General features: G+C 43.6%; 11 protein-coding genes and 1 long non-coding RNA gene across 32 annotated transcripts in view; 4 read left to right on the top strand and 8 right to left on the bottom strand.

The window, feature by feature from the left end:
- dnah10 (dynein axonemal heavy chain 10) overlaps window positions 1–6,025 on the top strand; it is a 123,036-nt gene extending 117,011 nt beyond the window's left edge. Inside the window, exons 78-80 of the mRNA XM_055655466.1 lie at window positions 1,226–1,406; window positions 1,693–1,838; window positions 4,216–6,025. Of these exons, the coding sequence (XP_055511441.1) occupies window positions 1,226–1,406; window positions 1,693–1,838; window positions 4,216–4,362 (474 nt within the window). The 3' untranslated portion in view covers window positions 4,363–6,025. The remainder of the gene's footprint in view (window positions 1–1,225; window positions 1,407–1,692; window positions 1,839–4,215) is intronic.
- ccdc92 (coiled-coil domain containing 92) lies at window positions 5,988–23,007 on the bottom strand. 4 transcript variants are annotated; one of them, XM_055655462.1, is made up of 5 exons: window positions 22,906–22,991; window positions 22,791–22,838; window positions 9,728–9,873; window positions 8,751–8,798; window positions 5,988–7,325 (listed from the first exon to the last, which is right to left on the bottom strand). In XM_055655462.1, exons 3-5 carry the CDS (start codon window positions 9,855–9,857, stop codon window positions 6,556–6,558), a joined length of 948 nt encoding a protein of 315 aa, XP_055511437.1. In that variant the 5' UTR covers window positions 9,858–9,873; window positions 22,791–22,838; window positions 22,906–22,991; the 3' UTR covers window positions 5,988–6,555. The 4 variants fall into 4 exon arrangements, with proteins under 4 accessions (XP_055511437.1, XP_055511438.1, XP_055511440.1 ...); XM_055655463.1 differs by lacking the exon at window positions 22,906–22,991 and adding an exon at window positions 21,482–21,524; XM_055655465.1 differs by lacking the exon at window positions 22,791–22,838 and having other exon boundaries at window positions 22,865–23,007.
- Window positions 23,008–28,997: 5,990 nt separating this feature from the next.
- LOC129709234 (scavenger receptor class B member 1-like) lies at window positions 28,998–64,997 on the bottom strand. Its single transcript, XM_055655460.1, has 14 exons — window positions 63,845–64,997; window positions 63,500–63,667; window positions 50,776–50,936; window positions 42,247–42,388; window positions 40,485–40,688; window positions 38,450–38,545; window positions 38,074–38,189; window positions 34,950–35,116; window positions 34,222–34,340; window positions 33,019–33,092; window positions 31,520–31,571; window positions 30,610–30,762; window positions 29,698–29,800; window positions 28,998–29,269 (listed from the first exon to the last, which is right to left on the bottom strand). The coding sequence occupies exons 2-14, from the start codon at window positions 63,614–63,616 to the stop codon at window positions 29,253–29,255; spliced, it is 1,521 nt and encodes a 506-aa protein (XP_055511435.1). The 5' UTR covers window positions 63,617–63,667; window positions 63,845–64,997; the 3' UTR covers window positions 28,998–29,252.
- A 149-nt stretch (window positions 64,998–65,146) lies between these two features.
- On the bottom strand, window positions 65,147–103,064 carry LOC129709233 (scavenger receptor class B member 1-like). Of its 3 annotated transcripts, none has more exons than XM_055655459.1 (13): window positions 102,888–103,020; window positions 100,151–100,326; window positions 98,495–98,655; window positions 95,899–96,040; window positions 90,332–90,535; window positions 85,778–85,873; window positions 83,873–83,988; window positions 83,267–83,433; window positions 81,774–81,892; window positions 80,464–80,537; window positions 78,476–78,527; window positions 74,736–74,891; window positions 65,147–67,605 (listed from the first exon to the last, which is right to left on the bottom strand). In XM_055655459.1, exons 2-13 carry the CDS (start codon window positions 100,160–100,162, stop codon window positions 67,480–67,482), a joined length of 1,425 nt encoding a protein of 474 aa, XP_055511434.1. In that variant the 5' UTR covers window positions 100,163–100,326; window positions 102,888–103,020; the 3' UTR covers window positions 65,147–67,479. The 3 variants fall into 3 exon arrangements, with proteins under 3 accessions (XP_055511434.1, XP_055511432.1, XP_055511433.1); XM_055655458.1 differs by lacking the exon at window positions 100,151–100,326 and adding an exon at window positions 73,470–73,586 and having other exon boundaries at window positions 67,471–67,605; window positions 102,888–103,064; XM_055655457.1 differs by lacking the exon at window positions 100,151–100,326 and having other exon boundaries at window positions 102,888–103,064.
- Window positions 103,065–110,821: 7,757 nt separating this feature from the next.
- Window positions 110,822–112,903, bottom strand: LOC129709232 (polyubiquitin-B). Its single transcript, XM_055655456.1, has 2 exons — window positions 112,668–112,903; window positions 110,822–111,850 (listed from the first exon to the last, which is right to left on the bottom strand). The coding sequence occupies exons 1-2, from the start codon at window positions 112,875–112,877 to the stop codon at window positions 110,927–110,929; spliced, it is 1,134 nt and encodes a 377-aa protein (XP_055511431.1). The 5' UTR covers window positions 112,878–112,903; the 3' UTR covers window positions 110,822–110,926.
- Window positions 112,904–121,001: 8,098 nt separating this feature from the next.
- Window positions 121,002–136,150, bottom strand: ranbp1 (RAN binding protein 1). 2 transcript variants are annotated; one of them, XM_055655455.1, is made up of 6 exons: window positions 136,018–136,150; window positions 132,351–132,487; window positions 130,518–130,675; window positions 129,380–129,508; window positions 123,675–123,731; window positions 121,002–122,384 (listed from the first exon to the last, which is right to left on the bottom strand). In XM_055655455.1, the coding sequence occupies exons 1-6, from the start codon at window positions 136,024–136,026 to the stop codon at window positions 122,242–122,244; spliced, it is 633 nt and encodes a 210-aa protein (XP_055511430.1). In that variant the 5' UTR covers window positions 136,027–136,150; the 3' UTR covers window positions 121,002–122,241. The 2 variants fall into 2 exon arrangements, with proteins under 2 accessions (XP_055511430.1, XP_055511429.1); XM_055655454.1 differs by lacking the exon at window positions 136,018–136,150 and adding an exon at window positions 135,735–135,866.
- On the top strand, window positions 135,992–152,564 carry trmt2a (tRNA methyltransferase 2 homolog A). The gene is made up of 12 exons (XM_055655446.1): window positions 135,992–136,132; window positions 139,971–140,599; window positions 142,132–142,240; window positions 143,745–143,926; window positions 144,979–145,093; window positions 147,351–147,466; window positions 148,222–148,333; window positions 149,347–149,469; window positions 150,327–150,402; window positions 151,005–151,121; window positions 151,226–151,322; window positions 152,169–152,564. Exons 1-12 carry the CDS (start codon window positions 136,121–136,123, stop codon window positions 152,293–152,295), a joined length of 1,815 nt encoding a protein of 604 aa, XP_055511421.1. The 5' UTR covers window positions 135,992–136,120; the 3' UTR covers window positions 152,296–152,564.
- Window positions 152,565–161,255: 8,691 nt separating this feature from the next.
- On the bottom strand, window positions 161,256–184,677 carry dgcr8 (DGCR8 microprocessor complex subunit). 3 transcript variants are annotated; one of them, XM_055655443.1, is made up of 12 exons: window positions 184,615–184,677; window positions 182,037–183,033; window positions 180,336–180,498; window positions 179,148–179,290; window positions 177,385–177,730; window positions 176,374–176,571; window positions 174,011–174,112; window positions 171,222–171,320; window positions 169,472–169,554; window positions 163,893–163,993; window positions 162,871–162,977; window positions 161,256–161,479 (listed from the first exon to the last, which is right to left on the bottom strand). In XM_055655443.1, the coding sequence occupies exons 2-12, from the start codon at window positions 182,748–182,750 to the stop codon at window positions 161,271–161,273; spliced, it is 2,265 nt and encodes a 754-aa protein (XP_055511418.1). In that variant the 5' UTR covers window positions 182,751–183,033; window positions 184,615–184,677; the 3' UTR covers window positions 161,256–161,270. The 3 variants fall into 3 exon arrangements, with proteins under 3 accessions (XP_055511418.1, XP_055511419.1, XP_055511420.1); XM_055655444.1 differs by having other exon boundaries at window positions 184,576–184,676; XM_055655445.1 differs by lacking the exons at window positions 182,037–183,033; window positions 184,615–184,677 and adding an exon at window positions 181,200–181,944.
- A 4,668-nt stretch (window positions 184,678–189,345) lies between these two features.
- Window positions 189,346–189,877, top strand: LOC129709231 (uncharacterized). Its single transcript, XR_008725482.1, has 2 exons — window positions 189,346–189,458; window positions 189,645–189,877. It is a non-coding gene; the product is annotated as an uncharacterized LOC129709231 (long non-coding RNA).
- A 1,315-nt stretch (window positions 189,878–191,192) lies between these two features.
- On the bottom strand, window positions 191,193–276,068 carry tango2 (transport and golgi organization 2 homolog (Drosophila)). 4 transcript variants are annotated; one of them, XM_055655448.1, is made up of 9 exons: window positions 275,940–276,068; window positions 238,704–238,826; window positions 229,373–229,461; window positions 217,793–217,912; window positions 213,226–213,340; window positions 201,526–201,596; window positions 196,990–197,143; window positions 194,551–194,655; window positions 191,193–191,459 (listed from the first exon to the last, which is right to left on the bottom strand). In XM_055655448.1, the coding sequence occupies exons 2-9, from the start codon at window positions 238,751–238,753 to the stop codon at window positions 191,339–191,341; spliced, it is 825 nt and encodes a 274-aa protein (XP_055511423.1). In that variant the 5' UTR covers window positions 238,754–238,826; window positions 275,940–276,068; the 3' UTR covers window positions 191,193–191,338. The 4 variants fall into 4 exon arrangements, with proteins under 4 accessions (XP_055511423.1, XP_055511426.1, XP_055511425.1 ...); XM_055655451.1 differs by lacking the exon at window positions 275,940–276,068 and adding an exon at window positions 266,913–266,946; XM_055655450.1 differs by lacking the exon at window positions 275,940–276,068 and adding an exon at window positions 241,391–241,409.
- Window positions 276,069–276,475: 407 nt separating this feature from the next.
- On the top strand, window positions 276,476–490,444 carry arvcfb (ARVCF delta catenin family member b). 10 transcript variants are annotated; one of them, XM_055655437.1, is made up of 19 exons: window positions 276,477–276,642; window positions 312,006–312,055; window positions 351,323–351,419; window positions 410,200–410,358; window positions 416,582–417,171; window positions 422,893–423,392; window positions 431,045–431,228; window positions 444,896–445,013; window positions 451,325–451,496; window positions 454,264–454,335; window positions 474,032–474,159; window positions 474,577–474,727; window positions 476,741–476,933; window positions 477,845–477,956; window positions 478,947–479,046; window positions 483,015–483,062; window positions 484,909–485,000; window positions 486,601–486,713; window positions 489,786–490,442. In XM_055655437.1, the coding sequence occupies exons 3-18, from the start codon at window positions 351,417–351,419 to the stop codon at window positions 486,700–486,702; spliced, it is 2,724 nt and encodes a 907-aa protein (XP_055511412.1). In that variant the 5' UTR covers window positions 276,477–276,642; window positions 312,006–312,055; window positions 351,323–351,416; the 3' UTR covers window positions 486,703–486,713; window positions 489,786–490,442. The 10 variants fall into 10 exon arrangements, with proteins under 10 accessions (XP_055511417.1, XP_055511416.1, XP_055511412.1 ...); XM_055655438.1 differs by having other exon boundaries at window positions 276,477–277,042; XM_055655442.1 differs by lacking the exon at window positions 351,323–351,419 and having other exon boundaries at window positions 276,476–276,642; window positions 489,786–490,443.
- A 6,018-nt stretch (window positions 490,445–496,462) lies between these two features.
- On the bottom strand, window positions 496,463–513,108 carry LOC129709229 (catechol O-methyltransferase-like). The gene is made up of 4 exons (XM_055655452.1): window positions 512,587–513,108; window positions 505,574–505,767; window positions 503,646–503,777; window positions 496,463–497,835 (listed from the first exon to the last, which is right to left on the bottom strand). Exons 1-4 carry the CDS (start codon window positions 512,867–512,869, stop codon window positions 497,629–497,631), a joined length of 816 nt encoding a protein of 271 aa, XP_055511427.1. The 5' UTR covers window positions 512,870–513,108; the 3' UTR covers window positions 496,463–497,628.
- Window positions 513,109–516,365: the final 3,257 nt, after the last annotated feature.

Raw genomic sequence — 516,365 nt, 5'->3', positions numbered from 1 at the left:
CAACCTCTCCCTATAACTCAGGGCCATAAGTCCCAGTAAAATCCTGGTGAATCTCTTCTACACCCTTTCCAACTTAATAACATCCTTCCTATATCGAACACTAAGTACCGGAGTAACTCAACAGTCAGGCAGCGTCTGTGGAGTACATGGATCAGCTGGCTGACCACAATTGTAAACTGCGCTCCAAGTGTGGTCTCACCAATGACCAATACAGCTGCATCATGATGCCCTACCTCTTGTACTCAATACACTCCCCAATGAAGGCATGCTTGCCACTTGCAGGGAACGTTGCCCCTGTGCTCCCACATCTTCAGTTCTGCAACACTCTCGACACGCTGCCATCTACAACGCAGGTCCTGCTCAGGTTTGACTTTCCAAAGTGCAATACCTCAGAGTTAAATTCCATGTGCCATTCATTGGCCCACCTTTGGTTAGATGGTGGAGTAATGATCTATGTCCTGTTGTAAACATAGATATCTTTCCTCACTGTCCATGATACCACTAATTTTGATGTCACCTGCAAATTTACTAACAGTATTTGTTAGGTTTTCATGATCTTGTACACCTCAATAATGCAAATTGTGAATGTAAATAACAGTGGACCGAGCGTGGACCCCCGTGCCATGCCAGCCGTTCACTCTATGTAGTTGTATGGCCAAAGGTTCCTGAGTCACAGCTTGCTTCACCCCGGGCACTCTGAACAGGTGGACCACAGCACCTACAATGATGTAAAGGAAGGTTGGAAAATCACCTGTGCTAACAGTGATCATTCCCAAGTCACTAAAACCAAACAAGATGCAAGAACAAATGACGAGTGTGGAGGAGCGTGGGATACAGAAGGAAGAAATATTTTGGGAGGGAATTCTAGGACTTGGAGCCGAAGCAGCTAAAGACACGGAGCACTGAAGTGGAGGAAGGTGGTGTGTGATTTGGAGGGAGCCTGCCCCGGGTATCTCTGGTAGAGGCTGTGCATTGTGTTGATGGCAGATTGAGGTGTGGTACAGTCGAACATGGAAACAGGCCCGGCAGCCCAACTGATCCGACCTATTTTCTTGCACTTGGCCCATGTCTCCCTTCAACAGTCCTGCCCATGAAGCTGCTTGGTGTTAGATGGTGGAGTAGCGAGCTGGGCCTATCCAGGCAGGAGGGCAATATGCCAGGGATCCTGAGCTGATTAGTCTAAGTCTGTTGCTCTCACTCATTTCCTCTTGCCTTTTGTTTGCAGATTGAGGAAGGTGAACCCAATGTCATGTGGTTGTCTGGGTTACATATCCCTGAATCATACCTGACGGCTCTAGTTCAGGCAACGTGTCGCAAGAACAGTTGGCCACTGGATCGCTCCACACTCTACACACAGGTCACCAAGTATCCCGATGCAGATGATGTCATGGAGCGCCCAGGGAACGGTGAGTTACTACACGGGCCCCACTTGGTCATGGCCTTTGCTCGTCCACGCATTGGGTCTGGTGTGGATTTCATGTAAACTGCAAATTCTCCCAATGAGCCCAGTGACATGGCCAAGGACAATCCTCGGGTTCCAGCCCCTACAAGCTTTTTCCTTGATAGACCTTGGTCCTTCTGTGAATGTACTTGAGCATTAATGTTTGTTGACCTTTAGAAGGGTTCCAACCTATCCATTTGTCCAGGGATGCTATCGGACGTGCTGAGTTACTCCAGCACTTTGTTTTGTAGGCTGTTTCATTTGTGGATTATACCTGGAAGGGGCTGCCTGGGATATTGAAGAAGGCTGTCTGATCCGGAGTCAGCCAAAGGAGCTGGTGATTGAACTGCCCGTTCTCAAGGTCATCCCCATTGAAGGCCATCGCCTGAAGCTCCAGGTCAGTCCAAGCAGAGTGGGTAGAAGGGAATATAGACCACACACAGCCCACTCATTTCTAATTAGATCCCCGATTACTGGGAGTTTCCAAAATGTAGTGAATGATTTCTGAGGTGTGTATTTTGGAGAACTCCACTTTTCCTGCAGAACTTCATCCAACAGGTTGGCCCACCTACCGAACCTTCCTACTCACATCTGCACCACCTCCTTTCCCCTCCTGCTTGTGGTCTTGGGCAGAGCAGTTGCCATACCAACCTGACAGGATGCTTTCTTCAGTGCATCTGTAGATGTTGGTCAGTTCACTGGAGAAGTGCTAAATATTCTGCATGCTGGTTTTCTCTCTGCCGCCCATCAGACCTTGAGCATTAGGTCTACCCCACCTCTGAGTCTCAAACAGCACAGATACAGGCCCTTCGGCCCAACTCTTCCATGCTGCCCCATATCCCCTCCAACTTTCCTTATGTTCCCTACCCCATTCACGTTAAGTATCCCGGAATGTTTTATTTCCTACCCGATTTGTTTGTCAGTATTAATAGACAATAGGTGCAGGAGTAGGCCATTCGGCCCCTCGAGCTAGCACTGCCATTCAATATGATCATGGCTGATCACAATCAGTACCCCATTCCTGCCTTCTCCCCACAACCCTCTTTTCAACAAATTTCCACTTTAAACTCTTGAATGTAAAGCTGCAAGCTCTGCACCTTAAGCATTGTTCATAGAAACATAGGTGCAGGAGTAGGCAATTAGGCCCTTCCAGCTAGCATCGACATTCAATATGATCATCTAAAATCAGTACCCCATTCCTACCTTTTCCCCATATATATTGATTCCGTTAGCCCTAAGAGCTAAATCTAACTCTCTTTAAAATGTCCTGTGAATTGGCCTCCACAGCCCTCTGTGCGAATGCAGTGTAGGTTCACCAGGTTAATTTCCAGAATGGTGGGACTGATATGGTGAAAGAATAGGTCGACTGGGCTTGTATTCACTGGAATTTAGAAAGACGAGAGGGGATCTTATAGAAACATATACAATTCTTAAAGGATTGGATAAGCTAGATTGCAGGAAAAAAATTCACGATGTTGGGGGAGTCCAGAACCAGGGGTCACAGTTAAAGAATAAGGGGTCGGCCATTTAGGACTGAGATGAGGGAAAACCTTTTCATGTGTGGAATTTTCTGTCACAGAGGGCAGTGGAGGCCAATTCACAGGACATTTTCAAGAGAGTTAGATTTAGCTCTTAGGGCTAACGGAATCAATGTAAACTCACTCAATAGCAATAATGTCCCTCAAATTAGGAGATCAAAATTGCACACTATACTCCAGGTCTCACCAGGGCCCTGTACAACTGCAGTGGGACCTCTTTGGTCCTAGACTCAAATCTTCTCACAACGAAGGCCAACATGCCATTAGCTTTCTTCACTGCCAGCTGTATATGCATGTTTACTTTCAGTGACTGATGTACAAGGACACCCAGGTCACGTTGCACCTCCCCTTTTTCTAATCAGACACTATTCAGATAATAATTTTGCCTTCCTGTTCTTGCCACCAAAGTGGATAAACCTCACATTTATCCAGATTATACTGCATCTGACATGCTTCTGCCCACTCACCCAACCTTTCCAAGTCACTCTGCAGCCTCCTAGCAGATCACACTTGCCACCCAGCTTTGTGTCATCTGCAAACTTAGAGATGTCACATTTAATTCCCTCGTCTAAATCGTTAATATATATTATAAATAGCTGCGGTCCCAGTCACTGCCTGCCATTCTGAAAAGGACCCGTTTATTCCTACTCTTTGCTTCCTGTCTGCCAACCAATTCTCTATCCATGTCAATACCCTACCCCCAATACCAGGTGCTGTAATTTTGCACACTAATCTCTGGTGTTGGGCCATGTCAAAGACTTTTTGAAAGTCCAAATACACCACTAAACTGGCATTGAGGACCACACCATTAATTGGGGTCTTTCTCAGGGCTGCCTTCCACTCTCTCATTTTCTTTTCCAAAACAAATTACTCCAGCAAATCTCCCTCTCACATCATCAGTGACAGAACTGCTGAATCCTTCCATGCGACTCCCACAGGTTCGGCCTACTGCAGTTGTGGGCCCAATGCTGCAAGAATCAAAATTGCTCCAGTCTGCCTCTGTCCACCCAAGCATCCTCCTGCTGCATAGAGATAACTACCTTTGCTGCTGAATCTCCTCACGGGCCATGCAGGACCTTGCATGGGGACCTGACCTCCAGTTTTTCACCCAATTCCACAGCATCTTCTGATTAACGTTATAACCTCATTGTTGCTTGACATTGTTTTCCAACTTTGTGTTACTGAAATGAAAAGCTCCGTTGCGGGGTGGTTTTGAACACTTTGCATTCCTTGCAGAATACACTACGAACCCCAGTGTACACCACGTCTCTGCGACGGAATGCCATGGGTGTTGGACTGGTGTTCGAAGCCGATCTGTTCACCACTAGACACATCTCACACTGGGTGCTGCAGGGTGTCTGCCTCGCCCTGAACGCAGACTGATTCATCCGCATCTCCAGGATCCACACAGCAAAGGATCCCGTGTATTTCTCACAGTGGGAGAGGCATTTGGTGTTCAAATTAAATTATTTAGTAAAGCAATTCACTAAGCAATAAGTAGTAATAACTTGATCAACAAATGGTAAGCATTGAGGAATCTGCTGGTGTAAAACAAAACCCAAGCCTCTCTAGTCCTTGCCCTATCCCTGAGAAAGCCTACGCTGTTTTTTAATGCAAGAAATTCTTTATTTCCCGTAATTGAGCAAGAACGTTGTTCTGAGAATTTGGATTTACAAATGTTAACCTACTCTCAGGGCTAAAACCAGAGCAACGATAGAACTCTGATTTATTTTTTCCAAAAATAAAGTTTGTATTCTGCTACCTTAACCAAATGTGTGCCTAATATCCTTCTTTAGAATAATTTTATAAATTATTTTCACAAAAACAATAGCTTCACCCTTCCTGGTTTGCTGCCAAGAATTATCCACTAAGCTGGCTGTTGAGCAACCTTCATCATATCTCAGCTGTCGGATGGTATAATGTGGATAAATGTGAGGTTATCCATTTTGGTGGCAAAAACAGGAAAGCAGACTATTATCTAAATGGTGGCCGATTAGGAAAAGGGGAGATGCAGCGAGACCTGGGTGTCATGGTACACCAGTCATTGAAAGTAGGCATGCAGGTGCAGCAGGCAGTGAAGACAGCGAATGGTATGTTTGCTTTCATAGCAAAAGGATTTGAGTATAGGAGCAGGGAGGTTCTACTGCAGTTGTACAGGGTCTTGGTGAGACCACACCTGGAGTATTGCGTACAGTTTTGGTCTCCAAATCTGAGGAAGGACATTATTGCCATAGAGGGAGTGCAGAGAAGGTTCACCAGACTGATTCCTGGGATGTCAGGCCTGTCTTATGAAGAAAGACTGGATAGACTTGGTTTATACTCTCTAGAATTTAGGGGATTGAGAGGGGATCTTATAGAAACTTAAAAAATTCTTAAGGGGTTGGACAGGCTAGATGCAGGAAGATTGTTCCCGATGTTGGGGAAGTCCAGGACAAGGGATCACAGCTTAAGGATAAGGGGGAAATCCTTTAAAACCGAGATGAGAAAAACTTTTTTCACACAGAGAGTGGTGAATCTCTGGAACTCTCTGCCACAGAGGGTAGTTGAGGAGGCCAGTTCATTGGCTATATTTAAGAGGGAGTTAGATGTGGCCCTTTTGGCTAAGGGGATCAGAGGGTACGGAGAGAAAGCAGGTACGGGATACTGAGTTGGATGATCAGCCATGATCATATTGAATGGCGGTGCAGGCTCGAAGGGCCGAATGGCCTACTCCTGCATCTAATTTCTATGTTTCAATGGAGGATCAGAGGTGATGGGTTGAATGAAATCTGATAAACAGCAGGACAGGCAGCATCTGTGGAAACACTTCAGGTTAAGGAGCTTTCAAAGTAAGCGCTATCTACATGGTTTGTACTCAGTCCTTTCACAATTAAGTTAGGTCAACATCGTAAACATTGATGTAAAGAGTAGGTGCCAGACCCGTATGGTCCAGACCAGCACATTTACCCCACCCTGTCCCTCCCTGCCCAATGTCTGATCTCAAGGAATGACTTTCAGAAACCAAATAATCAGATCATCAATAATCATTTAATTGGATTACAAAATCAAACTTTGTATAAATGCAATGACCTGAATTCTGCAGCTGTTCCAGTGTACATAGACAGGCGATGGATGTTTCACATGCTGCTAGCTGGGCTTTGTCAACAGATGCACAACACGCAATGTCACAGACCTTCATCTAACCAGGGCCTTCCACCATTAATATTATTGGAAAGAATAACAGTTTTGTTTATAGCTGCAAATGGTGTGCGATAGTAGTGTTTATACCAAAGGTACCTTCTCTTTCAGTGATTACAGCTGCTTAGTGCAACAGCAAGTGTGGTTGTGTTTTTCTCAAACCACTAGTGCAATTAGATTACTGGTAGAAGCAAGCAGCAGGTTATACATTGGGCCAACAATTAACTACGACACAAAAAGAAATTCAGGAGACGTGATGGGTTTGCTTTCCCATAAACTGTTAGTTTGGCATTTGTATTTCCTCTCATTAAAAACAAAATTTAAAAAAAATGCTGCGTGAAGTTTTTGTCTATATTTTGTGCACAGCTATAAAAGCAACAAGCCAAGTAAAGCAGTCCTTTACACAGTTCTGTCTGTGCCCGAGTGCTTCCTAACCACCTTGCCATCATTGACCTGGTCCACTGCCAGCATTTCCACTGCAGCCTCAGCCTGTGCCTTGGCCATTCGGTGGGATATGTGGTGAGACTTGTGCGGCTTGTCTCTGCCAGGGCTCGACTGTTCCACACAGCCTCGCTCTGAAGGAATGGGTGGAATAGGTAAAGGCTTCTCCTTCATCAAGTGTACGTCGCACTCTCCCCTCCCCTGGAGGAAGGGTGTTGGGTCTGGCATGGCATCCATTGGCTCAGATCGCAGAACTAGCTTTCGTCCATCAGTCCCAAGTCTGTAGACCTCTGCAAACTCGCTGTTCAAAGGAGAAGAAAGACTCTTCTTCATTCTACGGCGTGGGGTTTCTGGCATCTTGTCTCTGGGCGGTGATGGCTTATAATTGCTGGAGGCAGAGCTCGCAGTGGACGAGGTGTCTGTAGCCCCACTGCCCGATGCCATCAGCTTCTTCTTGGTGGCATGTAGCTGGGAGGTGAGGTAGGCAATGGTGCTGGCCCTCTGTTCCAGGTCACTGGACAACATGCTCAGCTTGTGACTTTTCATCTTCAGCTCCTCCAGGTACTTCTTCTCTCGCTCCTTCATCGTGTTCTCCAGCACCATGATTACTGCATTCTTCTTCTCCAAATCCTTCATCAATTCATTATTTTCATCTTCTTTAGCTTTTAGCTGGGATTCCAGCTCTTCATATTTTTCCCTCAATTCCTCACTTCTTGAGTCACCGTTCCCTTCAAAGAAACCACAAACATTATTCTTACTGGTGAAGTGATATAATGTAGAAAGATGGACCCATGATAATGAGAATGCAGAAGAAAGTGAGGGAAATTAATTTACATGCAAATTAAAATGAAGTGCTGAAGATATTCATGGGCCAGTAATTACTCTTACAGCAGGTAGGAAGGCGAATGTCATTAACAGGGGATGATGTGGCAGCGCAGACCTTGACTTGGCAAGTCTACATTTGCTGAATGGGAAGCATTTAAAGGAGAAAGAGAGAGTTCGGGCCAACCCTGTAAGTAAAAGCCTCGTCCAGAACCCTGGATGTGGAGGGATAGCAAGGGTTGGATAAAGAGGGAAAGGGAGCATGTGGCAGGTGTAGGGACCGATGAACTATGGGGAAGATTCATCCAGAGATGAGAAGATGGAGGGAGGCACTTTAAAAGGAAAAGAGGTGTCACAAGAAATCACTGGCAGACAGGATTGAGGCAAATCTGCAAGTGTTCTACAAGCATATTAAGGGCAATGGAATCAGCAGGAAACATGGGACAAGAACAATCTGCATATATACATATTCACAAAGGAAACAGTCTGAAGCTGGAGAATTCAGTGAAGGAAAGGTGAAAGTCTAATGCAGGCCTCCATAGATTAGGGGAAGGTACAGGATTAAAGGAGTGGGTGAGGCAAGGAAAGAGATTGCTGGGACTGTGTGTGAGATTTTTAGGTTTTCACTGGACACGTGACATTGAAGATGACTGGAGCACAGAAAACAGGGTCTTGAGAAATGCACTATCATAAACAAGTCGTATAGTTGCTAGTTTGGTCTATTATAGACACAGATACTGAAATACAGTCAAAAACTTTATTTTGCATGCTATCTAAATCATATACTTGATTAGATGTCGTGCAAAAGCAAATGGAGTTCACAACAAAGTGCTACATATAAAGAATAGGTGCAGATTATAAATGAAACGCAATGGTCGCAATGAGGTAGACTGGAAGATCAGAATCATTATGCTATTGTGGACAGATGACCAAAACTGAGTAACACTATTCTAAGGTGCCTGTCATTTAGAAAGGTCAGGAAAATAAAGGAAGTGGATGTGGTTGGTCTATAAAGGAATAACATGAATGAATGAATACATTTATTGGTCAAGTATATACACATACAAGGAATTTGCCTTGGTGCTTCACTCGCAAGTAACAACACGACATACAGTAACAATTAAGAATGACACATATCGTAAATAACCAGAGCCAACTCTCTGCGAAGGACACAAAGTGCTGGAATAACTCAGCTGTATACATAACCAGCACCTTCAGTTCTTTGTTTCAACATTTTGTCTCCTCATAGCTTCCTTTGTTTAGGTGTAAAACCCTAAGTTTACTTTCAAAGTTAATGCCAGCTGGAGAGGCAGGATCCATGTTGTTCTTACCTGTCTGCTCTGATTGTGGTGACATCATGGTCAGTTCAAAGGCCAGGTCTGGAAACAAAAATAAAAGGACATTTCAGAAACTGATTCAATTTTTTTAATGGTTCAGACAGTAAAACACACCACTGCCCACTCTCCTAATCTAATCAGACCCAAACTATCAGATCAAAAACCACTCCAAAATAATATCCCTATGGACAATTCACTCATAATCTTATTAACGATTTAAATATAAATTTAATTTCTAGTCGACTGTCTCAGAAAGGGATTGATGTTTGTGCACATTTACACATATTAGCTTCAAACTTCATCTGTGAATGGAATGGGCCTTGGTTTGGCTTACACAGCATTGTGGCAGAGAGCTGGCCACATACTTAATGGGTGAGGCAAAGGGAACTAACTCCTGCATTGCAAAGGCTACAGGCATACAAGCTACAGGCAGAATCAGGTTGGATAAGAGAAGATTAATTTGGTGGGATGAAGTCCAGACACAGCATATTTGAAATGAAAGTGAACCACAAATAATGAACCATAAACCTCAATGCTTCAATGCAATGGTCTAGTAACGAGTGGGTCAACTTTCCATTGCAGAGGTTTGCTTTGAACGAGTGTTGTGGGCTGTGGGAGTGAGGGTGTGGGACTGGGACTGAGGGTGTGGGACTGGAAGTGGGGATTGATGGTGTGGGACGGGGAGTGAGGGTGTGGGCATGAGGGTGTGGGTGGGAGTGAGGGTGCGGGGGTGGGATGAGGGGGTGGGAGTGGGGGTGTGGGGTGAGGGTGTGGGAGTGAGGGTGCGGAAGCGGGGGTGAGGGTGGGGGTGAGGGAGGGGGGGGGAGGGGGGGTGGGAGTGAGGGTGTGGAGTGAGGGTGCGGGAGTGAGAGTGCGGGTGCGGGAGTGTGGGGGTGCGGGGGTGAGGGTGTGGGAGTGAGGGTGCGGGGTGAGGGAGTAGGAGTGGGAGTGGGAGAGGGTGTGGGAGTTACCGGAGCAATGCTGCTGCAGTTTGCGTATCTCGGAGTGCAGGCCCCTCAGCGTGTTGGCGTGTTCCTGTTGCAGGAAGAGCAGGTTCTTCTGTGCACTGTGCAGCTGCATCTCCAGGTTGGACATGGCCATCGTGTAATTCAGGCACCTACAGTGAAAGCAAATCACAACAATGTGCGTCCCCAGCATGCACTGAGCTTAGCGATTCTACACAACAATGCCGCTGACTCTAGAACTCCCAAGATCAGTGGAAAAACAACACTTTTCAAACATTGATAGATCTCTCGGCACAAGTTAGGGATAAGTACAAGGTCATCAGGTGTTCAGATCACAATTAGTCTTGTGCAAAAGATTCATGTGTTCTCTGCTCAACAGCAAGAATGACCACAGCACTGCAGATTACAGAGGTCTTGTGATCACTACACAGTGAGTAATTGTGTCAAATCCCAGCTGTTCAGTTGGAAACTGTGTATTGTTGGTAAAGCTAGACCTAAATGCCAATGAAGTGATGGAGAGTTGGATTGTGTAAGAGAAACATGGTGACAGATGTTAGTTTAACCTCCCAAGTGACTGGGATTGCCTTATTGCAAGTAGCCTGGATATGGAATGGGGGTAATGTGTATGGTGTATCCAGGTGACGTTTTTGAGCCAATACGTAAACAATTCTGCACAAGAAGGGCTGATGAGCTGCATTTAACGTTGATGACTAAAGCCAGGCTGGTGTGGAAAAGTCAGTGGGGGACCATTTTGGGGATAGGCATCATAAATTTGCAGTTATAGAGAGAGACTAGGATCATCTGCAAGTTAAAGTCCCAAATTGGGGAAGCTGATTTCCATAACCCACGACAGGATCTGGCAAGTGGATTGGGAGCAGTGGTGTGGTAAACAGCATATCCGTGTGTGGACAGGGCACGTGTTCAGCCAGGCTGTTTTGGTACGATTATAGAATCCTGGGATATTGAGGACTGAAAGAAAAACAAGGATGCACAGAACAGGTACAGGCAATTGGTCAGGAGGAATAGTGTGTGTAGGGGAAGTCCTTGAAGAATATAGGAAATATGGGAGATATAGGAGAGAAAAGGTAGGAGGGCAAAAAATGGGTCCTGAAATGAGTCCTGGCAATCTCAGTCAGGAGGTATTCCAATGTATATGATCTGTAATACATGCTGAAGGATATTCAGTGAGGGAGAGAAAGCAGCATCCTTAGGGAGTCAGAGGTCAAACTGTGTGGAGCCAGGAGTTCCAAATGAATACTTCTCATCTCTGTTCACTGGATTAGGCATGTAGGAAGATTAATATTCAGGTGTTTACACCAATACACTGTTCTAACAAAACTCTACCCCTCATGTGAAACCTTGTATATCAGATATAAATTAGATAACTTCAAGACCCAAAGTCAAAAACTTTTTTCATGACGGACAAATTTTCATCGTTTTACCACCAATTTGGACACCAAAAATGTGACATTAAAAACTCTGTCACATTTAGTCATGAATATTTAATTCATAAATAAACTTCATGTGGCCACTCATACATATATGTTTTGATAATGATCTAGGGAAATATCTTCATCAATACCAGGAGAAAAATACAGTAACATAAAGATAATACAGTACAGTAAAGATCCCTCAAGATAATTGGCGTCCATTGTCACAACGACCGTTATTGGGGTCGGGACGTTTGTAAGTTAAATTGCAGAGTCTCCAAACACAACGAGGTATCCTATGTTTAAGAAGGAACTGCAGATGCTGGAAAATCGTAGGTCGACAAAAATGCTGGAGAAACTCAGCGGGTGAGGCAGCATTTATGGAGCGAAGGAATAGGTCTTGACCCGAAACGTCGCCTATTTCCTTTGCTCCATAGATGCTGTCTCACCTGCTGAGTTTCTCCAGCATTTTTGTCTACGAGGTATTCTATGGTAGTAGCGATTTTTGGGTGAGTTAATTCGTTTTTCTTACTTTCCAATTTAATATATCAAAAACATCATGGTGTCAAAATCACAACAACCGTTCACGATATATTTTCTGACTTTTTAAAATCAATTAAAAAAAAATGTTGGACATCAATTGATCATCAAAACTAAAACTGAGCCAATATTCAATTTGTTTACCTCTTGTTTACCTTTCGTACGGACCAAGTCGCTAACTTCATTCCTTCGTGTCAACTTCGGGAAGCCCCGCAACGACCGTTACTTACTAAAAAATTGGCCCAAATCAAACGATGTGACGAATCATCGGCCATCGATAGCTCAAATCCATAAGGTAATGTACCATTTAGATCACGTTGGTGAAAATGTTTGGTTTTCACAAATAATGTAACGTTTGAGTGTCCACCGCAACGCAACGTATGTTTGTGTGTACGATGTGTAACGCGCGTTGCGGTGTCCACTCAGATGGATGCAGTATTCCACTACATGATCAGGTGAATGAAGTGGAAACAGTGTTTACAATGTTATTGTTCCATGTGGTATTCATAAACATAGAAAGGAATAAGAAATGCGTGCACTTCCTGTGCCAACCAGGTCATTGGTGGACACCGTGCAACAACCATTGCACAAAATGTATATGTGTATTCTGATGCCATTTTCGGAAACTTGCCATCAATATGTCATCTTTTCTTATATTTTATGTTGATACTATGTTAGTCATGAACCCAATAAAGTGCTTGTCAACTTTTTTGAAGGAATTTGAAATTTGCCCCCCTTTGTGTGCAGTATTGTAAAAAGGCACATTTGCATTGAGTTGGAGGAAGTGTTAGATGTGGTGATAGTTCCCCTGAGCCTAACCCTGACGGAGATCTTGAATCGTGAGGTGCCAGATGATTACAGGATAGAGACAAGACAAGTAACTACAGGCCAGTGAGTCTCACATCAGAGGTAAGGAAATCATTCAAATAAATTCTGAGGGATGGGATTTATTTAGATATGGAAAGGAAGTCATTAAAAGTCTCGGCCCGAAACGTCACCCATTCCTTCTCCCCAGAGATGCTGCCTGTCCTGCTGGAGTTACTCTAGCTTTTGTGTGTCTATCTTTGAATTAAGTCCAAATGGCCTTATTTGTGAGAGACCTGTCTTGGAACTTTCTGAAGGGATGACGAGCACATTGGGCAGCATTGTAACGTTGTCTACATGGACTTGAAACTACCTTTCAAAAGACATTGCCAGTTTCTCTCTTGGTTTTGTTATTTTCTTTAAGGACCCCGTCTGATTTCAGCTTACTAAACCCATGCTACCATTTCACTTTTAACTAAATTTACAACATCTCTCATCATACAAAGCTCCCAAACTGTGCTGGTCTTTCTTCCTCACTGGAACCTGTGTTTTTTCTGTGTAGCTGGTCTTTAAACAACTGCCAAATTTGGACTTAGCCAATAACAGCTATGCCTAATCAACTCTCCACGCCTCCTGCCTAGTAACATTGTCATTTGCCTTCCCTTAATTTACTACTTTCCCCCAAAGTTCTCGTGTCCGAGGTGCTCAGTTCCCGACACAAATCCCATATGCACCTTCCCATCTTGGATTATTTGCAAACTATTTCCAGAAATCGGACTTTGCCAGCTTGACCTTGCACCAAACGTTATTCCCTTATCATGTATTTGTACAGTGTAAATGGCTCGATTGAGAAATACTGTAGCATCAGCTATTTAAAGCTAAAGTTGTCCAGGCGGAATGGCAAGGCCAATTTGGATGTTGTTTTAATGACAGACAAAGCCCTTGAGTTTTCATTTAATTGTTCAAGAATAAATTTAAATGTATAGCTTGTCGTCAGGCACAGATTACAATGCTTTCTATTTTAAAGAGCTTATGGACTAGAGTCTTGAGGCAGTGACACGGATACCCGTAGATTGTGGCAGAGCTTGCATAATGGGCTGTAAACGGAGGCGTGCAATATCGCTGGCAACAATGAGCTCAATACTTTCTACACCCACTTAGAACAGAAGGTCAGTGGTGGAATGCCCCCCCCCCCCCCCCCCCCCCCCCGTCTTGGGTACACCAGTACCTACAGTTACTGAGGCAGACATATGATTGGCTTTTGTGAGAGCGAATCCGTGGAAAGCAACTGGAGTCCCTGGCATCATCCTCAGCAGGCAGTTATTCAGACATCTTTAACCTCTCATTACACCATGCTGAGGCCCCCACCTGCTTCAAAAATACCCGTCATCCCAGTAGAATGCCTTAATGATTACTGTCTAGTGACATCCACCATCATGAAGTGCTTCGAGAACATTAACTCCAACCTCTCAACCAGCCTCTGCCTTAAACATCATAATCCCATCCAAACTCATGAACCTTGGAATCAGCTCCCTCCTCTGCCACTGGTCCTTGACTTTGTAACTCACAGACCTCAATCAATGAGGATAGGTGACAACGTCTCCTCCACGATATTTCAACACCAATTTCCTGCAAGGATGCAGTCTCAGTTCCCTACTCCCTGTACACTAACAACCGTACGGCCAAATTTGGCTTCATCTCCATCTACAGGTTTGCAGACTATACCGCTATGGTGAACAATGACAAGATGTAGTACAGGAAGGAGGTAGAGAACTGAGTGATGTACTGTCAGGACAATAACCTCTCCCTCAATGTCAGCAAGACATAGGAGCTAGTTATTGACTTCAGGAAGCTTGGTGGAGTAAATGCTGCAATCAGCATCAATGGTGCGGCAGTGGATCTGGTTGAGAGCTTCAAGTTCCTTGGGGTTAATAATATCAATGATCTGTCATGGACTAACCACATTGGTGCCACAACCAAGTAGGCACCAGTGCCTCTACTTCCTGCAGCATTGTCCACTGACCAACAACTACATATGCACCAAGAAAGCCTACTGTCGGGTTGCATCACAGCTTTGTTTGGGGACAGCTCTGCACAAGACCGCAAGATATCGCAGAGAGTTGTGGATGTAGCCCTGCCCATCACACAGACCAGACTCCTCACCATTGATTCCATCTACACTTCACGGTGCCTCAGAAAAGCAACCAACGTAATCAAAGACTTGTCTTATCCGGGTCATTCCTTCTGCTCCCTATTCCCGTCTGGCAGAAGGTTCAAAAGCTTGAAAGCGCGCACCACCCGACTCAGAAATAACTTCTCCCCCTCAGTTATCCGGCTTCTGAATGGTCCTTCCAAGGCTAGGGTACTGTCCGAGTCACCTCTGCCCCATTGAGGACATTGGACTTTGTCTATGGAACTGGTGCGCTGCAACGCTGAGAACTATATTCTGCACTCTGTATCTTCCCCTTTGCTCTACCTATTCTACGAGTTTGATTTGATTGTATTTATGTATAGAACATCTGATCTGATTGAATAGCATGCAAACATGCTTTTCACTGTTCCTCAGTACATGTGACAATAATAAACCTAAACATAAACATAACAGCCTGTCTACAATATGATTGCCCCTGAAAGTTATGTCCACAACATCTGAACATCTCTAACCCATATGTTGGACACTGATTCAGGAGTGTGGGAACACTGGCTCTCGGTGTGGCCATAGACAGAGTTCCAATGGGTCCAGGCTTCACCCAACAAGACACACACTTGCACAGCTGGGCGGAGTGGAATGAGAGAGAATTACCTTCAGGTTCCTGCCTTGTGGTTCTTGGTGTTGGATCAAGGTAGGGTCACACGTGAAATGCTTAACCCAAGGTCACCTCACTACAACTTCCATTAATATACATGTTTCCAGAAAATCTCACTGGCCAACAGTAACCACAAAGCTTCCGCGTTTGGTACTTTTCACAAACGCTGTTCATTTATAGATGAAAATATTACATGTCAGACATTTGTGGAATGGGGCTGAAATGAGACAGATCCGGTGACATCACGCAAGGTAATGGTGATGTCACAGCACCCTGACCTCACGGCGGTAACCTCACCATGACCTCACCATGACCCCACAGGGAGTGCCATAACCCCTGGCTTTAGCCGTGACTGCTGACATGATGGCAGTGGGCACAGAGCTAGGCGGCACATCCACAACCGCTGGATACAGGGGGAGAATGAAGCCCACAGCTCAGGGGAACAGTCTCGTCCAACGGGAGGGGAGGACAAAGTCTGAGGAATCCAACTGCTTCTCCACGTGTTTCAATGGTGAACACTCATGGAGGCAGAGTCCATGGTCTTTCCATCAGTCTTTGCAATGGGAGGGAATCTTTCTAAAATTATCAGTAGATGGGAAGATTGTGGAGATAAAAGATGGGGGTCAGGGTCAAGGGGATTCAGGGTTTGAGTGAGGCTCAGGGTGGGGGAGGGTCAGAGAGGGTGGTAGGGATCAGTGGAAGTCAGAGTCAGATGGGTCAGGGTGAGATGGTATGGGGCAGTCAGAGTCAGGGGTGTGAGGGTGGGGAGTCAGAGTCAGAGGGGTCAGTGGGTCAGGGTTCAGGTGGGGGTCAGGATGGGACAGTCAGAGTCAGTGGGGGCCAGGGTCAGTGGAGTTCAGGGTTTGGGTAACGTGGGCTAGTGGGATTTCTATTCCGGGGTTCACAGATCTGCAGATGCTGGAAGTCTGAAATAGAGGTGGGAGTTGCTGCAAATACTCGGCAGCTCAGGCAGATCAGTAGAAACAAAAACATAATATTATAACCAGGAAAGTGAAAGTACACTAAGCTGCCATGAGGCAGGAGATAGAAAAAGCAAAATTTGGTGTGGCCAGCTGGAGCTGGAGCCAGCGGACCATGGAATAATCGTCTGGAAGGTGACGAGAGAGGGGAGAGCCACGACTGGTGCTGGAGTCCTGTTGACCATTGACCATGGCAGCTGGTGGACTAGTGAACATCCACACCAGAGCAGGTGACTCGGTGATCACCAACTCACTAGTCAGTCTGTAGATGGACGTCCCAGGATCACGCAATTCACATGTGGTGAAATGGCAATCAAACACTCGACACCTTTTGTTATTCACTATCAACAGCCTCCAACTACTCTCTTCTCCAGCAACATTCCTATGGCTTCCCAGTGCTGTCTCCTTCCTTTGCTCTTCCACACCTGTCTGCCCTCTTCCCCTAACCAAAAGCAAGTCATCAATAACCTAGGGTTAGGGCGCGGCAGTAGAGTTGCTGCCTTACTGAACCAGAGACCCAGGTTTCATCCCGACTACGGGTGATGTCTGTACGGAGTTTGTGTAAGGTCATAGTGATAGGAGTAGACCTGGGCCATTCTGCCCATCAAGTCTACTCCGCCATTCAATCAATCTACCTTTCCCTCCAAACCCCATTTTCCTGCCTTATCCCCAAAACCTCTGACACCTATACGAAACACGAATCTATCCATCTCTGCCTTAAATATACCTACTGACTTGACCTCCACAGCCTTCTGTGGCAAAGAATTCCACAGATTCACCACCCTCCGACTAAAGAAATTTCTCCTCATCTCCTTCCTAAAAAAACATCCTTTAATTCTGAGGCTGTGACCTCTAGTCCTAGACTCTCCCACTAGTGGAAACATCCTCTCCACATCCAAGCCTTTCCCTATTCTGTACGTTTCAATGAGGACCCCCCTCATTCTTCTAAAGTCCAGCGCGTACAGGCCCAGTGCTGACAAATGCTCATCATAGGTTAACCTACTCATTCCTGGGATAATTCTTGTAAACCTTCTCTGGACCCTCTCCAGAGCCGGCACATCCTTCCTCAGATATGGTGCCCAAAATTGCTCACAATATTGCAAATGTAGCCTGACCAGCACCTTATAGAGCCTCAGCATTACATGTTCAAGAAGGAACTGCAGATGCTGGAAAATCGAAGGTACACAAAAAAGCTGGAGAAACTCAGTGGGTGCAGCAGCATCTATGGAGCAAAGGAAATAGGCAACATTTCGGGCCAAAACCCTTCTCAGCATTACATCCCTGTTTTTGTATACAAGCCCTCTTGAAATAAGTGCTAGGATTTAGTTTGCTTTTTTTACTACCGATTTGAATTGCAGATTAACTTTTTGGAAATCCTGCACCAGCACTCACAAATACAATTTCTGGATTCTCACCCCATTTAGAAAAAGGTCTATGCCTTTATTCCTACTACCAAAATGCATGACCTCACTTTATTATATTTTACTACACTAAATTCCATCTACCACTTCTCTACCCACTCTCCCAAAATGTCCAAGTCCTTCTGCAGAGTCCCCTGCTTTCTCTACACTACCTGCTCTACCACCTATTTTCGTATCCGTAAACTTGGCCACAAAGCCTTCAATCCCCTCGTCCAAATCATTAATATACAATGTGAAGAGTAGCGGCCCCAGCACCGACCCCTGCGGAACTCCACTAGTCACTGGCATCCAACCAGTAAAAGCCCCCTTTATTGCCAATCTTTGCTGTCTGCCATCCAGCCAACCTGGGCGGTGGGTGCATGGAACGAGCTGCCAGAGGAGGTAGCTGAGACAGGGACGATCGCAACAATGGAAAATTGGACAGGTACATGCATAGGTTTAGAGGGATATTGGCCAAACACAGGCAGATTAGACTAGTGTAGATGAGACATGGTCAGTGGGAAAGCTGGGTGGAATGGGCTGTTTCCATGCTATATAACTATATGACTATGACTTCCAGCAAAAGGTGAATTTTTGGTGGTGGGCGATGTGGGCAGTGGAAGGTGTGGGCAGTGGGAGGTGTGGGCAGTGGGAGGTATGGGCAGTGGGCGGTGTGGGCAGTGGGCGGTGCGGGCAGTGGAAACAGTGGGGACAGTGTGTTGGCAGTGGGCAGGCAGTGGGTGGTGTGGGGAGTGGGTGATGTGGGCAGTGTACCGATGGGCAGTGGGCGGTGGGCAGTGCAGCTGCAGAACCAACTGCACCAGGAGAGCGGGCAATGTCCTATCGACAAGACCAGATCACCTCCTATCGACAAGACCAGATCACCCACACGATTCTCCGCTTGTTGAGACTGACACACACAGCGTGTAGCATCAGCCTGACCTCGAGACAGATGACGGCAATGATTTCATCAGCAGTCGGTTTTGCAGCAACACAACCCGGCAGCGTCTATTAGCATGATAAATAATGAATAGGACTGCAGCCATTAGGAGAGAAGGGTCACACCAACACACAAATCTGCTTCCTGCAAGATCTGGAAACACTCTCTCTCTCGTACTAACCTCAATCCCACTGCCATTCCACAACACATGTCCACGCTCACACACACACACACAAGATCACACACACACACTCTCACACACACCATCACACATGCTCATATATGCTCACACCCTCACACACACCATCACTCACACACAGGCCCTTACACATGCGCACACACACACACACGCTCTTACTCACCATCATACGCTCACACCATCACACACGCTCACACCCTCACGCACATCTACAAAATATGCCGAGGATCACGTGTTTGACACTATTGAAACTACTCTCCTCCTGTACAACTATTACAACAAACTCTGTACAACTATTATTTTGTTGGACTTGCTATAGCATTTCACTTTCATTACCAAGTAAACAGCCTGACTTATTCAACTACCCACACAGGGTGGTGCCCCAGCCAAACTCCACACTGACAGCTGGAGCACTGCTGCGTCACACTGGCTCCGAGCTCTTTAACTGACAAGGAACAGAAACATACTTTAATTAGATCCCCGAAACCAAACTACCGCAGATGCTGATGAAAGATCACTGATCCAAACATGAACTCCCTTCTCTCTGCAGACCTGACTGCTTGGTCTTATTTTAATTGGATATCCCAAATATGGCTGATCAAAAAATCCAAAATTGTCATTGCAAATGATGCACGATAAATGCACCCACATCTGTGGGAATGATTATCAAACCATCAAAGGAATGATACAGGTTAAATGCCCCCACAACAGTAAGGGGAGGAGGAGGCAGACACAAAATGCTGGAGTACTCAGCGGGTCAGGCGGTATCTCTGGAGAGAAGGAATGGGTGACATTTCAGGTCAAGACCCTTCTTCATACTGAGACAAGGGTCTCGACCCAAAATGTCACCTATTCTTTTTCTCCATAGATTCTGTCTGAGCCACTGAGTTACTCCAGCATTTTGTGCCTTTCTTCGGTAAACCAGCATCTACACAGGGGAAAATGAAGCTTGGCTGAAGGATGGAGGGAGGAAGGAACATAACCTAGCAGCCACAAGGTGATAACATTAATGGGCGGTCAGCTCGAGATGGTCACTGTGTGATTACTGCAGCATTTTACAATGTCTGTACAAAGTTTCAGCCTATGTTTAAGAGAAGGCTGCAGCTGTGAAACAAGACAGCCACAATTCACACTCCTATAAAAAGTTATTACATCAGCAATGAGATTCAAACTACACACAGCAAGTGCGGCATCTGCATGGCAGAGGTGAGAAAGTGCTGCTGATTTAGGTGATGCTGCACAAAACAGGCCCTTCAGCCCACTGCGCCTGTGCTAACCATCATACCTATCCAAGCTAATTCCACTTGCCTGCATGAATTCTTTATCACTCTGTGTGCTGCTCATTTAAATATCTGTCCAGATGCCTCTTAAATGTAGACACAAGTATTTAGACACTGAAGAGAAATGTCTAGATGACATTTTGGTTCAGGACCCTCTTCAGACCAGTCTGTAAAAGTGTCCCCACCCAAAACAGCATCCGCCCATTCCCTCCACAGATGCTGTCTGGTCTGTTGAGTTCCTCTAGCACTTTTTTTCCCTCCTAAATATTGTTTGTGCTCCTGCCACCACCACCTCTGCCAATACAGCTCAGTCCAGATATCAATGACTCTGTGTGTGTGAGCTTTATCCTCAGATATCGTCTGATTCAGTTCTTCATGCCCCAGGGACTGAATGGATCAAGTAATCCATAAGAACGTAATAAACTACCCATCCCACCACCCAGGTGCAAATGTTTCATCCACTTGCCCCACACAGGAACTGTGTGATTAGCTCACTACTGGCCGGGTAATCTGGGCTCACACATCACCCTGACTTTCAGCTACATTTATATTTGGTATTGGTTTGTTATTATCACAGGAAACGAGAAACAGTGAAAGGTTTATATTTGAACATGCTGCTGACAACTGATGGCTAGGACTGTGAAGAGTTAACAGATTCTTAAGTCATCAACATTACAGGGCGATTTCCTCCATATCACATGAAACAGATCACATTAATATTTACATAATCTGACAAAGATTTAACCACAAACCAGAATAACCATGCCAAGTAACTAAAATCAAAATGGTGCTTTTGAAAGAACATAGAACATTAAAGTGCAGGAACAGGCCCGTTGGCCAACAGTCTGTCCTGAATATTATACCAAGACCAACTCTTCTCAGGCCATACATAATCCATACTCCTCCATCCCCAACATCCTCAATGGGCCGAGAAAGTCAAGTTTATTCAAGTTGAGTTTATTATCATATAACAAGTGCACCGTATACAAGTATGTGAAGTACAGGCACAGTGAAAACATTGCTTGCAGCAGCATCACTGGCACAAGACATACAGAGGCAAGTATTTGGAGGATTCCAATGATCACTACCCAATCAATTGACGTCATGGTCGTTGATAGTCATGGAACTACAGAGCACAGAAGCATGCACTTTGACCTAACCAATCCAAGTTGGCATACTGAGCTAGTCCCATTTGCCTGCACTTGGCCCAAAGGCCTCTACACTTTTCTGATCCATATTTCTTTTACAGGCTTTTTTTTGTTGTTAAACAATTAACATCAGGAATGTCCAAGAGCCCAGAATCAGAAATTATAAGTTACCACAGAGAATATAACAGTGTTTGGTTTTAATGAAGAGCAAGAGTCAATTTGAAATATTTACCTTTTTTTCAAAGATGCATAGTGACGCAGAGGCAGTTTGCACACTAGTGATGGATAAAGAAGACTTGTGCAAGTTAGGGCTCACCCAGCAGTGCTAAATAAACTCAAGTAGAGCATCCTTATTTACAAGCCCACACGTTTTAGGGAGTATAGAGATAACTAGAATGCAACTTCTCTCAATATAGAACACAGAACAATACAACACAGGAACAAACCAGGGTCACGATGGACATGATGCCAAGTTAAACTAATCTCCTCTGCCTGCACATAATCCATATCCCTCCATTCCCTACATCCATGTACCTGTCTAAAAGTCTGTGACATTTCACTACCAACAGCTACCAAAGGGCAAGAACAAGGGAAGAATGTAGGAAGGTGTCCATCCAGCAGGTTCTTCACAGTGAGATAATACTTGATCTGCAATTCCATTCACAGAATCAGAGAGTGCCGGAGGTGCAGAACAGCGTCCAGTGACAGACAATGTCCAGTTAATGGCTTGTCATCGTACTTCCAGCATCTGCCCCCCCCCCCCCCCCATCTGGGGGGGGGGGGGGGACATCAGCTGACATTTGTGGAGGAGCTTTCCAAATTTTTAATACAACACAAACGGCCGGCTCTCAGACCATCTCCCAGTCCCAAACTCTCCAACCACCAGTAATGACATCAATTAATTCACCCCTTGACCTTCCAAATTCTAAGATCGCTGGTTTGTGCAACACTTCCTTATGATTTAACCCTTGGAGTCTCAGTGGTGCTCTAATAAACAGCAACACCGTCGCTCTGGGGGACTGAAGCCAGTCAAATAGAGCTCTATGATCTTTGGCTGAAACCAAGGATGGGACTGAGCTGCTGCACGCATAACATGGTGCACAAAAACACACCCAGATAGGAAAATTACTGGAGCTGAATCTCGACTGAGGAAAACAATCAACATCCCACCATCCTTTATGTGGAGTTCGCCAGCAATATCAGACCCAAGCTGAAATTCAGAATAATATCAGAAAATAAAATGAACGTTTCTCGGACGCAATCAAAGATGTTCTTTTGGGCAATTTTCGAAGCAGCAAAACCCTGAGTCAGAGCAGCGGCAGCGGCGGCAGCGGTTCGGTGAGGCCGGGGCCCGGGCACTGACCACCAAACACCGGGATGGTGACAGACAATGGTGCGGGATGAGGATGAGGATGAGGATGAGGGGCCCCGGCACCGCCTCCACCGCAATGCGGCGCCGACCCCCGGACACGACACTGCACCGCCGCCACAGCCCAGCCCAGCCCGGCCCCGCGCTCCCGGCTCCCGCTCCGGTCACCCACCTGCTGCCGCTGCCGCCGCCCGGCCCCGCGCTCCCGGCTCCCGGCTCCGCTGCGTTGCGGCTCCGGCCACCCACCTGCTGCCGCTGCCGCCGCCCGGCCCCGCGCTCCCGGCTCCCGGCTCCGCTGCGTTGCGCACTCCCGCTCCCGCTGCCCGCTCGCTCCCGCCGCTGTTTACCCGCCGAGCGCGCGCACCATGGCAACCGCGCGCCGCCGGGACCCCTGGCGGCCGTTGTTGCACAAGCCCCGCCCCCTGACCCCGGGAGAGCAGGTGGGTGAAGGCGGGGCTGAGCGCGGGGTTCACTGCGCAGCCGCCAACTGCTGGCCTAGTCTCTGCACCTGGACCTGGACGTGGACTGGACGTATAGTGGACGCTGACAACCTCTAGCTACAGTATCACTCACTCATCACTCATCACTCATCACATCCAGGTTACGCTCGCATGGGCACTGGTTGCAAAAGGGTTGTTTAGATTTTTGATAGATATGCCATTTATTGTCACTATACATGTACAGTGAAACTGAAAGCTGCTCGTACTCAGTGCATACATACAATTTAGCACAAAACACAAGAAACAGAAAAAACAAAAAACAGAAGGGAGATGGGGGGGGGGAATAGGTGCACAAATTCTGCGGCGCTACATACATATATACAGATGGAAGTCCGTGTTGGGCGGTGTAGTCAGTGCATGTGTGGATTTGAATTTATAGTAGATATAATTCTCGGAAAGCAACTATTCCTGAGTCTGTTTGTCCTGGATTTGATGCACCTATAGCGCCTTCCAGAGGGCAGCAGGTCGAACAGTCCAAACGCAGGATGGGAGCTGTCTTTGATGATCTTCTTTGCCCTGCTAAGGCAGCGGGAGGTGTAGAGCAAGTTTGTGGGCAAGTTTGGTGAGATGATCCATGTCCAAGTTGTCAGCTGTGACTTAAAACGTGACAAGGTTGGTGCACACCTGGTGGTGTCAGGAAGGATGTACCACTCTGGGACAGTTGATGGCCGAGTCTGTGCTTGGTCTCGCCCATGTACAGGAGTCCACAACTGCAACAGCGGATACAGTAGGTGAGGTTGGAGGAGATGCAAGTGAACCTCTGCCTCACCTGGAAAGACTGTTGGGGTCCTTGGATAGAGTCCGGAGGGGGGAGGGGGGGGACAGGTGTTGCATTGCGGTTGCAGGGGAAAGTACCCGGGGACGGGTGGTGTGGGTGGGAAGGGACGAGTTGACCAGGGAGTTGCAGAGGGAACGGTCTCTGCAGAAACAGGAAGGGGTGGAGATGGGAAGATGTGGCCAGTAGTGCGATCCTGTTGGATGTGATGAAAATGTCAGAGGATTGTAGGCCAAAGTCAGCAGTTTTGTGAAGGGAAGATCTTGACTGACAAATCTGCTGGAGTTCTTGTTTTCCAGGAAACAATGTCACAGCAAGGATAATTAAACTTAGCTAAATGATGTAAAATTAAAGAAATTAAAACTTAACTCGGAATACTTAAAGCTTAGTCCTAAAGTATCCCCAATTCTACATATTCTCATTCCTCCCTTTTATCATTCCATGATAACTCCACATGTTCCTAACTATTTCTATCCTTCCCAGTTATTCAAACTCTTCCTGTACCCTATCAACGTACTTAGTCTTTCTTCATCACACACTTCATCCTGTCTTACCAATAACATTCTCGGAGTACCTATGCCTTCCAGTGCTGTCTGCATCCCAATACACATTTTACAATTGCTAATCCTACGAAAATACAATAATTGCAATTGCTCTGTACATAGCCATGTTCATTAGCCAGTCTGACCAGCTTCCGAAGCCCCAATTACCCCAGTCGCTTCCTTCATGTTATCCAACTGTTCTCTTATTTGCACCGTCATTCAATGTTATCATGGTTAATCATCCACAAACAGTACCCCGTACCTGCTTCTAGCGTGTCCAAGCCATTAACAATCATATACGTTTTAATAAGATTCCCTCTCATCCTTCCAAACTCCATAGTATACGTCCAGCTCTCCAAAACTGCACACAATATTCCAGGTGTGGTCTCACTAGGGCCCAGTAAAACTGCAGAAGGACCTCATTGCTCCTAAACTCAAAGCCTCCCACAAGTAAGGCCAACATGCTACTAGCTTTCTTTACTGCCTGCTGTACCTGCATGCTTACTTTCAGTGACTGATGTACAATCACACCCTGGTCTCATTGCACCTCCCCTTTTCCTAATCTGACACCATTCAGATAATAATCTGCCTTCCTGTTCTTGCCACCCAAGTGAATAACCTCACATTTATCTACATTATACTGTATCTGCCATGCATCTGCCCATTCACCGAACCAAGATCGGAACTCGCCATCAAAACATAGAGGGGACCGGGGGGGGGGGGGGGGGGGGGGGAAACACATTTTTTTGGCGGCCACGCGTGCATGCACACACTCACACACACGAGGCTTCGGAGGCTCAATCCAGCGCTAAATGCAGCTCAACTCTGCCTGTCTCACCGGGCTGGCCATATTTCCCGCAAGTCCAGGAAGGCTGTAGGCTCACCTGGCGGGACAGGCAGAGTTGAGCTGGGTTTCGCGCTGTTTCTCTACGCTGGCCCGTCTGATTCCCGACCTCTCTGGCCACCCGTGGGGGGGGGGTCACTCGGGAGGGGACGGGACAGCGCCGGAGACCCGGCCGGGATCGATCCTGGTTGCTGATGAAGCGCAGGTCTGTGCCACGTCTCCCTCCTCCAATCATTCGCGCTGAATCATGTCCCGCCCCCATTGCCTGCTGACCGACGTCTCTCTCATCCAATCGGCGCCCTTGATCAGCAGTTCCACCTCCACTGTCGCAGAAAGCGGCGATTTCACCGGGGTTTAAAATCCGGATTACAAAAACTTGGGGGGGGATTTCCCCCTCCTCTCAAAACATGGAGGGGACGTGTCCCCTCTAGCCCCCCCCTGGGTTTACCGCTGTAAAGGAGTCTAGTCTGACACACTATAACCTTTACTAGAGTCTTTAATATAGCACATGGCACACATGTCCCAGTACTGGCTGCACCCAGCCTTCAGGCGTACCAGGACCAAAATGGGAGGAGGGGAAGGGAGGAGATCATAGTTATACTGATGTGAGGGGGCGTGTTAATGGTGATGAGATAACTACATTATAGGTTGCATGCATAAACCATCTACATCCTTTCCCATACAATTTAAACAAAGTTATAAGCAGGTTGATTATACAGCAGGTTGATTATACAGGACCTGCAAAACTAGGCAAAGTCTCCGTAGCGATCCGGATGTCTGACGATCCGACCCGAGCGAGTGCGCACAGCACCCTCACCCTCCCCACCCGAAAGCAGAGAGGGCAGACCGGAAACAGGAGCAGGGGAGAAAGAGAAGGGTGGCGGGGACCCCACATGCAAGGGGATCCGGCAGGAACGGGAGAACCAGGAGAGAGGGAAGGGGGGGAATGGGCAGCAGGCGGAGAGAGAGAGAGACGGGCAGGAGGAGAGCGGACCGGAGAACGGAGAACTGGAGGTGATACAGGCACGTTACGGGCGGGGGGCACGTTACGGGCGGGGGGCACCGCAGGCGGAGGATAATAAGGAGCAGCAGGAGGAGTCGGAAACCTATCCAAGCTCCCCTGCATTCTCATAGCATCCTCCTCACAATGCACTTTGCCACCTAGCTTTGTATCATCTGCAAATCTGCTAATGTTACTTGTAATCCCTAAATAGGCACAGGGACTTTTACTCCCTCCTTTTGACATGCATAATCAAATTTACAAGGGAGCTTGGTAACATGCCAATACTCCATAATTATGATTCTCCTTCCTTGCTCTCGCCATTACATTGCAGTGTTTCTCCTTCACATAGGTGATAGATTACATCGGCATACTCTGTTTTTCGCAGACCCGATGGCTATCAATGTCCCAAGGTAGGCGAACAACAGCAGTATGTCCATCATTATTTATCCTAGAAAGGGATTTCTTAAAAGAAAAGGTTAGCGTTTATGTCTTAAATACCATACTGCCGGGAGGCGTGGTCCTCATATAGGATGAAATCTTCAGTGAAGCTGATCACTGCTAGCCGAGCCATTGTGACGTCATCAGTTGAAGCTGGTCGTTTTAAATTCAAAGTCTTTTGATTTTTTTAAACTTTTAATCAGTAATGAGTCGAGAAATAAGGCATAAAATGTCAGTGAAGGTGGTTCCTGCCTCGTGGGGGGGGGGGGGGGGAATGTCAATCAGAAAATGTAAAAATGTAATTGTTACTATAGGGTGATTTCACCAAAGGTCAAATGAGCGTAGATCCCCCCTCACGTGACCGAAAATTTTAACTGGAGGACATCTCTCAGTTTGGTACATGTAAGTGAATGGGGAAACACGCACTTTCCCACCCGTTAAAAACATGGAAACCGGCCGATTTTTGAGCTGAAATTTTCTGTGCTAGTCGGGGTGACCATGAAGCACAGCGACTTAAATTTTCAGGCAAAAAAAACGATAGAAAGTAAGGTAATTACAAGAGGGCACTGAGGTGGATAACAGCGGAAGTGAACCGCAAACATTTGCCGTGGAGATTTAAAGATCAAAAATAGCGGGAATTATCGCGTTTGCTCGCTGCATTTCATGCAAAACTGCAGGCATTAATAACTTTTACTTTTGGGAAATTCAGCGTGCAAACGTGTTAATTCCGATATTTTGGATCTTAAAATCTCCCGGCAAATGTCGGCTGTTCACTTCCGCTGCTTTCTACCTTCAGTTCCCTCTTGTAATTACCTTACTTTCTATCTTTTTTTTTGCCTGAAAATTTAGGTCGCTGTGCTTCACGGTCACCCCGACTAGCACAGAAAATTTCAGCTCAAAAATCGGCCGTTTTCCATGTTTTTAACGGGTGGGAAAGTGCGTGTTTCCCCATTCACTTACATGTACCGATCTGACATATGTCCTCCAGTTAAAATTTTCGGTCACGTGAGGGGGGATCTACGCTCATTTGACCTTTGGTGAAATCACCCTATTCAGGGAGGGGAAAGTGGTACCTAACAGGCAAGTTAAATGTTGGGTTGAATAACTGAGGCACACAAAGGGGTTTGGCTGCAATTAAAAACAAAAGTAATTGTAAACGTTGAGCTGCTGGCTTGTTGTCCTTCCGACTGAGAGCCCAGACTTCCAGGAACCAGAGGCATTTACCCAATTCAGTCTGAGTGGATCTGCCAGGGAGAAACAAATCCAGTCGATGTTCTTCCACTGGTCAGTGTCAGTCACTGCACATCACCAGTGCATTGCATGGTGTAGCAATGTTGACTTTAACACACTTGGCACAGCCACACACACCCTGACATAGTCCTGACCACACAAAGTTGTCCTACAATGTGCAGTTTTGCAAATACTGGTCATCCACCCGTGACACATAGTTCCTCTTCCCCAAATCCACACAAACGTGTGCAGCTAAGGGTGGGTGGGATGTTTTTAAACCGAACACGGTCCCTCAGTAACTGAGACCTGCAACTACCCAGCCACAGTCTCAAGAGCCACAGTACTCGAGTACTCAAGTCACAGTACTCAAGTACTCTGGTGATCATTGGCAGTCGGGCATTACTGCCATAGTCACCACGTCTGTTGTGAATGGGTGCGCCTGCAGCCACTGTGTTACACACCCTCACCTCAGCTGAGGAAAAGGCTTGCCTACTGCAAATCATGATTCCCCAACTCTGAATCGTGGAAAGCACAAGGGGGGGAGGGGGGAGGGGGGGCAGCAAGAGAGCATCAGAAAGAAGAGGAAAAGTTCTTTAAAGAAAATATAAAGAGTGAAGTGAAATGGAGAGAGGAGAGATTGCAGGGCCACCAATCAATTCCCTCCACAGACGCTGACTTCCCCCAGTACCTCTCCTTTTCTTGCTCCAGATTACATCTGTAGTCGGGGACCATGTACTTTGACCCCGCGCTCTCTGAGCCTCCAGCTTTGAGGGTGACGTGAAGGGAGATTTCTGCCTCTCTCCCCCATGTCATCGAGTCCAGCACACAGCAGGCAGTCCAAATGTAAACATGTTTGTAGGAAAGTTAATGAAATAAGAACTATATGAATCTCATATAACTGGGCAAATGAAATTGGCAAAAAACAGTTGATGGGGAGGGGGGGGGATGGGTGGTGGGGGGAAGGGATGGGGGGGTGGGGGGTGAGGGGACTGTAGAGGGTGGAGGCGAGGAGGAAGGGACTGGCGGGTGTGGGGGTGAAGGGGGGAGGGGGAGGGGGTGGGGGAAGGGACCGGGGGGGTGGGGTAGGTGTTGGGGACCATTGTGGAGAGCAAGAGCTGCCTGCAACGTATTGCAGATCTCGACTTGGAAGGCAGCAGAAAAGATTGACACCGACAGCAGACAATATGCTTTACACAAGGTGTGAGAATCACAGAAACAGGTCACAAGCACTCGTTCAGCTTCCACAACCAGCTCATCTTCAATCACGAACGCACATCGGGGAGCTGACTTCCAGAACTGTCCTCATTCCTTACTGGCAGCTTTAAAGATAAAATAAAAGAAAATTACTGGTAACACTGATGGTGATTGAAAATCAAAAGGTGACAGACAGTGTCTCAGGGTTGTAATTGTGCACCGTGTGTGTTGAATATTAGTGTAATGGTGTACAGTGTGTGAACACTGGTGCACAGTGCGTGTGAACACTGGTGTAATGGTGTACAGTGCGTGTGAACACTGGTGTACAGTGCGTGTGAACACTGGTGTAATGGTGTACAGTGCGTGTGAACACTGGTGTACAGTGTGTGAACACTGGTGTAATGGTGTACAGTGCGTGTGAACACTGGTGTAATGGTGCACTCGGGACCCACCCTACAGCCGCCCCATCCCCTTCCTCCCTGCCAGCTATGCCAGCCCCTGCCACTGGTCACTCCAGGGCTTTGTGTGAGTCACTCCTTCACATTGCACCCACCTAGAACCAGGTCTGGGCCCACTGGCAGCTCCCTCAGCCTCTCTCCTTTCCAGAATCCATAGCCTTCACACGTGGGCTCTTGGGGTGCACGCTTGGATCTCTTCTGCAAAGAAGGAGGCAGTGTCGTGTTACATCACTGAACACGGGCATTTTGCTGCTTCGATGGTGCTCAGATCTTGGCTAAACCCAGGCCTCCTTCACCATTGCTCACCGACCCCTGAACCCTGCCCTCACTGAACCTTGCCCTCACCCACCCCTGAACCCTGCCCTCACCGACCCCTGAACCTTGCCCTCGCCCACCTCTGAACCCTGCTCTCAGTTGTCAGTTAATGCATGAACTTGCCATTCCCTCCTGATGCAAGCTGTAAATATAACTCCCTGTGCTCACTGCCGAGGTCAATGAATTCCCTACCCCGTACCCTGGACAAAGGACTGCCAGGGGTGGTGGTGGAGGCAGATACGATAGTGGTGTTTAAGAGGCTTTTAGATGTGCAGGGAATGGAGGGATATGGATCACGTGCAGGCAGAGGAGATTTAGCTCAGCTGGACATCGTCCAACACGGACATTGTGGGACGAAGGGCCTGTTCCTGGGCTGCGGTATGTCCTAGATCACTGGGCTGACCCCTCATGCTTGTCTGGCCTGTGTCCACACGGATGATAGTGAAACATCCTTGTCCACAGTTTACATCCGGTCAGCTTCTCTTCAACAAGGCCTCGTGGTTTCTAAGCACCAACCTTTTTGCCTCAGTTAAATATTGCTAACATTTCCCACACAGGTTTTGTCAGGTTTGCCATCTTGGCCTTCCCCATTTGTTTTTCAATATTTAGTTTCTACATTAAACATTAAATGCAAGATTTCTTGAGATTAGTTATCTTCATGCCAGAAGTTCAACATCACACATTATTCCTACCTGTTGCATGGAGATGAATGCAAGGATGGCAGCCACAGTCAGCAGTAAAGCACCGATCGCCAGGAGCAGGTACTGCAGGATCTCCAGCAAGAGCGGGATCAGCGCCATGAACATGTAGAAGTTGTCCAGGATCGGACCGGAGATATTCCCACTCTGATCAAGTGCAGAAAGTTCCATCAGCAACAAAGGAATAATCGAGTTGGCAATATCGGCTGGCACATTGCATGGTGATGTAGATGAAACATTACTCATTGTATGAGTAGTTACGTTACATTTACTTGGCTGGGACACCGACTTCCTTTAGAGAAGTCACGGTCTAACCGGCACTCGGCAAATCACGGTGCCGCGCGGCACTCCTGGCCAGAGGCTCAGCTGTCAAGCTGAGTGCATTATAGGGTGGGGAGTGGGACAGGGAGCACTGGGACCAGGAACGGCTCTACTGGTGAGGTGGGCAGGCTGCAACATAGAACTGTGCTCTGGAGGCAATTGAAGGCCTGGTGATGCAACTGTGGGCCTGAATTACCGATTGACCTCAGTATAGCGAGGCAATGGCCATTAGATGGAGCAGAATGAGGCCATTCGGCCCATCGAGCCTACTCAAAAGTGGCCAAGAGCAGCAGGAGGTAGTGAGGATGAGTGGGGTGTAGGGTAGTGAGGCTGAGTGGCGTGGAGTGACACAGAGTGGAGCAGGTGCTGTGGATAAAGGGGCAATGTGGAGGCCCCATGCAGGACACGTGAAGGCAGCTGATCAGGTCATCATGGTCACTGCGGACACTGGCCCGGTCATCACAGGGGAGGGGAGACAGGAGTGGGAGGGGGAGCGGGGGGGGGCTGGTTCTTTTGGCTGCTGCTTTACCCCAGTGTGTCATTAGCCATGTAGACCTTGATTGTAAATACGGGTGGGACTTACTTCATCGAACCACATGAGAGGCAACAGCATGGTCCTCATCTTCCCCAGCAAGCTGCTCAAGGAAAGGCCAGAGTTTAGTTCATGGCTGCAACGGGCAGCGAACCCTATCTTGAGATTCTCCGCTCAAGTCCCTTGGAGACGTCCCACAGACACTGGGTGAAGATGATCACATTCGGCCCCTAAGCCCTTTATTTACTACCTGGTCTGGCAGCTCCAACCACTCCCTGTGTGGGGTCAAACACTTCCTCATTCTCCCCTCCAACTTTAAACCTCTGCCCTTTAGTTGTAAGCACATCGACCATGGGGAAAAATCTAACAATCTATCCTATTTATGCCCCTCATAAATTTACAAACATCAGACACTTGGAGTATTGAGTGCAGTTTTGGTCCCCTAATTTGAGGAAGGACATTCTTACTATTGAGGGAGTGCAGTGTAGGTTCACCAGGTTAATTCTTGGGATGGCGGGACTGACATATGATGAAAGAATGGATCGACTAAGCTTGCATTCACTGGAATTTAGTAGAATTTGGTTGTTTTGTTGTTTGTCTTTTGCACAAAAGTCCGCGAGCATTGCCACTTTCATTTCACTGCACATCTCGTATGTGTATGTGACAAATAAACTTGACTTGACTTGACTTGAATGAGAGGGGATCTTATGGAAACATATACATTTCTTAAAGGATTGGACGGGCTAGATGCAGGAAAAATATTCCCCTTGTAGGGGGAGTCCAGAACCAGGGGTCACAGTTTAAGAATAAGGGGTAGGCTATTTAGGACTGAGATGAGGAAAGACCTTTTCACAGAGTTGTGAATCGATGAAATTCTCTGCCACAGAAGGCAGTGGAGGCCAATTCACTGGATATTTTCAAGAAAGAGTCAGATTTAGCTCTTAGGGCTAACGGAATCAATGGATATGGGGAGAAAGCAAGAACGGGGTACTGATTCTGGATGATCAGCCATGATTATATTGAATGGTGGTGCTGGCCCGAAGGGCCGTATGGCCTACTCGTACATCTTTTTTCTATGTTTCTATCTCTACGGGAAGATACAGAGTTGAACCGTCATGCTGCAGCTGTACAGGTGATTGATGAGGCCACACTTTGAGCACCGTGTACAGTTCTGGTCACCCAGACACGATGTCACTGGGACCTGATGGCTTGAGCTACAGGGAGAGGTTGGATAGACTGGGAGTTTTGTCTTTGGAGTTGGGGAAACTGTGGGGTGACCTTATTGAGGTGTACAAGATCATGAGGGAATTGGATGAAGTGAACGCTCAGTCTTTTCCCAGGGTAGACGATTCCAAAACTAATGGGCAAAGGATGAAGATGAGAGATCTAACCCAATGTCACTTGTACAGGTACACCTCAGGGTGACCTTTGGACAGTGGTTCAGGGTTACTCAAGGTCATGAGGCTTTGGGGTTAACGTTGGTTCAGTCTGGGATCATGATGATGTCTCACATTGACAGGTGGGAATAAAGTGACAAAATAAACACTTACTTTATTCCTTTGGCAGATTTTAGAAACAGATTTAGTTGTAACTTGATGGAGACATTCAGAGGGACTCCCGTCAACTGAAAGATAAAAAATCCATTAGACTAAAACGTTCGGAAACCGAGTGCTAACTGGTCACACGGACAGATACAACCTGAAATCTGACCATCAATTCAGCCAGAATGCCTGATCTTCTTGGTATGGGTTTAGTGTCACGTGTACCGAGGTACTGTGGAAAGCTTTTGTTTGCCTGCTACACAATTAAATCAGGTCATACCATACTCGAGTACAATCAGCCCGCATCACCACCTCCTCTGGCAGCCCATTCCACACAATTACCACCCTACGATGAAAAAGTGTCCATTAGCTCTTTCCCCTCTCACCTTAAATCTATGTCCTCTAGTTTTAGAATCCTCTACCCCGAGAAAAAAACTGACCAAGCAGTCCACCATGCCCCTTGTGATCTTGTACACCTCAGTAATGTCACCCCTCAGCTTCCTACACTCCGAAGAGGAATCCTGCAGGCTCAGGTAACATCCTGGTGAATCTCTTCTAACTTTCCAACTTAATGGCACCTTTTTGTATATCGGTGACTAGAACTGCACACAGTGCTCTGTCTGGGAGAAAGTGTGGCCTTGGGGATGTGGTTTAGTCCAGGTCTGGTCTCACCCACGTTTGTGAAGTTGTGACATAACATCCTCCCTCCTGCACTTCAATTTCCCAGGAACCACTTGAGGCCCAGGTGGTTGAGGCCCAGGTATCCACCAGGTGTTGTATACTGACCAGCACCTTTCATATCATGGATAGAGGTAGTCAAAAGCTGTTAACCGCTCCAGTGTGAGACCAAGTGCCTGCTCCAGTGTGAGACCAAGTGCCCTCTCCAGTGTGAGACCAAGTGCTCTCTCCAGTGTGAGACCAAGTGCCCTCTCCAGTGTGAGACCAAGTGCCCGCTCCAGTGTGAGACCAAGTGCCCGCTCCAGTGTGAGACCAAGTGCCCGCTCCAGTGTGAGACCAAGTGCCCGCTCCAGTGAGACCAGGATCAGACACCATTCTTGGTGCATCAAAAGTCGTGAAGCTGAGGTTTAGATTTTGCTCTTTATCTCAGCCAACCTGAATGAAAATCTTACTTACAGGGAGGATGTCAATGAAGAGTTTGTGGTCGTTACTTACAGGGAGGATGTCAATGAAGAGTGCATGGTCGTTACTTACGGGGTGGATGTCAATGAAGAGTGAGTGGTCTTTCTCACTGGGGTGTAATCCGTCCACAGCCTCCCACAGCGTAGGGTCACCGTTGTAGAAGTGAGGATGCGAGATGAAGACTTGTGAATCTAAATAAAAGACCACAAACGTAAAGCAACGCCACAGTTACAGAACAAACATGTTTGTGGCCGTGTAGGAAGAGATTTAGTGAGACTCGATCTTTGTGAGAGCATGCTGGAACACATTATGGCACAATAGCTGTGTAGTGCTCCTCTAAACCAGCATCCTTCCAGGGTGGTGGGTTTTATCTCTGGCCTCAACATCCACATTGCCTCCTCTCTCCCGTTCCCTCAGGACCAGCACGTTCCTCATGGAAAGAAGATCAAGGCTGCCGTGGTAAGGCCCCTGGATGATGAAAGATATTGAGGCTCTGGTCAACTACAAGGAGGCATGGACAGCTGGTATATAGGTGTAGGAGTACACTTAAAGGTGAGATCAGGAAAGGATACATGAGATGGCTTCCACAGAGGAGCTAAAGGTGAATATAACGTCATACTACAAGAGGATTATGGGCAAAGAGTAACGAGGCTGAGAATAAAGCCCTTTAAAGAACAACAAGGCTATCTGTGTGTAGATGAAAGGTGCTGGGATTGTTTGTTTGGTGAATGAATAGCCAACAGAACAGGTTAAAATGCCGCGGGTATTTGGTGCTGATGGAGGAGAGGATTTGTACTCACTATGTCTGCAGGTGCTGACGTTTAGAACCCCCGACTGTCGGCACGGACAGAAGCCCTGGTTGGGAGGGTACACCGTCCCGTTTGCAAACATCGTCTTCGGAGCAACGTAGCGGAAGGACGGTAATCCGTAGGTCCGGCCTGACTGCTGGTAAACTAACTTCACCGACCTGTTCCAATGGCAAAGTCAACTTGTGTAAGATCAATGGTGAAGGGGAAGGGGGAACTGCCCGGTGGGTTCAATGGGCGACACACAACTAGGACGATGGAAATGATCAGCGTTGAGGAAGTCCAACAATGGGACCAATGTCCATCCAGTGACTGGTTGAAACATGAGGCCAAAAAACCAAGAGTTCAAGAGACATTTATTATCATATGCACCAATTGGTACAGTGGGATTTAAATTACCATACAGTCATACGAATAAAAATAATTTAGCATGAACACCCCCACACAGCTGAATCAACGTTTCCCACTGTGAGGGAAGGCAATAAAGTTCCGCCATCTTCCTCTTTGTTCACCCGTGGTCGGGGCCTTCAGGCCCTCTCGCCGGGTGATCGGAGTTCTGGCGTCGGAACGGAGAACACTCTCAGCGGCTTGGAGTTTCCGAATCGGCCACTCCCTACCGGAGACCGCAACTCCCGAAGTCCACAGGCCGAGCTGGGCGGAGATTCAATGCTGGTGACCCCCGACAAGGGGTCCCAGGACTCCGCGATGTTAAAGTCAGCGCCCGCCGCCCGCGGCTGGAAGCTCTGCAGACCACAGCTCCACGGCGTTAAACAGCTGGCACAACACTCCGGAACTCCACACGGCGATCCCCGGTAAGGCATCGCTCGCTCCGCAATGGTAACTCAGTGCTGCACCGCTGCTGAAGCTCTGGACGGTCTCCGGCAGGAAAGGCCGCGAGGAGGGGGCGAAGATGCGGCTCGGAGAAAAGACGCATCCTCGGCCAGGTAGTGACTGAGAAGACGGTCCCCCCCCCCCCCCCCATATAAAAAAGACTAAAAGACCTCCAAAAACAAACTTTTAGACAGACTAAAAATAACAAAAAGAATGAAAAAACAAACAGCTGCTGGCGAGGCTTCAAGAACCAAAAACCTTCTTGAAAACTTCAAAGGAGCCTCTTCTGATAAAAGCACCACTGCCTCTTCCCTCCTCACCCCTCCCTCAATATTGGGCAAATTAAAGTCATCCAGTATGACCACACTGTTGCTTTGACATCATTCCCTAATCAGTCTACATTTCTGTTCCTCTCCTGCTGGCTATGGGGCCCATAGTATAATCCCATCGGTGATTGTACCATTTTTATTTTTGAGCTGTATCTCAGTGTTGCTGTGACATTCTGATTAATAAAGCAACTCTTCTACCCCCCCCCCCCCCCCCCCCCTCCCTACAACAGCTGAAATATCACAGCGCTGGAACATTGAGTAGTCAGTCATGTCCCTCTTGCATTCCACAGAAACATAGAAAATAGGTGCAGGAGTAGGCCATTTGGCCCTTCAAGTGTGATCATGTGGTCATGGCTGATGGTCCAGAATCAGTACCTTGTTCCTGCTTTCTTCCCATGGCCACAATGGTCACAACATCCCCGTCCCAAGCTCCAAGCTCATCCGCTTTCACCATAACACTCCTTGCATTGAAATAAACTCACTTCCGCCCCTCCTTCTCACTGGGCACATGACTTGTGGTTAGAAACTCTATCTTTCCGTCAGCCCGTCCTCCAATTGACCTACGGCTCTGGTTCAGTAAAGTTTAGGTTAAGTTAGGTTAAGTTAGTTACCATCCTAAACTCCCACCCCTCTAATTTAAATCCTCACAACACACTAGCAAATCTCTTTGGGGGTTTTAGTTCACAAGTGCCCGTGTAACCATGAATCACGTATCTGAAGCCCTCCTTCCTGCTCCAGGGCCACATGTTCAACTGCAATATATCTTTTTATTTCGTGTTGCCCTAGCATGTGGCATGGGAACTAATCCTGAGATCACAATCATGAAGATGCTACTGCCAAACTCCCTGGCCTCTCATTACTACTCTCTCTTCTTGTGTCATTGGTACCGACCTGGCCACGACCTCTGGCTGCTCACTTCCCCTCTCAGAGAGTCTCGTAACCACTCTGGAATCTCGCTTTGCATCCTCATTTGCCAAACAATAAGCGAGTTCGGTATTCCAACTGGGCATGCCCCAGTTATAGGTCATTGGCGATAAACAGCTGAGCTGCTGCCTCTGTTTTATCCGTAGTCAGGATCGAACCTGGGTCTCCGACGCTACAAGTGTTGTTGAACTGCCACTGGAGTTAGATAATTTGGAACAAGTGTGAACGGGTGATCTCACCCCCGTCCCCTCCCGAGTGTCCCATTCCAGTCCAGGGGCGGCGAGAGATGTCCGGGGTGACGGGACACCGGCCCGGAGCGGTGATGGCCCCAGGCTTACAGCCAGCGTGGAGGGGAAGCGCTAACTCCAGCTCAACTCTGCTCCAACTCATGAGGAACCCGTTCCCTGACAGGCCAGGGACCGTCAGCAGCACCTCTCACCTTATCCAGTGGCTGGCATTTAACCCCCTCAGCGCGAAAGCCGAGCACCAGTCATCAACGGGGATACACACAAAATGCTGCAGTAACTCAGCGGGACAGGCAACATACTAGCATCTCTGTAGAAGGGTCTCAACCCGAAACATCCCGCCTCTGCAACCTGCAACCAACGAGCAAATCCCCGGCACTCTCTGCAGAATGTGAAACTAAACACAAACCCCCTTCTCTCTCCCACACCTATTACCATCTCTCTGCCGGACCAGTCTCTCCCCGTCTCCCACTCGTATCTGCTTCCTCTCTCTCGCTGTTACACCCCACTCTCCCGCTACCTGGCATCCCTGTTCGCTATTTTAAACGCAAATGACCTTTGACTGGCTTATTCTCAGGCTGCGACATCTGCCTGCACTAATTAGTCAGCCATGAGATCTTCTCCCATGAATTGGTGTTGGATCTGCTCAGTGCCAGTGTTGGCATGTGGTGACGTTACCAAAGCCTTGCACTAACCGGCACCTCGTGGTTGTTTAAACTCCATAACACATCTCTACAAAATGATTGCTGTGAAACACATTGTATTTGGTGAATTAATTCTCGTTCATACCTACAGGCATCTGGGCTGTAAAATTCCAGCGCGTCTGACGGAGTCAAAAATGGAGGCCACATTTCCCCCGAGGTGCCGTTTATCATGTTGCATTGGGCAGAGTGCCAGTAGTTGACCTGCAATATAACCACTGCAATTACGGCAACTCACCTTTCAACAATGTAAAACATGCATCTTTCAAATACGTTCTTGTTCAATGCTTGCCTCTGTTGGCTCTGGGCTCCTGACCCTCCCCCCCCCTCCCTCCCTTACCCTAACCCCCTCCCCCATCCCCTGCCCCCAGCCCCATCCTCTGCCCCCCTCCCTCTACCCTGCCCTCTCCCCTGCCCCAAATTCTTGCATCTGCTGATCTCCACTCCAATTCCCCAAACCGCACCTTTTTACCACCATTCCACGTGTCGATTCCTTGGACTTTCCTGATATCATCAACTCCTGTGTAAATCGTGAATAATCCAGTGTCGGTGTTGTTCAGCTGCAACATAATCCCAACATAGAATGTTAGATCGTTCACGACAGAAGCCTGTCTAATTGGCCAGTCAGCCAATTCGACCCAAAACATCACCTATCCAGTTTCTCCACAGATGCTGCCTGACCCGCTGAGTTACTCCAGCACTCTGTAAAACGTCACCTATCCATGTATCCGGGTTTTGTGGTTGCACGCGAGACTCGAGGATGGTGTGTTGCCTCCCAGGTGCCAGGGTCCAAGACGTCGCAGACCGACTTCAGAACATCCTCAAGAGGGAAGGTGAGCAGCCTGAAGTAGTTGCGCATGTAGGCACAAATGACGTAGAGAAGTAGAAGGAGGTTCTGCAACGTCAGCATAGACAACTAGGTAGGAGGCTGAAAAGCAGAACTTCTAGGGTGGTTATCACTGTGTTGCTTCCAGTACCTCGTGCTAGTGAGTGTAGGAACAGGGAGACAATAGACAATAGGTGCAGGAGTAGGCTATTCGGCCCTTCAAGCCAGCAGCGCCATTTACACTGCCACCCAGCTTTGTGTCATCTGCAAATTTGCTAATGTGCTTTGAATCCCTTCATCTAAATCCATTAATCCCTAATAATGGGGGGTTTGAATGTGTGGCTAAGGAGTTGATGCGAGGGCAGGGATTTTTATATCTACTAGACCATTTGAATCTCTTCTGGGGCAGGGGTGACCTGTGCGAAAGAGACGGGCTGTACCTTTAATGGAAGGGGACCGACAGGCAGGTTTGCTAGTGCTACACGGGTGAGTTTAAACTAAACAGGGTGGGGTGCAGTCAACGTGGATGCGTATCCATGCAGCTCCCGGGAAAGAAAGTGGAGGAAAGGTCACATTTAAACTAACAGAGCAGGGGATGGGACAATGCAGGCAGACTGAGGGCTATAAAAGGAGGACAGAAGCAAAAGGTAGAAAGGGGATTAGAAAAACTAACCTGAAAGCTTTGTGGCTTAATGCGAGGAGTATTCAAAATAGGTGGATGAATTGAATGCACAGTTAGTAGTTAAGGGATATGATATAGTTGGGATTACGGAGACATGGCTCCAGGGTGACCCAGGCTGGGAGCTAAACATACAGGGGTATTCAAATTCCTGGGCGTGCATATTTCCGAAGATCTTTCCTGGTCCCAGCACACTGATGCAATTATAAAGAAAGCACATCAGCGCCTCTACTTCCTGAGAAGATTACGGAGAGTCGGTATGTCAAAGTGGACTCTCTCGAACTTCTACAGGTGCACAGTAGAGAGCATGGTGACTGGTTGCATCGTGGCTTGGTTCGGCGTCCAGGAGCGGAAAAGACTTCAGATCACTGCCCAGTCCATCATCGGCTCTGACCTCCCCACCATCGAAGGGATCTATCGCAGTCTCTCCACTGCCTTCAGGTATAAGGTACATGAGCCTGAAATCTGGTACATCCAGGTTCAGGAACAGCTTCTTCCTCACAGCCATCAACCAAACTCTGAACTATAACAGCCTATTGCACTTTATCTGCTTATTTATCTGTGTGTGTATATATATGGTCTATGCTATAGACACACTGAACTGTTCTGTATTTATGCTTACAATATTCTGTTGTGCTGCAGCAAGCAAGAATTTTATTGTCCTATCTGGGACACATGACAATAAACTCTCGTGACTTGACTTAAGTTACTCCAGCACTCACTGAAACGTCACCTATCCATGTTCTCCTTTTTTTGTAAACCAGCAACTGCAGTTCCTTGTGTCTCCAGTGAGATCAGGGTATGGGAGTAACACGCACCCCATTTCTCTGCCCTATTAGATTAGAATAGATAGGGGTTCGATGGATAGCCGAGACGTAGCAGGCCGAAGGACCTGTTTCTGTGCGGTAAGACTTTCTATAAGGAGGTGCAATCTGCTCCTTATTTAACCCATTGTGTTTGTTCAATTACTAAACTTTCAAAGCTACAAACTTACATCTGCAAACAAACCAAACTTGTCCGTAAACGGCAGGAGGTTTGGGAAGAGTTTTTTAAGGGTGATAATCAGCTCGTCTTCATATCCCCACATCATCTCCTTTATGGTTCTTTTGAAGAAAGCAGTTTGATTAAACTTCTTCATGATCAAGTTGAACATTAGTTTCATGGGTGGAGTTAGTTTCTCGGCTATAATGGACACGCCCTAAAATTGAAACAAACAAGAAATCAAAACATAGAAACATAGAAACATAGAAAATAGATGCAGGAGTAGAGGCCATTCGGCCCTTCGAGCCTGCACCGCCATTCAATATGATCATGGCTGATCATCCAACTCAGTATCCCGTACCTGCCTTCTCTCCAAACCCCCTGATCCCTTTAGCCACAAGGGCCACATCTAACTCCCTCTTAAATATAGCCAATGAACTGGCCTCAACTACCTTCTGTGACAGAGAATTCCAGAGATTCACCACTCTCTGTGTGAAAAATGTTTTTCTCATCTCGGTCCTGAAAGATTTCCCCCTTATCCTTAAACTGTGACCCCTTGTTCTGGACTTCCCCAACATCGGGAACAATCTTCGTGCATCTAGCCTGCCCAACCCCTTAAGAATTTTGTAAGTTTCTATAAGATCCCCCCTCATCCCCCCTCAAAAATATCAGTAGATGATCTGGAAGCAGCGAGCAGAATTAAGGCAACATATATAATACTCTGGATTCTACAAAACACGCTAAGGCAAAAAAGACTTTCGATTGGGAAGGAGAATCGACCTTAACGACAGGAAGTGGGCGTATCATTGAACACAACGCAAGGGATGCAAGGGTGACAAGGCACGATGGGACAGGACCTGCCAATGAGAGGACAAATCAATGTGGTCACTTACATGTGACACAGAAAGCAAGATGGGAAGTTGAAGGAATCTAAAATGGCTGAGAGAAAACCTGAAAGAGGTTGGCTCTCTTACTACCAGCTTTGATTAGCTGTCCTTGTACCTTGTGGTCATCACTTCTGAAGAGTCCACCAGGGACTATACTGGAAGTTGGACAATTTTATGCTGGACAATTTTTACATTTTATCAAGCCAATTGATATCAAGACAATTAACCTACAAACCTGTACGTCTTTGGAGTGTGGGGAAAACCTACACAGGTCACAAGGAGAATGTACAAACTCCATACATACAGCGCCCGTTGTCGGGATCGAACCCGGGTCTCCGGCGCTGCATTTTGCTGTAAGGCAGCAACTCTACCGCTGCGCCACCGTGTCAATTGCTCCACTACACTTTCCCAACAGCCATGATTGTTTTTTTGGGTTAGATTTTCTCCACTCCCACCGAATCTCGTTCCTCCACCCTTCACGTTGCAGAGCACATTGGGGAAAGCACCAGACTCTGCCTCCTTTGTCTTCACTCAGTCCCAGCCTTTCAACACTGTGTGGGAAAAGGTCATAAGTGATAGGAGCAGAAATAGGCCATTCGGCCCATCAAGTCTACTCTACCATTCAATCATGGCTGATCTATTGTCCCCTCTCAACCCCATTCTCCTGCCTTCTCCCCATAATCCCTGATACCTGTACTAATCAAGAAAATACATCTTGTCGAACTCAGTTAAGCCCCTTCACAATATTAAACATCTCTATTAACTCTCTCTTCATCCTTCACTGCTCCAAGTTAAATCCAGTCTCTCCACAGCTTTGATGCTGCAGTACGTGGCCCTGGTGAATACGGTGCCTGCTGGTGTAAGTGTGTTGGGAAGCCTGGTACCTACTAGTGCAAGCATGTTGGGGAGAACGAGCTGGTCACTCTCAGGGCCTGTTGAACGCTCTGGCACAAAGTGAAATTGTCGAAACACTCGGTAGGAAACTGTGTGATTGTCATGAAAGCTAATGTTGCCCTTTGGTCTGTATTCTCTGTAAAATAACAAACATCTCAATAAGTTAACTAACTCACTTTTTCCAGAATTCATTAATTACATAATTTTATATTTTACAACCATTTAAGATAGTACTAACAAAGGAAAATACGTTAAAGTTGTAAGGAAAAGCAGTTAACGATGATACGGAATTCTGTAAAATCTGTCAAAAACATTGGAAAAGGACAGGAATGTGGGAAGAATTGTGATACTATAGACAATAGACAATTGGTGCACGAGTAGGCCATTCGGAAAGTTGGGGGGATAATTAATGGCAACGTCCAACATAATGCATATTGGCGAGTCAAACATAGGTGGGGCATGCAGGTTAAACAGAAGGGCACGAGGAAGTGGTGATGACAGAAGGTCCTTGGGATTAAAGTCCATAGTTCCCTGAAAGTCGGGCAGCCTGCCTACATATAATTAGTAGTTAAGGGATATGATATAGTTGGGATTACGGAGACATAGCTCCAGGGTGACCAAGCTGGGAGCTAAACATGCAGGGGTATTCAATATTCAGGAAGGATAGACAGAAAGGAAGAGGAGATGGGGTGGCATTGCTGGTTAAAGAGGAGATTGATGCAAATGCGAGGAGAGACATTAGCTTGGATGCTGTAGAATCTGTCTGGGTAGAACTGTGAAATAGCCAAGGGCAGAAACTGCTTGTTGGAGTTGTATACAGACCACCAAACAGCAATAGGGAGGTTGGGGATCGCATCAAGCAGGAAATTAGGGATGCGTGTGTGTAGCAAAGGTGACTTAATGGGTGCTTTAATCTACAAATAGATTGGGCCAACCAAATTGATAACAGCGCTGAGGAGGATTTCCTGGAATGTATACGGGATGGGTTTTTAAACCAATATGTAGAGGAAGCAACTAAAGGGCAGGCCATTCTCGACTGGGTATTGTGTAATGAGGAAGGATTAGTTAGCGATCTTGTTGTGCAGAACCCCTTGGGCAACAGTGACCATAATATGGTGGAATTCTGCATTAAGATGGAGAGTGACATGGTTAATTCAGAGAAGAGGGTCCTGAACATAAAGACTGGAGACTTTGATGGTATGAGACGGGAATTGGCTAGGATAGGCTGTCAAGTGATACTTAAAGGGTTGATGGTGAAGATGCAATGGCAAAGATTTAAAGATCGCATGGATGAATTACAATAATTGGTCATCCCTGTGTGGCGTAAAAATCAAGCAGGGAAGGCGGCTCAACCGTGGCTAATGAGGGAAATTAGGTATAGTGGTAAATCCAAGGAAAAGGCATATACATTGGCCAGAAGAAGCAGCAAACCACAGGACTGGAAGACATTTAGAATTCAACAGAGGGGGTCAAAGGGGTTAATTAAGAAGGGAAAATCTTGGAGGGAGGGAGACCGCTTTTCAGGGCTCTTTACGGCGACTTCCGAGTTGCGGGGTCGAGGGGGAGCGGTCAATCACTGCCCCGCGCGGCTTGGGTTAACTTAAGCACGCCGGGGGCTCTAACATCAAAACCCGGTGTGCGAGCATACCCGGCGTGGCTTTAATGGCCGCGGAAAGGGGGCTTTGACTTTGACTCTGACATCGGGGGGGGGGGGGGGGGGGGGGGGGGAGAGTGGGAGATAAGTTTATTTGGCCAAAAACTGATGTGATGGATGTTTAAAGCTTATTTAGTGTCAAGTGAAGTAGGAAAACGGATTTCGTTTGGACCTCAAGGGGAAGATTAAAATGTAGATCCCTTGAAAACAGTGAAAGAAAGAATGCTTGCAGGGAATTTAAAAACTGACTGTAAAAGCTTATTTAGACATGTGAAGAGGAAAAGATTAGAGAAGATAAATGTAGATCCCTTACAGTCAGAATGTGGTGAATTTATAATGGGATAAAGGGCTGAACAGTTAAACAAGTAACTTTGGTTCTGTCTTCACTGAGCAAAACACAAACAATCTCCCAGAAAAACAAGGGGGACAGAGGATCTAGTGGGAGGGATGAACTGAAGGGATTCCACATTAGTCAGAAAATGGTGTTAGGTAAACTGTTGGAACTTAAGGCAGATAAATCCCCATGGCCTGATGGTCTGCACCCCAGAGTACTTAAGAAGGTGGCCCTAGAAATGGTGGATGCATTGATAATAATTTTCCAATGTTCTCTCGACTCTGGATCAGTTCCTGTGGTCTGGAGGGTAGCCAATGTAATTCCACTCTTTAAGAAAGGAGGGAGAGTGAAAACAGGGAATTATAGACCAGTTAGCCTTACATCGGTGGTGGGGAAGATGATCGAATCGATTATTAAAGATATAATAGCAGCGCATTTGGAAAGCATTGACAGGATCAGTCAAAGTCAGCATGGATTTATGAAGGGGAAATCATGCTTGACTAATCTTCTGGAATTTTTTCAGGATGAACAAGTAGAATGGATAAGGGAGAGCCAGTGGATGTAGTGTATCTGGACTTTCAAAAAACCCTTGACAAGGTCTCACACAAGAGATTAGTTTGCAAAAATAGAGCATATAGTATTGGGGTTAGGGGATTGACATGGATAGAGAACTGGTTGGCAGACAGGAAGCTAAGAGTAGGAATTAACGGGTCCTTTTCAGAATGGCAGGCAGTGACTAGTGGGGTGCAGCAAGGTTCGGTGCTGGGACTCCAGTTTACGATATATATTAACGATTTAGACAAGGGAATTAAATGCAACATCTACGTTTGCGATGACACAAAGCTGGGTGGCAGTGTGAGCTGCAATGGGGATGCTATGAGGCTGCAGGGTGACTTGGATAGGTTGGGTGAGTGGGCAGAAGCAGTATAATAATTATTATTTTATTATTATTATTATTATTATTATTATGATTAAACTTTATTTCAGACTCAAGGTCCAGACGTGATGACATTACATAAAATACATTGCATATAAAAACACCAATCAAATACAAATAAAAGCTCAGTTCATTACTTATGAGCATCATAAATTATATACAAAAACACAATATATGATTTAAAATCCAGAATAAAAAAGAAAGATCAATGTCCTACAACGGGACTGCGATACCAATGTCTCCACAACTGAGATTGGTAGCGTGTAGTGCTAAATCCTATGTTTGATAAGACCACGTTAATTCAATCTTCAGTCATTAATCCTGCAAATGAATTCATACATATGATTTCTTAGGATAGCTTCTAAAGTACTAACTCCTGCAGCCACAAGCATGTTACTAGCGCTACACCATCTAGGTTTCCTTAACAATGTTCTCATGGCATCATTATAGGCCACCTTTAGTCTCGGCACTCCTATTTGACTCATTTTAACAAACAGCTTTCTGTGATTAACACGATCAAAAGCCTTGGAAGCATCAATAAAGCAATAATATTTGTTTACAATCATCTTTAGGGCATATATACACAAATCAGTGCCATGTTTAGCTTTAAAGCCAAACTGGTTATCTGTGAGTTAACAAACTCATTTACTCTATCCAGCAGAATTCTTTCTAAGACTTTTGACAATATGCTGGCTGAAGCTGTGAGCCTGTCATTATTTAGGCTGCCTACTTTACCAGCTTTGTCCTTAATGACCAGCATTAGCACAACAGACAACACTGAGTCTGGTAACAAGCCATGAATCATAAAGCCAGTAAAACAAATAGCAAGGAGAGGAGCTATCCTCACACTCGCTTAGTTAAGAAGTTCAGCAGAAATACGATCCAAGCCACTTGCTTTGTTGTTGGACAGCTTGTTCATGGCATGATACACCTCATGTGACATAATCGCCATTGAATCATTTCTCAATATTGTTCACCCTATACAAATAAACGTTGCCTATTTCCTTCGCTCCATTGATGCTGCTGCACCCACTGCGTTTCTCCAGCATTTTTGTGTAGCTTCAATTTTCCAGCATCTGCAGTTCCTTCTTAAACAATCAGTTGTGGGCTCCCCAGCCCCATGAAAGTTGCCATTGAGAGTATTGAGTTTGGCCCTGTCTTGCTTTGCTAAGAATGTCTCTTGCATACATAGTACGTCACAGTTCTCCAGAAGGTTGTCAACAACTGAGCGGCAAGCTTTATCCCCTGAGCTCCGGTCCAAACGCAGGCCACGACAGTTTACGACAGAACCCGGATGGTCATTTAGGGAGATTAGTGCGTTCCCCAAGCACCAGCAGGCGCAGTGCTTGATCCAATCACTCCAACCCCACACAGCTCGTAATAGCACCGGACAAATGCCATTTCTGGCCAGAGCTCCGAATTGTACGTTTCGCCAACCTCATTACATTCCGCAGATACTTAAATGAACAGCATCTACTGTGTACAGTGTCAATCTTTTGACAGGTAACCTCATGGCAAAGATTTTCTTGTGGCTAAGTGTGAGGCTATCCACTTTGGTGGCAAGAACAGGAAGGCAGATTATTATCTGAATTGTGTCAGATTAGGAAAAGGGGAGGTGAAACAAGACCTGGGTGTGTTAGTACATCAGTCACTGAAAGTAAGCATGCATGTACAGCAGGCAGTGAAATAAGCTAATGGCATGTTGGCCTTCATTGCGAGAGGATTTGAGTATAGGAGCAGGGAGGTCCTACTGCAGTTGTACAGAGCCCTGATGAGTCTGCACCTGGAGTATTGTGTGCAATTTTGGTCTCCTAGTTTGGGGAAGGACATTCGTGCTAGTGAGGGAGTGCAGCGTAGGTTCACCAGGTTAATTCCCAGGAATGCGGGACTGTCATATGCTGAAACATAGAAACATAGAAACATAGAAATTAGGTGCAGGAGTAAGCCATTTGGCCCTTCGAGCCAGCATTACCATTCAATATGATCATGGCTGATCATCCAACTCAGTATCCTGTACCTGCCTTCTCTCCATACCCCCTGATCCCTTTAGCCACAAGGGCCACATCTAACTCCCTCTAAAATATAGCCAATGAACTGGCCTCAACTACCCTCTGTGGCAGAGAGTTCCAGAGATTCACCACTCTGTGTGAAAAAAAGTTCTTCTCATCTCGGTTTTAAAGGATTTCCCCCTTATCCTTAAGCTGTGACCCCTTGTCCTGGACTTCCCTAACATCGGGAACAATCTTCCTGCATCTAGCCTGTCCAACCCCTTAAGAATTTTGTAAGTTTCTATAAGATCCCCTCTCAATCTCCTAAATTCTAGAGAGTATAAACCAAGTCTATCCAGTCTTTCTTCATAAGACAGTCCTGACATCCCAGGAATCAGTCTGGTGAACCTTCTCTGCACTCCCTCTATGGCAATAATGTCCTTCCTCAGATTTGGAGACCAAAACAGTACGCAATACTCCAGGTGTGGTCTCACCAAGACCCTGTACAACTGCAGTAGAACCTCCCTGCTCCTATACTCAAATCCTTTTGCAATGAAAGCTAACATACCATTCGCTTTCTTTACTGCCTGCTGCACCTGCATGACTACCTTCAATGACTGGTGTACCATGACACCCAGGTCTCGCTGCATCTCCCCCTTTCCCAATCGGCCACCATTTAGATAATAGTCTGCTTTCCCGTTTTTGCCACCAAAATGGATAACCTCACATTTATCCACATTATACTGCATCTGCCAAACATTTGCCCACTCACCCAGCCTATCCAAGTCACCTTGCAGTCTCCTAGCATCCTCCTCACAGCTAACACTGCCCCCCAGCTTAGTGTCATCCGCAAACTTGGAGATATTGCCTTCAATTCCCTCATCCAAATCATTAATATATATTGTAAATAGCTGGGGTCCCAGCACTGAGCCTTGCGGTACCCCACTAGTCACTGCCTGCCATTGTGAAAAGGACCCGTTTACTCCTACTCTTTGCTTCCTGTTTGCCAGCCAGTTCTCTATTCACATCAATACTGAATGCCGTGTGCTTTAAGTTTGTATACTAATCTCTTATGTGGGACCTTGTCAAAAGCCTTCTGGAAGTCCAGATACACCACATCCACTGGTTCTCCCCTATCCACGCTACTAGTTACATCCTCGAAAAATTCTATAAGATTCGTCAGACATGATTTACCTTTCGTAAATCCATGCTGACTTTGTCCAATGATTTCACCACTTTCCAAATGAGCTGCTATCCCATCTTTAATAACTGACTCTAGCAGTTTCCCCACTACCGATGTTAGACTGGTCTGTAATTCCCCGTATTCTCTCTCCCTCCCTTCTTAAAAAGTGGGGTTACGTTTGCTACCCGCCAATCCTCAGGAACTACTTCAGAATCTAAAGAGTTTTGAAAGATTATTATTCTCTCGTTGGTTCCTCTACATGTTGATTTAGATAACTATCCTGCATACATTCCAAGAAATCCTCTTCCTCAGCATCCCTGCCAATTTGATTCACCCAATCTATATGTAGATTGAAGTCACCCATTATAACTGTTTTGCCTTTGTCGCATTAATATATATTGTAAATAGCTGGGGTCCCAGCACTGAGCCTTGCGGTACCCCACTAGTCACTGCCCGCCATTGTGAAAAGGACTCATCAGGGCTCTGTACTCCTACTCTTTGCTTCCTGTTTGCCAGCCAGTTCTCTATCCACATCAATACTGAACCCCCAATGGCGTGTGCTTTAAGTTTGTATACTAATCTCTTATGTGGGACCTTGTCGAAAGCCTTCTGGAAGTCCAGATACACCACATCCACTGGTTCTCCCCTATCCACGCTACTAGTTACATGCTCGAAAAATTCTATAAGATTCGTCAGACATGATTTACCTTTCGTAAATCCATGCTGACTTTGTCCAATGATTTCACCAATTTCCAAATGTGCTGCTATCCCATCTTTAATAACTGACTCTAGCAGTTTCCCCACTACCGATGTTAGACTAACTGGTCTGTAATTCCCCATTTTCTCTCTCCCTCCCTTCTTAAAAAGTGGGGTTACGTTTGCTACCCGCCAATCTTCAGGAACTACTCCAGAATCTAAAGAGTTTTGAAAGATTATTACTAATGCATCCACTATTTCTGGAGCTACTTCCTTAAGTACTCTGGGATGCAGCCTATCTGGCCCTGGGGATTTATCAGCCTTTAATCCATTTAATTTACCCAACACCACTTCCCGGCTAACCTGAATTTCACTCAATTCCTCCAACTCCTTTGACCCGCGGTCCCCTGCTATTTCCAGCAAATTATTTATGTCTTCCTTAGTGAAGACGGAACCAAAGTAGTTATTCAATTGGTCCGCCATATCCTTGTTCCCCATGATCAACTCACCTGTTTCTGACTGCAAGGAACCTACATTTGTTTTAACTAATCTCTTTCTTTTCACATATCTATAAAAACTTTTGCAGTCAGTTTTTATGTTCCCTGCCAGTTTTCTTTCATAATTTATTTTCCCTTTCCTAATTAAGTCCTTTGTCCTCCTCTGCTGGTCTTTGAATTTCTCCCAGTCCTCCGGTATGCTGCTTTTTCTGGCTAATTTGTACGCATCATCCTTCGCTTTGATACTATCCCTGATTTCCCTTGTTATCAATGGATGTACTACCTTCCCTGATTTATTCTTTTGCCAAACTGGGATGAACAATTTTTGTAGTTCATCCATGCAGTCTTTAAATGTCTTCCATTGCATATCCACCGTCACCCCTTTTAGAATTAATTGCCAGTCAATCTTGGCCAATTCACATCTCATACCCTCAAAGTTACCTTTCTTTAAGTTCAGAACTATGGTTTCTGAATTAACAATGTCACCCTCCATCCTAATGAAGAACTCAACCATATTATGGTCACTCTTGCCCAAGGGGGCACGTACAACAAGATTGCTAACTAACCCTTCCTCATTACTCAATACCCAGTCTAAAATAGCCTGCTCTCTCGTTGGTTCCTCTACATACTGATATATAAAAAAATCCCGCATACATTCCAAGAAATCCTCTTCCTCAGCACCCCTGCCAATTTGATTCACCCAATCTATATGTAGAATGAAAGAATGGGTCGACTGATCTTGGAAGGATGAGAGGATATCTTATAGAAATATGTAAAATTATTAAGGGATTGGACAGGCTAGATGCAGGAAAAAATATTCCCGATGTTGAGGAGTCTAGAACCAGGGGTCACAGTTTAAGAATAAGGGATAGGCCATTTAAGACTGAGATGAGGAAAAAACGTTTTCAGCCAGAGAGCATCTCTGGAGAAAAAGGATGGGTGATGTTTCTGTTTCAGGTCTTCAGTCTGAAAAAGGGTCCTGACCCAAAACATCACCCGTCCTTTTTCTCCAGAGATGCCCGCTGAGTTACTCCAGCACTCTGTGAAACGTCACCTATCCATGTTCTCCACAGATGCTGCCTGACCCGCTGAGTTACTCCAGCACTCTGTGTTCATCTTTGATGTTGCATTGCCTGTTGTATTCTGTCCCATTGTATGTTGACTGCTAGAATAACAAGTTAAGCAATCACAAAGTCCTGGCATGACATTTCAAAGTATTTGCTAACTGAGATACCTGTAAACGTAGGGTCCTCGCTGTTCAACAACAGGCTTCTCACCCTGGAGAATTGCGTCTGGATTCACGATATGAAAGAAATATACAGACATGTAGAAAGGGATAGGAACATCCTTCCAGACGGAATAGGCAAAACCATTGCGTGGGTTGATTTGAACGTTCTAGATCCAATAACAAAAGACAGATTACAACAGGGATTATAAAATGAAGACAAGCCTCCGATACTGCTCTACAGACGGAGAAACTCTTGCATGTGGAGGTGTGAGTGCCAAGGCAACGTGGCCTACAAACAATGGAGATCTGTGGCACGACGTCAGCCATGGCAGCCTCGCCAACGGTCTGTCTGTCTTTTTTGTTATTTTTAGTGTGTTTTAAAAAGTATGTGTTAATGTTCTCTGTGTAAGAAGGAACTGTTGATGCTGCAAAATCGAAGGTAGACAAAAATGCTGGAGAAACTCAGCGGGTGAGGCAGCATCTACAGTGCGAAGGAAATGGGCGACGTTTCAGGTCAAGACCCTTCTTCAGACTGAAGAAGGGTCTCGACCCGAAACCCCGCCTGTTAATGTTCTCTGGTTTGTTTTATGTAGGGGGTGGGGAGGGGGTGGTGCTGGTCGAGGGAAACTTTTTTGTCAATCTCTTCCCTTGCCGGAGATGTGATTGCTTTCCGGATCATATCTCCGGTCGCTCTGCGGCCTAACATCATGGAGCTGGCTCGGGACTGACTTTGAGCCCCACCGCGGGGGCTGTGGAATTTCCATCGGAGCCTACGATCTCTGTGGATTCCAACATCGAGGAGCTTGCAGTCTCGGGTAGAAACTGACCTTGGGAAGCTCCAAAGCAGCAGGATGTTCGACTAGCCCCGACCCGTGGTCCAATCGCCGGGCGCGAGGAGCTGACATCCCCCCGATGCGGAAGCTTGGTCACCCTGATGCGGAGGGCCCAACCACCGGCTACGGGAGCCAAGATCATCCCATCAATGGGAGAACAAAGAAGGGAAGAGATTTCAGTTTTTTTTGCCTTCCATCACAGTGAGGAATGTGGAGGAGTCGCTGTGGTGGATGTTTATGTTAAAATGTATTTTGTGTCTTGTTGCTTTTTATTGGTATGACTGTATGGCAAATCAAATTCCTCGTATGTTGCAAAACATACTGCTGTTGCAAAACAGAACTGCTGTAGATTTCGGAGGAACAGCAGCAGCAGATTAGCAAGAGATACGACTGATTGGCTCTAGCCCAAGTGGGAGGAGAGGGGTGAAAACAGTTAAAGTAAAGGCCAAGGCCAAGGCCAGGCAAGTCTTTGTTCAGAACTGCTGTAGATTTGGGAGGAACAGCAGCAGCAGATTAGCAAGAGATACGACTGATTGGCTCTAGCCCAAGTGGGAGGAGAGAAGTGAGTCAGTGTGGGAAAACAGTTGAAAACTGAGGAATTTGCTTTGTAAATTGGTAAATCAGGCAATTTATCAGTCAATTTAAGCAAGACGGCTCTTAGCGAGCGACAGTGAGTGAGCGGCCTTGTGAGGGAAGTGTGAGTCTTTGGCTCGAGAGTCTTCGGAGAGGAGACCATGCAATACGCTTGAGAGGTAGAGACGAAAGAAGGAGATGTCGGGCAAGCTGATTCAGTGCGATGCTTGCAGTATGTGGGAGGTCAAGGACACCGCTGGTGCCTCTGGCTGCTACAAATGCGAAAAGTGCATCCAGGTAGAGCTCCTGAAGGGCCGTGTTGGGGAACTGGAGAAGCAAGTGGATGACCTCCGGTTCGTACGAGAAACGGAGTCGTTCCTCGACAAGTCCTACAGTACGATTGTTACACCTAAGGTACTGGAAGAGAGAAGGTGGGAGACAGTGAGAAAGGGAGGGAAGCATGGAATGCCAACGTCCCCGGGTGGTGTACCTCTTGTAAACAGGTTCACCCGCTTAGAAGCTGTTGGGACAGAAGACGTGTTTACACTGAGCGACGGACTGGCTTGCGATGCGAATAGGGCTGTTGAGCCAAAACCAAAAAGGTCTAAGGCAGGCAAGGCCATTGTAGTGGGAGACTCCATTGTAAGAGGTATGGACAGGGGTTTCTGCGGCAACAGACGGGATGCAAGGATGGTGTGCTGCCTTCCCGGTGCCAGGATCCAGGATGTCACGGACAGAGTGCAGAAAATCCTCAAGGGCGAAGGTGAACATCCGGAAGTGGTAGTGCATGTCGGCACAAACGATGTCGGAAAGAAGGGGATGAATATTCTGCAGCGTGACTTTAGAGAGCTCGGAAAAATGTTGAAAAGCAGGACCTCCAGGGTTGTTATCTCCGGTTTGCTTCCAGTTCCCCGTGCTGGCGAGAGCAGGAACAGGGAGATACGGGACCTGAACGTGTGGCTGAGGAACTGGTGTACGGGGCAGGGATTTAGGTTCTTAGATCACTGGGATCTGTTTTGGGTTAAGGGGGAACTGTACAAAAGGGACGGATTGCATCTTAACAGGTGTGGGACCAGCATTCTGGCAGGCAGGTTTGCCACTGCTACACGGGTGGCTTTAAACTGAATAAGGGGGGTGGGGTGTCGAATGGGATAGTGGAGGATGGAGTTAAAGGGAAAGGGTTTCTTAAATGTGTGAGCGTAGAGACCGAGGGGTGTAAAATGAGGGTAGAAGCAATAGGTAGCAAGGTGAAAAGTAAAAGTGGCAGGCAGACAAAACCCGGGCAAAAATCAAAAAGGGCCACTTTTCAACATAATTGTATAAGGGGTAAGAGTGTTGTAAAAACAAGCCTGAAGACTTTGTGTCTCAATGCAAGGAGCATTCGTAATAAGGTGGATGAGTTGAATGTGCAGATAGCAATTAATGACTATGATATAGTTGGGATCACGGAGACATGGCTCCAGGGTGACCAAGGCTGGGAGCTGAACATCCAGGGATATTCAATATTCAGGAGGGATAGAGAGAAAGGAAAAGGAGGTGGGGTAGTGTTACTGATTAGGGAGGAGATAAATGCAATGGAAAGGAAGGACATTAGTTTGGAGGATGTGGAATCGGTATGGGTAGAGCTGCGAAACACTAAGGGGCAGAAAACGCTGGTGGGTGTTGTGTACAGGCCACCTAACAGTAGTAGTGAAGTTGGAGATGGTATCAAACAGGAAATTAGAAATGCGTGCGACAAAGGCAAAACAGTTATAATGGGTGACTTCAATCTACATATAGATTGGGTGAATCAAATTGGCAGGGATGCTGAGGAAGAGGATTTCTTGGAATGTATGCAGGATAGTTATCTAAATCAACATGTAGAGGAACCAACGAGAGAGTAATAATCTTTCAAAACTCTTTAGATTCTGGAGTAGTTCCTGAGGATTGGCGGGTAGCAAACGTAACCCCACTTTTTAAGAAGGGAGGGGGAGAGAATACGGGGAATTACAGACCAGTCTAACATCGGTAGTGGGGAAACTGCTAGAGTCAGTTATTAAAGATGGGATAGCAGCACATTTGGAAAGTGGTGAAATCATTGGATAAAGTCAGCATGGATTTACGAAAGGTAAATCATGTCTGACGAATCTTATAGAATTTTTCGAGGATGTAACTAGTAGCGTGGATAGGGGAGAACCAGTGGATGTGGTGTATCTGGACTTCCAGAAGGCTTTTGACAAGGTCCCACATAAGAGATTAGTATACAAACTTAAAGCACCCGGCATTCAGTATTGATGTGGATAGAGAACTGGCTGGCAAACAGGAAGCAAAGAGTAGGAGTAAACGGATCCTTTTCACAATGGCAGGCAGTGACTAGTGGGGTACCGCAAGGCTCGGTGCTGGGACCCCAGCTATTTACAATATATATTAATGATTTGGATGAGGGAATTGAAGGCAATATCTCCAAGTTTGCGGATGACACTAAGCTGGGGGGCAGTGTTAGCTGTGAGGAGGATGCTAGGAGACTGCAAGGTGACTTGGATAGGCTGGGTGAGTGGGCAAATGTTTGGCAGATGCAGTATAATGTGGATAAATGTGAGGTTATCCATTTTGGTGGCAAAAACGGGAAAGCAGACTATTATCTAAATGGTGGCCGATTGGGAAAGGGGGAGATGCAGCGAGACCTGGGTGTCATGGTACACCAGTCATTGAAGGTAGTCATGCAGGTGCAGCAGGCAGTAAAGAAAGTGAATGGTATGTTAGCTTTCATTGCAAAAGGATTTGAGTATAGGAGCAGGGAGGTTCTACTGCAGTTGTACAGGGTCTTGGTGAGACCACACCTGGAGTATTGCGTACAGTTTTGGTCTCCAAATCTGAGGAAGGACATTCATGCCATAGAGGGAGTGCAGAGAAGGTTCACCAGACTGATTCCTGGGATGTCAGGACTGTCTTATGAAGAAAGACTGGATAGACTTGGTTTATACTCTCCAGAATTTAGGAGATTGAGAGGGGATCTTATAGAAACTTACAAAATTCTTAAGGGGTTGGACAGGCTAGATGCAGGAAGATTGTTCCCGATGTTGGGGAAGTCCAGGACAAGGGGTCACAGCTTAAGGATAAGGGGGAAATCCTTTAAAACCGAGATGAGAAGAACTTTTTTCACACAGAGAGTGGTGAATCTCTGGAACTCTCTGCCACAGAGGGTAGTTGAGGCCAGTTCATTGGCTATATTTAAGAGGGAGTTAGATGTGGCCTTTGTGGCTAAGGGGATCAGGCGGTATGGAGAGAAGGCAGGTACGGGATACTGAGTTGGATGATCAGCCATGATCATATTGAATGGCGGTGCAGGCTCGAAGGGCCGAATGGTCTACTCCTGCACCTAATTTCTATGTTTCTATACTTGGCTAATAAAGTATGATTATGATGAACCCGTGTCCTCTCCTCCAAAGTGCCTCAATCCCAGCCTAGCTCACGTTCACAAGTTATAGAATTAGGCCATTTGGCCCATCGAGCCCACTCCACCGTTCAATCAAGGCTGATCTCTGCCTCCTAATCCCATTTTCCTGCCTTCTCCACATAGCCCTTGACACCCGTTCTAATCAATAATTTGTCTATCTCTGCCTTAAAAATATCCACTGACTTTGCATCCACAGCCCTCTGTGGCAATGAGTTCCAAAGACTAACTACTCTCTGACTAAAGAAGTTCCTCCACACTTCCTTTTTAAAAGAGCTCCCTTTAATTCTGAGGCTATATCCTCTGGTCCTAGACTCTCCCACCAGTAGAAACATCCTTTCCACATCCACTCTATCTATGCCTTTCATTATTTTGTAAGTTTCAATGAGGTCCCCCCTCAACCTTCTAAACTCCAGCGAGTACAGGCCCAGTGCCGTCAAACGCTCATCATATGCTAACCCACTCATTCCTGGAATCATTCTTGTAAACCTCCTCTGGACCCTCTCCAGAGCCAGCACGTCCTTCCACAGATATGGGGCCCAAATTTGCTCACAGTACTCCAAAGGTGTCCTGACCAGCACCTTATAGAGCCTCAGCATTACATCTCTGTTTTTGTATTCCAGTCCCCTTGATATTAATGCTAGCATTGAATTTGCCTTCCTTACTACCGATTCGACTTGCAGATTAACTTTTTGGGAATCCTGCACCAGCGCTCCCAAGTCCCTTTGCACCTATGATTTCTGGATTCTGTTCCCATTCAGAAAATAATCTACTCCTTTATTCTTATTATCAAAATGCACAACTCATAACTTTGCTATACTGAATTTTATCGGCCACTTCTCTGCCCACTCTCCTAACCTGTCCAAATCCTGCTGCAGAGTTCATGCTTCCTCTACACTGCCTACCCTTCCACCTATCTTCGCATCAACTGCAAACTTGGCCACAAAGCCTTCAATTCCCTTATCTAAATCATTGATATACAATGTGAAGAGCAGCAGCCCCAGCACCAGCCCTTGCAGAACTCCACTAGTCACTGGCAGCCAACCTAAAAAAGTGCCTTTTATTGTTACTCTTTGCCTTCTGCCATCCAGTCAACTTGCAATCTATGCTCATATCTTCCCTTCAATACCATGGGCTCTCATCTTCCCTAGCAGCCTGATGTGTAACACCTAATCGAAGGCCTTCTGAAAAGTTAGGTAAACACCATCTACAACCTCCCCTCTGTCTGTCCTGCTATTAACTTCCTCAAAGAACTCCAGCAGATTCGTCAGGCAAGATTATCCCTTCACAAAACCATGCTGACTTTGGCCTTTTTTATCGTGAACTTCGATAGGGTCAGGCTAACTGGCCTCTGCTCGGCTCCTTTCTTGTTCAGTGGGGTGATAGTCGCAATTTTTCAATCTTCAGGAACCACTCCTAACTCTAGTGATTCTTGAAATATCACAACTAATGCCTCCACAATCTCTGAGGCCATGTCCTTCACAACCATGGGGTGCAGTCCATCCGGTCCAGGTGACTTATCCACCCTCAGACCTTTCAGTTTTCCTTTGTGACCGCCACTTCACAAACATCCACCACCTGACCCTCTAGGATTGCAGGCACAATGCAGGGGTCTTCCACTGTGCCTGGAGCGTGTTGCCTGATGAAGTGGTAGAAGCAGATTGAGAATACATTGAACAGGCAGGGTAAGGAGATGTGGTGTGCAGATGGAATTAGTTCAGCTTGCCGCCTTCAACACTAAACAAGCACTGAGCTTTGATATCAAATGGGCAATCTAGACTTGGAACCCACCGCAGAGTAGGCTTGTTATAAAGTTTGACATTACCTCAAATTAGATTAAACTTTATGCAACACTTTGCAACTTATCATTGATAGCTGTTTTTTGCAATATTCAGATAACAAGCAATTAGAGCTGATCATGGTACTAAGTTTAATAATTACCTTGAACAATTAACTTTCTAATTCAGGCAACCTTTACCTCCTTTTTTCCCCTCTCTTCCTCCTTCAATCTACATCTGGTCCTCACATCCTTTTCTTCCCCCATTCATTCTTTTTTGTTCCCTCTCTGCACTGACTCCATCTTGCCTGCCTATCACCCAACCTCTCCCACACCTGGTTTCACATGCACCATCTTTCTCCTGTTCATCCAACTGACCCTTGATAGTTCATCCAACAATCACCTTCCAACCCCGGTCTCACCCCTCCTCCTCTCTTCTCCACAACGCCTATGTCCACTATCGTTCCTGATGCAGGTTTCAAACTAAAACATTGACAATTCCTTTGCCTCCACAAATGCTTGAGAAACTTTAACATGGGTAAGTAAGTCCCCAGGGCTGATGGGAACTATGATAGGTTATTGTTGGAGTCTTGACAGAGATTTTTATATCTTCTTTAGCTACTGGGAAGATCCCAGAAGACAGGAGAATAGAAAATGTTACCTATTTAACAAGGGCAACAAGGACAAATCAGGAAATTCTCAGCTGTTGAGCTTTACATCCAACGAGGGGAAAATAATGGACAAGATTACTCTCTGTTGAAAAAGCATGGAGTTGTGAGGAGGTCACACTATATACATGGTGAGTAGTCTCACAAATTAGAATATTTTTGAGGAAGATGATTGATGAGGGGAGGGCAGTGGATGTTGCCTTCATGGACTTCAGTAAAGCATTTGATAATGGTTCTCATGCTAGGCTGGTCCCAAAGATTAAATCACTTGGGATCCAAGATGAGATGGAATGACCATAGAAGACATGGCAGGGTAATGATGGAAGGGTGTATCTCTGACAGCAGCCCTGTGACCAGTGGCGTTTACAGCTGGAACCTCTGTTGTTTGTGATAGGAATGTAGGTGGTCTGATTACTGTTTGTAGGGAAGTTGTGATTAGTAAGGAATATTATCCCATTTTCTAAATTGTTAGAAATTTGAGCAGGGAAATGACAGATGGAATTTAATCCAAACAAGTGTGAGGTGTTATATTTTGGGAGATGTAATATGGTTAATTGATCAATAGATTAGGTATGTTACAAAACCTACCTGAATCGTCGTTAAGAATCTGTCCCAGCCCCGTGTGTGTGATTTTGGCGCTGTTTAGAGGGGGCGGGTTTAAAACGCGATTTTTACTAGGCTGTCGCAATCGAAAATGTTCAGCCTAGTAAATCATTAACGGAAAATCGCTGAAAGACCCCGTCGCAAAAGGTATTATTAGTTTTTATGGCCTTGTATAATAGTTATAGTAGTTTAAAAATCACTCTCTAAACCCGCGACCTCTCGCAGCCCCAGGGTTTTATAAAGCAAACAATTAAAGGTATGTACCTTATTTTTACATTAAAAGGGGCTTCTTAATAACCCTGTATATAAAGTTTTCTATAGCGAATAGTTCATTTTGGGCTCTTTATATCCCGCAGTATTTTTCTGGGCATTTGAGGGCACAAATCCACTGCAATGTGAACGTTCTAAACCAGCGCGTTCACAGGAACCCACTAGAAAGCCGATTTAAATTGACTTTAATTTACAGCAATTGAACACTAAATTCCTTCCATTTGGCCTATAAATTGATGTAAATGAGATTTAAAAATCATGTTTTATTGTGAATTATTTGTGAATATTATTTGGACGCTTAGGCTATTTAAAAATGTTAATCATTTATTAAGAAATGGATAGATGTTTAGATCTAGTAATTGAAGTTTGAAATTAGCTACAATTGGGTAACTAACTAATTATATGCTTTAATTTCAGGTCCTCCAAGTAAGATTATTTTATATTTGTTTCAGAATGGTTCAATCTATGATAACTGAAAATTTCATTCAGTTCTCTTAATTTTTAAGAAGGTTATGGGCTTTTGACTGTCCTCGATCACAGCTTTTTTGTTATGTCCATAGAAAATCGATAGGGAACAAGATGCTAATTTCCGAGTATGAAAATGGCCATAACTTTTTTATTACTTGAGATATGAAAGTGAATTAGGTGTCAAATTAAACATTGTTATGCTTTATCTGATGGGATAAATTGCAGACTTGATTTTTTAAATCTAAAAATTTTGTAACATTGCTAAATAGATCAGATTTAATGATAACCAGCCAGGTCACCTGCAATTTCCTCTCTAGAGATACAGCATGGAATATAACCATTAAAAAATACAGCACGGAAACAGGCCTTTTGGCCCACCAAGTCCATGCCAGCCATCAATCACCCGTTCACACTAGTTCTATGTTATCCCACTTCCTCATCTACTCCCTACACACCAGGGGCACTACGGAGGCCAATTAACCTACAAACACGCACGTCTTTGTAGTGCGGGAGGAAACTGGAGCACCCGGAGGAAACCCATGCAGTCACAAGGAGAACAGGCAAACTCCACACAGAAATCTGAATCAGGATTGAACCTGGATCTCTGGCGCTGTGAGGCAACAACACTACCAGCTGCACCCCTGTGCCACCTTGATTGAAATGAAGTCAGTACTTTAAAAACAGGCCTGGTATTCACACTCGGGGCCAGGAGCTGGGGACAGATGGGAGTGACGGGGCAGGGGAAGACGTGGGGAGTGATAGGGCAGGCGAGTGGTGGGGAGCGGCGGGGAACGGTGGTGAGGAGTGGCGGGGCAGGGTCCGGTGCAGACTAATTGTAAGACTGAAGGATGATGAGGCTTTGCAAGCTTGTCAATTAATTAAAGGTCAAACTCGGGACGTGCCACAAAGGGGGGAGTTATCAGTAAACGGTGTCTCTCATCACCTGGGCCCCTGCCCCCAGCCTCTAGAAGTCAAGAGCAACGTATTGCAAGTACACCCCTCTCTCAAGGTCAACAAGACATGCTTAAGGACAAATAAGTCGGGAGCAAAGACACAGTCTGTTTCACTCCATTGGAAATGTCAATTGGCTGTTTCACCGTTTCAGAGGCCCTAGTGTCACTGTGCCTTGGTACACGTGGCAATAAATGACGCAAGTGAAGTGCCTGGTCCATGAGAGGGTGACCTCAAATGCTGAGGGACCTTGTCAGGCCAATGAGAACAGTGTTGCTTCCCTTGGACATGTCCACCAGGAGACCATGTGGACATTTCACAGCTGGTCTGAGACCGAGCTACGCCTCTGTCAGGTTTCTTCTCAAATAGTTAATCAGGTGAGAAACTTCTCAGCAACAGATGAGAGGCCAAAGTCTGCTTTGTTGCTTTTATGAAGAGGGAGAGATCTGTAGCTTAAAGTCTTGTGGCAGAGTCTCTTCCTCACAAACACTGTGAGGATTTCATGGACATCCAGTTCTGGGCCCGCTGCTTTGTTCAGCAGGAAGACCGCCCATCAGAGCAATTGGGCAGGTGGGCTGAGGAATGATTGATGAAGTTTAGGTCTAACCAGGGTCTGCAAGGTAAATGGCAGGGCTCTGCGGAGTGTTGTAGAGCAAAGCGGTCTCGGAGTCCAGGTATAAGGATAAGGGGGAAATCTTTTAGGACTGAGATGAGGAAAACATTTTTCACACAGAGAGTGGTGAATCTGTGGAATTCTCTGCCACAGAAGGTAGTTGAGGCCAGTTCATTGGCTATATTTAAGAGGGAGTTAGATGTGGCCATTGTGGGTATGGAGAGAAGGCAGGTACGGGATACTGAGTTGGATGATCAGCCATGATCATATTGAATGGTGGTGCAGGCTCGAAGGGCCGAATGGCCTACTCCTGCATCTATTTTCTATGTTTCCATGTTTCTAACACAGGCAGGTGGGACTAGTATAGAAGGGGCATGTTTGGCTGAAGAGCCTGTTTCCGTGCTGTATGACTCTATGCCATCTCCAACACCAGTGACCTGGGGTGACAATAAACAATAGCATGTGCCAACACAAGAAGTCAAGAAGCAAAAAACAAAAAAGAGCAACTGTTGGCAATCCAAATGAAACACATGAAACGGTCTGCATTCTCAGTCCGTGAAGTGGCATCTATGGAGAGAATCGGGCAGCGTTTCAGATCAATGATTGATCTCAGACTCTGCTTTGATGTTGCCTCGCCCAATTTGGGCGCACAAAAAATCTAATTTGAAAATATTTTGTGTTTTAATCAGAATTCTGAATACTATTAATGTGCCTTTGTAATGTTTGGGACAAAGACCCATCATTTATTTATTTGCCTCTGTACTCCACAATTTGAGATTTGTAATAGAAAAAAATCACATGTGGTTAAAGTGCAGATTGTCAGATTGTATTAAAGGCCATTTTTATACATTTTGGTTTCACCATGTAGAAATGTTTATACATAGTCCCCCCATTTCAGGGCACCATAATGTTTTGGACACATGGCTTCACAGGTGTTTGTAATTGCTCAGATGTGTTTAAATGCCTCCTTAATGCAGATATAAGCGAGCTCTCAGCACCTAGTCTTTCCTCCAGTCTTGCCATCACATTTGGAAACTTTTATTGCTGTTTATCAACATGAGGACCAAAGTTGTGCCAATGAAAGTCAAATAAGCCATTATGAGACTGAGAAACAAGAATAAAACTGTTAGAGACATCAGCCAAACCTTAGGTTTACCAAAATCAACAGTTTGGAACATCAATAAGAAGAAAGAAAGTAAATTGCAAATGGACTGGCAGGCCAAGGAAGACCTCCACAGCTGATGACAGAAGAATTCTCTCTATAATAAAGAAAAATCCCCAAACACCCGTCCGACAGATCAGAAACACTCTTCGGGAGTCAGGTGTGGATTTGTCAATGACCACTGTCCGCAGAAGACTTCATGAACAGAAATTCAGAGGCTACACTGCAAGATGCAAACCACTGGTTAATCGCAAAAATATGATGGCCAGGTTACAGTTTGCCAAGAAGTACTTAAAAGAGCAACCACAGTTCTGGCAAAATGTCTTGTGGACAGATGAGATGAAGATGAACATATCAGAGTGATGGCAAGGGCAAAGTATGGAGGAGAGATGGAACTGCCCAAGATCCAACGCATATCACCTCATCTGTGAAACACGGTGGTGGGGGTGGGCATGTATGGCTGCTGAAGGTACTTATCTCACTTATCTTCATTGATGAAACAACTGCTGATGATAGTAGCATAATCAATTCTGAAGTGTATAGACATATCCTAGCTGTTCAAGTTCAAACAAATGCCTCAAAACTCATTGGCCGGTGGTTCATTCTACAGCAAAACAATGATGACAAACAAAGCACCAAAGGAGTTTTTCAAAGCTAAAAAGTGGTCAACTCTTGAGTAGCCAAGTCAATCACCCGATCTGAACCCAAATGAGCATGCCATTTATATGCTGAAGAGAAAACTGAAGGGTACTAGCCCCCAAAACAAGCATACGCTAAAGATGGCTGCAATACAGGCCTGGCAGAGCATCACCAGAGAAGACACCCAGCAACTGGTGATGTCCATGAATCGCAGACTTCAAGCAGTCATTGCATGCAAAGGATATGCAATAAAATACTAAACATGACTACTTTCATTTACATGACATTGCTGTGCCCCAAACATAATGGTGCCCTGAAATGGGGGACTATGTATAAACAATGCTGTAATTTCTACATGGTGAAACCAAAATGGATAAAAAATGCCATCTGACAATGTGCACTTTAACCACATGTGATTTTTTTCTATTACAAATCTCAAATTGTGGAGTACAGAGGCAAATAAATAAATGATGGATCTTTGTCACAAACATTATGGAGGGCACTGTATCTGATCTAATCTGTTAGGATAGCATGCAAAACAAAGCTTTTCATTGTATCTCGGTACACAGGACAATAATAAACCTGAATCCTCTGACATCTCACCTAAATGGAAGAAAAAAATCTCCTAACAGCTGAAACCCATACATCTCGGGGAGTCACTGAACCAATGCTTGCTGTCAGTGAATCACTCTCTCCTGCCGAACTAGTCCACGACACCAGAACCAAGACCTGTTTCCTACCTTAATAACCTGGTCCTGGATAATGAGCGGCGTGACAAAGTGTAAGACCAGGCCGACTGTGACTAGCAGCAGCCCGGCCACCAACAGGTGGACTATCCTCTGCCGGGCGATGGCCATCCCAGAACTCCCAGAGTAGCACGTCCACGATCAATGTCACCAAACACAGCTCTGAAGGAGAGAATTGGGACATCAATGACTCTCTGAAGGAGAGAGTTGGAACAAGTCAATGATTGATCAGTACAAAGTAGACAGCAACTATTATGAAAAATTAATGGCGGTTATTTAAACATTGATAAAAGTCTTAGGTATGTAAAGTATACAGTAAGTAGCAACTTCCTCCTTTACCACATCAAATCAGAGCAGGATGCATCAACACCCCGAGCAATGTGGAATTGTCACCAGTCTCAGTGTTCAGGGACCAGTGAACCTGCTCCTCACTCCCTACGGTCTGAAAAGGACACCTCGCAGCCAAAGGACACAGTTTATATAATCCCTTGTCATTAGATAATCACTGATTTAGTGGTACAATCTAACCTTAGTGGTTGGGTAATGAAAGTATACGTGGCAAAGCTGATGTCACCCGAGTAAAGGTCGGTTTGCACACCTTTGGAGTATTCTTGTTTTACAATCTATTAAAATGATTTAGCACAAATGGTTACAATATACATTAAAGTCATAAGTGATAAGATAGGGTCATTTGGCCCATCAAGTCAGCTCCGCCATTCAATCATAGATCTATCTCTCTCTCTCCTAAACCCATTCTCCTGTCTTCTCCCCATAATCCCTGACACACGTTCTAATCAAGGATCTATCTATCTCTGCCTTAAAAATATCCATTGAATTGTCCTTCACAGCCTTCTATGGCAAAGAATTCCACAAATTCACCACATTTCCATCCTGACCTCCAGTCCCAGACTCTCCCACTACTGGAAGCATCCTCTCCACCTCCCCTCTATCCAAGCCTTTTACTATTCAGTAAGTTTCCTTGAGGTGAATGATTATTTGGTCAAGAGACTTCAAGACACTCTTGGAGGTTGTGTGTGATGTGTTGGTCACCAAATAGAAAGGTGCTATTAAGCTTGAAATCACGCAAGCATAAATAAAGGACATATAAGAGGTCCTGTTGAGAATCCGGTAGGATATAGAAATGGGCACTGCAGGGCTGGAGGCTGTGGAGGGAAGATCACCTGAAGTGATGTGATCCTGTAACGGTATGGCAGATGGTGACCTTAAGAACATTAAAAAAAAAACAAATCTTAAATTATTTCCATTGATCTATAAAGACAAGCATGGTGCACATTTTCTATTGACATGTGTTGCCTCCTTCTGTGACTTGGATTCCTCTGATCACCATTCTCTCATTCTCTATTTTTAACGCATATGTCTACCACTATTTGATCTTCCAAAATGTATCACTTACCTCTGTCGGAATTAAATTCCATTTGCCAATTTGCTGAAGAAGGGCCCCATCCCAAAACATCTCCAGTCCATTGCCTCCACAGATGCTTCCTGATCTGTTGAGTTCCTCCAGCACTTTGCTTTTTTTCCCCTAATGATTCCAGCACCTGCAACCTGATGACTCTGAAGTAGATAAATATTTGAAGTTTGGGGAATTGAGGTGTTGAGTAAGTCCCACATACTCAAGGATCTGGTACAGCAGTATTTATTGAGAAATGTATACAACATACAACATGTTAGTTCTACTGTGCTGCATCACCAACTAACAGCACATGTCCGGTTACAATAACATGAATGGTGTAGTAGTAGGCGGAGCTTAGATTAATAAAGCACTCCATTGGTTAGTAAGTAATGTAACCAATCTACATGAGGGCAATGAGACGAGGCGGAGGCAGGTCGGCCAAGATCATGGTGAGTGGCAGAGCAGGCTCGAGGGGCCTACTGCCCCTGGTTTGTGTTTACATTCAACAATAATAGTTATAGCATTGAAGTACTTTCACGTACAAATCTACACAAAATCTGCAGAAGAAATGCCTTGGCCCAAAACCTCACCTATTCCTTTTCTCCAGCGATGTTGCCTGACCCGCCAAGGTACTCCATCATTATGTATCTGTCTGTAGAATTTGTGTTTGCTAGTGGACCACACTTTTTTTTTTTTTTTTTTTAAAGTAATTTTCTTCAGAATTTTTTATTTAAAAGTTAGCAAATGGTGCATGGAGCAATCTGCATAATTGAGCTTAAAAAAAGCTTTCAAACATATTTGAGACCTAGTAACAGCATTACACCAAGTCAGTGAAACACCTGAAACACGTCTTTACAAATGGACTTAAAATGGTTTCATCCGTTTTTGGTAGTATAGAAATCAAAAGAACATTAGAAATGATACCTGTACATTTCTACTCGGAGGCGATGTCACTTCAATGCCCAAGGTGAGTCTTATTCTAAATATTTGCACCTAAATATATTACCCCTTAAAACCTGCACAGTAACATTGCAGGTTTGAGGTTTTGAGCTTTGAAAATGCGTTATCGATCAAGTCAAAGGGTTGGATGTCATCTGGTTAATACTTAATAATGTTATAATGATGCAAGTCTCGGATACGCCAGAGACCCGGTGGGAGCAGTGACTCGGGGAAGAGCTGGTCTGGGAATCTTTCCAACTCCCCAGTTTGACAAGGCCAAGGGGAAGGAGAGGCGCAGGCTGGTCCAGGAGGAAGTGAGGGCAGTGGTGGAGGAGGTAAGATGTGAGGCAGCAGGGGGCCTGGACAAGGTGGGAGCAGGCTATGGACTGAAAAGTCACATGGACTGAGCTCTGGCAGGCTGAACCACAGCGCATCAAGTTCCTGATCCAGGCAGTGTATGATGTCCTGCCCGGCCCATCGAACCTCTTCATCTGGGGCAAAGTGGAATCTCCAGATTGCCCGCAATGCTCAGGCAAGGGAAAGTTGGAACACATCCTGAGCTGCTGCCCGAAGGCTCTTGGGCAGGGCCGGTACACCTGGCATCACGCCCAGGTTCTTAAACCCATTGCAGAAGCCATCAGCATGGGAATCAGCAGCTGCAGACGAGCACGCCCCACCACCCAGATGATCACCTTTGTGAAGGCTGGAGTGCAGCTGCCAAGAACCACAGCAGCCAGGAATCTTTGTCAGAATCCTGGCGATTGCGCAGGACTGGCAGCTTTCCGTAGACCTGGTGAAACAGCTGAAGTTCCCACAGCACATTGCCACGACCACCCTGAGGCCAGACATGCTCCTCAGAGGCGTCCAAAAACACTGTCCTGTTGGAACTGACAGTGCCGTGGGAGGACCGTCTGGAGGAGGCCCACGAGAGGAAGATGACCAAGTATAAAGAGCTGGTCATAGACTGCCGTAAGCAGGGCTGGAAGGCAAGGTGTTTGCCCATCAAGGTTGGCTGCAGAGGTTTTGCAGGGCAATCGCTCTACAAAGCCTTGAGTGCACTGGGCATCAACGGAGTGGTGAGGAGAAGAGCCATTAAGAATACCACAGAGGCAGCGGAGAAGGCCTCGCGATGGCTCTGGATTAGGAGAGGGGGTCCATGGGGAGGAGCGAATGCCATCTGGCCACAAGTCGTGGTCTGATCAACCGTGGCTGGGTCGCCTGGGTAAAGGTGTCTGATGTTGAAAGACCCAAAACACCCAATGACCCCAGGTTACATCACTGATGATGTGTTCAGGAGCATCAATAGATGTATTTTTTTTATCAATCACTGTGCTGGCCAAACCAGTGGCGACCAGGAATAGCCTGGTTGACAAGCAAGAATAGGGTGGTGACGACTGGAGAGACAGTGGACAATATTAAACTATAACTTAAGTGAATCCTCAACGGATGGTTTGTCTGCATCGTTGCATTTCAGTGATCAGTATACAAAGAACATACAAGTTAGCAGAGAGGAAACATGACTCTCTCACGGGTTATGTGAGTTACATAATTCAAAGAAAACATTCAATGCAAAATACAAAGTGAATATCTAAAATTAGTATTTAAAAGCAATAATTAAAATTCAGTCCATCAGGTATCTAGCTTGTCCAAGCGAGGTGTTGGCAGCGTCAGCTGGCAACAGCAGTGATCGTTCAGTGACTTCCTGACTGACTGCTGCAATTCCAGACACTTTCTTCCTGTGTGGAACCTAAACAATAAAGTCAAGTTCAGTCAAAGTGTGGCAATAAATGAGGGGTAGTCACACAGCAACAAATGCACTGGATGCTCTGTTATACGGATGAAAACAATCCAGTCTAGATTTGAAACTATTGCATTAGTTATGACTTTAAAGGTAGCGATCAAGGATCAAGGATCAGTTGTACAGGGCCCCGGTGAGACCACACCTGGAGTATTGTGTGCAGTTTTGGTCTCCTAATTTGAGGAAGGACATTCTTGCTATTGAGGGAGTGCAGCGTAGGTTCAACAGGCTAATTCCTGGGATGGCGGGACTGACATATGATGAAAGAATGTAGTGACTGGGCTTGTATTCACTGGAATTTAGAAGGATGAGAAGGGATCTTATAGAAACATATAAAATTCATAAGGGATTGGACAGGCTAGATGCAGGAAACATTTTTGGGGGGAGTCCAGAACCAGGACTTATGGCGTACCCCTTATTTAAGAATAAGGGGTCGGCCATTTAGAACTGAGATGAGGAAAAACGTTTTCACCCAGAGTTGTGAATCTGTGGAATTCTCTGCCTCAGAAGGCAGTGGAGGCCAATTCACTGGATGTTTTCAAGAGAGAGCTAGATATTGGCGCTTAGAGCTAACGGAATCAAGGGATATGGGGAGAAAGCAGGAACGGGGTACTGATTTTGGATGATCAGCCATGATCATAATGAATGGCAGTGCTGACTCGAAGAACTGAATGGCTTACTCCTGCACCTATTTTCTATGTTTCTATTGCATCTGTAATATGGACTGTCTTCAAGACGTCACAATTAACCTCCATGTCCTTCTCAGTGGTGGCTCAAAGGGCCGAATGGCATACTCCTGCACTTATTTTCTATGTTACTACTACCCATGCGAAACCAAGAATTAATGATAATTATTGATTCAGATATTTTGAATGAAGTTGCAAGATTTATCAGAACAAACAGGAAAAGGCTCTAGTCCATGATATCAGCTACACCAGGGGTGGGCATAGGGTTGTTCTGCATAGGGCCCGGATGGCAGGCATCAAATCACGTGTTCACAGAAGGTATACAACAACACTGGAGAAACTCAGCAGGTGAGGCAGCCTCATGCAATCCTTGCATGTCTCACCCGCTGAGTTTCTCCAGTATTTTTGTCTCCTACATCAGGCTGTTATTCATTGATTACAGCTCGGCATTTAACACAATCATCCCCTCCAAACTGGTTACCAAACTCGCAGAACTGGGTCTCTGCGCATCCCTCTGCAACTGGATCCTCGACTTCCTCATCCACAGACCACAGTCTGTTGATATTGGTGGAAATGTGTCAGCCTCGATAACAATCAGCACGGGAGCACCTCAAGGCTGCGTGCTCAGCCCCCTGCTGTACTCACTCTATACCCATGACTGCGTAGCGAACAACAGTGCGAACTCCATCATCAAGTTCGCTGACGACACCACTATTGTGGGGCGTATCACTGGTGGGGATGAGTCAGAATACAGAAGAGAGATCGAGCAACTGTCCATATGGTGCCAGCGCAATAACCTGGCCCTCAACACCAGCAAAACCAAGGAACTGATTGTGGACTTTGGAAGGAGGAGGGGGACCCACAGCCCCATTTATATCAATGGTTGAAAAGGTCAAGAACTTCAAATTTCTGGGCATGCACATCTCTGAAGATCTTTCCTGGTTCGAGAACACTAACGCAATTATCAAAAAAGCTCATCAGCGCCTCTACTTCCTGAGAAGATTACGGAGAGTCGGATTGTCAAGGAAGACTCTCTCTAACTTCTACAGGTGCACAGTAGAGAGCATGCTGACCGGTTGCATCGTGGCTTGGTTCGGCAATTTGAGTGCCCTGGAGAGGAAAAAACTACAAAAAGTAGTAAACACTGCCCAGTCCATCATCGGCTCTGACCTTCCTTCCATCGAGGGGATTTATCGCAGTCATTGCCTCAAAAAGGCTGGCAGTATCATCAAAGACCCACACACCATCCTGGCCACACACTCATCTCCCTGCTACCTTCAGGTAGAAGGTACAGGAGCCTGAAGACTGCAACAACCAGGTTCAGGAATAGCTACTTCCCCACAGCCATCAGGCTATTAAACCTGGCTCGGACAAAACTCTGATCATTAATAACCACTTTCTGTTATTTGCACTTTACCAGTTTATTTATTCATGTGTGTATATATTTATATCATGGTACAGGTGCACAACCTTTTATCCGAAGATCCAAATAACGAAAACCTCCGAATAGCGAAATTATTTCGGTCCTTGAAGAAAGGTCCTTGAAAACGTTCACCGAGGGCGGCCCGCAGAGGTGACAGCGGAACCTCCGGTCGGTCCTCGAAGAAAGGGGAACTAAATCCCCATTCATAAAAGAGAAGGTGAGGGTATATTGCGCGGGAGGGTTAATAATTGACAATATGCTGCTACCTGCCAGCTGCGTTAAAAAGTTCCTACGGTAGACTCACGATACACAGTGTATCGTGAGTCTTGTGTGGGAACCTTTTAACAGCGTGCAGGCAGCAGTAGATTGTCGCTCCCTTCAGTTTCACCCCACCTACACCCCTCTGCTTCCCGGCCATGTGTGTGACCCCTTCCCTCCCCTCTCCAGCTCCCCGCTCATCGCACCGGCGCGGGGGCTTTGTACTGTCTTCACGTCGGTGATGGCAGCCAGCAGGTTAGTGCAGTCACCGGAGACGTCAGGACCAATTGGACGTCGACCACCAGGCCCACCGCAAGCACGGAGAACCCAGAGACCCACAGCCTGCAGCAGCCCAGCCCAGCTCCAACTACAGAGGAACCTGGGTTGCGGATGACGGGGCGCAGCTCGGGGCGTCGTAGGGGCCCATCGGGGAGCGGGTTCCTGTTGGTCCTGACGTCTCCGGCCACCTGCTATCCTCCGGGAACTGTACCGCCCTTGCAGGAGAGTGGGGTTGTTTGCAGTTGCAGAGGGAGGGGGCAAGGGCGGTACAGTTCCCAGTCTCAGCTCCAGTCCAGGGGGGTGGCCGGAGACGTCAGGACCAACGGGACAGCGACCCCCAGGCCCACTGAAAGCACGGAGATCCCCGAGACCCACAGCCAGCAGCAACTCCAGCCCAGCCCCGCTCCAACTCCAGAGGAACACGTAGGGGCAGAAGCGGATGGTGTGCAAGGTACGTCGTGTTCTTGGGGTGGCGCAGCTCGGGCTGTGGGCAAACTGCCACTTGTCGCCGTAGCGGCCCATCGGGGAGCGGATTCCTCTGGAGTTGGAGGGGGAGGGGGGTATTGTGCTGTTTGATCGCCCCCTGCTATCCCAGGGACAGGGAGACACAGCGGCGTTTTAGACTGGTGGGCAATCACTTCCAAAGTTCTGCCGACACAGTCAGTACACCTCTCCTACACTGCATTTCATACAAACATTTATTCTGCATGAAAAAACGACATTGAAGACTCAAACTCGCGACCGAGTAACTGCCGGGATCAAGGCGCAAACTCGCGACCTTGCGGATATGAGCCGAGCACTCTACCACTGAGCCAGCCATTAAAATCTACGCTAAAAAAATTCCATTCCGAAGACCGACAAATTCTGAATTACGAAAAGTGTCTGGTCCCAAGGCTGTCGGATAAAAGGTTGTGCACCTGTATATGGACACATTTATCTGTTTTGTAGTAAATGCCTACTATTTACTGTGTGCTTAAGCAAAGCAAGAATTTCATTGTCCTATACAGGGACACATGACAATAAACTCACTTGAACTTGAACTTGAACCTATGATTTTTTTCCAGAATCTGCAGTTCTTTTTGAAACGTGTTCACAGAAGGTGCGCGGCCGTGCTGGCAGCTTTACGCAAGATGCGGTACAGCCAGAACTCAGCTGCACTTGGGGAAGCACTCGGGGAGGGGCTCGGCTGCGCTCATGGGCGGCGCTCGGCGGGCCAGATGATTACAAGGGGAAAAGCCCCGGGGGCCGGAGGTTGCCGACCCCTGAGTTACACAGTGTTGTTCAACATGGTGAACATTCAACGGTATTTGCATCTCTTTAAAGATTATTCTATCACAATTCATTGTAATTAACCAGAGGGTATTTCATTCTTGGGCATTGATTAATTAGTTACAGTCATCACATTTGGAATTTTAATTTTCACACTATGTTTAGGATGAATTATCCATTATTTTAATCAACCAACAGGTGGCGATGGTGCAATTGAAGCACGTCATAAACTGTGCTCCACGATCCCCAGAGACTGGGATATAAAAATGATGAGAGGCATAGAACGGGTAAACAGTCAGAACCTTTTTCACAACTCCAGGTGGGATCTCCAAGACCAGTGGGTAAAGCCATAAGTTGAGATGGGAAAGTTTAAAGGAGATGTTTGGGGCAAGTTTTTATTATCGAGTAGTGGCTACCTGGAACAAAGACATTGCCTGGGGCAGTAGTGAAGGCAGATACGATAGTGGTGTTTAAGAATATTTCAGATAGGCACATGGATATGCAGGGATATACAGGGAATGGAGGGATATGAATCATATAGAGGCAGATGAGATCAGTTTAACGATATCATGCTTGGCACAATGTAGTCTGAAGGGCCTGTTCCTGTGCTGTGCTGTTCACTGCACAAACTGTCAGCTGACTCAGAATCTATGAAGCAACGCGTAGCAATTCTAAGGAGTCAGTGGCTAAAGGAGCTCAACTAATGAATATATAATTAACAAAATAATTACGTGCCTCAGTGTGAAGAGGTGGGGGGGTGTGGGCAGGGGAGAGAATCAATTTGATTGCAATAATGAGGGCAGAGATTGGGGGGAAATGCAGATCACTGACAGTAATAACCAGGAAAAGCAAAGATAAATCAGCAGCAGTGGGGCAGGGACAGGGACAGGGCCGACAGGCTCTGTGGTGAGGTGCCCAGAACTGCACGCAATCCTCCACGTTTCCTCAACTCAACCACTAGAATCCAGGGCATGGGAAGTGCTGGCAATTGGGATCAGTACAGATGGGTACTTGGTAGAGTGGACGCTGCGGTGTATGTAATAGAAATGGTGTTACCTGCCTCCAAGTTAAAGGGGGAGGAGTGTTAGGTATGTGATAATTAGCATATGTAATTAGTATATGTGATGTCTTGTACAAGTATGCATGTGTGGGGGAGACTCAAGGTGGCGTCCTGGAATAAAGAAGCTTGTTAGATTACTCCCGTGTCCGAGCCTTATTAAAGTCTGTTCCAAGCATCCAAATACACAACAGACGCAATGGGCCAAAGAGCTTGACTGTTTGACTCTATGACCCCATAGCTTTTATAGTATTTTTATCGTCATGCTATCAAACACCGTGAGCACTGTGCAGATTTGCTTGCCCCATTATTGGAAGGATATGGAGTGGAACATAAAGGGTACACCATGATTCTACCTGGATTAGAGGATATTGGCCAGTACGAGAGGTTGTACAAACTTGTAAGAGAGCCACAAAAGGCTGGATGGAGTAACTCAGTGGGTCAGGCAGTATCTCTGGAGAAAATAAATAGGTGACATTTCGGGTCGAGACCCTTCTTCAGACTGAGAGCCAAAGGGATTGTTTTTTTTGGAGCATCTGAGGTTGCGGGGAGACCTGACAGAAGTATATAATATTATGAGGTCCAGATAGGGTAGATGGTTAGAACCTTTATCTCAGGGTGGAAATATCAAATACTAGAAGACATAGTTTGAAGGTGAGAGGGGGATGTTTTGAAGGAGACATTTTTTTATTTTACACAAAATCCTCTGTCACTTGGTTCATTTCTGGATCACAGGGTGGGGGGTGGTAACGGTCTCCTGTGCAGTCCTGGGTTAAAGCACATGTTTAAGGAGATTGACTTCCCCAATACACACCTGGAACCAGGCAGCAAAAGTACCCACCTAAATGGAGACTTCCGGTTCCAGTTTCTTGGCACAAGCCATTGGATTTGATTTTTCTGGATCGAGTGTAGTTTCCTCAGTGCATTGCTTACTATTGCAAAATAAAATCTTTTTGTCCTATAAAGCAATTAATCAATTTATTGTTTGATAGTTTACATTAAGTTTTAAAAGTTTACTAATGAGCTCATAACCCACAAACTGAGTTGTGAATTATTAGTCACTGTATTTTAGTTACTTCATGTTTTTGCTAATATTTTGACTGTAGTTAGTATACTATATATTTAGTACAATATATTTACTTTTTAAATTTATACTTTATTAATGTATCAAAGCTGTTATTTAAATGTGTTTTGGTGTTGAGGCTAACCAAAGGCCTGTTTCCATGCTGCAGAGCTCGGTGACAAACTCCTCGTGTTTGTAGCAACCTCTTCAAATGTCGTCTGTTCATTCCCTCCACAGATGCTGCCTGACGCCTTTAGCTCAAGATTCCAGCATTGGCAGTTTCTTGCATCTCCAATTTCCTTTTTAAGAATTCATCCATCAGTTTATCCAACCTGCTTCATCTTGGTGCCCATTGTGATAGACCTCATGTCGACAGCAAGCTCCGACTGGCCCCCCTGCAGAGGGGAGGTGACCGGCAGGAACTGGCTGGCATCCGTTTGTGGGGTTCTTCAGAGCTTCGACATTGATCTTTTTGTGGTAACGTCTGATATTTTAGGGGCACAGAGGGGACTGGGACTGGGTTAGGTTGACGTGGGGTGGGGTTGGGTGTCAGGGTGGGACTATTAGATGATCTAATTCTTGATGGCACAGTATACTTGGTGAAGACTGTTTTGCTTGTGCCTATTTGTTTACATGATCACTCCTTGATCTGATACATTATTTCTGGGTGTTGAATTTCACTCCTACATCTGCCTCCTGCGGTTTATTCTTTACTTTTTACACTTCCAAGCTTGCTGTCATTTGCAAATGTTTAAATATAATCCCAAACACCCTGATCCAAGTGATTTCTATGCAGCTACAATATAAGGTGTTGGAGAACAAAGGTTTGTTCATGGTTTGAGAACAGAGTAATATGACGTTTAAATTATGGAGGCATCATAAAATTAATTTATTTTGGCATAGAGACATGTTAATTAACTTAATGTCAGGATTTCATGTGGGAATTTTATACTCATGCCTGATTCATACTTTAATATCAATTGAAACGAGAGTCCCATTTACAAACCCCTCAGCCTATATTCTCAAATAGTTAAATGACTTTACCTGCTTTTTCAGGGGCACGATTCCCAGAGCAAGAGCAACCACCACCAAGATGCAGCCTGCACTTAACAGGATGTACTGAAGATATTGACAAATGGCTGGCAACACCACCATGAAATAGTAGAAAGTATTGACTGCTGGGCCATCGATAGTCCCACTCTACAAAATAAATAGAAGGGTTACATTTGCAGAGTTTTCTCGAGTTTGAAGTGATTCCATTCCAATTGAATGCGCTCTAATGGGAAACCACACGCAACCCCAACACCTCCATTCAGCATGGACTGTGTTTCCAGTCACCGACTGATCTTGTTCTCTTTCCCAACTACAGTCCATTGACTGATCTAATTTTATTCACCCCTCTTTCCCATCAACTCCCCCAGATTCTATCACTCACTCACACACTAGGGCCAATTAAGTATCAACATACATTTTTGAGATGTGGAAGGAAACTGATCTGGTAGAAACACATGCGTTTATAGGGTGAACATGCAAGTGGATGTTGTCTACATGGACTTTGAGATAATGTCCCCATTAACAGTGACTGGGTTGTATCAATTCAGAACTGGTTTATTCATAGAAGACAGAGGGTGGTGGTAGTAAGACAATATTCACGCTGGAGGCCTGTGACCAGTGCAGTTCTGCAGGGATCTGTGCTGGGGCCTCTGCCATTTACATTATATATAAATGACTTAGACGTAAACGGGTTGGTTAGTAGGTTTGTAGACGACGCTGAGATTGCTGGGATCGTGGGCTGTGAGGAAGGCTGTCGAGGTATACCGCTGGATATAGGTCAGCTACAGAAATGGGCGGTGATATGGCACATAGTGTTTAATCCGAGCAAGTGTGAAGTGTTGCATTTTGGGAGGCCAAATGTAATGGGAAAAATTATGTACTTAACGGCATGACCATCAATGACATTGATACACAAAAGGATCTCGGGTCCAAGTCCATAGTTCTCTGAAAGTAGATATAGTAAGGAAGACACACGGTATGCTTGCATGTAGCATCAGAGTCAGTATGTCATGTTGCAGTTTGAGAGGACATTGGTGGAGCCCTGATTTGGAATATCTCATGCAGTCTGGTCGCCCCAAACAGGAAGAATGTGAAAGTAGACACAAAATGCTGGAATAACTCAGCGGGTCAGGAAACATCTCTGGAGAGAAGAAATGGGTGACGTTTTCAGTCGAGACCCTTCTTCAGACTGATGTCAGGGGAGTGGGCGGGACAGAGATAGAATGTAGTCAGAAACAGTAAGACTGGTGGGAGAACTGGGAATGGGGAGAGGATGGAGAGAGAGGGAAAGCAAGGGCTACTTGAAATTAGAGAGGTCAATGTTCATACCGCTGGGGTGTAAGCTGCCCAAGTGAAATATGAGGTGCTGTTCCTTCAAATTGCGGTGCGCCACACTCTGACAACAGAGGACGCTTAGGACAGAAAGGTCAGATTGGGGATGGGAGGGGGAGTTGAAGTGCTGAGCCACCGGGAGATCAGGTAGGTTAAGACGGACTGAGCGGAGGTGTTCAGCGAAACGATCGCCGAGCCTGCGCTTGGTCTCGCCGATGTAGAGAAGTTGATGCCTGGAACAGCATATACAGTGGATGAGGTTGGAGGAGGTGGAGGTAAAGGCTTTGTAAAGGGGCAGAGGAGGTTGGCCAAAATGTTGCCTGGTATTAACTGCAGGGAGAAATTGGACAGATTGTTAGGATTGTTTTCTCTAGTATGCCAGAGGTTGCGGGAGACCTGATAATTATGCGAGGCATAAATTGAGTAGATAGTCAGAACCTTGTTCCCCGATGGTGCAAAAATCACATGCTAGAAGGCATAACGTAAAGGTGAGATGGGCAAAGTTTAAAGGAGATGTGTGGCCCAACTTCTTTTTTACAAGTGGGTGCCTGGAACATGCTAACAGGGTTCGTGGTTGAGGCAGATATGAAAGTGGTATTTAAGGGGTTTGTGGATAGATACAGGGAATGGAGGGAAATGGATTATGTACAAGTAGATAAGAGATGACCTCAGCACAGACATTATGGGCAGAAGGGCCTGTTCTCTATGTTTCTATGTCTATGTTTCTATGTTCAATCGCCCGGCGCGGGAAGCTTGATCGCCCCAATGCGGCGGGCCTGACCGTCGGCTGCAGGAGCCAAGATCGTCCCGTCAACGGAAGGCTCGAGGCCCCCGATCGTAGGAGAACAAAGAAGGGAAGAGATTGAACTTTTTTTTCGCCTTCCATCATAATGAGGAATGTGAAGGAGTCGCTGTGGTGGATGTTTATGTTAAAATGTATTTTTATAGGTTTGACTATGGCAAATCAAATTCTTCGTACATTGCAAAACATACAATAAAGTATATGATTATGTTATTAAAACAAACTGCACAACCCTAATCCTATGTCTCCTTGCACGAAGGTCTTGTTATTCTGAAGTCTTATTTCTTTTTACTCTCATAGAATGTGGGTGTAATTTAGGCTTTGCATTATGTCTCTGTGCCTGTGATGCTGCTGCAAGCAAAATTCTCATTGTACCTGGCTGTACTTTAACCTATTTGTGCATATGATAGTAAACTCAACGACCTGATCCACTATTGCTCTCCACTGCTTCCCCCTGTCTGTTACAGAGCTTTAGATAGATATGCCATTTATTGTCACTATACATGTACAGTGAAAATGAAAGCTGCTCGTACTCAGTGCATACATACAATTTAGCACAAAAAACAAGAAACAGAAAAAAAACAAAAAACAGAAGGGAGAAGGGGGGGGGGGGGGGGGGAGATGGGGGCGGGAATAGGTGCACAACTTCTGTGGCGCTACATACATATATACATATATACAGATGGAAGTCCGTGTTGGGCAGTGAAGTCAGTGCATGTGTGAATTAGAATTAATAGTAGTTATAATTCTCGGAAAGCAACTATTCCTGAGTCTATTTGTCCTGGATTTGATGCACCTATAGCGCCTTCCAGAGGGCAGCAGGTCGAACAGTCCAAACGCAGGATGGGAGCTGTCTTTGATGATCTTCTTTGCCCTGCTAAGGCAGCAGGAGGTGTAGATGTCCATCAGGGAGGGGAGAGGGCAGCCAATGATCCTCTGCGCTGTCCTAGTTACCCTCTGAAGCCTCTCCCTGTCTGCCATGGTGCAGCTGCCATACCATGCTGTAATGCAGTATGTCAGCAGGCTCTCGATGGACGAGCGGTAGAAGGTCAGCAGCAGGTTAGAGTCCAGGTTGTGCTTCCTGAGGGCCCTCAGGAAGTGCAGCCGCTGCTGAGCCTTCTTGGTGACCGCCGTCGTGTTGTCCGTCCAGGAGATATCAGCAGCGATATGGACGCCGAGAAACCGGAAGGTGTTGACCCTCTCCACACACTCGCCGTTGATGTGTAGGGGGGCTAAGTCGGTGCTGTGCCTCCTGAAGTCGACAATGAGCTCTTTTGTTTTCCTGGTGTTCAGAGCCAGATTGTTTTCTGAGCACCAGGTTGTCAACTTCAGGACTTCCTCTCTGTAGGCTGCCTCGTCTCCCTTTGAAATAAGTCCGACCACAGTAGTGTCGTCAGCAAATTTGACGATGCGGTTGTGGTTGTGGGCCGGACTACAGTCGTAGGTGTAGAGACAGTATAAGAGGGGGCTTAGCACACAGCCCTGTGGGGAACCGGTACTCAACCTGCGAGTGGTTTATGTTTCTATGTTTCTATCCCATCAGCAACACTGCTGTGACGTTAGCTCAACACAGTTTTAAACCAACTGCTTGACTTACCTCTTCAAACCAGAGCAATGGCAGCAGCACCGGCTGCATATTCCCAGTCTCCCTTTGGAAATAAAACATATATATAGTTAATAGACAATAGGTGCAGGAGTAGGCCATTCGGCCTGCACCACCATTATAATAATAATAATACATTATACTTATGGGCGCCTTTCAAGGACTCTCATGGACACCTTACAAAATTTAGTAAACAGATTACAAAACATGCAAGCGGAATGAAACAAAACAAAAAAATAACAACAAAAAAATAAAAATAAATAAATAAATAAATAAGACATCAACAATACACAATTCAAAGAGAGAGCAGCGGCAGCTAATCGCGCCAGCGTTCACTCTTCCTTCCGGCAGCCATCTTGGAAACGGAACAATAAGAATCTTTAACATAAAAACATCCCCCCACAATGGTTTCTATTATGAGGGAAGGCACAATGTCCAGTCCCCAACTCCAGTTCACCCATAGTCGGGCCTATTGAGGCCTCCCCAGTTGCCTCTACGGAGGTCCGATGTTCCAGGCTGTTCTCGCCGGGTGCTGTTGCTCCGGCGTCGGGAGAGTCCTCACAGCGGCTTGGGACACCTGGAACAGCCGCTTCCTTACCGGAGACCGCGGCTTCCGAAGCCGACAACGCCACGACGGTTGGAGCTCCACCACTGGCGATCTCATCGAGAGATCCCAGGCTCCCGATGTTAAAGACAGGGCCGCCACCAGCAGCTGCTCGCTCCACAGACCCGCAGCTTCGCGATGTTATTCTCGGCGGTCTCAGTTCACCGGAGCTCCAGCGCGGCGACCCAGGCAAGGCATCGCCCGCTCCGCTCCGCGGTAACGCTCCAGCGCTGTGCCGCGACCGAAGTCGAAGGTGCTGGGTGGTCCCACAGGAAAACGCCTCCCCAAGCCCGCTGGTAGGCCGCGAGGACGGGTCGACGGTGCAGCCCGGAGAAAAGCTGCCTCTCCGACCAGGTAGGGACCTAGAAAGTAGTTTCCCCCTTCCCCCCCACCCACATAAAAAAAGTCTAGACCTCCTAAAAACAAAACACAAAACTCACTAAAAATTAAGGAAAAGAGTGAAAAAGACAGACAGCTGTTGGCTAGGCAGCCGTGCCCCAAGATGGCGCCCCCTAAACTGTGATCATTCAATGTGATCATGCTTGATCATCTAACTCAGTATCCTGTACCTGCCTTCTCTCCATACCCCCCGATCCCTTTAGCCACAAGGGCCACATCTAACTCCCTCTTAAATATAGCCAACGAACTTGCCTCAACTACTTTCATCACCACCTTACAACCAACGTCCAGACCATGTGTGAGTGTGGGCAGAGACCGGGCCCCTAGAGTGGGAAAACACTGGAGACCGGGCAGTGAGTGCGTGTGGGCGGCGGCAGTGACTGTGACTCCACAACATTCTGGGGTAGAATTCCAAGGATTCTGCATTAATCAGTCTGGAATGGTTCAGTCTGTGATCCCTGGTCTGGACAATCAGATAATAGACAATAGGTGCAGGAGTAGGCCATTCGGCCCTTTGAGCCAGCACTGCCATTCAATGTGATCATGGCTGATCATCCCCAATCAGTACCCCTTTCCTGCCTTCTCCCCATATCCCTTGGCTATTTTTAATAGCCCTATCTAGCTCTCTCTTGAAAGCATCCAGGGAACCTGCCTCCATCGCCCTCCGAGGCAGAGAATTCCACAGACTCACCACTCTGTGAGAAAAAGTGTTTCCTCGTCTCCGTTCTAAATGGCTTGCACGTTATTCTTAAAGCTGGGGAAATCAGCTGGGGAAATCCTGGGCCAGCACAGCAGGTAGATCCACTGCCTTGTAGCCCCAAAGACCCAGGTTTGATCCTGACCTCGGAAGCTGTCTGTGTGTAGTTTGCACATTCTACCCGTGATTGCATGGGATGAAGGGTCTGTTTCCATGCTGTATCTTTAAACTAAATGCAAATAAACGTGCTGTTAATTTATCTGATGTAGCTGCCACACTTACGTGATTCCTTGCACCGCTTTTACGTAAAGGCTCAGTTGCAATTTGATGGAGACGTTTAGAGGGATTCCAGTTAGCTGAAAGCAGCAAACAAAAGATGTTGTCAACTTGATCTTTGACAGAAATCAGTTTACTAAAACATTAAGTAACAGAAACATTGCCCCATCAACCCAATACTACACATTGGGAAACATCATGGCAACTACCATCCCCCCTCCCACCCCTGGTTAAACTGCAAGTTTAGGTTTAATGCAGATGCTGGTTAAGCTGGAGTAACTCAGCGGGACAGGCAGCATCTTTGGAGAGAAGGAATGGATGATGTTTGGGTTGAGACCCTTCTTCAGACCATGCCTGGAATAGAGGACAAAGGACATTTATTGGTGTAGTGAAATTTGAGTTGCCATTGCAGCACACCAATAAAAATAAACACAACATTAAAGAATTTAACATGCAACATAAAACATCCCCCCACAATGGTTCCCACTGTGAGGGAGGGCAGCAACGTTCAGTCCACTTCCTCCATGTTCACCAGTGGTCAGGGCCTATTGAGGCCTCTGCCGTCACCGTTACAGCAGCCCGATGTTTCAGGCCCTCTCGCCGGAATGATGAAACTCCGTTGTCGGAAGAACACTCTTCAGCGGCTTGGTGTTCCGAAACGGCCGCTAGCTACCGGACACCGCGGCTTCCGAAGTCCACAGGCCGCGCTGGTCGGAGCTCCAACACTGGCGATCTCGTTGAAAGATCCCAGGTTCCACAGTGTTTAAATTCAGCGCTGCTGCGGCTGGACGCTCCGCAGACCCCACAGCTCCACGATGTTGAAGTCGGCTCCACACAACAACCCGGGTAAGGCATTGCCCGCTCCGCAATGATACCTCAATGCTACGCCACCGCTGAAGCTGCAGCTCAAAGCTCTGGGCGTTCTGGGCAGGAAAGGCAGCACCAATCCAGGTGGTAGGGGGCAAAGATGCGGCACGGAGGAAGGACGCATCCTCGCCCAGGTAGGGACTGGAAAAAACGGTTTCCCCCTTACCCCCCTCCCCTTCCACATAAAAAAAACTAAAAGGCCTCCCCTCCAAAACAAAACTTTTAACAAACTAAAATTTTTTAAAAAGGGGTGAAAAACTAACAGCTGCAGGTGAGGCTGCCACACCCCATGGCGCCACCACTCGGATACAGAAATTACATCATAGGTTTTATGCAACTAATCACAACATGTCTATTATGAGTCTGCAAATAGAATTTAGTTCGTTCTGGGAACATTACACCCCAATAGATTTTCCAATCCCAAACATCATGAAATTAGCAGGACATACGGGGTGGATGTCAATGAAGAGTGCGTGGTCTTTCTCACTGGGGTGTAATCCGTCCACAGCCTCCCACAGCGTAGGGTCACCGTTGTAGAAGTGAGGATGCGAGATGAAGACTTGGGAATCTGTAAATAAAAGACCACAAACCCAGGGCCTCATTTTAGTTTTATTTTTTAGTTTAGTTTATTATTGTCACGTTTACCGAGCAGCATTTTGTGGTGTACTTTCCAGTCAATGAAGACTATACAATCACGCCATCCACAATAGACAATAGACAATAGGTGCAGGAGTAGGCCATTCGGCCCCATCGAGCCAGCATTGCCATTCAATGTGATCATGGCTTATCATCCCCAATCAGTACCCCGTTCCTGCCTTCTCCCCATATCCCCCGACTCTGCTATTTTTAAGAGCCCTATCTAGCTCTCTATTGAAAGCATCCAGAGAACCTGCCTCCACCGCCCTCTGAGGCAAAGAATTCCACAGTGTGCACTCTACAGGATAAAGGGAATAACATCTGGTGCAAGATAATGTCCAATAAAATTTGATTAAAGACAGTTCAAAGGTCTCCACTGAGGTAGATGGGAGGTCAGGACCGTACGCTCGCTGGTGAGAGGACGGTTCAGTTGCTTGAAGTCAATTGTCCTTGAATCTGGATGTATGTGTTTTCAAACATTTGTGTCTCTTGCCTGAGGGGAGAAGAGGGAGTGACTGGGGCGGGAGCAGTCCTTGATGAAGCTGCTGGCCTTGTCAAAGCAGCGTGGTGTAAATGGAGTCAATGGAAGGGAGGTTGTGTGATTCTTAATTTTGTGTGATGCTTCATTTCACCCGGAGCTGTGAAATACATTGATGAACCCCACATCGAATGTTGCCAGTTAGTAAAATAAATGGAGATGAAGAGATACAGGAGCAAGTTACATCCGTGGAATAAGGCTATTGCGTAGGAAATAATAACGCAAATCAACTTGGCTTCATTTACATATTTTAGTTATAGTGAGCGGGAGATAGCCCTGCAATTCTGCGCCAAAGCCTGGCACCCCCTTTTCCAATAATCCTCACTTTCTCATCAATTGCTCCCAGATGTCACTGCTCACCTGCACACCAGCGGCCAAATAACATCTTTGAGAAGTGGGAGGAAACTGGAGAACAAAGAAGCCCAAGACATGGGGAGTGTGAACACCAAGGATAGTGTGAACATCAAAGTGAGTGTGAACACCAATGCGAGTGTGAACACCAATGCGAGTGTGAACACCAATGCGAGTGTGAACACCACAGTGAGTGCGAACACCGGGTGAGTGTGAACACCAATGCGAGTGTGAACACCAAGGCGAGTGTGAACACCAAGGTGAGTGTGAACACCAAGGTGAGTGTGAACACCAATGTGAGTGTGAACACCAAGGTGAGTGTGAACACCAAGGTGAGGTGAGTGTGAACACCAAGGTGAGTGTGAACACCAAGGTGAGTGTGAACACCAAGGTGAGCGTGAACACCAAGGTACTCACTGTGTCTGCAGGTGCTGACGTTTAGAACCCCCGACTGTCGGCACGGACAGAAGCCCTGGTTGGGAGGGTACACCGTCCCGTTTGCAAACATTGTCTTTGGGGCAACGTAGCGGAAAGTTGGTATGTCAAACGTCCAATCAGATTTCTGAAACACGAGTTCCAATGTTCTGTTTATTAAAGAAAGGCATTTTATAACATTGCTGCTGTCATATATTTTATTCATACAAAAATTGAAGGTAGACACAAATTGTTGGTGTAACTCAGCGGGTGAGGCAGCATCTCTGAAGAGGCATGGGGGACGTTTCGGGTCGAGACCCTTCTTCAGACTGAGCATTCCTTCTCTCCAGAGATGCTGCCTCACCCGCTGAGTTATAAACACCAGTGGGCTCAGCAATAGTCCCCGAGGCACACCGTTGGTCATTTTCTGCGGGGCCTGTAGCCACAATCCTTTAGATCGGCACCAAATGTTGGAGTAACTCAGTGGGACAGGCAGCATCTCTGGAGAGAATGAAAGGCCACAGTCATGTAAAGACCACCAGCACTCCAGAGACGAGATATTCATTGGAAACAATAAGTGATTGAAATCGGTTGCTATAAGCCACCTACCTACAAGAATCTGGGCTGTAAAAGGTTAATAAGTCTGATGGAGTTAAGAACGGAGGCCACATTTCACCTGCTGTTCCGTCTATCTTGTTGCATTGCTCAGAATGCCAGTAGTTTACCTGGATTTAGAAGAAAGGGACACAGTAAGGCAACATTTAGAATAACGCTAGACCAAGTGCAGCTCCCCCAACGCACCCATCCCCTACCCGTAGCCCCCACGGGTGGCGTGGTCATCAGTTGAAGCTGGTCGTTTTAAAGTCTTTTGATTTTTTTAAAACTTTAATCAGTAATGTTGAGAATAAGTCAAGAAAAAAAGCATAAAATGTTCAGTGAAGGTGTTCCCTGCCTAGAGGGGGAAAATGTGAATCAGAATATGTAAAAATCTTGTGAAAGTTGGCATTTTTAAAGTAATCACGAATAATGTGTCAAATATAGGATGAAATCTTCAGTGAGGCTGATCACTGCTAGCGAGGCATTGTGACGTCATCAATTAAGCTGATCATTTTAAATTCAAAGTCTTTTGAGTTTTTTTACACTTTAATCAGCAATGTTGAGAATACGTTGAGAAGTAAAGCATAAAATGTTCAGTGAGGGGAAAATTGTCAATCGAAATATGTAAAAATGTAATCGTTACCGCGTAGTGTTTTTGCAAATATGCAAAGACAACCACATATACACACAGATATACACACGTACAAGATCAGACTTTTGAGAAGTATATGATTTCCTGGCTGTAGACTGCATAAGAGCCATTGGATACTCTCCATCTTAATTATGGCCCACCTCAAATCACCAAGGACAGCAATGGACAGGCAAGAAGCAAAGAGTGAGGAAGGGTCAAGGACAGGAGGAAAGAGACACAAGAGAGGAAGACCAAGAAAATATTTCATTTACAGCTCTTCTATTTTCCTTAAGACTTTGCAAATCATTTTACTGCTGAACCACTCTCTGACCTGCAGTCATGTTATTTAAAAAAAAGGCTAGAATTTCCCAATCCATAGGTTGTCATAATATTACAGTTTTCAATTATCTTAAATTTCAAGTCAGTTGGAGTGGAAATTGTCCATGTGTATAATGACTGAGAAGGACTTTGTCATTGGTTAATTACAGAGGATTCCAATACACAAGGCACAGCATATCCATTCATGCCAAAAATTCACAATATTTCCCTGCCCTGCAGATTATTCCACCCATCTTCCAATCAACAAGTCCTCACATGGATCCATCAACTGCTTGTCAACTCTTGCCTCAGCTCCCCTCTTCACCTTTTATACTGGCTATGTCATAGAAACATAGAAAATAGGTGTAGGAGTAGGTCATTCGGCCCTTCAAGCCAGCACCATCATTCAATATGATCATGGTTGATCATCCAAAATCAGTACCCTGTTTCTGCGTTTTCCCCATACACCTTGATTCCGATAGACCTAAGAGCAGAGAATTCTACAGATTCACAACTCTCTGGCTGAAAAGGTTTTTCCTCATTTCAGTCCAAAATGGCCTACCCCTTATTCTTAAAATGTGGCCCCTGGTTCCGGAATACAGGAATAACAGGAATACAGTGGCTTGCAAAGGTTTTCATACCCCTTGAACTTTTCCACATTTGATAAGATGAGGGGCAATGTTCCCAAGAACCCTTGTGATCTACAACGCAAACATGGATTAGGGGTAGCAGTGTAGGAGACGAGTTAGCTCATCAAGCCTGCACTATTGAAGAGAATCAGTCCCATCCCCATCATTATGATACTTCTTCCTCATTTCCCAGACTCAAAATCACTGTTAAAATCAAAAGAAACGGGAATGGCACCACCTCCGTTCATTGAATCCAAAAGAAACTGGATGGAAAATGCAAAAGCTTCAAAGCCCAATGATAGTCAGATTTTTAACAAATACAGTTCATAATTTACAAACCTTTTTTATACCATTCCAATTATCTATGACATGAACTTTGCTGATGTTACCGACTCCTGTGTGAACTGTGAATAACCCAGTATCAGAGTTGTTCATCTACAAAGAAATTAGAAAATCAACATCAAAACCTGATTTTTCATCCAAAGTGATCTACCTTAATCCTATGAGCATCAGAAAGTTGCACAAAAAAAGTACAATATATAAAGTCTGTTTGCTTTGTCCAGCATGTTACTACAACTGGCTTCTGGCAAATCTACTTGGCCAATGATCTAACAATGAGATAGAGAAAGTCTCCTCAAGAGTCAACGGTCATCTATATCTCATTGAAACATATAAGATTGTTAAGGGTTTGGACACGCTAGAGGCAGGAAACATGTTCCCGATGTTGGGGGAGTCCAGAACCAGAGGCCACAATTTATGAATAAGGAGTAAGCCATTTAGAACGGAGACGAGGAAACACTTTGTGGTGAGTCTGTGGAATTCTCAGCCTCAGAGGGCGGTGGAGGCGGGTTCTCTGGATGCTGTCAAGAGAGAGCTAGATAGGGCTCTTAAAAATAGCGGAGTCAGGGGATACGGGGAGAAGGCACGAACGGGGAACTGATTGGGAATGATCAGCCATGATCACATTGAATGGCGGTGCTGGCTCAAAGGGCCAAATGGCCTGCTCCTGCACCTATTGTCTATATGTCAAGTCACAGGGTGCAGACAAGGTCGTGAATGAATTCTAAGTTTAGAGAGAAGGTCATGGAAGCTAATCAGTTCAGGGAAGATGTCCCGAAAATGGATATTACAAAAAAGGAGGTGCTGGTGGTCTTAAAAAGCATAAAGGTGGATGAATTCCCAGGGTATGTCCATGTTGTAGGAATGAAGGGAAGAGATTGCTGGAGCACTGGCAGATGTTTTTATATAGAAACATAGGTGCAGGAGTAGGCTATTCGGCCCTTTGAGCCAACACCACCATTCAATATGATCATGGCTGATCATCTAAAATTTGTACCCCATCCCTGCTTTTTCCCCCATATCGCATAGTCCTAAGAGCTAATCTAACTCTCTCTTGAAAACATTCAGTGAATCGGCCTCCAATGCCCTCTGTGGCAGCGAATTCCACAGATTCACAAACCTCTAGGTGAAAAAGTTTTTCCTCATATCAGTCCTAAATGACCTACCCCTTATTCTTAAACTGTGACCCCTGGTTCTGGACTCCCCCAACTTCTGGAACATTTTTCCTGCATCTAGCCTGTTCAATCCTTTAAGAATTTTATTTGTTGCTATAAGATCTCTTCTCATCCTTCTAAATTCCAGTGAATACAAGCCCAGTCGATCCATTATTTCATCATATATCAGTCCCGCCATACTGGGAATTAACCTGTGAACCTACGCTGCACTTCTTCAAAAGCAATAATGTCCTTTCTCAAATTGGGAGATCAAAACTGCACACAATACTCCAGGTGCGGTCTCATCAGGGTCCTGTACAACTGCAGTAGGACCTCCTTGCTCCTAAACGCAAAACCTCTCATTATGAAGGCCAATGTCCCATATGCTTTCTTCACTGCCTGCTGTACCTGCATGCTTACTTTCAGTGACTGATGTACAAGCACACTTTGTTGCACCTCCCTTTTTCATAATCTGACACCATTCAGATCTATTTGTTTGTGCACGTCAGGTTGATTGCATTAGTTGAAACAGGGTGGACCGCGTGAAGGTTCCAATCTCCCACCCTGCTTGTAACTGCGACATCCAGACCAGATCATCCCACACATCATGAATGACTGCCCACTGAGGCTTTTCCCTGGTGGCATCAAAGCCATCCACCCAGCAACTGATGCTGTCCTGGTCTGGATGTCTACCCTTTAGGCTGTGCACGCCATACGCAAGAAGAAGACAATTCAGATAATAATCTACCTTCCTGTTCTTGCCACCAAAGTGGATAACCTCATATTTATCCACATTATACTGTATCTGCCATGCATCTGCCCATTCACCCAACCTATCCAAGTCACCCTGCAGCCTCATAGCATCCTACTCGCAGCTCACACTGCCACCCAGCTTTGCGTCATCTGCAAACTTAGAGATGTCACATTTAATTCCCTCGTCTGTATCGTTAATATATATTTTAAATAACTTGGGTCTCAGCAACGGGCCTTGTGGCACCCCACTAGTCACTGCCCGCCATTCTGAAAAGGACCCCGATAATTCCTACTCTTTGCTTCCTGCCTGCGAACCAGTTTTCTATCCATGTCAATACCCTACCCCCAATACCATGTGTACTAATTTTGCACACTAATCTCTTGTGTGGGTCCTTGTCAAATGCTTTTTGAAAGTCCAGATACACCACATTCACTGGGTCTCCCTTATCCATTCTATTTGTTACATCCCCAAAAAATTCCAGAAGATTAGTCAAACATGATTTCCCCTTCATAAATCCATGTTGACTATGACCGATCCCGAAACTGCTTTCCAAATGCGGTGCTGTAACATCTTTAATAATCAATACCTTTTTTAGCCACGGATAAGGAAGCAGAAGACTGGAGGGTGGTTAATGTGGTAACTTTATTTACGATGGGCTGCAAGGGCAAGCAGGAAATTACAGGCTAGTAAACCTAACATCAGTAGTTGGAAAGTTATTGGAGACAGGATTTATTTGCATTTGGCAAGGCAAGGATTGACCAGGGATGGTCAGCACAGCTTTGTACATGGCCAATTTGATTGAGCTTTTTTGAAGAAATGGCCAAAAGGATTGTTGAAGGTGATAAATGAGGTAATCTCTGTCTACAAGTCGAGTTGAGTTTATTGTCTTCATACTTCAGCAAATCCTTAACACGCCCCACAGGATAGGTTGGTTTGGAAGATTAGATCATAAAGGATCTCAGGTGTTGCCCAATTTGGCTTGGGGGTAGGAGTCAGAAAATGGTAGTGGAGGATTTTTAAAAAATCAGATTGAGGCCTGTGACCCTGTTGTTAATCATCTATCTTTACGATTTGAGTGAGAATGTAGGTGTTTTTTTTAGTATATTAATATATGATACCACAATTGGTGGTGTTGTGGACAGTGAAACACAGAAACAATAGTACAGTACCGGGAACAAGCCTTCTAGCCCAGAGTCCAAGTCAAACATGACACCAAATTAAACTACACTTTTCTGCCTGCATGAGACCTATATTCCTCCATTTCCTGCATTTCCACGTGCCCAACCACAAGCCACTTAAATGCCCCTATCATATAATGGCGAAAAAACCTATACTTAAATTTTGGAAAAATGCATATACCCCAACTCTTAAAATGTGGATCACCAGCATGTCTGAGACGCTACATCGTGAAGATACGAGACTCGTCTTAGTAGGAAAATCAGAGCAATTTTCAAAGATATGGTCTCCTTTCCTTGATTCATTACAAGGATAGTATGGTGCAACACAACTTTGGAATTAATCCGATTTATAGACAGGGTGATGGGTGTGGTGAGAAATGAAGCAGGTATATCAACAATTTTTATGGGCTTGTACGTTTTTTTAAAATAATTTTTCGTTTTTGTCTTTTTATTTTTTAAAGTTTTTACTTACTCACTTTGTGACTACACTCTTTGGTAGTTTAGGGGTTCTATTTTTACTATTTCTCTCTCTTTCACTTTCTTTCTTTCTTTCTTGCTCTCTCTTTTTCTATTTCATTTTTGTTAAAATTAAAATGGAAGATGTACAATAAATGTATTATGTCATATGCCGCGGTTTATGCTATTGTTCACTGCTTCTAATAAAAATATAAATTAAAAAAGAATTTAAAAAAATTTAAATGCCCCTATCATATCTGTTTCCACCACCACCTCTGGCAGCGCGTACCATGCAGCCCCCACCAGTGTGCATTAAAGATAATGCACATTACCGTTAACCTTTTTCCATTTCATCGTTGACATTTCCAGCCTGGAGATAAAATGCTGTCTATCCCTCTCATAATTACACCCTTCCATCGGGTCTCATTTCAACCTTTGCCACACTAGACATAATAATCCATGTTTGTCTAACCTCTCCTCATAAGCAACACCCTCTAAATCCAGGCAGCAGCATTCTGGTAAACCTCCTACACCTTCTCTGAAGCCTCCACATCGTTTCAGATAGGCACATGGATATGCAGGGAATGGAGTGATGTACATCATTTGTAGACAGAGATTAGTTTATCGTGGCATCACTTTCAGCACAAATATTGTGGGCTGAAGGGCTGGCTCCTGTGCTGTACCAATCTTTGTGGGTTTCCTTACGTATCCTGGAGACTGGTTCATTGGTCGCAGTAAATTGCCCCTAACCTATGAATGGGTGGTAGAATCTGCAGGGAACCAATGGGAATCTGAGGAGAATAAAATCGGGATAGGGTAAGATTTATATAAAAATGAATGTTTGATGGACCACATGGATTCTGTGGGCCATAGGGCCTGTTTCCATGCTGCAACTCTCCACAACTCTACGGTGGTTGATTACTAGAGTTCAGAAGAAGTCGTGTCTCAGTGAATTGTTTCTAGCAGATTGGACCCGAGGCATTGTCTAAATATTCAGATTAAATATACTGACCTCAGCAAACAATCCAAACTTTCCCTTAAATGGCATAACGCCTGGAAAAATTCGATTAAGGAAGTCAATAAGTGGATCATCATATCCCCACATTATTTCCTTCACAGTCTTCTTAATAAATGGAGTCTCATTAAAGGTCTTCAATGCTGTGCTGAAGATAAATTTCAACGCATAGGGCCAGTCTTCAACCATTAGAGCTGCACTCTGAAATTAAATAAAAGCATTAAGTACATTTAAAATATTATATATATTGTATTAAACCACACATTCTTGATTGTTATTTTTCCTCAATGCATTTGCTATATCCACAAAAAATCGTCTATTGATTCTTTAGCTTAGTTTGGAGAAATAGAGTGAAAATATGCCCATGGCACACTGAGATCATGCCAACCAATTATCACCCGTACACTATTTCTATCCTACACACTAGATGCAATTTACAGAAGCCAATTAACCTACAAACTTGTACGTCTTTGGAGTATGGGAGGAATCCGGAGCACACAGAGAAAAACCACGTGGTCACAGGGAGAACATACAAACTCTGTGAAGGCAGCACCCATAGTCAGGGTCGAACCCAAGTCTCTGGCACCATAAGGCAGCAACTTTGTCGCTGTAGCACTTTGCCACCCTTAAAACAAGTAGGAAAAGTCAGCATTCGTCCTGATAATGAAAAATTGGGAGAATTACCTAGTATTTGCAGTATCTTCACTGTAGATAAAACAAGTAACATCCCAAAAATATTTATAAATCAGAAGTTGGAAGGAGGAACGAATGTCAGAAAATTCAGGGAAGTGGATCTGAGCAAATTGTTGGTGCCTGGGGCAGAAAAGTCGCCAGGTCTTGATGTACCTCATCCTAGGGTTTGCAAAGTGATTATTCAGACGTTTGATGCTTTGGTTTTAATCTTCCCCGAATTACCTAGATCTGGGGAAAGATTTATTAGATTAGAAAATGGAAAATCTAACTCCTTTATTCACGAGTGACACAATGCAGGAAACTACAACCCAGTTAAAGTAGACTGCAGGAACCACTCCCCCCCCCAATATCAAAGATCGATAAATCTAGAGGATTCCGATTTTAGATAAGGGGGAAGAGATTGAGAGGGGATTTTTTTTTCGCGCACTTTGTAAGACATTGTCTGAGAGCTACAAGCAGAGTTGCTGACACCATTTAAGACATGTCCAGACAAGTACTTGAATCGCCTAGGCATAGTTGGCCAAGTTCTGGGAGTTGGATTAACATGTATGTGTGCCAATGTTTAGCTTGGATGTGGTGGGCTGAATGGCCTTTCTCTGTGCTTTACGATTGTGACTCTCAGCATCTATCATAGAGGAAATGTTAAAAACTATAGCAGAGTACAGTACGTGGAAAAATTCAGAAGTGTCAGAGCCATGAAGTATGGAAACAGCCTGCACTGACCAAGCACCCATCTACATTAATCTCATTCTATTCTCCCCACATCCCTATCAACTCCCCACTAGATTCATCTACACACTAGGGGAGATTTACACTGGTCCATGAACTTACCGACCCTCAGGGACAACACCGGAGGTCAGAACTGAAACTAGGACAGCAGCTCCACCCGCTGCTCCGCTGGAATGCAGGAATGAGGCAAAGTCAATGTGGTTTTTTGAAAGGAAAATACTTTCATTTATTGGAGCTCCAAATATAGGTAAGTTTGTTAAGAAGGCATATGGGGGTTTGCCTTCACTGATCAACAGCACACATTCGCAAAACATTACGTACGTCACAGCTGGAACAGATAGCGCCTCCAGGTTGCCAGAACATAGGGCATAGATTTAGTGTCAGAGGAGATGAAGGATGAATGTGAGGAAGAGGGCAGTTGGAGTGTAGAACACAGCGTGAGGGAATGGTGAAGCTAGGTACTCTGACAACAGACACGAATGTAACAATGTTTTGAAGAGCTAACCAGGTATGTTGATGAGGGCAATATGGTAGCAGTTGTCTGCATGGAGTTTAATGAGGCCTTTGACAAGGTTTGACAATAAACTGATCCAATAAGTGAAAGCTGTGGGATCCAATTTTATATGAGACAGAGGGCGAGCAAAGTTTGCTTTCCCAAGTAAAGTTTGTGACCAGTGGTGCACTCCCAGAACAGTGATGGGACCCTCGATGTGTTGTAGTTGATGAGGCAATGCCTTAACCCACATCATGATTTAGATCAGCTGGGAAGTTGTCCGAAGCAATGGCGAGGAATTTAGGAACAGACAAAACAAAGTGCTGGAGTAACTCAGCGGGTCAGGCAGCACTGGACCACGCATGAGCACGATCTCGCTCACTCACCAAAGCATAATAAAGCAATAAAAACGACAAAACAATCTCAGCTTTTAACAAAGGAACAATAAATACAACTATTTCATAGTTTGAAAGCAGTATTTTCTTACCAAGAAGAATCAAAGTTGGAAAAAACGGAAGAAATTAAGGTCCACTGCTTCACAGAGCTGTTTATGCATAAATGACCTTTGACCCGAGCATGCGCAGTCGGAATACCGAACTCGCTTGATTACGGGTGCTGTATGTACGTTCTTCCTGTGACCGTGGGTTTTGTTCTAGATCTTCGGTTTCTTCCCACATACCAAAGACGTACTGGTTTGTAGGTTAATTGACTTGGCGTTTGTGTAAATTATCCAGTGTGTTAATGTGCAGGGAAACTCTGGTAAGTGCGGACTTGGTGGGCCGAAGGGCCTGTTTCCACACTATCTCTAAACTAAAACTAAAGGCGACGGTTTGCCTCTTGAATACTAAAGTGGATAATTGCCCAAGAGCTGATGGGATCTACCCAGGTACTTCAGGAAGAAGAGATTGCAGGAGCCCTGATGAAGATCTTTGCAACTTCTCTAGTAACAGGTGAGGACCAGGAGGATGAAAGCCCACACAGCTCCATCGAGAGTGTGCTGGCGTACTGTATAACCACATGGTATGCCAGCTGCTCTGCAGCGGACAGGAGAGCCCTTCAAAGGGTCATCAACACCGCACAAACAATCACTGGCTGCCCACTGCCCTCCCTGAAGGACATCTTCAGCTCTCGCTGCCTTGGCAGGACAGCCAACATCCTGAAGGACCCTACCCACCCTGGACACAACCTGTTCCACCTGCTGCCCTCTGGCAGATGGTACAGGTCTTTCAAAACTCGCACAAACAGACTCAGAGACAGCTTCTACCCCATAGCCATACGTGAACTTTAACAATGCAAAATTCTCTCCAATTGCTTCCTTACCACAGACATAAGGTTCACCAACCTGCAATTCCCTCGATTACCTCTACGTATGAATGAATGAATCTCTTTATTGTCATTGCACATGGTACATGGTACAATGAAATTTAAAAGTCAATCCAACAGTGCGATTCACAAGAGAGCCCCTCCTCTACTCCCTCTTCATTTTAAATATATAAGAAAACGCCACGCCCATCCACATTAACGGGACGGAGATGGAAAAAATATCTTGGACCCACAATACCTCTACTCTGATCAAAACATCAGCGTCTCTTCTTCCTACAGATAATATTTGCCATCCTGGTGAACTTCTACCGCTGCATCGAGAGCATCCTTATCACAGTAGGGATATGGCAACTGTCTTTCTCCGACCGGAAGGCACAGAGGGTGGTGAAAATATACAGTTATAGTCTTTAGTAAGCGCTGTGCAAGGGCGTTAAGCTCTCACCCCAACATTCTGTTTACCCTCCTACCATCCGGGAGGCGCTGTCTCTCCGTTGCCGAACCAGCAGGTAAGGAACAGCTTCTTTGACCTCGGTGAAGAACCATTCAGTTGAATGTTTGCTATGAGATGCTAAATGCATTTCGTTGTCTATGTACTGTACACTGGATAAAATTTTACTGTACCATTTGGACTAAAGGCATTTAGCGTAGAGGTAATAATTGCAGGTTGGGACTTAGTCAGCATGGCTTTGGACTGGATGTGGAGGGTCAGGTCCAAAGATCACAGAGCAGAAGAAGATACTCCACTCCTGCGTAATCTAATGCACTGAGGTGCAAAGATACAAGAGCAAGCCTTCTATGATCTTTGCTGAGGCGTAGAACGTAACGTCACAGCCGCCATCATGGCATGCACAACCTGACTTCTGGTTCATTAACATACCACTTCGCCAATGTAACAACCTGGTGAAACCCGATCAAATAAGATCTAGCTGCTTAAAAATGTAAGGATATAAAAAGTCATACTGTACCTCTATAAATTATAGCAGATTAAATCTATTAGTATTTTAAAGTTCAAGATCTGAATGAAAGTGGGATAACATTAGCTACCCTCCAATCCACAGGAACTGATCCTGAATCAATAGAACATTGGAAAATGAACACCAATGCGTCCACGATTTCTTAAGTACCCTGGGATGCAGACCATCAGGCCCTGGGGATTAAAAAAAATTCTAACCTCATAAATTCACTCAAGATGTATTATGATGTGGTCTATGAAGTATACAGCAAAACTTGCACTTCCAGAATGGTTTATCATGTAGTTTCTTCAGCGGACCACTAATTTATTTTAAGAGCAAAACATAAAGTGCTGGAGAACTCAGCAGGTCAGGCTGGATCTATGGAGCGTCCGAAAGGAGTCTTGACCCAAATCATCACCTATTCCTTCTCTCCAGAGATGCTGCCTGACCTGCTGAGTTACTCCAGCATGTTGTGTTTATCTAGGGAGGAAATGGCTAGGCGACGTTAAGGGTCGGGTCCCTTCTTCAGACATTTTTTAAGGGGTTCGGAAAGATCGAAAATTTCACGTATTTAAATATGTTGTTACGAATATAACTAGTAGCGTGAGAGAAAATTCCATGAGCCATAATTGCCACATACATACTCAAAAGTAGAAATGTAGAAAGTTAGTGTCCAAAAAATAGATATTACATGGTTTGTAGTCCCCTTGTACCAATCCAACGCCAAATTCAAAAATCTATATTTTGAAAATTCCCGAAGCAAAAAGTAGCGTGTTCTCTAGAAAGGTTTATCCTAAAATAATTGATCGGACGGCTGTGATTTTCAGTCAAGACATGAAGGCGATTGATGAGGATAGTGCAGTTGTCGAAGGAGAATGGTGTGGGGTAATCAGGAGCATGTTTGACAACTGAAACACTCCATGGGGTGAGTATGGTGAGACACTCCATGGGATGAAACACTCCATTGGGTCGGTGGGGGCGCTGGAAGTCGGCAGCCCTGCTAGCAGCGTGTTAGTTTTTTCAACTTTTTAATTTTTTTTTGTGTTTTAATGTGTGTTTTTGGTGTGTCGTGTGGGGCGGGGGGTGGGGGGGGGGGGGGGTAAGGGGTAAAAACCGTTTTGCTTGCCTCCTCCACAAAGAGACACCAAGAGAGGGATTGTGGGGGCGGGGGGGTTGTGGAGACAGTGGGGCGGGGGCGTTGCGGGAGCGTTGTGGGGGGGAGTGGTGTGTGGGCAGGAGGGGCAAGGGGTAGAGAACTCAGAGAAAAGACAGAGGAAGAGCTGCGGGGAGAGTGCGGTATCATGGGCAGCTTTGCTCCTCATTCCAATTCAACTGCTCTCCATATGAAGAACAAGTGTGTAGCTCATACCTACCAAGACAAGCATGTTGGGCAACACAATTTCATCACTTTCATTTCCAGCTGACCCATCAGGATAGAAATAGTAGCGACGATATTCACGGTATGAGACGGTGTTATTGTTGTGAAAAGTGATGTTACTTTTCTGCCTGTATTCTCTGTGAAGTAAAGCAGACAAACCACAACAGTGTATTATCAGCACAGTCTTCATGCAATACATTATTGTAAAACGTAAATTGGCACCAACATCGAGTCCAGTTACTGATGACAAATTAGACTGACCCTGTTATTCCAAATGTTTTTTCCATTAGTTAGCTAATCCCCATCCAATATTTGTTAGCTATTCCCCGTCCAATATTCTTGCATGTTTCTCTTTACATGGATTTAGTAAATACTCAGAAAATCCAAACATATTACCCACAATGGTTCTTCTGTGTGATTATGCCTCAAGAAACATAATTTCCTTTTAATAGCCCATATTGGTTCTCCTTGAATATCCCATTATTTTTTTAAACATCTACTATTTTCTCCATATTGGATTTCAGCAGTTTTCTAATGGCCAATATGAGATTACCTGCACTATAATGTCCTGCTGTTTCTCCCTCCATTTGGAATAGTGGCTTGACATTAGTAAATTTCTCAATCCTCTAGGATCTCTCCAGAATCCAGGATACGCAAGCTGATTACAGTCAATGTATCTACTTTTGCTGTAGTCAATTTAAGATCCTCAAATGTAGGCACGCAGGTCCAACCTGATCGACCTTGCACTGAATGAGAATCCTTTCCTCTATAAAGCATTTATTAAGGCATCAGGTCATGTTGGTTTGGGCAAGGAGGCTAGACCGACCGGCATTTTCAAATGATGCCCACCATGTAAGCTTTGCCCTCTTCTTGCTGCCACCATTGGGCAGGCGGTACAAAAGCCTCACACCAATGTGTCAACATATTGCTTTTCCTCATCAACAATCAAGAAATCTTTAGTCCATTTACCACCTAATTGTGTAGCATTGTTTTTGGTATCAGAGATTTGTATTGCATAGAAACAAGATCGTTCACAGCAGTCAGCATATATACACTAATCCAATTTTATCCTACCCACATTCCCATCAACTCTTCCAAGATTCTACCACACCAGGGCAAACAGTAGCAAATTAACCGAAGAAGTCATGGTGAACCACATTCCAGGGAACACTTGCCAAACTTCTTTCACGTTGAAATGGGAACAGTTTCTTCAACACAAAATATTTCTTACCACACTGCAGACGCTTCAGATGTTGTAGAAATTTGTCAAAATTACATTTTGATGATCATTTAAGCTATAGTGTGATCAACACCGCAAGGAATGCTTTGTTGGTATACTTATCGAGACCATCGCAACATCAAGTTCTAGGATCACACCCTTTGACGTAGATACATGAAGGGCATCTTTAATGCTACTTAGGGATTGGGATCCCATCTCAAATTTGTCGTTAGACAAAATTACGATAAAAGTAGTCATGTTAAGGGCTTTGGTATCAGCTCAAAGAGTACAAACATTACACAAGTTAAGGATAGACAGAATGGGAATGAAAACAGAGGAAATTACATTCTATGTCTATGACCTGCTAAAACAGAGCAGACCAGGAATCTCGGGGTGTAAATTGATTTTCAGCATATCCTGCAGATCAAAGACTTTGTGTAGTTACATATTTAAAATACTACATTGAGACCAAACATCTTAGAGGTGTAGAATCTGGATTATTCATCAGCCATAAAAGCCACACAAAAAAGTGACAACACAGACAATTTCAAGATGGCTGAAGAAGGTACTATTGGATGCAGGAATTGATACTGACAAATTTAAACCTCATTCCACCAAGGCGGCGGCAACATTGGTTTCCAAGGATTTGGACGTTCCAATAAACCATATCCTTGCGGCTGCAGGTTGGGAAAATGAAAGGATGTTGCACAAGTATTATCACAAAGAAATTGTAGACCCTGGTGTATTTGGTGGTACTATTTTGAATTCAGTATTAAATGTCTCTAGGACACATAATGTTTTATCATAAAATAAACCATTAATTAATTAAACAAGTATGATGGTTTGCATGTTATTGACTGTTTTTCACTCATAGAGTCAAGCAAAATGCAGTGATACGCCGGAACCCAATCTACGGCCTGAAATCACAGAAGCTTTAAAATCTTCACGTAGTCACTCACGTGACTCCGAAGTAAAATAGTAAGATTAAACAAGAACTTACCAGTTTGAAGTTTGATCTTTATTTTATGAGAGTTACGTCGAGGGACTACGTGCCCTCCGCTCCCACCCTAATAAGATCATAGGTAAGTTAAGTTTGTATCACGTAGCTTACTATTATGCTTCGGAGTATATCATCTGTGATTTCACACCGCTGCTTTGAAGTTTGACGCGCATGCGCCTGGACGGCCTTCTTCACGTAGTCCCTCGACGTAACTTCTCATAAAATAAAGATCAAACTGGTAAGTTCTCGTTTAATCTTACTATTTCATAGCACTGTTTGGGACATATGACAATAAAATACTCATGACTCTATTGAAACTTCACAAAACAGAAATACCAAAATTTAAATTAAATAGCTGATTGAGACACTTACCGGTAAATATAAGGCCCACGCTGAACCAAAACTGGTTTTTCACCACGTAGAATTTCCTGTGGATTTTTAACCTCGAAGAAGTAGAGTGACATGTAGAAGGGAACGGGAATATCACGCCACATGGTGTACGCCATACCACTTGCTGGGTCAATCTGAACTTTCTACACATGACAAATATGGACATGACAAGCACAGTTGGTGCAAATATAACATTAAACATCAAATTGAATGACACCTTCTCAAAAGACATATGACCATTACAATTTATCCAAATTTTGCAGAAGCAGTTCCACCCGCCTAGTTCCTCCAGCGTCGAATTTTGCTCAAGATTCCTGCATCTGCAGCAAAGATCATAGAGCGGATCTTTAATCTCCAGCTCCTTTAACAGCCTCTTTTAAAAAAAACAAAAAAAAAACGCTTCAAAGGCATTTGGACTGTTTCTCAGGAAAGGCATAGTAGGATGCAGGCCTAATGCAGATGATATGAAAGGGCCCGTTTCTGTGCTTTACTATTCTACGATTCTCTGCTGGAAGACAGTTCTTTTGCTTTCTGATCCCTCTTACATTTAACTTTAAATCTACAAATCCTTTTGCTGGACTCTTTAAAGTACGGAGAACAATACACTTCCATCTATGCACTAGTTTGTGTCCCTACTTAGAATACTTGATTAGAATTAAAAAAGACACAAAGTGCGAGAGTAACTCAGCGGGTCAAGCAGCACCTCTGGAGAACATGAATAGACAAAGTTTTGGGTTGGGACCCCTCTTCAGAATCAGACGTCACCTATAGGGTGATTTCACGAAAGGTCACTGGAGCGTAGATCCGCACCCACGTGACCGAAAATCTGAAGTGGAGGACATGCTATACATCCGGTACATGTCAGTGAATGGGAAAACACGCACTTTCACACCCGTTAAAAACATTGAAAACGGCCAGTTTTTGAGCTGCAATTTACTGTGCCAGTCGGTTTGACCGTGAGACACAGCTACCTAAATTTACAGTCCAAAAAAAAGATAGAAACTAAGGTAAATTCAAGAGGGAGCTCTAGGTGCAAATCCAGCGGAAATGCTTATCGGACATTTGCCGTGGAGATTTAAAGATCCAAAATATCGGGAATTATCGCGTTTGCTCGCTGCATTTCATCAAAAGTAAGGCATTATTGACTTTTTTATCTTTATTGATGAAATGCAGCGAGCAAACCCGATAATTCCCGATATTTTGGATCTTTAAATCTCCACAGCAAATGTCCGCTTGTCATTTCCGCTTGATTTGCACCTTCAGCTCCTCTTGATTTTACCTTAGTTTCTATCTTTTTTTTGGACTGTAAATTTAGGTAGCCGTGCCTCACGGTCACCCCGACTGGCACAGTAAATTGCAGCTCAAAAACTGTCCGTTTTCGATGTTTTTAACGGGTATGAAAGTGCGTGTTTTCCCATTCACGAACATGTACCCGCGGATCTACGCTCCAGTGACCTTTCGTGAAATCACCCTATTCATCACCAATTGAGTTACTCCAGTGCTTTTTGCCTTTTTTGGAAACCAGCATCTGCAGATCCTTGTTTTTACTTCTTGATTAGTGTTAAACCTAATTTAGTAAGTTGGTGCAATGCAAATTTATAAACAGAAACTGTGCAGTAGTGGGACAGGTCAATCTACCTCTGTGAGCATGCAATGAAACAGAACCCGCTGGAAATATTGTCAGCGTGTGTAGTTCCGGCACCTTCTGATTTCCAACATGCAGTTTTATGGTTAGCACATGTTGCTTGAAAGCAGGGGCCTCCAAACTTTTCAATATGAGGGCCACATTATTTATTTGGCACATTTTACGGGCCCTAGGAAAAAATAAAGAAGTGTCAGTTTTATAAATTTAATATCTTTCTCTCTGTCTGTCTCGGTCTGTCTGTCTTTCTCTCCGTATCTCTCTCTCTCTCTCGTCTCTCTGTACGTCTCTCTGTGTCTATTTCTCTCGCGCTCTTTGTATCTCTCATATTATAGGGTGATTTCACCAAAGGTCAAATGAGCGTAGATCCCCCCTCACGTGACCGAAAATTTTAACTGGAGGACATATGTCAGATCGGTACATGTAAGTGAATGGGGAAACACGCACTTTCCCACCCGTTAAAAACATGGAAAACGGCCGATCTTTGAGCTGAAATTTTCTGTGCTAGTCGGGGTGACCGTGAAGCACAGCGACCTAAATTTTCAGGCAAAATAAAAGATAGAAAGTAAGGTAATTACAAGAGGGAACTGAAGGTAGAAAGCAGCGGAAGTGAACAGCTGACATTTGCCATGGAGATTTTAAGATCCAAACTATCGGGAATTAACGCGTTTGCTCACTGAATTTCATCAAAAGTAAGTTAATAATGCCTTACTTTTGATGAAATTCCCTCTTGTAATTACCTTAATTTCTATCTTTTTTTTTGCCTGAAAATTTAGGTCGCTGTGCTTCACGGTCACCCCGACTAGCACAGAAAATTTCAGCTCAAAAATCGGCCGTTTTCCATGTTTTTAACGGGTGGGAAAGTGCGTGTTTCCCCATTCACTTACATGTACCGATCTGACATATGTCCTCCAGTTAAAATTTTCGGTCACGTGAGGGGGGGATCTACGCTCATTTGACATTTGGTGAAATCACCCTATTCCATACTAATGCCACGCAACGCCTTCTGCAGTACAAGCAGTGAACGTCAGGTAAGCACTTACTGTGGCTGCCAGTACCCAGCATCCGAACTCCACGCTGACTGGTTTCCACACTCACGGACCCTGGGACGTCTGTCCACCGCGGCCGGTGTTTGGCTGCTGAAATGCGGTGGCGGGGCTACAGACAGCCCGGCACGGGGTGGAGGTCGGGGTCCGGGATGTGAATCACCCCGGTGTGGGTGTCGGGGTCCGGTGCAGCACGGCCAATGACTCTGGGTGGGCGGAGGGACCAGACTGTCCCCAACTCTACTGCAGCTGACACGGACATTGACGGGTTTATGGCCCCGTGTGTCCGCTGCCCGGAGCCGTGGCCCCGCTCCACCTGACCCCATGTGTGTGGGCACTGTCGACCCACAGTGGGGCCGCACGGGGGGAGGGCGAGGGCCCTGGGGGGGGGGGGGGGGGGGGGGGGAGGAGTGGAGGCTGTCCCGAGTGATCTGCTGCTTCGGCTGCTTACACCTTGGTGCTTGGGTTCAGAGCGCTCAGTTACCCTTCAGCCCTGGGTGGTCGTGGGCCAGGGCTTGTTCTCAATCCGCCGGCACGCTGCTCTTTCGCAAGTCAGTGCGCAGCAGTGATTTTGGATGTTTTCCCTCACGGTTACCCCCATTTCCTCATTTTTTTGCAGTACAAAAATTGACCATTTGGGCGTTTTTTTAACGGGTAAGTACGTACGTGTTTTGTGTGTTACCAGTGTATGCCGGAAGCTGCCTTGTACTCCAGAAGGATTGAGCTACTCCGTGCATCACGCCCTTTGACCTTTTGTGCAACCTCCCTATACCGAACTCGCTCATTCCTTCTCTCCATAGATGCTGCCCCACCCGCCGAGTTTCTCCAGCTTTGCCGAGTTTCTCCAGCTTTCTTTGTAAACCCAAGTAGGGAGTTGTCTTACAGTCATTTACTGAACTAACGCCTACTCACTTCCCAGAGACTAAAGAACCAAATCCCTCAAACAGCTTTAAAGTAGGGCACTAATTCCAATAAGTAGGTTACTAATTCCAAGAACAGTGAAACCATTCTCTCAGGGCGTGAATAGGATGTTACTGGAAGCTTTGATGTTGGAGACCAACTGTTATTTTTCATCCCATTGGTGTATCTAAGCATGGGTGATTATAATGCATCGTGGAGTAAACAGGGGTTATTAGTGCCAGCATATTCAGCCTCAGGCAAACCAATATTTTTTTTCATTAACATTAATAAATCTTTCAGCTCAATGACATACAAACCATGCATGCCAACCCAAATTATTCAAAGACTGACTACACATGCCGGGAGTCACATCAACAATAGCAAATTAAACTGGAAGTGGCTCAGAGCAAAATTAATATTCCTATTCTTGGTTTCTTGGTCCTCCAGAAATATTCCAAGTGGAATTTAAACTGGAGCTGGCGCAGGGTGGACTTGAGCAAAAGAGGGTTCTTGGAGAAAAATAGCTACCTTAAATTTAGTTGCGTCTGGTTGGGTAACTATGGTAGGGTGAAGACCAAAGATTATAGAGGAGCTTTAGTGAAGACTATTGGCCTCAAGTAGCAAAAACCGAAAGCAAGTGTCGGAGTTAAATCTGACTGACCAGTTGAAACGTCGAAACCAAATCGTGGGGAGCTTAATATTTAGTTGTTGCGCCTAAAGGTGAATAGGAGGAGAATTAACATCTAAAATTAAGATGCGCTCAGAGAAACGCAACAGCAAAACTCACCGCTTTCACTTGCCGACGCATGATGGCCGGAGTGACCAGCAGCAACACGGTGCCGGCCACGACCAGCAGCGCTCCAGCCACGGCCAGTGTCCACGCGCGGACTCTCATCCTCCAACCTCCAACTGCTGTGGCTCGCGCCGCCAAACCGCCGGTTGTCACGCGGGGGAGGAGTCACTCGGAAGGAGGAAGGAGGAGTCACCAGGGGGAGGAGTCACTCGGAAGGAGGAGTCACCCGGGGGAGGAGTCACCAGGGGGAGGAGTCACTCGGAAGGAGGAGTCACCCGGGGGAGGAGTCACCCGGGGGAGGAGTCACTCGGAAGGAGGAGTCACCCGGGGGAGGAGTCACTCGGAAGGAGGAGTCACCAGGGGGAGGAGTCACTCGGGGGGAGGGGTCACCCGGGGGAGGAGTCACTCGGAAGGAGGAGTCATTCGGGGGAGGAGTCACGCGGGGGGAGGGGTCACTGGGGAGCAAGCTCCTCTATAATCTTGTCCAAGAAGGAACTGCAGATGCTGCAAAATCGAAGGTACAAAATGAGGACATTTTATTATTTGCCAAAATCAGGATTGTTGACATCATTACATGCTGCAGGCTTGTCTGTTATTAGATGATAAATAAATAAGTAGTTTGGGTGAATGTGCAGGCTTTAAACAAGAAACATTGAGAAATATATTTTGGCAAATAGTAAAATGTCCTAATTTTGTCCAACTAACAGCTGACAATTATCCCATTCCTTAGCTTGCATCTGAGTAAAATTTATTTCAAAACGCATTGATAGTTTACGATTATTTAAATGGTAAATGTAGCTTCAGAAGCGTTTTCATTTTGCATGTTAAAACCCACCTGAGAACCATGGGCGATTTTGCAAGGGGTCACAGCTTAAGGATAAGGGGGAAATCCTTTAAAACCGAGATGAGGAGAACTTTTTTCACACAGAGAGTGGTGAATCTCTGGAACTCTCTGCCACAGAGGGTAGTCGAGGCCAGTTCATTGGCTATATTTAAGAGGGAGTAAGATGTGGCCCTTGTGGCCAAGGGGATCAGAGGGTATGAAGAGAAGGCAGGTACGGGATACTGAGTTGGATGATCAGCCATGATCATATTGAATGGCGGTGCAGGCTCGAAGGGCCGAATGGCCTACTCCTGCACCTAATTTCTATATTTAAAGGAGTATAAAATATTGAGAGGAATAATTAAAATGCAATCTTTTACCCAGGTTGGGGACAAGATGTAATATAAACCTGAAGGGCAATTTCTTCCACTCAGAGACTGGTGGATGTATGGAATGAACTGCCAGAGGAGATAGTTGAGGCACATACTATAACAGCATTTCAAAGATACATGGATAGGAAGGTTCAGAGGGTTAAACACAAGCACATGGGACTGGCTTTGTTGTGACACGAATGAGTTAGGCTGAAGGGCCTGTTTCTGTGCTGTATGACTCTATAACATGTTCATGTACATGTGGAGTCACAGGAGATAAGCGAGGTGTTGAATGATTATTTATCACCAGTATTTACTTTGGAGAAGGACATGGATGCTAATTGGAGAAGGACATGGAAGTTAATTGTGACGTCTTGAAGACAGTCCATATTACAGAGGCAATAGAAACATAGAAAATAGGTGCAGGAGTAAGACACCAATTAGATAAATGCCGAGCTAGATATGGGAAGATTGCGTTATATAGAACTAGATGGTATGTTTGTATGAATATTGAATTATCTCCAGATAACTAATCAATGTAATGTTTTTTCTTTTTTTAATTTGATAAGTTCCAATTTGGTAAAATTATTCCAATTATTTATTTTTTTTAATTTTTTTCCCCCTAACTACTTTATTATTTTATTTTGATTGCTGTTTTTCTTACTTTGTTTTATTTATGGTGATGGTGTTGCACTGTTTTGTATATATCTCTTAAAAATCAATAAAAATTTAAGTTGAAAAAAAAAGGAAAAAAAAGATGCAGGAGTAAGCCATTCAGTTCTTCGAGTCAGCACTGCCATTCATTATGATCTTGGCTGCTCATCCTAAATTTGTACCCCGTTCCTGCGTTCTTTCCTTATCTCTTGATTCCATTAGCCCTAAGTGCCATATCTAACTCTCTCTTGAAAACATCCAGTGAATTGGCCTCCACTGCCTTCTGTGGAAGTGAATTCAGATTCACAACTCGATGGGTGAAAAGGTTTTTCATCTTCTCAGTCCTAAATGGCCTATCCCTTATTCCTAAACTTAAAGGCCGCTGGCCTTTCCTGGAGACCAAGCCGGAGCTTCAAGCCGCGTGTGTATTGTGTTCTTGTCACTTAGTATGGCTGTATGGTAACTCAAATGTCACTGTACTGCTGTACCGTGGTTGGTTAAGTGACAATAAACGCAAACTTGAACTTGTCTGTAGTGGTTGTACACTCTCCCTGTGACCACATGGGCTTTCTCCTGGTGCTCCGGATTCATCCCACACTCCAAAGATGTACAAGTTTGCTGATTAATTGGGTTTGGTAAAATTGTAAATTGTCTCTAATGTGTAGGATAGTGCTGGGGGGTGATTGTTGGTCAGGGTGGACTCAGTGATGGGGTGATTGTTGGTTATCGTGGACTCGGTGGGCCAAGGGGACTGTTTCTGCGTTTAATCGCTAAAGTTGAAAGTATATCCTAGGATATTGTGGGAACATAGGGGAAAAAAAAAATATGGGGCTCCTGACAGAAATATTTGTATCAATAGGTGATGTACTGAACTACGGATAGCCAGCATGGCCTTGTGGGTGGGAAATCATGTTCATGAACTTGAGCCTTTTAAAGTGGTGACCAAGATTGACGAGGGCAGTGCAGTAGGTGTTGTCTGCATGGACTTCAATAATGCTTTTGACAAGGTACCGCATGGCAGATTGGTCTGCAAAGATAAATGGGATCCAGGCAAGCTAACCAATTAAGATACAAAACTGGCTTGAGGCTAAAAGATAGACTGGTGATAGTAGGTTGTTTTTCAGACTGGAGGCCCCTAACAGTTGGTTGGATCGGCGATCTTCATCAAGTAGACTGGAGAATGGCAGATGGAGATTCAGAGAAAAATCAGCTTTGCAATTTGGGAAGGCAAAGCAGTGCAGAGCTTACGTGGGAAATGGCAAGGGCTTGGTGGGGAGGAAGGGACTACAGTTCACTGAAAACAGCATGCTTACATTCATTGATCAAGGTATTGATCAGAGCCAAGTCAAGTTTATTCGTCACATACACATACGAGATGTGCAGTGAAATGAAAGTGGCAATGCTCGCGGACTTTGTGCAAAATGACAAACCAACTATAAACACAATCATAAACACACACATATTCTTTTACATATTAAATATTGGAAGGAAAAACGTTCAGTAAAGTTAGTCCCTGATGAGATAGGCGTTTACAGTCCAAATGGCCTCTGGGGAGAAACTCCTTCTCAACCTCTCCGTTCTCACAGCATGGCAACTGAGGCGTTTGCTTGACCGTAGCAGCTGGAACAATCCATTGCATGGGTGGAAGGGGTCTCCCAGCACATCCTTCCACCAATGTGGTGTTGGAAATTGCTCACAATATTCCCAATGCAGCCTTACCAGTGCCTTAGAGCCTCAACATGTCATCCCTGTTTTTGTATACAAGCCTTCTTGAAATAAATGCTTGTGCATTAATAGCACTGAAAGCTTCAATTTCATAGGAATACATATCACCAGCAATTTGTCCTGGAACAGCAACATCAAACCAAAGTCAAGAAAGCACAGTAATATCTTGACTTCCCAAGAAGGCTTAGGAAGTTTGCCATGTCCATAACAATCCTAACCAACTTCTACAGAAAGCATTGTCAGGATGCTTCACATGGTTTGGGAACAGCTCCATTTAAAACCGCACAAGATTGCAGAGAATTGTGGATCACGCAAACCAAACTCCCTTCCATCTACACTGGAACTCACGCTGACTTGGCAAGGCCACAATCAAAGATCAGTCTCACTCCAGTCACTCCCTCTTCTCTCTCCTCCCATCAGGAAAGACACAGAATTTTAAAAACATACTCCCAGATTCCGGGGCAGTTTCTTCCCAGCTGTTAACAGGCAACTTAACCACCATCTTACCAGCTCGAGTGCAGTCTTGACCTCTCACCTACCTCACTGAATACCCTCGGACTATCTTTAATCAGACTTTACCTTGCACTAAATGATATACCCGTCATCATGCGTCTGTTCACCATGGACAGCTCGTTTGTAATCATGCAGTCATTGACTAGATAGCATGCCACAGAAACGCTTTTCCTATACCTTGGTACATGTGACAATAATAAAACTAAACATGTTCCTGCCTCTCCCGATAGGATAATAGCCTCCTTCCAGATGTCATTTTAGAGAATCCCAGCTACATTCCCTATAAGGCAAATGCAAACCCAAGGAGATCCCATGAATACTTAAAATGGAGAAGGAGCATTCAGGATGTATTGAATGCGCATAGTGGCCCACCTACTTGTCCCATCCGTGGAAGATTCTATGGTTCTCACATTGTTTCATGAGATTTGAGATGGCCAAACTAAAGAGTCATCCTTGATTTTCAAGGACTGCCTAATATGAGAACCAAAATAGCACACTTAATTGTGGAAAAGTCTCTTGACTTATTTTTCAAATCTTGCATGTTCTATCTTTTATTCTCAACATCACTGGCAAAATAAAACACTTATCATGCAATATTTTATGTTCATGACCTGAATGACTTGTTCAATTATTTTAGACAGCAGGTAAGTCAGTTACAATATGTCTGGATCTACACGCGGACCAGGCAAGAATGAGAGGCTGTCTCCCTGAGAAATATTAGTAACCTAGCTAAGTTTTTAAATAATCTGATGATTGCCAACATCTTTACTGATGAAAGTCCAGATTATAAATAACATTTCATATCATTTTATTTTAAAAGCCTTCTTCCATTTTTCCTAACAAGAACATTTCACATTTTCCCCCATATAACTCAGCCACATCCTTTCAGACATCGTGCATATTGCTCATTTAAGTCTCATCCTCCCGTATATGTGCTGATTAGAAAAATAAATCAGTAACACCTCCTGGCACTGACCATTAACACAGGTGCTCAGCCCCCTGCACTATTTTCTTTCCACCCTGTCTAAGCACACCCCCAGGTCATCTATAAATTCAGATGACATTGGTTAGTTAAATTACAAGGGTATTTTGTCACGTGTGCCAATAAGGTGCAGTGAGGCTATTTACCATACAGCCATACTAAAAAAGGCAACAAGGCACACTGCATGAAAGCTAACAATAGCATCCACCACAGCAGATTCCCCACATTCCTCAGTGATGGAAGGCAATAAAGTCTAACCTTCCTCACTCTTTATTCTCTCGCGGGTGGGCCAGTCCGGGCGATCTAGCCGCCGCGTCCGAAGCTAGTCCCTCACCAGGGACAGCGAGCTCCACTATGTTAAGTCCCGCAGCTGGAGCTCCCAAAGTTGATCCCCTGCAAGAGGCCGCCAGCTCCTCGATATTAGGCTGCAGCGCGGACGGAGATACATGGGAAGAATTTTTTTTTTTTTTTAATTGCATCTTCGTCGAGGAAAGGTTTTAAAAAGTCCCCCCCCCCCCCACACACACAGACACAATACAAAACTAAAGAACACTCAAACATACATTTAACACACACTAGAAACCAACTATGAAGAAAACTACTAGACAGACTGTTGGCGAGTTAGCCACTGCAGCACCACCACATGACTCCTATGTACAGGTGGTGATTAATCTGCTGGAATGATGTCACAACTACCTTTCAATGCAACAAAGCCAAGGAGTTCACCATTTACTTCAAGGGAACCCAGAACACATCAGTTTTTGTTGATGGGATTGGATGGGAAGTTGAACGTTTTAAATTCCTCTGCAATAATATCACAGATCACTACATTGCATAGGCATAATTCCAAAGGTGTGCTAGTACCTCCAGTTTCTCACAAGCTTAGATTCAGCAAGCTTGGCTCAAATGGACACATCCATTGGTGTGGATGATACACTAGGAAGTATCTTGACTGGTTACATCATGGTATGGTGATTCCAATGGACATGGATGCAAGGGGCTAGAGTGATGGACTCATCCTGGTTCATCAAGGGCATGGCAGTTTCATATTTTCTTTGGATTCTACCCTACAATTTGATCCCACAGCAGATCCCAGTCCATGGCTTTCTAGTCTAGTCTAGATCTAAGCACGCCCCATTTGCCTGCATTTGACCCATTTCAGTCTCAGCCCGTTCAGAGACAGTTAATAGTATCCAAGTTATTTGCAGCAAAGATTGGGGATGGTAATCCTGACTCTTACAAGGATTCGTGGTGAGACCACACCTGGTGTACTGTGTGCAATTTTGGTCTCCTAATTTGAGGAAGGACATTATTCCTATTGAGGGAGTGCAGTGCAGATTTACCAGGTTAATTCCCAGGATGGCAGGACTGACGTATGAAAGAATGGATCTACTGGGCTTGTATTCGCTGGAATTTGAAGGAGAGGTGATCTTATAGTAAAATAAAATTCTGAGAGGATTAGACAGGGTAGATGCAGGAAAAATGTTCCCAATATTGGGAGAGTCCAGAACCAGGGGGTCAGTTTAAGAATAAGGGGTAGGCCATTTACGATTGAGATGAGGAAAAACATTTTCGCCCGGAGTTGTGAATCCGTGGAATTCTCTGCCGCAAAAGGCAGTTGAGGCCAATTCACTGGATGTTTTCAAGAGTTAGATTTAGCTCTTAGGGCTAAGGGAATCTAGGGATATGGGGAAAAAGCTGGAAAAGGGTACTGATTTTGGATGATCAGCCATGATCATATGGAATGGCGGTGCTGACTCGAAGGGCCAAGTGGCCTACTCCTACACCTATTTTCTATGTTTCTTTTTCAGGGACCATAACCCTTACACAAGCTAGGTATTTAAAACTGATTAGTCTAAAGTAGGCTCCCCGTCTCCATCCTGAGCACTGCTGACAAGGGGAGACTCCCCACATCTACCCTGAGCATGGCTCCCACTGACTACGGCAATCAAGTCGTTTACCACATTAACCCTTTGCCCACCAGTGGAGTTGTTGTCTGGGGGACAATAAATGTCCTCTGTTGACCAATTGCTATTTGCTCAAAGTGGCTATTTGCATTTCCTTATGTCAGCAATGAATTCCGGATTCACCACCCTCTGGCCAAAGAAATTCCTCCCCATCTCCTTTCCAAAGGTACGTCCTTTTATTCTGAGCTCTGATACTACTCTCCCATGAATGGAAACATCTTTTTAGTTTTAGATTAGGAATATAGTGTGGCAACAGGTCCTTCAGCCAGTCTGAAGAAGGATCGTAACTAGAGTCACCCATCGTACTGCACAAGTCTCAGCCAACAAGCAATATCACCCATGTTGTTTAATTTGTTCCATCTTGAAACGTACGTTTCTAGCATTAGCAAACTGTCTGAAAAATCAAAGCAATTGTCAGTGTTAAAAGCAATTGCTTTTGGAAACGGAAATGTATTTAAAGTTAGGGTCCAAACCAGACATGGATCTGATGAATTGGAAATTTCAAAGCAAAATAAAACAATAGGGCTGGTTCCAGTTAGACATGCCCAATAATGACACTTATGCCATATACTCAGGTCTTCAATCCATTGCTCCCAATAACACTGCAGTCCAACCCCTTCAACAGCATAGCAACAATCTGATGGCCACTGACCCAGTCATATTGAGGCAAATTAGAACCACTGGCTGCTTAAAAAAAAAAAGTAGAAATACCAAGTTCAGTAGAAATCGCAAAAATAAATTTGTTAAACTAATTTGTATTGCAAGAAGATGAAGTCCCAACCCTATCCAATAGCACTATTTTGTATGATGATTTAATTTTCAATTAGCTCTTCTTTAGTTTTCCTTCCATATGCCAACTTCACTAACCATTCAAAGAACTTGCAACCATACAATAAGCTTGCAACAATTTTATTTTGAATGACATGGGAAGACACTTTAATCAACATTTTACGCTAGAGGCAAGAATACTACCCACAAAAAAAAGCCAATTACAACAGTTAACAATTGCCCCCCCTCAAACGAAGAACCAAGTGCAGGGTAGATTCTTTCTGGATGTTGTAGTCTGATAGGGTGCGACCATCTTCTAACTGTTTTCCTGCAAAGATCAGACGCTGCTGATCAGGTGGGATTCCTTCTTTATCTTGAATCTTGGCCTTGACGTTTTCAATGGTGTCACTGGGCTCCACTTCCAGGGTGATGGTCTTGCCAGTTAAGGTTTTCACAAAGATCTGCATGCCTCCCCTCAGACGCAGCACTAAGTGCAGGGTAGATTCTTTCTGGATGTTGTAGTCGGATAGGGTACGACCATCCTCCAACTGTTTTCCTGCAAAGATCAAACGTTGCTGATCAGGTGGGATTCCTTCTTTGTCTTGAATCTTGGCCTTTACATTCTCAATGGTGTCACTGGGCTCCACTTCCAGGGTGATGGTCTTGCCGGTCAAGGTTTTCACAAAGATCTGCATGCCTCCCCTCAGCCGCAACACTAAGTGCAGGGTAGATTCTTTCTGGATGTTGTAGTCAGAAAGGGTACGGCCATCTTCCAGTTGCTTGCCTGCAAAGATCAAACGTTGCTGATCAGGTGGAATTCCTTCTTTATCTTGAATCTTGGCCTTTACATTCTCAATGGTGTCACTGGGCTCCACTTCCAGGGTGATGGTCTTGCCGGTCAAGGTTTTCACAAAGATCTGCATGCCTCCCCTCAGCCGCAACACTAAGTGCAGGGTAGATTCTTTCTGGATGTTGTAGTCAGACAGAGTGCGTCCTTCTTCCAATTGCTTGCCTGCAAAGATCAAACGCTGCTGGTCAGGTGGGATTCCTTCCTTATCCTGAATCTTGGCCTTGACATTTTCAATGGTATCACTGGGCTCAACCTCAAGGGTGATGGTCTTGCCAGTCAGGGTTTTAACAAAGATCTGCATGCTCTGCAAAACAAGATAAACAGTTACTACCCAACCAGCAGAGTATAGTAAAATCTGTTAACTTGGTTCATAATTTGATAGTTCTGTCGGGTAACCTCAATAGTTCACGATAAACAGATGGTTAACTTTACCCTTGAGCACCATCTACCCCGGGAACACCCAGCAAGGCTTTACTGAAGGTTTCACGTGGCTACCCACAACCGCATTTGACTACATAAAGAGATGAACCTGCAGCTTTTAATGGCGACTCACCAACTAAACGATCAGAGTTAATGTGGGGCGGGGCGGAGGGAGGCGGGGCCAAGGCGACGCCACGTCAACAAATCCCGCCCATTGTGACGCATGGCGCGGCTCATGTAGTCGGCGTCGCCCCGCCCCCACCCCGGGGCCAAACACCGCGAGACGTTCCCGCCCAACACCAACCGCTGCGTCACGGCCAGCCGCCATCTTAGCGGCTTGTTGTCCTCCATCACCGCTGTCGCGGCTCGGACACCCGACATAACGCCACCGCGTCTAACACCGCACCACGCACAAGTATCCAGCACCACATATCCCGTGGTGTAAAGCGGCGGGACAGCAGCGTCCGCGGACACACGGAGCGGGCCCTTCACATGTCGTCTGACGGTTCCGCAGTCGCTAATCGTTCGCCGAGCTGCTCTCGCCCGGATTATAGCACCATCTACTGACATTCAGATCCAATGCTTGTTCATTTGACAAGGGATGTCTACACATTTCCCTTTGCACGTACCGCGCCAACTTGAACAAAGTGAATATTTACTGGCCTAGCAGCCCAGATAACACACGCGATGACTTCACTCACCTCTGTCTTCCTGCACAGTTCAGCTCCTCCGCCGCGAATGGCGCCCCGTCCGCACGCACCCGCTTTTATAGTGCGCGCCTCCTCCGCCGCAGTGCCCGGCACTGTTTCCAGCGCACTACAAGGAGCCAACGGTATCGTACTGAGCTTTGTGAAGACGAGCTGTTGTTTGTGTCTATTGCTAAGACAGTCATAATGAAAGTTGGTCAGCATTCAAGTCCTGTCTGTCTGTCTGTCTTGTGTGTTGGTGTTTGAGGTACATGTAGGAAGCAGTATGATATGCGCGAGGACTGAAGTGCTGCGGTCGCGTATTCCAAAAGTAGTGACGAGACGCGGCCGTGGGGGAGAGAGGGGGGGAGAAGGGATATGGTGTATTATTCATGACAACTCTTCGATCAGAAAATAGTACTGTCACTATTAAAACAACTTCACTTACTGCTAACCTCAAAGAAAGTTGCCCATATTAATCCATCAAGATGGCAGTGTGTGTGTTTCTCTTCCCAGATACCAATGTCACATAAAAGGGATCTCTGGCAACAAGGAAGTGCAGTTGCTGGTTTACAAAAAAGACACACAGTGCTGGAGTAACTCAGCAAATCAGGCAGCATCTCGAGAACTCCCCAGTTACAACTGCATTTCTACGGTGGGACTACCTTTACTCCAAGAAACTGACTCCCCATCACCATAGGTAGGTTTTAAATGTTTGCCATGTCCATGGGAATGATCAGAAAATAGACTAGCACTTTAGTGCTCTGAAGGCAATGCTTTATTGTGCTCCAAGTGAAACAAGGCCCAGATAATCCAGACAGTTTCAGTAAACAGGAGGATCTGAGGAGGCATCAAAGGGATTAACCATCGAATCAAATCCACTAATCAGTCAACCAGCATCTATAAAGCCAGATAAAATCCATTGGATCAATTCCCCTGTTGCTCAAATTAATGTTTGTGACTGAATGGAAGTATTGTTTTTGAATTGGGTTTTATTTATTGCTGTTGAGAGTAACTTGGTCTAGTCCCTTATAAACATAAGAACAGAAGCGGGGGAAGATGATGTGGTCTTTAGCAGCCTATGGTTATTAAGTGTAAGAAAGTACTGCAGATGCTGGTTTAAACCAAAGATAAACACAAAAAGCTGGAGTAATTCAGCGGGACAAGCAGCATCTCTGGAGAGAAGGAAATGGTGATGTTTCAGGGTCTATGGTTATTAAGTGACCTGTTCCATTAATGTGCAATTTGGGATGACACATTTAATTAAGACAATAGGTGCAGGAATAGGCCATTTGGCCCTTCTCCCCATATCCCCTGACTCCACTATTTTTAAGAGCCCTATCTAGCTCTCTCTTGAAAGCATCCAGAGAACCGGCCTCCACCTGAGGCAAAGAATTCCATAGACTCACCACTCTCTGTAAGAAAAAGTGTTTCCTCGTCTCTGTTCTAAATGGCTTACTCCTTATTCTTAAACTGTGGCCCCTGGTTCTGGACTCTCCCAACATCGGGAACATGTTTCCTGTCTCTAGCATGTCCAAGCCCTTAACAATCTTATATGTTTCAATGAGATCCCTCTCATCCTTCTAAACTCCAGAGTGTACAAGCCCAGCTGCTCCATTCTCTCAGCATATGACAGTCCTGCCATCCCGGGAATTAACCTTGTAAACCTACGCTGCACTCCCTCAATAGCAAGAATGTCCTTCCTCAAATTAGGGGACCAAAACTGCACACAATACTCCAGGTGTGGTCTCACTAGGGCTCTGTACAACTGCAGGACCTCTTTGCTCCTATATTCGATTCCTCTCATTATAAAGGCCAACATGCCATTCGCTTTCTTCACTGTCTGCTGTACCTGCATGCTTACTTTCATAGACTGATGTACAAGGACCCCCAGATCCCGTTTCCTCTTCCCCAACTTGACGCCATTTAGATAGTAATCTGCCTTCCTGTTTTTGCTACCAAAGTGGATAGCCTCACATTTATCCACATTAAACTTCATCTGCCATGCATCTGCCCACTCCCCCAACCAGTCCAAGTCACCCTGCATTCTCATAGCATCCTCCTCACAGTTCACACTGCCAACCAGCTTTGTGTCATCTGCAAATTTGTTAATATTACTTTGAATCCCTTCATCCAAATCATTGATGTATATTGTAAATAGCTGTGGTCCCAGCACCGAGCCTTGCGGTACCCCACTAGTCACTGCCTGCCATTCTGAAAGGAACCCGTTAATCCCTGCTCTTTGTTTCCTGTCTGCCAACCACTTCTCTATCCATGTCAGCAATCTACTCCCTTACAAGAGAGTCCTTGCAAGAAAGGTTTTGACTGCCCACCCTGACAAGGAACTGTTCTCCAGACTGAGTTCCAACTCAGCACTCTACCCCCAATACCATGTGCCCTAATGTTGCCCACTAATCTCCTATGTGGGACCTTATCAAATGCTCTCTGAAAGTCCAGGTACACTACATCCACTGGCTCTCCCTTGTCCATTTTCCTAGTTACATCTTCAAAAAATTCCAGAAGATTAGTCAAGCATGATTTCCCCTTCGTAAATCCATGCTGACTCGGACCTAGTTAATGCCTATTATGTTCTGTTGTGCTGAAGTAAAGCAAGAATTTCATTGTCCTATCAGGGACACATGACAATAAACTCACTTGAACTGATCCTGTTACTGCTATCCAAATGTGCGGCTATCTCATCTTTTATTATTGACTCCAGCACCTTCCCCACCACCGAGCTGTACCTGCATGCGTGGCACTGCCTCTTTCTATAGTTCGTTTGGATACTGGGTGGTGCCACACGATGGCAGCCTCGTTAATAGTCTGTCTCGTCCTTTTCTTCTTTTGTTGTTTTTAGTTTGTTGTTAAATGTATGTTTTAGTTTATCTTTAGTGTTGTATTATATGGAAGGTGGGGGGAAACATTTAATCTCTTTCCTCGATGAAGATGCGACTTTTTCCGTATCGTATCTACATCCGCGCTGCGGCTTGGCATCGTGGTGCTGGCAGCCTCTTTGCCTCTTGATCGACTTTGGGAGCTCCAACGGCGGGAGCTTCGACCGCCCTGACGCTGACCAGTCAGCGGAAAGACAATACATGATTACAATCGAGCCATCCACCGTATACAGATACATGATAAAGGAAATAACGTTGAGTGCAAGATAAAGCCAGTAAAGTCCGATCAAAGATAGTCCGAGGGTCTCCAATGAGGTAGATAGTAGTTCAGACAATAGGTGCAGGAGTAGGCCATTCAGCCCTTCGAGCCAGCACCGCCATTCAATGTGATCATAGCTGATCATCCCCAATCAATACCCTGTTCCTGCCTTTCTCCCCATATCCCCTGACTCCACTATCTTTAAGAGCCTTATCTGGCTCTCTTGAAATTATCCAGAGAACCGGCCTCCACCAAGGCAGAGAATTCCACAGACTCACAACTCTCTGTGAGAAAAAGTGTTTCATCGTCTCTGTTCTGAATGGCTTACCCCTTATTCTTAAACTGTGGCCCCTGGAGCTGGACTCCCCCAACAACGGCTATCCAGTTGTGGTAGGATTATTCAGTTGCCTGATAACAGCTGGGAAGGAACTGTCCCTGAATCTGGAGATGTGCATTTTCACTCTTCTATACCTTCTGCCCGATGGGAGAGGGAGTAAGAATATAATTGTTCCCTTGTCAGCACATACACATGACAATTAAATACTCATGATTCTAACAACAACACGTTTGTGCATGAGAAGTTATTTAACGAGTTACACGTTGGAATTCCAGTTAAGGCTTATTTCCACAAAATGACACCTCAGTAACAATTACTCCAAGTGTTGGTGAACTATTCCATTGTGCAGGAATCTCCATTGTTCCTGGGATTTCATCTTCAGCCCCAATCTTGTTCTGACCCATCTCTGTCTTTGTTTCAGAAAGAACGGAGTCTATCCCCGAACAGATGACCTGTTTTTTTTTGCTTACTTGCCCCATCTATGTTGAATTAACCTCTCCACCTGTGAACCAAGATTTTGATTATCAACAGGCCAATTGTCTGTGGAGTCTATTGCATTCCCAGTCCTGTCTTTGAAAAATATACCCACCCACTATCGAACAAAGCATCAGCACCAGATGATCTCCTGGCCAATTTTCCCCTGCCAAGCATTGGAAAGCTCAAATCAATAGCTGCAGCTCAGTCAAGCCGGACTGCAATGATAAACTCATGATACACCAGAAATCAAAGCCTCTGATCTTCCAAATTGCAAGATTTACTCACACTGTGCATTCTAACCCTGCCTTGCACTGCTTTAATACGATGATACATCAGAACAGTTTAACATTGTTTTTGCGGATTTTTTAATTAAATTCTGCCTTGGTTTTAATTGAGCTATCAGTAGATGTTCAGACAATGGAGCGAATTACATGAAATGGAAGCAGACCCTTCAGCCTCACGGGTCTGTGCTAGTTTTTTACACTCCACACGAGTCTCTTCCTGTCTTATGTTCCTCTGACAATTCTTAAATTATTTTATTCCCATCTTTTTCATGTGGTTATCATTTCCCCTGAAATGTACCCATATTACTGGGGAGCGCCGAGGGGGTGATCTTATCAAGGCGTATAAAAATGGATTAAGATAGGGTGAGTTTAGAGTTTTTTTTTAAAACACAGTATAGGGGAATCAAGAACTATGGGGGGGGGGGGGGGGGGGCATGCATATAAGGTGAGAGGAGAAAGATTTAATAGGAACCCGAGGGGCAACCTTTTCACAGAGGGTAGACAAAAAAGCTGGAGAAACTCAGCAGGTGAGGCAGCATTTATGCAGCGAAGGAATAGGCGACGTTTCAGGTCGAGACCCTTCTTCAGACTGATGTCGGGGAGCAAGAAAAAGAAAGGAAGAGGGGGAGACAGTAGGCTGTGGGAGAGCTGGGGAGGGGAAGGAGGGAGAAAGCAAGGACTACCTGAAATTGGAGAAGTCAATGTTCCTACCACTGGGATGTAAACAAAATATGAGGTGCTGTTCCTCCAATTTGCAGTGGGCCTCACTCTGGCCATGGAGGAGGCCCAGGACAGAAAGGTCGGATTCGGAAATGGAGGGGGAGTTGAAGTGCTTAGCCACCAGGAGGTCAGGTTGGATATTGCGAACCGAGCGGAGTTGTTGGACGAAGCGATTGCCAAGCCTGCGCTTGGTCTCACCGATGTAGAGCGGATGCAGTAGATGAGGTTGGAGGAGGTGCAGGTGAACCTCTGCCTCGCCTGGAAAGATTGTTTAGGTCCTTGGATGGAGTTGAGGGGGAGGCAACACGACAAGTGTAGCATTTCCTGCGGTTGCGAGGGAAAGTACCAGGGGAGGGGGTGGTTTGGGTGAGAAGGGACGAATTGACCAGGGAGTTACGGAGGGAACGGTCTCTGCGGAAAGCAGAAGTCTGAAGAAGGGTCTCGGCCCGAAATATCGCCTATTCCTTCGCTCCATAGATGCTGCCTCACCCGCTGAGTTTCTCCAGCTTGTTTGTCTACGTTCGATTTTTCCAGCAACTGCAGTTCTTTCTTAAACTTTTCAGAGGGTGGTGGGTACATGGAATGAACTGCGAAAGGAGGTCGATGAGGCAGGTACTATAACATTTGGAAGGGAAAATGAATAGGAAAGGTTGAGGTAAACAAGCCAAATACAGGCAGGTGGGACTAGCGTAGATGAGTCATCTTGGTCGGCAGGGGCAAGTTGGGCCGAAGGGAACTGTTTCCGTGCTGTATGACCATAACCCAATATTCATCTCACGTCACTGGGAGTTTCACATTTCAACCATTCACTGTACTCGCCGTTTCTCACACATTCCTTACTGGATTAATTGGTGACCATGTTTTTTGAAGAGATGACCAAGAAAATTGATGAGGGTGGTGCGGTATACGTTGGCTTAGTGGACTTCAGCGAGGCCTTTGACAAGGTTACGCATGGTAGGCCGGTCATAGAGCTATAGTCGTGCAGCGTGGAAACAGGCCCTTGGATGCAACTTGCGCACACTGATCAAAACATGTACCATCTACAGTAGTCCCACCTGCCTTTGGCCCTTATCCCTCTAAACATATCTATACATGCATCTGTCTAAATGTTTCTTAAACAATGTGATTGTACCTGCAAGATCAGATCACATAGGATCTAGGACAAGTTAGCCAATTAGATGCAAAAGTAGTTTGAAGGTAGGAAACAAATGGCAACGTTCGATGGTAAGTCTTTGAAGCTCTGTAACAAGGGTGTACCATAGTGAGTGGGCTAGATTCACTTTGCTCGATACTTATACAGTAGTAACAATTCAGGAGTGAATGGCAATTGTCAGTATAATGTCAGTCATTACCTTAATATATTTAAACTCTGAAGTCTCAACATGGTTCTTATGGAGTTTAAAAATGTCTCATCTTAACTTTTCACTTTAATTTCCTTGTCTACTATATGTCATTTTGCACCTAACAAGGCTAGGCAGCAAATTTCATTCTCATTTACACTCAGGTCTTGCAACCCCTCACTCCACTGCCATCAACTCATGGTGGCAGTGCAACAAATATTAAGTTGTTGAAAAAAAGACACAAAGTGCTGGAGTTACTCAACAGATCAGGCAACATCTCTGGAGAACATGGATAGGTGACACTTTAGGTCAGGAAATTCTTCAGTGAAATATTTCCCATTCCTTCCCTCCAGACACTGCCCAACCCACTAAGTTACTCCAACACTTTGTATCCATTTTTGTAAACTAGCATCTGCAGTTCCTTGCATCTACACTAAGCTAACAAAGACAGATTCTATCTCCATACTAGCACTGGCAACACAGGTTATTGCAGTGGAATGTCTAGTGCAATAGAAAACGAAGCCTCTTGCTCCCTCTGGTGCTGAAATACTAAATTACAAGGCGTGTAAAAAGTGCAACAAGGCAACCCTGGACCAGATAAAATTAAAATGATTGCAAGCATTTCTTACACTATTGCTATCACAACACACACTGCTGGCCATTCTTTACTTCTGCACCTCCTCACCCCTGAACTACAACGTGTTGTGAATAGTGCCACGTACTAATTGCATAACAAAAGCAACTTGCATTTTACTGGGCAATGGGACGTGCTGAGAATTAAAAACAAAGAAAATGAAAAGTAAAATCAGATAGATAAAAGAATGATTTGAGAAAAGCATGGACATTTAAAATAACTGGCATTTTCTTATGTGTAGAAATGAGAGAGTTTGTACCGTTTACTTATGTGCTGCAGTTAAAAACAAATAATTAAAAAGCTATTTCCACACATTTTACTTCTGCCTTTGATAAATTATCACGCAATTCAACAACATTTTTGGGAGGTAAATGGCAAGCGATGTGCACAACGGTGTAGCAACTTAAACCAACTATCAAGATTCATAAAACATAAAGGTACATAAAAGTAGGCCCTTTATGCACAGAACATAATGCCAATATTCACAAAATATTTTTAAGTGTCCTGAACTTACGGACTGATCTGTTCATTAACAAGATCTAGTTCTATATTCATAGGGCAGAACAAAGGCGATAGACATTAGGTGCAGGAGTAGGCCACTCAGCCCGTTCGAGCCAGCACCGCCATTCAATGTAATCATGGCTGATCATCCCCAATCAGTACCCTGTTCCTGCCTTCTGCCCATATCCCCCAAGGCAGGTCAAATTCAGCAGTTGAATGCAGCCAGCACACAAATACAATGAATGAAAGAAAAGAGAAAGTGTTGGAGTAACTTAGCAGGTCTGGCAGCATCCTTGGAGAACATGGATATGTGATGTTTTGGGTCAGGGCCATTATTCAGATCTGACACACAACATCACCGATCTATATTTTTTAGGGATGCTGCCTGGCCCACTGAGTTCCTTTAGCGTTTTGTGCCTTTTGCTCGAAATTCCAGCATCTGCAGTATTCACCAGTCCTGCCAACAGTAACTATGAGCATGGAATCAAAGTCACAGTCAATAATACAGAACCCTTCCTCCTAATGAAGCCAAGACTTAGTTCTGTATCAAATCCTACACCTGACAGTGATGGTGCATCGCACAATACTAAAATAACCAAATAATGAGTTTTAAATGAAGAACATAGATAGGCGACATTTCAGGTTTTGATGTCAGATCAGTCTGAAGAAAGGTCCCAACCCAAAACATCACCTATCCATGTTCTCCAGATACTGCCTGACCTGCTGAGTTCCTGGTTTCTACAAGAGTTTTGAATGTTCAGATAAACTGCTGAGACCTATCTTGCTGCACTTATGTACAATGGGAAACGTTCTTAATGCAAATGTAGCCTGATGGTGGAAGCAAACAGAAAAATAAAGCAAATCAATTCAAACACCCTACAAGTACCTTCTTTGCACTGCATGCTGTTTGCAAAAACCTTTATTGCAAATTTCCTAACGAATGTAGCAATTCTCAACAGTTTCATTTATAAGTTTCCCCCATTACAAAACAGTAGATCAAGATGGTTTGTTCATTCCAACAGAAAAAAAAGATTATACACAAATGTGGTCCAGGGCAAGCAAATGCAAACGCGAACTTTATCAGAACAGGTTCTAGCTTTCATGCTGATCAATCTTTTCTGTAGGTAAAGCCTGTATAACTGATGTCGTGCAAGCCAATTGTATGGTGACCGCTACAGATAATGCCGTGTGTCAACAGCAAAGCTGGAGCCAGCAGGAAAATCAAAGAAATCCATTGTGAAACCATCAGCACCACTCCCTCTTTACATGCATTAGTCGTGCATTATAGTAGTACCATCAGACAATATTTGGTGTCAGTTCACGATCTGATAGCAATGTATTGGGACCAGTATCGGTTTACTAAGGGGTGCCACTGGGGCAAGAACTGTTCCAGCCGGAGGGCATTGACACTACACCAATCTCCTGCTGCACGACATAGACCAAACCTGGTTAAATTACACCAGAAATCTCTACCTGTTTCTCCTTTTTGCAGTCTAACAGTTGTCAAGATAAATCTTTAACCAAACCTGCAATGAACTTGCCACTAATCTTTCTATTATGTAATCTGTCAGTTACCAATTTAGACGGGGGGGGAAGGGGGGAGAAAAAAAAAAACGAGTAAAAATTTAAAAAAATCTTAAATGTAATCTTCCAGCATTTGTGTCATATTTGGCCCAGAACCATTGAAGGGCAAAAGTTATAATAAAAAAAACCTAAGAGTTTTTCTTTTTCCATGTACAACTTAACTGAATTTTATTTGGTTATAAACCATCTGCTACCCAATGTGGGAATTCTGACATTAAGTCTCATTCACAAAACAGTTTTTTTTAAAAAGTCAGTCATACACTGTAAAGCAATGTTATATTCACCAATTTTGAGAAATTAAAGCAATAGATTTAAATTATCTCTCAGAAGACTGTAAATAGATAAGGCAGTAGTTAACACTCCTAGAATTTTCACCAAGGAATACACTAGCACATTTATGGTGGCTGATGACTGAGGAATGACATTCTGTGAAGGTACTGTATCTTCATAACCAATTTGGGATCGCAGGGCAAGAGCCTGGAAGAGCTCATCCGTGCCCACACCCAGTTCATTACAGTCTGCTGTAAAAAAAGGAAAGGGAAACGGGGACCAGGATTACTTAATTCTCGGCAGTTTTTTCACTGGTCACTTCTTTCTTCTCACATTCTTCCTCTTTGGCGGATTCTTTCTTATCCTCCTTTACAGACAATTCCTCTAGCTTTTCAGCAACCTTATCTGGATTTTCCTCATCATCATCATCTTCTAAGAGGAAACAGATATTGAAAATGGGCGTCAATGGTCATTCTTATAATAATTAAGATTCCTTTACGTAACTAGACAAGGCAAACAAAACAGACAAGGTCAATCATCTCAGCTTTACACCTTTTGGCCACATTTGTTCATCTAATGGTACCTACTTTTCAAAAGTCAGTCCTGGCTGCAAAGCATTTTTGAATATTCTGACCATTTTAATGGAGACAATAAAATTTCACTAGCAACATACATATAAGAGAAGTTGACCAGATTCATTCACAAGGTGTTTCACCATACAATATCCTGATCTCGAAATATTCCCACCTTCCAGGTCCCTTTATTGCCCAACATTCTTGATCTCGATCATGAATATAGTGAACAACCACTGTTCCACGAGGTAAAGCAGCAGATTTTCTACCACAAGCTTAAAAAAGATCATTAAAAGGGACGTGGTCTTCATAGACTGAGCCAGCAATTAATTGCCCAAATTGTTTCAAGATCATTTTCCTTCACCTTTAAATTTACAAGAGTAACATGGGGATGGGGAGGAAAGGAAGAAAATAAATCACCCCCACCAAAACAAACTGCAAACTATAGATTACAAAACTGCATCAAATAAAAAGTCAAAATTGTGAAGTAGCCAATAAAATGCTTCTCTCATGTCCTGTTGTCTTTGAATTGTTGTATCTGAATATATTTATAACAGTAAATCCCAGCAAATTGAATATCCGTGTATGCAGTTCTGTCAATTCAGTAACAGTCTTCAATCAACGTTTTTTATAACCGACTTCATCTTTCAGATTAAAATGTTTCTATTAACACAATTTCCTGAATGATTAAAACAATGAGTAATAACTGTTAGTAGATTCCTGACCAGTCATGGAAAATTGTGGCGGTTTCAATCAGATGAAATGCTAATGACTGACAACCTTAATGTTTCTCTTGCCACTGATGCCACCTGATCTGCTGGGTATTTCGAGGATTTTCTGTTTTTATTTTAGAGTCTTATTTTCTGTATTTTTATTTTGCATCTCAGATCATTCCAAGGTGGTATAATTCACAACACAACACACACACAGTGGTAAAGCACCTTGCAGTCTTGGCCCAACTCTGCATTCACACACATAAATGACACAATAAATCACAACTTCCCAGCAAATCTACTACAATCATTCGTTTTTTTATGGGACGGTTCAATTTAAATGCAAACTTTTCAATGTTGTCAGTGATTATTCCAACTGGATATTCACTATTTGCACCTGTTTAAATATGTTGTGTCTGTTTTAAAAGTTATTTTACCGTTTAGTTTCATCTTCCCTTTGCATTCTTCAAACTTCGCCTTAAACTTCTGTGCATCTAACAAGTGAAAAACAGTGTCGTTATTCATAAACATCAGAAACGTTTTAAATGCATTCAGTAAGTGATCAATTTAATATTCAGCATACATCACAAATATAAAGACTAGTCTAAGTGCAGCATTTCACTATTCTGAGTAAACTTTTTGGAAACACGAGTTACTCCAGTGTGTGTTTAAAAAAAAGATTTCTATTGGACCACTACCATTTCATTCAGACAGTATCCAAATTTAATTCCATGGATTTTGGCAAGTGGTTGGAAAGGTTGTGATAGCATAACCATCTTAAAGTAATTCATCTTTCTCATGTCACAATGCACTTGTGATCGAAGACCAAGTCTGTTTTATAGGCTGGAGGTTCAGGAATAAGTGAAACAAGGCAAGTCAAAGCCTTTTAAAATATCATTACGAATCTGAAAGGAAATCTCCAGATCTATGAGAAATTACCCAGAAGAATTGGCTATTTTATATCACACTCTGATGCCAACAGTGGATGAATTGTCTTTTGAGTTGTCAGTTTGTACCAGTGAAACTGATCACAGTATTTACATATATTCAGGCTTTTGGATACAGCCCCCCCCCCAAAACTTAATTACAGGCACACTGATACAACTGCTACAATCAGATAGGTGTGAAAAGATTTAGGTGCCCAATGGATTTGCCTCCCATCGTGTAAATTTGGAGTTGATTAAGACTTGAGAGTTGAAGTTTTCTTATGTTTCTCGAATTGCCACCCGCTTGGTGAAATTTTACATTAAGTTAATCTTTATATTTTTGTAACATGTAGGTAAACACAGGTTTCTGCCCAACATTTAGCAGATCGCATACTAAAATAAGCAACTTTAAAATTGCCATGAATGCAAATTATGCCCTTTTTGACAGACTCCTTAAAATGGTAGAGCTTGCCTATGTGATATCCACACTTTATTTTCACCCAACGTTTATTACCAGTCAATTATAGATGATGGCATTGGAATTACATTGGTCAAACCAGGCCAGAACAAGTTCCCTACCACAAGGGAATTAGTGAACAAGTTGTGCCTTTATGACAATCCAACCCATTGTTTCTGTTTTTCAATGTAAACCGAAACATTTCCAGATCTATTAACATCAATATTACAATCAACCACTGCAACCTGAACCTACTGGGCTTGAACGCTCCTCCAAAACGTTTAAGGGGCAACTACACATAATTTATTTTTAATTGTAATGCCTTTCATATGAAGCTTCATTGAAAAATGACATGCCTTTAATCAGCAAACCAGTTGTGACTTTATGACAATCCAATGCATTGTTTTTGTTTTTCAATGCAAGCTTAAAAGAGTAAATGGCAACACTGCATCATCTCAATCGACTCACCCACCACATCCGTGGAAGAGTACGATTTTCAATTGTCCTCAACAATTGCAGTAGAAGTAAATCATTTTCGATCCTGATGTTCTAACCAAGAATGGTAAACTAAAATAGCCTAAACTCAAGGGCATTTGGGAGGTCTGTAGATAGGAACATGGATATGCAGGGAATAGAGGGACAGGAATCACATGTCAGCATAGGAGATTAGTGGGCAGCGTGATCAGCAGGGACAATGTGGATCAAAGGGCTCGTTCCTGCTCCGCAATATTCTACTTTCAAGAAAGGACTTGGCACCGAGATTTATAAAAATGACAAACTAAATACAAAAATCATCAAATGTTGTGTCACATACAGGTGAAGCATAACACTTCAGGAATATATTTGTTCAGATGCAACGTTACATAACAACACCTATAAAGTGCCAAACACTTTTTCCCCTTCCCATTCCCACACTGACCTTTCTGTCCTCGGTCTCCTCCATTGTCAGTGAGGCTAAACACAAATTGGGGGAACAGCATTCGCTGAGGCAGCTTACAACCCAGAGGTATGATGATTGATTTCTCCAACTTCAAGTAACCCCTGGATTCCCTCTCTCTCCATCCCTCCCCCACCCAAGTCACACCAACTTCAAATTTGTCTTGAGTCTCATTGTCACTACTCGTTCCCACCTAGCAAATGGCTAACAACATTTCCTTTTTTTTTTGCATGTTTTTGACTGTTTAAAATCCAGGGGCGACATTTAGGTGTCTGATCATGTCGTGCGCCCTGTCACACGCTGTCCTGCGGGTGATGCCCAGTTAGAGTTAGGGTTGGGGGTTAGGGACCACAGATGGGCTGTAAAATATTCTTCCTTCATTGCATGGATTTTAAACATTAATATCAAAATTAATACAACAAAATCAATTGTTTAAATGAAAAGATGTCTGAATCGTTCAATTCTATTTTGTATTGGTCTGCTTCTAGATCCAAATCACCATCTCTAACTTTTCACAGGGATGGATTCAGTGAGTGTAGACTGAACTCCCCTCTACCTCCTTATCCACTCCCCCCTACCCTTCTCCACTCCCTCCCCCCCCTCCCTCCCCCCTTCCTCCTCCTCGCTCCACTCTTCCCCCCCCCCCCCTCCTCACATCCCATTTCTCTCTCTCTCTCTCTTCTCCCATTTTCCAACCCCCCATTCCCCCCTCCCACTTTCCCCGACGCCCCCCATTTGAGGACCCAGCCTGCGACAGCTAGATCCCACTAATAGTACTGCACAAAGTCTACTCCACATCATCTGTTTTAGTAACATTGACTATGGGATAAATGCAGACTTTGGGAACAACACCCCCAACTCCCCCACCTTGCTTCAAAATGGGTGGTGGGTATTTACTCAGTGGCCGGAGCAGGTGGGTGGCACGGGTACATTGACAACATTGCCTGTCCCCAGTTGAAAAGCCCACTGCCTCTGGGGATTTGGTAACCATTGGAAGAGAGATCTGCCTCTGTGACAACTCGCGACCAACAGTTTAGTTCCCATGCAGAATATTGGGGGTTCGAGTCCAACCCCTGGGGCCCGTGTCATATTTAGTTCAGAGATACAGTGCTCTTCGGCCCACCGAGTCCGCACCGACCAGCGATCCCCCGCACACTATCCCACACACGCTAGGGACAATTTATAAATACCAAGTCTATCAATCTAGAGTTAGGGTTAAGGTTACCTCCCGCATTGCAAAGGCTCACATCTAACTCCTTCCTAAATATAGCCAATGAACTGGCCTCAACTACCTTCTGTGGCAGAGAGTTCCAGAGATTCACCACTCTCTGCGTGAAAAATGTTTTTGTCATCTCGGTTCTAAAGGATTTCCCCTCTATCCTTAAGCTGTGACCCCTTGTCCTGGACTTCCCCAACATCGGGAACAATCTTCCTGCATCTAGCCTGTCCAATCCCTTAAGAATTTTGTACGTTTCTATAAGATCCCCCCTCAATCTCCTCAATTCTAGCGTGTACAATCCGAGTCTATCCAGTCTTTCTTCATAAGAAAGTCCTGACATCCCAGGAATCAGTCTGGTGAACTTTCTCTGCACTCCCTCTATGGCAATAATGTCCTTCCTCAGATTTGGAGACCAAAACTGTACGCAATACTGTGGTTCCTGATAAGGCATCTTCCTACACCCGAGTGGATAGTTGTGTTCCAGGCACTATTGTTTTTTTTTTTTAAATGTTGCTTCTCCTTACCCCCACACCCTCCCTCAACAATTTGTCTATTTTTAAGGATCTGGGCAGCACTAACCTGCATTATTTGTCACTCATCTCAAACTGCTTTTGAATTGAGCTGCTCTGCATGGAATTTCAGGGGGTCAGACACCAATCCTATATACCATCACGCGTCTGGGGCCACATAAAGCCAAATCAGGTGAGGGGCCAGAGGCAGACCATTGTGGCATCATTATCTATGACTGGACATTAAAATTCTCACTATTAACTGAACTTAAATTCCACTGCTCACTGACATGTAGGATTTGTCAAGTCAAATGAGTTTTCCAGAAGATAAGATGTTGGAATTCTTACTATTATTTGTTGGTGTTGGAATTATAAATGTTGGAATTATTACTACAAAAATTACTATTGCACTTTATCTGTTTATTTATTGTGTATATATGGTCTATAGACACACTGAATTTTTATCTCCCGTTCTGTATTATGTTCACATATTCTGTTGTGCTGCAGCAAGTAAGAATGTCATTGTCCCGTCTGGGACACATGACAATAAAACTCTCGATTCTTGAGTAACTCAGCGGGTCAGGCAGCATCTCTGGAGAAAAGGAACAGTTGACGATTCAGGACGAGACCCTGCTTCAGACTGAGAGTCAGGGGAAAGGGAAACTAGAGGTAGGAAAAGGTACAGAACAAATAGCTGGCAATACTACTGGTTACCAAGCTCTCAGATCTGGGTCTCTGCGCATCCCTCTGCAATTGGATCCTTGACATCCTCATCCACAGACCAGTCTGTCCGTATTGGTGGAAATGTGTCATCCTCGATAACAATCAGCACGGGAGCACCTCAAGGCTGCGTGCTCAGCCCCCTGCTTTACTCACTCTATACTTGTGAGTGCGAAGCCAGACATAGTGCGAACTCCATCATCAAGTTTACCGACGACACCACTGTTGTGGGACGAAACACTGATGGTGACGAGTCAGAGTATAGAAGTGAGATCGACCGATTGACCAAATAATGCCAGCACAATAACCTGGCTCTCAACACCAGCAAAACCAAGGAAATTATTGTGGACTTTGGAAGGGGTAGGATAGGGACCCACAATCCCGTTTATATCAACAGGACAATGGTGGAAAGGGTCAAGAACTTCAAATTCCCGGGTGTGCCTATTTCCGAAGATCTTTCCTGGTCCCAGCACACTGATGCAATTATAGAAACATAGAAATTTGGTGCAGGAGTAGGCCATTCGGCCCTTCGAGCCTGCACCGCCATTCAATATGATCATGGCTGATCATCCAACTCAGTATCCCGTACCTGCCTTCTCTCCATACCCTCTGATCCCCTTAGCCACAAGGGCCACATCTAACTCCTTATTATAAAGAAAGCACATCAGCACCTCTACTTCCTGAGAAGATTACGGAGAGTCGGTATGTCAAAGAGGACTCACTCGAACTTCTACAGGTGCACAGTAGAGCATGCTGACTGGTTGCATCGGCAACTTGAGCGTCCAGGAGCAGAAAAGAATGCAGAATCTTGACTTGACTTGAGAAAGTTCTGACCACTGCCCAGTCCATGATCGGCTCTGACCTCCCCACCATCGAAGGGATCTATCGCAGTCGCTGCCTCAAAAAGGCTGCCAACATCATCAAGGACCCACACCATCCTTGCCACACACTCATCTCTCTGCTGCCATCAGGTAGAAGGTACAGGCGCCTGAAATCTGGTACATCCAGGTTTAGGAACAGCTTCTGTTCCACAGCCATCAGGCTGTTAAACACACCAACAAACAAACTCTGAACTATAACAGCCTATTGCACTTTATCTGTTTATTTATGTGTGTATATATATGGTCTATGTTATATAGACACACCAAACTGTTCTGTATTTATGCTTACAATATTCTGTTGTGCTGCAGCAAGCAAGAATTTCATTGTCCTATCTGGGACACATGGCAATAAACTCTCTCGACTTGACTATTCTCTGCAAAATATCATGGAACACTATGGCATGTTAATCTTTGTAGTATATAATTTCAGTTTTGTTATCTTCAAGATCAAAAATGTATATATAGAGACATTTATTTTCAGTCTAATACTTACTTTCTTTGTTCAGGAACCGGATAGCCAGCAACTCAGGTTTGGGTTCTTCATCTGCAAAATCAGCAGGTGCATTCCACACCCATGCCCGGTCACTTCCCACATTAGGCCTCAGCTCCATGGAAGGTGTAACTAGAAATTAAATTAATGCCCATGAATCAATTTTTTTTATTTTTTTTATTTTAATTGCTTATTGTAAAAAAAAGTTTCATTTTGGTAGATGACTGAATTAGCTGCACATTTCTATATATTTTTTGTAAAATGGAAAGAATAAAAACAGATTCACTTTGGTCCAAAAGACAGTTCCTCAATTGTAGACAGCCAATATTTTCAAAAGGCCAGAAAAATATCAAACTAATTTTGAAATAATGCTTTCTTAATTATCTGGCCATTGCTTCAGTCCACCAGAGATAATGCCTTTTATTGGCCCAATTCTGTGCACATTGTTTGTATATGAACCCGAAAAAACTCTGTATCACGTGTTGAACAGCAAGGCTAGTATAACCCAATGACATTTGGTCTTTATTTGACAGCCATAGATGCTTTTAAGTGCTGCCAACAACAGAAATCTTGGCTAAACAAGGACCCTGATCAAGCCCATTTCCTCTGCATTAAATTTCATGTGCCATTGTCTACCCATTCTCCCAGCTGTAATCGATTCTTATCCTCTTTGTAGTTCACTGCATAAATGTTTATATCATCACACATTCATTAACTGCACATTGAACCATGGTTAAATTAATTAATGTGGGGGAAAAAAAAAGTGGAGGAGGGGAAACCAGGTAGAGTGCTTGCTACTATTTCTGATTCCCAGAGTACAGATTTCACCATCAATGTCATCTCTATTTTTTCAGACTTCCTTCTAGTTCTGAACAGCATATTTTCATACCGATTACCATAGCATTTCAACAGGCAATTCTTCCTTTAGCGAATAAAAGGAAGCAGCACCTCACATTCACAATATATACTATTCAAAACAGAACAATTCCAGTCACAAGGAGATTTCATGAACATTCAGAGATTTTACCACCACGCAATAGGAGCAACTTAAAAAAGAAATATTAATTCCCAAGAAAAGTCTAGCATAGTTTACAACTGCCAACAGCAAAGCTACATTTGGAATTTGAGTGAAGTGACCTACGATAATGGTTTGCACAGATTTTGAGAGTTTTATCTCTCCTCATCAGAAGGCGAATTGTTCCCCTTTCCTTGTGTTTCAACAACTTCACATCTCCAGTTCCTCGTTCTTTCCATTCAGGAGGGTCATTCTCGGAGGCATATCTAAAGAGCTTTGCACGCCTGTCGAAACAAAAACAAAGTTTGGTCGTTTAAATCCTACCGCCAGACTTTTCTAAACACTTGGACATCATTTACTTTTTCGAGGAAAATGCAGATCATTAAATTATCTCTCCAGATGGATTGGGAAAAGAGAAAACGTTGTTCAGTGAACAGTTTGGTGAGCTCCTTACAAGGCTAGAAGATTCCCACAACCCAAAATGTACGCTTGGTCAGTGTTAATACGCTGGGAAAAAGAGAGCATGTGAGCTTTGGTCAGTTTAGTGCAATTCATTTGAATGTTTGGAATACAAGGTGCTCCAATCTATTGGTTACACAGAATTCTCATTTTAATGTAAAAATGTTAAACCAAGGTAAAACCGAGCCTATCATTTCCCACAGAGAATCCTTTCAATTTTAATAAGTCTAAATAATCCTCAAAATCATGAATTTTATATGGGGTACCCATGACTCAAATAGAAGTAGAGTTGTTTCATAGTCAAATTGCTGTGGATTTAAGACATTTCAGAGAAATCTGTGCTCAAATTACAGAATTTTCCACGAAGTGTCATTGCCCTGTCAAAGGTTCAAAGAGCATTTTATTGTCATGTGTACCAATTAAGGTACAGTGAAACTTGATTTACCATACAGTCATACTAAAAAAAGCAACAAGACACACTACTACATAAAAGTCAACATAAACATCCACCACAGCAGATTCCCCACATTCTTCACTGTGATGGAAGGCAACAAAGTCTAATCTTCTTTCCTCTTTATTCTCCTGCGGTTGGGGCAGTCGAACCATCTGCAGTTGGGGCGATCGAAGCCCCCACGTCAGGGCGGTCGGGGCCCTAAACTCTCATTACACTATTTGACAAGGAGAAGGGTGGACCCTGGTATCATGGTCAATATTACTCCCCATGTTCTGCGTGGGTTTTCTCTGAAATCTTCGGGTTTCTCCCATACTCCAAAGACGTACAGGTTTGTAGGTTAATTGGCTTGGTAAATGTAAACATAGTCCCTGGCGTGTGTAGGGTAGTGTTATTGTGCCGGGATCGCTGGTCGGCGCCAACCTGGTGGGCCTGTTTCCGCGCTGTACCTCTAAATTGCATGTCTGTTTAGATAAAGATCTGATGTTCCAGAGACTTGGAAGTTGGAAGATGGAAGTGAGAACATGGAAACGCCAAGTGTGTTTTTCCAGGAGAGGATCTATTGTATTCATGTACGGTATGATTTGATGGATAACTTGCAGAACAAGCGTTTCAATGTATCTCTGTGTATGCGGCAATAAAGACACCATCAAACAAGTTAAAGTAATTTATGGTGCTACACCGTGTAATCAAAGCCTACATAAATAGAAGTTACTTATTTCCCACTATTATTATTAAACAGATCAGAATTAGAGATTCAAAATGAAAAGCATGGCAGAGGAAAACAGGAAGCCAATGCTGGAGATCTCAAGATGCCACAAAAAGGGGCCAGAATAAGAAGAAAGTGAATCTACTTTCTTGGGTAAACTCCAAACTGAAAGTCCAAGATGCTAATCAAACAGAAATTGGAATTACAAAACAATCTGCAGCAGAGCATTAGACACCAACCTATGAAATTAATATGTTTATCAAACACCTACCCATACAAATCATATTGAGCTAGTTGCCAGCACAATAAGCAGACTTGCTATACGTCATATATTACTTACATCCTGAAAAGCTCTTCTTCATCTTCTTCCAATGTTTTTACCTCTTGCTCAGGAAGTGAGACTATTGGCTCAAAGTGAGGATCGTGGTTGGTATCTTCATTTACACTCTCTGTAGTGGTATCATGGTCTCCTGCTTCCTGCAGTAGACAAACCAGATAAGTGAAACAGATATCCTTTTAAAACTAAATTAAAAAAAATACTGAAAACATTATTTAAGGTAGATAAAAATGCTGGAGAAACTCAGCGGGTGAGGTAGCATCTATGGTGTGAAGGAAAAGGTGATGCTTTGGGTCGAGACCCTTTTTCAGACCCGAAACGTCACCTTTTCCTTCGCTCCATAGATGCTGCCTCACCCGCTGAGTTTCTCCAGCATTTTTAACTACCTTTGATTTTTCCAGCATCTACAGTTCCTTCTTAAACAAAAACATTATTTGTGTTTCTTTATATGGAAGCTGCCAAACAGTTGAATATTTCCAGCAGTTTGTTTTTATTTCAGAATTACAAGCATTTTTAGTATCATTCCATTATATTAATCCTACCTTATATAATAGCTATTGTAATTATTTGTTGATTAAAGAAACATTTAATTCTACATGTTATTTATGGAGCAGCTACTTACAGCGATCTGGAGAATAACATACTAAAGTTGAACTTCCAACTTAGCTACATGTCAATATTTTGGAAAATTTGTAATTCTGATGTTGCTCTAATCTGCAAGTGTAATGTATGGACAAGAACATAACAATTTCCAGTCAGTTTACTGCATTAAGTATTTCCCTAAACAATTTCTCCCACCTTTGATGTCATCATTATACAGTTAATTTTTATCTTCATCTCCTACTAGCTTCATTTCATGAAACCTTTCCTCTCCTTAAACTGCATCATATTTCTCAAGATTTGGTTGCAAAACCCAGTCGGTGTAATGATCTATTTGTAGTTGCTTACACCAGTCTTTTCATTATTTGTGCATGTGAACAATTTAGGTAGTTTGCAAAGTTGCGATTATTAGAGTTATTGCTCGAAAGCCAGGTTGCATATCATTAAACCAAGAAGAAAACATCACACTAACTAGCTCCAAAGCATTAGCATTAAGATCTTGCCCCATTCAAAAATGCTGACTGGTCACTGTAGGATTATAATGCAAACAATCTAGATGAGTGACTAGAGCTCAAACTGAACGAGGGGAACAAAAACGCATAGAGAATGCCAGCTACGCTCCAATGGTATACAATCTCAGAATGCTTTATAACAACTAAGATATAAAAGCATTTGTTAACTGGCGAAATAGACACAAAATGCTGGAGTAACTCAGTGGGGGCAGGCAGCATCTCTGGAGGGAAGGAATGGGTGACATTTTAGGTCTGAATCGGGTGAGAAAGTTCTGAACGTAAAACTTCATCCATTCCTTCTCTCCAGAGATGCTGCCCCCCATTGAGTTACTCCAGTATTTTGTGTCTATCTTCGGTTTAAACTAGCATCTGCAGTTCCTTCCTATACGCAAGCAAAATGCTGTGGTCAGGGGAAGGGAAGCTTTAAATGTCAAAACAAGTGTTACTAAAATAACAGATTTTAAATAGACCATTATCTGCTACTGGACACACAATCAAGCAATTGCTAAAAGTAAATAACGAAAATGCAAATGCTCCCAAATATGATGAAATTCACAGAAAATTATTAACCAGAATACAATTCCACACCTCATGAATAAATGAGGATGCAGTTCTTTTTATCTCTTTTGGATACGTGCACTATGAAGCAGCCAACCTCCGTTCATTTCAGGTACATAAAGAAAAAAACTAAGAATTCACGAGTACTTGGAAATAAAGACAGGAACATAACAGTCCAACAGGAAGCAGGCATGTGCGCCCTTAAACTTGTTCCCCCATTCAAACTGTTATGCACAGCTTTGTCCCATTTCTCTTAATATCTCTGCTTAACAAAAATTCAAATTTAAAATAAACAAATTGTATTTACTGTTGTTTGTCAAGGGATTTCAAACTTTTATCACAACCTGCTTTCATGGGTATTTTCTAACTTCACTCTTAGGTTCTAGTTTCCCCCTCACCATACCTTCTTGTTCTGGACTTAAATAAGTGTTAGTTAATTGTATCCTCAGATTCTCATAAAATCCAGAAATTCTGCATACAATAAATGTAATCCTTAAAAGTTGTTAAATATTGTGCGTTGTAAAGAACATATTCATGGAAGGATACAAATTAATATTGCAATAATTTTGGAGTTAAATTCAAAAGGACAAGAACCCAAGCTTTTGGCCTGGAACAAATGAGGCTGTGCCAACATACCATTAAAAAGTTAACAGTCCTACCAGAAAATTCTTACAGAGAAAACGTGCATAGGGAGAAAGTACACGTTATATAGCTCTATACCAAGAACGATTTTGGAAAAAAAAGCGAATTATGTGAAAATGACTGGGAAAATCATCAACTTCCTAAAATAAAACGTTGATATCAACTGTAAAAATTGAAAGAGAATAGACTTTTTTCTCTAGATTCCAGCAAAATGCTGGAAGAATTTTGGAGGGTTAGGTGGCATGTCTGTCCATTCCCTCCACGGATTTTGTCCAGTTCCTGCAGAACTTTGTTTTTCAGGGGGGGGAAAATCCACAAATTAATTTAATAACTGGCAAGAGAAAATCACCTGCCACAGAAAACAAAACTCGGGAATTTACAAAATGATCTCCTGTACTTAGTTTAAAGGGAGATTTAATGAGGAACACGTAAAAAAAAAAAAAGGCTGTGTAATCTCGTGAGAAGATTTCGGGACTGATCTGTAATTTTCAAAGAAATGTTAATAAATGTTTGAAGGTAGAAGAAGCACGCTTTTCCATCGAGGATACAAGTCCAGTAGACATTACCTCATATTTTAGACTAGCTGGGGAGAGAGAAAAAAAAAAACACTATACCTTATAAATATTCTGTCGCACAATATTCGATCCCCATTAATTCAACAAATGCGGGGGGGAAAAAAACGCACATTTAAATATAAAGACACACGAAGAAACCCGATTATATGGATTGTAACTGATTCACATTCGTTTAGGCCAGTGCTGGACCAAGCCAGGGATGGATGTTACTGTAGAGGAGACGAGGTTTCAATGAGAAAAAAAAAATGAACTTACAAAGAAAATAAAAAATTTAATCCGCATAGCGCAAATAGAGGATTTACGGATAGCGGTTTTCAATGAATCTTGGCCGTCGATACGAATGACAGAGGCCTCCCCATCTCCAATAAATAAAAAGCCCGGCATATAATGGTGACTTTGGTACACTTTAAAATTAACCGTCGGCTTTCAAACATACAGAAGCAATATCAGCTTGGATGTGAAGCAGAGATGTTGAGCTTCAAGTGCGTGTGAATACTTACTCTCTCGTCTGCCATTTTAAGGGAGGATGGGGTTAGATTACGGGTGACAAACAATAAAAGCTTGTCCGGCTCTTTTACTTTCGCGCTTGATTTTGCTCCCACTTCACCCCGGTCCAATATGGCCTCCCTAGCAACCGGAGGCCGGCCTCCAGACCTCTCCAGCACCTCCTCTTAACGCCGCGCAAGCTGCTCATATCCATTGTTTTTATTCTAAAACTGCTTCGTATTATCATTAGCACGGAGTATATTAAATATAAACCTAGCATTTGGGCAAATGCGTTACCTCAGCCATCGCTCCGCCTCAGCCTGATCCCACAATGCCCCGGCGATGACTTCACAAAATGGCGGCGCCCGGGAGGCGGATCGTGGCCTGAGACCGTTAATTGATGTCACAAACTGTGAGTAGGCCCGCGAGCTGCAGCTAAATCGTGTATTTATATAACCATATAACAATTACAGCACGGAAACGGCCCAGCTCGGCCCTTCTAGTCCGTGCCGAACACGTATTCTCCCCTAGTCCCATCTACCTGCACTCAGACCATAACCCTCCATTCCTTTCCCCTCCCTGAGAATAACTATCCAATTTATTTTTAAATGATAAAATCGAACCTGCCTCCACCATCTTCACTGGAAGCTCATTCCACACAGCCACCACTCTCTGAGTAAAGAAGTTCCCCCTCATGTTACCCCTAAACTTCTGTCCCTTCATTCTCAAGTCACGTCCTCTTGTTTTCCCTATCTTCCCTAATCTTCCCTACCCTCAGTGGGGAAAAGCTTATCCACGTCAACTCTGTCTATCCCTCTCATCATTTAAAACATTTTAAAGTATTTATGTCGACTGATGAATATTGATGTGCTGCTGCCTGACCCATTGTGGACACAAAATGCTGGAGTAACTCAGCGGGACAGGCAACATCTCTGGAAATGCAGTTACTCCAGCATTTTGTGTCTATATCTTTGGTGTAAACCACCATCTGCAGTTCCTGCCTACATGATTTACCCCAGTACTTTGTGTCACATCTATCCGTGTTCTCCAGGGATGCTGCCAGACTTAACCAAATGTTTTATCACTGTTCCTCGGTACATGTGATAATAATCTAAAGATTGAAACAGAAGAACAGGAAGGTACACAAAAATGCTGGAGAAACTCAGAGGGGGCAGCAGCATCTATATGGAGTGAAGGAAATAGGCAATGTTTCGGCCCGAAACGTTGCCTATTTCCTTCGCTCCATAGATGCTGCTGCCCCCGCTGAGTTTCTCCAGTATTTTTGTGTACCTTCGATTTTCCAGCATCTGCAGTTCCTTCTTAAACAGAAGAACAGGTGCAGGATGATCATGGCTGATCCTCTAAAATCAGTACCCCGTTCCTGCTTTTCCCCATATCCCTTGATTCCTTTAGCCCTAAGAGCTACATCTAACTCACTCTTGAAAACATCCAGTGAATTAGCCTCCACTGCCTTCTGTGGCAGAGAATTCCACAGATTCACAACTCTCTGGGTGAAGAGGTTTTTCACCTCGTCTCAGTCCTAAATTGGCCACCCCTTATTCTTACACTGGGACCCCAGGGTCTGGACTCCTCCAACATTGGGAACATTCTAGCCTGTCCAGTCCCTTGAGAATTTTATATGTTTCTATAAGATCCAGTGAATACAAACTCAAACTACCCATTCTTTCATCATTTGTCAGTCCCGCCATCATGGGAATTAACCTGGTGAGCCTACGCTGCACCTCCCTCAATAGCAAGAATGTCCTTTCTCAAATTAGGAGACCAAAATTGCACACAATACTCCAGGTGCGGTCTCACTAGGGCCCTGTACAACTGAAGTAGGACCTCCTTGATCAAAAACTCAAATCCTCTTGTAATGAAGGCCAACATGCCATTAGCTTTCTTCACTGCCTGTTGTACCTGCATGCTTACTTTTAGTGACTGATGTACAAGCACACCCAGGTCTCATTACACACCCCTTTTTCTAATCTGACACCATTCAGATAATAATCTGCCTTCCTGTTCTTGCCACCAAAGTGGATAACCTCACATTTATCCACATAATATTGCATCTGCCCGCTCACCCAACCTTTCCAAGTCACCCTGCAGCCTCATAGCATCCTCATCGCAACTCACACTGCCACCCAGTTTTGTGTCATCTGCAAACTTGGAGATGTCACATTTAATTCCCTCGTCTAAATCGTTAATATATATTGTAAATAACTGGGGTCCCAGAACCGAGCCTTGCGGCACTGCCTGCCATTCTGAAAAGGACTAGTTAATTCCTGCTCTTTGCTTCCTGTCTGCCAACCAGTTCTCTATCCATGTCAATACCCTACCCCCAATACCATGTTCTCTAATTTTGCACACAAATCTCTTGTGTGAGACCTTGTCAAAGGCATTTTGAAAATCCAGATACATCACATCCATTCATTCCATTATCCATTTTATTTGTTACATCCTCAAAATTTTCCAGAAGATTAGTCAAGCATAACATCCCCTTCATAAATAGTGACGTTCGGGTCGAGACTCTTCTACGGACTGATGTCGGGGGGGGGGGGGGGGGGGGGAGGGAAAATAGAAAGTGGTCTATAATTCCCCATTTTCTCTCTCCCTCCTTTCTTGAAAAGTAGGGTTACATTGGCTGCCCTCCAGTCCATAGGAACTGAGTCAGAGTCGAGAGAACATTGGGGCCACAAATTCTGGGGCCACCTCCTTGAGTACTCTGGGATGCAGACCATCATGCCCTGGGGATCTATCTGCCTTCAGTCCCAACAGTTTACCTAACACCCTTTCCTGACTAATGTGGATTCCCTTCAGTCCTCCCACTAGATCCTCAGTTCCCTGGTATTGGAGATTGTTTGTGTCTTCCTTAATAACAGTTTAACTGTTCTGCCATTTCTTTGTTTCCCAATTCAAACTGAACTGACCCCCTCTTGAGTTACTCCAACACTTAGTTGCACCCATTTCTTTAATATTGATGGTTCTTTTGATTCTTAAAACCCGTTGCAGCAATCTATAAATGAACATCTGTTTCTTCCAGTCGCAGTCCTAATTCTTTTAAAAATATAATATTGCCTTCAGATTTCTTATTAGAAATAGTGCACAGTGTTATCAGAACAGTCTTAATGTTCAATCCTGTTTTTTAAAAAGGTATTTTTCTCCTGACCATAACCATGAATTTACTGTTGTTCTTGCAACAATCGATACCTATTGCATTTAACGCCCATAGTGTTCACTTTGGTTGATATATACGTATAGGATGACATTCCCAAAGGCAATTCTGGTGGCTCCATAACAGGAAGAATATGGAGGCTTTGGAAAGGGCGCTGAGGGGGTTTACCAGAATGGTGTACGAAGGAACTGCAGATGCTGGTTTAAACCAAAGGTAGACACAAAATGCTGGAGCAACTCAGTGGGACAAGCAGCATCTCTGGAGAGAATGAATGGGTGATGTTTCAGGTCGAGACCCTTATTCAGATTCAGACCAGAATGGTACCTGCATGAGGGGTATTAGCTACAGGGAGAGTTGGACAGTCTTGGATTGTTTTCTCTGTGACGTGGAGGTTGAGAGGAGACCTAATAGAAGTGTGGAAAATTATGAGAGGCATAGATAGGGTAGACAGTCAGAACCTATTTCCCCAGGATAGAAATATCAACTGCTAGAAGCAAGAGGTTTAAGGTGAGGATTTGTATGGAACAAGTTTTTTACATAGAGGGTGCTGAATGCTTGGAACTCGCTGCAGGGGTTGGTGGTGGAAGCTGATACACCACTGGCATTTAAGAGACTTTTGGATAGGCACAGCTATTGAGGAAATGGAGGGATATGGATCACGTGCAGGCAGATGGTAGTTGGCATCAGGTTCACCCAGGCATTGTGGGCCAAAAGGACTATTCCTGTGCTCTACGCACTTATGTTCTTAACATACCTCGGTTGTTAAGAAAAATGAGAGCTTGCGTTGATTTGCTAATCATTCTTCTGAAGGTAGAGTTGTTGAAATAATGGGTAGACACAAACTGCTGGAGTAACTCAACAGGACAGGCAGCATCTCTGCAGAGAAGGACTGTGTGACATTTCAGGTTGAGACCCTTCTTCAGACTGAAGACTTAACCCAGCATCTGTTCACGTTGTTGAAATAATAACAGAAATGTTTGACAATAAGATACCTAAATTACAAACGGTTGATGAATTGTCTGTCAGTCCGTAGCATGGGGTATAATAGTAATGAATGATGATGTTCGTGTTTTAGAATCTCGGCACCATGGCTGAAGAAGGAGCCAGTGTATCTCCTGGAGTTGTTCAAAGCGAGACATGTGAGCTGACGGATTCAAGAGTGATGGAGGAAAGTGAAAAGTCCAGCCCCCCGGATGAAACTCGGGTGGAAACTGATGAGCCTGGGGAAGACGTCTATCGATATATCAAAGGCGATCTTTTCACATCTGAGATTTACAAGATTGAAATTCAGAACCTCCCAAAGTTCGTGAGCTTCAGTGATTTAAGGAAATTCCTCAGCAGGAATAATCTGGTTCCACATAAAATCAAACTATTTGGAAAGCAACCTTATGCATTTGTGACTTTTAAAGAAGAAAAAGATCGAGACCAAGCCATGCAAGTCCTTCAGGGGCAAGTCTGGAAGAACAGGAATTTGCGTGTCCGATTAGCAAAGCCAAAAGCAGATCCTATTGCCAAAAAACGAAAGCAGGAAGGCCAGGAGAATGATGATCATGACCTGAAACGTCCGGCTGCTGTGGAAGTTTTAGATAGACCTTTAAGTGAGCAAATCGCAGATGTTGTGACCCCTCTGTGGAAAGTTCCCTATGAAGAGCAATTGAAAAAGAAAGAGAAGAATGTCTTGCACGTCTTGGGAACATTGACCACGTATGTACGTTACCCCCCTTGGGATTCTGAGTTTGATGGTAAAGCAACAAATGTTATCATATTTTAGTTTAGAGATACAGCATGGAAACAGGCTCTTTAGCCCACCAAGTCCATGCCAACCATCGATCACCCATTCACACTAATTCTCTGTTGGACCACTCATCTCCCCCACACACACTAGGAGCAATTTTATAGCCGGCCAATTAACCTACACCCCCGCACGTCTTTGGGATGTGGGAGGAAACTGGAGCACCCGAAGCAATCCCACGCGTTCACATGGGAGAGGGAATAATGCTAATTGTTTTCCCACCCCACAACTGCAATCTCTCTGACAAGATATGACAATAATAAATGATGGGAGTCATGTCATACAGCATGGGAATGGACCCTTCAGCCCAACTCGTCCATGCCGACCAAGATCCATGTACCTGTCCAAGTGTTTTTTTAATGGCGTTAAAGTACCTGCTTCAACTACCTCCTCTGGCAGCTTGTTCCATATACCCACCACCCTCTGAGTGAAAACCTTGCCCCTCATATTCCCGTTAAATCTTTCCCTTGAACTTATGTCCTCTGGTTCTTGATTCCCGTACCTTGGTCTCTGTTCATTCACCCTATCTATTCTCATGATTTTATACACGTCTATAAGATTACCCCTCATCCTCCTAAGCACCAAGGAATAAAGTCCTGGCCCGTCCAACCTCTCCCTGTAGCTCAAGCCCTCGACCCGTGGCAATGTCCTCGTAAATTTTCCCCGCGTACTTTCCAGCTCAAGGATTACATTTTCCTCTCCCTGGGAGAATCCTGGGGCAGCCATTCGGCATGGAAATCTTTCATCCAGATAGTGAAAGATCTTGAGAATTTGCTGCCGTTTTTGAATATATTCAAGTCTGCGGCCAATAGATGTGAAGGTGCATGGGGTTAGTGCAGAGAAGTGGAGTGAGGTAAAAGGTTCCCCATATTTTGGAGAGTTGCACATGGATTAGTCTTACTTCTGTGCAGAAAGGAACTGCAGATGCTGGTTTATACCGAAGACAAACACAAAGTGATGGAGTAACTCAGCGGGTCAGGCAGCATCTCTGGATATAAATCTCCCTTTGTCTCCAGAGATGCTGCCTGATCTGAGTTACTCCAGCACTTTGTACCTCTCCTTGTCCTCCTTCTGTTTATTTTAGTTTAGTTAGAGATACAGTGCGGAAACAGGCCCTTCAGCCCACCGAGTCTGTACTGACCAGCGATCTCCGCACATTAACACTACCCTAAACACACTGGGGACAATTTTACACTCATACCAAGCCAATTAACCTACAAACCTGTATGGCTTTGGAGAGTGGGAGGAACCAAGATGTTGGAGTAAACACACACGGTCACGGGGAGAATGTACATAGTCCATACAGACAACACCCGTAGTCAGGACTGAACCCGGGTCTCTGGCGATGGAAGGCAGTTGCTCTACTGTGGCCATCGTGCCGACCATTTTCCTAATTTACTTCAGTGTCATTGTTTCCCTTGTGATCTTTTTGTTCAACCATTAGTGAAATAGGAGTCCATAATCGAGCCTTGGTGCCATGGGTTTTTCAGCAGAAAAAGATGTATGGTGGAACCTGTTGCCCATTGGAGGGAGTGAGGCCGTCACCAGTGCAGGTAGGTTAACGTTTATTTACAAGGGTCAATTTCTTAACAGTTTCCCAGAGCCAGTGTCTTCCGTAAGACTTGAGTGAGCAGAACAGTTGCGAATGTGACAGAGGTGAAACCTAAGTAAATTGCTCTAATGTAGAAACAAGGAACTGCAGGTGCTGGGACAACGAGAAAGACAAGACGCAAGGAACAAGAAAAGAGACAAAGTGCTGGAGTAACTCAGCAGGTCTGGTAATATCCCTGGAGAACATGGATAGATGACATTTCAGGCTCAAGTCTGAAGTAATCCTTGAGTCTGAAAAAGAGTCCCGGCCCAATACATCACCCATCCATGTTCTCCAGAGATGATGCCTGAACTGCTGAGTTACTCCAGCACTCTGTTTCTTTCACATTGCAATAAATGTCAAGGCTGTGGGTTTGAAGATTAATACCCACTTCTGGGTACCTTGTTTGATAAAGGCACATGAAGGGACAGTGATCCACAGGGTCTTTCACCAGCAGCCTGGGTTGTAAAATACTTCCATACAGGCGATGAACAGTGAATATTGAAAATGTACAAGTGCCAAATAGAAATAGCCACGCCGAGCCTTTAACAAATGGTTATGGATCTTCTCTGTTTAAGAAGGAACTGCAGATGCTGGAAAATCGAAGGCAGACAAAAGTGCTGGAGAAACTCAGCGGGTGCAGCAGCATCTATGGAGTGAAGGAAATAGGCAACGTTTCGTCTTGAAACGTTGCCTATTTCCTTCGCTCCATAGATGCTGCTGCACCCGGTGAGTTTCTCCAGCACTTTTGTCTACCTATGGATCTTCTCTGATTTGTTGCTATTTTGGCTAACTGCTTCATTTTAATGTTGAGTGTGAATGAGTAATGTGCGTGCGCTAGGGTTTCTAACTGAATATTTTTACATTGACCTGAAAACTAGCCAGTTGAAGTTCCACAATTGTCCCTATTACTGTTACTTTCTGTACTGAGATCAGAATTGGCATCTTTGTACCACAATAATATATTTTTTCCCATGGTCCACGAAGTAGAATGTACAATGTTTCCTTTTAATCTACATATTATGAGCGATTAGATAACCAGAGTTGTTGCCCCATTAATCCATAAACGGAACAGACATTGAGTGTTGAAGGGCCTGTTCCTGTGCTGTACTTGTATATATGATAGACACAAAATGCTGGATTAACTCAGCAGGACAGGCAGCAACTCTGGAGAGAAGGAATGGGTGACGTTTCAGGACCCATTCCCTCTCTCCGGAGATGCTGTCTGTCCCGCTGAGTTACCCCAGCATTTTGCGTCTATCTTCGGTGTAAACCAGCATCTGCAGTTCCTTCCTGCACCACTGTAGTCTTACATAAATCTTGCATAAACCCTTATTCAAATGTTACCCAAAATGCATTCAGTCCCGTGTGTGAATGTCAGTGGCAGCTGTTGAAGATTGATATTTGTGCTAATTCTGGGTCCAGCCGTGCCAGGTTACTTCCAGCGTTGCAATCTTCTGTTTCAGACTGAATACCGTAACAAGTGCGAGTTTCTCATTGGAGTTGGAGCAGATGGTGAAGATAAAACTGTGGGATGTCGCTTGGGTAAATACAAGGGAGGATCGTGTGCAGTTGTAGAGCCATTTGATACTGTTCATATTCCAGCCAAAACAAAGGAGGTTGTCAAGGCATTTCAGAAATATATAAGGTTATTAAAGCCACTCGCTGTTTGAGTGGATAATTATCGTATTATAAGTTGCATATTTTCCACATCTGCTCTTGCTTCCGTCTGCCTGGTTTATTCACACAGAAAGGTGCATTATCTCTCCATTGCCCATTAGTGTCGGTATTCATTGTAGTGGGTAAGAGTCTTGAGTTATTTCTACCAATCTAGTGAACTATGCCCAAGGCAAAAGCACTCGGCATTTTTAATGTGAAGATTGATAGGTTCTTGATTAGTAAGAACTTCAAAGGTTATGGGGAGAAGGCAGGAGAATGAGGTTGAGAGGGAAAAATAGATCAGCCTTGATGGAAAGGCAGTGCAGACTCAATGAGCTGCTATGTCTGATGGTTTTATTTATGTTTTATTTACTTATTGCGAATCAAAGTACCCGATAAAAAAAATTCTGACGTGTAAATCACAACCACTTGCAAGATCCTACATAGTAATGAACGCTTTTATGGAAGTCTCTCATTTAAGAGATTTTCATAAAATAGCTTTCTTCTCAAACAGTTCAGTGGTGGTTGATGAGTTGTCATTGAAACCACACCAAAACAGAACAATTTGCTTCAGATGGTTATACAAAATGCAGGTGGAACAGATGCAGAAATTTACTGTGGGAGTGGCACCATCCAGACTGGCGTTAACCTATTAGATCATTTAGTTGCACCCGACATGGAAAGGATAGTGTCAGCAAACTGAGCTGAACTGAAAAAGGAATCGTGATGATGCCACCACCAATAATGTAATGGAAAGGCAAGACACAAGGAACAGCAGATGCTGGTTAACCCAAACCCCCCCCCACAATTTGCTGGAGTGGCTCAGCGGATCAGGCGGCATCTCTGGAGAACATAGACAGGCGACATATTGGGTCTGTAGTCTGGAGAAGTGTCCCAACCTGAAATGTTGCATATCTCTGTCCTCCAAAAATGTTGCCTGAAACAATCGAGTTGCTCCAACACTTTGTATGTAATGGAAAACCCCTCTGATCTTCACCTGTCTACAACTCAATCCCAATGTTATGTTTGTTTTATTTGCAGGTCATCTCCTTATTGTGTGTACAGCCCAGAAACCTATGAAGGCCACTGGAAGCAATTGACTGTACGCATCTCCAGAGCCAAGCAAATTATGGCCATCGTTTACTTCAACCCTCAGGTACTGTTGTGTCTTATTGTGTTGTGTTGGGAAGAACGGCGTCAGGCTCTTGAACACTACACAATACTCACCTTAACTATAAACTTAGAGAGACTATCTTTGTTTGCACTAAGGACTATGGGGTTTTTGCACTGCTATTGTAGTTCATTTTATGAATAGCTTAACATCTGTAGTTGGAAAGTTACTAGAAAATGTTCTGAGGGATAGCATATACCTGCATTTTGATGGACAAGGGCGGATTAGGGATAGTCAGCATGGTTTTGTACGTGGGAGGTTGTGTCTCTCAAATCTGATTGAGTTTTTTTTTAAGACGTGACCAAAAAGGTTGATGAGGGCAGAGCTGTAGATGTTGTATATATGGACTTCAGCAAAACATTCAACAAGGTTCCACATGGTAGACTGCTCTGGAAGGTTAGATCGCATGGGATCCAAGGAGAGCTGAATGGATGGAGAATTGGCTGGTGATGGTGAGAGGTTGCTTCTCGGACTGGAGGCCTATGCCTCATGGTTTGGTGCTGGGCCCTTTGTTTATTATCTATTATGTTTGTATTGCATTTAACGCCGTGTTAACGCTCTTAAAAATAGCGGAGTCAGGGGACATGGGGAGAAGGCAGGAACGGGGTACTGATTGGGGATGATCAGCCACGATCACATTGCATGGCGGTGCTGGCTCGAAGGGCCGAATGGCCTCCTCCTGAACCTATTGTCTATTGTGTTATACTTCTGCAAATAAGTCTATTGTCCATTGTCAGTACTTTATAGATACAGTGCAGAAACACAGAGTCCGCGCTGACCAGCGATCACCCCGTATACAAGCATTATCCTACACACTGGACACAAATGACAATTTTAACGAAGCCAATTAACCTACAAACCTGTACGTCATTGGAGTGTGGGAGGAAACCGGAGCACCTGGAGAAAACCCACATGGTCTCAGAGAGAACATACAAACTGTACAGACAGCACCCGTGGTCAGGATCGAACCCGGGTCTCCGGGCAGCAACTCTACCACTGTGCTGCCTAGTACATATCACAATTAAACACACTTGACTCTCTTGTTTCTCAATTTAATTTGTTAATTCAAGTTAGGTCAGATCATTTTCTGGTAATTTTGTACTTCATTATCAGTCAAGACATTATAGTTAATTCCATCTACGAGAGGAAATGTTGGAATGATTGTAACATTTGTCTAAATTGCATGGAATGGTGATGAAGCTGTTTGTACACTTGGTGGTGCTGGCGGTTGTGCTACGCTAGAACCCACCCCACCCCTGCCCCAAGCCCTCTCCCTGCTGGCTGCCAGCCTGTTGGGGGCACTCTGGCAATGGAGATGCAGCTGGAATGATTCCAGTAGCTTGAAGCTGTGCAGAGCTGACAACTTGGGTTGTGAATTGTACCCACCGGCCGCATCCTGTTCACCGCATCATGTGGTAACGTCACTTCTGCACATCTATAAAGGTGCCATCAAAATGTTTGCTCCTTGGCATCTGTTGGCAAATGGTCATTAATCACAAACTAACAACCGGCCACAAAATATATTAGTCTACACATTTAGCAGCTTTGACATCTAGAACACCAGTAATAAATGTTAATGTTGGCTGAGATGTTATTCCATGGTTCTAAACGAGATGGACCAAGTTAATTACATTTCTCTAGTTAATTCTGTACACTTTGCAACATTTAAGAAACATTTCGACAGATACATGGATAGGACAGGTTTAGAGGGATATGGGCCAAACACAGGCAGGTGGGACTAGTGTAGATGTGGCACGTTGGTGAGTGTGGACAAGTTGGGCTGAAGGGCCTATTTCTGCACTTTATCACTATGACATGTCATCCATTCTCAAGTAGAATAGGCCCATTTTAGCACCAGCATCGTATTGGTACACATTTTTTGTGTTCAGCTCTTTTAAATAGGGGAGGAGTTGAATCTTGAAGTGCACATTTCATGTAGTGCTTCATCTTGGAGCCCTGTGGGGGGGGGGGGGGGGGGGGGGGGGGGAATGGACAGCGTTTCAGGCCGAGACCCTTCTACATGAAGCATTGTGTGCCCCTTCCCTCCACAGTTGCTGCCTGACCCACTGAGTTCCCCCTGTACCTTTTGCGCACAGTTACGTGGCCATGGACAAATATTCAATTTGTTATCTCTGTGTTCAGAGTCTTGTTCCGTTTCCCTCTTTTGTCCTTTCATTGACAGCTTTTTCTTCATTATCTTGTGAATCTTTATGCCTTTAATTTCCTCTCCACTCATTTATAGAAACTAACTAAAGCAGAACTAGCAGAACTACAAGGCGAATTGGCCAAATATTTCACTGAAGGAGATGGGAAAGATTGTGGAGTGACTTCACTTTACTTTGCAGAAGAAGGTCAGAGGTAAGGAATGATTATTTAGTGCTTTGAATTTCTAGGTTTGCCAGGTGAGGAGGGGGCTGTGGACCAGAAACAAGACCTGTCAAAGGGCGGATGAGCTTCTAGCGAGCCAACGCCCAACCACACTTCAGTAGAAGTTGCGATCACTGTCGTACACGACATTGTAAGGAACGATGATAAAGCTCACACACACACCAAAATCCTGTACTTCCAGTGGCGGAAGTCCGCAGGAACTGGAGGACAGAGATGTGTGGTGAGTTCGTCACCGTTCCCGTCGGAAACCAGCACCACTGCGTCGCTAATGTTTTTAACGATGATGAGGATTAATTTCTAAAATTAGTTACGATTTTTAGGGGGTCATCAATGGAATGACTGAGTTTTATAAATATTAAATAACTTTGAAATACTTGCAAAATAAAGCACTATTTTCAAGGAATTCTGTAGAGGTAGAGCAGTCCAGAACTCTAGGGTGTAGGTTTATGGTGATTGATGAGAGACCCGAGAGGTAATGTCTTCACTCAGAGGGTGGTGTGTGCCTGGGACAATCTGGCCAGAGGAAGTGGGTAGAGGGCTGTTACAATGTTTAAAGGATACTTGTGCGGGTACAAGGATGGGAAAGGTTTAAAGGGACGAGCCAACACTGGCAATGTGCACTGGGTCCGTTTAAAAAAAATTAAAAAAAAATCTGGCCAGCATGATTGAGTTGGGCCGAAGGGCCTATTTCAGTGTTGTATGATTCTATGACTGAACTTTTCCAGAAAATCTCCAAACTTGGAAGACCTTCCCTTGGACCATGTGTACGGAGACAAGTACATTTACGAGCATCTCCTGGGACTCAAGTTCCGGATTTCCCCTCATGCATTTTTCCAGGTGAAGTTAATTGTTTATAAATAGCTAAAAAAGAAACCACCTTTAAACTTTCCTCCTTCCATCTTAAACCAATTATGCTCTCTTGATTTTGATCCCTAGAAAAACATAGAAACATAGAAATTAGGTGCAGGAGTAGGCCATTCGGCCCTTCGAGCCTGCACCGCCATTCAATATGATCATGGCTGATCATCCAACTCAGTATCCCGTACCTGCCTTCTCTCCATACCCCCTGATCCCCTTAGCCACAAGGGCCACATCTAACTCCCTCTTAAATATAGCGACTGTAAAAGGCTGACTGTAGAGTAGACGCAAGGAACTGCTGGTGCTAGTGTATTTAAAAAAAAGGACACAAATTGCAGGAGTAACTCAGTGGTCAGGTAGCATCTGTGGAGAATATGGATAGCTGACGTTTGGGTTCAGGTCCCTTCTTCAGACTGACTATTTACTTGATCAATGCTTCCAATAATTGTGTATATTTATAGCAGGTAACTCCTCAGCCTCCGACGCTCCAGAGGAAACAATCCAACTTTGTCCAGTCTCTAATTGCAGCCATTACGCTCCAATCCAGACAACATCTGGGTGAAACTCTTCTGCACCCTCTCCAATGCCGCCGCATCCTTCCTATAATGGAACAACCAGAATTGAGGACAATGCTCCAAATATGGTCCAACCTGACTTCATCACAGCAGTAACATAACTTCACAACTTTCATTCTCAATGTCCCAAAATATAGACAGGGCTGTTTCAAACTAGGAAAGACACAACATGCTGGAGTAACTCAGTTGGTCAGGTAGCATCTCCAGAGAACAAGGAGATGATCTGTCTGAAGAAGGGTCCTGACCTGAAATGTCACCTATCCATGTTTTCCAGAGATGCTGCTTGACTTGCTGTTATACTCCAGCACTTTGCATCTGTTATTTTCTAAAGCAGCATTTGCATGTGTTTTGAACTAGGATCTTTTATAATCTAATTAATCAAATATTTATTCTTCATGTAAATATTTTTGTATCTAGGTGAACACCCTGGCTGCAGAAGTGCTTTATTCAGCAGTCAGAGACTGGGCCAAACTGAACCAAGACAGCACGGTGTTGGATGTTTGCTGCGGTACTGGAACTATTGGGCTTTCTCTGGCAAAGGCAAGTGAAAAGCTGTGGAGAGGAAAGTTGTTGAAGGATCAAGAGGTAACGAGAGTTTTGGCCAGTAATCACCAGTAATGAAGAGCAGCGAAGAAGAAAAGATCATTTGGGAGATCATAAAATTAGAAGTTTACTTTCTGACATAATTGAACATAGCAGAGGAACACACAATGTCTGTGCCAAACATGATGCCAAGTTAAAGCAATCTAAAGTAAACATTTGCCCGCACATGATCCATATCCCTCCATGTCCATGTGCCTACCCCAAAAGACTCCTAAATGCCACTATACATAGATATATAATTAACAAAAAAACCCACTAATTTAATAACCACAATATGTCCAGAATTGGAAAAGATTGAGGTTTCCTCGACTTGTATCTTCGCAAGGAAACCTTTGTGAAAGATCTCATTTTCCGCGATTTTTTTTGTGTGAAATGAACGACATAACTCCATATGTCTACCCCTTTGATTAGTGGCGTCAGAGTCTGACAATATGTAAACCAGCTTTAAAAGAGATAACATTACAATCAGGACTAGACTGGACTTGGAGTATTGGAGCAAAGTTTGTCCCAAGGCAGCTCATCCCCAGTGACGTTCCCCAAAGTTTACGAGTTTAAGTTTATGAATACGTTTAATGGCCAAGTATTCATATACAAGGAATTTGCCTTGGTGCTCCGCCCGCAAGTGACAACATGACATACAGTGACAGTTAGGAATGACACATAAAGCATTAAACATTAATAATAAAACATTATCGAACAAAATTAGATGGAATAGCAGAGTGATGCAAGGAAAACTGATAATGGAGTTTAGATTTCTGGATTAAAATTGTTGCTTTCTTTATTGTGTTGCCCAGAATGTGAGGAATGTCATTGGAATTGAAATGTGCCAAGAAGCTATAGAAGATGCTAAAGTGAATGCAGAAATAAATGGTTGGTACCTAACATCTCTGGTAAATGTTTCATTAATGTTAACCATGTCAAGTTGGGAACCCTCTTCCCTCCCACCCCACACCTCAATCCCACAGACCAGTGTGCACCATGCCAATCTCTGGTTGACTTGTGTACACCCCTTACATAGAAAGTCATAGAGTGATACAATATGGACATAGGCCCTTCGGCCCAACTAGCCCACACTGGCCAAATGTGCCAGCTACATTAGTCCCACCTGTCCGCTTTAAGTTCCACGCCACCAGGTTCAAGAACAGCTACTTTTTAACAACTTGACGGGTTCTTGATTCAACTCAACAGAGCATTGCTTCACTTACAAAGAACTTGTTTTGTTTCTCTAAATATGTTTTGCACGAATGTCTTTTTTGCTTATCCTTTTGCTGTGTTAGAACATAGAACAGGACTGCACAGTAACTGGACGTTTGGCCCACGATGTCTGTGCTGAATATGCTACCAAGATGAACTAATCACATCTACCTGCACATGACCCATATCCCTCCATTCCCACATATCCATGTCTTGCAGAATGTTTGTATGATTTATGTATAGTTTATGCTTCTATGTTTAATTTTGATTCTGTTTAGGTCTGTCCAATGTGGAATTCTTGTGTGGGAAAGCGGAAGATCTCTTTCCCACAGTAATTAACTCTTTGACATCGCAAAACCTGGTGGCTGTTGTGGATCCACCCAGAGCTGGACTACGTAAGAACCATTTTGATGTTGGCCTGAATTTTGCTAATCTAGTATTTGCCACTTTTAGATTGCCCTTTTCCCCCCATTTAGGTCTAATTTTCCCTGACTTGCAGATTCCAGAGTTGTACTGGCAATAAGGAGGGCAGAACATCTAAAGAGGCTCATTTATGTTGCCTGCAATGCTCGAGCTGCTATGAACAATTTTGTGGAGTAAGTAATGCATTTAAACGTCATTCCCTGATCATGTATTTGCACATTGTAATCATGTATTCTGTTGACTGGATAGCACGCAGCAAAATGTTTTTCACTGTACCTCAGTACACGTGACAAACAACTTATTTTTGTTTTGCACTTAATATTGAAATTATGCACTTATTATTTAAAGTTCAGGTTTATTATTGTCACGTGTACAGAGGTACAGTAAAAAGCTTTGTTTTGCATGCTACAGTCAGATCACATACACTGTACATAGATACAATTGTCAAACTCGCGTACGATAGATTGAGCAAAGGGGAAGTTTGAGAAACATGAGGTATATCTTAGCATTATATGGTTGGGCCTTTACCATATCAGTGTTGTAAATACAAAGTGCCTTACCAGTACTCTCCCACCTTGTGCACACCCATTTCTCCCACCCCTCTTTCATCCCCACCCCTGTCCCTTCCCATCTATATCCCTGTCCTTGGCTTTACATTTAACTTCTCATCCCTCCTTATCTGCCATCCTTTTGTCTTCCCATCTCTGGCCTCTGTCCACCACCTGCCAATTAATCTTTCTCCTTCCCCCCACCCCCCCCACCTCAGGTGTATCCACCTATCACTTGTCAGGCTTTGTCCTAACCTACCGCTCTTCCAGCTTTCTCCCTCTACTGCAATGAGTCTGTGGTCCTGACCTGAAACGTCACCTATTCATTGGAGTGTTGCCTTTACTTTCTGTATGGGGTTTCTCATGAAGGGATATAACTTGGGATTCCATCTCTCGCGCTGCAGGCTAACCAGTATTGTTAATAAACCTGAACATATACTTTATCAATGATTTTTTTGTCTTTTTCCACAGTCTTTGTCGCGCCCCATCTCACAGAGTGAAAGGATCTCCTTTCCGCCCTGTTAAAGCCTTGGCTGTCGATCTCTTCCCACATACCATGTATTACGAGCTGTTAATATTGTTTGAGAGAGTGGAATGATCACACACTCTAGAACTGATCAAGGTGAAAGCTGAACGTGAACTCGATTGTCTTAAAAAACTAGGATGTTTTATTAATGATTTCAAATAACATTGCAAAACTTATTTCTTGTAATGGAATTTTTAATTACTATTATGCATAGTGTGCTCCCCGAGACAGCACAGTGACTACAGTCATGAAACATATTAGGACTTCTGTTGGAATTGTGTATGTATATCCCTCCTCGTATGAATTTGTCGGGAGCTAAATAAACTCTGGTCAATATCTAAGACTTTGATTGCATTCTAATAGATTTTCCATCGCATACAATGACATGAAAGTAACCCACTTCCAGCAACGATTTGAGGTTGAGCGATGGCTAGCTCACTCGAAGAACTCCCTTGCTTTCCAAATAGTGGAGTTTCTTTTTATTTAGATCTAGGTGTCATTTAACACATCCAAATGATAGGACAGAGCACAATATGGAATGCGAGCTGCAAATGTGGACACAAGGCTCTGGAGTTGACTCAGTCACTGGTCTGCCTGAGGAACATTATTCTAAACTTCTGACTGTACTGTGTAGGTTTATAGTTGTCACGTGTACTGAGGTACAGTGACCACCTTTGCTTTATACGCTATCCATACAGATCAGACATACCATATATAAATGCAATCAAGTCACACTCAAATACAATAGATAGAGCACAGGGGAAGGAGTGCAGAATTTCTGTGATGTGGAAGCATATGCAACTCAGTGCAGTAACCAGTTGCAATTATAGATATCCTGGCCACATCAGTCTGTAGCACCCTGCTGCCAAACAACAAATACCCAAGCTCTTTTGTTGGAAAGAGGCAAATGTTAAAGGTGTTGTGAGATGCCTTTGCACTTCATGAATCAATATGTAAACTTTGATCATAGTTTGTCTACGGTTTAAAAAAAATATGGAAGAAAGGTGATCCTGCACAAGTCTGGATTATGTGCTTGTATATCTGGCAACATTTTATTGATCTCATCACTATTACAGTAGCTTCTTGGAACAAACTTTATCCAGATAACAATAATAAGGCAGTAACTCAGAGGTTCAGTGTTAATTTTATGGGTTCTCGAAAGTCTGTCCTTGCAATACACGCTGATGTAGTGCATCTGGTGGTTTGGGAAATCCTGAATATTCACTTCATCCCAGAAAACAAAACCATTGTTTCAGCTCATAAAGGATATCTTGGCATCTTTATATAGCAAGTAAATTGTTTACATAGAGCTGCAGCAAATTTAGGAAGCTGTCAATGCCATTTCAAAATAACTGTTAATGTGAAATCTTGGCTAATTAATTAAAATTGGTTGTTCTATTGCTATTGTGGTGACATTTATGCAGTTTTGTTTGGATTCCGATGTAGCAAAGTGGGCCTCAGGGCATCATCTGTAGGAAGTACAGCCAAATGCTGCACTGCATTCTATCAGCTGTACTGTGCAAATCTAAACTAATTTGGTGACTTTACCTGCGCTTGCAGCAAATCCTGGGGGGGGACTGGGACAGGAAGGGTAGCGACAACACATGTCATCACCCCCCCCCCCCCCCCCCTGAGCCCCCTCCCCTTCCCCCCCCCAATGTTTTGAGAGGTGGGAGACAATCCCCCTCTCCATGTTTTGTGACGTGGGTGCTACGGCCAGTCCCAGGTCGGCTCGCTTGCCCCAGGTCTGGTTGTAGCTCCCAGGTCGCCTGCATGCCCCGGGACTGGCTGCAGCTTGCTTGCTGGTATTGTTTTTCGGCACAATGGCCAGGGTATGGACACAGGCAGCACTGGGGTGTAACGGTAGATAAAGCTGCTAACTCCGATTCGATCCCGACTATGGGTGTTGACTGCAGAGTTTGCACATTCTTCCCGAGACCACGTGGGATTTCTCCAGTTTCCTCCTACACTCTAAAGACGTACAGGTTTGTTGGTTAATTGGCTTCAGCAAGTGAAATTAGTGTACAAGGTGATTGCTGGTCAGTATGGACTTAGTGGGCCGAAGGGTCTGTTTCCACACTGTTTCTCAATTCTAAAGGATGTAGAGAGATTCTGGCATGAATGAGCCCTTGTAAATGTGATGTCTACACTTGAGTAAGCAAGAGCAGATTGCAAGGTCACCTTGCAGATCACCAGTGTTCAGTCCACAAGGGAAACTGAGTCTATATTTGCCCATCAGTTTAATTCTCCATCCCCTGGCGTTTCGGCACAAGCTCGAGGAACAGTCTGCATTTTCCCCAAAACATATTCCCAAATGAGTTTTTCAACTGAGAATAGTTTATTTTTACATTAGTCACTTAATCCACTGATAATTTTTTAGGTGTGGGAGGAGACCACAGCCCCCAACACTTGTCCCTGTGACCCCATTATGTGCATCATTGGTAACCTTCCAACCTTAAAAATCACTTATGTATTCCCAATACAATGACTGATCAACCCCCAAACCCATTCTTATGTTCACTACAAAGCAAGGCTAAAAGTATTCATTAATGAATTATCAAACTTTATTGCTTCAAACTACAGAGCAAAAAAAAAAAAAAAAAAACATTACATTTGAAAAGGACCACACACAAATATCCAGATGGTAGTGCAGCAAGCAAAGGCTAAAGGACCTGTTTGTGAAATTTGAAGTTAGCCACTTAAAATAGCACTTGTAGGAACTGCACCCAATTCATGAGTGTGGCATCACTCTCGCACTGCAAGTTCCCTTTAGACTCAAAGGACTTTTCAACAAAGAGGTCAACAGACCAGCATCTTGTACTTAAAAAAATATCTCACATAATGCAAAGCTGCAACTGCATCATTCATTTACGCTAATTCAGAGGGAAAAAATATTTCAAAAACACTGATACTAACTTTGTCCTTTGAAATTACAATAAAGACTTCATTGTTTTGATTAAAATTAAATGAACTTCAATTCAGAGTTGTCATGACTCAGACTCTGGATATGGGCAATAGTGCATGATCATAGACTAAGACCATTGTAAATGAAGCCGTAAGCAAACCGGCTTGTGGAACAGGCTGGGGATTCTGCAGTATTCTTGTTTCGTACAGTTCGGTTAGTATGCGCCAAAAAAAAGCAAATATCACATCTAAACATTTGTTACACACTCGTGTCAGAATGTAGATTTACACAAACACTTTTGTTTTGTTCAGTGGAATTAATTTGCTCCTTGCCAGTTTGTAAAGGAGTCACATAAAAAAAAATTGAACATACAATATATTAGTCATCATAAGCTTTGCTGGAATAAATCCGAACACATCAATACTTGTTGTAACTGCAATGATGGATAGTCACATTTAACATCCTCAAATATCTGGGGAAATCAAATACAACTTCAAAACATAAAATACAGTTGCCTCATTTTGTTTCCAAATTTCATAGTGTTAAGACTTCAATACTACTCCTGGAGTGTTTGCCCCCATTGCCAGTATGAATGACATTAAGTTTTACCTACTTGTAGTGCATTTAAGAATAATTTTGTTTCTAAATTTTTACCATTTATTTAACGAGAGCATAGCTTGTTTTCAGGCCAATTGATTGCTTCTTCCTGTAATACCATGTATACAATGATGTACCAATAAGACATGCATTTAAAAAAAGTGAAAAATGTGCCTCATCAAGAGACAACCCATAATCACAAATTTTGTTTCCCATGGATTGGAAAATAAAGTTGTCAAATTACAATCCTTCATGATTACCTTCGAGACAAATGAGCTGATTTACATTTTTTTTTTAAAAGACAACTACGTTGAATATAATGCATTTACATATTACAGTCCGTACACACAAATACCAATTTTAAACATACAAACCAATAAAGGAAGGCAAGACAACTAGATTTAATTTAAGATTCACAAAGTTGATCACGCAAATGCAATTTTGCTAAACCACAATCTGTACTCTCTCACAGCAGCTCTTGTGCTTTATGTGCAAAGGCAAGAAACGTTGCATTCAACAGAAAGTTTAGTAAACATTTAAAACACACGAGAAACCTGACAGAACAACAGTGCACAACAGTTTAAATACAAGTTTTTGTTCCAGCAGTTATTGCATTTTTTTTCTCTATCCCTTCTACAGCACTGTTGAAGCCTGCAGCAAGCATTAAAAAATGTATTAGTTTCTCAGTTTGCATAAGACACGATTATTAAGCTTTGGTTCATGTTACCACCAAGATAAACAGGAGCTGGTCATGGTATTATGTTTCCTTCAGGTTATTATTTTGTGTTTAAGTGAAGTAGAAAAGCTGAGGGAAAGTAAATAAAAGTATCTATTTCAAAACTTCCAAATTTGCAAACCTGGTTGAAACGTGAATTCTGAGATGGAGAAACACTATATTCTTCTTATCAACTCGCCAGCCTTAAGGCAAATCAAACCTCCTCATTTGCATCGTTAATAATTTGTTCTAACTAAAACAGTGGGCTGCAAGGAACAAAGAGACAAAACAAAATATTGGACAGCGAGAGTTGGAATTGTAAATTTGCAAGATGCGGGCTAAAAACAATACTGCAAATCAGAAGTTTAATCAAAAAGACTAACTCCAGCTCCGATGCAAAGCAGATGGCATTAAATTATCGCCAGAATATTTGAACCAAGTGACAGAAGTTGATAGTGAAAATCATCGCAAGCTCTTCAACAGTATCTTGCCGTCTCAACATGCATTATAGTTACTTAGAAGATCCAGATTTTTGATAATTTCCATAGAAAAAATATGCATTCTACTATCAGATTTCCTTAATTGAAATAAAAGTCACAATTAATTTAAAAAAAATTAAAACACCATTGTGTCATGTAGTGGACTATGGTAGTTACTTTTTCCAATTTAAGAACAGTTTACTAATGATTAAGTCCTACAAGGCCACTGTTATACTGATTCGACAAAATGCTTGTACAGGTACCTCATACTCCAATATTTCCGATACAAATCCAAATTTCAAAAATACACCCTTGCCTCACAAGATCGTGTATATACACTTCTTGTTTCTTCAGTAAGGGATAGCTCAGTGTCACTTCATTTAAAAACATAGTTAACTAATAAAGCTGCTTGCTAAATTGCTTAAAAACTGATAACAAAACAAAAAGTTCATCATAAAAGAAATAACTTAGATTGTGTCTATTGAAGCGATCTCACACTGCCACCAGGTTACACGTTAATAATGAAAAATATTTCTTCCTGAAGATCATCGCCATAATGTAACAGGGGTTATTTTGCCAACAGCTCAGTGCATAATATTTCAATCACCATTCTGTCGCAGGCCAATGATGGAAATTCAAAGGCCCTTAAAATATAGCTAATCAAATTCGAAGTTCACTGGCCTAAATGTTCTCCTCTGAGGTAATATTCAATATTCTCTCAATCTAACTTTAGTCTTGTGTTCTTTCCTGTCGTAGAGGTAAAGATTCAAGTTCAATAATATATTGCCCATTGCAATGGAAAACGCTGATGCATAATTAAAGCAGTACACTGTCAAGCTAGGATGGGGAGACCTAAATTCCTATGTATTTTGCAACCTCGAGACTCGAAGGTCACAATATATAATTGTTGAGGGTGATTCAGTCCAGTGCGTTATTGCTGTCCATTTTGCAGTGCTTTACACATCGACAGTACAGAGAGGTTCGCTGCCCGGCTGTGCTGATTCCATTATTGTCATTTTCGGCTTCTTACGAGTTTCCTCCTTTGTGGGTATGAGAGCAGAGAGAAAAAAAAAATCACTTGCAATTATTTTCAAACATATCTGAATGAGAGGACGTGAAAGCTGTGTCAATGGGAGTAGTGCAGCTGACGCAGCCTGCATTATCTTTAGCAAGCCATTTGATGAAATCTCACTCAAACTCACAGGATCCAAGGAAACATTGCAAGACAAATCCAAGACTGGCTTATTAGAGTAAAAGTTAAATTATGTACTTTTAATTGGAAGGCTGTGTCTAATATTGTTTTGCAAAAGCATGATTCAATGTCTTTCGGTTGATACGGGTTGTGCTGTACAAGGTTTAAATAATTGACTTTGCTATACAAGGGTTGGGAGGCAGATTGAGCAAAAGAGAAAAGGGTTTAGCATGCGGATTGCACAAATCTTGTCTGTGTGGTTGACAAGGACAAAAAGCTCCAGACGACAAGGAAGGTAGCAGAGCCAGTCAGTTACAAAACGAACAAGTGGTGTTTAATCTGGAGTCGAGCGAAGCACACATTTGGCGACGGCTAACAACATGAGTGAAAGCACAATAAATGGAAGGAGACCGGGAAAAGCTGAGGAATAGAGGGACCTTGAGCTGCACTCCACAGACTTCCAGAATTGAGGACAAGATAAAAACATGTCTTCATTAATCCCAATGTAAAATAGCAAAGATAATTTGTTCCCGATGTTGGGGAAGTCCAGAACAAGAGGTCACAGTTTAAGGATAAGGGGGATATCTTTTAGGACCAAGATGAGGAAATCATTTTTCACACAGAGTGGTGAATCTCTGGAATTCTCTGTCACAGAAGGTAGTTGAGGCCAGTTCATTGTCTATATGGTGGTGGACAAGAGGGTGACGGTGGTGGTGACAGTGGTGGTGATGGTGGAATGAAAAAAATATCTGGCCAATAAATGACAGCAAGCTGCCCGATTTAACAGGAGATTTTAAACGAGATGAAAACGGTGACGGTGGAACACAGGCGGTCATGCGGCAATCAATTGATTGACGGTGCAGCAGTCAGGAGGTGACGGTCACCGACTGTAGCCTCAAACGGTGGAGGTGACGGTGACGAGGTGGAGGGTGACGGTGGATGGTGACGGTGGAAACGTTTGACCCTGTCTCGTGGAGGTGACGGTGGTGGAGGTGACGGTGGTGTGACGGTGGTGGTGGAGGTGACGGTGACGGTGGAGGTGACGGTGACGGTGACGGTGGTGGTGGAGGTGACGGTGACGGCTGGGTGACGGTGACGGTGGACGGTGACGGGTGGCGGTGACCCGTAGGTGCGGTTGTTCGGTGGAGGTGAAATGGAGGTGCAGGTGACGGTGGAGGTGACGGTTGTGACGGTCGGTGGAGGTGACGGTTTGGAGGGCAAACTGCGGTGGAGGTGCGGTGGAGGTGACGGTGGAGTTGGAGGGTGAGGTGACGGTGGAGGTCGGTGAATCACACTTTTGATGACGGTGGTGGTGACGGTGGAGGGTGACAGGTGGACGGTGACGGTGGTGGTGCAAAATATGAACGGTGAACGGTAGGTGGAGGTGCAAATTGAAAATGGTAGATAGGTTGACGGTTGTATGTGGTGCAAGGTGACCCAGGTGACTGGAGGTGACGGTGGACGGTAGACGGTGGTGGTGACGGTGGGTGACGTAACGAGAGGTGAACGGTGGTGGTGTTGGAGGTGATATTCCGGTGACGGTCTGGAGGTGACGGTTGTGACGGTGACCACGGTACCAGGTACTGGTCGGTGGACGGTGGTGCCACAGGTTAACACGGTGGAGGTGACGGTGGAGGTGACAGGGGGACGGTGGTGGAGGTGACGGTTGACGGTGACGGTGCCGGAGGTGGTGGGTGACATAGGGTACGGGTGACGGTGGAGGTGACGGTGGAGGTGACGGTGGAGGTGACGGTGGAGGTGACGGTGGAGGTGACGGTGGAGGTGACGGTGACGGTGGAGGTGACGGTGACGGTGGAGGTGACGGTGACGGTGATGACGTGGAGACTGGTGTTGGAGGTGACGGTGGAGGTGACAACGGTGACGGTGGAGGTTTTGACACACGGTGGAGGTGAATGTTGGTGTGTGTGACTCACGGTTAGGGACACGGTGGAGGTGACACGGTCTCTGGAGAGAAGGTGAACGGTGAGTGACGGGTGACGGTGGGGTCAAGATCTTGACGGTCACACGGTGACGGGACGAGGTGAGAAGGTGACGGGGTCTTCTTTGGTTTGGAAACCAGCATCGGTGTGGTGACGGTGCAGGTTCCATCCTGGAAACGTTGGTGGTGACGGTGTGACGGTGACGGTTTGACGACTTTCAATAACAGAAGAATCAGGCAGAAATGCAAGCGGTGACGGTGGAATAGACGGTTTACGGTGAGGTGGCGGTGACGGTGAACGGTTCGGTGACGGTGGGAACTAAAGAAACGGTGGTGGTCGGTGGATGACGGTGACGGTGAGGTGTGGTGGTGACTGACCAATGGTGGTGACTGCCGGGTGGTGAGTGGAGTGACCCTGAAGCTCCACATCCAACATCAATTGTGATTTTGCAGCAGTCAGGAATCAGCGATGTTAGCAACACCCTGGTCGTGAACCAGCTTGTTCAAAATTGCAGATTCGGGTTGTCTTTTTGGCAAAAGCTCAATCACACCTTTTCAGAACCACATTCAATTAAATAGATAGACAGTGCTGATGAGCTGTTTGCTCGTTCACCCACCAATTTTCACTTTCACCTACCAATCTCCCTTCCATTAACTCCATTTATATCACGCTGCCTTAGAAAAGGCCACCAGTACAATCAAGGGAGAGTTGCATTCTGGCCACTCCCTGCAGTTCTCCACCCAACTCATTGTGAGAGCCCATGACAAGCAGAAAAGGTATAGACAATGAGCTGTTTGTGAAATCACAGCTCTAGAAAGGCCACCAGTACAAAGGGGGAGTGGCCTTCTGGCCATTCTCCCCTTCCCATGAAGCAAAAGGTATAGAAGTGTGAAATCACAGTTTCTTCCCAGCTGTTATCAGGCAACTAAACCAGCCTACCACAACTAGAGATGGGCTCGGATCCATCTACCTCTTTGGAGAACCTTGGACTATCTTTGATCGGTTTTATCTTGCACTAGACATTATTCCCTTTATCATGTATCTTTACACTGTGAATGGCTCGATCACATATTGTCTTTCCGCTGACTGGTCAGCACGCAACAAGAGCTTTTCACTGTACCTCGGTACACGTAACAATAAACTAAACTAAAACTATACTAATGGGGCAGTGATATGGACTGGAAAAATCATGTCACGTTGAATATATTTTGTTACTCTTTTAAATTACACACCCCCCCCATGCCAGGGTCGAGAGGTTTGTATCCCATACATTACATTCACAGCAAAGCTCCAAGTTTACCTGTTTGACCATTTTATTGCTTTCCCTGCCATACATGCGTAGTAATGATCCCCAGTTCTTCACATGAGGGTGTAGTAATTGTAGGATTTTCTGAGATGCCAACTGCTTGCCAACTCGTTTGTTTTTGCCTGAAGGAAAAAATCAACAACTTTCATTGCAGTTTGCCAATTACACGTTATAACCAAACCCAATTCCCATCAGACAACAGCAAAGTCTGACACGTGAACACGTACAAAAACCTCAAGTTAACCCTCCGTATCAAGTACAAGCAAAATGCGCGTCTGAAATTGTAATCAAAGTCAATAGATAGCACTCAACGCTAGTGAAGAAAACACAAATTCCCAACAAGGCGGCAGAATGCAGAGATAAATGTATTAGATTTAACAAGCAGCAAGATAAACAAGCGCAGGCTAGGAGACATTTAATTGGCCTTCAAAGTAATCCTGTCACCATATGGTTGTACTTGCACAACAAGAGAGTGAAATCCATCAACATCACTGGAATGCCGTCAAGAAATCATGAAGTCAAATCCTAAGCTTAGCATTTCTGGAAGTCACTTTCTATGGTCTCCAACCAAAAAAACCCATTACATTTCTACGTGCATGGTTAAAATACGACAGTTTCAAAGAAAAATCGTTGTCTTTGTCCAACAACGGGGCCACAGTCTATACTAGAACCCAAGTAAGAAGAGTCTTCTTCCTCACTGCTATCAATCACCTCCTCCATGTACGAGTATATCGAATAATTTGGTTATTGCACTCGCTTCAGGTTACTCTGCAGTCTCTGCACCATTCTGCTGCTTTGCATTCATGCTTGTATTTGTTGTATCCACCATTATCGTCTATACTGTTTACTCTGCCAGCTTCACACACACACACACACAAAGGGATTTCATTGCACACTGGTGCATATGACAAACTAATGAAATTTGGGAAGCTGCCTTAAAAAGAGTTTCAAAAACCCAACTGATGGGAATGGCATCAAGGAGCCAGTTGGTAAGAATAGGATTTTGATCATCTCACTCCCTCATCTGTTGTGAGATGAAAAATAATTTTATTTTCTCCAGTCGTCTTATGAGTGTTAACTGGACCAACTTTTCAATGTATAGTACTGGCGAATAAAGTTTTCTTCTCTGGTCATTTTTAGCAATCAATCCCCCCCCCCCCCCCCCCCCCACACCTCTCTCCCTCCCCTGCATCCACCTACCACTTTCCAAGCTTTCTCTCTCCCCCCCCCCCCCCCCCCCCCCCCCCCACTATCCCAGACAATCAGTCTGAAGATGGGTCCCAACCTGAAATGTCACCTATCAATGTTCTCCAGAGCCGTTGTCTGACCCACTGAGTTACTCCAGCATTTTGACTCTTTTCTGGCTAATAAAGACTTGGGCACCATATATTAGCATGCATTTAATAAGTATTTTCATAATCAAAATAAAATAAAATAATTTAACAGTCTGTTATAACTATTATAGAATACTGGACATAACACAAAGCAACACTATAATCGTTTCCATACTTACACCAGCCTTTCACTGTGTGTTTTCCACAGGTCATGACATATTCGCTCTTCTGGTTTTTACCTGGAATTACCTCAAACTTGATGGTTGTGTCGCCCATTCCATGATTTCTGTAAAGGAAAATCTATTTAGCCTGAACTAAGGCATCGAGTCAAAACTGATTCCAGTAAATTCATACAAAGTAAACATTCGAGACTCTTGTCATGTATAAACATGAATTCTAGACGCACAATGGTCCTGCAAAGAGTGAATTTATTCAGCTGGTCCATCAATCCAGTAATACATAATGCCAACAAATGTATTGTCCATTCTCCATTAGAAATACCAGCATTTACACTGGAGTTCCCCATTCATAAACATATTTACATTTAATGCTCCCTTTATATAGGTACCTAAAGATTTATTTAGGGATTTAATACCGACATTTTTTACATAGGCATATTATCAGCTTCATCATACGGCAAATGCCAAATGTGACATTGTATGGCTGTGCACCTCATCAGTTCAAGGAATAGAATGAGGCTACTCGGCCCATCAAGTCTACTCCGCCATTCAATCATGGCTGATCTATCTTTCTCTCTCAACCCCATTCTCCTGCCTTCTCCCCATAACCTTATACACCCTTACTAATCAAGAATCTGTCAATCCCTGCCTTGAAAATATCTGTTGACTTGGTCTCCACATAAATTCCAGATTCACCCTCTGAGTGCAGATGTGCGTTTACTAGAAACTACACAAAATGAAGGAATAAGATGGAGTCAGGCAGCATCCATGGTGAGCATGGAGAAGTGACACTTTGTGTTGGTCTCTTCATCAGAAGGGTCCATCAATGTCCTCCAGGGATGCTGCCTGACCCACTGAGCTACTCCAGCACTTTGTGTCAAAAATATATTGAACTCAACTTGTTTCTTATAATTTGAAATAAAAATCAGACATGGAAGTTGTGGAGGACCAGGAGGTCAGAGAGATCAAGGCAAATGTCAGACTGATGACCAGGTGGAGGAAACTACAATTTTCTGGCTTACCTCTTAAGGCACTCATGGAGAATTTGATATGGTGACAACAGTCCAGCTTTATTGGTCAGTTCATACACCCTTGAGTCCTCAATACTGATGTGGTTGAAGTACTACAATACAATGAAATCCACATTACTATTCCACAAGCAGAGCCACACTATTCAGCGTTCATTTTGAGCTCTACTTTAAAGATCAGTGAATACCAAGAGTCAAGAGTGTTTTACTGTCATGTGTCCCAGATAGGACAATGAATTTCTTACTTGCTGCAGCACAACATGATATGTAAACATAGTACATAACAGAAGAAGAAAAGAGAAAAAAAAGTACAATTGTTAATTTATGGTGCATCAAATGTACTGCCGCCAGATGGCACTGAGAATCTGCATCAAGAGAACAAAAAAAAACAGATCAAAGGGATTTTTCCTAAACTGAGAGGGGAGATTAAAAAAAAAGTGAACAGCGTAAAAAAAAAAAGTACCATTGTACAATTTGGTGGTGAGGCCGCATTTGGAGGGCCGTGTTCAGTTTCGGTCACGCTACTGCAGGAAAAATGTCATTCAGGTGGAAAGAGTGTGGAGAAGATATACAAGGGTGTTACCTGTACCTGAGCTGTAGGGATGGGTTGGGCAGGCTATTCCTTTTAGCGCAGGAGGCTGAGGGGTGATCTCATAAAATTATGAGGGGAATAGATAGTGTGAATGCAGAGACTTTTACCCAGGGTAGGGGAATCAAAAACAAGAGGACATGTTTAAGTGAGAGATGCAATATTTACAACGAACCTGAGGGGCAATTATTCACTTCGAGAGTGGTGGGAATATGGAACAAGCTGCCAAATGAGGTAAATAAGGCAGATATTAAAACACACCAGCATTCAAAAAACACTTGAACAGATGCATGGATAGGAAAGGTTTGAAGGGATGTGCCAAAAGCAAGCAGATGGGACCTCATGGTCGAATCGAGCCAAAGGGCCTGTTTCTGTGCTGTTTGACTCTTTGACAAAAGGTTGAGGGTTGTAAATGACAGATAAAGAAACTAACTCTCACAAGGTGTGCAGCTTTGTCAGTGAGAGTCCAGCTCATCATCTTAGTCACATCATCTGCTGCATACCAAGGCAAAAAGATGGATTTGCCAATAACATTCTGTACACTGAGTCAATCAGCCAAGGCTCAGCTCTGGCTTAGACATAAAAAGCTGGAGTAACTCAGCGGGACAGGCAGGATCTCTGGAGAGAAGGAATGGGTGACATTTTGGACTGAGACCCTTCTTCAGAATGAAAGTCTTGGAAAAGCGAAACAAGAGTTATAGACGATGATGTAGTGACATAGAACAAATGAATGAAAGATATGCAAAAAAGTAACATTACACTATCCTCAACCATGAACTTCTCTGCACTGAGTATGGATTTCTTTGCATCAGTTTTGTAGTTATTAATTTATTGATTTTTTTTAGTTTATTACACATTATCCATATGTATTGTGTTTACAGGCCGGCTATGCTGCTGAATTGTTCTGCTGTCGGTACACACGACAATTAATCACATGACTGGGGATTTGAACAATCAAAACGGGTTCATTCTCAACATTCCAATGTCGCAGGACAAAAGGGAAGGGAGAATCTGCCATGTTTATGCTCAACAGCTATTTCATGACCTTCGCTGGGAAGTGAGTATTTATAGATGGTGTCAGAGGAAAGGCAGTCATCAAACCCACTCACGTTCAGATAGATCGACTTCTAGGGTGAAGCGTTCAGGGGCTGCTGAAGCACATGAATGCTAATATCCAGCAGGCAACAATTCACAAATAGGAGGATGACAAAGATATAATTCATAAGTGACCATGTTAAATTGACCATGTTCAAAAGACCATGACATATAAATATTCAAGCAAAATTATATCTAAATACACTCCTCCTTACTGGTAACAAACATAATCAAATAAGACAGTATTTAAGAAAAGTAATTCATAATAGTACTTGGAGATTTAAACGTTTTTGTTTCCAAACCATTGTATGACAGCATTTAAATGAAAAGGCTAAATTATCAATAGTAATGCACCTTGATATTAAGCATGGCACACACAAATGATACAATGCTCACCATAGACAGATGCACATTAATCACACCCACATATTTTAAAATTAAATGTGGATGACAAGATGAATTCCCACACACACTTACTTCACCCATTGTTAATTCAAGGGGAGAGCTATTTTGGATTTAAAAAACTGAAGGAGAAAAGGGCAGACTACTGCCTCCATTTATTTTAAAGGCTTAGTAGATATGTCCATGACATTTGGTGAATGCTGAGTATTGACAGAAGAGTCAGGAGGGAAAAAAAGGAACGTTTCCATGGAGGAACGCAACAGACACATTTGCAGACAAAGCCAAGACTATTTGGCTTAAGCAAGAACACCAAAGGGCACAAGCTGATATTTAGTTTAGTTTAGAGTTACAGCGCAGAAACAGGGCATTCGGCCCATCGAGTCCGCACCGACCAGCGATTCCCCCCACACAAACACTATTCCTGCACGCACTGGGGACAATTTAAACTTATACCAAGCCAATCAACCTTCAAACCTGTACATCTGGAGTGTGGGAGGAAACCGAAGATCTCGGAGAAAACCCACACGGTCACGGGGAGAATGTGCAAACTCCACACAGACAGCACCCGTAGTCGGAATCAAACTTGGGTCTCCTGTGCTGCAAGCGTTGAAAGGCAGCAACTCTACCGCTGCGCCACCGTACCTCCCAGGTGGAGGTTTAAAGATGGAGATTTGTGAGGTTGCAGGAGACGGAGCTCAAAGAATCACATTTTTTACTGGCTTTACTGGCTTTATCTTGCACTAAACGCTATCCCCTTTATCATGCATCGGTAAGCTGTGAGTAGGTCGATTGTAATCATGTATTGTCTTTCTCTGAGCTTTTCACTGTACCGAGGTACACATGACTTGACAATAAACTAAACACATGCACACATTCGCACCGCATTCTCTCCAGTGATGCTGCCTGTCCCGCCGAGTTACTCCAGTATTTTGTGTCTATCTGTTTATGTTTAAACCAGCATCTGCAACACGCCACACAACATGCCACGCACACAAACACACACACAGCTTTTTTGATCCCCAACAGGCCCCGCTCTTTCCCTGGTTACCAGCTTGCCTTGAATATGCTGGGGGGGGGGGGGGGGGGGGATTTTCCTTCTTACTTGCTTTTCATGCTTTACCCCCTCTTCATCCTTCTAATCACATTCCATAAGCTCCCCTGCACTTTCTATTTTCCTGTTTGTTTCTCCTTTTCAGTTCTCCACACCTGTCATAATCAATCCTTGATTGAACAAAGATGAAAATAGGTACAGGTAGTTTATGAGAGATGTAACAGAATGTAAAAAAGCCAAACAGGGCTTACTGTACGTTGTCTTAACTCTTCTGGAGATACATAGGCCCAATATTCTTTATACCTGTGCTCATTCTAAACATGAACATTAATCATCAAAAGCCATGAATAATGAATGACAAAGATTCAAAACCTTTGGCTAGTGAGATTATTTGTTTCCCTCGAGTTTTTGCTAATGGATCAAACTTCATATTTCAAAAGTTATATTAGGTTTTGGTTTATTACTGTCACATGTACCAAGCTGCTATCAGATAATACTGCACAGAAATACAATCAAGCCCAACTCGTATAATAGGTAGAGTGAAGGGAAAGATACAATATAGTTCTCAGCATTGCAGCGCACCAGTTCCACAGACAGTCCAACATCCTGCAGGGGAGGGTTGAGGTGACAGTATCCCAGCTTATGGATGGACTGGTTAGAGGGGAAGGAGCAAGAAGACAAATGGATTTTACATGACAAACTTCACAAATCCAGAAAATATTAACACCATCTTTCATTCTAAGAAATAACAGGAAGTCCCTGGTGGAATTAAAGATTTCTAGCAGCTGTGCAGCTAAACTCAGCAACTCACCAAGGTCCTCATTACTGGAGTTGGAATCCTTCTGGAAGGTTTTGTATGAATTAATAAATGCATAAAGGTCAGCAGATGTTACCGGCTTTGTTGTAAGCACTGCTAAGTGTGTATTGATAATTCTGTGATTATTATTTTCAGTCAGTAACTGTTTAGTTCCTAGGATTGAGGATGACTTGCTTCTACTTCAGCTTTGTGGTTCTGAGATGCTGATAGACCAAGAAAAGAGCCAAAAAAATTCTCCATTTCTACAATGGTTCTATCCTACACACGAGGGACAATTTACAGAAGCTAATTAACCTACAAACTGACTCGTCTTTCAAATGTGGGAGGAAACCAGAGCACCTGGAGAAACGCACGCGGTCACAGGGACAAAGTACCAACTGTGTACAGACAGCACCCATAGTCAGGAACAAACCGGGATCTCTGGCACTATAAGGCAGCAAAACTACCAACGCACCACTGTGCTCCATCAGAACTGCCCCCTCCATCGACTCTTTTAAGTCAAGACTAAAGACTTATCTATACCCCCAAGTCTTTCCTGACGTCCTCCGAGTGAGGGCTACATGTATATATGTATGTAGCTTGTTTTGTTGTGCTATTCTTATAACAAATGCAAAGCACTTTGGCCAACGAGAGTTGTTTTTTAAATGTGCTATATAAATAAATGTGACTTAACTTGAGAGTAGAGAGTCAGAATCTCCTCCCCAGGAGTGAAATGACAAGGGCGACAGCGCACGCCAGAGCTGCACAGTGGTGCGTTGGTAGATTTGCTGCCTTATAGTGCCAGACATCCCGGTTTGTTCCTGACTATGGGTGCTGTGTGTACACAGTTGGTACTTTCTCCCTGTGACCGCGTGCGTTTCTCCAGGTGCTCTGGTTTCCTCCCACATTTGAAAGACGAGTCGGTTTGTAGGTTAATTAGCTTCTGTAAATTATCCCTCGTGTGTAGGATAGAACCAGTGTATGGGTCTTCGATGGTCGGAAATGCAATAATAAACTTTATTGGAGAAAATGATATTGTATATCAGAGAGATCGTGCAATAATCTCATTGATTATTTCAGGGGAAATGTATCTAAATTGGAGGCAGTTTGGAGAGTGTACACCAGGTTGGTTTCCGGGATGAAGGGTTGTTTTATGAGGAAAGTTTGAGTCTATACTCATTGGATATAGTGGTGATCTTATTGAAACTTAAGATTCAAAGGCAATCTGTCAGAACAGAGAGGCACAGTCTCAGAATAAGAGGTCATGGGTTTAAGATTGTGATAAAGAGAATTTATTCTCAGAGGAGAATAAATTGAATTCTTTACCCTGGAGAACAGTGGAAGGCTGACATTGATAGAATTTTAAAGGAATTGATTGAGCCTGTACTCAGTGGAATTTAGAAAAACAAGTGGTATTACAATACAGGATTCAAAGTATGCCTGTCTGAAGAAGGGGGCACATTGGGAATGAAGGGTTACAAGGACCAAGCAGGAAAGTGGAGGCCAGGAACTGATCAGCCAAAATCCTACAGAAGGGAAGATTGGTCTCAAGGGGCCACACTATCTAATCCCATTTCTTACATAGTACTCTTGTGTCCCATTGGAAAACAAGAAATAGAATTGCACTACATTGCGTTTACCTCAAGCTCATCACTGTCTTTGGGCTTCTCATCAGTGGTCTGTTTGATAAAGTCAGGAATGAGGATTTCCAGTGTAGCACGAGCTGCAAAGTTAACAGATGAACAAACTGTTGAAATGATGCCCTATGGCGAATAGATTTCAAACCTGTTCATTTTCTAGAAACAACACGGAAAGAGCACTATAACTGTAGACAAGAAAAATGCATGCAAAATTATACTTCTAAATTCCAGGAAGGGGATCGCGTCAAATTAGAAGGTACATTTAGGTCACTGAATACATTTATAAAATTATGCTCAGGAAAGAGCTTGTATCCTCCAAGGATGAAATCAGAGAACATTCACAGCAAGGGAGGAAGCCATTCAGCCTGTCCAAACGAACGGTATAATGAAAAATAAGACACAAAGCACGGGAGTCACTCAGCGGGTCAGGCAGCATCTCTGGAGAATATGGATATGTGCTGTTTCAGGTTGGGATCCTGAAAATGGTCCCAACCCAAATTGTCACCCATCAATTTTCTCCAGTTGCATTCCTGACCTTCCATCTACCTCATCGGAACCTTCAATCTATCTATAATTGGACTTCATTGGATTTGACCTTGCACTCCATATCTGTGGGCGGCTTGATTGTAATCATCTATCGTCTTTTATTTGATTGGATAGCACACAAAAATCTTTTCACTGCACCCTAGTACACATGACAATAATCTAATAAATAATACTGCCTGATTGGCTGAGTTACTCCAGCACTTTGTCTCTTATCTGTAAACCAGCATCTGCAGTTCCTTGTGTCCACATGGAATTACAATGAATTCAGATTCAGATTCAATTTTAATTGTCATTGTCAGTGCACAGTACAGAGACAACAAAATGCATTTAGCATCTCCCTGCAAGAGCGACATAGCAAATGATTTGAATAAATAATAATAAGTGTCCGGGGGGGGGTGGTGATTGGCAGTCACCGAGGTACGTTGTTGAGTAGAGTGACAGCCGCCGGGAAGAAGCTGTTCCTCGACCTACTGGTTCGGCAACGGAGAGACCTGTAGCGCCTCCCGGATGGTAGGAGGGTAAACAGTCCATGGTTGGGGTGAGAGCAGTCCTTGGCGATGCTGAGCGCCCTCCGCAGACAACGCTTGCTTTGGACAGACTCAATGGAGGGGAGCGAGGAACCGGTGATGCTGAATTCTCCAGTGAACTTAGTAAGAATCATTAGTGGAGCATGAAACCTGGGGATCCGGTGCGACTCAGGTAAGCGTGAGAATGCAATAGGAACCTAGCCGGTCCTAATTGCCCACATTCACCCGTTATCTGCCAATTCTTTCCTTCCAGATAGCACAGGGAATAGTACAGTGACAATAATTTGTCATCCGAAAACCCTGACGTTTGGCACTGACGAGATCACCATGGAATGTTTTGCACTCTCATCCGATTCCACTGGGTGCCTAGTCCATGTGCTCTCCTGATGCAACCTATTACAGTTGCAACTATGACTGTTATGACTTATGACTGTTGGCAGACCAAGTTCCCTCCTGGGATAAATAAAGTTCTATCGTATTGTATCGTAGTTTTCAACGCAATACTGGATGACAGCTTAAAAACACAAGTGCATTGGGGAATTAATAACTCCAATGGGCCAGAAATCCCACCAAACCCAATTATTGGAGCTTGACTTTAACTAGCTCTTTTTTAACACTAAATTGAATCTGTCTCCACTATTGCCAACAGCAATTAAGTTATAATAAACAATCATTACCAGCTTTATTCTTTGCAAGTTTTTTGCTACTGGCAGTTCCTGTACCATAGGTGACTCCATCGATAACAACCGAGGCTCCAAAAGGATCACTTGGATTTTCTGAAGCAAATGCAGGATGTAAATGTTAAAATATATAGGAAAAAAAACTATTGTTAATAATTTTAAATGGCAGGTTTGAATTAGTCATTTTGCATTAATGATTGCAGTAAAATTGTACACTTTTATTTGGAAAAAAACAAGCCGATGAACAAAAGACAAATAGTTTAAGGCTCAACCAATTAAGTGAACGGTACTATTTAAATTCCACAAATGCCACTGCCCATAGTTGTGGGGTTGAGAATTTTCAACACAGCCCAAGTCAGATACACCGTTGTTTTATGTGCACAAAACGTTTCAGGATGATGCTCATTTTGGCAAAGTTGCAATTATCGCTCATGCGTGGTTGGCTTGATTTTGGCAAAGTTGCAATTATCGCTCATGTGAGGTTGGCTTGATAGCTTACCAACTTTTCATATTAGTATTAAAAAAGTTATGACCATTTTCATACCAACATCCAATGGACATTACAAAAAGCTGGATCTTCCAAAGATTAACATTTTAAATTGCGAACTTTATTGATTTTTATATCAAGTATCAAATAGGAAAGAATTGCTGTAAATAAATGCCCATAAAGCTTTTACGGTGAGAGGAGCAAAGTTTAAAGATGTGTGGGGCTAGTTATTTTTTTAATATATATATGCAGCCTTGGCAAATTCCTTGTTTGTGAATACTTGGCTAATAAACTTATTCATTCATTCGTTCACAGGTGGCAAACCCGCTGCCAGGGACAGTGGTGGAGGCGGATACAATGGTGGCTTTAAAGAGACCTTGCGATAGGCACGTGGATTTGCAGGGATTGGGGGGGGGGGGGGGGGGGGGGATATGGATTACATTTCGGACGACAAGAGTTGATCCCGACATGATGTTCGGCACAGGCATTGTGGGCCAAATGGCTTGTTTCAGTGCTGTAATTTAGACTTTAGAGGTGCAGTGAAACAGTGCCCTTCTATCCAGAGTCCGTGCCGCAAAGTGATTACCCCGTACACTAGCACTATCCTACGCACTGGGGACAATTTACAATTTTACCAAAGCCAATTAACCCACAAACCTGTACGTTTTTGGAGTGTGAAGTAAACCGGAGCACCCGGAGAAAACCCACGAGGTCACAGGAATGTACAAGCTTCGAACAGACAGCACCCATGGTGAGGATAGAAACGGGGTATCTGGTACTAATTCAGTAACTCTATCACTGCACCAATATGCCACCGTTGTACTGTTATGAATGCAATATTACCTTGGGCCCTTGTTGCTCTGGCTGAGCTACTATTGAAAACTCAGCAACAATAAGCTACTCCCAGCAAGCCCTACGTGACTCCTCTGCACATAAAGACATCCTTTCAACAAGAGATTTCAGTCTGAATTGCAGGGGGAATTTGGAGTCAGCACTTTTAATAGTCAATAACAAACGCCTGTAAAGTCAATTGGTAATGACTTTAAATTATGGGAAAGGTAAATTTAAAAGTGCCTTGGGCTGCAGTAATAAGCTATCTACACCCACATCATCAGACCAATTGGCTGATTCAAAGTGGATCAATAGGTGTTTCTGACAATCGGCAGAATTTAAGGGAATTCTAAAATGGAAATAGAAAAAAAACATGGTCTTTTCAATTAAAAAAAGTTATTGCTTTTAAGAACAACTTTTTAGACTTAAAGAAACTTTCACAAGTTGAGTTACAAAAAAAATGTTTCAAGAGCCCAATGTTTCACCATATCCCTGATTTCACTGAGTTAAGGCCACCCCACATTATTCATGAGAACTCACTGAATCGGACCTCCTGCTCCGAAGGTTCTCACAAGGCAGGCAGGCATCCTCATGAGCCCATTCACACAGAACAATCCAACATTGTAGGTGTATCGACTTATATTGTCAGTGCCTGGATCACTCGTAGGGGAGGTCATCTGTGATGCTAAGGCCAGGAGATTCAGCTCGGACACAGAGTTCTGTGGACCCACTGGACAACAGGAGGATACCAAGAAAGTGGGCAAGTTCCAGAATGGTTGGGCAATACCTCTCATAAGGACATCCAAACTTCCATCACTATCGCTGTCCACATCCAAGGCAGTGAAAACCACCTCTTAATGCTATGCACTGGTATTACAGCAGCATGTGTACATTAATTACATACAAAATGGAACAGTACAGCACAGAAAAAAATCCCTTTGGTCTGCAGTGCCTGTGCTGAACCTGATGTTAATTAAACTAACATCCCCAGCCTGCATGTGACTCATATCCCTCCATTCCCTGCAAATCCATGTTGCTATGCAAAAGCCTTTTAAATGCCACTATCATATTGGCCTCCACCACCAGCCCTGGCAGCACGTTCCAGGCACCCATCACACAGTGTGTAAACAAAAAACATTCCTCCGGCCATCTCCTTTAAACTATGCTCCTCTCCCTTAAAGCTATGTCCTCTAGTCTTTGACCTTTCCACCCTGGGGGAAATGTTTCTGACTTGTCTACTCCATCTCATTAATTTATTAAAAAGAATTGGGTCTCCGATGCTCCAGACAAAACAATCCAAGTTCGTCCAACTATTCATACATGTTAGGACTCAAATAGTGAAAAAAAAAAACCCTGGGAATGGTGTGCCCACCACAGCATTGGAGTGAAGCCTGCTGCTGTTTCAGAGGCAAATGGAGCAGAACACTTAATAATTCTTTGAAAGCAATACTTACAAAAGGTAACTTACCACATTCAAAAAAATTGTAAACAGGGCGAACTTTTAGGACCCGTTGCATATATTCGTGCAGTATACAAACTTCCGATTTCCCATTTGGATTAATGACAAACTCTGACAATGAAATTACAAGATTCTAAATGAAAAACTTCAGTCAGAAGCAGTTTTAAGCCCCTGTGAGATGTGTTTGGAATATTAAGTCATAAAATTTAATTAAACACAATATAATATCCAGATTAAGTGCTACCACAAAATTAATCATTCATCCTTTCTGAAATAAATCACACACTTGATGATAAATGCCACATATTTGCTCAATCAAATTTTCATTAAATGGTCGTCCAAATAATGATGATTAATGCAATATATACAGTACCACTCATTTTATATTTTACGGTTCATTATTCATTATACAATCTGTCTATTTTATGACTCAAATTTCCTGCAAGGTCATTCTGTGCATCTTTAATATTCTAGATCACAGCTTTTCTTGATTTGGAGTTCAATGGAATTGCAGGGAAGCACCGGACAATAGATAATAGACAATAAAGCAACAATAAGGCAATGAATACTGTGGTGCAGCTGCAAGCCAACCAATAACTAAACAAGTTATGACAAAGTACACGTCAAAGATGAAGCCATTCCTGTGTTACATAATACGAAAAAAGAAGAAAAAAAAAATTCAGGGATCATAATGAGGCAGATGAAAATGCTGGAGAAACTCAGCGAGTGAGGCAGCATCTATGGAGTGAAGGAATTGGCGACGTTTCGGCTCGAGACCCCGAAGGAATAGGTGACGTTTCGGGTCGAGATGCATAGATGCTGCCTCACCCGCTGAGTTTCTCCAGCATTTTTGTCTACCTTCGATTTTTCCAGCATCTGCAGTTCCTTCTTAAACATAACGAGGTAGATTGTGAGATTGGGACTACACCCTTCAACTCACGAGAAGTCTGTTCAATAGTCTGGTAACAGTGGGGGGGGGGGGGGGGGGGGGAAGATGCTGTTTGTGAATCTAGTATTCATGCTTCTAAGCTTTTGTATTTCCAATCCAACAGGAGAAATTTCTCAATAGGACTATGACAGCTTTACCTTGCACTAAACGCTATTCTCTTATCATGTATCATAAACTGTAAATGGCTCAATTGTAATCATGTAGTCTTTCCGCTGACTGGATAACACGCAACAAAAAATGTTTCACTGTAAGTGAAACATGACAATAAACTAAACTGTAACTGAAGGGGAGATGAGGGAATGACTGGGGTAATGAGAGTGTAACTGGGCCTTTGAAAGTATTGGGCTGGAGTACCATGGTCAAGTTTATGCCTGATAACACATATCTGGGGAACTTTGCATTTTATGAATCACATATAGGCAGAAATTAAATCAGAGGGATGCCCTCAAGCCCAGGTAATCCTGCACACAATACAGAAGAGTAGAGCTTTGCAACTAAAACAACACATTTTATGCTCATACAGCACTGGCTACTGAGAAATGTTGGTTGTCATTCCTACAGTTTAATACGACTCATCTTTTCAATACACAAAAAATCCAACAGCAGTCTATTACACAATTTCCAACTGCAAAACATTATAAATATTAAAACAAGCATATTAAATTGAACTCTTCATGCTATTAATCTGTCAACATGACCAGATGAGCCTAGTCAAAATGGGAGGACTTAAAATATCCAGTTTGTGAAAACAATCTTTTCTGCTCTCGTGGGGCTTGGATTGGGGACAGAGAAGCTTCCTTCAGTTTATTATCACGTGTACCGAAGTACAGTGAAAAGCTTATTGTTGCTTGCTAACCAGTCAGCGGAAAGTCTATACATGATTACAATCGAGCTATCCCCCACTGTGTACAGATACATGATAAAGGGCATCACGTTTAGTGCAAGATAAAATCCCATAAAGTCCAATTGAAGATAGTCCTATGATAGTCAACGAGGAAGATAGAAGCTCAGGACCGCTCTCAGTAGGATGGTTCAGTTGCATTATAGCTGAACCATCCGACTAACAACCAGAGCGCAGTCTGAGTTACTATCTACCTTATTGAAGACCCTTGGTCTACCTTTAATGTGAGCGTGCGTGTGCGTGTGTGCGTGTGCGCGTACTTGCATCATCATACAGTGTACTTTGTATGTCTGTGGTGGAGGGGAGAAGAGGGAAGGGAGGGGCCATGGAGGTAAAACTGACAGCTTCAAAAATTGGACATCAAGATCAAAATCAACATGCCTATAGATACATGGGGTACAAAAAGTCAGCCTTTGATTTATGCATGAATGCACAGAGAACATAAATGTACTTTTTAGAAAATGTTACAGAAATGTAGAGTTCAAAGCAAAAGTTAGTGAAAATTATACACATTTCTGTTACCTTTCTTTGTGGGTGCATCCTGAACAGAGAGAGTAATGAGCTTCTGATTAGCCGGCAGAATTGGTCGCTCGGCTTCTGCCTGCTTCCGCTTCATCTCCCGGTTAAACTGCCGACGCTCAGCCCAGGTCCTGAACTTCTTCACAGTGACTTGTTCAAAATCAAAGCGCTTCTCCAAGTATTTTTTAAAATCTTCAATGACTGGAAATTCGGTTGATTTTTTTTTTTTTTAAATAAAATGTGTCGACAATAAAATGGAAAAGAGAAAAGTAGAAAGTAGTGAACTTATCTATTCTGCCAGGCACAAGATGTGCATTTGGGAAGCTGCATTAAACACACCACTACATCCAATTTCCAAAGACCGTAATTGGGTTAATTAAAAATTGCTTGGAAGAGGAAAAATATACTATTCTGCAGCAATAAAACCCAAATGACCAGATGAATCTTCCAAAGAGATTTGTGGAATACTTCAGGAATTTGCAGCACCTCTTGAAATGAGGACTTAATACACAAAAATCAGATTGAGGACAGTAACAAGGGTTCTGTCAGAAATATTATGCCATCATGAAGGCCATATTCACAAATTGCAAGCACAAAGTAAGTTGCATGATTACATTATTATTCATATTCATTGGGAACTCTTAGAGCATATTACAACAGGTACAGCAATGGTAATGTACCATGGTAATGGTAATGGTAAATAATAAATTTTCAACACTAAAATGAGACAGACAAAAGCCTTTAATATATTACGAAACATTATTTTTGGTTATGACCCTATAGGATAGCTTAGTGTGGATTTAATACTTACGAAAGGGATTGAAAGCATGCAACAAAAAAGTTGATGAGTTATCTTATGTCTCTAAAATAAGATGTGGAAATGTCCAACAGCAAATTCTCTTAAATATGTGGAGGTCTCTCTCTCTCACTCACACACAGCAGAAGAGAATAGGAAAAGTTACATACTCAGCTCGAAAGACCACATTCTATTCCAGATAAGGATCATCATCTTACCAATAGATTCTTCTTTGCATACTTCTACTTTAGCCTTCACCTGCCCCAGGGCTCCTGCTGCAATGATTCCACCCAAGGCTTCTCGTTCTTCCAAGGATTTAGAGTTCATTGCCCCTGAGCTACTGAGAGATACTGAATTAGTGACAGAGTTTTGCTCAGTGGCAGTGCAGTCTGTTTCCTCAATTATTTCTACAGCAGCATTCTGAACTTTGTCTGGGGACAAATCTCCATTCATGGTCACTTTGGTTACCTCACCATTGCTGGCCGCCATATTCTGCTCTTGCTCTTGGTCTCTCATCTTTAAATAGTGTAGACAGGGAATGCTGCTCTGGGGAGGATCGTGCTTCTGCATGAAACAAGAAAGAAATTTACAAAACACTGATCTGCAAGGATGATACAAGACATGTGGTAAATACAACAAAATGCAAGATATGAAGAAGAGAGAGCTGTTGCATGAAAGCCACGGCTTCAAGTACTGAAAAGACACAAAGGTGGGACATCGTTTCATCTCTGGTGACACAAGAAAATGCAGATACTGATGTAACCAATACAGAAACTAAATACCAGAGTAACTCAGCTGGTCAAGTAGCATTTCTGGAAAACATGGATAGGTGACATTTCAGGACATGACCTTTCTTCAGAGTCTGAAGACGAGTCCTGATCCATAACATCATCTATCCATGTTCTCCACAGATGCTGGCTGACAACACTGAGACTCCAGCGTTTGGGTGTCCCTTTTCATCATTTCAAGACTATCTGACTGCACATCGATCAACAGCAAATTAAGAGCCAAACCTGCAGACTGTACGTTCATACAAAAAAGTGTAATTTTCTGGCCAAAAGCGACACAAATTATAACAGAACACCTCACAGAAGTAACACACGATCTCTATAAGCAAATTACGCGCTAGTTTTAAGATAATGAAAAGGAGAAACATCAGGAATCAAAATTAGCATCAGTGTGGACTAATAATGGATTGAAGAAACAAACAAAAATTGTTTTAGGAATGTCTGTAAAATATGTTGGTTGCTCAATTGATAATTCTAGTGGATAAGAGCATGCACACATACATGATTTTATAACTAGAAATATCAAGAGAACAAACCAAGTTGTTTACAAACCGATCCACTTTCTTCAAAATGATTACTTTTAAGTCTGTAGAACAATTTATTTTCCCACGATTGGCAGGGTGGGAAATACAAAAGGAATGCTTCGCCTTCTCCATCAGATTGATATAATACCAATGTTAGAACACAACTTGGGAAACTTAACATATCAGACTGATTTTTCAGTATTTAAATGCCCATGGCTTTATAGGGAAACAGAGTCAAACAATGCTGGCTAAAAATATACGATTCAACCCAAAACCCATGTGGTGACAAGCTAGCCTTTTATGCCATCTCATTTACTTTTCTAACTAGGTGATTGTAGGGGAACAAAATGCGGGATCGACTGTAATCTACTTCACTTCTGATCAAAATTACTAAGGTGCAAGAACTACTGTAACACTTATCGAATTAACCCAAACAAGAATACTTTAGCATATGAAGTAAATACTTCAGCAGGTTCGCAGAGACTGAACATCCATCATCACCATTTCATGAGCAACAACTTTTGGCTTTGTCATTCATGCTACTAACCCAAGAATGAATTTCTAAAAAAGACCTCCATGTATTGATGGAACTGTTTTTAAATCGTTACCGACCTCAACAACATACAATAAGTGTAATAGTGTACAGCATTATTATTTAGTTCATCTTACCCTGATGCTTCCCGTTCCTAAAAAATAAGGTCGTGACCAGGTAACTACTCTAGTTTCTCTGTGCAGGTAAACGGGAATACCGGAATTATGGAATGTCATGATCCAGCCATCAGGAAGGGGTTCAGTCGGTGGACGCCCACGATCTAAAGAAATTAAAATTATTATAACGCCAACTACGATTCAAAATATCTTAGTTCTTTCAGGACACAGAAACCAAAAGATGAAAATTTAATAAAACTAATTGACACGGATCATTAGCACCTACAGTCACATAAAAGTACACTCCCCATCGAGTGGATTCAAATTACACATGACAAAATTACATCAGCCACTGGAAACATAAAGTTTTCCAGTTATTTCAACATGCCTCCAATATTTCCCCTTCTTTACCTCTCGTGAGAAACGATCATTTGGATTCTTATAGAACATAGAAGAGTGCAGCACAGGAACGGGTCCTTTGGTCCACAATGTTTGTGTCGAACATGATGCCAAGTTGAACTGATCTTATCTGTCTGAACATGATCCATATCACTCTATTCCCTGCAATTCCATGTGCCTATCCAAAAGTCTCTTAAACGCCACCATTGTACCCGTCTCCTCCACCAACTAGCAGCATGTTCCAGACCCCACCCCCCCCCCCCCCCCCCCCCCCCCCATTAATCTGCGTTAAAAAATCTTGCCCCGCACACTTTCATTAAATTATTCCCCGTCTTAGCTTATAGCTACGCCCTCTAGTGTGTTGGACAATTCCACCCTGGGGGAAAAAGGTCTATCCTATCTATGCCCCTCATCTATTTATAAACTCTGATCAAATCTCCCCTCAACTTCCCACGTCATCTATTCCTTTAGAGATGCTGCCTTAAATATATCGGCACGGACCTTGTGGGCTGAAGTGCCTGTCTTGTGCTGTACTGTTCTATATTGCATGATGTATTCAAGAGAGAGTTAGATATAGCTCTTAGGGCTAACAGAATCAAGGGATATGGGGAGAAAGCAGGAATGAGGTACTGATTTTGGATGATCAGCCAAGATCATTTTGAATGGCGGTGGTGGCTCGAAGGGCCTACTCCTGCACCTATTTTCTGTATTTCGATAAACATTATAAGATACGATAAGTGGCTGGAACTGCACTACGACACTTTCAGAAGGAAAGAGGAGAAAGCAAGGTTGGTGGAATAATTTGCTTACTTTTTAACACAGTTTTAATTTTGGTCATCATTGGCTGCACGCTGGTTTCTTCATCAGTCTGGTGGTCACTGTCACCTGCGACATCCTCATCAACCCGCTTCCTCTTTTTGGGAGGAGGCAGCACCGCCTCCAGGAGGGCATCAACATCGTTATCAAAATCATCCTGCAAGAGACAGTATCAAAGGCCATCCTACTGTAACAGTGTGAATATTTCTAAGTGGGGCATTTTAAAAAGAACTTCAGCTGCGTTCAGATTACTTCCTCGATTCAATTGAACCACAGCGAGCAGCAGCGAATCACACTGAATTCACAATACACTTCATTCCACAATGTGACCCAGGTAGGCCAGGATCTCTGGGGCACACTGATGACAGGGAGATATTTAACTCTAAAATGTTGTGCCTGCTTGTCCATTTCTATCTTCAAACTGCTTAGAACCAAATCAGTTCTTCCTCGATGTACAATGGCTTCAGGTGATACCATGAACCATCACCCTGGTAACTTCCATTCCAACTAAGATTATTTTTTTAAAACAGACTCTTGGTGAAACATCTTGATGAAAAATGCTGGTAACTTTAAAAGCATTTTTAGTTTTTTTTTTATGCACATAGCTGTGATTCACAAAATGCTGGCTTAAAACAAAGACCATTATAGCATGTCTGAAGAATAAGTCCAAATTGTCTAAGCATGCATGATATCACTGGAGATCTTGACTTTAAACATTATATGGAGTCACGTTAAATATTTTGATGTCTCTGGCATTACAATAAATTTCTAAATACTGAAAATAGCTTCATGTATTTGTATAAATCAATGGTTTTATTTTTATAAAATGGGCAAGTCAATTCAAATCGAAACACTTACGAAGAACAAAATGAAGATGCAAAAGATACACATTTGACACTTCCGTTGTCAGAGTTTAGAGCTCCGGCCTGCGATCAATGCCATCATTGTACTGAGCTTTATCTAATGCTCTGGTCAGTCTTCAGAGTTGGTTCATCCATACACACCTACAGATGGGTGGACACAACTCCGACTGACCAACTCATAGACAAGGGACTGGCATCACAACTATGCAGCAGTTGGTACATCTGTTCGTTCCATGCTATTGATTGAGGGACCAGTTGCAGAAACAAGCGAACATAGTATTGTACATTAAATAATCATGATATTATTTACCAATACAGCACGGAAACAGGCACTTCTGCCCAACTAGTCCGTGCCACCTATGATGCCCCATCTAAGCTCACCTGTTTGCCTGCGTCTGGCCCACATCCCTCTAAACCTTTCCTGTCCGACTGTCTTTTCCTCTTTTCTATTTACGTGCATCAACAGGTTTGTTGTGCCATGAATGGAAGTCAGCTTTTTTGGCTCTTCACCAGATTTAAAAGTTCTGTAAATGGATACGATGAGCCACTCAGTGGACTGGACAAGACGCAGGGTTCAAAATACTAGACATATTACCTGATGCATGTAAATTTTGAGTGGACAATCAGAAAACATGATCACTGTGACTTGAAATCTTATCCGGTAAGAATTTCGAAGCCCATTGTGTCTCTATTGAAAATGATTAATGGCTCAATTGCAGTTAAGAACGTTACATGCACAAGGCTGGCATTAGGGGCTGATTGGGAAAGGAAAGGAAGGCATTTCACGTGCAATCTCATGTGCGCGTGAGTATTTTGAACCCTGCTCACATACCTCAAACGAGTAACTCAGAGCTTCTTCATCGACGGGATCCTGTTGAATGATCATTTCAGATTTGAAACCTGCTCCTTCTACTTCATCTGTTTCGAAGTTTTCCGGGAAGTCTAGTTCATCGAGCACTGCAAATTCCACTTTTTTCTCTTGATTGTCTTCAACTTCTTGCTTATCAGTACTTCTACTACAGAAACCCAATGACCCTACTGCTCCCTTCCCTTCAAAAGGAGGGCCATGCAAACCTCCATTCATGCTGTTGCTAGTTTCAGTACCTTTCCCAGCAGACTGAACGCCAGCATACACCACCTGCCTGTCTTTGCTTTTACTGCTATCCGAAAAAACTACTCTGACTTTAACATCTTTGAGCAGATTAATATCGGGGGCAAACTTGGGAACAGCCGGTGCGTGGCGCGCTGTTCTTGGATTCAGTGGACAGCTTCCCGACACTGCTGTCAATTGGTCGTTAATGACAGTGGATTCCATCGCTTGATGCTGGTCCAGGCTGGGCGCGTTACAATCCCCCGCGGGAGTGTCTGAAAGTCCATCACCACCAGAGCCAACGTCCATAACTTCTGCGTCACAGGACGTTTGCAGGGGAGGTGGTGGAGGCGGCGGCACACTTGGAGGAAGAGGTGGGGGACACGGTTGGTGCTCAGCTTTCAGCGGTACTGAAGGCTCTTTGGCCACAGGAGGTAGGCTTTCAAACATCTCCATCTTTTAAAAATTAATTCTATAAATAATTTCTTACTTAATCCTCTATTAAGGAGGAATTAAACATATATCAGTCCAACTGAATTATTTAAATGTTATGGTACTAGTCACAATTTACAGATGATTCAGTTAAGCTGACTACATTACTCTTTTCATTAAAGTAGACAGCTTTTAGCATCACTGTCTCAATTATTGAAAATCACAATGTATTCAGCTTAATCAACGTCTGGGATCAGAGAGAGTTCATCATCTTGAATCCTCAGGACCATCTTCTACTCTTTGTCATCTGTAGAGATAAAATAAAACACTGTTAATCATTTTCTCCTAATTATAAGCTACCAAAAGTCTTAGCTGTCATAACTATGCCACTTCACAAATCCCATTCTTAAGACTTAAATACAATCTAGGGACACAAAGTGGTGGAATGACTCAGCAGGTTAGAGAGTATTGCTGGAGAATATGGATAGGTGACGTTTCGGGTCAGGACCTTCCACAGATACATTAAATACAGTCTGATGGAATAGCACCATGGAACACCCTTGGATTGTTACATGGTTCTCCCTTCTTAAGTGAAAGATAATGATCAGCAGTCTTTCTGTTCTCTTAGACAGACGTGAAAGATCCTATAGCAAAACAACGTGAAGGGAAGCTCATTTACATTATCTTTTATATATTGTTAACAAAAAGTAGGTTTTGTCACTTTGGGTAATTTACACCGGTCATTTTCCACAGCCCACTTCACATTATTTACAATCCAGGAGGTTTTAATAAGGTTAAGATAATTTAGCTAGAAAGTTTACAAAACAAACATACACCAGTTCGCCCACCATGCAGAGTCCAGTCACAACAACAGGTCCTTACCAGCATTTATGGAGACAAGGAGTATGTATGTACTGTATGCACTGTCCTGCAGAGTTACTCTTAGCATTTTGTGTCTATGTACTGTACTGAGTTATGAATTTATCCCACATTCAAGGCACATTAATTATCATCAAAGCAGTGTTAGATTAGTTAGATAACCCAAATTCACAACTTACAATTTATATTGATCCTTTTTGAAATAAGGACTTAAATCAGCAGTACAAAACAACCAGAATAAATGCAAAAGAAGTTTGTACCGAAAGTAGTACAATCAGAATACAATAAATGTTCCACAAAGTGAATTACCAGTTTTTTTTTTAAATCACTAGTATTAAGAAAATTCATTTTTTTAAATCAAAACAATCGAACATCTTCTAAAGATACACTATTCGTTCTGTTGTTTAAGGACCTTCGTGAATGTTTTGAATTAATTAAAACAATTGACAGATTAAATAGTGAAGTATCAAAACGCCAAAAGGTAATATAAAATTAAAGTTACAGCCTCCTGAATTAGTTAAAACAATTGACAGGATAAAAAGTGGTGTTTCAAGAAGCCAAAATGCAAAATACAATTAAGTTAGAATGCATTTTGACTTTATTTTAAAGCTATACAGTGGACAGAGGTGGAGTGAGATGAAAGTATCTGCAGTAGATAGTACAGCTAAAGGTGAGGCAGCACCGCACCACTGCTGGAGGAGTGCAGGCCCGAGGCTGCGGCCCGGCTCAGCGCCGACCTCCCCGCGGGGAGGCACCAAACACCGGCTTCCCCCTCCAGCCCCCGCCTGAGGCCGCCCCCCGCCTCCCGCCGCTGGCGCGGTGAGCGCCGCCTGAGCACCGAGGCCGCACGTTGCAGCTGCTCGACGGGGATGGAGAAACCCAGCGAGGCCTGAGGCCTAGTGGAGGCCGCTCGTCGTCGTCAGTGCCGGTGCCGACCCCCCGCCACCCACTCCCGCGGTGAATACAGCACCTGAAGGCGGCTTCCAGCCACAGGTCGCCAGCAACGTACCGTGGTGTCCGCCGCGCTCGCTAACGTGGTAAAGTGTCATCGCCTCCTCTCCTTCCCCCCCCCCCCCCCCTCCCGCCGTTGCCCCGGCGCCCGCCGCCCGCAGCCTCGGCTCCCACAGCCCGCCCACACCGATGATCGACGGCCCGCTCCACCCCCACCTTAGACCAATCACCGTCATCTATTTCTGATTGACGTCCCACTTCTCCAATCAAACGCCCGTAAAGATAACTAACGCCCGCCCACTCTACCGAGTGTCCCGCTCCTCGGCTGATGGACATCTCGCTTCACCAATTAGACAGCCAGATAGAGGGATAACGTCCGCCCACTCTGCCGGTTATCCCGCCCCCTTTGATGATTGATGTCTCGCTTCACCAATTAGGCAGCCAGATAGAGGGATAACGTCCACCCACTCTGCTGGGCGTCCCGCCCACCTTAATGATTGATGTCTCGCTTCACCAATTAACCGGCCGGATTATTGACTATCGACCGCCCACTTCAGCCTTCGTCCCGCCCCTAGGGTGATGGACGTGCCGCTACACCAATTACCGTGCGCTACCAAGATGGATGGTCCGCTGCACCAATTATTCTGACAGGGAGCAGAGTTTAATCTCTCTATTTATTGCAGTTGCTGAAAATCTGAAATAAAATCAGGGGTTAGACACAAAATGCTGAAGTAATTCAGCGGAACAGGCAGCATCATGTCTGTAGAGAAGGAATGAGTGATATTTCACTGCAAGGGCGTACACAGCAAGGGCCAGGAAGCGAGCAGGCAAAATCATCTCTGACCCTTCTCACCCTGGCCACAAACTCTTTGAATCACTTCCCTCTGGAAGGCGAGTCCGGTCTGTCAAAGCTACCACAGCCAGACATAAAAACAGCTTTTTTTTCCCACGAGTAGTTGCTCTATTCTATAATCAAAAATCTGGTATTTCAGTTAATTCTCATGTTTAATCGATAACGTTTTATTATTAGTGTTTAATGTTTTAAGTGTCATTCCTAACTGTCACTGTAGGTCACGTTGTCATTTGCGGGTGGAGCACCAAGGCAAATTCCTTGTATGTGAATACTTGGCCAATCAACTTATTCATTCGTTCATTCATTTTGGATCCAGACCCTTCTTCAGACTAAAATCATTGTTTTCAATGTTCAACAAGTGTCCCGAGTTCAATCCTGACCTTTGCTGCTCTCTGTGTGGAGTCTGCAAGTTCTCCCAGTAACTGTTTGGGTTTCTTCTTACGTGGGATACAAAGACGTGCGGATTTGAAGGTTGCTCTGTAAATCACCCTGAGGTCAATTACAGAATACGGGGGAGTGTTGGTGGGAATATGGGGAGAATAAAATGAGATAAGAGTGGAATTTGTGTGAATCGGTGCTTGATGTGGGTGGTGTTGGTAGATGGGCAAGGAACTGTGAGCAGAATGGGTATGAATGCTTTAGACTTCGGCTGATATGGTTGGTTGCATTGGGAGAAAGGGTGGTTTGGCACAGGCTGGGCCAAAGTTTGAAGCTTGGACACAGGATGGAGGAATTTGGTTGAAGTTAGCTGGAAGGGTCTCAACTTTAAAAGTCTTCCATCCATTCCCTAAATGATGCTGCCTGACCTGCTGATTTACTCCAGCAATTTATCAGAAATAATGTCCCATGAGAGTCAAGCACCTCCAAAAAACCCTCATTCATTTAATTGTCGATGATTAAACCTGCTTCTTTCTGACCAACCTAAATATTTCCTCCATGTCCCTTCTTGAGTCTGAAGAACAGTTCCGACCCAAAACAATGTTTGTCCATTTCCTTCACAGATGCTGCCTGAGCCACTGCATTCCTCCAGCACTTTGTGTTTTGGTCAAGAGTCCAGTATCTGGTTTTGTGAATCCCTATGTTTTACACGTGCTTTTTTTGTGTTCCAATGATGCAAATGGAAATCATTCTGCTCCTTTGGCACCAACTGCTCTCTCATTGAAGGGAGACACAGAAAGCTGGAGTAACTCAGTTGTTCAGGCAGCATTTCTGGAAAAAAGAGGTGATGATTTGTGTCAAGACCCTTCTTTCTCTCATTGGCCTGATCAAAGTGAATTCAATAACTTTATTCCACATGCCCCAATTGCAGATGCAAACTAGAACCAAGATTCCTCACTCAAGTTGTCTGTCCCCTACCACAACATCTACTTAATATTTTCCTGCCTTTTTTCCACTCTTCTTTCCCTCAGAAGGCACTGATTCCTTGCTCCACAGGGGTTGAGTATAATCCAGTAAAGTGGATCCTCTTCAAGTGTGGGCTTAAAATCATAAGAGATAGAAGCAAAATTAACCATCAAGTCTACTCTGCCATTCAATCATGGCTGATCTATCTCTCCCTCCGAACCCCATTCTCCTGCCTTCTCCCCATAACCTCTGACACATGTATTATTCAAGAATCTAACAAGCCTTAAACAATATGCAGTGCAGACATTCAGCTGCCTCCGGCATGGATCCTGACCCTATTTCCACCCTCAACAGTCTGAAACCCCCCCCTCACAGGCATGTCCTAGCTAGTGTCTCTGACCAAAAGATCCATAGAGTCATACAACTAGTCCATGCTGACCACAATGCCCCTTCTAATCAGGTCCCATATGTCCTTGTTTGGCGCATACATATCTCTCTAAGCCTTTACTATCTTTTTAATGCTGTTATAGTACCTGCACCAACTGCAGCTTTTGGAACCATGACCATTTTCACCTCAGTCACATTGTCGTTTAATTCAGCAAAGGTTGTGGAATTTAATTTATAACTTCTGCATTCCAAGCCTTTACTGAGATGGCCCAGGGAGCAATACAACCAGTTTAATTGTGCAAAAAATATCAAAGATGTGGGTTGAAAGGACAATTTAATAACATACTCCACTGGGACTGTTTTGACATCTTCCATATTTTATTAGGTTTTTGATAAAGACACAGAGCAAGCCATAACTGCAGACACGGTGAAGTGAATATGGTTGCTCCATGAGAATGAATCAAATGCAATGCTGGAGGAACTCAGTAGGTTGGGCAGCATCTCTGGAGAAAAAGAATGGGTGATGATTTGGGTCGGGACCCTTCTTTAGTTTGTCTAAACCAAAACATCACCCATCCTTTTTCTCCAGAGATGCTGCCCAACCCACTGTCTTACTCCAGTACTTTGTGTCTATCTTTGGAATAAACCAGCATCTGCAGTTCATTATTTCTACATTATACCCTTCATAGTTGGCTGAAGAATGACATGTCCACTTGAAAGTTTAAGTGCCATTGAGGCACATTTAAAGTTAACATGTAGTATGATACTTGTATTTTACAGTGCCCTCCATAATATTTGGGACAAAGACCCATCATTTATTTATTTGCCTCTGTACTCCACAATTTGAGATTTGAAATAGAAAAAAGATCACATATCGATAAAGTGCACTGTCAGATTTTATTAAAGGGTATTTTTATACAGTTTGGTTTCACCATGTAGACATGACAACTGTTTTTTTTACATAGTCCCACCCCATTTCAGGGCACCATAATGTTTGGGACACATGGCTTCACAGGTGTTTGTAATTGCTCAAGTGTGTTTAAATGCCTCCTTAATGCAGGTATAAGAGAGCTCTCAGCACCTCGTCTTTCCTCACGTCTTTCCATCACCTTTGGAAACTTTTATTGCTGTTCATCAACATGAAGACCAAAGTTGTGCCAATGAAAGTCAAATAAGCCATTATCAGACTGAGAAACAAGAATAAAACTGTTAGAGACATCAGCCAAACCTTAGGCTTACCAAAATTAAATGCTTGGAACATCATTAAGAAGAAAGAGAGCACTGGCGAGTTTACTAATCGCAAAAGGACTGGCAGGCCAAGGAAGACCTCCACAACTGATGACAGAAGAATTCTCTCTATAATAAAGAAAAATCCCCAAACACCTGTCCGACAAATTAGAAACACTCTTCAGGATGGTAGTAGCACAATGGTAGTAGCATAATGAATTCTGAAGTGTATCGACACATCCTATCTGCTCAAGTTCAAACAAATGCCTCAATACACATTGGTCGGCGGTTCATTCCACAGCAAGACAATGATCCCAAACATATTGCTAAAGCAACAAAGGAGTTTTTCAAAGTTAAAAAATGGTCAATTCTTGAGTGGCCAAGTCAATCACTCCATCTGAACTCACTTGAGCATGAAAGCCTTTTATATGCTGAAGAGAAAACTGAAGGAGACTAGCCCCCAAAACAAGCATAAGCTAAAGATGGCTGCAATACAGGCCTGGCAGAGCATCACCAGAGAAGACACCCAGCAACTGGTGATGTCCATGTATTGCAGACTTCAAGCAGTCATTGCATGCAAAGGATCTGCAACAAAATACTAAACATGACTACTTTCATTTACATGACATTGCTGTGTCTCAAACATTATGGTGCCCTGAAATGGGGGGGCAATGTATAAACACTGCTGTCATTTCTACATGGTGAAACCAAAATGTATAAAAATGGCCTTTAATACAATCTGACAATGTGCACTTTAACCACATGTGATTTTTTTCTATTACAAATCTCAAATTGTTGAGTATAGAGGCAAATAAATAAATGGTGGGACTTTGTCACAAACATTATGGAGGGCACTGTATATGGAAAACACATTTCCTTAAAAAAGTTGTGCATTTATTTGTTCAATTCTCTTTATTAAAAAACGTGCATTGATAATAATATTGACTCCCTTGTACGAATGGTTATTCCACGTCATCAGTCTTGAGATAAATATAAGATAATAATACTATTCCTTGACATGTTCCTGAGATGATCAGTGGAGTGCAGCAGCATTCCAGTGATAGAAACAAAATGCTGGAGCAATTCAGTGGGTCAGGCAGCATCTCTGGAGGAAAGGACCAGGTGATGTTTTGGGTCGAGACACTTCTTCAGACTGAGAGTCAGCTGAAACTAGAGGCATGAAGGGTCTCAATGGAAGATGAAGGGTCTCGATTTGAAATGCTGACTCGACATTTCCCTCCACAGATGCCTTCTGACCCACTCAATTTTTCCAGCAGCTCTCCCACTTTTTTGCTATGGATTCCAGCATCTGCAGTCTCTTCTGCTCTCAGTTGATTCTTAGGTTGAAATCACTTGTGTCGGGGAGCACAAAAAAAGTGCTGTGAGTACTCTGTGAAACATCCCCTCCACAAGGCAGAGGGTAAAAAATACCAATCGAGTATCATATTTCTCCGATAAACATCCTTTTACTCAGTTATGGGAAAGCCAAGGAATAGGTCAATGAAAATTTTTTTAAAAAACTGCAGATGCTGGAAATCTGAAACAAAAACAGAAAATATTGGAAACGCTCAGCAGGTCAGGCAGCATCCGTGGAAAGTCGGTGTTTCAGGATGTTATCTCTGCTATCTCTGCTCCACCTATATGCTCCTACCCGGTGCCTCAGGTCAGCGGATCAGCTGCTCCTTGAGGTACCAAGGTCTGAGCGGAAGCTCAGAGGGGATAGAGCCTTTTCTGTTGCTGCACCAGCACTCTGGAACACCTTGCCGCTGCAGATCAGACAGGCCCCTTCACTGTCCATCTTTAAATCCTCCCTAAAAACGCACTTTTATTCACTGGCTTTCGACACTGGCTGAGACATTGTTCCTGTTTTAGTGCTTTTAATGTCTTTTAATTTTTTACTGTTTTTATAGTCCTGTCGTCTTAATGGTTTTAGTAGTTTGTGATAACTTTTTGTTGATTTCCCATGTACAGCACTTTGTGGTAACTGATGTTGCCTAAAAGTGCTTTATAAATAAAGTTATTATTATTATTATTATTATTATTATCGGGTGTTCGCATAATTTTCAGTTCATATTTAATAAGTTATCAGTCTGTTGCAAATAAGAAATAATGTAAAAGGAGTAGAAAAGCTTGCAGAGGCAAAATCATAATTAAAATATGAGAAAAAAGTTTGTTTTCAAAATATTCCATTTGACAGATTATGACTTAATGGTTGAAGCATTAGTAATATAAGATTAGATGGGGTATTTCTAATAATATAATTGTCCTGGACAATGATAACGGTAACTAAAGCATCAGAGTTTAGTTTAAATTAGAGATACACAGGGAAACAGGTCCTTCAGCCCATCGAGTCTATGCTGACCATTGATCACCCGTTCACACTGGTTCTCGGTTATCCTACTTTCCCTTCACACGAGGGGCAATTTACAGAGGCCAATTAACCTCTGTTGTCTTTGGGATGTGGGAGGAAACTGGAGTACCCAGAGGAAACCCAGGTGGTCACAGGGAGAAAGTGCAAACTCCACACAGACAGCACCTGAGGCCAAGATGGAACCCAGGCCTCGGGCGCTGTGAGGCAACAGCTCTACCAGCTGTGCCACGGATGCTGCCGGCTACACTCTGAACACAAGAACACTGTTTTGTAGACGCACTCACTATTGCACGCATCCACCCACCCGCACACTCAGAAACATCCACAGACACACGCACAAACAAAGCCAGGCTCACACACACACAGAAATATCCTCACAGAAGTTGTGCTCACACAAATAAGCACCATCAACTGTGTGGAATACTAAGCAGCAAAGACTCTTTAAAATCAAGGCTGTTGCTAGGAAGTAGCATGTTTTAATCAACCATTTACATCTGCAGTGTCCAAGAAACCTGCAGGATCTGCAAAAATATGCTTTCATTTGCATTCAACTTTATTTCCTGTTCCTTTCTTTTTCACAGCCGGCTGAATGGAAAGCCGTTAAGTCTCAAATTCAAATTGGTAGGAGCTGACTTTCCATTGGTTTGTCTCGGGCTTGAGCAGGCAGCGTTCTGTGAAGGTTACATGCCCTTTAGCATCAACAAGGATGACTGTGTTTGACCTGAGAATAAAGTAAGTCAGATGTTACAATAAACTCACAAGAACTCTGAATTTCAGAAACAAAAACAGAAAGACAACAAAGGTGAATAACAAAAGCAGCATTAAAAATTGAAAGTGCTGGGGTAAAAGACCGTTCTTCAGATGCAGCATGGAAACAGGCCCTTCAGCCCAAATCCACAGCAATCACCGATCACCCCTCATCAGTCTGAAGAAGGGTCTCGACCCGAAACGTTGCCTATTTCCTTCGCTCCTTAGATGCTGCCTCGCCCGCTAAGTTTCTCCAGCATTTTTGTCACTCCTCTCACTAGTTCTGTTATTCTACTCCCTACAGACTAAGGGGCAATTTACAGAGGCCGATTAACCTACAAACCAACACGTCTTTAGGATGTGGGAGGAAACCAGAGCACATGGAAGGAACCAACATGGAGCTCACAGGGAGAACGGGAAAACTCCACACAGACCGCACCTGAGGTCGGGATCGAACCGGGTCTCTGGCTCTGTGAGGCAGCTGCTCTACTAACTGCGCCATCATGCCATGTCATATCGTTCCATCCAATGACCAGCGTGAAGACTTTCTTAAAAATAGTAAGTCCATAAATATATGAGAAAATGCAAGTCATATTGAACTGTGTTCACCCTTGAGGCCTAAGTCGAAGTATTTAATCAATGCAATAAACCACAAGAATTTCCTGATTCGTACAAGCCCGTGACCACAGAAATATTTCATAGTTTCACATCTTTTTCCTTCAGTTAAAAACCAACTGCAGATTATTAAGAACACAAAGTGCTGGAGTAGCTCAGCGGGTCAGGCAACATCACTGGAGAACATGGAAGGGTCATGACCTGAAACATCGCCTCTCCATGTCCTCCAGAAATGCTGCCTGAATCACTGAGTTACTACAGCTCCTTGTGTTGGATCTTGTGTATGCAGATTATTAATAGAAACATAGAAATTAGGTGCACGAGTTGGCCATTCGGCCCTTCAAGTCAGCACCGCCATTCAATATGATCATGGCTGATCATCCAACTCAGTATCCCGTACCTGCCTTCTCTCCATACCCCCTGATCCCTTTAGCCACAAGGGCCACATCTAACTCCCTCTTAAATCCAGCCAATGAACTGTGGCCTCAACTACCTTCTGTACAGAGAATTCCAGAGATCCACCACTCTCTGTGTGAAAAATGTTTTTCTCATCTCTGTCCTAAAAGATTTCCCCCTTATCCTTAATAATAAAAAGCCATTAATATTACATGTGGTACAGTATTGTGGTACAGATTTTGAAAACGACTCTGGCGTGTTCATCCATAAAACCTTGTGCAGACTTAGAAACATAGTGACCCTGAGATAGGTCATCCCCAGCTTAGATGGAACATCTTGGTCGGCATGGAAGAGATGGGCTGAAGGGACAGTTTCCATGCTGGATGACTATCCACTCTCAACAGGCTGACCACAAAGAAAACTGCGTCCAGGTGAAAAAATACAAATACATCTTTCATAATATAATTGGCAAAATATTCACTCCTTCACTATTAGTTTTTTTTTTACTCTCCCCCCCCCCCCCCCCCCCCCCCCCCCCCCCCCCCCCCCCCCCCCCCCCCCCTCCCAAGTCTCCCCCCTGAAGGTGTTGAATCTTGGCTGTGCCAAGGATCCATGACTTTGGTTGTTCTGTGGCTGCTCATCCTAATAATCACTGTCAACTTGCAAGACCGAGTGACTTGTAATATTCCACTGAGCTAGAGGAGGCAGCAAAGCTGCATCTGAATAGCTTCTCATCCACTTTTAAGACATGAGCAATTACAGTGAGTGTCAGGCGAGGGGGAAACTTCTTAATCCTCCATCTTCAGTGTCACCACCACCACTCGTGACAAATGAACATGACTCAAACCGCGGATAGCCATAAAAAAGCTGGAGTAACTCAGCAGGTCCTCCCTGTGACCGCATGAGTTTCCTCCTGGTGCTCCACTTTCCCCCCACAACCCAAAGACGTGCGTGTTTGTAGGTTAATCAGCCTCTGTAAATTGTCCCCTAGTGTGTCGGGAGTGGATGCGACAGTGGTATAACAGAACGAGTGTGAACGGGTGATGGCTATGGGCTCAGCATGGACTCAGTGGGCTGAAGGGCCCATGTCCATGCTGTATCTTTAAACTAAACTAAAACACCTTGTTTGGATTTGCAGCAGGGGCATCTGTTTCTAATTAATGTTTTACCACTATTGCATAGAACAGGGGTCTACAAACTATGGCCCGTGGGCCACATCCGGCCCGCCACGAGATTTTACCCAGCCCACGGCAAGCTCTTAACACGTTCCGTGCGGCGGGCTATTTAGCGGGTTCTGTGGTAGCGTGGGAACTTACACGTCAGTTTGCCGTAGGCTATCAAGTTGAGGGTTTGTGTGCAGCTGCTGACAGGTTACCGTTGATGGCCCGGGAGACATGCCTGTGTGTGTGTGTGTGTGTGTGTGTGTGTGTGTGTGTGTGTGTGTGTGTGTGTGTGTGTGTGTGTGTGTGTGTGTGTGTGTGTGTGTGTGTGTGTGTGTGTGTGTGTGTGTGTGTGTGTGTGTGTATGTGTCTGTGCGTGCGTGCACGTGTGTGTGTGTGTCTATGTGTCTGTGCGTGCGTGCACGTGTATGTGTGTGTGTCTATGTGTCTGTGCGTGCGTGCACGTGTGTGTGTGTGTGTACTGCCCGCAAAAATATGCCAAATATATAATGTGGCCCTCATACTGAAAAGTTTGGAGGCCCCTGACATAGAACATAGAACATAAAACAGTACAGCACGGGAATGGGCCATTTGGCCCCCCATTTCCTGCAAACCCTTGTGCCTATTCAAAAGCTTCTTAAACATCACTATTGTATCTGCTTCCACCACCACCCCTGGCAATGCGTTCCAGGCCCCCACCACCCGCTGGGTAAATAGCTTGCCCCGCACCTACCTCTCCGTTGTATTTCCCCTCTCTCATTACAGCTTTGCCTTCTGGTGATGGACATTCCCACCCTGCAGAAAAGGTTCCGCTTGTCTATCCGATCTGTGACCACGGGTGACACGGCATAATGCTGACCACAACTCGACAGGTAATGTTAGTTCACAACTCACCGAGTGCCGTACAAGGAGGTGCGGACGAACAACGCTGAGAACTCCTTTAAGATCGGTCGTATATAATCCTGACCCTGCTGCTCAATATCAGTGGCGGGCAACTGGCTGGCAATAAAATAACATAAATCCAACATCAATCACAGCTACAACCAGCGACAGTACTGCTCTGCTTAGATTTTAATCACCAGCAATAAATCAATGACATTTTCTTTCCAATTTAACAGAGCAGGTATGATTCATTAGGAACTAATAGTACTGTATTCGCCAACCGATACAGACAAGAAACTCCAGTGATACTGCACTGTACTCTCAGACAGCTGAGGTGTGAAGCATAGCCTTGGCTAGCAGTCAACCTCAAACTGAGAGTGAGCAGGGAAATGGTCTGAATACAATGCTCTTCTTGAGATCAATAAGGATTTGATGAGTGAAATGGCTTCCATTGACGGCTCTGGGCCTGTACTCGCTGGAGCCTAGAACGATGATGGGAGGGACTTCATTGAAACTTACCAAATAGTGAAAGGCCTGGATAGAGCGGATGTGGAGAGGATTTTTCCCCAGTGGGAATGTTTAGGACCAGAGGGCATAGCCTCAGATTAAAAGGACGTACCTTTAGAAAGGAGATGAGAAGGAATTTATTTTGTCAGAGGATGGAATTCATTGCCATAGGTGGTTGTGCAGGTCAAGTCATTGGATATTTTTAAGGCAGAGATTGACAGATACTTGATTGGTAAGGGTGTCAAGGGTTATAGGGAGAAGATAGGAGAATTGGATCGAGAGGGAACGATAGATCAGCTCCGATTGAATAGTGGAGTAGACTCAATGGGACGAATGGCCTAATTCTGCTCCTGTGACATGAACTTATGGAACAATTCCATGCGCATCTAATGCCGTAATAGGCACCCTGGAGACAATAATGAGTTAAAGGGTGCAAATCTTATCAACGTAATTGGAAAGTGCTGAGTTCCAGATCAAAGAAGTATACGCAGAAACATTTAATAAATTTGTACTGCTCGGAGTTTTAACTGGGTACGAGTATACATTTAAAAATAATTGATGGTTAAACATATTGCAAACAAGAAAGATATTTAGAAAGATATCAGCCTGTAGAAGGGTCTTGACCCGAAACGTCACCTATTCCTTCACTCCATAGATGCTGCCTCGCCCGATGAGTTTCTCCAGCACTTTTGTCTACCTTCGATTTTTTCAGCACCTGTAGTTCATTGTTGAACAAGATATTTGTTTATCAATATGGATCGAACTCGGGTATAGCGAGATGATCATGTTAGTTCTGTAGATAAGTGTCTTGGATACATAATGGAAGTCACGTGCTGGGAACAAGTGAGGTTTAAAGCGACAACTTCGGAATTGGACATGACGTTTCCAAGGGATAAACAATACCGCTGAGTCCTGAGAATACACATGGTTTAGAATAGTTCTAAACCAGAGCTCAAACCCAGCTCTTTGGCACAGAATTTAAATGCTCCCCGACACTTCTACCTGGGTGTCCAAGCATCCCGATTCAGGGACAGTTTCTTCCTAGTTGTTATCAAGCAACTGAACCATCCTACCACCAACGAGAGACCAGTCCTGACCTCCCATCTATCTCAGTGGAGACCTTCAAACCATCATTAATCAGACTTTACTGGATTTTATCTTGCACTAAACTTGATTTCCTTTATCCAATATCTGTGCACTGTGGATGGCTTTATTGTAAATCACGTATAATCTCTCCGCTGACTGGCTAGCACGGAAACTCGAAGTTTTTCACTGTATTTCGGAACACGTGACACTAATAAACTGAACTAAACTAATGTTTTTCCAAAGTCCGCCAGGAACTTGAATCTGGGGAAATTACCTCCCAAACATGTACCCAAGTTAATATGATTAAAATATAACAAGACATACAAGTGGGACCTGATAACAATGCAACTCAATTTGTACCTATGGATCAGCAGGAAATACTGGGAACTTGTAATTTGTTGAATGGCATTCATGTCTTCATGTCAGTGTTCCACAGATCAGCCTTCAATGTGACCATTATTCTAATGCAGGGACTTTCCCAGAGATGTCCATTTCTGGCCACACCTCATTAAGAGATTGAAAAATTGCAAAATGATCAAATGTGAAATCAATGTTTAAGAAAGAACTGCAGATGCTGGAAAAATCAAAGGTAGACAAAAATGCTGGAGAAACTCAGCGGGTGAGGCCGCATCTATGGAGTGAAGAAATAGGCAACGTTTCGGGTCGAGACCATATTTGTTCCAGAGGTCTAAGCCGAGATCAGGCCAAATACCATCCAAACAGCGAGCAGTTTAATGAATGTCAAATATAGTTCTTGTCCACAGCTGGCAGGGCGCGACCCAGCGGGCTAGCTGTTATTTACTTATGGCACGAAGGGTACAAGCAGTTTTTAGGACAAATATTGTAAAAAGTACATACAATTCTTCATTATTTATCACATTCATGAGCTCGTTCACCAAGTTCTCTGGAGGAAGTCCACAGGATTTATTAATTGCTTCCGTGAAAAGCTTTTTGCCATTAACGAGTTTCTGCCATGAAGTATCAAGAAGACTGTTGCAAAGGCCATAAATACCTAGGAACGTACAGATAAAAAGATGGCATTAATTTTATTGACAGCAGAAAAGTTATTTACCTCGATAGTCCATGTCATTAAATCTACCCCCCCCTTCAAGGATACACCATACATACTTTCCCTTGCAACCGCAGGAAATGCAACACTTGTCGCTTTACCTCCCCCCTCGACTCCATCCAAGGTCCTAAGCAGTCTTTCCAGGTAATGCAGAGGTTCACCTGCACCGCCTCCAACCTCATCCATTGCATTCGCTGCTCTAGGTGTCAATTGCTCTACATCGGTGAGACCAAGCGCAGGCTTGGCGATCGCTTCGCCCAACACCTCCGCTCGCTCGCATTAACCAACCTGATCTCCCGGTGGCTCAGCACTTCAACTCCCCTCCTAATCCGAATCTGACCTTTCTGTCCTGGGCCTCCTCCATGGCCAGAGTGAGTCCCACCGCAAATTGGAGGAGCAGCACCTCATATTTCACTTGGGCAGTTTACAACCCAGCGGTATGAACATTGACTTCTCCAATTTCTGGTAGTCCACAGCCTACTGTCTCTGCCTCTTCCTTTCTTCTTCCCTCTCCGCACCCTCCCCCCCTCCCCCCCCATCCCCACATCAGTCCGGAGAAGGGTCTCGACCCGAAACGTCACCTATTACTTCGCTCTATAGATGCTGCTTCACCAGTTTCTCCAGCATTTTTGTTATCCTTCGATTTCTCCAGCATCTGCAGTTCTTTCTTAACCATAAAAGAATTCAAGGCGTTGGGTTTCCTCCGGGTGCTCTAGTTTCCTCCCACATCCCCAAAAGGTGCGGGTTTGTGGGTTAACTTGCCTGTGTAAAATGCCCCGAGTGTGCAGGGAGCGGATGCAATAGTGGGAAAACATTGAACTAGTGTGAACGGATGATCGATGGTCGGCATGGATCTCTAAAACTGAAGACAATCAATCCGTGAGACTGTCGCCATCTCCTGAGGGAAATAGAGGCAAAATCTGCAGAGGGGAATAAATATTTCGGGTTGGGGCCCTCCTTCAGAATGAATTTCAAGGGCCATTCGTCAACTAGGGATTGAACCTCCAAATTTCCTAGTTCCTGACTTCACATCACTCAAGAGGTACAGAAATTTGTTTGAGAAGTCAGAAGAGTCATACAGCAAGGAAATGGACCAATCATGCCAACCAAGATGCCCCATCCAAGCTACTCCTATCTGCCCATGTTTTCCAATTTCCTCTAAACCTTAGTACACACCTTCCCAAGCCAACAATGGATTTACTTGGCACTGCCCTGCCAGTCATTTGTGGCTGGCCCTGATTCGTCTTGGTCTTTTCTCACCTCCAGCTCTTCACCTCCTCTCCCCACCACATCTGAAGAAACATCACCCGTCCTTTTTTCCTCCAGAGATGCTGCCTGACCCACTGAGTGACACCAGCACATTGTGTCTATCTTCCTTGAAACATAGAAACATAGAAATTAGGTGCAGGAGTAGGCCATTCGGTCCTTCGAGCCTGCACCGCCATTCAATATGATCATGGCTGATCATCCAACTCAGTATCCGTACCTGCCTTCTCTCCGTACCCTCTGATCCCCTTAGCCACAAGGGCCACATCTAACTCCCTCTTAAATATAGCCAATGAACTGGCCTCGACGACCCTCTGTGGCAGAGAGTTCCAGAGATTCACCACTCTCTGTGTGAAAAAAGTTCTTCTCATCTCGGTTTTAAAGGATTTCCCCCTTATCGTTAAGCTGTGACCCCTTGTCCTGGACTTCCCCAACATCGGGAGCAAACTTCCTGCATCTAGCCTGTCCAACCCCTTAGAAACTTTTCCTGCCCAAGTATCTGTCATAGAGACATAGAGTGATACAGAGTGGAAACAGGGCCTTCGACCCAACTTGCCCGCACTGGCCAATATGCCCCAGCTACACTAGTCCCACCTGCCTGCATATCCCTCCAAACCCGTCCTATCGATGAAACTCTAACTGTTTCTCAAACATGGGGAAAGTCCTTGCCTCAACTACCTCCTCTGGCAGCTGGTTCCATACACCCACCACCCTTTGTGCGAAAGTCCAAGTATCTTTTAAATGCCTGCCTCAACTACCTCCTCTGGCCATTCGTTCCATATGCCCCATCACCAAGTTAAAGCTTTTGCTGAAAGAACAACAAACTTCCCATAAGAAGTCTGCTCTCGGACAGGCACACAGTCCTGTATGAACCAGCAAACCACTGATGCTTGCAAGCTGTCAGCGTGTGGCCTCCACCTCTGACTTGTTCAGATTGCAGGAGCAGACATTATGGCATCTTGCAATGGCCATTTGACATGGGCCCCTGTGGTGTGGGTTAGTATAGCAGTCACTTTCAATGCATTTCAATTAGACGCATGGTCGATAATGGCAAGAGTCAAATATCAAGTCAATCTCTGTTTGTAAAGATTGTAATTCTGGAGACAAGATATGTGATAGTTGTGGGATTCATGAGAACCAAAAACTATATTTTGCTCATAACCTAATGTAATAATAAGGAACTGCAGATGCTGGTTTATACCAAAGATAGACACAAAACACTGCAGCAAATCAGTGGGTCAGGCAGCATGTGATGTTTTGGGTCGGAATCCTTTTTCAGACTGATTGCAGGGGGTAGCGAGACAAAAACGGGGAGAGATGGGGCGGGGAGGGACAAATCAGACGAGGAGGTTCCCGGATAGGAGGATTGTTAGATCAGAACATGTCAGAGACCCAAATAAATATGTAGTTGCCAACTATCAGGCATGTTGAAGGATAATTTGCGGGAGGCAGGGGATGGTAGGGGACAAAATCTGGTGCAGAACTACTGTTTCATTCGCATATTACACCAAAGTCATTCCATGCGTTTACCATTAATAAAATGTTTTTGTCATGTGAAGATGAACATACAATCTGGCACAATGTACAGGAAAAGAGGAACAAGAGCAGACCATTCAACATGATCATGGATGATCTGCCCCACATCACATCTCCTCCTTTAGTTTAGTTTAGTTTAGAGATACAGCAGGGAAACAAGCCCTTCGGCCCACCAGGTCCGCACCGACCAGCGATCCCCGCACACTAACACTATCCTACACCCACAAAGGACAATGTTCACATTTACCAAGCCAATTAACCTACAAACCTGGACTTCTTTGGAGTGTGGGAGGAAACCGAAGATCTCGGAGAAAACCCACACAGATCACGGGGAGAACGTACAAACTCCGTACAGACAGCACCCGTCGTCAGGATCGAACCCGGGTCTCCGGCGCTGCATTCGCTGTAAGGCAGCAACTCTACCGCTGCGCCACCGTGACCCCTCAATACTTTAATTTTCCCCCCAAAAAAACGATTAACTTTTAAAAATAATTCCAGCAACCTAGCTTCTACAACAAGACCATAAGTTAGTACAACACAGGAACAGGCCCTTCGGCCCACAATGCCTGTGCTGACCATGATACCAAGCAAAACTAATCTCATGCCCCTGCACATGATTCAATAGACAATAGACAATAGGTGCAGGAGGTGGCCATTCGGTCCTTCGAGCGAACACCGTTCAATGTAATCATGGCTGATCATCCACAATCAGTACCCCGTTCCTGCCTACTCCCCATATCCCCTGACTCCGTCATCCTTAAGAGCCCTATCTAGCTCTCTCTAGAAAATATCCAGAGAACCAGCCTCCACAGGCAGAGAATTCCACAGATTCACAACTCTCTGTGAGAAAAAGTGTTTCCTCATCTCCGTTCTAAATGCCTTAACACTTATTCTTAAACTGTGGCCCCTGGTTCTGGACTCCCCCAACATCGGGAACATGTTTCCTGCCTCTAGCGTGTCCAAACGCTTAATAATCTTACATAATATTCATGTGTCTTCATCCCCTGCATATCCACATGCCTATCTAAATGCCTCTTATTGCTGACATCCAGATAGAATATATATATTTGTATACATTGGGTATGCAAGCAAAGAATTTCACTGTGCCTTGTCACATGTGACAATATAGTATCAAGTATTCCATTCCATATTTGCAACACATATCATTATTTAGCATTACACATATTCAGGATTTTTGGAAACATGGTTAGATGTTGCAAAATGTGCTGCTTTAATGTAAATGACATCAGCATTCACAACATCAACTTTCCACAATTATACGTGTGTAGTTTGACTCTAAATAAGGGTTTACCGTCGTTTTTATAAATGTGAAGGGGTAAGGATGTCTTGTTTGGCACAGGGAAGGCAAGGATTTATGTGTGAACTTCCTTCCTCGAGTATCGCGATCGATAGTTTACTATTTACAAGGACAAGTTGTAGCCCAGCCAAACTCATGGGAGCAGGCAAGCATATAAATACACTTTTTTAATTTGTGAGATGAAACAGCTATAAAGAACACAAACCTGGATCAAGTGCTCTGGGCTCCTGGTCACCTTTATTGCCATAGTAACACATCATATCTGCCTTGGTGTTGCTGCCAAAAAAAAAACAAAATACAATTTGCTTTGCTTTGCACAGAATTTATGATCACAATAAAAGTGGTGCTTTCAAATACAATGCATCTTCCCTTGGATTGTTTTGGATGGAACTGTGATCATTAGGATGTCAGGGAACATTACTGGTTCACATTGATGTTGATCATACAACTCAGTACAGTCATTTAGTCAAACTGCATACACGGAATCATACAGCACAGAAACAGGCCCTTCGGTCCAACTTGCCCATGCTGACCAAGATGCTCCATTTACTCCATTTGCCCATGTTTGCCACATAATCCTCCATATTCCACGCACTTGTCCAATGCCTTTTAAATGTTGTTATGGTTTCATCCCTGGCAGCCTGAACTACCTCCTCTGGCAGCTCGTTCCATATACCCACCACCCTTCAATGAACCTGGGTACATGTGACAATAAAGTACCACTGAAGCTATTTGAGTCAAACAGAAGCACAAAAATAGCAAAGAATAATCACATTATTGTGAGCAACTCAGCGGGACATCTCTGGATCGAAGGAATGGGTGACGTTTCAGGTCGAGACCCTTCTTCAGACCGAGTCTGGGGAGGGGGAGAGGGAGAAGCAGAGATAAGGATGATAATGCCCCTGTCCCACTTAGGAAACCTGAATGAAAACCTCTGGAGACTTTGCGCCCACCCAAGGTTTCTGTGCGGCTCCCGGAGGTTGCAGGTGGTTTCCGGAGGTTGCAGGTAGTGGAAGCGGGTAGGGAGACTGACAAAAACCTCCGGGAACCGCACGGAAACCTTGGGTGGGGCGCAAAGTCTCCAGAGGTTTCCGTTCAGGTTTCTTAATTGGGACAGGGGCATTAAGGAACTTCACGCTGAGTTACTCCAGGATTTTGTGTCTATCTTCGGTTTAAATCAGCATCTGCAGTTTCTTCATGCACATTATTGTGAGTGGGCGATAAACCTCTAAACACTCCAAGGGATGTAGGAGAACAAATTTCTTCTGAGAACAAAAGCCCTGGACAGCAATAGTTGGAGATTTCAATGACCTGAATACCCACTTGGATAAAGTCAGTGTAAAAACTCCAAATGGCACCAAATTCCTAAACTGCATTGATGAGAATCACATGCAGACAGAGGCGATTAGCTTAATTTGCCAGCATGTTCAGCACAGACATTGTGGGCCGAAGGGCCTGTTCCCGTGCTGTCTGTTCTATGTTTTAATGTATGGCACCAAAGCTACGTTACATTAATCCTTAACACAATAGATGCCTATAAAAGTTTAGAAAGTATCTAAAATGTAGAAGGCAAAGACAAGGCACGAAAGATTGTTGGCAAACAATTTCTTGATGAGTAAAGGGCCTGTCCCACGAGCATGCGACCTGCATGCGGCAAGCGCGACCAAAACGGAAGCGGGGGCCACGCGGTGGTAGAGTGATCCGCGTACAGGACCGGTCCCACCAGCATGCGCCTGCATGCAGCGAGCGCGACCAAACCAGAAGCGGGTGCTGCGTGGATGTCGAGTGAGTGACGTGAAGTTCGAGCGAAGTCCGCGGGAAGTTCGCGCGTAACGCAAGGCGCCGAGACGCTGCGCACGCCCTTCGAGGCGGCTGCGTGCTGGCAGGCCATTGCCAAGTGGAATTTTTGAACATGGTCAGTTTTTCGGAGCCCCGCGCGATGTGGGGACCAGCTCCGCACAACTCCATACGGCTCAGGCGATCGAAGTAGGTCCGGCCCCGCGAGGCCATATGGCTCAAGCGACCACGTTAGGTCGCGCTTGTCGCATGGAGTCGCACGCTCGTGGGACAGGCCCTTTAGGGTGTCTGGGGTTATGGGGAGAAGGCAGGAGAATAGGGTTGAGAGGGAAAGATCGATCAGCCATGATTGAGTGGCGGAGTAGACTCGATAGGCCGAATGGCCTAATTCTGCTCCTATCACATATGAACGTGAAAACAGATGCAATAATTTGCTTGAGCAGTTACATCAGAAGGAACCTCATGGGAGAAAGATTCTAATTTTCCATCCTCTCTGTGTCCCTCATAATTTCACAAACTCCTGTCAGGCCTAGATAATGGAGACTTGTTTTGTAAGTAGTGTTCATGCTGATGTGTGGAATGAATCACCAGCATTGCTGGCCTGTTTATGTGATTCACAACAGTCTGTGGCTGATGTCATAGGTTAGATGTGCAGTGAAGCAGATCGGAACAGCATGGGAAGCCACATCAATCTGGAATGGTGCGTACATTCCAATTCAGAATGAACATCTATTGAACCAATGTCACTGTACTAACAAGGGATTACTGAGTTGGGAGTTTTTAATTAGACCCTTTGTGCAGTTAGGCATGAAGGCGTACTCGGCTATCAGCAGCCTTTCCTTAAAGGAAAAAGTTAAATAATTCCCCCAAAATCTTTCCCCAAATGTGTAGGAAGGAACGGCAGATGCTGGTTTAAACCGAAGATAGACGCAAAATGCTGGAGTAACTCAGCGGGACAGGCAGCATCTCTGGAGAGAAGGAATGGGTGACTTTTCGGGTCTGAAGAAGGGTCTCGACCTGAAACGTCATCCATTCCTTCTCTCCAGAGATGCTGGCTGTCCCGCTGAGTTACTCCAGCTTTTTGTGTCTATCTTTCCCCAGATGTTGCGTGATAGAAATGCTTCGGGTTACACGGTCTATGCTTGGGTATTTCACTTATTATTTCAGTCCGTTTAGGATTGTAACATTTCATGCTTGACGGGACAAAAGAATTGAAACATCTTCATAATGTGGGGAAGTATTTTCTTGCTTGGTGTTTATAACCTTCAATGTTCTTCTGGAAAGGGTCAGGGAAATGAAGTTGGTTGTAATTTTCAGACAAGTTGAAAAGGGACCAGCTGGAGTATGGGATGAATGAACAAGCACTGTCTTTATGGACTGAAAAGTTAAGAGTAGAGAAAGTAACATTCAATGAAAATACATTAAAAATGTTTTAGAGTCATAAGATCATAAGTGATCGGAGAAGAACTAGGCCATTCGGCCCATCTAGTCTACTCCACCATTCAATCATGCTGATCTATCTCTCCCTCGTAACCCCATTCCCCTGCTTTCTCCACATAACCTCTGACACCCGTACTAATCAAGAATCTGTCTATCTCTGCCTTAAAATGTATCCACTGCCTTTGCCTCCACAGCCTTCTGTGGCAAAGAATTCCAAGGATTCACCACCCTCTAAATAAAGAAATTATATCAGACTGATGTCAGGGGAGCATTTGTCCCGCCCCCTCCCCTGACATCGGTCTGAAGAAGGGTCTTGACCCGAAACATCGCCAATTCCTTCTCTCCATAGATGCTGCCACACCTGCTGAGTTACTCCAGCATTTTGTGTCCACCTGCATCTTCCTCAGTTCTGCAATCTCCTCTCCAAACCTCTCTCTTCCTGCAAGACACTTTTTAAAACCTACCTCATCATTTCTAGCAGGGTCGGTGTCAACTCTTATTTGGAAATGCTCCTGTGTTGTCCTTGTCTAAGGTTCTGTACACACACATTATTAGCATGTCTAATGTTCCATACACATACATATTACCCTGTGGCATAGACAGGGTAGACAGTCAAAACCTTTTTCCCCCTCAGGTGGAAATGTCAAAGACTGGAGGAAATAGCTTCAAGGTGAAAAGGCAAAGTTTAAAGGAGATGAGCGGGGTAAGATTTTCTTTACACATAGGGTGGTGGTTGTCTGGAACGCACTGCCAGGGTTGGTGGTGGAGGCAGATACGATAGTTGCCTTTAAGATGGTTTTAGATAGGCACATGGATATGCGGGAAATGGAGGGATATGAATCACATGCAATTGAACTCTACATCATGTTCAGCACAGACAACGTGGCCTGAAGGGCCTGTTCCTCTGCGGTACTTTTCTACAGTTTAGATACAACTAAACAATAGGGGCGGCACAGTGGTGCAACGGTAGATTTGCTGCCTTACAGCGCCAGAGACCCGGGTTCGATCCTGACCACGGATGCTGTCTATACGGAGTTTGCATATTCTCCCTGTGATCGCATGGATTTTCTCCGGGTGCTCCGGTTTCCAACACACTCTAAAGACAAGACAGGTTTGTAGGTTAATTGGCGTTTGTAAATTGTAAATTGTCCCTGGTGTGTAGAATAGAGCTAGTGTACAGGGTGGGGATCGGTTGGCCAAAGGACCTGTTTCAGGTAAAGTCTCAATACAGCCCTGGGCACCAACAGCGTGTACACATCTTTATTGAAGCTTGAAGAGAGAGCAGGGTGAAACATTATTTATGCTCCTTCTGTCGAAAAAGCGGTATTTGGCTACCCGTATGGAGTGAAAGGCAGCTCTGTAAAGGTCAGCCTCGACTGAAAAGAATCCAAGAGGCCCAGATCCAAAACTGTGAATCATCAACTTCTCTGTTCCCTGAACTTCACGATAAAATCTCAACCTGAACAGCTCGCTGTCAGTACCAGCAGCGCACGCTCTAAAGTTAGTTCACATGCTCGGATACAACCTGTTAAGTGGAAGCTATTCGTTGGACAAAATCCAGTGGAAGTCTCGAGTGAATGAGATCTTTGTTTGTGCAGGCACCTCTCTCCACGACCAAGTTTGTTACCTTTCTTTGCACTGAATGTCTTTCTTGACAAATCACAGAGGGGGAGTTCAAAGCCGATCAAGGGGAAAAAAACCCGACTGAAAGTCACAGCAAGGTCTGCAGCAGGCATTTAGGAGTTTCAAACAAACAACCGCTGTGCAAAGAAAAAAGCTGAATCTAAGTGCAGGAAATCCTAAGGATAGCTTCAAATATAAATTGGCTGCTTCCACAGTGTTGTGATTTTCTCCCCCTTTAAAAAAAAAAAGATTTTGACATGTATCTTTCTGCATGCTTACCGTTATTTGTGTGTAAATGTGAGGGAGAGGGAAAGGAAATGCATTGAGGGGAAGGGGGGGGGGGGGGGGAAAGTGCAAGGAGGTGGGGTGCGGGAGAGCAATGTCTGGAGGGAGAGGAGGGGAGGAGAGTGTTGGAAATGGGAGGGGAGTGTCCGGACTGGGAGGGGGTGTTGGGATGGAGAGAAGGAGTGTCTGGAGAGAGGCAGGAGGGAGGAAAGTGCATGAAGGGATGGGGGGGGGGGAGGGAGGGGCAGTGAAGGAAGAGCTGCAAAAGAGGGCCTAAGGGAGTGTAGGAGGTGATGGTTTAATTCATTCTCAGCTTGTCCATCTAAAATTGGATTGGAGATAGTGATCATCGGGAGGCAGGGTGGCGCAGCGATAGAGTTGCTGCCCTACAGCGCTAGGGAGCCGGGTTCAATCCCAACTATGAGTCCTGTCCGTGAGGAGTTTGTACGTTCTCCACCTTGAGCTTTCTCAGAGATCTTCAGTTTCCTCCCCCACTCCAAAGACGTACAGGTATGTCGGTTAATTGGCTTGTATATAAATGTAAATTTGTCCCCAGGGTGGATAGGATAGTGCGATGTGCGGGGATCGGTGATCGGCGCCGACTCAGTGGGCCGAAGGGCCTGTTTCTGCGTGGTATCTCTAAAACTAAAAAAGGAAGAGCAGAGAATCTAAGCATGTCGACTGATGAAGTAATGCTTTGTTCATTATTATGGTCAACAAATCAGCAATGAATGGGGAAATGGGGGTTGAGCACAGCAGAAATCAGTCACATCTGGGGATGGTGTACATGAAGTCCAGCATTCCTTCTCTCCATAGATGCTGCCTCACCCGCTGAGTTACTCCGGCATTTTGTGTTAGCCTCGATCCAACGCTGTTTGCTTACCATTGCAACAGGTCCACAGCATATGTCATCTAACTCAGCTCTGGAACAGCTGGACAACCAGGACTCCTCCGTTAGACCCCTATGTACCGATGACATCCCTGCCTTCAACACCATAGCCCCTTCCACACTCATCCCCAAACTCCGGGACCTAGGAATCTGCTTGCCCCTCTACCACTGAATCCCTGATTTCCTGATCCTCAGACCTCGGTCAGTGAGGATGGGGGACTGATTGTATCAATGTATGGTATATCTGTCTGTTTAAGGGCCTGTCCCACTTAGGCTATTTTTAGGCGACTGTCATAGTCGGCGACTGGACCCCCCTTCGACATAAAATTTGAAATAGAATCATTACTTTAACAACAAAAAACTGAAGTCTGCACCTGCGACAACCTCCGTTCACCTGGCGACAACTACAACAACACCTACGCCAGGAGAGGTCAAGCTACGCTCATTGGCGTCAAACCCACTGTTGCCGACTGTCTCCGAAAATGTTTCAACGTGTTGAAAATCCAGCGGCGACCAGAAAGATGCTACGACTCTTTGCGGGACCGAGGAGACGACGCACGGCCATACAGGCGACACCCGGTGACCATGTGGCCACAGCCTAGTCGCCTGTAGTCGCCTCAAAAATAGTCTAAGTGGCACAGGCCCTTAAGAAAGCATGCAACACAAAGCACACACGACAATGATAAGCCTAAACCTGAATCATCTATGCATAAAGGGTAGATGTGGTAGATGGAGTTCCTATTGGTTCAGCACACATTTATTCACATTCTTCCACAATTATAACCTAACATCATGCAGACCTGGGGGACCAGTGGACCCCACCCCTTGTCCACAGATTTAACATTCAGGAGATGCTTTGTGTCACCACAGACATTCTGCTGGGAGACGGGAGGATCAGCAGCATTCATTTGGCCAAGGTCCAGGTTGGATCACACTCTAGGCTGGGAAAATCTGTACCAGGCACCCCATGATTGATGGCACCAGAGCAGTCTCAGAAAGAAAGAGAGAGAGAGAGATGCACACAATGTGGCTGTCTCCGTTCCATGGTAGCAGCAAAAATAAAATACTTTAATGAAAACTGTCAAAGAGACTCCGTTAGGATTTATTTTCTGTTTTGGAAATGGAAAGTACCTTTAATAAAAATCACTGTGAAAATTCTCACCCTGAAATAAAACTAAGCTTTAAAACACATTGTAGTTTGCCACCATAGCTGCCCGCCTGATCTTGTCTGATTCGGTGTCTGGCAGAATTAAATTTATGTATTCAGGGAGATTTAAGAGTGCTTATTCTTAATTACCATCATTTTCACAAGCGGGAACAAAATAGTACTCTCTTTGTGTTCTTGAGAGAAAAAAAAATGATAGTCACAGAAATTCAATCAAACTTTGACATGCAGCTTTTACTGTTTTTGACTGGATTAAAGTTACCTCAGAGCAAATTCCAACAGCCCCTTTGTTTTGTCAGCTGGCTCTTGAACATCCCTTGGGGTGGGGCACGTTGACTCGAGCAGCAAACCCATTTATTTCAAGTGCAACTTAAACTACGGGGTTCTTTGCTTTAATAATATATAAGTCTGGAAATGAATGTGTACTAAATATAAAGTAGCTGCTGCTTTGAAACTCCAGCATGTTTCAGATACCAAAGGAAGCTCACTGAAGCAAGTTCCCCAAGGCTCCGGCATGCAGAAAATATCTCTGAATTAAGCATTCAGAGACGTACTTAAAAATTCAGTACATTTGCATCATCTTCCACCACATGTGAGGACTTAACATTGTATTCAAATTCATTATTCTTTTCATAAAATGCAGCCCTTTGTTAATTATAAGACCTGAACATGCATTTTTAAAATTGCTAACATCTGGTCTTTCCATCCAAATTTCTCACCAGGTAAGATCACTCAGTGATTCAATGATTGACATGATTCAGAGCAGGAGAATATTTACTGGGATGTAGGTTTCTGGCAGACTTTTCCATACATGCTTTCAACAGCTCACCATGTAATTATATGAAAACCAAGCAGCCACTCAGACAAGCAGCAAAATCCGACATGATTCTCTGAAGCCTTTGATCCGAAGTCTTTGCTTCCTCAACCCCTGTTCTATAACTTGCATTTATAAAAGTACTGCTTCCTCGGGAGACCAAGGACGTTCGGCATGTAGATACAAGGAATTGCAGATGCTGGTTGACCAGAAAAAGACACAAAGTGCTGACTTCGGAGGGTCAGGCAGCATCTTTGGAGGACATGGATAGGCATGTACCGACGACATCCCTGCCTTCAACACCATAGCCCCCCATCCACACTCATCCCCAAAACTCCGGGACCTAGGAATCTGCTTGCCCCTCTACCACTGAATCCCTGATTTCCTGATCCTCAGACCTCGGTCAGTGAGGATGGGGGACTGATTGTATCAATGTATGGTATATCTGTCTGTTTAAGGGCCTGTCCCACTTAGGCTATTTTTAGGCGACTGTCATAGTCGGCGACTGGACCCCCCTTCGACATAAAATTTGAAATAGAATCATTACTTTAACAACAAAAAACTGAAGTCTGCACCTGCGACAACCTCCGTTCACCTGGCGACAACTACAACAGCACCTACGCCAGGAGAGGTCAAGCTACGCTCATTGGCGCCAAACCCACTGTTGCCGACTGTCTCCGAAAATGTTTCAACGTGTTGAAAATCCAGCGGCGACCAGAAAGATGCTACGACTCTTTGCGGGACCGAGGAGACGACGCACGGCCATACAGGCGACACCCGGTGACCATGTGGCCACAGCCTAGTCGCCTGTAGTCGCCTCAAAAATAGTCTAAGTGGCACAGGCCCTTAAGAAAGCATGCAACACAAAGCACACACGACAATGATAAGCCTAAACCTGAATCATCTGTGCATAAAGGGTAGATGTGGTAGATGGAGTTCCTATTGGTTCAGCACACATTTATTCACATTCTTCCACAATTATAACTTGACATCATGCAGACTTGGGGGGCCAGTGGACCCCACCCCTTGTCCACAGATTTAACATTCAGGAGATGCTTTGTGTCACCACAGACATTCTGCTGGGAGACGGGAGGATCAGCAGCATTCATTTGGCCAAGGTCCAGGTTGGATCACACTCTAGGCTGGGAAAATCTGTACCAGGCACCCCATGATTGATGGCACCAGAGCAGTCTCAGAAAGAAAGAGAGAGAGAGAGAGATGCACACAATGTGGCTGTCTCCGTTCCGTGGTAGCAGCAAAAATAAAATACTTTAATGAAAACTGTCAAAGAGACTCCGTTAGGATTTATTTTCTGTTTTGGAAATGGAAAGTACTTTTAATAAAAATCACTGTGAAAATTCTCACCCTGAAATAAAACTAAGCTTTAAAACACATTGTAGTTTGCCCCCATAGCTGCCCGCCTGATCTTGTCTGATTCGGTGTCTGGCAGAATTAAATTTATGTATTCAGGAAGATTTAAGAGTGCTTATTCTTAATTACCATCATTTTCACAAGAGGGAACAAAATAGTACTCTCTTTGTGTTCTTGAGAGAAAAAAAAATGATAGTCACAGAAATTCAATCAAACTTTGACATGCAGCTTTTACTGTTTTTGACTGGATTAAAGTTACCTCAGAGCAAATTCCAACAGCCCCTTTGTTTTGTCAGCTGGCTCTTGAACATCCCTAGGGGTGGGGCACGTTGACTCGAGCAGCAAACCCATTTATTTCAAGTGCAACTTAAACTACGGGGTTCTTTGCTTTAATAATATATAAGTCTGGAAATGAATGTGTACTAAATATAAAGTAGCTGCTGCTTTGAAACTCCAGCATGTTTCAGATACCAAAGGAAGCTCACTGAAGCAAGTTCCCCAAGGCTCCGGCATGCAGAAAATATCTCTGAATTAAGCATTCAGAGACGTACTTAAAAATTCAGTACATTTGCATCATCTTCCACCACATTGAGGACTTAACATTGTATTCAAATTCATTATTCTTTTCATAAAATGCAGCCCTTTGTTAATTATAAGACCTGAACATGCATTTTTAAAATTGCTAACATCTGGTCTTTCCATCCAAATTTCTCACCAGGTAAGATCACTCAGTGATTCAATGATTGACATGATTCAGAGCAGGAGAATATTTACTGGGATGTAGGTTTCTGGCAGACTTTTCCATACATGCTTTCAACAGCTCACCATGTAATTATAGGAAAACCAAGCAGCCACTCAGACAAGCAGCAAAATCCGACATGATTCTCTGAAGCCTTTGATCCGAAGTCTTTGCTTCCTCAACCCCTGTTCTATAACTTGCATTTATAAAAGTACTGCTTCCTCGGGAGACCAAGGACGTTCGGCATGTAGATACAAGGAATTGCAGATGCTGGTTGACCAGAAAAAGACACAAAGTGCTGACTTCGGAGGGTCAGGCAGCATCTTTGGAGGACATGAATAGGCAATGATTCGGGTCGAGACCCTTCTTCAGACGATTCAGAATTTCTCTTACTAACCTACAGATGCCCCTTAATAAGTATCTTGTCGGGTTGCATCAAGGCTTAGTTTGGGGACAGCTCTGTCCAACGCTGCAAGAAATTGCCGATTGTTGTGGATGTTGCCCAGTCCATCACACAGACCAGAGTTCCCACCATCGACTACATCTACACCATGCTGTCGTCTAAATATTGCCTATATTCCCTCTAGCCATTCCCTCAAGGACAGTTCCTTCCCAACTGTAATCAGACAACTGAATGGTTCTCTCATCTGCCAGAGTGCGGTCTTGACCTCCCATCTACCTCATAGGAGACCTTTGAACTTTCTTTATCAGACTTTATTGGGCTTTATGTTAGACAGAATGTTGTACCCTTTGTCCTTTATCTGTACACAGTGGACAACTTGATTGTAATCATGTATCGTCTTTTCTTTGACTGGATCGCATGTAAACAAAAGCTCTTCATGGTACCTCAGTACACAATAGACAATAGGTGCATTCGGCCCTTCGAGCCAGCACCGCCATTCAATGTGATCATGGCTGATCATTCCCAAACAGTACCCCGTTCCTGCCTTTTCCCCATATCCCCTGACTCCACTATCTTTAAGAGCCCTAACCAGCTCTTTCTTGAAAGCATCCAGAGAACCTGCCTCACCGCCCTCTGAGGCAGAGAATTCCACACACTCACAACTCTCTGTGAGAAAAAGGGTTTCCTCGTCTCCGTTCTAAATGGAAAGAAGCTGTTCCTGAGAAATATGCAATAAAAAGCGGGCGGCCACCCCCCATCAGTCTGAAGAAGGGTTTCGGCACAAAACGTTGCCTATTTCCTTCGCTCCACCCGCTGAGTTTCTCCAGCATTTTTGTGTACCTCCAAAGATGTACAGGCTTGGAGGTTAATTGACTTCTGTAAATTGTCTCTCGTGTGCAGGATAGTGCTAATGTACGGGGTGCTCGTTGGTCAGCACGGACTCCGTGGGCAGAAGGGCCTGTTTCCATACTGTTTCTCTAAAGTCTAACGTCTATGAAGCTCATAGAATTAAAGGTGGGGTGAAGGTCAAGGAGGACCTAGCATCAACAGGAATAATATTGCTAATACTGTAACTTTTTCACACAGGTGGTTGGTATATGGAACGAGCTGCCACATGAAGTAGTTGAGGTAGGTATCATAGAACAACATTTAAAAGGCATCTGGAAAGGGAAAGGATAGGATAGGAAAGGTTTAGAGGGATATGGGCCTAATGGGGCAGGTGGGACTAGCATAGATGGTATCTTGGTTGGCATGGGCAAATTGGGCCGATGGGCTTGTTTCCATTTTGTATGACTCAACGTCTCCAAGACACAGTAGTTATCCACTTTCATTTAATCAATGCCAACATCACTCAACGTAAGTTATTGGAGTGAACTTACCTGAAGTCTACAGTTAGCAAGTTAAAACCATTATAGGCATGTCCTTCCAACGAAATCTTCTTCAAATAAGTCAATCCATCCAGATCTTCAGTCAGAAAATCTGACACGAGATGACCTTAATCGCCAATTAAAATAAAATCACAAAGTTAAGTAAACTATTACAGTGTCAGACATGGTTTGCAGAATGTGAAATGAAATAAGCAAACAGTGTTCAAGTTTACAGAAGCATCCTGGCATAATAGGTGAAAATTGCAAGACTGAAATGAAATCATTTTGGAAAATGAGAAAATAATGATTGAATTTAGTGCATATTACACTTGGTCCACTGCACAAGGTTAAAAATTAAAAGAGAACACAGTTCTCGCTCATTAGTTGTCTCTTCCCACTTTTCTCCAGAGATGTCCCATGCTTGGCATTGTCTTCGCATGCAAACACAGGGAGGGATAGGATTAAACTTTGTTCTGATATTTCCCCCACAGTGGCACAGATGCTTGAGCTGCAGCCTCACAGTGCAAGAGACTTGTGTTCAATCTTGACCCCAGGTGCTCTCTCTCTCTGGAGTTTGCATGTGCTTGCATTGTGACTGTATGGGTTTCCTCAGGATTCCTCCAACATCCCAAAGACGTGTGGGTTTAAAAGTTAATTGGTCTCTGTAAATGTCCCCCTAGTGTGTAGGGAGTGGATGAGAAAGTGGGTTAGCATAGAACCAGTGTGAACGGGTGATCGATGGTCGGCGTGGACCTGATGGGCCTGTTTCCATGCTGTATCAACCATACTAAAATAGAACTACTTGATAAGTCGCATGGCAACAAACGTATGGAAGCTAAGATGATAAATACATCATCCCAAATACTGGGCAACACATCAAACATCACACTGGTTATCAAATATGATCAATAATCAACTTCACACCAAATATCTGTTCACGAGATCATCGGTAAAATGCACAAAACTGGAGTAAAACACATTTAAAACAGTACAAGAGAGGTCGACACACATGGTATGCAACAAGTGGCACTGTGTGCTTTCTGTGGGAAAGGCTTGTGGCAGTTGTGTCTTTGCCTCGACGAGTAAAGGAAAAGATGCTAAATCCGAGACCTCTCGTCAGTCGCAGCCACAGAACAGATACAGACAACGTGCTGAAGAAACTCAGCGGATCAGGCAGCATCACAGAGAACAGCGTTTTGGATTGGGATTACTCTTCAGACTGATTGGCCTCCTCCAATGCCAGAGGGAAGCCAGGTGCAAACTGGAGGAACAAGACCTCATATTCCGTTTGGGGATTTGACAACCCATTGGTGTGAACATTTAATCCTCCAATTTGAGGAGGAAAAAAAAAACACTGCTCCCTTCTTTCCAGGTGTAATTTCTCAGCCCCTCAAGCTTGCCCTATTGTTTAGTTTGGGGCTATGGGTGAGTGGTGGAATATTGCGTTGGGGGAACAGGTTGCGTTGGGGGATCGGGTGAGTGGTGGAATATTGCGTTGGGGAACGGGTTGCGTTGGGGGAACGAGTGAGTGGTGGAATATTGGGTTGGGGAGCGGGTTGCGTTGGGGGAAGGAGTGAGTGGTGGAATATTGCGTTGGGGAGCGGGTTGCATTGGGGGATCGGGTGAGTGGTGGAATATTGGGTTGGGGGAAACGGGTTGCGTTAGGGGACCAGATCTCCCGTGTGACAGGGAACCAACAGGTCCCACGGTCTACTGTTTAATAAAAGCATGGCTGATTTGATTGTTTAAGAAGGAACTGCAGATGCTGGAAAATCGCAGGTAGACAAAAGTGCTGGAGAAACTCAGCGGGTGAGGCAGCATCTATGGAGCGAAGGAAATAGGCAACGTTTAGGGCCGAAACCCTTCTTCAGACCGATGATTTGATTGTAACCTGAACTCTCCAGTCTACCCATGGTGACATGTCACATTATTGCTGATTAACTATCTATTTTTGAAGGCACAACAGACTGCAGCTGCTGGAATCTTGAGCAAACCCAGTGTGCTGAAGGAATACAGCAGGTCCCAACCCAAACCGTCATCACTGCATTCCCTCCCCAGATGCTGCCTGAACCATCGAGTCCCTCCAGCACTTCGAGTTCTGTTCGAGTTGCTGTTTACCAGTGTTTTAAAAAAAGAGGGAAAGAAATAGGTTGAAAAGGAGCAAGGAGGGAGGCAGGAGACCCAAGAGACTGCAGGTGCTGGAATCTGGAGGTGGTGGGTGAGGATGCAGCTGGGAAGAGTATAAAAATCACCACAGAGCAACAGAGATGAATGAGCTGTTTCTGTGTTGCCAGGGATGCGTGGCCTGGGATGGTGTGCTCCTGTGATAGACACAAAATGCTGGAGTGACTCAGTGGGTTATGCAGCATCTCCGGAGGAAAACAAAAATTGGTGACGTTTTGAGTCGGAACCCTTCTTCAGACCCAACACGTCAATTATTCTTTCAGGTATAAACCAACATCTGCAGTTCCCTCCTGCACATTTGGCCTGCTCCTTTGTTCTGCGACTGTTGTCCATTTTTTAAGCTACATTCCAGTGCTTAATCTTGTACAAGAAGCAGCTCAGAATTACAAAGGACCAAATACATCTTTAATTCATTGTGTTCAATTTAATGCAATCTTTTATTAGAACTTCTTGAAATGTAAATGCAATGCAACCTCCGGAAGGCGGATTTAAAAAATAATTTATTAGCAAAACAATTCCCCAACGCAGCTGAACCTGCCGCATCCCATTTTATCTTCAAGGCAACTGTAGTGACAAACAAGAGGACTGAACCATGGTTTATCTGTGCTGCAAATACACTAAAGCAGGTCATTCTCCAGGTGGCATGAATACTAAAAATAGATTCATCGGCAGAGTAGCAGGTGTTGGTTTGGTTTGTAATCATAAAACAAAAAGCATAATCCCATTATTATTTTGCAAATTTCAGTTGGCAAAGATTGGCCTCAACGTGTGGGGAGATGAGTGAGGAGCAGCTTCAATTACAAGCCTTTATCAACTGACGGTGTCTTAACAAGGAAGTTACCAAAGTGAACCTGGGTTTTAATAATGTTTTGGGCATGTGAAATTCTCCATTAGCAACTAATTAAAACAAAAATCTAACTGAGGCTTGAGAGCTTATTCTGTCCATGCATTTGTAATCGGAATTTCTTCAATGACATTCAGAAATATTTGGCGTGACTGCAGGAGATGAAGTCGGTGAGCAAATCTCACCACAATGAGGACCAGACACCCCTCAACCATCCTTCAGTCTAGATCTAGATGTAGATGAAAAGCTCTACATAGAGCATCACTCAGCACTGGACAATTTTATACTGCCAATTTTTACAAGCCAATTAACCTACAAACCTGTACGTGTGGGAGGAAACCGAAGATCTCGGAGAAAACCCACGCAGATCACGGGGAGAACGTGCAAACTCCACACAGACAGCACCTGTAGTCGGGATCGAACCCGGGTCACTGGCAGCAACTCTACCGCTGCGTCACCTGCGTCGCTGTGTCAACAGTGCAGTTAACGCAAGGGTCTTGCTGTCTCCTCCCATCCCTCAGCCCTCGGGCTCCTCCTCCTCCTTTTTCCTTTCTACTTCCCCCCCCCCCCCCCCCCCCATCCCCAACCCGGATTTAAAAAATAATTTATTAGCAAAACAATTCCCCAACGCAGCTGAACCCCGCATCCCATTTTATCTTCAAGCAACTGTAGTGACAAACAGGTTTTGTCTCGAAACGTCGCCTATTTTTCTTCGCTCCATAGATGCTGCTGCACCCGCTGGGTTTCTCCAGCATTTTTGTCTACCTTCGATTTTCCAGCATCTGCAGTCCCTTCTTAAACACATCGCATCTTTTGCTATCGTTTGGACTTGGCTGTTCCAACAAATGTGTATCCCAGCCAGCTACATTCCTCCCTCGATATACATGGCACTATCCACCACTTCCTGTCAGTTCTATTCCCCCATCACCACCACCTTCTCAAGGATAACTAAGGAAGGGTCGCACCGGTGACAATGAACCCAAACTATGAACCAAAACAAAAATGATAGAGAGACACAAGGAACTGCAGATGCTGGAATCTTGCAAAGAACACAAAGTGCTGGAGGAACCCAGCAGGTTAGGCAACAGAAAGATAATGTATGCCTCGGTACTAAAGTAGTCATATACTTCAAAAACATCAGGCATGGAGAACCAGGCAGAGGAATATAAATAATTCTTGCAGTTTCTTTCCCTCTCATCAGGCTTTTGAACTGCTTCCATAAGCAAGGGTACTGTCTGGTTCTCCTTCACCTCATTGCAGACATTGGACTCTGGAGCAGGTATGCAACAACCCAAGAATTATATTTTTCACTCTTCATTTTTCCCTTCAACCTACCTGTTGTAGTTGCGTTTGGCCTGATTGTGTTGATGTATGGTGTTATCTGATTGAGCAGCGAGCATGCAACACAAAGCTTTTCACATGTACTGTACATGTGGCAATAAGAAACTAAATCCAACATTCATTCATTTGTTCCATTGTACCCGAACATAATCTTTAACCATGTGATGCTAACAAGCGGCAATCAATAGACCCCTTGGTTATCAGCCTTACCTCTGCCAAGTGCATCAATGTTGGTATTGGGTTGAAGATAATTAGTCAGTGCGGCACACTTGCCTTTCCTGCTTATACCCAACCATGTTCCTCCTTCTTTCCCTTTCTCCAGGTCCAGTCCTGCAGGTGATTATTGAAACAAAAGCAAAACTGTTTAATGACATGCTACTGTACAATATAATCCATGTGATTAAGTTGAGGACATAGGGTACTTATCACACGTCAGGTAGTCACATGAAGATACAGTGTGGAGACAGGGCATCTGGCCCACTGAGTCCTCATCGAACACCCGTTTGCACTAATCTGACACTAATCTAATCCACTTCACTCTCTCCATATAGTCTCTCATCTCTTCCCCCCCCCCCCTCCCTACCTAGTCCCTACCCTCCCAACCCCACCCTCCCTACCCCCCCATCCCTCCCCTACACCCACCCCCCTACTCCCTCTCCCTACACCAACCCCCCCCCCTACCCCCCCCCCAAAAGATTCTACCCCCCACCTACACGCAAGATGTAATTTACAGAAGCCAAATAACCTAACAAGGGTCATGAGAGTCATCTAGCACAGAAACAGGCCCTTTGGCCCAACTTGTTCGTGCCGATCAAGATGCTCCACCCAAGCTCATTCCATCTGCGTTCGTTTGACCCATATCCATCTCCTATCCATGTACCTGTGCAAGTGTCTTCAAAATGCTGTTTATAATACCTGCCTCAAATACCTCCTCCATATACCCACCCCCTCTGTATGGAAAACGTACCCTTTGGGTCCCTATTAAACTTTCCCCTCTCACCTTAAATCTAAGCCCTCTGGTTCTTGATTCCCCTGTAGAGTAAGAATGATGCATGGGCAATTTGGAATGTGTTATTTAGATGCAAGATCAGGAGCTTTTCTATTACACACACCAGGGGTAGTGGAACTTTGGAGCTCTGGAAGGTAGACACAAAATGCTGGAGTAACTCAGTGGGTGAGGCAGCATCTCTGGAGGGAAGGAATGGGCGACGTTTTGGGTCGAGAGTCTCTGGAGAAGTCGCCCATTCCTTCCCTCCAGAGATGCTGCCTCACCCGCTGAGTTATTCCAGCACTCTGTGTCTACCTTCGATTTAAACCAGCATCTGTAGTTCTTTCTTACACATTGGAGCTCTGGAGATGCTGGGCCAACTGAAATTATCATTGAGTTGGGGAGATACTTGACAGACAGTGGTACACAAGGAGTAAAGGTGAATGTGTGTACATACCAATGAGAATTGGTTGAATTGAATTGACTCAAGAGGCTGAATGGCCTAATTTTGTATCCATCTCAACCGTGGACCTGTGACTCTGGAGATACAATGCAGAAACAGGTCCTTCGGCCCACCGAGTCCGCGCCGACCAGCGATCAACCCATACACGCGTACTGTCGTATACACTAGGGACAATTTACAAGTCACAGAAGCAAATTAACCTGCAAACATGTATGTCTTTTGGAGATCGGGAGGAAACCAGAGCATCGGGGGAAAACCCACGCGGTCACAGGGAGAACGTACAAACTCTGTACAGAGAGCACCCGTAGTCAGGATCGAACACGGGTCCCTGGCGCTGTGAGGCAGCAGCTCTACCGCTGCGCCACCGTGCTGCCCCAAAAACTGTACTGGACTTTGAGTAATGTACAGCTTTATTAAAAGCAACTTATAGAAATGTAAATTTATTTGAGACATTAGTTATGAGGATAGTAAACATTAATTTTATAAGAAGAATCTAAATTCCCCCAGAGTCATTCATCCAGGAGGAAATACTTTGTACATTCCAAACCACATCAATCTTGTAGACCGAGTAACAGCTGGAACAGTAGCGACTAAAGCCTGATCATCAATACTGCAAATAATCTCACCTCTCAGTGAAGTTGGCACTAAAATTCACACCAGCGCTAAATTAGAAAGATGCAAATCTTTGTGGGATCCAACTTACTGTATCCATGTAGGAAGGAGGCATGCTTGGGATTGGACTCAAATCTCCACGTTTGCCATCAACAACACTGGCCCTTCAACTCTCGTAGTTCCTCCCTCACATCCCACCCTCTCTGGGAGATTGCAACCTTCACGTGGTCTGCCCTGTTTTGACTAATGCAATCAACCCGGCGTGTACAATCAAATAAGATCAAATAGAACAAGTTGTCCTACAACTTTAGGCTGCGCTCACCATATGCAAGAAGAAGATCCCACCCTCTCGACCACAGGAGGAGCTGCTGTAATACAGTCTGGAGTTGGCTCCATATACTCAGATCTTGCCTTGCTTTCTAAACACCCTTTGAGGTTTAAGAAGCTTGTGATGTTCTCCTTGGTCGCTATCCACCAGTGGAGTCAAGGAAGAGCCTCACGGTTCTTCAACCTGCATGGTCCCTCTTATGTTCCTTGACGTTCTCTGGGCTCAGCAGTTTGATATTTCAATTTCCACGTCACCCCTGTCTGCCCTCTGGTCCAACTGGAGGTGGCAGGAAGCTCGAAGCAGGAGGTGGTCATAGAAGAACAGGCGGTGTGTCTGACAGTGACGGCCTTCGACGTGACGAGGAAGTCTATCCAGGGCTGGGCTAAGCCGGCCGGTCTCGACCAGGTGAATCGTGGCTGAGCTCCTCCTGCAAGGATGCTGAAGGCGTCGCGCTGCTTTGCATCTTTGACCGTCTCCATCTGGAACCTGGGGCTGCTGTCCGCATCTGCATCTATGGATCGTCCAGCCGTATCGATGATGCAGTTGAAGTCGCCGGCCAGAATGAGCGGCCGGGTTTGTCACCAGCAGCGGCGGCAGCTCACTCGGCACGGGCGAGGCATACACATTGATCAGCCGGAGGGAAGAGTTACGGTACATTACATCCACCAAGAGGAGACTTGATTTCATTGATGAGAGGTTGCCTCCCCGCTGCAGGATCCCCCTGGTCAGAAGCACGACAGTCATTGCCCCCCCCCCCTCCACCATGGAACAGAATCACATATTCTTTTACATATTAAATATTGTGGGCGGAAGGAAATATAGGGGGAAAAAAAAGCATTTTTTTTTTAAAGCAGTAGAGTGGTACTGTAAAGTTAGTTCCTGGTGAGATCGGAGTTTACAGTCCTAATGGCCTCTGGGAAGAAACTCCTTCTCAACCTCTCCGTTCTCACAGCATGGCAATGGAGGTGTTTGCCTGACCGTAGCAGCTGGAACAGTCCGTTGCAGGGGTCTCCCATGATGACACTCAATGCGTCTATGACCAATCCCTCCCCAGATGCTGCCTGATCCTCTGAGTTCCTCCAGCACTTGGTGTTATGCTCAAGATTCCAGCATCTGCGGCTCCTGGAAACTTCATGTCTGACTGGCTGGTTTTTTTGTCTTCCATCACAGCGCTGTGATGGATATTTGTGTAAATTGTGTTGTGTCTCGGGTCTTTTTCGTTTTGTAATGTATGGCTGCAGAAACGACATTTCATTTGGGCCTCAACGGGGTCCAAATGACAAATAAATTGTATTGTGTGTGTGAACGGAGCTTCATGGTGGCACATTTGTTCCATCCAGTAAGAGACCACCTGTCTGTTTTTTTCCCAGATCTAAATTTTGCAGAGACAAGCTTCCTGATGGAAAATTCAGGATTAGGTTTTGCTCTTTGCTGTTCAGCTCTCATCCACGCAAGGCCCTGACTAATTCTCTGGCAAACCACCAGGTGGAGAACTTCCTCAAAGAAAATCAGCAGGTGAGAGGAACGGCCCAGAAGTGACTTGGAGGACTTAGAACTAAGATGGTCACTTGCATGGTATGGTGCTGTACACTTCAGTCAAGAGAAGAACGAAAGAACATCTTTGAAGATCGGCCCTGGAAGACATCTATAGCTCTTGTTGCCTGCAAAAGGCATCAGGCTTACGAAAGGACTCATCTCATCCCGCACATCACTTGTTTGCCCTTCTGCTCCCAGGAGAGCGTTACAGGTCCATCAAATCACACACAAGATTAACAAACAGTTTCTACCCCAAAGCCATCATCGCTCTGAACTGAATACACCCCCCCCCCCATAGCCAGCATTTTATACTGCTATAACACTATACTGTGAATTATAGCGCATTCTGACTTGACGACGATTTTCTTGCAGTTTTTATTGTCGTTATTTATTTATCTGATACGTTGTAGCTCCGCTCAGGCAGTGCACCTGAAATTTAGTTGTATGTATTTACAATGACAATAAAGTGTATTATTATTATTATTATTATTAATAACTTCTCTTCCCATTCCCACAGCTGACCAGAGTGAGGCCACATGCAAAATGGAGGAACCATATTTCATATTCCAATTGGGTAGCTTACAACCCAACACTACGTACATTTAATTCTCCAATTTAGGTAACTAGCCAACAAACAACCATCCCTTCTTCTCAAACCTGAAATTGGCATCCATTTCTCCCCTTCCATCTCTCTCTGGCCCCTTCCACTTCCATTCTTTCCCATGGTTTCACAATTTGCACCTCTTCCATCCTTACCTTCTCCTCTCACACTTTTTAATCTTTTCAGCTCTGGTCTTCGACCAACCATCTGCCAATCATAACCGTAATTAGTCTGAAGGGACCCAACCCAAAACGTCACCTATCCACCCAACCGCACTCTGTGAAACGTCACCTATCCATGTTCTCCACAGATGCTGCCTGACCCGCTGAGTTACTCCCAAAACTCTGTGACATGAGTTACTCCAACTCTGTGAAACATCACCTATCCATGTTCTCTAGAGATGCTGCCTGACCCGCTGAGTTATGGTGCAGCAGTGTCTATGGAGCTAAGGAAATAGGCAAAGTTTCGGGCCGAAACCCTTCTGGAAATAGGCAACGTTTCGGGCCGAAACCCTTCTGGGTTTCGGCCCGAAACGTTGCCTATTTCCTTAGCTCCATTGATGATGCTGTACCCGCTGAGTTACTCCAGCACTCAGTGAAACGTCACCTATCCATGTTCTCCACAGATGCTGCCTGACTTGCTGAGTTACTCCGGTGTCTTACCCTGATATCAACACTGTACTTGAGTGGCCTTGGAATGGGACAGTACAGGAAATGGGTCAAATCCTCTGCATTGACTGAAAATATGTCCTTTGATATCCGATAAAAGACATTATCTTTTTTAGGGTCCTACCCTCTCAAAATATATATCCCATCGTAGCATTCTGAATTATGCATAAAAGTGAAGTGGAAACTACAAATTGTTATTTAAAATGAGCAACGATCTACGAGTCAAAAGAATATTTGTCAGATTGAAAATGTCAGCATGATTTTATGCTTTTTACATTTATATAGAATATACCTACTGCACTCAATTTAAAACTAAAACTGCTGGAGGAACTCAGCAGGTCAGGCAGCATCTGTGGAGAGAATGACAATGTCCTTATATACCCCATTCTCTTGCCTTCTCCCCATAACCCGACACCCGTACTAATCAAACCCGTACCAACCTGCACTGGTCGGTGCGGACTCGGTGGGCCGAAGGGCCTGTATCTCTAAAACTAAAAAAAAAAACTAAAAACGTAAGAATAAAGTGGACAGCTCATAAGTTCTTGGAATTCAACTCCCAAACAATCTTTTAGTTTTCAATTAGAGCTGATAAATATTCAAATTTAATTCCAGTTTAACACAAAATAAGAGATAGACATCTCCAATTAAATATTGCATGCAAAGCCTTCAACTTAGCTCTGGATCCAGATGTTTTGAGAGAGATAGCAAGTGTGTGGTATGGATCGTAAGTAAAATGGATTTTCCATTTTTTTGTTGTTGAATGAATCAGATTATTATCAGCTACGATATGGGCTTTGTTTTACCAGTTGACAAGAATATTCGCTGGTGTTAGTAACTATCCACAGGAAAAATCCTCAAATCACGGAGATAAAATGGCTATAACATTAGAGCCAAGCTGTTGAAAGATGTAATTAAATTATAGTGAAAACCCATCTGGAACAACCATCTGTGGGACAAACCGCCTCCAAACACAGATCACACTCTGAATTCTCCAAATCCATTATTATGCAGTTTGCAGGTGGTTGAAGATGAAAAATATAGTTTCTTTTTGATCACATTCAGAGAAGTTTCACGAGGTCTGCATCATGCAGCCTCAATATGACATTGATCAGAATCCATGAATGGGAAAGTGGCCCTTTCATCACGGAATCATTATCTTTGAAATTTCAGCTTGTCCGGCCAAACGACTGCAAATGTGACACCTCGGATCAGCCTGGACCCCCGAGCATCCGTTTCCCAAATTAGTCTGCTGTCACACATCATCACTTGCAAAATTAATGCTGCAATTCTTTCACAACTGCTTGGAATGGACACCTTGAGGCCAGACCTTACGATGCCTTCCAACAGCAAGATTGAAGACAATGAATTATATCAATGACAATGGACCGACCACACTGCCTCATTCCTCTTAAAGGACAGACAGATTTAGTGAGTTACTCATTCATCCTGATGCCAGTCTCGGAGTTGACATATTGCACCATTCCCATGCTGTGAATACCAATCTCCATGTAACATTAGTTTTTTTTTTTACAACCTGAATAATCATTCCAAACCTTCACAGAAACCACGCCAATGATGAAGGAGCATTTCCCAATGATTTATGGGGCTCTTATCCACGTAAAATCTGTCGAGGGATTCCTCTGGAGCACAGAGAAGATACAGTACAGGAACAGGCCCTTCAGCCCACAATGTCCGTGCTGACATGATGCCAGGTTAAATTAATCTCCTCTGCCTGCATGTGATCCATATCCCTCCATATCTATGTGCCCAGCCAAGTCTGAAATGCCACGATCGTATCTGCCTCAGCCACCACCCCTAGCAGCACGTTCCAGGCACTCAGCACCTGTGTATAAAAATGTATCCTGCACATGTCCTTTAAGCTTTCCCCTCTCACCTTAAAGCTATGCCCTCCAGTCCTTGACATTTCCACCCTGAGAGAAAGGTTCTGACTGTTTAAGACTGTCTCGCCTATCTTAGCCTCTCATAACTTTATAAACTTCTATCAGGTCCTCCTTCAATCTCCCACTGTATTCCTTTCAGATTATTCCCAGGGCTTTTGAACCAAAAGACAGGGTTTTCAAGTCAACACAAAGAATTGTTCAAACAGCAACTGATAAGCGACACAATATATTGCAATTGCATGTTCTGGGACAGTGCCTCTTAAACTATTTCAGTGTAGTTCACCCTTGAGTCGTTTTATTCATCCTCGACTACATTTTCTTATGTTTTTTTGGGTAATTTTCATCTTATTCTCCCTTGTGTATAATTTTATATATAATGACTACAAAACATAAATTAACTCACTTCTTAAATGTTTATTTTATTCAACTTTTTGAAGATCCTAAAAATGTAAAGAAAACTAGGAGTGAAAAAAAAAAGTTTACCACCGAGTTGGAAAATCATTCGATTAGAATGATAAAAAAACATTCCAACATCTAAACACTGGGCTTCAGCCCCATCCTACCCCTTCGGGCTTTGATTACTGCAGTTTTTTCTTGGAAAACTAGCTCAAAAAACCATGGGCTTCCAGAAAAAGTTATATTACAGAAGTTATATTCATGCTACTTTGAAATTGGGAAACCATTGATAGAGAGAAAAATATCAAATTTCCAGCTCCACTTTAATGGCAGAGCCTTTTTTTAAGTATAGAAAAAAAAAATCTGAATAAATTAAAGGGCCTTGGCGATTTTTACAGCAACTGACGGCGTCATATCAGTGTCGCCCAAAGATTTTGAACATTTCAAGGCAAGTGGGACAGGCTCTTAAGTCATTCACCCTTCATTCACCCCTCTAGTTTCATTCACCCCAAAATAATTTCATTCACCCTTGGGTGAACCATTCACCAGTTTAAGAAGCACTGTTGTAGGACACTGAGAACTCAAACAGCTTCAGAAAGGTCACTGAAGGTGATGTGCTGGTTATTCTAAGAGTTCTAATAATAATAATAATAATAAATTTTATTTATGTTCGCCTTTCAAGAGTCTCAAGGACACCTTACAAAAATTTAGCAGGTAGAGGAAAAACATGTAAGGGGAATGAAATAAATAGTAGAGACATGACTAGTACACAAAGTAAAGACAGAATTCAATACAAAACACAATATGAGGCAATTAATATACAGATGAAAAGGGAGGGGGACGTGGGGCTAAGGATAGGCAGAGGTGAAGAGATGGGTCTTGAGGCGGGACTGGAAGATGGTGAGGGACACGGAATTGCGGATCAGTTGGGGGAGGGAGTTCCAGAGCCTGGGAGCTGCCCTGGAGAAGGCTCTGTCCCCAAAACTGCGGAGGTTGGACTTGTGGATGGAGAGGAGACCGGCTGATGTGGATCTGAGGGACCGTGAGGGTTGGTAGGGGGAGAGGAGGTCAGTGAGATATGGGGGGGCCAGATGGTGGAGGGCTTTGTAGGTGAGGATCAGGATTTTGTAGTTGATCCGGTGGGATCATTCCTTTCTTGCATGTAGCTTTTTAAGGAGGTGTCACTATGTGGGAAGTGTTAACATACGTTTGTTGACATAAGCTGCTTGTGCAGACCAAATACAGTAAGTATGTATAGGAAGAAACTGCAGACGCTGGTTTACACCAAAGATAGACTCAAAATGCTGGAGTAGCTCAGTGGGGCACGCAGTATCTCTGGAGAGAAGGAATGGGTGACGTTTCGGGTCGGGACCCTTCTTCAGACCGTGATTTGTCCAGCATTGCTTTCACAGAGAGAACAACTCACTTTCCCCCCATCTCCCCCCAATTCTGTGCCCCACCTAGATATGCAGCCATTTCTCCCACTATCCTGTCCCACCCCTTCCACCCATAATCCCTGTCTCTGGTTTCATATGTCACACCTCTTTTCTCCTTATGTCACAAGTAAAAATGTCATAGTTCCATTTTCGATACGTATGACAATTAAACACTCGACTGCTTTTATCTTTTCATCTTTAGCCTTTGTCCACCTCTCTGCCAATTAGACCACCAACCGTTCCACCCCACACCCCCACCTGTATCCACCGATCAGTTGCCACCCCCACCTTTCTTCCAGCTTTCTCTCCCCAGTACAGTCTGAAGAAGAAGGGTCCTGATCCAAAACATCGCACATCCATGTCCTCCAGTGATGTTGCCCGACCTGCTGAAGTACTTCAACACCTTGACTCTTTATTTGTAAACCAGAGTCTGCAGTTCCTTGCATCAACAGCTGAAATAAACCCCACTTAATTTACAGCGCAGAACGTACCTTTGTGTCATGAAAGGCAAATATGTCATGCGACCTGCTTCAGAGCTTTTCTTAACATGATTAGCCCCCACACAATGCGTTGAGCATTTCTCACCCCATTGCCTCATTAAAAGCTCCCATGATTTTCTCTTCAAAAAATTGAAACGCCCGTGTACTCTTCCAATCTCCTGACCAGATTGCCTGCATTTTATCACTCGCTATTCACAGCCAGGAAGGAAAAGCCCATCAAATCTTTCTCAATTATCTGACAGCAAGACAAAGGTGTGCGCTGGTTATAGAATACCAAAGCAAGTTAATAAACTCCTCAGATAGCATTCCACCAAGAATGTCACGTTAAATGTGGACTCATTACCATCAACGCACATTGTCAAGAAAGCCTTTGTTTTAATTGGACCTCTGGGAATGTAATCACAATTGAAACCTTAAAGTGAACCTTTTCCCAAATCTGCTCTCTTAATAATGATTAAAATAACAAGTTGTTGATCGATGTATCGAGAAAAAATAAAGAAAGATCCAGGAGAGGTGTCAGAGCAGCTGGTAGAGTCACTGCCTCACAGTCTCACTGGTTCGATCCTGACCCCAGTCTGAGGAAGGGTTTTGGCCCGAAACGTCGCCTATTTCCTTCACTCCATAGATGCTGCTGCACCCGCTGAGTTTCCCCAGCATTTTTGTCTACTGTTTGTTTGTGCTGTTTGTTTGTGGAGTTTGCAGGTTCTCTCTGTGAATGTGTGGGTTTTCTTCCGGGAGCTCTGGTTGCCTCCCACATGCTAAAGATGTGCGGGTTTGCGGGTTATTTGGCCCCTGGTGTGCAGGGAGAGGATCAGAAACATAGAACGGCCGTGAAGGGATGATAGATGGTCGGCGGGGACTTGGTGGGCTCAAGGGCCTGGTTCCATGCTGTAACTTTCAATCCATCATTTAAAAGAGCCTGTGTAGAAAGGAACTGCAGGTGCTGGTTTAACGTCACCCAAGTAAAAAAGCCTTCTGTATTTAATATAACTGCATGAGACAAATTGGATAAACGTTCCCTACTGCAGAATAAAGAGACGGTACGTTCATCTTTCACCAGAGAAAAGGGGAGCAGGTTGCATCACTGAAATATCCTCAATGCACCAGATGACAGCACAAGGTACTGAGGATCAACATAGGTTGCTTGGTCACTTTCTCTTCCGCTGGGAAGATAAAAGCTTGGTTCCTTTCTCCCACGAGTCCATGACGACCATCGATCGCCCGTCCACACTAATTAAACGCCAAGCCACTTTCTCAAAATTAATCAAGGGCCATTTAAGCCAGAAACCTTCCAATTCAAGTGCTGGAAACTCAGCGGCACACGCAGCGGATGTAGAGGGAATGGACGGACGACTCCGTCTGAAGAAGAGTCCCGACCCAAAACGTCGTCTGTACATTTCCTCCACAAAGGGGTTGCACGGTGGCACAGGTAGTGGAAGAGGTGCTGACCTTCCGAGAACCGCCCTGTCCCACTTAGAGGTTTCCGTTCAGGTTTCCTAAGTGGGAACGGCATAAAGCACCAGAGACCTCTGGAGAGTGTTGCGCGCCCACCCAAGCCTCTGTGTCTGTGCGGTTCCTGGTGTTATTTTATGTTGTTGCAAGTGGGGGTTGCCGGAGGTTGCACTGGTAGTGGAAGCAGGTAGGGAGACTGCCAAACACCTCCGGGGAACCGCATGGAAACCTTGGGTGGGGCGCAAAGTCTCCAGAGGTTTCCGTTCAGGTTTCCTAAGTGGGACAGGGGCATAACAGCACCAGAGACCAGGGTTGGATCCTGACAACAGGTGCTGTCTGTGCAGAGTTTGTATGTTCCCCCCGTGACTGCGTGGGTTTTCTCTAGGTGCTCCGGTTTCCTCCCACATTCCAAAGACGTGCAGGTTTGTAGGTTAATTGACTTTGGTAAAAGTTGTGCAGAAAATTGTCCACAGTGTGTAGGATAGTGCTGGTGCTGGTGCTGGTGGTGAAAAGGGCCCGTTTCCGCACTGTATCGCTAAGCAAAACTAAGATGCTGCCTGACCTGCTGGGTTCCTCCAGCACTTTGTGTTTTGCTCAAGATTCCAGCATCTGCAGTTCCTTGTGTCTCAATCTTCCAATTCAGCTTCATTGTACTGGAGCACTCAAGCTCTGACACATCAGTGACGCTGATTCCTTGCTGTTCTGCTGCTCGCTGCCTTTTGCGTGCAATTAGATTTGACTTTTAAAACCAACACCAATATACCCGAATTGCTTTTGCTTATTTGAATAAGTCCGCAAGGCAAGGAAGAATCCAGTTTATGGTAGTTCAAAGCAAAAACGTTGCATGAATATACAAAACTGTCTTGTCACAAATAACCTGTAGGGTTGTAGATTCAGGGAGGGTCTTACCACTTAAGATGTTACGGTTGTTCTCCCAGAAATCTGCCGGTTTTGTTGGTCTTGCATAGTATTCATCTCTGTTTGCTGCCAGGATAAACCTGCAAAACAAATCACAGCAAATACTGCAGGAAGATCTTTATAATGATAGAATTCTTGACCAGAGGATGCGTAGAACGTAGAACAGTACAGCACAGGGACAGGTCCTTTGGCCAACAATGATTGTTTGGCCAAGATAAAATAATCTTGTCTACCTGCACCTGGTCCATATCCCTCCATTACCAGCATATCTACAAGTCTCTCAAACGCCACTGTCAGAACTGGCTCCAGCGCTATCCCCAATGAGTCATTGTGTCAGTCAAGTGAGCAAAGCTGAAAACCAATAACCAGAGCAGAGGCAAAAAGTAGTTGACTGACATTTTCATTGGTTCCTTTATTGTCACGTGTTCCATGTGCAGTGAAATATATTTTTTCCATACAGCTCTGCAAGACTAGCTAAGGGATATGGGGAGAAGGCAGGAACGGGGTACTGATTGTGGATGATAAGCCATGATCACATAGAATGTGGAGATATTTTGCAGACAGCAGAACAAAATGCATATAGTGCAAAAGTGATGATGGATGTACATAACATTATAATCTTTGTGACAATTAGCATTTGCAGCCTTGTATAGATTGGGCATTTTGCAAAGGGTGTGAAACTAATCTGTTCCTTGGAGTATAGCAGAGTTGAGGGCTTCTCTTATAAAGGCTGAGAGAAGCGTGAGGGGCAGAGATAAGGTGAATAGCCAATCTTTTTCCCAGGGTAGGGGAGTCTAGAACTGGGGGGGGGGGCATAGATTAAATTGGGAAGGTAAAGATTTAAAGATGGGACCTGAGGGGCAATCTTTTCATACAAGGACGTGGGTATGTGGAACGAGCAGCCAGACGAGGTGGGAGAGAAGAAAGAGTACAGTGAAAACGTGTAAAGTCAAATTTGGACAATTCATGGATAGGAAAGGTTTTGAAGGAGGTACAGGAGTTACTCCAACTCTTTCTGTCTTTAAGGTTGAGAGGATATGGGCCAAATGCAGGCAAACAGTAGCTCAGGAAGATCCCTTGGTCAGCATGGACTTGTTGCGCTGAAGGGCCCGTTTCCATGCTGTGTAGCTCTAAGAATCTATTTGTGGTTCTAATTGAGATGATAATCTAGAGGAAATCTAAAGCAAGAGCAATGGCAAGAGAGAAAAAATAAATAAGGTCCAACATCAATCAATAATCACTCGGATTGTGGTTCTCATCATCAGCGGTCACTCGAAGAAGCGAGTATGGCTGTCCTCTTTTGGGAGGATGCCTTTGCGTGACTTTGTTTAACGTGGGGAGACTGGTGCACAGACAGCCACCCCACGTGGGGCCCTTGACAGATCTGGGTCGGGATCCAGTGGCGTGGAGTCCAAGACGACCAGAGACCCTTTTCTGCTGCAGCCTTCATCCGCCTTCCCAGCCCGTTGTGACGCTCCACTAAAGTCAGCCATCGTCCTCCGCCTGTTCCACCATTGAGGTCTTGGTTGGATTGGCTCTTTGTCAGGGACCTCCCCCTCGATCTTACCGCCATGGGTGACCCTACCAGGAGCATGGCTCCAGACGGCATCGCTCTCAGGATCTCAAGACCACACAAGCTTCTCCACCACGACAAGGTTCCTTGTGGCTTTAATTACACGCTGAAGGCACTGAACCTGCTAATTTACGATTTTAGCCTGCTAATTCATTAGGCTCTTTGCAACTGGTAATCTCCAATGAATTTATCCCACAGAACGAAAGAAGATTTAAGTATGACCTGTGACTAAGGGTCTTACACCTCATTAACGAAAGGGAATGGAGCTTAGAAACACAAAATGCCTTGCAAAATCTGGCTGCTTTTTATTCCACAGAAATAAGAGGAAAGGTCAATGTACAATGTGTTGTTTACATTTAAAAAGAGTGCAATGCCCTTCAAACAGCGGAAATAGGGCAGCACAGTGAAACAGCAAGTGGAGCTACACAAGGAACAGCGTCACAGATCCCAGTTCAATCCCAACCTAGGGTTCTGTCTGTGTGGGGCCTTTGCACGTTCTCCCTGTGACAGCGTGGGTTTCCTCCGGGTGCTCTGGTTCCCTCTCACATCGCAAATACATGCAGGTTTGCAGGCTAATTGGTCCTAAAAATAAAAGTTTTTTACAAATTGCCCCCAATGTGTAGGGAGTGGATGGGAAAGTGGGATAACATAGAATTAGTGTGGACAGGTATGGACACAAATTGCTGGAGTAATTCAGCGGGTCAGGCAACATCACTGGAGAAAAGGAGGATTCCGATTCGAATTGTCACCCATTCCTTCTCTCCAGAGATGCTGCCTGACCTGCTGAGTTACTCCACCATTTTGCGTATATCTTCCATATAAACCAGCATCTGCATTTCCTTCCAACACATAGTGTGAATGGGTGATAGATGGACTCGGTGGGAGTTTCCACACGGTATCTCCAAAGTAAACTAGATTAAACGGGGGATGTTTATATTGTGCCTTTGATAAAATGCTTTAGATATTTTACCAGAGTGTTAAATCAGACTTGGAATCACTTTGAGATTTACTGAAGACAGCATGGTCCATGAGGTAGAACTTGAGAAGAACATTAAAGAGCCAGAAAGATTGAAGGAAGGATTGTCAGTGTGTTGGCAGGAAAAGGAACAGCAACCCATGGGATGATTGCGGGCAACCCAAAAAGCCCCAAAGTACCCATGCAGATTAAATATAAACCTGGAGGTCACAGGGGTAAGGAGAGGGAAGTCACGAGAGGATCTGAAAGCAAGAACGAGAAACTGAAAGCAGAGTGGGTGCATTATCAGTGCCAAAGTAGGTCAGCAAGCAGAGACTTGATGAATGGGTAGTGAGGATGAGAACACAGACAGTGGAGTTCTGGATGGCCTCAGTTTGACAGAAGATTACACGAGGGAGGTCCAGCAAGGGAATGGTCAGTTTGAAGGGTAAGAAAAGCATGGATGAAAGTCTTGGCAGAGGATGAGCTGAGCCCACTGCTGTGCTAATTAAGAAGATTCAACCGAGACACAAGGAACTGCGGATGCTGGAATCTTGAGCAAAGCACAAAGTGCTGAGGCAACAGTGGGTCAGGTGGTATCTGCGGAAGGAATGGGTAGATGGGACCCTTCTTCAGACTGATTGCAGTAAAGGGTAGAAAGCTGGAAAAGAGGTGGGGGGGGGGGGGGGGAGGGGGCGGGAAGAAGACAAAGTCTGGCAAGTGATAGGTGGACTGAAGATGAGTCTCGACCCGAAATGTCACCCATTCCTTCTCTCCAGAGATGCTGCCTGTCCCGCTGAGTTACAATAGATAATAGACAATAGGTGCAGGAGTAGGCCATTTGGCCCTTCGAGCCAGCACCACCATTCAATGTGATCATGGCTGATCATCCCCAATCAGTACCCCATTCCTGCCTTCTCCCCATATCCCCTGACTCCGCTTATTTTTATCTAGCTCTCTCTTGAGAGCATCCAGAGAACCTGCCTCCACTGCCCTCTGAGGCAGAGAATTCTACAGACTCACCATTCTCTGTGAGAAAAAGTGTTTCCTCGTCTCCGTTCTAAATGGCTTACTCTTAAACCGTGGCCCCTGGTTCTGGACTTCCCCCAATATTGGGAACATGTTTCCTGCCTCTAGTGTGTCCAAACCCTGAACAATCTTATATGTTTCAATGGGCTGGAGTTACTACAGCATTTTGTGTCTATCTTCCACCTGTAACTCGCCTGGCTTTGTCCTGCTCTACTTCTTCCAGCTTTCTTCCCCCTACTACAATCAGTATGAAGAGGCATCCTGACCTGAAACATCACCTGTCCATTCCATCCACAGACGGTGCCTGACCCGCTGAGTTCCTCCAGCACTTTGCGTTCCATTAAGGAAGATTCAACTGTCAGTTTTACTGAGGTCACAGATGTGTGGTCTGAAGCTTACTTTGAGATGGAAGGTTCAAGCAGCAGATGAAGTGAGGCAGGGAGGCAAGTGAGTTCATCAAAATGAAAAGTTATGATGCACATAGTGAGAAGACACGTTAAAGGGGTTAACCTCCATCTCCAGAACTGGAATTTGCTTCTGAGGCAGAACAATCAATGAAACTTTTGTTGCTGATCTTAGTTCTTCATGAAATGGGTTTTAGATAGAGTGATACGGTGTGGAAACAGGCCCTTCGGCCCAACTTGCCCACGCCGACCAACATGTCCCAGCTACACTAGTCCCGCCTGCCTGCATTTAGCCCATATCCCTCCAAACCTGTCCTATCCACGTACCTGTCGAACTGTTTCTTAAACGTTGCGCCAGTCCCTGCCTCAAAAACCTCTTCTGGCAGCTCGTTCCATACACCCACCCCCCCTTAGGGGTAACTGAGGGGTGAAAGTTACCCCTTAGATTCCTATTAAATCTTTTCGCCTTCACCTTAAGCCGTCCTTTGGTCCTCGATTCTCCTACTCTGGGAAAGAGATTCTGTGCATCTACTCGATATATTCCTCTTGATTCTCAAACTCAATAAAAAGAAAAATGCAGAGAAAGAAGGAACTGCAGATGCTGAAATCTTGAGCTAAAACACAAAGTGCTGGAGGAATTTGGCAGTTCAGGCAGAATCCGTGGCGGGAATGGACGGATGATATTTCAGGTCAGGACCCTTTTTCAGTCTGATGAAGGGTCCCGTCTCAAAACATCGCCTGTCCATTCTCTCCACAGATTCCGCCTGATCCTCTGAGTTCCTCCAGCACTTTGTGTTTTATTGGACAAGGCCAAGCAGCTGTTCAATCTCATCTGAGAGGAGGCAGGCCATGCAGTGAATTGAAAGTCAAATTGAACGTGTCTGGAAAGCAGTCTTCTGATGTAGTGAACCTGGGGCCCTGTGTGATCAATCTGACCTAGATTTGCTGAATGTCACACGGGCAATGAGCAGCAAAACATCAAGTGTTGGAATTGTCATCTTGTTAACAGCGCGGAGACAGTCGCTCGCGTCATGCTTCGATGAGAAGTGCGAGGATGAAGAAAAATGTCAAAGCAAATTCCTCACCTGAAACTGCAAAAACACAGTCTTGTAGTTGAATATGATACTTCTTCCTTGATGAAATACAGCCCCCGATACACTCAGTTGGTTTTGACATTTTAGATCAGTTTGGAGATACAGCATGGAAACAGCCCACTGAGTCCACACCGACCATCGATCACCCGTTCACACTCGTTCTATTCATCCCAGTTTCGCATCCACTCCTTACACACTAGCGCTTCGATCCTGACTACGGGTGCTGTCTGTGTGGAGTTTGCACATTCTCCCCACAATCGCGTGGGTTTCCTCCAGGTGCTCTGGTTTCCTCCCACATCCCAAAGACGTACTTAGTAGATAATAGTCTGAAGAAGGGTTTCGGCCCGAAACGTTGCCTATTTCCTTCGCTCCATAGATGCTGCTGCACCCGCTGAGTTTCTCCAGCACTTTTGTCTACCTTCGATTTTCCAGCATCTGCAGTTCTTTCTTAAATACTTAGTAGTTTAATTGGCCTCTGTAAATTGCCCCTGGTATGTATGGAATGGGTGTGAAAGTGGGATAATATAGAGCTGATGTGAATGGATGACGCCATGGTCAGCATGGACTCGGTGGGCTAAAGGGACTGTGTCCATATCTACGCTGAACTAAAAGATTCAACACCAATATGACTCAGGTTTGCAGAGAGAGAATGTAGTTGCTGGCCTGATGCTTAGGAGAGGAACCAAAGACAACAGCTTCTGGATAATGAACTAGAACAAATGTATCTTTATCTCGTGCAGAATAGCAGAAAAATTAGAGACACAGTGAACAAAGCAGCAGGAAATATTGACACAAAATATTACAACATCAAATCTGCACAAAGTTGATATTGCCTTAACTCAATTTGGGGCTTTCCGTAAACATCATACATTTAATATAAATGAAATTCTCGTGTTGAGGCACAGATGAGTTCAAACAGATATTAGATCTGGTAATGATGTGACACTGTGCCTTCAGCACTAAAGTAGAATGTTTAATGTGTCTGTAAAGCTGCAGCAAGCTCCGACCTTTCTCTGGAACATCAGAGGTTGAGGGGAGACTTGATCGAACTATATAAAACCACGGGAATCCTGGAAAGAGGAGACAGTCAGAACATTTTCCCCCAGGGTGGAAATGTCAAAGACTAGAACCAGAGAGTCACAGAGTCAAAGTCATACTGTGTGGAAAAAGGCCCTTTGGCCCAACTTGCCCATGACAACCAAGCTGCCCCATTGAGGGTGTAGCTAAACGGTGAGCAAGGGAATAATAGATAATAGACAATAGGTGCAGGAGTAGGCCATGCGGCCCTTCGAGTCAGCACCGCCATTCAACGTGATCATGGCTGATCATCCCCAATCAGTACCCCGTTCCTGCCTTCTCCCCATATCCCCTGACTCCGCTATTTCTAAGAGCCCTATCTAGCTCTCTCTTGAAACCATCCAGATAACCTGCCTCCACCGCCCTCTGAGGCAGAGAATTCCACAGACTCACCACTCTCTGTGAGAAAAAGTGTTTCCTCGTCTCCGTTCTAAATGGCTTACTCCTTATTCTTAAAATGTTTAATGTAGATGGGCGGAGCATGTCTTTTTTACACGGAGAGACGGATATGGATCATGTACAGAGAGTTGAGATCTGTTTCAACATTATAGACACAAAAAGTTGGTGTAACTCAGCGGGTCAGGCAGCAATTCTGGGGAAGAATAATTCTGTTTCTTTTTGTCTCCAGAAATGATGTCTGACCCGCTGGGTTACACCAGTTTTTTGTGTCTAACTTCGGTATAAACCAGCACCTGCAGTTTCTTCCTGCATGTTTTAACTTGGCATCGTGTCCGACACAAACAAAGAACAATTCCTGTGCTGTACTGTGCTATGTTTGAAGTAAGAATTTCATTGTTCGGCTCATATCTGATGCTGATGCCAAATGAACATTTCTAGCATGACTTCTGGATGATGCTGAGAAGTAAATAGCCGAGGTACAAGAAAGAATGGATCACTTAATATTCCAGTCAAACACCTTGCAGTATTTTACTCTGTTGTAGATCCGATTATAAAGGATAGATTCTTCAGCAAGTCCAGAGGTCACTGTGCATTTGATCTCTTATGAGCTGTCAAGTGAAACATATTGGAAAACAGAAATACTGGGATATGTAGTCTTCAAGAAGGAACTGCAGATGCTGGAAAATCGAAGGTACACAAAAATGCTGGAGAAACTCAGCGGGTGCAGCAGCATCGATGGAGCGAAGGAAATAGGCAACGTTTCGGGATGAAACCCAAAAGGAAATAGGCAACGTTTCGGGCCGAAACCCGGAAGGGTTTCGGCCCGAAACGTTACCTATTTCCTTCGCTCCATAGATGCTGCTGCACCCGCTGAGTTTCTCCAGCATTTTTGTGTACTGGGATTTGTATGTGTTTAGGAAAATGGATGATTAATTGTAACATATTTTGTTGTGAAATGATCACGAACATCAATCAGCAGCATTGTTGAATGTCCAAATTTCTGCCTCAGAATTCAGCCCCACTTTTGTCTTGCCGACCCTCAAATTCCACGGGAGAGATTTTTTCACTCAGTATTGGGAAAAACACACGACGGCATTCCTGGCAAGAAATCCTATCGGCTAATGTCATTTGCCAAGGGCGTTCTGCTCCATTGGTTGCACTTGTGGCCAACACTGCAGGTTGCGATGTTCAAGCTTCTTTTTGCCCTTCATGAATCATACAAACGCAGGCCAAAGGACCTTGGGATGAAGATGGAGTGGGGGAGGGGAGTAGAGTGTAGAGTTTGCGCAGGGTGTAAGAAATAGACACCAGAAACTGCAACTGCTGGCTTACAAAAAAAATACTATGTTTTGGAGGAACCCCAGCGGGTTAGGTGGCATAGAAACATAGAAACATAGAAATTAGGTGCAGGAGTAGGCCATTCGGCCCTTCGAGCCTGCACCGCCATTCAATATGATCATGGCTGATCATCCAACTCAGTATCCCGTACCTGCCTTCTCTCCATACCCCCTGATCCCCTTAGCCACAAGGGCCACATCTAACTCCCTCTTAAATATAGCCAATGAACTGGCCTCAACTACCCTCTGTGGCAGAGAGTTCCAGAGATTCACCACTCTCTGTGTGAAAAAAGTTCTTCTCATCTCGGTTTTTAAAGGATTTCCCCTTATCCTTAAGCTGTGACCCCTTGTCCTGGACTTCCCCAACATCGGGAGCAATCTTCCTGCATCTAGCCTGTCCAACCCCGTAAGAATTTTGTAAGTTTCTATAAGATCCCCTCTCAATCTCCTAAATTCTAGAGAGTATAAACCAAGTCTATCCAGTCTTTCTTCATAAGACAGTCCTGATATCCCAGGAATCAGTCTGGTGAACCGTCTCTGCACTCCCTCTATGGCAATAATGTCCTTCCTCAGATTTGGAGACCAAAACTGTACGCAATACTCCAGGTGTGGTCTCACCAAGACCCTGTACACCTGCAGTACAACCTCCCTGCTCCTATACTCAAATCCTTTTGCAATGAAAGCTAACATACCATTCGCTTTCTTTACTGCCTGCTGCACCTGCATGCCTACCTTCAATGACTGGTGTACCATGACACCCAGGTCTCGCTGCATCTCCCCTTTCCCAATCGGCCACCATTTAGAAATAGTCTGCTTTCCCGTTTTTGCCATAGTTCATTGCCACAGATGGCGGTGGAGCCCAAGATATGGGTATTTTTAAAAGCGGATCGGTTCTTGATTAGGAAGGATGTCAAACGTTACGGGGAGAATGGGGTTGAGAGGGAACAATAGATCAGCCATGATTTAATGGCAGAGTAGATTTGATGGGCCGAATGGCCTAATTGTACTCCTTCGTATTAGGGCCTTATGGCATGGGTAGGTGACATTTTGGGTCTGAAGAGGGTTCGGACCCAAAACGTCATCTTTCTGTAAGAAATAAAGATTGACTCAATGCTCCCATTAATTTGTGTAATCTCTGCAAATCTGCCAGAAAGATGTGTGGCAGGGATGTGTGAGCTTCAGCTTGTGTTCAAAGTTCCTTGCTGCAAGGTGTTCTGAGTTCAGTTTATTGTCACGTGTACCGAGGTACAGTGAAAAGCTTTTGTTTCGTGCTAACCAGTCAGCGGAAAGACAATACATGATTACAATCGAGCCGTCCACAGTGTACAGACACATTATAAATGGAACAATGTGAATAACATTCAGTGCCAGGTTAAAGCCAGCAAGGTCTGATCAAAGAGGGTCTCCGATGGTACGCAACTTCCCCCATGCAGGTGGACGGGCACTTGAAATACCTGTATGCAGAAGCTGAATTTGGACTGAAGTGGAAGAAGAGGATGCACATGGAGGCCTCGAATTAACGACAGTTCTTCAGAGTCAATGGGACTGAGATCAGCACTGGGTCATCGGAACACGTTCTGTGAAAAAAGGATTCAAATTAATGATACTCAAGTATGGTGATCCAGATGAAGCATAGAAACATAGAACATAGGTGCAGGAGTAGGCCATTCGGCCCTTCGTGCCTGCACCGCCATTAAAAATGATCATGGCTGATCATCCAACTCAGTATCCTGTACCTGCCTTCTCTCCATACCCCCTGCTCCCTTTAGCCACAAGGGCCACATCTAACTCCCTCTTAAATATAGCCAATGAACTGGCCTCATCTACCTTCTGTGCCAGAGAATTCCACAGATTCACCACTCTCTGTATGAAAAATGATTTTATCATCTCAGTCCTAAAAGACTTCCCCCTTATCCTTAAACTGTGACCCCTTGTCCTGGACTTCCCCAACATCGGGAACAATCTTGCTGCATCTAGCCTGTCCAACCCCTTAAGAATTTCGTAAGTTTCTATAAGATCCCCCCTCAATCTTCTAAATTCTAACGAGTACAAGCCGAGTCTATCCAGTCTTTCTTCATATGAAAGTCCTGACATCCCAGGAATCAGTCTGGTGAACCTCCTCTGTACTCCCTCTGTTCAGCTAACATTCCCAGCATTAACTCTGAGCGCCACAATGTCAAAGATGTCAAGAGTTAAACAGAATTACTTTGTCTAGCTTGTGTCAAATACAAGAGTAAACTCCATTTATAAAGAAGAGAAAAATATCACACCAACATCTGGCTAAATTTAAACAACAGCCTTGGAGAGATTTTCCTGCAACACACATTGACATAAAACAAGTCAAGATCAAATATTTCCAACCCCCTTCCCTCGATGTTAAGTCACCTTTTACTCCCGAGGTTAGTATTAATTTATTTATGAAGTGGCTCAGCACTTCAACTCCCCCTCCCATTCCCAATCCGACCTCTCTGTCCTGGGTCTCCTCCATTGCCAGAGTGAGCAACACCGGAAAATGGAGGAACAGCACCTCATATTCCGCTTGGGGAGCCTGCATCCGGGGGGCATGAACATTGAATTCTCCCAATTTTGTTAGCCCTTGCTGTCTCCTCCACTCCCTTAGCCCTCAAGCTGTCCCCTCCCGGCCCCCAGCCCTCGGGCTCCTCCTCCTCCTTTTTCCTTCCTTCTCCCCGCCACCCCCCATCAGTCTGAAGAAGGGTTTCGGCCCGAAACGTTACCTATTTCCTTTACTCCATAGAAGCTGCTGCACCTGCTGAGTTTCTCCAGCATTTTTGTCTACCCAATATTAATTTATGTTGGCTGTTTCTGTCAACTACTGCAACACAACTTTCAATGTGTTTACTAATTGGTCACTTCACAGAACAGCACAGGAAGAGGAACAGGAACTTTGACCTGCAACTATGCAAAGATAAACTGATCTAATTTGCCGGAACTGAAGCCACACCCCTCCCTCCGGTCCCTGCATATCCATGCATCCAACTCATAACATAAATACCACTTCAAATGCAAGTTGCAAGGAAGCATTGCTTCACGTCTCACTGCTCAGATCTCCTTCCATTCATTCTGGTCACAGGAGACAGTGAAAAAGGCGCATGTGCAAAGGCATGCCGACATGATTACCGTCAGGGAACAGGGGAGGATGTGGCGAGTGGTGGGGTCACGTTGGAGGTGGCGGAAATGACGGAGGATTATTTGTTGTACGTGACGGCTGGTGGGGGGGGGGGGGGGGGGAAGGTGAGGACTAGGGGGACTCTGCCCTTGTTACAACTGGGGGGGGGGGGGGGGGGATGGGGAGAGGGAGCAGTGTTGCGGGGTATGGAAGAAACCCTGGTGAGAGCCTCATCTATGGTAGAAGAGGGGAACCCCAGTTCCCTGAAGAATGAGGACATCTCCGATGCCCTGGTGTGGAACACCTCATCCTGGGAGCAGATGCGGCGTAGACGGAGGAATTGGGAGTAGGGGATGGAGTCCTTACAGGAAGCAGGGTGGGAAGAAGTGTAGTCCAGATAGCCATGGGAGTTAGTGGATTTAGTATGTCGGTCAGAAGTCTATCACCTGCGATGGAGATAGTGAGGTCCAGAAATGGTAGGGAAATGTCGGAAATGGTCCAGGTGTATTTGAGTGCCGGATGGAAGTTACTGGTGAAATGGATGAAGTCAGTGAGTTGTGTGTGGGTGCAGGAGGTAGCACCAATGCAGTCATCGATGTAGCGGAGGTAGAGTTCGGAGATGGGGCCCTGGTACATCTCGAACAAGGACTGTTCGATGTACCCTACAAGGGCTAGGGCCCATGTGCATGCCCGTAGCTACGCCTTGTATTTGGAGGAAATTGGAAGAGTCAAACGAAAAGTTAAGGGTAAGGACCAGCTCCGCTAGGCGGAGGGGAGTATTAGTAGATGGGGATTGGTTAGTTCTCCGGTTGAGGAAGAAACGGAGGGCTTTGAGACCATCCTGGTGGTGGATGGAGGTGTAGAGTGACTGGACGTCCATGTGGGCCTAGAGAATGGAATTCCTGGATACGACGGAGAGCGTGTGAGGTCTTAAACATAGGTAGGGAGGGGTTTAACCATGGGGGGGATAGGATGGAGTCAAGGTATGTGGGAAAAAATTAAGGCAATCATAACCTGTCGAACTTGTTCTGAACAAAGCTCCTTCCCTCCATATATTATGCTGCATTCACTGTCAGATGTGAATTGCCTCTGTTGGTTGTGAAGAAAGGAACAATGTCAGATTGTTGGTGCAAATCTGAACTGGCATTCTCATTTAGATCAACTCAATGGACAAACTACATACTGTGAATGATTCCCCTCAACAGTAAATTAACCTAACCTCTGCTTACAACTCTGTCAATATTTCTTGCCGCAGGCTGGGAGAAGATTTATTAAGTGATGTTGCAAGCAAGATCAATCATATTATGGTGGAAAAAGAGTGAAGAGTCGAGGGAATTTAACCTTTCGAGGCTGATTTCCGGACAAGGTTGCCTGACATTCATCATTTTGACTTGATGTTAGTACATCGTCTCAACTGTCTTCATTTGAGGACAAACTCACTCCGGGAGTTCAACACGCAACCTCTGCCGCTTCACTGCAGCATGGCATAAAGCACGCACAAGAGGAAATCAAATCTAATCTGTCCACTGAAGTGGAGAGAAGCAAACTAACAGGGAGAAGAAGCTGAGAGACGCCCTGGCCAAATCCCTCAAACAACAACCCAAAATAAATTGGAGAGGCTTGAGGAACTGCAGGTGCTGGAATCTCGAGTAAAACACAAAGCGCTGGAGTAATTCAGCAGGTTAGGCAGCATCGGTGTAGGGAATGGACAAGCGACATTTTGGGAATAAATGATCACGTATTTTGTATACATTACCATTTCCGTGTTATTATTCGTCTATATTTAGAATCAGAGTCACACAGTACAGCAACAGGCCCTTCAGCACAATTTGTCCTTGCTGATCAAGTTGCCCCACCTACGCTAATCCCAACTGCTCGTTTTTGGCCCAAATCCCTATAAAACTTTCTTATCCACGTACCTGTCCAAATGTTTTTTAAATGCTATGATAGTACCTGCCCCAACCACCACCTCTGGCAGCACGTTCCACCCACCCACCACCCACTGTGTGAAAAAGTTACCCCTCAGAATCCTATTCAATCTTTCCTATCTCAACATCAACCTATGTCCTCTGGTTCTTACTCTGGGATTAAAACGGAGTAAAAGACCCCATTACTCAGAGTAGGGGAAGGGGAACCTTGGGTGATTAAAAAGTTGGTGAAACGTTCCCCAAGCTGTGGGATTTGCCGATGTTGTGTGCCACTTGAACCTCGACTTCCTGACCTGCAGACACCATCAGCAAGGATCGTCGACAGATAATTGTTAGCGCACGTATTCTTTCTCAGCCCTTAGTAATCTGCTCATTCATTCCTCTGCCCACTTTTAATCTGCGGCAAATTCTACTCCAACTAGATTTACCAGTTTGTAGACGACATCGCTGCAGCAAGTTGGTTCCACGAACAGGCTATTAAACCTGGCTCGGACAAAACTCTGATTATTAATAACCCATTATCTGTTATTTGCACTTATATATTTATATTATGGTATATGGACACACTGATCTGTTTTGTAGTAAATGCCTACTATGTTCTGTGTGCTGAAGCAAAGCAAGAATTTCATTGTCCTATCAGGGACACATGACAATAAACTCACTTGAACTCAATGATGAGACAGAGTTAAGGAAGGAAAGAGAGAGGAAATAGAGAGCTTAGTAACATGGTGTCAAGAAAACAACCCTTCCCACAATGTTAGCTGACGAAGGAGCGAGTTACAAACTTCACAAAATGAGGTGGTGTAGTGCCCCAGCAGCATCTATGGTGTCGAAGTAATAATTTGTCCTGGTCCAAAGACATTGAAGCTGCAGCCAAAAAAGTGCACCATTGCCCCAACTTCCTTAGAAGCCCAAGGAAGTTTGACATATCTCCAAAAGCCTGTACCCAACTTCTATAGATGCATGGTTAAAAACATCCCAGCAATGTGCACCACAACTTGCTATTGCAGCACCTCTGCCCAAATCTGCTGGAAATCGCAGAGAGTTGTTGCCAAATCCATCACACAAGGCAACCTGCACCTGCCATCGACTCCATCTTTACTTCATGCTGCCTTACGAAGGCAGCAAACACAGTCCATAATCATAATCACACTTCACTGGCCAAGTATATTTTGCAACATACGAGGAACTCGATTTGCCAGACAGTCACACCAATAAAAAGCAACAGAACATACAAAACACACTCCAACATAAATATCTGCCACAGTGACTCCTCCACATTCCTCATTGTGATGGAAGGCGAAAAAAAGTTTAATCTCCTCCCTTCTTAGTCTCCCAGCGGTTGGGGGCCTCTAACCCTTTGTGGATGGGACCGTCCAGGACTATTTTCACCCTGCTCATTCCCTGTTCTCCTCTCCATCCTCTCCGGGCAAAAGATACATAAGCTTGAAGTCATGAACCACGAGATTCAGGAACAGTTTCTTCCCAGCTTCTTCTATCAGACTATTGAACTATAATCCACCCTTAAATTAGGCTGCAAATTCTAATCTCCCAACCATCCCATTGTGGACCTTCCACTTTTATTTCACTTGCACTCTCTCCACTGTCGAGCTAGACTTCTGTAACACTACATTCTGCACTCTTTGTATTTTTCTCTTTGCTTACCTGCTGTATTCGAGTCTGGCTTGAGTGTACTCACAGGTAGTATGATTTAACTGGATAACATGCCAAACAGGTTTGCATGAAATCTCACGATATTTCAGCATACATGTTATACGAGAATTTTGCTCGAACAGTCTGTGACCCATAGTGCTATGTTTAAAGTCCACAGCGCTGTAGCCGGTAGCGCCATATTTAGAACCCATAGTGCTGCAGCCGACAGCTCTTTGTTTAAATCCCCACTCGTAAAGCAGACAGTGTGCCAAACTGGAAGCGCTGTGTGTATTGCTTTACGCGCCAGTCTGTGACTGAAAGTGCTTTGTTCCCAAGGGGGCGGGGGGGGGGGACTCGCTCGGATGCATACAGGCGTGGTCATACAGACTCGGTGACTGGTTTGACACTGAGTGGGGTAAAAGAGTACATCACCAACCTCACTGACCACACCCAAGAAGCCGCAGAGAAGATTCGAAGGGTGGGAGAACTATGCCACGGTTACAATCCCTCGGGAGGATGGTGGCCTTTCTGGATGTTTGGAGGCTGGTGGACAACAGTGATGCACTGGGAACTGCCCATTGAGACAATCTTGTTGACCATAATATTGCCACGTTGTCTGTGCGGATAGGCATCACGGCCGCGCGGACTTTACTCCAGGCTGTGGGACGGATGCAACGAGGTAATGTTTGCGGGCCAGATATAACGAGGTAACACCTGCGGGCCGGATGTGACGGTAACCAGACTGCTGGAGGGGTGGAATGTTATACGTGAATTTTGCCCAAACAGTTTGTGACCTTAGTACTGTGTTTAAAGCCCATAGCGCTGCGCCCGGTAGCGCTATATTTAAACCCCATAGCGCTGCAACTGACAGCTCTTTGTTTAAATCCCCACACGCTAAGCCAACAGCGCTCTGAACCTTTACGTGCCAAACTGGCAGCGCTGTGCGTATTGCTTTACGCACCAAGTCTGTAGCGCTGTGTATTGATTTACGTGCCAGTCTGCGGCTGATAGCTCTTTGTTCCCAAAGGTAAGAAAGAGAGTCAGATTCAACCGAGCAGGAAAAGAGGAAAGGGAAAATAAATAATCAAATTGGGACTTGCGTTCTCTTTGTATCACAGCCGGCGACGCAGAATGAGTTCAAATTTTTCTTTGATGGTCTCTGCACATTTGATTCTCCAGCCCGAGTACCCAGAGATACAACTATTTATCGAGAGAATGGCGACATTTGCCTTTGGCTAAGAAGGCAACTTGTTTGCCTTACAACAGCATTCAGGTTCAATGGCAAGTGACTTGTAGTATCTCACAATGGGGGGGGGGGAGGACACGGCTTGGTGTATTCATGTTTAGTAAACACTCTTTGTAATGGGTCATATAGTCATAGATCAGAAAGCACAGAAGCAGGCCCTTCTGCCCAACTTGCCCATGCTGCCCAACACCCCCGATATACACTAATCCCAACTGCCCGTGTTTGACCCATATCTCTCTGAACTTTTCCTATCCATGAAACCTCCCAAACCTTTTCACAACGCTACCTTCTTGTGCTCTGTGGTCTGGGAACTCTGAAACGTCGCCGATCTAATCTCTCCCCAGATGCTGCCTGACCCGCTGAGTTCCACTTGGTGATATCTTTCCAAACAAATGATGGATGCTCAATAATCAAAACTAATATTGCCTACCGACATCAGTTTAGAATTTCACCTACATTAACGTGGAAGTTCGTTTAAAAAAACAAAATCACCATGGCAATTTTGAATACGCAAAAATCGAATTCTTCCAAAATCCATTCACATACAGATAGCATGGCGTATCAAGTATTTGAATCAATGGTCAGTCACTACAGGGTACAATGTTGTTTTTTGCAGCCACTGTAAATATCATATCCAATTATTCTCCTGCCAGCTGCTCTATGCGTATTATTTTATCTAAAACCTCTCTGTGAATGCTAACACTCCAGCTAATGGTGTGTCGGGCAAATCTTGTGACATTTATCTACTCAACAAATCACTAAAATTGTTGATAATCATACACTTTCGTGTTTGCTTTTCCATTATTCCACTCTGAGACAATGAATAACATTTCAAAATATGTGATTATGTACCTGACATCCGTGATCAATTTTGGATGGCAAGGCGTGAAGCATGACACAGTGTGCCCACCAACGCTATCAGCTGTCCTGCAGGGATTTACTGGAACTGAAAATGATCTTGGTGGTAGCAATATTTCCCAAGTTCATAATCTTTATGGACTGTCCTCCATCACAAGCAGCAAGAGTCATTTCTCATCTCAGCTGCAAGTCAATAGACTTCATGCTTGAGCAAGCCACATCATTTGCAGGACATGGATTGCTTTGATCCTTGCTTTTGCCCTCAAAGTCATAGCGTCATAGTCATGTAGCGTGAAAACAGGCACCTCGTCCCAACTTGCCCACGCCGACCAACATGCCCCATCTACACTGGTCCCACCTGCCTGCGTTTGGCCAATATATCTCTCTAAACATATTTATCCATGTACCAATTGAAATGCTTAAATGTTGCAATATAACCTGCCTCAACTACCTCCTCCTGCCGCTCGTTCCATACACCCCACCACCCTATGGGTGAAAACGTTACCCCTAAGGCAACTAAAGGTTCCTGTGAAATCAGAACTAAAGGTTCCTTTTAAATCTCTCCCTCTCACCTTAAACCGATGTCCGCTGGTTCTCAATTCGCCTGTTCTGGACAATAGATTCTGTGCGTTTACACAATCTACTCCTCTCATAATAATGTACAGCTTTATAAGATCACCTCTCATCCTTCTGCTCCCCAAGGAATAATGTCCTAGCCTGCTCAGCCTACAAAGACAAATAAATATTGCCAGAGTGAGGCCACATGCAAACTGGAGGAACATCACCTTATATTCTGCTTAATAAGGTCACCAGCCAATAATCTGACCATTGAATGTTCCAATTTTAAGCAACACCACCCCCCCCCCCCCCCTTTCTCCCTCTCTTTTTCCTGTGTCCCCTCCGTCCAGTGTGCACCCATTTCTCACACTAACCCACCCCCCTCTAATATCGCTCCCCGGCTTTACATTTAACTCCTCATGTCATCCTTTCCTTTTCATCTCCACCCTTTCTCCGCCAAATCTACCAATCCAAGCCCCTCATCAGTACCCACCTATCACTTGCCAGGTTTTGTCCTGCCCCCACCTCTTTTCCAGCTTTCTCTCTTCCGACTACAACCAGTCTGAAGAAGGGTCCCGACCAAAAACGTCACCTGTCCATTCCCTCCACAGATGCTGCCTAACCCACTGAGTTCCTCCAGCACTTCGTGTTCAGCTCAAGTAATTATTAAGGGCCTGTCCCACTTGGTGATTTTTTCTGCAACTGCCGACATCATTGATGACATATTAACGCACGGTGTTTTTTCAAGTGTTGCAAATTTTTTTTTGTCGCCGCTGGATTTTTGAAATGTTCAAAATCTTTTGGCGACATTGATATGACGCCGGCAGTGGCCGATAAAAATACCCATGTGGGCCAGGCCCTTCAGAAACTGGGCAGGCCAAGTAATTGCAACTGGCTGCTGTAAACTCCAGCTTTGTAAACCGAGAATTCATTTTTTTGGTGAGAGAAAGGGTGGGAAGCAACACTGCCAGTTGTATATGTAGTGGGTGGGAATGTTAACACCAAAATAGAAGTGGCATATTTGCACAGCGGGTTTCCCTTCATCTGTGAACAGAAAGGACACAGACTATTATCAGCTTGCCTTTTCTCTTCACAAACCTGCCCCACATGTCCTTCAGTGTTCAGCTTCTTTCTTTTATTAAAATTCTATGTTCAAGAAATGCAACAGAAACATCCTGTACATGGGTGGAGCATACTTGCATTATGTTATGGTGCATTGGTAAGTTTCATGTTGTAGGAAGGAACTGCAGATGCCGGTTTAAACCGAAGATAGACACAAAATGCTGGTGTAACTCAACGGGACAGGCAGCATCTCTGGATAGAAAGTGGAGTCTGAAGAAGGGTTTCGACCCAAAACATCACACATTCCTTCTATCCAGAGATATCCCCTTCAGGTCCCTATTAAACTTTCCCCTCTCACCTTAAATCTATGCCTTCTGGTTCTTGATTCCCCTGCGGAGTAAGAATGACGCATGGACAATTTGGAATGGGTTATTTAGATGCAAGATCAGGAGACTTTTTTTATTACACACACCAGGGGGAGTGGAACATTGGAGCTCTGGAAGGTAGACACAAAATGCTGGAGTAACTCAGCGGATGAGGCAGCATCTCTGGAGGGAAGGAATGGGCGACGTTTCGAGTCGAGAGTCTCTGGAGAGTGAGGCTTTGATTCAAGAGGCTTCAGCGAGGAGGCAGAGTAGAGTGTGATGGTGAGATAAGGTCAGGGTCTTGTTTCTGTGTCTTTCTTTGGTCTGTGCAGTTGGGATGGAAAGAACGTTCACGTCGCGGCCCTGTTTCCACCAATCTTTCCCCCACCGCGCACTCAAAGCACAAGAGGCGCAAGACGCAACTGTATGCAAGTGCCGAGAGCTCTGGCTGAACAATTTCCAATCTTATGATGTGGACTCGATAAATAGTTGGGATGGCAGTTTGGGCTGTGCTTTGCTCCTCCTGCAGGATCTGGGAAAGCAGGGAAACGTCCATTGCCTTGAGGACCATATCTATGCGAAGAGAGTCCAGCCGCAACTCCTGACTGACCGTGTGAAGGAACCGAAGCTGCATCTGGACCACTGGATCGCTGAGGGATTGACAGCGTCAGAAATAGGAGTGAGAGTGATGCGTTCGCACCAGAGGTGCAGGCAGAACATAGATTGGTGACCACCAGTAGAGGAAAGAGAGAAGGCAGAGAGTGCAGGAATATCCTCTGGCCATTCCTCTTGTAAACAATTGGTTCATTCCCTATTAGGTGTTCTGCAGATCATAGATTGCCTTCAGATCAGCTGAGTTTATTGTCACGTGTACCAAGGTACAGTGAAAAGGTTTTGTTGCGTGCTATCCAGCCAGCAGAAAGACCATACATGATTACAATCGAGCCATTACAGGAGTGGGGATTTAAGAGTGTCACCTGTGATTGTGGATCTGCTTCTGTGGCTAGCACGCAAATAGATGCCAGGTTTGGGCAGCATCTTGGACAGCAACAACCTTTGGACAGCAGCTTGCCACTGCCATTTCCTGTTCTCATCCAAAACATTTCATCAATTTTGCTTCTATTTTCTCTCATCTACACGTCGTCTCTCTCAGCTGCGTTCCCTTGACAACATTTACTACAAGTACACAACTCCCACTGCTACCGGCAACTCAATTCCTGAGCCTGTCATCATGACTCTGATTATCCGGTCACCAGCAATGGACATTCTCCGTCCCTCTATGACCTCTGTCTTTATCCACCAGAGTTGATTCAATGAAGATCAGTGCGATCTTGAGGAGCACCATCTTACCTCCCGATGCGGCACATTGGGCTTTTGATTTCCACACAGTCAACAACTTCACACATTGATTCTTTTTGCTTTCATGTCAGATGTGCAGTAAAAATATTTTGCATTGTCCTGCTTCTTGCAATTGCTTTTCCACTCGTTTGCCTTCGCCCTTTTCGTCACATATTACTGTCCTCTTATCTTGCACTATTCATTCCTTTTGTCAGCAAATTCCTTCTCTGTTCCAACCTTTCAAGGCTTCCTTTGTGTTTCTTCCCTTATGTTTCCATGCCACTTTGGATGTGTGAACATACAATCCAAACTCCCTTTGTTCCACCACATCATTCAATATTTTCTCATCTATTGTTTGTTCCTTTCTCTGTTGCACATCCCCCAAAATTAATTACCTCACACCTTCTGCATTCATATCCATTTGCTATTAGACTAAGGGGGACCCGTTGGGTCCCATCCCCTCAACGCGCAATTGCGCGGGGGGGAATCGGGCGGCCTTAGGTGTCACACACACACAGTAACCCCCCCCCCCCCCCCCCGCCCCTTGATATTATATTAATATTATTCATTCGCTCCTTTTACCCACACTTAATGGGCCTGTCTAACTAGGCGATTTTTTAGGCGACTGCCAGCGACTACGACAATGGAATTCACCGGTCAGCACCGGCGACAACCTACATCATCCTGGTGACAACCTACGTCAGGAGAAAAGGTCAGAAAAACGATCTGACTCTTTGGGCGACTGAGGAAACTGCTCACGACCATACAGTCGACACCCTGGCGACTGTGTGGCGACCTCACCTAGGTAGATACAAAATTCTGGAAGAAAGGTGGACAGGCAGCATCTCTGGAGAGAAGGAATGGGTGACGTTTCGGGTCGAGACCCTTCTTCAGACTGCATTTTGTGTCCACCTTTGTTTTAAACCAGCATTTGCAGTTCTTTCCTGCAGACCGCACCTAGGCAGTGTAGGGGAATCGGCCTCTGCAAAATGTCCCCGTACAGGGAATGGATGAGAAAGTGGGATAGCAGAGAACGAGTGTGAATGGGGAATCGTGAACTCAGTGGGCCAAAGGATCTGTTTCTATGCAACAATAAATCAATCAATATTCCCTGCAGGAAGATAGACACAAAAAGATGAACTAACTCAGCGGGACAGGCAGCTTCTCTGGAGAGAATGAATGGGTGACGTTTTGGGTCAAGATCCTTCTTCAGAGTGACCAGAAATGTCACCCATTCATTTTCTTCAGAGAGGCTGCAGATCAGTCACCATATTCCTGATCCATGTCAGGTGTTCATACAGACCTTTGGAATGTGATCTAGCGCATGTGTGCTATTCAGTGTATGAAGTTATAAGAATGACAACAACTTCATATAAAGTGCTTTATTAACTATGAGACACAGAGACCGATAACCAAGCCGCCACATACCAACTAATCCTTATCAGAGTAGCACGCAGAGCACGCATACGCTAGATCACATTCCATGGGAAATCTGTAATCGGATAGTTTTCCACAATTTACTCTTCCAGATCTCCAATAATTTTCTGGTTACTTTGCGATCTCCTCTGTAGAAACCCGATCTCAGCCAACTTCCCTGCTCGGTCTAAAACCTTTTGATCTTTCCCCAAGACTTCTGTTTGGGCTCTCTCTAGCGATCGAGGATGGTTCGCTTCCACTTCAGTTTTCTGAGTTGACAGACAACTGCTGAAGCCAAGGTGGGACTGGCAGATTTTTGCCGTGGGTGGCAGGAGGTGATTAATGGGGCAGACTGTGCATGAGAGAAGTAGTGGTGCATTTTGATCCCTCAAGAGCTCCATGCCAAACCTCCCACTAGTCCAAAAAAAAACACCTTTACTACCCGTTTCGTGTTTATTCACCAAGGGATTTGCGATTAAGGCAGCAAAATGACACCGAGGTTAACAAAAAAATAATCAGCCATGGTTTTACTGAATGGCAGAGCAGGCACAAGGAGCCAATTGGCCTATTTTTTTGCTACCTCGGGTTTTCATAATAATGTCTTCATTAGAACTCGGTGGCTTAAACACTACTTTGTATTATGTGAAATTTAGCCCGTGCCTTTTATAGCTATTTAGCCTGAAGGCATTTTATTCACACCTTATTCCCCTGTGAATGTAACTCAGTAACTCATTTGCCTTTATTTCCTCCAGTTAAGTGTTGAGTTGCTGATTCTATAGATTTATGCCTTAATGAGAAAATGCTCAGACACAGTAAAACATATTCACAACACAAACATGACTTGTGCCGAAACTTGCCGTTCATCAACTTCAACACAAAGGCATTAATTCTTCCTTGTATGTTATAGTACGAAAAAAAACACTATTTTTACAGCTGCATCATGATGTCTAGCATCACAGAGGGACGAAAGAAAATGAATGTCTAGAGCAGCTGTTGAAAGGAAATACTATTTTGAGACAAAAATAACTTAAATGAGCTAGAAAGATGAATGACGGGTACCATTATGATTGACTACAAGTAAGGCTTAAGGTGCAACATGTCCATTCTTACACATCATCGGAGGACTTTAAGAACCCATCTGGCTCAAGAATGCTTTCAGTGACAGGAACAAAGTTTCAGAATCATGGGCACACCCAGACTAGATTACAACCAACCGTTTTCTAATTTTGTAACAGAGGGGAAAAAAATTGTCTCTGCAGTTACAATAAACGTATCTTTATTTTAAGAAGTGCAGTGCATGCATAGAAAAAGCATAACAGGCAATTATTAAGATTAGAAATTATACAAAACATTGGCTAAAATTTGAGAACTGATAAACCTTTTTAAAAAAAAAGATTTTACAGAAGTACATGCTATGAATATTGATAATAACCCCTGTATTTCCTCTCTCTCCATCCTTCCCCCACACAAGTTGTACCAGCTTCTCATTCTCACCCAACAATGGCCTGTTTCCTTTATTGTTATTTTTTTTCCAAATCTGTCATTCATTGTTCTATATCTCTCTACATCACCGTCTATATCTCTCGTTTCCCTTTCCTGTGACTTTTAGTCTGAAGAAGGGTCTCGACCCGAAACGTCACCCAGGACTTCTCTCCAGAGATGCTGCCTGTCTCGCTGAGTTACTCCAGCTTTTTGTGTCTATCTTCAGTTTAAACCAACGCCTGCAGTTCCTTCCTACACTTTACAAAAATATACTTGATCTACGTGGATTAATATGCCTGAGCTTAAGATTGGTATGATTTGCATCACAAATGTTTGTTGAATAAAATTATGCCAGTGCAGAATTGCAGATCAGGACTGTACACAACTCGAGGGAAGGTGCATCTCCTCATTTATATTCTGCATCTGCTGCACAGTGGCGCAGCGGGTAGAGCTGCTCTCTCACAGCGCCAGAGACCCAGGATCAATCGTGACTTTGGGAGCTGTCTGTGTAGCGTTTGCACGTTCGCCCTGTGACTGCGTGGGTTTCCTTCGAGTGGTCTGTTATCTTCCCACATCTCAAAAATGTGCGGGCTTGTAAGTTAATTGGCCGCTGTAAATTGCCCCTTGTGTGAAAGGAGTGGAATAATATTTAAAAAGTGCGAAGGGGTGATCGATGGTCGGCGTAGACTCGTGGTCAGCGAGGGCTGAAGGGTCTATTTCCACGTATCTTTCAATTAATCAATGAATCAATCTGGCATGCTGCGAAATAACAATTGTCATTTCAATCTGACGGAGTTCATTGATTTCTGGATTTTGGACACATGGTGAATCTTTTTGTTCATCACAACAGGTGAACTGCGCAGTGGGGTGAAGACCGGGACAAAAGTAAACAATGGAAACATGTATCTGCTGTCATCTATTAGAACTCGGCTACAAGACATTGGAGGAATAACACCTTAAATTCCGCTGGGCGGGTCAGACAGCATCTCAGGTGAAAAGAAATAGGCGACATTTCGGGTCAAGACCCTTCTTCAGACTGAGTGAGAGTCAGGGGAAAGGGAAACAAGAGATAAAGATGGTGATATAGAAAGTTATAGAACAAATGCATGAAAGATGTGCAAAAAAGTAACGAGGATAAAGGAAATATGCCGCTGTTAGCTGTGGGCTGGGTGTAGACGAGTTACGGACAATGAGACTCAACAAGACAACTTTGAAGCTCGTACGAGTTGGTTGAGGAGGGATGGAGAGAGAGGGGATGCAAAGGTTACTTGAATGGAGAGAAATCAATATTCATACCGCTGGGTTGTAAGCTGCCCAAGCAAAATATGAATATTGAATTCTCCAATTTTAAATAATATTCACCGTACCCCCTCTCCCCAACTCTGGTGCACTTCCATTTCTCCTCCGATATTGTAACCCCCCCCCCCACCTCGTCCCCTTCCAATATCCCTCCCACCGGCTTTACATTTCACTCCTCTTCTTTGACATTCTTTGTCCCCTTTTCATATGCAACCATTGTGAGTACTCCACCCATCAGCCCATCAAGCTCCCCCCCCCCCCCCCCCCCCCCCCCCCTCCAGCATCCACCCATTAATTGCCAGGCTTTGCTCCAATCTCTTCTCCAGCATTCTACTCCCTCGACGGCAACCAGTCTGAAGGAGGATCCAGACCTAAAACATCACCTCCACTGATGCTGCCTGACCCGCTGAGTTCCTCCAACATTGTGCGGAGGCTGAGCCTGGTTAACCGGGCGAGCTGGAACCTCAACCTGCTCTACCAAGCAATAGGGCAGCATGGTGGAGTTGTCGGGCTGCTGCCCCTCAGCTCCACAGACAAGGGTTCGATGCAGGTTCCCTCCTCTCTGTAAAGATGCTCCCTCACTCGCTGACTCACTCCTGAGCTTTGCTCAAGATTCCAGCATCTGCAGTTCTCTCTGTGGCATAAACCAGCATCTGCAGTTCCTTGTTTCTACATTTTGTATGCAGGTCCTTTTTCCTCCAGCTAAATATCCACTGTAGATCGACACAAAGTGCTGGAGTAACTCAGTGAGTCAGGCAGAATCTTTGGAGGAAAAGGGTGGGTGACGTTTCAGGCCAGTACCTTTCTTCAGACAGTTCCAGTATAGAGATCGCCACTGTTTTTATTACTGTGGCCAACAGAAAGCAGTGGATAGAAACTGCAGGTCAGGTGACCTCTCTGGAGGAAAAGCAGTGTATTCTGAGCACAGCCACATAGATTTTCCAATGTGGTGTCAGAACTGAAGAGGTTGTTTTCATGAGGGTAGGCAAGTTAGAAACTTCACTGAAAGATGAACGATCTATCAGTGCTGTGCTGAGGGACTCCTAGACAACAAGGTATAATTCAAGCAATGTTAAATTAAGGTCTTGCCTGCCTCCAAGGTACACAGACGTGACCTCATAACATTATTCAACGAGGAGAGAAATTCTGCTTTAAGCTCATTTCTCTTCCAAGTTCCAAAACTATTTGCATTTCTCTGGTGCCTGCATCAACATTAATACTTCAATGCATTTCACAGGATAACACATGACAGCAAGCTAACATAACAGCTGACCAGTAGGTCAGTCCAAGGAGCCTTGCAAAGTTTGGAGGTAATTTGAGAGAAGGCATCAGATATTTCTCCTCCTCAAAAATACATATAATTCATAAAATCTGTCAATTAAAACAGTACACATGAGCCCAGAGTACAAGACATTCCATTCTATTTGTCCACACCATTCAGGATATCAGCATGACATTAATCTTAAATTAAAAAAATATTGCCCTAGTTTATAGATACGGCATACAAATTGGCAGAGAGAGAGAGACAGAGAGAGAGAGAGAGAGAGAGAGAGAGAGAGACAGAGAGAGAGAGAGAGAGAGAGAGAGAGAGAGAGAGAGAGATAGATACTTGAAGTTAGAAAAGTAAATATTCATGAGCCACTGGGTTATAAGCTGCCCAAGCAAAATATGAGAAGCTCGACCCAAAACATCACCCATTCCTTCTCTCCAGAGATGCTGCCTGTCCCACCGAGTTACTCCAGCATTTTGTCTCTATCTTTGGGTTAAACCATCATCTGCAGTTACTTCCTGCACAATGGTAAAGTTTTTTTTTTTTTAAAAGCACAACTTTTAGTTCCAAAGTGTGCAATGTTTGGGGCAGGGAAGGCTAAGTGAGCCTTAAACAATAACCTTTCCTCAGTTATTTTACGATGGCTGAACCAAGCTTCAGTGCATCCCTCAACATGTCATCCTGGACTCCAGAATGTGCCTGTCCACAATATTCACTTGTGGACAACTTGCCTCGGAAGACCAACAGGGTTGGTAATTGTCCAGCAACAGTGATGACCATCTCAGTGTGCTCGATTGGGCTGTTCCCAGAATGGTCCAGGGTCTTGCGTGACACAGCTGCATTGGATGAGCCGGGACAAAGCACATCCCTTTCCAGATCCACTTGGCAAACGTGCATTGCGGAATGGAGATGGGTTAGAGTCTCATCCTCACCACGGCCACCTGAGGGCAGTAGGGAGTGGCAATGAGACTCTGGCTGCTCAGGAAGCAACACAGGTCGCTGTCAACCAAGTTTGGTTTTGACGTTAGACAAAAGTGCTGGAGAAACTCAGCGGGTGCGGCAGCATCTATGGAGCGAAGGAAATAGGCAACGTTTCGGGACGAAACGTTGCCTATTTCCTTCGCTCCATAGATGCTGTCGCACCCGCTGAGTTTCTCCGGCACTTTTGTCTGCCTTCGATTTTCCAGCATCTGCAGTTCCTTCTTGATCATTGGTTTTGACGTAACTTTGAAAGTTGTGATGAGGAATTTTGCAACCTGATTTTGAGTTTGTTGAGGGAACAATCAAACCATCATCCCATAGGATCCAGGATATTCCATGCAGAATACTGGAGATACATAGAAAAATAGGTGCAGGTGTAGGCCATTCAGCCCTTCGAGCCAGCACCGCCATTCAATATGATCATGGCTGATCATCTAAAATCAGTACTCCATTCCTGCTTTTTCCTCATACCCCTCAATTCCTTTAGCCCCAAGAGCTAAATCTCTCTTGAAAACATCCAGTGAATTGACCTTCATTGCTTTCTGTGGCAGAGAATTCCACAGATTCACAACTATCTGGTAAAAATGTTTCATCATCTCAGTCCTAAGTAGCCTGCTCCTTATTCTTAAACTGTGACACATGGTTCTGGACTCCCCCAGCATGGGGAACATTTCTCCTGCATCTAGCCTCTCCAATTCTTTAAAAATGTTTACATGTTTCTATAAGATCCCCTCTCACCCTTCTAAATTCCAGTGACTACAACCCCAGTCGACCCATTGTTTCAACATATGTTAGTCCCTCCATCCCGGGAATTAACCTGGTGAATCTAGACTGCACTCCCTCAATAGCAAGAATATCCTTCCTCAAATTAGGAGACCAAAATTGCACATAATACTTCAGGTGCGGTCTCACCAACTGCAGTAGGATCTCCTTGCTCCTAAATTCAAATCCTTTGGTTAGGTTTCTTCACTGACTGCTGTACATGCATGCTTAATTTCAGTGACTGATGTACAAGCACACCCAGATCTCATTGCACCTCCCCTTTTCCTAATCTGACACCTATACTGTCCTTCAAAGCTGATTAATGTGGCAATTCTGGGGAACTGAATGAAACCATGATTCTGTTTTGCGGGCAGATCAGGACAGCAATCAATAAAGAAAGATACAAAGTTGAAGTGATACATTTTGGAATTTCTATTCGACTGATAAGCAGGGGGCCAATGCTTGTTTTTATTAGATCGGTGGAGCATTGGTGAAGATTGTCAAATTTGTCTTTCTAAATTCTTCTTGAGTTCTTCAAGGTCCCATTGTCAGGTACAACAGAAGGGGCAGAACACCATCATTTTAAATTCTTAACGCTAAACTTTGGAGATACAGCAGGTCCCACCGAGTCCACGCCGACCAGCGATCAGCCGTACACTAGTCCCATCCTGCTCACCACGGACAATTTACACTTTTACCAAAGCCAATTAACCATCAAATCTGTACATCTTTGGAGAAAGCGGGAGAAAACGTACGCGGTCACAGGGAGAATGTACAAACTCTGTACAGACGTTATCAGTAGTCGGGATTGGACCCGTGTGTTTGGCGCTGTGATGCAGCAAATCTACCGCTGCATGACCATGCCGCACCCAAGAACAATGGAAGCCAAAGTGGTTTACTTCAGAGCAGCCAAAAAAAATCAACATATTTCTTTTTTCAGAAAAAATACATTCTTTACCTAATCTTCTCACATTTTCGTTGTAGTCAGATTGCGGCATTCAATAAATATTATCAGCCCTGAAAATCAGTCGGTTAGGTCTTGTATAAAATTCAATTTTAGATTGCATTTTGTAAATGGTTTATTCAAAGTTGTATCGATCTGTGAAATCAGCAGAGAAAGTTGTGGAAAATCAGTGTTTGAATAAAAGCAAGCTTGGGACGTTTTTAAATCCTTAAGGAATCAAAAGGTATGGAGAGAGTGTAGGAGTTGGTGAGGCCGCATTTGGACTATTCCAATCAGTTTTGGTCATTTTGCTATTGGAAGCATGGCATTACGCTGGAAATAGAATGCAAAGATTACGAGGATGTTGCTAGGACTCGAGGGCTTGAACGATAGAGAGAGGTTGAAGTGCAGGAGGCTGAGGGGTGATCTTATAAAGGTGTATAATATCATCAGGGGAATAGATAGGGTGAGTGTAGAGTCTTGATTCCTCAGGGTAGGGGAATCAAGAACCAGAGTAGATAGGTTTATGAGAGAGGGTAAAGATGTAATAGGAACCAGGGGGTCAGGATTGTGGGTTAAAGGAATGAGCTGGTAAAGGAGGTATTTGAGTCAGGTACTAAAACAGGATTTAAAAGATAACTGGACAGGTACTTGGATTGGGAATGGAATGGAGGGATCTGGGCCAAATGTGAGCATGTGGGACTAGCATATCTTGATCAGCATTGGCTAAGTTGGGCTGAAGGGTCAGTGTCCATGCTGTATGACTCTGTGACCCTACAAGTTGGGAAATATTTGCTGAAGATAACAGATTTACAAAACAGCTTAAATACATACCAAAGGGCTTTTCAGATTAAGGAATTCTGCAGTCAATAACATGTTGTAAGAAGGCAAGTGAAACAACAGCTATGATCTGTTCAGACAGCTGAATGACCGAGTGCCATTTAGAGGCGCGTACATACATGCAAATTATAACTAGCCCACCAATGCCCAGGTTGGGGTTTCACCAAGACCACACGTGGGGGGCACGGTGGTGCACCGGAGACCAGAGTTCGATCCTGACCTCAGGTGCAGTCTATGTAGAGTTTGCACATTCTCTCTGTGACTGGGTGAGTTTACTCCGGGTGCTCCGGTTTCAACCCACAACCCAAAGACGTGCGGGTTTGTAGTTGAATAATACAGAACTACTGTGAACGGGTGATGGACAGTCAGCATGGACTCGGTGGGCCGAAGGTCCTGTTTCTATGCTATATCTTACAATCAATCAATTACTTGGCATCAGATCTCATTCCAGCTTCGTGCCAAAAACCTAAATTCCAGAGACAAGGAGAGGGCAATCATCTTTGATATCGAGCCAGCGTTTGACAGAGCGTGGCATCAAGCAGCCTTCATACAAATGGTCAAGCCCTTGCACAAAGGCAGATGGCTGTGGTTTCCAGACCTCAATCAATCCAGCCTCAGGATATCGCTGCAGGAGTTCTTTGACTGCTTCATCTGTGACCTTCCTTCCTTGCAAGGTCGAAGGAGAAGTCTGTTTGTAGATCACTGCACAGTGATCAATTCCATTCAACTCCTGCCTGGGTGAGTGCAGTCCCAATAACACTTGGAAGACTCAACTTTGTTTTTCAAAATATTAGCAACACTATTGTAATAGTTGCTGCAGTGTTTGTTGCTGCATTAAAGCCAACTGTTGACAGCTGAATAAAGGCTTCTGACAAGTCGCTACTCCCCTGCTCATCTCAAAAAGGAAAACATTTAAAACTTTACTAAACTAGACTGCTCATAGTAATATTGTAATCACATTTTGCAAAATTCCAGCTTGGTGACTACAGTGTGAAACATGTTCCAAACTAATTATCCACGCAGCTGGTCGAGCTGTTGCCTCAAGGTGGCAGAGACACGGGTTTGACCCTGACCTCCACCGCAGTCTGCCTGGTGTTTGCACGTTCTCCCTATGACCACGTGGGTTTTCTCCGGGTGCTCTGGTTTCCTCGCACAACCCGAAGATATGTGGATTTGTATGTTAATCGTGCGTCTCAATTGGCCCCACTGTAAGCAGTGGAGGCGAATGTGGGATAACATGGAACTAGTGTGTTTAAGAAGGAACTGGAGATGCTGGAAAATCGAAGGTAGACAAAAATGCTGGAGAAACTCAGCGGGTGCAGCAGCATCTATGGAGCGAAGGAAATAGGCAACGTTTCGGGACGAAACCCAAAAGGAAATAGGCAACGTTTCGGGACGAAACCCAAAAGGAAATAGGCAACGTTTCGGGCCGAAACCCGGAAGGGTTTCGTCCCGAAACGTTGCCTATTTCCTTCGCTCCTATTTCCTTCGCTCCATAGATGCTGCTGCACCCACTGAGTTTCTCCAGCATTTTTGTCTGCCATAGAACTAGTGTGAACAGGTGATCAGGTGAATACAGAGCAACTTGGAACAATGGGTATAGTTTCAAGTTGCAATCAATGAAAAAAATTAAAAACAAAAACTGAAGGTGGTGCAGAAAATACAGAGCAACTTGGAACAATGGGTGTAGTTTAGAGGCAGAGGCAGAGGGAGAGGCAGAGGCAGAGGCAGAGGCAGAGGCAGAGGCAGAGGCAGAGGCAGAGGCAGAGGCAGAGGCAGAGGCAGAGGCAGAGGCAGAGGCAGAGGCAGAGGCAGAGGGAGAGGCAGAGGGAGAGGGAGAGGGAGAGGCAGAGGCAGAGAGGCAGAGGGAGAGGCAGAGGGAGGGAGAGGGAGTTTAATTGTCACATGTATCAAAAAACAGAACAATTAAATTCTTACTTGAACTCGCGCTTTTCACGGAAACTCCAACGCTGACAAAGACCAAAAGCACAAATGATCAGAAACAAAAAGACGATAGATTTTAGCCAATAAGGTTGAATAAACCTAATGAATAACTTAGTGCATTATTTGAACGCCTTGATCGAATTACTTTTAGAAACAAAGCTTGTGTTTGTTTCGAACCATGATGTGAAATTCTGATTTACATTAAAGCTGTGGAACTATTGTTTACCTTCTTGCTTATTCCCCCCCCCCCCCCCCCCCCCCCTCCCCCCGCAAGAATATATGGTCCTGTCTTGAAGTAGGAGAGGAATTTATTCTGTGCTGGTGTTCTGTGATACAGTTTGCCTGGAGGGCAATGCCAGTGCATTCTTCAACCATCATGGAGGGGCAAATTTTCACACGAGCTTGTTTATGACTGTGACATCTTTTACTACTGATTTAACTTGCCTTGTAAATGCTGCAAGCTTTTAAAAGAGAAATGGTCTTCATAAAAAGAAAATCCTTGTGTGGGAATGGCGAAGAGCTGGATAATGGTGCACATTTTTCTGCAAAACTATGAAACACCAAAGAGATGGAGTATTGCCGAGGAAGAAACCTTATACAATTTGAACTCTCATCTTGTCAACATTAGCAAAAGGGAAATACATCTCACACCAGGGGTGCCCAAGTTGGTTCTCTTGAACCACTGAAGCCACACTGTGCCACAATGTGACAATACTTCTGAACAACAGCACTTGGAGCTGATTTACAGTTCAACCAGAGATGAAGCAACAAAACAGAAAATCCTTTTTCCATATTTCATACATTACAAACGCCAAAATACAACGAGTTTAAGTGGATACCTACTGGGTCTGCCATTAAACAGAAAAGATCTAAAACTATGAATTTTTTTTAAACAGTCATTACAGGCAGACATCATAGAACAATATAAGGTAGACAAAATTGCTGGAGAAACTCAGCGGATGCAGCAGCATCTATGGAGCGAAGGAAATAGGCAATGTTTTGGGCCGAAACCCAAAGGGTTGCCTATTTCCTATTGCCTATTGGTAATAGTAAATGCCTAATGCCTATTGCCTATTTCCTTCGATCTAAATTCCTACATTCTCTGCACTTTCATGTACTTATCTAAAAGCCTCTCAAACACCAATATCATATCTGCCCCCTCCACCACTTCTGGCAATGTGTTCCAAGCCCCAACTACTCTCTGTGGGAAGATTAGCCCCGCATATCTCCATTGCATTTTCCCCCTCACACCTAATGGCGATGCCCTCTAGTATGTTTTCTATTAAGGGGAAAATTATAATTTTCTATCAAGGGGAAAAGATTGAATAGGAATCTGAGGGGTAACTTTTTCACACAAAGGGTGGTGGGTGTATGGAACAAGCTTCTTCTTCTTATCAAGTCCACATCACAAGATTAAAACTTGTTCAGCCAGAGCTGAACACACTTCTCGGCATCTGCATACAATGTTGACTTGCGCTTCTTGGGCTTCTTGTGCGTGGTGGTGGGTAGACTGGTGGAAACAGGGTCGCGATGTCAACGCTCTTTCCTTGAACAAACTACCAGATGAGGTAGTTGAGGCTGGGACTATCCCAACGTTTAAGAAACAGTTGGGCAGGTACATGGATAGGACAGGTTTGGAGGGATATGGATCAAGCACAGGCAGGTGGGACTAGTGTAGCTGGGACATGTTGGATGGTATGGGCAAGTTTCCACACTGTATCACTCTATAAGTCTCCCCTCAACCTTCAACGTTCCAGAGAAAATAATCCAAGTCTATCTGAACTCTCTGTGTGTAACCGAAGATAGACAGAGTAAGCTGGAGTAAGCTGACATTCTCCAGCTTTTTGTGCCTAAACTCTCTGCACAACTGAAACCCCCTAATTCATGCAGCATTCTGGCAAACAATGGTTTATAAAGACAGCATTTGGTGCTTATTTACCATTCGACCAAAGATGAAGCAACAAAACAGAAAACCCTTTTTCAAAATTCCATGCATTCTAAAGTCAAAAAATACAAAGAGTTTAAGCAGATATTAAGCAAGAAAGTGCAGAAAAGGGCTAAACCAATTGGGCAGCAAGCTGCCTTACAGCGCCAGAGACCCAGGTTTGTCCCCGTCTCCAGGTGCTGTCTGTACGGAGTTCGTACATTCTCCCCATCACCATGTGAGTTTTCACTGGGTGCTCTCGTTTCCTCCCACTCTTCAAAGATGTACAAGTGTGTAGGTTAATTGGCTTTGGTAAAAATAATTGTAAATTTCCTCTATTGCTAAAGCATGGGGCGATCGCCGGACTCGGTGTTTCTGCGCTGCATCTCTAAAGGGCATGTCCCACTTGGCGATTTTTTCGGAATCATATCTGGGTCGCCAAAAGATTTCAAACATTTCAAAATCCAGCGGATTTAGGTCAGCTAATGATGCCGGCAGTCGCCGAAAAATATCACCAAGTGGGACAGGCCCTTAACATTCTCTTGCAGTATAGTATGATGCTTTGATCAGTACAAATATGAATGGGTTAGCAAAATGGGTCCAATAAGTCGAGTTCCTTGTGTCGTTACACATTAAAATTATGATAAACTGAATTTAAAACTTTTGGGAGAAATTAAACTACAAGAATTTTAATTTGTTCTGTGCGTCAGCACTTGTACAAGTGAGAGAGGTGAGGGGTTGAACTCTGCATCACATTACAAACCTCAGACTTGACATTATCCCACGTCTGGTCAAACTCAACCCATCCACAAGTCCCCGAGGCCATCTTCATCATTTATAGTGGCCCAAGAAACTGTTGATTAGGGGGCTTCACTTCACAATTGTGTGACCCAGTTTTTTGTTGCATTTGTGCAAAAATGCTTGCAACTTTTTGTTTGTTCACGGCTACCAAACGCAATTTTTTTTTAAGAGGTCTTTTAAGTTTTTTCCTGACGGATTTCAACCAGAAAGGCTGCATAACTTGTTGGAATGGAAAAATTACAGACCCAGGTCACAAAAGGAATCTTTCTGCCAGAGGCAACCTATAATAAAAAATAAAAATAAAACCTATAATCTAAAATACAAGGGCAAAGACAGTTTTGTTTCACAAGTACAGCAGAAGCAGAAATTGTGTCGACTACAAGATCATCATCTGTATCACACAAAGTAATTCAAGGCATTGTAAAAAAAAGAGAATTGGAACATTTTTTGAACAGCCTATGATGGGCCTTTAGATTTAGATGAAAGGATTCTCAATTTAGACAGAGTGCATATAAAACTGTCAGAGTGGTGTTATTTTCCTGGGAATCTGTCAAAATCATAGTGCCGGCTTGCAAGATAGCGCGTCTAAAACATCCAAGGACATGGATTAGTGGGCTTCAGCTACAGGGAAGGGATGGATAGACTTGGATTGTTTTCTCTGGAATGTTGGAGATTGAGGGGAGACTTGATAGAAGTATATAAATTTAGTTTAGTTTAGTTTAGTTTATTGCGCAGAAACAGGCCCTTTGGCCCACCGAGTCCATGCCGACCAGCGATTCCCTTACACCAGCACACACTACACACTTACGACAATTTACAAATTTTACCAAAGCTAATTCACCAACAAACCTGCACCAAACTCTGGCTCTGTAAGGCAGCAACTCTATCGCTGTGCCACCGTGCCACCCCTAATTATGAGAGGCATGGATAGGATAGACAGGCAGAACCTTTTACCCCACAGAGTTGAAATGTCCAACACTAGAGGGCAAAGCTCGAAGGCGAGAGGAGGGGGATGTTAAATGGAGATGTGCGGGGCAAGTTTTTTTTTATGCAGAGAGTAGTGGGGGCCTGGAATACAATGCCAGGAGTGGTGGTGGATGCAGATACGATAATGGTGTTTAAAAGGCTTTTAGATAGGCAGGTGGTAGTGCAGGGAAAAGAGGAATGTGTACTTGGCATCATGTTCAGCACAGATATTGTGGGCTGAAGGGCTCGTTCCTATGCTGTTCTGATCTAAGTTCTATGATCTTGCCAGTTACATTGGGAAAACACCTGCTCAATGCCCTCAAGTAACAAACTGCCAGCACAGCCACGTTATTTCTGAACACATCTTCTACCCGGCTTCCTCTAAACCACTGACCAAGAAGCCAGCTGCAACACTCAAAGGCAGAGAGATAGAAAATCAGGAATGTGGGACGGCTTCTGGAAATTACGGCCAACAAGCCTTGCAAGCCCGCACGCAGTATACTGCACTGTCAAAGATGCAGACATTCAGATGAGGTTAAAGTTCAAGGAACAGACTAATCCATCTTCTCGAACGAGACATATTACAGTCTTCACATAACACAGAGATAAACAACTTATTATTAAATAGGCATTCCCCCCATTTTATCCAAACTCTTTTCTTGATAATTTCAAAACGATAACACACTTATTAGAATGTATTTTGAATAAATTTTTGCATTTGGTAGAACCCAAAATAGTATTATATTTGGTAGGAGAAGTACCAATTTAAATAAACAAAAGGAACTGCAGAATAATTGGAAAGAAATGATACTTAAATTTGGAAAAATGACACAAAAAAGGGCACAAAGAGCTGGAGGAACTCAGTGGGTCAGGCAGCATCTCTGGAGAACATGGACAGGTGACGTTTCGGGTCGGGATCCTTCTTCACCTGAAGAAGGGCTCTAACCTGGAAACATCAACTATCCATTCAGCCTGATCTGCCGAGTTATTTCAGCAGTTTGTATCCTTCTAGCTAGTAGTTACTTAATTGTCACATGTATCTAGATACAGTGAAATAATGTGTTTTGCATACAATCCAGCAAAATAATACCATACAAGCAGAATCCTACATAAGTTATAGGGTGCACCAATTGAGATTACTTCTGAGGCAGTACACAAGGAGTTGCCATGTTTCCCCCGGAGAAACTCAGCGGGTGCAGCAGCATCTATGGAGCGTAAGTAGAAACAAGAACTGCGACGTTTCGGCACGAAACGTTGCCTATGGGTTCCATCTCGAACTGGACAGGTAGATCGGGTCGGGATGCTGCTTCACCGCTGAGGGCTCTTTCTCCAGCATTTTTGTGTACCTTGATCTTCCAGTTATCTGCAGTTCATAGAAACTATAGTAATTACTTAATTGTCACAGGAGTAGTGCCATACTGTGGCATACCTTCGATAATACCATACAAGCAGAATCCTACATAAGTTATAGGGTGCACCAATTGAATTACTTCTGAGGCAGTACACAAGGAGTTGCCATGTTTCCAACTAAAAAGTTCCTTCTTGAACGCCATGTTTCCCCCGTCAGCTTGTAGCTTTTATATCTTATTATCCTGTTTTGTCATTTATCATTCCTGCCTATCAACCCTTCCCGTCCCCTCGTCCTTCTCACTGTGTCATTAGACTTATTCCATTCTCTAACTATTCCCCCTTCTGATGAAAGGCCATCAGACTCACAGCACTAACTCCATTCTTGTCTCCTCAGATGCCGCTTTGCTGCAGCATTCTCCGATTTTTTTCCAGATTTTCCGCGCCCTCGGCATTTTGCTTGCAAATTAAACCAAAGATAGGTCTTGCCCAGATTCTGAGCCAAATACAAAAATATCACAGGTACAATTTCAAAGCTGTGCATGGAGTTATCCCCGATGACGAGATTAATATTTGTCATCACAAAATCTGGTCATGATTATATGCGGAAGATAGACACAAAATGCTGGAGGAACTCAGCGGAACAGGCACATCTGGATAGAAGGAATGGCTGATGTTTTGGTTCGAGCTCAACCTGAAACGTCACCCATTCCTTCTATCCAGAGATGCTGACTGTCCCACTGAGTTTCTCCAGCATTTTGTGTCTATCTTCGGTGTAAACCAGCATCCGCAGATCCTTCCGACACATGATTATATATCATTGGTTGAAATTGACATGCTTAAATTGGTTTCTTATTACTTAATCCATATTGCTTCGCTGAATTTAAAATTCCTCTGCCACCACTGGGATTTGAACGTGCACCTTATCGTGAGCACTGCCTTCTTGACTACTCAAAAACATAATTTTTTCACCTCCGCAACATTACCAAAATCAGACCCTTTCTCACACCCCCCGCTGCAGAAAGACTCATCCATGCCTTCATCTCCTCCCGACTGGACTACTGTAACTCTTTTCTCTTTGGCATTAATTCCAGCAACATTAACCGACTTCAACTGGTCCAGAATGCAGCCGCCCGACTCATTACCCACACCAAATCCTGGCACCACATCACCCCAGTCCTCAAAGAACTTCACTGGCTTCTCATTTCCCACCGGATCATCTACAAAATCCTGGTCCTCACCTACAAAGCCCTCAACCACTTGGCCCCCCCATATCTCACTGACCCCTACCAACCCTCACGGTCCCTCAAATCCATTTCAGCCGGTCTCCTCTCCATTCTGAAATCCAACCTCTGCACTTTTGGAGACAGAGCCTTCTCCAGGGCAGCTCCCAGGCTCTGGAACTCCCTCCCACAATTGATCCGAACTTCTGAGTCCCTCACCATCTGCCAGTCCCGCCTCAAGACCCATCTCTTCACCTCTGCATACCCTTAGTCCCATGTCCCCCTCCCCTTTGCATCTTACTGCTCTATTTTGTTTTGTTCTTGACTCACCATGTAAAGCGACTTTGAGTCCTTGAAAAACGCTCTACAAATAAAATGTATTATTATTATTATTACTCATCTCTTTCATTTCGACTCAAGAAACTGCAGATTTAGTTTACAAAAATAGACAATTTCAGGCAACTGAATCATCCAACCACAACCAGAGAGCAGTGCTGAACTACTATCTGCCTATGGTGACTATGGTGACCTCGGACTATCTTTAATCGGATTTTGCTGGCTTTACCTTGCACTAAAAACGTTGTACCCTTGTCAAAGGTATCAAAGGTATTTTATTGGTCACATTCACATATACCTAGGTGTAGTGAAGTGAAATGCTTCTTGCCATTTTGCAGCACATAAAGAAGGAATACAGACATAACATTAATAAGAGTTTTAAACATAAAGAACATCCCCCCACAATGGTTCCCATTATGAGGGAAGGCACAAAGTCCAGTCCCCAACCCCAGTTCACCCATAGTCGGGCCTATTTGAGGCCTCCACAGTTGCCTCCACGGAGGCCCGATGTTCCAAGGCCCGTTGTCATGTATCTATACACTGTAAATGGCTCAATTGTCATCACGTATTGTCTTTTTCCTGACTGGATAGCACACAACAAAAAGCTTTTCACTGTACCTCGGCACACATGAAAAAAACTAAATTGAACACAAAGAATCTTCAGCGGTTCAGGCACCATCTCTGGACAATACGGAGAGGTGACATTTTAGGTCCGGAACATTCTACAGACTGCTTTGGTTAATCATTTAAATGCTTGTTCCCTTCTCTGCTGCAGAATTATCCAGCAATAAAATAGTCTGCAAGTTTTGGATTCATTACATCTGTGTGAGCAGAGTATGTTCATGTGGCACACCATGCATCAGCAAAACCACAGAGCTTTGGAAGAAACTGCAGTGACACTGTGGCATAACTAACAGTTGCAGCGGGTGTGGCTGAGAGATACACACTATTTCATACATAATCCTCGTCTTCTCCAGCACGTTTTGTGTTTGATTGATTGAAACTTACAGCATGAAAACAGGCCCTTCGACCCATTGAGTCAATGCCGACCATCGATCACCCATTCACACGGGTTCTATGTTATCCCCCTTTCTCATCCACTCCCGACACACTACGGGACAAATTACAGAGGCCATCCAATCTACAAATCCGCATGTCTTTGGAACATGGGAGGAAACTGGAGCACCCGTCGGAAAAGCACGCGGTTACAAGAAGAACTTGCAAACTGTCACATCCACTCCCTCCGTACTCGGGTTCAATAAGCGCCCCACTGCTCACTCTGGTTACCTCGTGGATCGACCACAATTGCTATCATTGATGCGGGAAAGAATTGCAAAGTATATTGCAGAGGATGTCGGAAATGCATGACAAATTGTTCATAAAACAAGTGAAGAGAATGGAAAGGCTTGGAGGAAGATTTTAAACGGAAGAAAAGGGAATGGAAGGGTAGTGCATTCAGAATGTGGACAAAAGTGCTGGAGAAACTCAGCGGGTGCAGCAGCATCTGTGGAGTGAAGGAAATAGGCAACGTTTCGGGCCGAAACCCTGAAGGGTTTCGGCCCGAAACGTTGCCTATTTCCTTCGCTCCACAGATGCTGCTGCACCTGCTGAGTTTCTCCAGCGTTTCGGCCCGAAATGTTGCCTATTTCCTTCGCTCCATAGATGCTGCTGCACCCGCTGAGTTTCTACAGCACTTTTGTCTACCTTCGATTTTCCAGCATCTGCAGTTCCTTCTTAAACAAAAGTGCATTCAGAATGCTGGGTTGAAATGGCTGGCTGCACCCTCACATAGAACTGCACAAAAAAAACCGCTGAAGCATTTTGCCTACTCCCTGAACTTCAAAGCTATTTGTTATCTGTGAAGTACATTGGGGCTGTGTGAGAGAGAAGCAATAAATCATCGTAATAAATATGTTTTTGCTTTCTTAGTCTCCAATGTTTGTACAATAGTAACAAAGGCTTTTACGTCTCAAGACATAATACTTTACCATCAGTATGATCACTAGGATTTCAGCAAAGCAGAATGGTGACCAAAATCTTTCATTTGAAGTCCGAAACAAAATAGGGGGTACAATTATCATCTTTGCCTTCCCCAGTGAGGTTCGTGTTTTGAGTGATTGAGAAAGACTGCATGAAAACATGGTCAGAAGCCCACGCCGACCATTACCCTTGCAAAATTCTTAAGGGGTTGGACAGGCTAGATGCAGGAAGATTATTCCCGATGTTGGAGAAGTCCAGAACTAGGGGTCACAGTTTAAGGCTAAGAGGTAAGTCTTTTAGGACCGAGATGAGAAAATCATTTTTTACACAGAGAGTGGTGAATCTGTGGAATTCTCTGCCACAGAAGGTAGTTGAGGCCAGTTCATTGGCTATATTAAAGAGGGAGTTAGATGTGGCCCTTGTGACTAAAGGGATCAGGGGGTATGGAGAGAAGCCAGGGATGGGATACTGAGTTGGATGATCAGCCATGATTATATCGAATGGCGGTGCAGGCTTGAAGGGCCGAATGGCCTACTCCTGCACCTATTTTCTATGTTTCTATGTGGAAGAACCATTTTACCGCCTGATAATAGAGGGGATGAAGCTGTACCCGAGTCTGCTGGTGCGCGATTTCAAGCTTCTGTATCTATTGCCTGACGGGAGCGGGGAGGAGGAAAGACCAGGGTAAGAAAGACTTTGATTATGCTGGTTGCTTCCCAGAGGCAGCGTGTAGTGTAGATGGAATCAATAGTTTGGGAGAATAAGGCACAAACCACTGACTACATCTATACTTTACGCTGCCTTGATAAGCAGCCAACATCAGAGACCGAGACCAGGAATCCCAACTCTCATAAACACGGAGAGTATTGCTCATTCCCAACCACAGCCGCAAGAGTCTCTTCTCCCCCACCCCACAATTCAAACTTTTGCACCCCAACACTGTCGACATGTTTTCCTCTTGCAGGGACTTCCTGATCCAAATGCAGCCTCACCCTTCCCTGCACTAAGTGCTGGTCCCTGATGGCACAAATTTAAATTACTTAAGCACTTTAACACTATTAATTATTTAAATTATGTTTTTTTAAACTCAAAATGCATTAGTAATTTGGAGCCATTCCACTCATAACTGAAATCAGCTATTAGTGGTGCATGTTTAGTAAATATTCCCTCCAGTTTTCCTTTCAGAAAAGGCCTCGAGCATTTAATTCTTTTCACTGTTGAACTGAAAATAGATTTTAAGATTAGGATTTCAATTACAAAAAGTTTTAAATCTTCCATGGCAATGAAGCTGCTTGTCACCTTTCACATTTAAATTGGTTTTGGTATATTAGTGTCATATGGCCTGTTTCCATGTCGCAACTAAACTAAACATAAACAAATTCATCCCCCTCTTTTTGCACACTACCCCTATTCTCATTCCCAATAGACAATAGGTGCAGGGGTAGGCCATTCAGCCCTTCGAGCCAGCACCACCATTCAATGTGATCATGGCTGATCAACCCCACTCAGTATCCCGTTCCTGCCTTCTCCCCATATCCCCTGACTCCGTTATCTTTAAGAGCCCTATCTAGCTCTCTCTTGAAAGTATCCACCGCCCTCTGAGGCAGAGAGTTCCACAGACTCACAACTCTCTGTGAGAAAAAGTGTTTCCTCGTCTCCATTCTAAATGGTTTACTCCTTATTCTTAAACTGTGGCCCCTGGTTCTGGACTCCCCCAACATCGGGAACATGTTCCCTGCCTCTAGCGTGTCCAAACCCTTAACAGTCTTATATGTTTCAATAAGATCCCCTCTCATCCTTCTAAACTCCAGAGTGTACAAGCCCAGCTGCTCCATTCTCTCAGTATATGACAGTCCCGCCATCCCGGTAATTAACCTTGTAAACCTACGCTGCACTCCCTCAATAGCAAGAATGTCCTTCCTCAAATTAGGGGACCAAAACTGCACACAATACTCCAGGTGTGGTCTCACTAGGGCTCTGTACAACTGCAGAAGGACCTCTCTGCTCCTATACTCGACTCCTCTTGTTATAATGGCCTACATGCCATTCGCTTTCTTCACTGCCTGCTGTACCTGCATGCTTACTTTCATAGACTGATGAACAAGGACCCCAGATCCCGTTGTACTTCCCCTTTTCCCAATTTGATGCAATTTAGATAGTAATCTGCCTTCCTGTTTTTGATACCAAAGTAGATAACCTCACATTTATCCACATTAAACTTCATCTGCCATGTATCTGCCCACTCGCCGAACCTGTCCAAGTCACCCTGCATTCTAATAGCTTACTTTCATGCTCCCCTCCACTCACCTCACTCAGCCTGGCTCCAATTATATTTCCTACCAACAACCTTTTTGACTCAAGTACTTTACCCAACTGAAATAGCAACCAGAAAATCAAAGTTTAAACTAGTACGTAGGATTGGAGCACACCATGCACTTCCTGGAAGTGGAACTTTGACTTAAACTTCCCGTGATGGTATTGCGAAGGGATTTTATGGTGGGCCTTAATGCCTTGACAAATGAATATCTTCACAGGGTCAACCATGCTGCATGGGGCTTGAGGATAATATGAACTAAGTTACTAGAAGAGGTAAATCCATTTCCTTGAAGGATATTAGCAAACTAGATGAGTTTCTACAATAATCCAGCAGCTTTCAAAAATATTTTACTTCTGTTGACAGCCCGAAACACATGATTTATTTAATCCAATTTTACTACTTACTGTGGTTGGATACATTTTAAATCTTTGTTTCAAGAAACAAAATAACTTGCATTGATAGAGACTTCAAAGATGCAAAGATAAAGCCAAATCACTTTACAGGCAATGTAATATTCTTGACGTGCAGTCTCATAGGAGACCTCTGCAGGTAAACTGCACGCTATGATTCTTAGGCAGTCACCCGACAGAGGATAACATTATTCTTTGTACATTCACAGCACCAGAAACTCAGGTTCAATCTAGACCTTGGGTGCAGGCACAAAATACTGGAGTAACTCAGCGAGTGAGACAGCATCTCTGGAGAGAAGGAGTGGGAGACGTTTCGGGTCGAGCCCCATCCTTCAGACCTTGACCTTGGGTGCTGTTTCTATGGAGTTTGCATGTTCTCGCTCTGACCGCTTGGGTTTCCTCTGGGTGTTCCAGTTTCCTCCGGCATCCAAAACACTTGCGTGTTTGTAGGTTAATTGACGTGGACTCGGTGGGCTGGAGAGCCTGTTCCATGCTGCATTTTTTCCAATCTGTGGTAACAAATGAGGCCAGTGTAGAAGGTGCAGCCTCTGTGAAAGATGCAGCATGTGATGGTACCAGAAGGGGCAGATGTGTGGGTAAATGGTGAGTTGGTCTGCACCTTTGTCCCTCCTGCTGGGCATTTGGCTGCTCCAGATGTATGGATTCAAGGTCCTCAACATCACCCTGAAAGTTCCTTTTCAATGAAGTGGTTGTGGGCCTGAGATTTCCAGGAATCAGTGAGCATGTCGCAATCCTTGAAGGAAACTTTGAGCATTACCTAGAATTTTTTTCCTCTGTTTGTCCAGTGATGGTACTTGGAACAGCAAGTCTATTTTGGGAGTTAAGAGTCAGGCATGCGGATTACATGGTGGAACGGAGAATCATTGGGGCCTCAATATTGTGGACACTGGCATTATTTCTTGTATCCTTCCAATGTAGTTGGAGAATTCTGCAGATTCAGTGCAAGGTCTCACAAAAAATACCCAATTAAATAAGTAATTGGATATTTGGCGAGAATGCCGAAAAACTTTATACTGCTGTCTGGTAACTTGCTCTTCACTCTACCTTTTATACTTGTGATTGGCTTGATTGTATCCGTCTGTTGTATTATTTGATTGGATAGCATGCAAACAATAGCACTGTACCGTAGTACACGAGACAATCATAAACTTAAACCTAAGTAGCTTAAGCATTTTGAATTCATGACTACTCAGGAGGTTCAAGGCCGTGCCACACCACCCACTTACAAGAAGCAATCAGGGCTCAGCAATAAATACTGTGTTTGCTAGGGATACATATTTAAAGTGACCATTTCATCTTAGATCACCTTCAAACAGCAATACAACATATCAACAGAACACAAGGGCATCAATTCGGTGAAAGACGCTCTTTGGTCTGCCCGAGATTTGCTGACCTCCCAGTGGAGTGATATGTCTGTCGGGAAATGTTGCCAACCGGCCCGCTGCAGACTGCAGGAGTACGTGCTGAGGGACGAACTGAAGCTCGGTGCAGCCAATGCCAAGGCTCGGTGGGGGACGACCACAGTCTAGGGTCCTTCCACTGCTGGACATGGGGGGCAGGGTGTGATGGATACGCCCCCCAAAATAAGGGAAGGGATTCCATGCCAGTGATTCCATGCCATGCCACCCATTCACATGAGTGGCAAGGGTGGGGGATAAATTGGTGAAATTTGAGCAGTGTGAATAAACAGTATTGAATATTTGTTTCGTCTCGGAAAATGTCGGATGAATTTTTTGCACGGTTCATGTATTGTATATATTTATCACCTGAATAAAGTCTATTTTGAAAGTTAAAAATTTTAAAAATATATCAACAGAACACACAATGACCACTGGCATTTGCTACTGCATTTGGGGAGGGGTTAAGCAGGCTTTGGAGGTGGATGGGTGCCAGAAGGCAGTGAGTAGGAAGGGAAACACAGCTGGAAGTTACAAATAGCTCACAAAGAGTAAAGAGATAGCAGAAACAAATTCAGAGTCAAAAAAGAGAAACAAAGACCAAATTTAACTGTATAATATCTGGAGGAGAACCAAATTTGTTGGGTTTAGAGATTTAAAATGGAAACGGGCCCTTCAGCCCACCGAGTCCACGCCGATCATCGATCGCCCTATGTTATCCCACTACCTCATCCGCTCCCGACAAATGAGGGGCAATTTTTCCAGATTGCGCTGACAATTTGCCTATAAAAAATACACCAATCAACTCCTTGTCATTTCACATTAAACTTATATTAATTTACATGAGGCTTGTTGGGAGAGGTTGGACAGACTGGGATTTTTTTCCCCCCATTGGAGCATTGGAGGCTGATGGATGACCTTGCAAGGGTGCACAAGATCATGAGGGACATGCATAAAATGAATGCATTAAACTAGATGGTTTCATGTATGTTATGGATGTCGCATGTATGCTAAGGATGATGGGATAGATTTGCCTCCATGGTACTTGCCAGATCAAAACCACAAAAAGGGATATGAAATATTAAAAGGGTTTTTCTAAAACTTTATGTAGTGACCACGATCTATTTTGTTGATACTTTACCCCATATATGGATAGATGTTGAAAACTTGTCCATTTATCTAATCAGCTTGAAGAAACATTTAAGTGGATTAACCAAAACAAAACCTCCTCCAGACAGTTTTACTTTTTAACCTAATGACAAGCTGGAAATATAAAACACTAAAAAAAACAAAGATTTCAAATTTCAAATAACAACTGCAGATGCTGGTTTAAACTGAAGGTAGACACAAAATACTGGAGTAACTCAGCGGGTCAGGCAGCATCTCTGGAGAGAGAGGAGACGTTTCGGGTCGAGACCCTTCTTCAGACATGCAACATACTTTGGATCAGATTTATCAAGGACTCATAAGAAGTGAACCTACGATAGGATAGAACTTTATTTATCCCAGGAGGGAAATTGGTCTGCCAACAGTCATAAAACACAACAAGATACATGAAACATGAAATTAAACTGACGAGTGGAAAGTTCAGGATTGGGGATGTGCAAAGATTGGGGAGGGAGAAAGGGAAGGGGAGCCAACCTCATGTTATATATAAAACGGGGAATATTAGATAGAAGGCAATGTGGGACCATTAAAGCCAGGAGATAGAAAATAGACAATAGGTGCAGGGGTAGGCCATTCAGCCCTTCGAGCCAGCACCACCATTCACTGTGGTCATGACTGATCAGCCGCAATCAGTACCCCGTTCCTGCTTTCTCCCTATACCTCTTGAATCCGCTATCGTTAAGAGCTCATGAATCTATAGAATATTGGAAAATGATCACCAATGCCTCCACGATTTCTAGAGCCACTTCCTTCAGTACCCTGGAATGCAGACCATCGGGCCTTGGGGATTTATCAGTCTACCCAACACCATTTCCTGCCTAACGCGAATTTCCTTCAGTTCCTGTCACCTTAGGTCCTCTGGCCACGAGTGCATCTGAGAGATTGTTTGTGTCTTCCTCAGTGAAGACAGATCCAAAGCACCCTATATCCAGGCTACTGTGTGGGGGGCTGCAGATAACATAGAAACATAGAAATTAGGTGCAGGAGTAGGCCATTCGGTCCTTCGAGCCTGCACCGCCATTCAACATGATCATGGCTGATCATCCAACTCAGTATCCTGTACCTGCCTTCTCGCCATACCCCCTGATCTCCTTAGCCACAAGGGCCACATCTAACTCTGTCTTAAATATAGCCAATGAACTGGCCTCAACTACCCTCTGTGGCAGAGAGTTCCAGAGATTCACCACTCTCTGTGTGAAAAAAGTTCTTCTCATCTCGGTTTTAAAGGATTTCCCCTTTATCCTTAAGCTGTGACCCCCATTGGGGTCTTTTTACCCTTACAATTTCTCTGTTCTATCCATACTGACTCTACATCTCTTGATTCTATGTCACCCCTCGCGAGGGACTGACTTTCATTCCTTACCAACAAAGCTACCCCATTCCTTCTGCCCACCTGTCTGTCTTTTCCATAGGACGTATACCCCTGAATATTCCGTTTCTTGGTCCTCCAAAATATTCCAAATGGAATTTAAAGTGGTCCCAGCCCTGGTCCTTTTGCAGCCATGTCTCTGCCATTCCCACAACATCATACTTGCCAATTCTAACGGAGCCTGAAGCTCAACCACTTTATTTCGTATATACCGATTTCACTTGAAGCCAAAACACAAGGTGTCAGCCTCGGTTTTAATGTGTTTTAACCAGCAGAGACTCGGTGACGCGAAGGGCCTGTTCCCGCGCTGTATCTATGAAGTAAACTAAATAGGACAAGACAAATTAAAAAGTTCCTTACTGTCGTGGTGAACAGTGTACACACTTAGTTGTTCAGTTTCATCACAAACCCACTCGGCATCCTGCCAACGCCGCGGCCGCCCAGCAACGCGCCGTCCTATTGGCGCACAGCACGCCAATCACAGCACAGGGTCCGCCCCACCCCTGCTCCTGATTGGAGAAGATGTGGCCCGCCCTGCTCCCATTGGTCGGCACCGACGTCACACGCGGCCAACCCAGCCCCGCGATTGGTCCATCCTCCTCGAATCCCGCCCGCCGTCCGCGCGAGGCCATTGGCGGGCCAGCTCGGCCGGTTCCGATTGGACAGTCCCCACGCCGGTCTAAGAAGTCGGCCGCCGATTGGCGAATCGCGATGCCCATCTGCGGGTGCCGAGAGCCCCGATTGGTTAGGTGTGATGTCAAGCGCCGGACGGCGGTTTCCCATTGGTGGTTGTTTGGCGGTGGAGGGCGGGACTTGGGGGCGGGCCGAAGGCGGGACGAGGGCAGTCGCTCGACGGCGTCCGGAGATCGGTGAGGAGATCGGGCCGATCCCCGCCACGGGATGAGCCGAGCGCCAGCGGCCGTTATTACCTGCTAGACATCCATCTACTGGCCGGCGGCTGCTTTTCGCCACTGCGAGGGATTAGTTATCTCCGACCTCTCCATTTAATACAGTTGGGGGCGTGAGCTCGCCGGCTCTGCGCTCCGTCCTCCCCCCTTCACAGGTACGTTACTCGGCGGAGAAAGCGCCTCGGGGGAAACTCTGCGGCAGGTTTCTTCTCAGAAAGGCAGGAAAGCGCCAAGACCCGCTTCAGATTCAGACCCAGACCATCCCCGTGCAAGCGCTCCCTTCTCCGTTGTGCTACGGATTTGAAGAGCTGAGTTTTATTTTGGTTCAGTTCTTCCCCCCCCCCCCTCCCTCCCCCTTTGCACTCTTCGCTTCCATCCCGCCGTTATAAGTGAGGCTGGAAGCAACGACAAAAGGAGGGGAGGCCCGAGCCCAAGGAGAGGTCCGGCACAAGTTAACAAAGGTGTTGTAATTGATCTGTCTGGGACGTCGAGAGGCGGCGCCTGACGGTGGAAGAGAGAGGACGAGTGCAGGAAAACTGGGTCAACGCTATCCAGGTATGTCTCGCAACCAAAATAAAAACTCGCCACTTATTTTCCAAGAGAGAATTTGCTGAAGTGAGCATCTCCTGTTTCCGCACAGTTCGAATTTAATGCATCAGACTTTGTTGATGCATAAGACTGTTTGTGCATTGGAATGATTTCTCAACAACCTGTTAGCAGATTATTTTTTTTTATTTTTTTTTACGCCCCCTCCCCCAACAAAAGGATGCATAAACTGCAATCTATAACCAGGGGAGAGAGAGAGAGAAAAGGCGGCTGCAGATGCTGGAATTTTGAGCAAAACACAAAGTGCTGGATCAGGGAAACCTGAATGTTGCCTGTCCATTTCGATGCTGCCCAAAGCTCCTCTAGTATATTTGATGCCGCCGAGTTACTCCAGCACTTTGTATCGTGTTGAAATGTAGTAAACTGGACAATTGTGTGTGCATTTGGATTTTTTTCCTTGACTCGGTTGAACAACGCCGTGAAAATTTCAAACAAATGTTGAGATTACAGTGAAACAATGCCGGATCATAAAGAAAATTAAAAAAACAAAAAATCTGGTTATTTGTTCAGTGGTATCAAGTTGCGATTTCAAACGAGCCACAATGGTTCCAGAGAAACACTGTAACAAAAAAGCTCCAATGTAAAAGATAAACGAATGTAAAAGATAAACGAAACAGCCTCGATGGATTTAAAAAAAAATTCCCGACGCACATGCAAACCTGTTTTTCGGTTATCTCCCCCCCTCCCCATCCAGAGTTGTGGAAGGACTTTTTTTGTTTCGCCGATTAGAAAAAAAATAATAAAATCCGTACTGTAAGAATAGAATCGAATAGTGAAGAGCGTTCAGATTAAATCTTGTTTTTTCTCCAATAATGGAGTTTTGAAATTCCTTTCTGCTGTGCCGAGCTACATGGATAACAATTTTTTGTCGGAATGTTGACTTCTGGAGCCGTTTTTAGGCGAGGGTGAATTCAAAGCGCTGTTAGTGTTTGCGGCATTAAAGGATCACGGCTCCGCCCCTGTTACTTCTACCATTGTGAATTTTGTTGGTGGAACAATGACTTTAGTTGCTGATCGCGGCAGGTGAACGTGTTGTAAACTGCAGGCGCGAATTTGCTGTTTAGCGCACTTTGGTTATGTAGGAAGTTAAGTGTATCAAACCGTTAACATTTATACATTTCTGTAATGATCTGTAATGATAATTGAATGAAATTATCCGTTTTTTTTTTAATACTTGGACATGATCCAAAGTCATCTACCCAAATGACTCAAAGCTAATTTTTGAACAGTCCCCGTGAAGTGCATGAGGGTCGCTTTATAAAGTGAAATGTAAATATGCCCACGTAGATTCCAGATCGGTCATAAACAGATGTTTTAAAAGATAAATTTGAATGGTGATGACACATCTTCAGAATTATGCCACCGAACTCACCTGGAAACTTGGCTCTATCGTCCGCTTCAGTCTGAAAGGGGAAGACGTTCAGTTCTGTATTGGAATGCCAAAGGAATTGGTTTAAATGTTCAGCTCTTGGAGAAAAATTAGATTCCTTTTCAGGCCTTGGATCATTTGAGTAAGATTCAATAAAAATATGTATTTTTGAGAGGGTCTTGCTCAGTTATGGGGTCAAGTTTTGAAAACAGTTGCATACAATCAGTGCTCACTGCCACTTTACACTTTACGTCCAACACCTAATGTTCAGGTATTGAGGACATGTCTGTGTACTTTAAAGTATTTACGAGGGGTGTTACTGATGGAAATTCTGTACAATAATCTCTCAAGGAACAATGCAAAATAACTTGACCGTCTGGTTTAGCAGTGTTGGGTTAGATTATGATGATAACGGACAGAAACTCGCCTGATCTTAAATGCTGATATGAAGATTAATATCAGTGGATGCATTTGTGAGCCATGTCATTTTTTGTTTGTTTCATAAAATTGTACCTTTCCACTACTTCTTGAATGGACACGCAATCATTCCTTCTGAGCACTCTCTTGGAGCTCAGTGAACCTGTTCTCTGTTTGAATTTCACCGTTAGCACCAATGTTAGTAACAATGTTGTTACTTTGGGAATTTATTTGGTTTGTGCTCACCAGTCAGTAGAAAGACATACATGATTACAATCAAGTCACCTACAGTGCACAGATACATGATAAATGGAATAACGTGAATTATGTTTAGTGCAAGTTAAGTCCGATCAAAGATAGTCCAAGGGTTTATTGGTGTGACTTTGTGGATTATGCAAGTAGATTTTCATGTCATGGGCAAGTGGGGCACATTGTAGTACAATGACATAAGTTAGTGTGTGGCAATGGAGCAGATGTGAGAGGGAGGATATCAGCTATGTGGATTATTGGGCTTTCTTCCTGGGCTGGTGGTAGATGTACAAGAGGGGTGTGTAGCAACTGCTGATGTGTACGAAAGAACTACAGATGTTGGTTTAAATCGAAGGTAGACACAAAAAGCTGGAATACGTCAATGGGTCTGGCAACATCCATGAAGAAAAGTAACGTATTTGTTGAGTTCCAGGTTTTTGTGTCTTCAAGAGGATGTGTTGCACCTGTACTGGAAAGGAATCAATTTGCTTGCAGGGAGGTTTGTTTGTCCTGCTCAGTAGTGTAGAAACAAGCAGAGCAACAACATTTGGGATTGTTGGGGAAAGTAAAGTTAATTGCAAGTAAGCCTGATAGGAAGGACCAGTTGATGAGCATATGATGGCACCGTTGGCTTGAAATGCGCTTATTTCAATGGAAGGAGTATTATGGCCAATGCTGATGAACTTAGAAAATGAATGAAAGATCGATTAGATTTCGAATGTGTTGCGAGAGCAGGAAGGATCATCACCTGAAATGTTAATTGTCGCAGATGCAATAAACCTCGAGTGTTTCCAGCCTTTTCTGTTTATTGCTGTTGCAGTAATTCAAGGAATCTGATTTCCAACAATCTGGAGATGGACACATGCCATATATATTTACATTTTCTCATCACTTATCTGTTAAATCATGGATACCGGTAGATGCAACAGTTTTTATACCATGAAGCAATTCAGAATGGAATTTCTTACTAATGGTTTCCTTAATTAACTGCTTTGTGCACTGGCTGGGCTTCTCCCCACTTGAGGTAATTAAGTTGAAATGGCACCCAAGTGCCATTCACTTCTGGTTTAATTGATGTCTGACATATACTGTGATTATATCTTAAACTTTGATTAGCACCTCTCTGTGTATATTTTTTAATTTATTGCCGATGAATGGTTAGTATGTGAAGGATCCGAGTGACATACGGTTGATTTGCAATAATGAAGATGGACACAATGCTGGAGTGACTCAACGGGTCACACGGCATATTTGGAGAAAAGGAATGGGATGACGTTTTGGGTTGAGACCCTTCCACAGACTCGTAATAACGTTGCACTGAAACAAGTAATCATAATTTATTAAGATGGACACAAGGCTGGAGTAACTCAGTGGGTCTGGCAGCATCTCTGGAGATAAATAGGCGATGTTTCGGGTCGGAACCCATCTTCAGTGAGAATGACCTGCTGAGTTACCCCAGCATTTTGTGCCTATCTTCAGTATAAACCAGTATCTGCAGTTCCTCCCATCACACCTTCGTATTCGTTCTACATATTAAAAAGATGAAGTAGCGTGACAAACATAATTTGGTTGGGTTTAGGTTTGTTAATGTTACGTTTACCATGGTGCAGTGAAAAGGTTGATTTTACTTGCTTTCCTATCAAATCCGACATTATACGTAAATACGATCGAGCCAAACTTATACATTAGGTTGAGCAAAGGGAAAGATACAACAGGCAGAATACAGTTCTCTGCTTTGGAATGTAACATGGTACATTGTCTGCAAAAGATAGAAGTGAATTGGCCAGTACCCCAGCTTATATAAGTACAGCTTATATATGTTCAAAAGCCTGATAACAAAGGGGAAGAAGCTGTTCCTGAATCTGGTGGTGCGTGCTTTCGAGCTTCTGTACCTTCTGCCCGTCTGGAGTGGGGAGAGGTGGGAATGACCGGGATAGGAAAAGTGTGGAGTTCAGAGAGAAAGTAATGGCCGGAAGCTTGTGGCCCACCACTTGGCATTGAGGGTAAAATAAGACACTTAATCTACACAGAAAATTTGAATTGTATGTGGGGAAACCTGTTTTAGTTTGTGTACAGATGTTGTAACTGGAAAGCATCTTGTTAAATTTGGGATTAAATCTAAGCTTTCATTATTAATGGACTATAAATCATTCAGTTTGTCTCTTGTGGGTATCTTTTTACTCTTGCTTATTAATATGCTGGCCTTTTCATGTTTCTATTGAGAACCAATGTTATTGATTTAATGCCAGTGCATTATCAAGTCTTTCAGTATCTACAAATCCTCAAGCACTTGCATCCGAAAGAACAACGGGGCTTGTCGTTGACAAATGGTGAAACTGCCAAGTTGAACGTTAGCCTTTTGAATTGCTGGGTCAACAGGTAATTTTAAGGAACCATGTTCTACTCCATGCAGTACCCGACAGATTGGGCATTCTTAGGATGACTACCTTGCATCTCTGAAGACCTTGGTATTTTCACAGGTCTCTTCTTCCTCTTTATTCTCCTGCGGTTGGGGTAATCGAACTATCCGTCGGGGCGATCCTGCAGCTTGGAGCCCCCGAAGTCTGTCTCTAACCAGAAACCCCGAGTTCTAGGATGTTAAAGTCCGCAGGCTCCTGAGCTTGGAGCTCCGATGTCAATCCCTGGCTAAGGTATCACGAGCTCCGAGATGGTAAATCCGCAGGCTCCCACGGTTGGAGCAAAGGCCGTCAACTCCTCGATGTTAGGCCGCAGCGCGGACGGAGATACGATACGGGGGAAAAAATCACGTCTCCGTCAAATTAAGAAATGTTTTAAAAGTTTCTCTCTTCTTCCCCCCCCCCCCCCCCCCCCCCTATAAAACAAGCTAAAAAAACACTAAAACATACATTTAGCCCATGCTATTAAAACAACAAAGAAGGAAGGGTAAGACATTGTTGGTGAGGCAGCCATTACTGGCGCAGCCCAGTGTGGAGTTTGCTTGTTCTCCCCACGCCATGGTGGCTACCTCCATGGTTCCAGTTGCATTCCATTTCCCAAGTTGCAATGGAACTGTCGCAAGTTGTCTGCCACACAAAAAATACAAAGTGCTGGAGTAACTCAGCGGGTTGGACAGCATCTCTGGAGAAGGTGAAAAGGTGACGTTTCAGTTTGGGACTCTGAAGAGCCAAAATGTCACCTATGCATGTTCTCCAGAGACGCTGCCTGACTCGCTGAGTTACTCCAGTGCTTAGTCTTTTTTCTTGGTAAACCAGTAGCTGCAGTCCCTTTGTCTCTATTATATCACCCCTTGTATAGGTGAGTGGCAGGAAAATCAGGCGGTGTTGATGGGTGTGTGAGAAAGAATAGGCTACGAAGAAATGAGGGAAAGCAAAGCAAGTGGTGCAATTTCTCCAAGGACTAAAATGCCTCCTACATCATATGATGATGAAGAGCAAATATTTAAAGTTTCCTTCATTGTTTAAAACAGCGTGAGTTTGTGGCACATCAAAGTCTAGGGGAGCATGAATTTTGTGAAGGAATTGTATCAAACATTGTTGTTTGTGTCCAAGGCTCCCCACTTCTGAATTTCCTGGTACGAATCAAGTTAAGAGTGTTTAATTGTCCAAAAACACTTGGTGGAACCTGGTGGGTCAGGCAGCATCTCTGGTCAGAATGATCGGATAACGATTTGTGTGGTTTGGGCTGATGCATGATGAAAGCAACACATTGACCAGGGTATTGGGAAAAATATAATTATCGGTTGTACTGGCTAACTAGACCATAATAAAGCAAACTAAAGATCTTAGTGCAACCCTTAAAGCCCCCAGTAATATAGTGTTGAGGGAGAGTTGTGATTAGAATTGTACAGCCTGGCCAAGGGCCTAGTGGTTGATGGGAAGAGGCTGTTCTTGAACCTGGAGGTAATGATTCTTGGGTTTTTTTTGTAGTGAGATGGGAATCTGGCCAGGAACTTTATTAACTGAGATACACTTCCTGGGGATGTAAAGTGTTGCTCCTTTATTGGGGGCTCAAGTCCACGGAGAACATGGAATGCAAAGTTTGCATCTGCTTGTGCATAGCTTATTGTGGGAATGTCCAAAATGCTGCCTTTTCAGATGATGCTTGAGTAGAATCCCCTTCTGTCCCTTGAACGGGTGGTAAAGGTTCCATGGTAGTGTTTTGAAGCGGGCAGTGTACTTATCCCTGATGCATTGGATGGTGTCTGTCATTCAGTGTCTTTTTTTATAATAAAGTATTGAATCATTAATTGGTCTTGTGGGAACGTGTTTTGTGCAAATTGCTTGTAGTTTTTCTCAGTAAGTGATAAAAATTTCCCAAGTCATTGACTGTCTGCGAAGTGCTTAGGGACATCCCGCTACTGTGAATGATGCTAAGTAGCTCCAAGTTCATCATTGTCAAATTACCATTGGCGATTACTTTTTAGAGATAAACAGAGTTTCTTTGAACTTGAGTGATAAACCAATCAGTGGTGGAATTTTGTAAGTCTACCCTCAGTATAGTTGACATTAATTTTGTGCGCGAAGCAACAAACCACCTACTGGAGGAACTTGCAGTGTCGTTAGATGAAAATAAATCCTGCATCGGGAGGACTGAGGGTGGAGAAGGAAGGTGACCAGTAGAAGGAGGCGGGCAAGGGTGGTGGGACCGAAGCAAGTAGATCAAAGAGGGGTGAGGGATGAGTTGGGAGGCAGATGCACGGGGGTGCTGGATGGAGGTAAATGGAAAGAAAAGGTTGGTAGGTGAAGCCAGGGGAGGGAAGGGAGCAGGTGGGGACATCTGCTTGAGGGTGATGAGTAGGAATGCGGAGGCTACCAGAGCTGGGGTCTGATGGTTGAACGGTGATAATGGGACTCATTAGGGGAAGAGATGAAAGGCCGGTGGAGCCGGAAAGGAAAGCTATGTCTCCTGAAACAGAATGGATGTCCTGAAATGGAAGATGTCTTGAGAAGACACAGCAGAAGTGAAGAGCGCTGGGGGAAAATAGCAGCATCCTTGCAAGCGACAGAGAAGAGAAATAGTGACAGCAGCCGTGGAAGTTGGTGCGTTTTTCGTGAATTCAGTGGATAGTTTCCCACCTGGGATGAAAGCAGAGAAAGAGAAAAGGGAGAGAAATATCACAAATGGTCCAAGTGAAATCTATAGCAGGGTGAAAATTGAGATCCAGTCGGGTGCAAGAAACGGCACAAATACATTTGTCAATGCAGCAGATAAATTGCTGGGGAGTGTTACTGGAAAAAGTTGTGGTGGGAACTGTTCCGTGTAGCTAACAAAAAGACGGCATAGGTAGGGCCTATGCAGGTGTCCATGAAAACGTCTTTTGATTTGTAGGAAAGAAGTGGCTGTTGAGGGCGAGAACAAGTTCAGCCATGTTGATGACTGGCTGCACTGATGTTGCCTATTTCCTTCGCTCCATAGATGCTGCTGCACCCGCTGAGTTTCTCCAGCTTTTTTGTGTACCTTCGATTCTCCAGCATCTGCAGTTCCTTCTTAAACACTGTTCATAAAACCTGTTGATCTTCCAGAGGATGATGCACACCAGCTAAAGCTGTCAACTGGCACATTTCAAAGTGTAGGGATGCATCGAGTAGGGATACACCATGCGGGATGCTCTGAAGCTGCAACCGCTGGAGGAGTGGTATAGCCATAGTTGTGAGTTCTGTGACGTTGACGTATTGCAACATTAGCAGTGTACGACCATAAAGCTTGGTATATTTTTAGAATTAAATAAAACAAAGCACTTCTGTTGGTGAAATTAGGCGTCACTGTGCTGCCTTCTCTTCCCCCCCCCCACCCCCCGTTGTTCAAGACCGAGAGTTTGAGAGACTGATCATTAATCTGGAAGAAATAAAACATAAAAAAACGCTGGAACTTGAAAATAAAAAGTGGCATCCATGGAGGACTGTTAATGTTTTGCTTTGTTTTATCTTTGCCAGAACTTGGAAATGATCAGCCATCAACCTCCCTGGAGATGATATATGACTGGAGCATTTTCTGTTCAGTTGCATGACCTGGCACTACACATTAGTGTGTAGTTTTTTTTTGTTTCATTACTGTGGCATGAGTCGGTTCCAGTTTCAACATGTAACAATATTTAATTCATTGAGGATGACCTAAGAATGCATGAATAAAGTCTTAAAAAGTTTTTTAATCAACATAACCAGCTGGGTAATTAATTATGGAAAGAACTAAATCTCAATGTCATATTGGCAGAAAGATGTGACCAGTGCAATAGGTCCACACCAGTTGATGCTAAACTTTGCTTCCTGGAACAATTATTTCCCCAACAACAGCTTGCATTTATGTTGTGCCAAAAAAACGGATTATTCAATCTTAGTGACAAATTTGGCACTATTTTGAGTTTCACATATTATCTAATTCAGATTTCTTAATTCCATTTATTTATCAATGCTCTCTTTAGCCTTGCTTTAGCCTACATTCTCGTGCAAACACTGTTCTATGCGACTATACAATATGCCCATTGTATTCTTGGCTAGATTCTCTAATTCTATTCTCTGTAAATTAGAGCTCAAAAGTAGAGCTGGTGGTGCTGGCACAGCACCAGTAACTTGGGTTCGATACTGACCACGGGTCTGTGTGGAGTTTGCACGTTCTCCCTGTGACCGCACGGGGTCCTCTGGGTGCTTCAGCTTCCTCCCACATCCCAAAGATGTGTCGGTTAATTGGTGGCATGGTGACAAAGCTGGAAATAGATGTTCTTAGCAATGACATGGCTACACGCTATTAAATATGAAACAATGCATGGTTTTGATACTGACATGAATTTGTGTGCCAATTTGCAACGGTCAATATGTAAATGTCCAAGTTGCTTTTTGGTGGCACTGGGCATAATTTACTCGGGGCTAGGTGTAAATTCCACCAGCTGGTTGCTTCCTCTTCACCATGAATGTTCTCTTTAAAAGACTGGATTTGATCACTATTTTCTAGTCTTTTACTGTATGCACTTCAGGTTGCATTTTTATATGTGTTTGTGAGTTCATTATTCTGTCCTTGCCTTGTCTAATGAACCTGTTTGTCTAAATAGTGCAGTTGCACCTTGGCATTTAATCTTCCAGCTTCATGGCTTCACTAAATATTTAAAATCTTCTCCCAGTTAGCTATAGTTAAATAGCGCAGAAATAGGCCCTGCGGCCCAACTTGTCCCAGATGTCCCATCAGTCCTGTTTGCTGTGTTTGGCCCGTATCCCTCTAAACATTTCCTATCAATAAGTTGAGTTGCATTCCCTCATGAATGCTGTGTTATAATTGGCAACTTACTGCTAAAGTCTGTTTTCATAATTTTGTGAACATTAAGCTCATAAGCATTACCTTTATTATGATTAGAATTAGGTTTGTGGAAGTTTTTTTTAAATTTTTAAACAATAGAATTTTTAAGTTCAATTTCTTTGCTGGGAAAATTACCCTCAAATTGTTCTGTAATGAACGGGGCTACGAGAAGAGTGAGTTTGTTAGCCCGTGTACAGGTTGTGGTTCCATGGTGGATGTGTTCAAAATTTGTGCGCTCCACTGTGCAAGGTTTCATATTTCTCTTGTATTAGTGATAGACCAATCGAGAGTTTGTAAATAAGGAAACGTGGGGTGGGGGAAGAACACACGGGGATAGTGTGTCAATATTATCGAAAACATTTTTATGGATATTGCCATTTGAGGTTTCTAATCTATGCTCAGGTAAGTGCCCAATGAGTGGAGGAGAAAGATGCATTGTCGCTAAAATAAAAGCCACGGGAAAGTGGGCAGCAGTTTGGAAAAGGGATTGCATGAAGTGAAAGTGCCTCATGGCAATTCCATTTGAGTGGAGGCAGTGTATCCTGGAGTCTGTGGCTGAACATTATCCCATCTCAGAGGAGCTTAAATGCCAACTCGGCAACTGAGACAGATCTATCAATAACTCAGTTAACCACATTAGAGACAAAGATTCAAGCAATACTTAATCGTACACAGGAATTTCTGGAGACTGTTGAACAATCTGCTCCATGCGTGCCTTCCATGGGAAGCAATAAAATATTCAGTTGGCAGGTCTGGGGGAAAACTCGCATTTATTTCAGTACAAGAAATGCTGGAAATATGCAGCTGGGTTATCAGTGTCTGAAATGGCATCTGATCTTGTATTAGATTTGAAAACGGCAAGATAAGCGAATCCCCAGAGGATGTGGGGAAAATAGGCAGAACAGAACAGCTCCTGTACATTGTAAATTAATAGCATTAGCGCTTGCTTTTCATCAGGGTTCAGCATCTTCAGTTTTAATTATTAATTAGAAAAACAGCACTTCTGTCTGTACTGTCTAGTGAGTGCCATGCAGGAACCCATTGAAGAATTGTTCAGTGTACATTATCCTTCGGAGAACAATAATTGAAGCTGCTTTTTCTGCTGCAGTCCAATCTGAGCATACATTGTTGTGAAAAGGTTTGCTTGTATTGTGCAGTTAAATAAAGTTTAATTGATCCATGGGTAGATATTCACTGAATGTTAGGCACACATCTGTTCTGGCATATATGTGACTTTATTGTCTGAAAGTCACCTTTCTGATACTAAAACTGTTCCAACACATTTCACAATCCACACAGTGGTGCAGTGAGTAGAGAGAGCTACTCCAATATTTTGTGCAGCTCCTTGTCTACCTTCGATTTTCCAGCATCTGCAGTTCCTTCTTAAACATTTTGTGCAGCTCCTTGTTTCTATATGAAGATTGCTTGGTAGATACTAGTGGTGCTGGGTGGGAGCAAATGAGGAGAAAAGGGCAGGTGGGCCATGTGAATGAGGGAATGGGGCGGAGATGGTGAAGGTTGAGGCAGTTAGTGGAGACACAATGTCTGCCAGTGTTGGAATCTGAAAGGTAAAGGAGGTGATAATGGGAATCATTAAGTATGAGATGAAGGTCAACATTCCTCTACAAAAGGAAACATCTCCACATGCTCTCTGTTAAGATCTCTTGAGTGTTCTAGTTTGTTAGTCAGAAAATCTTGGTGGGGAAAAGGGGATCCGCTCAAATGGGCAACTTGGTCTGCATAGACAAGTTTGGCTGAAATGTCAGTTTCTATGCTGCATAATTCTGATTTTAATGGCAAAATGGCCCTTTGCAGCTGATTTATTCGAGAACCAGAGCCCTGAAGTAAATTGCATTCCTGAATGATTGGCTAGGTTTGCATTGCATATTCGGGTTGTCCTGCTTCGATTTGACAATGTTATCTTATTATCCAAAAGATATTTTGGGTACATGGAGGCACAACATATTTTGGGATATGGTCAGTAGAAGGGTCTCGACCCAAAACTTCACCCATTCCTTCTCTCCAGAGATGCTGCCTGCCCCACTGAGTTACTCCAGCTTTTTACATAGAAACATAGAAAATAGGTGCAGGAGTAGGCCATTCGGCCCTTCGAACCTGCACCGCCATTCAATATGATCATGGCTGATCATCCAACTCGGTATCCTGTGCCTGCCTTCTCTCCATACCCCCTGATCCCTTTAGCCGCAAGGGCCACATCTAACTCCCTCTTAAATATAGCCAATGAACTGGCCTCAACTACCTTCTGTGGCAGAGAATTCCAGAGATTCACCACTCTGTGTTCAAGAAGGAACTGCAGATGCTGGAAAATCGGAGGTACACAAAATTGCTGGAGAAACTCAGCGGGTGCAGCAGCATCTATGGAGCGAAGGAAATGGGCAACGTTTCGGGCCGATACCCTTCTTCAGACTGTGTTTGGTGTCTATCTTTGGTTTAAACCAGCATATGCAGTTCCTTCCTACACAAGATATTTTGGGTATTCCGATTCAGAAAATGGCAAGATGCATACATTAATGATGTATGTGTTTTTGTTTTCAATACATTTGGAAAAAGTGGATTTCATTTTCAAATATACCGGTTCTTCATAATCAAGTTTATTCTGGTCAAATTGCAGAGTCTATTTCTAAGAGGTTGCCCTGGCTTGTTATCATCAGGATTTATATTAATTAATTTGATGATAGGAACCCTCTATTGAACCAAGTCTGTTTTTCCCTATTTTTGAATTTTTTTAATTCTGAATTTATATCAAGCTCTGCAGTTTTTGCACATTTGGCCATTTTGACTAATTTATGTGGCAACTTTGTCTGCTAGCTTTGTTGTATGCATGTTATCATGTATTCCAGGCGATGTTTTTAATTGGTCTCGCTTACAGTTTTTAGGTTAAAGAAGCGCAGCATAAAGACGGCGCAGTGGCAGAGTTGCTGCCTAACAGCATCAGAGACCCGGGTTTGATCCTGACTACCAGTGCTATTTGTATGTTCTTCCTGTGCACATGTGTATTTTCTCCAATGCTCCCGTATATGGAGACCTACAAATTTGGAGGTTAATTGGCGTTAGTAAAATTGTCTCTATGTGCAGGATGGTGATCGTGTATAGGGTGATCGCTGGTCGGTGCAGAAGCAGTGGGTTTGAAAGGCCTGTTTCCAAGCCGTTTCTAAGTTCTTCCTGTGTGTGTAATTTAAACCACGAATTTGATTAAAATGGCAACAGTAAAGGTAGCCTATTCACACAGAGTTCAAGGTTGCATCTTTATTTAAATTTCAAGTTTAGATATGAGCTTCCATAAAATGAATGCGGCTTGGGAAGCTGTCCACGGTGAGTTTGTATTAAAATCCACTTTGCAGAACCAACACCTGAGGAATTTTTCATGGCATATGGATCAGTCTGCTGTGCTTGCATGCCTTTGCTTCTGTGACATTTGCTTCATTGTTATTCAGACTGTGGTGCCTATCTCTTCACACACAAGAAATCCTGAAACTGCTTCAGGGCTAAATCTGTCAACGACTCTTAAATGTTAAATGTGTTAAAATGGCTATGAAAAATTAAAATATCTTTATGAAATGAACATTACTTCCACTGAGGTATACGGTAAAAATTGGCAGAGAAATTATTTTAAAACACTTTTTCCCCAAATGACTCTCTCCATCCATAAATGTATAGATTAGGCATGAAATGGCTGAGATTTTTGGATCAATTGTTGTTGATCTTTTGTTAATGTATTTTCATTAAATCAAAGGATTTCATCATGCAGGATCTCAGTGGTGCAATTCAAAGTGTCTTGTTCACAAATTATTGGGTTGCCTTTTGCAAGTGAAATGCTGGATATTGTCTGCTGTGGAAGAGATGGAGGAAAAATGATATGCTGCAGGAACTCAGTCGGACAGGCAGCATCTGTGGAGAGTCCAGGTGAAGGGACACGGACCAAAATGTGACTGTCTTATCTGGCAGTCAGGAGCAGGGAGAAGTAGAATTGATGAGGTGGAACAAATCTTTGATCATATTGGCTGCTTTTCCAAGGAAAGAGTATTGGGATAGTGTTGCTGAAGTAAATGGTATGAATTCCTATGCCCATGGAAGAAGTTCAGCATCTCAAGTTATTCACCCTAGTCCTCGGTAAGGTCTTGCCTGCTGTGACTGGTGTTCTCGTATGAATCTTATTAATTATTTCATGACTCGCAAAAGCAGAGTGACATGGACGATACTAAAGATGATGACTACACATACTGATTAGATAACATTCACAATGCATGACCTCTGAATATCTTGGTACTTTAGTCTTTTGTTGCCGTTATCTTGGTAGCATTGGTCTTGGGATTTTGATGCAAAGCTAAACGCATCATGGTGCTCACAGAATTCACATTTTCAGTTCCTGTATCTCTGCTTCTCATTCTTATGCTGAAATCCTACTTTTTTTTTTCTAAACCTGGATCTTGTGGCAAAGTCTTCCCATCATTCGTTTACAAAAACTGGTGGGGTTTTTTGCATTTAGTTTACAAGAAGTTGGAGGCCAGCATCAAACACACTGAAGGCTGGTACTGTGGTACAACGGGTCAAACTGCTGCCTCCTACACCCAATGATCTGGATTCAATTCTGACCTTGTGCTGTCTTTCTAGAATTTGCATGCTTTCCTCGCGATTGTAAGTTTTATCTGGTGCTCCAGATTCTTCCCACATGAAGGTGAATGGTAGAACTTGGAAGAGTTCTTGGGAATATGGGAAGGATGAAATGGAATTGGTGAAACAGGTGCTTGATTATTGGCTCCCTGAGTTCCACTGAAAAACCTAGCTCCAACTGAGCAGCTTTGTGCTGTTTCATTGTTTCAGAGGGATTAAACATCTGGCCTCTTTACAAGCTGGTGAACTAAAATTAATTGGGTCCCTGGTCTAATGCCATCCAATAATGTGCCCTTGTTGATGTTTTGATATTTACGTAAATAATATCTACAGAATAAGTTTTAATTGAAATATGAAAATAATTCTGATTAAATTATTCCATTACTTAGAGCTTTAAATAAATATTTTTGGCAAAGTAATTCCATCTGGGCAACTGTCCATCAATTGAATTGGAACAACCATTTTGTCCACTCGGTTTTACCTTGTGATCATTCATTTCAATTGCATTAAATATCTGACTCGATGTGAGGTATTGGGCTTTTGTCAAAGTACTTAGTCGAATTGATCATCCATGGTTAGTGCAAGAAATAAATGTGGCCAATTAGAAATGATACCAAAATGAATAAATAATCAGGGACAGTTCTGAAAATTAAATGCACGTAGTCTAGATGTGATGCCATGGATTTAAGGAACTAGTGGGAGGGAGGAACTGAAAGGAAACCACATTTGTCAGAAAATTGTGTTGGGTAAACTGTTGGGACTGAAGGCCGATAAATCCACAGGGCCAGATGGTCTGCATCCCAGAGTACTCAAGCAGGTGGCCTTAGAAATCATGGCTGCATCGGCTATCATTTTCCAATGTTCTCCCGACTGGATCAATTCCTGTGGACTGGAGGGTAGCCAATGTAACTCCACTTTTTAATAAAGGAGGGAGAGAGAAAATACGGAATTATAGACCAGTTAGCTTTAAATCGGTTGTGGGGAAGATGCTGGAGTCTAATATTAATTTGTAGCTGTTATAGCAGCGCATTTGGAAAGCAGTGATGGGATTGGTCAAAGTCAGCATGGATTTATGAAGGGGAAATCACGCTTGACTAATCTTTTGTAATTTTTTGAGGATGTAACTAGTGGATTGGATAAGGGAGAGCCAGTGGATGTGGTTTATCTGGACTTTCAAAAAGCCTTTGACAAGGTCCCACACAAGAGATTAGTGTGCGAAATTAGAGCACATGATATTGGCAGAAAGGTATTGACATAGATAGCGAACTGCTTGGCAGACAGGAAGCAAAAAGTAAGAATAAACAGGTCCTTTTCAGAATGGTAGGCAGTGACTCGTGGTGCTGGGACCTCAGTTGTTTTCAATATATTAACAATTTAGACGAGGAAATTAAATTTCCGACTTAGTCCCCCTACACATTAACGGCGAGTGTGTGGAGAGGGTCAACACCTTCCGGTTTCTCGGCATCCATATTGCTGCTGATATCTCCTGGACGGACAACACGACGGCGGTCATCAAGAAGGCTCAGCAGCGGCTGCACTTCCTGAGGGTCCTCAGGAAGCACAACCTGGACTCTAACCTGCTGCTGACCTTCTACCGCTCGTCCATCGAGAGCCTGCTGACATACTGCATTACAGCATGGTATGGCAGCTGCACCAAGGCAGACAGGGAGAGGCTTCAGAGGGTAACCAGGACAGCGCAGAGGATCATTGGTTGCCCTCTCCCCTCCCTGATGGACATCTACACCTCCCGCTGCCTTAGCAGGGCAAAGAAGATCTCCAAAGACAGCTCCCATCCTGCGTTTGGACTGTTCGACCTGCTGCCCTCTGGAAGGCGCTATAGGTGCATCAAATCCAGGACAAACAGACTCAGGAATAGCTGCTTCCCGAGAATTATATCTACCATAAATTCAAATCCACACATGCACTGACTACACAGCCCAACACGGACTTCCATCTGTATATATGTATGTAGCGCCTGACTTGTGTATTTCCCCCCCCCCCCCCCCCCATCTCCCTTCTGTTTTGTTTTTTCTGTTTCTTGTTTTTTGTGTAAAATTGTATGTATGCACTGAGTACGAGCAGCTTTCAGTTTCACTGTACATGTATAGTGACAATAAATGGCATATCATATCATATCATATAAATGTAACATCTCTAAGTTTGCGGATGACACAAAGCTGGGTGGCAGTGTGAGCTGCAAGGAGGATGCTATGAGGCTGCAGGGCGACTTGGATAGGTTGGGTGAGTGGGCAGAAGCATGGCAGATGCAGTATAATGTGGAAAAATGTGAGGAGGGTAGTTCGGCAGCTGTGGCGGGACCTGAATGCAATCACCTCCTATAAGGCGAAATCAGGAGGCAGCACACGTCAGTGAAACTTCACTCCCTGGCGAGCTCAATACGTTTTACGCAAGCTTTGATAGGAAGAACTCTGATGTGCCTTCTCGAGCCCCCATTTGCTGTGATGGTATTTTGTTCACGGTCACAGAGGTCAACGTCAGATAATCCTTCATAGGAGTGAACCCCCGGAAAGCGCCTGGACCTGATGGTATACCCAGTCGTGTTCTTAAAAACTTGTGTGGACCAACTGGCTGGAGTTTTTACGGACATTTTCAACCTCTCACTTCTGAGGTGCAGGGATGCGATTTCGCTGGCTCTTCACTCTGCTCTGGACCACTTGGACAATAAAAACTCGTATGTCAGGCTGTTATTTATTTACTACAGCTCGGCATAATTGGACAGGGTAGATGCAGGGAAAAAATTCCTGATGTCCAGAAACAAGGGTCACAATTTAAGAATAAGAACAATTTAGGACTGACATGAGAAAAAACTTTTTCACCCAGAGGGTTGTGAATCTGTGGAATTCTCTGCCACAGAAGGTAGTGGAGGCCAATTCACTGGATGTTTTCAAGAGAGAGTTCGATTTAGCTCTTACGGAGACGGGAATCGAGGGATGTGGGGGGAAAGCCAGAACGTGGTACTGATTTTGGATAATCAGCCATGATCATATTGAATGACTGTGCTAGCTCGAATGGCCTACTGCACCTATTTTATATGTTTCTATATTTAACAGGATCCTGCGAGCCAACTTTTTTACTCGAGGGTGTTATGTATATGGAACAGGCTGCCAGAGGAGGTAGTTGAGACGGGTACAATAACTACATTTAAGAAACGTTTGGAGGGATAAATGGATAGGAAAGGGATATAGGCCAAATGCAGACAGGCAGGACAAGTGTAGATCCAGCAAGTTGGTTGGCGTGGGCAATTTGGGCAGAAATTGTATAGTAGTAATTTCCAATTGTATAGTAGTAATTTCCATGCTGCATAGCTCCATGACCCTAATTGGATTAAGGACAAGAAATGCTGGAGTATTCCTTGGGGAACATATATAGATGTCTGGTCAGACTAAAGAAGTGTTTCGGCCCGAAAAGTTGCCTATTTCCTTCGATCCGTAGATGCTGCTGCACCTGCTGAGTTTCTCCAGCACTTTTGTCTACCTTCGATTTTCCAGCATCTGCAGTTCCTTCTTAAATATTTATAAATGTCTTATGGGTTGAGGACCTCAATCCAAAACGTCACATCCATTTTCTCCAGAGATGATACTGAGTTACTCTGGCAAGTTGTGTCCTTTTGTGGATAAACTGAAATTTTTGTTGGAAAACCCCAGTCAAATTTTATTTGTAGAAAATGACCAGTGAGAAATGTCTTTATGCAGTCTTTGGCCGTTTGGAGGTGGTACTGAACAAAGTCGTCTTTGAAACAGTAGTGGCAAAAGGTGGCATTGATGTATATAGTTCAAAGGGGCTAAACCAAAGATACTATCTTTGGGCTAAACTGCACAGCTTCCAATACACACAGTAGGTTTGCAATATAAATGTGCCATTTAAAAGCCTGCCAGCCCAGTATGTCATTGAAACATAAAAACCTGAAGATTCTGTGTTTGATGAGGAAACACACTGAGATTGCCCACAGCAAGAAATTTATCTCAGAGGACAAATGTGAACTGTGACTGTTGGTGAATTCCTAACCATGCCCATTTCCAGAAAATGTGCACATATCTTTCTCCCATCAGTGCTTGCATTTTGACCTGATTTTGCATCTGTCACACTGCCATTGCTGTTTGGCTGTCCCTCTGATTTTGCCCAATTACAAGTCCCCCTCTTCTACACCACCAGCATTCAAGTTCTTCAGCCTCTCACTCCCTGCACACCAGGGTGCCTCCTCTAAAGAAAACTCTTGTCCCCCTGTGACACACTTTAGAACAATTGTATTTGCTTTGCAGATGTCAAAGACTAGAGGGCATAGGTTTAAAGTAAGAGGGACAACATTTAAAGGAGACAGGTTGGGCAAGTTTATAGAGTGGTGTTTACCTGGAATGTGTTGCCTGGGATGATGGTTGAGTTGATATGACTGCCATTTAGAGACTTTCAAAAGGCACATGAATATGGAGGAATGTGGATCGTGTGCAGCCAGGAGATTAGGTTGATTTGACATTTTGTCGGGGTGCAGATCAAACTTGGCTGTCCAGTGCTGTGAGGCAGCAGCTCTTCTGTCCTGCATGGAAATGAACAAAGGTAGATTGGGTGTCAATTTTGTTGGCTGTCACTTGGATTCTCTGTCCTGCAGCTACTCTGTAATCTGATGTTTTCTTGAAATATATTATGGTCACAATAGAATAATGTTTCCTTCCATTGCCATTGTTTCTCATCTGTTAACAATTTGGAGAATGTGATCTGCCGTGTCTCTTATCATTTGTCAAGATGTGGACTTTGGTTTGGAATAGAATTTATGTATTTACCTATTGCTGGACTGTTGATTCCACCACTGGACTCTGATTCAGATTAGTTTGTGTCGTATCCACCAGGTTGCAGTCAAATTCGCTGTTCACATGAAGCTCAGCGTAAACGACAATAGTGTTAGATACAACAATAAATAAAACAAACCATTGAAACGGGCCCTTTAGCTCACCAAGTCCATGCTGACCATCGATCACCCCATTGCACCATTTCTCTTATTCCTCTTTCCCATCGACTCAACACATTAGGAGCAATTTACAGAAAATAATTAACCTACAAACCCACATGTTGGGTTGTGGGAGGAAACTGGAGAATCCAGTGGAAACCTCGCAGCCAGGGAGAATGTGCAAACTAGACAGACTGCAGCAGAGGTCACGATTACAGCTGGGTCTCTGGCACTGAGCCTGAGCCACTGTGCTGCCCGAAAATACAGAACAAAACCTTTGTATGACCGGCGGAAATACTGATTTAGCAGAAGACGGGCAGCACAATGTATTTTATTTAAAATGTGCATAATGTGATGGTGTAAATGGAATCCTTGCCTTTCTTTAGGGATCTCGGCTATTTTGTGTATTTTGTAGGTAACTGAATCCATAACACCAAAATTTCCTTTGTCCTCAGCATGATGCGTCTCTCTGTTAAGGTGTTTTTCAATGTTCCTCTATTTTGTTCCTCCAGTTTCCATTGTATTGTAGTGACGCACTGTGCTACACAATAGTGGAAGCTGCTTAATCTCAATGCAAGGTGAACAAGTTGGATTTTGTTTTGCATGATGTCCTGCGGTTCCATATTCTGCAACTTTACCTGTGGTCATACTCAGATCTTTCCCACGACACATCCATCTGTCCTGTAAGATAAATATGGATTTTGTTGGAACATAGTGCTGGCTGTGCTATTACTTGTTAAAATTGTTCTCCAGAGATGTTGTCTGACCCCCTTTAAAGCAGTAATTATTGTGGATATTTTTCAGGCCAGCAATGGTGAAATGGTTGAAAGGATTACATTGTGCTAATCCCACTATAGAGCTGGAGGATGATCACTTCATAGTCTGCTTGTAATGATCAGAATTTAAATGTTCTGCCAATGGTTTATTTATTCCATTAAACCCAAAGTAGAGATACTAATTTGGGGAAAATATGCTGTGGATGTAAACCACGATTCGGCGATTGCATAACAAAATTCCTGTTTGTATCTCCATTCTTTTACAATCAACGGGTTTAAATTGCTCTTGCAGTTAAGTAGATGTAAATGTAAAGTAATTTGCACTTGGGGTGATCCCACAAAGAGCAACTAATTTGTATTTTAATTGACATACTGAGGCGAGCTCTTTCAGTGGTGCAAGAAAAAGCTGGCTGTTAGACGGGCCGAAACGTGGCCTAATGCTTCATTCACAAGATGGCAGTTGGGACATGAAGGAATTCCTTAATATTCAGTCACTTTCCACGACCATGCATGTGAGTTGAATTAATTTTGGGTGCAAAATGAATAAAATGGCCTTGTTTTTGAAAGTTGCTTCGATTTCCTAGACTATTACAGATTCCATGAGGTTTTTGTTTGCTTCATTTGTCAGGATGAAAGAGTGGCTGGAAAAACCAGTATTGAACACACGCTTCTGATTGTCCTCAAGTTGTGGAAGCTGCCTTCTTTAAAGAATGTAGTCCTCCTTGTGAAACTATTTCCAGAATACCGCAGTGTAGCAAGTGGAGAGCTATGCCTGCCTTTTTGTTGGTTAGATCGAACAGTCCTTGTTCCAACACACACTGGCACCGTCCTCCACCTCTTTCATCGTCACATTGTGCATCAACGCCTGAAACTTTCAGCCTCCTATGAATCTGAGTGTTCCAGACTGCTTCTGTGGATGAATTATTGTAATTCCCCTTCCACCAGTGAATAAATCTAGCTACTGGTCTCTCTATTAAGGGAAATATTTAGATGTCTCACAAATGTACATATTTCTCTACCAGTCTCCATTTTGTTGCAAAGTAAGGTTTACATTTGAATTCCTGTTCAAGTTTTTTTGGGGTTTAAAGTATGTGTTTTCTATGTAATTGCTGGCTTTTTTTAATGTCATTTAAATGCCAGCCACTGGCAGTTTGTTGGAGTGTCCAAAATAATTATTGTGCGCCAACAGGAAATTAAACGTTTGAGTATTAAACTTGTCATTAGTTTTTTTTGTTTTTTTTGCACAAAACAAAGCACTGGAGGAACTCAGCAGGCCAGGCAGCGTCTGGAGAGGGAACGGGCAGGCAACGTTTAGAGTTGCAACTCTCCTGCAGACTTCTTTAAAGATTTGGACCTCTTCATTTAGTTTGTGGAAGATGTTACAATCTTAATGCCTTAATTCAATTATTAACTGTTTTAATCTATGAATTTAACTGCAAGTCACTGATGTGAAAGTTCCAAGTACTTATGTACATGCCTGAGAATGACATGTTGTACGCAGACACTTTATTGAAAGGAAATTCCAGCAGAGAAATGTCAAGCTGGAGGAGCTGATGTATATTATGATGGGTATCCCCTGCTTCATCCGCCCTGTATACTGGTCAGCTGCCAATATGCAAGACGGAATAGACATGGACTCCGGAGCAACTCAGCAGGTTGACAAGCTTCTGTGGAGGAGGAAGAGATTGATCATTTTTTGGGTTGGGTCCTTGAGTTAGGACGCTGGCATTTAGTCCAACTCGAAGTGTCGACAATTCATTTCCCAGCAAGCTGCCTTGTTCTTCTGCTCCCACGGATACTGCTTGACCTGCTGAGTTGCCCATGATTGAAGAAAATATCCCTTGAAATGTCGAAAATGACTGCATTGTCATAAAAACTGCAGCCTGCTGAACTTGATTTGTATGTGTTAGTGATATCAACTTGTCCTTGAATTTCATTGGTTGTGGCAGGGAGAAAAAAGATAATTTGATATAATGAATATTAACACACACATTAGCTTCAATTATGGTCAGGGGTGAGTATTAGCGCCTGCTTACAGCAGCTTTGTGTAATTCTATAGGTAACTCTTTATGCTTCAATGATATCTGTGAGAAGCACTGATGATGTTGTACATGTTGGTCTGGATTTATTCTGAGTTCATGCTTTGAATATTTGACATTATGAACATTTCTTTCTTCAAAAAAGCTGAGAAATAAACTTGGAGCCTCTGTGCTGACAGCTGTTCTTGACCTTGATATTTTTGATAGTCACTTTTATTAAAGTGCACAAAAATGATGAGCGGATGGCAGTCTTCCTTGGTGGTTACATAACAGCAGTGTGGTATTGTGCAGTTGGCATTAATTCTGCATGAATACACTCGAATTGTCCAATATCACATGATGGACCAACTTTTTTTTATGCCTTTTGAATGATCGCCATCGTCTCAATACCTAAAGAATAGGTTCAATGTGGGGCCCACTGGTTTACGAAAGAAGACACGAGCACAGGTGTAACTTGGCAGGTCACTGAAATCGGGGGAGAATATTGAGAGAATGAGAGCTGGTTCTCATGAGTGTATGAACTCTCCCTGCATGATTCAACATTGGTATGTTAAAATAAAATCAACATAAATAACCCCCCCTCCCCCCTCCCCCCCCCCCCCCCCTTCAATATTTGGAGATGGGCAATGAAGGTGAAGAATGGGTAATTAGTATCTGAGGCAAACATTTTGGAGATCTTGGTGCGGCAGAATGGCACAGCTGGTAGAGCTGCTGCCTTGGCGCCAGAGACTCTGATTCCACGCTATGCCCGGGTGCTATCTGTGTGAAGTTTTTCCTCTGACTGTGTGGGTTTCCTCCAGGTGCCTCCCACACGTGCATGTTTGTGGGTTAATTGGTCCCATGTGTGCTGGGATTGGATGGGGAAGTGGGATTCAAAAGAATAGTGTGAACCAGTGATTGATGTTCAGCATGGACTCAGTGGGCCGAAGGGCCTGATCCTATATTCATTTTTCAATCAATCTTGATGCTGAAACAGTTTTGTCTGCGAACAGCTCTGGACGAGCAGCTTCGTTCATTTTTTTTTAAGTAGCTAGGTTCTTAGATTAAATATACTAATGTTCAATTATTCACTTTTAAATTGTTTTACTATTTTTCTAATAAAAGCTCTTGGTGAAATTGAGAGAACATTTGGAATAGCAAAGGAAATATCCTAACAGGCTAAGCTGAACTCCTGACACTCTTTGCAGTGCAGATGTGGCTATCCTGGATGGAGCTGGTTACCATGCCAACTGTCGTCCAGGATGGATTGCTTTCTGCTTGTGAAGCTCTGCAGTTCTTTATTCTCCAAGAATATTATTAAACCCGCAGCCACAACATCCCTCTGTTGCATTAGGATCTATTAATAATAGTTGCTGTCAGGTTTGGCATATGCTAAGTGTCATAAACTCAAGTGACAGATGTTTACCACAGAATATTTTTCTGAAATAAGCTGAATTTAGTTGGTTTCTCCATACCACTAGCCATTGTGGCATGACCCAACCGCACAGGATGGGCTCCGCGAAGAGTGCTGAATGACTGCCAACCTGCCCCACCTAAACCGAGAGATGTGTGGTGAGACATCATGAAAGTTTGGCACATTGATACGAAGGAACTGCAGGTGCTAGTTTACATAGAAACATAGAAATTCGGTGCAGGAGTAGGCCATTCTGCCCTTCGAGCCTGCACCGCCATTCAATATGATCATGGCTGATCATCCAACTCAGTATCCCGTACCTGCTCTCTCTCCATACCCTCTGATGCCCTTAGCCACAAGGGCCACATCTAACTCCCTCTTAAATATAGCCAATGAACTGGCCTCGACTACCCTCTGTGGCAGAGAGTTCCAGAGATTCACCACTCTGTGTGAAAAAAGTTTTTCTCATCTCGGTTTTAAAGGATTTCCCCCTTATCCTTAAGCTGTGACCCCTTGTCCTGGACTTCCCCAACATCGGGAACAATCTTCCTGCATCTAGCCTGTCCAACCCCTTAAGAATTTTGTAGGTTTCTATTGTGCCATCAGGGACGACAGATGGCACAATGGGCTAAGTGTTCGGCTGGCGACCGGATGATAGCCGGTTCGAATCCAGCTTGGAGTGCATACTGTCGTTGTGTCCTTGGGGCAAGACACTTCACCCACCTTTGCCTGTGTGTAAATGTAATGTAATTATGTGAAGCACTTTGGGGTCAATGCAAGTTGACTAAAAATGTGCTATATAAATAAGATTATTATATTATTATAAGATCCCCTCTCAATCTCCTAAATTCTAGAGAGTATAAACCAAGTCTATCCAGTCTTTCTTCATAAGACAGTCCTGACATCCCAGGAATTAGTCTGGTGAACCTTCTCTGCACTCCCTCTATGGCAATAATGTCCTTCCTCAGATTTGGAGACCAAAACTGTACGCAATACTCCAGGTGTGGTCTCATCAAGGCCCTGTACAACTGCAGTAGAACCTCCCTCCTCCTATACTCAAATCCTTTTGCTATGAAAGCTAACATACCATTCGCTTTCTTCACTGCCTGATGCACCTGCATGCCTACTTTCAATGACTGGTGTACCATGACACCCAGGTCTCGCTGCATCTCCCCTTTTCCTAATCGGCCACCATTTAGATAATAGTCTGCTTTCCTGTTTTTGCCACCAAAATGGATAACCTCACATTTATCCACATTATACTACATCTGCCAAACATTTGCCCACTCACCCAGCCTATCCAAGTCACCTTGCAGTCTCCTAGCATCCTCCTCACAGCTAACACTGCCCCCCAGCTTAGTGTCATCCGCAAACTTGGAGATATTGCCTTCAATTCCCTCATCCAGATTATTAATATATATTGTAAATAGCTGGGGTCCCAGCACTGAGCCTTGCAGTACCCCACTAGTCACTGCCTGCCATTGTGAAAAGGACCCGTTTACTCCTACTCTTTGCTTCCTGTTTGCCAGCCAGTTCTCTATCCACATCAATACTGAACCCCCAATGCCGTGTGCTTTAAGTTTATATACTAATCTCTTATGTGGGACCTTGTCGAAAGCCTTCTGGAAGTCTAGATACACCGCATCCACTGGTTCTCCCCTATCCACGCTACTAGTTACATCCTTGAAAAATTCTATAAGATTCGTCAGACATGATTTACCTTTCGTAAATCCATGCTGACTTTGTCCAATGATTTCACTACTTTCCAAATGTGCTGCTATCCCATCTTTAATAACTGACTCTAGCAGTTTCCCCACTACCGATGTTAGACTAACTTGTCTGTAATTCCCCGTTTTCTCTCTCCCTCCCTTCTTAAAAAGTGGGGTTACGTTTGCTACCCGCCAATCCTCAGGAACTACTCCAGAATCTAAAGAGTTTTGAAAGATTATTACTAATGCATCCACTATTTCTTGAGCTACTTCCTTAAGTACTCTGGGATGCAGCCTATCTGGCCCTGGGGATTTATCGGCCTTTAATCCATTCAATTTACCCAACACCACTTCCCGACTAACCTGGATTTCACTCAATTCCTACAACTCCTTTGACCTGCGGTCCTCTGCTATTTCCAGCAGATTATTTATGTCTTCCTTAGTGAAGACGGGACCAAAGTAGTTATTCAATTGGTTCGCCATACCCTTGTTCCCCATGATCAATTCACCTGTTTCTGACTGCAAGGGACCTACATTTGTTTTAACTAATCTCTTTCTTTGCACATATCTATAAAAACTTTTGCAGTCAGTTTTTATGTTCCCTGCCAATTTTCTTTCATAATCTATTCTTCCTTCCCTAATTAAGCCCTTTGTCCTCCTCTGCTGGTCTCTGAATTTCTCCCAGTCCTCTGGTATGCTGCTTTTTCTGGCTAATTTGTACGCATCATCCTTCGCTTTGATACTATCCCTGATTTCCCTTGTTATCGACGGATGCACTACCTTCCCTGATTTATTCTTTTGCCAAACTGGGATGAGCAATTTTTGTAGTTCATCCATGCAGTCTTTAAATGTCTTCCATTGCATATCCACCGTCAACCCTTTTAGAATTAATTGCCAGTCAATCTTGGCCAATTCACATCTCATACCCTCAAAGTTACCTTTCTTTAAGTTCAGAACCATTGTTTCTGAATTAACAATGTCACTCTCCATCCTAATGAACTCAACCATATTATGGTCACTCTTGCCCAAGAGGGCACGTACAACTGCTAACTAACCCTTCCTCATTACTCAATACCCAGTCTAAAATAGCCTGCTCTCTCGTTGATTCCTCTACATGTTGATTCAGATAACTATCCCGCATACATTCCAAGAAATCCTCTTCCTCGGCACCCCTGCCAATTTGATTCACCCAATCTATATGTAGATTGAAGTCACCCATTATAACTGTTTTGCCTTTGTCGCACGCATTTCTAATTTCCTGTTTGATACCATCTCCAACTTCACTACTACTGTTAGGTGGCCTGTACACAACACCCACCAGCGTTTTCTGCCCCTTAGTGTCTTGCAGCTCTACCCATACCGATTCCACATCCTCCAAACTAATGTCCTTCTTTTCCATTGCGTTAATCTCCTCTCTAACCAGCAACGCTACCCCACCTCCTTTTCCTTTCTCTCTATCCCTCCTGAATATTGAATATCCCTGGATGTTCAGCTCCCAGCCTTGGTCACCCTGGAGCCATGTCTCCGTGATCCCAACTATATCATAATCATTAATGGCTATCTGCACGTTCAACTCATCCACCTTATTACGAATACTCCTTGCATTGAGACACAAAGCCTTCAGGCTTGTTTTTACAACGCTCTTACCCCTTATACAATTATGTTGAAAAGTGGCCCTTTTTGATTTTTGCCCTGGTTTTGTCTGCCTGCCACTTTTACTTTTCACCTTGCTACCTATTGCTTCTACCCTCATTTTACACCCCCCTGCCTCTCTGCTCTTGTACCCATCCCCCTGCCACATTAGTTTAAATCCTCCCCTTTGCACTGAAGTTAGGCACACCATGCTGAATAACTTGGCGGGACAGGCAGCACCTCTGAAGTCTGAAGAAGGGTCTTTGCCCGAAAGGTCACCCATTCGTTCTTTCCGGAGATGCTGCCTGTCCTGCTGAGTTATTCCAGCATTTTGTGTCTATCTTTGGTCTACTGATGAGACTGTATGTAGTCTCAAAGAACTGTAGATGGTAGCTAACAAAAAAAGGCGCACATTGCTGAAGTAATTTTGCAGCTCAGGCAGCTTTGAATTTAAGTTTGATTTATTGTCACGTGTACCTAGATGCATTGAAAAGCTTATTGTATGCATATCTGGAGAACGATGATAGGTGATGGTTTGGGTGAGGACCTTTCTTCAGATGGGATAAGACGCAATCCCTGGGTTGAGCTGATGACATTTAACATGGCAACGTTGGGCAAAGCTTTGATTTCTGTTAGGGTATTAAGGCTGTGCCACAGTTGTTAAAGTATTTGGACCTATTTCATAATTTTACATTTCAATATATTTAAATATAACATAAATTGAAATACAATTGAAATAAATAACTGATGACTTTCTCCGACCTCATCTTCAGGGTTGGAAATTGCTGCTGGATCTGGCTTTGAGGCTGCTCCCCATGTGGAGTGACAGATGTGTGAGCATCTCTAACTCAGCACATTTGGAGCAGATCTCCCAATAAGTGTAGGGTTTGCCTGGGAGCAGTCGAATGCCAGCTGCAATCAATCTGTTACTGCTTGACAACTTTGAGTTGATCTTGTTCTTCATTCCAGGCGTCTCCTTCCCACCCTGTACCAAGCTGATGTGCAGTTCACTCAAGCATTACATTATTACAGCTACAGACTTAGTAAACGCTGCCGTACATTGTATTCCAGCCAATGATGAATAGCTGAATAACAGGTTCAGGTTCAAATTGATCTCTCTACTTGGTAGATACGTGTGCAACTTTCATCTGGGACTCTTCCTTTTGAGTACAGAAAGAATTAAGATTGATAATCCCAAATGTACGTGCCTTGTCCTCCACATATGATAACAAATGGGCCATCTGCCTTAATTTGCACATTAAATTTCTTACAAATTAATTTGACTCTGAGCGCGGAGTTGATTACTTGGTCAATGAAGAACAATTTCTATCTTCCTGATTGATCATCATTTGCGCTGTGTTAAACCATCATTGGACCATTGGACTCTATTTGTGTAGGAAGGAACTGCAGATGCTAAGTTACACTGAAGATGGACAGAAAATGCTGGAGTGTCCGAGGAAAGGTCTCGACTTGAAATGTCACCAATGCCTTTTACCCAGAGACCCGAAACATTGCCTCCATGTTCCCCAGGGATGCTGCCTGATCCATTGAGTTACTCCAGCATTTGGGGTCGATCTTTGATGGAAGTACTTAGCAGGTTGGGCAGCAGCACAAAAATGCTGGAGAAACTCAGCGGATGAGGCTGAATCTATGGAGCGAAGGAATAGGTGACGTTTAGGGTCGAGACCCTTCTTCAGACTGATGTTGGGGGGAGGGGGGGGGGGAAGCAGAGCAAAGCAGGTTTGCAGTTTAAAACTTGCTTGTTTTTTATTTTGAGATTACCTGTGGAAACTTGAGCCCCTAATGCCTCAGGAATCCAAAGATGGTAATCGGGAACAAGTAAATCGGGTTCTTTTCCATGCTCTTCCTTGAGGTCGGGCCAGGGACCTTGGTGTCACTTTGGATGAGAAGCTGAATTAGATTCTCCAGATTTCTAATGATTTGGTTTGATCTTTGGCCAGGAAATAACAGGTCGTCTTGGCAAATCATCCTTATTGTAACATGAAGTTTGGAGAAAAAGTCCCTCATTAAATTTGAAAACACGGATGTGAAAAGGTGGTATGTAAAGGGTGTTCCCGTAAGATTATTTTTGCAGTACGCTCTGTTCTCATTCAAGGTCAGCAATGTGGCAAGGATGTTTTCCAGTGTTTCAGTGATTGCCTGTCAATTGTCTTTTGTGCAGATTTTCTTTTAGTTTAGAAACTGTTGATATAAGGAGATGACCTAACGATATTATCAAGTTCAGTTTGTCTATTTTCATTTCTTTGAAGCAGAAATTTGTCATCTCATTCTCCTGGCCATATACAGCTAAAGCTTTCAAATTTATTTTAATAGATTGCCATTCCAGATCTTCAATGTGCAAATGGAGTTGGCAAAAAAAGAGTAATGGACGGGACACACTTTGACCGAATTGCACTGTGGATTTTGAACATCTTGAGACGCAAAGTGCTTTAACTTGACTGAGCATCATTGTTGCAACAAATGCAGGAATTATCAACTTCTGTACATACTCCTGTTGACCCCCAGTCTTTGACACTGGATTTTGGAACTCCTGCAACGGCAACTTCTCCCGCCCGAATTGCGGGGTTGAAAACCACCCGGAGCGGGGACTTACATCGCCCGGCGCGGCTTTAACGGCCGCGGGACTTGCCATCGCCTGCCGGAGGCTTTAACACCGGTAGAAGAATGGAAAACAGGGGAGAGACAATGACTTTGCCTTCCATCACAGTGTGCAGCAAATTCACTGTGATGGATGATTGTGTAAATTGTGTTAATTGTGTGTTTTGTTAATTGTTTCTTCTTGTTGTATGACTGCAGAAGCCAAATTTTGTTTGAACTTCATTTGAGGTTCAATTGACAATAAACGCTATTGTATTGATAGGGACTGATGCATTATTTTCAAGTTTCACTGTCACACAAAAAATTGTAATCTTGCATCTGCATCAAGACTGCAACCATGCTGTGGTATTGGTTGATATTTGTCCATCTTGGTGCAGTCACCAGACTGTGCTGCAACGTTGTTGCAGTTTTCATAACCCTGCAGCACAGGCTCAATGCTTTTTGCAGAAGTGGAGCCAATCTGGAGGATAAATGGGAAACTTTTCATTTTTGCATCCAGTGCACTCCATAATGTTTGGGACAAAGACCTGTCATTTATTTATTTGCCTCCGTACTCCACAATTTGAGATTTGTAATAGAAAAAAATCACATGTGGTTAAGTACACGTTGTCAGATTTTATTAAAGGCCATTTTTATACATTTTGGTTTCACCATGTAGAAATTACAGCTGAGTTTATACATAGTCTCCCCATTTCAGGGCACCATAATGTTTAGGACACATGGCTTCACAGGCATTTGTAATTGCTCAGGTGTGTTTAATTGCCTCCTTAATGCAGGTATAAGAGAGCTCTCAGCACCTCGTCTTTCCTCCAGCCTTTCCATCCAGAGTTGGATAGAGCTCTTAAAGATAGCGCAGTCAAGGGATATGGGGAGAAGGCAGGAACGGGGTACTGCTTGTGGATGATCAGCCATGATCACAATGAATGGCGGTGCTGGCTCGAAGGGCCGAATGGCCTACTCCTGTGCCTATTGTCTATTATTGTCTTGGGAAACTTTTATTGCTGTTTATCAACTTGAGGACCAAAGTTGTGCCAATGAAAGTCAAAGAAGCCCCTTTGAGTAGAAACAAGAATAAAACTGTTAGAGACATCAGCCAAACCTGAGGCTTACCAAAATCAACTGTTTGGAGCATCATTAAGAAGAAAGAGAGCACTGGTGAGCTTCTTAATCTCAAAGGAACTGGCAGGCCAAGGAAGACCTCCACAGCTGATGACAGAAGAATTCCCTCTATATAAAGAAAAATCCTCAAACACCTGTCTTACAGATCAGAAACACTCTTCAGCACTCAGGTGTGGATTTGTCAATGACCACCCAGCAACTGGTGATGTCCATGAATCGCAGACATCAAGCAGTCATTGCATGCAAAGGATATGCAACCAAATACTAAACACGACCATTTTCATTTACATGGCACTGCTGTGTCCCAAACATTATGGTGCCCCGAAATGGGGGGGACTATGTATAAACACTGCTGTAATTTCTACATGGTGAAACCAAAATGTACAACAATGGCCTTTATTAAAATCTGACAATGTGCACTTTAAGATTTTTTTCTATTACAAATCTCAAATTGTGGAATAGAGGCAAATAAATTATGGGTCTTTGTCCCAAACATTATGGAGGGCACTGTGACTCCACACCAAAATCCAGGAAAACACAACTTCTGTTATCAAACTGCAGTCATGAGATCATCAGACATAAGAGCAGAATTAGGCCATTCGGCCCATCAAGGCTGCTCCACCATACAATCATGGCAGATCTATGCCTCCCGACGCTGTTCTCCTGCCTTCTCCCCGTAACCTTTGACTCCCTTCCTAATCAAGAACCTATCAATCTGCTTCAAAAATACACAAATGACTTGGCCACCACTGCTGTCTGTGGCAATGAATTCCTCACATTCACCACCCTCTGAATAAAGAAATATCTCCATTCCAAAGTTATGTCAATTCATTCTAAGGCTGTGCCCTCTAGTCCTGGACTCCCACTATGCAATTTATCCCCCACATCCACTCTATCTGGGCCTTTCACTATTGCATCATGTTTTAGGGGCTGATTCCCAAATCATCTAACTTTTCACTAAGACGTGAGAATAGTCATTCCCATTCGATACTGCAACTTGTTAATAACCTCCCTGCTGTTCAACACTTTGCAAACTGTGCAATGAGACTGGAAAATATGGGCAGTTTTCCACACACCAGTGCCTCTTGGTGGAAGCAGATTTTGATGAAATTCAACTAATCCTTCAATATACCTACTGCAGGAAGACACAAAGTGCAAGAAAAAAGATGGATGATGCTTTGGGTCGGGATCTTTCTTCAGACCATCTATGGTTGTCACTCTACAAGTGAATGGAGATCAATGATGTGAATGTGGCACCCAGGTTGTGGTTCACCAGGTTCCAGGTTCTTGCTGTTGGCTCTCTTCCAGCATTGCCCAGAACCTGCGTCTGAATGGAGATTATCAATGCCATCTCAGAAAAAATGTTCAAATCCATTGGCAGGAAAGACAAACCAATATCACCTGCTCTCCCAGGCTAATATCTCCAGCACTGAGGGATTAATTCCACAGTTTGCTCCGATGGTCTGAAAATGCTGTTCACTTTCCTGACCCCGGATTCATGGCACAGGCACATGTTTAATGAGCTCTGATGTAGCAATAAATTTCCAGGTGAACAGAGAAAAAGATTTTGGAGTGTTCTCAAAGTTGTCATTAAAACTGTGTAACATTCCCATGAACTAAAGGTAGTTCTTAGCCTGTGATCACTGAGTGGAGAGGGTGTCATTTTGGAACATTTTGGCCATGGTTTGGAAGTGCACCAAAACCTGATCCCGATTTATTGTTGTCATGTGTGCTGAGGTACAGTGAAATGGTTTGTTTCACATGCTATCCAAACAGATCAGATATACCATACACATATACAATCATATCAAACTCTGGTGCAATAGATACAAACACTGCTATACCTGCAGGTAGATAAGAGATTTAAGAGCAGAGCGATTGTATCGGATGGTGGTAGATCCTTCTCTGGGAAGACCGTGTTCTGGTGGCATCTTAGGCCTGACCTGGTGCCATCTTGTGTAAGCGACAGAATGAGTGGCCCATGTTCCAAGCATTCCACCCAGAGAGTTGTGAATTTATGGAATTCACCCAGAGAGTTGTGAATTTATGGAATTTCCTGCCACAGAGAGCAGTGGAGGCCAAGTCACTGGATGGATTTAAGAGAGAGTTAGATAGAACTCTAGGGGCTAGTGGACCCGAGGGATATGGGGATAAGGCAGGCACGGGTTATTGATTGGGGACGATCAGCCATGATCACAATGAATGGTGGTGATGGTTTGAAGGGCTGAATGGCCTCCTCCTGCACCTATTTTCCATGTACTGCAGAGTCTGTGGAGGCCACATTGGCCTCATTAACCAGTTGTTCTGGAAGTGCATCAACTTGAATCTTGATGATGTCTGCAGAAAATGTTTTTGAAGTTGATCCTTTCTAAAAATAAATTAAAAATTGCCTATTTGGTTGAAATTGTCCATATCTGGTTGGCATTGTATTAGTTCCTATTCCACGGCCTTAGTTCCAAGTACTTCATTTCCTATTCTTTCTAACCATCAATCTTATCTGTTCTTGATACATTTCCTGCGTCAAGCAGCAATTGTCGGTCGGTACTGCAGTCCCTGAACCACCTTTCTTTACGGCATCCTTCCTCTTCTGTTATCACTTTTATCATTTTGTTGGAATCAAATTATTTTAAGTTGAAGGATTTGTCTTCTAAATTCATAGATTGTATCATGTCCTGCTCTCTGCAACAATATAAAATCCTTGATGTGTCACTTGAAAAAACATCTTTAGCAGTGTTAAGAAAAGAGTTGGGAAAAACAACGTGGTGTTTAATGTTGTTCGACTTCACAAAGGTATAAAAATCAAGAGGGGAATAGATAGGGTGAATGCACAGAGTCTTTTTACCCTGGACAGGGAATCAAGAACCAGTGGACATGGGTTTAAGGTGAGAGGGGAAAGATTTAGTAGGAACCTGACGGGCATCTCACGGGTGGGTATATAGAACGATCTGCCGGAGGAGATGAAGCAGATACTTTATGAGCATTTAAAAGACATTTAGACAGGTACATGGACAGGAAAGGTTGAGGAACACGGAGCAAACAAGGTCAGTTTGGGACTAGCTTAGATGGTGCATCTTGGTCAGGATGAGCAAGTTGGGTCGAAAGGCCTGTTTTTCTGCTGTATGACTCTAGAAGTGATGCAATACAAGCTAGGGAAGAAATATATTAAAATAAGAGATGTTTATAACAAATTCCGTTGAGAACAACATTGGCATGCCATGTGGAAACGAGGTGCTTCAAATGGAACTCTTGTTTGGTTCACTGCAGTTGGAGCATGTTTTCTCAGGCCGATGGGCAGTGGTTGTGGCCAGCATGGCTGTTTGATTTATTCATGTCTACTAGAAATTGCACCCACTCGGTTGTCCAAAGCATAATAGTCCTATTGCAAATATCCATCATTGTGGTTACTCTGAGTGTCGTCTGAAGTCTCTTGTATGTGAATTTGTAGGTTCAAAGTCATAAATGCTATAGTCAAATTTGCCAAAAAATTGGGAGTTTAAAACATTCCCCTACTTACGATGCAAATGGAAAATGACAAAATGGCTGAGAAAGTCATTTCCACTTTGCCCTGGACTATTTTGGTAATGTTTCCAGATGAACAAATCAAATGAATTTTGCCCTTTATCCAAAAGCAGCAAAAACTGTAGATGCTGAATATTTAAAATAGAGACAATACTGAAGACTTGCACGACATCTATGGTGAGAGAAATCGATAGTATTTGGGTCAGTCATCCTGCTTTAGAACTGCATTGAAAGAATGGATTATGAAATGTTACGGAAACTTGTAAAGGGCCATTGAACTGAAATACTAACTCCGCAGTTGCTCCCTGTTCTGCAGTGTACTTGCAGCTTATCCTGCTTTTTATTTCCTCCAACTATTTGCAACACTCCACCAGAATCAGTCTGAAGAAGGGTCCTGACCCAAAACATCACCTTATCCATGTTGTCCAGAAGTGCTGCCTGACTCGCTGACTTACTCCAGTATTTTGTCTTTTGTCAATCACCTTCTGCAGCTTCTTATGTCTCCATTTTACCTTGGACTGTGCTGAACTGAAAAATAGAACACACAGTTAAACCATGGGTCTGCATGGTAATCCCAAGGATGCTTTTCAAAGTTTTATGATAATTGATTTTGTTTGCTGATATTGAATACTCAATTACATGCAAGCTATAATGAAATGGCGAGATGCTGCTGCTTTTGGACATTTGTGGAAACTTGAAACGTGCAAAAAATCGACAACTGTACTTTGTTTCTGGCATAATTCCAATGTAGTAGCAGGGAAGGTGGAAGCTTCTGGCAGCTGTAATTATTGCAAAGCGGGCAAAAAATCCCTCGGGGCTCAAATTCACCAGCAAAAAGATGTGTAACATGAGAATGATGCTGATGAGTTAGCACTGATTTGGGGCAATGACATGTTACCTTGTTTAAAACAAATCATGTAGAATTGCTTAAGTCCAAATTGATTTGTTGGTATCGAAAGGATGATTTTTTTTTTCTTCTGCCATTGTTTTGGTTTGCTAACTAAGAAAACCGATGAAGACCAAAAAGACTCTAATTTCACCATGATAGTTCACATGAATGCTCAATTCATAGTCGCGTACAACAGCATTTAGTTTTTACCTTGCAATCCATTCTCTTAAAATGAAACTCAATCACAGCTGTCTATTCAATGTCTTTAGATTTACTGTAACCCTCCAATCCGTGATTAATAAATTGATACTTTCTTTCCTCTAGGCATAACTGCTTCATATCGGAGCTATCTCCCAAGATACACACATCCTTGGGTAAGTGAAAGAGTATTGAAATCTTCTTCTCTCGTATTTTTTTTAAAACAAATAACATGTAGCGGGATGGACACCATTCACTAGTTGCCACATATCAGTCGCATGCTGTTCCTTACGCCCAGACATTATATTTAAGGCTATATATAGCAGAGGTATACTTGGAAATATATAAATATGTAGCACATTAGCCACCCTCCAGTCTCCTGGAACCACGTCTGTGCCAAAAGATTATGCATATATGATGCAAGGGTTTCTGTAATTTCTCACCTTGCTTCCCTCAAAATCAGAAGATACACTTGGGTCAGGCCATTTATGCATCCTAATGTGCGAATAACTGCCAATACTACATCCTTCGGTAATTCATAAATGAGCCATGATATTACAACTCATTTACTTCAGTTCCTTAACTTCCATGATCTACTTGGTAAAAATAGCTGAGAAATAGCCATTAAAAACATCTTCCATCTCCTGTGGCTCCATGCATGCAGATCTTTAAGGAAATATTCTTTCCCTTGTCTTTTCTAAAAATATATATATTTTTGTTGTTCAAACTACATAGAAAATAGGTGCAGGAGTAGGCTATTCGTCCGTTTGAGCCATTCAATATGATCATGGCTGATCATCCAAAATCAGTACCCTGTTCTGGCTTTTCCCTTCCATATCCCTTTATTCCCTTAGCTCCAAGAGCTAAATCTAACTCTCTCTTGAAAACTCTGTACCTATCAGTATTCCAGATACTAGTGTGTCAAATAAAAACAATTCACTTCACAACAGCCTTGTTTGGAATTTTAATTGAGAACAATTTTGCTCTTCTGTTTGAAGTAAAACTGCATGTTCTCAGTCCCTTTGGATGTGAATCTGTAGTTGTTTCACATGGATAAAACACTGGTGGGAGCTAAATTGGCTTGCTCACAGAAGGCTAACACATTCAAAATATGCTGAATGCATCCACCCTGTGTTAGATCTTAGTTGCATTAGTTGTACATTTTCATTTGTATCTGAACAGTTGCCGATCAGGCCGTTTTCATGTGAATGCAATTTGCTATTACCATCTCAATATTTTCACACATTTCTCAAGATCTCCTTGTCATCAAGCCACACTTGAACTTAAAGGTATTTAGGACTGCAAAACCCACGTAATAAAACACAACTGTCCCCTGCGTTTACAAAGCCATAATCGGAGCCATCGTGTGCTGTGCCACAGCTGTGGAAGCGACATTTAGTCAGAAAATTTAAGCTTTTGCACATTTGTTTGTGTTGATAGTTAATTGCACATTTTTGCTAATATTTGGCAGACTGACTGAGACTATTGCTATGATATCTTGGATGCAAAATACGTAGATAACCCTCCATCCTTGAATGATGTATAATTTTAAGTCTTGTGGATTGGATGCCTTGGAGGGAGCCATCTGCAAGTCATCAGAATAGTTATCATAAATTCATAATTTGATTTGGAAGATTCATTAACCACCATGTTTAAACTTAAAAGCCCCCAAAAAAATTGATTTTGTCCATAAACACCAATGAAGGAGATCACGATTTCACAAACAATGACAGAGAGAATGACGTTTAAGGTCACTTACGCAAACAGTTTCCTGATGTGGGACTTGCTGGGGGTTTCCAAATTTCCAGCACTTGCTCTGCAGTATGTAAAACATGACCGTTCAGCCATTTAGTGAACAATACCTGTCAAGCAAGCATTTACGTAGCACCTCTTTATGAAGGTAAGCAGTACCAAGCACCAAAATAAATCTGTCTCCTTTGGATTGTGACTATTTTTGGCCTCCAAGTCTGCAGTGGGTGCAGTTGGAGGTCCGCCAGGTAGTTTCCTGGAATAGAGTGCATTGGATGTAAGGAGAGGGTGGACAACCTTGGAGTGTCGAGAGGCTGAGGGCTGACCTGATAGAAATATACAAAGTTGTGAGGCATTGGCAGGTCTTTTTCCAAGGGATGGAAATTTGGACATACGAGAGGTCATAGGTTTAAGGGGGCAAGGGGGAGTCTGAAATGAGATGTGCATGGCACAATGGTGCATTGATGGAAGTAGAAGCCATGGTAACATTTAAGTGGAATTTAAAATGAACACATGAACAGGCAGTGATTAGAGGGTATAGATCACGTGTCAGCAGATGGGATTGGTTTAGGCTGGCATTGCGCATCTTGTTCCTGTGATGTTCCATTCTATATTTCCAAGCCAGTTGAAACAGTTGGTAGATGCTTACCATTCTGTGGCCGAACAGCATCATGAATGAATGAATAAGTTTCTTGGCCAAGTTTGTTCACATACAAGGAATTTGCCTTGGTGCTCTGCTCGCCAGTGACAACATGACATACAATGACAATTAAGAATGACACAAGTAACCATGCAGGAGGTGCCACATTCAAGGAGGCTTTGACGTGAATGTCTCCACTGCCTAGGTCCTTCACCCAATCCTTCCTGATGGGTTCAGCAAAAGGCTCAATATACACAACAACAAGACCATAAAGGAGAGGACAACTAACCCCAGATTTAAGCGGAAATCTGTCATCTGCATTGTGATGCGGAGGGCACTGCTGATATTGGTGCGGAGGAGTTGCATTTTATTTTGAAGAGCAACATTTAAATGTTACTGTTGTCAACGGCCGCATTCTTCAGGATATGTGTGCTCGCGTGTACCCTGTCCTTTTATACTTGCATTTGACATAATACGCAGGTGACGTGGACAGGATTGGTCATGTTACTTGATCTGATTTTTGCAGCATTCAGAATTTAAATTCTGGCCAGTGCTGGAATGCAACAGACTTGGAGTTTCAGTACTCTGACACTGCATCTGCAGAATGCCATCTTCCCCCTTGCTATTGTACATGCATGGGCAGTTTTCTGTTTTGGCATTCCTTAAATAATATTTTGAAATTATCTTTGCATTGCCATTCCGTGCTATTCTTTTAAGGAAGTAGTGGGTCATTGAACCCAGGAGCTGCTTCTACATTTGCAGTGTGATCTTTATGTTCTTCCCCATTATTTACTGATTCTGCTGAAATGTTTGCTACAGTTTTCTGTTCTAAATAAAGGATCTCCACAAAATATGTCTTAATGCTGAATATGCTCTGTGTATTTCCCTTTCCTAACTTGCACTGTTCGTTTTATTTTCCTTGATCTGTTTCACTTGTACAAAATTGGAATGCAGAATATTTGGCCCCTGGTAGCAAAGTGCTCTGGATTGTGTCCTCTGCTGGTTATCAATAAACCTAATGGTAGGTGCCAAGTGAATGTCAGATGTTGAAGTGCTGCAATTGTTACTAATGGAGTAATATTTCTTTCACCTGTTTTAAATACAGCGCTTGTCTGAAATAACACTGAAGAATGAGAGTACGCTTGACCTGTCGAAGGCCAGCTTGCTTATACTCGGCTTAGCTTCAAACTGTATTTCTTTATCTCTATGACATTATGTCGTAATTTACTCTGAACGCTTATAGACTCTTGGAATGAACGAGTCCTGCCAGGTGTCCAGTGGCACTTGGTCCATGCAGAATCTCCTCAAACTTCTGATGAAGCAGATATACATGAGCTGTCTTTGTGATTGCATCAATGTCTTGAAATAACCACTGAATTCACAGTGTTCTCCCTACATCACAATTCTTGTTTGAATTATTTCATTCACACAAAAGCTTTGTTTTTCGTTCTTAAACATTTCTGAGATCTACGTTTTTCTATTTTAATGAAAAGTGCAACGTAGATTGATATTTTTTAATTATATCTGAAGTCAATTAATCTGGTAAACCATTGGTTTCGGTGGAGATTCTAATCCTGCAGATTGGGAGACAAAGAGCATGGGCAAGTTATATTTAAGCAAGATATAACTTGCCTTGCCCTGTGTCTCCTAATCTGCAGGGTGAGAATCTCCATTGAAACCAGTGGTGTCTCAGATCTTATAGCAGGTTTGACGGGCTTAAGATCCAAGCAACAGTAAACTGACTGATGCAATGCGATCTGTCACTCAATCTTGAGATGCCAAATTCACCAACTCAATTTCAAGACATAGAGCTGAGGGTTTTAATTGGAACTACTGACTCCAGCAATTAAGATTTGCCAAATTTCATGTCTTGGATTGCAGTCTTTTGCTCACACAACAGACAAAGTGCTTGCATTTTTCTGCAACAGGAATTTGTCAAAACTCAGGGAAAGTTAGCCGTTGGATTTATTATTAATGTCCTCTTGGCAAGTCATAGTCATTGAGCTTTGAGCAATGTGGAGAGGAAGTTTTTGAAGGAGCCCCAATTGCTTTATTGGCCTTCCTGATGGTTTATAGTTGGTCATGGGTTTATTTGATTTTAACTGAACAACAGGATTGAATATTTGCATTTAAAAAAAGTTACGATCAAAGTTGTTGGGAGGCATAAACCAAAGCTTGCACCAACTGTTCAGCCTTTATTCCAGGTTGAATCAAACTACCTGCAAATTCTGAAATCCTGTTTGAGCCAAGTTGACCTCCTGGTCCAATACTACTCCCTTTTACAGAGAGACCCGATACACAAATTTGAGACAGAGGGTTCAACTTGTCACTTGTACAGATGGTACTTTTATTTTTGCCAGAATAACAAGCAGAATTATACTGGTTAAATAGAAAAATCTGTGATCGTTTATAACTGTCAAGTTATAAAGGAACATCTTGGGTGGTGTTCTAAAGTATTTGTTCCTCTTGTTTTCCCTGCTCCTCCTTGCTCTTTGAAGGTACGGCCATGTTTATATTATCGTGGTATTAAATCTCACCCCAGCAATCAGATCAAACAAAGCAATATCTCCGAGGTAGTAAGATCAGAGGGAAAACTAACTCAAAAAAAGATTTGAGACTGGTCTTGCCGCTTCTCTTTCATCCCCACCCCTCCCTATCAATACACACATCTCTACAAAGAATCTTTGATGAGCAATGTGAGGAAGGTCATTCTAACCTGAAGCTGGTGAAGTTAATTATACTGACTTGTTAATGGTTGCTCTACACATAAGCGAGTATTTGACATTTACCAATATGCTTGAAACAGAATTTATTCCAGGTTCATTCCTTCACCTCGCACATTAAAGCTCTTTCACTGTTGTTTTTGACTTGCCTCTTGCTACTTTATACGAAGCATTCATTGTGCACAAATAAATCGGTCATAAATGGAATGATGTACATACAACCCAGCACTCTGTATTTCACATTTTCCTCGAGTGCAAATTTACAGATACAGAATGAAAACAGGCACTGTGGCCCACTGGGTCCACGCCGATCATTAATCATCCGTTCACACTCGTTCTATATTTCATCCACTCCCTGAACACGGGGGCAGTTTCACCTTTAACTTGGGCAGCTTACACCCCAGCGGTATGAACATTGCTGTCTTTAATTTCAAGTAACCCTGGCTTTCCCTCTCTCTCCATCGCTCCCCCTTCTCAATTCTCTGACCAGCCTCGCTGTCTCCAACTACATTTTATCTCTCTTTGCTTTGTTGTTACCTTCTCCATGCTAACAATGATCTATTCTGCATTTTCCTTGATCTGCATTCCCTTGGTCCTGTTTTCACACCTTAGATTCGGAGTTAATTTTGACCGGTTGTTAACATCATTGTAGAGCAGATGCACAATGGCTAATCTGGTGATGGAAGGGTCTCGACCTGAAACATCACCCATTCCTTCTCTCCAGAGATGCTGCCTGTCCCACTGAGTTACTCCAACTTTTTGTGTCTATCTTGGTGTAAACCAGCATCTGCAGTTCTTTCCTGCACACCTGTTTCTGTGCTGCATGGTTCTACGTCTCGATGACCTATATTGTGACAAAGAGCGAATTCTTGACAGCTTTTGACTTCAACTATTATTGCTTGCCTGTAATTGCAGGAAAATGCTAAGATAATTAAGTTTTATGCTCTAGGTGTTTCATGATAATTAATAGAGTGATGGCCTAAATAACAGTGGGGTAGCTTTGTATGGAAATACTGAATTGAAGCATTAATGCACTTCATTCTTGCTGATGCGCATTGAAGTAATTTGTGCAAGAACCTAGAGTGGCACAATTTCTTAATTAAAGCCTTAAGGTGCTCAAAGATGTGTTTAATAACTAAAAGTGTTGGATTGTGTTATGAGATTTCATCCCTATCTGGTAGATATTGCTGAGTAAGTGTATTTTCCACATTGTAATATCTAGGCCTTGCCTGTAATTTGAAGAGAGCCCATTTTCTCACAAATCATTTTGATCACTGTTCTGGGAAGTCGAATGGTGCAACTTCAGTAGTTTTAATCCTATTGAGGGTAGCTAGGAAAGTTGTCTTGTGAACAAAATCCTGAGGTTCGTGCAATATCAGACATGGAATGTTATAGTTATGAAAGTAGAAATGAATTGCTTGTGATTTTTTTAATGTTTTCATTGTAAAAGAATTGTCTAGTATTAGATCAATATCTACCTCATTGGATACCCCCAAACTATCTTTGATTTGACTTTGCAGGCTTTATCTTGCACTAAACGTTTTTCACGTTATTCCCTACATTATTAATCTGCGTGCTGAATAGCTTGATTGTAATCATGCATTGTCTTTCGACTGACTGGTTAACATGCAACAAAAGCTTTTCACTCTACCTTGGTACACGTGACAAATTAAACATCTAGAAATGGAAGATGGTGTGGCCAATGCTTTGAATTCAAATTGAATTATTTTTTCATACTAAGAATATCAAATTGGTATGTGGGTGGTAAGTTGCAAAATATCTCAACTGCATGTTTTTTTTATAAACTCAATTGAGAGTGTCTTGCTATCCAAAACGACGCAAAGTGCTGGAATAACTCAGCAGGTCGGGCCGTGTCTCTGGAGAACATGGATAGGTCATCTTTTGAGACTGGGGCCCATCTTCAGAATGATCCACTCCAGTTTTGAGGATTCTTGGATGGCTGATGAGGCCAAAGTGGGATTGGCAGTCTTCCGTGGGCAGTTGATTCCTGAAACTCGACTGAAGTTACACAAACAACGTGGCTTTTCATGGCGGATCAGAGGTGAATTCTGACACTGCAAAACCTTTCCACAATACGCAAAGACCAAATCGGGAGCGTTGAATACCCACCTCTTGTTTGGATAAGTACCAACAACCCAAGAAGCTTGACACATTCTCCGTAATGCTCGATTGATATGCAATGCTTCATCCGAAAGATAAATTGCCTTCATAAATGCACGGTGGCTTTAGCGTGTACTGTATATAAATGCACCTCAGTTACTCACAAAAGCCACTCCAACAGATCCTCTCAAAACCTGTGACCAACAGGTACAGGGTGATGTCACCACCTGCATTTCCCTTTCCAAATCGCACAACATCGTGACTTGTAGCACAGTGGCAGAATCTTCAGCAAAAGCATTGCAGTTATTCAAGATGGCAGCTTAGCATCAACCTCTCAAGGGCATTGGACGGATAGAATATTTTGGCTTTGTTGACCATGTCCAGATCCTGATGAATAAAAGAATAAAAATCTCAAGTGCATGTTGATAAATTCTATACGGTGATTTGTCACACTGAGTGGTTATGTTGCCTGAACACTTGTTTGTGACCAGAATGATTTGGATATTTACAGCTCTCAGCAGTAAGTTAAGAAACTGAATGCTGGTGAAAGGAAAGATTGGCGGAGCGCAGCTTTGACTATTTTCCAACAGATATGATCTATGATATTCATATGAAACCTTATCTAATTGGACATTTAATGGTCTTCAATTTTTGACACTGCCTTCCTCATGTCATCAATCTGATTTAATTTTTGGCAACAGCAGCAAGAACATTCCACTTCACTGCTGCCCTCCACTCTCCAAACCTAGACCTCAAATCATTCCACTTGTCAGTTTTTTAAGTTGGTTTTGCCTGAACCTGGTATGTATCAAGACAGCTAGTCTGGGTTTTGCAATCCTTGCAATGCTGTGCCTTGCCGAAAGCATGCGTGTATAAAGATTTAAGCTAGATATAATAATGTTCCACGACCCATCCAGTTCATTTGTTTTAGATTTTCAGAGTGCAATTCCTTTTTTTCTTGAGGAATGGCTGCAAGAGAAATTCCTGTGTAGCTGGGCTTGAAAATCTTTTAATTCCGGGAAGGAGCAGTGAAAGGAGTAATAACTACTTTATTTGTTTTTGTACACACGTGACCAGTTGCTATGGATAGGTAGACCTTCTGCCAGGGTGGATATGTCGAGGACTGGAGGCCATAGCATGTGAGAGGGGCAAAGTTTTAAGAAGATGTGTGGGGCCAGCTTTTTATGCAGCAAGTGGTGGGTGCCTGGAACGCGCTGCCAGGGATGGTGGTGGAGGCTGATGTGGTAATGGCGATTAAGATGCTTTTGGTTAGGTACATCGATATGCAGGGAATAAAGGGATATGGATCACATACAGGCAGAGATTATGTTGGCATGGACATTGTAGGCCAAAGGGCCTGTCGCCATGCTATACTGTTCTATGTTCATTGTAGAATAAATCCAATTCCGGTATTGATTTATGCATTGCCGTTTATCAATGTGTCCATATAGGTATGTGAGCAGGAAGGATTTCCCCAAAATACCAACCACGATCACAAATCATTTTATCTCTCGTTACTTCTAGCTCATCCCAGTAGGGCACCAGTTATTTCTGATGCCTCTTGCCAGATCAATGATGGGCGTTCTGGCCAGCAGACTCAATTAAATCTCGCCAATGTCAACCAAGTCGTGATTATGGGGGAATGAAATTTTGTTCGGTCATTTGAAGTGTCTTGTCTTTTATTTGTAATATTCATGAACTGCTTGTGGCGAAATGATCAAAACCAAAATGAGTGCAGCAGGTGATGTATGGCCAATCAGGGTTTCTGCAAGGTACTGTTTAAAGTTCCAGCCTTGAAATAAAAACACAAACTCCATGCCAAATAATTCTCAAGGCTTTTATTTCCTGTGGATTTCAGTAATTGATCGACATGAGAAAAATGATCAGGATACGAGACTGCAGATGCTGGAATTTTTAAGCAAAGACACCAAGTGCTGGAGGAACTCAGCAGGTCAGGTCGCTCTTTCCATGACCAGGTTTCTTTGAGACCCCCTCTCATTGCGCCACCTCTGTGATTCAGCTGTCTGTTAGAAGAAGTGTCTCACCCTGACATGTCGTCTGCCAATTTTCCTTCACCGATGCTGCCTGACCAACTGAGTTTCTCCAGCATTTTGTTTTGTGTTCAAGAGAAAATGTGAGGCTCTAACAACCAGCTGAGAACATTTCCAACATAGAAACGGTGGAATTGAACAACTTTTGTATCTCGTAGGTAGACAAAAATGCTGGAGAAACACGGCGGGTGAAGCAGCATCTATGGAGCGAAGGAAATAAGCAACGTTTCAGGTCAAGACTCTTCTGTGTATCTGTCGTGATCTTTTCTAAAAACAAGACTGACAGAAATTCCAGATGACTGAGAGTTTAATGAGAATAAGGAACTGAAGAAAATTAGCAGCTCAAGAGAAGTTGAGATGGGAAGTTGATATCTCGGCAGCTGGAAACAGATGGCTACAGTGAATGCTCTGTGGTCAGCATCTACAAATGGTCCTCTGGGCTTCAAATGTAAACCCGCTGTTTAAGAAAGGAGATGGAGAGAAACAGGAGACTAGCCTGTTGGCTTTGTGTCAATAGTAGGGAAAGTGCAGAATCCTTTTCATGAAAAGATCACCCTGAAGAATAGTGGAATTGAGCAGAGTCAGCAAGCGTTTTATGGAAGGGAAATGATGCTTGAGTAATTGATCTTGTTGAGGATGTGACAAGTAGATACGATCAGGAGGAACAAGTGGTTTTGGTGGATTTGAATTTGTGGTAAGCCCACCTGTGGGTCCCACACAGAAGATTGTTCAACGAGGTCGGAACACCATTCTACCGACATGGAATGTGTGAGGAAATCTTTCTCTGGTGGCCATGTTCTGACCTGCGAGAAGCCAGAGGGATTGGGGCTTGGCCACGGGTGATCAGTTATGTGGTTGAGGGGCCAACATTTTGTAGAGTAAAATGGATGAATAATAACCGCTGCTCCAATCAGTGGCATCCATGTGTCGAATGAGCTACTGATTTGCTGTTGAAATCTCGATGGGATTGAGAGTAACGAAGAGAATGTGAAAAGGCCCCATGAGGTTCTGACCAAGTTAAGCGAGTGAGGAAGACCAATGCGGATGCCATTGTAACGTGGAAACGGTGTTAAGCCCCCTACTTTGCACATGACAGTTTTTTTTTAATGGTGACAGATTGGGTGGTGATGGTGGTGGTGAAATAGCCTTCTCCCCGCCACCCCCCATCAGTCTGAAGAAGGGTTTCGGCCCGAAACGTTTCCTATTTCCTTCGCTCCATAGATGCTGCTGCACCCGCTGAGTTTCTCCAGCATTTTTGTCTACCTTGGGTGGTGATGATGTTTGAATGACTGCGGTTTGTGCCTACACAGCAGTGAAAGCTGTCTTAGGTGCAACATCAATGAGGAAAGTGAATAATATATTGGCCTTTTATGTGAGAATTTGAATGCAAGCGTAGAGATGGAGTATAGTGGAATATTGGACCATAACTAGAAAAGGGAGGTACCCGCTCTGGAGTGCCATGCAGATTCACCAGAGATTGATTCCAGGGATGGTCCTATCAGAGTACAAGCTAGGAACTGCCGATAGTGGTTTACACAAAAGGTGCTGGAGTGCTGGAGTAACTCAGCGGGTCAAGCAACATCTCTCGAGACAAGGAACAGGTGACGTTTCTGGTCGGGATCCTTTTTCAGAGTTTGAGTAGACTGGGTCTGTATTCTTGCTACTTTGGTAGAAAAAGTGGAAATGTCACAATAACAACATTCGTACAAGGTTTAACAGAAGGGATGCATGAAGAATGTTTCCCTTGGCTGAGGAATATAGAACCGATGTCACACTGCAGAAAATGCGCAGGCCATTCAGGACTGAGATGACATTCTCTTGATGTGGGGAAAGTCAAAATGCTCCTCATCAGAAGGTGAGGATGACTCAGTAATTGAGTTCATTCAAAAGCAATGGAGAATTTCTCAATCCAGAGAATAAAGCAAAATGTGGTTAGTGGCTTTTTAAAAGTTGCGTCAACAGATGTCAGACAAAACCACTCATCACAACCGTATTTTGAAAACTCTTACTTGCCACTAAATATTTTCACAACTTGTTATATTCGAGCAAATGTTTCACAGATCAGGTGAGGATTTATCACTTAATCCAAGCTGTCGATGAAGGTGACTGGCTTTCTACCCTCATGTCCTACCCTCATGTTCCTCCTTTTCCTCGGAGGGTGTCTCTGGTTATCACTGCTCGTGGCAACAGTGTTTTTAAAATATTTTTCTGCCAGAAATATTTTTCGTTTTAGAGATACAACGTGGAAATAGGCCCTTGTGCCCAGTGAGCCTGCGCCGACCAGCGATTCCTGTACACTAGTTCTATCCTATAGATTAGGGACAATTCACAGCCGATTAACCTGCAAATCTGCATGTTTTTGGAGTGTGGGAGAAAACTGGAGCATCGGAGGAAACCCACGCAGTCATAGTGAGAATGTACAAACTTCGGAAAGAGGTGCCCGTGGTCGGAATCGAACCCGGCTCTATGACACCAAGGTAGCAACTCTACAGCTGCACCACTGTGTCACCCTAATGACACCTCTTCATGACTCATCTGTCCAAGGGTTGAGTACACAGTATGTTCCTGTGTATCCTAGTCTAGAACGATTGTAATCACAATAGAGTCATAGAGTGATACAGTGTGGAGACAGGTCCGTCGGCCCAACTTGCCCACACCGGCCAATATGCCCCAGCTACACTTGTCCCACCTGGTCTGCGTTTGGTCCATATCCCTCCAAACTTGGCCAATCCACATACCTGTCTAACTGTTTCTTAAAAGTTGGGATAGTCCCAGCCTCAACTACCTCCTCTGGCAGTTTGTTCCATATATCCACCGCCCTTTGTGTGAAAAAGTTACCTCTCAGTTTCCTGTTGAATCTTTTACCCTTCACCTTGAACTTATGTCCTCTGGTCCTCGATTCCCCTGCTCTGGGCAAGAGATTCTGTGCATTGACTCAATTTATTCCTCTGATGATTTTATACCCCTCATCCTCCTGCACTCCATGGAATGGAGACCCAGCCTACTCAACCTTTCCCTGCAGCCCAGATCCTCTAGTCCTGGCAACTTCCCCGTGAACTTTCTCTGAACCCTTTCAAGCTTGACTCTATATTTCCTATAACATGGTGGATGACGCTTATCATTGTCTTAATTGGCTGCCTGTTTCTACGTTTTACAATGGAGTTGTCTCCTTTTCCTTCCGTGCTTTCTGGAGATCTAACAGTGAGCCATGTGGATACTCATGATCTTGCTACCAACTTTCATTGAGTTCTTATGAAGGGAAATGAAGAAGCAAATAAATCTACTAATGTAATTTGCACTGCAGAAGACGTTTGGGTTTGTGTGCCTTCGCATTGTATGCTGGTCAATATTTATTTCTCAGTGAAGATCTTTAACGGTTAATCTGATTATTGATTTCTTGGCTATTTTGGAGCTTGGCCAAAGTAGCCGTCACACTTTCTGTATTGCAACAGATATTGCACCAGAATAGCAATTACAGTGCCCTCCATAATATTTCTGACAAATATGGCCTTTATTAAAATCGGACAATGTGCACTTTAACCACTTGCAATTTTTTTTCTATTACAAATCTCAAATTGTGGAGTACAAAGGCAAATAAATAAATGATGGGTCGTTGCCCCAAATATTATAGAGGGCACTGTAGCCGGTGCAAACTCGATTTTGGCCGCTTTAAGTAATGATGCAAGTGCAACGTATTAAAATTCACTTTCTTAAGGTTGTATTTATTACTCTAAAACCAAGTAAAAAAGATAATATTCGAGCAAATGGTATACTTTAAATGCCTGGTCCTGGCTGTCCGTTTGTTAAGCAGGACCCTCCTGTCTAAATGTTATAGTGGGAACTCGGTGCTAATTTTAATTTTTCCTCCTCCTTAAGACCTTAAGTTCCACACATTCCCAACACTGCCGTGTAAATCACTCCTAAGCCCAGGGGATCATTTCAGAAATGTATGTGGGCAGTGAAGAGGAAGATATGTAATATCAATAATAATCCTTGTACAACTTGAGGTGCATGACCCAACCAGCATCAGCTGCTTCAGCAGTGAACACCTTCACATTCCCTGCTTGAATGAAAAATTAATTATTTGATCAGGCAACTTTGATTCCACATGCAACTCAAATGCCCCAGGAGCCAGAATACTTTCAATTGTTCCCTGATAACTGATAACCACCTCGTAATAAGAGAAGGTAGACAAAAATGCTGGAGAAACTCAGCGGGGCAGGCAGCATCTAAAGGGAGAAGGAATGGGTGACGTTTCTAGTCGAGACCCTTCTTTAAACTGAAAGTAGAAGGGAGGGAACTGGAGGTTAGTGAAGACCAGAACAAAGCAGGACCGGCAACTGATGGCCATGGAGGGGTGGGACCCATAATGGCCCATTGTTGGCTCCTTCCCTTCCGTGGTCATCTGTTGCCAGTTATGCTTTGTTCTGGCCTTTTCTTAGCTCTGATTGCATCCTCTTCACTTTTTGTCTGAAGAAGGGTCCCGACCCGAAATGTCATCATCCTTTTTCTCCAGAGATGTCGCTGAGTTACTGCAGCACTTTGTGTCCAACTTTGGAAAAATACCAGCATCTGCAGTTCCTTTCTACACAGCTTGTAATAATAGTTTCAGAAGAACCAAGCAGTGCCTGGATGTGCATTGCCATCTCAAAAAGCAACCCCTCCCGGCAGCAATTTAGACCAGAATTTGAATGGAAGCCAGTCTCAGAGATATTGAAATTGCAAGGCCAGGTCAAGTTGAATATTTTAAAGTGAATATGGAGTTCAATTTAGCTCAGTGTGGGATGTTGCATTATGAGAGGTAAAGCCAGGATAAGACCTTCATTGTGAACGGTAGGCCTGTGTGTGTTGCAGTGCAGAGGGATCGAGAAGTACTGATGGATAGTTGAGAGGATGAGAAACACGAGCCCAGGGAAAGATTTAATAGAAACTGACGGGCAAAGTTTTCACGCAGAAGGTGATGGGTAAATGAAACAAGCTGCCAGAGGTAGTTGAATAACAGCATTTGGGACACTTGGACAGGAATATGCATTTGAAAGGTTTAGAGGGATACGGGCAAAACTTGGGTAAATGGGTTCAGCTTAGTTGGGGCATCTTGGTCAGCGTGGACGAATTGAGCTGAAGGGCCTGTTTCTTGTTGTCCGACTCTCGTAGTATTTGTCATCAAAGAATATGTTAAACGCTCAACAAGCAGTCCACTTGGCAAGTATCCCAATGGCTTGCAGCACCATCTACAAAATGGTCTTCACAATTTGGCAAACCTCTGACCTCTACGAAGCAGAAAAAAAAGACAAATGCGGAAGAATACAATGGCCAAATTTTCACCCCTTTCTGGTGAGCCTTGTCATTCCTGTTACTGGGGCATACCACACGGCCTGTTGTTTACGATGGCTCACCATTATTATCTGGAATATTATGCAAACTCCCCTTGCCAGCAAATCCTGCATCCATTTGAATAATAAAACTGAGCTCATTTATAGTGGAGCTCTGATAGTTGATCCCCTAGAGAACGCCGCATGCTAACCTGCTGTGAGATAGAATGAAAGTAATTAAATATTCCAAGATCCATCAATGAACTAGACTGCAGCAAGGTAACATAATGTTTGTGCTTGAGAGATGTATACCCATAACTAATTAAGACAGTTGCTTGTGCCATGGAATTTAATTTGTGCGACTTTAATAAAAGTCAGTGTGGGTAGACTTACCTGTTGGTTAAAATTTCATTTTTGTTCTTGATCTCCCTGTGAAAAGAATTGGCAGTAATTTGGTCTGGATATTTTCCAACTTTTCAAAGGGAAATTGCTTTACTCAATGCACCTCAAAATAAATAGTTCATTTCATTAATTTTCGTTGCCAAAAATAATATATAATTATCGTGTATTTCAACTGGTCATCTCTAAGCCTTTAGTAATGAAGGGACTGAAATGTTCTCACAAAATTGCACATTTCTCTGCTGAGCTTGTATCGTAATGGACTTGATTGCATTGAATATCACGGTTTGATATTTCTTGTTCCATCGATGAACAGGCAACATTTTTGGTCATGATTCGTCTTCAGACTTAAAGAGCCCTGACCCGAAATGTTGTTTTGTCCATTCCCTTCACGGGTGGTGCTTGACTTGCTGAGTTCGTCCAGCACTTCATGTTTTCAAAATTAATTATTATCAATTAAGTTGTTTCTTAAAATGTCCGCTATATTTCGACAGCTTGCCTTTTTGGTTTTCCCTAATAATTTTCGCACTAAAATCTCTCTTTGAAATGTTTTGCTCTTGTTGTCTTCCCCAGAGAGCTTATTGTGCTCAAATGATGGCTTTTGTTGCAGTACAAACTCTCCAGAAATGCTGCCATACTATACGGTCACAGCCCTTTATATAGATGAACCTGAAACAATCTAGTCAGCTGGAAAATAACAAATCAATAACCACTATTCCTTTTCCTCCACCGTACTTCAAAGCTAGGATACTTTACATGTGGGATAAAGACTGCCATTTTATCCAACTTACTGACTATAGGAACTTAATGGGTTAAGCAGAATTCCATTCAGTAACTTAATGTAAAGATTAATTTAACACCTCATTCTTGGGAGCTGCATTGTCCTGGCAATTTATGTGGTAAATTAATGGCTTTAAAGTGCAGTATTATCTTTGGGGCTTGAAGCCTTTTTTTAACTGGTCTTTTGTGGCTGTAACTAGTATTTGATAAAATTGATTTTGGTCATTAAATAGAATCCATAAAGAGCCTGTCCCACTTACGCAATTTTTTTCGGCGACTGCCGGCACCCGTCGTAGTTGCAACAGGTCGCCAAAAATTTCCAACATGTTGAAAATCCAACAGCAAATAGAAAATGGTACGACTCTTTGGGCGACTACTCACGACCATACAGGCGTCACCCCCACTGCCCTGGAATCAGTCTGAAGAAGGATCTTGACCTGAAATGTCACCCATTCCTTCTCTCCAGAGATGCTGCCTGGCCCACTGAGTTACTCCAGCATTTTATGTCTACCTTCGATTTAAACCAGCATCTGCAGTTCTTTCCCACATGCATGACATGCACATGGATAGGCGAGGGCAAGTGAGGCAACTTGGTTGGCATGGACAAGTTGGGCTGAAGGGCCTGTTTCTTTGTTGCATAGCTGACTTTAATATTTAAATATGTTCTAAATATGGAAATATTAACTAGAACCTTGTGATTGGGAAGTATAGTAGGTGGTGTGAACTTGGATCAGTTGAGGTGTGGGGAGGGAGCCCTGTTTTAGTTTAATAGCTATATTTTGGTAGCGGGCAGATTGCTGGAAGGAAAAAATATTTAATTGCTGTTCAGCTGCACAGATGGGACAGAAAATTGGCCAAAGTTGCTGTTTGCATTCATCTGCTGGATCAGTTGCTTATTTCAGCATGGCCATTATTTCCAAACTGTTTGCTTGCTCTTTCATCAAACTAGAACTCTCTGTTCAATGAGAAGTTGGCATCAATTTGTTAAAAACATTTCAAATCATAATCAACTTTTTATTTTTAGCTGAGCAAATTCTCCTCTAGGTTTTCCCATTGCTGTGGTAGTTGAGTTATATTGCTGATCACTTAACTCACTCAGGGAATATGATGCAATGAATTTGGCATTGGTTTCATTTGTTGTGTCGGATGGAACTGCAGGTGCTGTTTTACACCAAAGATAGACACAAAATGCTGGGGTGACTCAGTGGGACAGGCAGCATCTCTGGATAGAAGGAATGGGTGACGTTTCGAGTCGAGACCCTTCTTCAGACTGAGGTTTCACTGAATTCAACTCTTCCTATTCATGGAAATGATGAGAGACAAAAGTGCTGGAGAAACTCAGCGGGTGCAGCAGCATCTATGGAGTGAAGGAAATCGGCAACGTTTCGTCCCGAAACGTTGCCCATTTCCTTCGCTCCATAGATGCTGCTGCACCCGCTGAGTTTCTCCAGCACTTTTGTCTACCTTCGATTTTCGAGCGTCTGCAGTTCCTTCTTAAACAATGTCAATGATGACCCTGCTTTGGGTTGAATAAGGTAAAGCAAGCCAAATAGAATCTAGGGTGGCGCAACGGTAGACTTGCTGCCTTACCAGAGACCTGGGTTTGTTTCTGACCAGGTACTGTCTGTGCGGAGTTTGTATGTTCTCCTTGTGACCCAGTCTCCATTGGTTTTCTCAGTGTGCTCTGGTTTCCCCCCGCATTCCAAAGATGTGCAAGTTTGTAGGTTAATTGTCTTCTGTAAATTGCTCCTAGTGTGTCGGATAGAACTAGTGAATGGGTGATCAGAAGATCAGAAGTGATAGGAATAGAATTAGGCCATTCGGCCCAGCAAGTCTACTCTGCCATTCAACCATGCTGATCTATCTCTCCCTCCTAACCCCATCGTTGGTCAACGTGCACCAGGTGGGCTGAAAGACCTGTTTCCACACTATCTCCAAACTAAATAGTGCAACCAATTTCCGAATTTATTTTCCGGAAAGTTTCCTAATCTTCTATCCACCTGGTTGTGAATGCAACACCAAATTGTTCCCTAACGCATAATGTACAAGTTAAAATACTAATGAACATGATCAACCCGATATCAGATGTGTGCACAACCAGTAGCGATAGTGATTTGTAAACTGGAGAACAGATTGGATGTCAAATTCAGATTTGTGATGCAGAGCCATTTAACAATTGATGCACCAGCTGCATATTTACCTTTCCAAAAATGTATACAGCAATAATATTTAAATAGAGTGCGATAAATGTAATGTGAGTTTTAAAACAACACTGAATTCCAATAAGAGGCCCAAATGATAGATGATGTAGAATAAACAAGTTTAGCTTGCCAATTAATATTGTCGGTGTTTATTACCTTCTCATATTATCAAAGTACCATAATTTACTAGCTGAAAATTTTGACTTTGGTTTCATGTAAATTATCTGCAAGCCAATGTGTATTTTGCAATCTCTCTCCAATAATTGGGCCGATGACTTTCCATATAATTTGCATTGGGCTTTCTTGTTGCTGAATGCGTTTAATAAAACTGATAAGCATTTTATCACTGAATATCAAAGACGTGAAAAGGCATTTTATCATTGAATATCAAAGAAATGAAATGGTAATCAGTTTCATTTGATGAAACCAAGTTGGCTGTTATTTTTGGAGGAACTCATTGGGCAAGCGGCATCTGTGGAGGGAAAGGATAGAATGTTTGGGGCAGGGCCCTGCAGCTTCAGCAATTCTCCCAGTTATTTTCAAGTCTGGATTGATTGAATTGGACCTTATTTTACCACATGATGTAGGGCAGAGATGGGTCCATACATTTGCATGGGGCTGAGTTTGAAATGATGTTGCAGTCAGACACTGAATATATTGCCTTCAAGTAATTAATGAACACAGCAAATCATCATTTACACGGACCAGGTATGTGAATAGTTTCAGTTTAGTTGATTGTCACGTGTACCGAGGTACAGTGAAAAACTTTTGTTGCGTGGTATCCCGTCAGCAGAAAGACAACACAAGATTGCGATCGAGCCATTTACAATGTATAGATAGATACATGATAAGGGAATAACATTTATTGCCAGCAAAGTCCGATCAAGGACAGTCCGAGGTCACCAAAGAGGTAGATAGTAGTTCAGCACTGCTCTCTGGTTGTCTGATAACTGCTGGGAAGAAACTGTCCCTAAATTTGAAGGTGTGAGGGATATGGGCCAAACGCGGGCATGTGGGTTGAGTGTAAATGGGGCAGCATGGATAAATGAGTACATGTTTTAAGCACATGGAGCGAAAATGGATGTTGGCGAATGTGGTAAAGGATTTCCAAGGTTTCAATGTAATGGAAATAGATTTTGAAGAGTGGATAGAAAATCCTATAACCGTATAATTTAGTTAATAGAGAGAAATTATAGGTAAATGTTTGAATTGGTGACCAATTTAAATTGTTTTAGCAATTACCCCGTATTTTAATGCACTGAAGTAGATTTTGTTTGTTGTGAATTGCTTTTTACCAATGTTGTGGTTACTTAATTTAGTGTCTATTATGTCAGGGTCCATTTAACGGAGTTTCATTACAGAATATTGGCTTTAGGACAGCAAATCCCATAACTATTCATCTTGAATTTTGATCAGTGTCTGGATGGAAGTGGGAGTTACTCATCTCCTAATCTCCGGCAAACTAAATTGTCTGTTATTTTTTTTTTCGTATAACTTTCTTCAATTGAAATAACATCTGAATTTCTAACTGGTGTTAATTAAATACTGTAAAGTTGATACTATAGAGCGTTTTGATTGTTTTTTTGTGCAGTAAGCCATGAATTTATAATTGTTTGAAAGTCTGAAACATTGATTTGAACTAAAAGCAAATTGTTGAAACCACTCCTCACTGGTTAGTCTGTCATGGGGTCGGACATTGTGATGAAAGTTTCTTCCCTAAGTGAATTTATGCTCCTTGCCTAAATGGTCTGTGTAGTGCCATTTCTCAGTCTGAAGTTGCTTGCCTTTTAAAGATCCTAGCACATGGCTAGCAAAGAAATGTTTTAATTGAAGAGTGAGTAGCTATTTGTCAATTGTTGATAAATTGGAGCAGATATTCCAATTTCATTTTAGCTGAGGAATGTAATAGCTGCTGATTTCTATATCATACTTAGCTGAGAGTAGAATTGGGCTCATAAAATTTCTTTTCCATTGATCAGTCTTTTGAAAAAATTGCTGTTTTGACAGTTTCAAACCACTCAGTAGATTACTGACGACTGCTTTTCATGTGACTGTACATGGGTAACTAAGAAGTTTAAGAACATTCCTAAATTCATTTCATATTAGTAGTCATGTTATAACCATTCTGTGTATTTATTAACATCTTGCAATTTGTAATCGACGGTGTAACCTTACAGCACCAGAGACCCGGGTTCAATCCTGACAATGGGTGCTGTTTATAGGGAGTTTGTACGTTCTGCCTGTGACCGGTTTTCCCCGGGTGCTCCAGTTTCCTCCCATCTTCCAAAGACGTTTCGGTTTGTAGGTTAATTCGCTTCTGTAAATTGTCCCTAGTGTGCAGGATAGTGCTAGTGCATGTGATAATTGCTGGTGGTTCCACTCTGTATATCTCTATAGTGTTTAATACTTCCTGACAGATCTTCCCTCCCATCACCAAATATATCAACCATCCCCCAGTTTGGTGTCATTTCCCAATTTTGCCTCCAAGCAGAAATCAATTTAAACGTGTCCAAAAACCACTTCATTTTGGATTCCACGTCCTGGCTTTTTTATCACCCTGCACAGCTCTGTCGCGCTCCCTCTTTGAATTGGATAGCTCGCTGCAATCACGACATCTTGCTACTTTTGACTTGGCATTCTGTGACCTTTCATTTGACGGTTCACAAAATCGTTTCAAAGTCCTCTGGAAGCCCAGATAATGGCAGCCGGTTCCAGTATCTGTCTCTATCCACAGCAGAATTTTGTTGAACACTCTCTTAATGTTTGCTGAAAATTCTGATTTATCGATGTTTTGATTTAACTTTGAATGGAGATTACATTAAAATTCCTACAACTGATATCAGCTAAATTCCAGATTAACTATTCCCTCATTACTTGGCACTAAACATAATCCAGAAGCTCTTAAAATGTGTGACCATATAACCATATAACAATTACAGCATGGAAACAGGCCATCTCGACCCTTCTAGTCCGTGACGAACACATAATCTCCCCTAGTCCCATATACCTGCGCTCAGATCATAACCCTCCATTCCCTTCACATCCATATAACTATCCAATTTATTTTTAAATGATAAAAATGAACCTGCCTCCACCACCTTCACTGGAAGCTCATTCCACACAGCTACCACTCTCTGAGTAAAGAAGTTCCCCCTCATGTTACCCCTAAACTTCAGTCCCTTAATTCTCAAGTCATGTCCCCTTGTTTGAATCTTCCCTACTCTCAGTGGGAAAAGCTTTTCCACGTCAACTCTGTTCTATCCCTCTCATCATTTTAAAAACCTCTATCAAGTCCCCCCTTAACCTTCTGCGCTCCAAAGAATAAAGCCCTAACTTGTTCAACCTTTCTCTGTAACTTAGTTGCTGAAACCCAGGCAACATTCTAGTAAATCTCCTCTGTACTCTCTCTATTTTGTTGACATCCTTCCTATAATTAGGCGACCAAAATTGTACACCATACTCCAGAATTGGCCTCACCAATGCCTTGTACAATTTTAACATTACATCCCAACTTCTATACTCAATGCTCTGATTTATAAAGGCCAGCACACCAAAAGCTTGCTTTACCACCCTATCTACATGAGATTCCACTTTCAGGGAACTGTGCACAGTTATTCCCAGATCCCTCTGTTCACCTACATTCTTCAATTCCCTACCATTCTTTTTGGGCTAAATGTAACTTGAGCCACTCACTACCGCGTGGTCCTCAATGCCCAGGTGTGGAGGACCAAATAAACGGACGCTTTCCACTATGGGGTCAGACATTTCGAAGCCTCGTTAGTAAATGGGCTTTGGGGAGGGCATTGTTGAGATTGCTCGCTTGGACTAGGCAGGGCGTGGGTAGATTTGCAATTCCTCACACACCCTGTGGACGGTTTGTATTTTATATAGAGGTGTGACTGAGGCCCCATGTGTAAATTTGAGAAAATGCAGAAACGAATAAACCTGCAGGGAGGCATAGAGGTGGAGCTGCTGCCATACAGTGCCAGAGACAGGTTCAATCCTTGCTGTGGGTGCTGTCTGCATGGAGTTTCTATGTTCTCCCTGTATCCGCATGGGGTTCCCCAGGGTGCTCTGGTTTCCCCTCACACTCCGGGTTTGTAGGGTAATTGGCTTCAGTAAAGATTGTAAATTGTCCCAAGTGTGTAGGATAATGCTAATGTACAGGGATTGCTAGTCAGTGCAGACTCGATGGGCCAAAGGGCCTGATTCCGCGCTGTATCTCTGAACTAAACTAATGCCCGGAATATAGAAGGTCAAGGCTGGTTTGTCGCAACCCATTTTGAAGAGTTGTATAGGACAGATTTTGTAATAAAAAGTAACTGCAAATGCTGGTTGAGACAAGTTGGCTCAATGTCGAAGTAACTCAGTGGGTCAGGCGGTATCTCTGGAGAACGTGGATGGGTAACATTTCAGGTTGTGATCTATTCAGACTTCAAGATGGATTTCGTGAAAAGAAGGGTGTCTGCCTGAAACGTCACCAATTCCTTCTCTCCAGAGATGCTGCCCGTCCCACTGAGTTACTCCAGCTGTTTGTCTATTTTGAGTATGGAGCTAATTTAGGAAACATTTCTTGCAAATGTGTGAAGCTCTGTCCAAAAGAAATGTAGCTAAATTGATGTAAAGTGAAATACAAATTGATCTTGCTCAGTATAGAAGTATAAAAAAGCCCAGGTTAGTGGATGGAGTTAAGTTAAATAACACATTAAGCTTGAAGTTGTAAATAGCCACCTCTGCATCTGAGTTGTATGTTCAATCTTTCCTTCAGCATTGTCACGACCAACTGTTATTTGGCCAGCTGACTTAGTCCAATGGCCTGAGGGTCAGAATATGGAATGTATCTAACTTTGGTCAAACATTCGATTTGAAACTTTCCGCATGGCCAAGTTGTCATCTTTAATGTAGTGTGCGTATATTTTAAGGTGGCGCAAACTTTAAGTAAGGGAACTATTCTCTTGTATATCCACTATTTTGACGATGACTAGATTTACATGGAAATCACGAGAACAAACAGAGGGAAGTCAGACCTTCTCTTCAGAGATGCTGCCTGTCCCCGCTGAGTTACTCCAGCATTTTGTGTCTATCTTCGATTTAAATGGGCATCTGCGGTTCTTTCTTGCATATAGAGGGAAGTCAAGCAGGGTGTCCAAGTGACAATTTGTTCCTCCATCGATGACGTACAAATGGCATTGTGGAGTTCCCTTGCAGATCAGTGGCTGAGTGCATGTTGACTGAATGACAACTTCTCACGATAAATTTGGGTTTGCTGAGCCGAATGATAATGCAGTGGATGATCGGCACAGGAAATGGTGAGAGTGCTGTGAAAGACCAAGTCTCAAAACGTGTAAACCTACGTTATGAATTTCCACGTTCAGAAACGGGGGAAAAAACAATCTGCCACTGCAGAATGAATTTACAGAAAACTTTAAGTTGATCCATGAATGGTGTTTGGTCTACGTTTTGATGGATCATTTGTAATCAAGTTGACAGTTCAGCACTGAGGATTCTGCATTTCACAAATGGTTTAAAACTCCAGGGTTTGTCTCTTTTAATCGGCACCTTTATATCAATCCATTGGTAGTTTGAGGTCTTGCTACTTCGGCATTCGTTACCTTAGCTGGACGCTTGGTTTCATATTTTCTCAGTGTGGAAGGCCATTCGGCCTGTTGCATCAATGCTGGCACCCAGCACTATCTCTCACTTGAGTGAAATGTGTTCTGAAAGCCTGTTAACCCCTCACCCTCCCGGCTTCTACCACTCAACTATACCCAATGTAATTTGGAGCACCCAATTAATTTACCAGCGGACCTTTGTGGTGTGGAAAGAAACCTCAAGTGGTCAGTATTTACATTCCATATTGGTAAGCGTGGAGTAGAAACAGATGCTGGTTTATACCAAAGATAGACACAAAGTGCTTGAGTAAATCAGCGGGACAGGCAGCAGCATCCTTGGAGAAAAAAGTTGGGTGACTTTTCGGGGAGGAACCCTTCACACTGCTAAAGAAAGGTCCCGAACTGAAACGTCACCCACTGTTTTTCTTCAGAGATAAACATTAAGGTCAGGATCAGTCCTGGGCCATAACTGCTCAGATGCCTCTTGTATCTAATCACCCAGGATTGTATCTTTGTTTTTGCTAACTTTTGAAAATCTGTTGTGCATTGGAATGGTTAGTTGGAATCTTGAAGTTGGAAAGAAATACCACAGCTAGAATTTGTGGTAAAACCAGATGGACCATGTCCAGATATTCAAGTTTGAAGTGCTGATATTTGGAATGAGAAGCTGAAGTCTGGACCCAAAAGACATTCCAATTTCAGCAGAGAGTGTGGAGTTTTTCAACATTATTAAATATATGCAGTATGTCTTTGAGTATGGATGCTTTTTGATAACTGATATTTAGCATGGAATGTATCATTTCATGTTGGCTGGGCTCCCTCCACATGCCTTTGAGTCTAGCTTCGTCTCCATTAGGAAATGATTAGCTTAGATGGATTGGCAGTGAAGACGAGAATTATTTTAGTGCACATATGTGCTATGTACATCAGTTGAGGTTGTCCTGTATGTGATTACAAATAGAACGACACTGTTGTGACCTAGGTGATTTGTCTTTTTCAGCTTTTACAAATCGCTCTCTTTGACAGCTACCTACCAAACGGGTATTTTGGCTGTCGTCTTAATTGAGCAGAATACTTCAATCTAAGTCGTGTTTCTCCGTCCCTCCCTCTCATTGCTCTCTGCACTAATTCATGCATACTACGTGACAAGCTGTTGCAGAAGTGTTAACTTTGCCAGTAATCCCACATTTTGTATTAAGTTTTAAATACCAACCGCCTGAACATTTGTTCACCACTTATGATGTGACACGAGTTTAATATTTATTTTGTAATGCTAATAGATCTCTGACATGTGATAACCATTTAATTTTGTTTTACATTTTCCACAATTAACTAAATGTTATAAATTACAACAGTTTCTATTAATAATCTATTAGTTCCTACATTTAAACTATATACGATCACAGTGATGTTGCCAGGACTCAAGGGACTGAGCTACATGGAGAGGTTGGGCAGGCTGGGACTTTGTTCCTTGGAGTGCAAAGGGGGGGGGGGGGGGGGGCAAAGATTTCATAGGAACCTGAGGGGCAATCTTTTCACAGAGTGATGGGTGTCTGGAACGAGCTGCTAGAGGAGGTGAGTTGAGGCAGGTACTATCGCAATGTTTAAGAAACATTTAGACAGGTACATGGATAGGATAGGCTTTGAGGAATGTGGTCCAAACGCAGGAAGGTGAATAATATAGATGGGGCATGTTGGTCGGCGTTGGAAAGTTGAGCTGGAGGGGCATTTTCCACAATGTATGACTCCATGAAATTAAATTGTTCAATTTATTTGTCAAGGCATGAAATGCTTCCTATTCTAGAATTGAAATGGGAAGAAAAATTTGATATTTATTGTTAGCTGACCTAGAGTATAGAAAAGGTGAATATGTAAAATTTACACCGTATTAGTTTGGCAGATATAATTTGGTAAAATGTGCAGTGGTGCACAGTTCAGTTGTGTTTTAACCAGGGCGTGTGCTGATCATGAGACTTTCACCATAGGTACTCTAATAGATTGTCCATTAAAGTTGGTGTGCATTAGCTTGGGTGCCAATTGGATTTTCCTTCTGTTTTTAACTTGTGTACAATATATAATGCACTCATGGTGTGGTGGGAGATTTAAATTAAATTAAAGGATGGCAGGGACCATGAAAGCAAAATATGCCTTTAACTGAAGCTCAATGTTTTAATGGATGGAGTCATGTCTGGAAATGGTTGCAAAGTATTCTTTTATGTTAAATACAAAGATAAATCACAGATGGGATTTCACATTTTTATGCATTTGCGAGACTAAAACCTCCTATTGAAACTGAATTTTGTCTAGAGTATCATTATTTGCTCTAACTCAAAAAGTAAAAAGGCGCACATTTTATTCTGGCCATGGCAATAAGTTTCTTATACATACTACAATTCTATGCCATTTGTGTGATGAATGCTGAAGTATAGGATTCTTTGCATGAAAATGAAATTATTGTAGTCGGAGGACAAAGTTGTCTTTAGTTTGTGCAGTTAAGAATGGCTTAGAGTAGCAGTGTCTGACTAGGAATTTCATGAGCAAAAAACAAAATGTTGAAGGAATTCAAAGGTTGAAGGTCAGGCAGCATATGTGGAGGGAAGGGACAGATGGCATTTTGTCATGACCCTTCAGGTCGGAGTGGAGGGGAGAATGCCGGACAGGAGGTGTGGGTTGGGGCAAAGCCTGGCAAGCGATGGGTCGATACGAAAAAATAAATAATATAATGTCAACTAATGAAAGAAGGGGTGAAATGTAAAGCTAGAGAGGGGACGTGTAGAAGGGAACTGCAGATGCTGGTTTGAAGAAGGGTCTCCACCTGAAATGTCACCCATTCCTTCTGTCTGGAGATGCTGCCTGTACCACTGAGTTACTCCAGCATTTTGTGTTTATCTTAAGCTAGAGAAAGACTGGGTCTCAAGAGAAAAGTGGGAGTTGAGTGTAAGGAGTAGGGCAATTAAGTTTCTCAAGATTCTCGTATCTGCAATTTCCTGCCACTAGAACCTATGAAAGAAATGCAGTTTAGTTTAGAGATAAAGCATTGAAACAGGCCCTTTATCCCCCCCGAGTTCATCCACACTCGCCACTGATCATTCATTCACACTAGTTCTTTTCTCTTTCCACTTTCTCATCTACTCCCTACACACTAGGGGCAATTTACAGACGCCTATTATTCTATTCAAATTTATTGTCATTGTCTCAATTAGAGACAATGAAATGAATTTCCCTTTACAGTCAGTATCATAAATATAAATAAATAATAAATAATAAAACATATTAAAAATAAAATAGTATTTTTTAAAAAAAAGCACAACACAGAAAGTCCACGACACAACATAACACAATGGCACCAAGGTGAGGAAGGCACCATAGTCCAGCCAGCCTCCCCTCCGATCTTCCCAGATGTTCACCCGTGGTCGGGGCCTTCCGAGCACCCGCAGTCGCCACCCCGGGCGGCCCGATGCTCAGGCCCTCTCGCCAGGCTGATGGAACGCCGACGCCGAACCCCGACGGTGAAAATCCTCCTCAGCGGCCCGGACCTCCCGATCAGCCGCCTCCCACCGGAGTCCGCAGCTCCCGAGTCCGCAGGCCGAGCCGGGCAGAGTCGCAGGACCCCACGATGTTTGTCAGCGCCGCCCGCGTTGGGAGCTCCGCGAACCACAGCTCCAGGATGTCGGTGCCGCAGGCCCAGCACTCCGGGCTCCAGACGGCGATCCCCGGTAAGGCATCGCCAGCCCCGCGATGTGTCAGCGCTGTCCCGCCGCTGCTGGAGCTCTGGTCGGTCCAGGCAGGAAAGGCCGCGCCAATCCAGTAGGTAGCCGCCGCTGAGGGGGGGGGGGCGAGGACGCGACTCGAATAATAGTCGCGTCTTCTCCAGGAAGCGACTGAAGGACGGTATCCCCCTTACCGTACCCTCTTCCCCCACATTAAAACATTAAAAAAACCCATAAAAAACACACTTCAACATAACAAAAAAAAATAAAAAACAAAAAGATACCGGGCTGAAGGTGGAGGCAGCTGGCACCAGCGCCACCGGAAGTACAACCTTCAAACCCGCACGTCTTTGGCATGTGAGGAATCCGGAGCATCCGTAGGAAACCCATTCTCCCAGGGAGAATGTGCAAACTCCACAGGATCAGGATTGAACCCGGGTGTCTATCACTGTGATAGAAACGCTGCCAGTTTGCATTGTAATGGGGGAAATCTGTGTAATGTAGACCAGTTTACATTGTCTTTTGTGACCAAGTCCAAAGCAAAGCTTGAAATTGAAGTTAAAAATAGCCAGTGTGTTGTCAGCAGCAGCTGGAGCTTGTATTGCTCACCACTTTGGCTCATTCTCACAAAAACTGCACTTGTGTTGGACGTTCTGGGAGTGTTTACTGATTTTGATAATGTGTCTATCTTTTCCAATGGCTGCCCTGGGGAAATAGAGTTGGCAGCTATATCTCAATAGTTAATTTGAGCTTCTCCGTCTGTGTTCCATGTGCTTTATTTCTGGGAGGTGATTAGAAAAATGTTTAAGAGTGGACATCTCATTTCCTGTTACTGGAAATGCACCATGGATTGGGCTAAAGGATTCAGCTTGGAAACTGGCTAAATGTGTCAAATTGGTATTTTAGTACTGGGTGACTCCAGACACACATTATATTACAGAATGAGGCTGTTCAAGCCTCATGTTCATCTCGATCAACTGCAGGAGTAAATTCAGTGTTCTTTCCTGGGATTCGTGGGTCTAAAATTGTAGAATGATACTGTAGAGACACAGACCCTTTGGACCAACTTGTCCACACCAACTGAGGTGCCTTCCTGAGCTAGTCCCATTTACCAGTATATGCCCAAATATATTTTTTCAAAATACTTGTACCTGCCTCCTTCACTTCTCTGTAGTTTGTTCTATACGTCCACCAACCCCTGTAAGGAAAAACGTCCCTCTCGCATCCCTTTTTAAAAAATCTTTCTCCACTTTCTTTTGCTCACCTCAAACCAATATTTTAGTTATTGGTGATTCTCGTTTGCTGTGCGGGCATCCTCACGGATGAAGTATCTCTGTTTGCCTTGGTTGCTTCCCAGCCACGCATCTGGGAAATTGTACGTGCTTCATGGTTTTCCACAGTTATCCAATCTGCTTAATCCCTGCTCAGTTCTATGATTGTTTCTCTGCCAGCAGTTTGATGTTTAGCTTCATCTTTCTACCAAACGTCTGATCTTTCTTTAGCATACAGTCAACCAGCTGAAATCCCCAGTGTTCAGAGGATAACACCAGGGGAATTTTAACGTGTTTATTGGTACTTTTTTAAAATATCAATTTATGTTGAAACGAGGAACTTGCAGATGCTGGTTTACAAAAAAAGTTGCAAAATGCTGGGGTAACTTAGCAGGTAGACAAAAATGCTGGAGGAACTCAGCGGGTGAGGCAGCATCTACGGACCGAAGGAATAGGTGATGGTTCAGCAGGCAGGTGCAGCAGGCAGTAAAGAAAGCAAATGGTATGTTAGCTTTCATTGCAAAATGATTTGAGTATAGCAGCAGGGAGGTTGTACTGCAGTTGTACAGGGTCTTGGTGAGACCACACCTGGAGTATTGCGTACAGTTTTGGTCTCCAAATCTGAGGAAGGACATTATTGCCATAGAGGGAGTGCAGAGACGGTTCACCAGACTGATTCCTGGGATGTCAGGACTGTCTTATGAAGAAAGACTGGATAGACTTGGTTTATACTCTCTAGAATTTAGGAGATTGAGAGGGGATCTTATAGAAACTCACAAAATTCTTAAGGGGTTGGACAGGCTAGATGCAGGAAGATTGTTCCCGATGTTAGGGAAGTCCAGGACAAGGGGTCACAGCTTAAGGATAAGGGGGAAATCCTTTAAAACCGAGATGAGAAACTTTTTTCACACAGAGAGTGGTGAATCTCTGGAACTCTCTGCCACAGAGGGTAGTTGAGGCCAGTTCATTGGCTATATTTAAGAGGGAGTTAGATGTGGCCCTTGTGGCTAAGGGGATCAGGGGGTATGGAGAGAAGGCAGGTACGGGATACTGAGTTGGATGATCAGCCGGGAACAATCTTCCTGCATCTAGCCTGTCCAACCCCTTAAGAATTGAATGGCGGTGCAGGCTCGAAGGGCCGAATGGCCTACACCTGCACCTAATTTTTATGTTTCTATGAGACCCTTCTTCTGACTTAGCATGTCAGGCAGCATCCCTGGAAAACATGGATAGGTGATGTTTCAGGTTGGGGCCCTTCTTCAAACATATCTCTGAAATGAATAGATTTACCTGGTCTTGACCTGCAACATTAACTTTCTTTCTCCACAGACGCTGCCTAAGTTCCAGTTTCTGTTTTTATTTCAGATGTCCAGCATCAGCAGTTCTTTGACTTTCATTGAAAGGTGCCTTTTTGAGAGATTTGAGAATCTCGTACTCTTCTGCAAATTTCTGTCATGCTGACCGACTATCAAAGAAAACTTGCGAACAGATTAAATGGTATAGTCACAAAATCACCCAACACAGACCAGATGCTGCACATTTCAATCTGACTTCCCCAAATGTTGTTGCCAGATTCTGCTGAGAAGAAATCTGCTGTCAACATCAGTTCCAATAGGGGAAATTGCATTTATTTGTTTTCCAAGACAACAGCAACTTGTTTTTCTAGTTTACCCACTGAATGCAGTGAATTTCACCACAGGAACTGGTTTGAGAAATAATACTTTTGTTAAGTTACCATTGAGTGAAAATATTGGAACATCTACATCCTAAAATAGTGATTTGGGTTATAATACGATTCTTGAAGGTGTATGAAAAAACTACTATGAAAGTATAATTCAAGCATTGAAGTAGTGGAGCTGCTGCTTCACAGCATCAGAGACCTGGATTCGATCCTGACCTCGGGTGCTGTCTGTGTGGAGTTCACACGTCCTCCATATGACTGCGTGGGTTTCCTTCGGTATGTGTGTGTCCCCCTCACCCCCCCTTTCCCCCCCGACATCCTAACGCCGTGTGGGTTTGTTGGTTAATTGCCTCTGTAAATTGCCCCTAGTATGTCGGACATGGAACTAGTGTGAACAGGTAACCGATGGTCCGCATGGACTCGGTGGGCCGAAGGGCCTGTTTCCGTGCTGTATTTCTAAACTAAACACTCCAGATTGGAATTCGAACTGAATAAGAAATTAGCACGGTTTTGAGGGATAATTTCTGATGAGATTATGAGGTTAATGAAAGGCTCTTGTCCAAATTGCACGATCAGGTAACTTATCTGTGGGCCTTCTTATTTTGGGGTGACTGATGAAAGAAGGGACCTTCTGTTGGAGAATATAAATAACCATGGGACAGATCATTTGTGGCAGCTCAGTTTAATATTACACAAGGTAGAGTGATTGAAACAAAAGCAACTTTGATGGGTTCTGCTGTGTGAGGGTGGGTGGCAATCTAGTTTGCGCTCTCTCTGTTTATCTCTGTTTTCTACAGAGTGTTTTAAAGAATTTAGAACATGGGACAATGCAGCACAAGAATAGGCCCACTGTGACTGCAATTAGCAACTTTTTTTGTATCCTTCCATCTTCTGCACATTCATGTTTCTGTCTAAAAAAACTCTTCACCACCATCATCATATCTGTTCACAAGAGTCTGAGTTTCACTGTCTTGTTCACTGGGTTGGAACTAAAACAATTTCTTGCTGCAGCTTTACAGACACATTAAATGCAAACTGACAATAAATATAATTGTCAGTTATTAGTAAAGCAGATTATTTATAGTGCAGGCTAAAAACCTAATGCAAAGTTAATAGTCCTAAACCCTTGGTAGCTTGGTGCTGAGGTGGGCCTGTGGTTAGCTTTTCTTATTTTTATTTTTGAGCCTGACCCACTGAGATACTCCAGCACTTGAGTCTTTTTGGAAAAACCACCACCGGCAGTTTCTTGTTTCGGCATCTTGTATTGGACCAGTGTTGTCAAGGACAAACAGCCCACAAGAATTGCAGTGACATTCTCCTTGGTACCATGCCTCAGAGCGCATGGTGATTTTGATCTTCCTATTTGTACTCTTGCTGGATAATCCAGAGATGATAGCATTGTGATGTTCTGATGCATGGAAGACGGTCTTTAAAAAAAACCTCAAGGTGCGGCTTTTACATGAGGATGTAAAGCTTAGCCAAGGTCGCTTCCGCTCAAGGAGCCCACCATTGCTAAGCCATGGCAAATCTGCATTGACTTCTCTAACTTCAGATAGCCCTTGCTTTCTCACTCCATCCCCTTCCCAGTTCTCCCACTAGTCTTACTGCCTCCGACTACATTCTACTTTTGTCCCTCATCCCTTCCCTGACATCAGCCTGAAGAAGGGTCTTGACTCCAGAGATGCTGCCTCACCCGCTGAGTTACTCCAGCATTTTGTGTCTACCTACAAAGTTCTATTTTGGTTGCCACATTGAAGCCAAATGAGACCAGGGGTGGTGGTGGAGGCAGATAGATGGTGGCATTTCAGAGGTTTTTTGATGGGCACATGGACGTACATCAAACCTTCAGGAGAATGGAGGGAAATGGATCATGTGCAGGAAGACGAGATTGGTTTACCTTGCCGTCATGTTTGGCCTAGACATTGTGAGCAGAAGAGACTGTTCCTGTGTTGTACTATGAGAGCCAATGTCATTGTATAGGTGAAAGCCAAGATTTTAAAAGGTTATGTAAAATGTTGCAGTGTTAATGTAATAATGTGGTGGGTTGAATCTTAAGAATATTATTATCTGAAAGGAAAGCAAGTAAATGAGTATGCTAATATTGTGGGATCAACAAAATTGTTTTTCTTCGCATGACTTGCATAGTTAATGATGATAAACAAGCCAGTTACTTTTGCCGTCTTTAGTGTCTTTTCGGGAAATGAGAGCTGACTTTTGATCCACGTTAGCTGAAGGGGAGTTGTGGTCAGGAAAAGGGGTCATGTGTATGTGCAGTGCTGACATTGAAATCAAAGGCTTCCTCAGTCAAAGAATATTTGGCTTCATATTGTTAATGTGACAGTGCATCATTAGATGTTAAGGCTCAAAGCTCCTTGCTGCAGTCGTAACTGCTTGGAAAGATAACCAAAGTACTATATACTAAACAAATATTACGCCAAGAATGTCTCCGGGCTACTTTGCTGCAAGGAAATGATTTTCTGTATTGTATTGATAATAGCTTTTTTGCTTTTTGGTCGTAAGCAAGAATTTAATTAAGATTTGTGTGCTGGATTGTGCTGCTTCTCTCCTGGAAGTCTGTGCCAGCACTTGTACTTGCTGAAGATTATGGCCAATGATTGGAATTTAATTTTGATACATAGTGCTGTTCAATTACGAAAATAATGCAAAAGAAAAACTTGAACATGTAAGTAATTAGCGCCTGCGAAGAGAAAAATAGGAGTTGGTTGATGAAATGGTTTCTATCAGAATACCAGGAAGATGCATGTGGCAACGTCAGATGGTTGGCATTGTAAATAGTGGAGGATGGTTTGTTGAATGTCGTGTGAAATTAGAAAAAGGATGTCGCAGACCTTGTGAGCCCATGTAATTTCTGGCAGGTTTACTGACATCGCCAAAGTAGCTGAAGTTGGTGAAAACAAAAAGTACTGAAGGAACTTGGTGGATCAGGTGGGATATATGTGGAGAATGATTTAGGTCGGCACTCTTCTTCAGACTATCAGAAGTCTGAACAAGGGCCCCAATCTGAATAATCCGTCCATTCCCTCCATAGATGCTGCCTGACCCACAGAGTTCTTCCAGCACGTTATATTCTGATCAAGATTCCAGCACCTGCTGTTCCTTTTATCACTATTTTGAGGAATGTTCTAGAACCAGAGTGCAATCTCAAAATGAGGACTACATTGCACAACATATGAAATATTTCTTCACCCATAATGTAGAGAATCCTTCCAATTCTCCCCCCAAGAAGATTCTACAGGTTCAGTTGCTGAGTATATTCAAGATGGATGGATTTTTGCATATTAGTGTGGATGCATGTTTTGCAATATGTTCAGAGAAGTGGTTCAGAGGTACAAGACCAACCATGGTCTGATAAGAGTTACGAGGAACTGCAGTTGCCTGTTTACAAAAAAAAAACAAATAGTACTGGAGTCACACAGTGGATCAGGCAATAACTCTGGAGATCATGGATAGAAAACATGTGAAGGAAGGATATGCAGATGCTGGTTTGCACCGAAGATGGACACAAAATGCTGGAGTAACTCAGCCAGGACTGGCAGCATCTCTGGACAGAAGGAATGGGTGACGTTATGGGCCAAGACACTTCTTCAGACCGAGAGTCTGGAGAGGGAGACACAGATAAGGAAGGGTAAAGTGTGTGAAAATGAGACATCAAAAGGTAAGGCTGAAGAAGAGCCCCAAACTAAGACATCGCCTATCCATGTTCCAGAAATGCTGCCTGACTTGCTGAGTTATTCTGGCACTTCATGATCGCCTTGCATGCTGGAACAAGCAGGTGCCACTGAATAGCAGTCTCCTGCTTCTATTTCTGAAGTTATTAGTGTCTTTAAAATGAGCAGCAAACTTGAACTAAGTAAATTTAGAAGATTAACATATATTAGCTTTGAAGATTTAAACTGCACTCACTTCAGTGGATTGTGATCTGCCTTATGGTATTATTTGCATTTTGAAATGAGCCTGGAATGTGACAATTTTAAGTGTGGAAGAGAGCTTAGCAAAAGCTAGAAGTACATAGCACAATTTGATAGTTTAAAAATTCAGTGCATTTAAAGCCTCTATGTATTTTGTAATGCAACAGTTTGGATTAGCATGGATATTTCCAGCAAACCCATTGCATATCCCGACTAGTGCATTATTTAAAATAATAACTTGGTTAGGTGTCCGTTTTGGGTGCCGGGTCACATTCTTTGCTGAATGATAAAGATTTGGGATGGATACCCCTTTCCAGAGTCGGAGAACTAAACCTTGGCTGGCACTAAGCACGACCGGAGAGATACATTGCTGGAAATACCGTCTTGCAAACAAGGCAAGAAGTGTGCTTATCTACACACAAGTGAATGCTTTTGAAACACGACCCCATGGTGGCTATTTTCACGTCAGGGTAATTCTCCCAGAAGAAGTGTCCTGACCAAAAATGTCGCTCTTGTTTCCCCACCACAGGTGCTGCCTGGCTCAGGGAGTCCCACCTGAACTTTGTGCGGTTTTCTAATCCTTTCCTGTGTCTTGGAGATTCTTTAATCCTGGAAACATGAGTAAAACCAAACAAACCTGCACTCAAGAATTACTATTACGACAGAAAGTGCTAGTGCTATAACTCCAGGATGAACGGTCAATCGAGAAAACCAAGCCCAGTGCCAAAGTAGTATCAAAACTGCCTTCACAGACTTAAGGGCCTGTCCCACGAGCATGCGACCCTATGCGGCAAGCGCGACCTAACGTGGTCGCTTGAACCGTACGGCCTCGCGGGGCCGGTCCCACTTCGATCACCGGAGCCGTATGGAGTTGTGCGGTGCTGGTCCCAACATCGTGCGGGAAAAACTGACCATGTAAAAAAAATCCGCGCGGCAACGGCCTGCCGGCCCGCAGCCGCCTCGACGCCGTACGCACTGCCTTGATGAGCGTGCGCAGCGTCTTGACGCCGTACGTCACGCGCGGACTTCGCTCGAACTTCACGTCACTTCCGGTTTGGTCGCGCTCGCCGCATGCAGGCGCTTGCTGGTGGGACCAGCCCTGTACGGGGATCACTCGACCTCCGCGAGGGCTTCCGGTTTGGTTGCGATTGCCGCATGCAGGTCGCATGCTCGTGTGACAGGCCCTTTATGCTGTAGCTCCATGTTCATATTAAACCATATGCAGTAATAAGCTATCTACATGCAAATGTGATGATGGTACTTCCTTCACAAGAACAATGAGAGCATTTTAAAAGTGTTTAATTTAATTGTGAAAGCCTTTGGGTTTTCCTGAGGGCATGAAACCTGGAAGGGAAAATCAAGTTGCTTGTTCCACTCGTATTGGTTTATTATTGCCACTTCCAGAGATACAGTAAAAAACTTTTGAATGAGTCGTTCTGTAACAGTCAGATAACGTTTTTGCTGTTCAGCGAATCTTTATAGGAGCGAAATGTACTATATTTTTTTGGCTGTAATTTGAGCCTATATTTGGTTTCCTTTTGAAGTGGTAAACCAATACTGAAGTTATTTATCAGAACAAATGTCAACTATTTCTTGTATGTCACTTGGCTTTTTTTTTTTTTAGCCTTAATCTTTGGTTATTTAAATACCACAGTTGGTCATTGATCAAGTTTCTTGCTCATGCAGTCACTTGGCTTCTATTCTGTCATTTAAAAATAATCTTTGGCCCTAATTAAATAGCCACCTGATTGACAAAAGAAAGTCTTGTAAAAAATCACTGTAATTCTTGCAAATGTATACAATTCTACCTCAACACCATAACACCATGATAGCAAGAGGCTCGAGTGTCAGTGCTTGTAATGTAAAAACAAAGCAAAAAGAAAATGACAAGGCAAATGAGTTAATTTCCCTACAGTTAAATAATTGGGCTGGAAGCATCATTTTGGCGCAGTCAGAGGATCGAGTATAGAAGTTGTAAGATTACGTTACAATTGTATAAAACGTTGGTGAGGCCACATTTAGAGTGTTCAGTTTTAGGAATAGGGACACTTCATTGTCACATGTGGATCGGCACAGTGAAATTCTTTGCTTGCATACACAATGTACACATAGCAGCCACCTACAGCGCTGACAGCGTTACAAAGCCCACCGGGTCCCCTTTGTCTGCCCCCCCCCCCCCCCCCCCCCAGGGCGTCATGCCCTCCATTGTTCAGATTCAGATTCAATTTTAATTATCATTGTCAGTGTACAGTACAGAGACAACGAAATGCATTTAGCATCTCCCTGGAAGAGCGACATAGCAAATGATTTGAATAAATAATAATAAGTGTCCGGGGGGTGGTGATTGGCAGTCACCGAGGTACGTTGTTCCACTTCCCTCTTCACAGTGTTCCTCCACGCTCTTGTCGACGCCCCATTTTACGCCTCCGTGGTGCCGACCCGGGCTTTGGCCGCAGGCTCCGCCCGCCGACCGGCAAGGCCCCGCCCCGGGCTTCTATGCTGCGTTCCGGGGGGCATCAAGGCAGCGGAGCCTCGATAAAAGCCCCCGACCGTGTTCCCAGTCCACAGCTGCGGCCCATCGGCAACCGGCCGCGTTATAGGAAAGATGTTGTCAAGCTGGAAAGGGTGCAGAGGATGTTGCCTGGACTCGAGGGCCAGAACTACAGGGAGAGGTTGAGCAGGCTAGGACTTTATTCTATGGAGCGCAGAAGGTTGACGGGTGATCTTACAGACATGTATAACATCATGAGAGGAATACATCGGGTAAATGCTCAACGTCTTTTGCCCAGAGTAGGGAAAATGTGGTTGGTACATGGAACGAGCTGCCTGACAAGGTTGTTGAGGCAGGTGCATCACAACGTTTAAGAGATGTTTGGGCAGGTACATGGATTGGATTGGTTTGGGGGGTTATTGGCGAAACACTGGCATGTGGGACTAGTGCAGATGGGGCATGTACATCGGCATGATTATATTGGGCCGAGGGGCCTATTTTCCACGCTATATCTATCAAAAATGAAATCATCAAAAATGTTGGTCCAGATGAGGAGGGTGAAAAGTGCCATTATGTTAAGGGGGAGAGGAGAGAAGAGAAGGATGGGAAAGATGAACAAAGGGAGAGAGAGCTTAAGTGGATTGATGGGAATGGGAAGGGAACACAGAGTATGCAATTGAAAATTTCATTTTTCGAGGCTAGCTGTTCATTGGTTGTACAATAAGAGGTGAGAGAAATAATGCACCATTTTAGATGCTGAGGCCTGTTTAGATGCTGAGGCCTGTATATTTGATCCAGCCTTTAGCTTGGGCTGACTTTAGCCCAATCCTGTTCAAGGTTACTTACATGAATTCTCTCGTGTTTGGCATGTGTGCTTCACTTTGCATTTAACCCTTTAAATTTGTACAAATGGAGTAATTGCCCGTCTGTGCATCCACACTGATTTGCCCTTTTCACATTTAGCTTGCATGTTCTTAAACTTAACTCCTGGAGTCCAACTCGCATGCAAATTGTTCAGCAGGTGCAGCAGCTGACAATTGTCCCCATTGGGCACTGGCATTTCGGTCATGTATGGGCATTGTTTTGTGCGATGGATCCAAATTATTGGTCGGCACTGATTTCTGTTCTGTCAATATCCATAATTAGCAACTGAGGATGGATTGGACGAGCCCAGAACCAGGGGCCACATTCTTAGAATAAAGGGGAGGTCATATACGACTGAGGTGAGAAAAGACTTTTTCACCTAGAGAGTTGTGAATTTATGGAATTCCCTGCCACAGAGGGCAGTGGAGGCCAAGTCACTGGATGGATTTAAGAGAGAGTTAGATAGAGCTCTAGGGGCTAGTGGAGTCAAGGGATATGGGGAGAAGGCAGGCACGGGTTTTTGATAGGGGACGATCAGCCATGATCACAATGAATGGTGGTGCTGGCTCGAAGGGCCGAATGGCCTCCTCCTGCACCTATTTTCTATGTTTCTATCAGGAGAAACAGCGTCGCGATCTGAGATGTCATCTGTCCATATCCTCTGCAGATGCTGCCTGAATTCCTCTAGCACTTGGTTTTATTCGGGGGAAATTACTCATGCTGAAACCATGTTCTAATATTAAATTCTTCCAATTTCAACGATTCTGCAGGCTCATTTCAAACTTTTTTACTTTTGTTTACGGAAAGTACTGTACTGTGACAATGATGACCTAAGGTGTCCCTGCTAATGTTTATCAATTGGCATGAGTCAACTTCTGGATTTGATGTTCTGCACTTGGGCATCATCTGTTAACATTGAAACTGCATTATCTTGAACTGTACTGTGATTAAGTTGTCATGGCTAAAAAGCAATTGGCTGCTTGTTCTGGTGAGGGCAGTGTTCAATTCAACTGTTTTAAAATTCATCTTCCACCTCGGAATGTTATTGAGCAGGAGCTTTTCTCATGAATCTTTTAAAGCTTTTTTAAATACTATTTCTGCAATGGGCGATCAGTACAGAATTGATTAAATATAGACAAAGTCCTGGAGTAACTGAGCCGGTCAGACAGCATCTCGAGGACATGGATATGCAACGTTTCGGGTCGAGGTCTTTCAGACAAACAAGAAGCCACGTGTAGGAAGGAACTGCAGATGCTGGTTTATACCGAAGATGGACACAAATTGCTGTAGTAAATTAGCGGGTCAATCAGCATCTCTTATGGCACCTATTCTTTTTCTCCAGAGATGCTGCCCGACCTGCTGAGTTACTCTAGCATTTTTTTGTCTAAGCAAGAATCCACGTTCTTCAGAGATGCTGCCTGACCTGCTGAGTTACTCCAGCACTTTTGGTTTTGTAAACCAGCATCTGCAGTTCCTTGTATCTACAGAATTGATTGAGTTATGCTTGCGTTCATTTATTTCAAATGTTGCAATATTATGTAATTGATTTTGCACGATGAAAATTTAAAATATTGGAACATTTTCAGGTCATGCAGCATTTTCAGAAGGAACAGTTGGTATTGGTTTATTATCAGTACATGTGCAAAGAAGCAGTGGAGAAACTTTGTTTTGCATGAAAACCAAGCAATTCACGCCATACAGAAATACAATCAAACCATACACAAGTACAGCATGTAGTGCAAAAAAAAAAAAAAAAGTGCAGGGCAGCAACAAGGTACATTGGTGCAACATCCATAGCAAGGAAATGCCTAGATCCTCAACTGCTGTTGAAAGAATCACGGGCTGCTTTTTCAAAAGGAATTGGAAAATAAGATTCTGATGTTTCTTTTGTGCTTTTGTTTTTCCCCAGTGCAAAAGGTTTGCCAACCGTCTGCCTTGACCAGTTGTGGATCAAATGCTCTTGTGTTTCACAAAAATCTTGTTACCTCTAGAACAAGTGGCACATGGTAAGAATGCAATACTTTTGTCTGCGGCAATTCACTCTTGGGGAGGTGGGGGGGGGGGGGGGGGGGGGGGGGGGGGGGGGGGCGGAGAAGGGGACTGGGAGAGAGACAAGAGGAGACACTTCACATATTTCACATTACTGCAGCAGATTTTACTACTTCACATTTAATAACAAGTTCACAAATATTAAATATTGGTAAAGTTATGCAAAGTGAATGGAAAATGAAAAGGCTTAATATTGTTAAAACTATTTGAATTTAGCTGCCAGATATGACTATGTCTTTGTAAATTAACCATTTCTTTGCAGATGGGTAAATTAGCTCTGTGCTTTAAAAAAAACAATTGCTTATTCTTTTAGAGCCACGTGCTGTATTTTTCATGTTACAGGTTGCTTAGAATGCTATATGAAAATGGATTTAAGTTGCTTAACATGTTAAACGATGAACATTATTTCCATTACTTCACTGTTTCTGTTTTTGTCATGTTGATCATTCTGCATTTTGAATCTGTTCAAGGTGGGACAGATGTTTTAATTTTTTTTTTGCCCATCCATTGTCCGTTGGTTGGGGCAGTGAAGCTGGAAAACATTATAATGGCACAATTAATATTAGTTCATTAATATTAAAAGCAAGTTCTTATCGGAGGCTGAAGAGTTTAATGCAGTAGTACTAAAACTAGTACAGTGATGGGAGTACTAGACAACAACTACAGGAGATGGTTACACCATGGATTTGGCCAAATGAATGAGTGGTTATCAGGAGAGACTGGCAGGTATTGCTGGAGTCTCCTGTTGCTCTCCTGCTCAAATGCGTACACCAGTTTGGATACTGTTGGCTGTGAGGGGGGGGGAGGAGAAATTGTCACCCAGGGACACAAGCAGCAGCAGCCAGAACAGTGACACTATGCCTGGCTGTGTTGAACAGCAGGGTCAGGCTAAGTCTTGGTGAGCAATAATGAAAGAGGACTCTAGATTCACGGGTACAGGCAGGCATCATGGTGGCTGCAAGCGAAGTTCCAGGATGTGTTACCGGGTGCCATGATCAAGGGTGTCTCTGAGCAGGCACAGGACCTTCCGATAGGGGCGGCAGGTGAACAGCTGGAGTTTGTGGTCCTTATTGGTACCATTGACATACCGGGAAGGGAAACGAGTTCCTACACAGAGTATACAGTATAGGAGCTGGTACGTGAGCAAGAACGTCAAATGTATTGATCATTGGTCTCTTCCAAGGAAGGTCGGACCTGCATAAGATTTATAAAGCTGCAGTTGACTTCCTGATTATTCTACTCAATGCCCCAACCAATGAAGGCCAACATACTATATACCTTCTTTGCCACCGAGACAAGTAGTCATCTGTCCATTTCCCTCTGCCAATGCTGCCTGGTCTGCTGAGTTCTTCCAGCTCTTAGTTTTTTGATCAAAGGACATAGACTGATCCAGACTATTCTGCTTTCCCAGCACGATTCAGCCCATCAATCTCAGTGTGTTCATCAATCTATCCTGCCTGACCTTAGGACATGGAAATCGAACAGAAAAGCACAAACAGACCATTCAATCCACAATATTTGTGAGGAGCATGATGCCAAGTCCAAATCTTACCTGCTTGCACATCATCCATATCTCTCCATATCCAAATTTCAGATCCAGTTGCCCTACTTTCCTTGCAGTCGGTACCTTTTTTCCTTCTTGTCCTTAGTTTCAGATATATTTGTCCTTACCTCTCCCATCACATCAATCCCTCTGCTTGTTGCTCCAGTTCCCACCCCCTTGCCGCTCTACTTTAAACCCTTTCTAAGTAAATCCAGGAAGGTCTCTGCAAGGATATTGTTTCCCCTCCAAATCAAAACCTGGTTAGGTGACGTTTTGACTCGGGACCTTTGTTCAGACCCGAAACGTCACCTATCCATCTTCTCCAGAGATGCTGCCTGATCCACTGAGTTACTCCAGCTCTGTCCTTTTTGGTTAAGCAGCATCTGCAGTTCCTTGCATCTACTGTCAATATGTGATCATCATTGATCAGTGGGTCTCCATTTTGTGGAGTTGTCTCTTGTTGAATTATGAACGCAGTACTATGAATAACCGAACCCTGATGAAGCCTGATCAAAACGTAACAAAGATTGAAATTGAGTAAGGCAAGTTTTTTTTAACGAAATGCTGCAAGCTTTTCAGTAAAACCATACTTCAATAAAGGGAACATGTTTCCATATTTCCTCCAGGTATTCTTGAGGACTGTTTTGCTGCGTTAGACAAGTGAATAATCGCACAGCTCCTCACCTTGTATCAGATATTCTGTCGCCTATGAGCAGTGCAGGATGTGACATGAGTACTGAATGTTCCCTTTCAATCATCGTGTCCGTCTCAGTTAATATTGGAGGAAAGATCAGCGTGCCTTTGAGACAGACCTTTCAAATTAAAACCACATTCCGCACACAAAGATCTCAGTGAATTAGTGGCGTTATGGTTTATATTTTAGTTGGGCTGGATTGGATGACTTGAGTAATCTTTTAGCAATTAGTCAAGTGTAACACAAAGCATTGAAATTCACCTTGTGTCCTGATTATGAAGGTGACTGACACCGGAGCAGATGCATCTTAATGCTTGTAATGGGTGCATAAAAAATGAGGATTCTTTCCCTTTGCTGCATGTCAATATATATGATGTTGCTTGGTACACAGTTGATGATGGTACATGTTCAAACAAATCTGTAGTCATTCCTCCTCCGTGATCTTGAAGGATCATTAATCATGAAGGATGACAGAGGAGCATCTAATCGTTTTCTGCCCTGTTTTCCCTCCCAACCCTTCATGTTTCAGTTTGCTATATTTCAGCAATTTTAGTCTTTTTTAAAAAAAAAGCCCTCTTACCTGACTCTCCCCGTGACCTGAAACAGATTTTTGTTTGCAGGGATATATATGATTTCATGGGTGTATTGGAGAGTACCTCGTGTTGATGTTCATTCTGGTGTTTAGCTCTTGGCAGGTTGCCCAACCTTGAAACATTGCAGTGAAGACTAATTGTGCATCACTACATGCAAGTCCACTTCATAAATTTTCTGGACAGGTTGTCGGTTGCCAAACAGTAATGGATTTTCTCTCTCTATTTTGAGTGTTCACGAACAGTAGTTCAGAGATATAGCGCAGAAACAGGCCCTTCAGCCCACGGAGCCCATGCCGACCATGACCTGTGCATTCGACATACTATCGCAATTTCCCGTCCTACACACTAGGGGCAGTTTTCGAGCTAGTTCACCTGCAAACCTGCAGGTCTTTGGTGTGTTGAAGGACCCCAACCCCCTGTGGAGGAAACCCATGCGGTCGGTCACAGGGAGAACGTACAAACTCCGCGTAGACAACAGCCGCAGATGGGATTGAATCGCTTCTGTTCCGGCTGGCATTGGTTCTTGGTCCAGTGATGCCTACATTCCAATTACTTTCCTGTTTTTATTTTCCCCCAGAGATTTATTCTTCCCCACACAACTCTAATATTTGTACCCATAGTCTGCTTGGTAAATCCCTTATTTTTAATCACTGTGCAAGCGATGTATATCCATTCACTTATCCAGGCTCCAAAATGTCATCTTTACAACTTTATCCCTTTCTCTCCTTGCAGCTTCTTCTTTCAGCATTATCACCAGATTAAATGACTTCAGCGCCCAGAAAAAAAAAAGAAAAAAAAAATTTCTATTCCATATTCTGCTGTCTGGGACTCGAGGTGTTTTATCTGCAGTTATTATGTGCAGAAATAAAAGTTTTTCTGTTGAAATCTAACGATGGAACATCCGGCTACATTATTATAACGGAGCATTGCAATCTTTGGAATGGTTATAATCCTGTGGTTGTGCCGTTGATGTGTGTCAATGACTCCAATTTGTACTGTTGAGTTGTCCAAAAGAACTGTGAAAATTAATTAAGAAACCTTTTCAATACATTAAGAAACAGTTCAGAAACATTCAAATTCTTCCCTTTCATTTGGTTTTGGTGGAATGGACTTATTTTCAATTGAAAATATAATACCCAAAGCAATTCCTAACTTTTTAGTGCATCAATCAGGCATTGATTAAGATATTTGAAATTGGATTGACTATAGGAAAGATGTCATTAAGCTTGAATGTGCATGCAGAAGATTTACGAGGAAGGGAAGAGATGGTGTGAATGCACAGTCTTACCCGGGGGGGGAGGGGGGGAAGAATCGAGCATCCGAGGACACAAGTTTTTTGTGAAAGCGAAAAGATTTAACGGGAAACCGAGGGGTAACATTTTCACACACTGGTGGGTACGTGGACGAGCTGCCAGTTAAAGCTGCCAGGCACTATAACAACATTTGAAAGATATTTGGATAGGTTCCTGGATCGGCACGGTTTGGAGGGATATGGGTCAAACAAGGGTAGTAGGGCTGTGCGGAGATGGAGCATCTTAGTTAACATGGACAAGTTGGGCCAAATGGCCTGTTTCTGTGCAGCTTGACTCTGACTCTGTGGAAGCAGAATTTTATTATCCATGTCCCAGAGAAACCTTTTTAAATGTGACCTTGTGTGGTGTTTACTGTTATAGAACAGTGCAAGCAATGGTTCTCAATGCTTTGATATGACTTTGCTTGGGGGGGAATTCCGTGGTTTATATTTGATATTAAAGCTGCTGAGTTCATTTTCGCAACTCTGGTTGTGACATTTATGGTGTTTATAGTCATTTTGAATCACTTTGTGGTTGCAGTTGGTTTTTTTTAATCTGGAAAGCACGTTGTATTTGGAGGAATAGGGGAATTTTAACATGGAAACAAAGTTTAATTCCGGATTTAGAAATCATGTAATGGCGCTGAAAGTGGTGTTAAAATGCATTTCGTTGTCTCTGTACTGTACACTGACAATGACAATTAAATTGAATCTGATAAAAGATGGCGCACAAATAGTCCTTTTGAATATCTTGTTAATACTGTTGGTTCTGCAATATGCTGTTCATGGAATTTGTGGAGCTTGATAACTGTATTAAAGGACACAAAGTGTTGGAGTAACTCAGCAGATCAGGCAGCTTTTCTGGAGAACATGGTTCGGTGACCTGACCAAAGAATGGTCTCAACCCGAAATCTCACCTATCGATATTCCCCAGAGTTGCTGCCTGGCCTGCTGAGTTACTCCAGCACTTTGTGCCCTTTTGTGTATTAACCAGCATCCGCAGTTCCTTGTTTCTGCACTTTGATAACTGCATTATTTTATTTCAGTATCGGTTCTAAAGGCTTGGCAATCTGCCAAACCAGCCAGCAATTTAAATAGCTCATTTATAAAGATATCGTTGCTAAATATATTAAGGGCACACGTGTCCATGTTATAGGCTTCACATTCCATATTGGTAGAAGCTTCTATAATGTAGAACCTCTTGAATTTTGTCCTTGGCATCAGCTTGCATGACCCATTGCATTTGTTTTAAGATTGACTTAGCTGAATTTAATGAGCCCAATCAAATATATGCTTCACATATCTGCAGCGTTAATTTTACATCAGCTGCTTTTCCCTGAGGTAAATTAAGTATATTAATTCTGTGTGGCTTGCTCACTTGTAGCCATTTTATATTGCAGGCAGGCTTTCCCCAAGTATAGGTACGCCCCAGGATCATGTCAGGGATCCAGTCCTGTAAACTATCCATAAGATTCCTTAAATCAGAAATACCTGTTTTCGATCGTAAAACTACATACACTTGGTATAACCCTTTTTATTTTGTTGACTAACCACCCTAACACTGCCTGTAACTAATCTACTGGAATGTATACTGTATTCAGACATTAATAAATGCCATGGAACATGAACGATGCTTTAAAAGTGGAGAATTTGTGTAAAGTTGTATTTCTGTAAATCGGGTCTTGTTTAACCTGGGGAGCCGCTACATTGATGGCTTTGCATCTTCTGAGGCATCCTGCTTCATAGGAATGTGTCAGTAGGACCCGGCAAAAGGGGAACTAATCAACGTTGTATGATAATTGGCCTCTGTATTTGGATGTCCTGGGTATTCCGTTAGACTGACGGTGTGCAGGCAAGATAGTTACACCACTTTCCATTATCTTGTTGATTGTTGAAAGGAAAGAAATTAGGCTGGCGTGCTGAATTATAATGGAATCTAAATTGTTGTTCATTATTTCACCTGAAATTGGGAGGAAAAAAACCGACATGCTTTTACATTAAAGCAGCAGTAATCTAAACCTTATTCCCGTTGTGTTAAGGGCACTTTTGAGTTTTCGTGACCTACTTTTATCAACCATAACAAAGCTCTTTTGTAGCTCTTTAGAATCCCCTTCCATTCTTCTTCTACTCAGTTCTTGCTTTTAGTGCCTTTTCTGATCAGCTTTGTTTGTTCAAGAGACAAGTCAAGAGTGTTTAATTGTCATATGCTTTGGCAACAGAACAATGAAATTCTTTCTTGCTGCAGCTTTGCGGGCCATTGGGAGGTAATTCCTTTCAGCTCCATTTGTTTTCAGTACAAGTGGCAGATTAAGATTTATCACAATGCAGAAGATTCTCCAGTGTTGGTTTGATGCACTAGTCCATACACTCGGAGTGGTTCTGGCCCTTGTTTACCCAAGCCAAGAGAGTTAATGATTAAAAATCAAAGCATGGAGACAGCTGGCAGATTGGGCAGCATCTTTGGAGAAAGGAGTGATTTTGGATTGATGACCCTTGCACCAGAGTGGGAAAGGCAACAATGAGTTGAATTTACAGAGTGTGCAGGAGCGATGATGGGAAAAGGAATGTCTGGATTATTCAAAAATAGAGACTGATGAATATTGTTGATCAGTGCTGAGTTGAGCATTGAGTTTAGAGTGGAGCAGGATTCTGTTGTGCTCACCATACGACAGGAATGAGGGTTAAAGTGAACTAAATGGGATATATTTTAGGTTCAAGTTGGTCCATTTTCTGAGATTCTGTTAAACAGTCCAATGTAAGTCAAGACGTGATAGTTGTGCTGCTTTCCAAAGATCAAATTGACATTGGTCATGTTTGAAGGTAGACAAAAATGCTGGAGAAACTCAGTAGGTGAGGCAGCGAGTGAGACGTTGCGGGGTGACGCCTGTATGGTCATGAATAGTCAGTCGCCCAAAGAGTCGTATCTTTGTATGGTCACCGCTGCATTTTCAACATTTTGAAAATTTTCGCCGACCTGCTACGACTATGACGGGTGCCGGCAAGTCGCCAAAAAAACTGCGTAAGTGGGACAGGCCCTTAAGAAGCTCTAAATGTAGGACATGGATATGTAGGAAATGGAGAGATATGGATTATGTGCGGACAGATGAATTAGTCTTGGCATTGTGTTCGGCACAGACATTGTGGGCCGAAGGGCCTGTTCTTATGCTGTACTGTTCTATGTTTATTACTGAATTGAAGCTTGCTCGGAAACCCAAGGTTAAAACGACTTCAAGGGTGAAGCTGAGCTTGGTTAGCCAATCGCAAATCAAATTTCTCACTGTAGGTTGACACATTCCTCACATTTGCACGCTTCAAGTAATTTTGGCTGCTTTGTTTGCTCTTTTTGCCATTGTTCTGCTCCTGTTAATTATCTGTATCATTTATTTCCCAGAAATATTCCTGTTCCGTCACATTCTCACAATTAACCATCTCCCCAAGCCTTGAGCATATTTTGTTGATTCTTCCACATGAGTCAACATACTTTAGCAACGGACGCCTTCATTTGTCTTGAAGCCCTGGCTTCTGCAGTGCAGTGGCTGAGTGCTACGTTCAAGTGACACAGTCTGCCCTCTGAGCTCCTGCACCATTCTTTTAATTCTTCAGGCGGGGTTTTCCCCCCACATCTGTTGTAAGACTAACCAACAGCTGCTACCTCGACTACCCCTGTTGTCTCCCTCCTTAATCTCCTTTATCCATCAGCATTCCTGGTTGCCTTATTATTTGAGACTCACTCTCAAATGGAATTTGCAGAGTTCTTCCTCGGTAAAATTTGTTTATTTACCTCTGGTGCCTAATGTATTTTGCTGCACATTATGTAACAGTTTAAAGCTCTATTGTGTCCCAGATTACAAGAGGCTATTTATTAGATGGATGTGAGAGGATTACTGCCTCATTGTAGATTGAAAGGTGATCCATCACCATGTGTCTTCCATTTCCCCACTCGGCCTTGTCATTCTTATTATAAAGATTTCTCCTCCCGTGTTTATCAAAATTAATTTTAAGCTGATAGTATGCCATATGATCCACTTCCTTTGCATGATTTTAGCTTTATTATTGTCTTGTGTACTGGGATACAGTGAAAAGCTTTGTTTTGCACGCTATCCAAACAGATCAGATATACCATACGTACATACTTGCAGTCAAGTTACACTCAAGTATAATGGGGAGAGCAAAGGGAAAGGTGCAGAATATAGTTCTCAGCATCTGTCCCATGGACAAAGTCTATAAAGTAGAAATAAATCGGACAGTATCCTGGCTTCAAATCAAGAGTCGAGTGTTTGGTTGCCATATGTTCTGTAAATTGAACAATTAAACACAACAGCAACAGCACAACAGGTCTGTACATCTAATACTCAATAGATAATGCAATCAGATTAGACACAACATGCTGGAGTAACTCGACGAGTCAGGCAGCTTCTCTGGAGAAAAAGGATGGGTGCCGTTTCGGTTCGGGATCCTTCTTCGGCCACCGGAGTTTCTACCGGTGACGGCATTCACCGCCTCCCCGGCTGGGTCACTGACCTCACCACCATTACTCCAGCACTTTGTCTCTCTTTGGTATAAACCAGCATCTGCAGTTCTTTGGTTCTATCAATAAACAAATTGACAATCAGCCCTGTTTTCTCTCCATAGATACTGGGTAGCCCTGAATATTTTTAGCATTGTGCTGTTTTCAGATTACCAGCATCAGGGATATTTTGCTTGTGGATTATTTTAATTTTTTTAAGTTAAAATAAAAGCAGCACAACATTGAGATCGGCCACCAAAAGTAAATATTGAAATACTGGGTTTCGTCAGCAAGGAATGTCAAATATTGGTGCAGCTTGGTCACTCAGGGCATGTGATGGAGGAGTATTATGGCAAAGGGTGAGGAGTGGAGATTCCCTGAGTTGGAGCCTGATAATAGAGAGATTATAGGGTGCTTAATGTTAATGTTATGGAAGGTTGGCAATGTAGAGTGAAGTGATTTAAAACTGAGGAATTGGGCGTTCTGAACCTTTTGCACACATTGTTGAAGTTCTTTGGAAGATGTTGCTCAAATTGATGATTAACACACAAACGTGGAAGGCAGAAGCTAATTCAGATGAAGGATTAAAATAAACTTGAAAGAATGCAAATTCTGCCCACATGGCAGAAGTAGATTCTAGTTTGCATGACGCATTTTAGTGTCATTCCCCTGTAGTTTGGTGCCTTTCTCATGGCCAGCTGTCTGCAGAATACACTGGGCAGAAATCAGACTTCCAGAAAAGCTCTATTTATAGACTTTGCTATCAATGTTGGGTCGTTCAACTGCCTGTATGTTTCCATCAATGTGAAATTTCATGTGACACAAGTTTGCTTTTTGTTTTTCATGCCTGTCCTTTCATTGTTTTTAGTCACTTCTTGCCTTGGCACTTCTGTCGCAGTTGTATTTTTCTATCTTTTAATTATTCACCTGGTACTTAACTGTTCCTATTCTGTAACCTGTTTCTCTTCCTTTGGTTTTCTCTGCAGCTTGCTGATACTGCTTGAGGCTGTTGGTGTGTTTTCCAAACCTTCCTTGCAGCTGTTGCAGGTGATTCTCTGTCTCTAACTAGCGAAACTATTCAACGCAACCTTGTGTTGTTCTTTATTAACGTGATTGATCATTCCCTTGTAAATGTATAACTTTCACTGAACTACTAATCCTCTAACCCTTAACTCTAAGGTTGCCTGATTAGCAACCAGGCCAGAACCTCTGGAAGATCATGGATGACTTTGATGTAAGATCTGCTGCTAACATTCTAGCTTCGGTTAAAGAACAGGAGTCCCGGTTTGAGAAATTGACCAGAGCGCTTGAGGAAGAGCGTCGTAATGTTTCCATGCAGCTTGAGAGGGTTAATATTCCCTCAAACAGAGGAAGTATATCCAACATTGGCACCAGTGAGTCCTTTGCGTGGCAGCAACTAGTGTTACAGGTAACTCCACCTTTAACCTTGACTGGAAAAAAATTGTGTTACAATAGAGTGTCCGGTGACTTGAAACAAAAAATGGTTCTTTGTAATTAAAAAAATATTGAAATGGTAAAACGCATCCAATTGGCACCCACTATTGGGAGAAGACGGTTTCTGATAATGGGAATGCCAAGTAAAACACTGAGTGTGATATTACTTCACTATAGCAGCATAATTACTGGCTCGTTTTCACAAGCCAATTGTTCCTGTGAAAATAGAATCAAGATCATATATAATTTGTATTATAGTAACCACTATAATACATCAGGGCACATGTGAATGACTTGTTTGTCATAAATGTTTCCACTGGAATTTCGTTCTGGAGTATAAAATGATTTGGATAATAGCCTTTCATTTGTGTAAAAAAGATTTTGACTTCTGGTTTGCAAAACTAAAACTGTTAAGGGTGGTTTTGTAGATTGTATTAAAATAATCCTCCAAAAATATGCATTAACACTCTTAAGGACAGTGAATTTAGGTTGAAGATTTGAAACAATTTCACCCTTTCACAAAGTTTGTTGCTGTTCTCCATAATCTGATGCAGTAACTTGTAACAGCAGCGAGGCCATTCAGCCCTTTAGATCCATGCCAGCTTCTTTGGTTTCATCCTATTTCTCCCTTCTCTCTTATTTCCAGATTCCATTCTCTATTTCCCATGTCCACCAACTCTGTTGCCATTATAACCTATTTAAAAAGGGGTGATTTATAGTCAATATTGGCACACTTCGAGGTATGGGGAAAATGGCTCTTAAAATCTTAATTTTCCTTTCTCCAAATTCTCAAACTGTAAATGCTAAAAATGAGGTTGTGCTTATAATTTGTAGAAGTGATTCTGAATTACAAATACAATTTTCATTTCCATGCAGTAAATAGTTAATTTATTTTAAGCTCAAAGTATGATTTGTGAATTGATGCTATCAGCTGGATATTGAAGACCGATTTTTTGAAAAATAAGTTTTGACCTCTATTTGAGTCGCAGCTGTGATTCCGTGGGAGAGGCATCATTCCTCAGTAGAAAGTGTGTTTTACTGACTCCGTGGGTGGACAAAATGCAAGGTGTCCTGCCTCCCAATGGAGTCATAACCTTTGGTTCATCAAGGACATGAAGGATTGTGAAATCGAGGTGGATTGATGGGGGAAAAAAGATGAGAATCAGATTGGGAGGGTGATAGGGCTTGAGCGATTGAACAAAGGACGTACTTCAGTTGTGAAAATCACAAACATTACTCAGCATTGACATGTCTGGACGGACAAAGCACAAAACATTGAACTGGAATAGAACTGGCTTTGTTTATTACATGAACAGGAAGAAGTTTATTATTAATTTATTGAGCTGTTGAAGATTAGCCAAATCTTCTAAACTAACGCAGCATACTGAGGCAGTAATTAGTTATGCCACTGTTAATTTATGCACAATTCCCCAGAGAGTGAGCCAGTTTCAGGATCAATTACATTTACATTTTCCTCCCCAGAGCTGATGATGTTTGGATCAACATCGAGCGCAGTCTTGAGCTGAAATGGTGATGGAAATAAATAATAATTATCTAAGCCTGGAATTTCAGTCGACTGAGAAGCTGATATGGTTGGATGGGTTAAAACAAAGCCCTGGTGTTCTCTTTCGCAGGGACTTTCCTTTTTTACAAGGACAGTTGCAGTTGGGCATCAGTTTTAGAGATTTCTTGCGTGCAGAGACAGTTGAATCTGAAGCCTATCAAGATTTTGGGAAATTTTCAGTTAACAAATGAGGAAATAATTTGATGTCTTAAGCATTTTACAAAATACTAAATAAAGACTGGAACATAAGGTTAAAGTGGACCATTTTTAAAAATTAAAGCCTGCACGTGGAATATTTATTTTTAGAAGCAGTTTGCTAAGTAGTTAGTCGTTCCCTTTAAATCACATAAACACCGCAAAAAAAGCATGAAATGCAATCCAGATATTTTACAGTGAGGCTAGCTTCTAGATTATTAATGATTTGATTTCAGGCAATGGTGTGAAAGGCTTCAAACCAGTGTATGCTCTGGCTGCAGAAGTTGGCAACAACTTTCCATATTTAACTTTGGGGGCACTGTTGCCTCACAGGGCCATAGTTTCAGGTTCGATCCTGACCTCTGATGTCTGTGCGAAATTTGCACGTTCCATAAGTTCATAAGCCCTAGGAGCAGAATTAAGCCATTCACCCCTTTGAATCTACTCTGCCATTCAATCGTGGCTGATTTATTTTACCCCCTCAAACCTATTCTCTATGCTTTCACCCCATAAACCTTTACACCATTACTCATCAAGTGCCTGTTAATCTCAACTTTAAAAATACACAAAGACTTGGCCTCCACAGAGGTTTTTGGCAATGAATTCCAAAGATCTATCACCACCTGGCTAAAGAAATTCTTCATCTCCTTATTTAAGGTATGTCCTTTTATTCTGAGGCTATGCCCTCTGGCCCTAGACTCTCTCGCTAATGAAAACATCCTCTCCACATCCACTCTATCCAGGCACTTCATTATACCCTAATTTTCTATGAGATCCCTCCTCATCCGTGTAAACTCCAGTGAGTACTGGCCCAGAGTCGTTAAATGTTCCCCCTGTGATGGCAAGGGTTTCCTCCGGGTGCTCCGGTTTCCTCCCACATCCCAAAGACGTGTGAATTTGTCAGTTAATTGGCCTCTGTAAACTGCCCCGAGTGTGTAGATATTGTGTGAGTGAGTGAGTGGAATAACATGGCACTAGTGTCAGCTGATGATGGATGTTGGACATAGACTCATTGGGCTGAAGGGCCTGTTTCCATGCTGTATCTTTCAACCAATCAACTTTATTACACGGCAATCAGTCAGTGTCACGATGTAGTGGTGATCATTGATAGTCTTGTCATGATTACTGCAAAATCTGGACTGCAGGATTTATAGCACTAGGGTGGCTCTTAAGCTTTTCTATCGGCTTCCTCCCACCATAATTAATCTCATCCTCTCATTTTACAACTCCTGCAGGCCCAATATCTGAATCAATTAAATTAACGGCTGCCTGTCCAGGCGGTGAACGGTACAGCCGCCTCTCCTCTGTGCAAGAGACTGCAGACACTGGAATCGGGAACATAAAACAAACTGCTGGAGGGACTCATCACGGCGGAGTTTTGATGCAGGGCCACGACCCGAAGCAATGGCAGTTCCTTTCCCCCAGACGCAGCTCGGCCCGCTGAGTTCCTCCAGCAGTTTGTTTTTTGGGTTTATCATTCTGAGCAACTGGTTTTGGATTTGGTACCAAATTTTGCATAATGTGCATGATAACAATGTCAGAAACCTGGGGGTTAATTTTTGCAGAATGCAAGATAAAGCTCAGCCCACCTACCTTGATGTCTTGCAGAGGAGAAAGCCGTCAGCTTTCCATTCATTTAATCTGAAGCAGCAAGACAGGATTTAATGTTGAGGATGGAGAAAATCACACAACAGGTGTCAGTCACCTGGAAGAACTGCTGCCTCCGTACCAGAGACTCAAATTTGATCCTGACCTCGCGTGCCGCCTGTTTGGAGTTTGCACGTTCTAAAGTCTAAAGTTTTAGAAAGAGGGTGGAACAATGCGTTGTGGTAGAGTTGTTGTGTTACAGTGTCAGAGACCCGGGTTTGATCCTCGTGTGTAGGATAGTACAAGTGTACAGGGTGATCTCTGGTTAGCATGGACTTGGGTGGCCAGCGGGCCTGTTTCTATGCTGCATCTCAAGTCTATAACGTCTCTCTGTCACCAAGCGGTTTTCCTCATGGTGCTCTGATTTCTCCGCATTCGCAATAACGTGTGGGCTTGTAGATTAATTTGCCTCTGTATATTGCCCCTAGTGTGCAGGGAGCGGATGCAAAAGTGGAATATCATAGAACTAGTGTGTGAATGGGTGGGCCGAAGGGGCTGTTTCACTGCTGTGTCTTTCAATTAATCAATGTCTGATAATGTACTACACGAGGTTTGGTTTAGCTTAGAGATACAGCCCTTTTGGCCCACCGGGTCTGTGCCGACCATCAACACTATCCTATACCCACTAGGGCCAATTTTTACATTTGCCAAGCCAATTAACCTACACACCTGTGCGTCTTTGGAGTGTGGGAAACCGAAGATCTCTGAGAAAACCCAGCAGGTCACGGGCAGAACGTACAAACTCCGTACAGACAGCGCCCGTAGTCAGGATCGAACACGGGTCTCCGGCGCTGCATTCGCTGCAAGGCAGCAACTCTACTGCTGCGCCACCGTGCCACCTATTGCTAAGAATGATGAATCAACAAGAGCCAAGTGACAGAAAATAAGCTTTTTTGCTTTAATTTAAGATTCATTCAGCTCTCATTGATAAATTAGAAATTGAATTAATTGCACTGCAAGTTTTACAATTGTATACATTGTGCTGAAATACCTATTGAAAGGAATTTGGTTTTGGCATGAGAACTTCCTTGTATTCCAATTCACTGTGTGCACTCTCCCTGAATGTAAATTTTTTGCTTTGTGCAGTTGATATATTTATTAGTTCCACGTGGCTCATGTTTTAAAAGCATTTTGGGGCTTATTAATTTCAAATGAAAACATTTTTCAGTGTGAAAAATAATATGGTTCGTTGAGTGAAAATAGTGTTGACACCTATTAGCTGGTGAAATATTTCCTACGTCAGTTTCTGAATGATTACTCTCCTGTGAATCACTTTTGGATATTTCAATATATTAAAGCATTTTAATCTGTCATTGCATTTGTGTCTAATGTTTCTGTGCAGTTGATCTTGAATACACTTATGTATAGGCATGTATAACTTGATGCAAGTCATATTAAGCACATTCTCTTGAGTTTTTGCATTGCCTGGAATGTCTTTAGTTGAGCATTACTGCTTAGGGGTTGACAAGGCTAATTTATAAGCCAGGAAAAAAATTTGATATATGTTGCTAAAATTATAAAATATATCCACATGTATAACAATATAGATTGTCTAGGAGTTGGAACTGGTGAAAGATTATGCCCCACAAATCTAAACTGACTGCTTTGCAGATGTACTTCATTAAAATGTACCTCATTTAACCTGATCTTGAGCTGTTCATTTTGGAATAGTTGGTCAGTTATAGAAAGAAAATTAAAATCTGGGATATTAGTTTCCATTAAGGTTTCGAAGGTCTTTTATTGTCACGTGTGCCGATTAAGGTACAGTGATATCTGAATTACCATTAATGTTTAGAGTTGAAGTAACTGTGTGGTGCACATCGAAATGATGTGCAGAAAATGTTTCACTTTGATCAATTTGCGGTAAGGATAACAAGGACGCAAGCCTTGGAAGTATCTGAGGGGGTGGAGAGGGGAAATTAAGCATTGAAATTGGCCATGTTTGTTCTGCCTTAATTCCACTTGAACAATGAGTAAAATATGAATTTATGGTCTTCAAAGATGTTAAGTTTCCATTGAATTGTTGGAAGCTCTGACCCAGGTTCTTTGTTGGATGTTAAAGTTTTCATGGACTTTTATTCCCATCACCTCGCCAACTTCATCTTTTGCTGGCACAATGAAAATAGCCTGATCAGAGATGCTGCCTGACCTGCTGAGTTACTCCAGCATTTTGTGTCTCTTCGGTATAAACCAGCATCTGCAGATCCTTGTATCTAAATTGATCATTCATTTAATTTCTTGAAATTTGTAATACAATTTTTTACCTGCTTTAGATAATTTATTGATGTGATAATCAGCTTTAAAAATAAAATTCTCCTTTCCTATATTCACCTCTGCTGCCACCATCCCCACTCTCTTAATTCCATGTTCCTGTCCAAATGTTGTGCGTTTTCACGTGCGTTTTCTCCGGGTGCCCTGGTTTCCTCACACACTCCAAAGATGTACTGGTTTGTAGGTTAATTAGCAGTAAATTGTAACGGGTCCCTAATACGTGTAGGATCTTGTTAGTGTGCAGGAATCGCTTGGCAGTGTGGACTCGTGGCCTAAGGGCCTTTTTCCACACTGTATCTCTAAAGTCTAAATGTTGTTGTACCTGCCTCAGCTACGTCCACTAGCTGTTTGTTTCATATGCCGGCCACCCTTTGATTGAAAAAGTTGCCCCTCAGGCTTCTATTAAATCTTTCCCCTCTCACCTTAGACTAATGTCCTCTGGGGGACGTGGCAAGTTGAACCTGTGGTTTTGACCCTGAATAAATGTCTTGTGCTTTTCTGAGTGTTTTTGGTTGATGAAAATCTTGCGATTGGTATTTGGCTGATGTTCTGATCATATTTATTCATTTGGTGGAAGGGTCAAAGTGTAAACTGCAGCTCGCAAGACCTGGTCCTGTGAGGCAGCTTCACAGAACTGGGAGGAGGAGTTATCATTCTTGTTACTTTGTATGCAAGTAGTATAATGACCTGCTGGGCCTTCCAGCAGCTCTGCACCCCATTCAATGAATCAAATATAATATTAGTGTGTGAATAATGTTGTCTGAGCTTGGGATCACATGTTTGTATTGGACATTGTGACCTTGAATTGCGATTTTTGCAGTGAGTGAGAAGATTGAGTCTTCATTTGCATGAACTTAAGGTAGTTCATGTCATCCAATCAGTTCAAGGAAATGAGCTGCTGAACCAGCCTATGCAATGGACACAAACTGAAACCAATGTTTTTCCTGAATGTGATATCTATTCTCGTGGTGGTTGTATGTTGCCCTGAGATGTCATGGGCGACACGGTGGCGCAGCGGTAGAGTTGCTGCCTTGCAGTGCCAGAGACCCGGGTTTGATCCTGAATACAGGTACTGCCTGTACAGAGTTTGTACGTTCTCCCCGTGACCACGTGAGTTTTCTCTGGGTGCTCCAGTTCCCTCCCACACCCAAACGACGTACAGGTTTATTGGGTTAATTGGCTTCAATACAAATGTAAATTGTCCCTAGTGTATAGGTTAGTGTATGGGGCGATTGCTGGTCGGCTGAAGGGCCATGTTTCTAAGCTGTATCTAAGTAAATTAATAATGAACTAAAGGACTGCCTTGATTGATTATTTTAATATAATATTATAATCATAGTTAATAGTTTTACAATAAGCTGTAAGTACATCAATTGGAAATGTTGAAGAGCCCTTAGTAATTTTTCTTTGGTCGTCAAAATTAAACACTTTGTTGCCTTTTAATTAGAAAGTTGATATCTGGGGAGGTTTGGGATTTTCTTTACCTCTGGGCGTCAATAATAATTTACATTTTGACCCTCTGGGGTGGGAGGGGGAAAATGTATATCACATTGAATAAGGAGGTATTCTATCAGTTTTGAAATCTGCCTTTTGAATAAATCAGAAATGTACAAAATGATGAGCTTAAAAATCTTGCAAAATGTGACAAAGATTAAAACACACAAGGTAGGGTTGGAGTTTTTGATTTGGTTCTTGAGGATTTGTGTGCCTGTTAGGATTGGATGTGGTACATGTTTGCATCACTTTTTTTAATTTTGTAATTTGGCAAATGGATTAAGTGGCTATCAACTTCACCGTAATGCTGATATTTGATCTTGTGTTCCAACATCAATCGTTTGAATAAAGAAATGGTGCACTTTAACACTTCTAGTTCTGCAGGTGAACAATGTGCATTTGGAGCTTGCAACTGCTTTTGACGAGTAAATTCACAGTGATCTCCGATAGAAAGACTGATTGTGTGATTTGTACTGTTTTGTATATCTTCTATTCATTGTTCTTTATCTCTCCACATCACTGTCTATATCTCTCATTTCCCATATCCCTAACCCGTCTGAAAAAGGGTCTCGACTCGAAACGTCACCCATTCCTTCTCTCCAGAGATGCTGCTTGTCCCGCAGAGTTACTCCAGCTTTTTGTGTGTACCACGTGCCTCTACCTCACTTCCAGCTTCCCTCCCGCCGACCTGAATAAGCTTGGCAGATTAATGGCTGCTCTTGGTATGAAGTGTAACACTGTGGTCTACACAGCCCCTGTACTGCATTAAGTCCAATCCAGTGACTGTACTGGAGAAAGCTGGAAGAGAGGAGGGGCAGGACACTGCATGGCAGGTCATAGGTGGTCACAGGACGAGGCTGTTCTTGATGGACACAAGGTTGGAGATGAAACTCACTGGCATTGCATGCTTAGTGCAATTTTTTAATTTATTTTTTGCTCTTGGTATTGCAAGTAAATTAAGTGAGTGTATTTCAAATGATATTTTCAATGCAAAATTTCAACTTTAATCACAAAGAAAATAAATTTGCATTTTGGCACATTTCAGAAATTGTAAGTACACTCCTCTCAAGTGTTTAGTTCAGAGAATGGGAGAAGTCCAGTCGCGAGTGTCATATGGCCTGAAACGGAACAATGAAATTACTGACAGCAGCATAACAGATTTGTAAGCATAATACTCATAATAAATAACAAAAGAAAGTTCACTCTGTAAATAAAAAAACAAGTGGACAATAATAGTGCAAAAAGTGTGCCTTTGGCCCACTGAGTCTGTGCTGCCCACCAATCACCTACTCACACTAGTTCTATATTATCCCACTTTCTCACCCATTCCCTGCACAATTGTGGGGCAATTTGTAGCAGTCAACCACAAACCCTGTGGCAGCCATTTTCCTCAGCTAAATCCCACAAACAGCCAGTTAGTGACGCTTTATTCTTGATGTTTAATAATAGACAATCTAGCGTAGATGAGGCATCTTGGTCTGCATGGGCAATGTGGGCCGAAGGGCCTTTCCCCATGCTGTATGACGCTAGGGTGAATACTGTTTAAAGAAATGATGTAATTCAGTGCTGCCTTCTCTTGAAAACTAGACAAAGCTGAAACACCAATGTAAAAGTTGCATCTGACCCCAGATGAAGTTTTAATATCAACTTTTCCATTTGGAAAGGGGATTATTAGCAATGGCCAAGTTTTAAATTTGGATAACAGTTAAAAAAAAAGACTGTTGGAGTTGTCTCATCATAGTGCTGTTTCAATAAGTTTCTTTGGCTTGATGCCTTACACTAGAAATAGTTTGGATAATGCTTCATTCTAATACTGGCCATATTTTACCCTGAAACATTCCTGAGCTTTAAAACAAACACTGGATGAATTTGATCTCGAGCCTGTGAATAACTGGCATAGCTGTGGCTGTGAGGACCCTCATTGCTACCATAATTGGTAACTGCCAAAAGTGGGAAGTGTGTGTGATTCAGCAGTAGCCTGTTGAAGTTGACGGGTGTGCTGTATTCCCCTTGATAAAGTCACAGATATGAAACATGTTCTGGGCTGTTTTTGAAGTGGTTATTTTAATACTTTTCATCCAGTGCTGTGGATCCAGAAAACGTGGAGTAATTTAAGCCACATTTATCTTTGAGTAGAGGAAGGGGTGCATTTAAATACGACTTGCAACAAATAATAACACAAAGGTTATTATTGGAGCATGTTAAAGTAAATACTTATCACACAATCAGTGGGATAATTCACCAGTCATTCAAAGGGTTATTTTAGTTTAGAGATGCTGCTCTGTTTTGAGATACTGACTTTGAGCCGACCAGCGATCCCTGCACGCTAGCACTATCCTACACACACGGGGGGACAATTTGTAATTTCACCCAAGCCAATTAACCTACAAACCTGTACGTTTTTGGAGTGTGGAACCCAGCGAAAATCCATGTGGCCACAGAGAGAACGTACAAACCCCATACAGACAGCACCCGTAGTCAGGATTGAACCTGGATCTCTGCAGCTGTGAGGCAGCAACTCTACCGCTGCTTCACTGCACTGCTCTCTGTGTCGCACTCTGTTGGTTCAATTCATGACTTTTCAGTAAGAACAATCTTGATAATTTACTTCTGTAATGATCATTATCGCCGGGTCCACTTCAATTTCCCCTCATTCCAAAGCGTAGTCTTCTAACTGAAACATCGATCCCTGGATTTTAAACCGTTCCTCTTACAAACACGAGTTTAGGTATTTTGGATTTAGTTACGAATGAGTGTGAAGTAAAAAGATTTAAAAACATCTCATTTAAGAATTGCACTTTCAGGAACTGTTTGAGTATATAATAGTTATGGTGCAGCTTTGGTATTTGAGAAATCTATGCCGTGTAAATTGGTGCACTCGCTTGTACACCAAGCGATGTAACAATTTGGCAACTGCACGCTCAAATTGGAAGTTAAACTCGGCAGTAAAATGTTGGCACGAGCACACAAATGTAACATCCTGAAGCTCTTGTGCGTTGTATAAAAGACATTGTACAGCACTGCTTGCAGTTTCAAAATAAAGCTTGTTTTGCATGATTGTGCCAAGTTAAATGTCATTGTAAAACTCAGCTCTATTGCCACAGCCTGGGCATTTCTCTGAGTGAAACGTGTACGGGTGAATGCAAAGTCGCCTTTAAATTGATTTACATCTTTCACCATCTTATTCTAAACAAAGTACACGGGTACAAAACTTTTTTTTATCCAGATACTTGAACTCCAAATGTAGAATCATACTTTTGAAAATGTGTGATGCAGAAGGCACTTTGTCCCACGTTTGGCATTTGATATGTAACCCCGCTGGTCACTGCTGAGTCACTCAAACTGCACAGAAAGGAGCCCTTCAACCCGACTCGCCCATGCCAACCACGGGTGGTACTTTTTGCTTTTTTTTTTAAAGTGCTTTGTCGATGGACTGGAAGATTGCTTGGTAGGGGATGGGGAAGGAAGCACCCTTACAATAAACCTTGAGAAGAGAAGCTCTAATTCTCTGGAGTAAACTCCAAAGACAATGCTTTCATATTGTCCTTGGCATCTGCTGATTAGGGTGTGGCAGGCTGTTTGCCTTGAATGAGTTTTCTGCTGTGACTGTTTAACTGTTGACTGCACATGCTCTGTATTTTGGGATGGGCATCAGTCAAGGGCTGTTGCAGCAAAATCTATTAGTAGTTCCATTTGTGGCTGACTGCGTCCTCTTGGAGCCAAGGTAAGGAAAAGGTTGGTGTGGGGGAGTGCCAAATGGTGAGTGATTACTCGCGGAAGGAATGCCAGCAGTTCATTAGGAAGGACCATTAAAAATACTTGGAACTGACCTCTGAATAGACCCGGAGATGAGCAGGTCCACAGATCCTTGAAGCTGGGGCTTTACGAGAAGCCGTTGCAATTTAAGTACTTTGTATATAAGGAATTTGAGTGACTGCTGCAGGAGAAGGTTGGAAAACAGACACGTGAAGGTGAGAGACTGCAGGACAGGAGATTTTTAAGATAATCTGATGAAGAATCCCGTTCCTGACTCTTGTGAATTGTGAATAATGGAGTTGACTGGTAGAAAGAATGTAAATACTCAGTCTTGTGTTCGTCTTTGGAGCTCCAAACAAGCAAATATCTTTCAAATCTGCATTGGTGAAACTAGCACGGAAATCTTTTATTCTTACTTAATTTAAGATTAAAGATAAGTGTTTTTTGTCACCTTGGCAGTGAGCTGTGTGTAGCTTTGTTAATTTAGTTCTATTTAGTTTTGTTTCTAATTACTAAGCATTCATCAGTGATATTAAGCTACATGACTACAGGGAAGTGGAATCCTCAATACATTGCAATGTGTGTATGGGGAGGGGGGGGGGTGGCATATATTTTTATGCTCTGATTTATTTCTGATTACTTAGGGGTAGAAAATACAGCTGGTGTGTTTGAAATCTAATACAGCGCAGGCAACAATCGAGTTTGAGCGGCTGGAAGTGTTAAACCACTCACTTTACAGTGTTCAGAACAAAGACGGAGAGCATATCCACAGAGGCTTAAATTCAAAATTATTTTTAGGGGCTTGGATGCTGTTACGTTTGAGACTAAATGAGTCTTGTCAGAACCTGCGCTGAGCTCCGTAGTGTGTTGAACGAAGCATAAACAGTTTTGGAAAATGCAAGTTCTAAGTTAAAGTCTGAAGAAAGGTCTCGACCCGAAATGTCACCCGCTCCTTCTCTCCAGATATGCTGCCTGTCCCGCTGAGTTACTCCAGCTTTTTGTGTATCTTCAGTTGAAACCAGCATCCCTTCCTACACAAGTAGTAAGCTGTGTTGTGTATCAGGCATTACCTGTTGTGTACATCGGGCATTAACAGCTGCAGATGATGGACCTTGATTTGTCTAAAGAACACTCCCAACCCTAAACGTCACCGATCCATTTTCTCCAGGGATGCTGCCTGACCCGCTGAATTATTCCAGCATTTAGTGTCATGAGCTTAATTTGTTGTCTTCTGTTTTAGCATCAAGATCAGTATCAAAAACAGTTGATTTGTGCTATTCAACTCCATGGTATTTATGGACTTGTTCATGATCCATCCTGTGTTTTTATTAAAATGTGTACTTTTGCACAGTGTAGGTTTGACACCTTTTTGGCCATTGTTTAACTCGCTGCGAGCATACGTTGCATTCATGAGATAATTTGTCAGCTTCTGCTGTTGGGGCAAGTTAAAGTGAATACATCTGTGTGCCATACGGCAATTGGAAGCAGCCATGCTTTCAATGTCCTTGGGTGACAGGTTTTATAATTTCCATGCCAGTTAGATTTTTTTATTGAAGTTGAAGTTCTATTGTTTTTCCATACCCTGGAGTGGAATCACCATTCTTTGATTTTTCTTGCGCCTTCATGGTTGTTACCAGATATTTGTGAAATGTAACTTTAATTCACCCTGGCAACACAAGAGTGACATGCAATACATGCAATATTGGGAGTAACTCAAAAGGTCAAGCAGAATCTCTGGAGAATGTGGGTAGAACGTGGAGACATTTTGGGTCCGGTATGAAGAACGGTCATTACCAAACATCACCTATTCATGTTCTCCACAGATGCTGCCTGACCTGCTGAGTTTACTCCCAAGATTCAGTGTCTTTTTTTGTTCTTTAAGTCACCCTTGCAGCTCAAAAGACTTGCTTGCATTAACCTTGTACTTCTGTAAGCAGCAATTCTGTGCATAACCAAATATTTTGGGGTCCGTGATTATTTAGTTCTCTTTCCATTCCGAGGTCCAGAAAATGTCCTTCTGGTCCAGAAAATCATCGAGAGACCAAGGCAAAAGCTTTTCACTGTACCTTGGTACACTTGACAATAAACTAAGCTAAACCGAAAACATATTTTCAATAATAACATTATTTTGAGATACAAGTAACCATTGTAATAATTTAACCCTTTGGATGTTGTTGCAACTTGAGGTAAATGCTGGATTTTTTTTTTTTGGTGGGCAACTGCATTAACATTTTAGGTAGACAAAGATGCTGGAGAAACTCAGCGGGTGCAGCAGCATCTAAGGAGCGAAGGAAATAGGCAACGTTTCGGGCCAAAACCCTTCTTCAGACTGCATTAACATTTTGTTGTGCAGAATGCAGTTCTCAGCCTTGAAGTGCAGCAGTTCCACAGACAAAGTCCAATGTCTTCAATTCACCTCTACTGCACTGTAGACATTGGATTTTGTCTATGAAACTGATGCACTACAATACGGAGAACTATATGCTGGACTCTGTGTTTTACCCTTTGCTCTATCTCGTGCAGATGAGTTTGACTTGATTGTATTTATGCATGGTATATCTGACTGCATACAACGCAAAGCTTTTCACTGTACCCCCGGTACATGTGACAATGATAAACTTAAATTATAGACGAGCACTTTCAAATGTTGCCATTTATTAACTTTATTGAACTACTAATATGGCTTAACTCGGAGGCTATTTACAATTTTATGCTGCTGAAAATATTCGGTGGACTTGTAGAAAGAAGGAACTGCAGGTGCTGGTTTACGGGGGGGAAAAAAGACAATGCTGGAATTACTCAGCGGTTCAGGCAGCATCTCTGGAGAACATGAACAGGTGACCTTTCGGGTTGCAACCCTTCTTCAGACAAATAATCCCAACGTTGTTATTGAACCTGCCGATAAAGGAGGTGCCGTTGTAGTTTTGTGGGCTGACCTCTACCATGCTGAGGCCAGGCGTCTGCTCTCAGACACCTCATACAATCCTTTGACTATCATCCTCAGTCTGAAGACGGTTCCTGACCCAAATCATCGCCTATCCATGTTCTTTGAGATGCTGCCTGACCTACTGAGTTACCTCAGCCCTGAAGTGTCCTGTTACGTTACACAGACTCTTGTGCTAACACAAAGCCCTTTTAAATTGATATTGTTGAAGCAGATGTCACATGTCTAAAGGTGCATCTCCAATGCTGATGATTTGATCAGAGTGGAATGAAGATTTATAACATCTCGCCCACATGTGACTGACGCTATCATAATGATTTGTAAAAATGAAATGATATCCCAGAGCAAGCGTGGCTTGTTTTAGTCACGCCTCGTTCACTTTGGGAGCTGATGTCATCTGCTGCCAATTTGTACACACTTGATTCTAAAAATCCTTTACCCGCGGCTGAATTTCACTTCAGTAACAATTACGTTAAATGGCTCTCCATGCTCTTGGATATTCTTGGATTATTTACAATAAAATGCTCCTGCAATTTTGGTTGAATGTTGGGTTAACTGTTGGTGAATAATTTGTGAACAACTGACTGAAAGCAAGTGGTAAATAATTGTTGCAAATTGCGGATGTTGAACTGATCTAAACACAAATGATGATTGATTGAGATTTAAATGCAGCGTGAGAGGAGTTGTTTTCATCTATCTCTCGAGCCTAGCGGTAGAGTTGCTGCCTCACAGCGCCAGAGACCCGGGTTCAATCCTGACTCTGGGTGCTGTTTGTACGGAGTTTGTACGTTCTCCCCGTCACCTGAGTGGGGTTTCTCTGGAACCTCAGAGTTTCCATCCACAGTCCAAAAACATACAGGTTTGTAGGTTAAAATTGGCTTGGTTTCATTGTAAATGATCCCGAGTGTTTGTAGGATAATGTTGGTGCGCGTGGATCGCTAATCGGCGTGGATTCGGTGGGCCGAAGGGCTTGTTTCCACGCTGTTCCGCAGGGTGGGGGCACAACATTTGACAAGTATTTAGATAATCACTTGTATCACCAATGAAAAGAAGATCTGTTAAATGGGACGTATCGATGAAAGTAGCTGGTTGTATGGACATTGTTGGACAAAGTGCCTATTTTTGTGCCTTATATCGCTGTAACCCTTTTTTTAAGTGTATAAACCACACGCCTGTCGAGGTATCCCAAAACATTACCCATCCTTTTTCTCCAGAGATGCTGTCCAACCTGCTGCGTTACTCGAGCACTTTGTGTCTATCTCTGCTCATGGCTGCCTGGAGGAGGCAGATTATTTTTGATGTCGCTCTTGCTGTCTCTTTGCTTTCACACATAACACTGCCTCAAATCACAGTAAAAATATTGTTCCACATCGTTGTTGGCGTTCTCTCACAAAGTTGTGAAACCACAGGAGCGGTATCTCTTTGTAAACCCTTTGATATTTTCCTTGGCTGTGTCAAATTAAATAATAAGTCATTGTGGCATGGTAATGAAATTATTGAAGCTTCAGCTCAAAGAAAATTGAGGCGATGGAATTGTGGCTTTAGTATGTGCACCACAGTTAGCGGAGCTGTATGGAATGAGACTCATCTGTGACGCACGTTGGAAGAGAATGGAACATCTGTGGACATTCAATAAAAATGTATGCGTATAGTATTCTTCATAATTGTCGAAGCAAGCAAGCCCGTGTGCTGAAGGATAATCCATTGTTGTTGGTGTTTAAGAAGGAATTGCAGCTGCTGGAAAATCAAAGGTAGACAAAGGTGCTGGAGAAACTCAGCGGGTGCAGCAGCATCTAAGGAGCGAAGGAAATAGGCAACGTTTCGGGCCGAAACGTTGCCTATTTGTCTAAAAAAATTGTGTGATGACCAACTGTGGGGCAAAACTGTGACGTTGGCACGATCAACTTCAATAAAAACCTAAATTTCATCTTAAAGGACTGCATTCCCCTTGATCACCTGACGCAGTGCCAGGTAAAATAGTCTTTGTTGATAAGAACATTTGAATTGTGTTTGCAATATACTAACATTTGTATCTGTGGTCGCAAATTCACTGAGCGTGTGGAATGGCTGAGTTATATTTTGACTAAATTGCTGCATTTCCAATAAAACGTGTCAAATTTAGTGCCTCCGCATCAGCAATGTACTTAAACACAATGGTATGATATAAGGGTTCAGAATTGTATTTGTAATCTGAATTAAAGATGCTCTTGATTACTGGGTATTGTTTAGGATTCAATGCATTACAGTAGTCGGTTCTGAATGAATCAGATTGTGGAACACAGTGCTGGAGTAACTCAGCGGGTCAGGCAGCATCTCTGAAGGACGTGAGGATATGGACAAGTGACCTTTCGGGTCGGGACCCTTCAGATTGATTCCTATTCTTGGTCCTGACCTGAAATGCCCTCCAGAGATGCTACCTGACCCACTGAGTTGCTCCAACACTTTTCACAAGATTCCAGCATCTGCGGTTATTGTGCCCCAATCAAAAGGTACTTAGAAATGTATTAATACGACGGAAGATGAGACTTTAAAAATTCCATGCTAAATTTTAGTGTGAACTACTGATATTGGACCAAGACCTACCTCATCTTGGGTGTAGATAGAGTGGGTGGAGAGGATGTTTCCAGGCGTGGGAGAGTCTAGAACCAGCAGGCACAGTCTCAGAATAAAAGGACTTGCCTTTAGAATGGAGATGATGAGGATTTTCTTTAGCCAGAGGGTGGTGAATCTATGGAATTAATTTCCACACAAGACAGTGGCGGCTAAGTCATTGGGTATTTTTAAAACAAAGATTAGAAACATAGAAAAATAGGTGCAGGAGTAGGCCATTCGGCCCTTCGAGCCTGCACCGCCATTCAATATGATCATGGCTGATCGTCCAACTCGGTATCCTGTACCTGCCTTCTCTCCATACCCCCTGATCCCTTTAGCCACAAGGGCCACATCTAACTCCCTCTTAAATAAAGATTGATTGGTTCGTGATTAGTAAGGGTGTCAACGTTTATGGGGAGAAGGCAGAAGAATGGTGTTGAAAGAGAAAATTAGATCAGCCATGACTGTATGGCGGAGTAGACTCAATGGGCTGAATGGCCTAATTCTGCTCGGAGTCACAGAGTGATACAGTGTGGAAACAGCCCAAATTGCCCACACCGGCCAACCGTCCCAGCTCCTCTAATCCCACTTAGTCCATATCCCTCCAAATCTGTCCGATCCATGTACCTGCCTGTTTCTTAAGCAATAGGATAGTCCCAGCCACAACTACCTCCTCTGGCAGCTTGTTCCATACACCCACTCCCCTTTGCATGAAAAGGTTACCCCTCGGATTCCTATTAAATCTTTTCCCCTTCGCTTTGAACCTCTGGTCCTCGATTCCCCCACTTTGGGCAAAGACTGTGCGTCTACCCGTTGTATTTCTCTCATGATTTTGTGTACCTCTATAAGATCTCCCCTCATCCTCCTGTGCTCCATCGAATTGAGACCCAGCCTGCTCAACCTCTCCCTGTAGCTCACACCCTCTAGTCCTGGCAACATCCTCGTAAATCTTTTCTGAACCATTTCAAGCATGACAATATCTTTCCTATAACATGGTGCCCAGAACTGAACACAATATTCTAAATGCGGTCTCACCAACATCTTGTACAACTGCAACATGAACTCCCAACTTCTATTCTCAAATGAAGGCCAAAGTGCCAAAAGCCTTAATGACCACCTTATCTACCTGCAACTCAACCTTCAAGGAGCCATGCACCTGTACTCCTAGATCCCTCTGCTCTACAACACTACCCAGAGGCCTAGCACTTACTGTGTAGGTCCTGTTTGATGTCCCCAAATGCAACATCTCACACTTCTCTGTATTAAATTCCATCAACCGTTCCTCTGCCCACCTGGCCAATCGATCCAGATCCTGCTGCAATCTTTCACAACCATCTTCACTATCTGCAAAACCACTCACTTTTGTATTCTATGCCTTATGAACTTATTTGTGAGGATGTAATCCGCTATCAAATGAGTATGTATCAGTCACTACAACATGTAACCTCGCGGAGCTGTGATTTTATTCGTAAGAAGAAGTTTTAAGATAGCAATAATTTTTCATAGATAAAATTAACTCGCTCTATTTTATGATCAAAGTCAAATTTTTATTGGCATTCAATATTAACATAATTATCTTTGATGAATATTCTTGAACATTAGCCAACTGCAGGGGGGTTAAATTGAAAAACTTGCATGTTCTTCAACCCAGATAAGGGTTTAAAAATAGATAGGCACAAAATGCTGGAGTAACTCAGCATCTCTGGAGAAAAGGAATAGAAAAATCCCGATCCGAACCGCCACCACTCCTTTTTCTTAGGAATTGCTGCCAGATCTGTTGAGTACCTCCAGCATTTTGGGTCTTCGGTGTAAACCAGCATTTGCAATTCCTTCATATACATTAAGGATTTAAAAATGTTACGTGACTAAATTCAACATCAAAAACAAGATGGATACCTAGATAACTGCTGTAAAACAGAGGTTCAAAGCTTATGAGGCATAATTGGCCAGGCTAGCTTCTACCCACTATGTTTAAAGTAATGAGATGGGACGATTGAAATCTAACATTTCCATGGTCTTGATTAAGTTGAAAGCTGGTGGAGGAACTCAGCAGGCCAGGGAAATGAACAGAGGATGTTTTGGGTTGGGAAGAAAGGTCCCAGCTGGCTGCCTAACTCATAGTCTGATGAAGGGTTCTGACCCGAAACACCACCTATTACTGTTGATTCACGTTTTTCTCTCACATCGGTTGTTTCGACAATAATCGACCAGGCACCCGTGGTTGCTTTAAACGTACGTTTATTGAGCAGGAGTCTTCACACAGGTTAACAACCTAGCAAAGAGTCAAGCTCTCTGCCCTTAATTGCAATGCCTTTTATATCTTAATGCCACTGTTTAGCACCTCCCACATTCTCCGATCAAAGAACCGACACGTACACAAAATACAGAACAGGTATGTACATATAAGGAGATGTTAGTTAGAGGAACCACACTAGAGCTCAGACCAGTACATTCCTTAGTCTTCCCGGTGAGGGGGATTGCATGTTCCTCAATCTTGACAGACGGGGCCTGTGATCCCCTATTCACGACTATGCAGTAACTGCAAGACAATGTGTATTCCCTCCTGAAACCTGCAGCCTCAGTTCCAGCAAGCCTGGTCAGCAGCCATCTTATGCTCTTTATTTCAGTCTACCTGGCCAACCATTTTACCTTTACAGAACAATCTTACAGCGTTGATTCAGGATTTCCATTCACATTCCCCCCTTTTGCCATTCTTATGGCAACACTCCATTTAATAGTCCATTTAAAAGTCCCATTCGCTGAATCTCGTAACCTTCTAGTTCCCTGGCCAAGGCTTCTTGGACCATCCGACCTTTGTCCCCCAATTCTCCTTCCTCACTCACTTCATCGTTTTCGCTGTCGTTGGGGAATGGTAACAGTCTCTCCTGCTCACGCTGTAAGATCATCATTCGTACAGAATTTTTAGTTTCCTCCGGGGTGGTCCCCAAACCCGATAAAGCCACCATTAATCGGGCTATGATACATTTCACAATGGCAATCCCCACAAATAAGCAAGTAACTACTATAGCAGCATAGATGGCCATGCTGATAACCCAGTTATATAATCCCCCAAATCCCCAATTCCCCCATCCCTGGTTTTCATTTATTCCATCCAAAAAGGTGGTCATCTCTTTCTGGTGTTGTGTGATGTTGCTAGTCCTGTCTTGAACCCCCATCATACATTTCCCTTTTATGACGGTACATTTACAGGGATACAGTCCTTAGACACCTTACATTGGGCTCCTTTATAGGTAAGGTTACATGTGGAGCCATGAACGGGCCTTTGCAGAGCGAAAGTGAGGTTATTTTTTAACATTTATGACTGTACACCCGTGTCCTTGGTTACTAAAACAATTTTCATATTGCCTGTTGTCATTATTGGTGGTGAAGTTACATGGCCTAGCTGGTGGCCTTGACACCGTCCTAGATCCATTATAGCAAATGTCGTAGGAGTGGTTATTGTTCTTAGGGAGCGGTAAGCAGTTGGCCGGTGGAGCGAGAAGCCTATCATAGCCGATGCTAACGGGCTTGACAGGGACCGGTTTTTTGTCCTGGCACTTCACCAGTCGTTCAGTTCTGCCCCATGCAGGGGATGGGGTAAACACAGAGGTAACTGATGTCATTCGTGGATAACAAACCACCTGCCCCTTCCCGAATAGCTCGTTGTGTGCCTGGATGAATAAATTGGAGTTTTCTCCTTCCCCTCTCTTTCCTCGTTTGTTCCGTCCGTATTCAGGCTTTGTCCATTTCCAGCTGAAATCGATTAACCCTGCTGTGGTCCCCACACATATTAATGCCACAGAGACCCTCATCTTAGCGATTTATTTAGTATCTGCGAAGACAAGGGAGGGAAAAAAGAAAAGAACGTGCAATTTCATAGCAAAATTAATTTGTGCCCTGCTTTTCGTGGACCAGATCCAAACTCATAGTCTGATGAAGGGTTCCGACACATACTGTGAACTTTATCTCAATCTGTTATTCCATTACTGTACTTTAATACTTCCCTGCACCACACCAGCTTTGCACGATCATCTAGCACCATTCTGCTGTTTTGCACTCACTGTATTTATCAAAACTCCCTGTGCACTGTTTGAGCTTCATGTGAACAAGATATTTCATTGTGACCTTGTGTACATGACAATAAATTAAAGGGGCTGTCCCACTTTCGCGACCTTTACAGGGACCGATAGGTCGCCAAAATTTTCAACATGTTGAAAATTCAGCAGCGACCAGAAAGACGCTACAACTCCCTCACAACCATAGGAGACCTCTCATGACTGACCATACAGGCCACCCCTGGCGAAAGCCTGTATTTCGTGAGAGGTCTCCAAAGAGTCGTAGTGTCTTTCTAGTCGCTGCTGAATTTTCAACATGTTGAAAATTTCGGCGACCTATCACAGGTGCCGGCAGTCGCCTGTAAAGGTCACGAAGGTGGGACAGGCTCTTAACCTGAATAGTTTTTTTCCTTCTATTTTTAAATTCGTAATAGAAATTAACTTTTAAACTCCTCTTCTGAATTGAAGTTTTTTTCAAAGCTGTATTGAGGCCTCCACCAAAGAGCCTGGGCTTGGAGTTAGTTTTAATTTCTGGAACAATGAGTTGAGATTGAATTACACAGTCAGTGCATTCCCCAATATCTCTGCCATTCAGCCGGCTGTTTTAGTGTGATTGCTTTTCAGCTCCTTTAACTTCCATTTGGTGGCAAATAAATTTCAAAGCAAGAGGGCAAGTTTCAATTCTAAAGCAGCTTTCAATTTTTACCAGAAGGCACAAATGATAAGCAGTTATACAAACCTCGCTGTTTGAGATGAACCTGGAACATTTAAGCCATGAAAATTCAGTTGCGTGTGGATATTAGAGGGCCAGTGTTGTATCCGAGAACTTGCGAGAGGGGTTGGCGGGCTGGTACATGTTCAGCTTGTGGAGGGAAAACTGGATCGCAGTATTCAGTTCCACCTCAATTTTGTTACCACTGCCTTTTTGATCAGTTAAATATCCCGCAGTGTTGTAACACGGGATATGGAACCTCATGATTATATTTCACTGCCTGATTCCATCCCTGCGACCAACTATGCTCAGCTCAAACTGGTGAAACCATGATTCGTGTGTTATTTAATGGCCAGTCTCCCTCCCTTGCTTGTGTTCTAATGTCAACCAAAATTCTGCCCAAGTCCTGTCTTTGTTCTGCTAATGTTCCACCCATAACTGGTCAACATCAGACCCTCTGTAAGCAGAATTTGCACTTAAGATTTGTTTCTCTCTAGTTCCCTGTGTGGGTCTGTCCTGCCTGATCTATATATTCTCCTATCCAAGATTCTTCTGTTAATTGTACTCTGAATTTGGTTTCTTGCCACAACTATTTTCAGGCAAGCTGTCAAGGTCCTAAGATTTGGAATGAATTCCTGGATTTTTCCTGGCACTCAACCTTCTTAAAGTGTTCCATAAATCAGTCTGTTTGACCATCTGCCCCCAGTTCTTTGTTGCTGTACTTGGCGCCACTAACATTATAAAAGGTGAAGCAGTGTAAATGTACGTCACCTGGGTTTTGCTGTCCCACAACACAAAAACTCAACACTCTGGTGGCGTACGAGCTCATTTAGTCAACTTTGCACACAAGTTGCAAGCATAATCTTGTGTTAATGCAAACAGGGACACGCTTGCCAATTTGCTTAATGAGCATTAAAGTTGCTTCAAAATCTGGCACTTATTCCCGTCGATGGCTTGCCGTGAATTCACACCACTGTTATCATTTATCTGCATGTTCGTGGAGTTCAGAATCAAAGGAAATTGTAATATGCAATAATTACATGGCAAAATACATTCTGATGAGTAAACAACTGTAGTCTAATCACAGGTTTCAAATGACTTTGCAAAACTTGGTTTCCATGTGGTCAATACTTATGGAATGTAAAATGAATAAAGAATCAGAAAGCCCACCCATTTTTAACATGCAAAGAAACGTGAACAAGTGTTTGTTTGTTCTGGATATAGAAATTGGATATATTTTTAGTCGGGCGATGCACAGAAGCTGAAGATGTTTATATTGATAATATACAGCATTTGTTGTGGTCTCAGAACAACCTCTTGTGGCCTTTCATTTTTATCAATTGTCTTTATAATTTCTTCCATGGATACAAGTCAACTCTGCCAACCCTTGCCAACATGTGTATTTTGCTTCTTCAAAATGCAATATGTGGAATGTTCCCTGAGCTGTGAGAATACAAAGGTTCTCTGTATTGCTATTAAATTGCAATATTGCGGGTGAACGAACAGATTTGTGGTGTTGATCAGCTGAGAAATTGATCGTCTGGCATAAGACTCTGCACATCCTGGGTTCTTGAGGGGGGAAAGAATCTGCTTGAGGAACTCCGTGGATCAGGCAGCATTCCGTGGAGGGAATGGACAATTGAGTTTCAGGTTAAGACCCTTCCTCTGCTCTGGGTAGGATCTCGACACATGTCTTGAGGCTGTTTTGTCATTAAATGGCCAATCTGAATGTCATCTCAATTCTGCAGTCCTGTTTACCTGTAGTTACTGTTAATTATCATCAAGAATGCACCAATCATTGCCTTAATGTATGCAATACTCTGCTTACTGAGGAAGAGAGTTCCTCTGTCCAGCAGAACTGGTCCTTGCCCTCAAAAACTTCTCCTTTGATTCCTCCCACTTCCTCCAAATCCAAGGCGATGCTATGGTCACACGCATGGGCCCCAGCTGTGCCTGCCTCTTTGTTGGGTACGTCGAACATTCACTGTTCCAGGCATACACTGGTCCTATCCCCGAACTCTACCTCCGCTACATTGACAAATGCGTCGGTGCTGCCTCCTGCACCCATGCAGAACTCACTGAAATTACTCATCAACATTATGAGTAATTTCCATCCTGCACTCAAATCCGCTTCGACCATCTCTGACATCTCCCTATCGTTTCTGGATCGCACGGTCTCCATCACAGAAGACAGGTTATTGACCGATATCTACTAACTCCCTTCCCTAACCTTAACCCCAAACCTACTGTTTAACTGTCCAAATGTAATTAAAAGCATGCTAAGATTCTGCAGCGTATGCTAGAAGTACTTGCTGGTTTGTTGCATAGTTCTGATTCTATGCAAGAAGACCCTGGCCCTCCAGCGAGGGCATGGTACCCGGTCAGAGAAGCTGCATTTTGGGAGACCTATTAAACCAGGGCCACGCCTTATTTTTATGTAAATTGTATAATGAATAATTGAATTGAATACATTTTACTAGCCAAGTATGTATACATACAAGAAATTTGCCTTAGTGCTTTGTCCGCAAGTAACAACACGATATACAGTAATAAACAATTAAGAATAAAACATTATAATTTAAACGTGAAGAATGAAATAAAATACCAGAGCACAAGGAGGCTACTGCTCGTGGAAAAATCTGTTTTTTATGTCTGGCTGTGTCGGCTTCGACAGTCCGGAGTCGCCTTGCAGAGGGAAGTGATTCAAAGAGTTTGTTGCCAGGGTGAGAGGGGTCAGAGATGATCTTACCCACTCGCTTCCTGACCCTTGCAGTGTACAGTTCGTCGATGGGGGGAAGGTTGCAGCCAATAACCTTCTCGGCTGATCGAACGATGCGCTGCAGCCTCCGGATGTCGTGCTTGGTGGCTGAGCCAAACCAGACCATGATGGAGAAGGTGAGGACAGGCTCTATGATGGCAGTATAAAACTGGACAATGATTGCCTGTGGCAGATTGTTTTCTCGGCTGCAGTAGGAATTACATTCCCTGTTGGGCCTTTTTGACTGTGGAGTCGATGGTGACCTCCCATTTAAGGTCCCTGGAGATGATGGTTCCAAGGAATTTAAATGACTTCACAGATGTGACTGTGGTGGTGTTGTTGATGGTGAGTGGGGGGGAGGGGAGCTCCCCTCAAGTCTACAATCAATTCCACTGTCTTAAGAGCATTGAGCTGCAGGTTGTTGCGATGGCACCAGGATGCCACCAAGATTCCATGGTGCTATTTTGAAGAAAAGCTATTGTATTATCCAAGATACCTTGGTCTGTCTACATTTCTCCGATCATTACAATTTGTTGCACTATCCGAATTAATCATTTTCAGAACCATGTTTAAGAAGGAACTGCAGATGCTGGAAAATCGAAGGTAGACAAAAATGCTGGAGAAACTCAGCGGGTGAGGCAGCATCTATGGAGCGAAGGAAATAGGCGACGTTTCGGGCCTGAAGAAGGGTCTCGACCCGAAACTTGCCCATTTTCAGAACCATGATACTTTTACTAAAGTGCCCAGAGTTTAACATGGTATTCTGTGTGAAACTCGTCAGTAATATTCAGATGTTTAGCATACCTAACCGGTCACGTTTGAAACTTGGCGCAACTGAATATGCTTAAAGTGATTCAAGATGGCAGGTATAATTGGGAACTTGCCAAATTGATCCTGATTTCATTTGATGCCCCTGCATTGGATTTTCAAGATTACCAGCAGGTAAAGGATCCTGAATGAAGATCCTTCTTTGCTGCGGACTGCCAATGTGGTGGCTTGTGCAGTTCTTTCTAGTTGCAAGATGTTCCTGCCAATGTGGCTAACATACACAACAGCTTAATGACCACAGCCAGAGCTATCACTTCCAAAAATAAAAATGTAAGATCATGAGGTTTGCTTATGATTATTTTTATTTCAGTATTAAAAACATTAGCAGGACCATTGCACACTGCTCTTTGTGAAGAACTGTTATGCTTGGCCATACGAGGAAGCTGAATTAACATTAGTAGATGGTCATTAATCAAGGTTGCTTTCGAGATCTTGTCACTTTTATTTCAGCTATTAATTCCCTGTGCTGGCCCCAGCAATTTGTTTCCCCTTTCATCGCTGAGACCCATCTTAAAACACGTGTTCTTTAAATAAAATCCAGGCTTCAGTTGTAAGTGCATCATAGTCCTGTGTGAATATATGTAAGTGTGGAGCAATTGAAAGTTATTTAGTCCATCCAGTGTACTTTCTTTAAATTGTCTGAACTCTGAGGAATGGTCCCAAATTAATACATTACTCATCCTTGTTCTCCAGAGATGCTGTCTGACTGGCTGAGTTACTCCAGCACTTTGTCTTTTTTTTGTAAACCAGCACCTCCAGTTCGTTATATCTCTTCTTTCTAGGGTTCCCAACCTGGGGTAAATTAAACCCACCCAGGGGGTAAATTAAACCCACCCAGGGGGTAAATTTGTTGATTCTGGATTTGTACATATTTTTTCTGATTGACTGACTGATCATCATTAGTTGTTCATAAATTAGTGAAATAACATTGTTCTGTGCTATTAAAGTTGTCGGGGTGAACGGGACAAAAAAAGTTGGGAACCCCTGTCTTGTGTATTTTAGATTGGCCATGCACACTATTGGACTGCACGTCATGTTATCTCACCTCGAGAACATAGCACAGAACTCACTGTGGTGGATGTTAAATTTGTGTTGATTGTGTGTTTTTGTCATTTTTTAAATTATATGTATGACTGCAGGGAAACAACATTTCGTTCAGACCGAAAGGTCTGAATGACAATAAACGAATCTAATCTAATCTAATCTAAAGATTTGCCCTGCCCCTATCTCAAATTCATCTCAATTTGGAATAATATTGGATTTTAGGTTTCGCTGTGAGATCATTCAGCCCAGTGGAGGTCTGCTGTCTGCTTTAACTCTTAATTTATCTTGTGCCTTCATGGTATCTTATTCATTCTCGAGGATTCTTAAACTGGTTCCTATGCAGTTGTAAATGTTCCCTCGGAGGGAAAATAAATTCTGTTAAGATTCTGTGTTAATTTTATTTTGTGCCCTTATAGAACTGGCTTGGCTAACAGATCATAACAGATCATAACAGTGAAACAGTGTGGAATCAGTGCCTACGTCCCAACTTACCCACACCGGCCAACATCTCCCAGTTTCACAGATAATAACCAGCGCATCAGCAATATGATGGGCTGTTCCTCCAATTTGTGTATGGCCACACCCTGACAGTGGACAAGGCCCGGGTCAGAAAAGTCGGTATGGGAATAGGAAGGGGAGTTAGTGTTTGGCAACTGGGAGATCGCTTCGGCCAAAGTGGACTAAGCAACAGTGTTCGGCTTCAGAGAACATTATTCTGATTTTAAAAAATAGGAAATGCTGAAAGCTTTCAACAAGGCGGGTGGCATTGTGAAAAATGAAACCGTTAGTGGTTTCAGGTCTTAGCTCCATCAGCACGAGGGTAGAGACCCAATGGGATATCTCTCAGGGACATAGGACAATAAAACACTCCTGACACGTGAAATTACATGAAGTGGCATTTACAAGCACACAGAGCTTCGTCTGTGTCATGGGCTGTAATTGTTGAGGCAGAGAGATGTGGCCAGCATGCCAGACTAAAATAAGAACAATTGAGTCAATACCAGGCACAAATGACATTTATTGTGCTGCGAGACTGATTGTGACATCAAGTCCTGAACCCTGCAACATGCTCAGCTGGAAAATGGAGTTTGCTCCCCTCAAACTGGCATTGACCATCTTGGTATCTCAAGAAAAGCAAGTCAGGGCACAGAGGCAACATGTGAATTTTAGTTTTGTATTTGTGAAATCTAGGTTTGACGTGATTGAATTAAGTACCAGTACTCTCAATGGTCCTTCCACAAGCTACATGAAGTCATGATTCCCCAAAGGGCCTGTCCCACGATGCTAGTTCACCCAAGAGCTCTCCCGAGTTTAAAAAAAAAAAATCAAACTCGTGATACCTCATCAGGAGTATTTTTTTACTCTTGGAAATTTTTCACACTGTTGAAAAACTTCACGAGTTTCCGCATTTCCCGTTAGCATTACGAGCCGTTACGAGACATCCACGTACTCCGACGTACCCACTACGTACATTCTACATACTTATCACGAGTTTGATTTTAATTTTAAACTCGGGAGAGGTCTTGGGTGAACTCGCATCATGGGACAGGCCCTTAACCGACCTCATTGCAGACAATGGACTTTTTCGCTGGAGCTGTTTCGCTACAAAGCTGAGAAACTATTATGCAATCTGGTATCTTTCTCTTTGCTTCAACTTTTGTAGTTTTATTCAGTTTGATTGTCTTCATGTAGCGTATTAAATTAATTTGATTGGATGGCATGCAAACTAAAGCTGTTCACTGTACCTTGGCACGCATGGCAATAATGAACCCAAACCTACTCCAGATGATATCTAGCTAGCTTGGCGTCACTATTGCTACCTGTCCTTATCTCTAACATTTCTACTTGGCGCCAAACATCACTACTCCTGTAGTTAAGGTTGACGTTCTGTTTGCCACCTTTAGTGTTGGCTGATTCCGCGGACAATGTCAACTTTATGATTCATGACCCAATCGGTCTGATTACCAACAGCTGTCAAACTCCCACCATTTTTTAAATCCACTCACTCAATTTTTACTTCTTTCTGGATGAAATGTATTGATTCTGCTCATTCAGGCTATTATTTTCAAAGAGCTCAGTTCCACCCTATTCAGTGCCAGATTCTTGCCCTTTCCCTCTGATGTTAAGCGAACTGACCCACATGTTCTGCTATTTTCTCGAATGTTTTAGATAGTTGGGTTATCTTCCAATTTGACTGAACTATTAAATGTGTTGGGAGTTTCACAGATAATAACCGGCACATCTGCAATCTTGTGAATAAAGTCATCTTTGAGCACCTTTTCCCGAATGCAATTTCAAATTCACTTGCAAGTGGCAAGAAACACAATACTTCAGTGAAGAGCATTGTCCTGGTAGCCTATAAGAGTGAAATGCTGAACTGTGCACTGGTGTGATGTTTTTTCTTGTTTTGGGCTGTGTTTCATCTTTTACTGCATGAACTATGGATTCACAATTAGAACTTTTTAGAGGAGGTAAATACAGCCATGATAATATTATATTAAATGCAAAATATAGGACATAAAACAGCACAGCACAGGCCCCTTTGGCCCACAATGTCTGCATCAAACATGATACCAAGATTAACTCTTATCTGCCTGCACATATGCCTCTCATAACTGAATATGTTTATATCAGGTCTGTCCACAACCTTCGTTGCAGAGAAAACAATCTCAAGTCTGTCCAACCTCTCCCTGGAGCTAATATCACCTAATGCAGCCATCATTTTGGAAACCTACTCTGCTCTCAAACCAAAGTCTCCACATCTTTCCAATAATGGGGCAACCAGAACTGATGCCTGAGAACATTTGTCAAATTATTTAAATAAGCTTGTTTCTCACTTTTTAAGCTAAGTCTGGGTGTTTGCCCTTTCCATTACATGATGGAGCAGGGCGGCACAGTGGCATATAGAGCCGCTACTTCACAGCGCCAGGGACCTGAGTTCCATCCTGACCTCAGGTGCTGTCAGTGTGGAGTTTGCACGTTCTCTCTCTGAACACATGGACTTTCTCTGGATGCTCCGGTTTCCTCCCACATTTCAAAGATGTGTGGGTTTGTAGATTGGTTGCCTGTTGTAAATTGCCCCCGGAGTGCAGGTAATGGATGTGAAAGTGGGGTAACTTAGAACTAGGGTGGAAACAAGGAACTGCAGATGCTGTTTAACCAAAAAAAAAGACAATGCTGGAGTAACGCAGGGGTCAGGCAGCATCTCTGGAGGATCGAAATATTGTGAATGGGTGATTAATGTGTCGCAGTCGGCAAAAGGGCCTGTTTCCACCTGCCATGTTCTAAATACATAACTACATAACAAAAATGCAGCATACACCATGACATTTATCACTAAAGATATGGCTCCAGACAAAAATAACATGCATTGTGCTTAAGGTGTTTTCACAATCTGTTATTGCTATTGGCTTTTATAAATGAAATAATTTTCCATGCCTTGTGCCGTTCCTGTCTGCAAAAGAGCTTCTATTTGAACAAACTGGGAAACTTTATGATAATTCGTTGTTTGCAAACGAGAAATTCACTGTAGAAACCGGAAGCTTTGTTTGCTTGTTTGAAATGGACCGTCAATTTCACATTACATGGCCAGTTTATACTGTCACTTGTGAGTGTTTTCAAACCGAACATCTGTATGCTTATGGCTTTGCATTACTGTCCCACTATAATCCTAGTGATAATGGTAGGGCATGTCTTGGATAATTTGTGCCAAAACAATCTTGTCTGATAATTGGTTCTTGAGCATGTAAGCAAACGTGTCACTTGTTTCCTGGGATGGAAAGTGATATTTAATACCAAGGTGTGAAGCAGTTACAGAGAGAGGTTTTCATAATCACATAGACACAAAATGCTGGAGTCATCATCATAGAGTAATACAGTGTGGAAACAGGCTATACAGCCCAACTTGCCCTCACCGGCCAACATGTCCCAGTTGCACTAGTCCCACCTGCCTGCGCTTGGTCCATAACCCTCCAAACCTGTCCTATCCACGTCCCTGTTCAACTGATTCTTAAACGTTGGAATAGTCCCAGCTTCAACTACCCCCTCTGGCAGCTTGTTCCATACTTCCACCACCCTTTGTGTGAAAATGTTACCCCTCAGATTCCTCTTAAATCTTTGCCCCTTCACCTTCAACCGATGTGCTCTGCGCCTCGATTCACCTACTCTGGGTAAGAGACTCTGTGCATCTATCCGATCTACTCTCATGATATTATACACCTCTATAAGATCACCCATCGTCTTCCTGTGCCCCAGGGAACAGAGTCTGAGCCTACTCAACCTTTCTCTGGAGCACAAACCCTCTAGTCCTGGCTAAATATATTAGACAGACTGTACCTTTTCCAACTTGACAACATCTTTCCTGTAACAGAACATGGTGCCCAGAACTGAATACACACTAAATGCAGTCTCCCCAACGTCTTACACAACTGCAACATGACCTCTCAACTTCTATACTCAATAGAAGACCGACACAAAGCTGGAGTAATTCAGCGGGACAGGCAGCATCCCTGGAGAGAAGGAATGGGTGATGTTTCGGGTCGAGACCCTTTTTCAGACTCGTGTATTAGGTACATATTAGATAACCATGTATTCGGAACATTTAACAGTATGTCATACGACCATATCCCTTATTTCACCTGATGCCTTATTTATTGAAGTCACGCATATAGCATTGTTGCCATAATAGATTAGATTCTTTTCAAAAATTCTTAATTTTATTGAGTAATCTCGAGTAAATGAGTACAGGTGTTGAACACAAATCTCAAGTTCCAATATTCAGCCCTGGGGGAATTGTTCAGGTGCACTGACTTCAGCAGGAAGCGTTCTGATGGATGATTAGAGTTAATTAATCTTCAAAGGCTGGAGAACAGAGCCCCATTGACCTGTGTGCAGTTCTCTGCACAGCTTAATTCCAATTTAGCAGGAAACAGAACCATAAATGGAGATTAATAAGGCTAAGGCTGAAATGTGGATTGCCTTGTTAGGGGGTGGGGGTGGGAGCAGGATGAGAATGTTCATAGGTACACACAAAAAGCTGGTGAAACTCAGCGGGTGCAGCAGCATCTATGGAGCGAAGGAAATAGGCGACGTTTCGGGCCAAAACCCCTTCTTCAGACCCGAAACCTTGCCTATTTCCTTCGCTCCATAGATGCTGCTGCACCCGCTGAGTTTCTCCAGCTTTTTTGTGTACCTTCGATTTTCCAGCATCTGCAGTTCCTTCTTGAGAATGTTGATAAATGTTTTGTGGCAAGATTGCAGAGGTTTCGGATGCAGTTGTGGGGAAGTACAGATGCTGGAACCTGGAGCAAAACATAAAGGAGATGGACACAAATTGCTCAAGTAACTCAGCAGGACAGTCAGCATCTCTGGAGAGTAGGAATGGGTGACATTTCGGGCCGAAATGTCACCCATTCCTACTCTCCAGAGATGCTAACTGTCCTGCTGAGTTACTCGAGCATTTCGTGTCTATCTCCCTCCAGACTGAGCCGGGAGAGTGAGTCACAGAGATAAGGGAGTGTAAGAGATCAAACGAGATGAAGTTGAAGGTAAATGTAGAATAGAACATTGTGAGCAAGGAGAAGGTGACAACAGAGTAGGCAGAGATAAAATGTCATCAGGGGGACTGATTCCAATTGAGAATTAATTTTCTTCTGCCATGGTCGAAAATGAAATCGGACAGGCTACATTGATTTTGCCACTGGCTGTATCCTAGTGTAAAATGATCTTGTCCTCGAGTGTCCCAACACCCTGAGTGTCTTCACCACCTTTAGAAACAATAGAAGAATTGTTGAGACTTTCAAAACACAGAGAGACTTAAATGAGATGCAAGGTGCAGCAGTGCTTGAGAGATAATACAGTACACCGCCCTGTGTTAATGAGTCATAGCTGCTTTGGGTACTAATGAAGTATTTGAGAGCACATTGGGAATTTGAATGCAGTCGTGTTATAAGGTTACACAGAGAAACCTCGGGTGGGTGTTTAATAAGCATAATTTCCTTTGAGACCATATCAGAATATAGCTGACTGATGGGAGTTTTGCATTCTTGATTGTGATCATTGCAACAAACAATTTTTAAATTAGTGGCTCTACCCTTTTTTTGAAAAAAACCTACACAATCAAAATAAGAAAAACGAAGTTGGAATGATAACGGGCAGAAATGGCCTTTTCTGTGTCGAGAGAAAGTGTGAAGTCAGGTCTCGAAACCTGGAAAATTAGATTTGCTCCTCAATCTCTGGCATTGACCATCTTGGTAATGCCAGGAAAACAAGTTTGGGTACGTGCAACCTGTCAATTTAGTTTGTGTAGATATTGATTTATACCTGGGGGGGGGGGGGGGGGGGGGGGGGGGGGGGGGACTTGTTTCAAAATTGTCTGGAAGTGACAAAACTCATTGCAGACTTTTTTCTCTGGAACTTTTGCCCTACGAGGCTGAGAAATTATTATTCACCCTGGTATTTTTCTCTCTGCTCTATCGTTTGTTCTTGTTTTCGGCTTGATTGTGTTCATGTAGAGTATTAATCTGATTTGATTGGACAGCACGCAAACTAAAGCTCTTCACTGTACCTTGGCAGCTTTACAATAATAAACCTGAACCTACTCCGGGTGATATTCAGCTTGGTATTACTAATGCTACCTATCCTTAACTCTTCCAATTTAAAAAAAAAACGTGAAGTCATTTGCTTTCTGACTATTGTTATTACCAGAGAGAGAGAGAGATACAGCATGGAAACTGGCCTATCGGGCCACCGAGTCCATGCGGATCATCAACCATGCATTGACATTAAGTCTCTGCTCATCGAAAACCAAATTCATTCTCTCTAGATTGTTATCAAACAACCACTCGCCTACACACACGGGGCAATTTACAGAGGTCAATTAATCTGCCAGTCCACACCTCTTTGGCATGTAGGGTGAAACCGGAGCACCTGGAGGAAACCCTCGTGGTCACAGGAAGAATGTGTCAACTCCACCTCAGCAGCATCTGAAGTCAGGATCGAACCTGGGTCTTGGATGCTGTGAGGCAGTGGCTCTGTGAGGCAAGTTGTACTGCTGTGCCAGCGCTCAAGTGGCTCAGAACTTGTGTCTGAGTTGAGCTGTGAGTGTTCCTTCAGTTGTTCTGTTGGGGGGGGAAACGACGCATTAAGCAGAGTTTTACGTGTAGGCACGTCCTTGTCACACACCCCAGCTACTGCACTCAAGCTGTTGGTCAGTCAGAATCCAGGAATTTTTCTTGTCTTCAGGCTAATTATGGCAATCACAGCTGTGCTCTGATAACTTCACAAAGGAGTGGAATTCAGGGCTGGTAAGTTCAATTAACCAGGCCAACTGGGAATTCAGAGAATCTGCAAGTGCTGCTTGTTATCTTAACGTGGTGCATGTTAGAACTCAACAAACTTGAATTAAATCTCAAGTTCTCAACTCCCCAAAAATAAACCCACATTGCTGCTGTTGTTTAAGTCAGAATACCTGTGAAGTCAAATTAGAAAATGATTGTTCGAAAAAGAATAGTCTTTTAAACGTGAGTTCCATGTAAACCAAGTTTGGAATTGACAAGCTCTGAAATGCTGGGGAGAACATAGAGCAATGTAGCACATGACAGGCCCTTCGGCCCACTGTGCTGAAACATGATGCAAGTTAAACAGCAGATTCACTTGGCAGAAACAAAGAACTGCAGGTGCTGGTTAGTACACAAAAGGACGCAAAGTATAGTCCATAACTCAGCAGGTCTGGCAGCACCTCGGGAGAACATAAAAGGTCTCAACACAAAACGTCATCTATCCATGATATCCTGTGCTGCTGCCTGACTTGTGTTACTCCATCACTTTGTGTCCTTATTTAGTTGACGGCATTTTTTCGCATTGGAGTATTAAAAATATTTTCTAACTATGTTTAATTCAGCCCATCGAGTCCGCACCGACCTGCGATCCCTGCACACTTACTCTATTCTACACACACTACAGACAATTTACATTAACGCCAAGCCAATTAACCCCATAACCCTGCACGGCTTTGGAGTGTGGGAGGAAACCAAAGATCTCGGAGAAAACCCACGCAGGTCTCGGGGAGAACGTACAGACTAGTATCCGTAGTCAAGATGGAACCCGGGTCGCTGGCGTTGTCTGGCAGTAGCTCTACTGCTGCGCCACCGTGCCGCTCATTTTATATAAGGTATAGAGCTCACTCTCTGTATCTCCCATTGGCTGCTGTTATGCGCTAATTCCATCTACTGGCCGGAATGTGATAACACACGCACCACCCAAGAACAGAAGTAGTAGAAGCAGGGGTAGACCATTTGGCCCTTCAGGCTGCCCTGCTATTTATCAATGATATGGCCTCAAATTATGTTGTGCGTTGTCCCCTGAACTCCACATCCCTTGGATGCAGAATTTAAAATCACTGCTTTTTCATTGGTTAAATTATTTCTCAACTTAGCCCTAAATGAACTATTACTTATTTTTAGGCTGTGACCCTTGGCTCTAAACCTAGCCAGGGAAAGTGTTTCCCCTGCATTGATCCTGTAAGAATTTTGGATTTAAAATATGATCTCTAAACATAGGAGTAGAAAGGTATTGGCTCGTCGATCAGAGTGCAAAACACGCCATCTGTTCACTGAATCCCCGCACTCTATAGCAAGTGTTTCCAGTCTGAGACTGCATCCAGAATATGTCAGATATAATCTCACACAGATTCTTTATAGTTGCAGTTTGACATTTTTACTCCATTATTCAAATCTTCTCTTGTATTCAGAGAGCGGTTGGCTGCTGGCAATGGTTGTGTGATGAATTTTGTCTTGCACTATCATGGTCTAGCTTATTAGATTGCTGATCATTGTATATTTGTAGGATTAGCTTTAACATTAAGTCGGAGGAGTAAGAATCTCGCTTTTCCTATCCTGTTATATTTGACAATTAAACATTTTTTAATTCCCCTTTTGACCATGAATCCTAGATCAAGATGGGAGTTTAATGTCCAACAATTCTTTTTGTGTTTGTTTCTTTGTCGATTTTGATTTGCATGCAAGCCCGTGTAGCTAATTTCAAGTTTGCACTGCATTTTTTCATATTAATACTGAATTTATTCTGCTACTGAATGGATATGAGCAAAAGATTGAAATTTGAATGTTGTTCAAAGCTTGCAGAATGGTGCAATGACAATTTTAGTGCCCATCATTGCATTTTAGCACCGACTTTATAACCTGTTCACTCTTCTTCAATTAATTTCCTTGAGGGTGCCTCTTGTAATGTGGCATGGCATCTTGTTATGTTGAAACGAGTTGTATTACAATGAAATGCAGAGCTCTCACCTGTGAAATGTTGATATTTTATGTGTGGACAGGGTTTGTGTCCTGTAATCTGCTTGGACTTGATTTCTCACTGTATTTGAAAGGAGTTTATTGAACGTTTTATCAAATGGCGTTGAAACATTTGGATAGGATTCTGACAGTGCTGATTTAATGAGATATTTTGACTTGTAGATAGGGGAGAATGGATCTGTTGACTGCTGAATTTGAGTGCACTGTTGAAAGATCTCACTACTTCATAATTAAACTTAGTCTGCAACTTTAATACGTCACCAGAGGTCTCAAAGTGTTCATTGCCTTTGGCTTACAATAGTTTTCCCCCCACAGAGAGACGATCGATATTACTGAGTAATTAGATGAGTGTAATTTGGTCAGAGTCCATAAAAGACTGGTGGGCAGCAGTTGAGTTTAAAAACAAGTTGTGATTGCGATATATTTGTTGGCATTTGTATGCATGATTATATTAAGCTGTTTCAACAGCCTGCAAACGACACAGGCTATGGCCTCAGACTCAAAGGACGCACCTTTAGAATGGAGATGAGGAGGAGTTTCTTTAGTCAGAGGGTGGTGAATTTGTGGAATTCATTGCCACAAAAGGCTGTGGAGGCCAAGTCAATGGATATTTTTAACTCTGAGATAGATTCTTGATTAATAAGGGTGTCAAGGGTTATGGGGAGAAAGCAGGAGAATGGGGTTGAGAGGAAAAGAGATCAGCCATGATTGAATGGCAGAGTAGACTTGATAGACCGAATGGCATAATTCTGCTCCTAGAGCATGAAAGCATTGCGAAATAAGTTATGATGACTGGTTACGATGTGGACAGAGCTCGTCTATCGGCGAGCGTCCAGGTCCATGTTTACGGCATTTGATAACGGAAGTATTTTATTAACTGTTCAGATATTTAGAATCATGCTGCCTTCAACTAATTTCACATGTACAGAACCCCAGTGAGGAAATAATTGAACACCAATTGCAGAAAGAAACATAGAAACATAGAAATTAGGTGCAGGAGTAGGCCATTCGGCCCTTCGAGCCTGCACCGCCATTCAATATGATCATGGCTGATCATCCAACTCAGTATCCCGTACCTGCCTTCTCTCCATACCCCCTGATCCCCTTAGCCACAAGGGCCACATCTAACTCCCTCTTAAAGAAAGAGCAGTAGTTTTGAAAACTCTGTAGTTCTCAATTGGTGTTATGGTCTTGTCTCCACAAACTAATGGGAGGTAGACATAAAAAGCTGGACTAACTCAGCAGGACAGGCAGCATCTCTGGAGAGAAGGAATGGGTGAAGTTTTGGGTCGAGACCCTTCTTCAGATTAGATGTTCCCTTGTCTGAAGAAGGGTCTCAACCTGAAACGTCACTCATTCCTTCTCTCCAGAGATGCTGCCTGTCCAGCTGAGTTACTCCAGCTTTTTGTGCCCAACTTCGGTTTAAACCAGCCTCTGCAGTTCCTTCCTGCACACTAATGGCAGACCCGCATATTAGACTTGTGCGTCAGAGTTGCTGATAGCTTGCAGCGATATTCTCTGCAGGCAGGTGTGGTGCCACAAACTGCATTGTTACATTTTTCTTCCCAACATAGATCATTGTGATCCATCCTGGCTGGGGGCAGTACCGCGCCCTAAGCTCTGCAGTCTCTTCTTTCATGATTCCCTCAGCTGCTCCCAAATTCTACCATGTACCCCCCACCCACTACACTTGGGGGCAATGCACAGTGACCAATTAACCAACCAGCATCCAGGTTACTCCATCATTTTGCATCTTTCCTTGGTAAACCAGCATCTGCAGTTCCTCGTTTCTAACTTTCGAGCACACCGGTGGATTGAATGTGATACCAGGACACTTGGGGGAAACCCACTCGGATCATGGGGAATGTGTGATTTCCACAACAATAGCACCAGAGATCAGGATTGATTGCAAGTTGTGGAGTTACTTGAGTTGTGAGGCAGCAACTCTTCTCACTGTGCTGCCCACCATTGTAATACCGCTATTATCTTTTACGTGATCAATCTAACCAAAACTATTGCAAGAGATGCTCCTTGAACCCAATGCAATCGGCGCCACAGTGGTGCAGCTGGTAGAGTGCTGCCTCGCAACGCCAGAGACGTGGGTTCGATTCTGACCTCGCGTGCTATCTTTGTGGAGTTTGCACTTTTCCCCCTATGATCATGTGGGTTTCCTCAGGGTGCTCCAGTTTCCTTTCTTGCTATTGAGGGAGTGCAGCGTGGGTTTACAAAGTTAATTCCCGGGGTGGCGGGACTGTCATATGCTGAGAAAAACGAGTAGCTGGGCTTGTACACAATCTGGAGTTTAGAAGGATGAGAGGGTATCTCATTGAAACAGATAAGATTGTTAAGGGCTTGGACACGCTAGAGGCAGGAAACATGTTCCCGATGTTGGGGGAGTCCAGAACCAGGGGCCACAATTTAAGAATAAGGAATAAACCATTTAGAACGGAGATGAGGAAACACTTTTTCTCACAGTGAGTGGTGAGTCTGTGGAATTCTCTGCCTCAGAGGGCAGTGGAGGGCGGTTCTCTGGATGCTTTCAAGAGAGAGCTAGATAGGACTTAAAAATAGCGGAGTCAGGGGATATGGGGAGAATGCAGGAATGGGGTACTAATTGGGGATGATCAGCCATGATCACATTGGTGGTGCTGGCTCGAAGGGCCAAATGGCCTACTCCTGCACCTATTGTCTATTGTCCTTGCACATCCCAAAGATGTGCGGGTTTGTTAGCTCTTTGTCCTGTAAAATTGCCCCTGGTGTGTCGGGAGTGGATGTCGGGTAACATAGAACTGGTTTGAACGAGTGATCGATGGTCTACTTCCGTGCTGTATATCGCTGACTCGGAACATGGCAGTGGGGCGAAGGTACAAGATTACTCATGATCTTATGAGTGATGGAGTGGGCACAAAGGCCTTCTAGTTCTTGTTCCATAGTCATTTGGAAATTAGAGCAGTCGTGTAGTCTTGCAGCAAATTTTATACAGCGTGTAGAAAGTCTGTTCCTTATCACAAAGATAATGATTAACATGTTTCAACTATTTCTCAACATTTGCATTCCACTTCAGACATTCCTTGTCACAAAGCCCCTGTTGCTGCTCAGCCCATAAAACGCTAAACTTGCACAACAAATGCAAAATATTTTGCAGCTTATTTTGTGCAGCTTTAATTTCCACATGGTGTGAATGCACACCAGCTGTGTGTGTGTGTATGTGTGAGGAACTCAGGAATGTTAAACACCTGCAAACAGCACCTTCTACAGCCAATAGATAATTATAAATGAAGCCTGATGATTTTTGAAAGCGGTTGCATTTTGTATTACCAGGGAACTACTGTGTCTTAAATGGTGCATGATGAATTGTGCTTCAGATTGCTGCTGGGAGGTTTGCTTGGCCATTTTCAAATTTGGCAATTTGATCCGTTCCTGCTTTCAATGCCAAGGGAGTTCAACTGCGGCTGCTGAATTTTGGTCTGTCTTTACCGTGAAATATGTTCCTGAGCCCTTTTGGAAAAGGCAATTGTGCTCTGATGATTTAAAGTAATGCCATGGCGATGTCCAATTGTTTTATGTGCCTCTCCATTTTGCTTCCTCACTTACCCTCATTTCTTAGTTTACAAGCAGGTTGCCAATACTTGAGGACCTGAGCTATGGGAAGAGATCGGGCAAGCTAGGACTTTATTCTTTGGAGTGCAGGAGGCTGTGGAGTGATTTTATAGTGTATGAAATCATGAGGGTGAATGCAAGGTGTATTACCCAGGATAGAGGAATGAAAAACCAGATGACATAGGTTTAAGGTGAGAGGGGCAAAATTTAATGGGAACCTGAGAGCAGCCTTTTCACACAGGGTGGTGGGTATATGGAACGAGCTGCCGGAGTAGGTAGTTGAGGCAGGTATTATAGCAACCTGTGTAAGGCACTTGGACGGGTACATGGAAGGGAAAGGGTCAGAGGGATATGGGCCAAATGCAAGATAATGCGTCTTGCTTACATGGGGAATCTTAGTCGGCATGGAGGAGTTGGGCCGAGGGGCCTGTTTCCGTGCTGTGTGACTATTTGATGGCTTGCTAACATGCACATCTCTCTATCTGCCTGAAACCCACGTAGTCAGGTTACTTTTGGCATAAAATAATTGTTCAAAGTAATTCCTCAATGGTGTTCTCATTAACAGTTATTGGAACTGCTCATTTGGCTTGGAGCGGTTCAGGTAGAATAAGCGAAGGTTCGCCAAAGGTAATTAATTATACATGTATTGAAAAACAGAAAAACGGTAGATTTCGACACTGCCTTATCTGTTGAGAATGACAAGATTTCCCCCCCTTAGTTTCATTGAACTGTTGGCTGTTAAGAATTTATGGAGCGGACAAATTCTGCTGCGTGTTCAGCAAATTTCCAATTGGGAATTTAGAAAGGGACAGCATAAAACAGTACGGCACCTGAACAAGCCCTTCGGTTCACAATGCCTGTGCAGAACATGATGCCTGATGGAACTAAACTAGACTGATCTTCTCTGCCTGCACAGCATTTCCATATGTCCATCTAAAAGCTTCAATGCCACCATTGTATCTGTCTCCACCACCACCCTGGCATTGCATCCAGGCACCTTACATCTACACTTCACACTTCCTCGGCTAGGCCAACAGCATAGTCAAGACCAAGTCTCACCCCAGACGCTCCCTCTTCTCTCTGCTCCCATCACGGTAGAGGAAGTGTGAAAACGCAAACCTCCAGATTCAGGGACAGTTTCTTCCCTGCTGTCGTCAGGCAATTGAACCAACCAGAGCGTGGTCCTGACCTACTATCTACCTCATTGGAGACCTTCAGACTATCTTTAATTGGACTTTACTGGATTTTATTTTGCACTAAACATTATACTCTATCCTGTTTCTGTACACTGTGCCCAATTGTGATGGTGTAGTCTTTTCGCGAACTGGATAGCACGCAACAAAAAGGTTTTTCCCTGTACCTCGTACACGTGACAATCAACTAAACTAAACCCTACCACACCATGTAGGGGAAAACACTTGTTCCGCAGGTCTCCTTCACCAGACAATTTGTGCAATCAAACCCATTGCACCGCAGGTGATGGAAATTGGGTCCACTTAGATTTTACCTCATTACTAAATGAGGAGTGAATTATTCAGTACGCAGCACAATCAAACCAAATGTGAAATCTCAACACTCTGAAGTGCTCACTTAGAGAAGTTGAGAGGATTAGAAGCAAATGCTTTCATGAAACATTTTATTTAGGTACACTACCATTTTGAATATCAAGAAAGCTAAGAATGATTTTTACAACAATTAAATAAAGGAGCCGATTGTAGTCTTACTAGTCTTGTTTTAATTGCTTTTGTGATTCTCATCTGCAATAGTTAGATTCCAGAGATCGAAACAAACTAGATGCAGTTGTTTATAGTGTTGAGGGGTAATGGGCAAATAGTGCGACAGGGAAGGTCAGAGCTACAACCTTGAAGCTTCCATTACTATTGAATACCCATGCATCACAATCACTTTTGCAAGTTCAAACTTCACTCCAGAGATTTGTGTGTAGAATTTCAACGAGAGAATTCTGTTCTGTTGATTTCCATTTTTCAGATGTCAACTAAATATTCTGGCCCCAGCTGCGTTGTCAAATTGGAAAAAGAATTGCATTACCCTGTTCAAAGAGTGGAGTCCAGTGTATTAGTCTTCAACTAGTGTCACCAAAGGGACCTTTATCTGGTCTTGACTGAACTGCTGTCTGTCAGACTCTCATGTGGTCAAGTTGGCCAGTGTGTTTGTTGTAGAAAATTACACCTGACAATTATACAGTCTCTTTCATAGTCTCGAGCTCTTCCATGATGGGTGTATTGGTGTAAGGAACAAGCTGCCAGAGGGGGTAGTTGAGACCGGGACAATCCCAACGTTTAACAAACCGTTAAGACAGGTACATGGATAGGACAGATTTGGAGGGATATGGACCAAACACAGGCAGGTGAGACCAGTAATAGCGGGGACATGTTGGCAGGTGTGGGCAGGTTGGGTCGAAGGGCCTGTTTCCACACTCTTATCACTATGACTCTATGCAGAGCAGCCTGAAACATTTTTGAACTATGGGATGGTAAAAGGTGCTGTATAATTACAGGTCTAATTTGTCCTTTTTTTAAAAAAAATTATGACTGTAACATGTATTTGTGGGAGTGTTAATGGCTGGATTCCCAAGCTAGGTAGCTGGAGAACCTTTCCATGGACATGTGTAAGTATTTAACAATTGCCAATAGCCATCTTTCTGGAATGCTGATCACAATAATGTATTGAGAAGTCTCACTGGCATCCAGTCATTGCGTTGGCATGCAGCAACCTGTGGGTGGAATGTAGATGGATCTGACCCATCTGGACTCTTTACAGCCTTCCGATCCCCACACTAATCCATGCCAGCACCTGTTGCTCATTGAGTCCCGGTCTTGGAGTGTTTGAAGTCTGGGCCTTGTATGGGAGTGACTGAATCTCACCGATTCCTATTGGTGCTGCACATAACATGCTTCACTACTGGGTCAAATACTTACATTTCCTTGCTTTTCACCCATAATAGTTGTCTGATATATTCTCCTGAGCAAAAAAAAAAACAAATTGCTGCCAAAACTCAGCAGTCAGGCAGCATCTATGGAGGGAAGATGGAGAGACGATGTTTCGGATTCGGTCCCATCTTCAGGCTGATGTCGTAGAGTGCATATAGCTTGTTTGGAAGAAAGGCGTAGAGGGATGGAGCAAGAGTTGGCAAGTGGGTGGATTCAGATATGGAGGATTGATCAGCAGGCACATAAAGGGGAACGAAGGGTGGGATTAGTAACCAAGGGCGGGGGGATAATGTGGTGAAGACAAAGGGGTTGAAGATTGGGGAGGGTGTCAGGGGGTAACAGGGAGAAGGCTGGAGATTGGGGCTGAGAGGAATAATATGTCAATCATGATTGAATGGTTGGTGAAGATAGACACAAAATGGAGAGAAGGAATGGGAGACATTTCGGGTCGAGACCCTTCAGCCTCAAATATAATCACTGACTTGGCCTCCACAACCATCTGTGGCAACGAATTCCACAGATTCCCACCATCAGCTGGTTACAGGCTACTTCAATTCCCCTTCCCGTTCTCAAACGGACCTGTCTGCCCTTGGCCGGCAAGAGTCACCCATTCCCACACTGACCTTTCTGTCCTCACCCTCCATTGCCAAGCAGACTGGAGAGACAACACCTCGTACTCCGCTTGAGTATCTTACGAACCAACAGTTTGCACATTCAATTCTACAAGTACAAGTCAGCCCCCCTCCCCTGTCTCCATCTCCCTTCAGACTTGTTACTAATGTAAGAAATGGCTTTAAACTAGTTTTGTTGCTATTGCCTATTTAAAATAAGAAAATCTCCAGTGCAGCACAAATGGGCAATCTGTGTGCTTTTGCTGATTACCAGAGACATTGTTTCAGATATTGTTTATCGAATTGGAAACATGATGATTTCTTTACAACTGCACAAAACAATGGTGACGTTGTTTGACTGGCGCTCCCTTCAAACTGCGAGACAACCATTTAACTGGGGAAAAGGTCATCTTCAGATTCAGTGCGTTGGTTGGTATTGAACACTTTGTCAGACTGTTCAGCTTCGATTGCAGCAGTGGCTTATTCGCTTCTTGTCCTGTATATAAAAGGTGTGAACATGTTGCCACCTTAAATGGCAGTCACGGTAGCACAGCGATAGAGTTGCTGCCTTACAGCGAATGCAGCGCTGGAGAACCAGGTTCGATCCCGACTACGGGTGCTTGTCTGTAAGGAGTTTGTACGTTCTCCCCGTGACCTGCGTGGGTTTTCTCCGAGATCTTCAGTTTCCTCCCACATTCCAAAGACGTGCAGGTTTGTAGGTTAATTGGCTTGGTAAAATGTAAAAAGTGTCCCTAGTGGGTGTGGGATAGTGTTGGTGTGCGGGGATCACTGGTCTTTGCGGACCCGGTGGGCCGAAGGGCCTGTTTCCGTGCTGTATCTCAAAACTCTAAATAAGCTGCCCATTTCTTGATATATGCTTAAGGATTTATCGTTACGGCAATGCTGTCATTTTGAAAGCATCTTCTCGCTCTGCATTACAGCATTTCATTCACACGAGAAGTTCTAATTGGACGTCATTTGTGATGTTGAAAGACCATGAAAGATGCAACGTGATTGCAAATTTATTTCAACTTCATTTCAATCTCACTACTAATGATTAGGAAAGAGGTTATGGTGTCCTGTTATGAGATCCGACTTTTAATTTTTGCATGAATGTCTTAATGATCATGAATTTTCCCCCAAAAATAAATTTAATTCTGTTTGAAACTGGACAGGTCCATGAACCGCAAAGGTTTAGAGGGATTTGAGCCAAACATGAGCAAATGAGACAAGCTTAGTTGGGGCATCTTGTTCGCATGGATGAGTTGGTCCAAAGTGCTTGTTTGCATGCTAGATGATGCTATGACTCTTAGTAATGTGTAGGGGGGGGATTTGCCTGTGTATATAATAATTCATTTGAACCCGTTGCTCATACGAAAGTCAATATTTTATTTAAAATAAATATTTGGTCTCTGCTGTCAGTTGACATATTTTGGCCAGCAGTCTTTTCAGTCCCTCAGAGTGGGGTTGTCTTGTCTTTCAGACATTAGAATCATCGTTCTCTTCTGTTTCCCTCCAGGCTTCGACTCTTCCCATTGTTGCTTGTTGACCATATCTGGACATTTCAAACATTCATGCGTGGCTATATGTTGGGGGAGTTAATAACGATATTTGCAGACATGCAGAAATTAATCGTTGAAGTGTGCACCAAATTCTGCTGGCCCAGTTGAGATTTGCCCTTTGCTGGCCCAGTTGAGATTTGCCCAGCTCTGCCAAGTTTGTTTGCAATTTGATTAATGAACTGTTCACGGGTTAAATTGCTAAATTGATGTTGTCATTGTATGGAGGCTATTTTCCTGTTGTGCTGTTTGTCAGACTAATCAGTTTACCAGCATCCGGCCCAGATCTTTCAGCAATGTGCCCCCCCCCCCCCCCCGCCCTCTTTTGCCCACCCCCACATCAATTTTAGGGGAGTCTATTGCCTATGACCATGCAACAAACATAGTTTACTGTGACATCTGTGTAGTTCTCTAAGTTTCATTGCAATGATTGCTTCCTGTGGTTGAATAGTGTTGCTGTATCTCATCCTGTATAAAACACAGCGACTGTTTACAACTCAGTGTGGGAGTGTCTACAGCGGGCAGGCTAACAGGAAGTTGAGCTGTGTTGGGATAAATTGCTATTGTTTGACATGGAGTAAAGTCTTATGTGAAAACAAGCAGCGCATGAATGTGGAAGTGAGATTAGTTGTTTACGCTATAAACGCCAGGGCTGGCAAGGATTCTGGTTGGGTTACTGATCTAAATAATAACTTCTGTAAATTTGCTGCCTTGGAATTTAGGATTTGGCATGCAGTTTTCTCCCCACTGGATTTGAATGCTGTGACTGGGTTAGTGTGCCTGCACTGGTATCCTGGGCAAAGTGGGTATGTTCTACAACCACATGAGAGGTGGTGTGGTGGTGGAGTATACTGATGAGCCTAACATTGTCTTGGAATGGTCACCAGACAAACAATTCCAAAATGCGTTAGAATCAGCGGCTTGGTGGTTGGGTTAGTGAACAATTGTTCGGAGGTCTTGGACGTTGATTTGCCCTCTTTGCCAATGTGTGATTCCAGTAGTTAATTAAGTTTAGAATAAAAGGCTAGCAACAAAAATCATAAACATGAAAACACCTGCTTGTTCTCCAAACTGCTCGTTTGCTAACTGTCAAGGAACCTAATGTGTTTCTTTCACCTAAAGGGGGGTAGATTGAAGGGTCTCGACCCGAAAACGTCACGTACTTCTTTCTCCAGAGATGCTGCTTGAACGGCTGAGTTACTCCGGCCTTTCGTGTCTGTCTTTGGTGTAGACCAGCACGACACCTTTGGGCAAAACCAACTTCTTTCCATCATCTAATCTTCCTCACATGTAACACCAGCCCCGAGACAAAGATTCATGACAAGCTAAGCTTAATAATATGCTACCAACCCCATAAAACTAGTACGTAGAGTGGTAGAGGTAATAAAAAAAATATGGCTCTGCAGTTGTTGCTGTGAAGGTTTACAAACTATATCATAATAGGAGAGGAGACACTTTCAGCCGCCAACATGGGAGTCGACAACCAATTTGTGCACATGTGCTCAGAAACAGCTGGTTCCTGATGCAAGACACGACACAAAGTGCTGGAGCAACTCAGCAGGCCAGGCAGCATCTCTGGAGAACATGGATCAGGGATGTTTTTGTTCAGTTGGAAAAATATCCCGACCCTAAATGTCGCAGAGCAGATGCACAGAATGCATGAAATAATGTCGACAGCATAATTAGCTGCTGAATCTGTGTCGTTCACACACTGACAAACGCATGTATTTTTAACAAGAAAGCTATGAAGTGTTGTCAACTCAGCCACTGAATGTTAACTAAGTGAAGGGATAGTTAATGTTTACTTGTACTTGGGAGATCGTATTGAATTTGAAATTAATTTTTATATTAGAGTGAAGTCAGTGACTTGCTACTAGAAGCACCATAAAACATGTATCATTTTAAGGTCTGGAATATTTAAAAATAATATGCATCTGTGTGGCTTTTTGGCTGAGATATTCTCTGCATGTGTGTGGCCCTTTGGCTAAGAAATACTCTGCATATCTGTGCAGCCCTTTGGCTGAGAAATACTTGCTCTGTTCTTGAAAGGGATGCTCAGACATTGGCAGGCTTGTTTGTAATGTGAAGCCCTGTCTTTACTCAGCCATCTTGGATTAGGAGAGACAAAGGAATCAGTGAGTACTTGGAGTTGAGGTGTTGAAAAGCACCTAATTTAAAAAGAGATATGTTTTGTTGAGCCGAGCACAGAAGGAAGAGGATGGGAAAGTCATGTTTTTCTTTTTTAAAGGGCCGCGCAGTGGGCACACAGCGCCAGAGGTGCAGGTTTGATCCCGATATCGGGTGCTGTCCGTGTGGAGTTTGCATGTACTCCGTGTGGCTATGTGAGTTTCCTCGAGATGCTCCGGTTTCTTTGCGCACCCCACTGGAACATGCGGGTTGTAGGTTAATTGGCCCTCTGTACATGACCCACAGTGTGTAGATAGTGGATAGGGAAGTCGGGTAATGTAGAACTGGTGTGAATGGGTGATCGATGGTCGGCATGGTTATGATATGATATATGATATGATACATGTACAGTGAAACTGAAAGCTGCTCGTACTCAGTGCATACATACAATTTTACACAAAAAACAAGAAACAGAAAAACAAAACAGAAGGGAGATGGGGGGGGGGAATAGGTGCACAAATTCTACGGCGCTACATACATATATACATATATACAGATGGAAGTCCGTGTTGGGCGGTGTAGTCAGTGCATGTGTGGATTTGAATTTATGGTAGATATAATTCTCGGGAAGCAACTATTCCTGAGTCTGTTTGTCCTGGATTTGATGCACCTATAGCGCCTTCCAGAGGGAGCAGGTGAACAGTCCAAACGCAGGATAGATCTTCTTTGCCCTGCTAAGGCAGCGGGAGGTGTAGATGTCCATCAGGGAGGGGAGAGGGCAACCAATGATCTTCTGTGCTGTCCTAGTTACCCTCTGAAGCCTCTCCCTGTCTGCCATGGTGCAGCTGCCATACCATGCTGTAATGCAGTATGTCAGCAGGCTCTCGATGGACGAGCGGTAGAAGGTGTTAGAGTCCAGGTTGTGCTTCCTGAGGACCCTCAGGAAGTGCAGCCGCTGCTGAGCCTTCTTGATGACCGCTGTCGTGTTGTCCGTCCAGGAGATGTCAGCAGCGATATGGACGCCGAGAAACCGGAAGGTGTTGACCCTCTCCACACACTCGCCGTTAATGTGTAGGGGGACTAAGTGGGCAGACGGGCAGACGGGCCTGTTTTCATGCTGTAATCTCGAAACCAAACTAAACGTGCAAGAATCATTCTTTCATAAAGAATGATTAAAACAGTTAAAAACTTTTTTTTTTTAATGAAGACACAAACTGCTGGAGTAACTCCGGGTCATGCAGCATCTCTGGAGAACGTGAATAGGTGATGATTTGAGTTGGGACCCTTCACACTGTATCTGAGGTGGATTTGGAGGGGGCGGGGACAGGAAGGATGCTGGAAGAGAGGGGGGGCAGGACAAAATGTGGGGAGTAATAGGTGAAAATAGGCAAGGGGAGATTTTGATAGGCAGGTGGCTGGACAATTTTTTTTAATCTTGTCTGAGGCTGCTGGAATTACTATCAACTCTTTCAGCTGGAAGTCCCTGACACACAAAAAAAAACAATAGTTAGATGTGGGGTTAAATGGCTGGGCAATGTTGTCTAGATTTGAGTAGGGTTGAATCCCCCATCCTGTCCCCTTATTATATTCACCCATTCCGGGATGCTCTTCGCAAGGAACTGCAGATGCTGGATAATACAAAAAGACCCAACCTATTGGAGGGACTCAGCGGGTCAGGCAGCATCTCTGGAGAACATGACTTGGTGATGTTTCGGGTGGCCTGCTTACGATAAATGTTCACCTTGTAGCAAAGGTGAATAGATTTTGCCATTTTGTAGTTTGAAAAGAGTAGCTGCAGCAATTTGTAATCAAATTACAACTACATGTGTTATAATTAATTATGTCACTGAGCAAGTGTCTTTGTGTTTAATATAACAAGTCGAAACCGGAGATGGATGACTGACTCGAGTGTCTTGCACCAGTCCAGTAATTGGTGACTCAGAAGGCTTGGAGACGTCACCAGGATGTTGAAGAGACAGATAGAAGCTTTGTAAACCCCTTTGCCTGGATTGTCTGAGAACAATTTACCAGCGCAGAAAGGCATGGAGTGCAACACGAGCAGTTTTTGTGACACCCCCCTCCCCAAAAAGGATGGAAGCATTTATGTTGTAAACCGACACAGAAACGCCCCTCCAAATAAATGGCAATTGGTGAATTGCAACATGGCATGAAGCTGGTGTTTAACTGCCAAAGAGAGAGCTGTCAGATAATCTGGAAAAAAAGCTAAATAGAAGAAATATGTTGCTGGTATCTGATGACAAAACTGTTGAAGGTAGCGGGAAGATTAATTGACATGATTCATGACTATTGAGTATTGTGTTGACAGCCGCTATGTGGCTGCAAATAGGAATTCCATTATTCCATTTTCATACATATGACAATGAAACAATCTTGACCACATCTCCTCATTCATCTGAGACCTCAGTTTCTGATCACAGAATCTTCTCCATCAAAGCTCTGCCTTACTGTGTAAAAACTGCACTGAAAGCTTAAATGGGGGGGGAAGGGAGTGGGGAAACTGCGTAAAATTTGTTCTCCCGAGCGGTCAAGACAACCTCATTAATAGCAAAGTTAAGAGTGAAAATAATGTCATGTTAGCCACAGCTTAGAGAATATGATGTTTAATTTCCAGGAGCAAAGTCCAAGTAATCAGACATCAAAAGCAACAATGCAGGAGCCACACGAGCTGGTGGCGGAAACGGTGACTGTTGAGGAGGACCCGGGCACTCCCACTTCCCACGTGTCCGTGGTGACATCAGACGATGGAACGACAAGGCGAACCGAAACCAAGGTAAGGGAATATAATGATTAACAGAGCAGCATGTCTATTCTGTGTCGGGAAGAACTGCCGATGCTGGTTTAAATCGAAGGTAGAAACAAAATGCTGGAGTACCTCAGCGGGACAGGCAGCATCTCTGGGGAGAAGGAATGTGTGATGTTTCGGGTCGAGGCCCTTCTTCTGAAGACCCGAAACGTCACCCATTCCTTCTCTCCAGAGATGCTGCCTGTCCCGCTGAGTTACTCCAGCATTTTGTGTCTACCATTTCTATTGTGTTTGGATGTGAGAAAGGATTATTTGGTTCCACTCTCCCTCACCCCAACATCCCCCCAGTTGCCAGTGTCGGCAACTTGTGTTGTCCCATGAAGAATATATAATGGAGGGGCAATTAGTAACAACACTTTTTGTCGTGTAGGTGTGAAACCATTTTTTATTCTATCTGACTATAAGACTTGGTTGTGTACCTGTGATTACATTTGAACCTTTGAACCAAAGAAAGAAGAGCAGGATTAGTCGAGTCAACCTCCTGAACCAGATCTGCCATTTAATGATCCTCCTTGGCCTCAGTATCACCTTCCTGCTCTCTCCCCATTGACCTTCAATACCTTGTTTAAAGATGTGTCACTTGCTTGCCGCCACAAATGCCCAGAGCTGACATTTGGGGAAAGTTTTAATGGGAACCTTTTTACACAATGGGTGGTGGGTGTATGATAAGGTTCACTTCTCAATAAACAGGCAACTCACAAAAACGTTAGGTAGACCAACTCAAGCTTTACTGATCATCGGCCGGGAAGTGCCGGGGATACACCAGTCAAGTAAGCAACACAGACACTTGACTTCCCCCGCGCCACCACTTCAATGAACAAAGCTTTACAAACTGTGTTTTTATACAGTGTGTCACTTACTCACATTAGTCATGGCTACATCACTTATTCTGTCCCTTAACATTCAAGTCTGTCTATCCCTCTCATCATTTAAAGACCTCAAAGAGGTGAAACCCAGGCAACATTCTAGTAAATCTCAGTCACTCTATTTTGTTGACATCCTTCATCACAAAATTGTACACCATACTCCCAAAGCGACAAACTGTTTTTATACAGTGTGTCACTTACTCACATTAGTCATGGCTACATCACTTAATCACATTCCAAAGAGGTCACAAGATTCAGTCACTACACATCACTACCCGACAAATCTGAGCTGATCTCTCTTATCAATTGTTGGATACATTTCAACGGCACCGGTCATTGTCTCAATACACATCAACCTGAGGCAAGCCTGGGCTTGCATCTCTCGCTTGGAATACAAACTACAAGGTTATAAGCTGCAACCTACGGTCAAGTATTCAACCATCTCTCTTTTATATATTTAAAAGTATTTAACCGTTTCATGTATTGAACAAGCCGCCAAAAGACATAGTTGAGGCAAATATTGTTACAACGTTTAAGAAACATTTAGACAGTTACATGGATAGGATAGATTTAGTGAGATATGAGCCAAACGCAGGTAGGTGGGACTAGTGTAGATGGGGCATGTTGGTTGGCAAGGGCACGTTGGGCCTGTTTCCATGCTGAATGACTCTGACTCTATTTATTTGGAACACACTCAATTTAGTTGTAATAGTTTGGTCCAGAAATGTTTTCAAAGTATTTAAGAGATTATTAAGCTATTACTATTAAGGATTGTCACGATTTATGGTGTCACCAATATTTGACCTGGAATGTTGTAGGGATGGGTAAGAGTGGTCTTGGAAGATTTTGCTTTCCTTTGTTTAATGCATGTAGATCTTCCACTCTTCCGATCCATGTCATCTCTGTGGCCAAATGTGATGAGTGGGAGATTGAGATCTTGGCTTTGTCGGAGAAAGAGCATGTAATGTTGCAGCTTGAAGATCAACTCTTGTCCTTGAGCCAACTGTTTGAAGTTGGTGCCAATTTGATTTTTGTTTGTCGAAATGCACCAACTCCTAGTATGGATGGGCAAATTAGTAAAGCATTATTTTCCAATGAGGCATTTCCCTGTGACCTGATAAAATTGAAATCATAATTGTAACTGATGAACAACTTCAAGGAAAGTTAATAATTTTGGTCTACCATTTTAATTATGCCCGCGATGCCCATAGTTTCTTTCACAACTTCTGCTGAAACATGAATGCTTGCTAACTAAAGAGCAAAATGTTGCTAGATGCTAGAAATCAGAGCGAAAACAAACGTTGAAAGTGCGTGGCCTGTCAGGTCAGGTATATTGGAACCAAGTGTCATTTTCATCATTAGTCAAAGAAACTATTTAATTAAATATACCAATGTTGGAGAAAGTGTATCGATGATGAGAATTGGAAAGAATGGAGAACATGGAACCTAGATCTGTACAGTGTTTAAGAAGGAACTGCAGATGCTGGAAAATCGAAGGTACACAAAAATGCTGGAGAAACTCAGCGGGTGCAGCAGCATCTATGGAGCAAAGGAAATAGGTGACGTTTCGGGACGAAACCCGGAAGGGTTTCGGCCCGAAACGTTGCCTATTTCCTTCAGGATTTCGGGTCTGAAGAAGGGTTTCGGCCCGAAACGTTGCCTATTTCCTTCGCTCCATAGATGCTGCTGCACCCGCTGAGTTTCTCCAGCATTTTTGTGTACCTAGAAATGTACAGCACAGGAACAGACCCTTCAGCCCACAATGTTTGTGCTGAACAAAGAAAGGTGACATAAATTTACCAATTTTAGAGCGGGTGGCAATGAGCGGATGATGAGAATTGGAAAGGACAGAGAACATGGAACATAGAACTGTACCGCACAGGAACAGACCCTTTAGCTCACAATATTAGTGCCGAACAAAGTAACAAAAAACAAGAAATACAATAACTTATCCATTGGGGCCCCCTCACAACAGTTATGCCATTTTATAACAAAGTTGTCCTTTTTCTTCAGCATTAATCCCATGTCACCTGATTTCTATTAAATTCAAAAATATATTTATGTGCTATGAATAAACTCGGTGATTGAACCCTTCTGGGCAGAGAATTCCAAGCATTCTCAATGAAGGCGTTTGTCTAAATCTATCCTGAATAGCTGATCCCTTTGAGAGAGTTGTTGATAGAGTACACTTAATTTGTTCTCTTAAAACAAACCCAAGAATCAATCTGGTGAACTTCTGGTGTATTCTCTCAATTGCAAGTCTTTCCTTTGAGGAAACTAAATGTGCGTGTAAAATTCCAGGTGCCGTCTGAATGAACCTTTTTTATAATTGCAGTAAGATGTCTTTATTCATGTGGACCAGTACTCTGGTCATAAAGGTCACTGAGTTCTGTGGTTTAGATTTGGACCAAGTGGTTATTGATGAAGACTCTAACATGGTGTGGACTTGTGCAATCCTTACAAAACTCCAGCTATGTATCTGTATGAAGGTGAATAGCTGACATTTGCTGGAACATGCAACACCTTCCATTAGCCTGCCGATTGATGCAACAGCCAAGAAGGCACACCAACGCCTCTATTTCCTCAGCAGACTGAGGATATTTGGCGTGTCTACATCTGTTCCACAGAAAGCATATTGTCATGTTGCATCACAGCTTGGGAACAGCTCCCCCTTTGACCGCGTGTCCATCACACAGACCGGACTTCCCACAACGGTCTCCATCTATATTTCACATCGTCTCAGACAAGCAGCCAGCATAATCCAAGACTTGACGGGTGCGGCAGCATCTATGGACTCCATAGATGCTGCCGCACCCGCTGAGTTTCTCCAGCATTTTTGTCTACCCGCTCATTCCTCCTCCTCCTCCTCCTCCTCCTCCTCCTTGCTCCTGTCCGGCAGAAGGTACAGACCTTGAATAGTGCACCACCAGAATCAGGAACAACCCCCATCTGTTATCAGGCTTTTCCCCCTCTGTTATCAGGTAAGGGTACTGTCTGATCCACTTCTGCCTCATTGAAGACACTGAACTTTGTCTGTGGAACTGATGTGCTACAATGTTGGAACAATATTCTGTGTCTCTGTATTTGAGTTTGACTTGATTTATGTATGGTGTATGTGTTTTTGGATAGGATGCAACACAAAACTTTTCCTTTTATCTCGGAACATGCGACAATAATAAAACTAGGCTTAAACCGAGGCTAAACTGACTGGGCAGTGACAAGCTGGATTGAATTTGGATCATACTTGCAGACGAGCAGTGTTTAGCAAAGCAACTCCAAGATGTTAAAATCCTTTAAGGAGAGAGAAAAGTGTTAAGATATGTTTTTTTTATAAAAAGTGGAGAAAATCTGGTTAATGGATAAATGTGGAAATAGCTGGAAGGAGGGTGAGGAAGATGAATTATTTTGCGCTTCTGGAAGGAAAAGCTGAAGTGCATGAAATGGGATTGCTTGATCAAAGGTCCTTTCACCCTCGCTAGTACTGCGACTGGATTCTGAGAGAGCTCAATGCTAGCACACCTTTAATGCCCTGAAAATATTAGCGTAAGTGTTTGATAAACGGAAACTCAGAAACCAGGATAAAATTAAATTGAGGCAGAACAAGCCATCCTTGGGTTGTCTGATTTTGCTCAAATGTAAATTTAATTCATAAATACAAGAAATACAGAACAGCACATGGTATTCCGTACGTTTATGATACCTAGTCCACGCATTGATAGTCATTAATTGGATTGTCTGTGCTGTGGTCAGCTAATTCTATACTAGACACCATTGTGAAGATTTCCCTCTGCTTTGACATCTAACCCATGTCATTGCTGAACATCAAAGCAAAAAGAAAGCAAAGTTGCAGAGTGCATCTGAACCATATGGCCCTTCACATGCACCCGTGGAAAGCTCTGTGAAGCTGCCATGAATCTTGTTGATTTCATAGATTTAGTTCTCATGTTTCTCATGCAAGTTGTTGATTCCTGTCTTCTGCCTCAACTGTATTTGCTTTTGCTTAAACTTCCATTGTATAATCTGCATTCCTTAATGATTTGCACCAAGCAAATGTCATTAACGCACTTGGGAATGTTATTTATGCCATGTGATTTCTCTCTGCCCTGATTTGAATATGATCTGTGATTGTAATGGTTTGGTTCTGTGCAGCACACATTAACACTCTCATGCTCAAGTGCTATTAACTTGGTTACTGACAAGATATCCACATTTTTTTTTTTTTTAAATGAGTGGGAAGTGAGAAGTGGGAATCTCAGTTGCTGCAGCCCAGGAGATTGAGTGGCAAGTGTGGGCGTTTTCCAGGGAAGCAAGATTGCTCGCAGGGTTGTTGCTGATATCTCATTAAGAAGCTGGTGTTTGAGTTGAGCAAAGAAAATATCATTGGCCGCCGCAGGGAACAAAGGACATTGGGGAAAATGTGCAGTTTCACATCAAATCATTCTGTACCGATTGTAGTAAAAGCCATTATTTTTCCTAAACAGTTTGAACATCTACTTGGACACTAAATCCATGTGTGTAATATACAGTAAATTCAATTGCTTATGTGTTCAGCAAATCTTTCACTAACATGGTGAACAATTGAGACAGTTTAGCCTATTGTATTTTTGTCAATCTCTTCGATGTGGTTTGTTTACAACAATTATCTTGCTCTTGTACACTCAGTTAATGTTGTTGATTAGGCAAATAATTTTCACACCAGTCCTTGTATTCCAGGAACATTATGAGGAGTTTGTCTGATCCTTTTAGTTCAATCTCTAGGGTGAGAGGGGTAAGATTAAGGTGCATGGGGAAAGGATTTAATACGAACCTTGGGTGCAATATTTTCCACAAAGAAGGTAGTGGGTATGTGGAACAAGCTGCCAGAGGAAGTAGTTGAGGCAGGTACTATGACTACATTTAAGGCAATTGAACGGGTAAATGGATTGGAAAGGCTTAGAGGCATATATGGGGCAAATGCGGGCAGGTGTGGTTAGTGTAGAGCGGGCATGTAGGTTGGCATGGCAAGTTGGGCCGACTGTGACTAGTACAGTCTGTGCTGTACTACTTATTATTTTAGAGGCCTCTTTGGAATACAAATCACCAAATTTAATTCATGCAATTCACCGTTCTTCATTCGTAATGATCAGCCATGATCATATTGAATGGCGGTGCAGGCTCGAAGGGCTGAATGGCCTACTCCTGCACCTATTGTCTATGTTTTCTATGTAATCAACTCATACCTACATTTGATTTCTCTTTATGCATGTTTGCAGTGAGTTAATATTAAGCATTCTTAGTGTTGAAGTTCTTGTTGCAATCAAAGCTTATTCACTTTGTTTCTGCAGGTCACTAAAGTGGTTAAAACTGTGACCACGCGAACAGTACGCCAGGTACCGCTTGGTCCAGATGGTTTGCCCATGGAGGGTTCGTCCCCTGCAGGCAGTTGTACAGACTCCATCGATAGAAGATACATGAAGAATGGGGATCGTTACATTACTCCACAGGCCAATTCCACTCTGAGTAGAGTCTACAACAGTTATCCAGATTCGTACGATAATCATCATGACTTGTATCGGTCCTACACTGGCCAGGATGGGTTTGCCGATGTATCTGATAACTACGGGAGCTTGTCGCGAGGAGTCCACTACCGGCCTCGCTACGCCTACATGCCACGTGACAACTACAGGCCAGAGGAAAGTTACACGCTGCCGAGTAGAAACAAATACCCGATCGCCCAGCCGCAAGTGCAGCCGGACGGCACCCTGGACATGAATCGATCCCAACCAGAGCGTTTCCAGCCAGAGCCGTATGGACTGGAAGATGACCACAGAAGTCTCGGACCTGACGATGATGGGTACGAACTAGACGGGGAGCCTGATTACTCCACGGCTGGTCGAAGGGCACCCCCAAGGGCCAACGGAAGGAGACCAAGGAGGTAAAATACGATTGTGATAGAAGCTCGCGACTATGCATTCTTTAAGCAGTTTCCTGGGCCTAGTAAATCTATCACAGTGCTGGAGTAACTCAGAATGTCAGGCAGCATCCAGCAAATCTATACTTTCTCTCCAACTGAAGATAGATTGCAACTTGCTTCTCAGCATAATGTAGAGTGAATTGTTGCTTATTACTGCAATGGCGCTCTGCTGTGCTAATTGTAATCTGCCACAATAATTATAGTGTGTGGTACTGTTTCTGCTCCCTAGGGTTATATGAATGCGGTACATTTACTCTACTTTCTTTAGCTTGCTAAACGGACTGTTTATTTTTTCACCGATGCTACTGAAGTAGTCTGAGCAGGGATAGTCAAAAAACCATCATCGGTTGCTGATGATTGTAAAGTAACGACATTTAAATTGAGTAGTTTAGAGAAACAGCACGGTAACAGGCCCTTCGGCTGACCACCCATCCCCGTACACTAACACTATCCTACGCCCAGTGGGGACAATTTTTACATTAACCAAGCCAATTAACCTGCAAACCTGCTCGTCTTTGGAATGTGGGAGGAAACCAAAGATCTCTGAGAAAACCCACGCAGGCTACGGGGAGAACGTACACACTCCGTACAGACAGCACCCGTAATCGGAATCCAACCCGGGTCTCCGGCGCTGCACTCGCTGTGAGGCAGCAACTCTACCGCTGTGCCACCGTGACCGCCCAAAATGAGTGGTGTCTCATTGTATTTTTCAAATGAACTCAAGATCAATTTGATAATCAAACAAGAGGACATGACTTCAGAATTAAGGGACAGAAGTTTAGGCGTAACATGAGGGGGAACTTCTTTACTCAGAGAGTGGTAGCGGTGTGGAATGGGCTTCCAGTGGAAGTGGTGGAGGCAGGTTCGTTGGTATCATTTAAAAATAAATTGGATAGGCATATGGATGAGAAGGGAATGGAGGGTTATGGTATGAGTGCAGGCAGGTGGGACTAAGGGAAAAAAAGTTGTTCGGCACGGATTTGTAGGGCCGAGATGGCCTGTTTCCGTGCTGTAATTGTTATACGGTTATATGACGAGGAAGAGTACAAGTATCACAAGAGTCACAGAGTGGTGAATCTCTGGAACTCTCTGCCACAGAGGGTAGTTGAGGCCAGTTCATTGGCTATATTTAAGAGGGAGTTAGATGTTGCCCTTGTGGCTAAAGGGATCAGGGGGTATGGAGAGAAGACAGGTACGGGATACTGAGTTGGATGATCAGCCATGATCATATTGAATGGCGGTGCAGGCTCGAAGGGCCGAATGGCCTACTCCTGCACCTAATTTCTATGTTTTCTATGTTTCTATTGCCTCTACCTGCCCCTCCCAAACGTTAAAAGATTTTGCGCCCTCCAAATAATATCTAACACAATTTGCTATCATCTGATATTTTTTGTCCTGCTGGTTAAAATGTATGTGTAATGCATCTTAATGTCACCTGTAGTTTGGGTTGGTGTCAGACAATGCATGTGGTTTCATAAGTCTCAAGTATTTATTTCCAAATCCATTACCTCAAAATTGACTTGACAACAGTGTTTGGTCAAGCCTCCACAAACAAGATTGGAAAAATGTTTTTTTTTAAAGGAGCAGAGAGGAGAGATAACTTGTGGCATGATAGGTGAGGGTTGGGGAATAGCTAGTGATGTGGCCATAGAGGGAAGGGAATGTTGAAGAATTTGATTTGGGATCATTGAGTTTGGGCTTGATGGGGAGAGGGTTGGGGGTGGCGTAGGGATTGAGGTGGCAACTCGCTGTGATTTTGAGCTGGCTTTGAGTGCTATTTTGTAGATGTATCGTGTTATGCATGTGAGAACAATCCCCAATTGTGTGCAGACAGAGGCCAGGTGCTTCCTGGAGACTTGGTAATTAGCGGTCGACAGGGCCCTGTGACAATTTGCTTCCAAGTCAATAATCGCGGATTTGAAATGAAATCTGTAACTAGTCCACACAATCTGGGCTGGCACTTTGAGGGCAGAGCTGAAGGAATTGTGTAGAAGGTAGTTCTATAAAACATGAAAGAAATTCCTGGCTGTTTTCTCAGTAGAATGCAAGATCCTGGTGCATTATCTGAGGAGCAGAAAGCTAACGTTTTCTTAGGATGTGACTAATATTTTTTGTATTTTCTGTTGTAGGACTTTCTGTGAGAATAACCTGCCATTAATACTTGAGCACTTGGAGACACATGAAAGGCATGATATAAATAAATGCAGGTTCTTTCCTCTTTGCTTCAAAGACTCTACCCAAGTCACTTGCTCAGCATCAGGTAGCAAGTGGGGCGGCATGATGGCGCAGCGGTATAGTTGCTGCCTTACAGCGCCAGAGACCCAGGTTCGATCCTGACTGCGGGTGCTGTCTGTACGGAGTTTGTACCACCTTCTTGTAACCGCGTGTGTTTTCTCCGGAAGCTCCGGTTTCCTCCCATATTCCAAAGATGGACAGGTTTGTAGGCTAACTGGCTTGTTTTAATCGTAAATTGTCCTAAGACTGCGGGGATGGTTGGTTGGTGGGCCGATGGGCCTGTTTCCGTGCTGTATCTCTAAACTAAACTATAGTCGGGAAACTAAAGGGTATAGCTATTTAAAAAAAAAAAAAACAGATCTCAAAGCAGCGTAAGATTTAGTGATTCCTTCCATGTTGTAGTTTGTTTCAAAACAACTGTTGCTGCAAGCTAACTGCCTGTGATGAAGTTTTTGTCTTTTTGCTTCAAAACTTCCGGATGTTTTTAGGGTGGATCAAGCATGGGAGGGATGTGACGTCTGGGGCTTGAAAACAGGAAGATTTAGCAAAAAATGCCATTACTCGCCACTCTTGACAGCAACACATTTGATTAACAGGATCGGCAACTTTAGAGGTTTTTAAATTTAAATAAGTGCAGTTATTTGGGCATGCCATCAATCGTAGTCAAGCAGAAAAGTTGCTTTTATTTGTTTGGCCACACTACGACTTTGTGTCAGTAAGTTTTACCAGATCCAAACAGAAACGAGAGCTGAGAATAAAAGGATGAACCTTTAGAAAGGAGATGAGGAGGAGTTTCATTAATCAGAGGGTGGTTTATCTGGGCATTTTTACTGGGGAGATTGACACATTCTTCAATAGTAAGGGTGTCGAGGGTTATAAGGAAAAGGCAGGAGAATGGGGATAGGAGAATGCGAGGGAAAAATAGATGAGCCAGGATTGAATGGCGGATTAGACTAGATGGGCCAAATGGCTTAATTCTGCTTCTATGACTTATGAACCTATGAAGTGGTGATTTATTAACCAAATCTTTCCTTCACCCCGCACATATCTGCTTACCGATCATCTGGTTTAACCTGTGATTTGCATTTCATTAAATCATTCATGCTATCAAAAATAAACCCAAACCTATCACTGTTGAAACACAAATATGAGGAGCCTGTTTTGATTGAAACAAAGTGCAACTTGTCATTGTGCTGTATCAAACTCATTTTGTGCGGCAGATTTAGCTATGCAGAATTGAGGCACAAACACCACAGACACAAAAAGCTGGAGTAACTCAGCTGGACAGGCAGCATCTCTGGAGAGAAGGAATGGTTGACGTTTCGGGTCGAGACACCCAATTCTTCTCTCCAGAGATGCTGCCTGTCCCGCTGAGTTACTCCAGCTTTTTGTGTCTATTTTCATTTGAAAACAACATCCGCAGTTCCTTCCCACACAAAAACCACAGATGCTGGTTTACTGAAGAAAAAGCCCATAATACTCATGACACTTAAACAGCTATTTATTTAGTTGTGTGTGGGTGGAGGAGTCATGACAGAAGAGAACTATTTTGCTCCAAATCACTGGACCTGCATGTGACAGCTCCAACATACAATGGCCTTCGATTCCCTTCTGCTGTGGTTGGGACGGCAGAATTCCTGTGTCCTTACTCTTGGGAGTTCCTGATGACATTGACTCGAGAATTAATAGCGATGGCCAAATTGATTCAAGTCGGTTAATTTTGGCAATTGAAGATCTTAGTTCAGCAGTTCCGAGTGCGGTCAGGGTGTGTGGGGGATCTGTGCGGTTGGATTATTAATTGGACAACTGCGTGTGCCCTTGAAAACTTGACCCTGAGTGTAACTTTGCAAGCTGCTGACTATTTTTCAAGAACCTTTGTTACATTGCTTAAATATCATGAAAGGTCAAGTTCCAACAGAAGGAGAACTCGATACAAACCTTGTTCTTTTTTTACAGTGTGGATTTGCTGAGCAACCAAGGGGAAATGAACAGATACTAAAAATATGCCTTTTGTATTTCGTATTTTGTTGAACCAAAATGTTATAAATTTACTTGCGTTCTGAAAAAAATGTCATGATTCTCATTCTGTTGGTAGTTTGAAAAGCTCCCAAGCCGAAACCTCAAATGAAGCCAAGTTCAATTGAATTATTTTGACTGAAATTCTTCACACGGAAACTACACCTGTCTCCTTCAATGGCAGCTGTCTTGTGGCTAGTCGCTAAATCAATGCTGCATTGTTGTTGATTTTCTCTGATGGACATGTCTGGAGTCTCTAATAGGCACTCAATCGTTGGAGTTTGGCCATGAGAGCAAACACAGGACATTGTATTTAGTTTAGACCTTCTAGGCAGAAATGCAGACTCCTAGATTAATTCTGCTAATCTCTAGTTCAACCATGGTTTTATAATTGTAATTTTGCTTGTGTACTTTGAGCCGGTATTTCAAATGCTCAAATTAAATGTTTAGATGTTAAATATTAAATCGTACCTGCAACCTTCAAAAGACGCTCACAATGCATTAAACGTGAATCCCACGTCTTTAGTGTCGGTAGCCCATTTAGTTAAGTGTTTAAGAAGGAACTGCAGGTGCTGGAAAATCGAAGGAACACAAAAAAGCTGGAGAAACTCAGCGGGTGCAGCAGCATCTATGGAGCGAAGGAAAAAGGCAACGTTTCGGGACAAAACGTTGACTTTTTCCCTCGCTCCATAGATGCTGCTGCACCCGCTGAGTTTCTCCAGCTTTTTTGTGTACCACCCATTTATTTAATACGGGACTGTGTTATTCTAATCTATTTTGTCACCAAAGTGCCAGTCCTGTTTTCAAATTTCTGTTCTTCAGTTCTAATTTATTTTTAGTTTTAAGGATGCAGCCTCGAAACAAGCGCTTCAGCCCACCAAATCCCTCCTGACTATCGATCACTATAGTTCTAATCTTATTCCTCTTTCTCATTTACTTCCTCCACACTAGGGACAATTTACAGAGGCCAGGTAGCCCAAACTCCCACATCTTTGAGATGAGGGAGAAAACCGGAGCACCCAGAGGAAATATAGTGAGAATGTGTAAACTCAACATAACAGCACCCGAGGTCATTATCGAATCTGTGTCTCTGGTGCTATGAGGCAGTAGTTCTACCAATCCTACACCTTGTTTCATTAAATACTTGAACTGTTAATTAGTGGAAAATGAACTGCTGTTTACTTTTTCTTGCTGTATTTCTTTCGTTCCTTCTCAAGACGAAGAAGGGTTCCAATCCGAAACGTCACCTATTCCTTTTCTCCTGTGATGCTTCCTGGCCCGCTGAGTTACTCCAGCATTTTGTGCCTATCTTCAGTATAAACTAGCATCTGCAGTTCTTTCCTACACGTACTATTATTTATTTTTGGGGGGGGGCTTGTAGGAAGACTGTTTTTTGCCCAATGGGATTTCACAATTCTGCTTCGATTTCAGAGGCTTTGAAGATCCGATTGAAGCTGAAATCATAGATGACAGGATGCCGTATTTGACCGGGGTGTACAACGCCCCACTCGCTCAGCCGGAGAGGGGCAGCATGGCCAGCCTGGATCGGCTTGGCAGACGCTCGCCATCCATAGACAGTATCCGCAAGGACCCCAGGTGGCGCGATCCCGATCTCCCGGAGGTCATCGCGATGCTCAGCCATCACCTCGACCCCGTCAAATCAAACGCCGCAGCCTATCTGCAGCACCTGTGTTACGAGAACGACAAAATCAAGAAGGAAGTGAGGCAGCTGAAGGGCATCCCCATTTTGGTCGGACTTCTGGATCACCCGAAACCAGACGTCCATCGCCGGGCCTGCGGTGCCCTGAGGAACATCTCTTACGGCAAGGACCACGACAGCAAAGTTGCAATCAAGAATTGCGATGGGATTCCTGCCCTGGTCCGGTTGCTACGGAAAACGAACGACATGGAAGTGAGAGAACTAATTACAGGTGAGTTGTGTAATCATTAATTTTGGGGGAAATCGCATGTAATTCAACAATGGCATGAGATTCACACACAAAGCTGGAGTAACTCAGCGGGTCAGGCAGCATCGCTGGAGAGAAGGAAAGGGTCGACACCCTTCAGACTGGTTCGGGATATGGGAAACAAAAGATATAGACGATGATGTAGAGAGATAAAGAACAATGAATAAAAGATATGCAAAAAAAGTAACGATAAAGAAAATAGGCCATTGTTACCTGTTTAAAAACGGGTAAAAACAAGAAGCTGGTGCGACTTGGGTGGGGAGGGATAGAGAGAGAGGGAATGCCGGGGCTACCTGGTGATAGCAATCAATATTCATACCGCTGGGCTGTAAGCTGCCCAAGCAAAATATGATATGCTGTTCCTCCAATTTGCATTTAGCCTCACTCTGACAATGGAGGAGACTGAGGACAGAAAGGTCTGTGTAGGAATGAGAAGGAGAATTAAAGTGTTCAGCAACCGGGAGATCAGGTTTGTTCACACGGGCTGAGCGAAGGTGTTCCGTGAAACGATCGCCCAGTCTACGTTTGGTCTCGCCGATGTACAAGAGTCCACATCTTGAACAACGGATACAGTAGATGAGGTGCAAGTGACCCTCTGCCTGACCTTTAAAGGACTGTCGGGGTCCCTGGACAGAGTCGAGGGGGGAGGTATAGAGACAGGTGTCGCAACTTCTGCGGTTGCAGGGGAAGATACCTGGTGGAAAGGGATGAGTTAACCAGGGAGTTGTGAAGGGAACGGTCTCTGCGGAAGGCAGAAAGGGGTGGAGATGGGAAAATGTGTTTGGTGGTGGGATCCCGTTGGAGGTGGAAATTTCGGAGGATGAGGTGTTACGAGATTGGCATGAGATTAACTCCCCCACACAAAGGTTGACTGTGTGTAGCCCCGGCTGGCTCTATAGAATGGTCTCTGGAAATGTGCAGCTTTGTGATATATGACATTCCCAAATGGTAATGTTCTAATGCATCGCCAAGCAAATGCTTAGCCATCCGCAGTCAGTTTTAGGAGCCCTTGTTCAAGGTTGGGAAGGACGGTTTATTGTCGATGCTCAGCGTTTTCTTGCTGCCTGGCCATTTGCCAGCTGGCAGTGTGAAAAGCCATGTCTTTGCAAGTCTGTGTCCTGAAGTCACATTTCCCTGACCTCGTCGGAAGAAATTACCGATGTCGTTGATTAAGTTGTGGGAGTGGAGGAGAATTAGGAAAGATACTGGCGCTCAAATATTTTCCAGTGTTTTTCTCGTGAAAATGTCATTGTCTCATTGCTGATAAATATCTATAATAAAGAACATGAACATAAAACGGTACATACATAATTAGGCCCTACAGCGAACAATGTTTGTGCCAAACTTGACGCCAAGTTTCAAGATTCTGTCAATTTGGCACATCCCGTATTAATTTGAAAGGTGATGGGAGCCTGAAGAAGGGTCCCAACCCAAAACGTCACCCATCCACGTTCTCCAGGGATGCTGCATGACCCGCTGAGTTACTCCAGCACTTTGCGCCCCTAATTTGTCATTGCTAGGGTAATCAGTGGCACAGATGGAGTCGGCAGGCAATCTTTAACCCAGTGTGGAAATGTTAGACTGGCGGGCATTGCTCTCAGGTGAGAGGGCCAGAGTTTAAAGGAGATGAGTGGGGCAGGGTTTTTTTTACACATAGGCTGATTGGTACCGGAAGGTGTTGTCTGAGATGGTGGTAGTGCAGCTTGAGGCTTTCAGATGAGATATTAAGGGATTGGAATTATATAGATCACCTGCTAGCAAAAGAGTTTAGTTTAGCCTGGCATCATATTCGTGCTGCACTGTGCATTATTTTATGTTCTAATTTCTGATTTCAACATTTCTGCAACAGTGGTGTCAGATATTGATGTGTTGTGCCAACCAAACAGACAGATTTTCCATTATTCATTTCCTTGGGATCCCGTTAAGTTTAGCTTATTGTCACGTGTACCGAGGTAGGGTGAAAAGCTTTTTCACGTTAACCAGTCAGTAGAAAGACAATACCTGGATTACAATATAACCATCCACGGTGTACAGGAACACAATAAAGGAAATGACTTTTAATGCAAGTTAAAGTCTAGTAAAGTCCAATTCAAGATAATCCAAGGGTCTCCAGTGAGGTGGATGGCAGCTCAGGGCTGCTCTCTAGTTGTAGATGGAATGGTTCAGTTGTAAGTAAGTAAGTAGGTTTATTGGCCAAGTATTCACATACAAGGAATTTGCCTTGGTGCCCCGCCCATGTAACAACATGACGTACAGTGACAGTTAGGAATAAACATTAATAATAATAAAGCATTAATGATAAAACAACATTGATCAAGCAGGTGAACCAACAAAATACCAGATCAAAGGGAGGCTACAGATTTTTGGCTGTTGAGTAGAGCAACTACTCGTGGATAAAAACTGTTTTTATGTCTGGCTGTGGCAACTTTGACAGTATGGAGTCGCCTTCCAGAGGGAAGTGATTCAAAGAGTTTGTGGCCAGGGTGAGAGGGGTCAGAGATGATCTTGCCCGCTCGCTTCCTGGCCCTCTCATTGAGACTGACAGCAACCACTGCAGGACTCCGTAAAGCTGGTCTGGGTATATTTATGAAATTATTTTCTCCACTTTGACCAAGTCTCCAAAGATGTGATGGGTGTTGCCCAGTTGTAATCCGAACACAAGTGGCTTCTTAATTAACATAAGCACACATGTAGATCCTCAGATGATACAACTACCTTGCACTACTTCAGTTAAGGTCACAGTTGAACGATATGATTGAAATTCTCCAGAATTTCAGGCATCAGAATTTTAACACTTAATATGGAAATTGAATAATTATATTAGTTGTAATTTGCATGAGCTGGCAGCTTGGCTGCAGATACGGGGAGGGAGGGGCATATTTGATCTTGCTCTTACAGTCTGTCCTTAAATGCATACTTTTACATTGGAAATAATAATTCTGCAATATAAATTACTCGGAGTAGCCTCATACATATTTTAATTCCCATCATTTAATACTTGCCTGAATTTAGTAATAGGTGCAAATGTTATTCAAATTCACATAAATGAAAGAATATAATAATTTGACAATGTTCTTCCAGTATGATATTATTAAGTCTCTCAACCTGAAGCAAGTTTCCTTCCAGTTGGAATGAATCTGCTACATTTGCACTTAATAAAATAATGGCACTATTCAATCATGTCGCCCCCCTGCACTTTGTTTTGAAGGAGCTGAAGCTGGTAGTTCAACAATGGAATATATGTTTGGAAGATCGACACAAAATGCTGGAGTAACTCAGCGGGACAGGTAGCATCTGTCCAGGGGCCACAGTTTATGAATAAGGAGTAAGCCATTTAGAACGGGGACGAGGAAACACTTTTTCTCACAGAGATTCAGATTCAGATTCAATTTTAATTGTCATTGTCAGTGTACAGTACAGAGACAACGAAATGCAGAGAGTGGTGAGTCTGTGGAATTCTCTGCCTCAGAGTGGAGGCAGGTTCTCTGGATGCTTTAAAGAGAGAGCGAGATAGGGCTCTTAAAAAAATAGGGGAGAAGGCCGGAACGGGGTACTGATTGGGGATGATCAGCCATGATCACATTGAATCGTGGTGTTGACTCGAAGGGCCGAAGGCCTACTCCTGCACCTTTTGTTTATTGTCTATCCCTGGAGAGAAGTGGGTGACATTTCATCAGACGGTTCAGGGAAATGAGATTTTAACAGTGCTTTGGAGAGATGAAGAACAAATGAACAAATTAATGAAAGATATGCAAAAAAGTAGCAATGATAAAGGAATTAGACAAAAATGCTGGAGAAACTCAGCGGGTGAGGCAGCATTTATGGATCGAAGAAAATAGGCAATGTTTCGGGACGAAACCGGAGCACCCAGAGAAAACCGGCACTGCCATGGGGAAAGTGTGCAAACTCCGTACAGACAGCACCCAAGGTCAGGATCGAACCCGGGCCTCTGGCGCTGCAGGGCAGTAACTCTACCAATGCACCACTGTGCTGGGAAGAAACGGTTCTTGAAAATGGTGGTCACTGTTTTCAGATTCCTGCACCACCTTCCAGATGGTGGGAGTGAAATGTGAGTGTGGCCAGGGCAGTGTGGGGCTTTGATATTGGCTGCCTTGTGAGGCAACCTCCCATGGACCACTTCGATGGTGGGGAGGTGAGCACCTGCGGTGGACAGAGAGTGTCTACCACTCTCTCCTATCTCCTTTATTCAGGAGAAGTTTCAGCGGTTTGCGATGCTTAAGACCTCAATGACATGTCAGATACCTCCCAGGTGTTGCAGCTTTGAGTTAAGAATAGCATCCTTCACTTTCAAGTGAAAACTTCCAAGCATGGTGTATTAGAGATGAGTGACGCTGGGCTTATTCCCTCAAAATAATGGTTTCTTTGTAGCATTGCAAAACCCAAGGATTAGTATGGATTTATTGTTTGAATTATTATAATCCACACCCAGCTACTTCTGTCCTTGAACTCTTCTATTGCTGTTTGGCAGGACCTGAAGCTTGTCTTTACACTGTCCTTGGGGCTGAGATACAATGGGAGTTTTTTAGTTAATTTAACAAAATGGTTTATCCAGTTATTTTTATATTTGTGGATGAATCTGTCCTTTAAAGGACAAAAAGAGTCCCAAGTTTTAAATTATTTCCTTCCTCCTCCCCAAGCCGTTTCATCACAATAAATAGATTTATGCTGTTTTGTGGATGAAATAGACAGTTGTTTTCGAATGTCATTTTGATGAATCATTTCCAGCGTTTTTAAGATGCTTTTTCCAAATGGGAGCTATAACAAGTGGTTGTGAAGGAGGATATTGTCTATGGGTGTGGTCATTGCTGCAGGATGTTAGTCCTTAATTTGGATTCAGAAGTTGAGTATAATCTTCCTTCCTTGTCCTTCTGTTTCCTAATTTACTATGTGCCTGCTTGCGCATTTTTCATGAGTTGCTTTTTGTATAGAGTATTTTCGTGAAGTGTTATTTGGAGTCATGGAAAGTAAAAATAGGCCATTCAGGCCTGCATGTCCAATTGGAGTAAGTAAAAAGTGTTCCTTTGTGTCTGCTTTCACCATGAAAGAATGATTTTGCTTTTAGCAGTCCAATTTTTATCTGTTTCTGAGAGGCGTTACGGTGGCGCAGCGGTAGAGTCGCTGCATTCCAGCACCAGAGACCAAGGTGCTGTCTTACACAGTTTGTATGTTCCCCCCGTGACCTGCGTGGGTTTTCTCAGGTTTTCCCCACACACTCCAAAGACGTACACATTTGCAGATTGGTTGGTGCGGTAACATTTTAAATTGTCCCTAGAGTGTGTAGGATCGTGTTAGTGCGGGGATCGCTGTTTGTTGCTGACTCGGTGACCCGAAGGTCCTGTTTACACGTTGTATCTCGAAACTACGCTAATCATGGACTCTCTGCGCACAAAGCTGCTTTGTATTGTTACTGATGGGGAATTGTTGGCAACTATTTTGAAAGATTGAGAATTGTAGTGGGATTAAAACCAATATGCTGGTTGAAATTATCAGATTTTATCTGCAATAATTGTCTGATTACAAGAAACAGTTCATGTTTCAGCCTCTTATCAGAGTCAAGAGTGAGAAAAGAAGTTAATCCAGGTAGCGGGGGGGGGGGGGGGGGGGGGGGGGGGGGGGGGGTGGAGCAGTGAGTGGAACAAAGGGTCGCTGGGATGTCAATGGTGAAAACCAGCGGAGTGACTTTAATTCTGCGTTCCACTTGATGGTGTCAAACCTGAGTTTGGTAATATTTATTTGCCACTCGTGGCGATGAATACAAAATGACCATATAGCTCCAAGAGTGAATAGAATCATGTCGTGAACTTATTCCTTCTGACAGTTTTCAAACTCTTGTGTAAGATCTGAACATAAATTAATATTGTGGCTATGAAGCTTTAGAATGCAAAGTGAGCAATCAATGATACAGCGCACTAACTAGAAATGTTACATTTGGAAGCGTACTTGAGGCAGGGAAAAAAAACAAATCCTGATTATCTTCCAAATGCACACCGCGGATTTTTGATACAGTGCTTAAGTTATACAAATTCATTTATCGACAGCATTCATTTTGGATTTACTGCCAAATAGTGGGGTTATTACTTTTATCTCAAAAATTGCCCGGAGTGTGCCCATCCAAATTTGGTATAGATTGTTTTGTCGATTCCAATTAGTTGATAGTCATACGGTGAAATTCCTTGTTCACATGAAAGTGAGCAAACAGAATACATAGAGTAATGATAAATACAACATTGTACATAAAACATTGGAATGGTGCAAGCTTGGCAGTTATTTGGGTTTATGTTTAGTTTGGAGCTTGGAAACCGGCCCCTTGGCCCACCGAGTCCACGCCATCCATCGACCGCCCATTCACACTGGTTCTACGATATCCCTCTTTCACATCCACTCTCTGCACACAAGGGACAATATATAGAAGTCAATTAACCTGAAATCTTGCTCATCTTTGGGTTATAGGAAGAAACTAAAGCACCCACAGAAACCCCACACGGTCCCTGGGAGAATGTACAAACTTCGCACAGCAGCACCCATAGTCAGGATTGAACTCGGGACTCTGGCGCTGAGAGGCACAGCACCGGGAAGTTAATATCTGATTCCGTTTGATAAATGATATATTTTGGCAAGTTATTTTCACAATCATGGTAAATACAGTGCAATATTGAATGTTGAAGAAGGAACTGCAGATGCTGGAAAATCGAAGGTAGACCCAAAAATGCTGGAGAAACTCGGCGGTTGCGGCAGCATCTATGGAGCGAAGGAAATAGGCAACGTTTCGGCCCGAAACGTTGCCTATTTGCTTCGCTCCATAAATGCTGCCGCACCCGCTGAATTTCTCCAGCACTTTTGTCCACACTTTATTGCGCTAACTCCATATTCCTTCATTGCCTTAAGTAATTTAAAGCAAGTGTGTGCAGTTCTGATGTTAACAATCTTCACATTCCATTTAACTTATTGATCAACAAGTGAATGAAGTGGTGTTTCCTGCTCTAAACTGGCTCCTTAAAGTACTGGGCCATTGATGTATTATTTTACTGAGTTCCAACTGAAATAAAATGACATTTTGCTGTGTAAATGCTGGAGATGTGATCCTTGTAGTTGTGAATATCTGTTGGTTTAGATGTTCTTTCAACTAGAAGAGTTGGCAGGTTTACATTTTACACAAGCCGCTGCAGTGTTAAAATAACAAGCTTTGCAAAAAGATGATCACTATGAAAGGGGAGAAAGTGTGGTAATGGTATCTGGAGACTGAATATTTGAGAAGTCCATCTTCTAAAAGTAATTCTGGATCTTCACAGCTTGGTCAGTCATGTTGGATAAATGTTGTAACTGCAAAAAACATTTTGATTTTATGATTTGATCATTGGACTTCAAATGGGTTGTATGATTACTTCCAAGGATCCTGGTAAAGGGCAGAGAGAGGTCTGGTCTTGAGACTGGGTCTAAATATACAATAATTGCAGAGCCAGCGCAGGCACAGTGGACTGAACAGTGCTTTTCTGTGCTCGTTCCACGTTTCCTTGGCCTATCTCTGACATGGCGGAACTGAAAACAACGCACAATTGTCTGAATGCTGTCACCATGCACTCTGACTCTCTTTGCAGGTACACTGTGGAACTTGTCTTCCTACGAGCCGCTGAAAATTGTGATCATTAATCACGGGCTTCAGACTCTAACGAATGAGGTCATCATCCCTCACTCAGGCTGGGAGAACGAACCCAACGAAGATTCCAAACCACGTGATGCTGAGTGGACAACAGTCTTCAAAAACACGTCAGGATGTCTGAGGTGAATCTGCTGCTTTTATTTTGCCTTGCTATGGGGTTTGTTTTGTTCGGTATTATGACAAAGTCAATGGGATAGAGTGCTTTTCTTAAATTAACCCCATTTAACCGACTGTAGGTATTCCGAAAACTGGCCTATGGAAGCTCTGTACGGCTTCAATCTTGTGTTTTGACGGTGTACATGAGGATGGCACAAATTATCGTCCGCAAATACAGATTTATCATTGTTAAATCACATAAAGGACTTGGGAGACACTTTGTTGTTCAGAATAGTGCGAATATGGAAATCAGTACCACGTGGGTGGTTGAGCCAAATAATATCAATGCATTTAAGCTGAAACTTGATCATCTTCAGTCCTTGCTTCCCCTCGTCACGTTTGGTTGTTAATATTGGCCTTATCTTCCGAAAGAAGCGTCCTGACCTGAAATGTCCACGTCCCAAAAACAGCGGCCTTATCTGTTGAGTTCCTCTAGCTTTGGTTTTTGCCCATTCGTCCATTGAATGCTGAGATCTATGATTTTTTTTTTTCCAATCCTTTTTTTTAATCCAATTCCTTTCCTGGAGGGAGAATGCAATATACACATGGATATTTCATAGTGCTAAAGTCATACAGCATGGAAACGGGCCACTTGCCCGCATCGACCAACATGCCCCATCGACACTAGTCCCACCTGTCTGTGCTTGACCCGTATCTCTCTAACCCTGTCCTATCCATGTACCTGTCCAAATGTCATGATCGCTCTTGCCTCAACTACCACAGCTTGTTCCATATATCCACAAATCTTTGTGTTTTAAAAATAAGTTTCCCCTCTGGTTCCTATTAAATCTTTCCCTCCTCCCCTCATCTTAAATTATTTATATCCATCCATGACCATATCTGATATATCCTGTAATCATTGTTTCTAAATATTTTTCATCCTCTTCAAAAATGTCTGTTTTCTTTTACCCCCCCTTGAGCCATGGAGGAAAACGCGAGATGGGACCATTTTGTAATGTGCCTGCAACTCCCTCTGCATTAGCAAAGCTTGCCAATACTTTCACAAGACTTCTGTCTTCAAGCCCAGCTGTTTAAATTATTTTTGTCTGAGTATAATGCTCTGTTAAATCCACAACAGATGTTCATAAAACACTGCATGTTCGCTTTGGTAAATAGAGTCCATTCAACTCGCTCATTCCTGTAAACCGTAACCGCATAGTCGAGCTTTGTGTCTCGTGTTTTGAGCTGATTTGGCTCATTCCTGAATAACATCACGTTCTTGCAGTGTGTATTTGTCCCCGTATTACATCCAGATTCGGGGAGGTTATTTTATTTAGCATGATTTTCCGTCCACTTTTGTGTGAGTTAAGGGGGAATACCACAGACAGAGAAGACATGTTGAGCATGTTTAAAGTTCATTCCAAATCGACACTCCCATTTGGCTCATAAAGTGTGATTTGAACCATCGGTACTCCTTCATCTGCTGCTGTTGTGATAATCCACGTGACAAATTCAAATTGCTACTTGGTGTTAGCTAGATATTCAGCTGTAGCCCGGAACTTGGGATGTTCGGGCAAGATTGAATATTATGAATATCGTGAGTGGGAACTCAGTGGCGCAACGATAGAGCAGCTGCTTTACGGCGCCAGCGACCCGGTTTGATCCTGACCTTGGGTACTACCTGTACGGAGTTTGTACGTTCTCTCAATGACCGCGTGGGATTTGTCCGGGAGCTCCGATTTCCTCCCTCCCACATGCCAAATATATGCTGGTTTGCAGGTTAATTGGCTTTTGTAAATTGTCCGCAGTGTGTAGGATCGTGCTGGCGTTCGGGGTGATCGATGGTAGGCACGGATTCGGGCCGAAGGGCCCGTTTCTGCACTCTATATCCAAAGTCTAAAAAATGAACAAAGGAGTTGTCATCCTTCCAATGAAAAAGAATTGTTGGACAGAGAGCTGGGAAAGGAAATGAATAGATAATTAGATGAATAAAAATGTCAGTTTGGGGCCAAAAAGCATACTGAACCTCGAAGGAATTTGAAGAAAGTTCTGTGCAAAGATTTTTTTTTCTAATTTTAATAATTTGATACTATATTTGAAACTTTACTTGGTCGTTCTCATTAGCTGGGAGGTCAGAATAGAGGACATTGAAGTAAAAACAAAGGACTGCAGATGCTGATTTGCACCAAAGCACCACGCACAGTGCTGGAGTAACACAGCAGGTCAGACAGCATCTCTGGAGGAAAGGGTGGGTGGTGTTTTGGGTCTGGTCCCTTCTTCACCTCCCCCCCAACCCGCGACTTTAAGTCTCAAGATGGGTCCTGAACTGAAACATCACCCATCCTTTTTCTTCAGAGATGCTGCCTGTTATAACCGCTGATCTAAAGGCGCTGTGGAGAACGCTGCTGCAGTTCAAGGCAGTGCCACCTTAATGAGCAATAAAACTTTGCATTGCCGCTGCCACTTAAAACGCGTCTAAATCGTGCAGAAGTGGGCAGTCTCGAACCATCTCAAGTGGTAATTGAGGCAGGTTGTGTAACAACATTTAAATGGCATTTGAACAGGTACATGGACAGGACAGGTTAAGAGGGATATGGCCCCAGGTGGAGCTAGCATAGATGGGGCATCTTGGTTGCATGGACAAGTAAGGCTGAAGGGCCTGTTGCCGTGCTGTATGACTGACACCATCAAGTGCAATTTCCAAGTTTTGCCCCACGCAACTCCGGATTGCACCTGTTCTCTGTGACATAAATGCATTCACTCTCTGATGGAGTCGTATAAATAACTTCAAGCCTACAGCTCCTGCCTTAATTTTGCATTCATTCCTATCATTATATTACAACTGAAGTAGATTTAAGAAAAGGTTTATTCCATAACTGCACGTTTCACATTGCAGTGCTGATAAGAGGCAAAATCACCTTCATTGGTACCTGGCAGTGATTTTATTCTTTAATATGATGATTTTTAAATGTATCCTGGGATTAAGATTGCAGTTCTCTCTTCACTGATATCCCAGCTGTAGCAATGGTGCTCCATCACGGGAACAAAATGTATAGGTTAGGAAGCTGGAAGGCGGGTTCCCCTGAGATCTCCTCTTCATGAATATTGTAAACCTGAATTGTCTGAACATTGAGTAATATTCGGAGTAATTTGCAATACAGGAAAAACAAAATTTGAATGCTGTAGAATTTATGAAAATATTTCTGCATGCTTTTTATTTGAAGTGAAACTCACTGGGCATTAGGTTGCTGAATTACATATTCTTTGAGTCATTAAAGTAATACCGTGTGGAAAGTTCGGCCCAACTTTCCCACACCGGCCAACATGTCCCATCTGCCCACGTTTGGTCCATATCCCTCCAAACCTGTCCTATCCATGTACCCGTCTAACTATTTCTTAAATGTCGGGATAGTCCCTGCCCCAACTACCTCCTCTGGTTGCTTGTTCCATACACCCACCACCCTTTGTGTGAAAAAGTTACCCCTCAGATTCCAATTGAATCTTTACTCCTTCATCTTGAACCTCTGTCCGCTGGTCCTCGATTCACCCACCCTGGGCACGAGACTCTGCATTCTTGTTTGCTCAACTAATCTCTGTGTTCATCTGTTCACCTGAAATGTTGCTGCTTTGCTCAACTGACTGATTCTGCATTCTCGTTAAAATGTTAGATAATAACTATGTACATTTGATTTTCCATTCATTTTTTAATTTATTTATTTATTTTTAAAATATTTTTATTAGTAGTACAATAAAGTACAGTAATACACATCACATATATCTTATTACATTTGTTGTACCACTTCATTTTTTGAGCTTTAAGTAAGATAGAAATAAAGGAAGTAAGGAAAGTGAGCAAGAGTCGTGAAGGTGCAGGAAAGTGTTGGGAAAAGAAAGCCCCTTAGAGAAGAAGTTAGAGAAGGAAGTAACGAAAGGAAATAGACCCTAGAAAAGAAACAAAAAACAAAAAGAGAAACAATCGCTCTATTTTAACACAAAACTCCGCAAAAAGGGATATACCAACCGTTTTTTTTTTTTTACCCCCCGTTGCCAGATCCTGGCACCATTTATTTTTTAAATTACTATTGCACCTTATGCTTGTAGTAGTTCCATAAATGCAGACCACGTCTTTTGGAAGTGGTCTGCTTTGCCTGCTAGGAGGAGTCTCATCTCTTCCAAGTGTAATGTTTCGAACATGTTTGAAATCCACATTTTTATTGTTGGTATAGGAGCATTTTTCCAGAATTTGAGTATAAGCTTTTTTCCCATTATTAGCCCGTAATTAAGTAGGTTCTTTTAAAACCCCTTTTAGTTCCGTTATTCCAAAAATAATCCATTCAGTTTATAATGCAGAAATGTTTATGAATCCTCCTGTGTATCGGGGTATTATGTCTGCCAGACTTGTAATGAGGAGAGAAATACCTCTGGCAAACAATCCAAATCTCTCCGAGCCTTGGCATGGTTTAGGGAGCCACTTTTTCTCTAGCTGGCTCTGTAGTTTCTTCATTTTAGTTATGATAAGCAGTAATCAATTGTTTTAAAAGATTCCGTATACTTGTCAAGGTTGGTTACTTTGGAGTAAGCAAATGAATCAGCATCATCTGGTGGTTGAATCTCACCATTTCTTAGGTCCTCCAGTTAAGAAACCATTACAGCTGTTTTTATATTACAGCAGTTTTTGTCTATAAATTTCTATATTAAGCAAAAAGCAGAGTATAAAATCTGACCGTATTTTGTGCAGATGCACTGCTCCGATATGCAGGCATGATCATTTTAAACCACGGGGAGTTGGTACTTGCACAGGTTCTTTGAACAAAGTGCACGAGAAGAGAGTTGTCTATCTCGTGTATCCTGTTAAGACGAGAACCTACAGTTGACACCAATTAAAGGGTCATGCAATCTGCAGAAACGGCTCCAACTCTTTGGGTGGTACAGCGGGTAGAACTGCTGCCTCAGCATCGTGGACGCTGTCTGTGTGGAGTTCGCATGTTCTCCCTGTGACCACGTGGGTTTCCTCCCTCAACCCTATGACGTGCGGGTTTGTGGGTCAATTGGCCTCTAACATTGCCTCTTGTGCGTAGCTAGTGGATGCGAGGATGGGATCGCTGGTCAACGTGGAATCTGGGCCGAAGGGCCTGTTTTCATGCTGGATCTTTAAACTGCAACCAACAACACAGTTGCACCACAGTGTGCCTTGGCTGGATTGCCAATAACTGCAGCATTTTCCATTCGGAAATTCAAGGTTATGTTTTGAAATGGAAGTGATGGAAGTCTGGACGTCTGTTCAACAGCGACTGGGTTTCTCGGGTGTCTGGTGCCACAGAGAGGCAGAGGCACAGCGCGGGGAAGGGTTAGAAAGTAGAGGTTACTCCTTGAAGCACTCTCCTTGCTTATCATTTCAGTTAGATCACACAAGCTCTGTACATCATTACCATATCGCTGCCATTCCAATCTTCTGAGATTGTTAACTCCAGAAAAACTAATACATCTGAGGTTTAAAATTTAATTCGCCATTTCAGGGGTGTGTGTGTTACAGTTTTCGATTAAACTTTATGGCATGAAACTGCAACCCTTTTTTCATTACCAATTAATGATGTTCATTCAATTAAAGTGAAGGTAGTTTGCTGATTTAAACAGAAGCAGTTTGTCATGTATGCTGGGTCGAATGTATTAGGTCAAAGCCTGCTGCTGCTGCAACCTCCTGGTACTTAGAATGGAAGGCATTAAAGTGAGGAGAGTGGGGGGATGCTCATGGAAGCAGGTTATTTGGAGCTCGGGAATCGACCAAAGTTTGTAGTTGGCTTGCAAATGTCGTACCCTCAAAGATTCTGCAGTTAGCAACAACACAATGATTTTCAAATCTCCCAATATTTCATAATTGATTTGCTCGATTGAATACCTCTGATATAATGGGAATGTCTGTAGACATTAAAGATTGTTTTCTTGAAAGACAACATTCAGTGGTTTTCAATTTTATTTTCAGAAATTCCATTAAAATGTTTTGCGAGCTTTCCCATTGAAATGGTGGAAGTTCTGGTCGTACTAATTTCTGATCGTAGCAATTACTGTTCAGGGCCCAGTACTACAAACAAATAATGCGTACAGTTTTGGTCTCCTAATCTGAGGAAGGACATTCTTGCCATAGAGGGAGTACAGAGAAGGTTCACCAGACTGATTCCTGGGATGTCAGGACTTTCATATGAAGAAAGACTGGATAGACTCGGTTTGTACTCGCTGGAATTTAGAAGATTGAGGGGGGATCTTATAGAAACTTACAAAATTCTTAAGGGGTTGGACAGGCTAGATGCAGGAAGATTGTTCCCGATGTTGGTGAAGTCCAGAACAAGGGGTCATAGTTTAAGGATAAGGGGAAATCTTTTAGGACCGAGATGAGGAAAACTTTTTTCACACAGAGAGTGGTGAATCTCTGGAATTCTCTGCCGCAGAAGGTAGTTGAGGCCAGTTCATTGGCTATATTTAAGAGGGAGTTAGATGTGGCCCTTGTGGCTAAAGGATCAGGGGGTATGGAGAGAAGGCAGGAACAGGATACTGAGTTGGATGATCAGCCATGATCATATTGAATGGCGGTGCAGGCTCGAAGGGCCGAATAACCATATAACCATATAACAATTACAGCACGGAAACAGGCCATCTCGACCCTTCTAGTCCGTGCCGAACATAATCTCCCCTAGTCCCATATACCTGCGCTCAGACCATAACCCTCCATTCCCTTCCCATCCATATAACTATCCAATTTATTTTTAAATGATAAAAACGAACCTGCCTCCACCACCTTCACTGGAAGCTCATTCCACACAGCTACCACTCTCTGAGTAAAGAAGTTCCCCCTCATGTTACCCCTAAACTTCAGTCCCTTAATTCTCATGTCATGTCCCCTTGTTTGAATCTTCCCTACTCACAGTGGGAAAAGCTTTTCCACGTCAACTCTGTCTATCCCTCTCATCATTCCAAAAACCTCCATCAAGTCCCCCCTCAACCCTCTGCGCTCCAAAGAATAAAGCCCCAACCTGTTCAACCTTTCTCTGTAACCTAGAAAGGTTGAACAGGTTGGGGCTTTATTCTTTGGAGCTACTGTGTGGAATGGCCTACTCCTGCACCTATTTTCTATGTTTCTATAAATGACTCCAGTCGATACAGCGTCATGAAATCCATCAGAAATTGAGTTCACAATGTGCTATTACCAACTACTTTTTAGATGGGTAACAGATTCTAGCCTGTAATTTGTCATTTTGGCAAGGTTGATCCTTGTATAATTAGTGTCCTTGCTTACTGGAAGATAAGCAAACATTATTTTCCAAATGAAGACACAAGGAACTGCAGATGTTGGTTTACAAAAATAGACAGAGCTGGAGTAACTCAGCAGGTGGGACAGCATCTCGGGAGAGCATGGATCGGTGACGTCTCGGGTCGGAACCCTCCTTCGGTCCGGGGGAGGCCTGGGAATGGATCTGGAAGCCACGTGGCACAAAATGGTGGCGTAGACCAGTGCTGAGGAAAGACATGTGGCTGTGGTAGCGAGTCTGTGTCAGAGCATGGTCAGAGGGCAGCAGGAATTTCAGAGAGGGAGCAGTGAGAGAGAGGGCTGGAAATTGGAGCTTGCATTGCAAGATATCTTTCATATCACAGATAACGAGACTGTTTTGTGTTGACCTGTGGTATTTGATTCTATTGGTAGTATTTTTTATAATAAATTATGCATCATCTTGTGGATTCTGCTGAGGTTAACATGGTGATTTATCTTTCATACTAACTCTGGGCTAAATCGCACCAGGCAGCATCCGTGCTGTTTGTTGAATAGTGCAGGTTGGATGTCATGCTGAGCTCATTCATTTGTGGAAATACATTTTCAGCAAAACAACTCTGTTGGGTTTAAAATATATTAAACTTTTGTCCCTCAAGCTTTGAGGAGGGAGAGAGAGAGAGAGAAGTTTTCAAAGTTAATTTAATTGAGCTGATTGGTGAGACAAACCAATCATGATGTGCTGGAGTAACAGTGGCTCGGGTAGCATCTCTGGAGGATATGGATAGGTGATGTTTTGGATTGGGACTCCCACTCCCACCCAGTGGAGTGGGCAGAGAGAGAGAGGTTCTCTCAGAACTCTGTCTGAAGAACGGTCTCGACCTAAAACGTCACCTATCCCTTTTCTCCAGAGATGCTGCCTGACCCGCTGACTTACTCCAGCATGTTGTGTCTATCTTCGGTGTAAACCAGCATCTACAGTTCCTTCTGTCAGAGACCTCCTGTCAGAGAGAGGGCTTCTTCATAGTCGCAGACTTGCCCTACCTTCTCTTGAGAGACGTCGCAGCCAGGTTTACCAGGAATTTTGAAGGTGACCATGATAAATATGTGGACTGCCTTCCAGCTACATTAGATTATTGTGAGTCATTTAACACAACAGCTTTTTGAAATCTCCCCACAGATGCGCATAATAATGACTTCAATAAAGCTGACCTTAACTAAAACTGAATCCAAATTGCATGGGACTGGTTCAGAAGTGATAGGAGCAGAATTAGGCCATTCGACCCATCAAGTCTACTCCGCCATTCAATCATGACTGATCTATCTTTCTCTCCTAACCCCATTCTCCTGCCTTCTCCCCAAAACCCCTGAATGTTTCTAACTCAGCGAATCGTATGGGACTTTGAGTCACAACTTCATATGAAAACTCCTTGCAGGTATCAGATTTCTGCTTTGAGTTGAACTTTGAGCCCTGGCTGCCCAAGTTATGTCTGCATATTGTGCAGCTGGTGGCCACATAACTGGAAGAGAAGTTAAGGTTACTGTCTGGAAAAAGGCTAAGATTATTATCTTTAAAAAAACAGGTTGAGATGAATTTGACTGAGATTGTCATTGGAATGAGTTGAATTTGTGGTTGGCAGAAACGTTTGTGCACGAGACTGTGGAGGCTGGTGGCATCTTGAGCAAATGCAAAGTGCTGGAGGAACTCAGCGGGTCAGGCAGCATCTGTTGAGGGAATGGACAGACGATATTTTGGGTCGGGACCTCTTTATCAAACACGATGATCGGGATTTCTTTGAAACGTATTCAATGGCAAATCATTCCGAGAATCTGAATAGGCGGCATTTCAGTAGAAACAAGGAACTGCAGATGCTGGTTTACAAAAAAATGACCCAAAGTACTGGACTAACTCAGTGGCTCAGGCAGCATCTCTGGAGAACATGGATAGATGGAGTTGAGGTTGGGACCCTTCTTCACACTGATTGCAGGGGGGAGTGGGGGAAGAGAAAGCTGTGAGAAAGGAGGGGCAGGACAAAGCAGATAATAGGTTTAAACAGGTGGGTTTTTTTTGATAGGCAGATGGTTTCGGGTGGACCTGTCTGAAGAAGGGTGCTGACCCAAAACGTCACCTATCAATGTTCTCCAGAAAGACTGGCTAACCTGCTAAATTAATCCAGCACTTTTACTGCAGTTCCTGGTTTCTCCATTCCCGTTATCTGGTTTTTATTTGAAAACGAAAATGAATTAATTAAAACGCAAGGAAAAAAACGTTGAAGGTGTTCATGGCTGTTGTACTTCAATCTGAGTACTGAAGAATTGATAAGAGGTGAGGGGCAGGATAGAGCCTGGACCTTTAATGAGCACAGTCGCAATGTTGCTTTCAAGCCACTTTGTCTCATTGCAACCTCTTTGTACCTGAGACCCACAGAAAATTGTTTAGATTAGTTGACTATTTCCACAATTATTTGTGGGAACTATGTTATTAGCACCACATTATCAACACCATCTAATCCTATTCTCTGTCCAGAGCACCTAAATCATGGTGTCCTTCCAAATATTATCATGAAAGCAGATGATAATGAGCAATTGAAATAGTTTATGGTGCTAGACTCAACTTTCTGGTGACTTCCCATAAACTCAAAAGTGATAGGAGAAGATTTAGGCCACTCAGCCCATCAAGTCGTATTCAGTCATGGCTGATCTATCTTTCACTCTCAACCCCATTCTCCTGCCTTCTCCCCATGACACCTGACATCCTTTCTCATCCGCTACTTGCTGCTTCCCTGAAGTCATGCCAACATTGCCACCAAGCTATTGAGACAACAATACTGATAACGTTTTTCTTTTGTGAATGATGTGTCATCAAATTTAATACTTGTGCAAATGAAACATCCAGGTTCTGAAACTAACAGCAGGCTGAATACTTTCCACCTTTTGGTCATTTGCAAAGTCATACAGCTGTAAAATTCCTTTGCTGCTTCTGGCTCCAGTCCAAGGCAGTGGATACATCTCCCTCCCAGCGACTGCTAATGCGGCAATGACGGTCAAGTCTCTACCAATTGGTTCCACATGGTTTTAATGGGGTGGACTCGCAACCAGAAGCAACTTCACAAGCAGTCCAAGTGTGATGTACATTTTAAGGCTAATCCTTTTCCCCCGTATAGTTTTCCAAAATCCTGCCAAAACAAATCAACAATCTAATCTGTCAGTGGCTTGAATTCCATTAACCGGGCGTCTATTGGTTCTCTAACTACTGGGCACCACAGTGGTGCAACGGTAGAATTGCTGCTTTACAGTGCCAGAGACCCAGTTTCAATCCAGTCTACGGGCGCTGTCTGCACAGAGTTTGTGTATTCTCCCTGTCATTGGGTTTCCTCCCACACTCCAAAGACATGTTGGATAATTATCTTTGTAAAGATTGCAAATTGCCCCTAGCACATAGGATAGTGCTATTGTACGGGGTGATTGCTGGTTGGTGGGGGCCGTTTCCGTGCTGTATCTCTAAACTAGACTACTTAATATAATTTGTTGATTCTGCCATTTTTCACAATGAGTCTCACTGCAGAATTGCCACATTGAAGGTTACTGCCATATTTAGCGAGCAGCAGAAGGGTTAGGAGTGGCCTGGGAATAGGTCACTGGATGAACCCAAGGCCCAGAGAAAATGTCTAAATAAACAAAGCCCACCGTTTTACACAAGCTGCAAAAATGTTCTGTTCCAACTTTATTTCCTCTTCTGTTATATAATGAAGCTGTTGTTCATATCACAGGGCCTTTGTGTAATTTATGAATATAAATGCTTACCCCTTGGAGTTCACGACCTTAAATATTCAACTCTCGGAGAATCACGCAGCGGCGATTCGCTTCTGCTGTTCATGCTCGGGCAGCGAGCCAAAGACTTGTCACATTGCTGGAATTCTACCAGTGAAGAACCCTCAGTCTGATGAGTTATGTCAAACGACACACTCCCTTGAAAATGTTAGCCACAAAGATATTTCTCACATTTCTCCCCTCATCCACCCCCCCCCGTACATTTTAAAATCTTTTACATATTACACAGATATGAAATCCTCATGCTGAATGTGTTTCTGCTTATTATGTGGGGGTGACCGGATTTTAACGTTGCAATATTTAACATGTCTGTTCAGCAAGATCAATCTCTAATTCATTTTTAAACAAAACATTCAGTTCTTTGTATTGGATTGAAGTACAAAAGCTATGAACCCTTAGTTTTTTTCTCCCCCCTGTGTTTCAATGGAAGATTCATATTTAAATTTATACCAGATAATGGGAATAGAGACACCAGGAATGGCAAGTGTTGGTTTACAAAGAAAGATACACAGTGCTGGCGTAACTCAGCGAGTCAGGCAACATCTCTTGAAGACATTGATGAGTGATGTTTTGTGTCGGGACCCTACTTCAGACTGCGTCCCAACCCAGTGTTCATTTTCAAATGAAAACCAGATAACAGGAATGGAGACACAAGAAGCTGCAGATGGATTCTCAAGTAAAACACAGTGCTGGAGTCATTCAATGGGTCGGGTAACATCTCTGGAGTATGATGTTTTGTGTCGGAGCCCATTGTAAAACTGGGTCTACCTGAAACTATTTGCAAATTAAAATCCCGTCTGCCAGGCTTTGGCTTGCCCCCTCCTCTCTTTCAGCTTTCGGCATGCCCTTTCTCTGCCCACTCAACTATGTCTGAAGGAGGTCCTGACCCCAAACATAGTATGTCCATTCCCTCTAGATGCAGCCTGAGCCACTGAGTTACTCCAGCACTTTGTACCTTAATTAAGATCCTTCCCTGAACAGCATGCAGTGTATTACAAGCCTTCATCCTTGTGAGCAAGAGTATTGTCATTCCTAAATTTATTCTTGTACAATTTGCCTTTGTTGCCAGTTATAAATAAGACAAAAAAATAAGCAATCTACGCAGATAAAACAGTTAGTTAAGCTTAACTGGGGACAAATGGTTTAATAATATAGAATTATATTAGAAATAATATATTGATATCATTTGTTCAAGTGTCATCAGATGGATTGTTAATTGATTTGGCTTATGTAAATATTGATTTTGTGGAATCATCTGCTAATAGTGAATCAATTTATTTTGATTTGATATCAGAAATATTTGTCTATTATTATTGCTGTGCCTTAAATAGGCTTCTTCGATAGTGATGGTAAATCAAGTACATAATTGTTTTTCATCATTCGCAATTGGAAGATGTGTTGGAAGCGGCAGAGTGTCGTTTTTAGAAGGTGGTTGAATATATTCTGTCATTTGAAGGAAAAAAATACATTTATACCAGAGCTGCAGTTTGTATTTCACACGTAATTGCTGAACAATTTTGTAGTGGTTTGGTGTGTTGAATGCCCTGATTTCAATTTCCATCAAAGTATTGACGCCTTTCTCAGTTACAGCTTCACTGGCATAGATTGTCTTCGATCTGCTGATTTGTCTTGTGTGTCAACGCGTTATTTACTTCAGAGGTTTGTTTCAAAGCCGCATCCTCTTTCCCGAGCGCTGTTTACATCTTGAAAAAGAAGTCACAATAAGCAGTTGTGGGTCTTTACGTGATCCCAGCAGGGTTGGATCCAATTGAGTTAACATCACTCTCCCAGCTGAAGCTGGTTGATGCAGCGCTGACTGGTAACGGTGGCACCAACGTCATTCAACTCTTCATAACTTCGCTCACAAAGCTTTTGACGTTCATCTGCATTTTCCCTCCCATTTTCTTTGGAGTTTCTACTGCCTTCATAAGTGCTCGGAGCAGAATTAGGCCATTCGGCCCATCAAGTCTACTTTGCCATTCAATCATGATTGATCGATCTTTCCCTATCTTAACCCCAATCCTCTGCCTTCTCCCCATAACCCCTGACACCCGTACTAATCAAGAATCTATCTACCTCTGCCTTAAAAATATCCATGTACTCAAGGCCATCAGAAAAGCTGCTCCATTCTGAATGGTCGTGGTCCACGGTTTCCCATAAGTTATCGGGATGTAACAGTTTCCCAAGGAGAGAGAGAGAGAGAGAGAGAGACAAAGTGTTGGAGTATCTCAGCGGGACAGACAACATCTCTGTATAAGTGACGTCTCCAGTCTGGGCCATCTTCAGACTGATGTGCTGATTTTGTAAACTACCATTGTGAAGAAATAACGGCGCTAATCTTGTTCAGTCATTGAAGTTTGTTCCCACATAGTTTCACTTACAATATCCAAACTGAGTTAGCTGTACGTCATGCATTATTTTAAACACACATAATTATTTTGATTCCATAGCCTATTGTTGTTACAATGTACTAAAAATGCAGAGTTGGAGGAAACAGTATTATACCTTGCATTGAGAAGTGTTTAAAAACAGACTGAAGAATTCGGGCAGTGACGACTTATTTGCTGGTTAGTGTAATCTTTGTGTTTTTATTCCGTGCTGTAGGAATGTGAGCTCTGATGGAAGCGATGCTCGTCGCAGGCTTCGGGAATGCGAGGGCCTTGTTGACGCGCTGCTGCACGCACTGCAGTCAGCGGTGGGCAAGAAGGACATGGATCGCAAGGTAACATTCACCTCTGTGTGCTGCAGCATCGTTACAGATGGAGGGCAGAAACAGGCTCTTCGGTCCACCGAGTTCTGCACCGACCAGTGATCACCCCTACACTAACACTAGGAACAATGTACAATTTTACCAAAGCCAATTCACCTATAAACATGTATGCCTTTGGAGCGTGGGACAAAACCAGAGCACCCGGAGAAAACCCAAATGGTCACAGGGAGAACTCTGTCCAGACAGCACCCCTGGTCAGGATCGAACCCGGTTCTCTGGCACTGTATCCCACTTGCCTGCATTAGACAAAGTAACTGCAGATGCTTGAATCCTGAGCAATACACAAACTGCTGGAGGAACTCTGCGGGTCAGGCAGCGTTTAGTCAGCCAGGAGGGAATGGACAGATAACGTTTTGGGTCAGGTCATCTTCAGACGGACTATAGTAGGGTGGGAAAAGCTGGGTTATGGAGTTGGGATTGGGACAAAACAGGGGAAGTGATAGGTGGATACAAGTGAGGAGGGTTCGATTGGCTGATGTGTGGACTAAGTGACAAAGGCTTGAGGTAAAAAGGAGACAAAAGAGTCGGATAAGAAGAGGAGTGAAATGTAAATCCAGAGTGAGGGATATGGGTGGAAGTGGACGGGGAGGGAGGGGGAGATAAAAGGGAAATTCCTGACTCGGAATGGGAGATGTGTTTATGAAGGAGAGGAAAGGAGCAAAGTGAATGGAGGGAGAGTGAAAAAGAAGCTGCTAACATGCTGGTCCTTGCCATTGTTTTGGGAAGGTCACAATATTCAACGTGAAGCTGCCGGGGCTCTCTGTAACATATAAATGCATAGACCCCATGAGCTTCCTCTGGGTGCTTCAGTTTTCTCCCCATCTCATGAAAATACCTGGGTTAGTCACTGAAAACTGTCTCTAGTCTATAACGAGTCGTGGAGTTGATGGCAATGCGCAAGGAATAAAATAGGTTGGGCGTAGGATTAGTGTATAAATGGTGCTTGGTGGGCCAAAGCACCCGTTGGTGTTCTGCTACTTGTTGTGACTCGATAAATTTCAATTGCATTCCATCTGCTCACCCCAATCACCCTGTTTACGTCAACCAACAAATAAAGAAAATAAGAATAGATTGATTTATGTACGAAGGAACTGTAGATGCTGGGTTAGACACAATGCTGGGGTAACTCAATACAATACAATACAATACCGTTTATTTGTCATTTGAACCTCACATGAAGTTCAAACGAAATTTGGTTTCTACACACACCAACACAATTTACACAAACATCCATCAAGTGAATCTCCTCCTCACTGTGATGGAAGGCAAAGTCTTGTTTCTCCCCTGCTCTCCATTCTTCTCTCGAAGTCAAAGTCAAAGCCCCCGGCAGGCGCTAGCAAGTCCCACGGCCACTCAAAGCCGCGCCGGGCGATGTAAGGCCCTGCTCCGGGTCACTCTCAACCCCGCAAATCGAGCGGGAGAAGTCGCCGTTGCCGGTGCCCCGCAAAGCAGTCTCCCACCGGGGACCCGCGAGCTCCCGGTGTCACCATCCACCGGAGTCGGGTCGCAGCAGCTCTCTCCACGCTCCCAAGCCGGCCAGCTCCACGATGGTAGGTCCGCAGCTCTGTGACTTGAGCCCCCAGGTCGTTCCGGTTGGAGGCCGCTCCACGGTACTAGGCCCCAACGGCAACGGAGACCCGACAGGGAAAAGGTCGGGTCCCCGTACAGGGAAGAGATCTAAAAGTTTCCCCCACCCACCCCCCGCCCCCCACACATACACAGTCAAAAACCCACCACAAACTGTACCCTCAACAGGACAATAAAATAAAAAAAAGACAGACGGGCTGCAGAGGCCGCTGTGATGTCGGTCGGGCCGCAAACCCACAGCGGGACAGGAAGCATCTCTGGATTGAAGGAAGGATGATATTTCAGGCCAAGATCCTTCTTCAGACTGATGTCGGGAGAGGGAGATACATAAAGGAAATGTGTGAAAACAAAGGGAATAGAGATCAAAGAAAATGTAGAATAGATCATTGTTGGCTGGGAGAAGGTTACGACAAAGCAAACAGATAAAATGTAGTCAGAGACAGTCACATTGATCGGAGAACTGGGAAGGGGGAGGGATGGAGAGAGAGGGAAAGCAAGGGTTACTTGAAGTTAGAGAAGTCAATGTTCATACCGCTGGGGTGTAAGATGCCCAAGCGAAATATGAGGTGCTGTTCCTCCAATTTGCGCTGGGCCTCACTATGACAATGGAGGAGGCCCAGGACAGAAATGTCAGTGTGTGTATGGGAGTGTTGAGCAACCGTGAGGTCAGGTAGGTTTACATGGACTGAGCAGAGGTGTTCAGCGAAACGATCGCTGAGCGAGCTGTGAAAAGTTGTCCTCCCCGAGATGTTGGGCATTCTGGGAGCTCCATGACTGAGTGCGGGCTGCAGTTTCAACAGCTTACAGCCATAATTTTTTATCAACAAATGTTGCCCTACAGGATTGAATCCGTGCATGGCAAAAGCCTTGTGCTCTGATTTAAAAGTAAATTGAATGCATTAAAGCATGATGGCCGTACTTGGCTCTCAACATTGTTATTATATTGATGCTGCTGCACCCGCTGAGTTTCTCCAGCTTTTTTGTGTACCTTTGATTCTCCAGCATCTGCAGTTCCTTCTTAAACATTGTTATTATGTTGCTTATCTTGGAACTTCAATTGCTTTTCACCCAGTCTTGAATTTAACTGAATGCAGTAATGAACCTGGACACTTCTAAGGCGTTATCAGTCTATAATATTAGCAACCTTCTGCCTCACAAGTTCTTGTGTTTTTTTTCTTTTTGCTATTAAATGGATCAAATACTTTTTTTTTTTTTTTTTTGCTCGATCGTGTTAACTAGAGATTTTTTGTCATTAGCCCAATCTAGCCCGGCTCCCAACAAGCCGGCATTTTGTTCAGAAGCCTCAATAATTGGGTTTGGGCAGCATGGTTCTGTCAGCGTGTGGGCGTTCCAGGGTTCGAGTTGCTAGTCTGACTCAACAGGGGCCTTGCCCCTTAAAACATATATTCTACTATGTCAATTTTTAACAAGTGAATTAATAGTGCATTTGTGTGTAAATGGGAATAGTATCCAATAGTCTGGAAAAGCTTAACCGTGCAGCTCTACCTTGTCTTGCCCGGTTAATCCCTTTACTCCCGTTCCAGTCAGGGACAAGATATAAAAGGTTGAAAGTGCGCACCACCAGAGTCTGGAACAGCTTCTTCCTTGTTATTATTGGACTCCGGAACAGTCTTCCCACAAGTCGGGGTTTCATCCTGATTTTCCAACCTCCCTCTTTATGGACATTGTATTTTTTATTTGTAACTGTAAAGCCGCAATGCTCCACTGAGATCCAATGCATCCCATATTTGTGTGCCGTCCAATTAAATCAGATCATATTCTACAGAAGTACAATCAAGCTATACACGATGGTGCAACCCAGCATCAATGCTGCAAAACTATATCCTGCCCTCTGGTATGTTTCCCTCTGCTCCACCTGTCATGCCTACTTGTGGCTGGATTGTATTTGTGTGCAGTTTGATCTGATTTAATTGGACAGCACGCAAACAAAAAGCTTTCGCTGTATTTAATTACGTAAAAAACAACTTTATTTTGTAAGTCTCCCTCAAGCTTATCATCTCTGTCAGGAGTGAGATGGGCTTTTTCATCAATCCAATTTGCAAACAATTGGAAGTCCCCAATGAATGTTTGGAATTAACTTCAATAGCTGCTCTCTTGGAAAAGTGTAGAGAGGTTGAATATTGTAAAAGTCTTGGAGAACAAGAGCTGACGTACTGAAATAACCTTTCGTATCTTGAGAATTTTCGGGCAAGGGTAGCCCAGTCGGTTGAAATGTGAGGGAGTGACGGGGTTGACATTGATGGGGTGGTTTCTCTGGCTGTCACTGCTTTGAAGGCACAATTGAAAGAAAATACAAGAATTGGCGCAGAGGAATGATGCAACCTTGAAGTGATTCAATACTGTCTTTGCAGAGTGGGTGTACAGGATTAATGAAGTATCTGCTCGGGTCAAAAAGATTTGCAGTCGTGGGTATAGAGCAAAGTTGCAAAATGATTCTTGGCAACGCGGAAAAAATTTATTAAAATAATTACCGCCTACTTTTGCGAATGTTTAGGTAATTTGTAATTACACAGCATTGAAAATTAATGGCTTAGTTACTTAATTTAGATGAAGACAGTTGCTGAGCATTGAGCTGCATGCATTATGCTCTGACATTTACACAGCTGCAGCCTGGTTGAGTGCACAAAAAAGGAGTAAGTCCAAGAGGAAGAGGCGATACAGGTCAACAGTGCCTTGGCACTTGGAGTGCTGCAGCAACTGGCCATGCCAGGACATTCCAGCTGGCTTTTTAAACCCTCACTGATTTCAAAAAAACAAATGCTCATGAAAGGTTTTTTTCGGAGGGTGGCTCAGACAGTGGATTCAGAAAGACGGCATCAGCATCATGAATTCTTAGACTTAGACTTAGATTTAGATCCTTTATTTGTCATTCAGACCTTTCGGCCTGCAGCCATACATGTAATAATAAACAACAAAACACGCAATAAACACAAATTAACATCCACCACAGTGAGTTCACCAGGCACCTCCTCACTGTGATGGAGGCAAAAATCTTAGGGTTACTGTCTCTTCCATCCTCTTCTCCCTCTGCGCTGAGGCGATACCCCACCAGGCGATGGTAGGTCAGTCCCGCGGCTCACCGAGCTCCGCGAATGAGCCGGTTCAAACACCGCGGCCCGGGGTGGTCGAAGCTGCCGCCCTCCAGTCCAGCGGACGTAGCTGTTGCCGCGGGAGCTCCGGAAAACAGGCACCAGCCTGTGACCTGCGAGCTCCCGACGATGTCGCCCACTGGCCCGCGGCCGAGCCCCGGATTCATGTCGCAGCCGCCAGAACGCCGCCTCAGCCTGGTTAAGAATAATTTAAGGATGGCTAGTTTATATTGGGGATACATCCATCTTTTTATATAAACTATATAATAATAGAAATACATAAATCCTTATTATTTAGGAAGGAACTGCAGATGCTGGAAAATCGAAGGTAGACAAAAGTGCTGGAGATGCGGCGGGTGCAAAAAGCGAAGGAGGTGGGCCGCAAAATGCTGTTTAAGAAGGAACTCAGATACTGCGGGTGCAGCAGCATCTATGGAGCGAAGGAAGCATCTGTGGAGCGAAGGTTAGGCAACGTTTCGTCCCGAAACGTTGCCTATTTCCTTCGCTCCATAGATGCTGCTGCACCCGCTGAGTTTCTCCAGCACTTTTGTCTACCATAAATCTTTTTATATAGTTTATATAAAAGATGGATGTAACCTCTTAACTAAAGGAAATCTTTTTTCCACGTCCATTACTGAAGACATTCAATTGAGCCACGATCCCTCTTCAGTAGAAAGTTTAGTTTATTGTAACGTATAATTGGATACAATGAAAAGGTTTTGCGTTCTGATCCATTAGCGGAAAGACTATATGTAGTTACAATTGAGCTGTGTACAGATACACAATGAAGGGAATAACGTTTAGTGCGAGATCAAGTCCAGCAAGGTCCAAGGGTCTCCAATGAGGTAGATAGTAGTTCAGGACCGCTTCAGGATAGGATGGTTCCATTGCCTGATAACAATGGGAAGAAACTGTTCCTGAATCTGGAGGTGTGCATTTGGAATATTAAAATGCCACATTAGTCTGCCTATTTCTTAAGTTATCAGTGGTAAATATTGTGAGTGAGCCTCCCACAGTCTGAAGAAAGGTCCGGTACTGAAATGGCTCCGAGCCATTCCTTCTTGACCTATTGAGTTCCTCCAGCACTTTATGCTTCCATGCTGTATCGCTAAATAAAACTAAACTTCCACTCAGTGATATAAAAGAATAATACAATACTGCGGCATTTCTCATTTCGTAATTGTTTATACATCGCATCAACCTGCATATATTAACAGCATTGTGAGCAATTTCAACCTTGCTCGAAGGGCCAAATGGCTGCCTCCAGCACCTATTGTCTGCTTCAGACAAAAACGAAGCAAACAAGGTTCCAGCGTCTGCCCTTGAAGTCTCTTCCCACAATTTGCGTTCTGAAGGATGTCAGTGGTCACTGGGTGAGACAGGCTTGGCCACTGGGTACCAAGCTGAACCTTAGCCAAGAATAATGCCGTGGGAAGTCTTTATCATTTGCAATTCATATGGATTCTGTGGGACTTAAAGGGCAGATGTCTGTGCACTCTCAAATCCATTAGCAACGTGCCGCATTCATTGTTTCTTAACACAGCTTGTTTTTATTTTGCCCCGCAGTCAGTGGAGAATTGTGTGTGTATTATGAGGAACCTCTCCTATCAAGTACACAGGGAGGTTCCAGGAGCTGATAAATTCAGAGAACCAACAGCTGATCAGCAACCGGGAGGAGGGGGTGCTCACAAGAAAAAGAAAGACGACTCTGGCTGCTTTGGTGGAAAGAAGGCGAAAGGTAAGAGTGCAGCAAGAAAAATACAGAATTAAACTGCAACGTGCAGCTTATTGGTGTTGTCCTGTGCTGCCATGCTTTTAAAAGCAACACGCGTTGAAATGTTATAAAGATTGGACTGCAGACAAAAATAATAGTCGATAATTTTAATTTAAAATATTAGTTTTGCTTGGTATGGGTTGAAATTTCAAATTGGTAACGCAAGTAAAACGATTGCATGAACCCTTTAACATTCCCTTGGTCACTGGATTCTCCCAACCCAATTATCTCTGAACCTGTCTTGTTAAATGCCTGTCTCCGAGATGTTGTTGCGGCAATGGCCAAAATGATTTTTGAGTGCGCCGTACAAATTTGGAAGAGAATGTTTTCTGTCCCGCGATGATTCTGATAATAACTATCAGAAATGTTCATATAATGCTTTAATGGCCTGTCCTCGTGTTGGGATGGGAGAACCAGGCTTATAAATTTATATGGCAATATTAGGAGAGGAAACTTAGTTTAGATTAATCGTTTTATTGAACCAACTGCAAGTGAAAATGGAGGATATGGGTTTTATGTATTTTTATATTGTTACTGCCAAAGGTGAAAGACCCTTTTCCCAGTTCTTACTAAATCACAAATGCTTTTCTCATGAGTCGTTTGATTGTTCCTTTTTTCTTTGCACTTTTCCTCATTGCTCTTGTCCCATTTAGAGGAATGGTTTAATCAAGGTAAGACTCCTTTTTGCTTTATTGTTGTTTGGTTCAACTTGTTCCCAATGCTGTTAATATGTTCAGGTTGATGTGACGTGTGAACTATTATGGAATAAGAATTGTCACGGTATTATATTATACCGTGATATTATTGTCCTATAATATCACAGTGTGGACGTTTGGTTTAGAGCTACAATGTGGAGACGTGCCCTTAGGCCCATCAAGTCCACACTGACCAGCAATCACCCAGACACTAGTTCCATCCTACACACCAGCGATAATTTACAGAAGCCATTTAACCTGCACATCTTCAGAATGTGGGAGGAAACCAGAGCACCCAGAAAAAACCCACGAGGTCACAGGGAGAATGTACAAACTCCATACAGATGGCGCCCGCACTCTGGATCAAACACGGGTCTCTGGCGCTGCAAGGCAGCAAATCTGCTGCTGCTCCACCCTGTGGCAGGTTACTGAACGTTATATGAAACTTTCAAACCGCTATGAAACATCAACTAGACAATAGTGTGCCTCAAGGGAGACACTTGTTGACTGTGATTTGAACGTAGTGCGAACTCCCTGTCATTATGAGGAAAGGGTGTATTGTGTGGCGCATCACACAAGTATAAACGGTTAGGTGATCATCAGACTGAAGTGTATTACAGGGGCAAGGTAATTGCGAGGATAGACCCTGTGAAAATTATTCCTTTGGGAAGACCCAAGGGAAAAGGGATTTCAAAAATTAATATTGTTATTGAGGTGTAATTTTGACAGAGTTCGAACTCAAGGATGTTGCTAGGATACGAGGGCCTGTGCTATAGGAACAGGTTGGGGATCCTTGGAGCACAGGAGGCTGAAGGATGATCTTTGAGTGGTGTATAAAATCACGAGGAGAATAGATGGGGCGAATACACAGTCTATTACCCAGGTGTTGGGAAGTCAAGAATCAGAGGGCTTAGATTTAATAAGAATCTGAAGGGCACTTTGTCACGTAGGATGGTGAATATATGGAACAAACTTCCAGAGGAGATAGTTGGTGCAGGTTCTCTCACACCAGTTAAAATATGTTTAGACAGGCACTTAGAAGGGAAGGTAGATACACAATGCTGGAGAAACTCAGCGGGTGAGGCTGCGTCTATGGAGAAAAGGAATTGGTGACTTTTTGGGTCGAGACCCTGAAGGGGTCCCTGAAGGATCTCGACCTGAAACGTCACCAATTCCTTGTCTCCATAGATGCTGCCTCATCCGCTGAGTTTCTCCAGCATTTTGTGTGTACCTTCGATTTTACCAGCATCTGCAGTTCTTTCTTAGACATGGAAGGGAAGGTTTGGTGGGATATGAGCCAAACACTGGCAAGTGGACCCAGCGTAGATGGGGCATCTTGGTCGGCAGGGACAAGGTTGGTCGAAGGACCTGTTCCCGTGCTCTCTGGTTGAAGCGTGTATTGTGTGACTTGTCTTATACGACTCAAATACCAAAGGTTGAGAGATTTGTCTGATTGAAGTGGATAATGGGTTCAGCATAATTGTATTCAGCAGAGTTGTGTTAACTCAACGTGATCCTGTTCAACATAATAGACCCTGTAAAAGTGATCCCCTTGGAAAAGCCTGGAGTAAAAGGGATTCAGAAAAATAAAAGCTGAATTATTGATTTTATTAAATAGTTTCTTGACTTGAGAGATGAGAAACTTTCTCTCCCAAAAGCAATTGAAAATTTAAAACATTCATGGTTGTGATGGGATATTTAGCAATGATGGAAAATGGAGCTGAGATGCATTTCAGCCTCGATCGAACTTAATTTAGACCAAGCTGCCACATCTTTGGTCTTAATATTCTCCTTTCAAGGAGAAAGTTAGACGGGGGATTAACACAGTTGACTCCAGTTCCTGTTGACTCCAGCTTCAAGGCAAGCTGATGACTGGAGTTAAATGCTGCACCATTGTTTGACGTGTGTGTGCTGTGCTTTTTGGCATTGACTGTGACCATGAGCAAATAGTTACATCTGACGTGATTGTCTCAATGCTTTCAAAAATGTTTGCAATCCAGTGACTTCCTGCCTTTGTTTTTCTTGCCCATGCTCAGGCAAAAGGAATGTGGACACTGACAAGAACTTTGATACTCTGGATTTGCCAAAACGTATAGAACCAGTGAAAGGTACTTGATATGCACTGAAATGTCCCAGATGATTCGCTTTCTAATTAGATTTTGCAGGATTCACTCGTTCATCACTTCTTGCTTTGTTTTATTCCCATTATGCACATAATACATTTATTCGTAAATGTTTTTAGTGTAAGTGAAACTCCATAAAATGAATACTAGGCTGTCTCATGCACCTTATTCATTATTTACTGTTGTAATTTATGAACAATGAATGTACCAAATTGTGTGACAGGAAAAAATGTGGAATCGTTTTTCCCTCAACGCAAAGCGTGTGTAACAATGTAAAAACTCGCGTCATTTGTGTTTCAAGACAAGGGCAGGTTGGAGAGGAATCGTTTTATATTGCACTGCCTCAGATACCATCAATGTTGCACCATTCTGCTGTTTTGCACTCGTATTTATTCTTGTATTTGTCATTACTGTGTGAGTACCACTAACTCTGAGCTTGATGCGAGCAAGGTATTTCAGTGCACCCCACTGTGTACCACAATAACCTAATCTGAATCTTAACCTATTTGTAACTTTACAGGGAATCCTTTAGGTTGAGATTTGAAGTACTTCAAGCATTCCTTTACACTGCATTGCTGGAATAGTTTCCATATTAAAGTTGGAAAGAAGTGTCCTAAATTAACCTTCGATTAATTCATCTGCTTACATTTGAGGTTATCAGTTCCTGTTGCATTGATCACAAACCTATCAGATATTTTCCCCATTGTTGGGATGTGCTTGCTCAACTGGTTCTGGGAGTAATAAAGCCGATCTTGCAGAAGCACGTGCAGATGAATACAGCGTCTCCTGCAATTATCTGTTTTGTTTACTCAACTGGGATTAAATACTTAACAACAGTAGATTGCTTTGTGTGAATTTGAGCTGTAGGTAGATGGATAAGATGCATTTATTTTTTTAAGATTAATTGTGGAATGTGCGCATTGATAGTAAAGATGGCATTTATTGTGCAAACCCATTAAATCACAACGTATTTTCGCAATGTTTGAGAAACATTTAGATACATTCAGGGACAGGATAGGTTTTGAGGGAAGATAATGGTGTAAACCTGCATCTGCAGTTCCTTCCGACACATGGTTTAGAGGGATATGGGCCAAATGTAAGCTGGGAGGACTATTGTAGATGGGACATGTTGCTTGCTGTGGGCAGGTTGGGCCGAAGGGCCTGTTTCCACATGAAGGGCTGAATGGCCTGTTTCTTTGCTGTTGGAAGTTGGGCCAAAGGGCCTGTTTCCACCCTGTATGACCATGACTAACCGAATTTTGTAGGGGGGTGTGGCAGAGAGCCTTGAACTGCTACATTTGTTGAGCTGTACAGCACAGAAAGAAGGCATATTGGGCTAGTCCTATTTACATTTGGCCCATATCTCGGATGTAGCCTTTCCTTGCCCATGTCTGTTCAAATGCATTTTGGAAGTCATAATTGTATCCTACATGGCTTCCTCTGGCAAAACTGCCACTTGGAAAATTATGTTTACAAAGCTCTTTCCCTGCATATAACTGTGCAATGACACTGTTCAGAAAATAAGCTTTTTATTGAGTCCAAGGTGAATCCATCTACATTTCATGTTCTCCTCTACCTGTTGTTATCAGAAGTGACTATTGTGACTGGCTTCATCTGTGGTAAACACAGGCTGCTGATTAATGAAGGAAGATATGTGGTTGTGGTTCTGTTTGTTGATTGGAAAGACATCCAAGGTTTGAGGGAACAAAGAAAATTCATTCCTCTAAGTCAAGGGAAGGAAGTAATGAGTTGCTAGTATGTGCAGCTTGCATTGTGTATTTTTAGCACCTTATCAGCTGTTTTCAGCAAAACTCTGAAATCTTGGCTCCTAACTAAGATATCTTGTTGAAATGTGCAGGGCATGTACTGGAGTGGCTGTATTAGGTGAACTGAGGTCAAATTTAGTACAAAATGAGCCCTAACCCTGGGGGATCACCAGGTCTCTTGAGCCACATGGTCTAAGCATTAACAACTGGTATGATGAACATATTTGACATTAAACATTAACTTATATTTTCGGAGTCAACGGGCAATGCAGCAAATAAACATGCTTTTTGGCCCACTGTATCCATTGCCAACCAAGCTGGTATACTGGGCCAGTCCCATTTGACTGTATTTTGCCCAAATCCCTTTGTAGTTTCCCTATCCATAAATCTTTTCAATGTCGTAATTGCATCTGATTCTATAGCTTCCTCTGGCAGCTCTGTGGGTTTTTCTTTTCTAGCTTGAGTGATACAACACGCAAACGGACCCAAAATGTCAGCTATCCCTGTCCTCGAGAGATGCTGCCTGACCTGCTGAGATACTCCAGCACTTTGTCTTTCTTTGTAAGTCAGCATCTGCAGTTCCTGGTGTCTGCACCTTACTCAACATTGGAAGGACTGCAGCAGTTCAGGCAGACTGCTCGCCTCACCAATATCTTCTCAAAGGCAATTGGGGATGGCCATTAAATGGGGCTCCTCCAGGGATATAAAATAGGCAGCCATCTGTTGTGTGATATTTTGAACTCTGAATAGAAAAATAAAATTGGACTGAATTAAAATGTGGGAAGTTCAGAAACATTGTTTTCCAAAATGCTTTTGATCTTTATCCCATCTCCTCTGAATTGGCTTCTTATAGCATTGCAGTTGTATGTCTCATAAAATGTCTTACGTCCAATGGCCCTTCAAAGAGGCACCAAGTTGGTGAAGGTAGACACAAAATGCTGGAGTAACTCAGAGCATCTCTGAAGAGAAGGAATGGGTGACGTTTCGGATTGAAACCCTTCTTCAGACTAAGTTAGTGAGTGGTGAATAGCACAAGATTCAACTGGTCTGGCAACTGGAACAGATGGGTAGCAATCGGGAACAAAAAGTGTAATCTCCCCAGTGTCAAACTGCAACTACTGTGGCTAAGGGGATTGACATGGATAGAGAACTGGTTGGCAGACAGGAAGCAAAGAGTAGGAATTGACGGGTCCTTTTCAGAATGGCAGGCAGTGACTAGTGGGGTGCCGCAAGGCTCGGTGCAGGGACCTCAATTATTTACAATATAAACGATTTAGACAGAGAATTAAATGTGACATCTCCAAGTTTGTGGATGACACTAAGCTGGGTGGCAGTGTGAGCTGTGATGAGGATGCTATGAGGCTGTAGGGTGACTTGGATATGTTGGGTGAGTGGGCAGAAACAGTATAATGTGGATAAGTGTAAGGTTATCCACTTTGATGGCTAGAACAGGAAAGCAGGTTATTATCTGAATTGTGTCAGATTAGGAAAAGGGGAGGTGCAACGAGACCTGGGTGTGGGTAGACACAAAATGCTGAAGTAACTCAGCGGGTGAGGCAGCATCTCTGGAGAGAAGGAAAGGGCGATGTTTCAGGTCGAGACCCTTCTTCAGACATGGTATGCTTGTACATCAGTCACTGAAAGTAAGCATGCAGGTACAGCAGGCAATGAAGAAGGTAATGGCATGTTGGCCTTAATTGCAAGAGGATTTGAGTTGAGGAGCATGGAGGTTCTACTGCAGTTGTACAGGGCCCTGGTGAGACTGCACCTACAGTATTGTGTGCAATTTTGGTCTCCTAATTTGAGAAAAGACATCATTGCTATTGACGAAGTGCACAGTATGCACAGTAGGTTCACAAAGTTAATTCCCAGGATGGCAGGACTGACATATGATGAAAGAATGGGTTGACTGGGCTTGCCGGAATTCAGAAGGATGAGAGGGTATCTTATAGAAACATATAAAATTCTTAAAGGATTGGACGGGCTAGATGTAGGAAAAATGTTCCCGATGATGGGGTAGTCCAGAACCAGGGGTCGTAGTTTAAGAATAAGGGGAAATCATTTAGGACTGAGATGAGGGGAAACCACCCAGAGAGTTGTGAATCTGTGGAATTCTCTGCTACAGAAGGCAGTGGAGGCCAATTCACTGAGTTAGATTTAGCTCTTGGGACAAAAGGAATCAATGGGTATGGGGAACAAGCAAGAACGGGGTACTGATTTTAGATGATCAGTCATGATGGCAAACTCCTGCACCTATTTTTCTACGTTTCTATAAACTTCTATCAGGTCTCCCCTCAACATCTGGAGTTCTGGAGAAAACAATTCTGTCCACCTTATAGCTCACACTCTCTAATCCAGGCAGCATTCTGGTAAACCAATTATGCACCCTCTACAATGCCTCCACTTGTTACTAAGTTTGGACTTCCTACTTACCATGTATAGGAAGGATCTTCAGATGCTGGTTTACACCGAGGATGAACACAAAATGCTGGAGGCCAGGAAGCAGGCCAGGAAGCATCTCTGGAGGAAAGTAATGGGTGATGTTTCAGGTTGAGGCCCTTCTTCAGACTGAGATACTCCTGAGATGCTGCCTGGCCCGTTGAGTTAGTCCAGCCAGCATTTTGTGCCTACTTACTATGTATATTCTCTGTGTAATCAATTCTCTCCTATTTGGTAATGTCATCTCAATCATTTCTGCTTCCATATGATGTTGAAAGAGAATTGCAAAGGGCTGAAGAGCAGTGTACAACAATGGAATTGGGAATGTGGATTTGGGTGCGAGCCAGAATGAAGTGGTGGAAGTAAACTGAAATGACAAATTCACAGCTTTCCACTAAAATGAGCAAATTAATGCAGAGCTTTGTTTGTTGAACATAATGCAGAGAGTTTTCATTTCTCAAGTCCCCTGTGGTATGTTGACAGATACAAGTGTCCAGGAATACATTGCTTGCCGTTCGCATGAGGGATGGCACTATGATTATCAGTCAATTTTTCTCCTCAATACTTGTGAACAATGTGATTAATGCATGAATGATTTTTGACAACTGTGTCTGAACTATATTCTGCCACTGACTACAATACAAATATGTCTAACAAAATTAGTCTGAGGAGGTGTGATGGCCAATTGTATGTTCATATCTTTAGCATTTCTCCTTCAAGCTAGTAGATTTAGTATGAGTTGCCGTTGTTTACCGTGGTTATAATAGAATTGGAATACTTTGGTCTCTCTGAAATTGTTTTAGCATTAACCACAATGGGCATATGCACATGGAAATGGATTTGGTGGAGACCACAGCACTAAATGTAATATTGTTACTTCTTGTTCTGTCTTGGTCCGAAACAAGAAATCTTCTGAAGAAAATTGAAAATGACTTCTGAAATGCAGACATTAAAGTAGCAGGGCACAGACATTCGGTAGCATAAATACAAAAACAGGGATGGTCAGAGATGCTGCCTGACCCGCGGAGTTACTCCAGCACTTTGTGCCCTTTTGTGTTCAGCCAGCATCTGCAGTTCTTTGTTTCTGCACACACTTATTCTTTCTCTCTTGCTTTGTGGGAGCTGTGAAAAAATCGAACCACCAGTCTCGTCAGTTGTAATAATTTTAATTAATGTCTCCCAGTTAAACCTCGCAAGTTCCTGGAGACCAGTACACATGTTGAACTGTAGCCTGGCATCTCTGGAGGAAATAAATGAGTAAAGTCATGAGAATCCAAAAGTCTGCAATTTTGTCAGAAAAGTGCACTATTAACAATAATTCTAATTTAATCTGCAACTCATGTACATAGTTTAGTATTATGCTGGTGAAGAAAATTCTAATGCACATAATTGCCTTTTTTGATGGCCCATAAATCAATCAATAGAGCCTGAAATTAGAAAATTGGAACTAAAATGACTGAATGGAGTCTTGATTTAGTTGGCACTGAAACCTGATGCAGCTATTTGTGATCATTTATAATGACTCCGGTAACTTTAATGCAGCACTACTTTCAACATTAAACTGGTAGTCACAGAGAGAACGTGCTAACTCAGCACCCTTACTCAGGATCGAACCCGGGCCTCTGGCTCTCGTGCTGTCCGCTTGTGGTTTTTTTGAAGTAAGATAGATATTGCAAAGTTACTTCCAAATAAAGTTGGAAGCAATTAGTTGTAGGTAATAGAACTTGAAAGAGGTGGAAACGTTTTGTCCTTGTTCACTTCTTCCGTCCTGCGAATTTAGAAGAAGCCTTTAACATTGTTATTTGTTGGCCCATGCTTCAAGAAACATTTTGGGGAAATGTGTTGTGAATTTGAATGCAGATATTCCAGCATAAACTTTGAGGCCCATGGGAATGTGCTTTGCAGTTTTTATTAGCTGGGAAAGTTTCTTTGTTTGTGCCAATTCTCCGTTTGGTTAGAGCTAGTGGCAGCAGTCTAAGAAAGGAATTTAACATTTGAAGCACAATTTAGACAACTTGGTTATGATAGCTATCCGCACTTTCTTAAAATGATCTGTTATCTCTCATACAGGAAAGGAATGTTACACAGTTTGCATTCCTATCTCATTACTTGATCGCTAGCTGAAGCCTCCCTCCCCGAGAGGTGCACAGATTTGTTACCTTGGTTATTGGGGCATTAATGTTCCACTGTCTAGACGGAAGTCTGTCAGGCCTTAACTGAATGTCTCTTTGTTGCATTTGTCATAACTTGCTCAAATAAAATGGTGTTCAGAAGGACTACATGACCCATTAGTCTCACCGAAATAAAATGCACGCACCACAACATTTCACAGGTATTAACAGATATGAGTGTAGGAAGGAACTGCAGATGCTGGTTTAAATCGAAGATAGACACAAAAAGCTGGAGTGACTCAGCGGGACAGACAGCAACTCTGGAGAAAAGCTCTCTGTAAAAGGGTCTCGCCCCGAAACGCCACCTATTCCTTTTCTCTAGAGATGCCGTCTGACCCGCTGAGTTACTCCAGCATATTGTGTCTACCTTCCATTTAAACTGGCATTTGCAGTTCTTTCCTACTACGCCAGCTTTTTATGTCTATTACCAGATATTAGATCCAGTTCAATTTTGTTTCAAATATTTGGCCCTTTGTCCACCCTGGTGGTGTTCTGTGATGGCTGGAATTTATATTTTATTAGAAGTATGGAAGGAAGCTAGTCGGGTTTAATTATTGCCATCGTCTGATGCCAATAATTGATTCCCACATTTACAAATTGAGGAGAACATCGTGTTCAATTATTCAGCAAGGCCAAGCGCATTAATGTGTACAACTGCCAAATTGGATGGTGAGGACTGGGGCGAATCAACAAATTATTATGAAGTACTTTTTAGTTAATAAAAAGCAGTTGAATATAACCCTTCATTGGAAACAATAAAGTAGCCAGTCTGCAGCAAGTGGCATTAATGTTTCATGAACTTTGGACCAACTTTTCAAGACAAGGTTTTACAATCAATTAAACATTTCCAATAGATTCAGGATCATAAAATAGTTTACGACGATTTAGTTCAAAGTATTATTGTGTTATGGGAGTTGAATAAAACAAAACTACTCTGCATTGGGTGCAATGAATAAGCCTGTTTGTAGCAAGTAACATTACTGTTTGTAGCAAGTAACATTCCATTTAATCAACTTTATTACATTCAAGTTAAAGTTTCCCATGGATTCAGAAACGACATTAAAAATTAATTTCAAATTATTTCAAGTTCTAGAGGGAGCCACAAGCCTCCGCCCTGAAGGCAGAGATAGATTCTTGATTGGTTCTGGTGTCAGGGGTTATGGGGAGAAGGCAGGAGAACGGAGTTTGGAGGGAGAGATAGATCAGCCACGATTGATGCCAGAGTAGACCTGATGGGCCGAATGGCCTAATTCTACTCCTATTACTTATGACCTTATTATCTCAACGGACTTCGAAAGAGTTGCCTTTCTTATTTTCACAAATGCAATCCCATCGCCTCTGTTCACTAGTTTTAAATACAGTGCAATAAATGCATCAGTATCATCCAAGTCAAGGGTCGAGTGTTTACGGTCAAATATCCTGAAATGAAACAATGAAATTCTTGCAGCAGCACAGCCGACCTGTAAACATAGTCATTCGGTATCGGTTGATCAGCAGTAAGTAACTTTCATGAGAAGTATGAATGAAGCAAGCACATGAAAGCCTGCTTTATTGGGGCATTTAAAACTAAACTGAAGAATCTGGTCAAGTAGGTTTGAAGGAGATGTGCAGGGCAAGTTTGTTTTGTGCACAAGGTGATGATGGGTGCCTGCAGCACACTGCCAGGTGGTGGATGCAGGCAGGTACGACAGTGGCATGCGTTTAAGGGACTTTCAGATAGGCACATGGATATGCAAGGAATGGAGGGAATTGGATCGGGTGCAGGCAGAGGTTAGTTTGACTTGGAGTCATGTTCTACATGGACATTGTGGGATTTTTCCATGTTTCTAAACGGGCTGCTGTGTAGCAAAAGGGAAATGTGGGCAAATAACGCAGCTCCACATGTAATAATGAACATATGACTTCCACCATGTATGATGGAGGTGAAAAATGGAGTCAAAGTTGCAAACTGCAATGTTAGGCAGCATGGGGAGATCAGCCGAGATGGTATGAAAGGGGCAGCCATAAGGGATCAGTGGCCTATTCTTGTTTCTGTTTTCCCTGTCTTGGATTTGGGAGAGTGTTTCTGACCAGTTGCATGAAATCTCCAGCCTCTTGCTGGTACAAACTACTGAATAAGATGCTGCACTGCTGTGTACCCGTCAGCTGCTGGGCACCATTTTGTTTGATCCAACGCAAAATGTTCTGCTTGGTTCAGCCTGTTTATCTTTTCCAGCTTTGTGCAGAAGTTCTGTACACGTGTTCCCAGAATCCAAGTTAATCCCTTTGGCCTCTTATTTTGTCAAAAGAATTCCAATAAATCTGTGAGGCATGGCTTTTCTGAACTAATGATGCCTGTGCTGTGTGGGTGAACAGTGTTGGTGTGTTTTGCCGTGCTGTTGAACTTTGCTGTGGGGAAGTCTTTAACCTTGATGTATGAATATTAGACTTGCCCTTTATCATCATATGCTCCCTGGGGTATGTCACCACGTTTTATGAGCTCGTAAAACAAGTCTAACTGACTGGCTTGAGAAATGTTTGCATGGTACTTTATTTATTTCACTTCCATACTTTCTATGGCTTTAAATCATTTAATTTTTGGTCCTGATATCATGAGTTGTTACTTTTATATTCTCTCAGTTCTTCTTAGTCTATGTTCTGTATTTTTACTTCTATACATTTGAATTGTTTGTTTGTGTGTGTTCTGTTACTTTTCATTTCACTTCAGTAATTTCAACTGCTTTGCCAACTCTGGTTTTGGTTTTGCATGGAACATAGAGCAGAGGAACTGGGTGACCCACAATGTCTGTGCCGAACATGATGTCAAGACCAGTGTTCACAGCCTGCACACGATCCATATCCCTCCATTCTCTGCATATCCAGGTGCCTATCCAGAAGTGTTTAAGAAGGAACTGCAGATGCTGGCAAATCGAAGGTACACAAAAATGCTGGAGAAACTAAGCGGGTGCAGCAGCATCTATGGAGCGAAAGAAATAGGCAACGTTTCGGGCCGAAACGTTGCCTATTTCCTTCGCTCCATAGATGCTGCTGCACCCGCTGAGTTTCTCCAGCATTTTTGTGTGCCTATCCAGAAGTCTCTTGAAATGCCACTATCGTATCTGCCTCCACCACCACCCCTTGTACGTTTGGACTTTTATTTCTTTGAAAGTCCCTGGCTAAAATATAATCGCAAAGTCATTCTGGTCTTGCAACAAATTCTCATTCTCTATATAATTTACTTTTCTTCGATGCTATTTAATTAGCTACATATTTCTTGGTTCAACACTTTAATCTGCTCCATTTTGACCTTGCCTTGGGTTACAGTTTCAAATTTGGCATTCCAGTCAGTGTAGCAACCCGAGGATGCAGCATTTCTCAGCCTAATAATTAGTTCCAATGCGTACAGTTAAATAGGGAATGCATTTTGCATTCATCTGAAAGCCACTGAGTGTTTTGTAATTAGAAGCAATTAAAAAAAAACCCCGAAACATCGCCTGTCCATATTCTCCAGAAATGCTGCCTGACCTGCTGAGTTCCTCCAGCAGTCTTTTTTTATAACCCAGCATGGCGGGTGAATAAGCAAGCCATGCACAGTGAATCAAAGAGATCTTTATTGTTGAAGTATAGACAACAACACACACACGAATGGGGGAAGGTTGACCTGGGGCTCAATACTTATACTAGGGCACGCCCCTAAAGCTCGTGACAACCCCTTCCCGCCATTACCCAGTCTCGTGACCCTACCCGCGACTGGCGAGGGTTCACACAGTAAGTGGCCTAACCACCGGGTGGCGCCACACCAGCATCCAAGCAGGGTTCCGACCTGAAAGATGAGTCTGAAGAAGGGTCTCGGCTCAAAGAGTCGCCCATCCTTTTCTCCAGAGATGCTGCCTGACCTGCTGAGTTCCTCCAGTATTTTGTGCCTGTTTTGTAAATCAGCATCTGCAGTTCCTTGTTTCTACTGCTTTGTTTTTCTATTTACTGTAAACCTATGCACTTAATAGTCCCGTTGTACTGATTAATACATTGGAAAGCACTTGGACCGGAAACGGTTTCTTGAATTGCACTTTAACTTATCTGTAGCTCACCGGACCAGTCGGGTATTCTCTCGCTCATTTTTAAATTCTACCCAAATGATGAGCACATCTTCGTCTTTTGCCATGCCACTCCTTCATTTAGGTTCCATTATACTGGTTTCAGGGATGCTGGGTTTGCCATTTAGGGAGAGATTGAGTAAATTGACGCATTATTCTTGACCGTTTAGACGTGGTTCTAATTCTACAGTCCACAGTGAATCTTGTAAATCTCCTCCCATTAGAAATGAAAGCTGGGCAGGTTTATCTCCAGTGACGCTTGTCCAATATCTCGTCTCAGTTTAACTTGAAAGCAAATCACATTGAACCTCTCAAAATGTGCTGAAGGCTTGAACTTTGAGATGCGTGTGGATATTTCCCATGGCTTGGGATTCTAGGATCCAGGGCACTTTTTGAGAATAAGCGGTCAGCTGTTTAGGACTGAGCTTCCTTTGCAATTCTCCACCCAACGCGTAGTGGAAGTTCCATTGTCGCATTCTTTTGAAATGGAGGTTAATAGATTTCTGGGAATGAAGTGAATCGGGGAGAGGGAGATGCAAGGAACTGCAGATGCTTTAATCTTCATCAAAAACAAAGTGCTGGAGGATCTCAGCGGGTCAGGCAGTGTCTGTGGAGGGAATGGGTGTGACATTTCAAGGCACGGGAAGGGTCCAGGCCCAAAGTGCCATCCATCCATTCCCTCCACAGATGCTGCCTGACCCGCTGAGTTCCTCCAGCACTTTGTGTTTTGCAGGCGATACAGAAGTGGTAATGAGGTAGGTGGAGTATGCACCGTATGGCTACTCTTACGCCCCTTTCTTCCATCATGAAAGTGATGGCCACATCTCTCCAGCCTTGTGGCTGACTCCTTCATGGTTTTTGTTGATACTTCACCCAGATACAAAAACTTTTTTTTCTTGTCTTAATTCAAGTTTATTTCTCAGAACTTGATTTAGCCATGATTTGAATTTATTCCTCTCGTCCAATTATTTGCTTCCGCCTCTTCAACAGCATTGGCAATTATTTACTTTTCCAGCCGCTCTCTCCACTAAATCTGTTTCCAATGAATCCAATTACTGTCTAATTTTTGGAAGTTGGAAATCAATAGCAAGTTTCAAAGCTTAATTTCTGGTTAATGTTTGTGTGGTTCCAGTCAATGGAATCTGGCACTTAATTGTCATTTCACTGGGTATTTCATGGTCATTTCAAGGATCTGAGTTTTGTAAGCGCATGATAAATATTTAATTCTCTAAAGTTTGTATTCCCATAAAAATATTGTCTCAAATTACATGCAATGAAATGAGCTTAACTGCTTGTTCTTGCAGTTCAAGATTTAAAAATAAATCTGCAGCAATGTAAAATTATCTTCTAAAATTATCACATAATGTTTCATTGGGGAGGATTATGCTGGCAGTTTTCACCGAGTTGTCTAGATAAAGATAAATCAGCCGTGTTGTCTGATCTTTCTCCAAGACTTGCATGGATTGACCTATCAACAACTTTTACCGTACCCTACTTTTACCCAGAGTAGGGGAATCAAGAACCAGGTTTCAGGTAACGGGGGAAAGATTTAAAGGAATCTGAGCAGCAACAGTTTCACACAGAGGGTGCTGGGTGTATGGAACGAGCTGTCAGAGGAGGTAGTTGAGACAGGTGATTTCACAACGTTTAAAAATCATTTGGACATATACATGGATATGATGGGTTTAGAGGAATATAGGCCAAACGCAGGCAGGTGGGACTAGTGTCGATGAGGCATGTTGGTTGGCGTGGGCAGATTTGCACGTTGTATGACTCTGACTCTAAGCAGACATAAAGGGCTTTCTTGGTTGTAATTGCCTTCAGTATGGAAAGGTCAATTGTCCAATCATTGCGGCAGCAACAACTAGAGTTTAGTTTAAGATTTAGAGACACGGCATGGAAACGGCCCTTCGGCCCACCGAGACCACACCGACCATTCACACATACACTAGATACAAGACCACTTTCTTAATCTTGCGAATCATGTGTATGTTCCATGTTTCTCTGTGGGATCGCTGATTAAGAGTGAGGAGCATTTAGCTCAGTGCTGCATTATTTTTGGTGTGCATTTTTTAAATTAGGGTAACTATTTTTCTGCTTTTGTTGAAGTTGAGATGTGCAGTACTCCAGGCCCGATGAATGAGATTGTTGGGGTACCAGTGCTCTAGGACACTGAAGATAGGCACACACAAAGCTGGAGTAACTCAGCGGGTCAGGCAGCATCTCTAGAGAAAGGGAATAGGTGACGTTTCAGGTAATCACAGAGGGGGTGCAGCGAGAGAGGGTGTCACAGAGTTCTCGTCAAAGAGAGGAGTTGTTTGACTATTGAGCTTAATTGATGCGTATGGGACTTTTATGTAGATTCATACATATGCAGATTTTAAGTACTGTATGTGTACAGGCAATGAAAAGACGGAGGTGGAAAGACTTATGGCTGCACTTGATCAGTGGCTGCTCTGAAAGATGGAAAATAAATTCCTTCCTTCATTTGGTTTCTGCTGGTTTATCTTAATTCAGATTTGTTACAAAGTGAAGACCTTGTCTTGAAGCATGCACTGTCTACATTTCTGCATTAATACGACAGCACCGTCATTTCTAAAGCATCATTTAAATATATCCGAGACATTTTTTGGGTTACTTGACAGCCACAAAATGAAAGCAAGGAGATGTAAACGTGTACAGCTTCAACTGGGAAATTGTTCCTTGACACCTTTAAAGCTGAGAATATAAGCTAAGGCTTATTAACAGAAAACAAATCACAGCAAGAATTAATTGACAATTTTAGGATTTAAAATCTCACATTCCCAAAAGCAGCCACCAATAGTGGTGATGTAAACTCAATGTAATGACTCCTTATTTGTAACAACTTTTTTTTTGTTTAATTACATTGAAAGCCTTTTTTGTGCAAACTTGGCATCTGAGGATTATGTTGAAGGGTTTGCCATCTCCAATAGATGTAAAAGATTAAAAAAAAATAATTGAACTGTTCCATGTAAAAAAATGTTTTAATAGGTCTGCAGTCATACAAAGGTGAAAGTTTCCTCTCATGGCATTACCTGAATTTACCATGAAGGGAGAAAAGAACTCCAGCAGTTCCATCCTTATTATCTGCAGATTGGACCTTTGTGGTTAAATAATTTAGCATTTTGTTTTTCCAAGTGAAGGGTTATGGTTCAGTTCAACTCAATGGCTGAATTGTTAACCACCAGAATGGTAGAACTTCTTCAAAGTAGGCACAGCTTGAGGAGATTTTGCAGTGGAGTAGACAAAATGTTTTAGAAGGAACTGCAGATGCTGGAAAAATCGAAGGTAGATAAAAATGCTGGAGAAACTCAGCGGGTGAGGCAGCATCTATGGAGCAAAGGAAGATCTCAACCCGAAATGTCACCTTTTCCCTTCGCTCCATTGATGCTGCCCCACCCGCTGAGTTTTTCCAGCATTTTTATCTACCCAGAATGTAAGATGTCTTTTTAAAACAATCTTTTCTTTTCTGATGTCGTTCGATATTTTCCATGTTTGCTTTTACTATTCGAGGTGATAGCCTATTGGGGAAATGGTCTTAGCTTATGAAATTGGGTTGGGTTTTAATTTTGTTCCCTTGTGGTGGACGTGTAAAGGCTGCAGAAAGTGATTTGTGATGTTGTCTTTGTTGTTTGAACGTGACATCAGATACTGCCTTTTCAACAAAATCCTGCAATACATGTGCTTTATGCTACGAGAAATAAGCTTCATCTGTTGTAAAATAAATAATTAAGCTTAGAAACAAGGAGCTGCAGATGCTAGTTTACAAAAGTAGATGGTGTTGGAATAACTCAGTGTGTCGGGCAGCATCTCAGGAATACATGGATACGCGACATTTCGGGTCGGGTTCCTCCTTCAGACTTAAAGCAGCATTGTTATGAATACAGACACAGGGTGCTGGAGTAACTCAGCAGATCGGGCAGCATCTCTGGAGAACATGGATCTCAAAACACGTTTTGGGTCGGGTTCCGTGGGTTTTACGAAGGATCCTGCCCTGAAAGGTCACCTATCCATGTTTTCCAGAGATGCTGCCAAACCCACTGAGTTACTCCAGCATTGTGCCTTTTGTTGTAAACCAGCATCTGCAGATCTTTGTGTTGAAGAAGGAACTGCAGATGTTGGAAAATCGAAGGTACACAAAAATGCTGGAGAAACTCAGCGGGTGCAGCAGCATCTATGGAGCGAAGGAAATAGGCAACGTTTCGCCCCGAAACGTTGCCTATTTCCTTCGCTCCATAGATGCTGCTGCATCCGCTGAGTTTCTCCAGCATTTTGTGTACCTTCTGCAGGTCTTTGTTTCTCTAGTTGGGAATAAATACCCTTTTGAACATGGAGCTGATTTTCTTTAGTAACATTGAAATGTTGGTGCGGAGGTACAATTGAGTTCATAAGGCTAGTGTTAAGGTTGCCCCTCAAATTCTGTATACATGCATATTTGCATTTGAATTCAAGGAAGTCAACAAAAATCTCAACAGAAAAGAACTGATTGAATTCACTTTGTCCATTGTGTGTTCATGAATGAACTGTGAAAGAAAACATCTCCAACAGCAGTAATCCAGGGGTATTAATGCTGGCTTGTAATAGGACCTAAATTGTTCAGTAAACTGAATTCCTTATCAAAGAAACATAGAGACATCGAAAATAGGTGCACCGCCATTCATTGTGATCATGGCTGAAATATAAAGATTTTTAAATCGTTCAAAAGAATCGTCAGTCTAAACTTTATACATGAGGGTAAGCAATCCTTCACATCCTATTAAAAGCACATTTCATTTTGGCTTCATAACAAGTAGAAATTTGAGTCCTTGTTGAAAAGCGTTTGGCAAATGTTGAGCAAAGATTATTGTTAATGATTTTTCCAGCTGCTCCCTTTCCCTAAGTCCGTGTTAAAAGCTCCTGGGAGAATGCACTTCTCCTTAGAAATGTGTACCACTTGGGTGCCACCCAACTATATCATTAACGCCTATAAAAAAAAAACGTAATTAACATTTTCTGCTCCATTGGACTCGAGAAGAGCTCTTTGTACTCGTATTCAACAGGCGTCTGTATTTCACACTTGTGTTTACGGTTGGGCACTATGATGTGATTTGTGCTCAATGTTGAAATATGACGTTTAGATCCCATTTGGGATCATGTTGAGTCAACACCCACATAGAGGAGCTCGAGGCAGAGCTTCTCAGACTTCTGTGGAGTGAGCTTGTTCAAAATGCCTCTGAAGATTCCATCTTGTCGTTCATTTTCATACAAGGAGTTGACATTGCCACTTTCATTTCACTGCACATCTCGTATGTGTATGTGACAAATAAACTTGACTTGACTTGACATCACGTTCAGTGCTGTTGGTGGCAGTCTTTGGAACAGTCAGCCATTGTATCTGTGTCTGCTCGACAAAGGTAGACACAAAATGCTGGAGTAACTCAGCAGGTGAGGCAGCATCTCTGGAGAGAAGGAATGGGCGACGTTTCGGGTCGAGACCCTGAAGGAATAGGTGACGTTTTGGGTCGAGACCCTTCCGGGTCTCGACCCGAAACGTCGCCTATTCCTTCGCTCCATTGATGTTACCTCACCCGTTAAGTTTCTCCAGCATTTTTTGTCATCAGTCTGAAGAAGGGTCTCCACCCGAAACGTCGCCCATTCTTTCTCTTCAGAGATGCTGCCTCACCCGCTGAGTTACTCCAGCATTTTGTGTCTACCTTCGATTTATACCAGCATCTGCTGTTCTTCCAGATACATTTTGCCTGCTCTACAAAGTTTGTCCCTCTCCTTTTCCCCTGTCTGTGTCTGCCTTGGATCTTCATTTCTTTAATTGTTTATCCATCCCTTTCCAATAAAAACGTAATTCTGTTTCCACCACAGTCGGTGGATGTGCATAGATGCCTAATCAGCCTGCCGTCCTCCACAATGAAAGCCAACTATTAACCACAACTTGTTAGCAGTGACTTTTGCCGGCCATTATATGCCTCGTACCTATCCTGCCAGCTATCTTTTAACAACCCTCTTCTTTCCAACTTGGTGTCAGCTTTAACCCTGATTATGGCATATTGATGCATATCCACTCAGCCATTTTCGGTATGTTTTGGTTTACTTGTGAGAGGTTCGCACAAAATCAACAGCCCAGGGGTCTCCAGAGCCGTATCCATCATCTGAAGATTTGTGTGAGATTAAAGTCAGATCCTCTATTAATAATTCTTCCTCTGCCATGTACCTGGCTCCGGGGAATTTCTGGCAAAGAGTGCAGATTGTGACATGGATGTTGTAATATTCATTACTGTATAAGCTGAACCTAATCAAAGGAATAAAACTGCCTGAGGGAATGCATGAAACGCTAGCTTGTTCATGCTGTCCAGTTTTATCATAGACCAGTTGAGTGTAAAGGATGACCGCAGGCCATCAAGCCTTGGTGTTACTAACGAGACATGTATTTATTGCATAGACTGGATGGGCACTGTCTGTTCACGTGTTGGAACAGGGAAAGCTAAGGGGTGGACTAACAAAGGTGTACAAAATTGGGAGACACAGATAGGGTAGATAATGAGAAGCTTTTCACAAGTTCCCAAGTTTAGGAGTAGAATTAGGCTATTCGGCCCATAAAATCCACTCCGCCATTCAATCATGGCTGACCTCTGCCTCATAAGCTTTTTCCTGCCTTCTCCCCATAACCCTTGAATGGATGAAGGAATGAATACATTATTGTCAGTTGACAAGTCACATGCAGGGCGCTTACATCGTTCTAATCACAAATATGCCTATCCCTGCCGTAAAAATATCTACTGACTTGGCCTCCACAGCCCTCTGTGGCAATGAGTTCCACCGATTCACCACTGAAGAAGTTCCTCCTCATCTCCTTCCTAAAAAAACATCCTTTAATTATGAGGCTGCGCCCTCTGGTCCTAGACTCTCCCACCAGTGGAAACATCCTCTCCACATCCACTCTATCCAGGCCTTTCATTATTCTGTAACTTTTGTTCATTTACTTGTGAGAAGAGATGGCAAGACCATGATTGGACATGGAGTCTAAAAGCAGATTCAGTTGATTTACAAAGGAATTTTGAAACATGAAAATTCTTTATTTTGGCTCTTCCTTGAAACATGCGAGCAAACCTGCAGGACGAGCAATCCTTACTCTGGGTGTGCAGTTCATGCAAAAATAATTGGTTTAGTTTTGAGATGCAGCATGTAACCAGGCCCTTCTGGCCACCAGTCCAATCTGACCATCGATTACCTGTTCACACTAGTTCTATGTTTAAAAAAAAAGGAAGGGTGCTGGAGTAACTCAGCGGGTCAGTAAAATACCTGGAGAACATGGTCCCGATGTTTTGGGTCGGGACCCTGCAGGCAGTTTCTGAAGTTGTCTATTGTCATCCCGTGATAGGATTCTGTGTTATGCACACTTTCACATCCGCTCCTACACACTAGGGGAAATTTACAGAGGACAGTTAAACTACCAGCCAACATTTCTCTAGGGTACGGGGAGAAACTGGAGCATCCAGAGGAAATACGCGCAGTCACGGGCAACACAGACAGCAGCTGAGGTCCGGGTTGAACCAGGGTTTCTGGTGCTGGGAGGCAGCAGCTCACCCAGTATTGCCCTCTCACCCGGAGTAGTCGCTAAATTGATTCTAACTTTAAATTCCCTCTAACTTTTGTGTCACTAATCAGTGTTGACATTTCTGTGCAATATTGAACAAGTTCCTGATTGTAGTGGGTGCTTTGTTTCATTGAGGTGCCTGATCTCTGATGCAGATTAAACAGTCCTCTGGTGCCATTGCTATGTCTGCGGCCATTAACCATCCTTGTCAATATTTATTCAAGTCAAGATTAATTTTAATATTTAATTTGTCATAAGTACAGCAACAGAGCCATTCGTACTTGCTGCAACTTAACAGGCTTGTAATCATAATAACACAGATAAATATGTAATGATCAGTGGTACAATAAATCAGGGGTCGGCAACCTACGCCCCCCGGGCTGAATGCGGCCCATAAACCAAAATCATCCGGCCCGCAGGCGGGTTTTTTTCACATAATTAGCCGGCCCGCCGACTTCCATCACCTCCGGTACCTCCCGAGGCCGCGCCAGGCGCGGAGACGCAAGGAAGCCTGCGCTGGCGACCACAATAGCGGAGCCATCGAGCAGCGCCGTGCATGGCCGAGCGCCGAACTGTGGCTGTACCACATCCTGCGCAAAGCCACCGGCACGGACACGCATCTTCTGTGTCTGGGCTTCACTGTCGGGGTCAAAGATCCGCTCTGTGATCTTTGGTCGGGATCGGGGATGTCAATAGGCCGGGGACGAGAGAGCACCCATCTCATACTCCAGTTTATGCCGAAAGTGACCCTTGGCTTTTCTAATGGCCTTTTCAAGGCTGTATCTGGGGAAGAAGGTTCTGACGGTCAAACCAATCTATGCATCTCATCATTTTACATGCTTCTATCGCGTCTCCTCTTCAGAGAATATTCCTCGATTATTTATTATGTCCCTTTGTTGATGTGGTTTTATTTTGAGCAAGTATCATTGTGGCTTCAGCTCATGTATTTTCCCAGGAACTATCTGAATCACCTTGTAGGAATGAGTCTGATTAATTATTGATTATGCCCCACTTCCATTTATCTGCCCTGTTATTTTTTCCCCCCCCCCCCCCCCCCCCCCCCCCCCCCCCCCCCCCCCCCCCCCCCCCCCCCCCCCCCCCCCCCCCCCCCCCCCCCCCTCCCCCCCCCCCCCCGCTCCCGTTTGGCATACCACCAAACATGGACAGCTTCTTCCCCTCTGTAATCAGGCTACTGAATGGTCCTTCCATAAGCTGGGGCACTGTCCAATTCACCTCTACCCCCATTGCGGACATTGGACTTTACCTCTGGAACTGATGCGCTACAATGCTGAGAACTCTGCAATCTGTATCTTCCCCTTTGATCTACCTGTTGTATGAGTTTGACTTGATCGTATTTATGTATGGTATTATCTCATCTGTTTGGGTAACATACGGAGCAAAGCTTTTCACTGTACCTCGGTACACATGACAATAATAGACCTAAACATTGTTTCATTTAACAATGGTGTCGTGCATTACTCTTGGAGCATTTTTAATGCCTCTCCCTCACCAATTATATTTGCGTTATATTTTTAGCTGTTACAATGTTGTTCCTTTTTCAGAGATGCTGATGGTGAATTCAGTTGTTTGCAGATGGATTCAATGTGATGCATCTCTCCTCAGGCTACGAGCTGTTGTACCAACCCGAGGTGGTGCGTCTCTACCTGTCCTTGCTCACGGAAAGTCGAAATTACAACACGTTGGAGGCGGCGGCAGGAGCTCTGCAGAACCTCAGCGCTGGGCAGTGGACAGTGAGTGCAATCATAGCATGACCCCAACACTCAACATGTACCTGTTGCAATTGAACAGTATATAAAACTATGGGGGTGTGGACGGTCAGATAGATGCAAAGTGCTGGAACAACTTGGCTGGTCAGGCAGCATCTCCGGAGAAGATGGATAGGTGATGTTTCGGGTCGGGGCAATTCTTCAGACCCGTTGAGTTACTCCAGCATGTTGTGTCTCTCTTTCGTTTAAGCCAGCATCTGCAGTTCTTTGTTTTTACATTTTGATCTTTTTGCAAAAAGAAGTTAAAATAATTGAAACGTAATTGATCTTTCTGGATTCCAGAACATCACTCAGCTTCACTGCTGTATAAAATAATTACATGCAATTTGTTTATCGGGAATGAAAATGATTAAAGGTTTGTTATTTTCCTTTCAATGACAGTGGTCCAACTACATTCGTTCGACTGTGCGGAAAGAGAAAGGTCTCCCCATCTTGGTGGAGCTGTTGCGATCAGACTCTGACAAAGTTGTGCGAGCCGTGGCCATCGCCTTGCGAAATCTCTCTGTGGACGGCCGCAACAAGGACCTCATAGGTATAGTACTAACGCTACGTGTCCTGTAGTTCTAACTTTATTTGTCCGATCCGAAAAGTCAGGGTGGCGCAGCGGTGGAGTTTCTGCCTCGCAGCGCCAGAGACCCAGGTTCAATCCTGACCTCGAGTGCTCTGTATACGGAGTTTGCCCGTTCTTCCTGCGACCGGGTGGGTTTTCTCCGGGTGCTCCGGTTTCTTCCCGCACTCCAAAGATGTACAGTTTTGTAGGTTAATTCGCTTTGGTAAAATTGTAATTTGTCCCTAGTGTGCAGGATAATGTATGGGTACGTGTGATCGCGGATCAGTTCGGATTCGGTGGATGGGTGGGCATTTTTCTGCCTTGCATCTCTAATCTCTAAAAGTAAAGTCTAAAGTCACCTTTCCATGTTGTCCAGAGATGCTGCCTGACCCACTGAGTTACTCCAGCATTTAGTGCCTTGCGTTGATGTCAAGGCAGTTAAACGGATTTTCACTGGACTGATTGAAATTCAGGGGGTCATTAGTTTAAATTCTATCCTGCCACTTGAACTAGGTTCATCTTTCTATAGCTGTTTTGCCAGTTTTCATGTGGTCCACTGAATAGCCTGTATTATAGTGGACAACTGACGATCCTGGCATGGAGAAACTGTCCTGATCAGTCTCATCCTGTCCAAGGGAAGTCTCTCTAATCTGACAGCACTGGAGGTCCTTGGCACATGCTGTGTACTTCTGCGACTAAGAGGCAATGAGCCAGCGAGGAACCATAGAGGAGGTTGTGGAAGCAGCAGAGGTTTAATTGATGGGCCAGTTGGCTGCAGACGTGTGTGTGCGCTTTGTTTTCTTGCCAAGAAGAAGGCCTGTCTGTATTTTCTCCCCTTCCTAATTGAGAGGCTGTACTTTTACACGGCGCCCAGTTAATCACTGACAATCATTCCCTTCCCGTCCTAATCCCATTGTCTCCACCCACTGGGATTTTAATTATCGGTGGGTTTTGATTATGGCGGGATGGGGGGGGGGGGGGGGGGGGTTGGGGGTTAGTGTTGCGGGTTCTAATCTTGTACCAGACTTCCTGATAGACGCATTGATTGCCAAGAAGTAAAAATCTTCACCAGGATGAAGAGGGGTCTCGACCCGAAACGTCACCCATTCCTTCCCTCCAGCGATGCTGTGGAGTTACTCCAGCATTTTGTGTCTAACCGGCATCTGCAGTTCTTTCCTACACAGACCCATCTTACAGAGCAGCCAAGGACATCCATGCAGTCCACTTCATTTATCTAGCGCCAAATGTGGGAGGACAATGTTTTGGAATAAGAATTTAACTGATTACACACTTGATGGACACCTTTGGGAATTAAGTTAAACGTACAACAAATTAAGTAAATGACAGTGTCCCGTCTTACCTAGTTACTAGGGTTACATATTCTCTTAACACAGCTTGTAAAAGGTGCAAGGATATAACTAGGAGCAAGGACTGTACCATTGCCATCTATGTTATTTATTAAGATCACAGCTAGGTTGAATTTTGGACTCGTTCATTGAGTGTTCTGTCCTTAACCTTAACTCCTGTCTCCCTCTATATCCTTGAAGTGGGCTTCTGTCTGTCCTGAACATACTTAATGACATGGATAGCCTCGTATTTAATATGTGGCTAAGGTTTTTAGTTTAGAGATACAGCATAGAAAGAGGCCCTTCGGCCTTCCAGGTCCATGCCGAATGTCAATGACCGGTGCACACTCGTTCTGTTACCCTACATTTTCATCCACTCCCTACACACTGGGGCGATTTACGGATGGCAATTAAACTACAAACCTGCACGCCTTTTGGATGTGGGAGGCAACTGGATTACCCAGAAGAAAACCGACACAGTCGCAGATAGAACATGCAAACTCCACACACGGCATCCGAGTTCGGGATGGAACCCATGTCTCTGCGGCTGTGAAGCAGCAGCTCTACCAGCTGCGGTATCGTGCTGCCCTTGCAATGTGGGTGAGAAAGATATGCTGTGATGGTATTTATGGTTTGTCCCTTCCTGTAGGTAATTATGCCATGCATGACCTGGTGAGCAACCTGACCAGTGGACAACAAAGACCTGCCAAGAACCTCGAAGAAGATACAATAGTCGCAATCCTCAACACTATCCATGAAATTGTAACCGACAGTTCATCAAATGCTCGATCCCTCATTCAGGCACAGGGCATCGAAAAGCTTGTGGCAATCAACAAATCAAGGTAAGCTCTATTATGTAGAATATGCAGCAGAGAAGCAGTCTGCTTTGCTCAACAGGGTCTTGGCAACGTTTATGCTCCACTTGAACTTCTTCCCATCTTTTCTTCAGCATAATCATCCTTCTCTCTTTTGTGTTTTGGTTTAGTATGGTACTCTCAAAAAAAAGATACAGCATTAAAACAGGCCCTTCGTCCCACCATGTCCATCCATCGATCACCTGTTCACACTAGTTCCATGGTATCCCACTTTCTCATCCACTCCCTGGGGACAATTGTTCTGAACCGCTCTTCGTGTTTCAGCCTTCCTGTATTGAACCTTTTCTGTTCAATGTTTTGTCTCTCCGTGCATTTTTCCAACCCTTTTCTTGCTTGCTTTTTGCCTTTGTATCAAAATTTAATTTAGTTTTGTTATTAGTTTGGAAGTCACGGCATGTAAATCAGCCCTTCGGCCCACCGAGTCTACGTCGACCACGTCTACATGGAGCACGTTGACTCTAGTTCCATGTTATCCCTCATTCGCATCCGCTCCCTACACACACTAGGGGAAATGTACAGAGGGCTGATTAACCACACAAACCCACACGTCTTTGGGACACGGGGAGAAAGCGGAGCACCCAGAGGAAACCCACACAGTCACGTGCAAGCTCCACACAGAAAACCTTCGCGGTCAGGGTGGAACCCGGGTCACTGGCGCTGTGAGGCAGCAGCTCTACCGTTGCGCCACCGTGCTGCCCTCAATCCATCATGAGGATTTTTCAGAGAGCATCGATTCTCATGTCGGTCTGTTTCCTTGCGAGTTTGAAATAAGAGTTACAATTTCCGATCCAAGGTTATCGTGCCTCCGACATTGACTCTGGCAGAATTTGTAATTTGGCTTTTAACCTGCACATATTTATTTGCCTTGAACATCGTAGCCAGTCAGTGAGGGAGATGAAGGCTGCAGCCCATGTCTTGCAAACTGTGTGGAGCTACAAGGAGTTGAGGAATCCTTTGCATAAAGAAGGTTGGAACAAGTCCCACTTTCAGGTAAGGGTCATGTTTTGGATGTAAATAACTCTGGGGTTATTCCAACACATTTACAGAGCAGCTTTGAGGATGGAGTCGCGGAATGAAACAGACAATTGCAAGGTTGGCAAATTGAAGGAAAGAGTTGGCTGCAAATTGGCTGCAAACTGTGGAGTTAAACTATTAGTGTATAATGTACACATTCATTAAATCCTTCACCACCAGATAATGCTGTCATTTTTCAGTTTAATGAGCTGTTTGTAGTGTTTTTTGCCACATTTCCCCTTCTTAATCCGCCCATACCGTTATTAAGTGCCTTGTTTGGCTTGCGTCATCTAAATAAGAAAATCTTCTGCTTCCAAACTCGCTCCACTTCACGAGCACACGGGTCAACTAGATGGGGAAATGTAACGTGCGGCAAATGCTTGGCAAATCCAGCCACATTTGTGGATGCAGACGCAGTTGGTTTTTCAGGTCAATGATCCTTCATCAGAACAGGAGCATTTGCTGTACATTTGAATTGAATTGGAAACATAGAAAATAGGTGCAGGAGTAGAGGCCATTCGGCCCTTCAAGCCTGCACCGCCATTCAATATGATCATGGCTGATCATCCAATTGAAAGATACAGCATGGAAACAGGCTCTTCGGCCCATCGAGTCCAGGCCGACCATCTAACGGCCATTCACACCAGTTCTGTTATCCCACTCGATAGATGATGATTCAGGTTGGGACCCTTCGTCTGAAGAAGAGTCCCGACCTGAAACGTCTGTCCATGTTCGCCGGAGATGCTGCCTGACCCGCTGAGTTACTCAGGCACTATGTGTCCTTTTTTGTAAATCAGCATCTGCAGTTCCTTGAGTCTTGTGATAGTCTTATTTGCCCTTTTGCTTCAGATATTAGAGCACGCTTAGCGCACGAAACCATGCGTAAAAGTGACATTTATTCTTTAGAAGTGTTTAATCTAGGCGAAATTGAAGTCTTAAAACTGTCTCGTTTTTTACAACATGCAGCCAAATGTCCCTACACTTCCCAAAGGAGCTAAACCTGGTGGCAAATCCAGTGGCTATGATGACAGCACCTTGCCATTAATTGAAAGGAACCAGAAAGATGGTGAGTGTTGATTGCTCGCATTTGAGTCTTGTTCTCGATTATCTCTGACTTAACGCACTGTTTCCAAATTCTACCTGCAACGCAACCGTGACCTTTGAAGAACGGTACTAAATCCAGAGAGGCTGTTTCCACAGCTGCCTTCCATTGAGTTGGAACAGAGGTCGAGGCCCAGGAGGCAAAAGCTGTTTCTCGAGAAATAAACTCTACTCATTAACTGGCTCCTCAATAAAATGTTTCCAATAGAGGTCTCGGTGACTGGGGAGGATGGTGATAAATGAATGAAGGGCCTGAAATTGGGCATTGTAAGGTCACCAGGCAGACGTGACTGACACTGGGATTGTACCTTCTCCCTGGGGGTAACGTTGCTACTCTCGGCACTCCATTCAATAACATCCACTATTTAAACCATCCCTCTATTTTTATGTATTTGTACTGACTTGCCCGATGCAACCCCTTTAATGAGGCAATGCCTTCCTGTTCACGCACCAGACATTTTTCTGCTAATGTTGAAGAATTAAGACTGACTCTGTGCACATTAGTGCCAGGGTCCCACTCATTCTGGGGGCATTGCGGAAACATCACCCGTGCCTGCAATTGTCCTGTAACGGGCAGCATTTAATACCTCCCGTTCTTCATCTACATTCTAGATCAACGTTCTTTAACGGATGGTGGCATTTTAGATAGATTAATGGGTGCAGTGGTAGAGTTGCTGCCTTATAGCGACAAGGACAGCGTTCAATCCTGACTACGACTGCCGTCTGTACGGAGTTTGTACGTTCTCCCTGTGACTGTGGTTTTCTCCGGGAGCTCCGGTTTCCTCCCACATTCCAAAGACATGTGGGTGTGCAGGTTAATTGGCATCGATAAAAATTGTAAAGCGTGCCTACTGCATCGGATGGTGCTAGTGTACGGGGATCGCTGGTCAGCACAGACCCGGCGGGCCGAAGGGCCTGTTTCCGCACTGTGTCGCTGCACCTCCAAACTAAACACGGATATGGAGGGAATGGAGGGATGTGGATCACTTGTAGGCAGAGGAGATTGTTTTAATTTGGCATCATGTTTAAATTATTGCCCAGCCCTGTGAGGTATTGATGTTTGAAATTAATGTTTGAATACTGCGTGAAGTGAGCTGCAATCAAAAGTAACGATCGACAATTCCAGTTGTAACAAATTCCGTCTCACTTTGCATTGCATTTTCCAATGGTTGTGTACAGAGAGAAGATGGGAATGTTTTACAGAACTCTAGAGAGCAAGCAGGCATATGGGACCCAAGTCTGAGATGTGTGCGATCATCATATGGGTTTAAGTGTGTTTTTAAATGCAGGGCTGAAAGATAATGTGAAAGGCATTTAGAGGAGGGCGGCTGGTGGTGCCAGTGTGCTGAGATCAATCCCGAAAGGAAACTGATCATCAAGCGTGAAATACAAAAATGAGCCAGCCTTGTGTAGCTGGGTCTATGAGGTCCCAGATGTAATCTTGCCTGCAGTTCTGAGGCCAAGTGGCATTTACCACAGTAAATGGATGGAACGGTGGCCCAGCAGTAGAGCTGCTGCCTTACAGGGCCAGAGACCCGGGTTCGATCCCGACTATAGGTGCTGTCTATACAAAGTTTTTACGTTCTCCGTGTGACCACGTGGGTTTCCCCCCAAGGCTCCAGTTTCCTCAACACACTCCAGAAACGTGTAGTTTTGTAAGTTAATTGTCTTCTGCAAATTGTAAATTGTCTCTGGTGTGTGGGATAGTACGGGGCTGGTATGGTCGGCCCGGACTTAATGGGCCGAAGGGCTTGTTTCCACGCTGTATCTCTAAAGTCTAAAGTAAAGGATGGCACGGTGACGCCACGGTAGAGACGCTGCCGTACAGCGCTTGCAGACGCGAGTTGGACCCCCACTACGGGTGCTGTAGTTTCTACATTCTCCCCTTGACCACGTGGGTATTCTATTTTCGGTTTCTTCCCACACTCCAAAGACGTACAGGTTTGGAGTTTGATTGGCTACTTGGAATTTTTTTGTTAATTGTCCCTAGTGTGTGTAGGTGTGAATGTGCTGGGATCACGGGTCAGTGCCGGCTGAGGGGTTTTTTTCCACTCTTCTGTATCTCGAAAATCTAAAGTAAAGTCTATCTACCAGAATCCACAGACATCAATGCGTGCCTCTCCAAGGTCACCTCTCAAACCTACCAACGGGTTCCTTGCAATGCACACCCTTCTCCACTGCAAGAAGCTAGTGGAGCATAAACAAGGAAGATAGGCCATTTGTGTAATTATCTATATTGGCGATGATGCTTTAATCTGTTTTAAATGTCATCAGCAGATTGTTTAATTATTCTAAATTAATTATTCATTTTTGCTTTAAAGTGTGTGTGAATGTCAGTGAATATCTTGAGGCAGCTTCTGTGATACCTTGAAGTAGGTTTTGAAGTGAGATAACTCTCTTGATGACTCGTTGTTAACGAATGTGGAAATGCAGAGGTCGATTTAGGTATTCACCCCAGGGGTAGATGTGGCTTCCTGACATCCACTCGAGCCTGTCTTGGTAATGCTGCGCAGTTTCAGCAAGTGTGTTGATTGCCGTTATCCATGTCTAATTAGAAGATGATGGTGAAAGGGAAGTTCAGATCATTCCTGTTGTCTGCAGGCTGTGAAAAGGTCTGACACATGAAGACCAAAACCCACTGCAGGCAGGAATAAGACTCTACACTTTGGACTTTAGAGATGTTGGCCCTGAGAAGCAGGCCCTTCGGCCCACCTAGTCTGCGCTATCCAGTGATCACCCCGCATACTAGCACTATCCTACACACTAGGGATAATTTACAATCTTTACCAAAAGCCAATTAACCTACAAACCTACACGTCCTTGGAGCGTGGGAGGAAAGAATAAGGGGGTAAGCCATTTGGAACTGAGACGAGGAAACACTTTTTCACACAGAGAGTTGTGAGCCTGTGGAATCCTCTGCCTCAGAGGGAGATGGAGGCCGGTTCTCTGGATACTTTCAAGAGAGAGTTAGATAGAGCTCTTAAAGATAGCGGAGTCAGAGGATATGGGGAGAAGGCAGGAACTGGGTACCGATTGGGGATGATCAGCCATGATCACATTGGCTGGCGGTGCTGGCTTGAAGGGCCGAATGGCCTACTTCTGCACCTATTGCCTACTGTCTAAACTGGAACACCCGGAAAAGTCTGAGGGCAGAACATACAACCTCCACATAGACAGCACCCGTAGTCAGGATTGAACCCGGGTCTCTGGCGGGTGAGGCAGCATCTTTTATCCGTGCCACCCCAGCTAATTTATTTTTGTAAGATCGAGCTTTGTTTTAGACTTTGTTAATAAAGATGTTTCCCCATACTTGGTACTGGTTTATTATTGTCACATGTGTAGAGACACTGTGAAAAGTCTTTGTTGGAATGCTATCCAGTTATAAATGCAGGAGTACAAGCCAGACAGATACAAGCACAACAGAAGGATGCCAGTGTGTAGAGATTAGTGTTGGAGTATTACAGTGTTACAATTACATAGGAAGTGCAAATTTTTATAAAGAGCAAGCTCTCCAGTGAGGTTGGTTGGGAGATCGGGACTTCTTAGTTTATGGGAGGCAGCAAAGAAGAAGCTATTAATGTATCTTGCGGTTTGTGCTGTCAAGGTTTTGTATCTTCTGTCTGACGTGAAAGGGGTGAAAAAGAAATGATGAGCGGTCCTTGATTGTATTGGCTGCTTTCCATAATGTGGAGGGAGGTTGGTCGGTGTGATGGACTGGACTACATCCAAACATCTCTGCTTGTTTTGTTTTTTTTTACAGACTTTTATAAAGTCTTGTCTCAACAATTTTCTAAAGATACTTGCTAGATTTTTTTAGAACTTCAAATAAGCCTGCAATTGCTGAAGGGTTTAGACGCTGGATGCTGGGGACTGACTGAGCAGGTTCATTCAGCTTTTGTACATGAGGAGCCTGATGGTTAGTTCTGTTTTTAGGTAACAAATGGTCTGGTGAAATGATACCCATGGAGCAGTTTGGGCCAGGTAAATATGGCTTTGAATTCCTCTTGTTCTTGATCTCAAGAATTCCTCTTGCCTGCCTGCCTGCCTGCTTGCCCGCCCTCCCCATGCCCATGCTTTAAGCAGGGAGAAGCCATCTTGCAGCACCTGATCCATACGGCAGCATGCATTTTATCCACCTCAGCAGCTAATATTGTAGTGAGAAAGAACTGCAGATGCTGGATAAAATCGAAGGTAGACGCAAAATGCTGGAGTAACTCAGCGGGTGAGGCAGCATCTATGGAGAGGGGTCACAGCTTAAGGATAGAGGGGAAATCCTTTAAAACCGAGATGAGAAGAACGTTTTTCACGCAGAGAGTGGTGAATCTCTGGAACTCTCTGCCACAGAGGGTAGTTGAGGCCAGTTCATTGGCTATATTTAAGAGGGAGTTAGATGTGGCCCTTGTGGCTAAGGGGATCAGGGGGTATGGAGAGAAGGCAGGTACGGGATACTGAGTTGGATGATCAGCCATGATCATATTGAATGGCGGTGCAGGCTCGAAGGGCCGAATGGCCTACTCCTGCACCTAATTTCTATGTTTCTATGAGAGAAGGAATGGGCAATGTTTCGGGTCGAGACCCTTCGTCAGTCTGAAGATGGGTTGAGACCCGAAACGTCACCCATTCCTTCTCTCCAGAGATGCTGCCTCGCCCGCTGAGTTACTCCAGCATTTTGTGTCTACCTTGGCTAATATTTGAGTCTGGCTTCAGGTAAGTAAGTTAATGGCTATTTTCCATGGATTTTGGGCTATTCCCCATTGATCCCGTCATTAGAGCGTAGATTGGTATTTTCGGGTGTGGTCGGGTTTTCCCATTGCAATGCTTGGTGCTTAGGACCGCTTCAGAAGCAGAGTAAAGCAGTTCAACATCGGCCTCTGGCTGGGGAACCCGGTACTGCAGCTGCCAAATACCATGCACACTGGACTTCTGTGGAAAGAATGAAACACTGGAATAGCTTTGCATTTGAGACGGCCTCGGTAGAAAGAGGCACAGTTAACATTTCGGGTAGCTGATCGTTGATGGGAATAGGCACGTTTTTCTGCAACATTTTCTAATTGACCTATGATTTTTATTTCACTTCAATAACTCGTATCTTTTTCTGTAGACCCAAAATATTTTGGCATCTGCCGTTTTGAATTGGGGCTAAGCACTTTGTCGCGTGTCGAGTTCCCCTGATTTTATTGATTTCAACACAACGTCTATGACAAAACACACAGTGCCAGAGTAACTCAGCGGGTCAGGGAGCATCTGTGGAGGGAATGGACAGGCAACGTTTCGGATTAGGACTCTGCTTCAGACTGATTGTAGTGGGTGGGGGGTAAACAATTACACGTGTGTGGGTCACTTCCTCCACCTGCCCGGTCCTGACCTGAAACGTCGCCTGTCCATTCCCTCCCCAGGTACTGCCTGACCTGCTGAGTTCCTCCAGCAGTTTGTGTTTCACAGGGTTCCAGCATCTGCAGTTCCATTCCCTATAATGTCCATTTTACTTGTCTGGGATTGTTTCTGCAATGAGTATTTTTGACACACTAAAGCTTTGTGTATCTTGTCCACAGACTCCACATCCTTCCCCTGCATTCCATCCCTGCTACTTTCTTCGACTCGGCTTAACAGATTATGTCTAAAATCTGCTTTGGGGAGCAGAGGCTGACGTTGCCTTGGTATCTCATCTTCTCTATGTGCATCGAGTGCTAAGCCTTGTCTGGTTTCCTTGCCCTATCTGCAAATGCAATGTGTTTAATGAAATAAACGCAAAACTGATGACAAATGAATGGATATAATAGCAGAGGATGACTGACTTTCTTTGCGAATTGTACATTTGTCACCACAGATACGTATTCTACTTTGGACCAGAAGGAGAAAGAGCGCAAATATAAAACCACGGATATTTCTGGGGACGCGTATGACCGTCAGCCACTGCGGGTAGGCTATGTGTCCATTGCTTGTACATTGCTGTTGTACAGGAGGCAGATCTTGCTGATGATGGAACCCATTCTCAGTCGCACTGTTGGAACAAACATTTGCAGTTAGACGTTACCTTTAGCAACATTTTGATGGCAATGGTTATTGTTTATGACATTTGTTTGCAATTTTGAAGGGAATAATTTCTCTGCTTGGTGTCTGAGTTGGTGCTAGCCTCTGCTTTCTTGCTCTCGTCCACAACTCTTATCCTGCAGTTACTCTCTCTGTGTTTGATTTGTTAGCTGTTTGCATGATTGTTTAATGTTTCCTCAATCAGAAGGATGCTTAAGTGTGTACATAAATTATTGCATGAACTTTGTCTTCCAATTACTCAAAAAATGTCAAGGCCACACAAAAAATATGTATTTTTAAGAGCTGGGTTTCACAGAATTTTGTGAACCTAGATTAGCAATATCACTCGAGGAGCTGATTAATCTCTCTATTGTACCAACCAGTCCGCACAAACCAACCCAGATTTACTAACTAGTTTAAACACAAAGTGCTGGAGGAACTTGGGCGGTCAGGCGGGATCTGGGGAGGGAATGGGCAGGTGGCGTTTCAGTTTGGGACCCAGTCTGAAGAAGGGTCCCGACATGAAACGTTGTCTGTCATTCCCTCCCCAGATGCTGCCTGACCGGCTCAGTTCCTCCAGCATTTTGTGTTTTGCTTAAGAATTCAGCATCTGCAGTTACTTGTGTCTCCCTCAAACTAACAAGGTCACATTCGGATTCGATCAGTATTGGGATCTGGATAGAATGGTAATTCAGCAAAATAGTACCCTCACAGTGAAACAAAATATAATAAATAGGTACAATCTAGCTGTGATTAATCAGCATTGTTTTTTGACTGGGGCAATGTTACTCGTTCCTCAGATATTGGGGTTGAATTATTTTTGTGCAGTGCAGTGCGTCCTATTGTAATTTTTTCAGCTGCAGATTTTATACCTGATGTTGAAGTTACGGCAACATGACTTTTTTATTTGACACTTACTAAATGATGTATCTGGCCCAATTGCGATCAGACCACTAGCAGTAATGGGTTTTGACACACAATTCTATTGCACCAAAATAATGATGTTGAATCCATTGTTATTTAACATTTCAAGTTACTCAAATTACCACCACTTGTCCCAAGAGGAGATTGCAAATATATCGATCGAGAAACTAGAAAGGGAAAGGGGAATTTCAGAATGGTGTGTTGTATAAATTCCATAATTAACATTACAGTGGTGCAAATGAGATAGTTACATTATTTTCCATTATGTCCCCAGTACATTATCAATCAAGACTTTTATGGATTTATAAAATTTGGAATGTTTTGATCCGGTTATCAAGTGAAGTTGTATGTTCTATCCCATCTCCTTTGTGCAGCAACCTGCAGTTGCTGTGGATTTCAGCATTTTACCTGGCAACGTTGTACTGAGCATTCCACCCAAGAGATTTTTATGTGGTCTTGATCTTTGAACTGTTGACTAGACTTTATTGCTTTTTAAACTAACTTGCCTTCTGTACCTGTTTCAAGGCCAGCTCTCTTGCAATTAACCCTTTCCCTGTTGCCACAGAATGATACAAATAAGAGAGACATTGACAGGATTAATAGGGCCTCAGTGAATCTTGTGGATGCCCATGACACTAAACCTCAACCCGTTGACTCCTGGGTCTAAGTGCAAACATGGTAGGTGTCTTTAGGTCAAAATCACCTGATTGATTCATAGTCTAGTTACGTGATAGCCGCCAGTCGCTTTGAATAAACGTGTAAATCAACTAACTTGTTCTAAAGTCACTGACAAATTTGTGTTGAGTTGGTTCTTAGAGTTGCCGTTCTATTCCGTGAATTGTTAGATCTTTAAAGAATTGTATTATATCAAACGTTCCAACATTCTTTTTTTATCCATTGGAAATAAAAACATGATGCCTCAAATTTTTTTAAACTGTCACCTCACAAGAGGAAAATAATCAAAGACATCAAATCTGCAACTTAAATCTGTGCTGTTTAGTTTAAAGATACAGCATGAAAACAGGCCCTTTGGCCCACCGAGTCCACATTCGATCGGCCAGACACAGTTCTATGTTATCCCATGTTTGCATCTACTCCCTACACACTAGAGCCAGTTTTACAGAGGCCAATTAACCTACATACCTGCATGCCTTTTTAGGATATAGGAGGAAACCCACGTGGTCACAGGGAGAACCTGCAAACTCCACATGTGGCAGCACTCGAGGTTGGGATTGAACCCAGGTCTCTGGCGATGAGAGGCAGCAGCTCTACCACTGGGCTGCCCTCAGTGTGAACAGTGTTCCTATCTGACTTCCAGAGCAGGCAATGAATCCATGGGAGTGATGGGCAGTGGGCTGTTTGTGTATACATTCCAAAACTATCCCCCACTTGTAACTTTAACTTTATATCGATGCTGTTTGTTGCATCTGCCAGGCGTAATAACTTCCTTGTTCACCCACACCTGGAGTGGAACGGTGGAAGTGATGCCTGTATCCGGTACATCATGGTTCTTGTACCGGATTTGATCCTTGTTGCAAGTATGTCAAGGTGTTTGGACAGGATAAGCCCTCCTACTAACAAGATGCAAGTCTGAATCATAGCAGCCACCTTATACGTGCACCTGCTTGAGTTTCTACATGTCCACGTTAGATCTTAAAGTACATTTTTTGTACCTTTTTTTAAAACCTTGCACTACAGACCTATTTATAATGTTAAGATAATGGATCAGGGCAAGAATGGCAACTTTGTAAACGGGGAGGTGAGTGCCTGGAACGTGCTGCCAGGGGTGGTAGTGGAGGCAGATAAAATAATGGTGTTTAAGAGACTTTTGGATAGGCACATGGCAATACAGGGAACAGAGTGTTATGGTTTATGTGCAGGCAGATAAGAATTTGTCTTAACATCATATTTGGTACAGACATTGTAGGCTGAAGGGCCTGTTTCTGTGCTGTTCAATGTTCTAATATATCATCCAATTTAAAATGCATCTTCAGGCTGCAAATCGCACAGGTTTTTCTGAAGGACAGCACTGCTGGAGTTTTGATTCAGACTTGCTTCTTGTAATAGGATGTCCAGGCACCTTTCGTGCCATTTTGACTGGGTCTTTCAGCTCCACTAACTATCTATCCCATCGCATGCTGCCTAGTAAAAGCTGCCATTTAGTTAAGGAAATTGGTCTCTGCAACATTGCCCCTTACTGTGTGGGGATTGGATGAGAATATGTGATAATATAGAACCAGTGTGATGGATGGTCACCATGCACTCAGTGGGTCGAAGGGTCTGTTTCAGTGCTGTATCTCTAAACAAAGTTAAATGTTATTTTTGCCGGACTATACCGAGCTGTGGGTTACTGAACTGCTCAACCAGATTAAGCTCCTTCCTGCAAATTTGCTTCTAAGACACAGGCAAAAAGTGTTTTCATTTTCATAAACCCTTTTGTAAATTGCAGTTGAATCTGCTTCTGAGCTCTGCCCAATCATTGTTTTGTGTCCCTTTTCACAAGCAGTTCCCGACTCAGAAACATTGCTGTATGCAGCAATTAATTTCTGCGCCTAACTTGTATCTTGTCCAGGTCCATAGTTGCCCTTTACTCTATACTTCTACAATGTTAGTTAGTTAGTTAGTTAGTTGTTCTACTTCTTAGTTGTTAAATCTAAAATATCTATGTGAAGCTTTATCTACTTGCATTTGTGCTTGTGGAAAAATTGTGTTTGTATTTAAGTTATTTGTTTCTCTGCGCACCACTGTTTATCCATTGTGCAAACACTGATTTTCTTTCCAAGATTGAAATCTGCATGCTTATTCAGCTAACATTCCTGTCCTAATCTTCTTAGTGGTTTGGTAATCCAACTTACTACCCTGTTGCTACATTTTCTATTGTCAGTATTTTTATAGCAAGCTACCAGTTGAAGACATTTAATCAAATACCTTTTCAACATGCACCTTCTCAGGCCAATACCTTTATCAAATGCATCTTCAAAGCCATCCATTAAACTAGACTGGAGATGTGGCAGCCATCTAACAAATCCTTGCCAGTTGCACTGGGATCTGCAAATGGTAGATAATGTGATCATGCGATGTTGATTGTAAGAAGTTGCCCACACAAGAAGCTAGTTTATACAAAGTGAAGAGAGACCAGTTTATCGTTCATAGTCTCTTAAAGATTGTATTGCATTAAATGATAACCACAAATATCTTCATTCTGAGTCAGGTCTCTGGTACCACTGATGTTAGTTAGATATTTTGCCAAAAAGAAAATTGTTCCTGTCTCATTTTGCTGATCTTTACTGTCTGGTGCAGAAAATATCGCTATTCTGGCTGGTTCTGATTCAGATACGCAGCACACTCTCTTTGGCCACCCCGTGCTTTTTTCTCTGGTAGATTCAGGAATTGTAACAAGAAAAACGAATGGGGGAAAAGTCAGCCATCTGGTCAGTAAGTGTATGTACGACTGTGCCATGAAATTAGGGATGATTTGGGGCTATTCACAGTGAGTTTCAGTAAAATTAATCTAATCAACATCTATAAATATTTTCTATAAAGCTGTGTATTACATGTTGGGGAATCTGTTTGCTGCAAGACAGCCAGAACATGTTCAAAATAAATAACCCTTAGCAAAGAAGTTAGTGTATAATAGGCAGCATGAAGTACGGTGAAGTGTCCATTGACAATGGGAGCAGACATCATTTGAAGGTACTAATCTATTTCCACATTGTATAACCTCTCTATCGTTTCCTCAACTTATTCCAGGCATGAAAAGCAGCTGTCACGCAACATCATAGAGGATCTCCTTGTTCACCATTGCCGTTCAATTTGGAAGACTTCATTTCACTGAAGCTATCGACTTAATTGACAGAAGAACAGACAATTCCCAATGTTCCTATTTTAAAATGCAACATGTTTCCAGGGGTACAAAGGGCAGGGGACGGGATGGGATGGGCGAATCTGAGGTTGCAAATCAGTCTCCACAAACGTGAAAGCCCAGGGCCAAAGCTGAGCTTTAGTGTGGCTGGCTGCGTTAATCTTCAAGAGGGTAAGGTGAAAGAAAGTTGATGAGAGAAAGTGGTATGGAGAAGAGAACAGAAGCCAAGAGGGTGTTTCTTTTTTAAAAAAAAATAACTTTTCAATGTTTTTCGGAACTAGGTTCAGAATAATGTTTCCAGAATTGAAACCGTTTACCATAACTTTGCTAGGACTTGGATTTTGACATGATAAAATCAGGTCTAAATATGTGTTCATTTGATGATGGCATTTTACTCTGAGTGAAGGTAATGAAGATGGAAGGAAGGAGCAAGTCGATGCACGAGATGAGAAAGCTTTGAAGTTAAATCACCCGAGTTACTTAAGTCTACAACCACCGCTAGATTTATTGAATCATTTTTGTGTGTGTGTGTGTGTGTGTGTGTGTGTGTGTGTGTGTATATATATATATATATATATATATATATATATATATATATATATATATATATATATATATATATATATATATATATACACACTTCTAATTGAGATGTTACATGTTCCATTTGGAAAGTGCAAAATATTTCAATTGACTGGGGCAAAATTGTGCCAACTCTTTGAATGTGGAAGAAAATTTGAATACATGGGTGGCATTTAAATGTCCCCATTTTGTAAATGTACCCTGTTCCCTGTTGGATTTTTTTTTACTGCTTGTGCAATTACGATTAAACCCTGGATATTATTGGGATGCTCTGTGATTTGTGGCCCATTTCATCTTTGGTAAATTGAAAACCAGCATGACACTGATGACATTGGTGCCTACCGCCCAACCCAACCCCCACCCCCCCTCAAAATATATTCAACAATTAACGGTGCTGTTCCAGTGCGATTACATTTGTAAGTATTTTGAACTGTAACATGTCTTTATACTCTTTAAAAAAAAAAAAAAAAATTGTGTGAAGTTCCAGTTGATTTTTACTAATTGCAGCTGAGTTTTAAAACTGTGAACTTTCAACCCAAATCGCTCGAAAGCACACAAGTGAAACACCAAGAAGAGTTGAAACCACTTTGCATTTACTACAGCCGGCTTGTACAATACGCACCCATTGTGTCTGAAGATTGGCTTGACTTTTGCTACGCCATTTTGAAGCAGGACTCCGAACTTTTTATTTTCGGTAAAGAGTTTAATTTTTGAGAGTTCCTTCCAGATGATTTACCCGACGGATGAACCAGGATATTTAATTGCCAAAACAACGTCATTGGATGGTGTAGACACAACATTTGCTGTTCAATCTTTTTGTTACCAAAGGGTTGGAAAATGGAGGTCTCTTAAGTACATTTATAAGAGCTGTTTGTGACCTTTTAATTAGTTCTTTTGTGTAGTATGTGCTGCAGGTGAGCTGCTTTGATGAATCACTAAGCAAGGTCTGCCATTCCTGGTTGTAGATATTACTGTTTGGATTTCCTGGATACTGGTTATTAGTGGCAAATGTGTTTGTACTATCATGTGCCTTACAACTTTTCATGGTAGAAAAAAAAGATAATGTGTTTTTTATATATATATATATAATATATTACTCTTAGCATAACTGTAGTTTCTACTGGTAGATATTGCATTGCATTACACTGTAATATAAATTACACTTAACAATGACTTATGCTTTCTTAGAACCTGCTACAGAGACCGAATGTATTATGTTTAATTCCACTAATACCCTGCAGCAAATAGAAAGCTTGTTAAACCAGGTTTGTAGAGTTATCAACTTGGTGTGTTTTCAATAAACTATGCCTACAAATGATCGTTTCTTCAAATCAGTCGTTATATTTGCGTGGCTCCTCTCTAGGGATCACAATGCAGTGATCAGATCATCAAACAGCAACACATGCTTGCGATCGCTGAGCCAGACTCTGAGTTTGGTGTGGCTTCTTAGAAACATAGAAAATAGGTGCAGGAGTAGGCCATTCGGCCCTTCGAGTCTGCACCGCCATTCGATATGATCATGGCTGATCACCCAACTCAGTATCCCATTCCTGCCTTCTCTCCATACCCCCTGATCCCTTTAGCCACAAGGGCCACATCTAACTCCCTCTTAAATATAGCCAATGAACTGGCCTCAACTACATTCTGTGGCAGAGAATTCCGGAGATTCACCACTCTGTGTAAAAAATGTTTTTGCAGTTGTGGTCATGTTGAAGGGAGACGGCTAACTTCTGTCTGTGACGCTGCAGGTTTGGTCCAGTGTATTAGACGTGTGTGCTTGGGACCCAGTCATGGGTTAGAGGAGCCCGAGCTGTCTGAGCTCCTGTATCAAAGCAAATTTTTCTTCAGCTGCCATACAAATGATGACACCAGGCTGAGAAAACTGAGGGACAAAGCTGCAGCTTTGGCCAACTACTTTGAAACATGGCTCCTTAAACACAGAATCAGCAAGACCTTTTATAGCACAGTCTACCTCCCTCGTGCCAATGTCCAGAGAAATGAAACAATGAATGGGAAGAGGCACGAGTGGAATGCACACAGGTTTACTCTTGCACCAGCTTTGGCTGAACACTAAGGCACACAAATAGAGGTAGCTTAAATTCACCATGCAATTGGCATGTTGCACAATGACTAGTGGATAGGCAACCATATGTTTCATATTTCATATCACCATTCTTTACAACACACGCTGGAATTTTATTGCCATGGCTAAAGGACAAAGGATCAGGAGCAAGATCAGAGCAAAGAAAGGTCATGACGGTCCTTCTCGTAAACTGTCAGTCTGCTGATGGAGACTGGATGCTGGCAACACTTACCATCCATGATAGAGTATTATGCAGCGTGGACTCATTTGGCGCCCATCAAAACACATACATGTGGGTGGCATACGGTGGCGCAGCAGAGTTGATGCCTGACAGCGCTTGCAGCTCCGGAGATCATGGTTCGATCCCGACTATGGGTGCTGTCTGTACAGAGTTTTAACGTTCTGCCCGTGACCGCATGGGTTTTCCCCGAGATCTTCGGTTTCCTCCCAATCTCCAATGACATGAATTGGCCTGGTATTAGTGTAAATTGTCCCTAATGTGTGCAGGATAGTGTTAATGTGCGGGGATCGCTGGTCGGTGCGGGATCGAAGGGCCTGTTTTTGCGATGTATCCCTAAACAAAATGTCCTTAATTCAATAACACAAACGTCGTCATCAACCCCCACTCGTACTTTCAAGTGCTGTGTCATTTTGTTCCCTCCTTGACTTGGGTTGAAGATTGCAACAAGCAAGATGCTGGCCCCAATACAAGCTTTGTCCTTGTTCAACAACCTCTTTCAACCCACCAGCTTCAACTTGCAATGTGGCCATCACAAGCTACATGGATGTTGTGTAGGACATTGCCCTGGATATTGGACATTAATCTCTTCTGCAGATGGAAATTGTGGTATTCCTTCAGACTATTCATTTGGATGGTATTAACAAACTTCACATTCAACACAAAGATTAATTTAATTAATTTTCCAAATTGGCATTACAAAACCAGTGGTTCAATGGTTTTCACCATCCGTTAGTTGTCTGGTGATGGGTCTTGGTGGAAACACAGAGTGTCTTGCTAACTCTCTGGGTGTTTCACTGCACCCACCTTTGATTCCATCTATTGGGCTACGGGTAGAGCCATCGGCTCGCAGAGCCTGTGACCCGGGTTCGATCCTGACCTCGGGTGCTGTCTGTGCGGAGTTTGCACGTTCTCCCTGTGACCACGTGGGTTGCCTCTGGGTGCTCCCGATTCCTCCCACACCCCAAAGACGAGGGGGTTTGTCGGGTAATTGGCCGCAGTGATTGTCCCTCCTGTGTAGGGAGTCGATGTGGAAGTGAGATAATAAATTGTGTGAATGGGTGACCGATGGTGGCTTGTAGTCTAGGTGGGCCGAAGGGCCAGTCTTTCTAAATAAATATGATTTGTGGCTACATCTCACTCTCAGAAACTATGCTTGACTGGTACAATGGGTCACTGCGTACAGGAGAGGATGGTCTGAACCAGTGGTTCCCAACCTTTTTTAGTTCATGGCCCCCTTGGGCTCTTTATTTTTTCTGTGCCCCCCCCTGACATTATTAGCTGAAAAAAAGTGACCCCCTTCATTGAACCTGTGGCCCCCTAAATCCCCAAATTTTTCTGTGGCCCCCCCCTGAAATTTGCCATGGCCCCAGGTTGAGAATCACTGGTCTAAACTACGAGGGAGAAATACCTCTTCCACCTCCAAGCAACTAATCCGTTGCACCAGATGCTGTTGTGAAGTTGGATCTGCATCACTGAGTACTATGGCATGGTAAAGCAGAACATTTGCATTGTTATTTCTAACGCAAAGACTACACTTCAAACCAAAATATTCAACAACAGGATCTATGAACTTGGCATACGGGAGTTTTCAATCAAATTATCTTTGGGTCGACTAATGTTTGAAGTGTCTTGGAACGACAAAGCTCTGTTGAAGGATCCCTGCAGTGACAAATTGCCATGGAAACTTGCACATGGGAAAGGCATTTGTAGTGGTGGTGCTATGCAGGGGATGGGGGGGGGGGGGGGAACGCAGCTACTTGTTTGACTGTTCCTTCCAAAAGAACAATTTTAAATTAGTCCTGTGTGTATTTTGCTATTTCAGATACAGATACAGGGTATACCTTTGCAAAATCAAGGCTGTGTTCAGTGCTGTCCTGTAAAGAACAGTGAATGTGTGCGCACTAAAATATATCAGACTCCAAATGACAATTACATCAAGTGGATCTCATCTACTGAAGTAAAAATAGAACTACATTTCTTCTGGGGTTGGTTCGAAGGGCCGAATGGCCTACTCCTGCACCTATTTTCTATGTCTATTTTCAGATTACTTTTACTTTATGATGAGAACCTTCAGTGAGTTACCATTTCTTGATTTTATAATTGGAAGCTGGAGCCAAAACACTGACTGATCCTTTAGTTCAAAATACTGAATTATGCTTTCAAATCAAATTGAAAAACGTAGTTGAGAGGAAGCAAACATACTTGTCGCTTCGGAATACTAAATTTTAATTGAAAAATTGTATTTTAATTGGCAATAATTACTGCAGCTATTCCACATAAGTCTCCTGATTAAATTATTCCTGAATTCTATTTTAATCGTGAAATGTTTTTGCCATTTGTGATAGATGTGATGGTGCCTCTTTAGGATAATGGGTTATGCATGGGTGTCCTTGAACCTGAATAATAAAGTCAGGCAAGGAGAAACCAAATTGTCTTTCCTGCACACAGACTAGCCTTGCCACCATTGACTCCATCTACACTTAATGCTGCTTTATTAAGGCAGCCAACACAAAGATCTTCCCCTCCACGGTCATTCCTTCCCTATAGGTGACGTGCGGTGAGGTCATTGGCTAGTATCAGACACACATATGAACCCGATAGAGGTAGCTTAAATTCACCATCCAATTGGCATGTTGCACAATGACTAGTGGATAGGCAACCATATGTTTCATATTTCATATCACCATTCTTTGCAACACACGCTGGAATTGTATTGCCAGAACTAAAGGACAAAGGACATTTATTGTCACATACACCAATTGGTGCAGTAAATTTGAGTGATCATGCAGCACGCAAATAAGATAAACACACTTACAATTTAACATTGAACATAAAAACATCCCCCCACAGCGGAATCTACGTTTCCCACTGTGAGGAAAGGCACCAAAGTTGAACAGGCCCCGACCAAGAGTGAACTGTTCACCCGTGGTCGGGGCCTAGTGAGGCCTGTGCAGTCGCCGCTGCGGCCCAGAGCCTCCGGATCAGCCACTTCCCTACCGGAGACCGCGGTTTCCGAAGTCCACAGGCCGAGCTGGGTGGAGATTCAACGCTGGCGACCCCTGCGATGTTAAGGTCAATGCCGCCTGCGGTGGAATCCAGTTCTGCGCCGCCGCTGCTGAAGCTCGCTAACGTGGAGGGGTGAGCCTACGAGATTGACGCTCGCTCTCCCTCCACTGGGCTCAAGACACGTCCTCCTTGTGAGGCAGATGTGATCGCTGCCTCCCCTGGTGCTTTTTCATTGCAGTTTTATGATGAGACCAGTGAGCACAAATGTAATCTATTTATATGAAATGCGTTACCTGGACTATGGAAGATGAGGACATGTAATAAAGGGATCTACAAACATTACATTGGTGACGTACAGAGAGATAGCAACAGGCACACGCTTATTGCCCGCGCTCCATGCAGTTTCTGAGGGGTTACGCAATCAGAGGGGAGGTTCAGCTCGTTGCTGCCTCATCTCTCATCTCTCCCTGTATTTGCAGTGGAGCTGCGCAAATTTGGCGATTTTGACTATAAAAGATGATGATTGGATTCATATATAAATAACATTTGTAACAGATCAGTGGAAAAACCTTTACATTTATTTTATTATTATTTTTCTTTACTTTTCTTAACAGCTATTTTCTTTGGGCATATGACAGGTGAGACTCTGTCCCTGGTGCACTACAGGCCTCGGGAAAAGCTTCACCCCTTCTGTTAGGCTTCTGAACGGTCCTTCCATAAGATAGGGTGCAGTCCTGATTCTTCAACCTACCTCAACCCTGGACTTTGTCTCTGGAAGTGTTGCACTGTAATGCTGAGAACTGTAAGCTGCACCTTTTCCCTTTGCTCTACCTGTTACACGTGAGTTTGGCTTAATTGTATTCATATATAGTGGTTTCTGATTTAATTCGATGGCATACAAAGCAAAGCTTTTCGATGTACCTCGGGTACACATAATAAATCTAATAGGTGAAATGAATTTGTGCCGGAAGGCATTCTTTGCCACGTTTTATGACCAGCAGAACCTCGTTTGTTCCAGAAATTCTTAATTTTTTAACTTTTGATTTTTCCGTTTACATTGATCCATTGCCATATCTTACTCTTATCGAAGGTGCTATGTGATGTCATGATTTGTATTGCCATTTTCCCCCCAAACCTCGCTCTGAGGTTAATTATCACAACTGCTCCCCTTGCCACATTCGGTGAACTCTGCCCTGGTTGGAATGCAAACTTAAGCTTGAGCTGTGCGGCTTGTAGCTGCAACAGATGGCGCTTTCAACTAACGATCCACTGGAGACATGCAACAAAAGGCTCTTATCTAACGAGGATAAAGATGAAAGGCTTGGCTCGGATTGAAATGCTTGTTTGGCAACGCACAGCCTGGACTCTTCTCCAAGACCATTCATGTCAAGTTCAATAGTAACATGATCACGGCCAGGAATTCCAGGCTATGACAGTTAGCAAAGACTCAGGGGGGATCTGTTTGTGTAAAGGATCAAAAACCAGACCCAATCTGAACTAACTCGAGTCCAATTATGTGAAATCTTTACCCCCCTCACCCGCTCTGACCAGGAGGCTTCTGCAGAAATGCAGGGGGGGGAAACATCTGCTGATTCAACATTGCTACTGGTGAAGAACAGGTGAAGTATGAGGTTCAAAAAGAAACTAAACAAGTTCCAACAATTGGGTCTGAGGTTTATTATTTCATGACAAACACTAGGTGTTCTAAATGTAGTGAGGAGCTGCAGCCAACAACTGTACACATGTTACACAAGAGATGGTTTGACAACACTTTCAACATCCACATGATGAGCATTTTTAGGATCTCTGCCTTCTGATTTTATCTTTCTGGGATTTTTACACACACTGGCCCTTTATAGATGGCCTTTTCCATTCCATCTTTTATCTTGGTGTACTCCAGGTGAGACGCGTAGTGTGTGCACACATACCGAGGATTGTTCCGCACGTACTGCAGGAACTCTGGAGCTCCTGGTGAGATCACGTTGTCAGCAAGGAGTACAGAGCCCGTTCTCAACAGCCCGCATTCCTGTATCAACGGGAAAGGACAGTCAGCAAATGGACAGAGTGCAGGACAGGTCCAGCAGAATGCTGCCTGGACTAGAGGTTATACAATACAACACAATACAATACAATTTTATTTGTCATTTGAACCTCATTGAGGCTCAAATGAAATGTTGTTTCTGCAGTCATACACACAATAAAAAGACCCAAGACACAACACAATTTACACAGACATCCATCCCAGCGCATCTCCTCCTCGCTGTGATGGAAGGCAAAGACTTATCTCTCCCCAATTCCCCTCCCGATGTCAGAGTCAAAGTCAAAGCCCCCGGCGGGCGATGGCAATTGTCCCGCGGCCATTAGCGCCGCGCCGGGTGGTGCAAGGCCACGCTCCGGGTCTTGTTGTTGGAGCCCCCGGCGTGCGCTAGCAAAGTCTCGCAGCCATTCCAAGCCGCGCGGGGCGGTGATGTAAGGCCCCCGCTCCAGGTCATCTTCAACCGCGCAACTCGGGCGGGAGAAGTCGCCGTTGCGGAAGCCCCGTAAAGCGGTCTCCCAGCAGGGACCCGCGGGCTCCCAGTGTCACCGTCCACCAGGCCTGCGGTTGGAGCCTCCGAATCTCCTGGGGTCCAGTCGCAGCAGCGCGCCACCACCGCTCCTCCCGCTCCAAACTCGGCCAGCTCTACGATGGTGAGTAGGTCCGCAGCTCCGCGACTGGTCGTTCCTGCTGGAGGCCACTCCACCTTGCTCAGCCCCAACGACAACGGAGACCCGACAAGGAAAAGGTCTGGTTCTCCGTGCAGGGGAAAGATTTTAAAAGTCTTCACACACACACACACACACACACACACACATACCCCGTCAAAAAAATATAAAAACTACATTGAAACAAGACAAAAAATAATAAAAAGACAGAGAGACTGCAGAGGCAGCTGCAACGTGAGTCGTGCCGCCCACCGGCCACCGGTCACTATCGGGAGAGGTTAGACAAACGTGGATTGTTTTTGTTCTGGAGTATCTTCTGTTGAGGAGAGGCCCCATAGAACTATGTAAGGCATAGATAGTGTAGCCATCTCCATCATCAAAGACCCCTACCACCCATCGCATCACATATTCTCCATCCTGCCATCTGGGAAGAGGTACAGGAGCATTAGCTGCAAAACCAGCAGGATGCTCCTCAGCTTCTTCCCGCAGGCTATAAGACTGATAAACGGACTTTGCCCCCTGCCAAAGTATCGCGCACCAACCACCAACCTGGACACACTGCAGCAGAGCCACTGTCGTGCCGCTGCCGATCGGAACGCCTGTTGAATGTTTAGTAGAGAGTAGAGTGTTTAATTTGTTCATGATATATGTATTTTTATTTCTATTTATTTTTAATGCACACTGAATGGACACTGGTTGAGCAATGTTTTTTTGTTTCCTCTGGGTATGTGAATACTCAGGAAATGACAATAAAGATATACAATACAATACATTCAGAACCATTTTCCCTGTCAAATGTGGAAATGTCAAAGACGAGAGGGCAGAGTGTAAAGATGAGAGGGCCAACGTTTAAAGGGGATGTGCAGGGCAAGTTGTTTTTTTAACACAAAGGAGTGATGTGTGCCTGGAACATGCTACAAGGGGTGCTGGTAGCGACAGATACGGTAGTGGCATTATAGAGGCTTTTAGATGAGGACATGGGTATGCAGAGAATGGAGGGTGATGGATTATGTGCATTTAACTTGGCATCATACGATATGATGGAACTTTATCCCAACTTCCCTCATCCTCCCTGGATCACATTCATTCTTTAATGGTTTTAAATTCCACGCACACTCTGAAACCTGGCCCACGTAGTTTGGCTTTGATGTGTAGGCGAACCATCTAATTGTAGTGGGTTTGCCTCGGCTAGTATTTATTTCTCCTTCAAGCCGATTACCACACACTCTGGTGCTTTGCACACTGAAGTTTCTGACAGTCTGGGTTGTGCAAACTGACTGCCTCTAGTTCTACATCAAGGCCACAAATTGGTTTTGAAAGGCTGAGGCCCCAACTTATTGATAAATCCAAATCTCTTTTTCTCGTCCGTTCCATCTGCTCCTTTCTGCTCCCCCTCACTTTTCCTCCGCCTCTTCCTCTCTCTTCACCTTTCCCTGTACCCCAACAGTCACAACTCTGGCCTCAGTTACACTCACTCACTCTGTATCTCATTTCCACTGTTTTCTCATGTCTGTTGTCTGTTTTATTTGTTTGTTTTTTTAAAGTCTCGAGCAATAAAAGGCACTGGATTATTTTTTAAGATAACCAATTGTATATTACTGTAAAATAATACTGAATTCCCTAAGCAGGAACTGTATTAGATATTACAGCAGAAGTTTACAGCTCAAAACAGCTCCAGGTATTTGACCACAGCTGTCAGAGCTACGGGTCTCACCGCCCTGCACTTCACTAAATAATAATAATAATACATTTTATTTATGGGCGCCTTTCAAGAGTCTCAAGGGCACCTTACAAAAATTTAGCAGGTAGAGGAAAAACATGTAAGGGGAATGAAATAAATAGTAGAGACATGACTAGTACACAAAGTAAAGACAGAATTCAATACAAAACACAGTATGAGGCAATTAATGCACAGATGAAAAGGGAGGGGGACGTGGGGCTAAGGATAGGCAGAGGTGAAGAGATGGGTCTTGAGGCGGGACTGGAAGATGGTGAGGGACACGGAATTGCGGATCAGTTGGGGGAGGGAGTTCCAGAGCCTGGGAGCTGCCCTGGAGAAGGCTCTGTCCCCAAAACTGCGGAGGTTGGACTTGTGGATGGAGAGGAGACCGGCTGATGTGGATCTGAGGGACCGTGAGGGTTGGTAGGGGGAGAGGAGGTCAGTGAGAGGGGGGGGGGGGCAGATGGTGGAGGGCTTTGTAGGTGAGGATCAGCATTGTCTGCGTTTTGCGTTTTGAAATATTTATGCCCTAACAGGTTCTATTTTTTCCACTGAGTATTGTAGATCATTCCAGTTCAGCGATCTTCCCTCGTTTCTAAATGCCTCGGCTTCAGTGAAATCCTTCATTGTGAGTCTGCTATCTAAATGGTGTCATTGGGAAAAGGGGAAGTACAACGGGATCTGGGGGTCCTTGTTCATCTGTCTATGAAAGTAAGCATGCAGGTACAGCAGGTGGTGAAGAAAGCGAATGACATGTTGGCCTTTATAACAAGAGGAATCGAATATAGGAGCAAAGAGGTCCTTCTGCAGTTGTACAGAGCCCTAGTGAGACCCCACCTGGAGTATTGTGTGCAGTTTTGGTCCCCTAATTTGAGGAAGGACATTCTTGCTATTGAGGGAGTGCAGCGTAGATTTACAAGGTTAATTCCCAGGATGGCGGGACTGTCATATGTTGAGAGAATGGAGCAGCTGGGCTTGTACACTCTGGAGTTTAGAAGGATGAGAGGGTATCTCATTGAAACATATAAGATTGTTAAGGGCTTGGACACACTGGAGGCAGGAAACAAGTTCCCGATGTTGGGGGAGTCCAGAACCAGGGGCCACAGTTTAAGAATAAGGAGTAAGCCATTTAGAACGGAGACGAGGAAACACTTTTTCTCACAGAGAGGGGTGAGTCTGTGGAATTCTCTGCCTCAGAGGCTGGTGGAGGTCGGTTCTCTGGATGCTTTCACGAGAGAGCTAGATAGGGCTCTTAAAAATAGCGGAGTCTGGGGTTATGGGGAGAAGGCAGGAACGAGGTACTGATTGGGGATGATCAGCCATGATCACATTGAATGGCGGTGCTGGCTCGAATGGGTGAATGGCCTACTCCTGCGCCTGTTGTCTACTGCTGTTTATCTGTATACACGATGCAACTCAAATGGACTTGTGCATCACATATGGACCCAACCTCGCTGCTCCAGACCTTGTCTCCTTCCACCCACCTCACATGATCCTCTATCTATCTGCTGGCCAGGAACTTCTGTTCCAATCACTGATGTGGAATAGGAGAGGTGGATTTTCCAGGGGAATTTGTGCTAAACGATATCTCCACTAAGGCAGCACGAGCCTCGCTGTTCATCACTGAGCCTGGGCCGTTACCACTTTGAGACCTCCTCAAAGACAAAGAGGGACAAATCGGAGCTGAAACTGGGTCAGTGTTGAGAAGCAGGGGGTTTTGTGGAGGATAGGAGTTGGCAGCTCTCCCTTACATTCGGTGTACATCTGAGGTAATGGACACTGGACAGGGCAAAGATTTCAGTGTGAAGGAAATAAGATGCCTGACAACTACATGTCCCTGTCTTGTTCCAATTGTATCAACGGTCTGCTTTGGAAGACATCATGTAATGTTGGGACACTTCATAAAACTGAATCCACCTCCTGAGGGAAGTGTGTTTTATACCAACAGGACTTTGTCTGTAGAAGGGTTTCGACCCGAAACTTTGCCTATTTCTTTCACTCCATAGATGCTGCCTCACCCGCTGAGTTTCTCCAGCGTTTTTGTCTACCCAGGACTGTTAAAGCTGAATAAGATTCTATTGAGCAAGGATGAGGATATTGGATATTTCACAATTTCCGTGTGTTAATTTGTGGGGAAAGCCATGTCCTCTCACTTGATGAAATCCAATTGTAACTGGTTGATTGGAGGAAAAAACAATAGAACACTAGTCTCTTTCGATTAAGTCGGTGCCAGGCAGGTGAGATCTTTGTTTAAGCTGAACACACGATAATAGTGACTTTTTTTATTTCCTTTCGGTTTCTTAGTCTTGTTGTGGCCAGAGGTGTTATCAATGGACTTCCCTTGTAAATTCCCTTTAATGAAAGATGTTACAAGCAAGGCAGGTTTGATAAACTCGTGATTTAGAAAAGAGGAAACTCATTCCCGAGTTGTGAGAAGCTTCTCTCAGGTGGATTAAGGATGTAACTGGCTGTCATTATTTGTGGAAACAAATGTATTTGTTATCATTGTACAAACAGCGATTTTCTCTGTTGTGTTTGGGATTCAGCGCAGAAACAGGCCCTTTGGACAAACCGTGTTCGTGCCGATCAGCGACCCCCCCACACTAACTTATCCTACACACACCATATAACAAACCATATAACAATTACAGCACGGAAACAGGCCATCTCGGCCCCACAAGTCCGTGCCGAACAACTTTTTTCCCTTAGTCCCACCTGCCTGCACTCATACCATAACCCTCCATTCCCTTCTCATCCATAAGCCTATCCAATTTATTTTTAAATGATACCAATGAACCTGCCGACACCACTTCCACTGGAAGCTCATTCCACACCGCTACCACTCTCTGAGTAAAGAAGTTCCCCCTCATATTACCCCTAAACTTCTGTCCCTTAATTCTGAAGTCATGTCCTCTTGTTTGAATCTTCCCTATTCTCAAAGGGAAAAGCTTGTCCACATCAACTCTGTCTATCCCTCTCATCATTTTAAAGACCTCTATCAAGTCCCCCCTTAACCTTCTGCGCTCCAGAGAATAAAGACCTAACTTATTCAACCCGGGAAAATTTACAATTATACCAAGCCAATTAACCTACAAACCTGTACGTCTGGAGTGTGGGGGGAAGCCGGAGATCCCGGAAAAAAACCCACGCAGGTCACAGGGAGAATGTACAAACTCCGTACAGACAGCGCCCGTAGCCAGGATTGAACCAGGGGCTCTGGCGCTGTAAGGCAGCAACTCTCCCACCACCCACTGTTCTAGTAGGGACACCAGTGGGTCTCAGACACGGCGATGAGGAACCCACTTGTGGCAGGATGTGGGTCTTTCCCCAATTACTGCTTTTCCTTGGCATTGGGAAGACGGGCTGAATGGCCTCCATTCACAGTTTCCCACGAGCGCCCACCACCATCTTACCTCCAGGAGTTGGGTATCAGGCCGATAACGGTCCTTCCAGTGATCGAGGAATACAAAATCCACCGTGTCCACTTTGTGCTGCTTCTTCAATAGAGGAATAATGTCTTCAGAGGCACCTTCCAGAATTTTCACCTACAAGCAATGCAGCAAGAGGTAATAAACAGAGAGAGGGCGAGAAGATTCCAACAAAGACAAAGAGTATATTAGAATGTGGGCTGCAGGAAAGGTTTGTGTCCTGGCTTCCACTGTACGGCCTGCCACTGAAATACCACTTCATTGTCAAGCTTCACCTGTCAGCAGAGACTGTGCTTTGCTCTGTGTGAGCACAGAACAGTACAGCACGGGAACAGGCCCTTCGGCCCATAATGTCGATACCGAGTTGAACTAATCATTTTCGCCTGCATGTGAGCCGTATCCTTCCATTCCCTGCATGTCCATGTCCTTATCTCAAAGCCTCTTAAATACCATTGTCATTTCTGCCTCCACTACCATCCACTAGCCTTCGGGGGGAGAGGGAGAGGGGGGGGGGATATTTCCACCCAGGGGGAAGCAGGCTCCGTCGCCCCGATCTACACCTCTTATAATTTTAGATACTTGGATCAAGTCTTCTCTCAACCTCTGGCCTCCTGGAGAAAACAATCCGAGTCGGATCAAACTCTCCTTATAGCTAATACCATTTATTCCAGGCAGCATTCTGGTGAAACATAGAAACATGGAAAATAGGTGCAGGAGTAGGCCATTCGGCCCTTCGAGCCTGCACCATTCGCCATTCAATATGATCATGGCTGATCATCCAACTCAGTATCCTGTACCTGCCTTCTCTCCATACCCCCTGACCCCTTTAGCCACAAGGGCCACATCTAACTCCCTCTTCAATATAGCCAATGAACTGTGTGGCCTCAACTACCTTCTGTGGCAGAGAATTCCACAGATTCACCACTCTCTGTGTGAAAAATAATTTTCTCATCTCGGTCCTAAAAAATTTCCCCCTTATCCTTAAACTGTGTGACCCCTTGTCCTGGACTTCCCCAACATCGGGAACAATCTTCCTGCATCTAGCCTGTCCAACCCATTAAGAACGTCTGGTTAATTGATGTTAAATGGTGCGCCCGTGAATTGAAACATCTTTTCAACAACCGAGCCTGCGACTATTGCCCCGTGCCTTTCTTTCTCTTCACATTGCAAACCAAGTGGAGTCCAGTGACGTTGTGTTCCACGCGGGAATATTGCAAGTGAAGCGACTCGTCCCAACAGTTTTCACCCATTCACTTTGATTAATAACAAACCCAGTTTCAGGCAAGAAAGGACCACACAGAACGAGTTGCGCCTCACCTTGGCTTAATCCTGCGAACATTTGGATGTGAGGCCCAGTAATAGCCATCTATTACACTGTGGCCACCCACTGCTGGAAGCCATTGGCTTAGAAGTACTTTGGCATAAGATCATGAAAGACTTTATGAAAATATATTTACCTCTCCGATCCAGAAATATCAAATTTAAATACCTTTGCATTGAAACTGGTCAACAGATCGGCCAACTTGGGGCTACTGAACATCTAGGCATAAGCTCTGGGGTGACCGTGCCTTTGCGGTTGCAGCTCCTAGACTGTGGAACAGCTTCCCTCTTCCCATCAGAACTGCCCCCTCCATCGACTCCTTTAAGTCGAGACTTAAAACTCATCTTTACTCTCAAGCCTTTCTTGACGTCCTCTGAGGGAGGGCTATATGTGTGTATTTATGTATGTACTTAATCTATGAACCACTGTTGTATAACGTTAGTACCTCCAGCAATGTAAAGCACTTTGGCCAACGAGAGTTGTTTTTTAAATGTGCTATAGAAATAAAAGTGACTTGACCTGACTGAACAGTAAATGACTCGGTTATTTTTTAATGAAGGGCTGAATTGCTTGTACTCTCCGTAAGCTTTACCTTCCCCCCAACTCCGGCAAAGTGGAAGATCTGCCTGGCAATGTCTGCGTGGGTGGGATTCAACTCCACCGTCATCAGACGAGCGCCAGGTTGAAGCACGCGGACCATGCGGAGAGCTGAGTAACCGCAGTATGTGCCCAGCTCCAGCACCGTCAAAGGATTGGCCTCCTCCAACACCCTGTCCAAAATTGCACCTGCCAAGAGAAGCACAGCAGTTACAGCAGAGAAAAGCGCAGCGGCACGGCTGGTGGAGCCACCACCTCACGCCGTCAGAGACCCGGGTTCAATCCTGACCTCAGTTGCTGTCTGTGTGGAGTTTGCACCTTCTTCCTGTGACCACATGGGTTTCCTGCAACATCCCAACAACCTGCGTGATGTGTATGGAATACCATATAGCCATATAAGGCAAGGCAAGACAAGGCAAGGCAACTTTATTTATATAGCACATATCATACACGAGGCAGACTCAAAGTGCTTCACATAAAAACATGTCGTACAATAAAATGAAATAATAAAATGAAATAAAATAGAACTAAAAGAAAAGAAAAGCAAAATTAAAAATGCATTGTAAAAAGTGCAAAAGTTAAAAGTGCAATGTAGTTAAGATTTAGCTGAAAGCTAAAGTAAACATAAAAGTTTTCAGTCTTGTTTTAAAAGTGGTCAAAGTTGAGGCAAGTCTTAAATCTTCAGGAAGTTTATTCCAGCTATTTGTTGCATATTCCCATGTTTTGTATTTACTCTGGGAATTTACTCTGGGAATCACTAACAGATTGGTTTCAGAAGATTTTAGTGGTCTAGAAGGCTTATATAGTGGAAGCATGTCAGTGATATACTTTGGTCCTAAACCATGTAGTGATTTATAGGTGAGCAGCAGGATTTTAAAATCAATTCTCTGACATACAGGGAGCCAATGTAATTCAGTAACAATTACAGCACGGAAACAGGCCATCTCGGCCCTACAAGTCCGTGCCAAACAACTTTTTTCCCTTAGTCCCACCTGCCTGCACTCATACCATAACCCTCCCCTTCTCATCCATATACCTATCTAATTTATTTTTAAATGATACCAACGAACCTGCCGCCACCACTTCCACTGGAAGCTCATTCCACACCGCTACCACTCTCTGAGTAAAGAAGTTCCCCCTCATGTTACCCCTAAACTTCTGTCCCTTAATTCTGAAGTCATGTCCTCTTGTTTGAATCTTCCCTACTCTCAAAGGGAAAAGCTGGTCCACATCAACTCTGTCTATCCCTCTCATCATTTTAAAGACCTCTATCAAGTCCCCCCTTAACCTTCTGCGCTCCAGAGAATAAAGACCTAACTTATTCAACCTATCTCTGTAACTTAGTTGTTGAAACCCAGGCAACATTCTAGTAATGGATGAGAATGTGGGATAACATAGAACTAGTGTGAATGGGTGATCGATGGTCAGTGTGGTCTCGGGGGGTTGAAGGGCGATGACAATCTAGTTCATAGTCACCATAACCATTCTTATTCCAAACATACTTCATTTCTTGAACTAGCCGATGTCTTGTTAATGTTTGAAGCGGGGCGGGAAATTGCAACCTTCAACAAATGCATTAAACCCGGCGTGCACCATCAAATAAGATGAAATAGAACAAGTTGTCCTCCAACTTTAGGCTGTGCAAGCCACACGCAAGAAGAAGAATGTTTGAAGCCGATATTTGTATCACAATTTTCATACCATCATCCTCAAATGTACACTATCTTTCACAAAAAGCTGTGGATCGGGTCACCCATAACATGATTGAGGTGGAGACTTTGGAGAAAGTTCAGAAGAGGTTTACCACAATGTTGCCTGGATTATAAAGTATTAGTTTGAAGGAGAGGTTGGGCAAACTTGGAAACGTTTCCATTGGAGTGATGGAGACTGAGAGGAGACCTGGTAGAAGAATATAAAATGGAGAGAGAGGCATTGATACGGGAGACAGTCTTTTTCCCAGCGTGGAAACGTCAAATACTGGAGGGCCAAAGCTGTCAGGTCAGAAAGCTTAATGGCGATGTGCAGGGGGCAAGTTTTTTTTTGCTGGGTGTCTGGAAATAGCTGGCGGGGAGGTGATGGAAACACACAGTGGTTTCAAGAGACATCGAGGAAAGTAAGTAAGTAAGTTTATTGGCCAAGTATTCACATACAAGGAATTTGCCTTGGTGCTCCGCCCACAAGTAACAACATGACATACAGTGACAGTTACGAATAACTCTGAAAACACTACACATTAATAATAATAAAACATTAATGATAAAACACCATTGATCAAGCATATGAACCAACAAAATACCAGATCAAAGGGAATATAAACATGCAGGGGGTTAAGGTATACAGATCTTGGGCAGGCTGATGTGTTTTGTTGAAATTTGGCAGCCTAGACATTGTGGACCGAAGGGTCTGGGGACTGGGTCTATTAAACTGTGAGCCATTAAGACTTGCCTTAGCTATGTCACCGTTCACTGGATTTGTAGATGTGTAGAAGTCAATGAGTCATTGGAGCAGAACACAATGTTTCTTAAAATAAATTGTACAGTAACTCCAGACTGGCGCCAATCCACCCTCACTCTTCCAATGGGTTGAAACAATTCTTTGTGGACAATTGTGACATTTTGAATGGTTTTGAGAATCCTTTCAGTTTAGCTCATGGCTTTCTCGGAAGTGTGCTCACTATTACTCATCATGAAACACAGAGGGTTGGGTTGTCTGTGCCCGCAGACTTGGTGAAAGCAATCCAAAAATGTCACAATCTTTCTCGCAACTCCACCCAACCAAACACTGACATTGTGTGGAATGGGATTTCATCAGAAGCTATGTCGGGGTGAGAATTTTACTCTGCTAGAAATGTTCCCAATGTCAATGCACCGTCTTGAAGTGAAATATCGATAATTGCTTGCCCCCAACTCTTCCACCACCAACAGATGCTGCTTGACCTGCTGATTTCTTCCAGGAGTTTGATTTTTGCTCCAGATTCCAACATCTCCACCTTCTCGTACCTCTCCTCCCCGGTTTGCATCGTCTTTGCTACAAACTGTGACTTGAGCAGGGGTCAGACACCTGGGGTCATGTTGACTTGGTCACGTATGAGTTTCAACAAACTATTTGGTTGTCGAAGGCAATACGATTGATCAGATGACAAAGTGCTGATCGCACGTCTTCAGACTGAAGAAGAGTCCCGACTTGAATGTTGTCTGTCCATTTCCTCCACAGATGCTGCCTGACCCGCAGAGTTCCTCCAGCACTTTTGGTTTTTGCTTGCAGCCTCTGTAGTGTCTTGTGCCGACAATTCTTCAGGGGCAGCCCTTCCTTTGGTGACAACATCTCCAAGCAGGAATCTTGAGTGACTTTTTAAACAAAAACTCCAAAATAGACAATAGACAATAGGTGCAGGAGTAGAGGCCATTTGGCCCTTCGAACCAGCACCGCCATTCAATGTCATCATGGCTGATCATCCACAATCAGTACCCCGTTCCTGCCTTCTCCCCATATCCCCTGACTCCGCTATTTTTAAGAGCCCTAACTAGCTCTCTCTTGAAAGCATCCAGAGAACCGACCTCCACCGCCCTCTGAGGCAGAGAATTCCACAGACTCACAACTCTCTGTGAGAAAAAGTGTTTCCTCGTCTCCGTTCTAAATGGCTTACTCCTTATTCTTAAACTGTGTGGCCCCTGGTTCTGGACCCCCCCCCCAACATCGGGAACATGTTTCCTGCCTCTAGTGTGTCCAAGCCCTTAACAATCTTATATGTTTCAATGAGATCCCCTCTCATCCAAAATAAATGCTGGAAGAACTCATTCAGTCGAGTTGCATCAGTGGAAGGAGAAACCAATGTTTCAGGTCAATGACCCTCCATTGGAACAAATGCTGTTCGATTCGCTGAGATCTTCGCATTCCTGTTTCCATTTTATGTTCTAGCATCAATATCATTGTTGGTTTTCCACTGCTTTCTTTCCTCTGCTGCCCAGCCTTGGAAGGTTGAGAGTAAACGCAAGCAAGCATTTTGAGAGAGACCTGCTCATTGTGCACAGTTCAGGATCCTCCCCAGCGCCAGTGGTTTGAGATCAAGACTGGAGCGTGTCCCGGGGGATTTAGCCCTTCTTGTGAAACTCGAGAACTAACCATTGTGGACTAACGAGAGGAGCCTTTGCTGGGTAGATGAACAACTACCAATAGGACACCAAGTGCTGGAGTCAAACCCCGTCCCACTGTACGAGTTCATTCCAAGAGCTCTCTCTCCCCGAGTTTGCCCTGATTCGAACTCGGAGATTTACGGTAATGGCCGCTCTTCGGTACTCGGGGCTCTCGTGGACATTTTCCATCACGTTGAAAAATCTTCACGAGTCTTCCCGTGCTTACCTGCCGTTAGCGAGTCTTCCCGAGTACCTGCTGTTAACGTTACGAGCCGCTAAGAGACGTCCCCGAGCTCCGATGTACCCGCTACGTTCATTCTCTGTGCTTACCACGAGTTTGATTTTTTTTTTAACTCGGGAGAGCTCTTGAATGAACTCGTACAGTGGGACAGGGCTTTAACTCAGCAGGTCAGGCAGCATCCCTGGAAAACATGGATAGGTGACGATTCGAGTCACTTATCCATGTTCTCCAGAGATGCTGTCTGACCTGCTGAGTTACTCCAGCACATTGTGTTTTATTTTTGTGTATTAACCAGCATCTGCAGTTCTTTGTTTCTATCCGTCGACTTAAATGGGGAAAAAAATGGAATCCCGATCCACTAACACATTTAATTTGACAATTTTAATCCTATTTACAAACTTGGGCTAGTGTAATGCCCCCTGATCAATACTTATACCCTTTTCTTGAAAACAATTTCTCACGGCATTTTGCCATCAAAGGATAAATTATTCTGTGATCATATCAGTTTATTTTATATTGAATTTGGCAGGTAATCTGCAAAGTCCTTTGCCTCAGCCCAGCCTGTAGATAGTTACCATGGTAACAGTAGTCAGCTCCACGTATCTGCCGTGGTACATTGTCTTGTGGTGTGGGTTCATTAATCATGGGTGACAGTTGTTATTGAAGGCGTGAACCCTGTACAGATCTTATCCGTGAAACCAGACCAACCTGGCAGGTTATTGATGCTCACTGCAAATCAAAACTACTTTGACCAAAAAAGGTCACTCTGACACATAATAAAGAAACACTTTTGCCCGGGATTAAAGGAACATCCTCGTAGCAGTCGGAATCTACGAATCACAATCTAACATTTTCGCCCGTCATTCAAGTTTTTTAAAATCTTTGGCAACCGACTCTGAGCAGTATCCTAACGTGAAACATTGGCTCAGTATCTTGCACCATAGATGCTGCCTGACTTGCTGTGTGTGTTTACAGCACTTTTCCTTCTTATTGAAATGTCACTGTTTTAAAACCCCTGTCCCACTGTACGAGTTCATTCCAAGAGCTCTCTCTCCTCGAGTTTGCCCTGATTCCAACTCGGAGATTTACGGTAATGGCCGCTCGTGGGGACTTGGGGCTCTCGTGGACATTTATCAGCATGTTGAAAAATCTTCACGAGTCTTCCTGTGCTTACCTGCCGTTAGCGAGTCTTCCCGAGTACCTGCCGTTAGCGTTACGAGCCGCTAAGAGACGTCCCCGAGCTCCGACGTACCCGCTACGTTCATTCTCCGTGCTTACCCCGAGTTCGATTTTTTTTTTAACCCGTGAGAGCTCTTGGAATGAACTCGTACTGTGGGACAGGGCCATTAGTTACAATATGTCCATGGATTATGTGGAGATTTGGACTGAAAGATACAACTTGGAGCCGGCCCTCTGGCCCAATGTGTTCACGCTGACCATCTGTGCGACCTGTTCACACTTGTGCTGTGTTATCCCAACTCCCTGCACACGAGGGGCAATTACAGACGCCACAAGTCTTTGGGATGTGGGAGGAAACCGGAGCACCGAGGGAAAACCTGCAAACTCCACACAGATAGCACCCACTGTCAGCATCAAACCTGGATCGTTGGCATTGAGAAGCAGCCGCTTTACCAGCTGTGCCCAAGTAATCAGATTGATTAGTAGGACTGGGTGTTACAATCCCTAAGATTTTACACTACAATAGACATTCGTGGGGGTGACCACTAGGTGAATTTGCTAACAATCAGACACATCTTCAGTTGTGTACCTCAACGTCACTGGGTGTTCAGGCCTTTAGTCACAAGACACCCTCAGTCGAGGCAGGCCCACCGCAGGGTGATCTGACCTGGGTGTGTGTCTTATGGTTAGCCTCTAGATCTGTGGTTCCCAACTTTTTTTGGCCATGCCCCACCTAATCACCTCTAAAATCCTGATGCCCCCCCTTGCTTTCCCTTGAGAGAAAACGGAGGAAATAGATATTATATTATAAGGGTAACTTAGCAAAAGCTCTTTGAATCGCATTTCTAAATCCATTTCAATAAATAAGGTTCTCCCATGACCCCGCGCGCTTCGTGCGATGTGCATGGAGAGCGATGGCGCGGTGATTATGTAACAACTACACAATAAAGACCTTTTTTACCCCCAAAAAATTATTTACTCAAAATAACATCTGAAACATAAACTACATATGTTTACCTGATGGAAAATCCAAAAAAATAAAAATCGAAAATTTGGACCCAGACCTCAGTCGCACTCAATTGCCCCCCCCTTAAAAATCAAATTGCCCCCCTGTGGGGCGTACCACTGCTCTAGATGGTCACGTGGCAGCCCAGACACCATCTTTCTTCTTCAGCCACAGCCAGTGACTGCTCCATTCAGCGGCATTGGCAAGTTATTTTATTGCCCTCCTTTGTGTCTGCCCTCTAACTCCTACTTCCCTCAGAATGAACTTAGAGTAAAAATGACCAATTCAGGCACACAACAGGAATGGTGAGTTGCCTGAAATGATTGAATTCTATATTGAGCTTGTAAGTAATTGGAGAGATTTATCTTATGCCAAATAACATAAATGTTAATATAATGTGTTGTGGTTACATCGTGATTGAGATGTTTTTAAATATAAAACAAGCCTACCTTTCTCATCGCCCACATTCATCGCCCACTCCTTGTCCCGGCAGTATTTGTCCATATTCTCCACTACGCTCCCTGCATCACCTTGCACAGCATTCTGCATCACATACTGTAGAATCCTGTTCTCTCTGCTGGTGCCTGTCATCAGCATTGCCAGCTTCTCTTCGAGGACTGTGTGCCAGAATATTGCTGCTGTACTGTTGTTTTTACAGAGGACAGGGAGCAGGAAGAAAAGCAGGAGGAGACTGGCCACCAGGATGCCGAGGTTAGTGAGATACTCTTCCATCTGGTGTCTATTGGCAAAAGCAGGTAATAAATAGGAATAAAAGCCAGCTCTGCCATTCAATGAGGGGCATGGCTGCACTGATCATGGCCACAACTCCAATCTTACACACTTAGAAACATAGAAAATAGGTGCAGGAGGAGGCCATTCAGCCCTTCGAGCCAGCACCGCCATTCATTGTGATCGTGGCTGATCGTCCCCAATCAATAACCCGTGCCTGCCTTTCCCCCATATCCCTTGATTCCATTAGCCCCTAGAGCTCTATCTAAAGTCCCTGTCCCACTTAGGAAACCTGAACGGAAACCTCTGGAGACTTTGCGCCCCACCCAAGGTTTCCATGCGGTTCCCGGAGGTTTTTGTCAGTCTCCCTACCTGCTTCCACTACCTGCAACCTCCGGCAACCACCTGCAACCTCCGGGAACCGAACGGAAACCTTGGGTGGGGCGCAAAGTCTCCAGAGGTTTCCATTCAGGTTTCCTAAGTGGGACAGGGACATTACTCTCCCTTAAATCCATCCAGTGACTTGGCCTCCACAGCCCTCTGTGGCAGGGAATTCCACAAATTCACAACTCTCTGGGTGAAAAAGTTTTTTTCTCACCTCAGTCTTAAATGACCTCCCCTTTATTCTAAGACTGTGGCCCCCTGGTTCTGGACTCGCCCAACATTGGGAACATTTTTTCCTGCATCTAGCTTGTCCAGTCCTTTTATAATTTTATATGTTTCTATAAGAAACATATCATCCTTCTAAACTCCAGTGAATACAAGCCTAGTCTTTTCAATATTTCCTCATATGACAGTCCCGCCATCCCAGGGATCAATCTCGTGAACCTACGCTGCACTGCCTCAATCACAAGGATGTCCTTCCTCAAATTAGGAGACCAAAACTGTACACAATACTCTAGATGTGGTCTCACCAGAGCCCTGTACAATTGCAGAATAAATCATGTGCTTGATCCCTGTAATTTGTGACTCACTATTAATCCAAAAGTCTATCTCGTTGTTCAATATCCTAATCTTTATGGGGTGGAGAATTTACGAGACTTGCTACCTTTGAGAGAAGAAATTCATCCTCATCTCTGTCCTACAAAGCTGATCCTTTCATCTTGACGCTCTGCATCCTAGATGGCATGAAAACATCCTCTCAATGTATAACTAAGAATTTCCCACCTCCCACTGAGCATCTTATTTCTTCGATCATATTGTTTCTCATTGTGGTTTCCTCCTGAGATCCATTTACATAATATTTCCTTCTGAGGCAACTTCTTTAATACGAGGAATTACTAGTCCATGCATTAGCCTCATAACACAATTATCCTGCCTTTAATATGAACAAAAATGTGTATTCCATTCTCCTGGTTAACTGTCACCAAAACAGGAATATTGCAACAAGATTCCCCGCCTTATGTAGTGACATAATAGTAATATAATATATTACACCTAGGCTCGGGGTAGCTCTAAGTAAGTAAGTACGTAAGTGAGTTTATTGGCCAAGTATTCACATACAAGGAATTTACCTTGGTGCTCTGCCCACAAGATTGAGGGGGGATCTGATAGAAACTTAGAAAATTCTTAAGGGGTTGGACAGGCTAGATGCATGAAGATTGTTCCCAATGTTGGGGAAGTCCAGAACAAGGGGTCACAGTTTAAGGATAAGGGGGAAATCTTTTAGGACCGAGATTTTTCACACAGAGAGTGGTGAATCTGTGGAACTCTCTGCCACAGAGGGTAGTTCAGGCCAGTTCATTGGCTATATTTAAGAGGGAGTTAGATGTGGCCCTTGTGGCTAAAGGGATCAGGGGGTATGGAGAGAAGGCAGGTACAGGATACTGAGTTGGGTGATCAGCCATGATCATATTGAATGGTGGTGCAGGCTCGAAGGGCCGAATGGCCTACTCCTGAACCTATTTTCTATGTTTCTAAGTAACACTATGACATACATTGACAGTTACGAATGACTTAGAAAACAGTACAAATTAATAATAATAAAACATTCATGATAAAACACCATTGATCAAGCAGGTGAACCAACAAATACCAGATCAAAGGGAGGCTACAGATTTTTGGTTGTTGAGTAGAGCAACTACTCGTGGATAAAAACTGTTTTTATGTCTGGCTGTGGCAGCTTTGACAGTCCGGAGTTGCCTTCCAGAGGTAAGTGATTCAAAGAGTTTGTGGCCAGGGTGAGAGGGGTCAGAGATGATCTTGCCCACTCACTTCCTGGCCCTTGCAGTGTGTACAGTTCGTCAATGGAGGGAAGGTTGCAGACATTGGTATCACCAGGTCTGGCAACATTTTCCCCAGCAGAGGGTCTGTCCTTGAGTTTTTTCTCATGTTGCTTCTTGGATGAAACAAAAACATCCCTTTGCTTTGAAAATCCTTTTCAGTGAAGGAGCTGATTTCAAAATCTGCCCCGTTGTCACGGTAACACCTCTGGGATTTACAATGCACCTTCACAAAAATACTGAAGAACATTTTCCGAGAAGCGCTCTCCCAAAATTGCAATGGCATTAATTCCAAGTTGGAGAGAACCACTTCAAACTCTGTGAGCAATCAGTGAAGCCACTCACTGTTCTATGTGGCATCTTGTGTATCAATGTATACATCTGTACCAAGCAGGATTGACCAGTAATACATTTATCATTAGTTTCACATGGTAATAATAATGGATGGAGATGATATTAGTTCCATATTAAAAATACAATTGCAGTTCATCCAATTATACATATTACAGGAAGGTACATTGAGAAATATTAATATTTACCTTGTGGAAGGACAGTTCTTCAGCCCCACTCACCCTCTTCAGACGAGCTGGCTTGTACAAGATCTGGTTTGGGTTGCACTTCCCAAAAAACCGTTACATCATCATTCTCCATATATCACAACTGACATCTGCTTTGAAAGAGCATTCTTTAAAAAAAAAGGCAATATTTGACCTTCTCTGGTGCTTGTCCTCAGGCAGATGTCATTTTGTTTTATTGTCATTTTGACTTATTTATTTCTGCCTTTTTTCCCCCCAGAGTGGAGAACTTTATTTGGCTCCTCGAGTTTCCACCCATGGCGGTGGCTGGAGTGTCATTGCAACGGCCTGAAACCCTGCAGCTTGGCCCGACTCCCGGTGTCACAACCTGGCCTTGGTGTCCACTCCACTGCAATGTGGCGAGGCCTGCCAAAACCATTGGAATTAGTCTCATTTTCACCCGGTCTGTGCAGAAGGACAGAACGAGAGGAAATGTCGCGTGAAGTTTATTTTGTCACAGGGAGACCAGTTCTTCCGTGGCCTCCTGGCCGTTAATATGAGATCCAAGGCAAGCTTGACGGACAGCACCTTGTCTTTTGCCGTGCCACATTGCAGCCATCTTGACTCAATGTTGAAATCTCCAATTTATTAGATAACTGTTGGAATATTGGAACTGGCCTCTAATGTTGTAAGTCATCCGTCTCGATATCGTTTTGATCTTTCTCTCTCCAATGATGTTGCCTGACCAAGTGTGTACTGCAC

This window comes from Leucoraja erinacea, chromosome 25, assembly GCF_028641065.1.
Source record: "Leucoraja erinacea ecotype New England chromosome 25, Leri_hhj_1, whole genome shotgun sequence".
Lineage (NCBI taxonomy): Eukaryota > Metazoa > Chordata > Chondrichthyes > Rajiformes > Rajidae > Leucoraja > Leucoraja erinaceus.
The sequence above is the reverse complement of the archived record's forward strand: the minus strand, read 5'-3'. Positions and strand labels throughout refer to the sequence as shown.

What these genes read in the sequence shown, in the direction of transcription:
- ranbp1 (XM_055655454.1), bottom strand. An exon ending in GAAGAAGAGCTTTTCAGGAT is followed by an intron (nt 130,676 to 132,350) that starts GTAAGTAATATA and finishes TTGTTTCGACAG; the next exon opens with GCGTGCAAAGCTCTTTAGAT. An exon ending in AGGGAAGATGAAACTAAACG is followed by an intron (nt 122,385 to 123,674) that starts GTAAAATAACTT and finishes GTTTCCTCTTAG; the next exon opens with AAGATGATGATGATGAGGAA.
- LOC129709229 (XM_055655452.1), bottom strand. Translation starts at nt 512,869, where the DNA reads ATGGAAGAGTATCTCACTAACCTCGGCATCCTGGTGGCCAGTCTCCTC. An exon ending in GAATGTGGGCGATGAGAAAG is followed by an intron (nt 505,768 to 512,586) that starts GTAGGCTTGTTT and finishes TTCTCTTGGCAG; the next exon opens with GTGCAATTTTGGACAGGGTG. An exon ending in TTGCCGGAGTTGGGGGGAAG is followed by an intron (nt 503,778 to 505,573) that starts GTAAAGCTTACG and finishes CATTGCTTGTAG; the next exon opens with GTGAAAATTCTGGAAGGTGC.
- arvcfb (XM_055655433.1), top strand. Translation starts at nt 361,310, where the DNA reads ATGGATGACTTTGATGTAAGATCTGCTGCTAACATTCTAGCTTCGGTT. An exon ending in AGAAGGACATGGATCGCAAG is followed by an intron (nt 445,014 to 451,324) that starts GTAACATTCACC and finishes TTTGCCCCGCAG; the next exon opens with TCAGTGGAGAATTGTGTGTG. An exon ending in CCGCAACAAGGACCTCATAG is followed by an intron (nt 474,728 to 476,740) that starts GTATAGTACTAA and finishes CCCTTCCTGTAG; the next exon opens with GTAATTATGCCATGCATGAC.
- trmt2a (XM_055655446.1), top strand. An exon ending in TTTGCAGAAGAAGGTCAGAG is followed by an intron (nt 147,467 to 148,221) that starts GTAAGGAATGAT and finishes GAACTTTTCCAG; the next exon opens with AAAATCTCCAAACTTGGAAG. An exon ending in CCCCTCATGCATTTTTCCAG is followed by an intron (nt 148,334 to 149,346) that starts GTGAAGTTAATT and finishes TTTTGTATCTAG; the next exon opens with GTGAACACCCTGGCTGCAGA.
- ccdc92 (XM_055655465.1), bottom strand. Translation starts at nt 9,857, where the DNA reads ATGGCCATGTCCAACCTGGAGATGCAGCTGCACAGTGCACAGAAGAAC. An exon ending in ACTGCAGCAGCATTGCTCCG is followed by an intron (nt 8,799 to 9,727) that starts GTAACTCCCACA and finishes TTTTGTTTCCAG; the next exon opens with ACCTGGCCTTTGAACTGACC. An exon ending in ACCACAATCAGAGCAGACAG is followed by an intron (nt 7,326 to 8,750) that starts GTAAGAACAACA and finishes GTTTCTTTGAAG; the next exon opens with GGAACGGTGACTCAAGAAGT.
- dgcr8 (XM_055655443.1), bottom strand. Translation starts at nt 182,750, where the DNA reads ATGGAGATGTTTGAAAGCCTACCTCCTGTGGCCAAAGAGCCTTCAGTA. An exon ending in CTCTGAGTTACTCGTTTGAG is followed by an intron (nt 180,499 to 182,036) that starts GTATGTGAGCAG and finishes TGTCTCTTGCAG; the next exon opens with GATGATTTTGATAACGATGT. An exon ending in AATTAAAACTGTGTTAAAAA is followed by an intron (nt 179,291 to 180,335) that starts GTAAGCAAATTA and finishes TAATTTCTTTAG; the next exon opens with ATCGTGGGCGTCCACCGACT.
- tango2 (XM_055655448.1), bottom strand. Translation starts at nt 238,753, where the DNA reads ATGTGCATCCTCTTCTTCCACTTCAGTCCAAATTCAGCTTCTGCATAC. An exon ending in CAACCGTAACATCTTAAGTG is followed by an intron (nt 217,913 to 229,372) that starts GTAAGACCCTCC and finishes AATCACCTGCAG; the next exon opens with GACTGGACCTGGAGAAAGGG. An exon ending in GTGATAAATAATGAAGAATT is followed by an intron (nt 194,656 to 196,989) that starts GTATGTACTTTT and finishes TTTTATTGCCAG; the next exon opens with CCAGTTGCCCGCCACTGATA.
- LOC129709234 (XM_055655460.1), bottom strand. Translation starts at nt 63,616, where the DNA reads ATGGCCATCGCCCGGCAGAGGATAGTCCACCTGTTGGTGGCCGGGCTG. An exon ending in TCCAGGACCAGGTTATTAAG is followed by an intron (nt 50,937 to 63,499) that starts GTAGGAAACAGG and finishes TATTGGATCTAG; the next exon opens with AACGTTCAAATCAACCCACG. An exon ending in CGAGGACCCTACGTTTACAG is followed by an intron (nt 42,389 to 50,775) that starts GTATCTCAGTTA and finishes GTTATTTTACAG; the next exon opens with AGAATACAGACCAAAGGGCA.
- LOC129709233 (XM_055655457.1), bottom strand. Translation starts at nt 102,995, where the DNA reads ATGAGAGTCCGCGCGTGGACACTGGCCGTGGCTGGAGCGCTGCTGGTC. An exon ending in TGCCCAACATGCTTGTCTTG is followed by an intron (nt 90,536 to 95,898) that starts GTAGGTATGAGC and finishes ATTTAATTTCAG; the next exon opens with AGTGCAGCTCTAATGGTTGA. An exon ending in TCGTGCCCCTGAAAAAGCAG is followed by an intron (nt 67,606 to 74,735) that starts GTAAAGTCATTT and finishes TTTATTGTTTAG; the next exon opens with GTTCCACACAGGAAGAAAGT.
- LOC129709232 (XM_055655456.1), bottom strand. Translation starts at nt 112,877, where the DNA reads ATGCTGACCAACTTTCATTATGACTGTCTTAGCAATAGACACAAACAA. An exon ending in AACTGTGCAGGAAGACAGAG is followed by an intron (nt 111,851 to 112,667) that starts GTGAGTGAAGTC and finishes CTTGTTTTGCAG; the next exon opens with AGCATGCAGATCTTTGTTAA.